This window comes from Homalodisca vitripennis, chromosome 2, assembly GCF_021130785.1.
Source record: "Homalodisca vitripennis isolate AUS2020 chromosome 2, UT_GWSS_2.1, whole genome shotgun sequence".
Taxonomy (NCBI): domain Eukaryota; kingdom Metazoa; phylum Arthropoda; class Insecta; order Hemiptera; family Cicadellidae; genus Homalodisca; species Homalodisca vitripennis.
Window position 1 is genome coordinate 71,789,437 of NC_060208.1, and position 576,716 is coordinate 72,366,152.

Consider the following 576,716-nt stretch of genomic DNA (forward strand, 5'->3'; position numbering starts at 1 on the left):
TACGGAGGTAGGGATGGACCCATATTTCTCACTAGTGTAAGCGTGGTTGAACATGTTCATCAGATAGTCCAGGACGAACAAAAGTTTACAATAAGAGAACTTTCTATAACATTTCCTAAAATTTTAAGGTCTCCTCTGTACTCAGATGTGACAAAAGATTGAAGATATGATAAATTATTTTGGCATTTTGTCCTAAAATGCTAACTTACAAACAAAAAACAAAGTGAATGTCATCAGTTCTAGAATTTCTTACTTGTTACAAATATAATAATGAGGAGAACATTTTATAAAATCTGTTGTTACAGATACTGAGTTTTAGACCTGGTATGACAATCCTGAAACTAAAGAACAGTCTAAGAAATAAATGCACACAGTTTCTCTTAACAAGCATAAAATGCTCAGTCACCACAGAGAAAATAGTCGTCAATGTTGTGAGACCAAAAGGGGTGGACTTTATAGACTAAGGACAACAATTACAGATGAAGTATATTGTGGTAGATTATATCACTCCATACAACAAACAAAAATGCATGTTTTAGTCTAGCATGGTTCTAATCCATGACAATACTCAGCACACTGTACGAATAAAACTTTAAAAACACCAACTGGGAAGTTTTATCCATTGCATAGCCCATACCTAGTTTGGGTTATTCGAGAGTTAAAGGCATGCTTGGGCAGACAATGCTTCATTACCAACGAAGGAGACTGTCTAGTTGTATCTAACTTCACTGATGGTAAACATCACAAAGAAGGCATCAGAAAATGAAAAATTACAGAAATCACTAATAAAGTATCTTACAACATGAAAATCACCTGAATCATTTTGGCAATTTTATAGTTAAATACTCAATTTTTTAATACAATAATTTAGTTATATATAAATGTTGTATAGCAATCAGGATTTAGAAAAAGCTCTTGTATATTTCTGAATTTTGCTGTTTATTTGGCCTTAAAATTGTTATGAAAAAACAGTTGAAAATTCCTTTTTCTCCTTAAAAATTTTAATGTGTTGTAATATTTATAATTCCCAAAATCTCACAACAGGCTGTATCTCATAAAGCATGCAAGTTAAAAAGCACTCTTGAATCTAGTTTTACAACACTATCAACATAATGAACATATTTTTTATAATTGATTTGTTGCTAAGAAGCAACTATCAGAATACTGATATCTTAACATCATCAGTGGAGATGTTAAAGACAGAGTGAATAAGAAAACTGAACAGTTGAGGGTAGTGCAACGTTTTGCCTTGACCGCATATGCATTAGCTGTCTCATATTCCTGTGTATCTATATTTTTGCAATAAGCAGTTCCCTAATATTTGGAAACTAACCAAGTTATGGAAGTTAAACATTTTAATTGTCAGGTATCTTTAATAGTGCAAATAAAGAAAACAGGTTTTGGTATTGGCTTACTCAATTACCATTTTTTCAATGTTTTCTGTGAACTCATACTTCTAAATAAACAAAATAAATAATGAAATGAATGTCACAAGGAGAGTTAATAAACTTCAAATAAGAAAGCTGATGCTGCTGTAAGTGGAATATGAAAATAAATAGTTGAGAACCTTACAAGTCAAAGCTAAAACATAAAATAACAATTTAGAGCCATTATATTTAAATAAATTGTTTGCTCAGTCTGTATCTTTAAGGGATGTCAAAATAAATTACACAGAATGACAAGGTTTATAATTTTGTACAAATGACTGTGAACGGCTCAGAATAAAAAATTACTCAACGCTTGTCATTGTACTTCGTCTTTTTGATTTAAAAGTATGTTTTATAATCAAACTTTCTTAAAACTAATTTTTGTTCTTAGTTTGGGTATCTCACTAGAAGCAAAGCTGTCATTAGATAACAAAAGTGAAGACTTGTTAAAATCTCCTGTTAAAAACATAATTTTATCACTGTTTCACTCAAACACGCTTTGTATTTGGTCAGATGATGAATCAAATCATACGATAAACCATCATTTGGAACATATCATTCCACCACAGAAATATTCTTTTATACATTTTAATCACAGAACAAAGTTAATTACTGCCAAACAGTGTTATGATAATCTCATATTAAACTTAGCTTTTCCCAATGACAAGCACTTTTTCTACGACAGGATTCCATCAACTAAACACAGGTTTCTTATAATCGATGAAGCCAATTTTATTAAGAGGACAAACAATACTGATCCTGAAGCATTTAACAGTTTTGGGCGAGGTAAAGTGATGCTTATACAAAACTTGCAAGTGTTCAAACTGACGTCTCATTACTTTACTCCAAGAGTTTTTCAAAAAGTAAATTCTTCTGGTGACAGTCTAGAGCCAACTACATTCAATGTGCAACGAAGAACTTTGAGAGTGGCTACCTTTAACTGTTCTTTGTTTTCTATTCTACCAGAATATTCAAATTCAGGTAAATCAAATAGTTTTAATACTTAACTCTCTCAGTAGAAAGTGTGACGGAGGACCTAACATTCTCTGTCTCTCTACTCAGACTTAAAATTTGACATGTTATAAACTTATCCTTATTTTCAATCTATAAATTTTGTATATTTATATTTATATTGATATTTTTGTATATTTATTTGATTAAAATTTGTTTTAATGTATACAACAATTTTATCCAAGCCATTTGTTGTACTGTACCAAGCTTAAAGTGAATCAGCTAGAAATTATGGCAATTACCGAGTTTATAGCCATTAGTTTTATTCTCAAAACTTTGAACTTTAACTTTGAAGCAGTTTGGTGAGGTTTTCCTCTATGATGCCTAATAACTAAGGTATTCCTTTTTCAAACTTTGGGTACCCACCATCATTGAAACTTTAAGACATATCGAAAAATGAGTACGTAGGATGTAGAAGTTGCTTAAAATGGCCTATTATTTCTAAGAAACATTAATTTTTTTTATCTGTGCTGTGGCCGCTACCTTGAAACTTTTTCTTGGTTGAGACTAACGAAATTATTCAAGCCATGTATAGGTGGTATCTTTATACCAAATTTAATTTTGTTTAATCATTAGTAGTTACGGCAGATATTGTGTTTATGAGCCGAATTATCTTTCAAAAGCCTGTACTAACATATATATATATATAATTACGTTATAGTGGTTTTAAGTTCTGGGTGTCACGATTGGATAAAATACAAAAATCTACTGAAAATTCTGTCTCTTGTGTGTTTAAATCTTAATGGGCAGATTTGTATGAAATATGCAACAAATATAGAGTGCTAAACAGTACCTCACCAGATTTTAGTATTATTGGCTGTAGTAAATCTGTACACATTATGTGCCTTTATCTGAAACTCTTGATACAGTCTAAAAACTAAACCTAAATTAGAACACAGGAACCCACGTTTTAAGACTGACCCATATATTCATGAAAACTAAACTGGTAAGCAATCACAGACGAGAGCTAAAATAAGAACTAGTATATCTATACTGAATATAACTGTGCCGAAGGGCACATTCATTCGAAAGGGGCAGTCACAAAAGCTCCTAATTTGATTTAAAATAAATTTATAAAGAACATTAGATGAAATGGATTATTTTGCTAAAGTCTTATGGTAAAATTAATGAAACATTTCAGAGAAGAGAAAGACAATATCCAATGATAGACTAGTGTCATAAATCCATGAAAACATTTTCCAAGGTTAGCGTAATATGACCTTAAACTTGAACTTCTAATACTGATACAAGTTCACGAATTTTAGTTCAGTTGGCTTTTCAGTTTAAATGCAAACATTTTTAATCAATATCTCTTATCGTTAGATATAGATTTGATATTGTATAGAAGTTTTGATCAAATATCTTTATTGTATTTTTAATCTGGATATCTGATACTTTCGTAACAGTATAATGGTTTGTCACTTTCCAGCTGTGTATGATGGCATTGAAATGAAGATGGTGCAAGAGGCCGCTCAGAAGTTGAACTTTACATGGAAACTTGTAAGTCTGAAAGGGAATGGTAAATGGGGTGTTATGCTGCCCAATGGTACTTGGAAGGGAGGTGTGTTCGGAGCTCTGCAAGACGCGGAAGCTGATGTTGGGTTTTGTAATATCTGGAATGTCCTTATACATGACCACATTGTGGAGTATACGCCGCAATGGAACATGGTTAGTAACTGAGCATCAGACTGAATAGGTCTCAAAATATTGGTTGTATTGAAAAAAGTCCCCTTATAAGTGAATTTAGTTGTTACTAATCTAAACAAGGCAAAAGTATGCCTCACCATGTGTCACAGGCTTCTTGAAGTCCCATGCAAAATTTCAAATATATGGCTCGTTCTGTTCTCGAGATATGATTCAAACAGTTGTATGTGTGACAGGCCTCACTGATTTTTTTTAACCAAATCCCATGGAGAGACATTCACTTTATTTTTTCTATGAAATAAAGTCTCATGCAAGATAAAAATTATATAATTCAATTTGTTCTTGAGATATCATGCAGAGAGTTATTCATCTGTCTTTGTCAGCCAAATCCCATACAGTAAAAATATCATCAACAAACTCAATGTTGCTTCTATGGCAATGAGGCTTCATGCAAATTTTAAAGTGTACCTTAATTCGTTTTTGAGATATCCTATGGAAGACTCTTATAGACTGACAGAATGGACAAAAGAAGTTTTTCCAGCCCTCTGAAGCCTTAAGTGATAGATAGTAGAATATGAAAAATTTGAAGACTATAGCTTAATTAGTCCCCTAGATATTTTGTAGACAGCTAGGATCCATTGCTAGGCTCAGAAGAAGTAGATATATTTTGTGGTAACTGATATCCTATTAATTGATCTCTCATAAGATTTAAATGAACTCAAATTGATTTCAAATGAATTAAAAAACTGTTTGATATTTAAATAAGTTTATAACAGCAAGTTTAGAAAATGTTATCCATTTCAGAAAATTTTTTGTTTTTTCATTAAGTCTATCAATAATGAAGTTGTTAATTTTTTAAAGTTTGAATGGGTACCATATTGAAAGGAAATAGCACACAAAGCTGGCCAATGAACTTAGCTGAGATATTTATAAGATCAAATTTTGTACCAAGTTTTAACTTGTTTGGGCTTTTTTTGGGGATAGTTATTTTTTCTACAAGCCGCTTATATAGCATACCATATATAACATAAAACAACTACATTATAAACTTATAACACATAAAATACCATTTATAGTATTTATATATACATATATAAAATTGTATTTTGTGTATATTGGTGTATATATATATATATTGATGTCTACAGAATATCTAGAGGACTAATTAAGCTGTAGTCTTCAAATTTTTCATATTCTACTATCTATCTACTATATATATATATATATATATATATATATATATATATATATATATATATATATATATATATATATATATATATATATATATATATATATATATATATATATATATATATATATATATATATAAAATAACTTTGGAACTGTGGTTTGAGTTATGGGAGGTCATGTCCAATGAAATTATGCAGAAAATTTAGATAAGTGATTACAATAAAGACAATTGCAATAGACTGATTTTGTATACAAAATCCACTTAAACATTCTTGCTTGGTTACATAAACATTTCCTAAAGTAGATCTGTGTATATAAATTTATATAAAATAATGTGTGAGAGATTTTTAAGTCACTTTATATAGTAATGCATTTAGTACGTATTGAAAAAATCAAAGTTGGAGTTACCAGAACGAAGATACACACAACAGTGAATTTGTTTATACTCATGAAATAATCTATATATATAAAAATGAATGTTTGTGTGTTTGTCCTTTATGGAATCGTAAACTATTTGACCGATCATTATGAAAATTTGTATATTAATGTATTTTTCGACGGGGAAGGTTTATATGCTATGTCTATTGATGTATCTCGCCACCAGGCGGCAATGCAAAAGTTAAAAGTTTTTGAAGCGCCTCTACACTATAAACTGTGATTACGAGACAGTTAAGTATATTAAATAGCGAAAAACTATTTGAAGGCGCTAAGCTTTGATGTATATTTGTCTTAAAAATACATTTCTTGTTGAACTTAAAGCTTGCGTGTTAGACCACTTTATAATAAAGTACATGTACGTAGACAATGGCTATAAACATACACTTTTGACAAATTTTCTTGATCGTGGCAACAATACAAACTCTACATCGTCGTTGGAAATATAATTCACTTGAACCAGAAGTGCACATACACGGGCAAAGCTTACGAAAAGTGTGCGAAGCAGCGGGAAACAGCTAGTGTTTTGTATTATAATCACTAATTTACTTTGAGAAATATCCTGTAGTTTCATATATGTAGATGAGAACTATTGATTTTAAAGCCATGACACAAAAAAGTTATCAAATTGTACCATATTTTGTAATTAACTTCTCTGTAGTGGTTAAACCAAGTCATTGAATTCAATAATTGCTTGCATAATATACAGATAGTTTTAGCACACACACAAAAAACAACTTCTGCACTATTTGAATAAACAATCTGCATACACCCGCCAGCAATGGGTGTAAATGGTTGAGGAGGGAGGTGTTGACTAAATGAAACACCACCACTAACACTAACTAGCATGAGAGACATTAGCTTAGAGAGACAAACTTAAGAATTGTGTTTTTGGCTTTTTACATGCTTAGATTTTATTTATTTCAGCACAAAAAGGAAGTAAATATTATTTTTCAAAATGTTACATTTCTTTTTTTATACTACAAAATAATGGAAAAGTGTACAATAGCTTTGTAATCTTAACAGCCCAATAACAATTATTGTTTCTGTTCCAGGCCTACTATACATACATGGTACCAAAACCAAAACCAATGCACAATTTCTGGATAATAATCAGACACTTGGTTGAAAAACCTGTCTGGATTATTCTTTTTTCTATATTTACTCTGGTTTATTTCGTTGTTTGGTATTCCACAAAGAGCAACATAAATAATACTAATTTCTCAGGTAAAGTAGAAAAATTTAAAAATCAGTCAATGTTGTTAGAATAAGAAATTGTTCTAACTATAGGTGAAAATATTCAGTGTTGAAGGTATCTAAGATAAAGATATACAAACAGAAAATACAGATTTTAAACCCTTTACAGAGATATAAAAAACCTTTGATGTCTATGTTTTAATGAAATGAAAAATTCTCAATCCTGGGTTGTCTTGTATTTTTATCTCAACAGTGCTAACACCATTCTAAGATTTTTCAATCCATATTTAAATTCATATTTTACTTATTATAACTGTTAATTTTTGTCTATTTGAAATTTTGACCTTGAATGTCAAAAACTAATAAAGATAAAGAGGGTCACGCAGTTGGGCCAGTGGAAATTGATTTTAAATTTATTTATTATGCGAAATTCATGTCATTATATTATTATTTCTTACTTTGAACTATTTTGACACTTTTTACATTATTACAAGCCCATGAAGAATAATTTTTTAGCATTAGGTGCTTCTTTATTCCCATTAAGAACCATATGTCCTACAAGTTTAATTGCTTGATCTGCATTTCAAAATACTTTAAACTTTTTTAGGGTTTGGTGTTCATATTTAGAGATTAAGTGAGAGAGACAACTTTTTTGTCATTAATTTGTATCTTTAAAAAAGGAATTTTTTTATTTAATTCTATGTGGTTAGCGGATATTTCTGTTAGACATTTATGTCTTTTGTTTTGGTGGTTTTCAAAATTTGCTTCACATTGATAATCAAAAAATTTCAGTAATATCAATCTAAAATCACGCATTTATTTTATGCCAGGTGCAATCAAGATCATCCTAACATTAGTTGGAATTTTGATTGCTTCGACATCTCATGTTCCCTCATCGGTCAGATTTGTCCACCACATCATCATCAGCTGGTCTATCTTGGGTTTCTTTATCTGCTCAATCTTCAGCAACACCATCCTTTCTCGTTTAATGGTTGCACAGTATTCCTCCATGGTGAATTCTGTAGAAGATATTGTACATGGGAACTTCTATTGGGGATTCCCTGGATATGACAACCAGAGTCAGAGAGAAGCCTACTTCAACCTGCAGGTAGGCAATATTTTTTATATAGTTAGAGTATATCATAAAATGTTTTCTACAATCTTAATAAAATAGGCCTTATAATATCTTAGAAATAGACCTTTATTAGTTTTAACGAGATATATCTTTTATTGTTACAATATGTTTTAGTTATTAATTATAGTTATGACTCTTTTAATTTTGTTACTCTACTCCCAATTTAAAGTTAACACTTTATTTATCTGAATATTCTGGAGTAATACAGTGGTTTAGGTTGAAAATGGTAATGGAGCCGTATCTGAAGTTGAGTGTTGAGAGATAAGCAGAACTAGCAGCTCTTGTTGACAAGGACCAACAGGAAGGACCTGCGATTACAAACAGTTCAAGTAACTGTTGCTGTGCAGTGTTGGAATTTTAACTAATAAAATCAGCTCCTGTTCCCCTACTTGTCGACTTGCTCATGAAATACTAATTATTGTTAAAAATTAATACGATCACTCAATCCATCGTTTGCTGATTAATACAGTAAGTAAAGCCATCTACTAAAGAATATAATTATCATTCATTAATAAACTTGAGTTAAAATTTCACTTCATTTCACTATTAACTTCTAGTTTGTGTAAATCATAACAGGCTAGTAAACATAGTGAAACACTATATAGGTTAATCTTACACTATGTTAGTAAACATAGTGAAACACTATATAGGTTAATCTTACACTAGGTTAGTAAACATAGTGAAACACTATATAGGTTAATCTTACACTAGGTTTGCTTGACATATGTTGGCACTGGTGTGATTTCACAAAATATCATTACATTCTATTTCATATAACTCATATTAGATTATTTTTGGAAAACTGTTGCTCCTATGCTCAGACCACTTTACACATTTTGGTATTAGAATAATGTAATATAAATTAAATCTACATAGACAATCCATTCACAAAGGTTCACTCTAGCACTAGGTTAGCTTGAAGTATGTTGGCACTGGTGTAACTTGATGATTGATTTAAGACTCTCCTCCCATTCCAATTTTGGTTTTGTTGAATAAATTATTAAATTTAAACGTCATCTGTAAAAACAGCCCGGCTTTGATGAATGCGAGTGATCCGCGATATATGTTGGCGCATCAAGTAAGAGAGGATAAAACAGTTCTCCATACACTTTTCTTCTTTTCTCTAATTTTCCGTCTTCCTGATTTTCCCATGTGGTGTGAGCCATCTTGACTCATTAGAGTATCAAGTCTGAGTTCTTAACACCACAGTCCTTAAATGTAAGCATCTCCGTAAATACCAAGAAATTTGGAATGTTCTGTTTCAACTCACAATAAATTTGTCATGTGCATTTTTTGTGATTAAATTTCCAATCTTAATTATGTTTGAGTTATTTTATTTAAACTCAATGGTGTTAGCTGAAGACCAGATTTTTAGGTCCATAATACTGTTAAGAATGTAGCTGTCTAGTAGCACAAAAGTGACTGCAACTTTTTATTGATTTTACGAAATCTCTTTATAAAAATCACACGTTAGTATTTTCAGAAAATTGATTTAGATTAGTGGTGTATAGGGCTTCAAATTTCGAGGGAAACCCAACCACCTGGGAAATGGTGTGAAGACTCCCAGAGGGAGATTCTAATTGATGTTATTTTATTAATTAGTATTCTGTTTATTAGATTAGAGTGAAGGTTAACACAGCATCACTAAATGTTTCACTAATCTGGACCAGTCTGATTCCAATACAGAGTTCTTAAGTATCAGGTAGAAATTGTATATTTCAGAAGGGGCATGGATCTCCGTGACTCCCTTCCCTTTATGTATTCCAATGATTTTAAGGACTGCTCAGGTCTTTATGATAAGGATGAGTGTTCCCTAATTTTAATTGTATCCAAAATTCACACAGAAATAAGTACACCAGTAAGAATTGTGCTAGAACTAGAAATACATATGTCTCTCTCTTTTTATTACAGGATCCTTGGCAAAGAAGGCTGGAGGGTCAATACCAAAACATAACAAGCAACACTAGCAGAGATGCACTACATTCTGGGAATTTTGTGTTCCCTATACAAAAACTTGGCCATGAATACGCCTTTTTAGACATTGATGGCCTTAAACCATCTGATCTCAAAGGCTTCAGAGTAATGAAACAGACATTGAATCAATTCTATGTATCTGTTGTTTTTAGTCGCTACTCCATGTATCTAGAGGTATTTTACGAAGTTCTTCGTCGGTTCTTGGAAATGGGTCTTGTTATACACTGGAAAAGAGATGTGATACTTCACTATGGACTCCCTGAAATACAAGTGCTAGTGTATGAATTTCCTACCGAAGCTGTCATGGATGAGTTTAAGCCTTTAACCTTCAGCAATACCTTGGTTGGATTTAATATTCTTGTTGCCGGCTGGTTTTTGGCAGTTGTGGTATTTGTATTTGAACTTTTCAATCGATAGTTTTATAATGCTCAAGATTAATTTGTGCGCATTTTGTTTCTCTATGAGTTATGTAGTGTGGTCATCCAACTGGGAAACTGAGAATAAGCCGAGGCTCTCCCTATAGAACTAAAAAAGTCTCAAAATCATATTTCTGTCTCTAAAAACTTATGAAATCAAGAACTAATTTAAATATGAAATCAAGAACTAATTTGACATCTGCTGAATCAAGAGTTAATTTATCCCAAACATAGTATTTTATGCAAAGTGAATTGAATTGAAACTGTGAAAGAAGATTGACAACGTGTGGGTAACGATGTGGCCGAACTGTTTACAGAGTTTGTAGAGACCGTGTTTACAGTCAAAGATTAACGTCAGTCGACAGATGATTCCAGTTTAGTTTGTAAATTGCTCCTCACACACAATCTAATTGTTCATTAGATTAAGAGGCAACAAAGAAAGTGAGGTTATTGTTTAATATTACGGTCCCATTTAAACCTTGACTGATAGAATATTGTTGCCAGTCCACAAACACCCGAATTCCCCATAAACGTCAGTTTTTGTTGTCATAGTGGCACTGACTGATTGAAGGCTGGTGGAAATCCCATTTCTGCAATCAGATATTGGTCTGAACAACTTCCCCACACGTGACGAATTGGTCAGACAATACAAACTTTTCTAACCAACCATTACGTTTAAGAGGAGCCTTACACCATGTTGTTTCATAGTCCATAACTACAATCTAACATCTATTAGGAAGTGGTAGACAAAAAATTGAAATGGATTCAGATTTTTTCCGTATTTTTATCACATTCAGTGATACAAAACAATTAGTAACAATATGTCTCGAGATCTCCAATCTGACCTCTTCCTAAGGTGAACAACTAAGCTAAGACATAACTATAATCTAAGTTAAAATAAACCAATCATACCGGAGTATTGTGACACGCATAAGTCAGGAATCACAACCACCATGTTGTGTGTCATCTCAACTAACTCTAAAAAAATAACACTTAAAAAACTAAACACAGCATTCGTATTAAAAACTGAACTATGGAATACAGGTCTGCATTCACTGACCAACCACCTAGAAATGACCAGAGGCCAATAGTAAATGCATTCATCACAACAGAAACAAGATGGCAACAAAAAAAAGAGGGACTGGGAGAGGGCTTTTTTTATTATTGGTTCATTGTAGATGAACTTCTTGAAACCATACTGTGACTCTGTATTGTTTTGTAACAAGTCTCTAATCTGACCAACAACAGATACTTATACTTGTGTTTGTTATACTTATTTTACATTTCTTCTATATATAAGCTGCTGTATATATAAAATAATAGGTATTTCATCTAAGAAAGATTGTATATATGTATATATAAATTGCTGGAATAAACGTTATTCATTCATTCATTTTGTTTTATACTTTAGGTTTCCTTGTTATGTTTCAGAATTGGCAACCAAAGTGGCTTAATTTTGACTCATAGGTTAGTCTGCAAATTTAATGTATGAAGCCTCAATTAATTTAAAGAAATGAGGTTCCTGATGTATTATGTTGTCTTATATAATCGTGTTACCTGCTCGATGAATTATCTGTTTATCTTGGATCAGTACTACAATAACATATTTACATACTCAATACACCAAAAACAGCATTTGGCCAATAATAGACTTTCAGGGAAGCGCCTTTTATAGAAAGGGATTAGTGGATTACCAATTATACGTACTGGCCTCTGTCACTGAGGAACGATCTCAGCCAGCTACCCAAGTCGTAAGCCTATATCCCACATAGTTCTGGTTTGAGTAACAGAGTAAGCACGTTGAATACAGTCAAAAGTCTTTGAGAGAACATTAGTATCCACCAAGGTCTGTAATTCCTTGAACCAATTACAATTCAATTAATGAATGTTTTTGCGAAATTAAACTTGTTTCAATATAGAACGTAAAATCTAATAAAGATATAGCTTAAAAAAAGTTGCTGTCAAATTGAAAATTTCATTAATTGTTTGCTAAATAAGGATCACCCTTCTTTAACATTTGAATGACGTTGGTGGTTTTCAACTGAGCTAGAATCATTCCTCATTTTATTTGTTATAGATGGCAATAACTTAAGGAATGTTCTTTGTTATTAAGGAATGTTTGAAGGTTATTTTTGACGATGGAAGGATTGTGAAGGAAACAGGATTTTTCCGGACATTTGCCATCGTTCAGTGAAACATGAAATCAGTAACACTTATTTTAACCTAGTTTGTAATTATGTATTAGGTTAGTTCTTTACCTGAAGAAGAGATCAGATTGCAGATCTCGAAACGTAGTGTTAAGGAATGTGCCGACATTGATTTTTTCCCTCAGTCTCTAGCATTCTCTGGTGTGTTCCAACGTGTTAGCTGCAGTTTGCCTGCATGGTGTGGTCTTATGGTTTGTGGTTCTTCTAACTGTTCTGATCTCTCAAGTCTATGCTTTAATTTTTGTGATGCACAACTTGTTCTGTTGTCAAATTGACTTTGGAAAATAAATTAACACATTGTTTTGTGCATTTTACACTTTAAATTTGTTTTTATGTTTTTCAATAAGGTGTTAAAAGTGGGAGAATGCCATTAGAAAATTTGCAGATTTGTAAATCTTTAGATAGGGAGGGGTCCCCATCCAATTCATAGAACATCCTCTTACATCTATGCCGAGGAATAGATTGTATTTGCTAGAGATATTCTCTACATTTCGTTTCCTTCCTGTAGTTGTAACAAATATTAATTGGAAGAGTGGATTGTTTGATCAACCTGATCATCAACATTGTGGCACCAAGGGATTCTCTCATACCCACCACTGATAACATACAGGGTTTTGTCACTTTGGGAATTTTCACATAGATCTTAAAGGCAATATATGAGAGCCAAAAATGAAATATAAAACAAATCTTGTGTAAACATTTAGGACATGATAAAACCAGTCAAACATTTCACATTTTATTGAAAAAAATTTACACTATACAAACACTATTTACATGAAATAAAAAATATTTGGCACTAGTTTATATATTTACAGAAGAGTACATTAAAAAACATACAAAACGCTTATAAATACACTATACAAAATTACAAAATAATCGGATGGCAATAGTTTTGCAAACAGTCTACTGTCTTTAGCTTAGGGTGTCTTAACATTTTTAGCTTACAGCGATGAGGAACACATTTATTCAAACATTTTGCCGCTACAAAACTACAGATATGTTAATCGACCAGCAGCTCATTTAGTTTAAACAGCATGAACGGATCCATATCATACGAACGGTTTTATACATCGACTATTTATTATGCGTAGAAACACACTGTGAAAATAAAAACAGTGAGCGACAAAACATATATCTAGGATGTTTTAGGAATAAAATATTACGTCTTTACAAGGACTAGTCTTTATGACTTGCAATAGTTTGCATCTAGTAGTTATTACTATTGTTACGTATTACATATACTTGCCCTTTAGCATTTGCTTTTAACAAATGCACAAAAGTCTTCTAGTCAGTCTACACTTTTAAAATATACATTTATTGCGATAAAAATACAGAGAAAGACTAGTATAGACACTTTGCAGAAGATAAATGACTGTATTACCACTCTAGATTAAAATATTTATTACTGTTAACAGTAGCAGCATATACATGATTTGAGCTTGCAGAGCCCAAACCAATTACTTCATATTTCTGAGATTAAATTTTCTGGACCAGCCTCTTCTTTCTTCTTGAATCTTGAATGTTACATTTATAATAAGTTAAAAGATGTTCAAAAATACTGGACCAAAATTTAAGACACTTTAATAGATGTGATTAAAAAGAAAAGTACTTTTGTTTTAAAAGTTAAAGCCCCTTAATGATTTCTATTAATCTTAAAATATGTTGTATTGCAGAATTTCTTTGCGGTTTTTTATTTTATTTTTTAAAGACAAGTTTATAGAGTTTAGATATATACTTTTTTATGTAAAAAAGTATTTTTAGTGTCTTTTTCAAATTTTTGTTACTGTACAATTTTTGTTTTATAAATTGTTCAGTAAGTAATTTTCACTATCCATGTCAACATCATAAAACAAATCCAATTGTCTATTTGTGCATTGTATATATTTCTATAGCACAATAAACACTGGAAATAAAACCATACAGTACTCCAGGAAAGGTGAAATGCTACAATTGGTAGCTGTCTGCACTGTGAGACTACAGCGATCTCACCAAGGTGCAAACACTCATGACAGAGGACTAAGGAAGTGCTGATATCTAGTAGAAGATGCCAGAACTACATGGAAATGCTTCTTGCTCAATATTACAGAAGACGAACAAAGCAGGATCAATTTAACTATGCCAAATATTACATAAAAAACCAAGAAGGTTTTAATTAAAGATGATGCTGTGACTTATGTTTTTAATAAGTGCTAATTACCAGAAAACTGGCGATGTTGATAAATTCATTAACTCAAAATTAATATATATATATATATATATATATATATATATATATATATATATACATGTTTTTATTTGTTGATGTTGATTTGTAGATTTATTGCAGTTATTTAAAATCAATCAAAATTGGCTAAAGTAATTAAATATTGATTTCTTACAAAAATAACTTTTGAAAAAGTTAATGTCTTTGATTTGTATTGTATTTTAACTAAAACTTAAAACTTTAATATTCATGTGATAAATTCTTCAGTATTTCCAACTATTTTATTTCAATAAATGGAAGAATTTAAACTGTCTTTAAAAAAGAGATTTGAATATTTGTGTGTGTGTTTTTTTTTAGTTATGCAAGTTTTAAAATAGAGATCTGTTTTTACAAAACAAGTGTTTTGCCAAGCATCATTTACCTAGACTCATAATAACAATCTTTAAGTCCCCTTAGCGATGGGCTGTTGTTTGTTAATCAGAAATACCTAAAGTAAAATAATATTTACATTGTTAATACTTATTGTAATTGTTTCTAGCATTAACAAGATTGTGTTAAAATATAACTTAAATTAACAGACACAGCCATTTAGCTTCTACAATCGCAAAGAGATGGTTTCCTCAGGAAATGACACCTGAAAAAGAAACATATTTGATTAAAAAAGGGCTTTTTAATATGTTTTACAAATATTTTTGGGATGGAAAAAATCATATATTGGACTAACTAAAGTATACATGGTAAAGTTAAATGGGTTAATATGCACTGGATTAAAACCTGGATACATTTATATGAGTAGAAATTAACCACAATTTAAATCTCAATCACGTCAACCAATATTTATACTGGGACAGTTACATATAAAACCTCAGTATAATTAACACATCCAATAACAATACTGTACATTCAATAGGTAAATATGTCAATTCAATAATTTATCTCAATGGAATAACTTAAACCAATTAACGTTGTAACTCACTCATAACTGAATAATTTGTATTGCAGTTCATTTTATTAACATAATAAATGGTGATTTGACTATTTTAAAATGTCATTGACAACTGACTCTAGGAGTTAAAAACCAAGATTGTAATTTCATTTCTGTATTAAGAAAGGAAATATAAGTTTTTATATTCATCTATAAAACATTTTTTGGTAGTATTTTGTAGGTTTTAATAATATAAACTCATACAGATGAAAGTTATAACCTATCAGCAGGGCCGTACTCAGCTTTGGGCCCCAGAAAAGATATTTGGCTAGGCCTCATTATATCCCACCACCGTCGTTCATCGACACAGTCCCTTCAAATAGAGGTTGGGTTGGGCCCCCTGAAGGCCCGGGCCCATGTAAAACTGTCCAAAAAAAGTCTGAGTACAGGCCTGCCTATCGTATAAGAGAAGATTCCAAGATGTTACATTTATTTATAATGTTTCTGATTGTTTTTAGTGTAGCTATAAATTAGAATAGAAACTATAATAATTACAACTGGCCTATTTTCCTCATCTCTTGTATCACAAATGGTGATTTGGTGAACTTTGAAAATTGTTTACCTATATAAACAGTAATATTTAAAAAGTAGTTATTGAGAGAATCTACACTCTAGATGAAATAATTTCGAACAACTGTTATTTATTTTTTTGAGATTATATGATTAATTAAGTGATTTTATTTTGGAAAAGGGTTTTTAAGCAGTGAATATAATAAATTACTTTTGCATTTGGAACATTATCATGGTATCAGCTTGGGTACACAATTTACAATTACATTAGTAGTTTACAATTACATTTGTAGTTTACAATTTTACTTATTAATAATATATTAATTTGGTTCTGAACATTTTATTTTGTTTATACCAGTTAAAGAAATATACTTTGATTTAACACCTGTTGTATAAAATGATAACTGCTTAATAAACAGTTATTAAAGTTAACTTTTGTTACCTGTAAAAATAAAAACCATTTCGGTTAGCACAATGCTGGTTTACCTGGCTAATATCCAATGTGATTCTGTGGAAACTGATCCATAAGGTGTGTTTTAAATTGATATGTTTGGTGTATACCATCATTACAGAAACTTGTTATCCTTTGTTTATTACAAATAAATATTGCACAAGGAATAAATTAATGTATTTTTACTAATACATACCATTCTTATACACAAAATGTTAACTCGAATATTTATTATTTGCACTTCTTGTAATTCAACTTCCTTAGTATGAATAACTAGATTTTTGCATACTCTTTTCATTATATTAGTTAGGCCTATAACTTAGTATTAAAAAATGCTATGTTATGATTCTTTATGATTTAAACTGACTTAAATCAACATTCAGTTTTCCAATTTTTACTTCTTTGGTAGACAATGTGGTGCTGAAAATCTATGTATATGTTTTGTAATTTGCACAGTACAATGTTAAATTATCTATATGTTTAAAATGTCTGTTGATTCTGTTTCAAATATTCAAAATAAATAGCCTAAGGAATATTTTAAAATAGTTGTATTTGTGAGTAAAGAAATACAATCTAAAAAATTTCTATATTTTAATTTGTTTGTGTAAAAATTATTACTTTTTAATGGAATTTACTTTTAAAATATGTTAAAAGGACCAAAATCAATAGTTGAACAAAAGAAAAACTGTAATTTTAGAGTATGGAAATGGAGTAGAAATGCCACACTTATTTACAAGTGAAGAACATGCTGATATGGTGTTTATTTATGGTGAAGGCAGTGCTAAAGCCACTGTAGAAGAATACAGAAAACATTACCCTTACTGCAGAATTCCATATGCTACAACAGTTTGTTTGCTACAATAGGTTGTTTTGTAATGCAGAAACTCAAACTTTGACCCCTGATTCTCAAACAAATACCACTTCCCCCTCTCTTCTTCTGGAAATGGGTTATTTAAAAAATCATCACATTCATTTTGGAAGAAAAGTTGAAAAATCTTGAAGCAACCGTAAAGAACCTAACAGTAACAAAAATCACAGAAGAGTGTGTCCCTGAATTGAAAATGCCAATACATAAAAATAAAACTCAGTTCAACAATATAAAGAAACCAGTGTTTTAAGAAAGAAGAGAACAAATTCAGTGTTTCCCTTCAAGTAAAAAAAATGAAAACCTTTGTTTCCTAATGCAAAAACTCCTTCTGAAGACCAAACCCCCAAGTCACTTATAACATCTACTCCAACCAACAAAAAGGAACCCCACCCATCAACTTATCCTTCAAGCACTGTGAAAGAAAGACTACCCCCGATGACTGCAAGAATACGACCTGACAATGAAAACCTGGAAGACTTTTTTACTAAGCACATTGACTACTACACTAGAATCAACCAGCACTATTTGAATATTTCAACCAGTCTGCACTCCACTCCTGCTCATGATGTCACTGGAACGGGAGATCCCATTAACTCATTCTCAGAAGATAGAAACTGTTTTTTTTAGGCAACACTCAGCAGAAGAAAATTATAGCCTAACAATATGTCATCAAAACATAAGAGGCCTGTCTACAAAAATAAACCGGCTAAATCACCTGTTAAGTGAAATATGCCCAGCCTTGTAGTTTTAACAGGAGCATGGCCTCAAACAAAGTGATATTGAAAACACAAAACTTGAAGGCTTCACACTTGTGTCTGAGTACTGTAGAAGAGAACATAAACTAGGGGAGTAGCTATTTATTGTAAGGACAACCTAACAAATGACACAGAAGCAATTGACATTACTAACCATTGTGAAGAAAAACTATTTGAGGCTGCAATGGTTCATATCACAAAACAATGGGAAGCATCTTTATCTCCTTGGTGTTTACCGTCCCCCAGGTGGTAAATATTCAAACTAGCTTGGACATCCTATCGAACATCCCTGGACCATTATCAAGCTCATAATAAGTCATTAATTCTGGTGGGAGACATAAACATTGACAGTTTAAAACCTAATAACCATGACAGCCTGATGCTTGAAAATGAGTTGGCAACACAAAATATGAGAAGAATTCCTCTCCCAGCAACTCGCATTACACCTGACACAAGCACATCAATTGACTGCATATGTACTAATATTCCAGACCATGACCTTAGTACAACAGTCTTACAAACTGGGCTATCAGATCATACAGCTCAAATGTGCAGTCTGGTCTTCAGCAAAAATAATACCACTTCACAAACTCTAAGGCGACAAATGGGTAGGAAAAACCTTGACCAGCTGAAATCCCTACTCTCCATAAAAAACTGGGATGCTGTCCACAATGCCGAAGATGCAGAATCAGCCTTTAACACTTTTGAAGGAGCACTGCGAAACTGCCTTGGACATATCTTGCCACAAAGGAAGAACAAAAATAAAATAAAAAGCAAGCCTATTGACTACTATAACCGAGAATCAGCTGAGATCAAAGCTGCCTACTTACGGGCCCTGAAAACCTATGAATTAACTGGAAAGGCACAAGACAAAGCAACAATGGTAAACATAAAAAAGACGTATGACATCACACTAAGGACATTACAGCAAAATGCTAATGCACAGAAAATAATTACCTCTAACAATAAGTCAAAAGCTGTATGGGATCTTATAAACACAGAAAGAAATGCCAAAAAAACCTAGTCAAAACTGTCCTAAGCTCAACATCAACAATACAGTTGTTGACAATCCTATTCAGGTAGCTGACCAATTCAACACTTACTTTTACTCAGATAGCAGAAGTAACAGTTCAACAGAACAATCAACAATTGGGAGGCTGCAGACTGGAAGAGGATCAAAACCCTTCAAACACTCTTTTAACACAATCATTTTATCTGACTCCCACAACATGCAAAGAAGTAAATCAAGTCATACATAGCTTAAAAAACAAACCATCCAGTGGCATAGACGAATTCTCATCAAAAACCGTAACAACACTGTGCAGAAGAATTAACTAACCCTCTCACATCCATAATAAATAAATCTTTTCTCATTAGGGCAGTTTCCAACCAAACTGAAAGTCTCCAGGGTATATCCAAAGCATAAAAAAGGACCAAAAAACCGACCCAAAAAATTACAGGCCCATATCATTAATTCAACTTTTTCAAAAAAATTATAGAAAAAATAGTACTAAACAGGTTAATGACCCATCTCAAAAATCAAGCCTTAATTACTGACTGTCAGCATGGATTCCAAAAAGGAAAATCAACTATTTCTGCCATCATAAGCCTTGTTGAGTCTATAATCGACAGCATAGATGAAGGACAATTTGTAACAGCCTTATTTTTGGACTACAGCAAGGCTTTCGACTGTTTGGGACATGAGCTGATCTCTAAAAAACTTATAACTTTAGGAGTAAGAGGCTTAGAAAACAAATGGTTTGTCAGCTACCTTAAAGAGAGATCCCAAGTTGTAGACATCCAACATACTACAGCTGGCCTTACTACCATGTTCAGATCAGATCCTAAACCAATAACAAGAGGAGTTCCTCAGGGATCCGTGCTGGGACCTGTTCTATTCATTTTGTTGACTAATGACTTCCCAGCTCTAAATTCACAACTACAGTACCAGCTGCATAATGTATGCAGACGATACAACCCTCCTTTTAAAAAATGACACAGCTCAAGAATTGTACGACAACTCTGTTGCATCTCTTCAAAAAGCCATAGCCTACAGTAAACAAAATGATTTAGCAATAAACCCTGACAAGACAACACAAGTACATTTTAGCAGAAAAAAATTCTACCCACTAGTATCCCCAATGTAGCAGTGGCTGATCAGACTAAGTTTCTAGGAATAACTCTAGATAATGGACTCACATGGGCTCAACCATGTAAAGCACATCTGCAATAAAATCAGCACTGGTGTCTATGTTGTTAAACGCATTAAATGGGTTGGCACTCAGGAAGCGGCAAAAATGGCATAACTACGCTCTAGTAGAATCTCATATTAGATATGGTCTTACAATCTGGGGAAGCTCCTCGGGAAATCTGAAGAGAGTACTTGTACTACAAAAGAAGGCAATTAGGACAATTGCAAACCTGGAGTCCCAGCAAAGCTGTCGTCAAGCCTATCAGACCCTAGGCATACTAACAGTACCTGCGCTCTACATCTATGAAGCCATTTTATATGCAGACACACTAAACCTGCAGACTCACATGGACCTTCACAGCTACCCCACACGCCATGCCTCTAGATTCGTCCTACCCCAACATAGAACAGCCCTCTTCGAGAAAAAAAACCGTCATACGTAGGCCAAAAACTGAAAAACCTCCTTCCAGACCACCTCCGGACCCTGACTGGCAACAGACTGAAGAGCTTGCTTAAAGAATTCCTGTTTAAAGAATCCTGTGTACAAGATAGAAGAGTTCCTGGAATTAATGAACACGTCTCCCTTAATTCTACTTATTGTAAACTTGACAAATTACTGTTCTTAATGTTCATGTAATAAATAAATAAAATAAAAAAAAATAAAAGTTAGTGCTACGTTTACAGGAAACAGGATCATGTCCTAGCGCAAAGTTCCAGTATGACCACTCCTGTCAACGTTATTGTAGGAAAATATTGTTACTGCTGTTGCACATATTCCAGGTAATAGAACAAGACGTATTCCTAAACGGTTCAGGGTCAGGCAAAGTAAAATATGAAGAACACTCAATAATAACAAGCTATATCCCCTACCATAAACAAAAAATACAGCATTTACATCCAGGAGACAATGCTCATTGCTTGATCACTGCATATGGTTAACCACACATTGTCGACTCTAAGTATATTTTATTTACCGATGAATTACAGTTCACTCGTGATGATATCAATAATTTACAAAACCAACATTCACAGACAGAAGTGAACCCCCATGCAACAATTGAACGTAACTTTCAACAGCGTTTTAGCATTGACGTGTGGTGTGGTATTATTCATTATCAGCTGATTGGACCGTTAATTTTTCAGACCGCTTAACAGGTCAGATATACTTACAGTTTCTTTAAGAAAAATTACTGATATTTCTTGAAGATGTTCCTCTTACAACGCGATGCCACTTGTACTTGTACAACATAATGGCGTATCGCCACATTTAAAAAATATTGTTTCCATCTACTTAAATCAATAGTTTCCAAATAAATGGATCGGTCATAGAGGTCTATAAAATGGCCACTCAGGTCACCAGATCACACGATGTTGGATTTTTGTATATAGGGATGGATGAAGGAGAAAGTTTACGAGGTCAAAGTTAATTTCCGTGAGGCGCTACTTTGACATATAAATGAAGCTTTTACATAGTTAAAGGAAAGACCTGTTGGACTATGGAAAGAAAAAAGAGCCATACTTAGAGAGCAGAAAAATTAATTGAAGTCGGCAGAGACATTTTTGAAAATTTACTGTAATTTGTTTGAATAATTTAGATTAATATTTCCCAGTTAATTTTAATTTGTACTGTTATCATGACTAAAGGAAGATTAGATGTTTAGACAGCAGTAAGTAGCCATGCATCAGCCAGTAACATCAAAGATTGAGAACAATATCAACTCAATAAGTCAGGTACACTTAAATTGTAAAAGCTGCCATAACATGTATGTAGCTAACTGGATATTGTACAATTAATAAAAAACAGCTTAGTTAGTGTTGATAAAACAAATAAAATGGTAGATTCATTTGGGCCTGACTTAACTCTAATTAGTTGATTCCAAAGTAAAAGCTTCACATGTGTATATAATTTCTACAACTGGTACATTTTTCATAATTACAGGTACTTATCAATAAATAGATAAGATTAACTAAAATTAGTAATATTATTGATAATTACTAAATAAACAATGTTGTTTTTACAGTAGAAATACTATATTTAGCACTTTATTGATTTATTATTTAGCACTAAGTATGCAGTTTGCAATCACCCTGATAATTCTTGATTGCCGAATTGAACTTGCATAAAATCACTACCTTGTAAAGATGTACTTCAGTATAACTTACCTGTGGATTACATGAGGAGTTTTCTGCATATACACATCACATGTTGAATGCTGCCAACATTAAGTAGAAGACAAGCGAAGTTCAAATCAACTAGAACAAAATTCAAAAATAAATAAATGTTTAAATACATACATGAGAATAGATACTTTGCCTGCCTGTGAGATCATATAATTAAAACGTGGTGGTGGAGATTGTAATTTTTTCACAAGAAAACAGAATTGAGCTGATCTTTGGAAAACTGTTTTTGGATTCATAGCTGATCGAAGTGTAGTCTTTGTATCTATTGTTTTTTGAATGATGAAGTTAAATTAAAATTATAACAAATATATTACCGACCTGTTTGCAGTAAACCAAACTATCCATAAGATGGAAATCATGTTCCAAAGAAATATGCCTGGTCCATGTAAACACATTGTAAATAGATTGGCATGCTTTATAATAACCACTTACATGCATATGAGAGTAAGCTCAAAATATATGCCATCTTCTAACTATCATATCAAAGAGGATTTTGAATATGAACAGGAAACATGGATCCTTGAGTATTTAGTAGCTTTATGTTGTGAATTAATTTTTTTCCCACGGTAAGTAATTTTGTTTCACACTCAGTTTTGTTTCATTAAATACTCATTTTGTACAATATTAAATATATTACTTTTTACTGTAAAGTACAATACAAAATTATATTCTCTCAGTAACAAATTTTGTAGTTATTAGACAGCTGATCGGTTAGCATTATGCAAATTACCAATTGCTAAAACGTGTTTTGTTTTACTTTACATTTGAAAATCTATGGATATGTAGCTATACACATTTTTCTTAATCATCATTATTTGCTGAATAATATTTTGAGTATTTTTACTTTTTTCTATATTTATGTACGCCGTGAGATTTCTGTGCCTATTTGCGGACAACAGCTGACCGGTAGTATGGAAATTACTGGTCTCTAAAATGTTTTTTGTCTTACTTTTTAATGAAAACCATATTAATAAAAGTAGCAAATTTTCATTGATTTGTAAATAAAATTTTGATTGCAGTTCATATTTTCTATATTTATGTTCATGTACAATCATCTGCTGTTTCTATGTGTAGGTTTCTGTTGCTTGGTTGGCAACAAATAGATGATCACTGACTTTTTTAAGATTGTAATTTGTGTTATTCTATAAATATGTACTTTATAAAAATATGTTTATTTATACCTTAATTTTGTTATCATGAGAAGAGGTGGTTTGAATATTTTTAAAACCTTTGAAGTTTAAAATACATCTTAGAAGTAATACAAATACACATTTTATCTAAAAAATATGGATACATATATATGTGTGTGTGTGTGTGTGTGTGTGTACAATGTGTATTCTGTAAGCCCATTTTATAAATATCAAATGAATGTATAAGGTAGAGAGGTTAATGCTTATTCATTACTATTATGAAATATGGCCATTTTTCTGAATATCCATCAATCCTTTTAAAATAGAGTGGTATTCCTGGGTTACTTTTTGTGCTAACGGGTTATCTTCAAAGATGTAAGAATGGCAGAGATTGGTTTGGTGATGATTTTATTTAAATTAAACTTAGGCGAAAAAACTATTAGGATTTGAGATTCAAGAATAAGGAATAAACTTTATATTTAGAATTGGATTCAAGATTCTGAATTTTACCAGCACTCAAATCTTCCTTAACCTTGTAAATGTTCATGAGGAAGTACCCTTACCATTTAGTGTGCTGTGGGACATTCTGGACAGGTTTGGGCATATTGGCAGGAGGCTTCACTGCAGGAACAACAACTATTACTGCTATAACCTCCCTCCTCCCCCTCCCTAGACCTCTGGCCCTCCCCCTCACCGTAGTCACTGTACTCGGAACAATTGCCTGTAATCACATTTAAAATGATTTATGAGAAACAATTATAATTAAAATTCTTTGTTAATTTTACTGAAGATGTCTTGAACATGCACACTTTTTGCTCTTACAGAGAAATTATTAGATCAACAATATTCAATCTCTTCGAGTCTATGTTATACTGGACAGATGTTAGGCTGCATTTCACTTCAACAAACGGTTTATACAAATGTAAAACTGCAAGAATTGAAGATTTGCAAAACAATCAATGGACTTATATAATTATTTACTAATAGACTTTCCTTCACACATAAGATATATGGCTTGTGAGTTTCGTAATTTGATGTTGTGTTATGTGCCACCATAACCCCTCAGCATATAGTGATCCCATTAGTATTGAATAGTGGTTTTGCATTATGTAACTTAATAGCACTAATATAACAGTAATGGCTCACTTTGAAGGAACATGCATTAGTTATACTGGTTCAACCATACTAGAATTTTTGAAATATAAGAATGTAACATTACAAATAATTAATATAAGACTGAAAATCCCAAATATTTGTTATAGAAGTAACATTATATTTGACTTTCAAACATAAAATATTGATAACTAATTCTATTGAGAAAATGTAATTTTAAAATACAAAAATTCATATTAACAATAACATTTTAATTAGGGTTTTTACAAAGTTTACCTTCTCAATATAAAGTATTTTAGAAAAGCATCATAATTATGTAAACATTATTAAATTTTTGCACAAACCCAACGTCATCCTCAGTTATGTAATTGTATTGATTATTTGGTTTTCTAAGCCTTCCTTATTCAGTGAAACAATAGCACTGTATATTTTTATAGTAAAACTTCATTTCTAAATACTATTTTATACTTATGTGTATATTTCAACACCTTTCTGTATGATTAGCTATATCTAAATTTTATAATATTTCTAAATAATATAATATTATTATATTTCCATATACATACAAATGGCTATGCTAAATTAAACCGTGTCATACAGTTTACCTGCACATTTTAGTATATCTAGTTCTGCTGGGCTGAAGATTTAATATTATTCCTGTTAAATACTTTGTATTTTTATATACATTTGTTAATTATTTATCAGTACATTATCATTTAAAACATCTGCCTCAAAAATCTATAGTGAATTGTTTACCTGGTATATAGTGCCAAATCATTAAGAATAAATCAGTTATAAATTAGTAACATAATATAAATAAATAATTGAACTATAATAAAATATATAAAATATTGAAAACAAAATTTTGAAGGAAAAAAGGATGTGCTAGATTAAATTTTGGAAGTAATCCCAATTAATTAACTTGCCAACTAAGTAAGAAAATGTTTACACACCTTTAGGATGGTGCCTCTGGATAGATGACTGGACTCCCCTATCCTTGGCGTGACAGTTGGCATCACAATTAGTCTGCTCTAGTCGGCAACTATTACAAAAAATCTTTCTATTAGTAATTCTGTCAGTGATGTAAAGTACAGCATATACCATGCACTCATATATAACTAAATTGAAATACACACAGTTTTGACACATGGTTTTTGAGGAGTCAAAATATCAGACTCCAATAGAACAACAGTTAATCAATAAATTAACCATTCTTCATTGTCTTTAAAAACCAATCAATTTCATCAAAATGCCAGTATAAAATCTCAATAGTCAACTGAATCCTTGGCCATTCCAAGGGTAGGGGACTAGGGCTAGCTACCCTGGGTGCTATGGGTGTAGCTAAGGGAGGGGCATTGTTGTTTCAGGTTGAAGCAAGAAGTGTAATAATAAGTGACCCTTAGTATGTGCTTACTTGTACTGTAATTAAAATTGTCTCCTTAACACGTTCACAACAGCTTATTTTGACTTTTTTATAAGCCGTTGAACTTTTGAATAATAATGGCAAAGAATCGTAATCCTTCTTTTACGTTAAAACTCTAAGTATAACAAAAAATGTATGTAAGCTTCGCAATTTTGCACAAAAAAATATTTCTTCAAGTTTTTCATGTTTCTTTGTTTACCCGAAGGGGTATCTAAAAAATTAAGTTACCTTAAAAATTAAGCAATTGTGCGCCTGACGGGGTATATAATAGTCTAAGGTATTTATTTAAGCGTGGGATTACATTAAACAAACCACCTAGGCAAACAATAAAAGCACAATAAGGAAATGCATAGCAACATGTACTCCATCAGGTGCACACCCAATTGGGTACACGTTGTCGTGAACGTATTAATAAACATTGTAATATTATAATCTAACTAAATATATAATTAGTAATGTATAAATAAACTGTAATTTTCTTCATTATCATTAAATAAAAATCTTACTCCAGTGTTCACAATCATCTTGGTGTTTGGTGAGTAAGGTTTGCCTGTGTTCAGTTTTGGTTAAACGAATGATGATTGGCGTAAGTGATAGCATACCTTTTTATTTTCGTGGGGAGAGGGAGGCTCTGAGGCTACTCTCACCTTGAAATCACTCAACCCTTTAAATGGCTCTGACTGGATCTGTGATTGTGGATTGTTCAATAATGGTGTTAATGATTATATGGTATTGATGTGAGTATTTCATACCAGTTTTTATTGTACAAAATGTAATTCTTTGTTATTTCTGAGATCAATACCTAATTATACATAATTGTTAGAGAGACATGTGAGTAAATGGAGTATTAATTGTGAAGCAACTGACCAAGTAGCCATCTATCTCTGACAGTTTGAAACAAACCTAATGCTGGTTGAAAGTTTGAAATGATGGCTACAATATTGATTGCTACCAATGATTCCTCAAAGATTAAGTAATGAAAATACCACCAAAATCAAGGATATAAAGCTGAACCACTGCATAATTGTGTATATAAAAGGTGTATTTGTAAGTTTAAAGCCCTAAAATTAATTTTTTTATAACTTAGTTGTTAAAATATTGTAGTTTTCTATAAATGGATTTTCTCATTGGATTAATAGTATAGATTATCAGGACCAAGGAAAATGGCAATTGAAGCAGGAACTGCTTATTCACAGGTATTTATGAACCTGGGTGTGAACAGGTAAGAATGAGACATGGGTGTGGAAACATTCTATAATAATTGTGTATCATACCTGGTGAAGTTGGTGGGATGTCTGTGTAACACAGTGTTATCGTGGGGGCCATTGTTGTCGCGCCTGTAAGCGGGATTACCCTGTTGGTGGTATTTACAAGAGCTACCGCCACTGCTCCCTGTATGGTAGCCGGACTGGAAGCTGGGCACCTAAACCAACATACAGTTTATACCAAACATGTCAGACAGTTACCTATACTGTTTGATCTCATTTAATAGCATCTGAACCACTTTAATAGGAAATACCATTGTGGGAATGAGTAATACTTTTGGAGTATTGAAATGGTTTTGAAAAAAATTCGTCCATGGATACATCAATGTTCTTCCATTTTAATAATTTTGGATCCAATATAAACTTTTATACTTTATGACTTTACGTTGCATTTTCGGAAACTCAAGTTACTTTCGAGATATTGTAGGTATAATGTTATAGTCATTCATACAGAAATAGATTCAGCACAAGAAACATTTTTCTTATTTATCAAAATAAATAAGTCCAGAAAGTACTGGTATTCATTTATTCCTTTTTTTTTAGTAATTTGTATTTATTGTCATTTTAACGTTGATATTGATATTTTTATTGATAAAACTATTGTTAATGAAAATTATTTGTGGTGGTGACTCACTGGCGGGGGGTGATCATGTGGTGGGGGACGATGATGGGTCCACTGGTGGGGATACACACTGTTGGTGGCGGGAGTGCTTTCCCTGGAATTGTGACTGCCTCCACTCCGCTTGGACATCTGGGGACTGCCACAGCTCATCCCGCTCTGTGAGACATACCAGTGAGATGTGAAAAATATGGAACAAATGAACTAAGCTATCAGCCATTAGTCTAACAGCAATCAATTGAATTTTAATTTTATTCTTACTCAATTGCTCTTAAAATCATTCAACATCTTGTGCGATTAATGGCTTTTGAATGAATTAGCTGCTGCAACTTTTTAATTAAATTGTACTATGGCACTTGATGGTAACTGTGAACAACACAATCATTGTGACTGTGTGTATCTCTTTGTACAGTGGTGCCACAGCTAATTTGTTAAATGGATACCAAGCCAAGAGCCAATATTCTCGTAACAGTTGAAGTAATTTACTCTAACATCTAGTTTGAGTGATATCAACACTTTGTTTGAATAACGGTAACTAAAACTAATGTAATTAAAACCACAAATTAGTTGCAATATATTAAAATATAAAATAACTGCTATCTGAACTTTACTCTGATTAGATGTAAAGATGTTAGGTGTTATGACTATATTTCGCATCAGAAGTGAAAATGGCATGCATTCACATAAGATTAAACTATGAAATATACTATTGACAAATCTCTGATATAAAAACCATTCAGCTATATTATGTCCATTGAATAGTACAGAAAAGGTATAATAGTGAGTTATCAACATTTAACCCTTAATCAAAATGAATTATAATTAAGTGTATACATCTAATGTTTATATTTGTTTTATCTATAAATCATTTTTGATCTTTGAAAACAGAAATTTATCTTTGTTTATTAAAAGTGTAGATATTTGTAATTTGTTAATTATAATCACAATGACTCATAATATATTATTTATTTATAGATCACAACAACTGTTATAATTATTGCAACTGAAATAGAATTGCTTTCAAATTAGAATCCGATATGAAAAATTATAAAATAGCATGTCAATGTCATCTTACTCTGGTACAAACTTTACTTTGAGCTGATCCATGAGATTTATTGTAACAGTTGCTATGAAAAAGAAACAGCTGAAGTTAAAATGTCACCTGCATAACAGGACGAGGCGGTGGTGGGTGCTGCGGAGGTGGGGGAAGAAATTCATTCCAATTCGGTTGTTGGCAATTCTTCTCAACTGGATAATACGAGTAGAGACCATTCTCATCTAAAATTGTAAATACTAGTTAAACTACTTTAAATCTCCTAGTTTTATTGTTTAAGCCTTATTAGAAATTCCATTTTATTTTAAATACCATAATTGTAATCTTTTGGTAGCACGTATTGCAGAATTTATTTTTTTGTTTTATGACATACCTTAGAAAAAATATTGCAAATTGATTTTTGTTAGGATATAATAGGATTGTACAAGACAAATGACTTGCCCTTTATTTTACTTAAATGTTGTCATATTTGACATGTCTTTTGTTATGACATTTCATCCAAGATAATATTGGAAAATAATTGAAAACACATTGTGGCACCTGCATTTATCTGACATGCTGTGCAGTTATCAATTTATGTGGAAGAAAGCTACAGTCTAAATGCTTTAAAACAAAAATATAGCTTTTGAAATAAGTAGTCACTGATTAAAGTCAGGTGTTTGGTCAGGCCTCCAAGATCTGATTGATAGTCATTCTATCCCTAGATAAACATCTTCCTATTTTAAGTCACCGATGATACTAAAACTTTGATAATTTTTGGAAATTCCAACAATAAAACATATTTATGTTACAAATATCCTATCACGTCAACATAACCATAACAACTCTTCCTGAAGGATTAAAAATAATGGTGATGTTTTTGTTGCCTTTGATGTACTAAACATAGCTAAATTGATGTTACCATCTCTATCTATGATGAACCTAACAGTTAAGAGCCTATTGGCACTGTATAAGCACACTACCTGGTTTTTCTTGAAATCAATAGAGGAATTTTTCCTAAGAAGGAAACTGATTTACAGCCAAACTAGTTTTGGTGGAAGTTGAAATGGTTAAAAATATAAAAGGATAATTTTTCCTAGCATGATACATTTAAAACTGACCATCAGATACATAAATAGTAGTTGTATCATCGCCAGACAAGTTGCCACTTCAAGGGTCTGTACAGTATATGGTTAGCTGACACCGATTTAACATTTATGTGGAAATGCAATAAAAATATGCTCATTAATAACTTTTGTTTTGTTATAATGTGACTTAATGTAGAAATGATCATTTTAAAATTATATTTATATTTGTATCCCAGATATCACCAACCCTAGTAATAGCCCTGACTATAAGAACTTGAAGCCTTAGTATGGAATTACACCTTCAAAGTATTTACAAACACTTGAAGTAAGGTAAAGAATAACTTCTTCAATACGCTACAAGAAAGTAGGTACAGAATTATTTATTCACCGCATTACACGAATTTGAAACCTAATTCATTCAGTGCAAAGGAATTCCTTTAATGTTCAATATTTCCAACATAATGTAGTAGGTCACCAAATCAAACCAGACCCAGTGCCAGACAGGATATCTCCTGATAAAGTTAAGCTTAATACACACCTCTATGATCTTGTTGCTGCCGAGACCATGAATCTCCAGAATTGGAGGTTTTGGTTCCAGAAGAAGAGCTGACAGCAATAGGAACAATCAGTGGTCCAGTTTCCTGCAGAGGATATAAGATGAACATTAGTTTACAATAAACATAAATGTGGTTATATGAGAGACACACACACAATCCAGGAGACGACTCCCAGATATATGAGTTTTCCATAAAACAAACCATGATAGATCAAAATGACATGACATGCAGACTGTCAACATTTTGTTTGTCTACAAAAATGACCTAAATTTGTGTATATCAGCGAAGGAGGTTTTTAATACTATACTTGTAAATTTTACACTCAGGGTTTCATTTTTGAGAAAGAGCCATTTAAAATATGAACTCACGCTACAGCTGTCCTGGCGGTTAGGAACTAGAATGGTGGTCGCATATGGAGTAAGTGTCTCCTTGCGGCTGTTGTAGAAACTAGAGAGATTCTGTGTGTCAACTTCTGCGTAATCACTGCTCTCCAAGGTCATGTGTTTGCGGTGGGTGTCGTGTGGTACTTCTATCCACAATGCCTCCTTGACTCCACCCATCAGTCCTAGATCAGTTCCATTCACTGGAACTGAAAATATTCCAAATTTTAATTTTTGAAGTTGTTAGGCTATGCCAGTTATGTAAAAATACCCTTTGAAACTTCAACCCTTGGTTAAATTGATAACTGTAACATATTAAGAATATTTATTTGTTTCTGTATGAATGTTTTATAGCCAAAAACTCAAAACATAATCATACTATATTATGTGGGCTTAGTGCAATTCAATATAAGGGAAAAACCTAAACGGCATGAATTTTTGTGACATATAGGAAGGAGTACACAATAAGAGATTGCTAAAATTTAGCAAGTACTTTTAGAAAACACCACAGCTAGTTTTAAAACAACAACTAGTCTTGTAACTTAGGTTTCCAAGCAGAATAAAATAGGGAAAAACCTCAACTTATTTCAGAATTGGTGTGTTTTTATGCTGTTCTCATAATGTTATAAGTTGCTGCTGCTAAGTATTCTTTTAATTTTTTTATAAGCCCTGAAGTGAATAATAAAATAATACACATGAAAATGATAACTATATAAGATTTTTTGTATGTAAATTTCAAAAATTGATATACAAAAATAATATTTTATTTGTCATTAATACATGCATCATCACTAAACAATAATAATACATTTTAATAAACTTAATTACAATTTATTATGATTATATTATATAAATAATCCAGTTATTTTAAAGTATTTTATTAAAAAAACTCTAAATTTTATTCTAGGCAGCAATGGTTTGGAACTGTCAAGCGTCTTGAATTACTTTAAAAGTCTTCCATTACCTGAGAGGTGTCCCAGCTGTTTGGTCATGGCTTGTTTTCGCCGCAGGTAGAAGGTAGCAGCAAATGCAGTCACAAGCACCACAGCAGTAGCTGCTACCAGCAGTACAAGCCATAGTCGTGGGGCAGGTACCACAGGGTAAGGGGCAGGGCTATGCCTTACACTCATGTGTGCTGCAGGGCCATTCCCTTCCGCTGTTGAAGCTCTCACCGTGGCTGAATACAAGTTGCCCTGAGTCAAGTTCCGCAACAGAACTGACGTCTGGGAGGCATTCACTTTCATTTTGGAGACCTCTATGTTGGCACTGTCTCTCAGCTCGATCTGGAAAAAAACAGTTTTTTTGCATACTTAACTATTACATTTAATTCTATTTCAAACTATATTAGAGAACATTTAAACAAATATCAAGTGCCAAAATTTTTATTCTTTGCCTTTTCAAAGTTCAGACATAATGATTGAAGGAATTCCTGTGGTGATATGATTATGAAATATAACACTTGGAAGTTGAATTATAGTGAATTTTTGAGACTTGTGTACTGAAGTAGTTTTTGTATAAAAATAAAAATGATGCTATAACCTCATACTTGCACTAACCCCTCCATTAACTTCTAGCCTTTAATGTCTGCAACAGATGCCGTATGGCGCAGTAATGAAATAGAGAGTACTCAAGATTGCTCAGTATAAAGTCGCAGTGAAGGTGTTAAAGGTATCCAGGTTAACCTTGCACAATGAATTGATGGACTTTAGGATTGACAATTGAATTTCAGAAGTCTATCAGTACAACCAACATTATAAATTAATGACATGTTCCATGAAATCACTTATTGATTCAAAGTACTGAAGCCTAAGGCTTTTCCCTGAATAATGTGTACAAAGTTTAAGCATTTGTATAATTTTATTTTACATTCTAGGGAATTTTAACTATTTTAAAATAATGGTTCTATTTTAAGTAAAAAAAGTAGAAAACAAGTTCTGAAAACATTACAATGATATAAGAATATTCACTAAAAGTATTCCACTTAAAACACAGTTTGTTCATATCAGCAGAGCATGCACATTTACTGGAAAATTGCCAGAAGTATTTTCTTTCATTAATTATTCAATCAATATAATTTGTAGGATAAAACGTACCGTATAACCTGTAAGGATACCATTGAAGTGCTGTGGTGGAGGGGGAGACCAATGTACAAAAGCAGCGGTGGAGTTGAGCCATACAACTTCTACATTATCCGGAGGTGCTGAAGGCACTGAAAACCATTAAATCTTATAAAAACTGAGCCAAAATTGAAGGTTTGTACGAGGGGTATTTAGAAAAATAAGGTTCCCATGATTTTTAAAAATAAACAGCTCTATATTTCTACTTACTGTTATACATCAATTTAAAACTAAAAAGTTAAGCTATTTTTCCATATAATCACCGTTTCTGTCCAAACACTTTTGTAGACGATGCTCCAACTTTTCTATCCCCATGTTGTAGAATCAATCGCCAATCCTTTGAGGAATCGAGTAACCTCTTCCTTGACTTCATCATCGGTACTGAAGCGTTGGCCACCCAAGTGTTCCTTTATTTTTGGGAATAAATGATAATCACTTGGGTCTAGGTCTGGGCTGTAGGGGGGATGGGGCACAATAATCCAGCCAAAATTTGTCAGCAGTTCTTGAGTTTGACGTGAGACATGAGGTCGAGCGTTGTCATGGAGAAGCCTCACATCACTGGACAATCTCCCTCTCTGGTGGTTCTGGATCGCACGTCTTAATATGTCGCAGTTTTCCCCATAAACTTCGATTAACTGACGATGAATTTCAATAGGTGAAATCTGTTTTGCATTTAAAAAACGTATCATAGCACGAATTTAGCATCTGATAGTAACAATGATAGGGAGCTCCATCTTCGAAGGCAGCTAGGCCGGCACTGTTGGACGTAGCGAGGCGCGAGTGGTATGGATCGAGAGAGGGATAGCTGATGAGTAAGACAGTGTTGCCAGATTTCTCCCAACATATCGCATTCTGTCTCGGCGGCATAGGGAACCTTATTTTTTTAATACCCCTCGTATTAATAGTCAAACTATCTTTACACATATTGTACATAAACATATCGTACATTGCACTGAAGGGTTCCAAAAAGAAAGGGCATAACATAGGTGGAAACTAGTGACTCAAGAGTGGTTGCTGAGCAGCTGGAGCAAGCTTACATTCTGTTGTCATTAGCTCAGATATTGTCTTGTTCACATACTGTTCTGAAATAAGAAAAATGGTAACTGTGTTCATTTAGTAAAGACACTTGCATTTGAATTAGAAAAGTTTGCTCTTCTTACCATCCTCACACGTCTGCACTTCCATAGAGTTGGAGGGCTGTCCATCGATTGTTTTGAAGAAGGGCACAAGGAACACCTGGTACTTGGTGTACTTGCGGAGGTTGGCAAGCGTGTAGGACGTGGTGTCCAGGTTGAGAACAGTGGCCATGTTGAACTGTTGGGAGCCCCCGGAGAGATCACGGTATCGGATGTACAATCCTTCAATGTATTCTCCACTTCCTTGAATCTACAAAACAAAACAGTCTATTAATCTTATTAAGACTATGTAAAACTTAGAACAATACAATTAAAAGTAAGTACTTTTTTTAAAGCAACATAAAATACGAAATGAAAAACTATTTCAGTAGTAACTATGTCATTTATATATAATAAACAGTCACTGTCAAATTTATTGTGTGTCACAGTAAAATATTATTGTCTAAGTAGAAAATATAGATGTTTTCATCCTTATTTCTGAGTAAGCTGTTCAAAAACTAAAAAAATCCTGAAAAATAATTAGTACATGATAGTACCTTTATAATAGTACTGAAAAAGCTTAAATGTTTATGAAAATATAGAAGTTATCATTGACAATCAACATGATACTCTCTCATATTTAAACCATGTAAACATTATAATTTCTATAGAATGCTTAATAAAATGTCATAAAGCTTAGGAAAACAGTCTGACTTGATCAACTGACTCTTTAATTGTGTCTCATGGTTACTAATTATTCTAATTTTCTAATTCATTGTAGTATTTGTTCATTGCCGGACCTGGTCTATTGTGGTTATAAAATGGTTTTATTGCACTAAACATGAAACATATGTAGCACAAACACACATCATAGTATAATTTATAAATTTTATATGTATATATAATTTAATAATGACATTTAAGTTAAAGTGCAAATGGTTTGGGTTTAATTTGTTGTGGGTCTTTAATAAACCAATGCACTTCATTTGTATTGCTACTTAAAGTAGCATAAAAGTTTGTGTTGTTAGACAACTATCCTTGCCTCTACCTTATGCTAAGAATTATGTTGTCTTAGATCAAAGTAGACTCCAACCCACAGATTATTTCATAGAGGTAACATTTGCATTTTTTACGACTATAACTGTATTATCAGACATTTTAAATCTTTTAATGTTGTTCATATAACAGTTACAAATTATTAAAAAAAATTCAGATGTGAAACTTACCTCCCAACTGAGAATGCAGGATGTGGATGACGAAGCTCGCAGCTCCTTCAGCGTCACCACTTTGGCAGCCAACCGGATTCTAGCCTCCTCCAGCTGGTGTTGTGGTACAGCCTCGGAATCTGCAGCAAGGGTTCGGGCAACCGAGGACATCTCACTAGGAACTGAAAGACCATTGGCGTTCTCTGATCTGACCACAAACACATACGCTGTGTCTGGTTTCAAGTCCGTCACCTAGAGGCATCATATTCTTTACTAACCAAATGATCATAAAACTGTTTGTATAGGTTTTTAAGGTTTTCAGAACATTATAATATTTTAGATAATTTTGTAATGGTATGTTTCTTTAATTATAAAATAGACTTACAAGTTACTTTAATCTAATACATAATTTGATTTTTCACTGTTTAATCGTCATTGTGAGGTTTTAATACGCATAATTGTATTTTGTTTGGACATTACGGATGACAAACGTTCTTTGTTTGAATGACAGATACTATTAATCACTAAACTAACCAATAAATCAATATGTTAAAATCAATACAATTTATTATACATTTGTTGAATTGATGCAGGCAGTGAGTTAACAGAACCCTAAACAACTAAATAACACACCTCCACAGTGTTAGTGTTGAGTCGATGTGCTGCGACAACCCATCCAGTTTGAAGATCAGGACTATAGTACTCTAGAGTGTAACCAATGAGAGGACCTGCAGTGCTCCCGCCGACTCGCTCAGTCCAGGCTACAGTCAGGCTGCTCTGGGTAGCGTTGAGGACAGTGGGAGGTCCAGGAGCAGGGGGAAAGGTGGAGGGGTCAGGACTACGGTGGAGGTGGGGGCCAGGCTGTTTTTCTACCGTTAAAGCAGCAGACCAAGATGTCTCCCCACTTTCAGACGTTGCTGTGCATGTGTACAAACCAGAATCACTCAGCTGTAGATCTGCAAAGACAAAAACAAAATGTCAGTACCACCTTTTTACTAATTGGAGACCTCAAAATCATTTCGTACAATTAAAAATAAGTTCTATACCAATTGAGTAACTGACATTACACATAGGTACCTTAAGCTTAAGGATAATAAAAACATTAAAAAATAAATAATCAATATTTTAAAGATGTATTTGCATAAATAGTTAACAAGATCTTTTCTCTCAAGAGCTAAATCCATGACACTGAGAAATTAAAGTCCTCTTACCAATGAGATGGAGGTTGATTAACTCTTTAAGAAATGTAATTAGAGGACACACTCAATAGTCTGGTATTCCACCCCACAATTATATTAGTGGATGTGAGTCATTCCCCATTTATTTTTTTAATTTTATATCACAAATGAAGCAATATTATTCAGGGTAAGTAATTCAAAGGTAAAGTTTGTGTACCTACCTATTCTGCCACAACTTTGGTTTTAATTTTACTGATTATCAATCCAACAAAAGACAAGTTTTACCGAAGCAGTAAAATTATTTTAATGACATCTACTAAGTTATTATTTACAGCATATATATTTCTCCAATTTTAAATTGTCTTGATGTTAGACAGCTTACCAGTGGAATTTAGAATAAGTGTCATTAGTTACTCTGATTTAATTTATTCCACATTTGGTGAAGAAAAGGAAACATTTGGGCATTCTTAAAAATACTTGTGGATGTTAAATTTGCCCAGAAACTGAATATAATTCACAATGTATGACAATGAATCTTAAACTTAGTCCAAGTCAGTCAGTTTGTCTTGTAAACGCAGTGAATGGTTTTAGGTAATGGATAACAAAAGGCTTGTTTTAATTCCATGTAAAAATGATCAAGGAAATACAAAAAATTGAGGATCTATTCTAATGGCAACTAGTCAAGAAAACTCTTTGGTTAATGTAGTAAGCAGCGCCTTATAAGGTTGAATTAATTGAATTATGTACAATTTTCATCTAAACTTCGATGAATTTAGTGTACTAATTTGTAATATAACTCTTGATTATTTTATTAAATATTCAAAATTCCCAACAGCGATAAAAAATCTATCTTGAAAAGAGATTTCCTACAAGGATTTTCTGGCCTGAGGCATGTAGGTGGGCTGCAGCAGCCAGTATCCTCCACCTCCTCCAGAAGTGTTTATTCTGAGTCATCAGTTTGTCTGTCGCTGTCTGTCTGTCAACATTCCCACGTAAATATTCTTCTCTCAACAGGCCCTTGATGGTCGCCCTAGCTGTAAGTAAACAGCTGTCTCCTCCCTTGATTTATTACCCCTTGATTTAATTGCCTTTTGTCATTCTCAACAGATCTCATGCCCAGATAAACATGGATCCATCTTCACATCCTATCTCAGTATCCTCAAAGTGCTGGAATCTAGATTTCATCTTACATCATCAATTATAATCTCTTTTTCTCAATTGTAAAAGTAATTTGAGTACTATCATGTGAAATAAATTATATCTGATAATTTTCAGAAAAGGTTGATGGGACTTGAATTGTTCCAAAGTTTGTTCTCTCAGTTACCACTGAGTTGTGTTTGAACATTTCTGAATCACAAACATTAATAATTCTTCTTCTAAAAAAAAACACGATTATAGAGAAATTTATTTTTATCATGTATGACTCAAATAATATTCAAACATGGTAAACAAGACCGAATTGAGCGGTATAACTACTTTCCCTGTATGAAATATTTGACTCTAAATCAATCCCCCCTCCAGAAAATAAAACAATATCTGGATGTTTTCCTATTGCATTTTTTCTGATGCTATAAAATACAAATGTTGAGTAATAGTAGCAATTCTTAACTGATTTCAAAAAGAGGAAGTTTATACAATTCAACCTATTTCTATGTTTCTATAATATTTACTATCTTTAGTTCAAGCAGAGTATCTCATATAATATTTAATTTTTCTTTTTTTTATGTGCACTTCACATTTTTAAGTTAATTTGTGTTATTTGATTAATCCTATTACATTACTATATAGGGGATAAAACCTTTTGTTTAGCTAGGACTATTAAAGTAGTGTATTAATTATCAACTTTTTATAATAACTTCCATTTTGAGTGCCAATATTTTTTTAAACCTAATGTTCATATACTAGAACCTCAAATCAAAACCTTTGAGGCCCTAAATTTTCTCATCTAACTGTAAACATATGTATTAATATAGTGATAATCTTTTAGTTGTATTATATGTTGTATTCTTCAAATTGAAAAAAAATATTTATGTTATTTTTTTATAAATAGACGATTTTGGACATTTAGTCTAGACATTGTTAAAGTAATATACAATTGTCCGATGTGTGATATATTGAAACAAAATATTGTGATATATTATTTTTGTATTGTGTTGGAGTGAGAAAATAAATTCTTTCTTTCTTGTTTTTTTTTTAGATAGCCTATGTCCACCGATTTGGATAAAACTTTTTTTAAAGAAAGAGGGCTGCCCCATGGTGGTCTCACTTATTTTTATGGGTGGGACAAGTATCTGAGCAGGAAATCATTTTGGAAGTTTTACATATAAAACAATATGGGGAAACCAGAAGACAAAGCAATTTGCAGAGATGCGGTTTTCTTACAATTACTACAACTCAGAATTGCTAGAAAACATCATTTTTTGTGTTCGGCTTCAGAATGATATCTCTACTGAAATGCCATGGTGTTTATATGGCAATATATACAAAATATATACTGCGAGAAAGTACAAAATAAAGGTTATTGAAATTCAAACCAATGTTGAGAAAAGTTAGGACAGAATTAAAACTGATTGTTACAATTTTAGGCTTGTATGTTATTTCTACAGCATTTCTATATTCTTAAGTATCTAAAGAAAAAAAATAAAAGAATAAACACTTGATGGAAAAACAAGTTGCTAAAGTTACATTACGCCACTAGTACAACACTATGTTGGTTTAATGTAACTGGTTTGTAGACAAGTGTACAATGATTGAAGTGTTTACACAGAAGCAAACAGAGCGGTAAGAAGCCCAAAGAGAGTTAAGTTTTTAATGAGGTCAGTTTCAGATTGGTGACGTACCATCAATGTGAAGAGAGCCAGAAGGTTTGATGATGACACGACTGTTTGGCATGTCCAAGGGGGTGCCATTCTTGTACCACTTGATTCGGGGAGGTGGTGAGCCTCTCGCTTGACACGACAGTGTGGCCACCGAGTGTAGGGGTAGAGTTTGGTTGGTAGGCCTGATCTCTACCAGTGGCGGAGGAACGTCTTCTACTGATGTCACCTACAGAACATAATATATCATAAGTCAAATTGTATTTTATAATGAAGGGTAACCATCATAGAAGTAAGGATAAATTCTATTAGATGAAATGTGATATCATATTATAATAAATATATGATCATATTTCTGACTTGCAGAATGTGGAAAGATAAATATGGCAGCCCAATCACTTTAGTAATTAAATTGTATTTTATAGGATAGTAATTTAAACTTTTAAATTATCTTATTTATATTTTATAATAGTAGGATTTATCAAATATAAATAATAATACAATCTTAATAATAAATATATAAGTATTCAAATACAATTTTTAGAAAAAATAGCATATGTTTAATTTAGAATGATTAGATTGTATGAAACAAATATAAACTGTTTGAGTACTTTAATTTCACATTACAGCTTATTATTCAGAGGCATACAAAACATACAATATTTAACTATACATTAAAAACTTTTTTCATCAAATACATCTTTTATATATAGACTACATTATTACTTAGAAGCACTCTAAATAAACGAAATGCTGTAATGTTGTACCTGGAGATAAGCGCGCGCCGATGTACTGCCAGCAACACTCAGGGCTGAACACACCAGGAACCCTGCATCCTCTCGCTGCACACCTTGGATTGTCAGGGAACCTTCTCCGGTCACGGTCATAGTGCCGTAGCTGTTACCCGGGAACATGAGCACCTGACTACCCTCTTTGCTCCAGAACACACTGGGTGGAGGGTTACCTTGTGCCGCACATTCAAATCGTGCAATGCCATTCAATCCAACCTTCTGGTCTACTGGTTTCTTGGTGAACTCTGGTGGAGCTGCAAAAGAAATTAAACTATTGAGTTTAGAAAAATGTGGATCATATAATAAATTCACCAAGTTTGACACTTAAATGTTTCATCTCTAAATTTGTAGTTGAATGGATGATTCATTGTGTCATCCTGCATAAATCTGTATAAACCCTATAGTTTTATGTTGTTGACCATAATTTTAAATATATGTCTCATAATTCTTGCCATATAGCTTTTTAGTATACTATTTATTTAATATTTTACCATTTTGTAGTAATTAGATGAATTAACAAATATAAATATTTATATATTTAAAAACATTTTTTAGCTCTGTGAATGAAGTCTGATCAAGACTTAATGGTAATGTTTTACAATATACTCCAGGAATTTAAAATTATGTTATATAAATATTAGTTTATGTTTACAGACCTCAAAAAAAGCTTAAACTTTTTCATTGAATTTTTAATAGTATATTATGCAAACTCTTCTCTTCATAATTAAACTATTAGTTCTTTTGGAAGTCCTGAATGGAAAGAAATTAAAGCAAAGGAAAATTGATGAGGCATTCTTTACGTTGTTCTGATTTTATTTTCACTTTTAACATTCAATTACTGAATATCGTACTTAAGGGGATTCGCCACTGAAAATAAGGAAAAAATATGAAATTTTCAAAAAAAGTTTTTTTGTCATATTTTGTCATTTGGAACCTACTGAACAAAAACATAATATCCTAAGACCTATATTTTAACCCTAAGTATGAAAAAATAACGTTTTTTGCAAGCGCGTCAATGTCCAAAATTTCACATTTTTACTAGATACCTTATTTTTTTACTAAAAACATCATAATTTCTTTTATATATTTCATTATAAATATGTAAACCAGATATTTAAATCTAGTTTAATACGCATATCAATCATTGTACTGTTTTATTTTCATTACTCTATGCTGAAGAAGAAGAAGAAGTAGAAATAGAATAAAAACAAAACAATTTGTGTTCTGTCATCTGTCATTCTACTGTTGAGTTTCAGGCTGTTTGTTTTGAGTGAAGTTTAGTTCATTTTTATGCCATGAAATATGGGAAGAGTCAAGAATACAAAAAAAATGTTGCTAGAAGAAATAAGGACAATATTGCAAAGCGGTATGAGGTGCAACCTGCAACCTACGTCACCGACCGAACTTACAATTTATATATATATTTGTATTTTATTGAACACTGACATAATAATATGACCTAATATTGATGTATAATACAACCTTTTGACCTAATATATTGTACAAATTTATTTCAGAACAATAAACTAAAAAATATACGTGATATATTAGTGTTGAACCTACGTTTACTTTTATTGCAGTTTTCCAAAAAGTTTGAATTTCCATAAATTTTCAGACAAAAATCGATATATCTTGGGAACTAATTGAGATAGAAAGTTCATATTTTTTACCACATATTAAGTAGATCTTTTTCTAAATATTTAGGTAGAATTAGACTTTTAGGTATATATGATGAATAGAAACATAATTTTATATATATGCATGTTTTTTTTTTTTTTAAAGTCTAAAGTTTACTAAATTATTTTATTAAAACGAATAATGCTACCATGATAAATCTACCTAAATATTTAGATTAGATCCGTATCTTCAAAATTAGACCATGAGTAGTGCAATATGTTGGATAGTTTCTTAGATATATCAATTTTAAATATGGTCTGAAAAACGCGAAAAACCCCCGTTTTTATTCGCTGTAGGCTGTATGTGACAACTATTTGGCCGTTTTATATTTTTGTATTTTTTGTTAGCCTACTACACACTAGAAAAAAAAATGGTTAGGCTATTTTTATTGTGTATTTAAAAAAAAGTATGTTTTCAGTGGTGAATCCCCTTAAAACAATCATTCAAGGAAAACAAAATTATGTACAAATAAAATAATAAAGCAGTATTCAAGGTAACATTACAATGTATGTAGCCAAGAAAATAGGATATTAATTTTAACTCAAATGCTTTACAAGAGCTAGTATTACTATTATAATGTACGCAAATGAAATAATACTTCTATATCTGGTATTATTTTATTTTCATACTTAGCTTTGGCATAAATATGCATAAATACATTTTTATTTAAAAAATATATTCTAATTAGCTTAATGTAAACCTTTAGCCTTCACTGTATGATGAAGCATTCCAAGAAAATTAATAAACCAATTATAAGAAATTAATGCTCCTTTTGGAAATGAGACTTGCTCATCTTCTTAAACTCTCCTGTAGGCCCTGTCATACGTTGTATTCTCTTTACTCACAGTGCACAATAAGTGACGCTCGGGAAGATACAGTGCCAACATCATTCTCTGCGTCACAGATGTAGATCCCTTCATCGTCTGGTACAGTGTGTTCTATCCGGAGACTCTTGTCTTCTAAGATGTGAGCTCGACCAACTGGCATTTTCCCGTCATCACGTCGCCAGAGTATCCTCGGCTGGGGGTCTCCACCCACGCGACACTCAAACTGTACGCTCTGTCCTGACAGTGTGCTCACATCGCGGGGCTCCGATAACGTATATGGTTTTGCTGTAAAGACAAAAAAAGGTTCATTTATTAAAATAGGAAGATCTAGAGATTGATCTGCAACTGTGTGCTAAGGATGGTTATTGGGAGAGCAAGGTGTCCAGAGTGTAGCTTCCTGGTAATTTCAAAAAAGTAATTCCCCAAAATTTTGTAATTTTTGTTAGGTGTTACGTTGTTTGGGGTTTTTGAGATATTTTGACGTGACAACGTCTTAAATTAGGTTGCGGCTCGGAGTCACTCATGAAAAAGTGTAACGCCCGGTAACGTTACGATGCCCGTCCAGTGGGTCCGCCGCACGGGATCCGCACGGGATAAAGCAGATAACTGTGGGTCCGCCGCACGGGATAAAGCAGATAACTATGTTTATTCGTGAAAATGTGGAGTGCTTAGATTCGTCATTTACAACAACTACAACAATAAAGGTAAATAATTGTACACTGATATTTCATTATCGTAAACTATGATTGATTGATTAATTGTTAGATTGACACAAAAGTTGAGAAACTGAGTTTATAGGTTATGTCATACTATTGACAAATGTTGATAGTGTTAAGTAAATTATTAGTTTAAATCACTCTGCAATCAATCGTAATTCAGTCGATTGAGAAGAAACAGCGCGTATTGCTAGTCAAACATTTAAAATAACAAATTATAACCTCTAACCTGTCATAACAGTGCGACCAAACAAACGAACTAAACCGACCAATCACCACGCGCGGAGTTAGAATTTAACTGTGTTTAGCAAGAATTTCAAATTCCAATTTTAGTAAATGTTTTATTCAACTTTACCATTTACAATAACAAATTTTAATTAATTTCAAATTATGTACAATGTTTTAGTAAACAAAATATATTTCTATAGTTAAAATTTGTGCAATTCTTATTTTCATTCAATTCCTTGTTCCTATTGTGCAATTTAATAATATTCATATCAATAAATATTCTACCGAGAAAAAGACGTTGTCACGTAAAATCTTCGCCCGTAAAACCGACTTTACAGGCAACCATAATTTTTTACTTATGTAATGGACTATTTATTTGATTTATCTTAAAACTTTGGCTCATAAATAGCACAGTGTCTAAACTTGGGCTTTTGCAGCTAGTTTAGTCTCTAGGAAAAAATTTGTTATTTTGTAAAAGTTTAATTGAAATATAAAACCTTGATACAAGACCCTTCATGTATCACAAAGTTACTGTTGTTAAAAGTATTTAGTTTTGTCAAAATCTGTCTGAAATATCAGTTTTTGAAAATATCAGAACAGTTCTCACAATGAGCACAAAAAAGCCAACATAATACTGAAGAGCTTGAGACAGTTGATTTTGCCAGAGCTGATTCTAGTGCTTTTCTCATGCGTGGGACTACTTTTTCAAAAACCCATTATTTTAATGCCGCTACTATCCCTCCAAACATTCACACTACCTTTTATACATTTTGAAATATAAAAATGAGCAAACTTTGGAGGTAAACATATGTATATGTATAAGTTCTCTCATTGCAAACAAAAGTGTATCAATAAATTCAAAATTGATAAGACATTCTTGAATATTAACTGTTGTTATTTTTATCTTAGAGTCAAGTTTTAAAACTAGCATTTGATCAATGGAAATTGATTACAGTTTTTTAATGAAGACCATGAAATATAATGAAAGTTGAAGTCTTAACTGAATTACCTATAAGCACAAAGGATGGTTGGTTGGAATGGTATATATTAGAGTTTAAGAATAATTGTGTTCTCTACAGTGTAACTTGCTCCAATGGTGGAACATCCATTGGCATCCACCTTATGGGAAAGAGAGGTATAAGAGGCAATACAATATTAAACATATTTTTGTAGTTATTTTCATGTTAAATATAAATATACACATATAAAATAATATGTCTAAAACACATATCAACAAGTACAGCAAAAACTATTTGGAAAGATTTAATTTTGCATTTTTATTCTAAATATGTTTTGAAACTTTGGTTATTCAACATCTCCTTTGTTTAACAATCAAGTGAACCAGTGAGAAATGTTAAATGGTGTGCTGTATACTTACTGTGAACTGTCAGTGTGGCGTTGTTGCTCTCTTTGGTGCCAACCAGGTTCTGAGCTACACATTGGTACCGGCCTCCATCACTCTGTCGCACATCGGAGATTAGCAAGTTACCTCCGTCCACCACTCTGATCCTGTGGAGTCCGTAAAGTGTTACAAAGTCATAGAAACTGTGGAACACTAAAGGCTAAAGAGATATGCCACCAACATCATAAAGGACCATACATTGTCACATCATTAAGTACTTATAAATGTACCAGAAGGTACAGAAAATATAGTGTATAAGCAATAGTGTTTGACTTAATCCAACAAAAAATCATCTGTAAAATTACAATATAAAATACAAAGATTTAGGTATTCAGCTTGAAGATCTAATCTAAGCATTTAAATTTTGCTGCTGATAGTAAAAGAGAAACATGATAGACAATCAACTTATTCATATCATGTAAACAACCTGTACTTGATTTCTGTACCATACACAATAACTATTTTCATCAGTCATACTTGTAGGTTATATGTGGCGTATATAAAAACTTATTCGGGGGGGGGGGGGGAGGTTGATACTGGGTTGTTTAGAAGGTATAAAATATCCTCCAAAATAGGGGCTTAAGAATCTTTTCCAGTGAAATTCGTGAGCTTTAAGATGTCATAAATGTGTGAGGCTAGAACCCCCAGAGCCTCCCACTATATACTCCCATAGGTTAAGTAAACCTATGTCAAATTAACCATTAACAGTAGATTTTACTAAGCACTGATATAGTGAAAACCAACAAACAATTTATTCTGTGAAGAGTACTAGAACATACAACACTGTTGATTCAATTGAAAGTCTCTCCCATTAGTAACAAAGATGTATGAACTAACACGTAAACAATTTCACTTCAGCTCAGTCTGTTATTGTTTATTTTTTTAACTTGCATCATCTCTAACCCAAACTCAGGCCGACACTTTAGTCTGTGTTGTCATTGGGTTTCTCCACTCTCTGAATGTTTTGTTAGTTAAAATCTTACCCAACACGTAGTACTGTAGTACCTTGAAATAATAACAGCCCAATTTGCTGTGCAGATAATAGTTAAGATAATCATTTCTGAATGAAGTAAAATATTTCATGCTGTATCTTATTTTAGTTATAGAATTTCACATAGTTTTCTTATATGAACTGCCAACAACATAACGAATTATAGTTTTAACTTTCCCAGCACTCTAGTTGAGGGGAAAGTTCATTTAATCATAATGATAGCAAATCCAACTGGTTAGAGAAAACTGCAATAGTGTTCCTTGGTATCAAATAAACCATTTCAAACTCCAATTTCCAATGTGGTTATGTGGTGGAGAGATTGATACAACTCAGTGGTGTCAAAACTAATTTGGAAAATTACAAGCACACAATTCTCTTACAAGTACTTCAATCTGATAAGTATTACGAAATCAGCCATATTACGGAAACTGTGATGATTCCAGCAACCACACTGCCCACAGAGTTGCAAAAAGTTAAATCATGTGTTACTTGTCAAATAAGATGTTTGAGAGTCCACTCGTTAAAAGGAGATGCAGTGGAGTCTACAACATTACTGTAGATAATTTATTTGTATCACGTAAAAGCTAGAACAGGATTCCTTGTTTAAAGGTAGTATTGATTATGTATTGTTTGAATGGACAACAGAAATGTAATAGACATTTCCCATAGTTTGTGTATAAAAACGAGAAAAAATTTCTTAGTTGGAATCGATTCTCTTCTTCAGATGACACTGAACTCTGATCAAGCCGAACAAAATGATATTATTACATGCCAATTTATTTTAGCCTGAGCATAGCTTGGTCAATCTGGTATCCTTTGCCTTTGATTATGTAAGAGTCTTACAAAATGTTATTCAATGTTAAAATATTTTGCCACTTTAAAAATTCTGGTTGTGTGCTATCTAGCAGAAAAAATAGAAAAACAATGAAGAATTTTTTTAAATGTATATCTACAGAAAATAAAGGACATTAATTTGAAAGATGTTACCCGATAAAAATAAAAGTGATACTGTTTTTCTGATGCGGTATCATATGCCTAACTTTATGCTTTGCTGTTTTATGTCCTATTCTGTGTACACTATAAAACTGCCCTCCACATCTTTCATTGATGGCTACATCAGTTCTGGCTTTATTTCATATGTCTGTTTGAAGTATTCATTTAAGTCTTGCTTGTGTGGATCAGCAAGAGATTAAGGGTCTTTGAATTCAAATATAATTGTTGAGCCAGAATTTTTACAGTACATTTAACTAGCCTGATTGACAGTATCTGAAGGAAAAACTGTATGAAAAAATTGCTAAGGGATCTTTGGCTTCAAACATTTCATCCCATTTAAAATATTTAGAAGTTTAGATTTTAAAGAAAACTATTGGTTTAGTGGGTTTAAACAATAAAATCCATAAATAAAAAAACCTTTTAGGAAGATGCTTTTAAACACATATCGTAATACAGCTAAAATAATATACAGGAGGTTTATAAAAAATCCTTAAAAGTTTAACATTCACCCCTATATGTTCCATGGGACATAAAAATGTCATAATGCCACCACATGAAAGAGTGAAACGTTTTAAATCAGTTGGCAGTTTAACATATGGACTAGGCACACATTACAAATATCCTAATGTTGGTACATAACTTGTGTCGCAGTGAAGGTGTTAAATCATAATATATTGACTGGATTCTCCTAAAGTAAGTTTGGCACTTTGGTGTTTCCGGAGGTTAAAAATATAAAAACATGAAAGTTATCATTTATGAACACTCACTTGATCTGAGCTTCAATGTACTGTAGGTTCTATCTCGAAGGATATTTTTCTATTTCGCTGAAATACTGAACAATTCCTTGGATGCCAAAAGTACGGAGACGCCACCGAAGCCCGCACTTATGGCCAGGGGCAATTCGGATCGGTACTTTCCTGACCAGTAAGGATCGGAAATGCCCCTGGCCATCAGTGCGGGTTTGGTAGCGCCCTCCCGTACTTCTGACCAAATAGAAAAACATCCCTCGAGATAGTACCTAAAATGAAGCTAAAATCACGTGAGCGCTAGTAAAGGTTAACTCTAAATTTGGTGCTACTAGCAGGGCCGTTCGTAGCTTTGGCGGACCCCGGAGATATATATTCGGCCGGGTCCCGGTATTTCTCACCACCTGCCTCCGGAAGATTGTCCGGAAGATCCGGTCTGAGTACAAACCTGACATCTAGTAACATATTTATGATAAACTAATCTAAATCTACTTATATCACATAATAACAAGTAGTACATAAGGACAGAGCGGCCTCCGGTTAATACCGAACTACCGGAAATTGCTATAACTATGTTATATAAGGTAAACCATTTCTTTTAAAACAAATTAATAGTTGTAAAGATTTTTTACAAAAATCTTATATAACGATTCAAAACATCACGAGACAAATTACGAATAAAATATTTAGTAATACATGAAAATGGTTCTTAATATAATATTTTTATTATTATTATATTAACTTATTTATAATTTCTTCGACATTTAAAAAAAAAAAAAAAAAAATGCATTTATTAAACTGATATTGATTGCTGACAATGTTACACAACAATATCTTTGATGTAATCATAAGCATTCCCCACTATTGTGGATTTTACTACCCCATGTTCCTGGCAATTAAATATAGAAACTAATTAAATTCAACAATATAACATTGTAATTTACTATTAAGAAATTAAAAAAAAAATAATTTCGTGAAGTCAATTTAATTATTTTAGTTAAATGCTTGTTCAAAGATAGTATTTTTTATAACTTCACTGGCCCAACAAAGTTCTTTACTTTTGTTACTGATGAACATTTTGAGCCCTTCAATCCAAAATTCTGTAAATAGTAATCTGATATAACCAAATGTCTTGTATACAGCTACTACATCAGTTTTCAAAGGAGGCATCGGATGTAATCCATCAGTCTAGCCTTCATTGTTCACTATTGCGATTCCTAACTTTCTGGATCTGAATCCTCTCGGAATGTACCTGTCAGACTGCTCGATGTCGACCACGGCACCGTCCTTTTTCCAATAGAGCGATGGCTCGGGGGTGCCCCTGGGCGGTCCACACTGCAGCAGTGCCCTCTCTCCGGCCGCCACCCTCGTGTCTTTGGGCTCCACCCTGAAGTCGTCCCTCAGCACTGTAACAAAAGTTTAATATTGGAATTCTGTTGGATGCAACATTTCAATCTCAGTTCTGAACTCTAAATTCGCCAAACCCCTGAAACCAAGATATTAAGTTCATAAAGGTATATTTGAGATATAAATACGAAATCGTATGATTATTTTCATGCACAGATTAAATAAAAAAATACTACTTCAACTTGAATACTTGTTATGAAATAATAACTGTCGGTACCATGATCCTTTTACTAGGTCCGATTTCTAGAAATAAAACCGGATCATATTTGGATTAGATTATGAAGTGGAAAAGATCAAAATTAGATGCATATTTGTAGTACGTTAGAGAAGGGCCAGCAGATTTGAACCTGTTATAAGCTGTGTGTATCTTAGTCGACTATCTGTTTGATTTGAATAATCTTCAACTATGATTATACTACGTACACGAAAATTCGATATAAAGGCATTACTCTGCTTTTTAACTACCAATTATGGTACGTGTATAACATACAAAACAATTACAAAGAGATGTAAGTATACAAAGTGGTAATTCTTACAGTTTTCAATTGTTTTACGATAAAGCGTGTACAAAATGAACTGACATGTTTGTAATTTTAAAGTGGTTGTTATTGAAGTGGTTAGGAAAAGTGGATATATTTTAGATTTTTGTGACCTTCCAATTAAAACAAACAATCATTAACGTGAACAAATAAAAAGAAAACTGTAATGTACTCGTATGTAACTGTAACGGCGAGATGTTTCTGCCCCGTTATCATGTAGTATGTCTGGTATATAAACAGTTACAAGTGCTTAAACGGTAAAATAAATCATATGGTGGCGAACGAGGCAATAAACGCTGAAAGTCCTGTTTAATACAGGTTTACGACATCAATACCATCAAAGATAACATGTATATGTCTTATGATAACCGCGATAAAATGTTAGATTGGTACCATAACTTTCTACTTGACCACAAGAAAATTTATTGGTGTTTTAGTTTTATTGCATCATACCATATTATTATCTTGTGTGCTTCTGTTTGAAGACCGTCTTGTTTTATTATATTAATCCTCTTGCACACGTGTCTTGAGAATTTTAAGGATTTCATTTGTTGTTTATCAATTTAACTGTTTAAAACACTAATTCTTTTTTGCTGTTACAATCAGACTATATAATTTTACCTAGAAACTTCTGCATAGAATGCTAGGAACTAGGCTACGGTACCCACGAAATAGACTAATTATTTAGTTTTGTATTTAGGCCCCTACTGTGATCGAATGTTGTCCTAGACGAAACAGTGTAAGATTATACACTATTTTACTCCATCGTGTGTTACCATTTGGATGCAGTATCTCGAGAGATATCTAGAGGAAGTATGTATCCAACTATAATTAATTATCCCAATATAGATACTAGATTTAATACTGTTAGATACTGTATCACGGCAGCACTGGCAGTAAAACGGGTTAAACAAATAAATAAGATATTTATTATAGAACAGTACTCAGCAAGCATGCTAATGTACAAAACAACTTAGGTCAAGCGATGTGTAAAATTAGATAAAAATCTAACAGTGACACAAATAGATAATATATATGTATTATTATTGATAAAGTAAAGCTATATATCAAAGTTCAACTTTCAAAAACCATCTTTATTCAGAAGATTTACAAGAGCAGTCAGTACATACAATAATCCCAAGCGCAAAAATGCGTGTACACTCATTAAAACATATAAGCAACAAATTCATTAACCCACATGAAAACTAAGTAAATATATAGTCATTACTAATAGGATAAAAATATTACATAGTAACATATAAAAAATGTATGTATAAATGTATATATGGAAGTAAAATGCTTCACCGGTAATTTCCCTCTCAAGCCTTGTAGCAATATTAGCAGTAAAATGCTACACCGATAACTATCTCTCGCGGCGTTAGATTTACCATTAATATTAATCACTGCGTTAAAAGTTGGGAGGAAACGTTACCTTTATTTTACTTATTTTATTCATTTAATGTTATATTTGTTAATAGAAGCAAGGTACCTGAATGATGTCATGTCGCTTTTAGTTATAGGGCGAGCTGCCAGGTAACCTAGCGACGCGCGTCCTCTGTTGCCTAGCAACCTTCTCCGACAGCACTCAAGTCATCACTCCTCATATTGTATGACGGTGGTTAAGCCAATAATGGATTGTTCCCGCCTCGAGCCCATTCCAGGTGTTACGGAGAAAAACAACGGATTTAGCGGATAACATTCGTTATGGTGAATGTAAAGAAAACGACTCCTCAGCCAAGGAGGCTGCCATTTCTGTATCGTGGAGAAAACGGTTTTATCTGCCTAATAATCTAAATAACTTACAATTTTCGAGGTGCGCTTCAAAACGACCTCCAATAAACAATAAAAATTCCTTACGAGATACTTGTTTGGATTTGATAATGTTTTACATTTTTATTTTACATATATTTGCTGGATCCTTCCCATGCTATCGAATTTCGTTCCTGTTCAACGTAACATCCATAATTAACGCCATATTGTACTACCCGAGCTTTTACAGTAAGAAATTTATCAAATTTGTAAAACATCTTGCCTTGTAGGATAATGAGGGTTACTGAAAGTAGTCACGTAAATACGTGTAACAGTGTGAATGATTTAAGGGGGGGTCCGTACCAAAAATTTCATTTTTTTGAGTTTTTTGGTTTTTTTTTAGTTTTTATTCTTCAGAACCTCACCTTTTCAAAGATGTGCTTATTTTCTTTCTATCTTTATTAGAAGTTATTGAAAAGAAAGTTTTTCGAAAGCATTGCAACCAATTTATGGTGAAAGAGGCAGCCCCGCTGGTGGCCCACCGCTTTAATCATATTCATACATACTACTACTATTCTTGTTTCCTTATTGTTATGTTATGTTCATTTGCCAAAAGCTGTTATGCTTGCTATCAAGCCAATATTTAGGGATTTGGCTGATCCTGAGCTTTTGCAAAAATGTGTGTGAAGGGCAAAACACAAAACCCAAACGAATCATTGAACAATGTGATTTGGTCTGTAATACCAAAAAGGGTTTTTGTTAGCCTACCAGTGCTAAAATATGGGACTTATTTAGCTATAAGCACATTTAATAATGGCCTGATAAGTAGAGTACAAATAATGGATGAGCTTAAACTTTCTCCTGGTAAAAATTTGGTTGCTGCAATGAAAAGCCTTGAGAATAAGCGACTCAAGAAAGCCGAATTAGCTGCAAATGAGCTTGAGAAGAAAATCAGGAAGGCTAAGGCATTGAAGAAAAGAAAGTTAGAGGACCAATTTGAGCAGGATGAAGCAGACAAACCAGCCTACAGCACTGGCAGCTACTGATGTTACCAAGTTCACTGTAGGTTAGTACAACGATTTTTTCAATCGCGTTTTCCCAAAATTTGTATTTTCTAACTTTGATGTAAGTTTTCTCAGGACCTGTTAAAGATATCTTTATGAAATTTTCACTGTGTGTTTGTTTTAGTATTTACTAGTCACTAACACAAGGATTTTGTAAAATTTTAATTTTTGGGCTTATAAAAATTAAATTTCTGAATTAAAAACTTGAAATTTAACACAAGTTTTTAAAAAATTTGTAGAAAAATTAAAATACAAAATAAACAAAAATCCTTGTGTCAGTGGACTAGAGTATTACATGATTAATAAAATAAAATAAAACATTTCAGTGTAGGTTCAACACAACTCTATAAAAATTACATATAATTAACATTACGGAGATAGGCGAACAGACCCCCCTTAAGAATAGATTCCCGTGTAAAGAATATTCGAATATATAACAAGGTTTACACTCATAGACATAGTAGATAGTGTTCTTCATAGCAGTGAAATAAACAAAGTTTCAAAATCAAAATTCACCTTATAAACCCAAGTAAATGTTGTGCGGAATAATATTTTTAATATTTTTTACTTTAGAATGATTAGTTTTAATTTATTAATACCATATGTACAAAAGCCTTACAGTTTTTATAGTATGAGGCACAAACACAGATTTTATTCCAAGTAACTTTATTTACGTTATAAACGTTATTTAAAATGTAAGTCTTACAAGTTTTGTTTACGTGTCTCAGTAAAAAATAATATTCTTGTAAGAAATCAATTTCATAAAAATATCTCTAAACTATAAATATTTAATTTAAAACAATTTCTTATTTTTGTATGAGTACCATGCGTGAAAACATATATACATTTCAAAATCAAAATCAATATCTTTTTTATTGCAGCGAAAATATGTACATTGTATGGCAAACGTCAATACGGGGTTTCCAAAATTCCAGGCATTCATACACACAATACACATTCATACATACAATTTTACAATCACGCCTCTTTCATTCTTCGCCAATGCAGTCCACTCAGTACAGCAGAGTCAGTCATCTAATTGGACGGTCTCCCAGTCGAATGCCAAAAACTCACCCGCATTATAGAATGCCTGAGACACCAAGAAGCGTTTGAGGCGAGTCTTTAACGCCTTAGGCGTTGGGGCATTTTTAATTGAATTCGGCAGTCTGTTGAGGAAATGCACACCTGCTTGCGAGGGTAGGCGTTCATAAACTACCGTTATGTGTCTCCCAGTCCTTCAGTTTGCTCTGCCACGCGTCTCATACATGTGTATGTCTTGGCCTCTGGTTAAGGCACTTTTACTCATACAAAACAAAGTTGTTTCCAAAATGTAGAGGCACGGCAGAGTCAACAGCTGCAATTTCTTGAAAGCTTCCCTGCACGACTCTCTAAATTTTATTTTGGCGATTACTCTAATTGCTTTTTTTTGGAGTCTGAATGCTCTTTGAAACTGAGTGTTTGCGCAAGCTCCCCAAAGGACCACTCCGTAGGCAAGATGGGGGTAAATCAAGCCGTAATACGCCGTAATCAGTACCTGACTCGGACAGTATTTGGCTAAAGATCTCAAAACAAAAATGCCTGAGCAGATTTTTGCGCAAACATGGTCAATGTGCTCATTCCAAGTCAGCCCTCGATCGAGGTGTATTCCTAGGAATTTTGAAGAGCAGACTTCTTCCAGTGTGGAGTCATCTAACAAAATGGCCGGCTCACACTGGTTGCCCGCAGTGCGCAAGGCAAAATTCAAAACGTTGGTTTTTGAAGAGTTTGTTGTTAGATTGAGGCTGTGGAAGTATTGGACACAGTTGTTGATGTCAACAAAAGCCTGTTGTTCCAAAACTTCGCTTGACATTGCATTGAAAAAGAGAGTCGTATCATCGGCAAACTGCACCAATTTTCCATGCAGAAGCGATGATTTTATATCGTTCACGTAAAGCAGGAAAAGCACAGGACTTGAGGGACTCCACATCTCAGGTCTATTGATTTGGATGATTTATTTGATATTTGAACAACTTGGGATCTCTGACTTAGGAACGAGCTAAGCCATTTAAGAGGCACGCCTTGAATGCCGTGGGACTCAAGTTTGTCGAGCAGTGTACCGTGATCTACGCAGTCGAATGCTTTGGACAGGTCTAAAAACACACTCATTGTGAGGTTTCGACATTCAATTCCCTCTACAATCATATCGACAAAACTCACAACTGCGTCTGTTGTCGATTTGCCCTTTCTGAAACCAAATTGTTCACTTGAGAGCTGATTGTATTTGTCCAAAAAGTGAAGCATTCTTATAAGAAATAGCTTTTCAAAAATTTTGCTTATTACTGGCAAAATTGAGACAGGCCGATAGTTAGTAATTGAAGCTGGGTCGTCTTTCTTAAAAATAGGAATAACTTTAGCAATTTTCATGAAAGAGGGAAACACTCCTTTTTGGAATGAATAATTTACTAATTGGGTTAAGGGTCTCACTAAATGCTTGCAGCATTTTTTTATGAGCCATGGAGAAATTATATTGAGGTCGTTTGATTTTTTTGGCTCGGAGTTTCTTTGTTTTTTAAGTTTCTTTGTTAACAGATAATTGTTTTAGCAAGGAATTTATTTTAAACGAGTTTTTATAGAGGTTTCATTTAAGAAGTGTTTTAATTTTAACTGCAATATGGGATCAAAGCAAATTATATAATCATGGAATGTAACACATACGTGCAATACTGATTAATTAGTACAAAAAGAATGTGCTGTGTATCGTGTGTACGTTGCATAAGCCAATTACTCCATATACTCCAGGTATATAAAGCCTGATAATTTAGTACCCAGTATCATTCGAACAGATCCTAGCAGACATGAGGGGTCTTCTTTTTCTCGTGGCTGTGGTCGCCGTCGCTTCCGAAGCCGAGGTCGATGACAAGAGTCACCAAAAGAGGGGAATCTACGAGTCTGGCGGACATTATTTCAGTGGGGATCATCTCAGCGGGCATTCTCATCATCATCACCATGAGGTGAAGACCATCACAATTCAAAAGGAAGTGAAGGTGCCGTACCCAGTTCACGTGGAGAAGAAGGTGCCGTACCCTGTCAAGGTTCACGTCGAGAGGCCGGTTCCCGTCCACGTGCCGAAGCCTTACCCGGTGCACGTGACGAAGACAGTGCCTTACCCGGTCAAGGAGTACATCCCTGCACCTTATCCGGTAGAGAAGAAGATCCCGTACCCTGTGAAGATCCATGTGCCCAGGCCAGTCCCCTACCATGTATCCAAGCCTTACCCGGTCTACGTCGAGAAGAAGGTTCCCTACCCTGTAGAAAAACAGATCCCTTACCCAGTCAAGGTGGCTGTCCCTCGACCTGTCCCCTATCACGTACCTGTTGTGAAGCACGTGCCTTACCCTGTGGAGAAGAAAGTCCCCTACCCTGTAAAGGTACCAGTTGAGAAGCCAGTGCCATACCCTGTTGAGAAGCCTTACCCAGTTGTAGTGGAGAAGAAGGTCCCCTACCCAGTGGAGAAGGAAGTGCCATACCCTGTGAAGGTGCCAGTTCATATTCCAGTTCATGTTCACGAACACCAACACGAGAGCTACAGTCATCACTATGGTGGAGAAGAAGATAGCCACAGGGGACAAGAGGACTTCAGCAGCTCTGGTCACGAGTACTGAGTAAAATAGTTTGTAGGTAAAAATAGTACAATATTTTGTAATAAAGTTTATTTTACATATATTTCGTCTTACATTTCATTACGCATTCAAACAAAAACTGTTTTGTAATAAATGAGGTGCCGTAGCCTGTGAGGACTCCAGTTCAAGACTAAGAACTACATAGACAACATAAGAACTACCGTATAATGGACATAATTTTGGAGGAGAAGACCACATAGACAACATCCATGGCTCTTATTAAGTCTTTGAAACTTGTCTTCGCATCTTTGTACTTATTAAAGGATGCCTGTACATTTGACTACGATCAATGTAATAAAAAAAATAAAAAAGACTATGTATTATCTATAAAACACTAGGTTGAATTTTGTAATGAGTCTTCAATTAGATCTCCTCTATATATAAATTATATTATGTAGCTAATACATTTATATAATATAAAATTATGAAATTTCCGTCGTATAATTATCCAAGAAAGTTTAAATACAAAGGTGTATCCCACTACTAGAATTAATTGATCATTTTGCAAATAACGAAATTTTCAAACGCCAATTCACTGTACAACTTTGTAAAAATCAATTACAATTTGAACCCAGTTACAGTAATTTTGTTACAGCTGCTGTTTAAAACAATATTTTTGTCAAGCATTTGGGTTCTGTTAAAATGTTTTTTTGTAATAATTCTGTCACGTCGCTTCGTGAATCTAAATAACTATAAGGCAGTTACAGTAGTGATAGTACGCAGATTTAACAGTTATTTTAATTTTTTCCATAACACCAAGGAGGAAAGTTAGTAATCGTGTTACAGCAACTGTGCCTAGTCTATGAATTGAATGGAGGATTAAAAACATTCAAATGCACATGAACAAGAGTGAATGGCGTATCTGGAAACTACCTAGCCCTTGCCACTACCAATCACTCCCACAACCATTCTATTGGTTATGAATGGTAATGAAGTACTCCAAAAGAGAGCAACGCACAAATGCAATATAAACATTGAATAATGCTCTATTTTGTGGATATCTTTGGCAACCAGGTAAATATTTCTAATAGTTAAGCGAAATATTCTATGAAAATGAGCATGTAGTACCGTATCTAGTAAAATAATATCTATTCCATGCTTATATATGTTTCATATATATTAATAAATGGCGTGCCGTTATATTTAGGAATGTTTATTTTAAAACAAAATCCGATTAAAAGGTCCCAGAGTCCAAAAAATTACCACCATTCAGAGAATATACGATGGTAGTTGCATTGTGCTATATCATCGAAACACAGTTAATAGGTGTGTCCTTCTTGCGAAACACCAATGCGCAAGAAGGACGTGTGGATTAATGGTAAAAGAAACTGTTTTATTGTTAACGGACCTAGGATAGAACCATAGGGGATTAGGCTATTGGAAGAAACTTAGAACAATACACCACCATAGAATTGAATAGTTACGGAATAAATAATGTGAAACATAACTTCAAACATAGCGTATAAGTAAATTATTGAAATAAATTACACAACAGAGTAATTATTACATTGTATAAGATATTTTATTACTGGAATTATTTAATTAATTTAAAAACAAACACTCCAATAATACAATTTTAATTTGAGGCCTTTCGTTTTCACAGGAAACATGTCATTAAAACATACATAAAAATATATAGTAAAACCAGGAAAGTGCGTGTTTTTATTTAAGTACAACATTGTATATTATTATTGCAACCAATTTAATATTAGTTGTGGGGTCTGATGATGTTTTCTTTGGAAACAAAACGCCTCACACAAATAAAAATTTCATTATTGGAATGTTTGTTTTTAAATTAAACAGAGTAATTATTGTTTTAGCAAAATTATTAATTTTATGAGAAAAGAGCTTACTTACTTTCAGTAACAGCTTATGCATTTTATGCCCACACAGTTAAAACCAATAAAATACGCCTGTGAGTTGCTTTTTTTTTCTTGTAAAACGATTAATCTTTAGGCGTGACATTGAAATATTAAACGTGTCACCCAGTACGCTATACACGGTGTCGTGGACGAAATAATCAGACAGACACGCGGCTGCAATGACGTCATTGCCAATGTCTTCCTCTGCCCTCCCCACTTGCAGGTTGATGGAGGAACAACGTCAACTGTTGTGATTAAACTTAGGCAACAAACGTGCGCGTGTATGTACACACTATGAATAGTCACAAGTTATCTATAGAAATGCCGTATTAACAATAAAATATAAAATATTAACTTATTAATAGTTTTATTGGCAATATTACGAATTACATTATTTGCTCAAAAAAGACCAGAATCTTTGACGTTGAGTTTGTTATTTATCAAATACATGTGGATTTATGTTTCCAAGAATAAAAAGCTATATTATAGTTTTTTCCTACCTCTAACAACACATAAGACTCATGTGGCAGTCGCATAATTTCTAAACATGGATCAAAGCTCCCAAAAATCATTACCACAGTATTCTTTTTCGTAAATAACGAATGTATAAGCGTACCAGAATTTTTAACTGTTATTAATCAGGTCTCTCCTAAGTGTAATGGCTGATTTTTTTTAAATACACGATCTAGACGCAATTCGTATTTAATGTATTTTAATTATTGAATAGCCGATTATAATGTATAAAATATGTACGTAACATAACAAGTAAAATACATTCTTCTTAGCATTCGTTTAAAATAGCTACCAACACAAATTCTTATATTTTATTTTTTAGGCGCCATTTTACATTTTACGTGATAACAAAGAAACGTTATGGCACTATTTGATTTCCAAATAGCAGAAATAAATAATTTAACATTTCGAGTAAATATGTAACGATACATCAGTTTCGGTTCAACAGTTATTAACTAACGGTGGATCTCCACGGGGATGCCGAAATATTTTACTAGTACGAGTATTGTTCGTGTGGACAATGTTTCCACGATGTGTGAACCACAAGACTGTAATGATACGGCCCGCATAAGCCTAAGAAGTAAGGTAACTTATAACGATTCTAATATTTTCAATCAAATCATAGAATCAGCAGTAACGTTAATCATTGTTTACAATTTATTGATCTTGAATATAGAAACAGTGCTTACATACTCTCTAACGTAATTTTCTAGCATTGACAGAATTTCCGCACAAAAATGAACTTTTTAACAAAACGTTTTATTTTATTATCAATATATTATAGTTGAATTTATAGTAACATTAGATTCGACAGAGTTCAAACTTTATTGATGACGTTTACGGTATAAGATAATAACCTTTCTGTAGTAGTAAGTGGATTGTTTGATAAGGTAAAGTAGTATGTTCTTCCTTATTATTATTTTAATCTCGCCCTCGACGTCTCAAAGCTTAGTTCGGCGTCAGACAGCCATAAAGAGAAGCCGGAAGTTCGTGAAAGTTAATGACACACGTTTCGCAATAAAATGCGGTGGCCGCCAAAATGTGGAGGGTGAAAATTCATATGCAGAAAAGTCTGCAGTAGAAACAAGCGCAAACTGAGTACAACATACAGTTAATACTGTAACAGTATATACTTGTTGGTTATTCACTTATAAGAGCAGTACAGTAGGACTTCATAAGACTAAACTCAAACTGTATAATTTATTTATTAAAGGAATTAATTATAATTAAACCAAACCATTCAATTTACACGAAAATGGTAATAAACAATATGTAGTTATAATAAAATTAGAACTACATATGCCTAGTTTTTAAAATTAGATCAATATCACAAAAATGAATTGATCAACCGATTTAGATGTATATAATGTTTTGACACACTCTGTGTTAAGATAAAACAGTAAAAGCGAAACCTGAATATAAATTTAATACATTATAACAGAGAAACTTTTTCCAAGTAAAATAATGAAGGCCATACAAAATGCAAGGATGAATGAATATGTTAAGGGTAAACACTGAAAGAAAGAACAAGCCAAAAATGGCAAATATGCTATAATAAACTTAACCACAAAAACAAAATAAATCTTAAGCATAACACCATTAGTAATAATAAAGTAAAACTAATTATGAAAAAGAAGTAAGTAATATAGGAGAACATAATTCTAATAGGATACAGGTTGTCTAAATAACAAACATTTTATCGTCTAAGATATTATATCTAGGAAGGGGGGCACGTAGATGCTCGTTCAAAGTTTTTAATATAATTTTTAAAACTATTGTAAAGACTGAATATAATAAGAGGTTTGCACGCCCATCGTTAATATTTTCAGACTATTGAATAAAAAAAGTGAACATTCACAAAAATGATGATTGCACACAATAGAAGCTCGACAGTGTAGCTCCAGTAATTGACAGAGGGTTACGTGTTAATTGGCCATTATTTGGGGGGGGGGGGACAGCAGATATTGTGTGGGGGAGGGGTGGTTTATAGCAAGTGTAACAATTACAGTATTGCCAATTTAGGTTAGTTGATTGTCACGCATCCGTATTGGACAGGTGCTGAAATTAATTGGCATATAGCGAAATAGACGAACTGTATCGTACCAGTCTGTTACGAGGGAGCTTTGAGTGAAAAATAAATAATGAGGGCTACATGGGAAAACTAACAATGGTAGTCACATTTCTGCATTCGACGAGTATGTATTATTGTTTCAGGTTCACTCTTGTGTGTTTTTCACACACGAATTGCCTTTGAAGTGAAATGTAAATAAGAATACAGAAGAACACAATGCATTACAAAGATTTGGGATTTAGGTTTGAATTGGTGTAATATGTTTAGTTGATGAGTGCGCACTACAACGAGACTATTCTATGATGGAACTAGCCATATGTTAGGATTAACCAAACATGTAAACCAACCAAAATAACTTACTACTGTGAATTATATAGGCAGTACATCATCTTGGGACAAGTACTGTACAGAGAATAAGGAGGACGAGAAGGAAGAGGAGATGATGAAAAACAACTATGAAGATTAAATTGGTATTTTTGATATTGATAAAACATGTTCTTACAATCGAGAGTATAATAAGTATTATTTTAATTTTCAAGAAGTAGTATTTATTAATACTAAATAACGCACCCACCATATTCGATTATAAATGTAAAGAAATAATGTAGTAATCTACAGCCCCTGAAAATGTAACAAGCCTACACACTGTTTTTTTTTTAAATTTATTATTAATTATTTGTAGTAATAGAGCAAAAGTTGAAACTGTGTAGAACACAGGAAGCATATTTTAAACTGTCAAATAAAGAAAGTCGGCTGGAAAAATGTGCAAGTAAGAAATGTCAACAATTTTTAAACAATCAGTAAACAGTAATCAGTAATGTTAACAAGCGAAAGAGAGTATGGAAATGTGAGAAAATAATAAAATGCATAGAATACGCATTAAAGGATTTGGACTGGAATCGGTGGACCCAAACATAGACATAAAATAGTTAACAAGTAGGTTTTGACAAAACTAAAATACGGTTTACTAGAACCACAAAGTTACAAGATAAATTAAAGTTGGCAGTTTTGTCATCCTCAGTGACACTATTAATTTTGTATCTTTTCAAATCTAGATCCTCTATTTTTAGCGGATCTCTAGAGACAAAAAGTGCACCAGACGCTCCATCTGTATCTGCCCGCAACAGTTCGCAGTGTAATAAATCCGACGCTCTTGAACAATAAATAGGGCACCTGCTCCAACGCACGTCAGCACCTTGTATTTATATTGTTTAACCGAGTAACGCCGCGCCGCGCCGCCAGGAGCCTGAGGTATCGCGCCTTGCCTACGCACATCCCCTGCCCACACCGGGCGAGGAGCGCCACACCATTTCTTGTGTAAAATATAGTTCGACCGACCCAACCTTCGGCCCTCCGGCTGATAAACAGAAGCGTAGTTTGTTTTAATCCATTCCAATTCCATAGTCAAAAAGGTAGACTAGTAAAATGCTTATGATCTTAAACATGTTTTCATAGGTAGAAGATTAATTAAGCATTTTTCACAGCAAAAACGAAAAACAATCTAAACTCACTGAGTTTGTGACTATATTTAGTAAATATTAGTTATTCCAATTCTGTCGGTCTGTCCTCATGATATCTCGAAACGGATTGCCATATAGACTTGAAATTTTGCACGAAGCATTATTTCTAGGTAACGAACACTGAGTTCTATCATGGTGCATGTCACTCCATGGGATTTGGCAATATGTTAGCGAATATATTTTCGTTAGTCTTATTGGTAACAATGAAAGCAACAAAACAAATAGTAGGATCAATAAATTCAACAAAATCTTAACCAATGCATACAAAACCTTTTGGTAACTATATGTGTAGATGTTTATTATTTAAAAACGAATATAAAACCCAGCTTAATAAACACAATGTGCATGTAGGCTATCATGTGGTCAAATATGATGAGAAATATTTAATCTGTAGACTTTAAGTTAAACATGAAACATCATTTCTACATAGACAAGAATGAATTCTATGATGGTGCATGTCCAACAACGGAATTTGGCTGATCGTGATTGAAGCCTATAACTCAGTTGACAGACTTCTTTCTTACCTGCCATGGAGATGTAAATATTTGTTTTCTGTAAAACTGTTTGCCTGTCTATCTGTCCGCAGGACATCTCGAGAATGAAATGAAATGAAATGTTGCTTACAACGTCAGCCTGTTAAAGCGTGGCACACTCCTATATTGTGTAGAAATGATCAACCAGAAAGGGGGAAATATGGTTACATAAGAAACCAAATTACTACTGTTTATATCACATGAACAAGAGGAAACTATTGTTTGCAAGCCAAGACGTATTTCCTTTGCTAACCATATCTCTCCAAAATGTGTAAGTATTGTATGATATGAAATAGTGTAAATTATTCCAAATGAACTAGTTCTTATATCGTGTGACGTAACATGATGACGTTACCACGTGACGAGGACCTTTTGTAACAATTGCATCATAAACAAGAAGTCACTGCAATTGCTCAGATGTAGTAAAAGCCCTGTACATATTCTAATATACACCTCACATTATTCCTACACTATCCAGAATAATCAACAAAACATTCATAATGGTAACAAAGTAAATGATCCTATTGTATTATATAAATCTAATTCCAATTCCATTGCACTTCCTGTCAAGAAGTCAATCAGGCTCTCCCTCCATACAAATGGTCTATCTAAAAGCGACAACATGGTGGTTGGCCAACACCCCTGTCTCAATAATGCATACAAATGGTGTACAGATAGATAGTGCCACCACCACCACCACCACCACCATCACCACCACCATGCTAATGGAGAGGGGGAGAGAGGAGGGAGGCAGGAACAGTTGTAAATGGATTTCAATGATTAAAAGCATTGTAACAATGTGGTGTGCCACAAAGTCCCTTCCTGGTGTGCTTGGGCTGGGGTACAGTACTCTTATCCGGATGTATGTCTGTTGATGGGTAATTTATTTAAATGAATCTTGACAGTAGTAAATAATCAACGTAAGGGATTGAAAAGTAGATTAATTCTCAAAGAGATCAATAGTTTTAAAGTTTAAATGCAGTTGGTGAATCTTGCAATAAGTTGAAAATTACCACAAAAAGTGCATATTAAGTGGGTTTTGTAGATTATTTAAACAAAATATTCAACAGTGAATAGTTGACAATGAAGAAAATCAAGAACATCAGTAACACAATATCAGTTTGCCTAAGACAAGCGGAGTACAAATTGACAGCGAAACATCGTTGAAAAACTGGCATATGACGGAGACGAGACAATATTTTATTCACGCCCTCTTCAAACAGTACAACACACAATTCCCTGGAAATACAACATGATGGGATAATCCTACTCCCCAGTGAGCAGTGGTGCCACTGCAGCGGCGATAAATTCCCCCTGAGACCTCGTGGAGGCGAGTCTACCATACCGACACTTCCCCACGCGTACCAACCTAACCTAGCGTCCACACGGGATAAATCATGTATCGGTGGCCTATGGCCGGCTGCGGGCAGTGATATATGCGTCAGTGTATATAACGCGGGCGGGCTGCGAGCGAACTGCGTATAGGTGCCCATTACACGATAATTATTGCTGATTTAATTCACGGTTGAAATTCCTTCTGCGTTGCTGAGATTAATATTCCTACTTCTTTGTTCGAGACTGGCAGAGAATCGTATCATTAATTTGGAATTTATCGTCTCCTCTTTTAATAACCACTGATTTGTTTTTTGCCGTTTCCGAAGAATATTAAGTCATTGCCGATGTTTATGGTAAGGTATGATGCTCAGACAAGATCCGAGACCATTTAACAACTGGGCGCTCGCAGTGATTGAATTTTTAATTGGTTTCTTCATATTCACTCGGTAAAAACGTACCGCCTACACAGGCTATAATTTTAAATTGCCATATTCTTGATACTTCGAAATCATAAAAGAACAATGGCCACCTTATGAGTTAAATTAGCATAAGCAGAAGGACGAAATATTTCGATGTTGTTTTTAGAAAATAAAAAAGCAGCTTTTTGAGATTTTTCGTAATAAATTATAGAAATATTTTTGAACCGTATCTAAATGCTGATTCAATCTGGGTAAAGAATAGAAACAAAATTACATGATGTTAGGATATGGAGAGCCGATTTACATTGCCACCTCGTATCAGAAGTTGTGTATTCAACTCTGAATACAGAGTTTAGGATAGACACCAAAGAATAATACGAGTATCTATAAATATAGCATAAAGCATCGTACTAAAATATCATATGATAAAATATCAACTCGATGAAAGGATTCCCCGACTCCAAGACATTACATTGAAAGGTTTATCGACCCCTGAGCGCTATTATATTTGGTTCTGTGGGACAAGTCACCACATAGTGGAGAGAGTATCAAACAATCTTTTATCAATTTTCCACCCTCCCCTCACAAATATTGTATCCGCTGCCGGATAACATCTACTCCTGCCGCCTGTATGAAATATGGGATCAGAGGGGTCGTCCCAACAGGCCGGTCTTTAGCGGGACTGATTAAATTTAATTAGGAGCCCCATTTAGTCGAGCGATAGCTGCAGCCAGACTCTCATGGCAACGATGATTTAGGGTGGAATCTAGTATTAACGTTGACACGAGGCTCATAAACTGTGGAGTGGATTACTATATGGACACATTGTACTATTGTGTATCCTGTTCGATTTTTCAAGCAATGAATACGGATTTTTTCATATAATACAATCTGTTTCAACAACCAAATCTAAAAATTTACTCGTAATAAATTCGGGAATATATGAGTCAGAAAAAAAAAACACCAAATTCGATAAGTCCGGCAGAAACGAATGAATTAAACCAGTTCCCGGTCGAGCAAGATTAGCAGGCACCGGCTCGAAGCGACCACCGAGATAAGATAAGAGAGGACCAGTCCAGTTGTGGGTATTAAGCCGTCTAGACCTGTGAGTGCCGACACACTCTGGAGACAATGAATGAGTCGGGCTCCGTGTAGGTTGTGCGTGGGCCTGCCGTGTAGGACTGTGTTTATAACATGGTGTGTAGGGCCTGCAAACTGTTTGTCTTGTCTATTGGCGCCCCGGAGCAGACATACTGTCTGAGGATGTGCGCTGCTGCATATTGAGACATGCTCTTTGGAACCACCCAAATACGGACACGCTCACGCAGTTCGGGGATTTCCTGGTGTCATTAGCAGTAACTAGTCTATGTGATAGTTCTCGTATTATACAACAGTTTACACCAAGAACTGTCGTGCTGTAGTATCATCATAGTATATGAACTTTCGACCGATTGGCAGTAATACCATAGGTACTTTTGGATTAGCTGCTCACAATTATGAGAAGTCTAAGGTTGTATAAGACTAACTGTAACAAATTAATATCAAACATTGAGTTATAGATCTCTTAATGGAATGGAACTTTGAAGATGGAGCAAATTGTCAGTTTTCACGTAGGTATATGATGTAGCTTTTACAAATTACTAAGGTATCAATAAATGTTACTGATTCAAATCGCAATAAATAGTTTTTCTAGCTCGCTTCCCCATAGCCCATGTAAGGGACCATCCTCACTTTTTACGGCTTATTTTCTTTGGTTATCTAAAGGTCAGATATAGAGCTAATATGGATTAACGTAAACATTTAGTTGCATTTTGAGCCCAAGCAGTGAGATTGGAGAAGATCGTGAAAAAAATAACGATTGGGAAAAGCTGTTCGTGGTTTTTAAGGACCAATATATTAAGTAAAACACAAGCTAAATTACTATACACCAATTTAAACTTTCAAAAAAAAATAAAACCACTGAGACAACGCAAAATTCGTCAAAGACCTTAAGTAACAATGAACTTTTCAGCATTGAGCATTTGATAATCCATCAGCGTACACGACCCGTGAATGGCTTGGCCATCATAATAATGGTGTGCGAGCCGCGAGGGGTGACTACTATAGTAGTAGTTGCACCCTGCCCCATCGGAGAGATAGCCGTATCGCCCCAACTGGGTGAACATCGCCAGATGATTCAATTTTCCTGAAGAGGAGACATCCATTTGCACACTGAGTCACTGAGGATGCTTGGTTTCCTTTATTTGATATGCTCTCTGGTAAACTAATATTTGCTGGTTTTATGCTCAGTTCCTATTGGAGGACTGAGTGCCCAATCGATCTGTCTACTGTCCAACTTCAAAGCTTCACTTTTAGTTGATGAAGAAAGAAGTGTTCACCTCTCAATGTATCCACTGTATGGAATAACTACAATAATGTGCATTATTAAAATTAAAATTACTGAACCAACGAGCATAAATCTTGATAAATTAGTTGTGTGCACTACAATTTCAAAAAATGTATGTTCAAAACGTCTGTTTATCCATTTCAGCAGACTTAGAAAGAAAAGAAATCGATCTAAAATAATTGAAAGTATAAAAATTTCATAGCAATAACTTCACTTAGAGAGGTACGAAATTCACTTAGTTGACAGGTTACTATAATGAACTTTATGGGTTTTTCGCATTCTTGTAAGCTGAATTGAATGTAGTTAGGCTACATAACTAAGTTTCACTTGCATGGGAACAGTATTGTAATAGTAAGTATATTGATAATTTAACTTCCTCCAATAATGACTTAGATTCAAACATATAGGCATGAATGTCTTTTTTTTTACTTTTTTAACTAATGTATGTCTTAATTCATAAAATCATGTTCAAGACTTTTTCATTTGGACAATTTAAATGCCATCATTTTGAATCAAATAAATGAAGTACAAAATAAATTATTTTTTTAACTTGCAATTGCATACCAACTTATTCGCAATACAACAAACATTAAATTTATATCTCCATAAACGTAATGTGCATGTCCCTCATATTTTCTGGAAATTCAATGATTTGGTAATTATTAAGGTTAAAGAAACAAAATCAATACAAATTTAATTAACTGCAGTGTTATAACCAGGCTTTACTCCTCGAAATTAATTAATTTCCACGTTAATATTTCACAAAACGTTCTCGAACCGCAACAAAACGCTAACGGTAACAGCACAAAGCATTCTTCTGTAACCAAAGGCAAATTTTCCAATATCGCTGCTGCGTAAACATTCCCGTCACTGTTGAAATTTTCATTAAACACTGACGGGGGATGGTCGTAAATCAAGAAAAACCGTGTCTCCAGCTTGCTTTTTAATATTGGTTTTTCAACGATACACTTTACCGTAGTCATTTAGATTTTTTAAAAAGACGTTTCATTTTTTTTACGAGAAAAAAAAGTATAGCAATAGGGTTTAGGCAGCTCAAAATCGGAATACGTTAAGGGTTTGTAATTTTTTTTGGGGTATACGTTTCGTAATCAAAGCCTTAAACATGATGTCTAACGTTATGTATTTTATATTCTGAACATTACCAGGAAATTTTAGGATGTGACACATTCCTTATTATCAAAAAAGGTGAAAAGAGGAAAGCTACCCACAATATTACTTTTACAGTACAACTCTCACTGGTGGGATACGTCTGCGGATGCACCCCATGCAGGTCTGGCGGTCTTCTCGTTCATACAAGGGCTTTGGACAATCTGTTATTTTCGATATAGAAATTCTGAGATAGAAACACTGCCGTTAACCAGTTATATTACTATTTTGATTCCTTCGCAGCACTCAGGATTACGATCCTTACCAGCATCAACCGGACACATGCTGTCAGCGCAAACGGCATCCGGTGAAGGTGCATACTCATGACTTTTGTGGTAGCTTTTGATCACACGAGAGGCAGTCCCTAGCCTTCATGAATACTATTGTTGATTCTGTCACGGAATTGGATAGCACTAGCAATCAAAACGTAAAAGCATTCTAACATGCACGAATCAAATCAGAAACTGTTTAAGCCAGAGAGAGAGAAAGGCCACTCCAGAAGAAAACAGTAGTTTTTGAAAACCCCATATAGTCATCCTTATTTAGACGCGGTCATCAACGAAACGAAGCTCGGTTAACTGTATACACCAAGTAGCATACTGCAGAGTGATAAGACGGGAAGGAAGGTTTCTGGAATTTATAAGGTGAAATTACATTTTTAAAGCTCCACAGTGATGATTGTTAAAAATTGGTAACAAAAAGTGACTTACAAAATTGCACGATTTTATTGTCTGGGAAGGGCGCAGCTAGATATATTGCAACCTAGAACTCTTGTAAAATAGTAAGGAATAATAAGATATGCAATCTGGAATAATTCAATGATTATCGTACATTTATACAGTTCCATGTTTGATTGTAAGTAATTGTCACCTATTTCCTCTTAGCGGACTTATTTGCAAGAACAGAATTATCTATTAGTCACGACATCACGAGGATCAGCCTTCGAGGACGTTTGACATCTGATACGCAATTTTTTCATCTTGGCCGAGTACAAATCGATAGATTAAATTTATACACCCATCGCTATTTTCAGGATTTGAGATTACTGAATTCTGTAAAAGTGGCAGTTTATTTAAACAATACTAATAGTGGTTTTATTTTTTAACATTTGTACGCATTAGACAATAGGCAAAATTAAATTATTGATTGACTTGAGCAATGAGCAGTCTAAATACACATTGTAAGGCGAATGGGATGATGGATGAATGTAATGAGTAACTGAGGTGTAGCCTTGGCTGAGATTGAATGAGAGCCATTACTTAATCCACCAGAATACAAGGGTCAATGGAGTTCTGTTTTACATAGATACCGAGCCACAGAGATTCCGATCCTTTCTATATTAGTAGACTGCTGGAACCCAGTTTCAAAAGCCAAATTCCATTCCTTTGCCTCAAAAAGTGATTTTGGCATTTTTTCAAGGCATCCGATGTGTTGGAGTGGCCATCAGGTAACCCGATCCCAATATATTTTATTCAAAGCAATCCTCCAAATACGACCTCTCATTATCTGAATTATAAGATCATATCCATAAATGAAAAAGCTCGTTTGTTGAAGTTCAATTAGGAACAACAACATAACTATTGTGACTGCATTATTTAGTGATCACATCACGAAGAACATCAATCCAGTTTTATTGCGTTGATCGTGATAGCCGATCACTGTTACTCCTCCTAGGCTTCAAACCTTTTTCTTATAGATCCTTCTTAATTTATCGAAAATTATCGTACCCAGACGCATACCATTTTTGGTTCCCTGTGCCGGAGGGTTGACGGCGGGTCCCGCTTTCTATTCCAGACCGCTCCATCATCTTTCTTCACGGTGTGATCGCTCTATACCTCTCACGGCCCGCGGCCCCACTGTAGTAGCGCTCGTGAGTTACCATCTCATAAACTATCGGGAGACGTGGCATTAATTGTATAATGAGTAGAAGATAGAAAGCGTCGTCCTTGCCGCGGGGTTGGAACCCGAGACGTGCGGTAGTCTGTGAGTTATGGGGTAATGTAGCATCTTCCGGAGATCTAGGGTGGCTAGCGGGTTAGTGATGGTTGAAAGGAACTACTTTTCTTAAGGGAGTGCTCTACCTAATCTCTACCTTTACAAAATGACTGAGTGGGAGATTAATGATCAAGAATTTGATTTAATCTTGCGTTCTCAAATATTATTCCTAACACGCGACCATAGTTTCCTTGTTTTTCAACTTCATAGTGTTAAAAATTAAACACAAAAAAATTTACTCAAATATTTAAATACTATATATGCAATACATTAATTAATACACTGGTTTGAAAATGAACCTATTGCCAATAGATATAGACGTCAACAAAGTTAATATAATTTACAGTGTCGTGCCGCTATCAACCGCACCCAGGGGATTCTTAGCGCTTGCTCTCATGGACATGCGAGGCATATAACCCACATATACAATAACATTTTAAATGTTCTAGTTCTCTACACATAGTTTAATTGCACGCAAAATTTCGATTTATTTTTTGTTTTTTTTCTACACTTTTCTAGATGTTCCTTCCAATTTTGTTTAACAATAAAAATATTTTAAGAGCATAAATGGTATATTAAACACATATAGGCTAAATAATAGGTACATGCATGTTGTGTAACAGGAGATATATTTTGCTATGTTTTCACTCTATTACGTTTAGTTGAAACATGTGTAATGTTGATAGTAAAACAAGACTACTTGAATAATGAAACATATAAATTAAGCCACTTGGTCTTAAAATTTCCTTCTGAAATACGGAAGAATCACAACTTAATTTTCTGGCTATTATGAAGACGTGAAGGATTACAGAGCGTGTCTAGGATTCCATCTGTTGGAAGAAAACATCACCGTATAAAATTACACTTTTAGTGATGTGCATTTAGTTAGTTTGTATTATTATACTAGAAAATGTTATTGACAACAGAAAATATACACAATATCCTGGAATGCAAATAAGTCTTTCTTCAATTTAGTTTTAAATTAATAATTTCAGTGCGGAGGGGGGGAGGAGAACTTAATTCTCGATATACTTCTTTAAAAATATTCCTGAATATATAAAGTCAAACCATAGTTACCTTACACCACAAAAATATTTATGTATACTACTGCAGTTGATAATATATTGGGCCTGAAGAAACACAACTCCTGTAAACTGTATGAACATCTCACTATGGCTTGATCAAATTGCTCACTATTTTGATATAAACGACAATTTTACAAATTCTCCAATAATAAAACACATTAATCATCGGTCCTAATACCTCAAGAGCACACCCAACTCGATCTCAAATTGGAACGAAGAGGGGGTGGAAACTCATGAAAAACGTGTGGTCCCTGAGGCTTTCACGCGATATGAAATACGTCCAGAAAACTTTGTGAGGGATAATAAAAAACGTGGCTACACGGACGGAATACTCATGCCAGGTGGAAGGCGGAGAGAATAGAGGAATATGCGAGGGGAAGTCGAGAGCGACGTGCAATAATAGACGGAGTCGGCGACAACCTGAGATGTAGGAGGGTCCCAGGAGGGTCGTAGGCGACGGGGTGCGTGGGGTAGATACCCGTTCGTTCACGGGAGTTTGCTATACTTCAGAACTTACAGTCGGTGTACAGCTTACTGTGTAATATATCTCATAACGTATATGTTAAATCGTTATCATGTAGAAAATGTCCACTATGTTTAGTGTATTTAAAGCAGTTGTTCCAAGTTAACTCTTAAGGACTTCAAAGAATGTATTTGATAGGAAATAAATACATAAATACTGCGGTTGCCACTTTTGGGGATGCCTTCCCATATCTCAAATGCTCAAATATTAAACAAAGACAAGTAAACAATTTTATTGTAAGTGAAATTTTAAACAAACAATTTAGTGAAGTATTAACTTTGTTGTTTTTCTTTTCCATATGATAATACACAGGGTTGGTAGAGGAGTCCAATAATGAAATTCCCTGACTTTTCCCTGATTTCCAGACCAAATTTTTCATTTTTCCCTGACTTTTTTCGACGCAATCCCCAGGGTTTTTGGCGTTTTTGGGGAGCCGCCTCGGCTGCCTGCTTTTTCATCCGCCGCGTCGTCTGCAGGCTTGGACTCGGCGCGGCGGCAGTAAGTTTATTTGTGTAAAGGGATTTTATATTTTTCCCTGACCAACGTCGAAATTCCCTGACTTCTCCCTGACTTGAGACCGGATTCCCTGACTTTTTCCCGATTTCCAGTCCTGTTTTTTCCCTGACTTCCCTGACCTGCAGCATCCCTGATACAGTAGTAAACATTATTAATTTTGCTTGATTTACATTAAATCTAAAAAGTTAAAAATAATCGGATTTATTAAAAATATCGTGGCTTCTAAGCTTTCATCTAAAAAGTATTCTTTTGAGTCCCCAATTTCAAGTAAAATATATTTTTAAAAGCCCTTAAATATGTTTCTGTATTTAAACCACAGGGCCGCAAAATTTGTATTGTGAAAGATACGTTACGCTCTGTATATTCTGAGAAAGATATTGAAACATTCGCTGTTATTCTGAGAAGATTTTAATATTTTAAAAATAGTTTTGGCGCGTTTTTATAAGTATATAAAAGTTTAACTGCCAACAGTTATATTTTTGTGGCTTACAAAGTCAACACAATACGAAAAGACGACAAAAAAGTCATAAAATGATAAAAATAATGCCTTTCAAAATTATACTCATGAAATGTTGCTTAAATCTGTTTATACTTTTGCTTCTATTGAACATGTGCAATAAGATAGTGTGAATTCTATCACTTTTTGAAATTTGTGCGCTGGTATCTGTTAATTCTGCGTTCACTCCACAGATAGCGGGCGTAACTGTGTGAGAGAGCAGAACAAGTGTGGACAGAAAGATGTGACACACTATGTATGCAGAGATATAGATAAACTATGAAGGAATGAGATTGAAAAATGAAATCATAACAATCAATGGTGTATGTGGAGTCAGTTTCTTGTAATTTACTACTATTTGATTACAATTTCCTACATGTGTGTGGTCCATGTTACATTCATTGCGTTATATTGTAAACAAGATAATGCACCCAATAGTTAAGTTATTTGCTGGAGTCATGATGGCGGTGAGATATCTCATGTATGCAGAGATTTAGATAAACTATGAAGGAATGAGATTGAAAAATGAAATCATAACAATCAATGGTGTATGTGGAGTCAGTTTCTTGTAATTTACTACTATTTGATTACAATTTCCTACATGTGTGTGGTCCATGTTACATTCATTGCGTTATATTGTAAACAAGATAATGCACCCAATAGTTAAGTTATTTGCTGGAGTCATGATGGCGGTGAGATATCTCATGTATGCAGAGATATAGATAAACTATGAAGGAATGAGATTGAAAAATGAAATCATAACAATCAATGGTGTATGTGGAGTCAGTTTCTTGTAATTTACTACTATTTGATTACAATTTCCTACATGTGTGTGGTCCATGTTACATTCATTGCGTTATATTGTAAACAAGATAATGCACCCAATAGTTAAGTTATTTGCTGGAGTCATGATGGCGGTGAGATATCTCATGTATGCAGAGATATAGATAAACTATGAAGGAATGAGATTGAAAAATGAAATCATAACAATCAGTGGTGTATGTGGAGTCAGTTTCTTGTAATTTACTACTATTTGATTACAATTTCCTACATGTGTGTGGTCCATGTTACATTCATTGCGTTAGATTGTAAACAAGATAATGCACCCAATAGTTAAGTTATTTGCTGGAGTCATGATGGCGGTGAGATATCTCATGTATGCAGAGATATAGATAAACTATGAAGGAATGAGATTGAAAAATGAAATCATAACAATCAATGGTGTATGTGGAGTCAGTTTCTTGTAATTTACTACTATTTGATTATAATTTCCTACATGTGTGTGGTCCATGTTACATTCATTGCGTTATATTGTAAACAAGATAATGCACCCAATAGTTAAGTTATTTGCTGGAGTCATGATGGCGGTGAGATATCTCATGTATGCAGAGATATAGATAAACTATGAAGGAATGAGATTGAAAAATAAAATCATAACAATCAATGGTGTATGTGGAGTCAGTTTCTTGTAATTTACTACTATTTGATTACAATTTCCTACATGTGTGTGGTCCATGTTACATTCATTGCGTTATATTGTAAACAAGATAATGCACCCAATAGTTAAGTTATTTGCTGGAGTCATGATGGCGGTGAGATATCTCATGTATGCAGAGATATAGATAAACTATGAAGGAATGAGATTGAAAAATAAAATCATAACAATCAATGGTGTATGTGGAGTCAGTTTCTTGTAATTTACTACTATTTGATTACAATTTCCTACATGTGTGTGGTCCATGTTACATTCATTGCGTTATATTGTAAACAAGATAATGCACCCAATAGTTAAGTTATTTGCTGGAGTCATGATGGCGGTGAGATATCTCATGTATGCAGAGATATAGATAAACTATGAAGGAATGAGATTGAAAAATAAAATCATAACAATCAATGGTGTATGTGGAGTCAGTTTCTTGTAATTTACTACTATTTGATTACAATTTCCTACATGTGTGTGGTCCATGTTACATTCATTGCGTTATATTGTAAACAAGATAATGCACCCAATAGTTAAGTTATTTGCTGGAGTCATGATGGCGGTGAGATATCTCATGTATGCAGAGATATAGATAAACTATGAAGGAATGAGAGTGAAAAATAAAATCATAACAATCAATGGTGTATGTGGAGTCAGTTTCTTGTAATTTACTACTATTTGATTACAATTTCCTACATGTGTGTGGTCCATGTTACATTCATTGCGTTATATTGTAAACAAGATAATGCACCCAATAGTTAAGTTATTTGCTGGAGTCATGATGGCGGTGAGATATCTCATGTATGCAGAGATATAGATAAACTATGAAGGAATGAGATTGAAAAATAAAATCATAACAATCAATGGTGTATGTGGAGTCAGTTTCTTGTAATTTACTACTATTTGATTACAATTTCCTACATGTGTGTGGTCCATGTTACATTCATTGCGTTATATTGTAAACAAGATAATGCACCCAATAGTTAAGTTATTTGCTGGAGTCATGATGGCGGTGAGATATCTCATGTATGCAGAGATATAGATAAACTATGAAGGAATGAGAGTGAAAAATAAAATCATAACAATCAATGGTGTATGTGGAGTCAGTTTCTTGTAATTTACTACTATTTGATTACAATTTCCTACATGTGTGTGGTCCATGTTACATTCATTGCGTTATATTGTAAACAAGATAATGCACCCAATAGTTAAGTTATTTGCTGGAGTCATGATGGCGGTGAGATATCTCATGTATGCAGAGATATAGATAAACTATGAAGGAATGAGATTGAAAAATAAAATCATAACAATCAATGGTGTATGTGGAGTCAGTTTCTTGTAATTTACTACTATTTGATTACAATTTCCTACATGTGTGTGGTCCATGTTACATTCATTGCGTTATATTGTAAACAAGATAATGCACCCAATAGTTAAGTTATTTGCTGGAGTCATGATGGCGGTGAGATATCTCATGTATGCAGAGATATAGATAAACTATGAAGGAATGAGATTGAAAAATAAAATCATAACAATCAATGGTGTATGTGGAGTCAGTTTCTTGTAATTTACTACTATTTGATTACAATTTCCTACATGTGTGTGGTCCATGTTACATTCATTGCGTTAGATTGTAAACAAGATAATGCACCCAATAGTTAAGTTATTTGCTGGAGTCATGATGGCGGTGAGATATCTCATGTATGCAGAGATATAGATAAACTATGAAGGAATGAGAGTGAAAAATAAAATCATAACAATCAATGGTGTATGTGGAGTCAGTTTCTTGTAATTTACTACTATTTGATTACAATTTCCTACATGTGTGTGGTCCATGTTACATTCATTGCGTTAGATTGTAAACAAGATAATGCACCCAATAGTTAAGTTATTTGCTGGAGTCATGATGGCGGTGAGATATCTCAAATTAATTTGGAACCAAAACAATGACTGTCAAGCCGAACATTGCGAGACGACGCGAAGCTGAACAAATGTGTATTTAGGGTTTACTAATGAAATAATTTGTCTCATTTCGCCATTTAGAGCACCTGGTTCCCGGGTGGAACGACAATTAATACCAGCTCTAGGGGAGGGTGTTGGGGAGGCAAGGGTGAGTCATTTATATCTCACGCGGCCTCGCAGGAAGCTGCAAGGTTTCGAACTGAACGTCGATAATTTAACTTCTGTGTGTTTCAGCTAAGTCGTTTGACAATGATCATCATAGCACTAAATCCCAATAGCAATATGAGACGCATTAAAATATGAAAAACACAGACTTGAGCGAATTCGAACCATCTTTTCCTACATTACGTTATAGTTTCATCGGCATAAATTTGGAGTAAAATGAGCGTGGGGCCCTGTATGAATTTATTATTTTCCAGGACAGATGGATTGATCTTTACGAAGAATTATTTAATGACTTAGTGATCAGGATAACCACCTGTTGTAGGCTCCGAATCCCTTTGGTTTTGGTCTTGTAGTATTAACTAGGAAATAATGACAATGTTAAATTCTTTAGCCGATTTTCATTAATGGAACCGTACGCTTCAAACTAAGTGAATTTCAAAGTGGAAATAATGTTAAAGTGTTATCGGTTTTGAGATGAACAAATGTACTAATGTACAGGGGATAACTATCCGACGTGCCCAACGAATAAAGCAAACATTTAGATCGATCTTTGTTATAATAACCGAACAATATAAAATCAAGCAACATCTGACAGAATTCATGGACTACCCGAAGACAATTGACTTATGTAACGTGCCAGTAAAACCTACTCTCAAGAACTTATGCTTTCACTTTCATCTAAGTAAGTAACCCAATAGAAACCAGGAGTGGAATATCACTAACAGCAAATGTCGACATGTTGTGATAATAGAATAACTCGATCAATGTGTCTATAATAGGTAAGTTTACAGTGGAGGATGATCGTTAGAATGGGTGGGGCTAAGTGTACTACAAGGTTTTAACATGTCTCGAGAACCTTCCCTTGCCCGCTCCCACTGGTAGAGGCTGGAGTAAAAACCCTCCCCTTCTTCCAAGGTGATAGGTGAAGACATATCTATCCCTTCACTACCACTATCCCTCTTCGTGGTGGCCTCAATCTCCCATCCTTATCCATCCTATCACCCTAGAAGCCCTTCACAAGAATTTTAAGTGTAGTAGGGATATCTTAGCTTCTAGCCCTACTGATCAGAACAGAACTTCCGGACTTTTCGGACAGAATTGCGAGTAATAAATAAGCGATTGAAACACACAATCCAAATATTTGTTTTTAGAAAAATTGTGTAAAAACAAGCCAATTAGGGGAGGAAAGTATATAAACATTACTGTGCACATTACATTAGCCTATGCTAAGCTAGGAATAAAAGTTCTGTCATGTCTATAATTCAATCAGCGCGGAGGTTTAACTTATTTTTACTGATTCAAACACTGCAATCGTTCAACCCACAACCGCAAAAGAACTTTTGTCTTAGGCTGCGTAAGATATGTTCAACATATAGTAGGTAGGTTTTATTTCTTCTAAGTATGACGTATTTTCGCGATATAGTATATTACCAAAAATAATTATAATGTACAGCGTAGTTGGAAAGGTTTTTTTAAAGCCCTTCAAAGGTGTATTAAAAAAATCATTTTATCTCATTTGATGCCAAAGTTAGTGAATGAAATAAACGCATTTTCTTTCTACTTATTTGACTTTCTACCATAAGTATGAAGGTTCAAAGTTCGCTAAAAAGTAAGCAATAGAAACAATGAATGAATGAAAATATAAACATAGTAATATTAACATTCTTCCAATCTTTAAAATGAAACCTATTGTTTGGAAAGTGAATATTAAAAAAGTAAAATATGCACATACTGGAGTGTAATACTGTAGAATAACAAATGTAAAACTCAAGTTTATTTACTCCACTCATTTCAAATTTGAAATTTCCAAATTTGTCCGTTAGTATACGCTGTTATCTGATAGTAAAAAATGATAAAATTTGTCGAAATCAGTAAGTTGGTGAGAATAACAATAGCAACACCGAAACATATTCTTTTAGAAAATTGCTGCCAGAAAGTACATCTTGAAAAATCTTCATCTAAGCTACTGTAAATATATTTATAAGTTTGTACTAAGTTTGATTAGGTACGAGAATTTATCACCTTAGCCATTTTTTGTCATATATAAAATAAGACATCTTTCAAACAACTTGTAATGTGAGTAATTGTATGATGATAAGGTTAATAATTTGTTTGCAATTTCTATCCATGCATTTAGTTTATGAAGTCAACCAGAACTGAGGACATATTTTATATCGTTTATACATGATTTAAATTCAAGCAAACTATAATCAGAATATACATCCACGAGAGTAAATTAATGAAAACAGATGGAATGGAGATGTTGTCGATGCCGGCAAGTATTGATTACACAGCTCATCATCATGCGGATAACCTATAAACGCGGTTGAGCGGGACCACAGTGTGGCTTTATCCGAATGCGGGTCGGTACAAACATTCGCCGTTCCTAAACAAAATGGGTGAACTTCACCCCGGACATAACATTTAATGCATTCAAATACAAAGAAGATGAATGGACACAAATATATTGTAATACTCTATTTTTCATTCCATATGTTTATTATCATGATCTCATATCTGTCAAATGAAATATATGATTAAAGTTACTGTAAATCTTAGGGACATTTAACGACCGAAAACAGACAATATCGTTTCTTCCTAACACTAGAACGTAAGCCTTAATTCATTATGTTTTAAAAAGCAAAATATAAATAAGCTCCATTCGAAGCATAGAAACCTCTAAGAGGACCTCCCAACCGGAGGTTATGTGCTAATAAACCTCTGTGTGAAAAGCAGCGTATAAGCTCCTACAAACAAAGGGAAATAAGACGAGATATGAGAGGGAAACTGCAAGGGAGGCAATAGTAATAGCGGGGGCTGTTGACATTAACCTGGATATACAGAGGCCAGACGTACCTCAGGGACTGGTGCTGGCGGGGGAGGGGGTAGAGGGAGGAATTGTGTGGAACGGGTGGCAGTATATATATGACTAGTCAGAAACTTTTGGCATGGATTATTTAGGATTCTAGAAGTGGAAGTAAGATATAGTTTAAGTACAATTAGTTGCAATCCAACTCATTTACTATCAAAACGTATTTCAACAATTATTGTGTCAAATTGGAGTACAATTAGTTGCAACACACCTTATTTTCAACAGTTATTGTGTCAAATGGGAGTACAATTAGTTGCAACACACCTTATTTACTATCAAAACGTATTTCAACAATTATTGTGTCAAATTGGAGTACAATTAGTTGCAACACACCTTATTTTCAACAGTTATTGTGTCAAATGGGAGTACAATTAGTTGCAACACACCTTATTTACTATCAAAACGTATTTCAACAATTATTGTGTCAAATTGGAGTACAATTAGTTGCAACACACCTTATTTTCAACAATTATTGTGTCAAATTGGAGTACAATTAGTTGCAACACACCTTATTTTCAACAATTATTGTGTCAAATTGGAGTACAATTAGTTGCAACACACCTTATTTTCAACAGTTATTGTGTCAAATGGGAGTACAATTAGTTGCAACACACCTTATTTACTATCAAAACGTATTTCAACAATTATTGTGTCAAATTAGAGTACAATTAGTTGCAACACATCTTATTTACTATCTAAACGTATTTCAACAATTATTGTGTCAAATGGGAGTACAATTAGTTGCAACACACCTTATTTACTATCAAAACGTATTTCAGCAATCATTGTGTCAAATTGGAGTACAATTAGTTGCAACACACCTTATTTACTACCAAAACTTATTTCAATAATTATTGTGTCAAATTGAATAGTCTGTTACTTGTTTTGGAACTTTAGAATCCCATCAATTATTGAGGAAAACTTATATAAAGCAAAAAATCTTCTTTAAACAGCCCTAAATACTCTTTTAAGGTTTACTATATCTATCAATATCAATACCAATACTTTGAATACAGATTCCTTCTTCGTGTAATTTTTATAGGGGGGTAAGCTATTGGGGTCTTTATCACCAGAATACTTAATCAGTGATGTGCGCCAATCTCACTCTCTAGTACAAGTTTTGAGTGGATTTTTAAAACTTATATTATTTGACAGGATACAATCAAATTAAAAAAAACTCTCACTCAGTTTTAAATGTGGATACGGCGAAGAAAAATATCTAAGGCACTATTGCAGTGGAACCCGTTAGCTGTAACCGAACGGGAAGTCATATATTTTATTATAAAGTGTAACTTTCAACCCGTCCCTTGCCTTACTCCAGAGACCCCGAATCATCCCCACTCCCAACACCCTTTCACCCCCAGCGAGAGCTGAGAGTTATAAATGAATCGCACCCTACATCGCGTTCGCGCTCAATTACGGAACAAATCCGACTCCATATCCCGTGAGGTTATTAATTACTAGTCCCTTTCGAGGAATCGAATCTTCCAAAATGGTTAATTAAGTTACCCAACTCCTTTTATTAAATTTAAATTTACTGTATAACCGTTTCTGAAACGAACCCCTATTGTGATAAACACTGCGGAGGTCTCAGTGCGTATTCAACCACAAGTGTTATCCTGTTCTTTTCGCAATTCCCTTGCAAAATCTCAAGTCCCTGCTGTAGGGAAAGGAAACAGCGCCTGTGAGATTGCAAGGAGAGGCAATAAAGGGGCGGTTTCCACAGATGCAAGACACAGACATCCTCTAGGGATACACATTGTTAGGGGTTGTAAGAGAGAGAGAGAGAGTGAGAGAGAGCGAGGAGGCTGGTGTGTGTGTGCTCCTTCTTAACAGCCAGCTTCTCGCAACAGGTAGACTAACATTTGCCTTTCTCCAGGATCGTATATGTAAGACCTCTTTAATTTGAATCTTATACTTATTATCCCAGATACAGAACATTCAGCGGCTGTAATCTTTATTCTCACAATTAATTTGTTAAGTTAACTGTAGCTGATCCCCAAAAAATTCCATATAACACTAATACATGACTTAAGTGGACATTAAATACTTAGCAAATAGGAGAATTTGCTTCTAATGTCAAGTGGCAACTCTGAAGGATTTCAATACTAATTACTATAATTTAAAAAAGGTTTTGCGCAGAAGAATGTTGAAGCCAGATTTGCAAATCAAACTGTAAATTTTTAAGATGTTTATTATACTAAATATTTCAGTAGCCATTCCTACTATTTAACACTTTCAAGAACGCAAACAAATTGCTTATGGTTTATGTGGAAAATGAACTAAAATCTATTTATCGTGGTATAAAGTTTTATTTCCATAGCCGTTATAAACGAATATTATCGTCTTGATAGCATTGGATGTTCAGCAAAAACCGATAGAGCTTCAAAATATATTTAGAAAATATATTCGATGTTGTGTTATAACTATCATTTACTTCTCCAAATTCAACGAATAAACATCAAAATTATTTAACAATCATCGATATTTGTCTAGAATTTTACAAAGAGTGGTCTATCAAGAGATGAAAATTTTAATTTATCATGTTTCTAAAGCGTGCCTTGCTTCCAATAAGCTCTGAGGAAATTGGATTAAAGATGAAATGATTTTAAAAATAATGGAACGGAAATTGTTTCTTGACAGGAAACGGAAACGGCTCCTGACACTTTTCTGAAAACTTGTCCTCTGAACTCAGTCCACAGAGGTTACTGAGGTTGGTGTTTAGAGATTAAATATTTAAAAAATCTATTTCCATAACCGAGATACTCTGATTGAAATATATAAATACATTATTTTCATATTTACATATTACCCTTTGAAAAATTAATTAATACTTAATTAATAGTATTCGTTGATTTTTGAAAATGTACGTGTTATACTAATATCACAATTGAATTTTACATAATATCCAAGGTAGTTAGACTTAACTTATACAATAGAATTCCTCATTACATAACTAGGAATAGTCCTGGTGCAGTCAATTTGATTATGGCTCATTCGTAGTGTATATTATTGATACGACATTATAAGTGTTTGGATTTTTGAATGGTTAGACATTAACCTAGTGTTTTAGGAGGGATCAGGGTGCATTTACACTATTACATCATTTACATTTTTGTCTAATTTAATTTAAGTTCAAAGTATTTAGAACAATGCATTCTACAGTAAAATGTGTACTTAAAATTTTACATGTATTACTTCTTCGTAAATTTTTAAAAAATAACTCGGAATAAACATCATTTTCCTCTTTGTACAGCTGTAGATGTACCGTAGCTGTATTTACAGAAAAGCTCTTCCTCTCCAGTTCGGCTTGAGCAGTATGATGAGTGCTACAGTAGGATATAAGCCCCTCATATCCTGTGGTCTTGCTGATTACATATGCTGACGGAAGCTTCTCTCATCGCCTCAGCAACTGAATGCTTCTCGCCACTGAATATTTTACTCATCATTTAGTTACTTACTGAAACTCTTAAATGATAACTAAAGTACTGTACAATAAAATGTAATATTGGCATGCTATATATTCAAAAGTAAAGTAATCAAAATAATTTGACACAATTGACGACATTGCTGTTATAATTTTGAATGAATTATGAATTAATGGTAAATTATGTATTTAAATACAGTAAAGTATTTTTTTAATATAAAAAATGACACGAATTTTGTTTTAGTAATGTTGTTAGTATTTCTTTATTGGTTTAAAATCATACTTCGCATTTAGAACTAAGGAATCAAATGTAGTTTTCTGTATCTGCCTCCTCGCCTCTAAGTCGTATATGCCAATCCTGGAATTTGTCATCTAATCATTTCTAGTAAGTTGCGAATATCACTGCCAGTTTCTATTTAATTTGTTGTGATTATTCATAACACAAAATTACCGATTCTTCTTTTAATTCCTGCTCATTAAATTGGTATTTTAGTGTTCATGTTTAACGCACATTCAGTGTAAGTGCCATTCATAAAAAGGGCCAGTCAGTTCCTGCCTTAAATTTTGTATATTAAATATTATATTATATTCTATAAACTTGTCACTGGAGCCATGTGTATCAGTAATTAGTTTACAAACACATTGCACAATTAAACACAAAACACTACGAAAAGTGCATATCCTGATTAGCTAAACGAAGAGGAATACAATACGCACAAGTTATTTTAATTTTTGCGAAGTTACATTTTGAAAGTACAAACAATAAACAGTTCAAGTTAAACGCATTTTAACAAATTATGTGTTTATCTGCACTTCTAGTGCACAACTGTTGTGAGCAAAAGTGTAGGTATCACGACACCAATTTGCAATGCTAATATTTGTAAGGACATCTCTCTATGACGAATGATGGATACGATTACATTTCTAGGAATGAAACATAAATATAATATCGTGTTAGTTGCCTTCAGAGAAGATGTTGCTGAATGGAACCCATTCTTCAGTGGAACATGGACCCCCCACCACCCCTCTGCTCCTGTGAGACTGCTAACCCGCCTGATACCGTAGCCTTCGACGTATCGACGCAGATTTGTCCATAATTGCTCACCGGGGGACCGCAGACAAACAGGGTGGTCGTAGTAGTGGGAGGGGGTAGGGGTGGGGGTAATGGGTGCGATTCGTTTATGCCGTCTGACGCGAGGGTGGAAACTGAGAGAGTATTAATTAGAGAAACCGAAGGGTCCTTTTGGGGGGGGGGGGGTAGTAATGAAATCGAAGTTTAATGTCGATACTGAGTCAATCGATACGTCTGTCTATCTTTTGTTTGGTCGTGGCCACAAATGCTTCCCACATTACCTTTTCTCTTTGGTTTCTTTCCGATACTCTCTAAATAGTAATGGAATCAAGTAAAGTTAAATTCACAGAATATATCAGTAGACTTCTGAAGACAAGGCATATTTATTTAATATTGAATCACGTTCTTTAGTTTCCATTGATGGTGATTGTAGTTTTGACTATTGAAATTGAATGAAAAATATCCAAAATAGTATCAATACTTTACCCAATAAAATGCAGGAATGTAGTCGAAAAGCAACAACCTTTTCCATGAAATATAATATTTAATGTAATGAATCGCTTGGATATTGCTTGGACAATAATATTTTGTTACCTAATTGTGCTCACAATGACCTAGGTCAGACATGAATGATGATATGATTCATAATTTATTCATGATGATTCATAATTTGTTCACAGCGCATTTTTAGTCGGTCTCCAGCTGTGCTCGTAGCTGTTAAATTTTATTTACATCTGTATGGGAAGCGAAGTGAAGAGATAATTAATACAGGGTTGCTACAGGAGTCCAATAATGAAATTCCCTGACTTTTCCCTGATTTCCAGACCAAATTTTTCATTTTTCCCTGACTTTTTTCAACGCAATCCCCAGGGTTTTTAGCAATTAATGGGTGGGCCAGCCGAGCCGCCTCGGCTGCCTGCTTCATGCGCCGCGTCGTCTGCAGGCTTGGACTCGACGCTGCGGCAGTAAGTTTATTTGTGTAAAGGGATTTTATATTTTTCCCTGACCAACGTCGAAATTCCCTGACTTTTCCCTGACTTGAGACTGGATTCCCTGACTTTTCCCTGATTTCCAGTCCTGTTTTTTTCCCCTGACTTTTCCCTGACTTCCCTGATTTCCCTGACCTGTAGCATCCCTGTAATAGTATATTGCGATGAAAGGAGATAAAATTCACATATTCGCCTGCTTACAACAAAGTATTTCTTATAATTATTAAATTTATCTTAGTTACAGTTACAAGAGCACAACACTTTGGAATACAAAAAGGATAAAAATTACAAGAAAATAAATTAAAATTAAATAAATATAGATTTTACAGTCTGTTATACCAAAACACCATTTCCAGATGAATGAAAGTTTAAGTCTATTGTTTGATTATTATATACTTTTATTTATTGACGTGACAACGTCTTAAATTAGGTTGCGGCTCGGAGTCACTCATGAAAAAGTGTAACGCCCGGTAACGTTACGATGCCCGTCCTGTGGGTCCGCCGCACGGGATCCGCACGGGATAAAGCAGATAACTGTGGGTCCGCCGCACGGGATAAAGCAGATAACTATGTTTATTCGTGAAAATGTGGAGTGCTTAGATTCGTCATTTACAACAACTACAACAATAAAGGTAAATAATTGTACACTGATATTTCATTATCGTAAACTATGATTGATTGATTAATTGTTAGATTGACACAAAAGTTGAGAAACTGAGTTTATAGGTTATGTCATACTATTGACAAATGTTGATAGTGTTAAGTAAATTATTAGTTTAAATCACTCTGCAATCAATCGTAATTCAGTCGATTGAGAAGAAACAGCGCGTATTGCTAGTCAAACATTAAAAATAACAAATTATAACCTCTAACCTGTCATAACAGTGCGACCAAACAAACGAACTAAACCGACCAATCACCACGCGCGGAGTTAGAATTTAACTGTGTTTAGCAAGAATTTCAAATTCCAATTTTAGTAAATGTTTTATTCAACTTTACCATTTACAATAACAAATTTTAATTAATTTCAAATTATGTACAATGTTTTAGTAAACAAAATATATTTCTATAGTTAAAATTTGTGCAATTCTTATTTTTCATTCAATTCCTTGTTCCTATTGTGCAATTTAATAATATTCATATCAATAAATATTCTACCGAGAAAAAGACGTTGTCACGTAAAATCTTCGCCCGTAAAAACCATACAGGCAACCATATTTTTTTTTTTAAATTTAAATTTATAATGTGCCTTTTGGCACAACTTTGACAACTTATACTTGCTTTCGGTATTAAACCGTCAAACAAGAGTAATGGATTATTTAGTTAATCATATAAGTTACTCCTCAATATGTTACTTTATGGTCAAACGAATTAAATTAAGGTTACACATTATTATAAAATGTAACCAATTCTTATTTTGTAATCACGAGTAGAAAAGATTTAATTTCGTCTTCATTTGCTTCTCTTAAAATACGATTCAAACTTCTGACTTATCAAGTCAACCTCGAATGAATCCAAGAAGGCATTTTGTGATGTCAATGTATCTTTAATGTCCATAAAATACGTCTTTTTGTTTGATAATCTGAACGCTGGACTGTGATTACCCGCTTTCGCAAGGAGAGACTGCACAGAAAGCGAGAGGTCAAATAACAAGGTTCTCTTCGGCGAAGCATTCAGTACTGAGGGTCGCCCTCAAAGATGTGCCATCTACAGGAAAATTAGCGGCTTTATGCGCCCTCGAACAAAGGACATTAAAAGGTAAAGATGAAATGTTTGTAGACTACAGTGACGCTGACGTCACAATTCACAAAGGCTTTGTCTTCCTCTGATTGTTTACATCCCTATTGTTCACCCGTCATTTAAGCGGTCCTTTGTTCTCTGTGGATCTTCTTTTGTCCCAGTCGTTGTCAAATTAGAGTTGGCTTGTAAGCGGGAAACGTTTTAATGAGAGGCTCTACTTAAACCGCTATCACTTACAGGCTGGTACAACCGACCTCTGTTTTAACACAACGCATTTAAGTCCTTTTTGGGGGGAAAGATAATAATGTTTCGTCGCTGTTTATTTTGAAAGAATCCATTGTCTTTTCAAAACTGTTATGAATAATTTGAGTTTAGACAATACGGTACAGTGGTAAATAGTGAAAAATAGAAAAATTGTTGATTTTCTATCATTATATCGTAACACATAATGTTATTTTTTTAAATGACGAACATTTAATTCCAAGAAACTATTTTAAAAGTAATATATGTACCTAATAGTAAATACTAAAATGATAAGTGGTTTTTATAAATCGTAAAAGAAAGATTATACTGTATTTGGTGTTATGCTTGCAGAACAATGAATGCCCTTTAAATATAGTTAGATTTATTATTATACCTGAACGTCTGTTAGATAAATTAAACTGCTGGAAAAATAGAATTTATGTTAAATTGATTACAAAATGCAGAAAATTAAATGTTTTTAAATACGTGCAAAGATATATAACGACAAATAGAACAACAAATTTAACATAAATTCATTTGCATCAAATTAAAATTAAACAGCGTAACAACTGTGCATATTTTATATTAGGTTATATTAAAATGTTAAACAGGTGACGTAACACAAAAACTCATGTGTGAAATTTACAAAAAGGAATATATTGGTTATAATACGTACAATACTAGGTATTTTATGAGAACATTTTAAAAGAGAAGACATAAAATAATTGTTCAAGTATTGATTTGCTTCTGTACGGGCCCTGGAATAGTACTATTAGAACATTCATAATTTTGTTATTGCCAAACCTATTCTCATCTTCACGATAAGAATCAGAATGAACATGGAAGTACTGTGACGTGGTTCGGTTGATCTCTACGTCGGGCGTCGCGACGTATCAGCGTAAAGCGATGGGAGGACGTAGACGTCAGCTGTTTCCACTGTTTCCAGTAGCGGGCGAACCGGTTGTTTCGCTCATGTTTATGCCATGTTGCTGGAGCCGTTTACGGCGATGTTTATGCCTCGCTTGCGGCAACAAATCATAAACAACTGCTATAAACAATTCGGGCATCGTAACTGTTCAGCCTAGCTTCCCCACATCCCGGGATCCCAACAGTTATACTTTCATTGCTATACAAACTCAATATGGAGTAGGTTAATGCCATTACTATGATCCTCAGTTTGATTATTTCACATTAGATTATTTAATTACTATTAAATACAATAGACAAATAAAAGCATACCTATAAACTAATTGTAGCTAAGTTGTTTCCGAAAAGATAATACATGGTATGTGTTTATATACAACGTTTTTAATTGGAATGTTTATTTTAAATACTGTAAAAGTGTAACTATAATAAATTTAATGCACCACTAGCCGTATTGTATTAATTGAGTTAAAAACGTATGTAGTTTTTATTGATAACTTTTAACTCATGAATATATTCCACTACACGCTGTAATAACTTATGTCTTATAATACAGTTTTTATGCACTTTTCTAAAATTTCATTGACTTTAACGACATTATTTTCATGTGTAATGTAATGGTTAATTAGCCTGCATGCTGGATGTAGGAAAATTTAAATAAAATATAATGCACATAAAATAAAGGTTTTTTATGTATCTCCGATGAATAATGTAGGCTATACAGTTAATGTCTTGTCATAAATTGCGGATTTGTGAACTCGTCGTACATGCTGTTCGGAAATACTGTATACGGAGTCCTGTTTATGTGTATTTAGCGTTATAATTTTGTGTTTTTTTGAAACAGACTCCAACTTTCTTACTTTCAATTTAAAACGTGTCTGATCGTTTTATAATAGAAACACATTTTTTGTTTATTTATTCTAAAATGGAAGAAGCGGAATATACTGTTGGATAGATGTTATTAAAAATATGTTCCTGAACAATAACTGAAGAATATAATTTTTTTTTATCTTGATGAATATTATTAAGTTTAAATACAAAATAGTAAATTATTTATATAAATAAACTAATTCAATTCGATCGTGCAATAAAAAGGACTGTACTTCAGATTAAGTTTAAGTGTTCATTAGCACAGCAATTTACGAATTTAATTTTCAAGCAAGAATAGAATCGCATTGAACCAATCAATGTGATCGATTAGGACATGCTACCATGGGGTCATCTCATGATTTTTCCTAAGACGTTTTCCTTGTAATAATACCGTACAATTAGGATATGTTCCCCACAAACTGCGCGGTCAAACTTTAAGTTTTCTGCAGGTACCAAAGTATTAAGTATAAACTAAATCTATAGAGCAATCAGTTGAAGATCGAAAGCTTCGCTCCCTCTTCGAATACTATCCCAGCCAGTGTAGGCACCTCACTCTACTACAAAGTACCTACGGTAATGATCCTAAACAAAGATATCATAGTCGTTTACCTACACCTAAGATATTTGAATAAGACATTCCTCCCCATGAGGGTATTTACTCACACAACTGAACTCGGACATTTCCAATTCCAACGATAAACCATAAAATGTTGAAAATTGACATTTGTACGTTTTAAGTCATTATAACGTGATGTTAAATTGGGCCTCCTCAAAGAGCTACCTTCTCCGAAAAGATTCGGCGCAATAGCACCAGAGAATATTGAAAATAGGATCATCGAGTTTAGATACATTAGAGATTTACTGAAAATGTAATGAAGTTATTATGGAATTGGTTTAGAATTTTTCAGGTGAAAAAAAAAAAAAACTTTTTTCGGGCACGTTTATCAGCACCAATTTTATGGTTTAATAACCACCACGTCTCTATAAACTCGAAGTAGTGATTTCTAGTAGTGAGTCTTGCTAATAGTTGGAACCACAGATACTGCACGTTTGGCTAAAATATATAGGTAAAATTCTGTCATTTTAAGGTGTTAGGTAACAAAACTTTAATGTGTTGGGTTTAACAGCTGAACCATGTTAGGTGGAATCATTATTTCCAATAGTTCAATCTAAACTTAAGACATTGTACCTGGTATGGAATTGTTTTAAGTGAAATACTCTTATGAGAATAAAGGAGGTAACACTTTTAGCAGAACCAGTACTATTAACGAAAAAAGCTATGTAAATCCATATTATTGTGACACATTACTTTCAGTTAAATATAGATTAGCTGCTACAAGTTATATTCAGGTATTGGAAATAAGGGATGGCAAGATTTGACTGTGTTAAGATCGTATATTGACTATTAATTTGATATGAATGAAAATGTTGATTGTACTAGACGTATCAGACTGCTATATACACGTTCTTAGAAACGCCTATATAAATGACGGTTAGATGGCCAATAGAGCTCAAAATCTTAAAAATAAACGACTCGTTTGATGATGAATACTTAATATGTTTTTTACAATGCCAACGAGACGTCGTAAAGATAGTAAATGATTGTCACATGAGCTTGTTCCTTTAACGCTTTGAAATATTTTGGTAGAGACAACACAACTCTTAGACGTGTGTGGCCAACAGGTTGAATTTTGGATTCATGACCTTATCATTCTTAAAATCGCAAATGAAGTCCAAAAGATTCAGCAGAAATTTGCAGCGATACATTAATTGGGCGAACAGTTGCTACATTCGTGAGTTAAATATGTAATAAACACGTTTTTCTGAGAGACAGCACTCAAGTGCAATGTTTTTGGTGAAGATATGAATATTCTAGGATTCTTTGCCGCAACGAAAATGGCTAATAATTTCGCCAAAATAACAAAAACGATATATGGACTATACAATTTTGAAACCCTATTGCGATATAACGTACCAAGGATTACTTTTTGAAAGAAAAAATGTATTAGGGAGTGAAATGTACAATTTTCCCGCCGGTGATAAAAGTACAAAAAGCCGAATGATTGGAGTGATACAATTTTCACCCAAGACACTGCACTGGCTTATTTATAGCGAACGATTTTAGTAGGCCCGACAGAGAACGTTCAACAACGAACCCTGGGATAACAAGAGGGAAGAAAGGAGCCATAAACATCGCTGGGGAATATTTCTCTCGCGTAGAAAATGAAAAACTTGTAGAGCAAGAAAGGTAAAGCGATGAAAGTGCATTTACAGTTTGTGACCCCGCGTTTTGTATTCCAGTGGAGGCCTGTCTGCAGACTCGCTGATAGAATTGCTAACTACCTGCGCGGCGCGGCGCGACTCTGCGAGGCTCTTGCTTCCTTGCTCAGCGGTACCAGGCTCAACTTTTGTTTGTACACGTTTCATATAATCGTAGACAATATTATTTTGTATATGTAAAATAACTTAGTCAGTTGAATCTAAAAACCCTTTGAGTGTAACTAAAAATGGACGAATACATTGCCAAATATCTTTTGTTTTAAACAGTTTGTATATGGTTTTTTACAAAATATCTTTATTTTTTCCCATTATATGCAGCCTGCGAGTGTACTGTGAGCGTGCGTGTGAGCAATTCACACTCTACCGATGTCCGTTACTCATTTGAAGTTTTTGGTAAATAATAATAAATTTAAAATAACTGAAGATGAGCAGTGAGTAGTGAGTAATCTTTATTATTATCTCAAGCTCATGTTAACTTTGAGCGATGTGCGATGTTGATGATTATATACTCCCAAATGGTTCATAACAACTGTCTTCAGAACCCAGAGGGCCCCGTCTTGGCTGAGTAGTTAAGATTCGTCAGAGCAAGTGTGCAAATCACATGCGGTTGTTGAACAGAATACCCACAGTGGGCCTTCCTCTACCGCAGCTACCATCGGTATACAACTTCTCGAACAACTTTGGGCCTTCCTATACTGTAACTACCTTCGGAAAACTAGTTCTCGAACCACAGTGGACCTTCCTCTACCGCAGCTACCATCGGTATACAACTTCTCGAACTACAGTGGGCCTTCCTATACTGTAACTACCTTCGGAAAACTAGTTCTCGAACCACAGTGGACCTTCCTCTACCGCAGCTACCATCGGTATACAACTTCTCGAACTACAGTGGGCCTTCCTATACTGTAACTACCTTCGGAAAACTAGTTCTCGAACCACAGTGGATCTTCCTCTACCGCAGCTACCATCGGCATACAACTTCTCGAACTACAGTGGGCCTTCGCTGATAAATCAGACTTTGATAGTAACAACACTGCACTCATGTGACTTTATACTATGCGATAACGTAATGAGCCTACTTGAGACGATGTGATAACTTAAACAAGAAATACACAAAATTTTCGTTTGTCTTCCAATAAATTTATCCTTCGTTAATTTCAAATTTTTCTAATTATTTTTCAAAATTGAACTTTACAGATACTCTCAATAAGGTTTTGTAAAATATGTGGTTGGTTAGATTATGAAATAAAATAATAATGTTATTATCACAAAACTATAGTTATAATATATTGTATTGTTTTATATGTGTATGTGTATATATAAAAAATTATACATTTTAAGTATCAAATATTTTTTAATAAATATAATTATTATGTTAATAATCCACTAATTCTAAACCATAGCGAAAGTTGTCTTGAGTAATATCAATAAAACACTATTTATTGATAGTGTTTTATTGATATAAAACAACCAGCCATTTTAAAACTGCAAATTAAAAACGTGAAATATTCAAGCATTTTAGTAGAATTTGTAAAGATTCTGTAAGCAACCAAGGTAAAATATTCAGCGGCGAGAAGCATTCAGTTGCTGAGGCGATGAGAGAAGCTTCCGTCAGCATATGTAATCAGCAAGACCACAGGATATGAGGGGCTTATATCCTACTGTAGCACTCATCATACTGCTCAAGCCGAACTGGAGAGGAAGAGCTTTTTTGTAAATTAAACCTGCAACATCCCTACTTAATGTTTTCACCTTTGAATGTTTTTTTTGGGGATAATGGTTTAATAAAAGAACTTTTCTTTATTAATTTTCCATATAGAAGGGTAAAAATGTCAAACATTAGGAAAACTAGTGCTTTTCCTGTACGACGAGAAATTGGTTACCACTCTATAGCAGGTGGTATTATGAAATAAAAAACTCTAAGAAAACGCTTCAATCAGATCAAATATTTACAATTCTAGAAAATCTATTCAGATCAAAAGTTGCAACTTCTTCCATGAATACACTTGAATAGGTTAAGAAGGTAGAAACTACTCCACGAAGAGCGCCTGATCACAGTACAAAGTTCCAAACTATGTCTTGAAAAACGCCAAAATAGATAAAAAATATATATAAATTGCTCTATTAAAAATACCGGATCAAATCAGAAAATATTATCTATTCCATGAAAAGTGTCAGGTTAGATCTGGTATTTAAAAAATGGATTTCGATGACCTTTAAATTTATTAGTGTATCTAGCAATATCCAATTGATTGTGCATAAGTGCGTTATAGTTTATGTCTCTTTCAAAATGAAACAAATTAGCATAATTTACTTTTTTTAGAAATAATGTTATCTCATAAATTGATACATTACAAGGAGTTAGATAGATTGTACAAAAAGAAGGCATTCAATAATACATTTCAAAAAAGGTGTAGATTCTGGCAAAGAGCGAAAGTTTTGCAAATGCCTTAACTGTAAACAGTTTATGTTACAGCATTGTAATTTTGCATAGCTACCAGTCTCACTTTTAAGTATTTTTGTTTTATAAATATTTAAAACTCCAGTAACAATATAGCTGTATATGTTAAAAAAAAAAAACTTTTTTATAATATTTTTATAATATCTACAAAGATTTCAGTATTTTATTTTTTTTAAGAACCGGAATTAATTATTTTACTTTCTAGACAATAATTAGCAATATTTAAATGTGTATGTCTTGCATAATTAATTTATTATATGTTTTATGTTATGTCTGAAATGAAATTTAAAGTTATTTTTTGTTTGTTTTTTTCATCCGATTCCCAGGTATGAAATGTAAAAAAAAACTTTTCACCTTTTTGTGCTAATTTTATGATTTTTGATTCCGCTTTATTGGTCTTTGTGTAATACTTGATCAACGACGTAATAAAGTCACTATAGGCTTTATAGTATCACGTGTGGTGCTGGTGACTAAACAAATATAAAGGCCACTATGGTGATTGAAACTTGCCGATTCCATTTTTTGAGAATTTGTGTGTTTCACCCGATTCAAAATGTTTACAGCCAGTATTACAAAACAAAGAGTTTCTGTTTCCTCAATCACACACAACGAAAAAAAGGATTTGCCAGAACATTGCGGTATAATTATTTCCCGCAGCTTGGCGACAAGCTTCATAATCAATCCGATGAATGAGTGTGCCAGAACAGTGCAAAGCTGCGAGCAGCCTGTAGTCAGCCCAACAGGTCGGAACAGGTTTAAATGAAATTTGCTGCGGTTTCAGCCCACTGTACACCGTACACACCATTACCTTGGTTTTAATTGCTTTTGTGTGGATTTCCGGCGTGTCAGTCGCAGAGCCGGTTAGTGCGATTTGTAAAATAATTTCCTCTCCACGCGGCAACATTGTTTACAATAAGATTGGAATTGTTTTTATTATCGTTTAGTTAGTGTAATAAAAATTAAGTTTACGACTTTATTTTAGCCTTGAAATTAGTATTTACCATTTTTTCTTTTAACTGAATGAATGGAATTGACTCCAATTAACTAAATCCTAAATATTTGATCTGATCAGAGCGTTTTCTCGGAATGTTACCTAATCTTATCATGTGATCAGACGTTCTTCATGGAGCAACTCCTAACTTTCTGACTTGATCTAGCGGTCTTCGTGGAACAACTCCTAACTTTCTGACTTGATCTAGCGGTCTTCGTGGAACAACTCCTAACTTTCTGACTTGCTCTAGCGGTCTTCGTGGAACAACTCCTAACTTTCTGACTTGATCTAGCGGTCTTCGTGGAACAGGTCTCATATTTATTATCCTTGATCCGGATAAACAGATTTTTGAAACAATAATCCTGATTTTATGATATTATCAGATGCTCATTCACTTGCGAGACATATTTCAATGTATTATTCCCAACCAATACCCTCCAGTTATGTTGTTTTGTACCGAACTGAATTAAACCTACATTATGCAATTTATATGATCTATTTGGTTTGTTGAAAAGAATATCCCTTTTAAAATTCACCATAGGACCAAGTTTGACCTTATATTTATTATCTAATTCTATTCCATAGCAAAATAAAGAATACAAAGTTAGTTATTGCTGTTACGATTCCTGAAAGTGCCCCTCATACACAGATATAAAAGTCAGTAAATAATTTGGAAGTGGAAGTACATTCCACGTTAAACGTGATATTGAAAATAAAGAAGAAACCTTGTTTTAGGGTGTAGCAAAAGTGTTTTAATTAAACTCTACAAATGGTCGCAATAGCAGCGAAGGACCCTTCCCTTTCAAATCGACAAAAAGCAGTTTTGATCAATAAAAACCATCTGTGACAGCTCCTACTATACGCGACACCTGCCCTTAAATACCGCGGCAGCAGCGTGCGTGACACGTCGAACACATGGTGAGATCGTAAAATAGAAGTGAGGGCTAACTGCTGAAGAGGACAGTTTTAGCAAAAGGTTAAGGGGAAACCTCAATGCTGTTGTTCTAAAATATCTGTAGCTACAATGGTTTGCGTAAGATAACTTAAAATTTAATCTTCAACAACCGAAAAAATATAGTAAAAGCACACGCTGCATGCAACCACAGTTGCAAATAGAAAATAAAAGTGGAATATACCGATTGACAAGCGGAGCGATGTATAAAGGCACCAGTTTACACAATTTCGTGTATCGACATTATTACAGTTCTTAGAGATTTTGTTACAAATTTCATGTGAACGCTTTGAATAGTGTATATGCTTATGTTAGGACATTTGAATGTAGGAGTTTCTAAGATATCCTATACTAAAAATGTATTTTAACAAACAAAATGCTCATAAAATTCATGCCATTTTATTAAATATTGTCCAGGGAGTTGTATGATGGAAGGTAATGAAGACCTACTTTATAAGACATACTATGGTGGAAAGGGTTTACAATGCTAGTATTACCAGAAATTATACGTTTAAAAAGTTGTAAAACATAAATTTAGATTTTAATTAAACATGCAACTGTAATCACATTTGAAAACGGATGCAGATGGCACGACTGTAATGAAATTAATTAATTAAGGCACTATGAATAGCAACGATATTCCTCTTTTATTTATTAATTTATTTATTAGATTCCTGTTGTCAAAACACATATTGAGTATTATTTTATTAAAAACAGCCACTTGTAAAAGATTGTGATATACTAGTTCAGATGTAAGTGCATAACCTGTTTGATGTGACACGACGCAGTAAGAACTACTAATGGTATCAACTTGATGTTTTTGTAAGACGACTACTAGTCATTCAGACTCTGTTCCGCAATGGAGGACACTCCCGCCTCCACGAACTAAATCCCCTCCAAGTGCATGTACAGTTTCTTCACTCACCTCCAGTCTCTACTAATAACTCATAATACAACATTTCATGCATGGTAACCTCTGGTGAGTTGCAATAATAACAATAAAAATGCTTCTTTTGTATTTCCTGTAGAACCAGACATACACAGCAAAAGTAATTTGTATATTACTTCACTGCATTACAATATTTATTGTTACTGATGTTATTATTATAAAGGTATATCTTTGACGTTGATATATAATTTTTTTTCTGATTAATAGAGTTTATATTGTTGGTTATTATATTTTTGCTATTTAATAAAAATTTGTTATAGTGTTTGCTCAAGTAATATAGTAGTTCTAAAATTGTATGTATATGTATATATTAATTATATACATATATAGAATATGTATATTTTTCATGAATATGTTTTGTAATTGGTGTTTGCCGTCGGTATGATAAATAAATTAGATTTTGCCTTGATTGACCACCAATACTACGAGATGACAGTTTGGCGGGAATTTCAAATTGGACTTTTTGCTGACCAAGACAAATTTGGGTAAACTAGAAATGTTTACTAGGTTGTACGTCCTACATCGGTTTATACATTTTAATTTCCGACAATTACAAACCACATCAATATTCCATAACCAGGAACGTGTTTACCGTTCAAATATTGCGTTCTAATTCTCTATAATAACTTCCTATTTTGTTTTAGAGACCATACTATACTTAAACTTGAGAACCTAATATCGGGTTTTAAATTATCAATGTGTTTACTCATTCAAAATTAAAAAGGGCACACAAAGCAAGGTCTACTATACAAAAATAATCATATTGTAATTATATCTGAACTATTTCTTTGTAGGTGTGATTTGTATTCATAACCTCTATACTACTCTATAGACAGCATAAAACACACTAGAGAGACTTCGCCTTGTAGCAGCAGTTTATCAATAAATTATGGCAGGTGATCTAATCGTCTTCTGCGCCACTAGCTCCACCAGACTGAGGAAGTAACCATAAAACAGCTGTTCCCGCCTTACGAGCCACTAATTACTCGGTAATTTTGCTGGAGGCGTCTCGCTTTACCGTTCCAATTATGGACATAGAAGTTATCTGTTTTATGTCTTGAGCGGTGTAAAATTACATCAATTACACTAGAGTAAAATTAGAACTATTTAGAAGCGACGTTAAAGTTCATATACACATAAGAAATTTCGTGAAAACATTTAACAGTGTATTTGCAACATAAACATTTTAAATTATCATTATGAAAACGGAGTAATAAAAACTAGGTGAGTTAGGCGAGCAAATACGTCATGAAGGCTGCAGAGTGCAGAATCTCCTAGCACTTTTCTGTTCGTGGGTCCGCCAAGTTCTTCAGTACGGAAGTATTGTTCAACGATCACCCAATTTTATCGGTGTACGTCTGGATATCCTGTATCAAGATGTTCCTATAAAGTTTCTTCAAAGTTGAACTTTCTGATTTGCGAGCAAGACGTTTTACATCTGATGTGCTGTCTTTCCACAAGCTGTAACTCATTAATTGTCTTACCTAAACTCCTGCTTCCCGGTCAGCGGTAAACTTCAGGTATCCGCCAGGTACCGACCTGGATTGTAGAGAACCTTTCAGCACCAATACACTAGACTTACGAGCACTCGAGGCCACTTGCAAGGATTCAACAAGCTGAGCCCTATAGTGGGCAATTTGCAGGCTTTGAGAGGTTGAGCTCTGAATCTTTTCGAGCTCACCATTGACGGTGAATATGTTTATTTTTTTCTGTTTAGTCAAGGTTCATTACTCATTAGTGGCTAGGTATTTTGCATGATATTGATACTGCATGCAAATCTAGCAATGATTTTGTTCTGAAAGTTATTTAATGTTGTATGAACAACCATTTTCTGTGATGCATTGCATAGGTATGCTGGCATGCTCTTGACATGTACAAGAATAAGTAAATAAATGAACTAAGACCATGAGGCGAATACGTGCAGCTCCGACTCAGGGTAACCTGTACGACTCCCTGTCTCACCAGACACTGGGATTTCGATGGCTTTTTCCAAGGACCTAGAGAGACATTTCATACAATCCACATATTCATCATCCCAAAAAAGGGTTTGAGCGGACCCTAATCAATAAGATATTTACAATTTTTTACTCTTGTAAAAAAGAAATCACTAAAGTGGTTTATAATAACGTTTTCATGAAGCTTCGAGAGAGGCGCCTTCAACGATAAATATGCAAGGGGCGTTGCTTTCAATAAATCGAGATGCTCGCTCAGATAATAGAATTAAAAGGCGATTTCTAAACATTGAATGTAGCTTAGCGGAGATGGAATTTATGAATGTGAGTCACGTCGGAAGCTGCGGGGCTTGGTGCAGAGCGGGATAAGACTCCTCGGGGAATCTAAACTAGTTGGTTTTTAATTCAGTGATGAATCCGCAATAACATAATTCCATCCATTTGTTCCAGGCTGTTTCAGTTATTGCATTACTAGTAGCTGAACACCACGTCAAAGATAACTAATTCTTGCCACAGCTTAGAACACGCAATTTGATTACGGCAAACTTCAAGATAGGCTAAACCATTCACGACTAAACTAACATCAAATTCTCATACAACTCTATCTTCAGCAGTTGAACAACTGAAATGTGCCAGAACAGCACTGGTGTTTTTATTTTGTATTAAACTATTTTATAATTGCATTACATTCCATCTAAGTTACCCGCTTTAATTTAATTTTGTTTTTACTTATAAATTAAAATCTCATTAGGATCTTAGGATGAAAATTAGTACAATTTATAACAATGCTCAAATACATACTTGAAGTTTACTAGACAATATCTGCTGGCGTGAAGAAAAACGCTGTGCTTGTGATAAAATTGTACAAATTTCCATACCAGAATCATATTTAATTGGTGAACGAATACATAAAAAATAATTAAGAATATTTGAACCGAATCTGAACAAAATTGAGCACGCAAACTTGGTCTTAAACGCACTATAAAAGCTACTAGTATCGATACTCATCTCCCATTTTAGAACATTCGTTTTCGCAAAAAAAACGAAAGTTTGTTGAAATTCCATAAGAACTTAATTCTATTAAAATATTTTTCCAATAGTAAATATGGAAAACTCCGATAAAGTTTATTTCAGGCTTAAAAAATATGACTATAAGAATGGTTCCGAAATAATTGACTAAAATATTATTTGTAGCAGACTTGTAACAGTGGAGTTTTGAAAAGTAAATTTTTATCATCATAATATCCTCTAAAAATGGTTTTAGCACTATTATGCCCTTACGTTTAAACTTTGGTCAAGGATAATTTTAAGGACATTGTACTGCTGAGCGGCGGAGGTGAGAGTGAGTGGCAGAAAATGTTACCACCCGCGCAGCCAACACTCACTTCCCGGGGCGTTCTTGATTTAATAAAGGGAAGTATGGCTGTAAAGAATACAAATCAGATGGGGAAAGGTACGGAGGGGGGAGGTCAGTGTACAGGTGTGACGATGTTGAAAAATGAAAACTCAATTTACCCCCGTCTCATGAAAATGTGCTTTTTTACAACCACAAAGTTAGAACGATTTAAAAAGTGTTAATTAATAGTAGTACGTTATGCGGTGTGTTCAATAAGTTGAAAGATATCGAAAGATGTCCATGTCAAACGTCGATTGACACCGCCCCCATTCAATTTGATGCTCTGATAATATTGGTAATTGGTGAATACAATTTCTTAATTAGGGGTTACTACATAAATCATAAATCTATGCAATTTCTTGCTATAAATATAAAAAAATTTGTTCAAAATTGACTCCAATAGATATAAAGCTATAACTACCCCTTTGACATTTTACGCGTAGTTCAATGTGATTCTGAGATGGTGGGATCCATCTTATCTATGCTGTGAAATTAGAGTCTAAAATATTGTTAATAACTTAAACAAAAAGAGCATTTTTATGATTACATAAAACAATAAAATTTCACTTAAATAATAATACTTGGCCAGAAACCGGCCAACAAGTGTTTCGCTTGATAGAATATCAAAAATAACTCTCTCATGACAAATATTTCCGACAACATGTAAACATGGCGGGATAAGTCTATTAGCCTAAGGTGGCCCCCGGGAGCGATGGGATTAAAAATTAAACGAATTTCCAACGAAGTGAGGCGGAAATTGCTAGAGGCAGAACGTTGTTTCCTCTCTCCTGTGCAGATTTCCCCCCAGGATAAACGTTCGTATATATTCATGTAATGCCGCGAGTGAAACTTACGCAAGCATTATGGTTTTAATCCTAGCAACCCGTTTATCCGAGAATACGGAATTTAACGGTACAAATTGTGTAATTAATACTTTAAGCTAAGTCGAGGGTTTTTGGATATTCAACTGTAAACCTTAATTTGTTATTAATTTTTCTTTACCAATTCCGAATTAATTATATACTTTGTAAACAAGACACACAGGTATACAATTTTATAGATTTTGTTTATATTATGAAATGACGAATTATAAAAATAATTACAGAGTATGAGTATATAGAACACCATAAAGTTGCAATGTGTTGTAAATAATTTTACTCACATGTCATACTGTACACCGCTTCAGCTTACCTAAAACATAAAAATAAATTCATAAAACTGACTGATCTCAAAATGACTTGATTATTAGATTCATATATTTTACTCAGTCACAATATTAAGAGATAGAAGGATAACTAAATGTTCTTATGAGTTAGGAGACGTATTGTAAATAACGTGCTGCATCGTATTAGTGCTGGGGAAGAACTATACATGTCGTTTAAAAATACTATTACAAAATTAACTGCGGTATAGTTAACCTAAAAAACGTGGAGATAAATTGGCTAGAAATCTCTAAAATCCAAAATGATCCAACAATAAAATTTACATAAATTAGCACTTTTTGGTGGTTAAAAACTATTGTTGATTATATTTAGTCTTTAAAATTTTCAATATTTACATCACTTAATACATATTGCTTTTTGAGAAAAAGTGACTGAAAAGTTTAATTTCCATCTGTGTTTGTCAACACAATATCTCGAGAACGAACTTACTTATAGATTCGAAATATTGCATGATGCTTAATAATTATACAGAGGCAACATTGAGTTCGATAATGGGGCATGTAATTCCATGGGATTTTACTGAGCGTTATCGAATATGATTACATTGATCTCACGGCTAAGCAGGATGGCAACGAGAAAAAACGCAGAATGAATCAATTTGAAATTTTTATTCACAGAGTAAAAATTCAATGTTAAAATTTGGTGGCAAGATTTCATTTCAGCACACACTTTCGTTGTACTACCCTCCATAGCTCATCGAAATTTTTATTATTTGAACACTGCTACGAATCCTAACTTAGTGTACAAAAATGTTAAAGTATCATAGTGCAAGATTTGTTGAGAAATATTTCATATGTATATTCAATTTCTATTTTGTCTGCCGGGGGGAAATACAAATTTCTTTTTTGTGCAATTGTCTGTCTATCTCTCTGACCGCAGGACATATGAAATGGTCCGAGAGTGAAATGTTCTATACGTTTGAAAATGTTTTACATGCGACCTCAGTAAAGCCTATTACGTAACACTTGGTGTGGCGCACAAAGCTTGCAAACTTGGTGCACATTATAAAAACAAAAATATGCTGTAGCTTTCAAAAATTTCCATTTTTCTGGAATGTAATACGTTATTACAAAACACAAGTAGTTAGTATTAAAATAGTTTTCACATAGAACATTTTCAGAAAATTAATAAAATCGCAAAAGTTCAAAAGGTTTTATATTTAAATTTGGGACTTTGAAATAATATTTTTATTATAGGATCGAATATTTTTTTCATTCATATCAACCAAATCGTGTTTAGAGTATATTATTGACGAAATATGAGTACACACACTATTTTATCAAGAGAGTGCTTTATGGACCAGAATTCACTACTACTCGACATGAATGTGCCAGAGCTGCAGAGATTATTCTGGTTTGGCAGGGAGCTGGAGCCGGATTACTCAGTTACTGGTACTTTACCCAATTAGGGGTCTGTTTTCGATTGAAAACCTTCTTCCCTCCCTTGGCTAGAACGTGACTTGTTTGTAACAGTCCTCCCTTATATCTCCCCCTCCCCCAGCTACAGCATTACAACGCACTCTTTCAGTATGTAACTACCCGTGACATCGGTAGAACCTCTCAAAGTCCCATTGCACGGTATCGCACATACAGTCCGCCATGCTAGTGGATCGTACAAACGGTGCAAGGCAGAACTACACAGAGACGGCCGGCTAGAGGTTTGGGGGTTGCTAATTCACTCGGTCGGGTTTAATTAATTCCTGTGCGTTCTACAACCATGTCTGTCTAGCCGTGGTTTAATACCACTACCCCTCCCCCCTCCCCGAGCCACAGACCTTACTTTGGTGTGTCTGGAATATCCACTATTACACACATGTGAGGACTGCATTTTCTTGTAATTTTACATCACTCGTGGAATTGATTTTCAAAGCAATTTTATTCGGAAATTGAAAAGTCCTGAAGAAACAAGACCTACAACGCGAAGGCACTGTATTTGAAAGATTGATGATAGCACTCTCTTGGAGAAAGTGACATAAATTTTCAGCCGCATTGGAATATTACCGTGTGTTTAGTTCTCCTTGCAATCATGCAATCGAAAAGTCCACTAAGGAACAAAACAGACATTCGTATCCACAGTTGTATTTTTGCTTGATCAATATCTCTTTCCAGCCAACAATTCCTCTTACTGAGGGACATGTAATATAGAGAGAACAAAACTAGAAAGTTGCGAAGATTTGAATCGTCCTGGAGACCAGTGTCTCATACAATCTTTGCTATGATTATTATTTGAGACCATTGTTAAGACTGTTACCATGTTTCCGGAGTGGAGTGAATCCATATACTCGTATATTTCTATCAAAATATATCTGAATAAAATAGAAACTATTGTTGGAGCACAACATGTTATGTGTTGCTATTAGTCCCTAAATTCTTTTTCGAAAAATAAAAAGTAACGCATTAATGGGAAATCTTTACTGAATAAGACTTTCCTCACGTTACTTAATGTTTCCGAAATGATCCTTAATTTTGTATTTTGGGGAAAAGTTATGAGGACCCAGCCTGATGAAAACAGTACAAATTAAAGTAGACATATATTAAGGAATCCTGAAATAGATTAGAACATTTTTACAAGTTGTCAAATAAGAAGATGTAGGAGAGACCTGTGGGACATCTGGAATAAGGAACTAACATAAAACATATATCAACAATTAAAAATATTACTATATCTGAATCATGTGCCTAATTAATCCGTAAAATAATTAATTTATGTTGCTAGTAAAGAGTATAAAAGAGTAAATCTGAAAGAATACTGTCCAAATTAATAGTATATTTTGTTATATCTAACCTACACATCAAACGCACTAAAATTGAATAAGGAATACACTGCATCATAATTTAATTCTAGAAACTAATGGAACATACTTCAGGCATGATGAAGATAATTTGTTTAATACACAAGTTTAATATTATATATATATATATATATATATATATATATATATATATATATATATATAATTATATGTATATAATTATATATATATAATTATATACATTATTATCTTAGATTGTTTCATTTACTAGACACTACCAGAACTAATATAATGAAGCTTATTGTAATAATTTTTAATAAAATATTATACTATTTAAAAATTATTAATTTAGATTAACGGCACGATTATTATAAATGACATAAAATACAAAACACTTGAAATTGTAGATAATCTGCCAAAACCAACATTCAATAATTTAATTTAACTTTAAAATGTGTATTAAAAATAATACAATGATCTGTTAGCCATAATAAATTGTGAACAGAGTTATGAGGGGGGGGGGTGGACATTAACAAGAGAACAGCCTCGTGGAAGGCTCTAGCGAGCACAAGAGTAGTGTTGTAACAATAAGGACACGATGTTGACTCGGTGGAGATATCCTCACTGCCTTAGGGACTAACACTTGTCGCTCTAAGGGCAATTGTGAACCCTTTACCCTTAAAGGGCGGAGAGGGGCGAGTCGCATCCCTTACACTACAGCCAATTTATTAATACTTACAGTTCTGTACAGTAACTTGATAATCTATTTAGAAATGACTTATTGAAGCAGAAGGCAGGCGTGATCTATGATTATCAACGGATATCAACACCTGAATTAGGAAATATATTGTTTGAATGTCTTTCTGATTTCATTCAAAGGTAACTGGTGTTCACTTTTGATAGAGCATCTAAATAAAAATAAATATTTTCATAATAACCAATAACATTTTATACTTACAAGAGTATTCCATAAATTCTGTTTTATCTACACAGGAAGTGACGTAAGTATGTATGTAATATTTGAACAATAATTAACATTTTACTGGCAATTAAATTTGTTGGCGAACTTGGTATCATTTTTGACACATAAACAAATATTCATTGAGTGAACGGATTTATCAAACGAGAGCCCAGGGTTGGACAGTCGCGTTTTGCAGAGGATTGATTATGTGCACCATGCAACGTGGTAAACCGCAGGGCAATTAATTGGCTGTGTTGTGGTAACACTGGGCCCTCAGGGAGAGTTTACCCCGTAATCCTCCCTCGCGACAGACTGCTTAGTCCCTGTGTCTGATTGGGGGGCTGATACCGGCTGGGGATACCACTCTCGTGTCAATGGAAAAGCGACAGGGGGTGGTTGCTCAATTCATTGGTGAGAATTTTATTAAACAGATTTCTATTGTAACGCAGAGTTTGATTGCGTGGGTATGGGAGATCCTGCAGAGGAGTCGCTTATATGAATTTGTTCAACCAACAGATTCAAACAATTCAATTTCACTTCATAGATCTTTATCAATATTTCGTTCATTTTAATAAGAATCAATGTTACTCACAGTTTTTCCCCACGGAATACAAATCTGTGATGGTAAATATACGCCTCTGTATTTTAACATTTCAAGAGGCGAACAAAAATTGTTTCTACAACTTATTGTATTTAAAATATCAATACATTTTATTGTACGTTGTATATATATATATATATATATATATATATATATATATATATATATATATATATATATAATTTTAGAGAGTTTTTTTGCTTCTATCTAAATTTTAATATATATATATATATATATATATATATATATATATATGTACATATATATTTATTTATTCTTGGAACCAATTTAATATTTCCTATGCAAATAAATTTTCAACTTTCAAAAATACTAATTTCTTTATATTATAAGAAGGGAGGAGCGTCCCTACTCGTCAACATGACTTTCATAGAAAGTAATGAATCTAATGGATCAAAGGAGGGGGATTTTCCATCTAAGCAGAAAGACTATTCCATTTAATGTTTCCGGTAGAGCCTATGGCCTAGGTGACATTTGCCACCCTCAAATCGACTTAGCCTTTCGACAATACAAGGCTTAAAAAACCACAATAACGATCTGTGAGTTGAGCAGAGTAGGACTGATATAGCATCTGCCAGTCAAGTCTGGGACAACTGACGGCAACTTTGACATCGTAACTTTCCCTCAACTTACAAAAGTTATTGACAGGTTCGCCATCGGGTAAATGGTCCACAATAACGATCCGTGAGCTGAGCAGAGTAGGACTGATATAGCATCTGCCAGTCAAGTCTGGGACAACTGACGGCAACTTTGACATCGTAACTTTCCCTCAACTTACAAAAGTTATTGACAGGTTCGCCATCGGGTAAATGGTCCACAATAACGATCTGTGAGTTGAGCAGAGTAGGACTGATATAGCATCTGCCAGTCAAGTCTGGGACAACTGACGGCAACTTTGACATCGTAACTTTCCCTCAACTTACAAAAGTTATTGACAGGTTCGCCATCGGGTAAATGGTCCACAATAACGATCCGTGAGCTGAGAGCAGGCCAGGACTGATATAGCATTTGCCAGCCAAGTTTAGGACAACTGGCGGCAATTTTGATATCGTAACTTTCCCTCAACTTACAAAAGTTATTGACAGTTTCGTCATCGGGTAAATGGTCCACAATAACAATCTGTGAGTTTAGTAGACCAGGGCTGATATTGCGTCTGCCAGTCAAGTCTGGGACAACTGACGGCAACTTTGACATCGTAACTTTCCCTCAACTTACAAAAGTTATTGACAGGTTCGCCATCGGGTAAATGGTCCACAATAACGATCCGTGAGCTGAGAGCAGGCCAGGACTGATATAGCATTTGCCAGCCAAGTTTAGGACAACTGGCGGCAATTTTGATATCGTAACTTTCCCTCAACTTACAAAAGTTATTGACAGTTTCGTCATCGGGTAAATGGTCCACAATAACAATCTGTGAGTTTAGTAGACCAGGGCTGATATTGCGTCTGCCAGTCAAGTCTGAGACAGCTGACGGCAACTTTGACATCGTAACTTTCCCTCAACTTACAAAAGTTATTGACAGGTTCGCCATCCGTTTCGGATTTAAATGGTCCACAATAACGATCCGTGAGCTGAGAGCAGGCCAGGACTGATATAGCATTTGCCAGCCAAGTTTAGGACAACTGGCGGCAATTTTGACATCGTAACTTTCCCTCAACTTACAAAAGTTATTGACAGCTTCGTCATCGGGTAAATGGTCCACAATAACGATCCGTGAGCTTAGCAGACCAGGGACTGATATTGCATCTGCCAGTCAAGTCTGAGACAGCTGACGGCAACTTTGACATCGTAACTTTCCCTCAACTTCCAAAAGTTATTGACAGTTTCGTCATCGGGTAAATGGTCCACAATAACGATCCGAGAGCTGAGAGCAGACCAGGGCTGATATTGCATCTGCCAGTCAAGTCCGGGACAACTGGCGACAACTCTGACATGGAGCTTTCCCACAACTGACAAAAGTTATTGACAGAACATGTCATTGTTTTTAACATAGATGGAATATTTTGAAAATACATTTAATAACCGATGATGAAAATTTAATTTATTAAAATTTCAAGTAAAAAAGGCAAGTAAGAACACGTTGACTAGTAAATGGCTTTTAAATTATTGTAAAATGCCAGAAACGAACTTCCTTTATTGAAATTAAGCTACTGGGATAAAAAGGTTTAATTCTATAAAGACAGAATGTTAGAAAAATCTTTTGTTTGCTTCTAGAAATCTAGAAAATGAAGTTTTATTTTATTACTGATTTGATAAGAGGCGGTAGTTTGCAATGATCAAAATGAAGGAATTGGAAATATACGGTGAAACGTATAAGATTTAAACTAAGTTCTTCACTAATTCATAATTAAGGAAAATATAATATATATTTAATATGTAAATAAATTCAGAAAATATTAAATTTAATACCAATCCAGAATATATAAAGTTTAATCAAAAACGTTAAATTTTGTACTACTCAATATAATAATACGAAAAAATACATGAAAACCCATTACGACTGTTAATAATCAATATTACAGCATTCATCAATATAAAATTAAAATATCTTTCCATGAAAATACGTCATATAGAAAAGAAACCAACAGTGAAGTTTATTTAACGAGTATAGTGTCAGCTGAGAAATAAATATCATTATTTTTGTTAGCGTGGTGTTGTCATGTTTTCATAACTTTTATGACCAGTTAATTACAGTTTATGGCCCGGTTACAGAATAGTTAACATAAACAACGAGGGCAAGCAAATTCCCATGTCACTGGTAACATTATTTCAGTTTTATAAGAAATAAAACTATAATATGTTCAACAAAAACTTGCTTTCACAATTTATATCAGTATTTACAACAACAGTACTTCGAATAATGATCATGTAAATGCGAAACATTAATTTAATAATGAGTTAGAAAAGTGTAAATTCATTCAAATAAAATCATGTACAAAAACACTGGATGGATCAATAATATCTAAAGTGATTAAAACGGAAATTACATAAATGAAAGCAAGTCGTAAACGAACAAATCCCGGGGAAAAGGCTATAAACTGGATTAAAACAGGTGTGGTAGTTAACATGGATCGGCGGTCGTAACCGAGGGCCATAATGGGATTATAATAGCGGTGTGGGCTAACAAAAATTCGTTCTGAACTAATTTGGCTTCTGTTTCACTTTTGTGGTCAAAACACGTTCACCGTTGCTGGAACCACAAATTTTGAAAAGATTTTACGAAATCACCCAATCCATACGTCAATCTTTGAGATCCGTGTGATGAAGCACAATAAGAGTTTCTGAATACCTCTCAATTATACACCACATTTTTGAGAACTGTACGATTATTTATTAATTCCTCTTATTTGGTATACGAAAATTCTGTGAGAACTCTATGATAATTTACAACAAGATTTTACGAATACCGCTCAATTATTTTTCAATGAAAGTACTCTAAACCTCTACTTACTTAAAATAGTTAAACAATTCACTCCAATGAACTGATCAAATTATTTTTTTAATAACATTTGAGAAGGATTTATTTGTTGAAAATGTAACATCAGCTCTATTTGAAGACTTAATACTTTAATGCTATTTATTATTGTGATTCTATTATTTTGTTGCTCTTGTACATCCTTGATTCATTCATTATTTATGAATTCCACTTAATCAGTATACGAAAAATCTGTGAGAACTCTATGATAATTTACAACACGATTTTACGGCTCCGCTCAATTATTTCTCATACATAACATATTTGAGAAAACTAAGATAACTTACAAAATTCCTTTTACAAATTTCACTCAATCAATATAGTACGTCACATATTCGAGAACCGTTTGAAAAATTAAACCACGATTTCACGATTTTCACTTAATCAATCTACGTAACAATCTTCGAGAACCGTATGATGAATTACAAGACAAGAGCAGACCGCACAAAAATAGCACATTTGTGTGTGTTGCGTTAAAATCCTCCCTCTACACCCCGCGCACCACGCAGCTACCAATTTTACGTGTGTGAAAAACGTAAAATCCGGCTCAACATCTGATACAACGAACAAATAATCATTTGTTACCGTAAACTGCGTACGTTTGAGTCTATTATCTGTTTACAGACGAAATGTAAATCAAACAAACAGTAGTGATCATGGTGGCGTCATCATAATGTGGGAAGTTAGTTGTCAGCAGCGATATGGCAACACAGCACAGTGGGTGATTTGATCAATATACCAAGAAACAAATGTAATACTGGCACATATATTATAAGCTCTGAGATATTTGTTCACTTTATTCATAGTATTGTTCACATCTAGAAACTACAACACATATTTGTAATATAAAATACACGTTTAATGGGCTGTCACGTGTCCAATTCCATCCTTCTATTATGGTCAGGGTTGCTTTAGTAGGTAGTGAATGTTCATACTAAGACTTGTTATAACATGAATTGTTATAACTTAGAGGCTAGGGATAAGGACATGGCCAACCGTTGTACGCTTCATTCTTCCCATATTTGGGGTTCGCTGAGCACCCTATATTTGTATACGTCAGATGGTTGAAACTCAACACTGACAACAGGTTTGTATTCAACACGTGTATGTGTCTGCCCTTGTGTATAGTCACAAAAATTCTAGTTTTATCACTACAAATCAAATATCTGATTGTAATTTGATGATTGTTGTTCTAGTTTGCTGTATATGACGGAAGACCAAAGCCATAGACGAGTGCTGTGTTGTGAAATTCTAAGTGAAGTAATTCTAGAGATAAGTCTATACCAACCAATGAGTACACAATATCAAATATTATAATAACATGTTATTAAAACAGATTATCCATCACGTTATTCTATATTTTAAAACAAATGGAATTCCTATTGTTATGAGGAAACAAAATTGAAACTAAAACCGCACATACTTCGCCACGCATCCAGAGAACACGAACATTTGGTCACTTGTTATCATTGTTAATTTATTCAGTTCGAGGTTAGGTCTACGGGGACACGGGGAGACTCCATCTTGTATGTGGGTCTGTCTGTCTGTGTGGTCTCTAACCATCTAATACCACGTAACCCTTCATCTACCTTCGTGTAATCATATAAGTACCAAAACCTCTACTGAGAGTTTACTGGCTTACTAGATAGTGCAGTAATATAGGAGACTAAGTAGATATGGTCTGCTGCTTGTTAAAATGTATACCATTAATATAACGAAATCCTCGTGTGATATTATACAACATGAACCATCTCATATTTAGTAATTTATACCAAAGGTAATCCAAACCTCTACTTACTTAAAACATTTCACTCCAATGAACTGATTTTTAGGAGGTTTTATTTGTTGAAAATGTAACATCAGCTCTATTTGTAGACTTAAGACTTTAATACTATTTATTATTGTGATGCTATTATTTAGTTCCTCTTGTTGTACATCCTTGATTCATTCATTCTTAGCGTAAGAAATAAATGAAAACTGTGATGATACTATATTTAGAATAAATAACAAAAACGTTTCAAGAATACTCCCCCCTGAATTGACTCTATTAGTTATTAATTCTATCTGAAGTTATTTTTTGTAGTAATATCAACAGAAGAGGAGTAATATAGAAAGGCGGAGAATTAAGTTGATACGAGGCGAATAATAATACAACTGTTAATTTGTTATCCAAATTCCTCTTAAGCGTGGTTGAAAACTGGTTAATTTTTTATAGAAAATGTAAAAATAAAATCGGATATCTTATATTGTAAAATGAAAAGTAGACGAGAAATTCTGATTAAACAAATACAGCGTAACATAATAATTTTATTTATTCAATTCCTGTGTAATGAAAATACAAATAGTAAATTAAATATCTGTGTGCGTAAGAGACGATCAGTAAGACTAAAATTAGTACTTTGTTTCTTTTGGTGGGCTTTGAGAGAAAACAATGAAAGGGAAGGCGAGATAATTAGATGTCGTACTAGGGAAGCATTCCAGATATCCAGCGGCGTTCTTGAATTGGATCTTTTCTTGCGAGGTCAAAGAGAGCTTACAATTCCACACATAATATTGCCTTACTAGTGTTTGTGGAAAATAATATACAGACAAAATACTCCTCAAAGAGACTTATTTTTATGAGCTTGTTTGCGTACTTGCGTTGTCAATTGTGACACCTCTGCTGTAGGGTTTATGAGAGTATCAACAGTTCTTAATCAATAATATATTCTAAATAACAATCCTTAATAACACTCAAAATTTGAAGAAATAATCTCATATGATAAATAATATAAAATAAAATTCTGGACAAAATCTAAAAGCTGTTAAAACATAGGTCATAGTTGAATTATAACATAAATAAATGGGGTTAAACAATTATTATAAATGAAAAATTCCACATAAAGGTCTGAAACTTGGAGAAATTGTATACGGAAAGATGTAAAGCATATATGTGTACATATATATCAATCTGATCAACCCGTGTTACAGTAATTAATATTTAAACTTGGGAGTGTGGTTTTTTCTACCGAGAAAAAGATGAAACCTCAATCACACCAGTACTAACCAGTCTATTATAATATGTTTCATAACATGACACACAGAAAACTGCACCGTTGTAAAAAATTATCTCTGTACATTTTATAACTTATAAAAAATAATACCAAGCGGAATGGGGTTTAAAACCAGTCTATTATAATATGTTTCATAACATGACACATAGAAAACTGCACCGTTATAAAAGATTATCTCTGTACATTTTATAACTTATAAAAAATAATACCAAGCGGAATGGGGTTTAAATTCGTTATCTCTTACAATTAATTACATTACTGAGAAAGTGGCGAAACCATAATTACATAAAAATTCTCTTTTAAAGAGTTGGTCCTGTACCTTTATCCATAGCAATTAAATTAAAACCAAATCCAAAGCCAATCAAGACCATTCATGAATTTTTCATGTAATATTTTGCTATTACATAATATAAAAATGACTTCTAATCCTTATAAAAAATATACTTCTTTTATGTCATATAAATATATAAGAAATATCGATACTTTCAGTATCGACATGACAACGAAGGTAAGCCTAACTCGTAACTGTTGTGCGGTTTTGACCACAGCACCAATGTGACCGCAGTGACCAGATGGCATTGAATAATGGATGCCGTTAATGGATATGTACAGGCAAACATGTGTATTGGTTAACCGTGGTCCACATCTGAGTGGGAGGAACGCAGACGCATGGCTAGTTTGGCTGTCCATATCCAGCCATAATTGGCTGAGCTTTAACGAAGCCTCACCTCATGTGGTTGGAACATTTCTTTTTTGTCTGACCTGCGATTGAACTAAAATATTCACACTGAATGTACATGTGGCTTTTCCGTTTATTTAAGGGCTATAATACAAATTTAGGGCATACTTCAGGGAGGTAATCTAAAAGTAGGACAGAACACTACGTAGAACCACACTACACTACAGAACAGAAAATACGTTTAGTTCGAATTAAAAAAAAAAAAAAAAAAATACAAAAAGAATGGCAGAGAAGAATAAAGTTTTCTAAAAACCATACTTGTCTATTGGCGACACTAATGTATTTTTACTGGAATGGAAGTACAAAATATTCGTGTAATATAATATGACACAAGCACACGAAACGAGTTTAGTAAGTTATGTCGCAAAAGATAGAAGAATTCTTTGAGCTCTTCAAACATAACACGAACTCACTCCTCGCTAATTTAGCGTGGATCTTTTCAAACCCCTTTAATTGCCATCTACTTAATGAACACCTCACAAAAAGAACCCTTCTTCTGACAAAGCTTGCTAATTACATACCTCCCTACTCTGCAGAACAGCTGTAATAGAAGCAACTTTCTGATATTCGATCAAAGAAACTCTACGTTTCAAAAATTCAAATAGCTCTTCAAGTCTATTACATGAAAAGTTTCCAATTACTAACACCCTCATGACAGGGCTTTTGGAAAATTCTTACACATTTTCACCGATCTCTGAATCATTTATATTTTAAATGTTTACTTACATTCGAAGTTAACGTGATTGTGAACACAACGTTGTGTTCTAAATCCAGAGCAAAGTTTTCTGGAAATGGTAAATTAGGCTACATACACTTCGGATGAGTTGATTAACCACTCCACTGATTTAAACATTTAAATATAACAAAAGTTTAGTGTCGACTTCAATTATCCTACTATTCTAATACGAATCCTACCCATATCATAATATATGATAAAATTTACAATATTTGAACATTTGAGCTATTAAACTCTGTTCGCCAAATAATCCTATTTTCCTGGTTCAGTCTGTGAATGATATACATGTTTATTGACCTAACCAGTAGCATAATCTTCAGTACTAAACGGAACTAAACTAAACTAAACGGAACTAGTTTAGAACACTAAACCCTCGAAATATTTGTGCCATAAAAATTGCACATTGTGTCTTGCATTTCTTTGTGATTGCATTTGCAATGATAGTCAAGTCACAGAGCGAATGGTTCGTTGAGTCACATCAGTGCCCGGTCCCTCTGTTTTTGTTCCTTCATATACTGTAAATATACCGTCCGGCAATGTCAAAGAAAACTAATTTCTAGTATCCAAAATAAAACTTAGATAATACTAACGTCACAACTATTGGCTTTTGTTATACTATGATAGATGGTATTTTGTTCATGTACATACGAAATTATGGAATAAATCATTTACAATTTGGAATGAAAATATGTCTATGACAATACATCTAAATCCGGCCACTGGATTTTGTGTGACTGAGTATCAAACATTAAAACATCGAACGGTCATTGTTTACAATCCTTTGCATTTTACAAAATTAATAAGACTTTTCATTGGCACTAATTAATGTAAGTTGCATCTCCTAATTACCTCCAGCTGTTATATTTCCCACATGCCGTATTGTCTTATCCCATCAGAGAGTTAATTACCTTCAATAACGTACTGGTACAATAATGAGCACTATGTAGCGCTTCGATCAGCTGATAACCGTTATTGCCAATGTCCGGAGAGAACATATACTGTGGAGGTTATACAGTATCATAACCTGCCATCTGGCGAGGTTAACCTAAGAGTACAACATTAATGACGTTTTGAAAAAACTATCTGCTGGCAGTTATTTATTGCATCGTGTCCACTTCCGTTCTTAGATCTATCAACACTTCCAAATAATCTTACAATATGGATTATGTATTTGTAACAATACGTATATTTAAACATATTCAAAATGGTGGTTTATTTATATGTATTTATTTATATGGCAGCTGCTTCTGGAAGTATTGAGTTAGACAAACGCAATATTAACCTGATCAATGTTAATGGCCATGTAAGTTACATGGGTATGAGGTTATACAGTATTTGTAGCTAGACGCCTGATAAAGTTGAAACTAAATTGGCTAATAATTGATTAACACAACATTTTAGAATTTTCGTAGTCAAACTAAGCCAACCATTGTGTGAAAGAGAATTAAAAACATGTTTTAGTTTTGGTATACTCTGACAAGGGAGTCTGATAAATGTACGCAATAGGAAAAACACATAGCTGGTTAGGCAAATATGTATTAATCATTCCCCGCCATTGATATTTATTTAAAAACCTTGCTCAACATATTTCCAGATACAAATAACATTCTTCATTTAATTAATGTTGACAAAATGGGAATAACCCTTAACTTCTTTTTATACGATAAATTTCTTTTGTTTTATGTGAAGTTATTATAATTGGCGAACATAAACATCATTTAATAATTTTGACAAGGGAGTCTTATGTTAATTTTTGCATATTTAAAAAAATCTAACTTTAATCAGTTATATTTCTCATAAAAACGTTTTAATCAGATTCAAAAGCGTTTTAGTAAATTATTGCCTCCAATTTGTTGCATTTGTTATTCAAATTAATTGAAATCTTTACCTTTATGTGTTTGAGACAAAACGAAGTTTAAATTTCTACAATACTCTTCACAGATATTACTTTTTATTGAAACGATATCATTAGGAGTTATACAATAAAACACAAGATATGATCATTGTCTCCCCCCCCCCCCGGAGCAGAGCTTACACCCCAGTTAATCAGTCTCTGACATCTAAGACACGGTTTTATTACTCGGGTCAGTTCAAACAAGAGGGGGAGGAGGGGCACCAGCGCAGCGTCTCAATTATACAACATGTGATATATATAGGGGTGAAAAGTGGAGACGACCGCCTCAGGGTTTAATAAATCGCTGTATCACACGCACAGTTTAATGTACCCCTACCCCTACCCCTACCCCTCTTTCAAAGGTATTATGTAAAAATACAGCACTTAATTATGCTGCTTCATCCGTTTTGTGCCTGATTAAGTCATGAGGTTCGCTATAAACCTCTTAAGGTCAGGAAAAGAGTGGATTCATTGGATGCTCAGTGAAATAGTCGTGTAAATGAGTTAACAAGCAGCGACAGTGGCTGAACTCAGGAAATCACTAACTGTGGCACCTTTTATGGTCAGCAAAAGAGTGGATTCATTGGATGCTCAGTGGAATAACCGAGTAAATGGGTTAACAAGCAGCGACAGTGGCTGAAGTCAGGAAATCACTGACAGTGGCACAGAAAATTTGATATTCGATATGGATGAGAGACGGCTGATATTTATGATTAGTTTTGAGAAGATGTCCTGAGTGTTATTGACATTTTGGTATCGAAGTACTTACTATCTGTGCTCATTGGTTCACCATGATGAAGTATAATTAATGTTGGCTTGACTCAAAGCACAATTTTGTGCCAGCTACATCGTGTGTTCGTCATGTACAATGTGTATTGTGTGGAATCTCGTTATCTAAGGCCATTACATTATTCTTACATTTGGGTTATACTATTCGATTTTTTATTTTCAATAGCTTTCTCATAGCCAGCCGTGTACATTTAAGTTTGTGCTAAGAGGAAAAATTGGCATACCAGAGCTGCGGGGGCTGCGTAAGATGGGGCAATTTGTCCACTCATACGAGTTCAGTGTTTGAAATGGGTTCATAATGTGGGTTCATCACCTTCAGTATCAACTCTTGATGTTTGCCTCCTTGCATATTCTCATCGGATTATGTTTTATTAATAATCTCCCAGCATGTGTAATCAAACCCTTGATAGAAAACAGGTACATTGGTCCCTTTTGCTCCTAAGAGCTGTTGATTTTAGGATAACAAAGTAAAAATTAAAGGTAAAAACAGGATTTTAATATTGTTAAATTGGTTTTTGGTAACCATGATGACGAGAAAATTACAATAACCGTGGATTACAATATAAAAATTTGCAATCGAACATTACAAGTAGGCTATATGACATTGCATCTTGTAGCATAGTAAGTAACACATATTATGAAGTTACTTTATTGAGTGATAAGACTTTCATTACGTTCAGTTGGCCCATCGATAAACCGTTTCCGTTTATTTGTGTTATAAATAACAAACAAATTAACAACATTTATCTCAATATCTACTCATTAATTACATATATTTTATTCAAAATACATACCCTCGTAAAAGACAAAACAAACGTGAGGAACTAGGGAATTATTGGAAAGACGAGTAGCTCAGTGTATTTTTTCGATGAGAGCTTAGAAAAGCACGGTTCCATAGTAACACAAACGAGAGAAGAATGGAGGCTAAATGCTGCAAGAGGAAAGGTAAAACGGCAAGAGCCGTGGGAATGAGGATTTAAACATCAGTTAAAAGCCAGAGTCTACATTACCACGTAAACTTTACTCTCGCTTTCTGTTCCTTCTGGGGATCATTGTTTCTCGCATCCCCTTCAGATCTGTGTCTGTGTTCATTTTGTTGAGCAGCTGGAAAAGATTTAATAGTTAAACAATGCCAATTTTTTCGTTATTTCCTTAATTTTCTATTTGAATATAATGTGTTAACACAAGTATTAATTAATGGGATACAAAACATGAATTCCAATATTTGATCATTAATATCTCTGTACGTAATGACACATACACAAACAATTATTTTTGTACCTGTGATATATTAATATTAATAAATTCTTTTTCATATAGTTTATAAAATAATTAAATTCAACCTTCAACGTTATTTTAATATTCCTTGTAATGGTTTTTTTTGTAGTTATGATGATGCAATTTATATATCCTAAAACTTAATATTAGTGCATCATCCAACAATGTTTAGTGTTTAAAATTTGTATTAATGTTAATACTAATATTTTAATACTTGTATTAGATGAAAAGAACTAGGCTTAGCATATATTTTTGTTGCTTAAAATGCTGTGTTTATTTTAGGGGTTAACCTCAGGATGTGTAGACGGCAAAAACATGTTGATTAATAAACTATTGGAACACCTATCATATTTTACTATCAGATATATGTCAATGTTTCCTTCTAAAACAATTAAATTACATACCGATAAATTGTATGTATTCTTCACAATTGACAGCATATTCCGATTCAAGTTATTAATGTGAGCGTTGGGTTTAGCTCCAGTTCACCTTCCTCTGTGTAGCGTCTGAAATCTGATACGAAGAAGGTCAGACAAAATTCACATTGATTCAATCCTTCCCACTTTAGCTACTTTATGTGTAGAAAACTCAATTGCTCTACCGTGGTTAGAGATCGTGGTGCACTCAATTCGTGCACCTGATGAGATAAAGAGAACACATTTTCACCAAGATTACACTATATTTTGTAATATGGATGTCTTTGATGTGGATATAAAGTGTTAATTTTAAGCTTCGTTGTCACCGATTTTTTCGGATCCCTTCAAATTTTTGACGCCGTACTATGGGAAAGGTGAGCTGGAGCTAGACTTAACATTCACACAGATATAACCACCATAGCTACTAACATTATTAATTAAGTTTATTATCAGATATCTCCAGAGACAGTTAGTTTTTATGACCAACGATGGCGAGGTCAGAAATTGCTCTAATTGTGACAAGCTGTCTATAATAAATCACAGGTCTAAAGAAAATGTATAACCCATGAATCCAAAATATTGACCGGAGTTGTTTTTAATCTTTTTACAAAATTTAAAATATAATCCAAAATGCACCATGCGATTAAATACCCTCGAAACTCGAAAAGAGTAAAAACCCTGAGATTTACGATCACACATTTTTTTATAATATTTCATAAACTCATAGTTAAGTGACATATGATCTTTTTTATGTTCATTGCAGTGTGATCCAATTACTCGTATATTATACAACAAAACATTGTTGTGTAAAGATCAATAAGCTCCTGGTTAGGACATACCCAATCCCGGAGTGTTTCAGGGGTCAATGCTATCATATTTTTATTTCTGATAATTAAAATGAATTTAAGATAAACAACGTACAGCATCTTGGCAACAATTTACCAAGGTTAGTTCTACTTCTTTGAAGAACCCGAACTATTCGCATGGCATCAAGTTCTCATTTAATCTGAAATGTAAAATGTTAACAAGGTGTAGGAATCACGTAACGTGTGCAAAGAGTTATCAGCCAATAAAAACATAGGAATGGCATCACGAGTCCATTATCTGAACAAGGGGCATCACTTTAGTACCAGCACTAACGGGACAATTGTAGCGCATTAGCAGCGCAATCAATTGACATGCAAGGGGCGACCTATGCCCAATTGTCGAGGGGAGGGGGAGGGGAGGGGGTGGTCAATTGAACGTGTGTCCATTGCAATCAGTCGGGGTATTTGCTGTCACAATGAAACCTGGATAAGCCGACAAGTTTCCGAGTTTGCTGATTGTACCTATTGATTGTTCGTGGCTTCGTAGCACCCCTCGGAGCTATTCTCGTGTCAAATTTGTGGAGTGAAAATTTGGAGTCCTAAGTGCCATTATAAAGTCATGTTGTGACGGTTGAAAATTTTTGGAAAAATCTCAATGAAATAAAATCTCATACACGTCACATTATCTGGAGAGTAGCCGGCATTATTACTTACAAAAATGTAAAGTAAAACCACTAACAGAAACAAAAAAGTCAAAATGGTGTATCCTGATAATGCTATCCATGAATGGATAACTAAAAAATCTGTTTATAGCGTAAAGAACTAAAATTACTTAATATACGTTGCGAATTCAAAGAATGTGTACAAGTTATCAAAGTATTTATTGCTCAAAAATTTAAAAAATTGATATTTGAACAAAATAGTGTTAATTTTTACATAGTTATAAATATAAATTGTAGTTGTAGTTCTAGCTTGTCAATTATGAACGAATTAACATAAAGAATACTTTGGCTATTTATCACATTACTGTTCTGTGTTTAGTTCTTTTAAATTTAACACTCAATGCAATGCGCAAAAACTAAACCTAGGAAATATCAATTTTAATTATATTTATAAGAAACATTTTATTTTCAGAACTGACTTTCTATTTATTTTGTACGAATACTTTTGATTCATCGAGATTTAATTAATAAAATTTAGATTTCTGAACCCATTTTTAGATTCAATAGCTTCCACAAAACTCGCGACGCTCTGAGATATGATAGTATTGTAAATAGTTAGCAGTCGTGTGGCAATAAATGTACAGCTAGACAGTTATTGAGTATTCTAGGTCAAACTGATTAGAGATAATGTGAAAAAAGACATGATTTTAAAACCACATATGCCATTCATTGAGGCTTTTCAAAAACGTTTAGAATAAATATGCTTAGACAACTGTAATTAACCATTTTAATAGTTACATATTATGAGAACACTACTTTTTCAATTTTGATCTATATCTTTCCCCAAGCACTGACGGCGATATATAATACCAGAGTGGCTCAAACTAATTTGTCCGATACTCCCTATCACTTTGAGAATCAGAATGTTTGAAATGAAACAAACAAATCCGACAGCAACCAAACCGATTTACTCTAAAAACAGTACTTTTGGTAATGCTGCTGAAATGAACTAATCCATCAGGTTGGTGCGGCTAATACAGTACTGTCAATTGAATACATTGAATTGAATCCTTGCGTGGTGGCCGGAGGCTTACAGTAATTTGGCATGAATTCAATCACTCGAATCCCCAGGGCTCGATTTCACAGTGGCCTGAGGTCTGGAGTGGTGGGGGGGGGGAGAAGATACCCAAGAGACCTCTCTGCAGACAAATTGGCCTACTAAATCTCCGCCTTAATATAGTATGATAACATCGTAACTGTAGTAGTGAATACAAAAGACTAACTTTTGTTAAGTATAATATGTAATAAGTCTCAGCCAAGAAACCAAATTCGCGTGAGCGTCCGTAAGTAAAAACTTTTCGTATAATATAATAGTTATTACGCCGGTAGCTTCTCGTAAATATTAATATTAACGTATTGAACAAGTGAATGATAAAAATGATTCAAATGTTACATTTTTGTTTTTATGACTGAAGCCAGTAACAAGGTTGCACGTGCTTAACCTATCTGGTGAAGCAGTTTTTATTCTATTAATTAATGATTCGGCTTAAAGCTAATTAGTTTGGGGTTGTTTTGGGCGGGTTCGTGGCCAACATTCGTGGCAGCTTTTATTTCGTGGTCAGAATTCGTAGTCAACATTCGAGGTTACCAGCTTGCATGATCATCAACACGCAGGGGACCCAAACTAAGGAAGTATTTTATTAGGAACTTTAGTTAGGGACTTTTCAATGACATAAAGGAAGTATTCAGAGCTATAGGGCTACGTTTTGTTTTTAGTTAAAGGCTGTGTTAAGTCTCCCAGCGATTCGTCACAGACAAGTTTCAGTTCATCACAGTAAATCAACTGTCAGCTCTGAAAGCTAAGATTTATTTATAAATGTACACCCCACGTACTTCGGTATAATAGCCAGAAAGCTATAGCTTTCTTCAAACACATAAATAACGTCATAAATATTCCTAAGCTCAACGTGTAAGCCACCCCAAGTAACTGTGGCCCCCCACATTATAATTGAGACGCTTGCCCTTTGCCCTGCATGGTTGGTTGTTTGACTTAGGGCAATATACTGTCTGCGTAATCCTGACTTATTGGCTTTACCCTCCAGTGTCACCTCAGTCTCTAGATAGCAGGCTGTTGATAAATATAAAAGTATCGTGAATGGTTCAAAATATTTGTAAAAATGTGTATAAAATTGCTTTTTTTGCCATATTCAACAAACTCAAAGGGCCTGAATAAAAAAAAAAAAACTGTTTTGTAACAAGTTTATTTAGTAGTGGGATATTAAAGTTAAATTAGTTATAAAAAATATGCTCGAGCAATACATTTGTTTACAGTGTTCTAATATTCTTGAAATAATTTTTTAGAAGAACATTATTCCTTTCTCTAGGCAGGGTGTTGTCAATTTAAACTTTAAAACTTAAATATGCGGTTTTGTTATGATGTCATAAAATCTCCAAACATAATCTCCAAAATATGTGGGTACAGTCTTCCAAAAGTTGAGAATGTTTACAAATTTTAATAGCGTCTACCTTTAATTGTTTGGACAGCTTGAAAAAGTTTTGTTTTTAACGGATTTTACATCGTACACCTCTACCTAGAAGGTATTTTTATTCTCCACATAACTAAATATATGAAGCCAGGGTATTTATTTACAATACCGTGACCATGAAAAATGGACTTTTTTTCATGGGTTGGGCATTTATAGCCAAGTGTTATTATCACAGGTGCATATAAACTGGGGGGAAAGTATATCATTGTATTATATTGATGCCTTTCGGGCATTATTGCATTAAAGATTGAAAATAACCGACAAAATTTTGTCGAACAACACTTGGAGGGTTAAGGATCAGGGGCATCACGTGATCTGGGATTCGACTTTTGCAAGCTCGAGTTAATTTTTTTTTCTAAAAGAGCAAGCAGTGCGCAGCACTGCGCAGCGGGCAGGCATCGTTGACAGGATTAACGTCATCATTTCAGTAAAATTGCCAGAGGTACTGTCAAAAACAGAGTTTTCAGAGGATTTAAAAAAATCGTAACTCCTTTGATTTTCGTTGCCGACGAATTTTTTCTTCACTATTGTTTTCAGGAACAATTGTAGTTTTCAGGAAAAAAAAATGAACATACCTTTCCATGGTCACGATTTTGTAAATTGATACCGAAGCCAGATTTTAAAATGCTATGTTTAAGAAAGCACCATAGTCTGAAGGATACACATAAGAGGTACTTTTAATAGTCAGACATCACCATCTGCTGCGTCACGACGACGCGTATTCCTCGAAGCGACCGCGGTGATCCACTTACAACCGGGTAACACTGAGAAAATGGCAGATAAGTGATAAAGGATTGCTATAATTTCGCAAGAACGGCGAACCCGGCAGGTCGAGCTGGCGGTTGCGATGATGGGTGTTGTATCATCCCACCGCAGCCGCAACGAGGCGGTTCCCGACCGCAGAAACCCGCTGCAGCAATGCGATACGGCGACCGCACGTGGAAATCAATACAGTACAAGAGAAAAACGAGATGTCCGAGTGTTATCAGAGGAGAAATCAACTCCGGACGAAAACAATTCCTCGAAGGCTCTGATTATATAAAGTGAAAAACAGTTTAGATTTACATTCTGTTTCAAGGATTTTATCACGAAGTATCCTAACCTGTCATAATATGATTAATACCATGGCTAACAAAAGATACTTATTAGATACTTAGGGCAAATCTTATTAATAATACATTATATTACAACAAACACATTGTGGCAAGGTAACACCATATAAAATCAATTTCGTTTGAAAACTCTACGTCTCGGTTTCAACAATAATAACCTGAGTTGCGCGGTAAAAGATTGATACTGAACGCTTCTCATTTAATATTTGTTTTCAATCATCCATGTGTTTAAACCGCTAATTACCAAGAAACAGAGAATTGTATAATGGCCCAATCAATATAGATAATATGAGTAAATTTGAAAAACATTAATATTTGAAGAAGACGATTGAAACCAAATAGTGACTCATTACAAAACTCTGAGAGGAGAGAAAGAGTACGAGTATTAACCCTTTGAATAACACGTGTGGCAGTAGTTAACTGTTACAATGACCACAAGACAGTTCCAAGGCCGACTGGAACCGCAGTGTAGACACAGAACACCATATCTAGTGAAGAATTGTCATATTATAAGTGAACCAATCATACACTGTAAAAAAGTACCAAAACATATTTTGTGTTTGTTGCAGGAACAACTGTTTGGGACTTATTTTTCTCATCATTTATTTTTTACACCATTATTTTTTGTTTTACTTATTAATATCACGGGGTTTATTTCATTCTAATTTCAAGTGAACTATATCTGGAGCCCTCTTTATCAGCAAAGATAAATATTAATGGAAACACGTGTTGTTGTTATTTTAGAGTTTCATCCATGTTGAGGTAGATAATAGAAGTCTTAGGAGTGTTCTTGGTATCTCCTGAAACTCAATAATCAGAAAACTGCAAGAGCACAAAGGGGATGAATCCTGAAGTTCAGGATTCAAAATCTATAGAGACCCTAAAGTTAGGGAACCCTCTAATATTTTGAGGCTTGAAGAAAATTTAATTCAATCTCGAGACGTGAAACCCCAGGGTGCGGAATCCTGTTTGAAGACCCTGAGACCGCAATATTTCGGTTTCTCTGGGTAAAGGAAATAGAAGTAAGGGACTTTGAAAACAAGGGAACCTACAGTTCGGAGGAATCTTGGACAGAGAAACCGAGCAACGTTTACTCACTCAAAAGTGCAATAAAAAACGCTTAATAATATTTAAGTTTGTTTAATCCAAGATATAATTCTGATTTGGTCCATTGAGATATTTACATGGACATTTTTGTAAAAATATCTACAAAGCTGTTTGTCCGATTTGAATTTGCGAGAAACGACATCCAATAAACACAGACAGGGGACGCTAATTAATTGTTGAGTCCTACATGGATTGTTCAATTATTGAGTTATTTACAATCGTTAACTAATATTGAATTATACTGCCGTTACAAATAATGATGGTTATCTCTTATATTTGTTTTGCCTCATATGGATTATAGTATAAGACGTTTATACAATAATAGTATGTGAAGTAAATTGACGTAAAATCGATTGTCAATTTGGTAGGAAAGATGGAGGCATGCCACGTTTATCACATAAAGAATTTATTATTGAAGCCCATAAAGCCTCCCTTCTCTTGTCCATAGGTTCCCTGTCGCCTCCGACAATCTACCGGCCATTTGTCTGAATTATTCAATTCGGGGGAGCTTCGCCTGGTCACGGAATCGATCAGGGATCGCGGCACTCACAAAATACCTTAAATGACATAGTAATTAATGTGTACCTTTATAAACTTCCAATTCATAATTTGACTCCTTGGGTAAATGGAAAACAATTCGTTAAATAAGAGTTTCAAAAATTAAAACTACTGTAGAATGTCCTGAACGCTTACTATAAACTATCGGAATTGTGGTGAATTATTAACTATGAACTATCGGAACAAAAGATGGTGTTGTCTGTTGTTGGTCTAGTTTGCTATAAAGGAATCAATAGGGTATCAGGACTTGGGGGGAAATCGTTTTGGTGGTAATTCTTCCTAACAATAATTACTGACCATCGATGTTGATGGAATATGTTGCTTTTCACATAGCTGTAATGTTTGCTTAGTTCATAGTTTCTATGTTGAGGCGAAAAACTCGTTTAACAATGTCTATTTGGAGAGGGAAGAATAGAAAATTTCATTTGTCAAAAATTTCAGAATGGAATAAAAACGTTAATACTACCACTATATAATTTATCGATTTTAAGAAGTTATAACAAAACGCTGTCATCATTCCTTATAAAATACAATATGTTTCAAGTAGTACTTTTTGTGTGTCTAATGATTTTCTCGTCTTATACTTACCATCTAGTTTCAAAAATGTAAAACCAGTTTTGAGAATGATATAATATTTTAAACAGAATGTATATATATATATATATATATATATATATATATATATATATTAGGGATATATATATATTAGGAAATATAATTATGATATATTAGGGATATATTATATATATATATATATATATATATATATATATTCATAATTATTTAAATCTATTTTGCTACATTCGCTTAGCTTAAAAACTGCTCGAACAAAATAATTAATTATGGACACAGTAAACAAATGGTATTTAAATCAATATAATAAAATCATATTTAATTTATTACAATTTGCCGTATACCAGCCGTACTTTATGCCTGCCCACTTTAGCTATTGTTGGGTGTGGCTGAATAAATTTTACATATTTTTATAGACGATATGAACGCTGATCAGGTCCTGTTCTTACGGACGACAGGTCAAAACAAACATGCTGAACGTGGGGCCATAATAATATTTAACAAATAATGAATGCGCCGTGTAGGCTGGCGCCGAGCGTAGAGTGAGCGTAGGTCTTACAGTGTGCTGCCGTGTATCTCATTGTTTATAGAGTGCTTCTGGTATCTGAACAAGGACAAAATGGCGGTGCAGTCGAGAATAACGGTTATTGTGGAACATTACTACCCTCGGCTACACCAAAAATCCCTCAGACAATGGCGCGACATGGGTGTTAAATGAGCGATCACCCGGCGTAACGGTTGTTTATTTCTCCGTTTCGTCTCAGACGGAACACGCGTCCAGCTTACAAAAACCAAATCTTGTTTATTCACTGGTATTCTTTTTATTCGCTAAATACACCGAATGTGTGTGTTTTACTAATGTTTAAAATATTCTCAGTTCGGATTGGAAATGATTTGAAAGAGGGCTGCTTGAAAGTGAGCTATCAATTTGTGCGCCATGATACATTTTTCTTTATTTTATGAACCAATTCAATTATGAAAGGCTATATCTGAATTGATATTAAAACACGGGATAAATGTTTAAAATAAGACGGAATTTGTTTGTTTTTACAAAGCTGTTACAAAGAGAGGTGTCTTTTTACACATATCGTGGTTGAAGCTGCAAGATATTAAAACACGGGATAAATGTTTAAAATAAGACGGAATTTGTTTGTTTTTACAAAGCTGTTACAAAGAGAGGTGTCTTTTTACACATATCGTGGTTGAAGCTGCAACAACAGCAGCATCTCTACACGACTCTTTTTTTCATATTTCTTTGTGTCATTACTTCCTGGGCGTGGCGGGGACTCTGATTTTCTCCAAAAAATATGCTGCGTAGAGAAAACATATAAAATTTCAAACTTCTCTCATTTTATGTATTATGGTATTCTCAAATCCAACTAATATCCTCAGCATATAATGTTATCTAATTAAAGGGGAAAACCCACCAAAAACATTTTTAGATTACGATGTTTTGCTATGGATTTGCATGAATTTGCACAGTTTAAACTCTGAGAAACCCAAATTTGTCCCATCTATTTCAGTGGAGCAGTTAATACTCTATATAATTATTTGACTGGATGTTCTATAGCTTCGAAAGAGTGCATTTTTAAAAGAAACTAAAGAACAAACATAATATGTTATTTTTCTACCAATAAAAACATCCAAAAGATTGCCTGTATTAAACTGTCCATAAATAAACGGAAATATAGAAAAAAAACGATAGGAATAAGGCAGAAAAGGAATGATATGTTAGCACTTTTATTCATAATACTGACGAGTCCATTGAGCCTCGAAATATCCTGGCCATGAATCCCCTAGCAAAGGGATGTGCAATGTGAGTAGAGTTACTGGTATCGATATTATTACTGCTAATCTCGAAATTTGATAATGTTCGCACCCTCAAAGCCAATCAGAAAGGCACTGCAGACATCCCCTGATTGTGAATAGCTCAAAGGTCGTTGCCAGCCCGTATCAAACAAACCGGCGACCCTCACAAGAACTGAACAACCGCTTCTATACGAAAGTTCAATCAGATAACACCGCAGCCTCAGTGTCACACGGGGTTCGATACGATCACTGCGAGTTCAGCGGCAACTCGGCGTTACGTGAGTAGCAGTCTCTGACTCACTCGCTGCTGGTCGTGGGTGTACTTGCTGGGGAATAGCAGATCCGAACGTGAACTGAAGAACCGCTTCTATACTAAAGTTCAATCAGATGACACCGCAGCCTCAGTGTCACACGGGGTTCGATACGATCACTGCGAGTTCAGAGGCAACTCGGCGTCACGTGAGTAGCAGTCTCTGACTCACTCGCTGCTGGTCGTGGGTGTACTTGCTGGGGAATAGCAGATCCGAACGTGAACTGAACAACCACTTCTATACTAAAGTTCAATCAGATAACACCGCAGCCTCAGTGTCACACGGGGTTCGATACGATCACTGCGAGTTCAGATGCAACTCGGCGTCACGTGAGTAGCAGTCTCTGACTCACTCGCTGCTGGTCGTGGGTGTACTTGCTGGGGAATAGCAGATCCGAACGTGAACTGAAGAACCGCTTCTATACTAAAGTTCAATCAGATAACACCGCAGCCTCAGTGTCACACGGGGTTCGATACGATCACTGCGAGTTCAGAGGCAACTCGGCGTCACGTGAGTAGCAGTCTCTGACTCACTCGCTGCTGGTCGTGGGTGTACTTGCTGGGGAATAGCAGATCCGAACGTGAACTGAACAACCACTTCTATACTAAAGTTCAATCAGATAACACCGCAGCCTCAGTGTCACACGGGGTTCGATACGATCACTGCGAGTTCAGAGGCAACTCGGCGTCACGTGAGTAGCAGTCTCTGACTCACTCGCTGCTGGTCGTGGGTGTACTTGCTGGGGAATAGCAGATCCGAACGTGAACTGAACAACCGCTTCTATACTAAAGTTCAATCAGATAACACCGCAACCTCAGTGTCACACAGGGTTCGATACGATCACTGCGAGTTCAGCGGCAACTCGGCGTCACGTGAGTAACAGTCTCTGACTCACTCACATCTAGTCGTGGGTGCACTTGCTGGGAAGGTGTTAAACACATATCTAACCGAGAATGAAAAGAGATATAAACATCTGTGCAGTTGAGGCAGTAACATTAAGTCTTCTTAAAATAAAAAAAAGAACTGGTTGTGGAATTAGACATGCTCCTTTGTGCAATACTCCTTGTCACGAAGAAGGACTTTCCGAGAACAAATATTTTCACTCTCAACACAATAAACATAGAACACTAATTTTAGCACATTTCATGCAATCTTGCAAGATTCTAAGCGGCAAACTAAGAGTGCTAAGATGGTAAGGCTGAGTGGGGATCTCAGATGATCGCCGCACGTAGCAGCGTGGAAAACAGCTTAAGGCACGTCCCCCAGATACTACTTCCATGTACGAGTAAATAACAATTGTACAAACGCAATAACTGTATAACAGTTTATCTTTCACAGCGAATTTTTATCAGTCGTATTTCGAGCATTTAAAGAAGGTCATTTTGAAATGGGGCCCAAATAAATATGTCTCGAGACAGAAATGTATACCTTACACGAGTTATACCTTCAACTTGTGGCATGGGTTTTATCCATTTATGATTTAAGGACACTATAATTTTTTAATTAAATATAATTAAAAAAGATTACATATTTTAAATTGTGTTATTTAAGCAATTAGTGTTTCATAAACATAGCAACCTCCCCAGACATATTTCATGTACATACTGTAAAAAATCATATTTTTATACTCGCAGTTTTTCTTGGGGCTTGATTATTTGATATAGAATTTTGTCTGTTATCCCGGCGTTAGAAATGTAGGGCTGTGACATTTTTTTCTAATTAAAAGAGGAAAAGCGATTGTACTACCTTAACTTCGTATTATGTGACATAACATAACAGAACTAATTCTACCTTAGTTTCATTATATGACGTAATCGACATAATATAAATTAAGCTAAGTTAACATAGCCTGTGCCATACTAATGCAACGTGACGGATTTTGAATTGATAGCCTACAACAAGTATGTAAGGTATTCTTAGACATGTTTAGTGTTTAATTTGGTGAAGGACAAACCGAATAGTGCTTACAAAATGGTTCTGTAGGCTGACAAAACACAAAGGGGGAGCGTATTACATTCTGTCCCTACCAGCATTTCAAATTAAGTTCAACTAACCTTTGCTTTAGTGTGACAGAACTGTTAATGACACAGACATCCATTACTTCTATAATTAACAGCACATACACACACAGTGATAATATACACCGACAGACTTTCATTGCGTCTCTAATTAATTGTACACGCACAACGATAACATAAACTGAGCTCACCTCGTTAAATAAGCTATCAATTAATACAATGATGCCATGTAGGATCAAAGGCTTCTGTATAGCCGGAGGAAAACTAATTAAGTCCTAAATACACGAAACGGTTCATTAGTAGTCGATCAACACATGGGCAGTGTTCACCGTCGACTGAACAAGTGCATGCTACAATATTAGTTTGGTAATATTGTTTACTGACGAAGAATAATTATTGTAAATTAATGACTGATACAATGGTGTATATAGGTGTATAAAATACGTGATAAATTATTAGTAAATCATTTTTGATTGTGGCTTAGTTGAGTAAAAATCCATCATTAAAGTTTAATTAATAATTTCATTTCGAAGTTTCTAGAAGTTATTTCTATTAATACGTGCTTAGAAAATATCAAAGCACTTAGTTAGATCTCTAAAATACGTTTGTTCACACTCGTATTATTTCAAATTGACAAACTTTTAAAATTTGTTTACACGGAATACCACGAGGATTGAAATAAATGCAAAAAAAAAAAAAAAAAAAATACGAGAGGCATCAAACTTAACCCCCAAAATATACCTTTCTCCCTTATTAACAAAACAAAAATGAATTGAGTAACTGAATCATTACTGTTCTTATACAACTAGTTTTAGTGGAAACTGCACAGGATCCGATCTTTGTTAAACCGCGTAATAGAGTTCTACAGTAAATTCTGTTGATTTCTGTAACATACAACAGGCAACGTACGGTCAATCGATTTAAAAATTTAAAAGATAGCCGAAACGATTTCAATGGTTTTGATCATTCCCATCATCCATCAACATGTACAATCTTGAGATTTTCAATTTAAAATGTTTGAGGTTTGTAACTCACAAAAGTATAATAAAAGTCTTGATATTTAAAATATTCTTTATGATGGAAATATAGAATAGCCGTCTTTTAAATCGATTTCAAAAGTACCATTGTTTGTAGAATATTAGAAAGGGAAATACAAAGAGAACATAAAACACAAATATCTTACTACCTTAGAATATTTTCTAAATACGGTGAGATAGTCTTAGTTGAACTGGTACCACAATATTTTGTTAACACCTAAGCCAGTTTTAAATACCAGAGTTTAAAGTTTTATTACTTTTCTGTTCATGCATATCGAGGGAATGAAAACACACACTTTTAAAATCTAAGTTGAAGTTATTTTATGTAAATCTAAATTGTATCAAAAGACGTTGTATATATATATATATATATGTATATATATATATATATGTATATATATATATATATATATATATATATATATATACTGCGATAATAGACGATTTGATTTGAAAAGTTGATTGATTGTGGTATATATCGCGGGAAAAGAAAAGTAGTATGTACAGTACACTAGGATATGCAGTATGGACTGTTGGACAAACTAATTGCCCTCTACTTATCGTTATTGTGTACGAAAGAGAATTTTCAGTAAAAGGACGCCTTTGAATGGCTGCTTCCTAGTTATAAGAAAGGATAAAACATAGAAGGGTAATGATTGAACAATAACTCAGCACTACTAAGGCACTAACCTGTAATCTTTTATGGATTTTATCTCTATATGTTTCTTTGAATTGTGAAATGTTTTTCACTTTTGTCTTAAAGCTCGGTGTTGATACAATCAGTTGTTTGAGGACCGCCAGTGACGCAAATATTGTCTTCCTTTGTCTGCAGTGATACGTATAAATTAAATACAAAATACTGGTAAGTCAAACTGTTTAGTACTGGACAGTCAACAGGAGTTCACTTCCAAGAATAATTTTGGAATACCAAAAATAATTATTCAATTTGAAATAACTTAATAAATTACTTAACTCAAGGGTGTTTAAAGTGTCATTTGATAGGAATATGCTCACGATGCCTCTGTTTTCAGTACGAAATTGTTGCTAAGAGTAACTGCTAATTTATGATAAAGGAGATTCAACTTGGTAATAAACTTTAATTATGCTTTTACTTTGAAAGATCTGTCAGATATTTCAGAGAACTGAAGATGATAAACATATTGATAATGGATTATATAATTCCATCATCACTTGTCACCTAATTAAGATCCCAAATTAGATGATTTAACTGTGAACATAACGTATGTGTTTCCATTTAACCTGTTAGCAAGGGTTTATGTTACACAAACTGTATCGCGACGGTTAAAGAACTTTCGCTCTTTTATTCACTACTTTCAACCCAACTGCTCAGATCTGTGCACTATAATCTGTAATGTGCTGTGGGTTTATTTTATGTTGATGTTTTGATATACAACTCTTTCTTGCATGAAATTAGTCTTGTTGTACCACTTGAGTCCTAATGAATTCAGTAGAATTCTCAATTTAATGATTCTCAAATATATTGCAAAACATATGTGTATATAGTACTTGTGTATCGCTTTAAACAAAAAATATCAAATAGAATAGTTCAGGAGTCGAGTCAATTATCATAGTGTAACATGGCTTTCTTGAAATTGATAGAGAAACTTTCTTAAGAAAGAAATCAATCTTCAGCCACTAGTTTTGGGGAGGGTATCAAAATAGTTAAAGTTGTAAAATGGTAATTTTTTCTCAGATTATATTTTCCTTAGCCTTACAATATTTTAACCAATCGAGAACATTTACATAAATGTTAAATTGGCGTCAGGTAAACCATATGCACACCTTTAACGTAGCTATTTTCAGTCTTTTTATTTATATGTCTTACGGATATTCTTTCAACCCTCCCCGCCCCTATTTCCCTATTTATGGCCTCCTATTTCGACCTCCACCAAAACTTGCGTGGCTGACGATGGCTTTCTTATTATTAGAAAACATTTCTCTATCCAATCCTGGGTCATACAGCAGAAGATAATAAAACACATATATTTAAATATTCGGTAAATGAGACTTTTTGTTTATATATGAACAAATGATACAAACATAATTGTATTTCTTAAATAAAACTGTTATAATAAAACTAAGTGACATATACCGAACTATTAGCTTTGTAAAACTAATTACTTGTAATACGTAATAGTTGTTCTCATCCCTATATTTCTCACCTGCCCTGTGTCTGAAATGATCTCCCCAGTTTTCACAGATAAAGCAAGCGGGGGAATGCGAGAGGTGCGGTAGAACTACCCCCCAAACAGCGATACTCCATGGCGATTAAGCTGGAAAGGTCTTTTGTTTATCTTATCCGCAATTCAAATTATCATCAATCACTCCCTCCCCTTGAAGAATGGCTGGGGGATTATTTACCGGGGAAGCTTCTGAACAAATCCGGGCCGTGAAAATAAACTCAGCACAAAACTGAGTCAACTAATCTAATGACACAAGGGGTGGATGTAATAAAGACCGATGAGGAATTTAGGAGATTATTATATTCAATTAACAATTCTTTTAAATCACCACACATTACAGAAATGAATATTTCATCATCACTCATCTCCTTGGACCAAGATCACCTCAGTTTGAAATGTCTAATAAAATGGCGTCCCAACTAAAATTTCCTCATTACACAGCAAAGGTTGGTAAATCGCATGGCCAGTTGGGTTTTAATAATATGGAGGACTTCCATTATTCCGGTATCCCACAAAAGGACCGGACAGTAGTTATTCGACCACTCTGGAAGTTTATCCTCTCGAGGAAGAGTTGTACCGTGAAACTAGATTCTAGACTAGCTTCTACTGACGAGCTTCAGGGTACCAATATTTTTGTAGGCTTCATAGAGCTACTCTACTCTAGAAGGAGAGAGTTCTTTCGGCGTTCTTGAATATCTCTTGGTTCTTCACCTTCCCAATGAGCGTAGCCAGCCGGGAGGGAACTGCTGCAGGTAGAACTACTCTGAAACTATAGTAGAGGTTTCCAGCCTGGAGTTAATGAAAGCCTTGAGTTATCCATAATATATCCTACCAGTTATTGGTCTTTGAAACTTCTTACTGAACATAGAGGCTAAGTACGATGTAGCCATTGTATTGGTACATTTTACAGAGAGTTAACATTTCATATAAAAGTATGAACTCGTCTTTATTGGAATTACTTCTGATGATTTACTTCATTCGTGCTCAAATGAATTAAACCACTCCACCAAATAATAAGGAAGAAGACGTCGTTTAATATGTAGTGAGGGCCGGTTGGCAAGTATCAGGCAGCCGACTTGTAATCTAGAACTATCAAAGAACCTGCGGTCGCGTCATACGTTATGACAACGTTTGCAACACGGTGGTTGCGGTTTCATCAGATGCTGATTGAATTATAGCACAAGAGTTGCTCGACAAAGATGCTGGACTTCACCAAAATCCAGATGAACTCTTTGGACTGGTGCACTCGTTTTCAGTTGCAATGCTTACTTAAAACTCGCTTTTAAAATGCCTTCTCTACGTACAGGACAAACGTTTTCATCATTCCACGATAAATTATAGGTATTTAAAGTAGTAATTGGTCATTTGGTATATGAGGCCCAGTGAAGATAAGAATATTAGTTTCTTCATTGTGTACAGAAAAATGATTGAAAAATGGCGTATTTTTTATACGAAAACCCTGTACGTATTAAGTAACTTATACTTAATTTTAAAAGCAATTTCTTTAAATCACACGTCATTACAAAACAAGCCACTCCCTCACCTTATAAAGTCATGTTATTATCTTCATCGGTATTCTTTGAATGTGTTTTAAATTTGCCCAAAGCGACTTCTTTAAAAAGCATAAAGTCTCTAATGGAGTGATAGAAAATGGTTATATTATTCTTCTATATGTCTTTGGTGAAGGCATCTTAAAGAGCTATGACAATGAAACGATATTAACCTAACTAAATACAAACCACCCTACGCTGAATGTCATTGCAAGTAAGATTGTCAGAATAGTACCCCTTAAAGCAGTGGTTATAGGAACTACAGTGGTTATAGGAACTACAGTGGTTATAGGAACTACAATTGTAGCCAAATTGCAAGTTTGGTTAGATGTTTGCTTTTTCTGAACGAAACATTGTTCCGACTAGTAACACCACTTAGTGTTCTCGCATTCAACCACTTAGTACAGATTGATTGGATTTGATCTCTCTGGGATAATACGACGAGAGTCCTGTTTCTTCTGATTATTTGCCCAAATTACTGACATAATCTAATAATATCATAACATTTCTTTGGAGGTTCGTTTTTAATCGATTCGACGCTGTATATGTGTTTATAAACTGGAATATAGCTCCTAAGTTATTAATATAATATTATTATTTCAGACTATATTGTGGTGCAAGCAAACATTAATAATAAGGCAAATGTAATTTTGTATATACGCAAAAATTAACGAATCATAATAAATATCACAAGTCTGGCATTGTTTAGTTCGTACAGTATTTCAATCAAAGTGAAACAAATTTACTAACACTGCTTCATTTCAAAAGTAATTTAACTTTGTGTGGCCTACTAACAATGACAAGGTTTACTTACAACAGGCATGTGCCATTATTAGTGCAATACACATTGTACTTGGACACAGGGGGATTGCCCTTGTCCCTTGCGATGGGACTGGCTAAACACTCTACCCTTGTTGTATATTATAGCAAGCACATAGCTTATACAACCACATTGCTCACCGCCCTTTGTAAACTCGCTAGAAAGGCTTTCCGGCATTTCTGTTGGACCTATTGACCGGTCTGAAGGTCCATCTCCTGTTGTATGTACGAGATGTAGCACCGAGTGGCATCCTCCACAGCTTCCGAACCTCCCATGAACCTGCGTGATATAAAAGTAGTAAATAATACGAAGATATTTCAGCCCGATAGTTTAGCCTACACGTGCGAGTACATAGCGAAGTAAATCTTCGAGGCGATGACAGACAGCCTGTGCGGCCTACACACACATTACAGCAGCCTACGGAGCCTGGGTACAAGCGGCTGGGCGCTATCCGCGGAGATATCGGCACCGGGCGGAGGTGTAGCCACGTGCGGCAGGCACGCTGGCGCTGGTGATTAGTTGATAAGAGAACACTGACCAGCGTGTGGGACTACGCTACCATAACTCCGCTCATTTTATGTTTAAATTCCTTTGTCGTAAAGGTTAGAAAGTTTGTTTTTTGTTGACCTGCCACTGCATTGTCATGTTAGGCTGATTACAGGCACACCCTACAGGTTGGGAAAAGCGTGCTATATTTTGGTGATCTAATTGTTATTATGTTTCTGTGCGGTTTTACATCTAAACTCCGCCTTTTCATTCTTTGATTTATGATTTTTTTTAATTACGTGGGGGAACGAGAAATTAAGTGGACATACATTAAGTAATTTACTGTCAGTTAAACTGGTAAATGAAGCATTACACATTAAATACCTATCAAACTATTATTATGACATGCGGAGGGACCGCAAACGACCTAAAAGGTTGTACGCAGCGTCAATCGGCACATCACTTTAAAAGTGGATAAATTATGTCAACAAGATAAATAATTATAAAATAATTGTTATGATAATGAAAAAATTTTTAGCAAAAAAAATCTATTAAGATTTTTGATTGATATATAAATCTTATTTTTATATGTCAGTTAAACATCTGGTTGAAAATTATACACTGCGGGATGTAATAATAATAAATAATAAAGGTGAGAACTAAAACACCAGATCTCACATGGTTCCTAGAAAAGTTTTTATCTTCAGAGGTAACTATGACTGTAATGTTTTATAAGATCTATTTGTCGCATAATACTTTTAGCTTTCACTATCCTAATAAAATTTCTTGTAAACTTTTCATAACTCTTTAGAAGCAATCGACATGGAATGTTTAGTACAGTTACATTTATGGGTCTGAGGTTTTAAATTGTACTGTTTAAGGAAATATTATTTTTTATACCTCATGAAATCATTCACTAAACGTAGATAATTTTACTGGTCACCTATTTTCGGAGTCCATACAATGTATTTTATTTCACAGTTAGTCCCGTTCCGCTATTATATTTAAAGCTATACACAACTTTAACTTTCTGATTTCTGACGATGCTTTCATTAAAGAAGTGAAGGGTCCCTAAACACTTAACAGAAAACCTTAGGCTATAGGTCCTAAGACACAATTAATACATTTAATAAGTATGTTTTATACTAATTTAAAGTACGAGTATAACCATTTATATTATGATATTAAGTTGCATATTATGCTAAAGCAAGATTGAAATGTTCAACGTATAAATAGTTCAAGTTTCTAATACTAACTTATATTTAAGATCATCCAATAAGATGGTGAGTTCCGGTAAATATACCAAAATATAAGCTACCGAATATACGGCCCGCGCAGGGGTGTCCGCTGCCCACACAAAAGCCGTGTTCACTCGCCTTATCTCTGTCAGTGAACGGGCCTAGACAACGCCTCCCGGCCCACACATTATCCTTATCAGCTGATTATCAACCCGGCTATAAATTGTGGCACAAATTTAATGGAAATTTCATGTCACGCCGGGCCGGGCCGAGCTGCTTCGTCCCCGCATCCCCTACCACCTTGGGTTAAATTACCGCCTCATTTGCGTACTAATAGGTTCTTGGTTACGCTCTGTTTTTACGGATTCCACCCCTCTCCTCACGCGATCCTCTATTTTATCCTCTTCATTTTCCGAAAGAGGAGACTCAGCGATACCATGGTGTGCGTAGAAATACTCTTGACGAATGTGAATGAGTTTTGTAATTAACGCAGTGAAAATGGGGGAATGTAATTACGTCTAAGAAAAATGACTAAAAGACTGTGGACATTTTGTAATATTCTTTCGTCTTTTCACCGACGAATATCGAAAGCCATTGTAAGAAAATTTTTAATTCTATTAATCAACTAGGTCATAAATGTTTAGAAACGCATCTTAATTACATTTGAAATAGATTAAACTTTATACCATATTACAGTATATCAGTTGATAATGTATACACTTTACCTACTCTGTATCTAAGTATGTTATGACGCACAAAGTACGGCTGGCTTAGATATCTTTCAATAAGTTGGAAAAAGTATGTATCCATAGCGTCACTAAGTCTGTTTTGATGGTTGAACAATAGGAAACTGGGTAATTATTTTAAGTGGAACTTGATTGCATATGTTTTAATCAAGTGTCACAAATAGTATGTTCATTGATTAGTTGTTATAAATTATTAAACATAAAACTTGACTGAAATTTTATATTGTTTGTTACGTTTTTCTCTCTAGGACAGTGATGCAGCGGATACAGTGCACGCGGTAAACAATCCGTCTCACAGCTCAGAAGAGTCGACCGGTTGAACCGAACACGCAACACATGGGTGAGTCTTATTGGCTCCTAATTCTAATTGAAGTGTATTTCGAAATCTAAATGCACTCAAATTATTACTGGTCGCATTGCTTTGTTTGTTTTTAACAAAGTTAAGAGATTAGTACCTAAAACTTCCAGGCCATGTACGTGGGACCTGAGTTGGAAAAAAATGTATTTCAAACGGCTTCAACATGTATTAATTTTTATATATATATATATATATATATATATATATATATATAAAATATATATATATATATATTCATATACAGGGTGACAATTAAGTCTGGAACCCCCTTTTTAATTTTTGAACCACAATAGAAAGAAATACCAAAGTTCAAACGTGCTTACTGGTGATAGTAACGCACACATCTGCCCAATTACCGACCAGATATTCCCTTTGGGGGACGGTCCACAAGGAGTCAGACAAAATTCTTAAATAGCAGCATAGGTCAAGTTTGGTATCAAATTAAAGGTCTCACTTAGCAGAGTACAATGCCGCAAACCGGACTTCAAAAGGTGGATTCATTCAGTAGTTATAGCTATTTGAATTTTATAACAATTTAACAATGTAAATTATTAAGTATTACATACAAGTAAACACCAATTTTTAAGTACCTGTGATCAAAGTAAGTGTTCAAAATGTTCCCATCCCATCATCTAACAATGTAGTAATCAAAGCCAGGAATCAATAATTATTACCAATAACACAATTACTTGACCTATGCTGCTATTTAAGAATTTTGTCTGACTCCTTGTGGACCGTCCCCCCAAAGGGAATATCTGGTCGGTAATTGGGCAGATGTGTGCGTTACTATCACCAGTAAGCACGTTTGAACTTTGGTATTTCTTTCTATTGTGGTTCAAAAATTAAAAAGGGGGTTCCAGACTTAATTGTCACCCTGTATATATAATATACATAACCAAAAATGCCCTGTATCCCACCAAGGTTTTTACATTTCTGAACAGATCGGCCATCAGACGAGCAGTCTATACGTCAGCCATTTTGATGAATATTTTCATAACCTTTCGAAAATCCAAAAATGTGCTTTAAAATTAAACTTTGATATCTGCAATAGAAGCACAATGGTAAGTGCTGAAAGCAATGCATAATTACTAAGCCAATAAAATTATATTAATTTTAACGTAACCAACGATTTAAACAATTATAGTCGTTTTCCATTTAATTTATACACTATAATGAACAATATGATGTGCATTATAGTGATGAACAATTAAGCTTTTTTATGATCGAAGACGATACTCACTCGGTAACTGTTTAAAAGTGTAAACAATTTCGTGGGGTACATAGTTGTAAATAGCCCACATATAAATTTGATTGATCTAACAAATTTGCTTGAAAGCTTCTATTTTCATGAAGACCCTTCATTCAGAACTAAAAGTACTTTATCTCATGAGATTCGAATCCGAATATATCTCACGTGCTTAACATGAGAGTTTATTCGAGGGGCATCTCAAAGCTCTTAGTGTTTGTTCATAGGTTTATCTTAGGAACAAGAAAATGGTAATAATGACGTTTCCCTGTGGACAGAAGCCTCATTACATCACTTTGCATGCATAACAGTACGCTGCCTTGTAGTTGTTGTAAAATTAAAAAAGGAAGTATACAAATACTGTCATTGAAACACTTTATTTAAACAAAGAACCACGATAGTGAGTTCGTCTGAAAGGGCGAAAAAACAAAACGAACGTGTCACTCCAGCCAGTTATCTAGTTTTCGGAATTTAACAAATGATGTGATAAATTCATAACCTCCATGGGGCGGAAGAGCGCGGAGTTGTGCGTGCTCGCGTTGTGTTATCACGGTTTAATCATTAAAATCCATTTCCTCCCCACCCCCCGCTTAAACCACAGTGGTGGCGCGGGTGGTTTGTAATATACGCCATATTCAACTCTATCCCTCCCTGGACACGGGAGAACAACATTATTTGAATCTGGTTCCATTGGAAAACACATCAGTAGCAGTTCGTTTGAAATTAATTAATTTCGTATCTCTACCACTCTGCGAGCTTGCGAGACGCCGGGCAACCTCGTACACCCACCCAACCGCTTTTCCGATGAAAGCTATCGGGTGAATTCAAATAGGTCAGTATTACAATTGTAGGTACCAACACTCTTCCCACCTTCTTTCCTATTTACCTTTTCCTATAATGCGTGTTTCCGTTTTTCCAAGAAAAAAATAAGGTGGTCCTCCCAAACACGTTTTCAGAAGTAAAAGTTAATGTTTTGTGTTATTACTATTACAAATGACCCAACAGATCCTCATTAAACTCGTATCTGTGTATGTCTGTCCGTATGCCCGTCTGTGCGATATCCCTTGATATGAAGGTCCTGGAAACTTGAAACTTGGTGTATAGGGAGGGTTCTCTTGGTTCAAGGAAGAACAGTATTGAATGTTATATCAAAAGTCAAAGGACAAACCTATCTGCCTATCTGTCTGTGCGATATCTCTTGATAGGAAGGTCCTGGAAACTTGAAACTTGGTGTATAGGGAGGGTTCTCTTGGTTCAAGGAAGAACAGTATTGAATGTTACGTCAAAAGTCAAAGGCCAATCCATCTGTCTATCTGTCTGTGCGATATCTCTTGATAGGAAGGTCCTGGAAACTTGAAACTTGGTGTATAGGGAGGGTTCTCTTGGTTCAAGGAAGAACAGTATTGAATGTTATGTCAAAAGTCAAAGGACAATCCATCTGTCTATCTGTCTGTGCGATATCTCTTGATAGGAAGGCCCTGGAAACTTGAAACTTGGTGTATAGGGAGGGTTCTCTTGGTTCAAGGAAGAACAGTATTGAATGTTACGTCAAAAGTCAAAGGACAATCCATCTGTCTATCTGTCTGTCTGTGCGATATCCCTTGATATGAAGGTCCTGGAATCTTGAAACTTGGTGTATAGGGAGGGTTCTCTTGGTTCAAGGAAGAACAGTATTGAATGTTACGTCAAAAGTCAAAGGACAATCCATCTGTCTATCTGACTGTGCGATATCTCTTGATAGGAAGGTCCTGGAAACTTGAAACTTGTTGTATAGGGAGGGTTCTCTTGGTTCAAGGAAGAACAGTATTGAATGTTACGTCAAAAGTCAAAGGACAATCCATCTGTCTATGTGATATATCTTGATAGAATGTCACACACACAGACTTGAAATTGAGTAAGTAGGTTCGTCTTTTTCCAAGGAAGTAGCTATCGATTTTGGGGTAAATCGGAACAATAAAAGGAAGGATAATCAGAGTTCAATAAGGAATAAAAACAACACATGTATTGATTCGATAATACTGACTATCGAGTAGCTTAACTAAGATTCTTGGACTCGGACTAAAAAATCCGATTCACTCTCAGCTTTGTTAAATCTTTGTGTCGTATTTCAATCATAAATATTTTATACATTTTATACAAAACATTGCTTTTTTAATTTTTTTGTGACGCCATCTAGCGAAATTTCTAAATCTCGTTTAGTTCACACAGAAGAAACCGTTTAGAGGGAGCTCTGCAATTCACTAGAGCCAGCAACAAATATCGATGGTTCTAATTTCCGGGGCGAAATTGATTTCACATGCTACAGAGGGTAGGGTTCATTTTGTTAATTTTACCAGCCAGCGTTAGCGTAGATGTTTATCGCATATAAACCCGTTCTCATTATTGAAATTCTGATCGAGATTAAAGTTAAATAATGAGTCGACATTAACAGTAAGTGTGTTTGTGTTTTACTGTCGATTATTTACATTTAACTTAATTATTAACGCACATAATTCACACATACTAAAAGCTTCAATGATGTTTTACTAATTTATTACTAACATTCCTGATTAACGTTATGAATGAAATAAACGTTCTGCTTATTGCCTAGCACAAAAACAACCAAATGCAACCCGAACTACTCTTTTGTTGTAATATCCAGGATTATCAGTTTAACAAATTTGTTGTAGTTTTTTGTAAAATTATCCTAATCTTTTTTAAATAACGGCAATGCCAACAACATATTAGTAAAAGATTTAAGTTTTTAATTTTAATATTATTCTACTCTCTTCTTCAAGAAAAAGACGGACTAATGGAAGAAGTAAAAATTACAGATTCGATGACACAGAATATAGTAACACAAAACGACTATTGCTTAAAAACTATTAAAGTGGCGTATTTATATAAAGCACAGCTATAGAATTCTCCAAAATGCGAAAGTGGAAGATTACATGTTTAATATTTTACTTGCCACCAGAAAGGATTAAAGTATCTCCATTCTCTCTGATCTTGCACCGTAGTATTAGAACTTCTAGTTTTGGAATTTAAATCGTATCAGATAATTACATTTAATTATTATAGAGCTTTTAAAAAGCCGTAGGTACTGAGTAGGACAGTCACAACTCTGTCTTCATAAAAACAAATTTTACTCCCAGTAATAAATAAGACACTAGAAGTAGTTATGCCGGCTTTACAGACGTAATAAATGGGTGATTGTCTCTCACAGACACCAGACCAAGGAAAACCTCATGTATGGACTCGTACACTGATTTATTCATGAGATATTGAGTATTCTAACAAGAGTCTGTGTTTACAAGCTGTAATGACTTGTAGACGGTGTTATTACAAGCGGAGACTAAATACGGGAGCCTTCGGCGACGTAGGCTGATCAGACAACAGCACTTGTAGCGTTGGAAGGAGGCGAAAATTCTAATTTAAGAGCCAGTCTGTGTTTACAAGCTGTAATGACTTGTAGACGGTGTTATTACAAGCGGAGACTAAATACGGGAGCCTTCGGCGACGTAGGCTGATCAGACAACAGCACTTGTAGCGTTGGAAGGAGGCGAAAATTCTAATTTAAGAGCCAGTCTGTGTTTACAAGCTGTAATGACTTGTAGACGGTGTTATTACAAGCGGAGACTAAATACGGGAGCCTTCGGCGACGTAGGCTGATCAGACAACAGCACTTGTAGCGTTGGAAGGAGGCGAAAATTCTAATTTAAGAGCCAGTCTGTGTTTACAAGCTGTAATGACTTGTAGACGGTGTTATTACAAGCGGAGACTAAATACGGGAGCCTTCGGCGACGTAGGCTGATCAGACAACAGCACTTGTAGCGTTGGAAGGAGGCGAAAATTCTAATTTAAGAGCCAGTCTGTGTTTACAAGCTGTAATGACTTGTAGACGGTGTTATTACAAGCGGAGACTAAATACGGGAGCCTTCGGCGACGTAGGCTGATCAGACAACAGCACTTGTAGCGTTGGAAGGAGGCGAAAATTCTAATTTAAGAGCCAGTCTGTGTTTACAAGCTGTAATGACTTGTAGACGGTGTTATTACAAGCGGAGACTAAATACGGGAGCCTTCGGCGACGTAGGCTGATCAGACAACAGCACTTGTAGCGTTGGAAGGAGGCGAAAATTCTAATTTAAGAGCCAGTCTGTGTTTACAAGCTGTAATGACTTGTAGACGGTGTTATTACAAGCGGAGACTAAATACGGGAGCCTTCGGCGACGTAGGCTGATCAGACAACAGCACTTGTAGCGTTGGAAGGAGGCGAAAATTCTAATTTAAGAGCCAGTCTGTGTTTACAAGCTGTAATGACTTGTAGACGGTGTTATTACAAGCGGAGACTAAATACGGGAGCCTTCGGCGACGTAGGCTGATCAGACAACAGCACTTGTAGCGTTGGAAGGAGGCGAAAATTCTAATTTAAGAGTCAGTCTACTTCAGCACTGACGAATTCAGGGATGGGAATACAGAATAATGATCTTGCGTGATCGAATTAACTTATGTTTTCTTACCAATATTGTTGTTTTTTACAAATATATAAAAAAATAATTATTGAATTAAAGAAGAAGAAATAAATCATAACGCAGTGCTTAAAAATACCCCTTGTGAAATAACATGGACTTTTTAAATGTAGTAACAAGGAACGTTAATATACGTATGTAAGAAGACATACGGTAGGCCTAATACTTTAAAAATAAATTTTAATATTACTGTAGGATCGATTTCAATGATCTCCCAAACCTTTTGAAGACGTCAATGGTGTCCACAGTCTCACTTATGTGTAGAAGATCAACTGCCGTACAATAAGTACAGATACTCAGATCCACCGTCTCAGACAATTGTTGTGGACAATGTAAATCGTAACACTATGTTACGTTAAGTGATAAATCGTAAACCGACATTTAGTCTGCTTCCCGCCCCTGGTAGATGTGCAAACGCTCTGCCTGTTTTATATACTACGGCATAATGTATTACTATTAGCGGATTACTAATGAATAAAAATAAAAGACATGTAGAAATGAACTTTAATTTCAATAAAAATTATTTACCGGTTCAGGCGTGACAGTCATATTAATATAAGATTAATTATGACAAAGATGTAAAAAGCTGTTATAACTTTGTTAAATAACAACTTCCCGAACACAATTATAATAATCAATGTTTTTTATTTAAAATGTAATATATGTTTAGCAATCTCACTACTTTGCACTTCATGATTATGACTGAAGTTATACTTTACTAATAGCTCAGGAGGCTGAGAGGCAATTTAAATCGTGTAAGATAACAACGTAGCTTTTCGTAAATACAATAGAGGATTGTTATTTGAAAAAGAATTTGATGGTTATTCGTATTAGTTTTCTTGTTCGGAATGGGAACGTAACAAAAGGGCTGGGAAAACAAAATGATAAATGTTGCACAAGTAATATCCAGTGGCTATCAGCGTTAGCCAGAGAGACAAGGAAACTGAAAGTTGTCTCCTCCACAATACTTTCCGTTCACATATTGCACATTAATATTTTTATTATTGCACACCTAAAACACATTAGTACCTATTGGAGAAAATACCTTGTTGCATCGCTGAAACGACTGGAATGAAAATTTCAGAAACATGCGATATCTCGTTAAGTATTTCATGTGATTGATAAATTACATGATCAGGGTTTGAAGTGGGGTTCACAAATTCAGAATAAACAATCGATTTAACAAAAATAATCAACCTTTATTCCTTAACAGCAGAACAAAACGTTTTGCAACGACAAAGAAAATGTTCAGGACTATTCAGAACCCTTGGGCTTCCTCAGTGTTCATTTGGGTTTTAGATGACATCGGGGGTTTAACCGCCCCCCCCCCCCCCGGAGTGACACACGACGTGCCGCCCTGTGTTGTGTGAATGTGAGATAAACGGATTTGGAAATTCTTATTTCCAACGCCCTCTTGTGGAGTACTCCTGAAACGGTAGCAGCAATATATTGTAAGCAACACATCAATAGTCAAGTAATAATGCTAACAAGTTGTAAAGCGTAGGAAAAGATAGCACATTTTATTATAGATTCAATTAGACATTGTGTACGGAAGGTTACTTAGATATTTTAATATGCAAAATTATTGGTAAAATTTGCAAGCGCAGATATAGTGGAGTAGCTTTTTGTTTCAAGTTCCTGCCCTTAAAACTTGTAATTCCTCACCTACTCCACAGAACGCTTATGCCTACTTTCTTAATCCATTCTCTGTCTATAATTACTCTTTCTCGCATTGTAGTTGAGCGCTGTCTGTGGAATAAATGTGGAACTACCTGATTCCAAACAGCGGAATAACGTTCGTACCATCACTTTTAGCATGGGACGTGTTCTAGTAACATATTTCTTATTGTATTGAAGCAGGTGGTTTTCATTTACAAAATCATAAAGTAACGAAATGGGATTGTGATCGAATTTAATAAAATAAATATTATGTTTTGCCGATTTTTTCACATTTAATGTTTTAATACGAAAGAATGAAAATTACTTTAATCTTTAAAATGAAAAATTACAATATACTTGAAACAAAACTTACATACACGTAAATAAGGTTAATTAAGGTTAAGGTTTAAATACGCTAGATTGTGTTACATTCAGATAGGTTCTGATTGTTGCTTTTAAGCTATTATAGAGTGTTAATATTACAGAGTACCATGTAAAATGTTCATATATTGTGTTTCTACATGACAAAGCCTTAATATGACAGAATCACGACCAAATCGATGTCGGAATAAGTATAATTTATTGATTTAACTTAAGTACACCAACTCTCTTTAAATCCAAAACTACGTTATCATGTAATTCTAACCACATAACAACACATGCATCGAATAATCCGTAACGTTTTCACTGCTTTACTATTCACGTAATATACTCTTCTGTCTTTCGTTTGCTAATTTTTTCTAATTAATATTTACAAAGTTCACGCAATAAGATATTTTAAATTAATACCTTATTAATTTAACTTACATTAAAAATGCTTCTGGCAAGAGAGAAAAAAACTAAGAAGTCTTAATGTGACACTATTTGCAATTCTATCTAACGGCCAGGACTAATACTGCAGTTGTTGAAATTCAGCACTACACTAGCGATCTCTGTTGGCTACTCGCAGTTACTACTTGCTATTGATTCTTTACCTAGCAGATCTCAATGTTAGTTCTAATAAATAAAGATTCAAATTGAATGAGCACATGACTAATATACTCGTCACTTTCGTGCACAACTAAAGTATCAAAAATAGTTTTCCACATTTATCAAATAAAAACTTAAACTGCTTTAAAAAAATAGAAATTTGTGATTATTATTATACTCATCGTAAAAATATAACTACTATGTTTACAGCGAAAAATAAAGGAAGAGTTTAAAACCGAACATTCGTGTTACAGAATGAATAATAACAGACAAGTTTTGTTGTAATTTCTTCAAGTTGTATTCCAGACAAGCCGGGTGGTCTGGAAGTAAAGTAGTTGAGATTCAAGGATGGGAAGCTACGTGTCGGGGCCTGGCTTGGAGTCCCTTAGGGTTCATTTGGATTTCAGATGAGCCTTGGGCCCTAGGATCCCTTACACGCTCGCTGCCCATTCAGGGATCTGACAACTTACTGTTGAGTCTAGATTTGATTTGTGTTTCGATCCACTTCAAGAATTAGGATCATGCACACTCTGGGAGCCCACATACGACAGTAAAAAATTATCATTTCTAAATCATAAATTTTCATAAAATTCGTAAGCCATCTAAGTCCATATAGCAGAGCAATGTTTATACACTGCCAACAATTTAAATGATAAACGACTAAGGAAAATAATATAGATAAGATATAAAAGGAATTATATGTAGAATGTGCGAATTAGTTCACCACCCTATGTTTTTGAAAGATGGAGGATTGCCAAAGCCAAAGCTTCGATGGTCATTGCTATGGTCATTACGTATTCCAAAAACTGAAATCTATAGCCTATATTATATTATAGTAGTTTGAAAAATTAGAACAAGCTTACCAGATTATGAGGAAATGTAACATGCAAAGTGCTGAGTTTACCTGAAACAACAAATAATAATGGTCAGATTACAAATAATATATTTAATATAATACATATTCACATTAACAAGTAATATTCATAATGTATAGTATCACTGAAATTTCTTCAATGGAGGTGTATATTGTATTAAAAACAATGCATAGCTCATTATGAAGTAAAATTTAAACAAGGACATATGTGTCACACGGTACAAAACATTTTGTACTTCCGAAAACGGTTCAATATTTTCTAACAACAAACACATAAACCGCAGATCTGTAAAAATCCTCGAATAAGATTAAACTTTGAACGAGAGCGAATTCGTGACGAAAAGCAAAGTCGCTACCTATATATTATTACGTATTCTCCGTTCATATAACGGAAGAGCTATACTAAAGATATTGGGATATTCTTGGGTACAAAATATGAGCAGACATGTCAGACATATCAACTATTGTAACGACAACGTCATTTGCTATCTTTATACGTTTTATTCCTTCGTAACATTTACAAACAATAATGCGACACACCGTGTTGGTTGAATATAACGAGATAAAATAATGAGAATCAATTATATTAGGTTAAAATGGAATTTAATATTTAATGCCTGCAACCATTTAATATACACGTAAAAAGCTAAGCATTTTTTCTACTTCTATTTTGAATCTGCGGAGTACTAATTATTCAAGAAACATACATGCGAACTTTCTTCAGTTAATATGATGTTTAAAAATGTATATTCAACCCTTAGCACGTTCAATTCTTCATGGTCTTCTTATACATCCCTTCGACCTACTTGAGATACAGAAGTTCTGATAATCTTGAGACTCTAACGACAGAAGCACTGATTACGAACTGATTACACTGATTATGGTCATAGGTTATCCATACATCGATCAGACAGTTTCGAGTATTGCGTTCACCACACTCAACTAGAAACACAACAAATAAATATTCTACACATAACGTAGCTATGTTAGGAAGGGTTAATGCGAATATTGAGCTCAGCTTCATTTCACATTCCGCTTGGTGCAGCGTAAATAGCATGCTGTAACAGACGTAACTGCGAGTCAACATCTGTAGTCAACATTCGTCTGAAGAGATTAAAAAATCGGCAACGAAGAAGCTCAAAAATAACTCTTTCCACCTAAACTACAAATCTCATCACGTGCAAAACTGAGTGCCAAATAACGGCGGAGCAAATGAGTTATCTACACTTAAGGTAGCTGTGGTGAGAAGCGGTAAGTATGATGAAACAATGAGAATGACTCTTCACCTAGATTACACTTGATTTTGTACTCTAGGTGTCTTTGATGTCAAAAGTAGGGAAAGATATAATTTTGAATTTCTTCGTTACCGACTTTTTTTGGATCACTTCAGACGGATGTTGAAGATTCCAGGAGTTATGTATGTTACAGAATCAGATTTACAAACGCTGCATCAAGCAAAAGGTGAAATGTATCTGAACTGAACATTCGCAAATAAATATTTTTGTGATAATTAACCTTAACCCTTGACCTTCCAACCCGTTGTGCGGAAAGTAGCAGTTTTATAATTGTACGTTTTGAGGGTAGGTATTATGAAAACGGGTCTGGAAGTGCCACGGCGCACAGGTAGTGGTTAACGATAATGACGGCAATCTGATACAATCACGATCACGAACGGTCCACTTTCTGGGCGCTGTAGGGATAACAATACGACGCGCTGGCCATCGCTCCGTGAACAATAACATCCATAGGTGCCATGCTATATTGAACAGCTCACAGCTACAACGTAATTAAAATATAAATACAAGTAGCTCGGCTGCTGTAATATTAGTATATCGACAGCAAAAACGTAAATACTTGGACATTTTGTATTATTAAAAAAATCTTTTTCTTAAAAAACTATTTTTGCTATGGAAAGATTGTGAACACGATTTTTCGGCCGTTTTGTTCAGTGATACAAAATGGAGATTTGTGGAACATTTTAAGACTGATCTGACACACGACATGGTTGTTGTGATACATAACTGTTCCAACGCTCTGATACGATTTGTTAATTTTAACCTAGATTGTATCTACATTCTAGTTAATGTTACATGTTAGGTTAGTTATCCACCTGAGGAAGAGATTACATTTTAGATCTCGAAATGTAGTGTTACTGATTGTATGTACTCATTATTTTACCTTTACTTTCTTAGACATTAAACATATTCTCGTTAAAAGATAAACACAAATTAAACATTAATAAACATGGCCATGCATTGGAACAAATTATATTGGTTAAGTCTTAAACTAGTGAAACATATTTTAAAGGCAATCGTTCTAATTTACTTTTGCCTTTGTCCCCCTTTTAAACTCTGTAGGTACTATAGTGATTGGATGCAATATTCCGACAAATGGTCATAATCCAGTTTAAAATATTTAGTAACAAGAAAACAAAACATTGTAAACATTTTATTATTAGAAGAATAAGAGATTTAAATTTGTAATTATCTTTATTATAAACAATAATGACATACAGTGTATCAGAATCATGAATTACTTAAAGTTCTTAAACATAGAATTTAAATTGTACGGCGCTACAATATTACACAATGAGATTATAAGGAGGATGTAACTGATATGGGATCAAATTGAAATTTAACAATGAATAATTAAATTTTACTTATACTGAGTGCTAGGATTACGTATCTGTATCAAAGTCAAAATTATTACAAGAACTAAATTTTATAGTACTAGTACTATTACAGATGAAGTTGCTAGTAAAAACATTAAAAAATAACGATTTACTTAATAGGTCAAGCTGATAAGCAAGATCGAGTCGTTTGGCAGAGCGCAGTCAGTTTGCCGATAAAAATGCAAAACAGCATCTCCGTGAAATTAGGCCTCCTCGATGTTTAATTCCTACACGTTTAGCGCTTGGGCAACAAAACTAACTCTTATTCCCTCCCCATACTGTCCTCGCTTGTTCTGTATTATACAACTGTATGAAATATTCATAATTACAAATTTATAGTAACAAAGAATGTTTTCAGAAAAATAATAAATAAATAAAGTAACAGATATATGCATAGTTTTATTCAGAAAATCTGCAGAAGCAAACAATTATTATTATTAAAACTTGTTATTAACTATTGATTAATTTTAAAATGCTGTTATTCGATTAAACTGAGGTACGTGATAAAATTTATGAAGTCCTAGTTGTGTAAAAAGATTTTGTATTGTTATTATCTGAATAACTAATAAAGCTATTTTTTCCACAAAGCACAATAACTAGCCGCATAAGAAACACGAGAAATCATGGTAATGACGTTGTTACTTCCACGCTCTGCAGACATTTCAAGATATAGGATATACTATATAACCAGATATAGGATGTCTACATGAACATTGATTCATCGATAATCCAATAAGGAAGGACGTTTACCTGAACATGTAATAAGATATTATAAAATCCTCAAATTAATTCATGTACTAAAAGTTATTATCAACAAATCGATACACTAAATGTAAAATTCTTTTCATTCATCATATCATTAAAAGGTGAAACGAAGAAGAATATAAATACAAAAAGAATTATTGTAAATTTCAGCCATATTATGAAACCTTTAAGGTGGAAAATAAAATAAAATAAAGGGTTTGAAGCAGTAAAGGTGGTTTGTGTAAGAGGGTACGAATAAAAGAAACAAGCCCGTGTTCCGTGGCGGGTCTGGCTCATTTAGTCCATTTGTGAAACCTCTTGAATCACCAGGTCGCGGGAGAGTCTGCAGTATAATGAGAGGCTGCAATGCTCTATTGTACTGCTGGTGCTGCCACTTCTACTGCACGTGTACGATATCCCCAGTACGTGCGGCGTGAATGATTGGACTATAAGGGTACGGATATTAGGAATCATCCTGGAGAAAATCCTAACCTCCTTGTCTTGAAACAGCATTTTGCAATCATTAAATGGATTTGAAAAAGGCAACATATTCACCCACTGGTAACTGTGGACAACTCGGCGTACTTTAGAGATCTTCAAGAATAAACTTTTCAGCATTGATGGAGAGATGTCAAGTACTTTTGAGGGTAGTTACGAACAATGAGAGAAACCTTCTCTACAAACCACCGTAGTAGAAATAGTGACCGCGTACTTCAAGAGGCATCTTCGGCAACCCATGCCTTGATAACATAGAAAACACTACTTGGAAAGTCAAAAACGCTCCTAACAAATTTATGAATTTCTTTGTTTAAATAGTAAAAATTCGTACACAGATTAAATCACACACGCACACTAAGTTGGTTACATAAGCCCTTCCGAAAAGAAGGGGGAAATGATCTGTGATGATAAGGATAAATGGAAGATTTATTATTAACTTTAACAAGAATGAACTAGAGTGTGGTTTAATGCTAACATTGGCTGAATCAGCCCACCCCTGCCCGCTTTATAATTACAGCAGTAAGGCTGATTGGAGCCAAAATGCTGAAACTGCAAAACTCACGGCTATCATATTCATCGTCTAACTGAAGACCGACTACGGGGGGAAAAAAGACGGCTTCCATTGCTCAACTTTAATTGAGCACATCTAACTTCCGACTTCTGAAAAATACGCGGAGCTCATTTAAACTAAGTTCCCGAGTTGAACTTGAGTCAACTGTAACTAATGGGAGCTGAAGTCTTTTTATATAATTTGTAAGCAGCTCTTCTACATTATTTTCGATTCTATTGGTTAATAATTGATTTTAGGAAGGGTACTTATAAAGGATAACATTAATGACACTGAATTTATTGATAACGCACACAGGCCGTATCGAGAACTTGTAATGTTCTAAAATTCAATCTGCTATTAATTGTTGGTACCGCGCGCGTTATATAGCATCGTGTACGTAGTGTTCTATGGAAGAATTTGGTTCACATTATAACAATGTAGTATAGCTTAATAGCTTAAGTGCTATCCCACCATTTGACAACAAGCTCCACATCCAATGTATAAAGTATCCATACGTGCAACCCAACAAGTGCAGTACAACAAGTAACAAGGTGATCAGGTTTTTTGTGTTTTATTTGTCCTCTATTCACTTTGGGTTTGAATTAAGTTCAGCAATAAGTTGTCTATTCAAAGAAGTGTTGATATATGTTTTCTAAATATTATATTAAGCGTTAAAGACGAAGAGAGCAGATATCAATTTTCGAAACGTCGCGTCGTCTTTTTTTGTCACGTACAGCAATATCAAATGTTCACTACAATTATGTTGTGTTTTGTGTCTTACGTTGAGTACTAATTGAGTGCGTAGACGAGTGACATGACTATCAGCACCATACAAGAATATCTCGCATTGGAATGGAATCAATTACGTACTTTACTCGATGTAAAATATATCATCCATACTTTTTATAATTGGGCAGTGAAATAAGACAATGTATTGCAGTTTTACTCGGAACAAGTTTTGTAACTCAGGATATAAAGCAATCACGAGCAATCGCCACATGTCGGGTTTGAATAAAGTTGAAACTTTCAATGTGTGACGAGATAGGACTTATACCCAATATTAGTGAATAGTGTTGAAGGATAATTAATTAAAGCCTTAATACTCTTATACTTTGCATTACAGCACAATTAAAACCTGAACGTTATGTAAAGCTATCAGTATCTCATGACCAAGCTCAAAAATGATTGCGTGATGTTTATTAATCCTCTAAATATAAAACCGTCTGTAATGAAATAATTCCAAAACTTTAATTTCATCAGAAATTATTTTGTCTATTTAATTTCGCAAGAAAGGACAAACTTATATTTTTACCAATGAAATTTACTCAGTGCTTTTCGATTCAGATGGAAATATTTACAAATTTCTACAAAATGCATTAATGTTTCCATCATCATTAAGACTAATTCACTCACTAAACTATAAATCAGTTTATGAATGTAAATTAATAATCGAGTTGATTAGGCGATGACGAGGTACAGATTTTGTGTGGCGATATTTTATTTACACTACTACATAGAGAAGGGAACGGGTTACCAGGCCAATCTGATAAGCGAAAGCCACGCCATCTGGCCGGGCGCAATCTGTGCGGCGATAAAAATGCAAAGCAGGATCCTCTGCGAAATTAGGGCTCCTATCTCGGCGCTGGGCTTCATACACTCATGTCACATTCCTTCTTGGGAAGTCGAGTCATGCCTCGTTCTTTGGTCACATGTAAATAGCAGCAATACAAAATTACAACTTAATTCATTAGGGAAACTTTGCAATAAAAATGTATACAAAGTTAACTGCATATCTAATCTTGTATTTGTCTTATACAATTCACACAAATAGAATGTTATCCTATTCAGGGGTGAATGGATGAGAGCGCAGAGGGTAGACAGAGAGAAATTGACGGAACTGTCAGATCATCCATCTGTATGTTTACTCTCTCTAAGACTCCTGAAGTTCTGTCATTTTGTTGAAAGCTTTTATACCTCTGGCGGCGCACTCCGCTACTTCCCGTCACTGCGACTCTCCCTTTTTACTGCCTTGTTGTGAATTGAAAACCCAATTTGTAATCCTCAAAACAGCCATATGATTTGTTTACAAATTATCTTTAATTCCAATTACGATATATACACAATGTAGGTTTGGACCAATGATCTGAAGGGGTTCTGATTCAATTGTTGAAAGAAGAATTCAATTTCAATTAATGTTTTGAGTTTTTCTTGGTTGTAGCCTTGTGAAAGGACAGCCCCACCATGTTTCGTTGCACCCACATTGGGAGCTGTTCTACGTGGGTGTTATGAATTAAGCTTTTTGATTGATTCTTCAAAGGTCGCTGTTCATTAATGAAGTCTTTAATGTTCGAGTGTTACACACTATGTATTTGTGAATACTCATTCAACAAGATCTGAATATACTATCGAACCCGAGCCTATGTCCGAGCTTTGTAAGAAGTCGGACTTTCCATCCTAATTAGAGATAGCGCAGCTTCAGTCATTAAACGTAGAATTTTTATCAGTACCATCGACCTTGCACTTTATCGACTCTCTCCCTTATATTATGTTTGATTAAAACCTCGCACAGGCCAGTGGCCCATGAGAACGGGCAGAAAGAAGCTTAAGGGAATATTTTAAGCATCTTCCAAAAATATTTATGTATGGACAACCTTATATTATTTTTCGATAACTTCTTTGCTTACGCTCAGCCAAAAAAGAACAATACATTTTATACTTTCTTTTTGATTCTTTTTTGATAGATTTCGTTCAGGTTAAATTTGAATATTTATTACAAAAACAAAGATGGCATCAGGACAGTACTCTGAGTACATTGTTTAATGTTGCAAGAAATTGAATTAAAATCGAATGCTGCACTTTTAAAGATCTAACCAGTTCTCGGAAACCTTTAAATATCCTTTAGGCTACACCATGCACATTAACATGGATAAAAACATACTCCTCTTTACTTCTTTAAGTATGATATTAAACAGCCAATCGATATAAGCATTATATTTTATTTCACCATTTTCTTTTTGAATTCGGGTCTGCCCCTTGGTTTGTTACATAGTTCAGACAAGCCGCGTAGTTCAATTTTATAACAATTTGGCGTGTGTGCTTTGAAACCATTAAGCAAGAGATAAGTACATGTAATATAAAGGATTTATTACTGTTTTCTTACAGCACTGTTTATGATCTAAAACTGAGGCTAAAACTGGGACTAGGTAAAGATGTTCAAATACCTTCAACTTTTAGTAGGGTTTTAAAGCTGATATTACGCTATGAAAAGTTTTGAACCCACTAAGTTATTACATAGCAGTTTCTGTAATATGCTGTACGTTGTAGGTAATATAGTGTGCACAACATTTACGATAACTAAAATAACCAATACGCTTCGTTGACATTTTTGAATTTACGCCTCTCTACTGTTTGTTGACTTTAACCTCATGCATTACGACCGCTTGCGTAAACACTTTGTTTCCGTTTCAATTTCTTATCGAGTACGATTTCAGAAGGGTAGTGCTACATTTTTATGAAGATTACAGCCATATAATTAATTCTAAATTGTTATAGCACTTTATTGAAGTATATATTTAACGTAACTTTATTGATTTACGCTCTAATGAAGGACGTAATTTATGAGCGTGTTATTGAAAGTGTGCTATTTGTTTATGATGACAGTAAGAGAGAGAGAGAGGGTATTCTCCCCCCACCCTCATAGCATCATATGGCCATGTCTCAATTGTTAGATGCTGTTGGATATCCGGGATGATCACATAAAATATCATAGAATTTTACCTAGAGCAAATGTACATAGCGCATTCTGACGGCTAGGCTTAGTACTACCCTTAATGAGGCCTGGCGCAACACTAGCAAATTTCGATGACTGGTTATTATCCACAGAGTCAGGGCTACGTTTGGATTCTCTCCAAGATGTTCATTTGTTTCTTGTCAAGTTTATCTTTATTACCTACTGCACAAAGTTGACAGTTGGCTATATTTATAATCAATAGCTGACCAATTAAATCTAAATGCCAGGATTCAATAACATTATACCATTTTTGTACCTTAAATTGTGCCATGATACACAGACTCGTCATACTTAATAGTATTTGGAAGGTAATGATAAAATCTATTTAATGACAATTACACGAAAAGCATTATACTCATTGTAATTATCTTTTAATTATAAATGATTAATTATAAGTTTTTCAGGTTATTTATTCATCAAAAGATGGCACATCACACTACTGTTTATATTTTAAAAGCAGATTGGATAATTAGCCTGTTTAATGTATTATATAATAATGTAACTGCAAAGGACACAATAGAAGTATGAAATTCACATCTAAGATTACTTAAACACAAATTATTTTTATTTGCCATTTTATGGTTGCTATTTACGTTGCTCGAGGTTAAAAATGGTTTGAATGAAGACGGATCACTTACCTGATCGTAACATTAATCTCGCAGTAAAACAGCTTATGAATGCGCTAAGCAACTTGATACAGCGCCAGAATTATTTCCAGACTCACTGTAGAGTCGGAAACAGTTAGGGTGGTTTGTGAAAGGGGGTGAGAATAAAAGAGCCAACTCCGCGTACTTGTACCGTGGCGGGTCTGGCTCATTTATTCCATTTGTGAAACCTCTTGAATCACCAGGACGCGGGAGAGTCTGCAGTATAATGAGAGGCTGCAGTTCTGTATTATAATGTTGGTACTGCGCGTTATACAGCATGTACACGATCTCGTGCACGCAGGGTTCATGGAAAAATTTGCTTCGCATTATAACTATTATATATTACGCTATTATATAGCATCCCCTATTTATTCTAAGAGCACGGCTGGCAATTATCCCTTGTTGCTTTGTGACAAAATACTATATTAAAAATCAATGATCCAGAACATGGGGCTGTCGATGGCCCTTGAAATGGAAATTGTTAGGGATTAAGAATGCAAAAATGTTCAAATTTTTCAAATTTACATATTATTAAAGTTATATTTAATATACAAAAGGTCAAGGGTGTTCAAAGTTTTACTTTATGTGGTACAGTATATTGTACACAACAAGAAAACAATAAAAGAATCAATGTAAATCAATCAACGTTTTTGATGTTTTTGTCAATCATGAAATCTGTAAATATCTCACTCTGTTGTTCTCGAAATTATCATACTGAGATCCTTAAAGGTGAAAAATTCCACTAACTAACTCTAAATATTAAATTTACACTTTTAGCTTTCAAGCTGTCCAAGAACGTAGCCAGGAAAATAATTGGGGGGTGGGAAGGTGAAGACAACTGATATTTTCCCAAAGTGGACATAAAGTAAGACCCCATTTTGTACCTTAAAGAGTTCTTGGCCCGTATTTGTGTTGAGAAACGATCTTTTAGCAATACATGTCAGTAATACCAAAATAATAATTGAAAAAGTTAAAAATTTGGAGGGAGTTCCGGATCCCTTTGGACCTCCTCGCTGGCTACGTCCTTGATTAGCTTATCTTGATAACAATATACATCAAAATCTACCTCGTGTAGAGCGTAAATTTGTGTTCACAATAGATTCCAATCTTAAAGATAACTGAAATATTACTTCGTATCATTCTGGCTCTTACGCAGAAGCCAAGTGTTTTAGAAACTCTTTCCATACACCCTTTTCATCTTACGCAAATCTGGGACAGTTTATTTTAAGCTAACTCATTAAAAAGACCATTAAGTTAATAACTTCGGCTTTGCAAAGAGGTTGAAAGTTTCACATTAGGTTAACCCCAAGTGAGTTTATGAATCTTCATCAATATTCTAAAGTACAACGTATTCTGTTGAGTTCTTGTAATGATGGCATATCTTTGTTTCGTAAAAATGAATTCGTCATTGCCTTTATATTTATATACAATGACAGTATTAGCAACGAGTATTAATGAGTTGAAGATCAGATCCCTGACGAATACATAAATATGAATAATATGGCGGCAGAGTTTGAAAGGATGAAAGAAAATGGTAAATAATAAATTTGACTTTCCATCTTTAAGAATATTATTTAGATGGAGACTTTAATTCTTTAAATTGTCTCGTGCCTATCATCAAAATATAGAAGTGTCTCTTTCTTCAAACAAATGAAGAAGCAAGTCCATTGTTTGAAGTTTATTATTGACGATGGATAATTTGAAAGGATTACAGCACATAAAATATTTTCCATCATTTTGTTAGAAAATAAAAATTTTCTAACAAAATGATGGAAAATATTTTATGTGCTGTAATCCTTTCAAATTATTCATCGTCAATAATAAACTGAAAAAGGAACGCATATTTAAACTGAAAAAACGCATATTTAAAAAAAACTGCGTGTCGGGGATTGAAATATATCTAGAAACTAATAATAAAATATAGTTTTAAATCAAAGCACAAATTAAACTCCTGCAACACTTCAAAAAATCGACTATTTCTGAACTTTTAATTTTAATTAAACGTGAACTGAATGGACTGAATCAAAATAAAATATTTACTATTATTCACTTGTCGATTATCGGTGAAAAATAAATGTATCGTTAAAACTCTAAAAGTTGCAAGTGTTAGTTGTATGTGTAAGTAGCTAGACTTGCATAGCGATTTTTAAAGTAGCCCAAACTTTATGTTCGTATGCTAGATATGTTATAAAATTACACTCGTGGGTAGGTCTGAGCTACAATGAAAAAATATTTGTCAATCGGGTGGCCCTAAAACCAAAACAGCTAACATTTGAGGTTTTGGGCCATCATAATCTCTTCAATTGCACTTTGCGTGGTGGGGAAAGTAAAATGTAATAGGTTCTCATTGTAAAAAGTAAATTATTTTTGTTACAAATAATAATGCACCTTTAAATAAGATTCCCATAGTTCGTCTAAAAGAATATTTTATTGAGTAGTGATCATTGTATGACCTCAGCTGGACGTGAGAAAGGTATACGAGCTACCTAATATTCTAGATTGCATATTGACTGACTGGGCTGCAAATCCCCAAAGTCAATATTGTAAGAGGATATTACTGACCCACCTGAGGTCAATGAATTGCCTCTCGACACGTCCCTCTCTGGACGAACATGTACAGGCAGACCTTACAACAGTAGAAACTGGAAGCATTGTCTATAACTATAACTATAACTGATTGTACGAAATGGTTATTTTGCAGAGTTTTTTTAGTTAGTTAAAACCTTTTACAGACGTATTTTTACTTTTGTTATTCAATGTAATTATAAATTTAGAAAGTTTGTCATTAAAGTTTTTATATTATTCAAATATGGTTAGATGATGCGATTAAACATTTAGATTATGTTACTGTTTATACGTTTATCTATCTTAAATTGAACTACAGGTAGCAATATAGCAATATAGGACGTTTGGGTATTACTAACTATATTTTTCGACAAATATTCTACAAAAAGGTCTAGATTAAACAATGAGTTTTTACTTAAATATTCATGACTGCAAATTTATATATATGTGCACACCAAAATTGCAGTAATTAAACACCAAAATGAAATGAAATTAGGCTATTGCCTACTTATACAAATTTAATAAATGTAAACAAAAATCATTTGACAGGTATTTGGCCTTCCGATCATACGATAGTTTGGTTATTTAAACGCATATGTTACAGATACGGCCAAATACAATACAATTGAATCGTAAAAAGTGAGGGCTCTGTGATGTAATGGTAGCACATTCACCCGGTAAGTGAGAGATCCGGGTTCGAGTCCCGGCGGAGCAAGTACTTTTTGTGATTCAATGTTTATATACATATATATATATATATATATATAAAGTTTTGATTGTTAATATTTTACACGTATACTTAACAGTGTATAGTACGTGTAAACAGGACAAATTGTTATTAATTCGATTTTGAATGATGAAATTAATAAACTATTCGAAACCTTCTAACAGAATTTTCAAATACAATAAAAGAAGTTTGTTTTTGACAATGGAAGGATTGCGAAGTAAACACAATTTTTCCGGACATTTTCCATTTCGAGATCTGCAATCTGATCGCTTCCTCAGATGAATGAGACTGACTAACCATACTATAATACATAATTACAATCAAGGTTAAAGTGAACAAAATTTACCATAGTCATGTTTACTTTAACCTAAACTGTAGTGATATATTAATATGTCATTCACCTGAGGAAGAGATTAGATTGCAGATTTCGAAACGTAGTGTTACTGATCGTATTTTATAACTGAACGATGGCAAAATGTGAGGAAAATCCTGTTTTCTTCACAATAAAAGTGGTTTTACTCATCTTCCCTTATGTCAACTATGCGATCGTCGCTTTAGGTTTGTAACGCAAAGTATTTAATGGATATCCAATTGTATAGTAGGATAAATATCTAATTAATATGTAGTGTCCCTCAGCAATAAAATTAAAAGATGTAGGAACAAAAACTGTCTATTACATAAAAATAGCATCAGATGGCCTTGGGATATAAAAAACCATTTACTTTTATAAATGATATTAGGATATACCGGATCATAAGTTCGTTTTATTCACTTATGTAATTGACACTCTTTAAAACGTTTTCACGTTTGATTACCCTCCTTAAAGATAGAATAAACATTAAACTTTATTTAAAAAAATAAAGTTTATTAGTGTTCGATTCCATCGAAATTTGATAAGTCGCTTCTCGTCTCCCTTATCCCTGAAGCAGTTCTGTTAACCAAGTTAGATTGTGGCGGTCTTTCATTTTCAATTAATTACGACATCAAAGGCCAACTTTTACCATAACTTCAACTTTAAGCAAGTTGAAAGTTTGGTTGTGAACCAAGTACTTTGCGGGCACTAAATGTTTACTCTAACTTCTTGAATTTATCGAGTGGGAAATTAATGAAATTAGTTTCTCGTTCTAAAGTTTCAGTTGTGATTTTAACTTTTCCTTGTTGGCTCGATTTTTCCAATTTTAAGTAAAGTATTGATTTTATATTGGTGAGATAGCAACCAAGCTGCGTAGCTGTATACTTCGGACTTTTAAACAGCTGAAATACTTTTGTTTTTTCGTTATACATTTATTTGTAATTCTTTTTATTATATACTTGTTAGTCCACATATTGCATGGCTCAAAATTTGTAATTAAAAAAATAATAATCCGTTTCAAATAGGTTCAATAACATTATTCTTTCGTTGAGCAAATATAACAAATAGTTTGATTTGGACAGTGTAGCGAACTTCCGACCCGTCTGAACAATCCTCCACAGACCACATTTTTGTGAAACAACTCAATTGTGGAATTATCTGTAGAACATTAATTTCGGGGAACTCCAATTATGTGTTAGTCTTCTAGATGTGTTCCTTTGCTGTACTTCCATAATTTTATATATTCTTACTGGACATAGTAAAAACTCTGCTTTCCTCAGCGTTTCTTCTAGGAACCTAAATAACTCTTGTAGTTAATTGTTAGAGTTGTGAACACTTAAAATTTGTATATTAACTAACAAACGTCTTTCTTTCAGTCTTCTTTGACAGTTACATTAGATTGAAAATATATAAACGTGTTTTAACAAGATGTAGCACACTACAATCTTTGTATTACAAAAACAACACCTTTGCTTAGGCTCTAAGCTCTAACTATTCAACATTATCTTTAAGAGAGATCTTTGTTAGACCATGGATGATTTTGCTTATTTCATTTTCAGTCTGCAACAACTCAATATGACACCTATTTTCAGAATTATTGCTCACATTTTAATTTTACAAATCGGTTTTTTTAAATCACATCAAATGTTTTATCCTTCCGTATTAAAGTCATACTACTAAATTTAGACACAACATTTAAATATTACACCACTTGATTTTCGATTAAGTAAAAAAGCTGTAGACTTGCTCTTAAATTTAAATGTAACTCCTTCATGATTTACACTTATATTTAAATACTACGCCACTGGGTTAACTTACATTAAAATGTTGCGCTACTTGACTTACGTTTACAATCAAGCGAAACACTACATGATTGCAATTATTTTCTATTTTAATATTTCTGATTTAAGATTTAATACTAACATTTTAAAACCTAGTACCTATATGTAATAAATTATTTCAATTCACATCAAATTTAGATTTATGCGGCTAATTTAAGTTGTCGGGAGCGATTTTCCAAACTGTAAATAATTAAAAAATGAATATATAGAACCATATGAAATCGATTTATTACATCCAGTACTGTACGAACAAAGAAAAGAGGGATCAGAAGCAGAATAATTATACGTATATTTGATTCCACAGCCGGATCAAAGAAGCTCATTATAATTTCATCGATAATGGAAAACCATTTACTACTGTGATAGTTAATGACGTCAGTAAACGATTAGTTGTCGTATTATTTATAATAACTTACAGCAGAGCATTCCACTTGCACACTCGTTAGATGCGTATATGAATTCCAAAGTTAATAAGAAAGTACCCTTAAACATTTCATTTTATTTTTAGCAGGAAAAATAAGTGGATAGAGTACAGTCAACAATTTCCAGCTTCAGTATTTTATTAAATTAAAATATGTAATTTCATAATGAATTTTACCATTAACTACTTTTAAAATGTTTAGTCTTTTACTCTATTTGATTTGACTTGTTCTGTAACACAGATGTGTGCTTGTATTTATTACTTAATCTGAAATGAGCGTTTATGACAGCTAATTTACTATTTTAGAAAGACACAGATATTTTTTTAAGTTTTACACAACGAACGGTTCGCTTCTCAATTTCAGTCTGTAGAAAAGAAAGAGGGCTAAAATACTACAGCATGTGCCAGAGCCGGAGTGTCAGCGAGAAACAGTGCCCCGGACCGGGGCTCCCCTCGACCCTCTAATGCACTAATTTGGTAAATTACCGCCACCAGAACACTTCATTACTGGGGACACCCAATTTTTACGGTGCCCTATAGCCCATTAACTCCGAGGGGCTTGAAGGCGGCCTGGTCTATTACGTCCGAGGAGTAGAATGGGTATATGGGGTCGATTGGATATCTCACTCCGTAATGTCCGATATGTTTTCAGTTCAGCAGAGCTATGGCGACTGTATTTCTATGTTTAGTTATGTTTTATGAGGACCTCTTTGTAAATTTAGGAAGACCAATTCTTCTGAATTCAGATACAATAAAGAAGGTAATTTGTTTTAGACTTTTGATGGTAGTCTTCATCTAGGAAAGGTGTAGATCAGCAAATAGCACTTTGGTTTTCATTAACCTGTGACTAAAATTAAAAATGTACAGAACATACTTCCTTTAAAACAGTATTTAGGCATTGCTCACAAAATTGTATCATAATTTTAATCTTGGCGTGGTACAAACACAATAAAATACAACGCTGGACTGCTCTTGGATGTAGTTTAATCTTTAATAAAAGATGATAATGTTTGTTATAGCGTTTTATCCTCTTCAAAACAAAGTAATAAAAAATTCCCTGTGTCATCAGGCAGAGCCGCGCCGCGCTGTGGACAACAATGTTGAAATGTTAATAATAAAACAGTTTTCAGCGGCGCCATTGTGTTATTTTTAATATCAGTTCGCTCCCACAGCGCCGAGGACAAAATAACTTTCCTCTTATCCTCTTAAAACTGCAAAAATATGGTTTTGTATCATATGGAGCTTTTAAATAATTGCAATTAATAATGACTCACAGCTTAAATTATTTAAACTGATCTACTATTTACAAACTAATCGTTTATGGAAGCTTACATACATGATTAGTACTTATTATAAAGGTTAAAAGTACGATATTGCTATTAACTACGGTTTTATTTTGAAGAAAGCACCGGAACTCGGAATACAGTATGTATAAAGTGAGGCAATGCAGTCGCATTCACCACCCTTAAGAGATTTTAGTGACATATTTATTTGTAATAAAAATAAAGTAATATCAACATTAAATTATTCCAAAAAGAATTTTTTTCTTAAACCTCGATTACTTTGAGGATTCAAGACGCAGTCAAGAACCCTAGTAAATGGTGGAGGAAGTCATCACAAGAGCTACAGGGATGTGCTGAATCAGATAATGTGTCAAACTAACCGGCTTGTGTTGCCATTCTACATTTACTTTTCAGTTATTACTACCGTATAGTCTTTACCGAGTACTTAGCGTAGATCTAACAGTGAATTAACACGTGCTTCTGACCAGCCTTTACAAACAAAAAAAACTATATTTATGGAACAACAAAATGCTGTCAAGAAGATTTGACCCCTAGCGTGGGATGTAAAATGATGCCTGGAATTTTGGAATATTCTGGGGCTATGAAGCTGTAAAATTTCAGTGAAGGAGAAAGAGGTCTGAACTGATGGTAAACATTAGGCGTAGTTGAATACTGTCCAGAATTCTAAAGTTATTAAGACTATAATTAAGGGTTATATGTTTAGGCGATTTGAATCCAACCCCCTTTAAGTCAACATATCTTGGTTATAAAGAAAGGAAAGGCATTATCCCAAAGGTTCAATGACTTCATACAATTGCTATATGTGGTAACCTCAGACCTTCGGATAAAGGATAACGTGGACGATTTGCCTAGAAGGATAACGGTAATTGGCATAATACGCACCCGGTAGGCGTATATCTACATTCCCACTGTTGACTCACGTCGATTCCTCAGGCTCTCACAGGTGTCAGTAGCTATGCAAGTTCTACAATGGTATGCCAGTGGGTGTTTGTCATTTGGGAACCGGAAAATTTAAGGACTCCGCTCACAGTTCTTAAAAAACTGTCCGATAAATCAGTTTTCGTGAAGTCACCATTGGCTATATAATTTATTAATATTTATTTTACTGTTCAGTATTATATAACTGTCTTATTATATTGTATTTCCCACCGTTGCCATTTGCTACTAGCAATTAAAAATATATGTATACAATCCGATAAGCACTGTTGAACTGGTATCTCTCCACCTCAATTTTAAAACTTGAACTTTGTATGCACTTTTTTGTGATATTAAAAATACTGCCCAAATATTATCTTTCTTTCAATAGAAACTACTTAACACTCTTGCCAGCTTGACTAGTAAAATTCGAATCAATGGTTTTTTTTCCAAGTTCGACTATGCAAAGATTTGTAGAACAAGCTCATACTTAAAAGATGACAAAGAAGATTTGTTTGAAAGTATCTTAAAAGGCTAATTTAAATGACTAAAACAGGCAACTTTGTATTTAACAAGAAGTACAACGTATTTGTCAAGGTTATTGAACGTTGAAAAATGACAATTAATTACTTTCCCATTTCAGTGTGCGTTTATTTCAGTATTAAGACTCTAAGTACCTTTAAATAAATTCCAATGCAAAATACTCATCTAATTCTGACTACATTTTCTAATGGCTTAATTATAAAAATGAGGGTTGCCCTATTACAAGAGGTTGTAAATATTGATAGATTATTCTTGTTGCCTAAGGCGTATGATTACAATTTGAATTTGGTAGGTATATTAACATACATTATTCATCAATATTGGAGAAAATTACTCAATAAGTAAATCTACTGAGCCATCCCACAGTTTGATGAAGCTATTTCATTAAATTACATCTGGCTGACAATTCTAACACAATAATTTCGAGTAATTATGTTAATTGTTATGGCTCCTATGTATATAAAATCTAACGGTTAGCTTCACGTGACAACATTTTAACACAATTTTTTACAGCAGTTAACACGTTTAACAAGAGTAATTTTTCAGTTTACTTGATTACTTATTTCGAAAAATGTTTATCAAATAAGCGTTACTTTTGGTTGAGGTCAGAAGATTTCTCTAACATATTCAAATGAGTAGATTTACTTTTCAGTAATTTATTTGGAGTAACAAATTTGTCAAAAGCTATTGAAACAATTATGTACGGCCATTGCCACCGCAATTGGCAACCCTGTCGTGGTATCGCGTCGCACTGGAAACTTTGTAGAGACAATCCAGGTTTCAATCAAGCGGAAAGCCACTCCGGGACCGGATGTAAAGTGGTCGTTTAATTTGCAATTTACAAGAAATGAATATTCAAGGCTGCCACTAGTTATAAATAGACTAGAGTTTTGCATCCCAGATTGTTCGTGCTTGATGATTTCTTCCAACAACTTGTTTATCTTAAAAAGAGTACAAAATATTGTTTTTGTAAGTAGTTCCGATATTGTGCTCATTACTACCAAGTCTAGCATGAACGAGTATATTGCAGAATATTAATGTCTCGATCTTACTTGTCGGACTAACACTAGGAGTTGAAAATAACTTAGAAATAGTGTATTTTTTCCAAAAAGGTTTGAAAATAGTATAGGTTTGTTTATATGAGTATCATGATTTAGGTAAAGAAAAGGGAATGATACTGGTATGATTTGTTTGCATAATTATCAACCTAAGTACTTGATGTCTAACTCTAAAATACATGTAAAATTTGAAGTTAATGTAATGTAAAGTTTCTAACTTAAAAATGTTCATGACTTTTGGCTTTTTGCTACATAAAATACCTTTGAAACGATTATGCAGTCAATAAATCTTTGAATGATGAAATCTTGATAATTATTATGATGTAAATTTATCACTACAGATAATTCTTTGATCTTTAATCTTATTGTCCAAGACGTTACAATACAAAGTGTACACTAGCCAAAGAATATTATTTATTTAATTCGTTTACCTTGCAAGTTCTTAAATATTGCTTTTTATAGGCGATTACAATTTGTGAAGTGTATCTTTGTCTAAAGTAATAAATAATTATTAATTTATAATCCTTATACAGGCTGACATAACGAACCAGTAGTAATTAAAAGTGCGCAAAGGTGCCGTCTAGTTTAGTTACATTGTTTTGAAAGTTGGGATAATCCTATGATAAAGCCTCTTTGATTTTAAAATTTGACGATGGTTTATAACAAACTACGTTTTCAAGCAACGCCATATGACTGCAATAACACTGATGATATGGAGTTTGGAGATCGTGCCTGATCATCTGGGGTACTACAAGGATGTAATTCCGCATTAGAAAGTATCAGTAGCCAATCGATATATCCAAGATTGAAATTCCCATGACTTGTAGTCCACGGAAAACTGAAATAGGTTATTATTGGTCAATGAAATATTAATAAGTAAGGAAACTGCATCTCAATCACTAATCAAATTCTTCAATTAATTCTTCTTAAAATACATACTTTACTGGGATATCGTCTGACAATAATAATTTGTACAATTGGTAGAGGAGAAACAATCAGGAATATAAAAATATTCACCCCCCCCCCACCTTGACTTTTCAACGTTTGAGTATTTTCAAATCTCATTTTATAACATGTAACATAATTTTTGATGAATTTTATAGCTTCCTCTCACTTCCCAAAATGGGTATTAAGAAGCAATCAAAAATTTTTAATAAATCGATCCATCTAAATATACCTGAAACTAATGTAATTGATAGACTTTAAAGCAGAAGATAATTTGATAGAATAGAGAAAATTTGATATCTGGAATTTGAATATTTTCAACATTACATTCAATTGGAGACAGCATATAAACTTTGTTCGAACGGTACCCATTTTGGACAAAAACGGGGATAAATTAGCTTCTTTGTGTCATCAGTATTATTTCTAAAAAAAACCGTTTAATTCGATGGGTCATGCTGTTTCAAATTTTTGAGTAACCGCCATTTTGTGGTACGACAAGTATAAAATCCATTAAATCTTTCTTAGTGAATGTTAATTCATATTTTCAAATAGGTTTTAAGAATACTATAACATAAAGTTAAACTGGTTTTGACGGTGGGGATGTGGGGGGTAGGGAGACGAACATGCAATATACTTTGGATTTGGGGACAACATTGCTTGCAATGCGATGCATTGAATGCAATACTTGCGAATAATTAATTACCGAAACACAGTAAAAGTGGGTTAAGTGGATTTTGCTAATCAACCAGTTATTAAACTGTTATTGTACCGGTATAATGGCTAGTCCGTATTGTTAATTATTATTGTTAGTTATTTGTTACTTTAAGGTATTTTTCAACAGTTGGAATATTGGCTAAGAAGAAACATACTTATTAGTCAAACCATTAAAAAAAAGCTTTAAGCTGTACAAGTATTGAGTATTCATATTGATAGAAACAAAGGCTTTTTTTACATTTCAAACGAAACTTTTGATTTTTGCTTTCGAAATTAAAATTAAAATATAAGTCTAATAGTCTTAATCGAACTAATAAAGTAATACAGTGCACAGGGTCAATGCATGCATTCACATATTGTTTCAGGAAGAGAGTCAATAACATGGATAGGCGGGTTGTACATTTGTGTGTTCAAGCCCCGCACACTGCAGGTTGATTGATTTTGTTGTTTACTCAGGATTTGACCTGTTTGTGTAATGATATAGACGGATTGTTCCGCTCAATTCGTACATGTCAAATTTCTTGTGAACTAACACGCAATACGGGCAAATTACTTGACTGTTTTCGGGTGGTTCACGTTTGGAAAGGATCTAGTTGATCCGGCAATGAATGAGTACCTGCTTTCTCATATTTTTACGTTTGTTTTACACAAAATGGGAACCAATAGTGGCGTTTTATTTTCTACGAATTCGGCAATACAGTTTTACGGAGTAATAGAAACAATGTAGGTTCAAATACTTGATATTGTTGTTTACTGTTTAAGTCAGCAATTTTAATCGTTTTGTTTTTTGAAAACTGCAAAATTTTCCTTGATTTTATTTACAGCAAAATTGTCTGAACAGATTTTTCAATTCATTGCTCAATAAAATTTGAATACCTGGCAGATAAATGTAAGAAATACTTACATACGTGTGTAACTGCCTTACCTAGAGTGAGAACGGGTGTACTTCTCTTCTATATCTCTCCGGTCTACGCGTGTCATGGAGTAAAAACCAAAGATACGTGTTTGAATAACACTCAAACAGTTAAATCGTCTACAATTGTAAGTTTTAAATGTAAAACGTAATTTTTAAAACATTTTCTCTCTTATCAGAGACTTCAAAATTATATACAACTTGGACTTTTAAACTATTTGTAGAAATGATTTTCTAATTATGCCCTTCTTATCAAAATGATGGAAAATGTCACCTTTATTTATATAAAGAACCATGTATCGTGTAACAGACTTCGCCAAAGTTGCATGACATATTTCAAGTGTATAGCTCGTTTCATGCGATATCTTGCGGACAGGCTTTTATAATCCTCGGAAAGAAATGTTGCCAACCCCCTGTTTGACAGGCTTTAATGACGCTCTACCAATTACTACTTAGAGAAATTCCCCATCATCAAACTCAATCTTGTCGATGTTGCAATTACGTTTCCAAAAAATTATAAGTTTAAGGACGAAACCATTCTCGGCTGACCACAGATATATAGAAACGAAATTTTGTCAACGACATAAGTGATAGGCTTCGCTAATACTCAGCCAATTTAGTTTTACTAGGATTAGTGATTCCTTCAAATCAATAATAGTGTTAGTATTATAAAGGTAAAATGATACGGAATTTGAACGTTTCAATTAAAAACTGGGATGTTTTCCTATGGATTTCATATGTTAATGAGCAAATAAAAAACTAAACGTACGAGATTTTAGTCATACAGAAAAGAAAAGAAAATGGAGTATTTGACAACAAAGTAATGTTTTAGTGCATTCGCCTTTTAAACCAAAACAGTTGTTTGATTAATTACAAACCTATGGGCAATATCAGAATACTATCGTTTCACTCTGGTTCATCCCACGCAGCGACAAGAGACATCTGTGAACGCGGGTAAAGTTAATATATTCGCGCACTAATGATATTCTCTAGCATTCATCAACCAAGGCTACAGTATAAAGTACGCGGCGACAACATAAAATAGACGTCAACACCTCCGCAGATATAGCATTCATTGAATGTTGCATATGGAACAGTTCTTGCACTCATTGTACTGGGAACAATGCTAATGCTGTCTCGGGAGTCGGCACCGCCTTGCGGAGTTACAGTAAACTATAGTAACTACAGACTTATAGGTGCACTTGATTTTGACATAAAGCGGGTAGTGACACAGAGAACAAAACAGATTTGCAGATGTATTGCCAGAGGGATTTACCGCCAGATATGATTCTGAAGGATTACTAACATTGTACATTCAATTTTTGATTCGGTCAATTTTGTATAATTTTTCAGCCACAGCTAATCGTCAATTGTGGCTGAGTTAATTATTGAAGGGGACAGTAAAATAGAATAATTTTATTCATAAAAATTAAGTGTTTAAAATAATGATTGGAAGCATGTTGAAATTGTATTATGCTCAACGAGAAGCGGCTGTCTATATAAATACGTGTTTTTACGTTATGTTCATCAAAGATAACGTAAGGGATTTATTCGTTTTTATTACAATTCAATTAAACTTCCTTGAATAAAGCTTAGTTACAAAACAAATAAATTTCCCTAGGTCATAATTCATAAAAAAATAATGCCCTTACTAAAGTACTAAACGAAGTCTCAAATTTAACTTCAGCCATCTTTACTGAATTGCCCAAACTTATTTACTCAAACGCTTTTAATTTCTCGTGATTTGGTAGAACTATCTAGTAACTCTGAAATTAAAAAAATAATCCGACCAAAATCTTTGTCTGCGCAAACTTAAGTATTACAAAATTGGAAGTTAATACAAGTATGTAGTTGTTTTATAATGATGAACAGTGTGATATAATCTTGAGATGAACGATTTATAATAATTACATATAATTACTGTAAATAAATAATAATATTCCAAATTGTATGATCGTCTTATCACGGTTTTATTTTTATAACCTAGTGATTTTTGAAGGAAACTACTTCTTGATACTTAAGAGATGAAAACAAGATGTTGCGGCAAAGATTTAAGACCGTGACTGAGTGTTCATCAGAAGTTTATACGATGTAACAGCTGTAATTTAGTGTTGGGTAGACTTTGAAACAAGTGAGTGGTTTACTGGCATACCATGCCTTCTACACGGAGGGTGGAACTTCAGTTAACAACGTAGTCAACTTTTAATTGGCCAACAGAGAAAACATACTTGGAATTGTTAATATTTTTGGCGCTATCGAACAGTTTAGTACTCGATACGGCCTATAAATGTTATAGCCTCAGTGTGTATAGCCTTATAGTGTACACAATGACAAAATTACAAAATGTAGAGTTTAAATTTGTACAATGAGCTAATTATACAGTTATATATGAAAAAGATATAACTCACCAAAGTGAGGCCAAAATATTTCGAGAATTTAATTGCGAAAGCAATGTTTCCACGCAATGGAAATATAAAAACTTAGATTAAATGGTAATTTTATAAATATAATAGAACACCGGTTAAAGATTTACACAGCCTTCCAAACTGATCGCACTCGTCATTCATGATTCAGAAGCACCCACCTGATTTGCCAACTACATATTGGTCCAACGTCAATTTATGACAAGGAGTAGTCAGATCACGTGATCTACCTACTACATACCGGTAAATCGTCAATTATGACAAGGAGTAGTCAGATCACGTGATCTACCTACTACATACAGGTAAGACGTCAATGTTTAACAAGGAGTAGACTGATCACGTGATCTACCTACTACATACCGGTACATCGTCAATTATGACAAGGAGTAGTCAGATCACGTGATCTACCTACTACATACAGGTAAGACGTCAATGTTTAACAAGGAGTAGACTGATCACGTCTACATACCGGTAAATCGTCAATTATGATAAGGAGTAGTCAGATCACGTGATCTACCGACTACATACAGGTAAGACGTCCATGTTTAACAAGGAGTAGACTGATCACGTGATCTGCCTACTGCATACCGGTAAATCGTCAATTATGACAAGGAGTAGTCAGATCACGTGATCTACCTACTACATACAGGTAAGACGTCAATGTTTAACAAGGAGTAGACTGATCACGTGATCTGCCTACTGCATACCGGTAAATCGTCAATTATGACAAGGAGTAGTCAGATCACGTGATCTACCTACTACATACAGGTAAGACGTCAATGTTTAACAAGGAGTAGACTGATCACGTGATCTGCCTACTACATACCGGTAAATCGTCAATTATGACAAGGAGTAGGTAGATCAAGTGAAAATTAATTATTTATAATGTTTAAAACTAAATGAATAAAACTATTTGAAAATAAAATAAATGTAATGGCAAAATGCATATTGTCAAATAAACCATCATCTTGATGAATGAATCCCAACAACATTTTTTAATCATTATTCTGTTTTCTTGGAATTGTTAATTAAAAGTAAGTGACTTTTAACTATAACTAAAGTTTTGTTTGAACTATATAATTTGAAGCTAGATCAAATTGCAAACAGATTTTAAACTAGTCATCATTATACAACTGTTTCACTTTGCTGAATAATTTTGATAATGTTCGGTTAAAATTACATACTATTAAGTAACTCAATACCTTAGTTAATATTATGCACGAAAATTAGTGTAAAATAAAAGAAAGTTAATAGATGCAACACTAGTTTTCACTGAATTATACGTGGCATTCGATTTGAGGTTACTATTTATTACTGTTATTAAATTTTATTATTATCAAGTTTTTGAAGTTTAATAAAACAATTTGTAAATGTCAGCTATATATTTATAAATTAAAAGTACGTGATCACTTAAATATAACTGAGACTTTCAAGTAGGGACTATACTCTGAGTGGAATGGACTGAGGAAACGCAAGATGTTTCGTGACGCTGATAAGAAAGATATGGCTGAGCGTATGGTCTGATTAATGATTCCAAATGTGCTTTCAAGTTTGTCAATTTAAAGTTGCCAAGTTTGCAGCGAGCTTGAAACGTGACTGTCTGCTGGATGTAGTTCTGCCATTACATTTGAGTGATAAGAATGTGAGATATTTATAATAAGATGTTGCGTCAGAGAGTAACCGAATACAGGATGGGTATTAATAATTCAGGAATGAAGATTTACTGGATGGATATACATTTGTTATTACACTTATATTGATTGTTCTTTATCAAATGCAATTAATAATTAGTCAAAAAACCAATCAATTTCTAAAGTTTTAAGCGGATTCCGAGCCATGCAGATCGTGGTTTTTGCTATATTGGAATCCAACTTCCATGTCATATATTTCTACATCACGATAACTTCAAAACTACCACATATTCCGAGTATCGAGTACTAAGCAACGGGGTGCAGGGCGCTAGAGCTAACGCTTAAACAATAAAAGTAAAAAGGGATGTTTTTATATAAAACATATTTTTCTAGCTTCAGTGGTTCATAACTTATTCTACAAAGTACACCACGTGAACTCGAAAACTCTTAAATTCAAGCATTAAAAATGAGAAGAATTACTATATGATGTCATCGTTCAGCGATACAAAAATTGATACTATGTTTCAAGGTCTGCAATCTGAAAAAATGAAAAAATGGTTTAAAAAAAAGAAACACAAACATTGTTATAACGTAACTGACGTAACTGTGTTATAACGCTTTGTATTAGGTGATCATTATAATCTACATTGTATGCGTTACGTTAGTTATCCGCTACAGAAAGAGATCAGATTACAAATCTCGAAATGTAGTGGTACTTTTTTACATGACTGAGCAAAAACTCATATAAGGTCTAAAAGAATACCTTCACAAACCTTCCATCGGTAAAACAAGACTTTAAATCAATAACTTGTATAATATAAGACTTCAATACTGTGATACATACTGATGTATCACAGTATTGAACAATACAGTACAGTACAGTACAGTACAGTTGTATGTATACAGTATTGTATAATACTGATTATACGTAATAATCAGTATCAAGTTTAATCAATTCCTTGCTAGTGTTTTGCTTAACCCACCATTGCTAAAATAATTTATTGATAAAGAAATTAATTAAGGCTAAAGGTCTGCATAATTCTAATGGAAGTCACGAATTGCAAAAAATGCAAAGCAAACTAAATACAATTTATTAATGAGATTATAATATGATATTCTTGAGAAAATTGCTTAATTTACAAGAAAAAAGTGGACAGTATTTTTTAACATTAATTTATAAATGGTTCAGACAGATGCAGTTCGGTTTAAATCCAATCGCAAATTTGTCAGTTCATATAACATGTGTGACATTATCTATGAAAAGATATTACTTTAACATTAACCAATATGAAATTCAGTGCCACAAATACGTGTTATTGATAAAGAAATCGTTGACCATTAAGTTTTACATAGGTTGTATGACCTGCCTTTTAAATGACACATCAACAAGAATTGGAATAAATTGGCTGCAATTCAACAAGGATGATAGTTAACATGTAAAAATCAAGAGTCCCTAAGCGCATGCAAAATGTTCAGCACGACTGAAATACTAATGAAATTCTTCGAGCTCTCACTGCACTAACTTGTAATTTACTCGAATTGTGAGACTTGACATGGTTCATCTTGGCAATTTTAGACGTCATAGCACTAAGCTTGTTCACTTAATTCAAACATTATTCGATTGTACCACCTTAAATTACACCATATTATGTTTTTATCAATAAAACATTTGAAAGCTTACTTGACTCTAGACATTGAATAAGCCTCGATTTCTTCCACTCTGCATTATATTATTTACTTTCTTTTCGACAAAACCAGAATATATGCTGAGTAGTAAGCCTGACATATAATAAATAACAATGACCTCCCTCTCATCGGTATACCAAGTCAACTCAAGTGGGTCTTGAACTGGTTTATCAGTTAAACGATCTGAAATCATATAAAAATTTATCGTGATATAATGAAAAAAAATTCACTTAACAATTAAATAAGAATGAGATTTTCTATGTAAGGTTCACTAAATTTTGACTAAAAAAATGAATTTAGGATGATAGCGGCAGAAAACGATTAACATAAATTATACTTTAAAAACTTAGTGTACTCTCTAGAACTTAAACTACAATGAAAATATTTTATTGAAGAAATACATATATCTTAACAAAAGTTTTGTTGCCAATATTTTGAACGAAGGGGAATAAACAAATTAAAATGAAAATAATATTAATAGAAGCAATTAATTATATTCCATGCAGCAAATTTTCCACTTTATTAGCCCAGGAAATGAGTAGTTTAGTTAGAATACATTGATGGTTGTTTTAAAACATAAGACGATTGCAGTTATTAGTTTATTGATCATGCAAAAGCTACTAAATACTACTAAATACTACTAAATAGCTACTAAATACTATCCACATATATTCCCGCCTGATTGAGCCATTAACGTGGATTGGACATTATCATAACTGTGCTATAAATGAACTATGCAACATTTTCAAAACGGGATAACAGTAATGGGTACACGCATTAATGGATATGCATTCAATTGCGTCCTTCGCCGTTCTTCCCGCATTGGAAACTTTCTAGAGACAATCAAGATTTCAATCAAGCGGCTAACCAGTCCGCCACAAACCGGATGTAAATTGGCCGTTTAATTTGCAATTTACAAGGAATGAATATGCATGGGTGACACTTGTAATGGATAGGCTAGACTTTCGCATGCTGAAGTGTCTGCCCTTTCTGTCTGACCGAGGTTTCTCCTATTGGCTTTACTGAGTGAATTTTTTATAGCCATTATCAACCGAAAGATATACTCTTGGCTACAAGAATGTCTAAAATAATTACAGATAATTTATTCTGTTGCATTGTATTTACATCTTCATTATTATTGGTTATTAATGGTGTTATTTACTTAGTATAGTTAAATGTGTAATTTATTATAGGCTAGTCAGTAAGTTATGAAATTTGTAATGGTTTATACACATTTTTTACTTACAGTTTATAAGATAAATATATTAAAGAGCTACGTGTGTATAAATGGTTATAACCCAAAAATACACATTATTAATACAATTTTTTCAAGTTTCTTATGATTCAATAAAAGAGAATTCAATGCTACGCTGCTTACGTCGTAAATAATAAATACTAATACAAAACATGGTACATTTTCAGTAAATCGCAGATAAAAATTAATGATATAATCAAATGTGGAGATTTCTAAAGTTTGAAATCTCTTTTCTTTGTCAGTGAGCAAGACAAATAGGTAACATTGTATTATCTGGTAGGTTTCAAAAACACCAAATTACTGTAACTATATGCACAAAGAGAGTAATACAACTTTATAAACCCTGTTCCAAGTTAGTGTTACTGGCTTATAACTACTATTAATCAGGTTAAGCCACCCTGCACGGGGTTAACCCAATCAACCTTCATTCAACGTAGAAGATGGAATCATGTCAGCTATTTGATTGCCACTTTATGGCGTATGAATATTCAAGTGGGTTAGCATAGTGGCAGTAATCGAGGCGTTGAAACTTATTCAGTGTCTGGAGCCAAGTAAGCTTTCAAATGTTTTATTGATAAGAACTCAATATGGTGTAATTTAAGGTGGTGCAATCGATGTCTAACAGGAATAGTTTTGGACTTTTTTCCCAAAAAAAGGAATTTTTCCAGGTTTTGTCATAACGCGAATTTCGGGGCATCTTACAACCAGTCTTCCCCTCCCCCCGCCTAAAAAACTGTTAAACATAAAAATATTAATGTTTATTCCGCATAAGTTTAGACGTTTAAATGGAACTATGTATTTCTTAAAAAAAAAATATATATATATGTATGTAAGTAATATTTTATTTAAAACATGTAATTTTTACACGATATTTAATTTTGTACACAATGTAATTTCTTTAAGCCATAAATAATTAAAAACACGTCACTCGCTAAATTTATAACTCAGTACATTGTGCATATTGTAAAAAACTTAATTTTATCTTTATTATTTGGCGCTGGTAACAAAATTAGATCAGTTTAAGAAATTTGAATATTTCCCCCTATTACTAAGAATCGATGTATTCTAATAAAAAGCGGAGACATATATACCTTTTCATTGTTGAATACTATGATATATTAATGTGGAAATTGCATTGTAGCTTTATGTCGTTAAAGTGTTCATTTCTTACAAAAGAGAACTCGGCTGCAAGGCGAGACGAGGAGCGGCGAACCAATTTGACAAAGCCGTTAAAAGGCGGCTTGCCGGTGAAATATCTGGCACATTACCGGTTACGCCAGAACTTCGCCGCTTGCTACTAATACGGCACTGCTATTAGGAGTTCCAACGCTTTTATAACGTCCCAACTTCTTGTAACAGTTTAAATACGGTATTTCATAGCCAGAATAAAATTATTAAATAACTCGATTGTACAGGGTGAGTTTAAAAAATACCGATCCCTACTGTTTACCTCATTTCTTCAAATGATGATTAGGATCTAACAGCGATCATTATTGGGTAGCAAATAATTCAGTTCTACACAGTTGAAATTTTCATCTATTCTCCATTTTGGAAGTAATTAATCTAATCCAATGTAAATATGGTGTTCCTATACCTTATGCAAAATATGTAGCCACAATCCGTTTTTATCTGTAACTTTTCCGTTGTTAAAACAATTACGTACTATATATTTGAAAATACTTGCCATAAATTGAACCAATATTTTTTACTAAATGTATTTCAGGAATATAGTATGAAAATCGTAGTTTGTCAAATTTTGAAATGTACACACTGCCGCCAACCGTAAAAATAGGTAAACGTTAGAATACAGCACGCACAAAATTAAGTACACAATGAAAACAATTAGTTTAAGGCAACGCAATACATTTCTTTAAATATACGAATTAAGAATATTATATTTTTATCCAAAAATAATGTAAGTAAATGACATATTTTAAACATTTTTTCCTAAGGAAATGAAATACTGTGTTTCAAATGCCTACCAATCCTACTAGAATTATTTATTTTTATATTTTTCCCGTCTTTAACAAATGATACCTTAAAGGAGGTGTAAACAAGTTTTTAATAAAAAAAAAAAAAAATACAATTCCATCCAAAAATGAATTGCAGCAACATTAACAGCCAAGGATTTGGCTTCAAAACCCCCATGTATTTTACATCAAAGTAGAAGTCAATATATAAATATATTTTTTCATGACAATACCGCAGATGTTTCTCAGACTGATTCCTAAAACTAATTGTTCTCACTTTCATTATTTTATTACAAAGAACACAAACACACTTGTTTTTAATGATGTTTCACAATTCTAATTATGTTAAGAACCATAAATGAACGAGAATTATAATTTGAAAAATATGATTTGATTGGAGCCACCACGGAATTTCAATTCTTAGTTACGGGACTGAACTAATAAGCTTAAACGATTAAACTTGAAACGTAATCCAAGTTACAGACAGAGGCCACGTGCTCCGATAATGCCTCTAACTTTAAAGTTAAGCGAAGTTGTATTTATGTGCTTGAACTAAATTGCTTAAAGTTGTTGCATCGTAAATAATGCAGATTTGTAGTGTTATGACGTATATTAACGATTTATATAACCAATTAACTTAATAATATTTCGATTAATATTTAACTTAAACAATGACGCTTGACTTATTTCTTTAATACACATCTTTTTGGAAATGTGCGTTTTATCAAAAAAACATTGTATATTGATCAAAATACTTAAAAAATAGAAATACGAAATTAATAATCATATATTCACTATACAACTACGAATAGTCCATAATAGAGTTAAACTACATTTTAGAACAGTTTTTTTTCTTAATTAGCGGGACCAACTGTGCAAACTGCGCAACTTGAAAGTACCTAATTCGATTTATGATATTTCAAGTCACTATTAGGATTCAATATGGAACTTATAGTATATTAACCTGTAGACTTTTCGCGCACTTTCTGTACTAGAGTCGGTTAAACCAAGATTAATCCACTATTCTACAACTTCAAACTAAGAATGAGTACTTTTCAACCACTAACGTTATTTTCAATCTCAAGTTTATTATAAGGCTTAACCTATCAAACAAGGCTTTTTGTATAAAGATGTCAGGATTCTGTAATGAACGAGAAATTTATTTATGAAATGTAATCATTGCTTTGTAAAGTAAAACTATATCTGCAGCAGTTTTGGAAAAGATTCACACCATTTCTAGTAGTTCCATATTTTAACTGTTTTATATATATATATATATATATATATATATATATATATATATATATATATATAAAACAGGTAAAATAAAACTTGATAACTACAGATAAAACAATCAACAAGGCTTTTTGTATAAAGATGTCAGGATTCTGTAATGAACGAGAAATTTATTTATGAAATGTAATCATTGCTTTGTAAAGTAAAACTATATCTGCAGCAGTTTTGGAAAAGATTCACACCATTTCTAGTAGTTCCATATTTTATATATATATATATATATATATATATATATATATATATATAACAGTTAAAATATGGAACTACTAGAAATTATGGAACTACTATATATATATATAAGATTATCGATGAAAACAGCAAGCATATCTCATATCTTTAGTTAAGGATAAATAAGCATCCTAATGATTCACTACCAAACTACATTTGTTAGTAAACCTGCAATCTTCCTGTGTTTAATATTTCCATGCCTCTTCGTCATTCCCTTTAAAAACACTCAACTCAAGATAAGTAACATCAATTTTATTATGTATTATTAGCGGAACCGTACTTTTGGGTTAATAATAATAAAATTTCATGAATAGGAACTTGAAGGTTTGAATAATATAAGGATCTCGCATGGAATAAGAGTTTTATTTAAAATTTACAGTTTTCTTTCCAATGATGAATGAATTCTTACTTAGTTGCTTGTGTAGTGTACAACATTCTTAAAGCTTTCAACAATAAAAACATAACTACCTTTTTCTGTGCGAACTACTGGTGAAATTTATACCATTAAGCAAATATCTTATTTAAGGGCGATAAGCTATTACCAGAGGTGTCAGGCTATGCATATTCATTGCTTATTAATTGCCAATAAAGGTTAGGTGTTAAAACTGAATTAAATTTAATACATTCCAGAATTACCATTTAAATAGTATAATCATTTTTATATTATTAAAACACTCTAAAATCAATCATCAAATAATTTGAAACAAAATAATGAATAAGTGGTTTAAGAGCAATACTGTAGTTCAGTTATGTATTTCACATTTTACGAGGAAATATTCTGTAATATATATAAAATTTCAGTTCCGAATTTATACGAGGTTAGTTTCTTCGTGTAATTGGTGAAACTTTTCCTGAAAAATAATTAACGAACTATCTCAGTTAGTGTTGGTGGATGGGATTTGTCATTAGTCACCATTTATGTATCCCTGGGACAAACTGGACAATCCTACCTGGGAATCGGGTTCCTGGACGATATGAACCTAGAATGTTTTAAAACCCAAAGTTGTTTCTATATCCTTCCGCACAAAACCCTGAGAGGAAACCTTTCAAAGGTGATCGAACTGTCAGTGCGTGGTAAAATACATTACAACGGTTTGCACTAACTGCCAATATTGAAATTTCCTTGGTTCAGGCTCCGTGTAAATTCGTGAATTTTTTTGGTTATCATTGAGCCAAGTATTATCAGTACGCAGAAACAATTGTTTTTCATTCGTGTCATGACACACCTGACATATCTACTAAATTTAAATTCTTCATACAGTATTTGTTTGGTATTATGACGTTATATTTTGTATTTTCTGAACATTTGTTTTATTATTTTAAAATCTTTACAGGTATCCGAATTGAAAGCACTTATGTGTTGTAGACACTTTATAATCTCCCTCAAGCTTAACTTCTCCCGTGCATTTCTTGATAGAAACAATAAGGATGCAAATTTGGCTTCATCTCTCAAGCCCTCAGTTGGTGGCTGACTAAGACATTTGATATACGCATCAGCCGTAGTGAAACAAACTTTATTTTATCCATAACACTTTTACATCCTTATTTATGTCCTGTAATTGTGGAATATGTTTTATGGTTAATACGTTTTATGTATTTATTGTTTATATGTATTTAAGTGTATAACATATTGTTTGAATATTTAAAAGAACAAGTTAATAACATTTGTTTTGTCTTAATAACCCATTCAAAATAATATAAAATCATCCTAAAAGTGTTCTTATGGGACTAAAACAAAGATGGTTGCCTGTACAGCCATCTTTTATACCGGAACCATAACTTATAAAACCTGTGCTTTAACTGTAAACAATAATATTAATTCAAGTTGAGACATAAAGATACGTATTCTGTCATAACATTTTGAATAAAACAAGGCTTTCCTAAACTTAAATGACAATTTTGAGGCATGTACACTGTTGAGGGACGCGTGCCACAGAGTCTAGTGGTACAGTTTGTAGAGGGTTTGAGGCGAACATATAATTTGATCATGGCAGTTAAGGCCAAAGCTTCCAAGGTTGCAAATAAGTTTAATAGGTGAAATAAGATGACCGTCAGCATATCAGGGACTATATGAAGTCAGAAAGTATATGTTTACGACCCTCTCATGTGAATAAGGCCAGTTGGTTTTCTAATAAAAAAAACGCATTATCATTAAATTCAATATAATTAATATTGAATTTATTGGTAACCTTTTCTGTGGCAATCTGGCAATTGGTGATACATTTCCACCACACTAATTTTGTACGTCAAAACGATAACCATAGTTTAGGAACTTTACAAATATCAGAGAAGGACGGTTTCACGCTACAGAGGAGTTTGTGTTACGTGATGTCCTCAATACCCCCTTCAAAAATATTGAGCGTAGTCATATTCTGGTAAGAAAATGATACCATTGACAATTGACGCTGAATGATAGCTGTTTTACTATATATTTAAGAACGGAATCACTGAGATTCGAATTCAAAAGATGTCATTGATATCGACATGAACATTAATCAATTAAAAGCTAAGTAACAACAGCTGATCTTAGTGACAAGGCTACACCATATTCTTCAAACAAATTTTCCTTTAAGAACACAGCTATTTATGTTGACGTATGTTATAATTTAATAAAGGTAACAAGTTAATATCGTAAACATAGCGAAACTTTTCTTATGGAAATGAAAAACAACAAAAAGATCCTCGTAACCGAGAAGTTTGCTGAAAACAAATTCCAAGAAGTTTTGCAGGCCTCACGCAGCGCCTACACATTAAGCAGGCTCCCTCTTATTTAATCCAAAAGTTTCCAGTAAATACAAAGAGAGAAACGGTACAAGACAAAACTCACGTACAGCGATTCCATTAGGAGAATGCCCGCGGCGCGGGCGAGGCGTTGGGCACTGAACACAACCAACTTGCAGCAGAACTCGGGTTCGCCAAGAGAAAATAAGTTTTGTTAACTCAAAGAGAACACATTTACGAGACTTTTTATTGGACACCCATCTACGTGTATGCAGAGTAATTGTTCCGGTAAATTAACAGAACGTAACGTAAGGAACATTTACGGTTGGAATATTTAGAGAACTTCACTTTTATTATTATCATTCAGTACTGAAGTACTATAATGTTTTATGTTCAGCAGGACAGCTAGATACGTGATGTATACAAGACGTAAAGATTAAATACCCATACGCATTATACAGACATGGGAGATACTCGAGAGCAAAGCGATAGAGATTGCTGTTCAAGCGATGACTTTTTAACCTTAACATGTATTTCACTGGCAAGGCGATGTTATATGTGTTTTATGAGACAGGCTGACAAATGATGATATACTGAAGTGTGTATGAGCCAAGACACATTACATACGCAGGCTGTATGTTCTTCTGCGTGTATGTATGACGGGAACATAACCCCATGTGTTACGGTGAAGGCTGTGTCAAGGCACTTCTCCTCCGATGGCGAATGCCTCTGCGTGTGCGCGTATCTATTTCAAACCATTTTGCACAGTAATAATAATAAATATAAACTAGAGACCGATTTCGGCGCACTCCATTCACTTCCTTGTCCTGTCGGTGTATTTGATCTAAATGTTTTAGAAATCGCTCTCTAAACATGTATTTAAACCTTAGAGGTCAATATTAAAAAAAATTCAAATGAAAGAAATTTTTATTTGCCGATGACTCCAACCATGTTTTGTTGAGCAGGAGGCCATATTGTATCCTTCCAAAAACTGCAGGAAACAGTGATCACGGTGTTCTATTGCCTTCTTAATCATCAACGTATTTTTATAACAATAATTAAGCATATGCGTTAAATCTAGACATGTATTTAAACCTTAGAGGTCAATATTTAAAAAAATTGAAATGAAAGAAATTTTTATTTGCCGATGACTCCAACCATGTTTTGTTGAGCAGGAGGCCATATTGTATCCTTCCAAAAAACTGCAGGAAACAGTAATCACGGTGTTCTATTGCCTTCTATATCATCAATGTATTTTGCTAATAATAATTAAGCATATGCGTTAAATAGAGTTGTGAAGTATCTAATCTCAGCTTAATATCTACTGAACCGCGTAATTATATGGCGTTGGGCTAAGCCCCATTTAGCTCAAGTAATCCCGGAATGCAACTGATCGCAGGTACATATGGCATAAAAAATTGTGGAATTTCCTAAAGGCTTCTCTGCTTATGTTACATAAACACGTATACAACTGAAGAGAAACTATCTGCAAAGATGAAGTTACTATCTAATTCTTACTACATATTGGACCAGTGATGAATTTAAACCATCTAATGAATTGGAAATATGTTTTAAATTTCCTATACCTTATACAGGAAGGAGAACACAAGCGACGCAAGTGCTTTCTGACCATATTAGTCTTCTTAAGCTTATGTATACATATATTTTCTTTAGCGCAGATGTGTCTACTTATGTTTAAAAAATATCATTGGACTCCATTATATTACATCATAATTGCTTTCACTTTAATTTTCAAAAGTGCGTGTGAAGCCGCGGGTAACTGCTAGTAATGGATAAGTAAGAGAGTTTTCAAGAGCAGCGGGGCATAGCCAGGAGGGATTTTCGACAAAGGAAAAAGCCGATATGCTAACCAGGGATCCTAAGAATGTCCATGTAAAATTTCACTACAATCGGCCCAGTAAATTACGTGATTATCACACACATAAACACCTAGACAAACATCATTAGATTTATATGATAGCATAGATAATATTGATTAGCTGGTAAATTAAAAAAACGTTAATCAAAGTCGGGTAGGTAGCTGTAGCAAGTGGTGTGGGTATTGTATATTTTCGATATGCTAATTGTTCTGTATTGCGAGATGTTAATTATTACAGTACCGACTTTAAGAAATTTAGTTTAACCAATCGTGAGTTATCCTTCTTTAAATCACCTTCATTGTGTTGTATGCTTTGATAACGCTCAGGCAACACCAAAATATGACGTTAAGAAATTAGTTTTTATATTTCATATTAAATGCATTATTAAAGTATCGCACATACTGAACCCATTTATACCAACATAGAAACCATCGTTTGGAAGGAGTTTATTGCACTGAGTAATACCATACTGAGCGGCTTAGCTTGGAAACAAAAGTCACCGTCTCCATTTCTCTAAACCTATCCAGACAACCTGTATTCTCTCTCAATGCCATTTTCAGGAAAGGTTTTCTCACGTGACGTCTGATATTGCGTCAAAAGTGACTTTCCATTTCCGGCTTGACTTTCCATCACTGTTTACACACTCGAGTACGACCAGATATAATTTCATATATGCATTACACATGGTCTTATTTAAAACTATATGAGTGTATGGATAGAATTATACTAACATAATCAAATATAAGATATACACTTAGAATTACTTCACATAGCAAGAATGTCTAATCTACTTAGTTTATATAAAAATAGAAGTAATGCCACGCAAAAGTGAGAAAATCTGATAATGTTATTGCAACATTTCTAGCTAGCCTAGTTGAAATTCAGCACTTTGGTGTAAATTAGATTAGAAATTAGTTGACTATGATTATTTGACTATTTAGTGGTCGAGAATTGAATTTCGTTTTACACCTAGTGCACTTGCAATAAATACATACATAATGTTTGCGCCCTGACACTGTTAAGTCATACGATACTAACTATTCTGTTTAAATAACCACAAAAGAGCATAGCATAGCGCAGCCGATTCAGGCTGCAATGTGCAATAATTGTATTTCTAGTATTACATATAAAACTCAGTAATACAATTCAGTTATGACATGGATTGTAAATTGTGACTGTATACTGTTAATTGATTGATATACGCTCGTAAATATATTATTTAGTTTCATATGTACATTAAACTGGGGTGTATAATATTAAAACCACTGCTTTGGTAAATAAATTGCAAGATAAAAAGAAGCAGTAAAGTTACAACTCAGAGAGATATAAAACATTTTTGTTATTATGAAAATTATATAAATCGTTAAAAAATCTATGAAGAGAATAAAATAATGAAAAGACACTTAAGAGTGTATGAAAAATGTAAGGTAGAGTACACGAGAACAGTATTGCTTTAGACGGAGGATATATTATGAAAGCAGCATTTTCATATACGTGTAGAGTACACGAGAGCAGTATTGCTGTAGACGGAGGATATATGAGAGCAATATTGCCATACAGGTAGAGTACACGAGAGCTGTATTTCTGTAGACGGAGAATATATGAAAGCATCATTTTCATATACGTAGAGTACACGAGAGCAGTATTGCTGTAGACAGAGAATATATGAAAGCATCATTTTCATATACGTAGAGCACACGAGAGCAATATTGCTGTAGACGGAGGATATATGAAAGCATCATTGCCATACAGGTAGAGTACACGAGAGCAGTATTGCTGTAGACGGAGAATATATGAGAGCATCATTTTGCCATACGTAGAGTACACGAGAGCAGTATTGCTGTAGACGGAGGATATATGAGAGCAATATTGCCATACAGGTAGAGTACACGAGAGCAGTATTGCTGTAGACGGAGGATATATGAGAGCAATATTGCCATACAGGTAGTACACGAGAGCTGTATTGCTGTCTCGAGAGCTGTATTGCTGTAGACGTGTACACGAGAGCAGTATTGCTGTAGACGGAGGATATATGAGAGCAATATTGCCATACAGGTAGAGTACACGAGAGCTGTATTGCTGTAGACGGAGGATATATGAGAGCAATATTGCCATACAGGTAGAGTACACGAGAGCTGTATTGCTGTAGACGGAGGGCACACGAGGGCAGCGACGGACAGATTGATTGGCAACTACGATCGCGGAAAGGCGATTGCATTGATGTTGACAGTCCTGGCCTTCCCTCCTCCAGGAATTCCTTCTCGAATGATCACGATCACTGCTAGTACTGTCACTAAAAGGTTGGAGTAATGAATGTGTTTCATCTGAGGTAAATGACGTCATTATTTAAAAAAAGAACAAGTTTTACATTCCAAACATAAGAACGTGTATTTCTTCATTTCCCCGCCTTGTAGGACTGCTAGGTGACAATGGCATGTGGAAAGATGAGATATACAAGTTTTTTGTGTGAAAATTGTTGATTTTGTTCTATGTTCTCTTTCTTTTTGACTTAAAATATTTATTTATGGAGGGCTTTCACGCAGACACTTATAGATTTGCATTTGAAGACAGTAAGCGAATACAACAGATTAAATGAGGATTGAATATCGATGAGAAGTCATCCCGACAATGACGTCAAAGAAGAAATGTCATCGCTATCTCACCGTTAGTGAAGTGTAACACAGTTATTACCATATTTTACCATGTTATTACCATGTTTATTACCATGTCTTTTACCATGTTTGCTACGTTAATCAAATCTGTTTTAGAATAAATAAAATAATTTAGTTATACAATGCAAAGCTATTCTTAAATCCATGCTAGAAATAATTTTACAACACCATTTTAGCTAAGACAGTTTTCAATTATAATAAATAATATTAAAATTTAAAAAGTATTCAGATTCAACACATCCCTCTGCATTTCGTGAAAAGTATGCGGATTAGCTACACGAGCATCTGCTCTTGTCAGTAGCTCAACTTAAGTCACTCGATAACTGAACACGTGCTCATGTGCAGAGCACTTGCCCACCCTCGTATAAGCACCTGCTCGTGAGCACATACTCAAACTTTATTTACACCAACACATTCACTGGTAGTCTGAACCGCCATAATAGACTTACAACATTGATGGATTGTATTTCAAACCGCTACCATCTGGACCTACATAGACCAATGTTTCAACTACAGGAATGCAGATATTATCGCATGTTATTCTAGTAAGTTATCCTTCTGTAGCTCTACAGGCACCCACGACCACTGAGGCAACTACTGCCTGATGGCGTTTTGACAACAGGTATTTGCTGACGGCGCGGCGGCGGCTGCACAAAAGCTGTAATCCGGGGATCACGAAACACACGACCTACCAATTATATCTGACAAGGCGAGCGAACAATTGAAATAAATCGTTTCGCAAACAAACTTTGAAATTATTCAGCGCCCCAATTGCATAGTGGAAACTATGGTAGTGAATGACACGCGGTCACTTCAATAGAGTTTTCTTTATTTTATACAGCTATAACGGTTTGTATTCAATTTACAGATGCTAAATGCAGATAAAACATTCACAAGCTCGATTTTGTTTTTTTCTACAAGAGTTTTTAAATCGATAACATTTATTGGAATACCTAAATAAAACTTTAAACCCAAGTACAGTTTTTTATTAACGTAACATTGCACTAATAAAACTTGACGAAAGAATAATAATTATAATAAAAAGATCATCTTAGTTCTGCAACATATTAACTTCTTACTCGTGTAAAATGCTTTCTATGTCCTTATATTTTCAAAGGAAATATCTTATGTGACACTAAAAACCCAATTCATCAATTTAATTGTAATTTTTATTGGGAACAGAACTATCAAAGATATTACTAAGATCCATGAAAATTTAATTGAAAAACTTAATAGCTTAAAATTGAATTGAAACTGTACACCAAGTAGTAGTACTTCAAACAAGACACCCAAGAGGTCTTAATTTTAGATGAATTTCATATTTTTGTACTTAATTATTCACAGCTACCAATTTCATGGACCACCAGCTGCTGATCGATGTATTTATTTATAATGTTTACTTTTCTTGTTTGAATCCTCACTTCATTTTATTTTCATATTTATTACACTGATTATTTGTAAATTTTTACATCTTTACAAGAAATATATACATTTTTTAAATCATTATATATTTTTTTAGAGAATTAACCTATTTTTGTTTATGTGTATATAATTGTATATTAAACAAATGTAAATAGACAGTTTAGGTCCAACCAAATTAGAGTATATTCTATGAAGGATGGTCCTTCATACAAGCTTGTCTAGTAGGTAAATTAAATAAATGGCCAGGATTGTTTACATTAGGACGTTAGCTAGTGAATGGAGACTGATACAAACAAAGTGAGTGAATGTTTGGTTATTCTATTTAAAACAATTTTAAACCGATTTTTAACAGGATTATATTAAAAAGAATAGATTGAATTAGCCCCTTCCCTCATCGAAATACTCCTCCCATGAAATATTACATCGTGAGTTTTTCCCCACCCTGAAAGTCAGTTTAGAACGCCACTGGAAGAATTGGTACAGTGAGGTATAATGTTATGTGTACAGGCAAAATGATCCCTCAAACGCAAAGGATACTAAAAGCTAATGTAATGTTGGTAAAGATGTTAACGTAGGTCTAATGGATGTACGAAAACATCAGAGAGCAAACAGTGATGTAAATAATCCTACAACAAAAGCCAACTCTTCTGTCGGCCTGGGTTTCCTCTGAATTGTCATTTCTTGCATCGTTATTTCTAGAAGAGCTTTACCAAAGCTGACAGTAAGGGTTGTATTAAGGCTTCAAATCCCTCAGCACGCTACATCAGCATCACGTTTTCTTCTAAACATTTTTAAAGTATGACATTGCATGACTTTAAAAATAAATGGGATATGTGGGGTTGAGCCACGCAAAACATTTTGGGACCGATAAGGCCACGTAGTATATATTTTGTTTATGCTTTCAAGATAAAATATAAGCAATTTAAAATCATTTATGAACGCCTAAAAATAGTTAAAGGAATAATAATTAGATACGTGCACATGTTTTATAAACTTGTATAAACTCCCGAACCAAACACGGTACACGCACGCGGTATTGGATAGGGACTCAATAAGTATGCAAATTCCCGTTCATTCCCTCGCTATATTTTCGTTAAACTCGTGCCAGAGCTTATCTGTGTTGGCAAAATACTGTAATACCTGCGATTCAATTTTATAGTGTCGAAATTGTGAACGGAAAATGACATATAGTGCAAATTAAAAAGTCTTCTGCAATATTAAAATAATAACAAAACACTATTAGGAACGATTAAAATAGGGCTTAAGGTTCATTTTCCTCGCATAGTTCTCTTTGGGTATTTATAAATTACACATAAGTGTCAAATAACAATAAAATTGCCTGTATGATGCTTATTATAGTTTCAATTATGCTTTATTATAGGTTAATAGGCTAATGGTGAAAATTTAATCTAGTTAAGTGTTGTAATAATAAAAACATATGTTAAATACGCATTTAAGAGTTAAATTTTCATAAAGTAAAATATAAATCGTCCACAGGTTTTTGTATGTTACTTTTTCACAAATTGAGCTAGTAATAAGAAATTTTATTGTAAAATACCAGGGACTAAGTATTGTTTTTGATTTTTTGATTAACGAGTACTTTAATGAAAATTATCTTAAAAATAATTATAAATCTCACATTAACCCAGAAAAGTTGTACGTCTATCGTTTAGTATTAGTTGAGTTTATATTAGTTAAGTATCAACTAATCTGTATATCGTATGTTAATTTAATTTAAATAATTACAGAATTTTGGTTTAAAATAAAAAATACCAAATTTCCAATACGACGGACAAACTAAAATGGATTACAGTCTGGACTAGTGTTAGGTACAAGCACAGTATTTTAGATCACAGAACCCTTGTACCACCAGAAACTTCTTCCTCTTTGTTTGAAAGTTTCGCAGTAAATACAAAGACGAGAAACAGTGGCAGACATAAACAAAGACAAAACTCACGCACAGACAGCTCCATTAAGAAGTTGGCCGCTGTTGGCGAGAGTGAACAGACCAAAAGTTTCAGAAAAGAGTTCAAAAGAAGTTTAATTAAAAGTAACATTTGGTAGTCAAAGTCGATACGGCACAAAATTTGTTTCAACGCAATGCATTGGATATAATTTATAAAAGACGTCTTATAGCTGATAAGTTATGGTTGTAGGCTCCGTTATCCGTATGTTCTAAGTGTTGATCATTATCCTTTACTCTTTACTTAGAATAAGAACGAATGAACGATGAAAATAAATGAAACAAAATCAATTACCCATGTTCGATATTGATTAAAATGTATAATGCATGAGAGCAAGAAAAAGTTCTGTATACAAAACCATGGAGTATAAACGTTGAAGTTAAAAGAAAGCCTGTTCTTTATGTCTTTGCAGTTAATAATTTAGAAATGAGTAAGTAAGTAATAGAAACATTATTTAAACCCTGATGAACAAATCAAGTAGCGAGTTATGAATTTGGCAATCGTCTTTCAATTTCGCGTGTTGTGTGGGATAGTTCCGATCTTCCTCCAGAAATAGCGTGCTACAGTGCAAGGAAGAGCAAGAGAGAAAATTGCGCGGCTACAGAGAGAGGTGAGAGAACAGGCCAGTCTATACAATAAGCACCCCACTATAGATATTGATCAAGGGAAGTTAGTTCGAGGGATCGAATTGTTTTCCATACAACCGAGCTTAAAACGGTCACAATCAAATGCTAGTAGTAATGGCACTAGGAAAGTTGCATTAACCAAAACAACCAATTAATTGATCGTCATCTCTCTGAGTATGCAATGAGAGGAAAAGTAATGTCTAAAAAGTAAAACTGTTTTAATATCCAAGTTTTTTATAATGACTTCTTAATTTTTAGGAAATCAAGGGAAACGTAAATCAGTAAATAAACCAGCCGTTACCTTCTCTCTAAACTGCGCATAAGCAAAATGAAGACGTCTTTCTACCCAATCTTGATGGAGCGCGAATCTTATCTTCACGTAACTCCCCGATACGATAATTGCTCTGGTTTATGTGGCGGTCCGATTAAACCTTAATTAGACCAGATGTACCAGAACCAGCCTTTAGAGCTATCGCAGATGGTTCGCGCTCCCACTGGTTTAATTGCCTGCCAGTGATAATTATATTTCAACTTATTGCAGCTCTTATTTACCCTTAATTGACACCATCTCTGAACAGCTTTTTATCGAGCTTCTTATTAACTTTCCGAGCCGATTGTTTGACATTTCACTTGTCTATATGCGTTAAATAGTAGTGATATGTTAATAAGTTTTTAAACTAATCATATTGATACAATTTAAATCCATTATATCAGGGTACAAAAATATTAAACGTTTGATTCGAAAGACTAGAAGTATCTCTATTGGTTGTTATTGTAAAAACAGCTTGATATCAAGTGTGAACTATTTTTGTACCAAACATTTTATACAGTTTTTAAATTTTTGTTCATTTATAATACCACACCTAACTTTTGTGAACATAAACACATTGTTAAAACCGAGTCATTCTGTTAATACTTCTGCAACGAATCTACCCAGGGTAAAAACCGACACTCAAAACAAAGACGCCAAACACAACAGTCACAGCCCAAATTTAACAGCGATCCATCTCTGTCTATCGCTTGACTGAGTCGACCGCTCCATCATCGTTGCGTGAACAACACCTCTACTGTATCCGTCTACCAAACGATAGGCCTTTATTTGTATATTATGGTCAGTTGAGTTTTTGAACCAGTAGCGCTTGTGTTGTCAATATTTCGATCTCTAAGGCTAAAATCACCGCAACCTGGCTCTGCACCGCTTTGGATGTAGTTTGTTTGCATGTGGACTGTTGAACAACCATTTTCTAGAGATCACCAATACTAATATATTTCAAAGTTAAGTATTATAGAAAAGAGAGTGCTGAATTATATCGAGTGACATTTTGGAAACGTAAAAAGTCTATTTAACATTTTTTTAACATGGCTATAAGAGCGACATAAAAAACCGAAATAAAAATTTTATCCCTATTATAACAAAAGCAATAATTTAAGAATGTAGACAGAAAACCGAGTAATAGATAAGGAAACTCCATTTCAGGCAAACTTGCACAATGCATTGACTGCAGTAGTGAGGAACCAAAAGGGACAATCAGCGTTTTACCCTTAAACGGTACGCAATCGATTTGCCCCAATCACTGGCTGGGGAGGGATTCAAATTGCCCTTTGTTCCCTCAGAGTAGTTGACGTTTGCTCCGGTCAACGTCGGAGGTAACCACTTTCTATAACAGGCTCACGTAAAGGGAGGTTTGGATATAGCCTGTGTGCCATTTTGGTGGAATGGAATTTATTCCATTGCCTATTTCATTAACATAGGAGATGACTTTTCTCTTTTTAATACACCCTGCCATGCCTCTGGCATACAAGCGGGGAGGTCTCTGATGCTATTGTGATGATTTATTATTCCTAGACAATAAAAATAAACTACTAGTTAAAATTCATGAATGTTACTGTTAATGACGCGTGGTTTATGGTATCTCCATTGTTATTATTATGGAGAAACCAACAATTAAAATATATCTATGTATTTGTGTACGCGTCTGTTAACTAATCTCATTCATTGTTTAAGTAAACTAAGTAGTCTAGGTAAGTACGTTACGGTAAGTAAAAAAAACCCTCTCCAATACGTTTGTTATTTACGATGTTAGGTTTGTAAAGGTAACATAATGTTTTCGGGCGTTCACCAACGTTCAGTAATATAAATAAATAGTATTACTATGTACAAAGATATGCAATCTGATCTCTTCCTTATGAGGGTAATTAACTTGGACATTCTACAGGGAACTTGTAATACCACACATACATTTGTTTATCCCTGAACGATACCGATGGAAAAAACTTACTACTTTCACTCAGTTTAGGAAACCTATATAATCCTCTTTCGCGCACTCGTAACTTTTTACTTAATCTACCTAACCTATCCTACAGAACGTGCGTAAAGAAGTATTAGGCACAACAAGTAACGGACCCAGTAAAAGAATTATTTTAGGATTATCAGAAATTTAAATAAAAGCCAATTATTATTATATCCTCTTTTAAGTTATGTTCACATTCAAGTGGGAAAACGTGATATCTTTTATTAACTAGGAGGGACGACGTCACTTCATAATTGATATTTGACGTTCAATTTACATTTAATACTAATCGTGCACTTAGCAACCTACGTCAAGTATCTCATGAATCGCTCAGATACTCCCTGTTTATTATTCCAATTAAGTACACGTCCTCAATGGTATCTGATTATCCGAGAAGGAAAATGCCACTGGTTGGTATTCAGTGCAACACAAGATGTTGAGCTGATAAGGACGAAGGTCAGTCGACGCAAAGGTAAACTATGATCTCAAAGAGACAATATTATGTTACCTCATTTAAAGTAGAAGTAAGACGTGTGAAAGCTTGATAGAAGTTATTATCTAATTCATTTAAATTTCGATTGAGAATGAAATATTGAACAACAGCAGAATTTAGTATTCTTGATAAATATATACAATTTTATCTATATTATAATCAACCTACGTGGGAAATAATTGTCTACTTGTGTTTTTAGGGTTATCAAAATCTACACATAAATTCTTTTATATACGAAAGAGGGCTTTTCTTGAATTACTCCATTACATTTCTGACACTCAAATTTCAAATTTTACTGGTAAAATATATTGAGACAGTTACATACAGACTTTCAAATGAATCGTTATCCCACGTTAAGACGTAGACTGCGTGCGATAGACACCTTACGGAGCGCGAGTGCAATGCGGGTTGTTAGTTGGCCACACTCGGTGTAGAGCCGCAGTGAGAGGGTTAAACAAAAAAGGCCATTATAATTATTAATTCGATCCCATTAAATAATTTCATTATGCGTGTTGGTGAATCACTGAAATATTTCAAAAACGTACGTTTATTATTAGTAAAACATTAATTTTACGTTTACTCGTAAAAGTTAACTGTTCAAACTGTGTTGTTTACTAGCAGTTACCGGCGCCTTCTCACGCAATTCCATGTTTAAACCAAGAACGCGATGAGCATATCCTTTTGAAACGGCACTCCAAACACTCCTGAGATAAGTGAGTTCCTGAAATATGTTCCAATCTCTTGATCCATTTTAGATTTAGGTTTAAAGATGGAGCCCTGAAAAATCTGAGAGTGAAACCGCTATTTTACCTATACTTACCTCTGAAATTTCTCGAATTTTACTACAATATTTAATGATATTTTAATGAATATATCTAAAGATTCTAGTCACAATTGAACTATTTTAGACCAGTGAGAAGAAATCCAGGGAGAATAATACAGGGAGAATAAAATCGAAGTTCTTAGCTTTTCAGTTAACACATTATTTATGATGTAATAAATTGTGGCATTTTACTGTAGTTGGTTAAAATCCCAATAAAAACAAACACATATAAAGAAAACCTCCTTATTTAAATGTGTATAAATTATTATTCACATTATTCTTGACACATTAATCAAAAACACATTTACTATCTGCTGATAAGCAAAGTCAGTAAATATAATGGAAATGACGTAATAAGGGAGTTTTCAAGACCAGGGAGGCGTAGCACGGAGGAGTATTCGAAGTAGGAATAGGCCTATATGTTAACTAGCGACCTTAAGAATGTCCATCTAAAATATCAGTACAGTCGGTCCAGTAGGTGCGCGGTTTAGTAAGACAAATACAAATACACAGGCAGACACCATTAGAATTCGTTATATAATAGTATACATACTTTATTATACTGATTTATAAGACCCCAAAACTCTTATTCTAAAAACTTTATGTAAACACCTTCTTATTAGGGTATAAAATAAGACACGTATCATGTAAGGGGACTCACAGGTGTCTTCCAGACGTAAAATAAAAATATGTTGATCAGCGTGCAATTAGAGCTTTTATTATCTAATTTTCGTAGATATAGCATTTTAAAAATAATGGAAACGTTTTAAAATTTTCCATTTGTTTTGTTTCCGGTCGACACTGCTTTTAGACGCTCTATTGTTTTACGAATATGTCCTCACAATAGATGCCGAAACTAATAAATCAGTTTAACTTAGATTGCAACCCAATTCTTGGATATATGTCTTAATGTAAAACAAGTAATAAAAACTACGTATTACAGATTTCAATATTCCAAATGCAGATCTTTCTCAAATATGGTTAATAACTAACACACTAGATGTAAAGAGTCTAAAAACACTCTACATTACTAAAAAACAGAAAGGAAAATAGCGGAGAAATGCATTATAAATAAACACAAACACGGCTACAGAAATTATAGCGCCAATAATACTCCAGTACACTAAGTATGGAAATCTATAATCAAACACCGAGCAGTGAGTGGGTTCGCTAAGTATATTGAGTTCTCGAGAGAGTTATTCCCGGAGTGAACCGGATTTTAGTGGACCGAGACCAATTTAACTGGACCGATTGGGGAGCAATGGAGTCGCCAAAGTTGGTTAATTGAGCGGGGGAAAAGTCAGCCCATGAAAGGCAAATGCTGCTTCGGCAGTCTCCCGGCGAGGCGGCGCGACGCACTATCGGGGTTTTGTTAATCGCTTTATACTTCGTTATTAATGTGATGGCCAAGAAATTGACTAAAACCTTTTGTGTCCTTTTTTGCTATAGAGACAATACGTGTATTTACACTAGCCCAAGCTTAATGAATGTGATGAATTAATTATATGTAATGAGGTAAATAAACGTATCACTATCAAGTCGTTTCATATAATAATAATAATAATAAAATCTTTATTGCACCAGACAATATATCATTGTATCGCAATCGTCAAAATATGACCAACGTTAAAACCACAATTAATCCAATACAACTATTTACACACAGTCAGACATACATTTTCTACATTTAAGCAAATACAGCCACGCTGACTTCAGATCCAACAATTTCAGTCATATTATCGTTTTAATTATCCCGTGATTACACAACGTTATTGTGTACGTTGTGTACGTCCCGTTTCATTGTGTGATTATAATAGAATTAAATAGCACACTGACTGATTCCCTGGATATCATTAATGACAATGTACATCTTCTTTATAAACAATAAATAGTATTAATTATGAATATAAGAATGTAAATTATGTTAGAATTAATGTACAATAGTAAACGTTGTCAGTTAATATACATTGGAGGGGTTTCTAAGAATATTTCTCCAAAATACTTTTACAAATAATTGAAAATAACATGCTTGAAAGAATTTCCAGGACAATCCACTTTTCTCGCTTCAATGATTAACCCTGATCATCCTAATTTTGTTTATTTATTTGATAAATAGTTATCGAAATTGCCAAGCGTAACACAAATAAAATTGTTAATGCCTGAATACTGCTTACAGTTGTCTTGTATTGGATTCAACTCGTAAGTTATATATAATTGAGACGACACTTATGGTTGTTTTCTTCCATTCATCACAGAAAATTGAGGTGAAGAAAATGAAGAGTTGTAGATGTATTTTTAAATCCTAGACATTTCTGTGCTATAAGAGAAACACATTACAGTTACTTTGCAAAATTCGGACTTTTCCTAAATATAATTAGCATAGGGCATGGACATTTGTTACAACTATATTATAATCACGAACATATAGTGAACAAATAGCGTTTCCCAGGCAATATTTAATATTATAAGACGGGGCCAATATTGGTAATACGCTTGTCAACGGCACTAGAATCCTTCAGGACCTTATATCAAACCCATAACTTAAGGATTTGAATAAAGATTGTATACTGTATTTATTGGCTTTATACCAAATATAAACCTTAATATATCAAAATAATAAGTATTTAATTTCAGCCAAGTATGAATAAAGGAATAGTAAGAAGTCGTAGCTTTGTGGTTAATTGTTTATTCATCATTTATAATAACCGATGACTACTAAAGGAGCCTGAGAATTGTAACTAAATAGAGTCCATAATTGAATTCGATCTTTGCTGTATTGACAGTTTACCAAAATTCAGCTTTACATATTTATTAAGTAATAAGGATGACACATGGCAATGAAACAAGCCTCTCACACCCGAGTTCAATACAGCCGAAGTACAAACCACAACTTCAATTCCAGCATATATAATTGTTATTGGATATCTCATTAAAATCTTATAAACCGAAGCTTAGCAGCCTTGCCTGTGTACGGACATAAAGGTCAGGACCGGTGCAAATGTAGAGGCAGACATTCCTGCTGACAATGCCAACATCGCTTATCCTCTCCCCTTGGCCGTATTTGGAGTCTAATGAGGAAGCGATCAGCGCCGACCAACAGTCTCCGTGCGTGGAAAGGCCAACGGCCTTGGATCTGGCACGGTGAGTCGCGCTGCAAGGCTCTTCAGCATAATTCCCTTGCTTGCCGGTGATATCGCTGTCAGGAAGTTGGGAGGGAGGACAGTGCTCGACAAGATGAGCTCGATATCGGGTCTAATCACCAGGAAATGGTTATGGCGCTGTATGATCCATAGAGGATGAGATGCGAAAATTAGAGCTTGCCAGCGGACGACGTTCAAAAAATGATTGTGGTGAGAGCGAACTGTATTTAAAAATAATTGTACATGGTCAAAACATATCGTAAGGTATTCAATGTGCGGTCATTTTCTTTGCTCAGCAGTGACTGAAATGGTCTAGTATTGCAGGATGATCGGATATCTCGATTCGATTAACTCATACATGCTCTAATTACTCCCGCTGAGCATATCTTTCGAGATACAAATTTTACTTGTCTTACAAACCTTTTGTATGAGATAGAAAAAGATTTTAACATCATAATTTTAAAATATGTTTCAAATATAAAATTGATCCAGCGAGTTCGGTGACGATGAATTTCTCGCAAATAATCCTGAACCTCCACCGGTGTTGTAGATGAATTTGAAGATTATTGCATTTGAAAGCACAGATATGTCAACTATTTTATAATAATTAAAATAAAACAATCGGTGCAATAATAAGTATTGGTGGGCGCACCTTTCAATATAAATTTTGATTTGAATTAATTTAAATTTGATTTTGCAATAAATAAAAAAGTACATAGTTTTTAGATATGATAAATATGTACAATATTTAAAATCACTGTTTACCAGAATACATATATTTAAAGAGGTTTTTGGACTACTTTATTTTGGCATGATATGTGTTATCAATTAAAATTAATTAACGAATAATGAAAATTATGATGAGTAATCTACTTAGCATATGTTGAGTATCAAGGAAGAATATGAAGTTTTGCTGAACACGATAACCACATTTTAGGCAAATTTTAAAGATATGAAGCGTATATTTCAGCGAGGCGCTTCTCAGTCTTATCAAGTTTAATATCTTGCGGCGTTTAATCAAACTTGCCTGCCACTGCAAGCTTGATTTTTGCCTGTATAATATATTCCATCTTCTTTCCACCCAGTCTAGTTTTCTTTTGATAAGTTAACATTAATTATATCATGCCGGAACACGATGTAATACATACAGCTTTTGTAATTTCAGACTAATTGATATTACACACATTGGTGCCCAGGATCAATACATATTAACCGTACAACTTGTTCAGTGTGAGTGCAGCTGGGCCAGGTAGGTTCACACCCACACACACGCAGACCCCACACAGATAAGTCCATTAGATTAGGACCGCCCCGTTAGTCATCTAGTGCACTTCTCCAATCAAAACCTTATTTTTGTTATTTGCAATTTTATCCTAAAATGATTAGTACAGTATATAGATAGTAAACATCATAATGAGAAAAATGATGCCAAACTACGTATAATACACTGCAACTGTTGGAGAGTAATGAGTCTGAGACGTCACTGAATAAAGTGGGGCGGAAAACTGCAACATACTGTCTGTGCTCGTGACTACCAGACTCTTCAGCTGCAGTCTTTATTTGCTGTACTATACAACAAATTTATTTTGAACGATACGGAAATATACAAGGCTCTGGAGACCCCACATTTGTACATATATGAGACAAGCTATACAGTGGAATGTGACACACACGCGTGAGTTCATCTCGATGAACATAGATCGCACTTTAGGCCTCTCTGGCCAATCTGCGTCACACTGTTGAACACTTTGTCACCTGTATTTCAACCAAACACCGCCCTTCGAAATTTCAGGAAACCATCTGGTGAATATAACAATGTCTAGGAGTGCAGGCAAAATCGACCTTTAGGCGCTGTACAGAATACCAAAACACTGTGAAACTTTATATGTGTATATATATAATGAATAAAAGCGGCCATAGTCTCACCAGAATAACTTTGAATCTCAAATAATGCTACGGTCTAATTTTTAAGATAAAGTTGATAAACATCAAAACGCATTATAATTTTTGATACTGTCATTATTATGAAAAATTTCAAACTGTTTATCATTTAAATCTTTTAAAATTATACAATTTGCAAAGAAAATGTCAAAAACGCTTGCATGAGTTTATATATTTAAACTAATTTTTAAATAATTATACAACCAAAAACAAGGGCATAAACCTGTTTGAGATTTTAAAATTGTGTTTACGGGGTAGAACTCCGGGGTAGTTCGTTTAACTACAGACAATTTTTATGAGGCCAGAATCATGAATATGAGACCCTGCAATACAAATACATTTTTCGTTCCCTTCCCGCAGCCTGTTGAGAGTTTAATTTCCAAAATATCCCGAAAGTTTTACAATACACCATATAAAATATTGCATGTATGTAAGTTTCTAAAAAGTATCTCTATGTTCTATTATTTCTGAATTGTAATTGTTCACTGGTTAATAAACAGTTGTCTTTGATAATGTTATATTGTTGTTTAAACAATTATTAGCTCAGCCTACACTATTTTGGTGGTATCCGATGACAATAGGGATGTATTTTGATTAAATAAAAAATAATTGATTTAATGCCAAATGTAAATTTTTTATATATATATATATATATATATATATATATATATATATTTCGGACTTGATTTCAGCATTCTTGGTATTATAATACAGTTAATAAGTTAACTACGGTTTTTGAAAATATCCATTTTCAGTGTGTAGGACGGTTTCCTCAGAGATTTACGGGTTTTCAAATGCGTACGCTTCATAATAAAAATAAAGATGTGCTGTTTTAATCCATCCACTAAAGGAGTAATACTGTTTAGAAATTCTGCACACCGAGTTACGTCAGTGGAGATAAAAGACTTCACACAGCTAATTCGATGTGGTCTCTGCGCTGTAGGGTTAAACCAATTTATACGGCCCTTGACTCCTCCAAGGAGCAATTTCCGTACGTTGTCTTCTTGGGCTAAATTTAATTTATCAGAGATCGAGTCACAATCAGGTCACAGGTAAACTTAATTAAAGCAATGGAATAAAAATTAGTTAATTTTTTAATGACAACCACCATTAGCATTTTTAGTTTATATTTTGGATTCTTGTAATTGCTTGTCTTTGCAAACTTTTATTAACAAAATCAGTAGAATATATTTTCATAAAGTAAACATTAAAGTTAGCACATTATAAATTCGTTATTACATTATATAACAATCTTTAATGCACCAAATAATTTTGTAATGTGTTTAGAATCTAAATTGTAAATTAACAACTCAAGATAACTCTCAGAAGTTCTAAGAAATACGGCAATTCCGTAACCTTAAAGAAGAAACTTTAATCTTCAGTCTAATGATATCCTCACTAATTGCTCTTTGCTAACAATCCCCATTAAGGAAGGTTAAACGACTTAAAACTCAGATACGGAGGCATAGGACAAAACTTCCCGTCACAGGAAGAAAGCACAAGTTGCCCACGTAAATTGGTTTCAGTTAAGATTTATTTTTTATTTTGTGACCATGAACGAATAGTCTACAGAATTCATTGAGCTGTATACAGGAGCTTGAACACCACTGTCTTCCGATGTGTTACCTAGGTTAGCCCTTCACGAAGTCAAGTCCCTCGCTAGTGAGAGTAGAGACTATCGGTGGCCAGGTATTTCACTTTGAGCTTCCGACGTTTCATGATTTTATTGCGTGAGTGAGTGAGGTGTACCTTCGGTACTAGTTAAGACTGACTGTTTTTTAACAAGTGCCATTCATTCATTCCAAAACAATCAACCACAACTAAGGAAACCCTACTGTACCGTTTTACGCATTGTCAGAACCACCGAGATTGTGGTCTTGAATATATAAGCGAGGAAGTGAAATTCAGCTTTTAATGCCAACTTCGGAGAACTGTAGTTTAGAATACATGTTTAAATATTTTTTATATTTAAAAAAATTATCTAACTTCTTAAATACATCCTATGGATTTGTCACGTAGATTAAAAAACCCTATACATTTTTGGTGAAATATCTGCACAATGGTAAGAAGAACTGGACTAAATATCTATTTAATTTTTGGAATTTGTGGTTTTGAAGGGATATCTTGGGACTGCGAATAGAAATAATATAAATCCGAATTATCGCAGGTTAGGCAAGAATTTAGATTCAGGAAGCTACATTCATACTTAATTTCAATAAGAGATAGGCCTATAGCGTGAAAAATGTAAAACTGCGCGACGGAATCCAGGGTATATTCTAATATGAATCAGTAACAGCTGACGGAGTGACATATTATGATTGAGTAGGACATTAGACAAATCGTATGCACGGTGGAAATATAGATGGCGCTGGCAACAGTTCAAGACATTATTAGCAATTCTCCTGAGTAATTGTGGTGCACAGTTGTAATTCTCGCCGACATCGCCAGCGCCTCATGTCACTTTGTGCAGCGCAGCGCAGCGTTTCTATCGTCTCTCGACACCGACACATGTTCTGCGTTACTTCACTGTTTACCTTGTGTACATAGAAATGTTCGACTCACCACCATAACTGGACTGTATTCTGTATGCTCACCTAGAAAACAAAACAGCAGTCAATATAGGGCAGGAATCAGTGTTTACAGCTTACAAAGCTGAATGTAAGAATATATATCAAGAAAGGTTATTTATAAATTATGTTTTAAACCAAATCGTTTGGAGTCACAGATATGAACTTAATTTATTTATAACGATATATTTATAAACGATATTTATTTAAGTTTCCTTGAAGTAACGACTATCCTTCACATATTCGCCAATAATGGACAACGACCCCTGAACTCAAAGGCTTCTGAAAAAGAGTAATAGCAAAGACTATTATTAAGTTTTATAATCAACATTTGTTTTGACGAAATATTTCAAGATGTGGATAGTGTTAGTAATTCTTCGACGCGGTTTCAACTGGAAAACTTTGATAATACTCGGGGACCGGTCGCGTACGTAAGTGTATGAATTTAACGGATTTTGAAGAAAAACAAAAATAATTGGAAACCATACCAGATATTTCGTGCAAGTACAGGGAAATAAAGTTTCAAATCAGCGTTAAACCAGAAGCAGTTCCAGGATATTTTACTAAACAATGTTTTAAATAAAAATAACAAATTATGAATTAAAGAGGAACAGCAAACATTGATATAACAAATTGCAGCCCACCAAGTATAATATGGGGAAATATTTTACAAAGCTATTCTCAACTACTACTATCTGATAATTACAGATAACCATCTATCCTAAAACTACAGTAGTCATGTAATGTTACAACGCATGACTAACAAATACTGTAGTGTATATCAGGATTGTTGCAGTCCTCATAGTTCTTCCGCTTACTCTTCCTTTAATTTAATGAGAAATCTGATTTAGTTTTTTTTTTTTTTTTTTTTTTTTTTTCAATTTAACAAACTAGAGTACGGAAAATAATTATGGTAACCATTCTTACTTTCTATGGCTGACAAAGAAAAATAAATTGTGCCTAAACTTTTGAACACAAACTAAAATACTACATGTACATGTTATTTAATGAGGTGTAAGTGTTATAGGTTTATTTACTTTTGTATATAATGCTTATTTATATTTTTGTTGTTTTAATACATTTAGTAAAAACAAAAAAATACGGTAGAATAGGTTAATTATTGTACTTCTTACGGTCGATCCCCAATTTATCTCAGATTTAATAACTTATTTCCAGCTTCTATTTTCGGGAGTTTAATGTGAATTGTATTATTCTTCAGTGTTGTAAACAACAGATACGTAAATTCTTTGTTCTTTGTTCAAAGTCTGCTATTGGCGATAGATTGCTTGAAGGGATAATTGAATCTCATTTATATGCAACAAGTATAAAACGTTTAGAGGATTGACATCAACTCTCATCCTCAAATGTAAAAGACTCTAAGACATATTAAGGTTAACCTTATTTCGTAGAGATTTTAACACCTGAAAAAGGGTATCAACTCTCATCCTCAAATGTAAAGACTCTAAGGCATACTAAGGTTAACCTTATGTCGTAGAGATTTTGACATATGTAAAAGTGTAGGGAGTGTAGATGTTAGTCATCAAAACGTAGTGTTCTATTTTTTACAGATACGTGAAGTTAAAATAGAACAAGGGTCTGTTGAAAATCAGATTAGGAGAACGATAATCCTCACGACAGTACGAGTATATGTCTTTTGCTGTACAAACTAAAGAACGGTTAGAACGAACTCGCTACGTCCAGGGGTTCACCTGCCCCAATACAGTGTGTGCGGGTCCCAAAAGGCCAAGGTAGGAATTCTGTTGGGACAAGATTCGACAGGACCCGAAACCGAGTCGAAGTACTCGATTATTGTCCACTTTACTGCCACATAAAAGTCCACGCGTCGCGATGCGACTTGTACCTTGCCCACCAGCCGCATGTCGGCTCCATTACCTGTTTATGGCGGCTTGAATGGTAGATTACGTGTTCCCGTGTATAGGCTATAATTAGAGCACGGTGATAAACCGCGATGTAAAATATGGCAGCGCCGGGATCGTGGGTATCGGTACAAGGGACTGTGTTGTACACGTGTTTATTGCTTCTCTTTCCTCCTTATAAATATTCACTCTCAATAACTATACTGTAATGTACCAACAAATAAGTGGCTTTATTTATATAGTCTGTGATAAAAATTCAGATAAATGTCAACTAGTAATGCAGAAGGCCTTAAAATATACCTCGTGTCCCTTCATTTTCATACTTATTACTTAGTAATTGCATTTTTTTTTTTCAATAAAATGTTATGTGATTAAAACTTACGCAAAAAGACTGGACCTGTAAAAAGGAGTACATAACATATTGCGTTCATTAGATAAATCGTTCGTTCTATAAAATATGTTTTAATCTTCAAAAGTGTTAATGTTAAGTAATAATTGTTTTCTTGAAAAGTTTAGCAAAGATACTAACGCATTGCTTCAGTATCCAAATTCTTAAATACAGAACCTTCTAAACTTACAACAATCCTGATGAATGTGCTCGGTTACAGATGTATAGTAGAGTGGACAAGTGAGTAGTCATAAATTACACAAGATACATTCCTGGGCGCCTGACCAGGTCTATCTAACCCTAACGGTCGGTATACGAGGAGGAGGAGGGCAGGCCAAAACACGGCAGTCCTGTCTGACCTTGGCGGACCGGTTCGGAACCCAGGTGATATCATCTGATTAACTCTGATAGCTCCCGCTATAGACACCGCTTGCATTCTTCGCCCGCTCTGACGTTGATCATGTACAGCTGCTCGCCCCGGTAGAATTGAATGGGCGTAGAATGAGGAAGTCCCAATATAATTGCCTTCCATCTCAGAGAAGTAGTATACCTTACTCCGTTGATTATACTTCTCCACGGCCTTTTGAACATTACCAACATTCATAAAATTGAAGGAAATACTGAGAGAGACATACGCAAAAATAGAAAACGGAAAGAGACTGTATATTTTATATTATAAGTTACTTGTTGTAAGACTTTTTTTATGGTATAGAACATGCGGTAAATTTAATTCTATATGGGGGTTTCCTTTAAATTAAGAATGAGCTAATGTAGTACATTATTAATTTACTGCATAACGATTCTCTTGCAATATAGACTGTGCGAACAGAAACATATAATAGATACTTCCTGACTGTGTGCTATTGAATAGATTATCACATAGTTTATGCACAATATTACACTAACAGAGCAGTTTTCAAGATTTTCAAATATATTTTCCCTAGTTAATTGTAGAAGAAATATTTATCTAAATCGCACAGATTAGTTTGATTATCAAACTGACATCATTGTAATGCCTTAAGGGCAAGACCGTTAAAGCTGAGAAGAAACAGTGATTTAAGACTCGATTGACTTTCCAGAAACTGCAAATTTTTACATTAAACTTTTTACTTCCACAAATTTCAGTTTCATGACGAAAAGAAGAAATATCTGGATAGCATTAAGGGATGCTTTATAATAAGAATTTAATATATTATGAAAGAGTAAGACATAATTAACTGTAATTACAAAAGCAATCCGATACCACAATTGTGGGTAGGTCAGGAAATGCTGGTACGATCCAACCAAACGCTGCGAAATTCGGAAGTAGAATAACGGCGAACAACTCCATGATACTGACTTGGAAATTAAAGAATCTTTTCTGAATGTCGCAAGTAAGAAATAGTCAAGATAGTTATTCGAAACTACCCGATTTTCCTTATACAAGGTTAGGGGGCAAAGGATTAAAATTCATAGTTTACAGTCCCGGAACTGTATCAATTACTACAATATGACACTATATTGTAGTTCCTTGATATTGTAGATGTCCACTACATGTGTCAGAACAATCGTTCCATCATCAATCAGGTGGTTAAAGATGAACTAAACTGTAAGACAGGGTTTAGCACAATTGTTTAGACAAAGGATTGTTCGCAGTTTGACACTTTTCTCATATGATCAAAAGAAGATGATATCAAAGTTCGAGATAGCTGATTGTGCGAAAGCAGCCGCTCCTATATTCATCCTTCAAGTTGACGCGCATGTTGCTGTAGAGTACTGTTTGGATTTCCGCTGTCGTTCGAGATTGCTGACTGGGCGAAATCAGCCGCTCCTATATTCATCCTTCAAGTTGACGCGCATGTTGCTGTAGAGTACTGTTTGGATTTCCGCTGTCGTTCGAGATTGCTGACTGGGCGAAATAAGCCGCTCCTATATTCAACCCTCAAGTTAACGCTCATCTTGCTGTAGAGTACTGTTTGTTTTTCTGCTGGCATTACGCCTTAGTATCATGCAGTAACTGCCGAGCCTCGGTCACTAATTTTTAGATCTGCATAATATTAAATGCCACTGTATACGCAAGTGAAAATGATTGAAAATACACTGGCAAAGTTTTTCTACTTATTATATCTCCATTATATTAGGAACAACACTGTTCTCTGTAGTACACTGTTTTTACTGTTACAATATATACTAACCTATGCAAAAATATGTCTATTTTCCTTAACGACATTCAAACATAAAACATAAGTTCGTGTTTTTAAAAGTATAGCAGTATTTATTGGAAAATGTCGCTGAAAAAGTGTTACGGTGCTAAACGCAAGAAATAAATAAATCTCACAGAGAAAAAGCACAAACAAATATCTCATCACAGATTTAAAATCTAATACGTTACATTACACCAAGTTTGAAAATAATAAAAAGTTAATTTTTAACAGTACAGTACTTAAAATATTAAATACGACCTTTATTGAAATCCAGCTAGGAACATGAATGTACGATATACATGTACTTTTTATACGATTGGACGAAAAGTTTGTTTTTATTAGTACCTACTATCACCTTGCTATATATTTAATTAAAATCTATTCAGATGTTACTGAAACCACTGATATTCTAATTAGAGTTGGATGGAAAAGAGTTATACAAAATTAAATTTTAAAATGAATTACGTAACAAAATCCACTTCACATAAATTATATTCTTTTGATCAAGTCTAATATTGTGGTCATAGGCACATTTTACGTTACGTAAGTGTACTAAAATAAAGCAATATTTTGGAGTTTCCTCCAAACAGGATAATACAAACGAAGGCAAAGCGTTTGTACATGTGCAAAGGCAACGGTAGCATATGATTATGTTTGAATTTGTCAAGAGCTTAAAACTACTTCTATAATACGATCAAGGGATTAAAGTATTTTTGGTCTTTTTCCATGAGTTTATTATGTTCGTAAAATCATTATAATATTTTAAAATCTACCATCATTATTGAAAACCAGGGATTAAAAAAAATATCTTACATTTCAAGAATGAACTGGAGCTAAACTCAACATTCACATTTAATCAATCCTTTCCACTATAACAGCTACGTTATATGTATTTCAAGATTGTTATTTATAAGCTTAAAGAATTATATCACTGCAACTTACGATTCATGAATTAAGCAATGCTAAATAAAAAAAAAACACATAAATACATATAGTAGCTGATCAAACTATATATCTCCAACACTGTTTTTGAAAACTCCATTTATTAGGCTTCAAATATCGTAATATTGACAACAACCATTATCAAGCGGCTGCACCTACGCCACAGTCAAAATTGAGCAATTGACATTACTTCACCAGCCAATCAAACTTATGTATGCAAATATCGGAACTTAACGGGCACAACGGGGGTTCTTGCTAAACGGGTCGGCCTAAATGAGGCAAGCGTCGTAGATCAAAACTTGGTTACTAAACAAAGCTCGAAACCAGTCCTAGAGCATGGCGATAACTTGGAGCTTTCTACCCCGCCGACATAGCACTAATAAGTAATGGTGCAATTGGAGTCGGAACGACCTTTGAACTTCCGAGCTCTCAGGAAAGGTAGGATAGCTCTAGACTTGAAGAGGGATGCCCATAGAAGGCTACATAGCATCTTAGGTTACAAAGGAAATGCTTAAGATACTTATTGACAGACGCTTGGAAGATGGCACTGACAGTTATAGTGTGCAGCACGAGTGTTCCGTTATTGGGAATAAAAATGGTCTTCCACTACTACTTTGGGTTCCAGTATCCACTACTACGTTTATATATAATTGTAAAGTACTTTTAAATACAATAACTAAATATTTAACCCTGTTTGGAAAATGGAAAAACTGTAAGATTTTGAGGAACAATATTAAAAAAAAACGGGTTTAAAAATTTTCAATGTTTGGTCAACCTTTGAAAAGAGCCAACGTTTCTTCCCTAATTTAATTTAGATTTTCATTCCCAACGCACCAATGCATGTTATTTTTACTTTTAAGAAAACCTCTTAAAAATTCTGTACACTAAAATTATCACATTGTACACATTTAAAACATGAGCTAAAAATCTTTTCATATCAAACCGTTCAAAAAGCACAATTTGTAAAGGTTAGCGGATAGGGTACAGCAAAACGTACCAAAATTAAACATGAACATTGTAATTGAAACACTGACATTGGCTTTAAATCCATTACTTGAAACTGCAAAGTGACCGGCAAGACTGCATAATGAAAGATTTAACGAAGTTATAACAATTCCTTTCGAACAGTTTAAGAAGTATGCAAGCAAAGTTTTCTTTTACACTCAAAATCTATCTCGGTATAGATACTTGGTTGTTTAATTTTAATGATGAAAAAAATCTTCACATATGAAGTATAAAATTTACAAATTTACAACCGTTTTGTAAATGTTGTTGCAGACTGCATTCTTTATTCAGAGTTGAAAGTTCTCGCAAGTGAGTATTCGATCAGTTCCTCTGATGAACGTCTGAAGCGTCTATCGTTGCATATTCATTGATGGTAAATTAAATTGCAAATTGAACGGTCAATATTCATTAACACTTTAAAGTGGTTTGCAACGAGTGGTGATTGATATCTAAATTGCGTCGAGTAAAAACTTTACAACGCCCATTCATTTCCATAACTTTCTTCCCAGAATTGAGAACTGTTTTATTTAGAGAATGAAACACTATCGTTGCAATGCTACTAGGCTTCTAATATACGATAGCTAATACGTATATCTCTAACGCGAATATACGAATATAACGAGAATAATATGAATATTTACTAATGAATGCTGAAAGATCATGGAATCCATAATGAAGTTAGATTAACAATGGAAAATGTTGAGATATTTGGTATGAACTATCGACAATATCCACTAATAATTGGAGTGGGCGAGGGTCCCTCAGCGTTAAAGGTTTTTGCAGGTCTGAAGGAGAGCCTTCCCCTTCTCGCTTTGATTGGTAGAAGCTAGAAAGCAAAGTGGTCTAGCTGAGATAGTTGCAGCATTCCTCCTTATGGTTTCTCGACAGGTGACACCTCCAATCCACCATACTTGCCAACGGCAATATCCTATCATTCCGGAGGCCACGCAGAAGGTTTTCCAGAGAAGGTGTTCAGCCTCTTGTCCTCAGTGAGGTAAAACACAATGTAAAGAAGTTTTCCGTGTAGTTCGATTCAAGAAAATGAATTACATATATATGTTATGTATACTTACATATAGCCCAACATACAATTACGATATACACGTTAGCTGCACTATGCACAACATTTGGATATGAGTAACTAATTAACTCAACGTTAACGAGAAGCTTATGATGAACTATCTTCTCAGTCATCAAACAAATTTTATTATATCCAACTAATACTAATTTTTCAATGGTATTAAATCATAAACACAAGCAACGTAACTTTCAATATCTACCAAGACACGTGATAGACGTGGACAGTGAAGTTCGGCAGCAGTATGAGTCTGATACGTGGGAAAGTCCATTTTTGGAAGGACACTAAATAGCAACTAATTGATCAGATCTCCTTGACATGCGGTTCTTACGATACCAGAGCCCGTTATAAAAAGTGGTCAGGAATAGATTCTTGGGCAGTTGCGAATCACGTGAAACTGATGTTCATCACAGAGCCGCAAATCCTGCCTGGCTCTAATGTAGGGAAATTGAGAAACGGTACCGGCGGCCAATTGCAGTGACCAGAGCAATTTAGCAGTTGACCAAAATAGAGCTGGAGTGTTGACCTTGACCGGTTTTGCTGGACCGGTTCTACTAGAGTCTGCTGGAGCCTGGAGGGTGATCTCATCTCATAGTAGAACCGGAGGCTCGGGTGTACCAGCGTATCTTCCTTCCTTGAACTGTGAGGGATTGCCTTACCATCGTAAAATTCTGGACTCAAAGAAGATTCAAAAGGGTGACCGACAAAAGGAACATCAAGAGAAATTACATGGTAAGGACAAAGTTTCCACACATTGAATTACTTAGTCAACCACGCACACTACCTTTTTATCAAGATCTTGTTTTTTCTAGTGTTTACAAAGAGAGCTGTGATTTTATTTTCTCTCAAATTACAGAGAACCTTAAAGTATATATATATATACTGTATGCAGAAAATAAATGCCAGAGGCTTCTTTAACAATAGAAGAAAAAGACCTCATATAAATCCTTTAATATTTCGACTATATTGTCGTTTTCCAAAAGGTACAAAAATATAGTCGAAATATTAAAGGATTTATATGAAGTCTTTTTCTTCTATTGTTAAAGAAGCCTCTGAGCATTTATTTTATATATATATATATATAGCTGAGTAATGTTATGTTTCCTGTCGCTGGAATAATGCTTGCATTTTTGTTGTGACATAAACTTATGCTTAAAAGACTACCAAAATGGAAAAGTTTCTTTATCATTAGTTTCTTCATCATCATATATTCTAGAGTATTTGAAATACAAAAACCAACAATCTATCTGGACTCGAAATAGCAAGCAAATTGTAATTTCTTTTCAATAATTTGGTTAAATACACGTCGATACTTGATTTTCTATATAAAACTGATTAATTGTACATCTTGAAATTTCAGGTACATAGAAATGTTAAAATATTTCACGACTAATCATCTGATACCAGACGATAGGGATCTCACACTTCAACTCTCAAGAGATCGGTGAACCTCCGAGTCTCCAAGGACCACGGATCGTACTCGTCAGGATCAAGCTGTCACAGTAATCAGGCCAGGACTGCTTATCTCGCAGGAATATATTACCTCGAACACGCACACACGCACGCGGATAGCCTTGTCTTGGATAATTATGTAACGAGACTACAGTATATGTTCTCTGATTCAAGGAAGCCGGTTTTCCACTGTAATTAAATAGGGGTTTAAATGATCGCCTACTACCTAATTATAAAGAAAGTGCGTATTTCAACACTTGATACCTAATACCATATTTAGGTTCTAAAACGTATTAAATGCGATTAATTGATATATTAATAAATACAATAAGTTTAGTTGATGGAAGTACTAAAATGATCATTGACTGAACAATTATTGGCCGACCGAGTGAAGTCTAATTCCATCTTGGTTGTTTTAAATTTGCATTTCATGTTAATCTCCAGAAGAGCTACACAATCATCATCAGTCTTCGCATTTCCTTCTACATAAGAAAAAGAATTTATAGCATCCCTCCCCACATAGTTGTTCGCTACTCGTAACGTGGAGTACTACTAGGGAGAATAGTGCATCAAGCATTACATAGCTTTTCAAGTGTTTTGTGCCCATCAAAGGGAGTTCAAAAGTCAATACCTATGTCAACCTATGTTGGTCTGCTTCTTATAGAATTGTTTCAAATGAACTGCATCGCATTGATAAGGCGTATTTTACTAAAACAATATCAGTTGTTAAGTATTGGAAACAACCACTAAATAATTACCTCTGAATTCATCGTGGTGTAGGATATTTGTTTCACGATTAAGTCTAAATTGATACCCATGGGTTTCGTTGGAGAATAGTCACTTTCATAAGACCTGGAGGAGAAGAGGTGGCCAGAGTTCCAACTTTTAGAAAAATACAAGTTCCCTCTACAGTAAAAAACAAACGAATTACTTTTGAGCAGTGCACAGGATAAGTGTAAAATATGATACAGTCAGACTTCACTACGTTCTGGGTAGTAGTCAAAGCTTGACCTCTCGAATCATCACCACGTCTATCACACCGATAGCCACAATGGTGTTTTCCCGGTGGGTTATCGAGCGGTGCCCGGAGCAGCCTACTGAATGGGCCTCTTAATTAGATTCACGGGGAGACCGGGACAATGAATGATTAGAAGGAGCAGACAGCAGACAACTGCGGGGGCGACCCACATCCAATCTCCGCCTTGACTCTGGTCGGCCCGGCCTGGCCCGGCGCGGCGTCAGGAGAAAGCTGATTTGAATACCGGGGTACCTCTCGTCATACATACATGGCTACTGGCGGAGTGTATCGCGGACTTTCTACCACCGCGCCGCGCCACATGTGTTCCCGCCCTATGCCCGACAGGACTTATACGAAAAAAAGTTGAGACCAAATATTCACTTACTATTTCACACCGACCAATAACTACCAGCAAGTACGTAGAAAAGGGTACTGGAATACAACTTCAATAAGTCTTTGGATAAAGAGGAAAATATTACGAAGGTTCTACAAATTGTCTATGCTAAGATGTTTCGAAGGTATAGAGCCTTCAAGATACATATAAAAAGTGACAGTAAGACAATTCTTTTTACATTTGTCATGTAATGAACTCCTTTTGAGTTGCGATATCAAAGATTTGGAATTTTTTTTTCGCTTCAATTAAATCATGAACACTTAACTGTCTGTACTGAGTTTCATCGGTATAATTAGTGTATAAATGCATTTCTAATAAACGTTAATCAATCGGAAGAATTGGAAGAATGTCGTTACACAAATTTAAATAGCTCATGTTATCATAAAGTATTTTAGATGTCTTATTTACACCATGCGACAATAATATGCAACAAACTGGATAGATTTGAGATCCTACATTTTTGGAACACCAGAAAATTGAAGGAAAGAAAAATATATTTCACTTCGGTTTTTGATTGTAATTAATCCTTTTCGTGAGGTTTTCACACTCAAAACTAGCTAAGCAGATTGATAAATAATACCATAAACAGGTATAAGGCTCATCGAGTTAAAACATGAACCTCTATTTACAATCAAAAGACTTATTAGAAAAATGTATATAATCATTATTTTTTGCACTGTAACGTTTTATTGTGATTATACTATAACAATAGACGTAAATATGAAACATAAAATTTGTTGTTGCATTTAAAAAACATAATTTCTTTTAAGGTTAGGTGCGTAAAAGGAAGTACAATTTAAGATAGATATTTATAATAAGGAAAGGTAAACTTTTTACTTCAAACTCCGATCTCAATGACTCTAATTTACGGTTAGAAATATTCTTTACATAAAAAAATGTATTTCAAGATAAATGTCAGTGACATTAAAATTAAACAACTGAAGACTTCATGATGTATTAAAGATCAAACAATGATATCTAATTATCTAAATTATTTGGTTCAAATCATTAAAAAGATTGCTACTGCATGCCATACCACATTTTTCACTTTTGATATTATCATTCAAACAAATATTTTCGTCTTTTAGATTTTCTCAGTTTTAGTAATTCTAGCTCTTAGCCATCGGAAAGATTTTTTATTTCTAACCTTTTAACAAAAATTCATGTTGTTTCAAGAATACTTAAATCTGCACCAATCAAAAAATTAACATAAATGTCTTGTGGGTGTTTCCGAAATCCTTTTCATAAATAAGTGTTTAAATAGTCAAGACATTGTAAACAGGCATACCCTTATTATAAAGCGTGTATTTATTTAGACACAAAATTGATCTGTGAACATTGGAACTCTAAGAGAGGGAATGGCATTTAATAACGTTTAACAAACTATTTATCACTTTATGATGAACTTTACTGTAATAAAGCGCCAATAGAGGGGCAATTCAGAAACAAAAACGGTCCCTTGGATTCTATGTTTAGCTAAAAGGATATTGGCAAGAATGGCTGGGTATAACTCTTTTTGTACGTGTAAAGGGATTAAAGAATGGTAAAATGGGGTCTGTATATTCCAGCATTGGATTGCTGGCCATTACGGTTTATTTGAACTGGGTTTGGCGTAGGAAACCGTTATCCTTTCCAGTTCTGGATGTAACACCATTACAGTTTGAAATGTAACATTACTGGATAAAAGGAATTTAATGGTCATATTCCGTACTTAAGCGTACGAAAATAACGGTTTTAAAATTAAATAATAAATTTAATAAGAAAATAACGAAAGAATCTCTAATAATATTTCCATATTCCACACACACATATTAGTGATAAGTATCATATTATAAACTAGTAATGCGACACTGAATAGTAAATTATTTCATAAAATATCATATTTTAAGCAAAACGTTTTTGACTGGACGAAATGAAACAAAGGGAGGGAGGAGAAAATAATACAAAGATCTCACAGTCGGGTTTTCTGATATATCAAAGGGATGGAATATAAAAGAATACGCTTTCTAGTAGTACACCTTGTATGACCAATGAGTTTCAATTTTGGCATATTTCTTAATTTGTCCAAAATTACCAAAGCACGAGAGAGTCGAATAGGTGTGTGTAAAAGCATTTATTTCTGTATTAGAAAAAATACGATATTTAACTACCATGAAATCCACGACCTATAAATATTTGGGCCCTATTTGATTGCTAGAATAAAGAATGGCATATTCTAGAAGCACGCAACGTATTGTATAAGAAGTAGTTATGGAAAAGTAAGTTTTAATATAGAAAAATGGAGCATACAGAAAAGTTTAGACTATAACGTAACAAAAAATAGGAAATATTCTAGTAAAAAGTTGAAGAAAGAGCCATACTATAAAATAATAGAAAAGAAAGGTTGGCCATAATTTACATATCAGATAAAATGGTAGGGAATAATTTACATATACGAAAACAGATGAGGGCGTAAAATATACAAAACAGTAGAAAATAACAAGAAATTATGTAAATAACATTCGAAAATAGCACGGCAAACTGTTCAATCAGTAAAAAATGATGATGTAGATAAAAGAACGATAAAGTAACGCAAAATTTAAATATAATTTAGAATATAATATTGTGGCGAAGAAAATCCTTCTTGCGCACAATTAAACTGGTAATAATAAAATAGACTTCTACATCAACAAACAATCTGATGAATTATGATGATTAGAAATTAGGAGAAGATAATACTGCACTGGGTATAATTTGTGGACCTCGTAATTATTGATAAATATTAAAAAAGGTGCTCAAGTTGGAGAAACGTCTGTTCTACCTTGATTACATACAAATTTGGGTGATACTTCCGAGCTATGTTGTTATAAGACTGATTGTAAATAACGATAAATCATTGCAACTATTATTCAATAAATAGAAAGAAATGCTATGTTAGCAATAAACAAAACGTACTAGGTAAACACAATTTATTTACGATTGATGACAAAAAGCTGAAAAATACTAAAATTTAACAATTATAAAAAACAAAGGAAGAGTGTGAATTTTGATCCAATCACAGACAAGCTATTGCATTCTGTTGTAACAGTAACGTATCATCAGGTGGTGATTAAAGTGGAGCTATAATGGAGAACACATGTAGCATAGAGAGAGGAGGACAAAGTGTACACTATCTGTAGTCAGCGATAGTACACGAGCATGTTTACCATTTAGATGGAATAAAGTGCGCTTTCCTGCAAGACTCAACAGCATGACAAACTCTGAATATACTTATTTTTATTGTGTCGTTATTTTCTTTTTTTTTTGCACCTTGTAAGTCATTGCTTCCTTTGCAAAGTAAAATTAAAACAAATGATTGACTGAATGATTTACCATTGGAAGATTGTACTTATTGTTGGTAACAATGATTTAAATTCTTTTACCTTAGGTATATGTATTACAATATTTAAACATTTTTAGAAACGTCTTCATTTTGTTAATACTTGACTCGGATCACATTGGTGAATATTGTTATTTTTTAACAGCATAGGGATACATCCTCCAAGCATTTTCAATTCAGCAATTTGGGTAAATTTAAATGTTTTAAACTAAAAACCTAGTTTTCAATAATTTTCTAGGCATTGAAGACCATCTGCGTAGCGAATACTGGTACAGAAGGCTTTGTCATAAACTTAAATAATCATGAAGAATATTAAAACAATACAGTTATAAGGTAAAATATTATATTTCGTAATGGTCTTTTTCCTAATCTGTACTGCATGGTAAGGAGGCACTATGTGCAGTGCAAAATCAAACCATATGTGAAGTATAATATAACCCAATGACTTTTACTTGCAATATAAGAAACCACTTTGTACAATGAGAAAACATACCATACGTGAAGTACAATACAATCCAATACCTTGTACTTGCATGGTAAGGAACCACTATGGACAATGAGAAAACATACCATACGTGAAGTACAATACAATCTAATACCTTGTACTTGCATGGTAAGGAACCACTTTGGACAATGAGAAAACATACCATACGTGAAGTACAATACAATCCAATACCTTGTACTTGCATGGTAAGGAACCACTTTGGACAATGAGAAAACATACCATACGTGAAGTACAATACAATCCAATACCTTGTACTTGCATGGTAAGGAACCACTTTGGACAATGAGAAAACATACCATACGTGAAGTATAATACAATCCAATACCTTGTACTTGCAATATAAGGAACCACTGTGGACAATGAGAAAACATACCATACGTGAAGTATAATACAATCCAATACCTTGTACTTGCATGATAAGGAACCACTTTGGACAATGAGAAAACATACCATACGTGAAGTATAATATAATCCAATACCTTGTACTTGCATGGTAAGGAACCACTTTGGACAATGAGAAAACATACCATACGTGAAGTATAATACAATCCAATACTTTGTAGATGCATGGTAAGGAACCACTTTTGTCAATGAGAAAACATGCCATACGTGAAGTATAATACAATCCAATAACTTGAACTGCGTGGTAAGGAGGCACTTTGGACAATGAGAAAACATACTATACGTGAAGTATACTTCAACCCAGTGACTTGTACTCGTATGCTTAAGGAACCACTTTGGACAATGAGAAAACATACCATATGTGAAGTATACTTCAACCCAGTGACTTGTACTCGTATGCTTAAGGAACCACTTTGGACAATGAGAAAACATACCATATGTGAAGTATACTTCAACCCAGTGACTTGTACTCGTATGCTTAAGGAACCACTTTGGACAATGAGAAAACATACCATATGTGAAGTATACTTCAACCCAGTGACTTGTACTTGTATGCTTAAGGAACCACTTTGGACAATGAGAAAACATATCATATGTGAAGTATACTTCAACCCAGTGACTTGTACTTGTATGCTTAAGGAACCACTTTGGACAATGAGAAAACATACCATATGTGAAGTATACTTCAACCCAGTGACTTGTAATTGCATGGTAAAGAGGCACTTTGAATAATGAGAAAATATACTATACATCCAGTGGCCTTGCATTTTAACCCTTTCTGTAAATAGAATGAACAATTAGTTAAATGTTACAAGAAATGATAGCGACAAATGATTTAATACCACACGACTACTGGGAGAGCGCAGGTGGACTAATACCTACATTATGTTACCGATGCGGCGAAGCTGTATTTATTACCACGTTATACGTTCAAGGCCGGCTTCGGTATTCACTTCTGCGGTAGGATAACCACGGCCTCCCCTTGCAGCTTGACAGCTGTAATTGCTGTGATTTGTACTTCACTCTTGCCAACCGCCGTTTGATGGAGGCATAAATTATTTGTTCCCACGCGCGCTAATCAACGTCCGCGGACAGTTCCAAGGCTTTGCCTTTTCTGAAGACTTGTAGGAAGCCGCCGCTGCTGTTATTAAAGTCTGTTATAAATAGAAGTTTGAATGACCTAATCAGTGTTATAGGTCTACGTCTATTAACTGTTGTGATATATCTCATATTGACGGGCCGACTATAAAATTTACGTTTCATTATCCCAGCGGCTCTCCATGGAATCTCCAACCTAGGGGGTACAACTCGTTTGAGAACATCAGATATCTTAGATGAGCCTTGAACTGATTTGAATGTGTCAAATGTTTTGGGACGCTCAGGAAACCTATTAATCAATTTTGCCAGTCTGCGATGGTAAATGCTGAAATGCCGTCATTCTGTATAATTAGCCGCGATATTTGCCTCTTGTATCGGACTGATGGACACCTCAGTCTTTAATCAAAGTACGCTTTGACATACAGAAGACGTCTTCCTCAAAGGCAAGGTAAAGTTAGTAACACGAGCTCCTAAAGGCCCCTTGCGTGACATTCTTCTGTTAATTGGACAATAAGTTTCACTGCCTTTTATTAAAGTTTCAGACTCGTTAATTTCATATTTAGATATATATTTAGTGTTATTTAATTTTGTTTAATGGCCGGTCATATACAAAATTGATTTATATTTAAAATTTCTTCGCTGTGTTGAGAGTTTTTGTACGTGCGTGTTTGTGTGCGTGTGTTGTTTATTTCTTCGTGTTGCGTGTAATTTTATTTTTAACTGCATGTTCAATATTTATGAAATTTGATGATTTTATCTCTAGGATAGTACCCCCGAAATATGATGATCTTATCTCTAGGATAGTACCCCCGAAAGTAGTTATCTAATAAAAAAGAGTTGGTTGACGACAGAAAGTTATGTAACCTTATTTAATCATAGAAGAAAATCTAACGGTGTTCAGGGGCTACATGTAGTACTACCCTAAGTATCTCCAAACATTCCTATGAGTATACACGAGTACACCCTATCAAAAATAATAAATTACATATTGCGGCATGTTTTTACAGATCTGATCTTTGTTCCAATTTCAAGAGTCTAGGTCCTCGTAAAGTTATTTTAAAATTGATAACACAATTTTACTTAACATATAGACACGAAAGTGGAAAGTGAATTATTACAAACTTTGGAATTATCGTACATACTATACGTGCTCTGTCAATCACAATTGGTGGTGAGTTAACGCTAACAAAATATCCAACATTTGAACAAATGTAAACAAAGTGCTGCTCACGAATTGGTGCTACGCGGCGTGGGGTTGGAACCAGTGATATGACGTCATCAACTAGCCGCTGACACATACATCAAATAATGTTTGTTAACTTTTGCATATTTTGTCCAGCTGTCACCAGCTAACGCCGAAACCAATGTGACAATATTGTGAACGACAAAAGCAAAAGCTGTTGGCAAAAAATGCTGTTTTAAAACTGTAATTATAACTACGTTTACTATTTTAAACAACCTAGATTAAAATCTTGATAGTCCTAAATATCGCGGTACCGTTAATTTATTGATAGTAAAAATTTGTCTGTACAAATAATTAAGATTATACAAAAATAATATAGAGATTTATTGGACTTTTTTCAATAATTCGTGTAATTCAAGATTTTTTTAAATGTTATGTATAAAATATAGTGTTTTACAACCTAATATTAATTGTTATGGCCTTCACGGTTACAGAAAACAATTACAATTTAGTTGATCTATGACATTCCTCATCTATCGTAACTGAACGAAAAAGTTCACTTCTAAAAAAGAGAAGGAATTACTTCTAAGTAAATCTTTGTACACCAATGAAATTCGTAATAAATATTTTTTATAATCAATGCATCAAGAATTTTGTATTGTTCTTTACAGAACGTTCTAAAGTTTATTTAAAAACCAGAATATATATAATTGTCATTGTTATACATTAATTTTGAGAGGTTGACTGCACAGATACAGATTTGTAAACAAAAACTGCTAGCGAGGCAGATCCTCTATCGGGAAAATTAAAAAACTTATGTAAAATATGAGATAGCAGAAAGTTGTTAAACATTATATTTTACAGCTTTCAAAAGTTTTGTTTGAATAGGAAAGATTTAGCATCTTGAGGTAAAATTTACATAAAACCAGGAAAATTGGCCAAATTTTTTATTAAATGCTTTATTACAATCGTATAGAATCATCTCTTATTTTTTCCTTTATATTTTAAGGAAGACTCTAATGTAATGTACCAATTTTACTTCACTAAAAGCAGTTATATATTTCTTTGTTGTTCAGAATATGAATTTTCTTTATTGAGCAATGACGAACTATAAAAAAAACTTTTATATTTTGTGAAAGGTTAGTTTAGCACGAATGACACTTTGAATTTAAGAACATAAACATTTTTTATGAAGATTCCTAGATAGGATCTATTCGTTATGCTCCCTGTTGTAGTAAAAGGGAAAGTGTATTTAGGCTAAAATATTTTTATATGAATATTTTACGTGTATTATATATTTTGATACAAATAATCTGTACAGATTATAACTTGCTGAGGTATAAAATATATCTCTCTTGTAAATAAAGTATATAAATAAAGAAAAATATTAGCAATAAATGTTTGCCATTATGGAAATGAGCTGAATTCCATTATAAGTATAATCCTAACAGGAGTAAAAACTCTCATAAATAGTTCGTTCTGACCGAATTCTAAAGAAAAATAGATGCTTTTCAGTGCAGCTTTTTTATCTGTACTAAAATGCCATTACAAAAGGTACATTCAAACATTCCTTGTATGAATGTTGGCCACTGATGAAGCGCTTTCAAAAATTTATTCAATGAATCTTTGCCAGAGCTAGGGTTAAATCCAAAGTCATACTTGATAATAAATCTGTTCATAGCAATGAAACAGAGTTCGGAAATTAGGTCAATTGTAGTGGATTTTCTAAGGAAATCAAGAGCGTTGTGAAAGCACAATAGTTTTATATTTTTTTTAACAACTCGAAAATTATTTTTCTTGTGTAAAAGGTAGCATGCGAAGTCCTTCTAATCTTCATATAGTACGTTTCAAATGGACCAAGCGGGGATCTTTAGTATGAGGAAAGGAAAATTATGTTTATATTGAACGCTCTAGAACACCTACCTGTGTTCAAACAGGAATCCGTGAAAATACTTTTCTTTTGATAAAACGGTTTTATTAATTCAAAAAAGATATGTATATTTATGATATCCTAGATGTTTATGACACATCAGAATAAAGTGTCTACTGGCTTTTAAGTAACGACAGTTCCAACGCGAGGGGGGAAACAAACAATAATAGGAGACGGGGTAGCGCAAAGGGGTGTCCCATGGTATTGATAACAAATCATCATAGGAGCCGCAAGTTTGTTATCGTTAGGGTAATGCCACCATTAAATCATCATTAACAAGGTTTGAAGTCCTGCCACCCTTGCCCGCATGGCTATCCGCCAACTCTCCCATTGGAGTACGTGTTCAATAAGTAAATATTAACGATCGCTTGAGGATACGTAGCTAATGTATGAACAACTTTCAGTAGCACAAAGCAAAGGCTACCTTCCGAGCGATAATGACATTGCTCGATCAGAATATATCTCAAAGCTTAAGAAACACTTTTATGTGAATACTTTCGTAGTCACAATCAAACGGGAGGATGAAATATACCATCTATGGAATGCATTTGGGTGAACTTCTACATCTGCGACAAACCCCAGAAATTCGATATCCTGTGAAATCTGACTAGAAATGCTCTGGTCTGGAGGAAAACTTGTTTTGAACTTGCAGTTTTTTTAAGAAGTTTTTTTTCTTAATTTATACAACAAAAACATTAAGATAATTTTTTTTTCAAGTTCGTTAAGAATCAGCCTAATATCTCCCAAATGCTATAGAAATTACGTTACTACCTGACATGTCATGGCCTAATGGACGGCAATAGTGCTATAATGGTTCTCAGCTAGAGTGATGGGAACGTGTCTCTCTTCCTTTTATAGCATGTACTCCCTAGACGCATCGAATATACTCAATACGTTAGTGACTTAGACATTAGATAATAAAACAACAGCTGACAATTAGTTACGTAATTGATCTCATTAGATTCGATTAGTCAAGGTTGGGTCGAAAAATTGAAAAAAATGTAATAGTTTGAGACCTCATTCTTATTGAACTGCAAGACGATTTGTTATCAAAGGGTACATGACAAAGAGTTAGAGGACACAAAATTATACGAAGTTGATAACACAAATAACAACATAATAACAACTGACTAATAATAATAATTGAAAAACAGAGTTATAAACTTTAACATTAAGGCGTACTCATTACTCTGTTAAACTTACGAGTGCAATTGTAAGTAAATGAACAATTATGAGGAATTTGTTAAATAAATTAAAAGAATTGTAAAATTCCAAATTACTTTTAAGACTGCCGTGCAATAAATATAGCTTCTGTTCCATAGACAGTTTTCCGAGGTGATGAAAGTAAAATATCAATTTAAACCAAAACTGTCACATATATATAAAACAAAGTCACCAAATAAACAAATCTATCTGAAGTAAGAAATTAATATTTTTAAAAGGACTTGCCCTTTACATCTGCATCGTGTCCTTCTGAAAATAACGTCAAAGAGAAAATGTTGTTGTTGTGGACGAGATGAAGAGGGGGAGGAGATTTGAATACAAGGGTCTAAACATTCGGGGTTGCTGAAGTATCAAAGGACTGGGATATTAAAGATTATGCACCCCTGTTGTCGAGTTCTGCAGTTGTTTGGGTCCCACGACCTCCCTCACAATATAAATATCGGCTATTGTCTCAGGTATCGTTCAATTACGCGTAATCTCCCAAGATTTACTATCACAATGCAAATTAATCTGCTTTAACCCTTTTATGACGATTACATCACAAGAATCGTATTAGAAACAATTAAGTTGTCACAATAAATATTGCACTAAAATGATATTATTGGCTGCTTATAATATTAAGACCTTAATACAATTTATTAAAACGGCTGTGATCGTTTAATAATGATACATATGTAATTAATCAACATCGATATCAAAACATCCGAATCACAATGTGTTCAGTCTTACAATGACAATCTGTTCCCATTCAAACGAAAAATGAGATAAATTTTGCAATTGAAGTAATCTCATATCTCTCATATCATCTATTATCAATTCAATTATACATTATATTCGTTTATTTTTGTTTCTCTTATAGTTATGTGATTCTATTCTACAACCTGAATGCACATTTGTATTCTAGTTCGAAAATGTTTCTCAAATTATTTCAGATTGGGCTTAGATAATTATATGTTAGCAAGCAAAAATTCCATGCCGGAGCCTGTATTCAAACCCGGGTCTCAGGGGTGATGAGGTGAGACGCTGACTACTCGGCTATCAGGGACAAGCAAAGTATAGTCTCACATGAAGACATAGTCAATATTTAAGTCATAACAATATCGATATGGTTACAATTGCCTTCTCCTATTTCACCACCATTCTTGAATGTAAATCCAATAAATCGCTAGTCCAATAGTGCAATAACACTTATCTTTTATAGCAACCTCGGAGGCAGTATGGGATAATATATGGGCGAAACCAAGAGCTAGGGACTAGTGTCGTTGCGATATGCGAGATGCCCATACACTTGATATATGGAAGAACCTAACAGGACACTTTATGTGTACCAATAACTTATACATCATCCTCATCTCGTGTGGGCGATCGGTCCACTCTCAAATAAAAATAAAGATATATGTTTACAAGAAGACTATTATTATACTTTGTAAGAAGGTTCAGACTTGTGCACTTTTTGGAAAACAATTTTATTGGTATATTCTTATACATTTACACGAATATAAAACAAAATAAGGATGAAAAGTCAACAAGACGTACATACATATTATGAGTATGAATTGGAACATATAAAATTAGGTAAGCAACAATTTTGAATTGAATTTTCTTATGTTTTCCACGTACACTTTATAAAAATACATGTATTTTATTTGATTAAAATTAGCGAAAAAACTGAAAACATTTAATTTGTGCCTGCTTGCCCGTCTGTCCGCGAGATATTTTGAAAATTTACAAAATAATTTGAAATTTTACATTCCGCTTCATTTATATATAGGCATCACTGAACTCGATGATGGCGTACGTCACTCGAATGTTTTTTACATAGCTCTTAATTAACAGCTTTTACATCATGTGTAAAAGTGTAAAATTACCTGACAAATATTTGTACTAAAGAAAACGTCGTTAAATGCTCATTATGTTATTGTACGTAAGTCTGTATGATATTATTCTAAATCCAACACACGTTATATTCTACAACTTTAAAAAAATTAAACGTATTTTAGCAAAAAATATAAAAATTTATAAGGCGATAGTCAGTAAAATAAAACCATAGGCATACCACGAAAATTAAGTTTGCCTTTTTAACTATGACTTTTTAAACTTATACCATGTTCAATAATGTTTTGAATCGTCAAACAATATGTCTCCGCTCTTCTGTACATTGTTATAAAATGTGTGTGTGCGACACATAAACGTGTGTGAGTAAAATATAGCAGTGAATGTGTGACTAGTAGTGAACGTGATACACCTCGATTACAGTAATGCTACAGCATAAATGTGTCTCGAATACGAAACAACAAGAAAGAGTACCACTCCCAACACACTCTAGATCTGGTTTATCTGAAACTGGAGACCTGCCAATTCTACTAGTGTTTCAATAGGCTGTTAGCTAAAAGTAGGCAGTCGGCGTCAAATGGGCGTAACAATAGAGAGTATTTCTCATGAAAAAATTTATATGATTTAATACTTTCATATCACTTCACTTTTGTAAATTAAATGAAAAAGAGATATCCATATCATATTACTTTGGCTAATATATATCTTTGTTTATACTGAAATTCTTGTTTACATGGTAAGTTGGCATGATTAATTTTAATTTTTCACGCTGACATGTCAACTCTCAATAATTTAGGCTATTTACTTATTTATTTATTCACGGTAAACCCATTACATACAAAAATTGCACAAATTGGTAGAAAAAGCTGAATAGAATAATTAATAGTAAAGAAGTTCAAAATAATTATGATTATAGTACAAGAATAAGCGTTAAGCGTTAGAGCTATCATTGCGGTTAGCTCTTAATGTTTTACGATGATATGCTCATTTATTAATAGTTAACGCTGATATGCTTAATTTCTAATAGTTTAATTCTTAATCGTTTACGATGAAATGATTAGTTCTTAATAGTTTGCTCACCTGTTTAATTATTACACATTTACGCTGACATAGTATGAAACGTACGTGCATTTAACGATACGGTTGAAACTGAATAAACAGAAAGATATCTTGCAAGTGCCTCTCAAGAAAACCATTCTGAGCGAAACTGTTCCGTTCGTGAAAAGATTGTCACGTCCATTTCCCCATCTTACTTCCAATTTCGCCGACAAAAGGAAAGGGGAGGAGATTGGACCCGACTCAGCCTCTGAATATTAGGGTCATTTTCCGACGGTCCGGGACATACAAAGAGGCAGCATCTCAGGGAGCGAGTTAGGGTAACTCGACTCGACGGGACGCGATACCGCCGTGCTCTCGCCGCTTTTTCAAATTCTACTATATATAGAGTCTTTAAAATCAAAATATTTTTGGAAATAAAATATTCGAAACACACTTCGAGTTCTGTTGTTCAATTCATAGAATAATAAATCAATAAAACAAGTCGTGGAAATTGATATTTTATTTTATTTTCGTTAAGAGTCAATTCGTATAGAATTACTCGTTATTACTTTTTTATACCCAACCTTATACATTTTGGACTAAATCAAACTATTTGCTTACATTTAAGGTTTCTTTGGCGTTTTAAACATTTGGATTGATACAATACCAACATGTTTTCACATTAAAAAAAGCAATGTACACCAAAATACAGGTAACAAAATTGTATGTTTTCACTACGTGTAAAATACATTAACGTCACACAGTAAACCCAAATATACAAACAGCAATCTTAATTTATGCTCAACAAACAAACAAAAACCTTCAAAATGTGTACTCCCTTGGTTTTGAATTAAACAATGTGTTATAAGTTTCGTTACAGAACGTTCTTGTTAATGGATAAGATGAACCGAAACTGCATTCAATATTCTTTAAGTATTCTCGATGTTACTATTTTTTAATCCAGAGAAATGCTATCTGTGGAATAGGAAAGCCTAAATGATTTATTATTAAAGATAAATACATAACACAAAATCTCCAAGCAGTTGTATGATTGTATAACAAAATGTGCCTCTAATAAAAAATCTAACTGTGTACGAAATTTTGTTCGTGATGAAACTTCAGGTCTCTTTTATACATCCTGATACAGAAACCTATCTAAACGTATTTTCTGTTATATTGAAGGGGTGATTTTTAATCGCCTCAGCCGGTCTTCCCATTAGATAACAAGCAACTTTGGCTTTCAGTTTTCAAGTAGTTTCTAGAATGAGAAGCCGGAAGGGACACTTCACTCTCCAGATCCAGTCTGTACATGGAGTCCAGGCAAGCTGGAGGCTCCAGCAGGGTGTGGGTTGAACATGGAAATCTACTCTCCTCCGTCTGCTGTCCAAGGGCGCTCGGCTCCCCCAGCCTGATTTAAGATCGGCTAAGAGCAATCCTACATAAATTAACATTAATGTCTTGATTTTGTAAGCTTGCGCTTGTAAAAAGGGATATTTTACATTTATTTACAGTGCAGACGTTGAATAATTCAGTGATTTATCGCATTTTATCGGTTAATGGGTAAGTAGTGTTTAAATCTAGAGCTTTCACAAAAACCAAATTGGACTCAGCATTTCAATGTGTGTGCCACTCCACTGATAAGGGACACAATATATCTCAACGTTTCAGTTTGGTTTTGCTACAACAGAAAAACAGTTCTAGTCGATAAGACATAATTTAGTTACGAAGTGTAACTTTAGATTTGGAAGGCATAAGTTGAACAAAAAAGATCCACATTTAAATCCAAGAAATATCTATTAAATCTTATTACAATTTAAAATATTCTTAAGACACCAAATTACTTTTTGTTTTATTCTCCTCCAATATCTATCGATACGTCCACTAACTAAACAAACTCAAACCAGAAAATTATGGAAAACTATCGTTAAAGTACAATAAAGTTTATTTAGCACAATAAAATTATTTTTCTTACTTCCAGGATGTCTATATTTTAAGATAGGTAATTTACGTTGGAAAATAATCTCATTCAATAAATAGAGGCTAGGCTCAGGCTCAGGTTGACCAAGCGATATTGAATGTCCTTGGAGTAAAAGCCGTACAAAGGAAAACTCGGAAGATGAAAGGATGGCCATGGAGAGAAGAAAGGCTGAATATTAAGGTCACTGAGATAGCACTGCGCTTAAATTCAAAAAGGAAATAAAATGCAGACGACTTTTCTCTTGGTTGGGGTAATTTTCTTCAGAAGCATTCGATCATTATAAACGCGTTTTCTTAGTTCGAGTATTAAATTTCTTGTTTTCTTTAATTTAAAAATAATGATTTGTATATTTTAAATATATTTATTGTAATTATTTATTAGAGTTTATGAAAAATGATAACATTATGCATGAAATAAATTGTTATATCTTAGATTTTTGCATTTTATGGAATGTTTGATTCATAGAATATCGCAACAAATAATTAAAACAAAATTTTAGAATTATTTCGTATTCATTCGTAATATTTTATATATATATATATATATATATATATATATATATATATATATATATAAAACATTATTATTATTATTATATATGGTGTTACGTATCAATGAAGTTGTATGCACAGAAAATACTTGCTCAGCCAGATAAAAGACAATCCAGCCAGACTAGTAACTGGAAGCTATGTCACACCAATGGTAGGTAGTTCCTAGATCTAGCCCTAGGATGGCGCTGTGCACTTCATGTCTGTGGGTCACGTTTAAGGGGAGCTAATGCATATAATATTAATAGAAATTAAACTACTCTTATATACATCACATACGGATCAAATAATTGCCAAATAGATGATCCAAAAAGAGTAGGTAAGATCCCACTCAAAAATACGTTATTCATTTATTAAGGAAATTAAAAACATTTTACTACCAAGAACACGTATTGGTAAGAATCCTTACAATAGAAACGGCAAAAAAAACATTAATATCCTTTCAAAATGACATAGCATACTCCTTTATATAATTAAAATATTAGTGTATTTAATTTTCTAACTGAATCTCAGATAATTAAATTTGAATAAATCATATGAAAATGGAAAACCATACTGAGAACACAATTTATCTAGTTTAAATAAACAACTACATGACACGTTTTGAGATTTAAAAGTATGCCATTATTTATTAAGTAAAAATACTTTTTCTAATACAGCCCAAACAAAAAAGTATTTAGAAGTTGCAAACATAAAGTTTATAAATTACTAACACCGTTCTCCCTAAAATAAAAAGACCTTTAAACTGAGTAGAAACCGACAAAATGGAAGGATCCCAAAAGGCAATTTTACAGATGTGAAACAATATCAGGAGATTCCCCGCACGTGCGACCCAACGTATAGCAATGAGCGTTACTCACGCTTTCAATTTCGTGTAAACACATTTTTCTAACAAAAATATACTTTGTAAAATATTTTATTTTAACCTAAAATATCTGAGAAGTAAGGTGTTATTAAATAGCCTGAGTTTTAAACATCCTCCCGACCTTGTCAGTCATTTTTGGATAGTAAATATATAATTTTACCATTTTCGGTCTTCACCTTGTATACCCTCAATAGCATATTGATTTTTTTCTAAGATAAATGTAGAGTTCGGATACCTGTGACTACTGTTATTAATTTAAGTGATCTTGTCACGTAATAATATCAATAAAATAATATTACTTAATATCACAATGTTTTAAAAGCCATTGATGTAAAACCAATCTAATTACCTACAGTAAATAATAAATATATTTTTATTTTAGAATTAATTAATCGTGCATAATTAATGCGAAATTTTAACTGTTAACTTCGATATTGTCTATTAACTTCACAAAATTGGATAATACGTAGAACTTACAAATAAAAATAGATGCATTTTCATGTTAGAATGTCATTTTCTTAATCTATAAAAATAATTTTTCAAAAGTTAGTTTTTAATTAGTTTTAAAACCCCCATATAATAAAATGCTTCTTGTGAATAATTGATTATAAAGGCAATCCGAACGTATATCACAATACCTACATATAAAAGGTCTAAGTTATATGTGTTTTCAAGATTGCACTAAAAGTCTCAAAATAAATACTACTCAAGAAATATCAAGGAGGAGAAAATGTTTAATTGAATTTTTATGTTAGCGATAAATTATTAAAAATGAACCATGTGTGGTATGAATAAACTTACCAATACCTCAAGTACGTAATTATATTAGCTCCTTTTTACCTGAAACAAGACAAACTTAATCAAACTAATGATCAATACATAATCGCTTAAATTAATGGTACGAACCTTTTAATCTCAATTTGAACCTTAGATAAATAAATAATTTTTAACGCATCTTTAACAATATTCGTCTGGAAAATTACAATTTGACATTGTACAATTGTGATTTATGAATATAAACCACATGTTAAGTTATAAACCACTGTTTCTCCTGCGCATAGACATGCCAAGTTGATTTTTACTAAATATTGATGGATAACACAATGACACTTTTCAGCGTTTCGATCACTTATATCTGCTGGCACATTCAGGCGTGAAACTATGAAACTTTAGGTGTATATTCAGCTTAAACTGATGTAAAGTATTTCATTTAGGACTAGCTCTTGATACGTTACTATTATGATTGTTATAAAAACAGAAAATTGTATTAGTTCTGTTTCTCTTTAATGGAATAAAAATTAAAATATACGAATTAGATTTAGTCTTCAGTTATTTAGTCCAATTATTCAGTACATGACGTGGTGTTTTATAAAGGATAGACACGTTAATACATTAATGCAATTAATAATGAATTCCGTGCACAGAAGAGGAAGTAAGAATTTTTCACTTAAAATATTAAAGGAGTACACTCAACCCTCGCAAATTAACTGCGGGTAGGTTCCTTTGATCTTGAAGGGGTGGATAATTCACTTTCAAGTGTTATACTTATAAAAAACGCATTTATTTCACTTTAAAACGAAGGGAAAGGAAGGCCGAATCTTGTCATTAATCTTCGGAATGTTCGGAATTGGTTAAAGAGGGGGCCTTAACGAATCGGGCCAAGATGGTACTGTCATTACCATAAGTGGTATTACAAATCAATTAGTCATCTGACAAGTCTCAATAGTGGTGAACCCCCCCCCCAGATCGTTCTCCACGCGTTTATTCCATATAAATAAACTAACTCACAAACAGGACAATTAATCTTAATGAAATCAACGCGTCGCATTTTAACAGAAACATGCTTTTGGGGAGTCTCCTGCCAACTTAACGACAAAAAATGGCAACATCTGTCGAGTAAACAGTGTGGCCAACCTAAACGGGGCGATAAACTTGCAAAGTAGGTCCGAGGCGTTGGCAACGTGAGCTTGTGGTAGTGGATTCGTTCCGAAAAGAATTTCTAAACACTCTAAATCTGTCCGCCTACTGAAAAACCCACACCGCTTAATTCCTTCCGAGAATATTGGTCGTCGAGGCTAATTCTATTTGTTTATATATATATATATATATATATATATATATATATATATAATATATATATGTAATATATATATATATACATAATAAGATTCATACTTATACATATATTTTTCAAACAATGTATCGTTATTACAATACAAATCCATCAAATTATTTTTTAGATAAAAAACACACAGACGATGACGGTAATATTTGAGTACGATTTTATTCTATCTGGATGCTGCTTTAAGAACGGAAAAAATCCATGTTAATTAATTTTATTTTTAATAGCGCAAGAAAGACTTTAAATTGTCTTAATATATTCATAGTTGATTTACGTATGTCACAGCGAAGTTAACAAAAGTTTGCGTTTGTAAGTTGCAAGAAAAACTAAACGTATCAACCTGACCGCCCGCGTAAAATGGATTTCCTGTCCACATCAAATTTGCGTCAATTATTGGTTTTAACAGTTTTCAACAGATGATACAAATAGGTCAATTACACATCGATGCCTGCAAGTTAGTATTTTGTCATAGCGTACAGTAAGGTCGGGTAATCACCTAAGTACTGATAATGCCTAACAGTGTGATGGATATTAGATGTGTACAGAGCAAACATAAATACCTCAATCAGCATTCGCTCATAAGAGTGCGTCTTACAAGTTGTATTTTACTCACAACTACAATTTCAAAATCCCATTCTTTGTGTGTCATTACTGTCTTAACAACAGCGTTATTTACTTATAACATGTTTGTTAATTCCTCTATGTGTTTAGATTTCTAGCACACATAGAGAAATTTTTAAATTACATTGGGCAATTTATTAATATTTTGTATTTCTTTTCGTTTCTGGATTACGATCATATATATGTTAAGTGTGTTCAAAGCGTCAATACTTTAAATTAAGGAAACATAGGATATGTTTACATTTTATTCTTTCGTCCACTAAGAGAAGGATGTTTTATCAATGGCAATACTGACACTTCCATTATTCCATTAATAATTTTTACGTTTGAAATTTAAAGTCGCCTGAAGTTATGCCCTCACAGAGAGGATAAATAACACAAATCAGAACACGGAAGACCAGTCGTGGTACTGTAGTATTTTTCTTTAATCTAAGTATTTTTTACCATTTCTTATAGTTCGTGTTACCTCTATACCTTCATGTCTATGTAAAAAGAAGTGGTCGACATACTCCTCCTTATCCACCAATAAAATGTGCGATGGTGGGTTTTTGGTTTGGGTCTCGCAGAGATCCAAACTCTTCACAGAAAAATTACGTCATTAATCAAACTTAACCATGAAAAGCAGCGTAAAATAATGTACTCGTAGTTTACACGATCATTGCAAGTCATTGGTGCCAACTGCACGGCACAAGTATTTGCCAGCTGATGTACATGCAATGTTACCAACAGACACGACAGACTTGTCCCCCGGCTAATAGACTTGCAAAACAGTCCATGTACTGCCCCACTAACTGCTGTCAACGTGTCAGCTTCATGAATTTCACATTTTCTGTTGTCGGTTTTGGAAAACGCCCTCACTCCTCCGACCACGGTAACTAAGAATAGGATAATCTTGAAAGAATTATACAAATCCGTTTCATATAATTAATTTGAAAAAAAAAATAATTTAAGACAAATAGAATTTACAGTATTATGATTTAAATAAACAACAAGTTCAAAAAATTTTATGTATAAGTGGTGTAATCGGAGGTCGGATAAGTACAAGTTTTATCATTTTTTTAAAGAAAATAGAAAAAAGTTGTTTTATCAATCCACAACAAATAGCAGGTATAGGGGCAGGTAATATTAGTATAGGGGGTAACTCGTCATCAAGCTCAAAGAAATACTGCTGAAGATAAGTATATGTTGATTAAGTAATATTATAATACATAATATTATATTGGTAAATATTAAATAATATATAAACTACTTTACATTTATCAAAAAATTAAGTAATTTTATTAAAATATTTTTAACTTTCCTTAAAAGTCATGAATAAGAGAAAGTCATTCATTAAACTCGCAACTAATAGGCTATACAGGGTGGCGCAAAAGTCACTGGACAGTTGGTTAAAAGAAGAAAAAAATAACAGCAAGACGTAGTACAATAGTTTTCGTCCGTGATGTTGGTATTACTAAATGTTGATAATTATGCCTTTTTAAGTTGGCAATACAATGCAATGAAACACACAAGAATCGAACTAGTGAGTTCATCTGTTACGCGTGTTTAAAGCTGTAGTCCCTGAATTATTATTTTTTTTATAGAATATTTGTTAAACATTTAAACGAACGTTTCCAAAGAAAAGTTATTGGTCGAAGGGCAGATATTGACATGCCCCCACGTTCACCAGATATCACACCAATGGATTTTTCGTATGGGGAGTAGTCAAGGACTCTGTTTATTCTCGAAAGCCTCATACTATTGACGAACTGAAAGACTACATACATGACGCATTTTATGATTTGGACAATGATCCCACACTATGCCGTAGAGTATGTAACAGTATTCCAGAAAGACTTCAAAGATGTATTAATGAAGACGGAAAACAATTTGAATATAAAAATAATTGTAAGTATTTTTTGTAATAAAAAATGATTTCAAATAAATCTAGTCTTGTTTTAACCAACTGTCCAGTGACTTTTGCGCCACCCTGTATATACGATAAAATCCTATTCTTATCTTACCATCATAAAACTTAAGGAAAATCATCAAAATAAAAAACACAATAAAGGCAGCTGGTTAAGAACTAAATCCTTTGTATTTGTATTCTTACTACACATAACAACTACTACTAAAGAGAAAGTTGTTACTAAATAGTGATCCGCGGAGATTTCCCATGCGGAACCGCTCTGCAATAAACTTCCTGTCACCGAGTATGATAAATATCGGATTCACTTCCTGTGGTCATATATTACTTCCGGAACCACCCACCATCTCCTACGGCCCCTGTTGATCGTATCGGGACAAAATATTGAGGCGCCTTTAGATACCATCCATATATCACGGAGCCGACACCCTGGTCAGTATATATCGATACATATGTGAGTTATAGGGTGTCCATATTTATATGCAATGGATTCTGGCCCAAGATCTCAGGTCCCTATTTTCTGATCCACGACGACAATTTCAAATGTATCGATACAGAGTTTCTGGACCTTAATTTTCGATACATTTCCTTCCCATAATATCTGATGTATGATCTGAATTATGTAAATAAGTCGATAATCAATGATGTTTAGTGTCTCGACTCCTATCTACATTGTTTTATCAGTGGTGTCTGATATATAAAAATTTTAAAATCTAAATCAGTATTAGGGCATTGAGCCATATGTACCAATAATACATTTCAAGTTTTTCACTTTTTATTAACGATTCATATCGCACGATTCTGATATATACTCGAGATTCGATATTTTTTGACCAAAGATTTTCAAATATTTTTTATATCCACGTTGTTGATTGTTATTTTGGTTTATCGCTGTGTCCTCACTGAAAGAAAGAACTTCATAGTCCTTACTTCTCATCTAATAAACACAAGTTTCATTAATTTAAAAAGTGTTCCACAAACTCTAATAGACATCGATGTTTATTGTGATTTACGACTCACCAGTTGTTACGTTTCGATCAGAATCTCTTTGGTTTGATCCAAAATTAGTGTTCTCGAGCGTAATCTCCATGGTCAGTGAAATGTAATCCGTTACTTCTTATAAAAAAAGAAAAATAATTTCAAAGAGAGTCTGTCAAATCAATCTGTCAAGTGTGGAGAAACAGACAGAGTCAACATCATCAGTGGAGTGGGATACGCGTGGGAGCGGACTATGAGTGCAGTGAGCAGTGAGTGGCACACTATCAAGTGTTAGTCTTTACACTCATATATACACTAGACAGTCCTTCTTCCTCTCTCCAGTATGCTCATGTTCCCACGATCTATAGTTCTTCCACAGATGTTTTCTTTTCTGTCTCGTAAAATCCCTTTAGGTGAAATATGAATATGCAAAATTTAAATTCACCCTCACCAGTTTACGATGAGTATATTCATGTAACATAATTTTTCCGTTCAATGAAAACATTAGGTACATGTTTTGTCTTGACTCATTGGACTCATACAAGGGAGTTTACTACATTTTTAATAATTTTAATTTAACATTTTTAAGGGTTGTCAGTTTATACTATATTTTTTATACCCGGTAATAAATATTTTTATTACGGAAAACATGAGCTCTTCTACTAATTGTTAGAACCCTATTAAAGGAGTTCTTTCATAAGTCTCCACCCCTTCTGTACATGCTCCATCCTCTACTCTTCTTTGAACATTGAGGTTTTCAAAGCCTCAAATAAATTTGGGCACATATTATAACGAAACAAGAAGCATACATACAATATCAAGATCCAGTCATAGTACTAATATACACTGAAACTTAAGAGAGAATAATTTGAATGTAACATAACCTGTTCTCAGGTAAAAGAACACCTGTTCCATCGCAAATACCAGGGGATGGGGCAGTGTATGGTAGGGGGAGGGGGTTGTCACAAGAGCAGCTGAGCAAGGGACAAACAAGGCGACAATGCTAGTTTGCTCAGCTGTTTGTCGTTTGTTACACTGTTTGTAGCCCTCAGTTCCACAACTCTGCTCTTTAATTTGACTCTAACTTTATTACTCCAAGTTAACGTCATCATGTTAAACACAAGGCTTAGGACCCAAGAACAAGTTGTTGTGGTTTGTTTTTGTTTCAAGTCACTTTGAGAACAAACAACTAAGCCCTGTGTCCCGTGAACTCCCGTACCTCAAAATACGCTAATCACAATACACAGAACATGTTAAAAATATTAGGAATGAATGAAATGCATGTATTTCACGAGCTTAACCGAGTTGTCAGTAACTTTTAAATATTTATTTCTGCCCCAGGGGCACTTTTAACGTGTTTTCTAAAAGAGGAAACGTTTAAACAGTTTGATTGGAATGGTTGATGATAAATTAGGTATGTTTGTCCTTCAGTGGCATGTTCTCTTGTACAAGATCGATGCTGAAAAATAAGGGTCCTAAAATAATGCAATAGTGTCAAATCATATTGACACTGATCTCATTGTACGATCGAAGCAATTTAATCCTCCTCCGATTGCCTCAAGGTTTTTTTGGCTGTTGATAAATGTAGTACGTTACAGTTGAATTGGTTGAAAGGTTTAATTTCAGTCTTAACAAAATAATTTCTAACAGTATTGTCACTTCAAATTACATAGACTTTCATTCTCTTCAAACTATCTACATAATGAAATCTTCATCTCAACAGGAACAGCTCTTAATGTTAAAAACGCAGATCCTTCCGTTTTACTAAACGATAAAAGAAGGAGAATAGGCCTCAAACAATGAACTTCTTAAAATGACGTATAACGCGCAACAACTACATTATAGGTTTTATATTTTGATGACATAGAATAACGAGTTTTAAGGAGCGTGATTGCCTATCGTTTGAGGAGCTAGAAAGATTTTACTTATGTATCCTACCAGTTATGTCGAGTATCGAGTGTTAGAGAGGGCTTCTTAACTCTAACTTCGCCTGGTAAAATAAGATATCTTTACTTTACGATATTTCGAAATGAACTGACCCATAGGCTTGAAATTTTCCACGAATCTTCACTTTTATACAGGAAACACGGAGTCCAATGTTGGTCTTATGGGTTTTATGCTGCATCCTGGCAACGAGAAAAACTCAAAATAAGTTAAATGGTAAATAAACTGAGAACATTCATATGAAATTGTAATATGTGACACATGTAGTTATAGACTTGAAATCTTATATACTACCGCAGTGAACTTTATTATGCGAGCGACACTAGGTGAGACGTACCCCTGTTATTGATTAACTGTTATTAATATTTCAAGTGTATAACTATCCCGTCTATTTTTTAGTTTGCAAAATATACAAATACATTTGTACATATAAACATTTAATTAAAAAAACAATAAAAGTAATATCGCCCTCTGGAATAAACTAAACTTTACGATTTAATACTAACAACTCGGTAGTTTGACTGGAATGAAAAACACGTACAGTAGTGTAATATACAGGAAAATAAAACGCAAAAAACACACTCTCGACGGAAAGGGCGACGCGTAAAACGTACTGTAATAAATCTGCATCGCCAACACGTCCCCAGAGTGTGCTTAGTTTAACATCCTGGCCTGTATTAGTCCCAGGCTGACCTTAGCTGTCATTTTTAATAATAAACTTTCTCGTTTTCCTCGAAAAGGTATAAGTAAAATAAACTAGATTTGGAATTGTAATTTTTATACGCAGAGTTCATACTTACTTTCACTTCACCTGAGAACTTAGTAAACTATAAGTAACAGCAGGTTTTACAGGAATCGCATTTTACACAGGTTTCCAGTTTTTCTTATTCATTTTTCCTCGTTCTCCTAATGTTCCGTAAACAGCGCTGATAATATACTACTACTAAGTACTAATCTCTTCTGTACTCGTGCGCGCCTCGTAAAGTACTCAGCGCTGTCTGTGTTGTAGTAGCGGAACTAAGTAAACACTACGCGCGAAGTTTGAAAACTGGATAAGATCGGTCATTGAACCAATGTCTCTTATAGATTCCTGTTCAGTTTAGAAACTCTGAAGGAATTATTGAATTATTGACAGTGTTTAACTTCAAGACCAGATTATTAAGATTCCACAGAATTAGCAACATTTTCAAAATTAATTTTATTGAAGATAAGTGTTACAAAGGGGAAGGAGGGGTTACATCAAAAAGTTTACAATTAAAGTTAAGTTTAAAGGATTGTACATTCAATATGGTTTTTATTGGCTAAGAAATATTAGCTTTATAATTTCATTTATAGCCTGATTGTACAACTATAGTCAAACCAAATTTAAGAAACCACTAAATACTGAGAAGTTGCACCAATTTTTTTCTTTGGGGAAAGGAACGATTACACTAGCCTGCGTGTGGCCTAATTCAGATAAATTCTATCAGTTAATTAAATAAATATCCCAGCATTTCTGACACTAAAAACTATCGAGAGCATAGAAATGTGGTTCTCCCGATTTTATTAGCGTTATATAATCTAACGATACAGTAAACTATGGATATTGAAACGTTTTAAATAACTCGAATGTGAATGTATGTAACCAAACAAATCATGACGACTTGCTATGATGTAATTTATGATTAGGCGATACGATTGGAGATAATTATATCGTATACCATTAAATATGGGTTTAAATGTAATACCTAACTACACGTTTATTGTACGATTAACGTTTTCAAGAGATTTGTGAAACTGTTTAATGCCTTAATTTTGAAACGGAATGCGTTATTATTTTTATTTTTATTTGATGCAGTTGAGTGGTATAGAGGGATTGACAACCTTATCGCCAAGTCTTAAATAAAGAATTTTCATTTAATTTGTTTTGCCATAAATGCCCCATGTTTTACGTTTTTAACATTAACCGTTTTTTGGATGTGCGTAAAACAACATACAATTTTTCAGACAGACACTGATCCTAACAAAGTGAGATATAATTAAAATAACTCGCCAAAACAGATTACTTTGTTTATCTGCATGTAATCTATATATATATATATATATATATATATATATATATATATATATATATATATATATATATATATATATATATATATATATATATATATATATATATATACATATATATATATATACAAAATGACAGTATATATATATATATATATATATATATATATATAGTCATTTTCTTTAGTTATGCCAACCACAACGAAACAAACTGTATGTATGAATCGTAATAATGTTATTGATATATTATAATCATAATATAACGAGTTATACAGATTAAATTAATAGAAGATAAAATGAACACGGAGTGGAGGGGGTGAGGTGATTACATGCAGATAAACAAAGTAATCTGTATTGGCGAGTTATTTTAATTGGAACCTAGTAGAGCGGATGATGTAAGAGGACGCATCAGACGGGTCCGAACAGGAATATGAGTTTAATAATGTTGGCCATATGGGTCAACAGACAGCTATCCATTCACATGCCGGTATTAGTTTAGTTTGTGGCCCAGTAATTCTCCGGTTATTACATGGGTTTTACGCGCTCTCTAACCCTAACCAATAAATATGAAATGTTAGAGCAGTTTTAATACTACCCACTACGGAACGTTCCAATAATCCATACCAGCGTGGTTAGTTATAGCTGCTAATTGTTATTTATTTCATTATTATTAGTCTCATAGTTTATGACTTTGTAAATATAAAGGTCTAAATAGGGGTATTGAAATAGTAGCTTTCTTCATTTAAAGTATATTTCTGACGATGATGGGCTTGTGAAGAGAATCATAATTTGCCATTGTTAAATGAAACAATGTTTTAACATTGGAAAATATGTTTGTATCAATATTTTAAATATTATTATGTTCTTTATTTTCCTGACGTCAGCTAAGGTTCTCGTAGGTACATTTGTTTATGTATTTCTCCACACGACATCTTGAGAACCTTTTGAGCTAGATTTCTCAACTTCAAACTGCATATCACTTCAGTTATTCTTTGATTAGTAGATAAATAATTCTTCCCTGAAATTTGGACTTAAACGAATTAAAGCGACAGTGCTACGATGTGTTGAATAACGGGCGAGTAAGTACTATAAACGTGACGCTCCTAGCGGCAGTTCCCAGTACTGTCACGTCTTTCTAAATTTGACTAGCCATCTCCCGTCATTCCGGGCAAGTATTACAAGTTTTCAATGCCTACCTGGAAGATATTGTATTAGATTTGTAAAAAAAACATTATAGATCATAACAGACATGAACATTTGCAATCTTTAAAAAAATGTAATTAGCTGTGAACGTTTATGAATTCTAAAATGCTTCGGATTTCTGAGGCAACATACAGCAACCCCATATCTAGAACCCTCTAGCTTATATAACAACTGGGTCCTAGTGTCACGATCATCTGGCCTCTATAAACCTACAGCCCCTAGAATTATCTCTCAGTACATTTACTATCGGATAACTGCTTATGGTCAATAGTTATCTAAATTTGAGGCAATCTGGACAGAAGTGTTTGAATCAGGTTCCACTCTAGGAGAAACCACGTCTTTGGTAGTGGCAACTCCTGAAATCAACAATTTTAAATAGTTTGGGTAATAACGAATACAATATAAATGTGTAATAAAGTTTTTAGTTTACGAAGATAATTAATGATATAATATTTACAGTACCACATTAAACAAACATTAACATTATTCTGTTTCTTCAGGCTGCTTTCAGACATTTTAAAATCGTATATAATAAAAATAAAATAAAAAAGAGTAAATATTGTTATAAACACATTAAAGGCGCTAGTAGCATATTGTATCCAAACAAGTAATTTAAACGTGTAAATTTTCCTAAATATGAATAAAGAAATAAGAGAAAAAATGTTAATTAACTGTGCGTCAGATTAGGTCCCACTGGTGATTTTGCTTGAAGAGGTAATGTGGGCTTGCTCACATCTCTTAACAATAAATTGTGTCATCTTTATTTTCATAAATTTGAAAGATATTTATGCAAATTGGAGAGACACACTTTTTTAAGTTTCAAGGTTGGTAAAATTAAGAATTTAATTTACTTGTACTTCTATGTAGGCTGACACGTAACAAGAGATTTTTTAATCACTTGTATAATCTTTTAAAAGTGAACCCCAATCAAGTCTTGGGTTAGTTTTGACTTAACAAAAGAAGACGAAACAAATTATAACTAAATATACTAAAATGTATAATATATCAGAAAATATCCACCATCTGGTTAATTACAATTAACAAGGGCACATTCCACGCCGGTAGACAAATGAAACATTATATTATTACACTAGTGTAGATATTGATATTCACTTTATTTTACATTGAAAGTACTGACGATCATTTAGAAAAATGGTTCATTCAATAAAAGTCTAGTGTGTGAAGAGAAATATTACTAGTTTAACCGGTTACGCCATAGAATCTAAGTTTAATAAATTTTCCAACGATAAAAATAACATTATTCAGGTTACAGGTAAGCTTGAATAAACCACATTGTTGGCTATGTTCTTAAAACCTAGGTTTATATAAGTTTGGAAGGGAGTCTGTGGCATGTGGAGACGTACACTTCTTTACGTCGATATTTATAAATGTCATCGTTGTATAAATGTTTCGAAACATAAAATCATGAATGATACGTTGTTTTATATTCCGTATTAATAAAGGTTATATGGGCACAATAGTTCCAGCATAGTCCAAATATACTCATCACATCACGATGAAACTCAGGTTGAAAATTCTAAAAATGTGCTCTGCATAGCGTATATCAAGTAGCAGTATATTTGGTGAAACTATTTATTAATTTTACTTTAATTAATCTCAATGCCATCGGCAAGGTTCTTAAAACAATTGAAATTGAATTTCTCACAATGCTTAATGGGTTAATTTTAATTTGTTTCATTTGCTTATGGGAATACTGTATCCGGTATTCACAATCACTAGAATGGCAATTTTTTCAATACAGATATGTTAGTTTGGTCATTGCAGATAGTTGTGGAAATTTAAGCGAAATCCCCTTTTTACTCGTGTGGTCCTTGAACCTATATCACTATTAAAACCATCTAGGTTTAAAAGTCAAAGTTTAAAAGCTTAAAGGAAGATGAAATATTAATAAACGAGATCAAGACATTTTACAACAAACACATTCAAACGGGAATTAGGAAGGAGATCCGGTACCGAAACAAACCACGGGATGACATTTACGTAATCCCCGAGAAACAAAGCAGTGAGACGCGGAAATGACAGGGTCAAGAGGGTGTCTAGAACGAATTTTCATTCCAACAATGAGTGTCGTCATCGTTATATTACCGTTTCGTTTGTGATGAGCATTTCATCCGCGAATCCAATAAAGCCTCGTTGTTTTTCTTCCACAGCGCTGCGCCTTTGGGTCATTTACGTTATCAAGTTTTAGGGCAAATTCAATTGTTATTTTCCAGAATAAGCCAAAGGGTCTGGATCCCCATGCTACAAGTAGCCGCCTTTTGAAAACGATACATATATTTACTGTCCCAGTATAATCCATCTACATAATCCATTGTAGATGCATATTAATCTATTATGTTGAATAACGTGTATTCAGTAATCATTTTATAGCAATAAAGGAAGAACATATTTCAATAGGTATGTAATCTTTTTAATACTAATATAGGTTCATAATATGTGAAGGACGTTTTAATTCAGGAACATTATAAAAAGAAAAATTCCATCTTAGTAAACACCAAAGTATCTAAAAAAAGAGTTCAGAAATATTAATACTGTATGGGCTAAAAATACAATAGGGACCTCACCTTGTATGTCTATTAGCGGTCATTAATAACAACACTTAACAAGTGACTTGGTAAGAAGAAAAATAAATTTTGGTAGTTCATGGATATAATTTTAGAGCGACATACATATAATACAGACTGCTTAAAAATAATAAAACATGGTAAAACGTAAAAACAGCATTCATTTTAATTAGACATACAAATTAATTTATACTATTTAAAATTTTATGGTTATATTTATAAAAAATATGATAATTTTCTCCATTATCTTAACATAAAGACAGTGACACCTTTAATGTGTATGACTTGCTCTTAACAGTCTTATAATGCTCAGGTCCTTAAAAAAGAAAATAATAATTGAAAAATATACATAATTTGTAATAGAGGAACCAAATTCTAAAAATAATGTAGGATTTTGCTTTACGTTTATGTTTTTTAAGGCTGGGAAACTTTCATAGCGGTAAAGTGAGGTTTTCATGGAAGGAGCTAAGGAATGCATACATTAAACACGCTATGGGTGGTAACTATTAGCTATGCATATTAAATAGAGAAACCATGACCAATCGGTTAATTATTGAAGTATCCATTAATCTTCTTTTACTGGGGGTCAGTGGACAGGGTTTAAACATGTCAACAGGCTTAGCAGTCATAGGCTTGACCTACAACAGAAGTAAACTGTCAACCCCAATAACTACATATTAACGTGGTGCAGGATCACGTTGACTTGAATCGGGTGTTTGGTTAGTTCGCGCCTAACATCTAGGCCAGAGCTACAGAGGCTACGTGGGGTCAGATAATTTCCACGTGGATACAGAGATCAGTGTTGTACGAGTACTACCATTGCATAATCTGCAGTACCTTTCCTTTCCTATTTGTATCCTGCTCACCTTCGTTTCCGATTATGTTTATTGTAATTCAAAACCGTTACCACTGTCGTATAACTTGCAGGAGTTATGACGTGTGGAGCCGATCTCCAATTTGAATTGCATAAGCATAGAAACTTCTTTTGTGAAACCGATAAAGGATTTTCGTCTAAGAAAGTAATAAATATTGTCAACCGCCACCCATTTGGTGGGGGTTGAAGTGTAAAGCGGATTGAAAAGGTTAAAAAATAACAAAGGTTAATTTATTTTTCATATCAAATTATTTTAGATTGATGCATTAAAAACCAACCCATAAATACCGATTTGTTTCAGTAAAATTATTGACCTCATTGTCTTTGCCTCGTAGTTTGATACTGATATAAATATTATTTATGTATCTGATGGTTGATTTTAAGGGTGTTAAGGTATGAAAATGTTTGATATTTAACCCTATATACACCCTCTTGAGGTATGTTACCAGAACTAGCATTGGTGACAACAGATTTCTTTTTAGACGAAATTCCCCTTGCGATTTCACGGAGGAATAGGTTGTGTCCTTATACAATGTAAAACAAAAAACACATCGAAAGGTTAAAATTTAACAATTGCAATATGTTTTCCTGTAGGTTTGTCTTTCTTTAAAAGTAGAAAAAGTAGTCTGATGTTTCAATAGCATTGAAAATTATACCAAATATTTAATCGTATTATTCTGCCGAATTATTTCAGTTTTAAAACTTTGTGAATAATGGAAGGAAACTATGCAAAAACTAGAATTTCGAACAATAAACCCTAGTTTCATTATATTACTGAAGATTTTTTAATTTTATGGTAGTGACTTAATGTATCATCACTTTTCGGCGGCAGAGTTGGCAGCACGTGCGATTTAATAGTGCCATTACTATCAGGGCTTAACTAATGGACGTAAATTAAGCGCAATATATTATGCTAGGCCTTTAAAGCTTTTACATGAAACTGATTTAACTATATGTTAAACTACACTTGGATATATCGTTTAAAGCTCATTATTGATGACGGTTAATTTAAAAAGATAGAATTTTAGACATTAATTTGCTTTCTGGCATAATTTTCTTGGATGTCCATACCAAATATGTCTGATATTCTGTGTTCGTATTTGAATTCTTGTGATTATTGGAAAGGTTAAACAATACAGGTGACTGCGGTAAATACTATTTGATGCTCTATTCTAGATCATATCTTATACACAACATCAGGCAGAGTGTACAGCGGCACAGAAGTTGAATGACAATACCTCAATAACCACAGTACGATACACAGTTTCACTCCCAACGTTTAGTACGACTAAAAACTGAAGTCTGAAGTGTAATACGATTTCGGACATTTGCGATTGTTATACATTACAAACTGGTTAACACAACGTTTCGAGGATTAAAACCTATGCTCTTCTTCAGATGAGCATATAATAAATACTGTACATACAAAAATAAAGAAAAATATAACGGTGGCAAATGTCCGGAATCCTGTTATCCTTTCAAATCTTTCATCGTCAATAATAGTCTGTTACAGTCTACTAACATAAGAATGGCTATTGCCATTTACTACAGAGCTATTAAAATTGTATTAAAATAAAAAAGGTTTTGAAGTTAAAATGTTTGCCAGACTAACAATTTTCGTTATTCCTGAAGTTCCATGCCTAATCTATCTCAGACCTGAGGTCGATCATACGCTTGGCGATGCACGTCTAAGGAAGGAGCCTAAGAAGTAACCAGGACATTGCAGGAGAGCTCTGTCGCGGTAATCGTATTTCTCACACGTCGCGGACGAGTTAACCGTGATTAATAATGCCAGGCGGTAACCTGTAACCGGGAAATCCTGAAATACTCGGTCGTAAACTACTGTAAATATTGTGAGCCGAGCCGTGAAATTATTAATTATCCGATTTACGAGCGGCACTGAAGGGATTATCTGGGAAAGGTGAGTGGCCTGATTGGTCAGACGGTGCTCGTGACTCGCTGTGATAAGCTACTCGCGAGCGAGGTGTTGCGAGTATTTGTGTCGACTTATACCACTCACTGTCAATAATGAGTCAACCAAAGAAGTCTATAAGCGTGGGTTGACACTGGATCATTCAGTGCTCATGACGCGTGTGACAACTGATATCGACGTTATCACAACCAAACCCTGAGTAGTTTTAGAAAACGTTGGTTCCTTACTTTACATTGATAATTTTATTTTATTGGTTGACATCTTTGAGTGAGACTGGAGGTTTAGTCCGATAACTCTCGATACAAAGATACTAGACACTTGAAACTTGGTACATAGGCTCCTCTTGCTCCAAGGAACAAATCTATTGATTTTGGTGTCAAAATATCAAAAGGAAGCCAAGTTACAAGTAACTATAATTTTTCATTGGTCTCATGGGATAATCACTACGGTATCAAAAAAGCGCAGGATAAATACATTTTATCAACAAACAGAGTATACTACGAAAGTTCATTTCAATTTAAAGTTACCAACATATGTGATGAAGTTCCTTTGTTGGATTGATCGGTTTTATTAAAACATGGAACATACTATTTCATCTTCACGTCAATATAAACGGAAAAAATCACTCCATTTCGGATGCCGAGAGTTTCAGTTGGATCCTTCGAATATTCGATACTCCATTATATCGGTATATTAATGTTTAACACCTACTGAGATCCAGCCAATCTCCAGCAGCAACAAGTTACGCCTTATTCATACTTTTTAACTCATATTTCATTTTGTTATAAAAATAAAACTGTATTGGTGAACTATTGTCAACCTTTTAACCACCTGCAGTACATTTCATTCTACAGTACTTGGCACGTTAGATTTAAAATCATTAAGTGACAAACCAGGAGATACAACGTTCAGCCTAGTAATATCCGAAATCAATACTAAATATAAGAGAAGTTAATATTTCAGCAATAATGTGGGTGCTTCGTAATTACAGAGTTGACAAACCTCATTTCAAGGGCTCCACCTACCGCCATGTCGCTGGAAGGTCTATAGATTCTTACCACTTATAACCTTACGACAGCAATCCTAAAGTAAGGGTACAATTTTTATGTACAATTAATTACATTTAAATTTTTCCCTAATGATTATTCTCTATGACTGTGTTGTCAATTTTCGAATCCTCTCCATGATTAAAAAAAGGAAAGGCATGACAAATATTAAAAATACTGTTCTGTTAACATAAAAGTGAGGAAAAACAGGAAAACGTCAGCTAGAAAGCCTTTTTATCACCACCGTAATCTGGCACTAGGACGAGCTTACGCAGCACGGTTCAGTCATCTCATTTCGTTCCAGTGCATTTTTATCGTCCGTAGTAAAAAATATATTTGTACGCTGGTAATATGTAAAACTTTTTGTATTTAATTCAGTTTAATTGGTTTATTTTCCATTGTTATAATGACAAAAACACGTCGTTATGAGGAATAGTATTTATCACCTTCTGCAGATGTCACATAATACATTATAACGTTAAATATGCAAAAAGTAACCATATTAATCAACACAAAGCGATAAACACAACAAAGTCAATATGAACATCAAAGATATTGCTCATCAAGAAAGCCATTGACATAGACAGGTTTTACTGCATAATAATAACCTCAAATATTCTTTATCATTCACAGCTTTGATAAAGTTTTATGACGAAATTATATTCTTTCAAAAAGACTTGAACATTTAATGATGAACAAAAGATGAATAATAATGTGAATGTTGATTTTAGTTACAGTTCACCATCCTCTTAGTACATTGACTGAAATATGACGCTTCAATAGAATTGACTCCTGGAATTTGGAATGTTCGTCTGAAGAGATCCAAAATGACCTTCTTCGTTGCCGATAGACGCTGCAGTCTGAGGAAGGTGAACTGAATCTTAACTTAACATTCAGATTAAATTAACCTTTCACACCATATCTACGTTATAACTAGAATTCAATAATGCTGAAAATGTTTAGTTGTCTTAATTGAGTATTGTTGATTCAATTGACTTTTCAGAATTATCATGCAAAGTCTAAAAACGTTTGCTTCATATCTATAAAATATACGTTGTGGAATTAATGGGACTCATTTGGCTAAACCTATGTATATTCACTTAGATTGCGGTTAACATTATTGAATGAATATCCAAGGTGTTCCAAATATTTAACGGTAATCAGTAATACAGTTATAATAATAGCCACTATGAACAGTCTCAATCATAAAAGATGACCACAAGTCTCTTCTCAGAGCGCCAGAATAACGCTTGATAAAGAGCAGCAGCTGTAAGTCGTAGATCCGACACTGGAAGTGTGCCAATCAGCGGTCCTCAGTGAGATTCCTATGCTGCCGATGGTTGGATGTCGGTGATCCTGAGCTGGTTTACATATTGTCGGCTTGTTTGTAGCCGAGTGGAAGGCGATCCTTCAACAGCTTCCTGGACCGCCTCTCAGCAGTCCTAAGAGCACGAGAATCGTGATTTAAATAGATCAGTTTGGATGGACGCACTGTGCCTTGGAGTCTGAAAAGAATAATTGTGCAGAAAACTGAAATAATGAAAGTGTTGATTAGGAAATAATTTATTTAGAATTTCAGCATAACAACTGTAAAAGCTAGTTCAAAAAAATTACATTATAGACCTAACTATCTTTATACATATTACTACTATTTGTAAGGAAGACATAATTTATATCTTTCAAAACACGAATAATTGACGCTCGTTTACGGAACGGCATAATTTTTGCACCTTATCTCCAACTGTAACTTTGTTTTGAGGTTTTGTAATGAAGACATCATTTATATCTTTCAAAATACGAATAATTAACGGTGTATACGTATCGGCATAATTTTTGCACTTTCTTTCCAGCTATCTAGCCTCTAAAATTCTGATATTAGTCATCAACCTAAGCACCCACATAATTAAATATTAATCCGATTTTTCATGAAGTAATGAGATAAACTATGCCTTTATCATGTCTGCACCACTCACAATATATGGGCGAGATGACATTTCAAAAATGAACTTTAACGGATGTGTAAGTAGTTTGGTTAGTTGATTGATATAATTCATAATTCAAATTCAGCTTACAGCTAATTACAGTGTTCCATTAATGCATCTTTTCACACCTATTATCACGACATAATCGTGGGAAGACAGCAACAATGGTGTAACAAAAGAGCCACAATGACGGCAGAGTGTTTTACAAAGCCAACATATGATAATGTAATGGAGTCGGGAGCGGCGGAGCGTGCTGCGTATCCCACCCGTATAGGCTTACTGCTGGTGAACTCAGTTAGTGTATCTTTAACTCTCTCTGTATGTTGTCTCCCTGCACCAACATTACTGCCGGATCGTGCTGCGTATCCCACCCGTATAGGCTTACTGCTGGTGAACTCAGTTAGTGTATCTTTAACTCTCTATGTATGTTGTCTCCCAGCACCAACATTACTGCCGGATCGTGCTGCGTATCCCACCCGTATAGGCTTACTGCTGGTGATCTCAGTTAGTGTATCTTTAACTCTCTCTGTATGTTGTCTCCCTGTACAAACATTACTGCCGGAGCGTGCTGCGTATCCCACCCGTATAGGCTTACTGCTGGTGAACTCAGTTAGTGTATCTTTAACTCTCTCTGTATATTGTCTCACTGCACCAACATTACTGCCGGATCGTGCTGCGTATCCCACCCGTATAGGCTTACTGCTGGTGAACTCAGTTAGTGTATCTTTAACTCTCTATGTATGTTGTCTCCCAGCACCAACATTACTGCTGGATCGTGCTGCGTATCCCACCCGTATAGGCTTACTGCTGGTGAACTCAGTTAGTGTATCTTTAACTCTCTCTGTATATTGTCTCACTGCACCAACATTACTGCCAGAGCTGTGTATGTGTATTCAGTTAGTGCATGTTTAACAGCTCTTTCTGTATGTTGTCTCCCTGCACCAACATTACTGTCGGAGTTGAGTATAAGTATTGTTTCTAACTCTTTGTTTACATTGTCTCCCTACATTAATGTTACTACAGGAGTTGAGTACGTACACTCAATTATTGTATCTTTTACTCTCTCTTTATATTGTGTAGCTAAACTAACATTTCTGCCGGAGTTGAGTATGTGTACTCAGTTATTGTATCTAACTCACCGTGTACATTGTCTCCCTGCACTAATATCTCTGCAGGAATTGAATATGTGTACTCAGTTATTATATCTGTAACTCTCTGTAAATTACCTTTCCACAAGAATATTACCGTCGGAGTTGAGTACCGAAGTCTGTTATTGTATACTTAACTCTCTCTATATATTGGTGTTCCAATAATAACGTTACTGAGTATATTATGTGTACTCATTTAATGTATTTTTAACTCTCCATATATATTGTCCCCTTTCATTAACATAATTGCTGGAGTTTGGTTGGTGTACTTATTTTATTTTAAATTCTATGTATATTGTTTTCCTACTCTAACATTACTGCTGTAGTTCAGTTGGTTTAGTCAGTTACTATATTTTTACTCTCTGAAGGATAAACTGTTCTCATACACTAAACCAATTCTGGAGTTGAGTTGGTGTACTCTGTTAATGTATTTTCTCTCTATATTGTCTCCCTACACAAACATTAATGTTAGAATTGAGGTGTTCTCAGTTAGTGAATCTCTGTTTAACTCTGTGTAGTATATAGCCACATCGGGGGTGCCAAACCTAAAGTGTAATAGAGGAATGGTACACTGTTATTAGAATAGGACACTTCAGTGATAGGAAGTCAAAAATGTACAGAAGTATGTAATTCTTATGTATTTCTATAAATTATAACGGAAATACATGTTAACTATATTATATCGTTCAGTAAACAAAAATGTCTTATTTTTTATGAATTTTTATGAGTAGGTGACAAATTAAAAAAATGTTTTAATCTTGTAAACGCTTCTCAGTAAATTAAAAATGCAATTTCCCATTAGTAATCGGTTTATTTTATTTCTAAATGTGTATTTTGAACAACAGGAAATATTTAGTATTTATATTATTTTTATATACCGGTTTTGAACAGTATTTGTTCCTAAAATTTGTTTGATAAGAAATCCAACCTTGAAAACACAGATGAATGAAATATCATGTATTAAACATGAAAATTACAAAATAACATCTTCTTAAATCGAAGAAAGTTATTTTAATTTGAAATGTAGACCAAAATGTCTGATTGTATTTTGAATTTAGCCTACCTATAAAACTATTTAGCATTATATATAGTTATTTTTATTCATGATATTTTTTTCTTTCTTGTGATACTGTATAAATTGTCAGTAACAGTGTAAAATACTACACCACTCTTAGCTCTTATCTTACGTGACGGATTTTCAAGCTCAGAGTTTCCGAGAATCAACATTTAATTACTGTATTGATCTTCTAAAGAACAAGAGTGAACTGTTGATCCTCGTGTTGTGCCACCCTCTCTCTGCCATTTCCACCACTACCCGATTCACGCTGACAGGGCTGCCTGCCTGTTTTGCAAGTCTATAACAATGGTGAATGCTGAACCGTCACATTTTGAGCGGTTCGGTTGGCTGCACTGCAATGCCACAGCTGACAGCCAAGTTTATAAACTGGGGAACGTCTCCTTCCGTCGCTCGGGTCGGAGCTCAGGAAACTTTGTCGACTTGTCAAGAATTGAGACGTCACAGTTTCTTCTTTCCTCTCAACAACCCCATCTCATTAAATAAATTCCGTATGATGTACAATTAAATTATTTAAAACTATTTAAGGCAAAAATGGAATTTTACATTGTTTGACTTTTACTTTGCATTTAAGTAAAATTTTACTCCAAATTTAATATATATTTTTCATTTTGTTAATATTGATTATAAGTATATATTTAAAAATTTATCTAATTTAAATTTATTTTTGTATATACACTTCGTGCACATTGCTGGTGTACATTATGTTGTTGAGCGACATATTATCTTGATAACCCTAACACTCCTCTGTTATAAAGACATATTTCATACTAGTACTTTATATATATATATATATATATATATATATATATATATATATATATATAAAGTACTAAATAGACTATATAGGTTGTCCATGCCTAGATCATAAATGTAATACATTTAGCAATACGTATATAATTATAAGTTAAATGAAATTTATTAACGATATTATTTAGATTTAAAAGTTTTGCATACTGATTTATTTTAGTATAAAATACAGATATTTTAGCACATTACTGAAAAATATGACAGTATAAATTACAATTACAGTAGAAGAATAAATGATATGGCAACCAAAACAATTTTAACACGTTAACACGATGGTAACTTACACACAGTTTCTTAACCAGTTAAGGCATCAGCCTAGTTTGTGCAAGGAGTGTGACTAAAAATAAGTAATGCATTGAATTTTGATCGCGCAGCCTCAATCTCCTAAATTGATAAGATCTAACAAGTAACAAAAACCGCGTCTCCCTTGAGACGCTCGGCCGGTGGTCCAGCCTTTCATCAAGTGTTAAATCCCAATTTGCATAACGTCGGCTGCCAGAGAAACCAAAAAAGGCGGCGTCTTTAGGTTTACGATGTGCAACAGTCAAGAATACAAATAAGAGCTATCGTCTTTATTGGCCCGCCTGGTGGCATAAAAGCTGCCGAGCACGGATTATCAATTACCAGGACAGCCGTTGATGAAACGATAGAAACTACGAGCCGGATAAAGATAAAGGAGATAAAGAATAATCCTTGTGGGATTCCAGAATCGTTCATTTGGCCATCTATTAAGATTTAAGTGTATAAATACTAAACCATGTAGATTATTACTGAAATAAAAAAAATCACTTAGAGAGTTCGAGTTATGAACGTACAGTGTGATGGAACCATCAAACATTAATCTTAACAAATTCTGAGGAAAACGTACTTTAGAAGAGGGTTGAACAGAGTCTGAACGCAACGCCATCTAAACGTTAGCCTAATGTACTGGAAACTCCCAATCCAGCCCGGAAAATTGCCCTGACTTTGCAAAAATCACACAACGCTGCAGATATTCTGCAAGTTTATCGAACCCATCGGGAACTACAAATCTTTAGAACTTTTAAATTCCTCAAAATAATATGATAAAAAACTACAATAATAATCATGCAAAAATATATTTGGAAATTTGTTTAAATTCCAAAATCTTTCAGATCATCATTGATGTTTCTATTTGGAAAGTTTCACCTCAAAAGCATTCTTTGCGAATCAATGTCATACAAATCTCAGGTGGGCTAACGTATATTTACTATCATGAACTGTCCAGTAAAAAGTTTCCGAGGACGAATAAACTGGAGAAGAGTTCCCAAGAAGAGACGGGAGGGTTCGTAGTTCCCACGTCTTCCATTAACTCAAGTATCATTCTCAGCCTCTTCTCAACTCCAGCTACATGCTTTTTACATTTCATTCGTTTTCCGCATCTCTTCTGTGCTTTTTGTAACACCAGGACCTGATGTAGTGTGACAGTATCTCTGTTGGTAGCATTAGACATAGAGGTAGAAAAAGTACACGACGTCACGAACGAAAATGAAATTCCAAATAGTGTTAAAAAATATTGTTAAACATGTTATGTTCTCATCGCGACAGATTCAAACTGGTAGGAAACGGTAAAAAATCAGCAGAGCAGCTGTTCTACAAGAAAACTACAACAGGCAGGTTCCCACAGCTCCGGGTCGCGGCCAGGAGAAGGAACAAACATGGACCGTAACCGACCCGACAACAATAGGCTGTATTTTGTGATTTTGTGACAACATCCGAACTGTACGAGTCAGTGGAGGGGCGGGTAGGGAGGATAAAGACATTAGTTCCGGAACAGCTGGTGATACAAGTATCTGAAGGTCACAAAAAGAACGAGCCCTACCACGAATCTAATCTTGGAGTGATCAATGAATAGTTCTTTCGGTTCCAGGATCCACAATGTTAACCATTGTATTTGAAACAGGATGTTTATTGAAATCTCCTAATTTTTATTGAGTGATCAGTGGAATATAATTAATTGTACTATATTTATTATTTTGAAAATTTCAAATATTTTGGTTTATTGCTATGATATTATTTTTTAACTATGTATACATTTTATGTGCGTGGTAGGTGTGTGTTTGCATAGTGGTATGTAAATTTTAGTATTCGTATAATGGATTAATTTTAGTCTTTGTAGTAGGTACCTTATAAATAAACTGTACAGCTACTGAATACATTTTACACTAATGTAGTTTTAATTTAATTTTTCAAGAAATAACATTTTATTTAACTATGTTATTTTGCATATATAAATTGTTTTAAAGCAAAACTAATAATGGAATCCTAACCGTTGTGGCTCATCCACAAACATAGACCTGTTGGAGTCTCTGAGAGAATATAAAATTACATCTGTAACATGATACTTACTACGCAGTCATGGTGATTCTTCCCATGGAATAAATTTCCTTTAAAGGTTTTCATCAATAATGAAATAGGTGTTTCCGATTTTTACTTAAAATATATATTACGTGCATACATAACGTTTATTTTTCTAATTACATGTATTTTACAGAAGAGTTTTACAGAAAAATTACACTCAGATGAATAAAACATTAAATAAAATTGTTTACGTTTGATTTGTAGTCTTCAAATTTATTGATCCGTTATTTTGAACATGGATAACCTTAAAATACCCACAAGAGATATTTCCAGATTCTTCACAGAATATTCACGGATCTCAACTCATTTGGGACATCTAGAAACATCTTCTAAGACCGTCACCAACGTCTTTATTAATGATAACCTGATTTACGACATTACCAAATTAACTAACCGTACAAAAACCCTGAAGCAGCACAAGCAATTTTAGCAATAAAACTGCGAATAGCTGATACTTCATCAAATGGGACCTTACCTTCTCTTATTTATAACAGCTTTTTTTTCTTGCGCAACAAATAATGGCTACAACTAACCAATACTACTGCAACCAAATACTTCTGTAATAGACATCATTAAAAAAGAAAGAAATGAGTTTTAAACCCGGACGACAAAAATAATTCTCCTGAAATTAGGTGTAGGAAGTTTCTTTTTCTTTGGCAAGTAGATCCTTTGGTTGTTGGCAAAAGAAAAAAAAAACGGGAAAAGAAACTGAGTAATAGGAGAGAAAAGTAATTGTAGAATGGTCGCTGGTACTTAACTCCACAGGTGAGCTATGAGGACCCAGCCATGTCTTCATGGGAGATTCTCCTGAGAAACCGAAACATGAGACAAAAGTTATTAAACATCTAGGTGTGTGAGAAAACAACATCCTGTACCAAGTCATCATGCACGAAGAGATGATATTCTGACTTCTACATGCACTTGATCGACTGATTATCTCTAGAGTTGATCACTCTTGCAGCACGCAAACCACTTATCACTGGAACTTCAGCGACCAACTTAGAGTCAATGCCTCATGTCAACTCTTACAGACAAAGCTTACGGGGTCCATATACCTGAAAGTCTCATTCAGCCTGTGAAGAACGCCTCTAGGGTGTCGTGTCAGCTACCACCACAGACCTAAGAAAGGAATCACGAACACCGTCTACTGGGAACTGTGGAACAATGCACGATGGCGAGATTAAACGAGACCATAGGTAGACCATACACGTCTACCAGGAGTCCTGCGAGAGTGGGTGGACCGGAAACATGTAGAGGTAATCTTTCTACTTCACCCGGTTTCCAGTCATACATGGATTTTTTCGAATCCATATATTTAACATGCGAATGGAAAACAGACAGAACGCTATGAGACACGTACATAAAACGTAAACAAAATTCACAAAGCATAAAAAGACGTGTGTCATCACGAATGAATATTTTCTGTATATTTTTCACCGGTAGAAGAGTGCAGATTCCACCTCTCGAAAGGAAGTGCGTAAGTTATTTGTGTTATACGAAACGTTTCTTGACTTGCTGTACTGGATGTACTCTGGATACTGAAATAAACTTTAGAGTTTTTTTCAAAACAAGTGTCGTTCAAAGTTAGAATCTAAAAGCAGCCACATTATAAAAAAATGTTGCCTATTTAATGGTCTACGAATGCACCTTTTAAAGGAGCTGTAATGCACGACAGTACGGTACTCACCACAACTATACATTATATCCTCTAAAAGGGATTTCGGTTACAGGTTGGGGACTAATACAAATCTCGATTTGTCAAAAATAGTTTAACTTGGTCAACAAATTTATTTAAGTTTCCATGAATCATTTTAAGACATTATGAAATTTTATAATTTGCTATGAATATTACAGGCAGCATAAAGTACTATAATTTTAAGGAAAAATTCCCTTGAAATATTCTTTAAACATTGTTTGTAAATTATACAAAACGCTTATTTATTAAAGTTATAGATTATTTATTATAGATATTTATTACAAATTTATTAAAAAAATAAGAACTTTATTTAGGGTTTGAAAAAAAATGGACCCTGTAATACAAATGCGTTGGGAAAAGAGCAGAGAAAAAGAAAAAGTATTTCTTTCAACTTAGGACGGTCCCAGTTATGAAAGATAACTTGAAAATAGTTTTAAAATAAAAAGTCGTTTTTACCACTTGGGTTGAGATTTCAGATAGGTGTAGTGTGATTCATACTCAAGAATGATTCCACCTATGGGAACAGTTCTTGGGAACGACTCCTTTTCCGTCTACCTGACTGAGATACCCCCCGCCATAGGGGACACAATAAGGGTTGTAGGAGGGTAAAAAAGGTGTCAGTCTCTGTAGCCTATCATTAGCCTGGTGGGGTATCTGATGTCGGCGGGAGAGCCGCAATAGCCACACAAAATAAAACTCGTTGGGGTTTGGGGGCCTTAGGCTGTATTAAAAACACCCTCTTATATACTTCATCAGTTTTTTTGCCAACCGGGGATCAGTTTGTGGGGAGATAGTTTTCCCCAGATAAATTCCAAAAATGGAAAATGTTTGTAAGTAAAATTTCGAAATTAGTATAACAATATATTATTATTTTTATTCTTCGTTATATTTGTTTGTTTTAGATCGTTAATGGTCTACATTGTTATTCTTTGAAATATTTATTTGTTTTGTTAGTACTTACACATTTAATGTTTTAGTTGCTTTATTTTCTTTGCTTGATTTTTTATATTGTTAATTGTTACTTTGTCAAATTTTAGTTTCGTGTTATTTGCTCGCATATCAAGTAGTAGTTATTGCTTGCTTTCATTGCATGTACTTTATTATATGTTTGTTAGCCACTCATTCATTTATTAAGTATATAATAACTAACAGTATTTATAATTCTTGATTTATTCTGTTGACCATCTTTGTTTGTATTGTAATAATATAAAATGGCGTATGCCGTTGGTGAATAAATAACTAAGTAAATATATAACGAAGAGACAAACTTCTGCCCAAAATGTACTGAAAAATGGCAAAGATAAGAATTTTAGAGCGTATTGCAAATAAGCATATGGTCAATAATACCAAATGACTATGAGTAGGTTTCAAATTAATAAAAGTGGTATAGGAAAACAAAACTTTTTCAATAATCAATTATACAGTACTCAAATATATTCATGGAAACGTTATAATGTAATGGAAGTTGTAAATGTCCACATAAAATATGCTTGTACATGTATTTCGAGTTAACCTCCATTCCAATTTTGTAAAAAGAAATTAACAGAAAATCTTGCAATACACAACAAAATCTCAACTATAACTCTCCAAAACTACAAAGTTTCGTACTGTTTAATTTTTTTGGGGGTAAAGATGGACTATCGTGTATTTTTATATTTTTACTAATCTCGTCTATAACATATATTGTAGTGGGTTTCGTTTTCAAACGGCTTTTTTTGTTGAAAACCTTTTAACTACCAAACATATTTTTTTCAAATTGAAATTTCTGTATTATAATATTCTGTGTTTTATGGATGACATAAAAACAAACTATCTCTATATGTACACTTCAAAATAAAGTAAGGTAAAACCCTTTTTCGTTAAAGTACGCTCAAAAGTAACAGAGAGATTGCTAAACGCAGTAATAGTAACACAACAACAACAAAAAAAATACTGTATAGTCTCAGCGGCGTTTAAAACACACTGTTTATACAAGATATAAAAACCGGCTTCTTTGGGATCCAGACCTTTTCGAAAATTCATTGTTTCGGTGTTCCAGCCGAGCCCGGCTTTCCACTCGGCCAACTCTCCCACTCCGGAGAGACCATAGGTGTTTTTGATCGAGGCATAAATATCCCGCTAGGCGTAGGAAGGCTAAGATGTGTCATAAAATTATGTGAACGACAGCAGGACTATAAACCCTAACGATGTCCTCCTCGTTTTATATCTGGCGAAAACCAGTTCACTCTATTAGTTTTAACGGGCAGCGTGTTTCGGACGAAATCAAATTTGGTTTAACGCCCGGAAAGAGGACGCCTCCACGGCCTCGATGTGGTGTAGAGATGACGGGCATTGTGGGTACCCGGTTCGGCTCACTGACACAGATAAATGCTCCAAAGGCTGCAGTTTGATGTACGCACATTCCGTCTGTCAACGTCGGAACCTGAAACTCCCGGCCATTATTCTCAATTTGAGCCTCAGCACAAATATTACAGTGAGCCCCAATGGGCAGAATATCAGGTCGTATTGTTAGTAGGAATGAGAACGTAATTTTCTCTGACTGCTGTCCTATTGTTCATCTTTATTTAAAACCTGGTTACAAGAAAACTTTATAAATATTATAAAAGGTTTATGAATATAGTAAATCCAGGTCTTAGATATCAAAGAATTTGACATTTTTATTTACTGATGCATATTAAAAACAGGTACGTAAAAAAACAAAAGAAATAAGATTAAACACTTTTACGAAGTGTTTTACCTTAGTTGCGTCAAACGGTTATACTGAAGAGAAGATATTTTAATCTGATGAGCAGAATAGCTCGACCTCTTTTCATGTTACTATTTAGTTAATTAGATTAAACTCATTGATTAAATTGTTTCATAAACGTTTTAACTTTTTCAACATATTTTAATGTATTCAAGTGTCTCTATTAGTAACTTTAGGAGGTAATTTTTAGTAAAAAGAAATATGATAACCAGTATTCTTTTGACTAAGCTAGAACTACCGAACACAAAAATGTAATAGGATTGATATCCAAAGGCGTATGATTCTTCAATGCAATTTTTTAAATTGAAAGAGCATATCAGGTTCATTGCTGTGGGAAATCCTGGTCCACAGAAAAAACCATGGTTGGTAAAATTTACTGATAAAATGTACAAATGGACCATTGGATGCCTGCATACTCAGATCTGAGATATGTCCCTCTATAGTTATTATATATTCCCTACCTTTAAATTTCAAAAGACTAAATTCATATAGATCAAAGGCAATCGTCAATCATCCTTAATGAACCTCTAAGTGAATCGTTCAATTAAAATATACGGAATGCAGATTGAGCAAGGTTAATTAGTGGCATCCGAATGTGTCAACTGAGGATTTACTACTATTTCGCTTGGACAGTTACCATTAGCAATATGTAGCCTGAAATTTGATTATCAGCGATTAATAGTTAGCTAAAATACAAATAAAATTCACTGCACGGGACACACTTAGTGATGTAACTATGTGGAAAGCATTTGTCACAGATAATGAGACCAGTTACTTATTAGCAGACAATAAGTATACTTTCATAAAAGTCTAACCTCCTCACCGTAAATGTGGTAGGTATAAAAATGTCCACCGGTTATCTTTTTTCTACAAGATCTACCACATATCTGGTACTACAGTATGTGTGAAGAATGTAACTTATTGACATTATTAGCTCCTTTCAACGCGTTTGCATTAGGTACGCAAAAATATTTCCATTAGCACGGATTCATTGTGTTTTCTAGCCATAGTGTATATAAGAGCTATTCCACTACAGCGGATAAAATAAAATGAGCTTTAGCCGCGACACTGGTATGGAGAATGTGAGGAATTCGAGGAGATAACAGAGCTATAGGTGAGTACTCTGCACGGGTACTCTGGTTTTTTCTAGCAGTATAGAACTCCAATAAGAGCCGTTCCAGTATAGCGGATGAAATAAAATGAACTTTAGCCACGACACTGGTATGGAGAATGTGAGGAATTCGAGGAGATAACAGAGCTATAGGTGAGTACTCTGCACGGGTACTCTGGTTTTTTCTAGCAGTATAGAACTCCAATAAGAGCTATTCCACTACAGCGGATAAAATAAAATGAGCTTTAGCCGCGACACTGGTATGGAGAATGTGAGGAATTCGAGGAGATAACAGAGCTATAGGTGAGTACTTTACACGGGTACTCTTGTGTTTTCTAGTAGTGTAGAACTCCAATAAGAGCCGTTCCAGTATAGCGGATGAAATAAAATGAACTTTAGCCACGACACTGGTATGGAGAATGTGAGGAATTCGAGGAGATAACAGAGCTATAAGTGAGTACTTTACACGGGTACTCTTGTTTTTTCTAGCAGTGTAGAACTCCAATAAGAGCCGTTCCACTACAGCGGATGTAATAAAATGAACTTTAGCCACGACACTGGTATGGAGAATCTGAGGAATTCGAGAAACCGAGGTTTAGCTGAGCAAACTCAACACGCGAGAGATTTTTCTCAAAAGGAAAATTAACTAGGAAAAAGACAAAAATATTAAATCCCTTCAGCACCAAAAGCGTAACTGGTTACAACTATTGCAAGATCATCTTAAAATGATGAATGCCACAATCAATCTAACTACTTATTAACTCATTAAAATAATTAATATTCTCTGGTTTACAAGCGCTCCAGTAGCTACAAAGCAATTCTTCTCCGGACGGAATCAAGAAATTCTTCACTTTTCTCCATATCCTCAGTACTATTGTTTTTATGTTCATCACCGGCAAGAATCACAGAGCGCGAGCAGGACCGGATTAAGTTTCTGAAACACACACCGCGCCGTCAACCAGACTGAGACGGCCTTACACTCCGGTACGGTAGTTTTACAGTTGTATCGTCACACCCCGTATCCTTAGGAGTGTTACAAACCAGAGGGTTGCTGTAGCAAACGATCTGGATCGAGATTAATAATCAAAACGGTTAATGCGAATAGCTAAAGTTATCATAACATAACATCGAACATGAGCCGAAGAGTATTTCAAATTTCATGGCAGGATTTGGAGGACTCGATTAGTACAATTTTTTTCGGAAAATCCCCAAGTTGTCGTTGCACTCGTAAATCTAATCTGTATGTCAGTTTCTATTGATCTACTGCAATAGTTATAATTTTAATTCACAACGTAAAAACTGTTTACTTTGAAATGAGGTACGGCATCTTAATACATATAGTACTTACTGGTTATCCTTTTTGGTTGAGGGTTACGGTTGAATTTATCTCATTTTTTTTGAAAAAAAAAAAAAAAAACCAACTTAACGTTCGTGAATGTACTATTTGAATCAAAGGTTTCATTTATTCCACACACTTAACTATTATAATGCGTAGTAATATTGGTGTTGATTAATTAATTTTCATGCTAAAATATTACATACAACGGATACTATAGCTTCATTTAACACAAATAATTTAATCTAACATTAACCTTAGTAGCACAAAGACAAAAAAGAAATACTTTTTCAGCATCTGTAAAGATTTAACAGCTCAGTTCAATCATTTTTTAAATGGACCAACAATTTTAAGATATGTATGTCGGCAACAGAAAACACGCAGAGGCCAATTATTTGTTTCTATTCTGGACCACATTAGAATGTTTTTCCCTAATAATAAATTGTAATATTTATTATTTCGTTACCATTTTACTAAGCAGATCATTCAGAGTTTATATTTATGAACATCAATTATTTCAATTCTTAAAACATAATTTTTGTCAATCGGATTTTGCGACTTTTATATATTGGAAAATATTTTCGTGATTAAGGTTTTATAATATTTACTCCATAGATCATATACTATAACATTTATAAATCACACTTATATATCACATCATACTGCCAATCGTAAATATATATTGTACATGAATGTATCACTGTGTCATATTCTCTCGCGTTATGACAATATCGGTTACGTGCACAAGCTCGGACGAAATCACAAATCACGACGGAGTGACAAAAGATCGACAGAATGACAGAGCTCTCGGGGCACATCTGATTTGCCCAGAGCGACGACAATGCGCCCAAGATTACTCTGGCCTTGATTAAAAACACACAAAGCCCTACGTGAGCAGTGAGCATCTGCGTGCTACTTGGCGGGCGGGGCGCCATTGTGTCCTGGTGTGTTTGATTAGTGAAATGTTAAGAACCATTGGGACTGATGAGACAGGCGCTATGGTTTCGTTATTACCTTTGTGTCCGTGGAAGAGAGGTTATACGGCTAGTCTAGGTACAAAGGTTGTATAACATCGCATCTTGCTTTGAATGCTGAAAGAAGTATATGAAAATTATGTTAAGAGAAAATAAAGCTATTAGCAATACTTCAAAGGGTTGGCAACCCTGGTGTTGTTGTATATCCAGTAGCATTCGTAGCACCACTTGTAGGAGGTCACTCCATTGTTAACCATCATGGATTTATTAATCTGTGACTTTTTCAATCATAGATGCCAAAATGGGCGTTTATTTCTGAAATTTGATCCTTGTTTGACACAGTCAGCCAATTTTCCAAAATGGGGAGGCATTTATGTGGAGACCAAGTGTTTAATGAGAATCTAGAGAGTTGCAGAGATTGGATTGTGTTGGATCGCTGCCATCTAACATTATGCAACCCGTAGGAAAAAGGAATGTTTCTTTATAAAAAGATATTAAATGAAAATTTATATGAGACGTTGTTTGGGTTTTACATTAACTTTTGTATCGCTATCGCAAGTCCAAGAGCTATAAAGAATGCACACTCGTGATATTTTTCCTCTTTTAGAAATACTTGAAAAAGATTTTTATTTGAAAAAATCCAAAATCATTATAAGAGAATTATTGAAACGTCTGCGGATCATTTATTAAATTACAAATTCCGATTCTCAGACAAATGTATTATAATATTAGTGATAAATTAATTATAGAAATAAATATTTCTAGAATTCAAAATTTGAAATAATAGTGAGGAATTTAAAAAGACATAATAACTAATATAATATAGGAAATATCAAATAAAATAACTTTCTGTAAAAGCTACGTAATAGTGTAACTATTAAAACCGTGGCACATAGTTTTGAAAATTACAACTAGTATTATTAAGAATTACGACAGTGATAAAATTCAATATATTCAAATCTACAAGTTTTCAAACGAATTTATAACTAGTACGAGTCCTCGAGTTACTGTGTTGTTAATGAAATTCCTCAACTCACTCGTCACTTGGAATTCCCTTTAAATCTCGAATGTGATCTCGAAGTTCTGACTCCCTGTTTGCTCCTGATGATAAAGAAACACTCCTCACTTTCCTGAGATAACGGGTGCAATGATATCTATTGTTTAGGAATTATCTAGTACCCAAGCGCACCTGAAGATCAAGACCTCAACAGTAAACGTCAGTTTCTATGTGTATTGTAAAAAACATTTTATTAAGTCCGAAAGGTACTAAAATCCACGATTAGCTGAGCGTTAGCCAAACCTACCACTTGAGGGGCTTGAACAAATTTCATTTCTGTCTGTCCACACGATATCTCGAAAACGAACTGACCAATAGATTTGAAAGTTCGCATGCACCTTAATTTCTATACTAAGTTCGATGAAGGTGCATGTGACTTCATAGACTTCGATTGAGTGTTAGCGCAAGTTATTTCATTAGTCTTATGACGGTAACGATAAACTTGCAGAATAAATTAATTTGTAAACAAAGTTCCATCATATAAGAATTTAAGTCGCGTGACAATTTATATTTGTAGACTAAAAAGAGGGAGGGGGAAGTCGAGGTTAAAAGTCGATGACAAAATTTCATATCAGCGCACCCTTATGTTATAGTTCCCTTCATCTGCAAACTTTAAATTTTGCATTAAACTTGCTATAGTGCGTGCCCAACCATGTAATTTGGCTGCGCGTCATTGAAGTCTACCACTTAGTAGGTTGACATAATTTCTTTTTTTGTCTGCAGGAGGATGTGCCAATATATTTTCTGTATGATTAACTATGCCTGCAGGACAGCTCGTGAATAAAATAAGCTATAGATTCAAGTAACCTCAGTAAAGTCTGTTACACGACAAGTAGTGTGACGTACTCCTACCTTGTATGGTTATGTAACAGTTACAGTTATCACAGTACAGTGTATCAAACCGTAATTTTGAATTTTAGAGATTATTATATGTGATGAAACATAAATGGATACGGACATGTTGCTGTTTAAGTTACGTAAACTGAAACAAGGCATTTCAAAGAAAGGTATCTGCTCTATTTATCATTACAATATTGATTAGACGTATATATAAAATATTTTAAGTAGAACCTAAGCGCTGACCTTAAAGTAAATCTTTACAACAGAAAATATGTGTGTCGCACACACAATATTTATAACCAAACTTTTTAGTATAACATAAAGTGCTGTGCTTCGTTGATGTCATAACCTAAAGAATATTCACTTCGTGTATAGAGATGACGTGTTGTTACAGTGTACCGCATTTTGTTAGTTTAAGCCGAGTGCGTTCGTATTTACTATATAAATGAACATCGTACTAGTATTGTCGATAAATAGCACTTTTAGTAACCATTGACCAGAAACGTTGCCTCGATTCCTTCTTGTCAAAGCCCACTGTATTTCAATTATTTATATCTACGAAGTACCAACATCTCTAGGGTTAAACATTATCATAATAGTAGTGTATCTTTCCAGTGATGGAACTAGGCACCAACTATTGAGGTGTATATTATTGTAGTGGTTATTTGTGATTCATTTCTTATTTGTGAGTATTTATTGTTATGTTTTAGATTAAACTCTTTTAACAGGTTATATTTCTCAGAAAATCGTGATTTTGTTTTTGTATCACTTGATATTTTTTCTCCTTTATCATGTAATTGTCTCTTATAATAGGCCTACGTTCAATCAAGAGCCAGCTAAAGTTGCTACCTTGTAGGCATATATTATTGTCATTATAGTATTATATATATTATACATACATATAATATCTTAGAGCAGTTTCAAAAGAAAACTACAATAATTGTTTAATGTACAATATTTCGTTGCATTACAACTTTGTCAAGTACACTTGTAAAACATACACAGAATAATATAAAAATATAGTATATATATATAATATATAATATATATATATATATATATATATATATATATAATATATACATATAAGTCTATACATGAGTTTAATACAAGTATAATTGCCAAAACACATGTTGGTTTGTTAAAAATTGTATTGTTATAGTACCTACATAGAGAATTTAACATTTCAGAAAAAATACATAGCTATAATAATATTGCAAACTAAGTATACTTTTGATTTCATATTTCTACTTTTTCTAATTACTAATCTTTTGACAGAATTCCTCGAGAGAAAACCGGAAGCTTGTCCAGATGGAAAAGTCGTAGTACATTAATTTGTAATGAAGCATATCAGAGTTTAAAACGACTTATAAGCGATAAAAAGAAAAGAAAAGAATACAGCTTTAACCTCGTTTGGTGAAATAAAACAGTTTGCTTAAGTTGATATTACTTGGACGCCACTGCGCGCAGCCAGTACTATCAGTTTTAATAACGCTTAAGAACTCCGGCGCTCTTCCAAGTGTTTGGATAAGGGTAAAATTACAAAAAGCTAAAGAAGTTCATTAAAAGCAATCCTCTCCACAGACACAATTACATCGTAAGCTGGCTAAAATGAAGAAGACTTTCATTAATTAAGCTTCATCTTCAACCCTTTGTTAACTAAGGGCAAACAGTCCAAGATTACCTGACTCAACGAAAGGGCTTTATCTCAATCTTGGTGCATCAATTTAGTACTTGCCCTTTCTGAACTAAAATACACTGAAATTGTTGGGTTGAGAGTAAATGAAATTTGCTTTCTTCAAAGTGATAAGTTCTCCTTCCATTACTAATAAGTTATCACTCTCAAAAGTTATTATGCAAGATAAATATTAGTTTACACCAACTTTCGATTCGGATATTAAAGGTTATCACTGGTCTAACTTAATTCCAATATTATTCGATCGTGATTTAAGTGCTGACATTGTTGTGAGTCCTCACCATCATCCTGAATTCACTATACTGAAAACTACTTACTTTTTGTAAATGTGAACAAAAGTATTTCTTAATACGTATTTAGCTTCTTTAGATTTTAAAATAACTGAAAGTCATGTTGTTTGGAGCAAATAGCAAGTGTTTAAAACCCTTAAGTGTGTAATAATATTATGTTCGGTGTTTAAGTCCCTTTTAGCATTATCTAGAATGATCAATGATCCATTTAAAATTTTTTGTACATTTACAAATAACGCCAACATTCTGTAAGCACCTAAATTATATGGCAATTTAAAGCATCTGAAGACGGGATTTTGTTATTACCAGGTTTTTAGACAAATTAGACGCATTATTTTATGTAAATTCATATTTTATTTCAAATGCACTCTAATTTATTACAATGTATATTTGGTATCAATTCAACTACAATACGTAAAATATCCCAGCCTCAAGAGACGGCTCCTACGACTCGTTCATCATGTAATATCTGCCTCACCGCCTCAATAAAAGATTGAGGTATACAAACCAAAATCCCTTAGGATAAGAGCACATTTACTCGTATATTAAACCAAATGTAGTAGGTTTTTATGTGTAGGTCCAGCGTGGTGGCCAAAAATTCATAATGATTTAAAATTATAAAGTATGCAATGTTCTTCTAGACGAAAATAATAGAGTTTAATAGACTTAATCTATTGAATAAGTTTAAAATCTTATATCATGACCATTTTTGATGCGTTATTTGTTATTGACATTAAATTTTTATCATGTTTTAATAGTAACAACATATTATTAAATGATAAACGATAATATTAACGAGTTCAACCAAAATCAAACATTTATCAAGTATTTTTCAATCATGATAATGTGTTCAATGAATTAAATAAAATATTTAAAATAACCCCAATAAAATTGTAAACACAAATATACAAATGATTCTTTCAACTTCAAAACTAGTTTAAAACAAGGTAAATTGCGTTTCATATCACAGTTAAAGTCTACAACCAGTACCCATAAAATGATGTTGGATGTGTTGGGATAGTTAGGCTATATCTGTTAATATTTCACAATAAAATCACTTACGAATACCCCGAGTTTGTTTACAAATTGATTTATTCTGGTGTTTTAGCGTTGCCATCCTGGTTAACCATAAGACTAATCTAAAAATATACTCTTTAACGATCGGAAAAATCCCATGAAGTGACATTGGACCATCATTGAACTCAGCGTTCCTTATGTACATATGAATAAGCTTCATGCAGAACATAAAGTCTATCGGTTGGTTCGAGACAACGTTCGGACAGACAGATGTACATAAATACAAATTTTCCAGTCCCATGTGTGATAGGCTTCGCTAATCATCAGCCAATAGTTTATGTCTAACTCTCGGTTTTGTAAACTGAGTTATGAAATAATATCATTATTAAACTAATCTTATGATAAATGGAATCCAAGAAAACCGAACAAAGTTAGAACACTTCACAGAAAAATACAAATTATATTTTCCGGGTTTGTAGTTTAAAATGAGTTTAATATAATTTATATCTAACTTTCGGCTTTGTAAATTGAGCAATGAAATAAAGTTCTTATTTCAAAGTATAATCTTTTGACATTTAAATCGTTTGCTGTAAAAATAATCATTATCATGTCTGCATCAAAGGGAATGGATTGTATGATAAAGTACAATCATGAAGTATGGCTGAGGGGTCGGTTTGCCGTCTATTTTCATCCAGAGCAATATCAGCTCATTAATTTTCCGAGAATGTAAAAGACATCTCTTTGTAGATATTGAAATCATAATACTCTTTGTACAAAATGTTGACTCAGCAAATTACCGTTATTTATTCCCTATCATGCTAATAAAACACACCCTTGTTCTTTTCATACAGTAACGTGTATTGAGTTTATAATTTTAACGAACTTTCCTTTTATGGTAATTGTTTAATATTGTAGTCAAACAGACTTTAGAAAAGGGCTTCAGTTTTTTTTTGAGGGGCTATATTCTTTTATTATAAGTTGCACTAATAGTAGGAATAAGATATATAAATAAGGCAGTAGGCGTTACTGCTACTTGGCGTAATTACCTAAAAGGGGTAAAACGAAAACATAACCAAACAGATGCTTTTTAGTTCGTTTCAGCTATTGTATATTTTGTATTATGATTAATTATGTAATGTAAAAGTTATAAAAATTTAAACAAATATTATTTATAACACCCCAAAAAGTGTAAACCGAAATTGAATGAAATTCTCGAGCTCGACCTCCTCAGTGATGAAATTTGTAATTTAGATAACAGAATGTTCTGTGTAAACCGAAAAATATCTTTCTAAAAAAATTTACCTCCTTTATTAAGATTATTCTACCGAAACTTAGACCGTTCCAGTGTTTGAATGTAAGGATCTAAGATGTTTAAAAATAACATCCTCCTCGAAGCTTTATCTTGTATTATAATAAATAAACGCCATAAGTATTGCATTTTTACAATTTCTGGTACCCTCAAAATCAGGGAGGAGGCTTAATCACTTCATTAAGCGACTGTAATTTATAAAACGTATAAATGTAATGTCTTAGAAACACAATCTCTCTATCCTGGAAATCTCCCTGGTCACAAAAGGACGGTATCGCTCTACCCGTCGGCCTCGACTCCCGTTCAGCTTCCGTATAAAGTGTGAGAGTAATTTATAAAAACGTATATCTGCAATGTTTGCTGGAGAATAATCTCTCTATCCTGGAAATCTCCCTGATCACAACAGGACGGTATCGTTCTACCCGTCGGCCTCGACTCCCGTTCAGCTTCCGTATAAAGTGTGAGAGTAATTTATAAAACGTATATCTGCAATGTTTGCAGGAGAATAATTTCTCTATCCTGGAAATCTCCCTGATCACAACAGGACGGTATCGCTCTAACCCGTCGGCCTCGACTCCCGTTCAGCTTCCGTATAAAGTGTGAGAGTAATTTATAAAACGTATATCTGCAATGTTTGCTGGAGAGAATAATCTCTCTATCCTGGAAATCTCCCTGATCACAAAAGGACGGTATCGTTCTACCCGTCGGCCTCGACTCCCGTTCAGCTTCCGTATAAAGTGTGAGAGTAATTTATAAAAAGTATATCTGTACACTCTGCAGGAGAATAATCTCTCTATCCTGGAAATCTCCCTGGTCACAACAGAACGGTATCGTTCTACCCGTCGGTCTCGACTCCTGTTTAGCTTCCGTATAAAGTGTGAGAGTAATTTATAAAAAGTATATCTGTACACTCTGCAGGAGAATAATCTCTATATCCTGGAAATCTCCCTGGTCACAAAAGGACGGTATCGTTCTACCCGTCGGCCTCGACTCCCGTTCAGCTTCCGTATAAAGTGTGAGTGTAATTTATAAAAAGTATATCTGTACACTCTGCAGGAGAATAATCTCTCTATCCTGGAAATCTCCCTGGTCACAACAGAACGGTATCGTTCTACCCGTCGGTCTCGACTCCTGTTTAGCTTCCGTATAAAGTGTGAGAGTAATTTATAAAAAGTATATCTGTACACTCTGCAGGAGAATAATCTCTATATCCTGGAAATCTCCCTGGTCACAAAAGGACGGTATCGTTCTACCCGTCGGTCTCGACTCCTGTTTAGCTTCCGTATAAAGTGTGAGAGTAATTTATAAAAAGTATATCTGTACACTCTGCAGGAGAATAATCTCTCTATCCTGGAAATCTCCCTGGTCACAAAAGGACGGTATCGTTCTACCCGTCGGCCTCGACTCCCGTTCAGCTTCCGTATAAAGTGTGAGAGTAATTTATAAAAAGTATATCTGTACACTCTGCAGGAGAATAATCTCTCTATCCTGGAAATCTCCCTGGTCACAAAAGGACGGTATCGTTCTACCCGTCGGCCTCGACTCCCGTTCAGCTTCCGTATAAAGTGTAAGAGTAATTTATAAAAAGTATATCTGTACACTCTGCAGGAGAATAATTTCTCTATCCTGAAAATCTCCCTGATCACAAAAGGACGGTATCGTTCTACCCGTCGGCCTCGACTCCCGTTCAGCTTCCGTATAAAGTGTAAGAGTAATTTATAAAAAGTATATCTGTACACTCTGCAGGAGAATAATCTCTCTATCCTGGAAATCTCCCTGGTCACAACAGAACGGTATCGTTCTACCCGTCGGCCTCGATTCCTGTTTAGCTTCCGTATAAAGTGTGAGAGTAATTTATTCATACTCCCGAGGGTCTCTGCGGGGGCTCAATATTTTGACGGGTGCGGGACAAAGCGCCCACACAAGCCCAGTCGCGCCATTGTCGCTGACAAAAGCGCCGTGGTGAGGATTACATCCTTTCATTGTCTGTGCTCCAATGTTTTTGTGCGCACCGTTTCTGTTTCCATTCGAAAATATGAAACATACCCCTCAGCTGTCAATAAGCGTCAGTGCATGAGACCAGCAGTTTTGTGATACACCGTGAAACAGGCTGGACTGAGTTATTTATGTTCATGGATAAACAGTAGGTGAATAAATCTTGATAACGCACTTAGTAGAAAATAACGTTGTCGATTTAGCTTAGGTGCCAAAATTAGTTCAGCGTGCCGTCCAGAGATAGCGCTAAATCCGTATTTCGTCACATTATCTAGCTTTAACACCCATTTGAGCTCTGTCTCTCCGACTGAAAATAAAAGCGTTCAACTAAAATCTAATATACAACAGAATTATACTTATTCATTCATTATAAAACTATTTAAATTTAACTTCAAAATAAATAATTATGAGCGTATTCTCACTCTTATTGCATTGTGTTCTTAGTATTTATTATTAATGATTTACTGTCGTACGTTACAGTTTTCTGGACCCACTTCCAGGGCAGATGTGATCGTCACACATAGTATGATAATGAGACAAAAGATACATAGGTTATATAAGTGCACAATAGTATATAATACGAGAGTAGGACTCATGAAAAACTTGGTTATTACTACATTTAACAAATCCTAAAACTGTTAGTATCTATTTAATTATTACAATAGATGAGCAAAATTTAGTTTTTATATCCAGATTTTTAAATAGATGTCAGGTTAACTGTTATATTGGAAACCAGAATTCCAATATTAATTAAAATACAACGAAATACCAACAATGGTAGGTCGACTGTAATCAAAATAGGGAGATGGATGACAATAAAAGACCTGCCATTGTAAAGACAGGAGTGGTAGGAGAAGGGTGGTTGTCCTAGTTTTGTACCAACAAAACGACAATAGCTCAAGACGATGGCTGGGGGCAGGAATTGACCAGTAGTAAGGGCTACTAATGAAACCGAGATATAAATTTATAAGAAAGTTTATTCGTACTTAAAATGGCGCTACACCATACCTCGTCTTCCAGATCGAAAGCATGTATTTGATGTATTGCTGAGGACACATGGATAGATGTGTGAATGAGGACGAATAGATAGGTGTGTGAGTGAGGACAAATAGATAGGTGTGTGAGTGAGGACAAATAGATAGATGTATGATGACGAATAGATAGATGAGTGAATGAGGACGAATAGATAGATATGTGAATGAGGACGAATAGATAGATGTGTGAATGAGGACGATTAGATAGATGTGTGAATGAGGACGAATAGATAGATGTGTGAGTGAGGACGAATAGATAGATGCATGAGGAGGACGAATAGATAGATATATGAGTGAGGAAAAATATAAAGATGTATCAGTGAGGATAAATTTATATATCTGTCAGTGAGGACGAATATAAAGATATATTAGGTGTAATATATTTGACTATTAATATTCTCAAACTGTGGTTAAATTTTAAAATCTTTTTAATTTTAAATAATAAATAAAAATCTGCAGAGTCAAAAAAGAAGAGTACCTATTAAGTTTTTTTAACGTTTAGTTTAGCAAACAGACTTCTAGAAAAAGATAATGCGATAAAAATATGTGTAAGTTAAAGGCTAATAGAAAGCACCTCTTGGAGAATATTTTATTTGATAATGCTCACTTTTCTAAAATGACTATGATCACAACGATAACCTCAAATGAAAAAAATTAACCATGAACTAAACAGATGATAAAACATAAATAAATACACAAACAAAACATTATTTATTGCTTAAATCTTTGCAGGACGATTGTGTAACTTGTTCTATAAAAATATAATTGGATTCTTGTTGTTATTTGCGTGGTGTCAAATAATAATATCTATGACTCTTTCCACACAAAAAGGTATGCTGTTCTTATTTTGGAATATTTTTCAAGTTATTCCTTTTTATAACCCAACATTTTTTACAATTAAACTTTAGTAATTAGGGTTTGATGTTATTAAAGTGGTGTAAGGTTTTCGGTTGAGTATCTCCCTGAAGACACAAATTAGGCTATACAAAATTGTATCTGATCACTCCTCAAGTAATTAGAGCAATATCTAATATACAATAGATTGACTATGTGTGTTTTTATGTATCGAAATCCTTTACATGTATGGATTCTTATCAAGGATTTTCATCAGTTGACTAAACCTAAATAATTTTTACGCTCAATAATCTTTCGTTACTTTTGTGTAATTGTAATGCCTTTTATAACAATATTGTAGTATTTTATGAGATTAGGAAGAGTATAGTACTCAATAAACGGTGTGGCTCGAAGAGATAAACCGTTAAAATAGCCATAACGTTTCTGTGTCCTTAACTAGTAGCTTACATTATATAAAAAACAATTTACTTACACATCATACAGGCATTATATACTGATATCGGTTTTAATGGATTTCCAAAGTATACTGTAGAAACTCTAATACACAATAGGGGAAAAAAGAAAATGGACAAACATTGTTTTCAACAAAGTTTTGAGAAAAGAATACTTAAAGAAATAGAGACACCGACCACTTTTGTAATAAGTAGGGAGATAATTTCAGTGTGTTGGTTTTACTCCGTTCGTTTACCGCTATCCATTTGTGTGTTTAACAGATGGTTAATTTACAAGTTGTTAAACTTCTACATACTTTTCAGATCGTTTATCGTACAGCCGTTAAAAAAGGACTGTAAAGACCACGCGCGATAACTAATTTTGGGTTTTTGTAATTCTGACTTAAACGCCTGTGTAATATATAAACTGTTCTTTGTTTAAATATATTGCACTGTTGGAAAAACCAGTTTGAAATTTGATTTATTTCGCAAATCTGGTATTTTTGAAAGCTTACTCATCTTGGTGGCGTATATAAAGACATTGTTGTACATACGAGTGTTTGATATGGTAATCATAACCAGGTACCAGGCGTTACAAATGGCCATATCAGCAGTGAGGTTTTAAATCTTTTTTGGGGGTTGTCCTGGGGTATTTATCCAAAATTTTTAACAGGTTATCAATTAACGTACGCCTATTAGGTAACACTCCATTTGAGAAAATAAATTTGCTGGTTACATTAGTATTATGACGTAAGAAGTATTTTATGGGTTACTCATATGAACACATCCTTAAAAGATTTATTATCAGAATAATAAAACCAAATGCTTTATTAAGAATCCGACAAGTCCTTCTTAAAATCGTGCTGTTATCAGTCTGTCCATCCGTCTTACTGATAACGACACGATTCTAACGTCTAAGTGCGTTACCTCATTGTGACCTTGATAGATTATGAAGATTTGAAACTCGGTAAAACAGGTTGGTCCAAGGAAGAAATGTATTAATTTTGGAATCAAAACATCCAAGAGTCAGAGTAAGGTCAGTTTTGTCAGAAGTTAGGTTAGTCAAGATCAGCAACCACCACTGCCAGTTGCCCCTTAACTTGTTAGGTTCATTTCATGGGCACAACTTGACATTTTCCATAATTAAGAGGCATGCAGAAAAGAGAAATTTGGACTATAGACAATATTCATTACTACAGGAATAAGTTACAGTTCGATAAAGACTTTGTTACTTTCTATCGAGTCTTAATATGTTACGGACATGGTCCCTCCTCAAAGAGGAATAACTTTGAGGTGTAAATGATTACTGAATGGAGCGTTCCTTATACTAGTAAATAATTCCAAGGCCCAGTACAAGGCAATTCTACGTCAAAGCCATTTATTTACATGCAGGCCTGGAAACGTCGCTCACACAATAACAACGTACGACCTGTGTTTACTCAGTCCTAACCATATTCCAGGCCCGTGTATCGTGTACGAGGCTCTCCTCCCGTCTAGCTATGCGCCCCCGCCCCAGGAGATTTTCCCGCCAAAACATCCCCGCCTCACGCCCCCGCCGCCGCGCCTAACAGTCTTACTGCTCTCTCGAGACGCGGTAGAAGCGGCCAAATTACATCTCCGGGGTGCATTATTAGGGTGGTTTGTTGACGTAGGGCTTAGTGTGTATTCGTGTACGCCCGAAATGATTCGGGACCGAGGTACATAAATTATTAGCTCCTCTAGAATGTATCGCGCGCGGGTTTTCGTTGTGTCTAACCGTAGAGGGAAGTCGCGTATTGAAACACTTTTCTCACAAAAAGGATATCTTACATTGCAGTGTTTTTAGAAATGAATTTCTTGAAGGACTAGTTTTGTTCAAATGATAGGTATTTTCAGTTTTTTTTTTTTTTTTTTAGTTGCCTAACATTGTGTTCTTACCACACTCTGTGCGCTTTTACATTTCACTTGGGGTTAGAACGGTTTGGCAACGCAGTTAGCTCGCTGTATCGTCCTGCTTGCCACAAGCATCCGGTTTGACAATGACACAACTTTTTTCCAAAAAATTCCATTTTTTTCTTCAAAATGTCATTAATTAACATTTAATAAAAAATTCTGATATTAAATAGAATTTTCTCATAAACATGAATATCTCAAATATTTTTGGTCGGACAAGTAATAGTCCATAAAAATAGTAAAAGTTGCAAGTAATATGATTGATTATTGTTACGTTACAATTATTATAATTACAGCGAGGTTAGTAACGTCATTTCAATAAAATTTCAAAATTGTCCTAAGAGAAAAAATTAAAGTATGTGCCTCTTGAATAACGCTTACCAAATATGGAGTAAAACGCAGATTCATATTTACCTGTAACAGAGAGAAAATAACACTGTATTAAAACATATAACTTCCATGTTTACACATTAAACAACAGGTATTGTTGTCAGTCCCTGCAAATAAACAATCCATACATGCATTAGTGATAGATTTAATTTTCGATCCAAATGTTTTTGGAAAAATATGATCAGGATAAAAAGTACAAAAGGATGTTGGACAATACGACACATTTCCAGAAAAGGAAGTGTCTGGATGATTTGTCACTTTGCTCCGCCAAACATGACAACAATAGTACAGCCGGACTGCCAACTAGGGGCAACTCTTCTCACGCATACGTGACTATATATCGTTTATTGCACTACAACTCTACGCTTCCACATATAATGTACTAGAGGAATAGACTGCGTATTCTGAGTAAATATCACGGATCAAAAACAATAAGTGGACTAAAAAAAATATTATTTACATTTAGGAAATATTGAGTGTTATGAATAGAAATATAAAAATGAACATATTTATAAATACATTTCTATTTAACAAACCACATTAGGCTATAAAAGTTACAGAATTATACATTCCGTGTTGTTAAGGACCTGACGATTACGGATCCTTCTTATAATAATGTCGATGTCCTTCCATCTGTCTGTAAGTCCGTCCGTACAGTTACTCTTAATCGAAAGGTTCTAAAATATTGAAACTTGGTACCAAGGTTTTTCTTCACCTGAAAACGAACTCCTTTGACTGTGGGTTCATAGGCCAAATTTAAGGTAAAAATACAATTTTAACATTTCTTAGTTAGTTTTATAAAAAAACCATCATGATAATGAAAAAATCGCAGGATATTTTAATAAAAACAAATTTGACAATGTACTGTTTAAAACCAATTCACATTTTACCAAGTGGAATAATAATACGTGTGATAATAAAGTTGAGTTTGTCGTTAGACTGTCGATGTGTACTGTTGAATCCTTCGATACTAGGTTTCATCGGTTTATATAAAACATATTTTACTCTCTGAATTTAACTTATCGTTAAGACTGTGACCGATGTCCTACAAACATTGAAATAGACACCACATACACTAGACTATAAATAAAACCATTAACTCTATGTGAATAAATCGTGCCATGTGTTGTTGCGTACGCAGCATTTCATATTTAGGGCATTTATTAAAAGCGCAAGGTCTTTGAAACACGTGTGCCAAAAATGCTAGAAATTCCACACATAACGTAGCTAAGGTGGGAAGGGTTCATTCAATACGAATGTTGAATTTAGCTTCAGTTCACCTTCCTTTTAGTGCAACGACTGGAATCTGACGCTGTCACAGACTTGACTCCAGGAATCTGGACTTCCCACCATAGCTATGTTGTGTATAAAAAACTAGCTTGCACAAACGTGCTTAGAGATCGTGTCTAAAACATCGTAGTGCACACAAATGTGCACCAGATGAGACAATAAGAAAACATCTTCACCTATATTACACTATATTTTGTATTTTAGGTGTCTATTACGTCGAAAGGATGTAAAGAGTTAATTCTGAACTTCTTAGTCGACGACATTAATTGGATCTCTCCAGGCGAACGTGATTCCAGATTCCAGGAGCCAAGCCTGAAACAGCGCAGCGTCAGATTCCAGACGATGCACTAAGAGGGGCTCAACTCAAAATTCCAGAAATGTTTTAATGGATTATATATATATATTTTTTTTTCTATTAAATATGTTTAGTATATAGATAATATATAATACATATGATTTTCAATATTAACTAATTCTGATTTTGTTTTAAGCGTATATATTGTTCAATCTTACTTAAAATCATCAAATATAACAACATGTTTAAATAATATACAAAAGTAAAAATGGATCGGTAGCTATTGGTCTATAGAGACGGCTGTCCTGACAGCCATCTTCATTATAGCCTTAATACGCTATTTAAACCATTTTAAACGTTTGGTAAATATGTATTGAAACTTTTTCTCTGCGTTTTTATTGGTCACTTAGAATAAAAAAAACTCTAATATTTGCATTTTACCGCTTCAATACTCAAAAAGTATACGCTCTAAAGGAAAACTAAAAATCGTTTGGATGTGTATCTAACATACCTTTAAAATAAGACAACTCCCGCAACATTTCGCTCTAAAGTAAGGGCTAAAAGTGTATGAGGATTAAATTGTACTTACGCGAACCTCAATGTCAATTCCTACAGTCGGATCTTAGTAAAGGCTTGGATTCAGTGGTGTTTGGAAAGCTATCAAATTTAATACTTAATGCTGTAATTTTGATTTTTGCATGGGAATTATACTTGGTTATGTACTATCGGAGGTAGGGTTTAATTTGAAATTGAAATGACTGTCGTACGTTGAAATAATTTGCAATTAGTGTTGCTGCTAACAAATACAGTATAACAATATAATGCATCAAATATAGTTTTAGCATTACTAATGTTTGTATTGAAGAAGACTGAGCATATATTGGAATTATTCAGTAAAAACAAATCAATCTGCAACATAATCTACAACAGTACAGTAAAACAATGTTGGTAGTGAATGAATGTATTAATTTCGCTTTGTTGCAGACGACATAAAACTCCACACATAATACAGGAGGTTTATATTCTATTCGCGAACCCATATAAAGCGGGAAACAGCTGATTTCAATATGTTTGTCAACAAAGGTGAAGCAGCTGACAATGGCACCAATCTGAGTAATTGGACGCCTGACGCCCCCCCCCCCCAAATCACCCCACCCGGGGCTATCTCATTGTTCGGTTGTGCTTTTACTCAGCACTTCGTCTCCAACACGAATTAATACTTAACTATTTTAATTATGTGCATTATTAATTGGGGACATAATTCGAAATTTTAAAACAACATGCTATTAAATCTATAAATATAAAGTTTCGCGGGTTAGAACAAACAGCAAAATGTATCACGCGTAATTTTTTTTGAACACAGACTCAGAATGGGTAAAATTGGCATTTCTGTTCTTTTTTGCAAGGAGCAATGGAATTTACTTATTTTTCAAACATGTTAGCTATCTTATTTTAATTCATAGTTTAAAACGTACTATCGGCGATAACTTGTAAGCATAACAGGTTTTCGTACATTTTTGGCATCGTTAATTTTACAAAAGAGAACACTTCGTTGCAATGATGGGAATCTATACTTTTCTTCAAGTGTAAACAACCTTATGTAAGTTCATTTTTCGTATGCTTGCTTGATATATATACCTAAGACACTTGAGACTTGATGAAGTGGATAAATTATAAACTTGGAAACATAGTGTTTTGTTTTAGTAACATCAGCGATAAATAACCTATCATCAGATGGTCATACAATTTAACATGGCATCCCTAAATCCACGAACGGAGTCGGTACCTCTCACGATGTTAGTGCGTTCAAAATATAGGCTAATATGCACTCACTCTCCTTTGCACTCAATTGTCTCCGAATTCTTGGTTTACAAAAATCTGTTATTTGGCACTGTTCAAATGTTATTTATCCAATTCTCCTGTTATTTGTTAATCGGGATAAGGACTGTTACAATCTTGCTCAGATTTAACGAACACAAAATCAAATGTTATTGGGAAACAAGCAAAGCCAAACTAAACATAGATTTCCATGTGAGTTTATTAAGTATAACCAGTCAACATAACTTGTTATTGCTTCCTTACACCCTGTCGATATAAATACTTGTTCTGATCGTCGGGTCATCCAGTAAATGTGCTAACGCCTTCTGTAGTAATCGTTTATACTTATTTGTTTTATTTCTGGCTTTACTTTGTATAGTTGTTAATATTTATTCAAATTATTGTTATCATGATTCTTGTTGTTAATGACGCAAAGTTTATGATATGTTAGGTTTTTGTAAGTTTTTGTGAAGTTTAATTTATACTTTTTATTTCATTTTTGAGTTACTAACTAAATAATGATGTATTGTAAAGCCCACCCAGTGCCATATGTAGTTGTTTAATTGGAACATGCATGTATTAATTATTTGTTGAGTTATAACGTAAAAGTTTGATTCTGTACTGAAAATATTGTAGAAAGATTAAATTAGAGTAAAATGAAAACAATACAGCTACCTAATCCATGGAATATTCATAATACGTCGTAAAACACAGAAAGGTATTACAACTGAAAAAATAGAAATATAAAAGCGAAACCCATATATAAGAACTTATTGTAATTCATTCACTAATAGTAGTAAAAGTTTATTAAACAGTTTAGGAAGAAAACTACTAAAAATAACTTAATATTCCTTATGAGAAATAAATGTTGCAAGTCTGATACGTATTGTAAACACCTTACGTACCTGTCTCTGATCCAATAATTAATTTAAAAATTGTGCAGCTAAATTGAAAAATACAACAGTAGACGTGAAATGTGGGGTGCAAAACCAATTTGGCGGCGCAGCCTAGCGCAAGCGATGGCCCCATCGATCATTCCGCTCTCCGCAAAATATCAAAATACTCGCAGATCCGCGGAGTGCTCGAGTTATGGCCGGGTCGGTGGTTTCTATTGGTATTAAAACAATACGATGCATGGCGCATATCATATATTGTTCTGCTAGTTTTGTATATTATGATTCCATTGACTTGATATGTTATATGTTAATATAATGTTCTACGATATGCATACATATCGTACACAGTGTGTAGTATGATTATTTCCGAGGTATGTTATGATTTATACGGTTAATATTATTGTAAGAATTACGATACAATTCAAAGTGCATAAAATAAAATTGTTTCACAGAATGTTGAATGTATGAAATTCAGTACGAAAATAACACGATTTGGTTGAAATATTTCAGTATACTTACCAATTTTTATATTTGTTTTCGAATATTGGCTACGCAGTATGAGTTCCAGTGAATAAAGCGATTACTTGACGAGACTTCATTTTGTACAGAATGCTTACTGTGGTTGCCAATTGTGATATGATACATTACTAATGTTGTTGAGTAATAGGTTGTTTAAAACAAAGGAGATAATAGAAAGAATAATATGTGAATAGAAAGTTATCAACTGGTCACACATGTTTCTACTATAGAGAAAAATTATTCAGACATTTATGTGTGCAGTTTCAAAACAATGTAGTAACTTCTCTGATAAATCAATACAGTTTAAATAATATGAAACCATTATTGAACTGCAACTTTCGAAATGCGGGATCAGGATGAATTGGTATGACAAGTAGTTGAATTTTAAAACCAAATATTGTTATATTTGGATATTTTATAGTTTAAACATCAGAACAGGTATAATTTATTTTAACATTAAAATATTAGAATATTGGTTTTTTAGTAGGGGAGGGGATTATAACATTTTATTCCGGAAGGGGCTGAATTGAGTGAAGTATTCGCTTTCTCAAGCGGTCCATAAATAAAGTGCCTATCAGTGCCAAGGCGAATAAATTATTCAGTCCAGTGCATCCTAAATTAATAAAGTCCATGCTGATCTATAATAGCACACAATGCCTCTGTTATGAAGACGAAGCACAATGGCTGTGGGAGGGCTCAATTATTGTGATTGTGTCCATTGTTAACAGCTCATCACAAGGTCATTGTTCCTCACGTGCCCCGTTTATTTAAATTTTAAAACGGGTAGATTATCCGGGGCCGTCTCCGGGTTACCTTATGTCAATCGTGGACACAGAATAGACTACCGAGTCTGATTTTAGGGGGGGGGGGTATCATAGTACTTGAAATATAGTTAAAAAATATGCAAAATGAAAGTTATACACATGATACGTCGTTTAAAGTTCGTTATGAACTACATATTCTGGAAAAAGGAAAAATTACTAATGACTTTATTGTTTCAGGTGTTGTTTTAGAGAAAAAATGTTACTGTTATGCCTCTTGAATTATATGTGTGCAATGCTATGATACTTAGCCTCACACTTTGGAGTTGATCTTAGAAGAAGGAAAGTACGTCTCGAAGCGTTGTTTATTTACACATTTAAATTATTGTAAATACCTATATTGATATTATCTTTTATCGATAGAAAATATAATAGGTTGTATCTTTAAGATACTGTTTAGTTTGGACGGTCTGAAGTATATAGCTGATTTAAATTAAATACTTAAAAATAGTTTTTGCACTATTATTTTACTTTTTGTGTCAATCTACGATCCAATGTAATAAAAATGTAATCATTTGACTTAAATTCAAACTCTCTTTGTTTATCATAACTTTGTCTAAGCAAAAAAAAGTAATTACAAAGATTATTTATTTTAAGAGAAAGACCAATAAGAGAATTGTTGCGTAATCTCAAAATCATTAAACGAGAATCGTCATAAAATAGATTATTTCATGATAATGGTTTTCCTACTTTTAAAATGGTACCGATAACCTAAAATCAAACATTAAGTTTATTTTTAATTATGCTTGTAAATTAATAAATGTATTCCTTTTTGATAAAAAAACATAGACGATAACTTTTACAACAATCTTAATTGCCAAAACTATTTTCTATCTCTTTTAGTTTAATTATTGCTAGACTATGATCAATATTCTACAAGCGTTGAATCACTATGTATGGACAGTCCCTAATATTATACTGGCCAAATGTTATATCGAGGACAACTGAAATAGAAATTGCGGAATGTTTGTTGGCGAATTTTAAAGCTTCCACCTGTCATCACAATTATAAGACTTCTCATGAAACAATCCCAAGTTATACAACAGACAATTTAAATATTTCTTCAATGATATTGCATATTTAAATGTCACTGGTACAGTTCTGTAACGGCGTTTTAAGGATAACAGCACTGCATATTGCAAATAATATAACGACAACGTCACACTCAAATAGTCCAATCCAGGCCGGCAATTATTCCAACGATGAACCGTATTGGCTAGCAGTCATGTGAGGAAACGAGAAGTGGTCGTTGTTCTATCACTTCAAAACTGACGAGGTTACAATATAATTCTGTTTTCTTATAAATTTCGTAAATAGTTTTTTTCATTAATATTAAATACCACTCATCTACAACATATTGTATTGTATATTTTCTATATAAGAAGTTTTAAATAGAAAATTATTGAGTTTTATGTTTTAATTAGAATATTATACAAAAATAATAATATGGCGAATAAAGGTGTTGATTTTTCTTAAACAGATATGTTCGTAAAATTAAATTTTCGTTTTTAAATCTTATATCTCATGACGTAACAACAAAAAATAAATAATTTAAAAAAAGTAAAAATGTTGAAGAGAAAACGATATCTGTTCAAAATAGTTTTCAATGAAAAGCTGAAAGGCCCGGTTTTGTTTTAATTAAAAAAATAATTAGCAAATTATTTAACACTAAAGTATTTTCGACACATTTCCTCACATTTAGAGAAGCCATAAGTTATAATTTATATAATAAAAGTGTAGAATTTGTACAACATTTTCCGCTAAATTCGAGTTCCACGAGGAGAGCAACGGGAAATTAACAAATTTTAAAGCGCCAGACGCGGTTTTATACGGACCGCTGAGCTTAGTGCGGCTTGGCGGAAATGATGCGGGCACTGGGTTTCTCCGATACTCGAAATCCATTAAAATTTGTGAAATTATAATCAAAGAAATGCTAAATATTTCAGATTGTTTATCCTATAAAAATTCTATTTTTTTTTTATAAAAAAAAGAAGAATGAACTAGAGTGGTGCTCAAGTTACAAATTCGAATAAGTATTTCGCAGTGTTGTAAAATAATGTTGCTTATGAAATTCATGAAATTCGTTGATTGATAAGAACGTTGTAATTTATATGCAATATTATAGTTTAATATTGATGCAGATTGTGAGTTCACTAAAAGAAAAGTATTTTCCTGATATACGAAATGAGGCATCGAAGTTCCATAGGACTCTTATTAATATAAATATGACACCTTACTTAGTTTAGCTTATGGCTGTTTGTTACTGTTCATTAAAAAATTAATATGTTATAAATATTTTACATCCATTCAAACAAAACAATTTCCATTATGGAACATTCATTAAATGTCATTTTTAGCAATTTTATGTTCCCTGATGTTAGTTAACAATTAATAATGTTTTAATATTATCACGGTTATGGTACTAATCAAGTATGTGTAGCATTACGTTATTATTATTTATTGTATCAAGTTAAAACAAATAACACATATTTTCATAGGAATCCCTTTGTTAGTTTTAATATTATCACGGTTATGGTACTAATCAAATATATGTAGCATTACGTTATTATTATTTATTGTATCAAGTTAAAACAAATAACACATATTTTCATTGGAATCCCCTTGTTAGTTTTAATATTATCACGGTTATGGTACTAATCAAATATATGTAGCATTACGTTATTATTATTTATTGTATCAAGTTAAAACAAATAACACATATTTTCATAGGAATCCCTTTGTTAGTTTTAATATTATCACGGTTATGGTACTAATCAAATATATGTAGCATTACGTTGTTATTATTATTTATTGTATCAAGTTAAAACAAATAACACATATTTTCATAGGAATCCCTTTGTTAGTTTTAATATTATCACGGTTATGGTACTAATCAAATATATGTAGCATTACTTTGTTATTATTATTTATTGTATCAAGTTAAAACAAATAACACATATTTTCATAGGAATCCCTTTGTTAGTTTTAAAGTCGTCTACCTATTTATGAAATTCTGCATTATGTTTGCAATTCAAAATTTTAGAATCAGTAATTTTTTCTATTTTAGGAACCAATATCTAGTCTCGTCTCCGTTGACTTGGCTCCTGAGAGGCTCACAATCTGGCAATGCTGCGTTCTGGGGCCTACACACACACACACACACCTGTAACTAAAATAACGAACTGAGATAGTTTAAGGATAAGCAGGTGTTTAGTGCGACGTTACCAATTCTTGCAAATTTAGCGCAGAGAGGATGTAATAATTGATTTTTATTTAAGAGCACTAAAGTTTGCACAAGAGAATTGTTCAATACCAAGTACACAGCTAACGTAATTATCGGTAAACAAACTTTGTGAGTTCAATAAGCCGCCTGCCTGTGTACACAGTATTGATGTTAAACAAATAACCCTTAATCACTTGCACTTGGATCAGCGGTGAACGAGAACACTAAGTACATAACCGAAGAAAGGCTTTGTACTGGTACAATAGAGCTGCCAATAGTTCTAGCAAAATATCTAATTTATAAACAAGATACAATTATTTGTATATGTTCTTGTGTCCATATTTTACAAAATGTTTGACTAAATACGTGAACAATTTTCTGAAATGTTTTTGTTTCCGAACATATGGACAATTTCATTAGGCGGAAATTAAAAGTTGTGTCTACCAAGACTATATTAAATCAAAATACTATGATTGATATACGAATCATGTCATAATGAGAAACATTTTAAGTTTTAATTATACGATTACCTAGACAATATGATTATACTATCGACTAAATATATATACAGGGTGGAGCGCGGTAATTTGCTGATTTGGAAATTAAATAAAACAATTATGAACCTTAGACAAAATTATTTTTTATTTTAATTATATTGAACAGTAAGGGAATTTTTATATTACATGGTTTTAAATAATGTATCTGGCAAATGTCGACCTTCGGCATCCACACACTGCTGCATACGTTTTCTGATGTTTTCATTAACTCTAACAAGCGTGTCGACTGGTATTCTGCCAATTTCAGCCTCAATATTGTTCCTTATGTCTTCCAAGGTGTTGGGACGGTTGATATACACCTGCGACTTGAGGTAACGCCAAAGGAAAAATCGCATGGGGCTAAGTCTGGTGAGCGTGCCGGCCAGTTCACATCACCCCTCAAAGAGATAAGCCGTCCAGGAAACATTTGCCTCAAACAATTCATGGTAACCCTCGCTGTGTGTGCAGTGACACCATCCTATTGGAAACATGTATCCTCTAATTGCATTGCCTCAAGAGGCGGCTGAAAAAATCTTGTATCATAGTCAAGTACCGTTCGGAGTTCACAATTATGGCACGACGGTTATCCTAAAAAAAGTAAGGGCCAATGATGCCTACTCGTGATATGGCGCACCACACAGTGACGCGGTCCGAATGCAGAGGTCTCTGGTGGACTTCTCTGGGGGTTGTTTTACTCCAATAGCGCATGTTTTGCTTGTTGACATACCCACTGAGGTGAAAATGTGCCTCATCAGAAAAGAACACAATTGCGTCGCGCAGTATAGTTGCAAGCATGTCTTCACAAGAAGTACGCCGTGTCAAATAGTCCCGTGCTGACAATTGATGGACCACGCACATTTTATACGGGTGAAATTTTAGTTCATCATGAAGAATCCGGTGGAGAGAACGTCTTTCCTGCTGCTCTAACTCTATCGATGTTTTCCGGAGTTGTAATCCTTCTCTGTGGTCCCCTTCGTACACATGACACATTCCCTGCTGTTCTGAATGCAGTTACCCAATTTACAATTGATTGCCGACCAGGAACACGTCCGCGTGGGGGAACAGCGAATCGTAAACGAAAAGCACACTGCACTGCAATGATCGAGTGGGCATTTGAAAAATACGCTTTAACACAAAACGACCTCTCCTCTTGTGTCCACTGCATGATGGCAACTGGAACGCGGAGGTATACAAATCTCCCGTCAGCCACTATAAGCCACGCCCACTCTCCCCTCTCTTCGACCAACAGTGGCGCCACAGCCTGCAGTGCAAAAAAGCAAATTACCGCGCTCCACCCTGTATATACATAATTTACTTGGCAAAGTAATGATATAAATGTCACGTCAAAGCTGCACTCGGCAATAATAAATAACCAATAAGTACAACCATAAAATATGACATATAAGTATATAATGAAGCAAAACGTAAGGATACAGTAATTTTGGGCCTACAAGCCCTTGGGTGTACAGTAGCTGGAACGATAGTCTATGTGGTATTATAAGTTTTTAATTATTAATGAGAAACCATTCCAAAATTGGTATTTGATTAGTGGAGTTGGGACTATCTTAGAATTGCTTACATAGTATTTTATAAACATAGAGGAAGGTTTTATTAACAGCGTTCACAGATTAGTGAGTATTAATTAAAAAGCTTTTAAGAAAAACCGTCTGGTCATAAATCAAAATCTTAATTTATTTTTCAAAATTATAAATATAGACTCCTCGATAAGAAAGCCATGACCTTGACTTTGGGATGCAAATGTTAAACACAATTAATGATACAGTCGTTTATGAACCTAAAAAAATTGTAATATTTTTCAAAGAACTAAACATATTTATTCCTTTCACGGTCAGACCAATAAAAAAATTAATATAGTTGTTATTTGAAATAGTATTTTTCAAAAATAACCTTTTTGCGTTACTCTTTTTGTGTAACTTCTCAAATCACTTTAAATTGATGCCATAATAAAGTATATCAAACAAGTAGTTTTAAAAATCATATGTTATTGATGGTTTTAATTTTACATCAACGATATAGGACAACAAAAAGCTTTGTTTGAATAGAAAATATTAAAAATAATATTTTATTGATGGTTTTAATTTTACATCAACTATATAGGAGAACAAAAAAAAGCTTTGTTTGAATAGAAAATATTTCTCTAACAAGATTGTGACCCGAACTACTAGTTTATTGAAACGGTATTCCGTAATCGAATGTCAAAACAATTTCATCGACGCATTTGCAGGAGCGGTCCGTAATGAAATATCCTGTAATCGAATTCTACTGACATCAGTGACATCCATACAACGCGAGTCCCGCCAATAAAGTGACGTCACTGACAAATCCGCCAATCATGGCGGCCTACTGCACAAATCCACCAATCAGCGCTCTCGAGCCGCGATTATTGGCGGGATGTGGAACCAGCCGTCAATAACTGCGGCTGGTGTACGAATTTAACAAGTGTATATTTGAATTTCCTTTATTCAATCACATGCTAAATGTCTACCTGTAAAATGATTCATTTCTGAAGTTAACAAAGTGCCAATAATTTGTAAACAATGCATTTGTTGGCCATTGCACACAAATATTTACGTACTTTAGATCCTAGATTTGTATTTAATTATTATTTATTTTAATCACTCACCTTTATATTTATTACAAATTAAAGTCAACACGCTGGGATCCGATCTAAAATTATCTTTTGTTCCAAACTTTGTGTAGAATTTTCATTTTATGCCCCATACCCTAGTTTGTCACTTTGCAGCTAACGACAAAGTTTTATGACTCAACAAATGTATCTTTACCAGGTTTGTTAGATAGCTTTCGGTATTCTCGTCGTTAAAATTTAGCTGAACACTTCATTTTCGCATCCCATTATATCAGACTACGTTGAATCCAAAAGTTTGGAATTTCCAGCAAAGATGTCATAACACCGTTTTTTGGGCAGTATTCATCTAGGCACTTTTGCAGCAGTAATGATCACTTGCAGAAATTCCTGTCTCTAAAGGATCTCCCCCCTCTGGAAACAAACAGAACACATCAGGACAGCGAATGTCTCCAAGCATCCCTGAAACCTGCTATGATTATTGGGATGAATCTTTGCTATCCAACCGCTTTCGATTCCCCTGAATAGCTTGGAACACACAAAAAGGTCATCGAAGGTCATTTTCACCAATTACGGTTTAGATGTCAGAGAGCCTTGGGGAACGCGAATACCAAGTTCCTCAATTCGTAAAGATAACACATAAACGCACATCAGGTTGAACTCCATAACTAACTGGAATTACATACATCAATTCTTTAGGTGTACAAGGTTTCCATTCTCACAGAAGAGCCTTCTAGTGTTACACATTTTCCCCCTTTATACCGTAACACACCTAGGTTTTTGTCTTAACTGAACCTCAATTACATTAACAACTACTTGTATAAATTTCTGTTGTTTTTACTATTTTTTTAACTATTGATTTGTTAATATTTCTGTACTTTTCTATTGTAGTTATTCAAAGTTGAAAATTATTATCGTTATGTTACATTGTGTAGTTTTTAATAGTTGTTTTTTTCAATTTGTATTATAACACTTATATTTTTATTTTATTAAGGTGTTGCATTATTATTTTTTAATGTTTTTGGTCTGCTATTTTAATAACATTGGTTAAAAAATAAGTCATTAGAAATAAATAAATAATTTTCCGTATGATAAGAAAGATGGTCTGAGACAAGGTATGTATTGGAGTCAGTATTCCTGAATCGTCTGTGGTTCTCACTATTCTCTTGGTGACAAGAAGACTTGGATGTCTAAAGAAGTAGTTATGTTCTGACCGTCTTTAGTTGGTGGAATGATGGAATTTGACATGTACAATTCTATTTGAGTTTCGAGCCAAAACTTCACACCTGATTTATACGCAATCTTGCACTCTTCTGGTTATAGGTATGTATAGGACAATATTGAGAAACAAATTAATTATTGTTTATTTGGTTAAGCGTTTGCTGTCCAATTGGTAAAGCGATAGCCAAAAACTGAACTCTTATGAACCCCGAGGTAAAACGACCCTACAAAATAACAAAGTGCAAACTCGTTCATCCATTACACGCACCCTTTATCATTCGCTATAAAGTACGTACTTGAGTATACCTGCTTGTCAGGCTGGTAATTAACTGGTAATAAAATTTTTTTAGTAAACAATCGTCACTGACATTACAAAATTATGGTTTATTAGTGTACAATATTATTTAAAAAGGTATAAAAAAATCATAAAATGCCACCAAAAGTAAAAAAAATAGAAATTTGCGTACTTGAACAAAATCAATTGATATGAACAGAAATTTTCTTTTGCTCTCGAATACATATTCCAAAAATGTTGTATTACTCTTTTTTATATTTGAAGCGGATGAATTAACAATACGTGCATCTAACTTATTACAATGTAGTAATAATTTATGAATACATTTGTTTGTTGTTAAATTTAAGATTATAATTGTTTAAAACATATTTCTTAATATCACAACCAAACCTCCAAAAAATGGCAACATACACAACAGAAATCATTAAGACATCTGAAGAAGAGGGTAAATTCAATCCTAGAAATGTAGTGTTAGATTGTTTTAGCATATCACGATAAATCATTATTGGTTTTGAGAATACTTCAATTTTACCAACCTTAAGTAATTTTTAATATATAAATTAAAAGATTTTTTTAAATTTGTATACAGCGATCTTTATATAGTACACATTTGTTATAATTCCAAAGCTTTTACACTATCGATGTGCTTTTCGTGAATTTGAAACTCATCCGACTATGAGTATTGGTATCACGATCTCTCAAACTTCCAATGTTAACCTTATAGGCGTATTTATTTAGATTCAACCAGATGATTACTAAAGCACATTTGAGGTGACCATACAGTGTTATTCTCATATCACTAAACAAGTTAACTTAAAATTATTAATTTATGATATTTTATACTCGTATATTATTAAAGTTACTAATGAGTGTTGTTCAAATAGTGGCTGCACATATTCTGTAAATTTTCACGTCGCAATATATTTTCCATATAGTGTGAAAGAGAGAGTGGAAATAGGACCTTCCAAAATTAGACCACGCTTTAGTGTAGGATTGTGATTTAAATGTCTCCTTCGTCCATATAAAAACGAAGTGCCATTAGCAGTAAATGTACCAGATAGAGCGGTATCTGTGAGGGTTTTTACGGAGTTTCGTGAATGGAAAGGATAATTAATTCCAAGGCAGCTGCTGCACCCTGGGGGGCGAAGCCCTTCTCCTTTCCCGCCAGTCAGTTTGTGCCAACATCCGTATGATAAAAGTGTTAAATAATTTGATCTCATCAGATAAAACAAGTAATAAAATGAAGGAATTCATTCATTAAGATGAATCATAGATTTTACTTTCTATGCATGGAGTTTGAATAAATAATAACCATTTGTTCTACATGGGAGACAAACTACTGTTCTCGTCTTGATCTACTCGGTAGTTTTGTAAATTGTACTTGATACATGAAATGTAATGTAAATCTACAACCCAGAACAAACATTTTTCATTTGTTTTCAGCTAACTGGAAGACCTGGAGTCATTAGTCCCCGGATAACAATGAAAATGTCTACATACCCAACCCTCCCCTGTTCTGAGCCATCCCTCCCTACCACCCATCCCCCATCACCCGTGTTTGTCTATGTTTGTATCTCCCGTGCTGTATAATGTTTGTTTTTAATTACAAACTGATCACAGCTACCCCCTCCCCTCCCCTCCCCTCCCTCTTCTCTTAGACATTATTTTCGTTGCAGACGGCGAACACGAAATATTTATACAAGGATGAAAGAGGCGATTATAGCATTACCGTCATCCAGACGAGCAAAATATAGGTTCACCCCCTTTGTTTATCATAGTAATCACCGCCGACTTCAGGGGGCTCAGTGAGCAGAGTGCTTGTGTGTACAATGGAACAATAGTTTAAATATGAATATAAATAATTATTTTAAAGAAAAAAAAAACATATTTAGTATTCGTTATTAAAATCAAATATTTATTAATATTTATTTGGTATTTAAACACATTTTAAATAAATTTAAGGGAGTTTTTGACTAAGTACTAAGCAGTTATAAATTGAACTAAATTGCCAAAAATTTTGCTCATGTTATACTCATACTTGGATGTTCAATAACAATCGATTTCGCCCTTCGGCATCAGGGCTCCGCCCCACTGGACTCCATTTCAATGGCAATTACATAATCATAATTGGGATATAATTTGGCTGTGTTTTGTTTCTATCCAAAGTTTGATGATATTGAGTGTATTTTCAATCACATACATAAGGCAATTAAGCACTAAATTAGTGCGCTAAAATATATCCTAAGTGAAAATAACATCTAATGTTTTCGTATGTGTTTTTACCAGAAAAACCAGTAGTAGGAGGTTTTAAAAACTTAAGCCTATAATTTGTAAGCCTAAATTAAAAACTCATACTTTACTAGTAAGGATTACTTTTTATTATTTAATTAGCAAACTTTAAAAGGTGTACAACCGTACTACAAAGAAATGTATATTATGTATGGTTTTTATAGTATATAGCAATTTGAGACAACCGTACTACAAAGAAATGTTTATTATGTATGGTTTTTATAGTATATAGCAATTTGAGACAACCGTACTACAAAGAAATGTTTATTATGTATGGTTTTTATAGTATATAGCAATTTGAGGTAACAAGGCAAAGGCAGGTATTCTGTCTTACATTTGTAAATGCTTGTTACAGTGGCATTCATCCTCGTGTGCTATATCAATGTATCCATGGTCTGTAAGACATGATAAAATACAGTGGCACTCATCCTCGTGTGCTATATCAATGTATCCATGGTCTGTAAGACACGATAAAATACAGTGGCACTCATCCTCATGTGCTATATCAATGTATCCATGGTCTGTAAGACATGATAAAATACAGTGGCACTCATCCTCGTGTGCTATATCAATGTATCCGTGGTCTGTAAGACACGATAAAATACAGTGGCATTCATCCTCGTGTGCTATATCAATGTATCCGTGGTCTGTAAGACACGATACAATACAGTGGCATTCCATCCTCGTGTGCTATATCAATGTATCCGTGGTCTGTAAGACACGATACAATACAGTGGCATTCATCCTCTTGTGCTATATCAATGTATCCGTGGTCTGTAAGACACGATACAATACAGTGGCACTCATCCTCGTGTGCTATATCAATGTATCCGTGGTCTGTAAGACACGATACAATACAGTGGCACTCATCCTCGTGTGCTATATCAATGTATCCGTGGTCTTTAAGACACGATACAATACAGTGGCATTCATCCTCGTGTGCTATATCAATGTATCCGAGGTCTGTAAGACACGATACAATACAGTGGCATCCATCCTCGTGTGCTATATCAATGTATCCATGGTCTGTAAGACACGATACAATACAGTGGCACTCATCCTCGTGTGCTATATCAATGTATCCGTGGTCTTTAAGACACGATACAATACAGTGGCATCCATCCTCGTGTGCTATATCAATGTATCCATGGTCTGTAAGACACGATACAATGCAGTGGCACTCATCCTCGTGTGCTATATCAATGTATCCGTGGTCTTTAAGACACGATACAATACAGTGGCATCCATCCTCGTGTGCTATATCAATGTATCCGTGGTCTGTAAGACACGATACAATGCAGTGGCATCCATCCTCGTGTGCTATATCAATGTATCCGTGGTCTGTAAGACACGATACAATACAGTGGCTTATCCATCCTTGCACATCAATGTATCCATGGTCTGTAAGATCACGATACAATACAGTGGTCTCTACAACTGGTACACTACAGAAACATGCACATCAAAGTGGCTTTTTTAATATCTGATTTAGCACAGTGGTCTCTACAACTGGTACACTACAGAAACTTACACATCACAGTGGCTTTTATATCTGATTTAGCACAGTGGTCTCAAAAACTGGTACACTACAGAAACGTGCACATCACAGTGGCTTGTATATCTGATTTAGCACAGTGGTCTCAAAAAACTGGTACACTACAGTAGCTTACAAGCCTTGCACATAAAAGTGGCTCTTATATCTGAAAAAGCACAGTGGTCTTTAAAATTGGTACACTACAATGCCTTACAACGCATGCGCATTACAGTGGTCTCATGACAGAGAGGACATCGGCTTTATAGACTAAAGAAAACCTTTTTCCTTCTTCGGTCTGTGATCGGTTTCTAGGTTATATATAATATAGCAAAATAGTGTTCAGAACTGGAAGACTACAGTGGCTGCTAGATTTGATACTGTACAGAGGCTTTCATGCTTAATACAGCACAGTAGCTTCTAGACCTGGTACAGCTAAGTGGCTCCAGGGATCGACCCTTTATAGTGGCTTCTAGGATTGGTACAGTTAGAAAGTGTATAAAGCAGGCAAGCACAGGGTCCTTTTACAGTTATTTGGGGACTACTTCAAGACATATTTATAATAGTCTAGTTATGAGTTTAAATTACTGTCGGCAACTAAGTGATGTGGAGATTTTCCGATGTCGCTTATGTTGTAGACTACAACCACAGAGTTCGTTACTCTATGTTACAAGCACTGGGATATTTCAGCAAGATGGGACGTGTTGTGGTGATTGGGATGTCTCATATTACTCATTACCGAGCGCACAAGCACAGGTACTCCGTAGCACGCTGTCTCCCACAATGTCTTAAATTAAACGTAATTCGAAATTGAACAAAACATTGATGTCCAAACCCGTGCAACGAGGGAATGTAAACGAAGTTGCGGGTGATAACATCTAGGAACATATAATAATAAAACGAGGTATTTAAAAACAATACATGATGAAAATGTTCAAAATAAAAGATAATTAACATTGAAGTGGCTCATGGCTACGATTCTGTTCATAATAGTCGAAGGAGATTAATAAATCAAATTATTATTAATGAAATGAGTCAACCGTGACACTATTAGACGTCATCAATATACGTACATGTGATTATGTATTTATGATTATGCTCTTAGTAATAATTAATTTAAAACTTAGATAGCAATACAAATGTGAGAGCTTTTAATTAATATTTTGTAAAAATTAATGAAAATTATTCCAAAAGGGTTTTAACTAGTTTTGTCATACTTATTTTCCTAGATTTATGGAATATAGTAAAAATATTTCATATTGCATTAGAGATTATTGCATTTTTCACACATTCACCAGTAAACAACAACAAGGGGGGGGGAGGATATGAGAATCGTACAACACAATCAACAACTAGTTACGGAATTAGTGTGACCTTTCAATGTTTGACCTGAGATTGATAATAGTGGTAAGTGTTGTTTTAACAATATAATAATCTCAACTATCGTGATATATTGTGCTAGCCATTCAAAACACGCGAAGCACAAATTACCTTAATTAATTCAAATTCTGACAGAGAAAGCAATTTTATCCTTTGGTGCTTTTTCCTGCTTTGGAAACAATTATTTTGGCTTAATTAGTCCGCGGAAATGGTATTGTCAAGAGCTACCCTCTCTCACCTCCCTCCGCCATCATTGTTTAGCTCCCCGTCCCGTAATGTTTGTATTTAATCACACATGGATTATGGCCCCTACGGTCATTATTTTTGTTATGATAGGTAGAAGGGTTCTACGAATGTTTGCTCAAAGATTATGTCGTGATTATATCTGCGAGGGGTCTTGGCAGGATGAAATAATTCCGATTCCTCCGTCACATCATCACATATCATGTGATTTTCATTTTATCCCAAGATTTGTTTAGAACGTAGTTACTTTTATACTTCTCAATTATTTTAAACGTCTTTCCATTACCATGAAAAAAGAAATTTTTTCCGACCTCAGGGCTATACCAACGTTGTATATGCGTACTTTATTTATACGTTTTCTTTATACTTATATACTTTATACTTATACTATTGTACTTTATATATACGTACTTTATTTTTCCAATATTATAAGTTTGTCGTTATTACGGTTATTGTCCAAGTAAGGATAGCAGACGTCTGCCCTGTTGAACTATAATAATTCGTTTTCGGCCAAACCTGTGAAAGGAGAAGACTGTACGTTTATGTAACTTAATTTATACATAGACAACGTCGTGTTTGATGGTGGCCATGTTACTCGTGGAATTTAGCTAAGATTTTACGTAGCAACTATTAGCAGAATATCTCGAGAACTACTGTATCTGTAGATTTTGCATGAAATTTGATTTGATTCATAGGATTTTGGTGAGCGTCATTGGAACAGAACACTTAGTAGACTGACACGATTTCTCGTTTGTCTACCGGAATGATTCTGTCTGTCAAGAATGAAATGAGCTGTAGACTTTGAAAATCACATGCAATCTCAGCAAAGCTGGTTACGCTCCTACCTAGTGATTTGGACAGTAGAATGGGTTTCTACATGAAACTACCGGTATGTATACAATCAGTTTTGGTTGCTGTTTTGGATTCGAGTACTACCTCTCCTCACATTTCAGATTCCGTACATTGTTCTCCTTTTAATGGATCACATTTCCGTAACGTTTCCTAAAACATACTCTGTCAGACTTTGTGTGTAAAATCGCTGAAATCTCGTTTGTTACATCAATAACAACATCATTTCTCCATCTTGAAAGCTTGGACAAGCAAGAGTAGCTGAAAGAAGAACCAATAACAACACCAAGTTTTTGAGAATAAATCCGTAATTTTAAATTAGTTACAGAATTAACAAATTAGACGAAACTAATGTAAAATATTGTTGCTCATTCTCTTTGAGGAACCACGATCCATAAATTTAACGATTGTTTTATACGACTGTTGAAAGGCTGAAATGATTTGAAGCAGGACGCTCTTGATGTTTTTGGCCGATGTAGGGCTGGTGTGAGTTGCTGCCACTCCCTCCTCTCTGCAACCCTTACCTTGCGTGTGGTACGTCTGAGATAGGGAGGATGACAGACAGACAGACCGACGGGTGTTGGGGGTTAGACGCCCCTCGCGCGTCGCAGCTGTTCCGGAACTAATTAATGCTTTAAACTATGGTATTTTGGCCCGCCGAATGCGACCTCCTCCCTCTTTGCACTTAGTTATTTTGAAAGTAAAAAAAGGATTGAAGTTGCCAACCACAGAGCATACCTGTTATAGTATGGCTGATGATAAAAAACTACTTTAAGAGGTTTAATATCTTAACAAAAATGTAATCTCCCGAGAGCTATTTCACTATCTGCAAGTTTCCTGAGTTCTAGTTTAGAAACGTAATTTTTAGATGATAATAAGATTTTGGATAGTGCGTTACATTTCAAAAATAGAATTCTGCGCTTAGAGCATTGGATTCCATCTTCTTTCTCAGGAATCAAAATATCTTAAGCCATACGATCAAGTGCACAAGCAAAATGTAAAGGTAATAAAAGAGTGGTAATGAATTCTCTAAGGAGTCTCTGGTGAGTACAACGTGTGTTGTATAGTACGTCTAGTCTTGTGCTGTATCATTGTGTGTGCTCGATCTCTCCAGAATTACAGATATATGCTTGGAATTTTAGACTTAAAAATTTTCAGTCGTCTAGGTAGTCTTTGGCGAGTTCATTCTAACAATTTTTAGTTTTTAATATTGTTGTGTTTTCTTAACAATATGTATTTTGAAACTAATAGTTTATAACACTCAAAATTAACTATTTACTTTTTTTAACAAATAATGATGGAACATGTTTATAATGCTTTCGCCAATCACCAATCGCAACAAAATGTAAGCAAAATTCTTAACATCAAATGACATGTCTGTCAATTCATATTGAAGTTATGAGGATAGTTAGAAACTAAAATACTGACACACTGCTGCTATGATATATTATTGAGCTCTCAAACCCTTCGATATATGTAATAATATCCGATAATAATGTCGATGGCTGACCTAGTTTTGTCAGATCTGCCAATCTCTCTCCTGGGCAAGCTTATCATGACGATGGCACATATCTTATTTTATTAGATCATCCCTCTCTTGCATATATATCGCTTGTATTTTTTAAAGTGTATATGATCACGAAGTACGCTTTATGCAAAAATCTATGTTGTACTTCTGAGACCCAAAATCCACTTTAAAATGTCTATGTGTACTTACAGTATCGGATTTGTGCTACTTTGTAGGTGATTGGAAGTGTTAAAGAAGTACGAATAGCTGAGAGGCATACTTAATACAAGGCATACTTGTTTTACTACCAATAGTGAAAACAAACTTCCTAATTCCAAAATTATTCCTCACTTAAATATTACAAAATTACTACAGTAAAACTTATTATGTCATTTATACCATAATACCAAACTTAAAAGACCATTATACATTATATCGACTGCCACTAATAAATTTAAAAAAAAATGGAAAACTAGTCTGTCACCGTCTAAAGTTATTATTATATATTTGATTTATTATTATATATTAGAATATGTTCAATATTCTAAACCAAATGAAACTGTGTATGTAGTTTGTAATAAGATAGTTTGTTTTACCGTGGTAAGACTAATTGTTTTTCAACACAATTTTCAAGTTTGATAAATACTCCTCTCAACTAGATTTACTTTTGTGAATATTTCTCGAACTCTTTCGCATTTGAAAGTAGATTTAGTACATGTATCAGGAGAACAGAGTTTAGATTTGTAACAAAAACAAACAATACATCTAACTCCACTTCACAATAAACACATGTTCATAACACGTTTTCTGTCAGTCTGACAAATACATAATGTACTGTACAATTTGTGAAAATCTCACTCAGTACTAAGTCGTCTCCCCTGAAAATTTCATCTTATCAATAATGCAACTAACTTGTAGGTAACTTTGAGGTTACGAAAAAAAAGAATCCATAAAGTTTCTGTAAGACATCCCGTTGTAAGGTCGTACCAAAATTCTTAACACTGATTAAAAATAATAATACTAGTTTGATGTTATTTCGAAATTCCAATATTTCTAATTTCACCTTAAATCTTTATGCTAATGCAGTATAGTAAGAAACGTACTAATGAACAATATTTTTTTAATATATAATGTGTTTTTCTTACAATAATGGCCTAGCCTCGCAAGACGTAATGAAATTATTCGGTTATGTTTATATATACGCCAAACCAATCCAAGCATTAATTTACTTACACAGTTGTCCTATTATTTTGTTTTTATTTTAACCACATCCAATACGCTAAAAGTGACTGTCAATATTCTGAATGACACTGTGATTGACAATCAGTCAACATACATTCCAGTACATTTAAATAACACTATTAGTATTTTCAACAATATTTAATTTTGTAATAAATACAAAGTAAAGAAGAACATTTGCGTGTGTAGTTTCAACAGTAGTTGAAGTAAAATATTTTTCATATCATATATACAATCAAACATATATTCAGAATATTCTATTGTGTTTTGAATTAACTGAAACAACCAACGGCCTTTTTAAATCAAAAACCATACCCTAAACGATTAACCATACTGTCATTCTCAAGATAGCACCGATGGAAAGACAATCCAATTTCAACTTTTCATTCTTAGTTACTCGATTAGTTATATATGATGTGAAGGTCTAGGCTGGGACTGTTTACCGAACCAATAAAGGCTAGTTGCAGATTATTTATTAATATCAAAATGAGAAAATGACGAACCCAAACAGGACTCAAACCCTTGAGCAATGGAGATATTAACCATTCTGCTATTAAGGAAGGATTCGTGAATATTCTATTGGAGATTTTTCAAGTAAATATTCGCTGATAAAACTAAATGATGGAAATATCAGATACCGAGCAAACTGAAACACTCCTTAAAATATAATAAACGCTGGTACAAATAGTGTAACAAAGCGGTAACAAACGTTTTAACGACCTATTCATCAAGTTTCATCGCTGAGTATTTCGTTAACGAAGGCAATTTTAAGCGATGTGATTATTAAAAGGGGGACTACAGATTCTGCGGCAAAGGCAAATTAATCAGGAGTGAATTAATTACTTATAATAAAGCTTAAGTCACCCTAGCAAGATAATTAGGGGACTATGAGTGAGCGAGTGGTATTTGAAGCGCTTGCGGGAGGCGGAGTTGTCACTGTGGGGGTTGTTGATGTTGGCTGACATAAAAATGGAAGATAATATTTTTTTTCTGTTAATCAACATTATATTTATGTTGTAAATATATTACAGGCCACATTAGAAGATCAGAAAATAAAACAGTAACATCAAAACAACATTAAGGAAAATTAAAATAAAAACCAGGTACTAAATATATATAAACAAAACACGACATTTCATAAGTTCAGAAATACGAAGGGATGATGTCGTTTGTGGCAGAAGGGGAGAGATATTCTGGACAAAGTTCTCGTTGCACACTGTAGACGGCTGGAATGCTAATATGCCAAGGGCCACAATATTAATGGCCTGCTGACCCAATGTTCGAGACTAGAGTAGTTTCTAGTTAATCCTGTCCTGAACAATATACGTCGTTCTTTCTTACTAGCCAAACAGAATATTTAACCTGAGTTAAACGAAGGAACTGATAAACAATAATTTAATAATACGAAAGTGGTTTGATGTACTGACAATATCAGATTATTCATTGGTAAAAAGAAATGAATGAGAGTTTTAAATTTTAGTTTCTAGTTAATCCTCTCCTGAACAATATACGTTGTTCTTTGTTACTAGCCAAACAGAATATTTAATCTGAGTTAAACGAAGGAACTGATAAACAATAATTTAATAATACGAAAGTGGTTTGATGTACTGTCAATATCAGATTATTCATTGGTAAAAAGAAATGAATGAGAGTTTTAAATTTTAGTTTCTAGCTAATCCTCTCCTGAACAATATACGTTGTTCTTTGTTACTAGCCAAACAGAATATTTTAACATGAGTTAAACGAAGGAACTGATAAACAATAATTTAATAATACGAAAGTGGTTTGATGTACTGTCAATATCAGATTATTCATTGGTAAAAAGAAATGAATGAGAGTTTTAAATTTTAGTTTCTAGTTAATCCTCAGTTTCCTGAACAATATACGTTGAACAATATACGTTGTTCTTGTTACAAACAAACAGAATATTTAACCTGAGTTAAACGAAGGAACTGATAAACAATAATTTAATAATACGAAAGTGGTTTGATGTACTGTCAATATCAGATTATTCATTGGTAAAAAGAAATGAGTGATAGTTTTAAAACTTTTCTTGGATGTTAAATACGAAATGTTATTGCATAACACTGAAAAACATTTATTCATTTAACATTTTGTTTAGTTAATGTTACCCAGCTTATGGAGAGGTATCATTAATAAGGTGATAGACTTCCTTTGTTAAATATCACAAATATATTAATTGTAATTTGTTAAAATTATTGCCGGAAGGAACATTACATTTGGTGATATGTTACAAAAACTTTGTTCACTGATAAATAGGTATTTATCTTATTTACATTTAAGAACACTTTATTTCCAGAATTAACTCATGTGTAACTTAATGGCTGGTATGTTTTTTATTGTTTTATCTGAAGCAGTATACTAGGACCTATACTAGATTAATTTAAGCTACGGCCAAACAACTACTTTACGTAGGTTTATAGAGTTTTTAGGTTTTAGCACGGTAAGTTGCTAAAATTAAAATAATGTTTACGATTAAAAAACTTGGTTCGGTGGACTTTCATTATACGAAAAGACAATGCAATTCAAGAAGATATGAATGTCCTTCTGACCCATTGCGGCAGATGTTACGTCATAACGTCAGCAGATGGCGGACCAATAACGTCCTCTTGTCACGTCCGCCGTCACCGAGATGGGTCTCTTTCAAGTAACGTGTAGTATAGATTACTTTGAGTTGCTCCACTTATGCAGGTTTCATTTAGGAAATACTTTTGCCACTACACATACTACAAAAGCTTAACGCAAACTTAGGATGCATGTATTTGTACTTCAGATGTCAAGTACTAAGAAAGAGTATTAAAAAGTAAATAGTTCTACAAATAACCATGAACACGCCAAACTCAAAGAGTAAGTGTTCACTCTGACATCATTAAAATTCTATCTGAACTCACCACCACAACGTTTTGCATGCTTATACTTAGTGTTTAGTATTTGAAATCTTAAGATGACGACATACAGTATATCAGTTCTATAAAAATTATAGAAAGGTTTAGTTGAACAGAATTAAAAAAATCTGAAGCAAAATATATTTTACAGTTGCTGAGATTGACATACTTATCATTACAAATGAAATCAGGATTTACATAAAAATGTACTCGTATTTAAACATATATCAGTAACCAGGCCAGAAACCCCAAATAAATTGCATTCCTCACCCATGAGGGTTTTCTGGGCCCTCCATGAACCGTTTATCTTCCGATATATTAGTTGCATTTGCAAAATTCTTGCATATGGAAAAGAGATTTCTATTACTTGTTGTAATTTTTCTACTTTATCAGAGTTAATTTCGCACAGACTTAGAAACCATAATAATTAAATTGTGTTCCCAATATCGTTTGTTCATACATTCACCCCAAGTTATCTCATGTGTTTCTCGTTGGAAAAGTCGAAATTGCATTTCTGAGTGACCCACTCGAATTTCGAGCCTCTCAATGGAAAAGGATGGTCATTAAGAAAGTAACATGTAAATTAATATTCAAGCTACAAATCTTCTTAATGAATCACCCTAAAACGGAGTAAAAATGACTAGGTATGTCATTAGAAAATCACTCATAAAATATTTACGGGAAGTTAAAAAGAAAGTAATTTCTTTTATTTAATTAATTATAAAATATATGAAAAATTAAAATAAAAAATCTAATTTTTTACCCTAATGTCAACCGCCATCCAAAGTGATTTTTGGACACCTTTTAGGCCGGGAACGGCAACAGAATGGAATAAGTCATAATACGTTTTGTAATAATTAATCACCACAAGTATTTTCAAAAGGATTTCCCATTTAAATATAGATACAATCCAGAGTTAGCTATATAATAAAAGAATGTTGTAATTCTTTTCATATTACATAACTATAAAAAGTCATAATACACAAAATATTGAATAAAAGACGGATCAAAAGATTATGAGATAGATTAATATTTCCAGCCTATTTGTTGTTAATAACCAGTTATAACATTTCTACATTTTATGAAAGCAAGAATTAATATCGGAAATGGGTCACTTCCAGGAACCGCCTGGTGTATCGAATTTGCCATCACGAAGTACAATAGTCGCTCACTGAGTCGGAACTCGAGAAGCAGTCGGTGTACGATATTGACGTAACGACTCTGAACTATAGGAGCTTCAACAATCTAGTTGAATACTTGTCAGGAGTGTTCCACAGAAAACAATTATTGAATACCGATCCAGCGTTGACATTAGTTAAAAATACACACTTCTGGCCGCTGTATCAACGCTTTGTTGATTTTTAACAGAGAAAATACGCTATCGCAATCGAAGAATTTTAGTTAGTTCAGTCGTCACGTTTCCTTAAACTGAGTACCAATCCAATATTGTCCTGTTGGTTTCACCAGGATACCTCTATATATTTTTAACAATGGAAAGAAATAATAGATGAGATTTTAAAGTGAACCAACCAAATATTTTTTATTTTTAAACGATCTGGACTTTTGTCCTTTTGCTACAATTGCTTTACAACCTTGTTTATGCGGAAATCTCTTATAATGTGGAATTGGTTTATATTATGGTTTCTGATGTTTTATTTTAAAAGTTATAAATCACTAACTGTGACGGAAACGACTCTTTTATTTTCTGATATACCATTTAAAGAAATATAAAAATAATGGATTTCCAGGTTAGCTTAAGGTCAGTGGTATAAAATCTTCATTGTGACAAACCTCCACTTATCGTCATGTTTCCATACACTTGGACCGATGTTTCGTAGCCAACAAAACATATACTCCTAAAAGTTTTTCCCAACCCATCTGAGATTTGTTCTCCCCATAGCAGACTCATTAGCAATGGAGCCGAACAACGCTATGACCTTTACCTGGGTAGTGACATATACCTACGTAAAGCTGAATAATGGTTATTGGAAAGACTTTCCATCTCCATCCCTCTTCCCAACTTGTTACATCCAACCGAGAACCTATGGACCACTAGCAGAATGTGGATATACCTGAGGAGGATGGCGACATGTCTCCAAGCCTTCCTATGACCAATTTTGGACAGTGGTAAAAATCCACGTCTCTGAAAATTATTCTCATTCCCTGCATCATAATTATTATAACCAGGAACCGAACTTAATGTTTCTTCTTAATATGTCTGGAAACATTAAGAAAGATTCCATTTTAAGTTTATTATAAAACGTAAATCGGTATGATTATGATTTTATAATCCATCTGTACCAAAGTCAACGTTGTTGAAATTAAAGTTGTTTTGAACTTTTGGTGTCAAATATTACAAATAAATAAGTTTATATTAAGTAGCTAATTGGATGTTATAACCAATTAGCTGATATTAACTTGAATAATGAGAATAACTGTCTGAGCAATACGTGTGATTTGATAATTAGATAATTGTAATTGTAATAAGATTAACATTGAAACCCGTGAGGTAGATCATAGTCGAATAAATTTTAAATCTATACAAGCCACATCTAAAGTGAAAGCGCTTTCAATTGATACCTATCATGTTCATAAAATTATAATTATAGACGTCAAAAATTGCCGAATAAGGTCAAGAAATTCCTTTAATAATATAAATAATCAAAAGGAAAAGTAACAAAAAGATATAATGTTGCTTTTAGTATATTTCCTCCACGTCAGTGTGCATTTGCCCAAAAATGTTCCTTAATTTAATTTTAAACCATTTTAATTTGCCTAAAATACTTATACAGTACGTAAGTAACGTGGTTTTTATGTCTGGTATCTGCTTAACATTTTTACTAAAACATCGCTAAACCAACCCGCGATCTTGGACTATTTTTTTTCTCTTGCTGTCCTCTACATGTGAGTACATAAAAGGCACAGTTTATATTAGGTTTGACGACATACCTTGTGCACAGATTTCTCGTTTTATAGGTTTAAGATAATGATTGTAAAGTGCTAATGAAATTAATACTCTGTTACGAGTGTAATAGGTATAACAGTTATAAATTTACCATAAACAGGTTGTAGTGACGTTGTTCATCACGCAACATAAAAAACAAACATTTGCATTACAAAAAGAAAAAGTTATTCAATCAGCTTAAAAAAAGAAAATATTGAGGTTCTCCTCTAAAACCATTATTTGTATTAAAATAAATATCCAGCAATGTTCTACCTTATGAAATTTGGAATACAGTTTCTATTACATTGTTTAATTCATATACCAGCGTAATAACAGTACGCTGGATTAATCCCAACTGTGTTCACATTGCCACTCAGCGTTGAAACAAAAAAATCAGATGCTGTCATAACCAGGTAGTCGGCCTAATGGTATTCATGGATTATGGAAATAAGAGATACAACCAACGGACAAGGTTTAATATTCATCCAGAACAAATACGCGGCGAGAGCGGCTTATTGGGGAGCCAGCCCGGCCCGTTGTTGTAGCATCTTACACAAATATTTCATGTCTCTTTTATGCAAATTTTTAACCGGAATAGAGAGAATTTGGGATCTCTGGTTTTTCTGGAGTATATAAATTTAATCGTCTCAAAGGGAAAATGTTTCAACGCGGAATATTTTAATATTCTATTTAAGAGGTAAAAAGGGGAAATTTTTAGAATTAATTCAAATTTTTTAGTTTTATTATTTTGCCATTGGCATTCCAATTATTGGCTACTTTACGATTTGCCTTACTTGAGCTGGTTGAAGTTGGGAAAAGTGCGTGATTTTTCTTTTTCTAACAATAAGGATGGATAACTGTTTTTCGTTGTTTGATCTCGGAATCTTAGTTTAGGTCTTCGCCTACTACTTAAAGATGTCCAAGAAGGGTCTTGACAAGTCGAGAGTAGTGTCAGTTTCGTAATGAATGTGATTTAGGTAATATTCCAATGATAAGATTTAATGGTTCGAAAATCGATTGAGTTGACTTATGTCATTCATCTCATGGAAGAAAAGTTCCCTCTCGAGGTCGATCCATAAAATATATTACAAAGAACCTGTAATACACAACGATACATTTGAAAATGTTGAATTTTAAACATTAGCTAAGTTATATAAATATATATTTTGATCAAGAAGACTCAGGAAATTGATATTTATTTTCATAATAAGCTGGTCTCGAACAGCGGCAAAGTTTACCTCCGAATCAATACGGATTGTATTGACTTTAAAAACCTGCTTCGCTGTATATTTCAATCGAGGATGAAATGTCGGATGCTTTGAAATATTCAGATTCAATATATACTTTGTGACAGATATTTGACATTAATTTACCATTATATTCCTGTTGGGTTTATTTGGCGAGATGGGACGGTCGTAAAGGCGACAGTTACTCGGCACGTGGATGCTTCCACAGATGTTGCCCGCTCGTTGCTTGGGAGGCGATTAGAGCCTTGTTGTAAGGAACTAATGCGAAGGTCACAGTTCAAGGATGCAGGACATTAAAGTAAGAGCAGGACACGTTCCGTGTGCGCATTCTCATTGATCGCCTCCTCACGCGCTACACAGGCGCACATCTGGAGTCTTTACTGCGCCTAGTACGCACTTCCGGTGGATTAACGTCGCCAGGACACATGCTGAGGTGCCAAAGAACATGTGATGCTGATAAGAGTGATAAGGCAATCCCTGTTTCGTGGTGTAGACTTACAAAGAACTTTTAGGAAGATAACCTCAACTGCAGTCTACTCGCCTGAAAGGATCCATAACATTGTGTAAAGTATGACAATTATGTACCACATTTTTAAATTCCATAATGAGTTTTTTTTTTAACATTTCAAGTTCATAAAACTATCCATCCGGTTATAGGGATGATGATTTGAGCAAAAAGTGTGAAATAAAACTGAAGTACTATCACTTCCTTATAAGATTCCTATCACTTTTAAATATATTCATTGGGACTACTAACAGAAAGTATGCTGCTCAGGTTAGGTTGTAATAGCAAGAGGTAAACAGTGAAATGAAAATTTAATAATTTCATGATTATCACTAATTCGAAGCCATAGCTAACCTAATCCATCCGCATAGTAGCATATTTATTCCTTGTTAGTATAAGGAAATTTTTAAAAGTATTTAAAATGAAGTCCTCTTTTGAAAAAGAACCTAAAATCAAACATGATTGGGGTACCTGAAAATGTCTTAGAATGACTGGTTTCCTCATAGTAAAAGGTTGACGTTTCACTGCAATAAGTGATATTCAACACCAAATGTTGAAAATCCAAATTTATACTCTAAAACATAATTAATTTCTGTAGTTTACTATGCGATTTTCTAAAATACTAGATAAAATTACGCACCATTTCTCGATGCATATTATTATCGTTTTTATCGGAATATTTTATGTCGGGATATTGAGAATAGTTTCAAGATATTGAAGCATCAGACTGCTGAAATGCGACATCTGGTAACAGTGACGGAAATGACGGGTCAACCGGGGACAAAGGGCAATTGTAATGTTTGGTCAAGCAGGCACTGAATCTGTGTAATGTCAGTGGAATGGAAGGGTCCGAAGGGTTAGGATCCCCCCTTCCCACTCCCAAAATTGACCTCCCCTCGCCTGACGGTGCGCTGTAACATTAGCCCGCAGCTGGGATTCATTCGTTACCACGTTTTTGTGCCTACTTTTTGTGACGGCCCCCTTTCGGCCAATTAAACGAAACTTACACTCGGCTATGATTCTTTGAAAAAACTCTTTAGTTAATGGGTGTTAGTTGTTGGAGGATTTAACATTTTTGTCCAGTCAGATTCTCAAGATTTTAACACAGGTGTCTCCACATCTGGAGGTCAAGTCTGTGAAAAAATGTATAATGAAGATTAAAAAGTCTTTTCAACTAAGAATTGCGGAGTTGATAATGACATTGAACAAGTATATTATATCATTTTTATTGAGTAAAACATAACTTTCTGTAACACCATAAAATTATATTTTGGAAACCGGAATACCTTAGTATTGCAAATACTTTAAGCTTTACTAATTCTTAAGAACTGCAATCCAATAAGACTCCTTGTACTGTTTCTGTATGTTTTATCGACACGGGATGAAATATAATGTCCTTTGCCGTGTTTCCAAGGTAAGGACTTAGCGCCATTTGTTATACGGCTGTCGGAGGTGGCAGATAGGACTATTTGTCAACGTCTACTCCAGGACATTGCTTACTGACGTAACATCCCTGCAGGAATACGGGTACAGCCTTCAAATGACTCCATTTATCGCAGATCTGCTCCTGAAAAGGAGTTTCGTCCTTAGCAATCTCAGATTATATTTAAATTGTTTCTAAACCCGATAATACCTTATTATCTTTGCAGGGATTTGGTTACAATTCTTGATGTTTAAGTAGTACTAGCTTATATGAATAATTTAATCTTTAATACAAAAATAAGCTTTATACTTGACGAGCTAAGTTAATATACTTTTTGTAAGTTTTAATAAATTTAATATTAAAATGTTTAGAGTTAGATATTAGAAGGAAGAGTAGCCACAATCACTCACAACAGCCTTTGTCGAAATCGGTTAACTATGACGAATTAATAATAATAATCAGTATGATTCTCAAATCTTTAATTTTATGAACAAAGTGTCTACTCTAATTATATTGATTTGTTAGTTTTATCTGCCTTTATTCCAATAGCTAATAATGAGTAAGTATATGCTCGGGCTAGCTATTTAACCAACATTTCAAATTTCAATGGTGGGGTGCAAGCCGCAATTCCTAATTGATTGGTCATGGTATAGTTTTTTAAGAATAAAGGGGTAAAAGAATTAAGAGAATAGATAAGTTAACAAACGTGTACCATACTTGGTTAGGCGTATACTAAGATATACTAGAATGTTTTTATGGTTTGTGTGTACATGCGAGAGAACACATCCAATACCACATTGCAAGTTGAATTCAATGAAATCATTAAATAATGCGATGACATCTGCCAGTTAGAACTGTAAAGTAGAAGTCTGTAATAGTGCACAGCCGAGTTTTTCTATCAACCTATGTTTATTGTGCCCTTTAAATAACCAAAATGAATGTTTTAAAATAATCGAACACTGTATCAAATCGGTATCTTTTTACATACATTCAAAACAAATGTCTCTCATATTCGGTGGGTTTATAGTGAATTGAAAGGTGTATTTCGTATTTATTAGTTTTGTTGAATGGGCTTCATGTAGTTTAAAAGAAGTCAAATTGAGAATAGCCACTACAACAGAGTATCAAAGTACCAACAGAACGTAACGAAAATCTTTACCGGAAATGAAACTCTGATGCCCTTTCGCATTACGAGTCCTAATTGAATCAGTAAAGCCTATCGTGCCTTTACAAGTGTTATCACACGTTCAGACAGATGACAGACATATGGACGCTCTGTCTGATCCCCTTCGATCGTAAAATTAATAGGGGTTTTCCTTGAACTAAGAGAAACTTATACACCACGCTTTGTGTCTCTAGGACCATTCTGGGAAGAGTTATCACACACACGAATGGAAAACGACATGATTTACATCAAGACCCATCCGGGTCATTCATTCATTAGTAATAATCTTAATTCAGCATCATTGCAGTTCTTCGAGAACCATGGGTGTGTCATACGCCCTGTAATATGTATACACTGAGAGCTACGATATTTTTCAAAACATATTAGACACACTTCACATAGAAAACTTTTTTATTTACTTAGTGATTTAGGGGATATATGTTCTGTTTCTTTTTGGTTTTCAATCATAGAATTTCAAAACTATTTTTGTTAGAACAAAAATAATGCAATGTACAGGCATCACCGGCACGGTCCGCAGCGGGCGTGTATTTAATAAATACGGATAGCCTTGGATTCCTTGCGTGACAATAACTATCCATCCTTTCATATTTTAACCAAGCAGCATTATCACTTCATGATAACCACGCGTGTCCAGCGTGCTCTGAATTGTTGTGGTCTTTGGAACACGCACACAGAGGTTAAACGGATAATCATATGAATACTCTGTGTAAATATTTTATTTGAAAAAAGTCTATTAATTTCTTCGAGCAATCCATGTAAATTTTAAGATATAAAACTATGTCATGAAAAATAGCTATTTATTCCTTGATATTTGCTGAATCCAAATCGAGCACTTCTTTCCCATTCCTCTTTCTACCCTCTTCATCTTTATCCCTTCACCTGCTCTCCTCCTCTTGCTCTTCTCCAACACTCTTTTCTCCTTCTGCCACTCTATCTCACTCCTCCTTCCCTTTCCTCTGTCTCTCCTCCTTCGCTACTCACTTCTTTTCCTTTTCATTCTTACCATGACTCCATCTTTATTCCTTTTTCCAGTATTTTAAAGGGATTTTCTTTATTAAACTATATTTAAATTATTAATCCATTGTAGACTATAATCCGTAACGGTAAGCTTAAAGAGTATCATTAAATTTAAAAAGATTCAATTAGAATCAGGTCTGTATAATGAGAAATCAGAGTGAGCAATTTAATATTTATAAGTCGCTGTTATTGAAGAGACCATCAATGTCCATTACTTGAACCACAATAATAAAAGGAATCCAAGAACCGCAGTTTATTAATTTCCGGATAACTAAAGAGGAGATCGTACGATGAGTGCATTAAAGTTTGATTCAATATTTTTTCATTTGATTATGAGCGTTTTCCCCGCCTCGAGTCTTGTAGGAGGAACGGCGAGACACAGGCTTTCTCTTGATCTCAACAAATTGAAAAAGTTTCTTTCTCACAACTCCTCTCCAGTGGAGGGTTCTCCGTCTCGATCTTGTCTGACAGAAAATCTTTAGGATGCATTTTCTGAGAGATAGTACACTAAAAAGAAATCGATTATTGTAAAAAAATGCGTCACACATTATTATATTTATACTATGTTTTGTTAGTTATTCTTTACATTTAAATCTATAATAACTGCTACATTCAGACATAAAATGAAATGAATTATACCAATCGTCAACGATTTAGTTTAAATTTACCTCTAACACTAAGTGGGGTTAGAGGTAAAATACTTAATGATTACAGGCATGGTATCAAATAATAAATTTGAAAATGCTAGTGGGATATACTGATTACGAAAAATAATATCATTTTTGAAATATCAATCATGCCGTTTCAGTTAATTCATAAACACTTTTTACTTCAACGACTTACCTTAAAACAGCAAATAACTTTCGACGTAAATATAAACTTTCTTAAGCCTTTTTTTCAAAAGATTTGTTCAACTTTTTCTTCACTTTATAATACACATCTAATGAGGAGTGTTTGTAATTGCCATACTGTGATTTAAAAATAAACTCTTAAAAGTAACTAATGTTAGTTACATTAAAGTTAGTAGTATTAAAAATTTACTGAATTTTTCATCAACACGATAATGGTAAGTAGTAATAGTTACACGAGTACTCATAAGAAATTGCAAAATAAAACCACACATTCAGTTTATATAATTAACCTTAGTTTTAGAAATCAATTACACCTGAAATGTGTAACATATTACTATAGTATGAGTATTTTTTAAACTTACAATATAAAAATAACATTGTTATTCCAGATATGACTTAAATATAAATCTTTTCTACATAACTGTTAATATGATCTTTTCTTGTTATAAGCGTAAAAAGAAAACATCTATTTTAAATCAAAAAAGAATATTATAATTTTTCTTTTATGGAAATCAAGGCCAAAACAAGAAAGATGTCAAAAAAATAGAATCCGTTCAGAAAAAGGAAATAATAGCTGAAATATGGAAATTTTTTTCCGTTGTAGCCTAGCCAAGATAACCAAAAGTAACCAAAATTTAGAATTTCTCATCGGGATAAAAAGTAAAATAATATCGAATTTTGTTATGGGATAGTTTGGGAAGCGTAACTATTATTGTCTTCTGCATTACTGTGTGTAGTTAATTGTGATGTAATAACCAAGAAGTATAGAAGTTAATTAAGCTAACACCATCAGCCAAAAAAACAGAATTTTTGCAAAACAATGGTCATGTGTGAAATATCATGATTTATCGCGGGGTTGAAAGGGTGCTGCGTGATGAAGTCCCGCCTGATTGAAAAGTCGGGGAGGGGCGCGTGCCAAAAGACAATATTTGTCCGTGAGCGCCAGTCGGACCGGAGCACGTCATCAATCAAGGAGGCTGTTGACGGATACACCGGATTCCCGCCAAAATCCTCGATAAATCACGTGACACAAAGTGCGCGCGACGGCGGGACAACGGGGCTAATGTGAAGTCGGCCCAGCTGCCGCAACCCTTGTACTCGTATCTCACCCCTTCGGTCCGCTCTTCACACCCCCTGCAACTTCTCACCCACAGGCCCTCGTCGCCTTTTTATAGCGCTAGGTAAAATATGGAATGTTTACTTGGGATGAAGCACAAACATTGTTGGTATTCATAACTGGATGAACAGATACTTTATAAGACAGGAAAGCCTTTTCGTCCACGAAGATATACGCGGGCGCTGTACATGCATATTCTTGATACCAACTTAAAACCAGTGCCAGTATGTACAGACTATCCAAACAAGTAATAGCAAGAACCATTCGCTTTCTATAAGTTTTATCACACAACGAGGATGTAAATAACTTGATAAAAACAATATCACAACGATTAGAGCCATAGGATTTTAAAGCTTTCTGAAAGTGTATCGTATTTATGAGAAATAATTATCATTTACTTGTCCATAACTATTTACGATACATGTATTACTAGTAAGTATTTAGCTTTCAATATTGTATGGTTGCACTACTCTCAATGTCGTAAATTTCCATTATACGTTCCTATCCATATATACTTGGGTCTAGTTAATAAACAAAAATTACCTTATATTGGATTGATTATACATAACACGATAAAGAGTATCTTTTGTCCTTACCAGGAGTTGAGACATGCTCAAGTTTTTAAAATGCTTTATCTTTCCTTACACACATCAAGATGATTCCTCATGAAGGCAGGATGTTCACCAACGATGTCACTATCTATACTCATTAGTACATAGCCCGCGAGGAGCGGTGGTATCGCCGATCGGTCACGTGCCCGAGCTTGGAGACGCGACGCCAGCGCGCATGCTCGGTACCGCGCATGCGCAGACAGTGCTCTCTACTAATTAAATCGCCATCCTCCTCATGCGCCGTGTCTTGTAACTGTGCCAGCACAGCGCCCTGCGCCGCGGTACAGACTGACCTTCGACCCCGCCAGGTCATCTGTTCCACCACCGTGATGAGGAACAATTAATAATGTTTAATTATAATTACGGTGCATGAAATACTCGTATAACTAGTTTCATTACTTACTTTCTCTTGCGTATTGAACAACTGTAGGGGTGTATGTATTTGTATTTTAACATTTTCTTAAATGAATTATGTTAATGTACTTATGGAGCATGCCAAATATCCCATTTAGGTGTTTCGATGTTGTGTTTTAAATAAATACACTTTTCACAATGCAAAATTCTTATTCAATTTTCTGACATAAATATTCGTTAATATTAAGTCATAGTTTGATAATCAATATATAACTTACATATATTTTCGGTAAAAGCAATACTTACATAATCAATTCTAGAAAATCGATACTATATAAATACTATAAGACGAGATAATAGTCATCTAAAGCTGACATAAGAACTGACATTTTATGCAAATTGTTTGCGAAATTGGTTTGTCCAAACAACTTGTAAACTTTCCGACTGTATACACTTCGTGTACTAAAGACATGCTCTGTTCTTTTGTATTCTTAAGTTGTACTTTCCGCCAGTCTCGTAATAATGAATAACTCTACCTGAACCTTGTGTATTTTAATTTATAAGTTATACAGGAACTGCTTAAAGAAATATACACTGATCAAAATCCATAGTCTATAGCGTTCTGGCGGTTGTTTCTATACAATAAATTCTGAATACAAGAGTTTATAGTAATCAAAGATTCGACATCCCTATTTTTTGAAAGTTTTAATACAGATCGTGGTATTGAGGATAATACACGTTCAATATACACACATATTAGTATGTCTACCACATAGATAAATTCTTTTTTGTGGTTACTAAGCACATTGTTTTTACATTTAAAACTTTTAAAACCTGTTTAAAATTAAATTAACTTGTTAGGATACGTTAGCGGGTGTCAAATCAGATACCAACAAAGCCAAAATGGGCAGAGACTGCCCTATAAACACAAAGATCAAAGTTTCGCTGTGTCTGAATAACTTTGTTGATGACCGAGTTCAACTTCGCTTTCATATGGGTGCACAAGTGCACGGAGTAATAGAGACCAAAGAAGGAAAAAATGTCTATGGAGGACGGTTGTTGTGGTCAATGACGTTAATTTTCACTCAATCACTATTTGCGATGAATTTAAAATGATTGTCATGTGCAGAAGGTATACGTCACCTTTCAAAATCTACGATCACAATTTATTTTAACTAGATCTTTTAAGTTAAGCCTCTAAATACAAATCAAATAGTGGATTCGAAAAGAGGCGCTGACACAGCATACGCCAAAGTTCATTGTGTTATCTGATTTAATTTCATAACATTAATAGTGGCGCAGTTGGATTTTATAATAACAGATATTTACTAAAGGATTAATAATTCTTACTGCAATTTCAATCTATGAACGTTTGTTCCCTTATAAGTAAAAGGTCTTTTTGATACCGTAGTTTCGTAGAATGAACCAGTTCCCTACCACTCCAGAGAGTGAATTGATTCAGGTTATTGTTATGCGGTTGAAATCATCCTCTGCTGAAGGAACACCAGGTAAGCTCCTTAAATTCAATATCCCTGCTCATAATTCAGTTTATCCCTCAAACAGCCTATATCGGCCTCCAGCTCTCCGGTCCCGGTACCCTAGTCCTCCCCGGGGATCCTGTTGCCTTGGAAACCCCGCCGTCGCATTATCCCATCCACAAGACAATGGGAAATGGAATCTCGCGCTTTCCCGAGCCCGGCTAATTCGCTCTAATCGTGTTAGGGCGGGCCGCCGCCGCCGCGCCGCACTCAGCTCGTTGGCTTAGCAATTTTACAGCGGGAAACAACCCATCCGGAGTCGTTTCTGCCTTAACGTCCAAAGTTAACTGTGTTACAGGAACAACAATTGAAGACGAACCTTTTCTATTCAATCAGAAGTAATAACTCTCTCTCAAGTATTACAAAAGATGAAGTAGGTGTTTGTACAACACCCTTGGTAAATAAACTCACCCCACGTGATTTCCAATTCCATTTACCTGTAAATAATAAACACAAAAAATCAATAAAACAAATACGGTATATAATAAAATTAGAAATATACACTTATGGCTATAATGACTCCTAATTAATAATGGAATATAGTTTCAAATAATCTTCAATCAATTACACACACAAACGCGAAATAGTGAATAGACTGGTCTCAAATCCTTAATTAGAATACTCTCGTAGGTTCTTGGCAAATTGCGATGAAAAAGTGATAACATTAATAAAATACGACTTAGGCTACGCAAAAAATTTCAACAGTAGGCATTTACGTAAATCCGACAAAGGAAACGCATCAGTCACTCTTCCATCATGCAGCCCGTCTGTGGACTCTTAAAGGAGAAACTCTTGAAGGACTACAATTTTTCGTAACGGACTAACTATATACATATATATATATATATATATATATATATATATATATATATATATATACACACACACACACACTAAAATATCATATAGACTGATTTAACAAATAGGATGGATGATATATATTTCGCTTGGTCACCTAACCAACTAATAGCGGACATACATCAATTCCAACCGACTTTTCAGTGCCGGTACCCTTACATTCTGTAGATTGCTACAAAACACGTGCCCTTTGATCTATTGGCGCCCAGCCGCGCTTAGACAGACAGACAGACAGACGGCCAGTCGGACAGATGGCGGTAATAACGCACGCAATCAAACAAACTTTTTAACAGATGGCATGACTAAACAATGGATCGGGGGAAATCGAAGAATAGCACTCCAATAATAAACTAGAGCACGGGTAGCCAATTAAATAAACAAATGAGGGAACCGGGCGGTTCATTACAGGCCAGCGTGTTTCGAGCACCTATCAACAACAATTAATGGTTGAAAACAAAATGTTATTGTCTTGCCTCGATTTGTCTGATTATAGTACAACACAAGAACTGTTTAAGTGAACCCGACAGGTCAATAATAAATAAATAACGTATCCTATTAACACTGTATTGCGTTCGTACGGACAATTATATACATCATTAAATAATTAGATTTACATAATAACCACACCCACACAGCGTAAAAAGCATCCTGTACTTCCATTTTGTGGTTTATTTTTACTTAAAACTCTAGCTAGACACTTTAGTAAAAAGTATAAAAAAGATTGTGAATAACAGTATCATCCATATTACTCCATATTTACTTACTTTATGAGGATAGTAATGTTTTCTTATAATTAATTTGCAAATATACTAATCTGTAAACCTTTATCAGCTACATTAGGACCGTTGTACTCCCTGGTAAACCAATATTCCATTGTTTCTTATAATTAGCTTATAAAATTATTATAGATTTTCCTGAGTGTTTTTCAGACTAGATTAATTCCAGTGTTTTAATTTTTTTACTCATGAGTAAATAACCAAAATATTAGCTTAAACTATATTCTCAATATACTATTAAATTTATTTTGTTTTCCGATACAGAAAATATAACTTTTCCTGTTGTTCGTGAAACAAAATTAATATTTTCTTTATTATTACAAACCAGCACCTAAATACGATGTTACTCTAAAAATCCTGTAATGTCATCTAGATAATTCCTAGAGCATTATAATAAGGTATTAGAATTGGACTGAAGGGTTAGATATAGTAACTTTCCTAGAACATTATAATTATTTGGGTTTTCCAGACCGCTAGTATCCAAAAGATACATTGTCTTCACTAATCCTAAAATGTGATAATAATTACAACTTGTTCACAAGAGAAGTACACATTGTCGGCAATAAACACTTGGGACTATTTCAATTTTCAAATTTTTGTAAAAGCATCACTTGGTTTTAATGCCTATAACACTCAAAATGTACAAGTGTCTCCTCCATGACATAGCATAAATTTTATAAACTGTTGGAATAATTAGTACGAAACTTATTGGTTGGTAGTTTGTAGGAACTGTAGGACCAAATTATATACGGACTTCAAATGCTGTTCACGGCCAAAGACGCAAGGAAGAGCCGACGCGACTCTAGCGACACGACGCCGGATCTAGTCTCTACAGCATGTCAGATGAGATGAAGGCAGCAACAGCTGATCGCAGGCAGACAACAAATCCTTTCTTGTCCAGGAATAAAGGGGCTGGAAATAGCCCCCTGAACTGTTTACGAGCCCGAGTCTACAGCCTACTGCACATGTTGCTTTGCCGGCACTTTCTGCCGGGCTGGGTGTCTTTTAGGAGAATGTGAGATTTGACACATTCCAATCCCGAGTAAACTGTGGCGAGCGACAAGGAGGTGTCTTTAATTAAATAGGACAACTGTACCACCAGAACTACTGAATAAGTCAAATTCGAGATTGGTGTATCATCCATATTACTCTATTTAATGAACTGAACTAAATGTTCATAAGTCATAAACGAACAATATTTACATGCCTTAATCGTATCAGCTTAGATAACAAAGTGAGAAATAAACACTCTGTGCGAGGGTACTCGACATATCCCTGTTTCCATATACTGGGTTTTTGAGGATTAATAATTCTTATGACAGCCTATAACTTTTAAGAGATAGCCTAAATACTGAATTTCAGAAAGTAATGAAAGTAATTACATTTTTTATGAAGTGTTTGGAAGAATTTGCTTTATAACTGTCAGTGAACAATTGCTTAAGTACATTTACATTGGGGTTAAATTAGTCATTGAAGGCTAAATCATGATGAGTCGCATGCAGAGTCTTATAGGGAAACTAGGTTTACATTATATACGCATGCAAATATGGTGTGTAATTTTAATTAATGATATAACCGTCACAGCGTCATTACTGTTTGCTGCTTACTATTGTTCGTTGTGATAATTCCTCTCGCATCAAACATACTTCGTTAAAAGAATAATTTTCATTCCCTTGCAAAATTGTGAGTAAAACATATTATATTGACATCAGTTGCGAATTTTAAGGCTGTGAATAGAAGAACAAAATTAATAAATATTTAGACGTATTAAGACATATATATATAATTTTAATATAAAAAGCTATATGAAATTACTCTATTTCAGGATTCAGAAAGTAAATACCACGAAATGTATCCACCCTTAAATTATTTTAAAATACCCCACACTTAAAAAATATGTTGGGCTCATTTTATAATCTCTGTAATTAGAGTGCTCACGACTACAAAAAATGACAATAATATACCTAGAATTTTGTGAAATACACAAGAAAAATATATTCATGTTTCCAAATTTTATAATTCTCTCAAACAATACATTGTTTGATAACTCGTGCATGTGTATATACAGGGTGTACATAAAGTCCTGCACGGGTATAATATTTTCTGAATGATAACAGATAAATAAACAAGATTTGGTACATCAATACTACACCTAAAAATCTACTTTTTGAAGGAACTATCAGTTTTCTGTAATATCATGGGGACGTCCCGCAAGGAGTCAGAAGGAAATCTTAAATAGGAGCATAGGTCAATATGGACATCATTTTAAAGGGCTTATCTAGCAGAGTTTAATGCCGCAAACCGCACTCAAAAAGATTGATCCAGTACAAAATGGCGGCTGTTCAAAGGTTTTACTTGGTTACATTTTATTAGTAGCCATAACCCCAGTAAAGCAAAACTGCAACCAAACGAATACTGCAGCTAACTACTACATTATGCTTGTCAGTTGTACAGAAGTGAATTATGACATTAGTTATCCTCAAGGGTTACAAATTTGGTCCTAATATATTGATAACAGGGAAAACCTGATAAATGATGCTCCTATTTAAGATTTCCTTCTGACTCCTTGCGGGACGTCCCCATGATATTACAGAAAACTGATAGTTCCTTCAAAAAGTAGATTTTTAGGTGTAGTATTGATGTACCAAATCTTGTTTATTTATCTGTTATTGTTCAGAAAATATTATACCCGTGCAGGACTTTATGTACACCCTGTATACGAGTTTTTACTCAACAGTACATGTTGTGAGACATTACGGAATGGAAAACTTAGGGAAGGCTTAGGGAACAGTATGCAGGTAAAATATCTATCCTTAAAACAACATTGGAAATAAAGAGTGTCTCAAACAAAGCAAAGGAAATATCCAATCTAAGAATTTCCCAGGAAACTCGGTAACGTAATGGATGTAGGGTCAACTTATTTGGCGAGAAAACCCCGGCGTCTTATCGCAGAAACGTTAAATTGCTCCTGCGATGGAGAACAGTAGCTTAGCTCAATTTCTTAATTTGAACAATCATATTGTTCTAGTAAAATGTTTCAGCTTCTTTCACAACAAAAAATGATCTGAGCCACCTTTGTTTAATGTCTCGCTAATCAATCTCCTGAATAAGATAAATAATACACACTAAACTACATTAACTAATACATATTTTAGTTTCCTGTTGATATTTAAAAAACGTTGACTTAGATTTTAAAATATTTTCTTTTGTAATTTTTCTAAAATAAATTTTAGTCTCAACAAACATTAAAATGCAATTAAAATAAATGCTTTCATTTTATTTCAGTGTAATTTGTTTACAATATTATGCCTTGGCTCAAAAAATAACCCCTTCAAAACGGTTCTAAAAGCTATCGAGATAAATATATTCTTCAAAAATTACATTGTAGATAACATATCCTAACGAAAGATGTAAAGAATTTAAATTTTGAGATATTGTTCGCGTTCGCTATAAAGTTTCAGAGCGCAGTAATTTACTCCGGCTTTAAACAAAACTAATTAGAGGCCTGAGTATTGGAGACTTCTCTATCAAAACTGGTATTTATATTTCACTTCATCTTTGTGACATGTTTGTTGGTTTTATTTGTAAAGGCAGAGAATTGTATACATGTAGCTATAAGGAGGCCATGCTTATTGTATTAATACTGATGAATTAATGTTTGCAGGAATGTTCTTACCTCGGCTGTACCATTATTAGAATAATTTTTGTTTAGGCTTTAAAAATGTTGTGACAATCCATCCAGTTAACTCAAAACAATGGAAGCTTTCATAGTTTCAAAATTAGCAATGAATTGGACATAGATTCTTGAGTGAAAAACAAGCTTAGTTTATTTTAATTGCAACTTATTTTATAAGCTGTATCAATTTTCAGATCGTTGTTCACCTAATAACCTGAATGGTGTCTATATATTAAAAAACTTATGTATATGCTGAAATTAAGTGCAGTAAGTGTATTGAGTACTGGAGGCCAGCCACTCCATTTCCGGAATCGGCCTTCAATATTAACAAGTTCATGGGCGTGCCCTTTTGTAACATTGGAAACCGCATGGATACCGTTTCCAACGTTACAAAAGCGCACTCCCATCAACTCGCTGATATCAATCCCAATAAACGTACACCGACCGACAGGATCAATAATGTCATAGAGAAGGAATAGATACTCGGTATGACAGCTTAACATCTCGTTTCTTATCTCTATTTCTTCAAGATCTCAGAAAACCTCACTCGATTCAGCCGAACATTTTCCTTATACTTTACAATTCCTTACCTATTTCACACTGAATTCCTTTTGTCTTTAATTTTATTTTTATTAATATAAAATCGTATGGATTTAATGACGTTCTAAATGCAAAATTAATTTCTCTAGTTTAATTTGTTTAAGTTTAACTCTATCCAAACAATAGAAGTTTTTGATAATTTTGAACTGACCACTCAAGGACTAACTACAATTACGTTAATATTGTATTGATATACAAAACACTAGACATAATTTAAATGTAAATCAGTAATTAAAAAATTTACATTTCATATAAAAGCGAGTTCAAAATTCACTGGTTCAAAATTTAAGGATGACAAGATTCTGTATGAAAGCTTTATTTCTTACATTTTTACACAATGAGATCTCTCACTAAACCAAATCTACTTTAAATAAGTGAAATTAATAATAATAATATATTCAGCATGGCATAATAACTTATATAGAAACCTTAACAATCAATTGTTTGAAACCTTGACAATCAATTGTTTGATTTTATATGCTAACATTTTACTCAATATGTTTAACCACATCTCCTGTATAGAAAGATTTACACAACTGACCCTGGGCTTAAATTTGGATCCACAAATTTTTTTTGGATTTTAAATTTTATTCTGAGGTGTAGGAAGCATCAGTAAACGACTTGTTGTTCAAACTGTAAATGTTTAGTGTTCCGCAAGGAAAAATCTCCGACTATTGTATATTATTAGGCTAAAAGTTTATAACGTACCCCATAAATATCGTTAATTCGGTGGTAAAACCATTTCGGAAAGAAATGTTGGTGATATCGTGTCCGTCTATATTTATAACCCCAGATCGTCTGACCAGGTAAGGTAGCTATGTGTAAGATTTATCTGATAGATAACCGTAAAACTGTACGGGTCGAGGAACATCCTTTGCCTCATTGGATCCTGCATCATTTATTTAAGGCAACAGCAACGAATTTGCCATAAAGGACGAATTAAACGTTCCTTGAGCTACACTTTTAAAATGCTACTTATTTTTTCAACAAATCCAACACTTCCAGATGAATCACTTAAAACTTACTAGATCCAATAGAAAAGAGTTCCAGATTCTGAAAAGGGTGATGATATTAACCCATGATTATCGCTGTCTTTTCAAGCAAACTAGATGGAGAAATTGTTATATTAAATATTTTCAAGTGATTCTTAAATATTATATATTTGGGATTTCTAATTAGGACTCATTGAATGTGCTACCAAATTTCCTCTTTTGTATATCTGTCTGACTATCCACAGGATATCATAGTCAAGCCTAAATGTCCGCGGGATGCCTCAAGAATAATTGTTCTATAAACTTGATTTTAACTTAAAAAGCAGACATAATTTCTCTTCTATATCTTTGCCTGTCTGTCTGTCAGCAGAATGACGAAGTAAGCTGTAGATGTGATATTTTTCATCAAACAAGCGAATTCTGTTACGTGGCAAATGGTCTGGCGTGCAATTCTAGTTCGTTAGTTGCGTTTAAATACTTTTTTAGAAGGTTCATTTTGCATCGAGACGACTGGGACGAGATATTATTCAGCATAATTCTTTACAAATGATACTATACATATTGTTTCTTTAAACTATACGACACCCAACCATTTCCCTTCGTGTTGGCCTTGGGAGTTGGACCTCTACACTTTTTATGTATTACGATGTTTAGTAAAAGTTGTTGGAGAAAGGAATCTTTAGGTTAGAAGTTATCCAGCAACTAAAAAGTTCGTGTAGATTAATGCTGACATCTAGGAGATCATGATCAATTCCAGATGCTTGCCATTGCTTCTAATGAAATTGTAAAACATTTTCATCCCGTCCAATGAGGATCATGAGTGCACCCTGAGTGTATTCGAAAGAAAAACAACGGTTTGCTTACGAGTGGAGGCAATCGAATCACGAAAGTACCACGCACATATTTCTAATACAAAGATACTAAGACTCAAAAAAACGTCTACTTCGCCTAAGTTTGGTTGAACTCGACGAATTCGTGGACTAAAGTGCAGGTCGGCGCTACTAGACAGCCCGGCGGGGAGGGCCATCATTCAATGGGTGGATAAACACACAAATCAAGAGTTTGAGGAAGTGACTGTGTTTGGAGCCGGAACAGTGTTAGACAGTTCGGACGCTCCAGCTAAACAATGACAGTCTGACACAAACCATTGTCAACATCTGGAAATAACTTCTGCAACGTGCATCCTCACGAAACCCAATAGGATCAAGTTCTCGTTGGCGTTATAAAAAGATTTAGAGGCTACAGTCTTCCATCTTTCATCGTTTGACTCGACCGACTGAGTTGTAAAATGACACTTCTTAGATTACACAAATTTTATTCCCTGAAAAAGCCCGAACTCTGGAAACTGATAAAACCCCGATAGTTCTGTCATACATATTTGGAATTCATCTAGTCACAAGTTGATCATGTAAAGAAACAACTCTTTATCTTTATCTATACGAGCTGATGAATATTAATCCAAATCTTAACAATAGCAATCAATAAATATGGTACAAATTAGGTAAAGTTGGATTGATGTGAGGTCATACTTACTAAACTTTTGTATCCAAATACGAGTGTGCCTGTCCGGGAATACTCGCTAAAGTGTATAATTGGTTTTTGAATTTTATTCTCTTAATATATACACATGGTATCCGTTGTAGTATAGAATGGGAAAATGTATACATTGAAATATAGGATAGGCAATAATGGTATACAATTGGGGAGTGATGTGGGATATTTGTAAACGTAACTAAAGGAAGAAGCAATAATAAAACTGGGATTATAGAGAGGGCAATTTTTCATTTATTGGGTGGACAATGTATCATCTTGGCACCCCTTATACAAGCAAATGTGATATATTTGAACTACAATTAATTAAAGGACGGGTAATTTGCCTTGCAATAATTGGACCATCGAGGACACCGGACCTCTAGACTTTCTCCCCCAAGCGACTTTCCCCGGAGTGATGTGCGCACTCGACTCGTGAGGGATTTCAGCACCCTTTTTATCCGGTCGCACAAAGACGGCCTGTTTATTCAGCGCTGCTAAGCCTAATCCCGGCACTCCACAAAGAGTGACGGATGGGTCCAAGACGCCCGTCGGCAGACCCGGCCCGGCTTAGACCGTCGATACGACAAATTGATACGTCACCGGGCGAGAGGGAGCTGCCGCACCTAACGAGTCTCACACTGCCTCTCACTCGGCCTGGGCTGATTGATCCAGACATTACCGCGGTGATTTGTCCTCACCCACCCGACACAGATCTCGGTCTACCACAAGTCACGTCACTGGCTCGAAAAGAAAATTGTCAAAAATAATAATCAGTCCTTTAACTCGATAATCGTGTAAAACCCGGCACTAATCAGATTCCAATACCAATGAGCGAAAGGTTTACCTTTATAATATAGATTTAGAAATTTTTAAATCTGCAGTCTTTGATAATTTCTTCATTTGTGTGTCCCTAAAAATGTGTCATAAGTGATAAAATCAGTTTCATTCAATTATTAACTACTTTGCTCTTAAATTTGTTATGCAAACACGGCCAAAAGCACCATTCCATTATACCAAGTTTCTCATTTATGTTACTAATGTATATACATACATTAACAGCGTTACACTGGGCATTAAATTTTTCTTCATATAATTGGGGAAAACATTGTAATGGCCTCTTTTGTGTAGCTGTCTACTCTTTAGTATGTATACTGTCTACTTTCTCGGTCAGTGCTAGAGATTTTATTCACAATTCAGGATCATTTCCCGACAAATCAATCCATCTAAAACGTTGAATTATTTTATAATAATTATAAATCGTATCAGTGTAAAATGTGCTTAAATGTATGAACTCGTGGTATCTAAACAAAACTTGTTACTCAATAATTTGCGACTGTTTTAAATACTAGGTAATAAAAAGTTTGTGCATCCTAAAAATAATACAGTTAACTTTCTTTATAGTTTTATTAGTTTAATTAAAATATGATCACTTCATTATATGAAACTATTTAAACATTGGGTAGTTTCTAAAAATTTGTCACTAAGGCAAGAACAGAACAGACATTTGTTTCTTTTACAAACAACAATATAAATTGTAGCCATGTTAGAAAAGCGTAGAAAATCAGACCCACCTCTTCTTCTATTCATGGAGTTCTGACAGTGACACTCGTTTTGTGAGTGAAATTCAGAGATAAGAAGGATGAAGGGAGCTTTTAGCACTTTTCCTCTTTTTAAACGTGGGGTAAACAAATTGGGCGTCTTGTCCCGGGGTCGGATTCTCGGATCTGTTTATTTAGAGAACAAGCGCTTCTAATACAGACGGGCCCTCACTTAGCCACCTTCTGTACGTCCTGAGCCGCTTCTCTTCTAGACTCCAGAAATAAAATGCACGGATAACGTTGTGTTTGTGTTCCTAGCCATTAGCAACCCCAGTGTTAATTGTGTCCTCTGGTTTATTCCTGGACAAAAGGGATTCTGTACTAACCCACGGACGGGGTGGGAGGTTCAACCACTTAATCTTTCGTGGACACGTTGAGATTTACAAGGGTTGTACGACAAGAGAAACCAATTGGTTGTGATGTACATAATCTTATTTAACAGTTAATCAGTTCAGGGTTTAGAATATTAAATTAATATTAAGATAATATTTAAATAATAATATTCAAACAATAAATGAAGTTTAACAGATTAATTTAGAACTAATGAAATTAATGTTAACTAACTAAAATTTATATAAAATGTATTTGATTCCGGATGCGAGAATCCTTATAAATACACATTGCATGAACAAGACTGACATATAATACAAAATCGGAATCACATTATTGAGTATTGTAAGGAATTCTGAGACTTTTGAGGATTTATCACTTCTTTTGCATAATAATAATAAAAACAAGAGAGGCGATGCATGAGCAAAGAATCTTTGACTTGAGCGAAATAGTTGATGAAAGACCGTTACTTGTATAATGCAATTCCATAAACATTCTTGAAGTCTATCAATTCTGTATAAGGAAACTGTAAATAATTATGGTGGTAGGCCAAAATACCAAACTTTTTGACATAATCTATTCCACCACAATCCAATAATGTGACAAGGGACTTGTCTAGCAGGAATATTATAGCTATCATCCAATACATAGATTAATTTTGGGGGAGGGATGACCAGTCTAACCGATGTGGAACTAAAGTGATTCAGTGAAAAGATCTTATGTTTCATTCATTACAAGTCATGGCTTCACTAAACTAAATAAATATCCTTGATTGATTATAATGTTTCCATGAGAAAAGCTCGGAGGATTACTAATGAATAAAATTAACCTATATTCTTTCAAATCCTTGACTTGAACAGTTCACTTAACATGTTTAAATAGCACAAAAACTCGTAGCCTGAAATGCCTTAATGCAACATTAAGAAGGTAAAGCATTCCGACATGGCAAGTTAGAAGCAACGTTAAGTAAGGTATTTGAATTATGCTTCAAAGTCGAACCGTAAAACAAAGCTCAGGCAAAGTTCCGTAATTCCCTTACCTCTGACAAAGGTGCATCAAAGATGAAAGACAAACTGTTATTGTCGGTGAAGTTTGTACAGTTAAATCATCGCGTAAAACGTTAAAGTTCCTCCACTTCGGGACAAAAGCGAGGCCAACTTATCACCCGCCGTAAAGTTGCTCTTTGTTTTCGGTTTTGTTGGGAACTTAATGTGTTATCTTTTGTTATCTAAAACACACCAATCGATTGTAGTATTAATGAAATACTCGCAGTTGTCATATTACACTCACAGTTTCTATAGACAAATGAAGATTTTAGTTATCTTTGTAGTTTATTTAAAAGTCATATAATTGAAGATCGGTGTTAAGTAAGTACGTTTGAAGTGATAATAGGATTCCAGCCATTTTCCGCCTAAAAATAGGTCAAGTACCAATTCGCGAATCGTCGTGTTTCTGTTCTACACACAACCAAGGCAAATAAATGTCCTAATGCTTTTATCCTTTCAAATCCACCATCAATACAAATCTGTGAACAAACAATTGCATTTTCCGGGTCTATTTCGTTTAAGGGCCAGCACAAAAGACCCTAGCTTGCCTATTCAAAACTCAGATCACGCGATGCTTGCCCGCTGCGCAGCGCTTTGCGCTGCTTGCTCTTAAAAAAAAAAAAATTAACTCGAGCTTGCAAAGTCCAAGCCCAGATCAACTCACCACGCTAAAACTCAGACAGAACTAACGCAGGTTACATTAAAGGCAAAAGATAAGCGGCGCGCGTTTATCACTGATGAGATAAGACGAGTTTATATTAGAAGTAGTACCTGGACTACTGCCCTACGAACTAATAAACGATTAAATGCACTGTCAGTCAGGTATAGTATGTTTGTAAGGTGATGGCCCTTAAACGAAAAAGACCCCATTTTCCTTCTCAACGTACAGTATCATTTGGAGAATATAGTCTCAGGCACCAAGTTCTTGTTAAATATCCTCAAATTTTAATTACTTTAGGAAATTACAATAGGTTTCCTGGATAAGGTATGTAAATTTCACTTAACATAACTAGATGGCCATTACAGTCGAAGTAACTCAGCGGTCACTTACGTAGTTCGTTCCCTTAACCTACGCGTGACAATCCCGTGGGCAACGGCGCAGCACTCTATCATTCCTTATCTTAACATTTTAAACATGATTCATATATAGTTTTTTATCTCCTTGATCATCTGAAGTAGAAAAGAGTTCATCTTCGACTTTTAAGTATAATTCAGTTGTAAAAATATTCAACATTAACACACTTTTTGAGCTTATAATGCAATTACAAAAAAGAGTCTTGTTCAGAATTCTCACTATCAGATGCAATTTGTCGTCATGCGTATCCAGATTATCCACCGTTGGTGTCAAATCGGGAGCGAGATGGAAATCGGTTTTAATGAAAATAAATCACCTAGGCGCAAAAACACCCCGGAGTCCGGCAAAATCAGCGGAATGGACGCGCGCCGCACTGCTCGCAGCGGAAAGCTATTATTTATCACGTTGTTGCCGCTAATTGGTTTATGTAGCAAAACAGCAGCCGACTGGGCAACTTCCCGCAAGAAAAACAGCTGATTAATCTGTCAGTCAGGCGCGGCGAGGCGGGCCGACAATCAGCTGTGCCAGTGGGCGATCCGAGTGCGGCGCGGCGGGAAAACAAACTGTTGGAGAGCCATGAGTTAAATGGCAGATGACCTGTGAAAGGGAAATAAATAAAAATCTTTTTAAGTATAAAGAATCTGTTTAAAATCCCCTTTAAAAAAAAATTGTGATAAGGCATGCCTAAATTTACTACTTACTGCATAATTACCAAGTATAGGTTTATTAATTTGTAATTACTGATAGTATACTTTTTAGAACATAATTTAAAGTTATAGAATTGTTTATACAAATCCAAACTATAAATTTATCTTCCTTAACTCAAGAAGAAATAAAAATTAAATCTTAAAATTTTAAATATTTCGAAGTTTGGTTATCACAGAATTCTCATGCTCCCAATTCAACAAAACCTAGTATTATCACATCTATTCATTCTTGTGATAAATACTATAGTAAAGGACATAATAACCTGCTTTTTGGAATACTGGCTAAAAAATTGTCGGATACAGTACAAGAACAAAGTATGATAAAAAGTGCCAAACGCTTTAGGTGTAATGTATTATAAAATAGTAACGTGTAAAATGTGGGCTTATGCGGTCTGGCGCGGGTAGATTGACACGTAAAATTAAAAATAACAAAAAAACCAAAATGGGCATTATATATATCTTAAATACACATTTCTACAGCACATGCTTTCTTTAAAAAGAATACTTTGAGTAATTGAACCCGTCTTTGAACCACCAATGATGTATCTTCGTCTAAAGCCCGTAAGAAGTGTTTTATTTTATTCTTGGTACCAGAAAGAGAAAATAGAAAATTGTTTACAAAAATCTATTATATTATATCCATACTTAAAAACTGAATATAGAGAACGTCCCAAATTTCAGTAGACAACAATAATACTCGTAAAAAATTACTTGAACTTTTTTAGAGCACAGAATCGTTAAGAACGTCATTTGTGCAATATGTATATTTCGTTTACCAAATAGAATCAGTTCAGCATATGAACATCATCGACCAATCTGGTAGAGAGATTTCGCGAATATTAAGCAAACAATTGCTTGCTTACAACAAGATTTCAGCCCATCAACAACCAATGGGTACTTCTAGCAAAGAAAAAATGGATATACTAAGTTAATGTAATAGAAAGTTATTTTAATAAACTTTTTTTAACAAATCTATATTTTCTCTAAAAACAAACCACATTTATCGTAACTACAGGGTAACCGCGAACCACGATACTCAGGAAGTCTTGGTTTTCATCTCTAAGAAGCCTGACAAAAACGAGGCCTAAGAAAAATATGGAACAGTATAAATATAAGTGAAGACGTTTCGAAGTGTCTGGACATCAAAATATATTCTTCAGGGAAATAAGAACTACCAGCACACAAAAGTAGTTGGTGAAATTTAGTTGCCTAAGTTTTATACAACGCGGAGATATTGCAAAGTTTTATTTCCTCCGAGACTTCTCCCGCGGGAATTCGTTCAATCTTCGTTATTTATTAAAGATGAAAACATTATTTCATGAAACAATTCTCTAAAAGCCTCGTTTGATGTTTACAGTAAGCACGATTGTGTTCGTTGAAAACATTGTATTTTCGTTAGCTATAATTACTTGAAAACTTTATACACAGATTGTTTCGGAATTGTTGTTTGCATTTTAGACTATTGTTCCAAGGACCTAGAAAGATAAAATGGTATTTTACATACAATATGTCTAAATCTATTGGAATTTCCCCTTCCTTTGGGACTGTGTTTCTCGTATTTCAAAATTCACACTCATACATGGTTATGCAATTTTTCCATTAAAATTGGCATTTGGAACAATTTATTTGGAAGGTAAATTTGAAAAATAATTTGCTAGTTATACAACAACAATTTAACAAAAATCTTTTTAGTGGACAAAGCTACAGTAAAACATACACATTTTACGAATACACAATATGTTTGATACCTCATTTGTCTACAAATCTGAAAAATTACTGAATAAAGTATTTTTACTGCTCTTTTGCAACACATTGCACTTCAACACGAAATGTGTTTTCAAAATTATTATTCACCCAATCCTAATCATCGAAGTAATAATACTTTGTTATTAATTGTACATTTTTACTCTTATTGTGATTTTTCGCAAAATTTAACGCAGAATATTATAAGGTTAGATAAAATCTGTTGGAGACTTTCAGAGTGTTTCATACATATGTTAAATTTTTTAGATTTAAAGAAATATCCCGTTGGTCAACACATTTTATTATTAGTATTATCATTAGCTTCCATTTCATATGCATTCCTTATTAATAATAACAAACAGTAGAATTTCAAAATTAGTTCGTATCTGTTATATAAACTTGTTTAAGGTTAGAAAAACAAACTATGTTACAAAAGTATTGTATTTTTTAGAACTTCACGGAAAGAAAAAGTAAATTTTATGTAAAAAAACCTTGTTTTACAGTATAACCGGTTAAGTTTCTTTATAATCCTACCTTCTTCTTCCCATTACCTATGGAATGGAAAAAAGATCAAATTCTGTATTTCAAAGACCACTAATATTGTACTGATGTCTCTTACAAAGTGTCATTAATTGACACTGCAAAAATTACTGAACGCAAATACAGTTTCAAGTTATCATGTAGTGAGTCGCTGTTTGTCGCCAAACCACTATGAGCCCCGCCAGGACCTGCTGTTGATACGGTTGGATACTCCGCGTGACCTCCGTGTCAACACGCGTGAGAGCACGCAGGAAACTGACAATCACCGGAACAATAGCGTAAAACCGCAATGCAACTGCTAAGCCTCTCACTATTGTGTCTGCTGGACTGAAAGTGTCGGTGATATCATGCTGGCAGTGCCCTGGATCTCCGAGGTTACATCAGGTCGGCGCGGTGGTGATTTCATTAACTTTCGCTGTCAAGGTCGTTTCCAGCTCCCATGGTCAACAACTCCTATATAACCAACGAAACTGAGTTGGTACATTATGAGATCAATATTGTGTCTTTAAATCGTATCTTTTTCTGTATATACGTCTATGCGACAGACAGCTTTTGGTATAAAGGACTTGGTGCACAGGGTCTTCTTATTCCGAGAACCCTATGATTTTGCACTAGTAAGGGGAAAAAACCAGCTCGTTAAACATATTTTATTAAGTTCTGTCAAGGCCCTTTGATATTATCGTTTTATTTGAATTCAGATTTCCAGTAAACGAATTAATGTCTTTTTAAAGAGAAAAGTAGTTTTACAACAGAACCAATCTGGTTCAGAATCCATAAAAATAGAACAGTTCCGAATACATTGTGAAATACATATTCTAAACAAAGATTTAAGGTGGACCCTCATACATTCTGTCAATTCATTGACTAAATGCAATCGAATAATTGTCAACGAAATTCAGCATTAGTATTGACAATCGAAAAAGAAGAATCCCGTCTTAATTTCAGTGGTCAACACAATTTAATTTTGTTCCCTAAACAGTATAGTACATTCAATGATGTTCCTAAATGATAAATGTAATGGAAAACTGAACATAATTTTGTTAATCTGTGTTAAAAGTGATAGAAAATTAATAATTGATACAGAATTCACTGCAGCCATGGTAGATGGCTTAACTACAAAATTGTCATAAAAATAGTCAAAAGAGTCGACTTATTGTTAGACCATGATCGTGTAATAGTCAAGCCTTATACATATTCACCAGACCGAATATCTACGAGGAATATTATTGCTACGAATCTGAGAAGATATGACAGATAAACTATAACAGAAGCTACAAAGTACGTATCTACATAAACGAGGCAAATCGTTCTGTCAATTAAAATAGAATTGAGATTGATCTGTTTCACAAAAAAACATTACTTTATGGAATGTTTCAGTGTTACGGGTTATTCGAGTGTTACAAAGGGTTGTCGAGGAGGGAAGGGTCGATCTCGCGGCAACAAGTTGTTTATTGTCGATGTCGACGATAAATGTCCGCCTGTCTGTCCGTCTGCTCTCGTCTTTCAACACCGCTTAGCGACAAACTGTTGCCTTTCGAACCCTCCATTGCTTTCCCATCTGAAACGCTTGTGTAACCAACATTCATGTAGGAATATATCATACGAAAAACAAAAAACAATGTCAAAACGTTAAAAAAAAGAAGAAAATAGCTAGGAAAGCGTAAAATGCCAAACAATAACGAGAGCAAATAGTTTTATACCGTCATGTTGTAAACTATGATTTCATAATGTTTTATATTTATAATACAAACATTGTTACAATGCCGTACAATAATAACGTGAGATAAAGCTGGTACACCCTGTTTACCGAACAATTCACACAGACAACGATGTTCACAAACAAACGACAGGCCGCAGCCATTCATACATAGCTTATCTCGTTCCCAAGCAGATAACACATACGGGCATAAACTAAACAATGCAGATTTGATACATCACCAACGCGTGTTTGTTCATGCGAACTGACTAATTGTTAATTCATATTTATGCAATTGTTAACCATTGAGTAATGCGTGTTTCCAGTTAATGCAATGTTCTTTTATTTAATTAATGCTACTTTTCCGGTAACTAATTGGTAGTGGTTATTAATATTCTAGACGTCGCGGAAGGTTCAACAGTCAGTAAATTTCCCATTTTCCAAACAAAATTTCAAAATTTACATTTTTTATTGTTTTCTGCATTGTTTTATTTTTTTTCAGCGTTCTTTTAAAAATATGAACATTTAGTTGGATGCATTCAATTTCCATATTATATTCATACTGTTGATTCAAACTCAGTAAATTTACTTATAATATTCAAAAGCACATTATGTCAATCAATTAGGATTATCTTGTACTAATTTTGACAATTTGAATATGCTAGATATTAAGAGCTACCAAATTTGAATCTGTGAATGACACTTTTAAGTTTCAACCAACACGTGCCGTTGTTATTGAATAATAACTGGATATTGTTTGTATTTAAATTACTTCTCAACTCTACATACTTATCTAATAAAAATTACTTAAACGCATAAAATATAAAGAGATTTTGACAATAAAAATACCTTTAAACCCCGCTTGTATACGAATCGTGCATAAGGTCTAGCCATCCATGGCGGAAGTGGTGTTATTTCGTTCACTGCTTTGGAGGAGAGAGAACTGTATGAAAATATGGCTACTCGTCATAGCTCTTGGACTTAACAATTAGATAGACAAATCAATAAAGGAGACATCTCCCCTCGGCTATTATGCTGCCGTTGGCGATAACGGGCCAGCTTTGCGTTCTGGTGATTTCAGTATTAGTAAATAGCAATTACTGGTAATATTCCGTAAGGGTGGGTCGGGGACAGGCGTTATGGCGACGTTTAGGGGAGATTCTGAATTATACTCAAGCAGATAATTACTTGATATTTCGTTCTGGGAGTATTCCGCTTTTATAGCTTCAATAAATTCTTTTTTCATTGTAATGATTTGCTATAATTCCCTTCCCTACACACTACACATAGCACGTAACATATACAGGCATAAACTAAACAATGCAGATTTGACACATCACCAACGCGTGTTTGTTCATGCGAACTGACTAATGATACAACACACTCAACCGGACAACCAACGCAGACATTACAATTATAAGGATGGGTATGGGGAACAAATAATGTTGACCAGGTTGTAACAGATACATCTACCAATACCTATTTCACCTAGATACTTCTGGTTTTACATAATTTCAATGCAGTGTTTATGTTGACTGTCACCCTAGATAGTTTTTTGCTTATCATGACTATGAACCATTCAAGTTTTTTGATGGGCAGCTTTCCAAAAATCTATTGCTGGATATACTCTTTTGACCTTGCTTTCATGGAGTAACTTTCACTATGTTCACTCAAATTAAAACAAAGTCGAAATCAAAGAATGTCTTGTTTTACCAAACGAAGTTAGGGCTAAGATGCCTTCTAACACTTAACCTGGGAACCAACGTCTTAAAGGTCACCGAACCACCATCAATGGCCGGGCAGGTGGACCGCTTGCAAGGCAGGGTCGTTTAGCGGTCACACGTCATCCAAGCAGCAGCGATGCTCGATATAACATGCGATATCTATAGGAGAATTTCAAATATTAAAGCATTTTTAAATATCAGGGATTTTATATTGTGTTCCCATATCGAATTTGTTTTTTTCTTTTATGAAAGGGTAAGTAATTTATGTACAGCTCCTCTTACATGGTTTATGTAAGGGGAGCCCCCATAGTGGTTTATTATGAGGAAAACTTATACGAGACACAAGGACAGTGAACAAGGTACTTACAAATTTACGAGAGTAAAGTTTAATTGACAGCTGTATTAAATCATCTAGTATAAATATGGAACATACAATATCAATTTTAAATTGTGTGTGTGTAATTACAATTATGGGAAATGGTTAGGGTAATATAATTTCGAGCTAAAATTTGATACGTTACCAAGGGTAAAGTATTTATTGCATACTTAAATTACTAAAATAGATTAATATGTGCCATTAAGCGGTTTTTATAGATTTGTTTTCAACAAATTGTGCGGTTATGAGCAGAAATCACTGAACATGAATTAAAATGAATTTATACGCATGAAATTTAATTATGTTCTGCCAATGCCTCATCCCTGAACATGAATTAAAATGAATTGATACGAATGAATTTAATTGTGATCTGCCACTGATTCATCACTGAAAATGAATTATAATGAATTGATACGCATGAAATTTAATTATGATCTGCCACTGCTTCATCACTGAACATGAATTAAAATGAATTGATAAGCATGAAATTTAATTATGTTATTCCACTGCTTCATCATTGGCTTTATTTAAATAACGGAAATTTGAGGATCAAAACGTAACAGTCAACAGACAATTGTGAAGATAATTATGTACATGGTATCAAGTTCAAATCGATATCGACCAGAATGGAGGCCAATTTGCAACAATTAACCCTTATGATTAAATTAATGCCCAAAGATATTACTCTCCTTAAACGCATACATTTAGATATGCATATACCTTAGATGACATTTTAAAGTAAATGTATACACTGATGAAGAGTTATTTAAGTATTAAGCAAGTGTATATTTCCATTAAATTATTAGCACTTGAAACTTTTTCGATTGCTTTAATTGAGGTAAAACATTTCGGTCCACTAAACAGAAAATGAAAAAACATATCGCTCCTTTCTTCTGTACTATTAAATGGGATAGCTTTTTACACACTTCTTTCCATAGAAAGGAGCGTGTTTCACAGACGAATTACGCTGCACAGAAAACAAATTCTAAACGTACAATTAATATCGATGTAGATGACATGTAGACAAGAAATAAGAACATTTAAATTTCTTTTTTTGTTATAGCTTACCAAATTGTTATTATACAGTATGCTGTAAAACTAGCTAACTATTAAATTGTATCTCAATCTGAGTGACAAACTTCTAGAATCACACAAGTCAGAATAAGGTTTTTTCGGTCTACAATATATTCCCAACAATGATTTCTTAAAAAGAGCCACACACAGTTCAATCAGTTTTCGCAATTATAACAGGAGCTACGCTAATTCACTAAATGGTATTTCTACTCTGTACAATCATACCCGATACTCCCACTTGGGAGTAATAGGCCTGGAATTACCGATCAAAGGAGTTACACGCGGAAGCATAATTCCAAGTATCAACTCCAGTGTCAATTCAATATCATTGGAAATGGTATATCACAGCCAAAAGTAAAATAATATGAAGTATATTTCATTTTCATATCGGGTGATCCCAAATCGTTGTCGGTTAACTCTTGGGTGTGGGGGTTATTCTAAGAATGAAAGAAAAAGTTTTTTGGACAAAAATGTGTAAAAAATGTGCTAACTGAGAGCTAAAATTCCCAAAGCTGGGGAGTGATTACTATCTCTAACCACCCTACCTATTGACATACAAAAAACAAACAGAACACTGGCTATTTATATTGATCTCACTTGTCAACTTATTGGCAAGGAAACATCATCGCTAACTCCCCTCACAACATAACTTCTCAGAGACACAATGGACGGATGACGTCATTAACAGATCAGCTGTTAGTTCAGCCCATTGCCAGCTGCACACTCCCATCAAGTCATTACGCCGGCCGAAATCAATAAATTACACTCACTGGGCCCGATAAATTCATTTGAGCCCTCTCTCTGCCATTACAGACGGACCGGACTCGACACCACACCGCGCCTCGCTGCCTCTCTGTGCTGCGCTGGTCAGGTCATATGGCTTGCTAAATTAGTCCTGATCACAAAATATGCAATTCCACCACTAATGGAGTTCGTCTCGTCCACTTTTCACCGTTATTGCTGAAAACTCCAAGTTCATAGACATCACATGTTCAGTCCAGCTAAACTATCATAATATACATGTTAACCGGTGGATTAAAAAATTGCGACATATAATTGTCACAACTTTTCTGAACGATTGCAATCTTCACAGCATTTTGACTGCTTTTATTAACCATGAAACATCGTTTTAGCACAGTTATTCAAAATTTCCTTCAGAAACCACGTGTAAATAAAATGTGAAATGGTATTCTATTTATTCTCTATAAATTTTAGAATTTCAAAAAAAATTATTTTATTTTTTAAATCACCACGTACTAAAATCAAACCGAAATAAGTCTTGGCACCTAGCAAGCCTCCCTTCATTGAAGAGTCACCGACCTTCTACGCACTATTGTGGAGAAAATGCAGAGAACTGCTAAACAATGTTGGATTTCCTAAAAAATGTACAGGTATGCTGTTCCAATAACGCCCCATACAGCATGTCTCAAGTACTTGTTTGAGCTAATTATACCGTAAAAAGTGACGGTAGATACAATGACACCACCAAATGCCACGTAAATACAACACCACGCTAGACAGTAACGACACAATACAGGTATGCAGACATGTGCCGCACTCTATATTAACATCATTTGGTAATGTTGTTTGATTACAAATACAATTTAGTTGACATAGACATTTTGATAAAATTTACTCTCTTTTCAATCAACCAAAATTCATTACCAATTATCAGAGGCGGATTTGAAGATTTGCCGCCCCTGGGCTATCCACAATTTGCCGCCCTCTCTCCCCCTCCCCATCAACCATGTGGGCTTACCTTGGTACCGCGGTGGGTCAACACGACGTCGGCGGTAATAAAACTTGTAATAAAACTCAAATAAAATAGGTCGAATTATCAACATTTAAGTTACGCTTCTTATAGTTACAGTTATTGTTTTTAGGCCTACTATAAAATATGAGATGTCACAACATTTATTCATATGGCACATTAAGTAATTTTTTCACATATTTTTTACTTTTGGAATAATTTATTTGTTACTTTTTTACCAAAATTTGCCACCTCCTGAATTCTGCTGCCCTGGGCTATAGCCCATTGAGCCCATATGTAAATCCAGCCCTGCCAATCATCACAAAAGACTAGTAACTTACTTTATAGTCTGTTACTCCGTGTGTTGAGCCCTCGGATTGGTCAATATTTAACTTACATATGTACCAACTCGGACAAATCAGTAAAGATCAGTAAACAGAACAAACTTAGACCTACCTGCAACTTGTAGGGTAGCGTTCCTGCTGCTGACTGTACCCGCGATGTTAGTGGCGACACACCAGTACACTCCGCTGTCCGACTCCTTCTTGCCGTGCATGACTCTGAGGAAGAAGAGGGATCCTGCAGGCAGGATCACCCGGTGACTCTTGGCCTCGTCCACGAGTGAGCCGTCCTTGTACCACGTGACACGGGGCTCCGGCCGCCCCTCGGCCTTGCAGTTGAGGGTGACCGGTTCGTTCCGCGGGACTACCACGTCCGAGGGGTGTTCTGTGATCCGCGGGCTGCGGTACTGACCTGCAACAGTACAAGAGGTTCAGTAGACTACAAGGGACAGGAAAATCTCATATTTAGCCTTGATGTTGCTCAATATGGATGATCCAACAGAACCAGGAGCTGCTCCGCGAAGCAAGGACTAACGTACTGCTCTGTGGATAAGGGATTGTCAGTAGAGAGCGTACGAAAATATAACAGAGGTGTATCCTAGAGGAGAGGGTATATCTCTCCTGCATCCTTGATGTTGTAAGCGTAAAACTTGATAAGCACTTGTAATTTATCCATAATCCGTAGAATATTGTAATAACGGACTTACAATATAGGATGTTGAAGATCATAAATGAGGGGGGTATCTCGCAGTTACGGAAATGTAATGTAATGTAATGATTACCAAACGGAAATGTAAAGCTTTGCCATAAGGTATAATGTAAGTGGTTTAGGGATTTCTCTATGATTACCAGAATATAGTAATGATTGTAAGTATAGACTGCAGAAGATCATAAATTAGGGGGGAGTCTCGCAGTTATACTTGATGTCGGAAATGTAAAGCTTTGCCATAAGGTATAATGTGAGTGGTTTAGGGATTTCTCTATGATTACCAGAATATAGTAAGGATTGTAAATGTAGATTGCAGAAGATCATAAATGAGGTATCTCGCAGTTATACATGATGCCGGAGACTTAAGGTTCGATTTAAGAGCCACATTAAAAAGAAGGCCACTCCATGAACCGCTACTGCAAGAAACCTTAAGAGGAGGTTTAGTTATTAAGGATTTCGATTGAACATCTATTTTTATTAAATCCTGGGGGTGAAAACCTCTAAGTTTTATTTGGTGAAATCTTGATGTCCTGGCTTTTTTTAACTCCAAAAGTAGTAATTGACACTGAACCATTTAAGAAATTAATGTCTGCTAGATATTCGTAAACTTGGTGATCGTTCGATCCAAACATTCTTAAGAGTATTCTTACAATACTTCCTACCTGTGTATTATCTCTTTCAAAATAAATATTAAAATTTAAACTTTGTTTTATACGCAGATGACATAAATACAAAATATGTTTTAGTTTCATAAGGGGATTAATATTTGTTTAGAAGTGTGATGATTTAAATTACTCAACCATAAGTATTTATGTCGTTGAGTTCAGTTTTAAAATGTAATAAGACGATGAGTGGGTAACAAAATAGTTTATATTTTCAACTGAAAACAATCCAGTCATGTTGAACTATCCTTTGTCTCTGATACACAACAAAGAAATTTTGTTAACGGGAGTCTCCTACCTCGCTGTTCCACGCGCTCCACTGCACCCGTTCTCGGCAGTTTTCTCAATAAAATGTTCTCTTGGCAGTTTGTTTTTCGAGAAATAAGTTTTTTACTGCTGGAGGTAAAAATAATGATATCTCGTTTCAAACAGAACATTAGCATAATTACAGGTTACCGAGTGTTTCCTTGTAATTACAACGTCGGAAATTTATATTTTTAATATTCAGCCAGCAAAATAACTAATTTAAACAGATTTTGTAAAACTTACAATTTTCTTCGACCTTCAGGTATTTAATAAGGAGTTTAATCATATAAATGTAAATCGATGAATATTGAACTGTTATTGCAAATATTTATTCTTTCAAAGATTCAAATTTTAAAAATTATATACTTCAATCAGTCTTAAAAAAATACAATTGTCTGAAAAACTGAATTACGACTACAAAACAAATCAAAGTTTAAATTCACTGGAAACTTCTGTAAATTGTTAATGTAAACATGTTATAAGTAGAATCATGTGTTATTTATTGTATTTCTTCTAAGGAAAAAATCATTTAAAAATTATATTATGTTAAGGGGGTTCGGTATGCCCTATCCTTCCCATGTTAATTTGACCAATTTTATGTACCTTTTTCTCAGAAACCTTTAAAGCTGTCATCATTAAACTTTAGGACACTACTATTTTGACCTTTGTTAACATTTAGAGCGGAACAAAGTTAAAAAAAAAGAAGTTTTTATTAAATTTCTTGTAAATAAAAAATTTATTAATTTTTTGTAAAATAATTTATAATTATAATTTTTTTAATAATAAATTTAAAATAGATTTTTATAATGTCTTCCGGTCTAAATGTTAACAAAGGTCTAAATAGTTGTGTCCTAAAGTTTGATAATGATAGCTTTAAAGGTTTCTGAGAAAAAGGTACATAAAATTGGCCAAATTAACATGGGAAGGATAGGGCATACCGAACCCCCTTAATATTTGAAGTCTGTGTTTTATTTGTATCGTTATTTTATACAGTATTAGTGAGGTGCAGTTTTAAATAAAATAAAGGTTAAATGCAATATTACAAAGAAATATTTGATTCTGTTTTGATGATTTTTGCTGTAAGCTAAACCCATAAGTGTTACTGATCTTTTCGTTTCACTGAACGATGGCAAATGTCCGGAAACAATCCTGTAAATATATTTATCGTCTAAGGAATGTCTAAATGAACCTCAAACCGGGAGCATATATAAATGGGGAGGCGGACTATCCTCCTAACTGTATTCATCTATACAACGGTTGTTTGATAAGAAAGATGGATATTGGATACAAAAAGTTATCTTTCCAACGTGGCGAAACACGACAACGTAAACAATTTGAACACTGCCGTCTCAATGCAGACCCGACGACCCGGCTATCTCGAAGGCGGAAGCCAGAGTGCAGAACAGTGCAGAGCGGTCGGTAGACATCTTATCGGAGTTAAGTGCAAAATGCACTCGGTCCATAAATACGGTCCATTACCCGACCCACAGCGCAGCGGCAGACGTTGTGGCAAACCGCCCACACGGAGAGAATGTAACAGCGTACCCTCAGGACCCGGGTACTCGGTAGGTAAGGTGCTAGACCACATGGCAGTCAGCTCAGACCTGCGGGTACTTTATTATCACTCATTATCAGGTACTTAAGAAGTTTGGTCAAGAGATCCTATTCTGTGTCAACTCTGCATCAATTACACTAAACAGAGACATCCATTACCAAATTTCCTTCATTCGGATAAAATTCCTCGGGTTGACCATTTTCCATTGCGATACGAGTAGTAAACCGACGAAACCATAAATAGAATATCAGGGATATCTGAGAAAGTCTGGAATTTTCACCCCCAATTATTTTGCTTTAAACCCCGAAAAAAGGCAAGGTAAGTTAGAACTACACCTTAACCTATAAACCGTTGGAGGATGATCTGGTCTTTTTTTTTTTTTTTTTTTTTTTTTTTGTAGCAAAAAAATGAATTTTTGTGGGCTACCCAAGGACCCTTTCTTGCAAAACGTTTCTACTAAGTTCTAGACGTATTTGTGATTATTTTAATTACCAATAATTTAAGACTATTATTAAACTCTTCACAATCTGCCTAATCTACATAAATCGATATGAATAATTGAAATGAGCCCTAACACATAGTAGTAATGTAATAAGGCTGAAATCGAGTTGCTTCCTTAATGAGGAGCCATGAATGAAAATAACCTTTATATGCTTCAATGTTTATGAACTACTACTATTTTGTCAAATCACAACGCATATACACGAACACACGCATGAGTTTACATGTACAATTGAATTCACTTCTTAAAAAATATAAGTTTTTCGTTTTAAACTCCCAACAATTCTTTTAACAAAACAATTCTGCCAATATATTATATAAATTATATGTGGATAAGTTCGAATAAAAAGGTTGTACTGTTGTATACAATACTCTTTTAAAGCAGTTAATTATTTTTCCTACGCAGACACGTAAAAGCAGTTTTGATGAAAAACAAAGGCTGAAATATTATGTTGTTATCTAAAGTGTCGCACAGGATTGTTACAAAAACCGGTGTGTACCATCATAAAACTTATCTTATTTCAGATAGTGTTAGCCGGCCCTGGAATGTTTACTCCCAGCTCATCGTTCCCAAACTAGCCTACCATGCTTACCTAAACACTAATAATTGAACTTTAAGTCTTAGGAATTATTATGTTTAAATCTAATCAACAGTTTATATAAAAAATTTGTAAATCCATCAACAACCATAAGAGGGCGGACTATTTGGTTGGAAATGGCAACTTCCAGCCTCTTTTATTTCGTTGGTGACATAATTATTTTTATGTGTTTAACGGGTGGTTTTAGTTTTGTTAAGCTGCAAATTGTGAACTGAGAGAAAATTATCGTTTGATAGTTTAACCCTTATATAACTTCCCATTTTAGGTAGCCGTATTAAAACTGGCGCCGCTGAGGATCGATTTATTTCCTACAGAGTCTTCTACGATTTCACAGACAACTAGAATATGTCCTTACCCAATGCAAATTGGCTCTCAACAACAATATAAAGTTATTCGGTTAAAACTTCGCCGCTGAGGATCGATTTATTTCCTACAGAGTCTTCTACGATTTCAAAGACAACTAGAATATGTCCTTACCCAATGCAAATTGGCTCTCAACAACAATATAAAGTTATTCGGTTAAAACTTCGCCGCTGAGGATCGATTTATTTCCTACAGAGTCTTCTACGATTTCACAGACAACTAGAATAGGTCCTTACCCAATGCAAATTGGCTCTCAACAACAATATAAAGTTATTCGGTTAAAACTTCGTTGATCAAACATCTAAAACTCCCCGCGCTCCGTGTCGGGCGAGAAGTAAACGTTGAGGGAGGTCCGGTTGGGTCAGGGTCATCGACCTCTCAACGGCATTCGGTTAATGCTCCAGTTTAAAGATAACAAGGCTTCAATTGTTTCAAGTGCACTTAGCGCCAGTTGAGTTGACACGGTGGATGGAAGTTGTAAATTAATTGAGCTCCCGAAGGCAAACTCCACGGAGCACATTTTAAAATGTTATCTTTAGTGTCCTTAATTAAGAGGAGAAGTCATTTTGTCGTTTACAATTACCGTATTCCTGCCAGGGCTAGACGTGTTATGTCATTCTGAGAGAAAGGGTGGTGGGAAAAAGTGCTCTTCAATAAAGTATGTGGTTCTAGAAGTCCCTTAATTCCCCATACCTGAAATAATTCTTCCCTTGGTCAAGCGTCCACATTTCAAGTAAACTTGAACATTCAAGGACACTCCAAATCTGTTATTATGAGTAAACTTTACACGTCTTACACTCATTTGCTATGACTATAACGAATTATCTTTTATCGGAATGTACAATCGACATTATACAGTGCCAGGTGTAAGATCGACAGCCCACGATTTTTTGGAGGTAATACAAATCCAAAGTTCCTAATATAAATGTGTTTGAGGGAGAAGACAAAGGTTTTCAAGACTGTTTCTAACTGTTGTCGAAGGAAACGTGTTAATTAAAGCCACGATAGTTGGGAGACCCCTTTACGTAATAGCTATGTATCAACTCCGATTAACAGATGTGGGCTCATATTTTGATCAGGAGTATCTGACGATTTATGAACGTCTGACGGTATCAGCTGAGGCATGGCTTCCGGCGAGATGTCCACCCTTTCAACAGCCATGCTGTTAGTAGCGCGGTACTAATCTAAAGGTTTCAACAGTCTATCACTGTGTTTTGAATATAACTGAATTACTGACTTGGGGTGAAACTTGGGGGGATTATAAATAATATTTTCTTGAGATTCAAACAGCTTAATGGTGTACCTAATACTTCTAATTCCTTTGAATGGATAAATGGCTATTTGAATTTTAAAAGTTCTGATTCTTGTTTCTAGACACGATGTTATACTTACCTTCAGGTAAACACTGGGTCTTGCTATGAGTTGCTAACGGACTTGCTGTTACTATACTCAACATTTCAGAATATAAAGAGTTGCTTTAAAAATATTCTTCTACCGAATTTATAATTTTAGGATAAAAAATACCGATTGATATTAAAATGGTTAACTGAGAGAATGAAGTTTGACTTAGCGCTCAATGTAATTGTAATATTTCGAAAATATTAAAGTACTGCAATAATAAGTCAAATTTATGAAACTAAGTTAACATTTTATTATGGAAGGATTGTGATTTTTGTTAGATTTGCCATCGTTCAGTATAAAAACAGTAGCACTAAGTTTCGAGATCTAGTCTGGTCTCTTTCTCTGGAGGATTAATGACCTAAAATTATTACAACTTAGGTTAAAATAAAGAAACTATTTACTTAGTGTGACACGCAAAACTCAAGAATAACAACAAAAATGTTTTGTATCAATTCCAGTCAGGAATAAAAAAAGATATGTCAGCTCCATGCACATTGCTTATAATACATGCACATAATGAATCACTAGATATTGAAACTGATTCTGCAGATTAGAAACGTAAATGTGTCTTTTTTTAAATGCTACACTTTATTTAACACGTATGCAAACTAACCAATTCCTGTTAGGATTTAAGTAAACGGATAAACTTCTGGATAAGATCATGCACGTGTCAATACCAAAGAATAGAGAAAAGCACGTGATCTGGAGTGGAGTTAGGTAGGTATTACTTCAACCTCCAATCTCTTCTGGCATGGGTTCATGTTAAGCTTGTTCGATAACATAAAGCTAGAATATACGGCTTTAGGTTTAAAAGGATTGAGAACTCAAGTATACCTAATGAGATAACATATTTATCAAACAAAATGAGAAACTGAACACAAACAAGCATTCCTTGTAATATGAAGGTGATTAGCTATTTTATACTAACTTATGTTAACCCTTGCTACCTATCAGTGGACACTGGCGATATCTACGTCTTAACTAATAGAGTAGAGGTGAAAATATTAAAAACAAACAATATTATATTTCCCCTAAAGATACATATAAATGAATAAAATAATTTATCATCCTATGATTTAAATGTAAAAATACTCCATACAGTCACAAAATTCTGCATTGACAATCTTAGGGCTAATATCGTATTTTGTAAGCTTTAACAGAATACATAACATATGTTCTATTGTATACTTTTGTATTTTTCAACCATTGGACGAGGATGTAGCAAACTTATAAATACATTTTTAGATTATTCCAAAAATACCAACCCCTTCAAATAACATGTTACTCAAATTGAATTTTTTTAAAAGGTACATGATTCTATGCATATGATTTTTTAATTAACAAGAGCTTACTTAAATGAAATAATGAAATGGTTCACTATAAATTATTAATGCTGTTGTTGTTTACGTCAATCCTCATTTGCTTTGATCAAAGTTATTGGTTTCGTACTTATTTCATACTATGTCCTAATTGTGTTTATTGGTGACTTATTAATATTTATCAGGTATCATGGTTTTGTTGTTCTTGCAAATATTAATTTTGTAATGTCTATCCTTGTTAATGTTCTCACAGTATATATTTATTACTTAATAATAAATAATATTAATATTATAATATAATATTAATACATTATATAATAATTTTATATTATATATTACAATATTATATTAAATATTGTAATTTTATATAATTATAATATATTATTATTATCTGTATTATGATTGAAATTAGATTCCAGAACAGTTTTTATTTTTTAATAATTTTGTTCATTTTTTTTAAATTATTTCGCATTATATTATTTTTGTGTTGAATTCGTTGATGCTGTTGGTATAAAGAATATGTTTAGTTCAACATTACGACTTCGACACCTTAAAAGCTTCCGGTTATACGCTCCATATTATGATGGAACCAATATTGGCACACATATATGGAGTTCACCGTCGAACAATCTCCGTGATGGAGCGAAACCGCGAAGCACAAAGCTTGCCTTGATTAAGCACGCTGCCGAGTAATGCGCTAATTCGATAAATTAATCCAGAAGCCACCGTATAAACTGAAGTATACGCCGAGCCCCCGGGGTACAATATAATCCAGTTGGCCTGCACCACACCGGTCCAGCAATAACAATAACAATTAGATCTTCACCATCATGCATAGAGATATAGTTCAGTCTACCCGCCTTGTAATAGCCTATTGTTATTTAAATTACTCATTGAACTCGCGCTATCTTCTACTACGGCATTTCTCTGGTTATGCAATAGTTCAAACTGAATTGCTCAATTATTAGCGATCTGCAATAATTAATCAGGCACCAATCCTTTAATACTAGACTCCCTTTCTTCTTTATCTCTTAAGTTGTAACAAAGCCGTATTTGGCGTAACAGTAAAGATTAAAGAGTACATTTAAAACAAATACCTTAATTAAAATTATCGTCATCTTTTCTTAAACTAATATTAGTCATTGTTTTAATTTATTTGTTTGTTATATTTATTTATAATTCAATTCTCCACTTTATTGGGATTAACTTAAACTATGATTTCATAGATTACGTTATAAATTTAATTTGAAGTGCGGGTGTTAAAGTTTGTGTTAGAAAATGTAGGAGCACCCGTATAATTAAACGCACAATTATAAAATTTAATGATTTGCGTATCTAGATGATTGTAAGACTAAGTTTTTAGGATTTTTTTGTCAACAGCACTAAAAATTATAGTAATATCGATAATTAGATATTATTCACTAGATGACATAAAAGAAGTTCTTCAGTGGTTTAATTATAGTCCCTTTCACATGCCATGCTAATGTACAGCTTCAATTATACAAATTAGTATAACGACGTCTATGCCACTAAAAACAAATTATTGAGTTGCAGTACACTGTGATTAAAATTGTTACATCATACCTAATTAATTAAGTAATTTAATTAATTACTGCAGTAAATTAAAATTCCTTATTTCATAATGCTCCACTTTTTGCTGGAAACATTTTAGAAATAACATATAATATTATCAAAATAGAATGTATACTTAGTTAATTGTAGGTTGTGAATTTTTAATCAGCTTTCGGAAGCATTGTCCACTCTAAACCCATCTTCGGCTTCTAATTTATCAAAATTAACAGCCTACATACAACTAAATACTGATGTATTGGAATTTTGAAGAAATTTTAAATTCATTACTAACACTTTTTCACTTTCACTTCGTTTTAGAACTAATGTCACAACAACATAGGGCCTACCTACCGTACAGTTTTGAGGACATTTCAAAATAACACTCATATAATTGAACTAGTAAGTATAAGTACAGCCAAATACAAATCCTGAATAATGTCTTGGTTTATTGTCCACATTTATTAACTTATTAAAAAATATCATTAACAATTATATGACAATACAATTTTAAAGATACAATTTTTGCAAGAGCTATAATCACAAAATAATAACAGACATTGGAGGGGAGGGGTAGGATGAGTCTCACAATAAAATTGGACGTGTGGGATTGGAGGACGGCTCACTAATGAATTCACTCACAGAAGATGAACGACACGACGGTTCTAGATATAAGAACTGATAAAAGCCAAGAGTGAAGTCAGCTGATTTATTTGTCGTCTGCTATGTCTGTAATTAATTCACCAAACCCAGGATTTATGTAAGAGAATGTCCTTGAAAAGACGGACAGGTCTCTCCGCTGTCAAGGAGGTCTTACATCCGCTGTTAATGGTTCAAGCTCACAGGAATGTCTGATAAACGTTGACCGTTCGTCGCATTTGCGAAATTTTGGACAATTACTAAACGGGAAAGTTTATTTCTAAATTCACTTAAAAAATTGTAAAATTACAATTTCTTATTGATCCACAAGTAGATTTTTACGGATGCTCATTTTTACTTGCAACAGCGTAAGTGAGGTACCTGTAATTGAATAAATAAATATTATTTTTCTCATAAATATTATTTATATTAATGCTGTTGTTATTTTCACTTCGTACGCTTTTTAAGCATAAGTTAATTCTGAAAGACCAGCACAAACCTTTTTATTCTTCTTCATAGTTCATAGATTTTAAATTCATTCATTCATCCCAAAATATATATGGTTCATCACCGAAATACATGTCATTTATCATTCAATGATATTCAGCAATTTACACCGTCATAGGTAACAATTTTTAAAGTCAAAAAGCTTTTAAATTTATTTAAAATTTTACAAATTACTGTTGTTTCATGAAAATGTTTTGTGATTTCGACTTTCAGAAACTAGCTACTGTGGCCGTGTAATGGTAGCTGGGTACTACTTCCAGTGCTACTGTAGCGGGTGTCAGCACCATCGCTATATCCATTGCGCCACTGTTAATCTTCGCAGATACAAATGGAAGCTGCTCCCGACATAATTTATCGTCTTTCCCGGCGTTATCATTCATCATAACCGCCAGAGCCGGAACATCCTCCGCCACACCTTCCCGAGAATTAGCGTCGTCGCTTCCACATATCTATGTGCGTTTAATTATATCACAAGCCCGTAATAGGAGAGAGAGAGGGAGTGGGAGAGAGAGCGGAGGAGCGAGAGGAACAGAGGGAGAGGAGAAAGGAAAATGAGAGGAAGAGAGATATTAGGTGCGATGGAGAGGAAGTTTCAGATCCGCCGAATGTATGTAAAATAAAGGCAGAGATGAAGTGCAGTGACGGGGTATAACAGACACAGATAGCCTAGTGCTGGGCTAGGTGGGAAGCCCGTTGTTCTCTTGGAGATACGAACGCAAATTTACACAGAACAAGGATCACTGGGCATTTTATCAATCGAGAATTAAAATCGATATATTTCCACTGTTAATCCCAGACTATGCGCTCCTCTGTGGTAGCTTCCATTCTGGCCCCACTCGCTAAGCACAGTTTATGTTTCAAATTCCAAAAAATTGTAATAAAAGTGTGTCATCTTAGACAATATATTTTAAAATGTGCTGCTAACATTTTGTCTGGAGGTCATTACAGCTCTTACATTCAGTATAGTATATTAAACGTTTCGTACACATCTTGTATACGATATACTTTTCTTCCAATAGAATTTATTATATTTGATAATTTAGACTTCATAGTGGGGCTTCATTTTGTTCAAACAACTGCTAGAAAACCAGCTGGTGTTCTCGGAAATCTAAGAATTAAATAAATATTTCAAACGTTAAACATTCTTACATTGATGTAAACAAAAACACGTCTACTAATCTCTAACTACATAACTAAATATACAGATAACACTGGTATATCAACGAGAGTGTCTATACTTCAATGATAAACTTACTTTGTAGTAACCTAGATATTTAATGTGTTGTCGAAAAACTGTGAAAGTCATTCGATAATAGTTTTTAACTAAAATATAAGTAGGTTTAGTTACCGTTCTTTAATTAAAAAATTAGACATGCTCATCAACACACACAGATTTTTTACATTTTGCTTTAAATTTTCCTCTTTAATCATGGCTCATTGAAAATTGAATATAACTTATACATTGATTACATGATCAGAGTCATTAGAGTGTATATAAAATTTTATTTTTTGGTTCCATCCTAAATAAAGTACTATAATGAGAGTAGTAAAGGATATCAAGTGTCTACACTTTAGCATTTATAAGCCAGTTTACAATATTACTGGAATAAATAATTAGCAGAGCACGAGGGAGAGGGGGATAAAAGGGGGAAAGGGAAGAGGAAGGGAGGACTAACAACTGGTATTGTGCTCAGTAACAAGGCATAGAAATCATCTCTGTAAAATAACGATGTAATCTTCAAGAATAACGAGACTGTCTTAACAGCCTCTTGCGATACGTCTTAATAATCCGGCTTCTCTTCTTTCCGCGGCAACCCGGGCCTTTTGTTGGTGAAAATGGCGGGGATTCTTAAAATAAAAATTCGGAGCAACGCTTTTGTTAAGGTTCAAAGGGATCTGATACTTAAGACATTAAGCAGATTAGATAAACCCATAGTTTTATTTAGTTTAGGGAAAAACTATTAATTATTAAATTAGTTTCACTAAAATAAAAAAGTTTTTCTTACAGTACGAAATATGATTTACGTATATTTCATTATTTCAAACCAGCCTGTCTCAATTTGGTGATTGGCAAAGACATGACGTTGCTTATTCCATGAACCGCTCGCGCTGATCGCTTTTAATAATGGCTGGACCTTCAGTAATTAAAATGTAATACGCAATATTTAAGGTAAATCAAATCAAATCCGTATAAATAACCGGTAATACCTGAAAGAGTCCTCTTACAAGCTAAAACACCGGAAATACAAATAAAACGACATCGTTTTCAACAGTAACTGCAACGCAATCAGTGAGCGTTGTAATAAATCAGAAGATATCACTGGAAGAAAATCCTGGGAAATAAATCACCGACTAAATACTGCCGAGTAAACTAAATATCGGAGCAGCTGAGGTCGGTAATCCCTTAATGCTGGGATTTGGACGTCAGGCTCGATCGATCGTTGTCGATATTCTAATGTGATCGCCTTCAAAATATCCACTTAATCATCCAGTTAGTCAGGATACGTCCACTCCACTCTTTCCACAAGTAATTCCTCTGCCAATCTCAGTCATTTATTCGGAAGAAATTTTATAGGGTGAAGTTGAAGGGATTTCAAAAACACAAATTAGAATATTTAGGTACACAAATTACTTTATGTGCCTCAAAAACCACGTCATAATACTATTATAATTTAATAGCCAATATTGCAACCAACGACAATAATGTTAAAACTGGATTTATAAGAGTAACTTTAAAATTTCCAGGAGTCGGGAATTTTATATCTGTTTTTAACATTTTAATTAGACACGCTTTAGAGATTGTTTTGACGAAATATTCCTTGAAAGGGATAAATATTCTAAAAAATGGAATGGTACAATGTTAAGTAATATACAGTAAGTATACTAGCAAAAGAATAATCTTTCGTACGAGTACATTTTAAAGTCGTAAAAAAAGAGTACATTATCATATAACAAATTATTACACTAGTAACTCTGTTGAGAAAGGTAGTACTCTGTTGGTATATCTATTTGATAATCATAATTATTTAGGTAGGGTAGTATTTAGTTTTAACTTTTTCAATGGTCTAAAATTACTAAGATTGTAATGCGGGAATACGTTCATACTGCTTTAGTAATTGTTATAATTAAAATATAATTAAAAAATTACCTTGATTATTGTGAGCTTATTGCATAACTAACACAGTAAAATTTATAAGGTTGCTGTGCAAAAATTACAACTCATTATTTTTAAGTTGACACGATTTGTCTACAGATGTCGCCTCACAATACCAGCATATTTAATTTACTTTTGAATTTAAATACTCACTAAATGTATTTTATTTTGTTGTAAAGATTTACGCTTTCCACTACTCTTGGTATGCATTACACATACATCTGAATTCCAACTTTGTTTGCAGTTTACATCCAGATATAAAAATCTGAAGAGCGATTCAAAACAAGTATAGGGTTAATCCATTCCGTTTATCGTCATCAATAAGCTACTTACACTGGCTATTTCATCATAAACAGTAGGGCCTAATGCGACTGGACAGGCTCGTACCCATAACACATACACGGACAGGTCCGAGCCCAGCCCACACTAACATAAAAAACGCCGTTTGTCAAGAAACTGTCCAGTTCTGAGTTATTTGTGTGATCATATTCATGACCGAGTGGGCCCCTCAACTCAAAAAGGAACTCATTTACAGCTACAATACATTTAAAGTGGGAACTTATTGCAAAATGCTTCGCATCACGTAGGAGAACTATAAAATTCCTAAGAAGCTCTTAGAAACATACCATATTGTATTTTGTAACACAGTAGATGTTGTAAAAGAGGTGTATTTATGATACTAAATTCTTTCCTTCAAATAAAAAATTACAATGTGTAAATACTTGTTAATCTCACAAATTCATTAACTTCATTAATTACAAATAAAACCACTACACTATCGCAGTTAATTTCTACCCATTCACCACTCCCTCTAATCTCTTTTTTCACAACATTGCAATGCTTTTCATTCATCGATATAAATATCGTCATATTATTCTAATAGTATTCGTAACCTACCAATCATTACACATAATAAACACGATTTGCTTGAAAACTTCGTTTTTATCAGTAATTAACAGTAATGTAAAATAAGCACGATAAAAACTATAATTTTGCTGTATTGTTTCCTGACATAAATATTTCTATTACCATAGATAACGTGTTCTTTATTGTTAATTCCAAATATATAATACGTCAAATTCCCTTATACAAGCAATTGCTTACTAATAAGTAGGAACAAATCATATTCAAACAATCATGTTAAAAATAGTTTTCTATTCGTATTTTTTATTCAATTTCCCAAGTAAGTAAAATTTAATACTTGTTTAATACAATTATTTTCATATATATATATATATATATATATATATATATATATATATATACATACATAATTTTAGTGCAATATAAACACAAATATTTGGAAATAAAAAACCTAAAGAGAAAATACATTACAAACATGACAATGTATTTTATTTATTAATATATTAAACAAATAAAAATGAAATTGATTTAACCCTTAAAAGAAATTATGTATAATGATACAGTTTTTTTATAACGTTGAAATAAAAAACAAAATAATTGCATGCATGCATAATCATTGTATGCATTTTCATGATTTCTTAAAATCTGTATATTTACAGTAATCGCTCATATAATCAAGCCATTATACATAATTCTGATCTGAAAGATGGCGAGATGAAAAAATCATAATCTGTAAAGATTTATCAAGCATTAATTAAAAGTTCCCTTTGATAGACAAGGCTCCTTTTTGTCAGTATTATGACATGTCTGTATTCAGTCACCGACCTGTAGAACAGATACCTTCAGATGGCGTCCGTCTGTAACGGGCAGAGAGCCGCACCTGCTATTCTGAGCTGGAATGCATTGTAACTCCAGACAATGTCGCAACTCCAGTGCCACCACTCCATGCTGCGATGGGATGTACTGTAGGGGCAGAGAGCCGCACCGGTTATTTTGAGCAGGAATTCATTGTAACTCCAGGCAATATCGCAACTCCAGTGCTGCGACGGGACGTACCGCACAAATACAGGCGCGTCTGTACTGTTTGAACCATTAATTAAGATATGTTTAATGCTTTTTCATAGAATAAGCTAATGTGGTTACAATCGTAGCAACAACCCCACAAGAGAAGGTGAATTTGATACCGTGCCGATACTGGCTTATAAGTATTGAACATAAATATATATCACGATGTTGTTCATCACTTTTGGAGGTAATACTGTGTGTTCATCTGTGGAGTTAAGTTAAATATGTTTTAACACTAAAAAAACTCATGATTAATCAATTTTCTTCAAATTTGATAAAGAACTTCTTTCCCGAATTAATATTGTATAATTTTGGATCAGTTCGTTCTAAAAACCAGTTAAATCTAACTCTGAAATAAAGTAATCAAAGAGCGTTTAGTTGTGAGGTGTTGGCTATATAAGTTGTTTGTTAATTTATATGTAAAATATTCTAATTAGTGTTCCTGAACCGTTATACCTTTCGTACAGCTCGGAACTGTTAATTATATGAGACATAACTTGATAGAAAGCTAAAGTTTTGCGAACCTATTATTCAACAGATGGCTGCCAATTTTATGCTTTAGATCCTTTTCAAGCTCGAGCGATGGAAGGCCATAAAATGAATGGCTGTTACAGCCCTGGTAATCCTTATAGATCCATAACTATACCAAAGACGTAACCAGTAATCCTCAAGGCTTGTATCGGTGATCTGCTATAGTCGATTAACACGCTGGGCCTCTGATATCTTGCCAAGAGTTAAACTTTACCAATTTCATAAGCCGGAGCGTAAGTCACGTATTGAAAATATACTTTGTTTACTGTATTACAAAACAAACAGTGTTCTCACTTGTCTAAGTGGAATCTCATGCAATAATTTTGCTTCCTTAAACCAGCTCGAATCCCGAATTCGTCGTTGCTCTCCTACGATAATGGACAAATCACAAAATTAAATCATGCTCCGTTTAGACTAATTTGCGGACTATCACTTCTACGAAAAGTTATTCCTCCCACAGATAAGGACAAATTACTTGCCAATAAAAACTCACATCCATACACGAATTAGTATTATAATAATATATTTGCCCTTAAAACGTATTAATTTGGTTATTAGTTTATCCGAAACTTAAGCACACTAGTTAGAGTTACCAGATAGAACTGAGCCGGTTCAATACCTATATCTCCCCGGCTCATGTGTGTTTTTATATAGTGTATGTGTGTGTGGTTTATTGGCTGCAGAGGCCACTGACCATTTGAAGGCGTTTTGGCCTTTCCGGTAGGGTGGCAAAGACTCCGAGCCGTGGTGTACAAGTTAGGAGTAGCTCCAGTTTAATATATTTTGTTTATTTAAGTGTTTGTTAGTTTTGCTGAGCTATTCTCCTTCTGACATGTGCGCTAAGTTTACGGCCCCTCACTGATGAGGTCCCAGGAGATGAGTTGATTTTTCTGCTGTCATCTCTCCATCATGCGTGGTCGCAGAGAACCTATCGCTTTTGCGCTCTGCTGAAGGACGGCCACCCATGATGGACATTTCTACTAGTCAACATCTGTGATAACCCTGCCCATATTCTTTATTTATTTGTTATTGTTATTGTTTGCCATATATATATAGTTTATATTTTGTTATTTAATTTTAAGTTAGTTTAGATATTATTTAGTTTATTTCTTGGATTTCATTAGGAGCCCGCCCGCCCTTAGCCGAAGGATACCGGGTGGAATTGGCATTTCTTGTTTCAAATTATGGCGTTTCTAATTTTTGTATGCAGGTGCACCCTGACGAGGATTGTTTGAGGTATACTACTGCAGGCACCTTTTTTTTTATTTATAGTATATATACTTATATATTTTTTTTTTGACTGGATAGGCCTATGCGGTGTCTTAGTAAATGAACCTGAGTATACTGACCACGGTGTTCTTTTTTACCTAGTTTTGTTTTGTTCCGGCATCCCGTTCGCCACCATGGGCGCGCGCTTCCCTGATGGTTTGCTGTGGGTGTGCGAGCGGCGATGTACGGTTTTCAATGGTAGCAGAGCGTGGTTAGCTGCTCTCTCAGCTGTCTCTCAGTTCTGGTTTTGTTTGTTGGTGTAGGTTAGTGTTAGGTAGGGGGAGGTTTAGAGTACACCTTTTTTTCATTAGGAGCTCGCCCTAGCACAGGATACCGGGTGGAATTGGGTTTAGTGTCTTGCTTCCTGCAGACTTGCCCTTTGCAGGGAGCAAGGGACTCTAAATTGCTTAACCGCTAAATTTATCTAACTGTACTCTAACTTCTCCCCTATCAATGTGTTGTTTTTTGTTATATTTATTGCTTCTGTGTTTGTAGGTTGTGGTTAGTGTATATTTGCAGGGTATCCTTCTATTAGGTAGCGGGTATTACTTCTTCACTTGGACCTCGTCAGTGTACAGCCTTTTGTGAGTTGAGTCCACTTAGGTTACTAAGTAATTGTTGCGTACGCTTTGTTGTTTATTGTGGTATTTTATTTGTCTTAATTGTTTGGTATGGCGTTTTCCCCTGGTGCCTGAACATCTAAAACGCAAGCCCGAGTTGGTTTTTGAGGTCCTTGGCGAGAGGACAGAAGCCCGAGGAGATGTGAGGGCATTAAGAGCTCAATTACGGGCTTGTATAAAAGCGTTGGACCGCAGCTTGGAATGCAGAGTTCCAAATTAACACAGAATTTGAGTTTTGTAAAACCCGAATGGAGGAATTAGAAGTCGATATTAATTTTGAGTCATTTCCCATGTCCGGGTCAGCAAAGGCTAGATTGGCATCTCAGCTTTTACATTGGCGTGACAGAATAGTTTTACTTATGTCAGCTCCTAGTTTAAACTCTGATATTAAAAGTTGGGCTTTTTCGGCCAGTAACAAATTAAAACAAGCCTTTAGATGGTTTGAGTGAGGTGCGCTCGGTGAAAGAGAAGGGGGTACTATTTACCGCTGTCTCCAACGGAGGTTCCCACTACCATTACTTTTGCTAAACCATCCACCGGCTCTTTCTTTCGAGCCTCCCAGAGTTACTATGTCTCCGATGGGTAGTGGCCCTCCTGAAGCGGCTGTGAGGCATCATCTATAGTTTGTGCCTTCCTTTTTCTAGCTTTTGGCAAACTGCCCCATCCTTTGGGAGTGTTTTACAACACTTCCCCAGAGTTGATGGCTTGACACTAATTTTACTTATCCATTTCCTTCTGGAAGTTTTTAAGCTAAGAGAATTTCCTGGTATGACAGATTGCCATGCTTATGCAGATTTTAGCGCAGTTTTCCTTAAGGCCGCTTTTTGATCGCCTTCTAGACTGCCTTAAGAGAGGTGCCACCTTTGACCAGTTCCACGCCGAAGATCTTGGAGTTCTTTGTACCTGCTCGGGTTAGGGAGCGCTTGCGGGGTGGAACGCGTTTACCGTCCTCAGGCACCAGAACGAGACGTTGAGTGCCATTTTGTCGGGGAGATACGGGATGTAGCCCGGGTGTTGCGCTTGAGCTTGAGCGAAACGGAGTTGGTGAGCCTTATTTTGGACGGCATTAAACCTGAAGAACGCTCCCGTTTGATTTTTTTGTAGCCGTCCCGCATCTTTTGCGGATTTGAACCGCCTCTCCATCATCTCTAGAGGGGTTCAGGATGCGGATGATTTTCAAAGGGAGGCCATGTCGAGGCATCTTCCTCACTTGCCTCCGGGCCGGTCCATGCTCCGGTGCAGTCTGAGCAGCAGCTGCTCCTTCCCGTAGGCAGCCTCCTACCTGTTATGGCTGCAAAGCAAGTGGGACATATTAGACCGTTTTGTCCACTTAATAAAAAAAAACTAGTAAGCTTGCGGACGAGTAAGCCCGACTCGTGCCGTAAAGGTAATTTTGAGGGCAAATATGTACCTGATTTGATGGTAAAAGGGTAGCTGGTTTAATGCAGAACAGAAAGAAAACAGAAAGAAATAGACTTGGGGACAGTTATCATCGTTGGCCGAGAGGGGAGGTTGCTGCTCTGGCTGCGCAGGGAGTAAGGGCTGCCCGCTCAACCTGCCCACAACTGGATGTACTTGTGGGGAATGTGGGTGCAGAAGGCCCTGGTTGATTCTGGGTCAGCACGCAGCCTGATTTCTTTGTCGTTTTTTGAAGATCTAAAATCCTCTGGGCTAATACGGCAGGTTGAGCCTAGTTCACTTATCTGCTGACTGCTTCACGCCACCTTTACCTATTATCTGTAGTGCCCAGATTCACATCAAAATTAATTATTTCTCTTGGGATTGGAGCTTTTTGGTGGCTAAGGACCTGACTTTTCCTTTCATCTTGGGAGCAGATTTTATCGAAAAAACTGGCATGATTTTGGATTTGGCCTCCAGTCATGTTTTCTTTGCTTTCGCCAGGCGGGTGCTCGTTCCCTTTTCAGATGTCGAGTCTCGTGGGACTGCTGCCTTAGAGATGGAAGATAAGAGCTTGACTCCTCCTGACCAACTAGGACATCTTACGCCGAAAGAGGCTGAGGACATAAGGCAGATTTTGTTCCAGTTTTCCTGAAGTCCTAACTGACAAACTGGGCACGACCCAATCTCTTGGAATACGAGATTCGTCTTACAGACACCCGTCCTGTACGTTCCCATCCATATAAGCTTGCTACCGCCCAAGATGGAAATTCTGAGAAATATGATTGATGATTTACTTAAGTAGTGGGGTAATCGAGCCGTCTTGCTCAAATTTTTCCAGTCCACAGCGTTTCTAGTGCCGAAACCTAATGGGAAGTCCAGATTGGTCCTGGATTATCGAAAGCTCAATGCTCAGATAGAAATTGACTCCGTGCCTCTCCCCGATTTGCATTCTGCTTTCGACTGGTTTGGTAAGGCCAAGTATTTCTCCATTTTTGATCTTAATCAGGCATATCATCAGATTCCTCTAAAACACGAGTCTCGACCTCTTACTGCCTTTTGTGTGCCTTGGAATTTGTACCAGTTTCAACCCGAGTGCCAATGGCTTGGCTGTGGGGGCCCAAACACTCACCAGACTCCTGGATTCTATCTTTCATGATGTCAAATTTTAAGTTCGTGTTCAACTATCTGGATGACCTGCTTGTGTACAGTGAGAGTTATGAGGAGCACTTGACTCATCTAGAGGAAGTTCTAACTAGGCTGCGAGAGTCTGGCCTTACCGTCAATCCTGAAAAGGTGAGTTTTGCTCAGCCTGAAATATCGTTTCTGGGTCATCTTGTCTCTTCTCGAGGTGTTTGTATTGATCCAGAGAGAACCCAGGCAATCAGGGGAGTTTCCTCCTCCTAAGGATGCCAAGGGGATTGCCCGTTTTGTGGGAATGATAAATTTTTTATCGTTGTTTCATCCCAATGGTTGCTGAAGTGGCGGCCCCTCTGAACTCTCTTAGGAAAAAGGGTGCCAAGTTTGAGTGGGGTGAAGCGCAACAGACTGCTTTTGAGCCAGCTGAAAGAGGCAGTGATGCAGCCTCCAGTCTTGGCTATGCCTGATTTCAGTCGTAAGTTCGTCTTGCAAACTGATGCTTCCTCCTTAGCCGTTGCTGCTGTTTTATCGCAAGAAGTAGATGGTATCCGGCAGCCCATAGCTTATGCTTCACGCACGTTAACCCCTTGTGAGAAGAAGAGTTGTTCTGTTCATGAGCTGGAATGTTTGGCTGTCGTGTATTCGGAATTAATAAGTTCAGGCGTTACCTAGAAACATAAAGAATTTTTGTTGGAAACCGACAACCAGGCACTTTCTTGGCTCCTTGCCCACCCCCGTCAGCTCGGGAAGATTGGTCGCTGGGTAGTCCAAATTTCTGCCCTTAAGTTCACAGTGCAGCACGGCCTGCGAGGCACCCAAAATATCATAGCGGACACTCTGTCACGCATGTATCACTTACCCAACGACCACCAGAATTTATCAGAGCCGCCATGTTGTGGCGTGCTCCTAGACTTTCCTCTGGCATTTTCGGACATTGTTTCCACACCAACTTAAGGATCCCGAGCTGACTGCTATCATCAATGAGCTTAAAAACGGAGTGCCCACCCCTCCTTATTTTCTGTACCGAGGTGCTCTATGCTGCCGTGACAAGCAGCGGAGGAAAACCTAAGTTAGTTGCTGGCCAAGCTTTCTTGTACCCGATGGTCTTTCAGTATTTTCATTCTTCTCCTGTGGGCGGACATCTAGGAATCATAAGACCATCGCGAAGATTAGGGATCAGTTCATCTGGAAAGGTATGGACCGGGATATTGCAGCTCGAGTACGTTCTTGTGAACTGTGCTCGCTAAGCAAACCCGCTCAAAATACCAAGTTGGGTCTTTTTGCCAATCTGAGGTGGCGGAAAAACCTTTGGAGAAGGTTTTCATTGACTATGTTGGGCCTCTCCCGCGTAGCAAGGTCCGGAAATAAGTTTCCTACTTGTTTGTGTGGATGCCTTCTCCAAGTTTGTTTGGTTGTTCTCATTGCGGAGTGCTACCGCGCAGCTCACGGTGCAAGCACTTCGTAACCATTTTTTTCAACACTTTGGAATCCCCCGCCACCTTAGTTTCCGATAATGGTTCACAGTTTGTCTCCAATATCTTTAAAAGAATGTGCTTTGGGCACGGAATCCGCCATGTGACTACTTCCCCTTTCTATCCTCAGCCTTCTCACGCCGAACGGTTTAATCGCAATCTTCGAATCTGCTCTCATTGCCTTTCATGCGGAAAATCAGACCACCTGGATCAACAACTACCTTGGATCCAATTTGCCTTTAATACGGCCCAGCATAAAAGTCACAAGGCGGTACCTTTCGAGTTATTATTTGGCTTTCCGCCAAACAACCCTTTGGCGAACCTTTGGAAAATTAGCGATCTTCTGCCACCGGTCCTGGTACTCCCCAATGTGAAAGCCACTTGGGAGGCAGCCAGGCGGAATCTCATTCGGCTAGGGAGTTAGTAAGGAGGAAGTACAACCGAGGTCCGTATTGTCAATCCCTTCCAGGTGGGGATCTAGTTTACTGCAAGGCTCAACCCAGTCAGTTCGGCTGTGGATAAAAAGCTGCTAAACTTTGCTACAGGTGGACTGGTCCCCACCGCATCTTGAAGTTTCTGAACTCCCGGTGACTGCCCGACTGGGAGATCCTCAGTCCGGGAAGATTTTCAGGAAGGCGCACATATCCCATCTGAAGCCTTGCCGGAGTCATCCGTGATTTCTCTTTAGTCTGTGCGGGAGGGTTTTAGGTCCAGAGGCCTGATCACCCTCTGCTCCTTCTTCCTGATCAAGGTTCCTGTTTCTTCTTTGTACCCACGCAACTCTTGGAGTGATTTCTTGCCTCCAACTGGATTTTCTTGGTTTTCCCCTTCTGCAGACTTCAGGGTTTCCGGTTTATAATTCTTCAACCATTGGGGGGAGAGGCATTTCGTTTGGTTCTTCATTTTGAAGAAATAACAGAGGGGAGTTCCTCCTTTTGGGGGGGAGTCTGAGCCGGTTTCAATACCTATATCTCCCCGCTCATGTGTGTTTTATATAGTGTATGGTGTGTGTGGTTTATTGGCTGCAGAGGCCACTGACCATTTTGAAGGCGTTTGGGCCTTTCCGGTAGGGTGGCAAAGACTCCGAGCCGGTGTACAAGTTAGGAGTAGCTCCAGTTTAATATATTTTGTTTATTTAAGTGTTTGTTAGTTTTGCTGAGCTATTCTCCTTCTGACATGTGCGGCTAAGTTTTACGGCCCCCTCACTGATGAGGTCCAGGAGATGAGTTGATTTTCTGCTGTCATCTCTCCATCATGCGTGGTCGCAGAGAACCTTCGCTTTTGCGCTCTGCTGAAGACGGCCACCATGATGGACATTTCTACTAGTCAACATCTGTGATACCCTGCCCATATTCTTTATTTATTTGTTATTGTTATTGTTGCCATATATATAGTTTATATTTTGTTATTTAAATTTAAGTTATTTTAGATATTATTTAGTTATTTCTTGGATTTCATTAGGAGCCCGCCCTTAGCCGAAGGATACCGTGTGGAATTGGCATTTCTTGTTTCAAATTATGGCGTTTCTAATTTTTGTATACAGGTGCACCTGACGAGGATTGTTTGAGGTATACTACTGCAGGCACCTTTTTTTTTTTATTTATAGTATATATACTTATATATTTTTTTGACTGGATAGGCCTATGCGGTGTCTTAGTAAATGAACCTGAGTATACTGACCACGGTGTTCTTTTTTACCCTAGTTTTGTTTTGTTCCGGCATCCCGTTCGCCACCATGGGCGCGCGCTTCCCTGATGGTTTGCTGTGGGTGTGCGAGCGGCGATGTACGGTTTCAGAACTAAAAGAGAGTCTTCGTCCATCGACTTTCTGTTTTCTGTGTTAGTAATTAGCATTTGTCCTTCAAAGCTAACAAATAGCAGTCCTAAAAATATATCCCTGCTAGACAAACGATATACTGTTACTGATAAAAATAGTTACTGCCAAAGTTTTTATTGTGCATGACTCGACAAAACTTCCTTATACTGTTATGATATATTTTGGCACATAACTAATAAATAAATAACGGATAAATGATATTTCGAATAAACGTTATTTCGGATAAACGGTACTTATGATAAACAATATTTCCAATGAACTGTATTTTGGATAACCGAAATTCCACACAAATAATTATGTGAGCCTATAGGTAACAATAATGTGACAGCTACTTTGGATTAGAACTAATCAGTTAAACTTATATTCTACAGCAGTAAATACTGATCTTATTATATTTCTGATTTTTAACATTCTGTCATCGTTTTAGTTTAAGTTCTTGCCTTGAGCACATAGCCATCTACTAAATAAAATGTACTGTACAAATATGTCTTGAACGGTATAATTATATTCAAAGGCTAGTAAGTCTCGTTATTTTCAAAAATTTGGTTAACACTTTTGAGTGAATTTCGTATAATGATCACCGACAAACACCTTTCAGCACTTCCATAAAACTATCACCGACCATGGCCACCAGGAGACCGTACTGTTGATGCTACAGAGACGACAAACCGGGTACTTAACCGAGCAGAACGGAGGTATTTGTCGGCCAGAATCCCACAAACACGGTGGCAAATAAACGATATCATTCGGCCAATGCGATTTCCGATCCGAGCGCTCAAGGGGATGAATAATGCAGTCATGTCGGTAATGTAAATCGAATAAAACGCTGGTTTTCCGCCGTGGGAGATGTAAATGCTGGGAATAATGAATATTTGACGGTCGGCGCATGAACGTTCGATACCGGGGGATGGTGGTGATAATACCCTCTGCAAACACAGCCCCATTGTGTGAGTACGTCACTGCGGAAGTATTTAAGGATTCTGTTGTTGGCAAATAAGTTCTTAACATTTGTATATTTTTTATCACATAATATACGACATTCCATCTTCCAACAAATAATTATTTTGATTAATGTTAGGATTTAGTTGTAGTTTATTTCGGATAAAATTATGAACTGGATATTATTGATTTATAGATTGAGTGGAAGTAAGGTCTCTGACTGCCTCAAAATGAGGAAATTTATAATTTTATTTATAATTTTTTGAACCTAGTAACCAAGCAAATTACCCTGAGCAATTTTAATATTGGCGCATTAACACGCAATAACAAGATCGGCCCTTGACATCTCTTACATCTCAGTATTTTAACCACTTTTTATATATTTAAAATGTACTATACTCCTGCATTCATGTATGCAATATTCTCTGTGAAAATATTTAGAATTACTAATACAACCATCGGCTTTATATAATACACTGTATAAGATTTTTTTAATGAGATGTGAATTCCCTTTATTCTCCTTATTTCCCCCACCCTCATGGGCCACTGGCCTGTGCAAACATCTTACCAAACAAATTGAGGAGAGTCGATACAGTACACGGTCAATTGAACTGATAAAAATGCCATGGTCAAAGACAGGATTTAAACCTGCCCTATCTCGAACTCAGATTCAAAGTTCGGAGTCTTAAACCTATCAGCCATCGGCACTTCTAATATGCACTTTTGTTGTTCCTTAGACATTTTTTTATACATAAACACATTTAAACAAATGAGACACCCATCACATTATGCTGTTTCAATTATTATACTCCAAGAGTTAGGTAATCAAATTAATTAAAGGTTTTTAGAGATTTATCAATTTAAAAAACTACAAATAAAAAATAAGTTTGAGAAATTGCCGTTACGCAAGCTGTCGTTTTCAGAAAGTATACGTAAAAGCTCCCACCCAACTAGTGCCAACTCTAAAATTAAATAAAGGTAGATTATGTTTTGTTTAAAATATCCTTCCATTTTGGAATATGGATCGGTGGAAACAAAGCGTAAATAAAAAACGTTTTTGGGCGGCGCAGAGCTCCCCCTGGTAAGTGGTTGTTACTCTCCCTCGCAAACAAACTTTGGTAATCAAATTTGGGTTCGGCAGTTACACAAGACGTCTGTTTATGTATTCTTTAATAAGGTATTATTCCCGTTTAAAAATTACCTGGTTCGTTTGAAAAAATTAATTTTGTTTATTAAAAAATGGCGGTTTAGATCTAATAGATATTTGAGAAAACGAAGTCCCTGCACTAATAATAATTAATATAAGTATACAATTTTAATAAGAACCCGACTAATAATAAGAACTATTCCATTCAAAATATGCTGAATGTTTCAGTTTAATTACTCACAAACATTAAGGATATATCACAGTTTCACCCGGCGGAACCAACGGTAGTACCGCCGACTAATTCAAACCGGAAGCACTCGAGTACTTCCGGTGTATCTGGCAAGGATTATTCCGTCAAATCTGGAAGTGTTCACTCTTGTGGAAATGCATAGTGAGTTGAATCGTTGACTTCCAGGATGTATTAACAATATCACTTCTGAATTTGTATGTTCAATTTTAACATGATTTGATTTGTTGTGTTGGAGAAAAAAAAATGCCAAAACAGCATAAAAACGCATGGTAAACAATAACATATGGTGATTGTGAACTGAGGATAGAAACAAGTACTTTACAAATAAACTCTGCAATTATGAAAATCACATATTAGTCAACAATAAAAACAATATAGGCAACACACGTAATATTTTTAATTTCTTAATAAAAATTTTTTATCAATAGGCCTATTTTTATTCAAACACAGTCCTTGAAATTACACAATCGAGGAATACGATGATATGAGGAGCGGCGGTTTAATAAAACGGAGTTTAAATATTTGAATGCAACTCCTATACCCCAATTAGAGTTAAATTTAATGAAAAACTAATTTTGTTATGCGTAGGACCACACGAGCATCTTCTGCACCTTTGAGGTCCTCTCAAAATATCCTTGGTGAGCATAAACCAACGGTCGTAAACTTGTCTGTAACAAAAAGTGTGGACGAGGCGGAATGCTTTGAGCTACTCAGACCGTGGATCCTCTCAGACCGCAGAGCAGACAGACAGACAGACAGACTGACGTGTCTGTCAACTTGTGACTTTTTGTGAGAACAGAAGTGAATCTGCAGTATTAATACCTCATGTCATCTTCGAATTGAGCGTTTCTGTGAAAGACATAGTTTTGTTATTAAATAACATAAGCAGTGTTCATAATTCAATTGGCAAGTATCTCGTTACAAACTAGACAATCATTTTAGGACAAAGAGTTCGAGCAGCATTCCTCCACAACGTTAATTCAACACCTACAAGCCGTCCTGTCCGAAATCAATTACAAACTTGAGCACGGAATTTATGAGCGATCCAGGTTGAGATACCCGCCTCGGACAGTTGGAACCCGTTAAAGTGACAAAGAGCAAGCATTAGTGTCGGAGTTAATGGGTCCTTATCAGAGTGAGAGAGAAAGCGAGAGGTGTTAGTGTGTGAAGGAGGAGATACTGTATGATAATGCTAATAAAGGGCAAAGATACTGCTGCGGAATAGACTACTACAGTAATCACTTATTGATTGATTATGTGGGTGTAGCTATATGTCAGTCAAGTAAGCCCTTTCGTGCTTAAGTGTCTTACAATGCTGCAACGAAGCCGGGAAGTAAGTGTAACCAATGACATAACCACTGTGCCCCACAGACGGTTCTCATTATCCCTCTCAGATTGACGGCAATTATTCCTCTGATAAGAAGGCTTTCAAGTTCGCCGCTCGCCGGCGCAATCACTCCGGTATGTTAAATCAATGAGAAGGACATCCAGCAGTAGGTGTGGAGTGAAACGACGGATTGAATAGTAGATGGCTTCATTATACATGGTGAAAAATAGTTTCAGTTCCTGAGATTCCAACGATTTTTAAAATTTGCCTAACAAACTCGCAGTTTGCAATTACATTTTTACATAATAGACGTTATTTCGAAGCCATCTATAGAGGTACTTAAATAAGCATTATTAATAGTTGGGAAAAAATCAAGGCTGGCTAATCCTTAAAAGATAACGTAAAGATCACTCACTGTTTTAATCAGTTGAATAAATGCACTATCAAATTTGACATTCCTTTTATTTTTCAACGACTGCTATGTGATGGTAAACTAACCTTTATGTAAGAACAATATATACAAGAAGATTTAAAAAACAGCACGATGAAGTTTTTGGGCTGTAGAAAATAAGAACATCGATTTTTCCTTCAATTAGTTGTTATTGGTCCTCACGAACTCTTTCTTTTAGTGTGATTTGGAATACGGTTGCGAAACTTATGTCTTGGTTGAATGGAGATAACCAATCAATGTTTACCAGGGTTTAATTGCGATGAAGGTTTCCTATTAAATGGAAGGACAACCTTTAAATTACTGGCCTGAGATTTCGAAAGACATACGCGTAACTAAAATACCTTATGACTATCATTACGATTGAAAACCCAGCATTTAGTTATCATTGGTGAAAAATTGGTCAGAAAATTCTATTACATCCTTCCACTGACAAATTCAATTACTTTGCTAAAAATACAAATGAGATCACCACGCGAGCATTTATGTTTCTTTGGGCCATTAAAAACGTTAAATGGGAAGTAAACGGTCTAGGTGGCCAAATTGACGGTCATCTGAGTGGAAGAAATAAAACAGGGTTGTAAAGTATGTTTACAATTCCGATAATTGCGACTGTAACACAGGCGGCAGGTGTCCACGACGTCGTCAAAACTCCACTTGGTTCCGTTACTTAGCCGACTAATGTATTTTTAGTTTAGTAACATTTTAATGACTACAGGAACAGTAATTACAGTGCTTAATGTATTTGTATTATTTAACGGTTGAAAACGATTTGGTGTATTAGCAAGATTTTACGCACACAATCGTTCTTCAACCCTAGTTCTCCTTCAGAGACAGACAAGCTATAACTTAGAAGGCTTTAATTCTTGAATTTAATTACCAATAGACTTGCAAAATCAGCAGTAATTACGGTAGCCATATAACTCAGAAACAAAGGCTTATCGGTTCTTAAGAGCAAATTGACATTTTATGGCTCACGGCTTAAATTCTCGATTACTGGCTTTTTTCATATTACAGCTATTATTAAGATGTTATAGGCATACTTAAGTCACTTTCATTACTTAACTTGTCTTCGTAATTAATATCAGTGATAAAATGGTGCTTCTTAGGTTTCTTCTCAACTTGAAACATAATAAAATGTAAAACCTCAATCAAAGTTACATTAGATTTAATTGGCTCTTTACAATCTGTGAAAAAAGTTTCTTATGTCATATGTCGAGGAATACTGAGTAAGATTCTTTCTCACATTTGAATATTTTCGGAAATATATAACGTACTGGTGTTAAATAAAAATAATTATTTTTGTTATTATCTATACATAGACATGACTAAACAAGATTATGGTTGTCGTCATGAGAAATACTGTACTCTGTAGAAATAAGCCAAACATATTTTGGGGGACATTGATATTCTACAGGATCACTGACCAACTGACCAATTCGATACTGTCAATTCACTGAAAGGCATCGGCATGCTACATGATATTTCTACGAAGGGTACTGACATTCCACAAGATCACTGACTATTATGTATTCGATACTGCCAATTCTCTGAAAGGTATAGTCATATAACATGATCGCCCAAAATATATTATGATTCAATAGACTCTATTGTAACTCCCTTCGTGGTAAAATTCACGCGATGAGGGAACATTGTTTATCAGTCTCATTTGTTGTCATTCATCCCTACTTGATTTGTGGCTTGCTGATGGGGATCTGTGCAAATTAAATCCCATCATTACATGATTGTGCTAACGATTAAAAATTCAACAAACTACGTTATTTAACTTAAATTCGGGCAACCTACAAACATGTAATCTATATCCTCTAGAACACAAAATGATAATTTTATTATTATGTTTCATCGTTCTCCAGCCTATGGAACCATTTATAAATAGAACCTTTTGAAGGTCCAGTTCTTTGAGAAACCTCCAGACAGAGATAGCTCAGCCGGAAGTATTGAAACTCCTGACATATTCATAAACGATACTTTGTCTTCGTTATATGCCTTTGTCAGTTACACCTTCAATGCTTAGCCGTTGGACGGCAGGTTTAACAACAGTAGTAATCAGTAGTAATTTAACTAATACTAAGTGTCTTAGTAGTAAAAACTTACAACCATAATTCACAGGTTCATAGTGGACAGGAACGCGAATCAAAAGTCGATGAATTAATAAAAATTAGCCTGTATATAGTGCTACTACTAGGTGAACATTTACCCATGTTCTCAGGTATATATCCCAGAAGACGAAACAAACTGCATCGAGATTATGTGTTTTGATACCCAGACGTTACGTTGATACTCAGACAGAATAACTGTCTTCTAACATTTCAGATTTCTATTCAGTTATTCATATTTCTTACTTGGTATTGAATCACAAGTGAAAGGAAAGGTATGATTATGCGATACGATCTGTCTACTGTAACGCCCAATTTTGAGTGAATGCACGCAAAGAGGCCGTTGTACTCGTATGTAGACGATAGACGATGCGATAGCCAGCGGTTGTTTACCCCTAAATGATTTGTGGCGTGCGTGAGGACGTGATATGTAGGGTGCTACTGATCGCTGTAAGTTACTGAGTCTAATGAGGAGTTTCTGATGACTCTCAAGCACTAGTTGCAGAAGAGCGTTCGGTTAAAAGAATAGTTCGGATTCCTGGAGCTTGAAATATGCTCTTATAGTCATTGTGTTCTTGTGATCTCCTTAATTCCATATGGTAGCCAAGAACTACTCAGTTGCAGTTTTTTAACAGTCGATGTAAGGAACCATGTTACATAAAATTACGAGCTCCAAGATAAATAGATTAAATTTAGCGCGAAGAGATCATGTACAACGAAAGTTAGGTGTTGGCTATAGAACTTTTTATCAAAAGAGGACGTTACACAATTACGATTCAGAGATTGAGGACTCTTCTTCATTGTGCACAATGCAGTTTGGATTCTTCCATAAACGGTGCATAAGTATTTGTTAGTCTTGTGAAGAAACGAAAATGTTTCTTGAACTATATAACTGTTACCAAATACAACTCAAAGTCTAAAAAATACCTTTTTTATAAATTTGTAAAGTTACACTACAAAAAATTTTAACCATTCACAATATTGCAGCTTCATTACTTGACTGTTTTTGTATTACTCATTTATTGATTAGATTAGGTATTTTATTAACATATATCATTAGAGATAACACGTTACTAAACGTCACTTTCTGATCTATTGCAATATATCATCCCATTTCATTGCATTATATATATATATATATATATATATATATATATATATATATATATATATATAATGCAATCCATCCATTGCTTTTTACTTCTAAAACTTGGATGATGAACCCTTTTTTATTTCTTCTTTGGAAAAACTCAGCATACACATGCAACGTTTCCCTTCAAAAAATCGCAGTTCTCAACACAAAACGTAGAGAATGTCAGTCTTCAGGTAACATACGGTGTATGTAGTGTCTCGCCACAAGTACAATGACCCCATAGCACAGCAAGCGGTGCCTGATGCGGTGTCCCCCAGGGCTCAATCGTGGAGCCGTTTTCTTCCAGACTGATTCGTCATACAGATGTTGTCTCAGGACTACTAAGTAGGGTCCAGCTGGTCAGACACTCTTCTGGTACCAAGATGGTTTCTTGTACAGTCATTACGTTTTTGGTACAGATATAACTGGTGTAGAATGTTTACTGAAGTGGTTCAAATAGAATTGTGTTTTGGTGAAGTATTCGTTTTTGGAACCCACAGATAAAATCAAAAGTCTGTCAGTGATATAATGAGTGACATAAAAAAAGATATTGACTAAAAGATTATGTAATCCTATGTAATTATTGAATACAAATGGTTTTAATTACTTAAATTTTAATACTACGAAAGATTTATTGATAGATCAACACCTTAATTAATATTCATCACAACTTTTATTGATTTTCATACAGTATCAATCTTTATTTTTATCATCTGGTATTCTCGTGCACGTTAGATATTTTTGTGTGGTCCTCTATAGATTTGAACACGATTACAAAGTGTGGTGAGTTCGTATTACTTAAAAAGGGGGAATCAATTAGAAGATCTCAACGTTTAATAATTGTGAAATTTATTTTATCAATTATCCAGTAAACTAATACCTAGCTATTGGTAGTTACCATATAAATATAACTACCACATTTTCCCTTTTCTTACAATGTGACTTTATTAATAACCCTTTGTGATGATCATATACAGTAAGAACATGTATATACTTCTTTCATATATTAGCCTTATACAAAAATGCTTTGTTTGACCTTTGGCTTAAGCACGTACAAATTAAAATATCATTGGATTTCATCACCCTCCTCTACTCCTTCATTCTACATCAGCATGAATAATAATACTCGTACCTTGACCACGCTTAGTAAAAAAAAAAACACAATTACACTAGTGAGTTGGGTAAAAATTAATCACTAAATCATTTCAGGATCCAACGTTTGCGATATGCCAACTGCACAATTTGCCAACTAGTTATAAGTGCTACAAATCAAAAGCTTTCTGCTTCGTTAAATAATTATTACAGTAAGGTTCAATCGAGTAACAAGGATTGGCAAGTTTGAGAACATGGTTATCTGTCTTGCGATCCATAATGAATAATAATCACGATTTGACTTTCACTATAGTTCCGTTTGTAGTATGAGTGTTTATAACTAAGTAAACATAGTTTTTATCACAGTTTACCAATGTTTCATTCCACAATCTATTTTTATTACATTCGTAAATGAATGGAACAAATCTCACGTCTATAGTTTTTTTTTTAATCTAAGTTCATCATATAGCAGTTTTCATTAATTTTTTTAAATTATGTTAATGACTTAAACTATTTGATAATGTATTCACTATTCTCAGTCTATTTAGTTATTAAAAATGTCATTAAGTAAAATTCTACATAGCAATTTTCTTTAAAAGATGTATGTCTCGTTTTGTATAAAAATACAGTTTTAAGCTATGAGAGGCTAGTCATAGAGGCTTAAACTGATGTCTAGTCAGAATCTTCAAAACTGTTACAGTGGTCTAGCTGTAATTTATTTATATATCCGTAACATGTTTGCATACGTGGAAACAAACTTATTTATAATATTATAATTTTATAGGCAAAAAACATTTTACGTTACAAAATAACATAAGACTGTTTAATTTGATTTACATTTCCGCCTTGTCTTTGGGGGGCATTTTTTATATTTATTCAATTAGTATCATCTTCTCATCTGATAAGCCTTTAACGCCCACATTTATTCCTCACTTCTCCCCGATAAGGATCCATTAACTGTGACGCTAATGTCCGCTCTTTATCACTTTAACGGGTTAAACTGTCCCGAGTCGCGCTATCTCAGCCCGGATCGCTCATAAATTATGTCATTATGTCGGTAATTGATTTTTGTCAGAAAACCTAACTTCGATGATTATGTGTTGGTAGTGATGCTGTGCTTCACTGCACTCGACATAGCGCTGGCGTGTCGGTTGTGTGGTCAAGATAGGGGTGCGGGGTGTTCTTAGATTGCTCATGTCTTATTTTTAGCCGATTCACTCCGTAAATTAACACTGTGCTTAGATTATAATAAACGATAACAATAGAGTATAGTATGTGCACATCTAGACTTTGATAATCCTCTACGATTCAGAACCGACAAACCACAAGGATGGCTTTACATGGCAAATTTATTGGGGTATAATTTATTTAGACAAGAAAATTTACACAGTTAAATTTTATTTTACACTCTTGAAGTACTGCAACATTCCTCATAAGTTCATTATGACCTGTGTAAATATAAAAAATTTAATTTCATCTCGATTAATTTTCACTATATAACACCCAGTCTCGTATTGACTATATCTATAGGCCCACAAATTTCACAAAAACGTAGAACTCCTATGTACGTGAATGTCTGCCCGAAAAAGGATTTGAGTATATATAGATCAAAAATGTTTGTAACATTTTTATTCCAGCCAACGGTTTGTGTTTTATTTTATGTGTATTAATCTGAGATTTTTCATAACTTATAACTACTTTTAGGCATGCGTGTTGGTTGATATTTTTCTCACCCTTTGACAGCTGGTTATTTCAAATAACGATAAGATGTAAGCCATAACTATTAAATGTGTTTATATAAATAAAAAAAACTACCTTTCCTAATGAATTTCAGTGTAGTTCTTGTCATTTGTTTAAATATTTGAATATATTCAGTGTTTTAACCATAATGGTTATTAGCAATTGGAAGCAGTTATCTGAGCTGTTAGTGGATATTGTATCATTAATATACACGCCAAATGTCATTAAAAATATAATTTTTAAATTGGAATGTGCTGAGAATTTCTCTAAATTTTTCGAACTAATTACTATATGCCTTCAATATTTAATTAAATTGTTTATAATTCTTGATTTCGAATGTGTCTGTGTTAAGATTTAGGAGAATTAAGATATTTCTGACAAACTACTAACAGATTTCTGGAGAGTCTCAGAAGAGATATATTTATCTAAATTTTAATATAAACATAGACATTTCATAAAAATAGTATATATTTTGAATCAAATATAATTACAGATAAAATTTTTATTTGATACAAAACTAATTCAAATTCTTAACCTATATTTAAATGTTGTTACTATGTGTTACAAATTGTTTTAACATAAACACCTTTATACCATTAAGAAATGTATGTTTATTTTTAAAAGCCGTATGTTTGCCGTGAAAAGATTTTACAATTTATGGAGTCTGTTCACATTTTAATCTTTTCATATCTAGTTTTCCTGGAAACTAGCAGTGTTTATTCCTATATTATTTATAGTATTTAATAAAACAACGTACAAATTCAGTGTATTAGTGTTTTGTGTTTCCATAACAACATAGGTTTCGAGTTGTAATTATATGGGTAAATCAATAGTGTCTTTCCAAGAGATACATATCTAGGGTTAATTGCCTATTAAAATAAATAGACACCGTCGTCAGTGTAACCGTCACCCCTCTATCTCTTTGTCGCATAGTACAGCGATTAAAACTCGGCCACGGGCTGAAGCGCCTAACTAACAAAGACCACAAGGCTTTGACTATCTCTAGATAAGCAGTTTACTAGAGTATTACGTCAAGTTCCTCCTACAGACTTCCAGTTAATCTGCATGCCACCCTTTGTGGACGTACTTCATTCGTTTGGCACCCAAGCTTCTTCTAAATCATCAGCCCTCCGTCCCCGGTCTCATCAGCCCTCCGTCCCCGGTCTCATCAACCCCCCGTCCCCGGTCTCACAGCCCTCCGTTCTCGGTCTCATCAGCCTTCCGTTCCCGGTCTCATCAGCCTTCCGTTCCCGATCTCATCAGCCCTTCGTCCTCGGTCTCATCAGCCCTCCGTCCCCGATCTCATCAGCCTTCCGTCCCCAGTCTCATCAGCCCTCCGTCCCCGATCTCATCAGCCTTCCGTCCCCAGTCTCATCAGCCCTCCGTCCCCGATCTCATCAGCCTTCCGTCCCCGGTCTCATCAGCCTTCCGTCCCCGGTCTCATCAGCCCTCCGTCCCCGATCTCATCAGCCTTCCGTCCCCGGTCTCATCAGCCCTCCGTCCCCGGTCTCATCAGCCTTCCGTCCCCGGTCTCATCAGCCTTCCGTCCCCGGTCTCATCGGCCCTCCGTCCCCGGTCTCATCAGCCCTCCGTCCCTGATCTCATCAGCCCTCTGTCCCCGGTCTCATCAGCCTTCCGTCCCCGGTCTCATCAGCCTTCCCTCCCCGGTCTCATCAGCCTTCCCTCCCCGGTCTCATCAGCCCTCCGTCCCCGGTCTCATCAGCCTTCCGTCCCCGGTCTCATCAGCCTTCCGTCCCCGGTCTCATCAGCCCTCCGTCCCTGATCTCATCAGCCCTCCGTCCCCGGTCTCATCAGCCTTCCGTCCCCGGTCTCATCAGCCTTCCGTCCCCGGTCTCATCAGCCTTCCCTCCCCGGTCTCATCAGCCCTCCGTCCCCGGTCTCATCAGCCTTCCGTCCCCTGTCTCATCAGCCTTCCGTCCCCGGTCTCATCAGCCCTCCGTCTTCGGTATCATAAGACATTCGTCCTCGACCTTATCAGATCTTTATTTAATTTGTTAGAAATGGAAGCAAAAAATAAACAAATTGATCAGTATACGAGCACTCGAGGTTCTCAATGGAGCTTACCGTATTAAAATCATACCACGTTCTTATTAATTGAGAGGATTCATCAGAAACCGATCTAGGAAAACATAAAAGTTTTAAATAAGTTTGTTCATATGTTTTTACTGTAACTTATTTTCTAGGAAACTTAAAGTTTATCTTTAAACCTAAAATATCTTAATAATCGTAACAAGTTTTTCCATAATTTTATCCAAAATAATGGTTTGAAATAATGTTATGAAAAAAGTTTGAGCCCTTGGTATTTATTTTAAAAACACATGGCCATGTTTAAGGGCCAGAATATACCAAAGCGGAAATAGTGTAGTGGCTGCTAGTGTATTAGGTGATCACTCGGGGGGTAGCGAAACGAACTTACGGTGCAATATGTTACTGCAATAAACCTACATGTGCGGGGCCGGATGTTATTACGGAGCTGCCACTGCACGGGACGAAATGCAATTATTGCAATATCAAGCTGCACTCATGCAATATCCCCTGCAGTAAGTGCTATGGCAGCGAATGGTAATATTGTTACCACAGGTTAAATTGGTAATTTTGCACATATTATATTGAAGTTAAGTACGTTACCTGTCTCGCGAAACATTTTCCAAAACGATCTCTCCTTACCTGAAACATGGTAAAAAACAATTATTAAAAATTAATAATATTTGTATAAGTAAACTTAAATTCTGTATATTAGCGTTACTCATAACTTATTCTCACTGACTGTTTAGTAAAACTTCTATGAAATTAACCTTTTAAAGATATTAAGAGCTATACTCTTTTTTAATTCACATTGCTGAGTGTATATACGTGTTAATCCAAGAGTAGCTTAGATCTTACTCAGTCAGGACGAGCTTGGTGTTGTAAGTAAATTTTCCTTGGACAAACCCGTGTCACCCATGCACCAATCTCGTCAACTCTGCATGTTAATATGCTTTACGAAACATATGAGAACAGAATGGTGCATGAAGGATTTTAAGTTCTCAAAATAAAATTTGCACGATCTCTAAAATTCAATCTCCCAATAATTTAGGAACTAGATTTCTAAATTCTCAACAGGACCGTGTCGAACTTTCAAAGTCGGATAGCCAACCTTGGGCTTGATGGACATACCTGTAGATTGTGAAAAGTGAAATTAGTGAATGAATATCATTATTATGTAGATTATAGTTTATTTAAGTATTATTTACTGAAATAATAAAAATTTAATTTTTAACGCACATGGTTATATTTATTTTAATATCAAAGAAAGATACTACGCGAAGATGTAAGGGAAGTAAATTTCACTTTGTTAATCATTAAAAGTTATTGTAGTTAATATTAATACTGTTTATGATATCTATTGAGAATTTAAATATTAGATCTAATCAGCCTGATACTTTAGTTTGGCATGAGCTATAAAATATCATTTAAAGATCTTGGTTGTAAACCTTTCAGTTTTGATACACGCCAAAAATCTCCATCTCTAATCGTCAAAATTTCTTTTCTTTCATGTAATTTTATTTTATTATTTTTTTTACATAAAATTAATTGAGGTTTTGACTTTTAAGTCATTTGCTTTAATGCATTATTGTGTTTTTGGAAAGGTCTTATGCAGAAATTTAAAAAATACTAATGGCGGTGTCATCTGCAAACAAAAGTTTCTATGACCAATCCTCCCCGATGAGTCGTTTATGTACAGAAAGAAGTAAATACTTTTCATATAATTCGGGGAGCAACTGTTAACTTAGATCTACTTATTTATGTTGTTATTAGAGAAATAAATGGCGATACGAAGCTGGCAGAGAAGTAGGTAGGTAAGCAGCGTCTTGACTTAATATTCCAAGCTAAACCGCTACACTATGTTTGAGTAAGCCTTTGATACAGCTATGCTTGGGCTACATGTTACATCCGTGTTGAGATAATTTGATTACCAACCACGGCTTCTTAGCACCATTTTCACATTAATTAGTTACTAATTTTTTAAGTAATTATCATTACTTTTTATTTGTAACCAGATTAAGAAACAATTACAGTTAATTAGTTATTAATTACGTTATAATAACTCTTATTGTATTTAAAACAACAAGTACAGATCAAAGCCGTGACACTTTTAAGCACAGATGCATTATTTGACTCTTCGTTTTATCGATTGTAGATAGTTTTTTTAGATTTATATTCATGAAATACTAATGTTAGTTATAATTTTGCTATACCCATCAAAATAAAATAATATCTTATTTTTCATTCAAAGATAAGATACCAGTAATGGTAGTATTGGAATTTACCAAGTTAAAAGCAAATAATCCTCATACTGGATTATATCTGTCATGAATTTGTAATAAACCAGTCCTAAAATGCGAAGAATATAGGATTGGGAAAATACCTACTAAACAAAATTTAGACTACTTTGCTGCAAAGGTTTCAAATATAATTATTTTACATTTTACAGTAAGATGTATTAAAACGTTTATATGGCGAATTTCGAAATATATTTATTTTATAATTGTGCATTTAAGTAGGAATAGGATATTTTAAAGTGATAAACCCATAATTTCGGTACAGTATAATTACCATTTTATATTTGTTTTTTACTAATACAATTTACATTGTGTATTTTACATTATGGTGACATGATGTATAAATAAGTTTTTGTATTTAATTTTAAATCCGGCTGTCCCTTCTATGGTTTTCTCCGTAGTTCCTTATTTTATGCTGTGTTTAATTGTTCGTTCTGTAATTACAACGAATAATTAAACCTTTCGTAGCTTGGTCTAATTTTGTGTTGTATTATTTATGTTTGGTTCAATATATAATGTTTGTTGTTGTATATATGGTTTTTGTTAGCTTGGTCCTCTTTTCGTGTTGTGTTGGGCTGTTTTTTTTATATTTTTTTATTATTTATTTTTTATTTATATAGCCTACCTGAGCTAAGAAAGCTTGTTTTATTTTATGTGGCTTTCCATGACCTGGGCCTCGTTTTGTGTTGTGTTAGTGCTGTTTTTGTTGTGTTCTATATATGCTGCTTTTCATAAACTGAGCCTCGTTGTGTGTGGCGTTAGCTTTGTGTGAGTTGTGTATTTTTATTTTTATCGACTATACTAACAACAAATAAGTTTATAGGAAGTTTTCCTGTTTAGAATGAATTCAGTGCGTTCATCAGAAGCTTGTTTCTTGTTTTATGATTTTGAATTTATTCTTATTTGTGTTTTAAGGCTTCAAAGTTGAGAAAACAGATAATTTCATGTTTTACTCTACAGAAACCTGAAAGAACAGCAAATTTCTTTTGCTATGCAACAGTATAATCGTTTACTCAGTACCAAAACAATATAAAATTGCTACACATTATTTTGAACAACCTTTTTATACTACAATCTTTAAACTCGAATCGAATTACCGGCGCAAGGCACAAAAGAAACAAACAGCTGTTAAGTCAAACTGAAGACAAAGGCGCAACATTAACGTGTATTAATAGCGGAGCTGTCAGACCGACGGATGACAAAAACGCGCCAAACTTGACTCCAAGATTAATGGCCTTGCAATGACAGTTTAAATACTTCAGCGTTCTAAACGCTTTCCGATTGGAGGCCTTTTAAATTCGCATTCAACTTCAAACCGTTCAAGCTGCACTGTAACTGTTTGTTTTGTAAATACACAAGAGAGCTTCATTTATTTACTACGAAAAATAACTAAATCTCTTGCATAATCTGGAAAAACGTGGATGTGGTTTGGTTTATAATTATGCCTCAAGAATATCGTGAAAAATATGTCACTTTTAATAACAATTTTATTTTTACTAGTTGTATTGTGGGTATGGTAAAACTAATAAAATTAATTTAAAAATTAATACAAAAAGGAAGTTCTAGTTTTGGTAGTAAAAATAACTTAGTAATAATTAAGCTCCCATTATCTTAAATTAATATTTTCAAGATAGTTTCGACAGATTCAAATACAACATGTATTTTATTTAAAGGAAAGATTATTTCCTTACTTATCCCATTCTCCCCAAAAAACAATATAATCGCGCTAGAAACTCAAAAAGCAATGTAACGAAGGGCTGTCGTGTAAGAGAGAAACATTACCACTTACTACTTACTACGTATTATTTTATGTATGAAGTTCCTTACGCTAGAACGAAACACTTTAATTTAAGATTGAACCGCTTTGAGTAGTGTATCACGAATAGGTTTTTCTTATAATAATGTTTTCGCACAACTAACTCATGCCACATTTTTCAACGTTTTATGTATATTATGTTTAAGAGCTTTGATAGAATAATCTGGTGTATGAAATGATATTGCGTATTTAATACAAAATACTCAACAATTTTAAATACCCTTCAATTAACGAGGCATAGTTTTGTAGACAAACCTTTATAGTAATAACTTGACAATGCTTCCACTTGGAATGTTCGACCAACTCTTAGTGGGATAGCTACGCTTCCTGAGAAGCCGATAAGGAAGTTTTGTATAACACATGTTGTATAATTTAAAATTTTCAATGTTATAAATGAACGATTAGAAAATCTTCAAGCTAGCACGCTGCTATTAATTCTTTCAGTGCAGGTAATTCCTTGCACATATTTACTGTTTAAAGATTTAAAGGATACATTTGCGACGGAAGGTTGAGAATTCCTATATTGGAACGGCTATTAAACTTGAGCACAAAACTCATGGCGAGTAAACCAGGCGATTTAAACGCCCACTAATTGCGGTTCTTTTCGTTAAAACAACTTTAAAATAAACCATGCAATTTTCTTTTTGCTGAACAATATTTTTTGAACAACAAAACTTCTTCAGTATTATATTGTAAAGTTTTAAAGTAAATATAATATTGTCAGCAAATTATATTTTACGTGAAGGAAGAATGCAAATTTATCTTTCAAATTGATATAAAAGTATAACGATTAAATTATTTTTCTGCTATGGTCGTAACGATACTCTAAAAATGTTAATGTCTTGCAGCGTGCCGCACAAATGGATGCAAATAGGTTCATTCTGCTTGCAAATTGAATCTGTAAATTTGCGCAATAATAGCAAGACTCATTATGATGCTGTAATTAGTTTAGCTGCAGATGTACTGGATGGAAACATTATTAACTCGGGAATGTGTTCGGCCAATTTATTTTAGTTTACTCATTTAAGCTTTAAAATTTGTTTTGCCGTTCAATTCATATTCAATTCACAGTTTATTTAAAAAAAATGTATATATAATTAAAACTTAATTCTGTGTAATTTGGATTGTAATTTAAAGACTTCTCAACAATAATCCTTTCAATTTATTTAGGTAACATAATACATTTACACGTTCAAGAAGAATACCATTACAAATTTGGCAAAGAAAATAATTTTAAGCCTAAGAAGCTATATATACAAATTAATAATAATTCTACATGCAATAATATACAAAATTGTGCAAAATAGTTTTACTCTGAAAGTAATTGAACGTCATTTATTTATTTTCATCATCAGAAAGAAAAATGGATTAGTAAAAGAACACAAATAGAAATTACAAGGTTTTGGCACTTATATTGAAAATTATAAATACAATATTATTTCAACTAAGTGAAAATGATCTGACATACTCGTAAAAGATTTTAGTACGTCTAAATTCGTATACATGATTCACTTTTCCAAAAATTGTTAAAAATATGTTTCGTCATATATGAGACACCTTGCCACTACTAAACCAAAAATAAGACAATACGAATCAAGAATTTTGTGGGACAATGACAACTCTCGTAGTTTGGTTCTAGAATAGTATAATACGGTTAAAATTTTTAATTGGAGTTCCAAAAACTTTCAATATTGGTCTAAAGACATTACCTTTTTCTAAAGGCTTACTGAGCTGCCAAGACAGTAAATGATGGTAATAGCTAGTAGGGGGTCTGAAAAATAACAAATGCGGATCGATCCGAAATCTTATTGTACCCTGCTCGTAGAAAACCGTCTACTCGTGGTCTTGAACTCATCATTAGACGAATTGAGGCGTTTCTAGTATTGCACGTGATGGGCGAGCGGGGGTGTCCCCTAGCGTGACTGATGGTGGGAAAGGGCCAGTGGGTGGTCAGTCCGAGCTAATCAGGATGTAGCCGAGGGGTCGCTGACAAAGCTGCATTGATACTGATAAACATCGTGGGACACCCCTGCTCACCCATCTCGATGTCCACGTTCTGATCACGCCGCATCCTCGTCTGAATTTACTAGTACTAGTGTTTTAACTCATGATGACACTCCATTATCATTCTATACCAGTATTTTGCTACATTCAGTATCACTTTCGACTCAAGCAGTGGTAAAACTTCAAATTATGGGTGGGAAATAGAGAAATAGTTGCTAACATGTGCTAAAATACAACTTTAAATAGGGTTTAAAGAATACTATTTTTTCTTTCTCCTTATTTATAGGGTAAACGGTACATAGAGTACGAGTGAAACTCTAAAACGTAACCCTGTGAAAATTGTTCTTCTTGGTATTTTTAGACATATTCTTTTGCAATTTGTTTTTATAAAATTATATGGACTTTGGTGTTTCATTAAAATTGAAGATTTTAATGGTTTTAAAATGTGACACTGCTGTCCTCATTAGTTGCCTTTTTGATAATGCAATACACATCTCTGGAAAAATATTTTTTATTTTTATTGTTGACATATAAATTTACATTTTTGGTTCATTAGTTTGATTTCATTCTTGGAATTTTCAATACTGATCTTATATGGTTTAAAGTTGCCCAACGTTAAAAAAAGTTCTTTGGAACACACAATAGTGGCAGGCATTTATATTAAATTAAGAATAATTCAAATATATAAAATTGCAATTGAGAAAAGTAAGGCAGCCATACTGCACACCGTGCTCACGTCAGAAAGGTCCAAACGCTCGCCCATGCTTCTAAACATAGACATTACCAGTAATATTTCAGCAGTGACACGCGCTTGATAAATTGCTTGGGCAGACGACGAACGATGCTGCAACGATGAATGATACTGCACGATGAATGAATGATTTAATTTAGGGCCGTGGCGAAGATTTATGGTTTCAATCAGGCACATAAATCAGGGAGATTGTCAAGGAGTAATCGACCTCGTTAGAGCCGCTATCGGAGGTAATCAGTAATCGGTAATCACAGGATCAGGCGCTCTGCGGGATCCAGGTAAGCCCCGTTATCATCTCTGATAACGGTTTTAAAGTATTTAGTGAGGTTAGAGGATAGATAAGTCGGTTTCCGAAAATAATACACTCAATAACAACTGTAAAGAGAAAATGGAATAGGATAATAATTATTCAAAATAACTGTGACAATAGACGATTTCTTTTGATTGTATCAAAATTAATTGTCATGCTTGTTTTAAAGCACATTTTATAAAAACTCTATATTTATTTTCTGCGAGACAGATAAGGCTGTTAAATCTCTTAGTAGCAATTTATCGAAGATATGTACATTTATTACTCAAGATTACAAAACCTCATTTAAAATTACTCATTTAAAATTGCAAAGGGTACTGATTGAAGGAGCTCCTAAATAAAACACTTTAATGACAAATTTGTTTTAAAACATTATGTATTTTGCGAAGTTCTAAACACCACATTTGTTTTGTTTTTTATCTGCTTCACTAAAAATATCTTTAAAATAACAGAGACGATGAATACTACAAGAACTAAACAAATTATAATACAACTGGCTTGTGAATATTTAAAACATTGCAAGTTTTATCAGAAAAACCATCGGAATTTCACATAGTATAATTTACTTAACCCCTCGTTTCGGCTAGTGGGACACTATGTAAATATTCTACTAGTAACCATGTTAATCAATTCAACTGACTGAAACAAATGAACTGTTTGGACTCTGTGGTCTCTCTCTTCATTAGTAATAAAGTTTCGTGTGTGCGGAGTTGCCGTAGTTACGCGGGGCGAAACTTTGGGATTATAACTATACTCTGACATCATGTCAGACAGATACTAAACTTATGTTTACTGCAAGCGGGTTTTTTAAAATCTGAATTGAAATATTATTTTAAATCTAGCGCTAAAATATATTTTGTACGCTATTGCACCGAACAAGTAAACAGAAGAGAGCAGAAAACTTATACGACTGCTTTTCTGTGTAATATAGAAATAAATGTAAGTTCTCATTTTATAAAACTATCGTCACTTGTATCTGATAAATGACATAAATTTACATTTTAAATTATAATGTACTCACGTCGACTTGCAATTTTCATTATTTAAAAATCATGTTGGCTGACCCCGTTACAATCATTACAGTAACTGGTGAATGTTATAAACAATTTTACTTTGTCGAATCATCTTCAGTCAACACAATCGACCCTTGTTACTGAAAAAGTTCTCTATCGAATACACTAATAACAAAAAAGATTTTGTTTCTATAAAGCAAAAATCACCTCTTACCTTCCGAACTGCTTAATCTGCCCGCTAAAGTTACCGTGAAAATCCATTATTTTTGAAAACCAGCATGTCTTTATAAATGTATAAGAGGTAAATAAGTAAAATACCAATTTAGTTATAAGAAATGTATTAGACTTCACACAGGTAGTCTTCTGTAGTAGCCTGCCTCGTGTTTTTGAAAAACTCAACTTCAGAAAAAAATGTACGGTACAATGTTGAATTCCTGTTCATTTTATATACCTCATGAGTGACGTATTGTAGAAAGTTTGTTCTGACTATAAAGGATGTGACAAAATAACACAACTGTTTATGCAGTTCTTGTAATCATTTAGTGTTTCAACAAGAATTTATATTCCCCGTTCCATTTTCGCAGCCATATGATTACTTTTAGTCACTATTTTCGACTGTTAGTGGTGTTGTACCTGTATCGTTTTTGTGTCTTTTATGGACCAACTTAATTTTGTGTTTGTAAACTTTTGCTTACCACATCACCATGTTGGTTTAGGTTCCGTTATATGAAGAACAGAACAGATATAATGCCCGTGAATTCCAATATCGCACAGGATACTCACCCTAGTGACAAAGCCCATATTACGTACTGTACCAACAAGTTACAATGCGTGCTACGGTCCCTTCAGCTCCCCCCCCCCCACGCTCAAAGTAAATAGGTTAGGGTGTCGGACACAGGCGACCCTCCCAAAATGTCACCTCGGTCGATAAACAATGTCCCCGGTAGAAGACCTTCAGGTAGCACAAGCAAACACTGACAAATTATAAATTTACGTTGCATAACTTTCAGGCTTTTCGTATATCAAATTTAATTATTTTAAACTAAATATTTAATCTTTAGCGATTTTGTGGTAACTATTTGTGGCGGCACTCATGTAAGGGTCTTCCTATATTTAGTCATAAATCTGCCTTTCTGAGAGCCTTAAATACATCAATATAATTATGATGGTAAGGTTGATTAATAATGTATTCACAGTTACTGTATTTAAACTGAAAACCTTACTCAGCAATAAACTTTATAGATATCGACAATATAAAAAGAAGTACAGAACAATACAATATACATTGTTTAAATTTTCAAATTTGTTGAAGAGGAGTTTCTTCTAAGCGCGCTGTTATGTATCGCACATTATAAGCGTATAGTCGCGTTTCTTTTGTGACTCGTTTTGTACGCGTATTTTACTATTATTTAAATGCAAATTCTTCCTTTTCTGTTTTATCTGCAAGCTTCTCCTTGCGATTTATACATTTCAAACCAAACACTAAAATAAAAAATAATAATATATACAATGTTTACAACATCTGGTATATTTAAAACATATATTATTAATGAAACCACTGTAGTAAAGAAAAGTTTACGTTGAACATGTGACTAAAATTCAGACTATTTTTCCATCAATGGATTTCTTATGAAGATTGTTTCAACCCTAGAAACCAGTGGGTCGTAGCCCGGGTGAACTAATCGTTCAATTTTTTCAACTTCAAACAACGCCAAGAATAAAAAAATCGTATAATAATATGTGTTTAATAAAAATGCAAACCTTTCTAAAAAGAAATCACGCGATATTACTAAACAAACGTCCGCACTCATTTTATAAATATTCCATAAACCCCGAATCCCAATGTCTTAAATCTAGATTTTATATTATGGAATTAACAAAAGTTTTTATACTTAAGCCCATATTACTCAAAAACACTTTATGGTTTCCTTTATACGCTCCGAATAAACGATTAGATAAAAAGAAGGGCATTCCTATTAAAGTTCAACGTACACTGTCTGTCGCAGCTTCATTACACATGATGACACTTAATTCAAACAAACACGGAATAATCTGTCTAATCGGTGATGCCAGTAAACAAATAAATGGATTGTTTCCCGATCGCTAACCAATCTCTGTTGTACTGGGCGTCACTCTTCTCGTGCTGTGGCTGATTACTGTTTATTAATGTCATTACTCAGCGGTTTCCATTAGCTGTGTTAAAAATATGCAATCAAAGTTCAACATTAACAGTTGTCTCCTTGTTAATGCTTTAAAATTCTTAAATGAATTATTGTGTTATTTTTATTATTTACTTGTAGAACGTTTTATATTCTTTTGTTTTTAATTTGACGATTCTGCAATGAATAAATTATTTTGGGTTAAATATATTGAAGTATTACATTGTTGAACTTTACCTTGAGAAAGCTGATATTCATAAACCTTAGCTATTGATCAACAATAATGTGCTTGACAACATTTTTAAGATGAGGTGAAAACGAAAAATAATGTTTAATTAATAGTAAAAGGAGTTTTGTACTTTCCATTCTTTGGTCTGTATGTCATGTTTAAATTTTGTAGGTTCAACCTTTCCGGTCTCATGCACGACTTTGGCATATTAATCAATTTATCACCATGTTTGTTGTACATGTGCTATGTCATTAACCTTAAGGTTTATGAACCTGAAGAATGCAACAGTATCAGTTCTTGAAACATGATGTTTCAGATTTTGTTATCTCACAACGATGGCAGATGACCCTAATAATTTATTGTTTATATTTTGGATCACTATTTATTATGGGAGATATTAACAGTACAAGACATAATATTACGCATATTATATTTTTGGAGGTTCTCCCTGTTGGTAGCAAATATTAATCTTTTGTTTATTATATTGCATACCTTCTTATAAGTAAAATGTATCTTTCTCTTTGTGCTCTTATGACGTTTTTAAGAACTTAGGTCGGTTTTTTACACTTAAACACAATGCAAAAGCACAATCCATTATTTCGAATCAACAAGTTTGACACGCATTCTGACTTAACGATTCCTAAAAAATATGTTTTTTTTTTGTCCATGTGCTTTGTATTTCTTCTGATACAAAAAACTCTCTTCTAGATGCCTCCTTAGGCCTGTCTATAAGGGATGAGTACGTTTATGGATATCCAACTATCGTCCTAAACGAATAACACCTACCAATGTTGCTCCAACGCAAGCAATAACGGAAATAACAAAAGGCAAGGTAAATAACTACGTTGAAAGCCAGACACATTAGATTAGGGAAGGGGCAATTCTGCACGTTATGAAGTCGGAACTCCGAACTCCGCGCTGGAGCGGAAGCGGAAAGCGGTAGTGGTGATGCAGGGTATATAGGAAACCAACCCCCTCCCCACACGTACTCTGAGGTTTATTAAAGAGCCTTCCTCTGCAGATCTTCCGTTTTGTAATCCAGGCTTCACATTATTTAAGACCTTCCGTCATCATTACGGCTCATACAAAAGAAGGCTTTTCTATGCCATCGAAAAAGAAATCAACGCTGAAGTAAACAGTAAATAGTATGTCGAATCAGTCAAAAATCTGTATTTTTATGTAAAATTAAGTAGATAAAAAAAATAATCATCGTTCGGACCAATCGGATTAAATAATAATCGAAATTCAGTCATGAAATATAAATAGTAATCCTCAGCCAATTACATTCAATTTTGTAAAATTCCCCATTATATCGCAAATGAAATCGAATTTTAAATATTTCACCTATAAAACATAGACACCTTCTGACGCAAAACAATAATATGACTTATGTGTCTTCACGGTAATTATATTTAAATGAACTCATAAAACCTATTATCTGAAGTTTCCAATTTGCAAAATATTTATCGGATTAAACCACCATAAGTTTGAAGTACAGATAATTTTACATGAATTTAATTACGAACAAGATATTAGGCAGTTTACCTGAACTCCTTATAAAAAGATATTTAAACAGAATATTTCCTTTATTTAGGTTTAATGTAATGACACATACACAGTCATATAAAATATCTCGCGCGATAGTGAAATTAATAATAGTTCATTCGCTATTTGGAATGTAAAAAATGCTATACGGCGCAGGTGAAGCTTTCTTTATATTGAATGGTATCACAAATTATGAATGTACAAAAATTAAATTAATAAAGGGGAATTATATCCGAGAACTAAGAGCATCCGTAATTTAAGAGTATTGCAACACCCTTTTTTTACAAAAACGCCATTAAAAATATGTGCTTCTTTTAAGAAACAATAATGTACAAAGGCACGATTAATACTGTATTATTAAATAAATCCGACGTTCAAAATAATACGGGGACAAAATGTTTATTAAAGGAGAGGGTTGTTAGTTTGATGTCAGTCCGGGAGATAAGGTGGAACAAAGCCCTTTGAAGAGCTCCTGCAGGGCTTCACTTGGAGCTTCACTTGTTGCTGATGCTTGGGCTAAATCTGCCTCTCAGGTTTCTTATGAAAGGGTCACCTGACGATGCTCCTATCAGTATCATGTAAAATGTGCGTGTATATAATACCGACCGAGCGTTAGTAAAGTACCTAGTGTAGAAAAATCCACTTTTGTGCGCCTTTCCACACCAAAACATCCCGAACATGTTTGTAGCCACAATGTTCGAAATTAGTAAAATAATAAACCGTCATTATAGGGAATATTTACGCACACTACAGTAAATAATCAAGAGTTAACATTCTTTAAAATCAAAATTGAATCATAAGTTAATAGATTAATATCTTGAAGATCTATGGAAGATAAACTGAAGTTGTTACAATTTTAACACAGCGGTCATTAAGAATGTTCCTGATAGAATCCGATGAACGACTATCTTGAAAACATAAGAACTGGTCAGATCGTACCTACTTTTAACCATCTCGATGAGACAAAACACATGAGAAATGTAGTCAAAGTCCAAACTATGGAAGTGAATTAAATGTATCTCAATTATAATCTGGAAGTCACGTTCCTTACATGAATCTCCAACAAAAAATCCAGTCTGAACGCTTAGCTTTGACACAACTGAGAAGAAGGTACTAGTTACTTCATTTATAAAACCTTTTGTATTTAACTTGGTTGTACAATCTATGATGAGAGAGTTATGGTGGGCGAGTTGTCCCGCCCAGTTCTGATTGCGCCAAAGGTCGGGAGATCACCGCACGGCTGTCACAGCGCTCGGCAGTTTCTCACCATCGCCTCGGTGACGGACCAAGATCTGAACTTTAGATCTGAGATAATCAGAGCAAAACTAATTGGCTGACAGCTGACAACGTCATCACGTCCATCAGACTTAATTGCACCGATTCTCCGCTGTTTTCCGTACGTAAATAACAGTGTGGCGACACCGCGCTCAAGCTGAACTCGTGGGTTGACTTCTCCGGCCCTGATTATCCCACGGATTGGTGCAGTGTCAATCGGGACAATAACACCATTGTGACATTGGGTCATCAGTGTTAATTGTCGGCGACTCAAAAGAGTCGAAGGCTGATTAACCACACGCTCATAATGGACTGTCTGATCCTTAATGAAACATCTACATTTCGTTTACAATTATTGTGTAACGGGACCTAGGAACTTTATATCAATGGTTTGTTTTATTACGAGTTTTGTAATTTCATCAGTAGTTATTACTTACATATTGTGTGTTTTTTTTAAGTTCAATTGTTAAAAAAAAATAAAAATACTACAACGTAAAATAGTAATCTAATTTAAAATATAGTAACTTTGATTACAGCCTTGTTTATTTTGATTTAAGCCTGATTTAAAGCAAAATAAACAGCAAACTCAAAAAATCCTATTCGATTTTATACTCCACCCACTCACTCCCTTCATTGGGGTTCAACATATCAGTTCAAATGAAAACTGCAATTATTTGTACATTATTTCGTCGTATTAACACCTTTTTCAAGTACACAATAGAATTTTATAATCAATTTTACAGGTAATTTTTAGAAAACTAAATACTTCAAGTTTAATTCCAAAACCATGATGTATAACTAAATAGTATATATATATATATATATATATATATATATATATATATATATATATATATAAACAAATTCTATACAAATAAATTAATTCGATTGTCTTCTAAAATTATCACAGATCTTACTCTTAAACCACTTTCAAAGTATCAGATACAATAGTTATATCCTCTAAAGTTATAACTTTATAAAATGACTTAAAAAAATATTAACACTAAACCAATTGAAATGTTGTCCATTAAGTTTACTACCCCTAGTGGGTTATTAATCCTTTATCAATATCTAACACTTGTCCTTTACTGAAGTAGAACTATAAGTGTTCTACCTGTATCACATAAATCACATATCTCTAGCAGGTTTTACACATTCTCACTAGCAGAACACATGAACATATTATAGATCATATATCAACTACTATAATATTAGGTACATCGCACAGTAATAATTTCAATCATAGACATATGATTATAAATGTGTGCTTTATAACTATGATAGTGTAATACCGGTCTTATCTTGATCCGAAACAAAATATTTATGATAACGATTGTGATTCAGCATTAATCTGTCCAACTTTGGATTGACGCTGAAGTCTTTGCTCATTCCACATTCTACTACTGATTCCTAAACGTATTCACAGCTAACAACCCCCCCTCCACCCCCCTCACAGAACCCTTTCATCACCAGACAGTCTGAGCGAGCCGTCAACACAATCCGGAAAAATGCAAATCACTTATCAATATGCGCGGCACAGCGGAATGTTCTGTAAAATTCCCAGTTCGGGCACGTCCAGTGACCGGGGGTCACCGATGACAGGACTCCAGAATTATAATTAACAGCATCCCAACTTTCCAAAATGTCAAGACTTTTCTTCCTTTAGTGTTATTTATTTTTACCCCGCTCCGGTTGAAATTACAAAGTCATACAGATCCAGGGAATTTAATATTTGGCTGCCAATTCAGAAATGTTTCTAAAATCTACTAACATTAGCCAAGTATTCTTAATAAACTAAATACTTTTAAGCCTGAGTATATCCTTAGATATGTGTACAACATCAAATTCAAATATAATAACAAGGTGTCATATAAAAAGTTATTAAAGTTTTTAGTTACTGAGTCTGTAGTTTACAACCAACAATGCAGAGGCAGTAAAGTAGTTATTTACGTATAATTATTTTCATAATAAGGGGTTACATTTATTAGAAATAAACATTTCCTGGTTCTAGAAACACAGTGATATATTGCCCAATCAACGTCCAGGTCAGTCAACTACATTAAGTATTCTTCACAAAGTTTGGTTACCACTATAGAGGTTCTATCCCTGGACCCTTCGCTTCGAAGCCCGTGATGCTGATCCAGCAGGGGAGACAGTTTATCCCAATCAATAGCCAGGTCAATCACCTACACCAAGCATTCTTCACAAAGTTTGGTTACCACTATAGAGGTTCTATCCCTGGACCCTTCGCTTCGAAGCCCGTGATGCTGATCCAGCAGGGGAGACAGTTCATCCCAATCAATAGCCAGGTCAATCAACTACACCAAGCATTCATTCTTCACAAAGTTTGGTTACCACTATAGAGGTTCTATCCCTGGACCCTTCGCTTGCGAAAGCCCGTGATGCTGATCCAGCAGGGGAGACAGTTTATCCCAATCAATAGCCAGGTCAATCAACTACACCAAGCATTCTTCATAAAAGTTTGGTTACCACTATAGAGGTTCTATCCCTGGACCCTTCGCTGCGAAGCAGCTGTGATGCTGATCCAGCAGGGGAGACAGTTTCTCCCAATCAAAAACCGGGTCAATAAACTACATCAAGAATTCTTCATAAAATTTGGTTACCACTATCCCTGGACCCTGTGATGTTGATCCATCAGAGGCAGCTGAGGCGTGGTTTATGAGTTTTCCATTACAGCAGCTGACCGTAAACCTCAAACGTAGCTCAGACTTCAAATCTCCGATATGAATATAAAAGACAACTTAGCGACACTGTGAAGGCGGTTTAAAGAGGTTCTTTTAGAATTATTGAAGCGAGCGGAGTGACTGAAGACTCCAATGGTTATAAAGTCAGAGTTTATTTTGGCGGGAATGGAAAGAGCCGCTCCGTAAATCAGAAGGGTGCAATATCCAGGTTCCGGAACGCGTTCCTTATTTACGTACCTGCACGCGCCCTTCTTACATAACTTGCCCCGCCATAAAATTCCTTCCCGGTTAACAAGTTTCGCCGTCTCGCGCGTTTTCGGCACTAAAAGGTCTCACGTTTGCTTACTCTCCCGCACAAAAGAGTGCATCTCGCGACGAAATGTCCTGAAACTTTAGCGCTTCTCCGTTAACTAGGACGAGTTTGGTGATTTACAAAGAAATAGCTCTGTAAACACTAAAGTGATAGTCATCAAACATTCGGTTTAGACAAACAATACGATCGTGAAATATTACCCTGGAATAGCACTTTAACAGTTTACGGAATTCAATTTCAGATACCATACTTCCATTACCAGTTGACAAAACAAAACGTGGGTCTCAGTCAAGAAAAATTAGTTTAAAAATAAATAATCCTAAAATTCCCTAAAGTATTTTTTGTAATAACGGAAACTTTATTAGAACTATAATAATGAATTATTAACACATGTCTTAAGTTATTTAACTGCCTATTACGACTAAATAGTACATATAAAACTCGTAAAGTAATTATAATTACTTACTAATAATTTACATGTAAGAAGAAAGGTTGTACTTACGAAGAAGAGCTCACTCTAAACGGCCTTGACTTACCTGAAAAAATGCATAAATTGTAGTCCAGGATTACGGATATAGGCTCGAAAATGTAATATAAGTAATTTAAATCACAATACAATAATTACAATAGTGTTCATCATCCACTTTTTAAAAATGCACCGTTTGATGTTTCAGTTCAAAATAAGTGAGACATGTCATATCATGTATAGTGCTGCCTTGTTTAGTTTATCGTCTGTCGGTCTGTTTGTGTTTTTACGGAAAAATATATACGTGAATTGAATAAAGGTATACATTTTACAACACACCACACAAAACTAGTGACAAATTTATATATAATACACACTATATGTTACATCATAATAAAATGCCTAAGTTTACAATTACCAATAGCATGTTACGATAAATCGTTACAGATAACAAGCACTCTTATGGACGTACTGCCATCCAAATTATGTAGGCGCCCCTTAAATCTCATGATCCCAGGACAGGTGGAGCGACATACTTGGTATTGTTGATGAAATAAACATCCTACCAGGTTAACCACGGTTAAGGTAGGAAACATCCTGCTATCGTCCACATAATACAATACTCCAGACATTGTACTCAGCCTACAACGGGTAATACTTCCATATTTTGTTGTATGAAGTAAACAATCACATAATGGCAAGACTCATAAGTATGCAGTAAGTAGAAAAAAATTTTAAAGACATTTGAGCTCAGTCTTAAGGGTGTATGTTATGTTATTTAACTCACTTTGATTTTCAACTTTAAATAAATTATATAGAAACAGCTAAACCATTTGTTAATTATCGATTCGGCCGATTAAATAAACTTATTTACTTGTGGTATTGGAAAGGTCATTCAGTTACTTGGAGTCGGAAAAATGGCAATGCAGCCGAGTTAAGGTTGTAAAAGTTTTAGTCACAAACCTTTTAAAATACCGTACTTATAAGACACGAGAAAAAGAATTATTTAGAAAATGCAACGAAGCATAAAATTGGGCACATCTCGAATCAAGCAAACAAAAAAATGTTTGAAAATAAATATATTAATGTTTTACAATGTGTATAGTTGAAAGATCACTGAAGCCAATATCATGGTTTCTAAAATATCGAATTCCAAGTATAAAATATCGAATTTATATAATAAATTACTAACAAATACCATTTCTAGAAGCCATAATTATTAAACACAACGTAAAAATCAAATGTTCAGCCACATTTTGGATTCGAATAAAAAAGTTGATTTTAATTAAAAATATAGCCTAAAACTTCTTTAAACCCTATAATTCATTGTAAAGAGTGGCCAACAATGGTTTTATATTGTTCGGTGTTAAAAAAAGAAATATAAAAGGACTATAACTATTTTTTTTTTACTAACCAAAAACCGACTGCACCATCGTGACATGAGGATATACTGGATAGGAGTTGACAGTAACTCTTGGATGATACAAAGCCTGTAATGCTGGCACGAAAGGAATTTGGTATTGTAATCTCAATATCAACGTCCAAGAAGATTCTCCTTTGTTCAGGTTCCATGTACAACAATATATTGTCAGAGGTGAATGCGCTTATAGATTTGTAACATCTCATTAACCCATTACAGTGTTCATTCATACTCATGTCCCCATACGCAAGTGTGTGTGTGTGTGTGTGTGTGTGTGTGTGTGTGTGTGTGTGTGTGTGTGTGTGTGTGTGTGTGTGTGTGTGTGTGTGTGTGTTTTGGTAGCTGTACCTTGTTCCAGACATATCCAGAGTAAAGACCACCCGTAAATTGGACAACAGGGGAAGTCGGTACGTGAGCTCTGGGGTGTTGCAAAATTAACGGAAAAGAGATCAAATAAATTGGGAAGAACGCTTTCCTCCCTTAGGGTCAGTGAATTTATAGTGTTAGGGATGTCAGCGGGGTAAATGGAAACGTTATCAGGTTGGCAATGGAGGGTAGCGGGGGGGGATTGGTCCGGTGATTTACAAAGTCCGGACAACATCCCCCACTCTGTTACGGCGTCCCTATAGTTTTCTTTTCACGCGTAAACCGAATTGTGGGCGGTGTCCATTGTTATGTAAGTATTTTCGAGAATGCTTTTGTTCAAAGCACGAAGGAAACACACCAGTGAGAATAGTGAATTGTTATATTGCTGTCCACTGCAGTGACGTGGCCTTGAGTTTTACTCCAAACAATGCACTTGAGGAGCTGGAACAATTTAATTTCTGTCTGTCTGTCCGCACGATGTGTCTACAACGAACAGACCTACAGATCATTGCTATATGGGCAACACTGGGTTAAATTATAGGCATGCCACTGCAAGGAATTTGGCTAAGCGTTAGCGATCATTTTTACATTGGCCTTGAGGTAACCATGATAACGAGAAAGTTTACTTTTTACAACTTTTTTAGCGTTAAAAATAAGCTATGTATTTTTCACCTAGATGAATAAGTGTTATCTTGTAATACCATCAAGTCCAGGGGTTTAGAGTCTCTTTAAATAAAAATACTTTTCTTGATTCTTAAAACGAAAAAGTACAACTAAAGGCACCTTATACTATGAATAAAAAATCAGTCAACCGCAGACAATACATTAAATAATCAATGTAAGAAAATACCGTATCCATTCTACGTTCTGCTTAAATTGCTGCATTAGCATAAAATCTAGAAGCATTATTTGGACTTAACATAACATAACAAAATGAATTTTAAAAGCACTCTTTTAATTCAGGTTCACTTATTGCAATTACCACTATGCTGAGGGTTTTGGTTTTTATTTTTAACTTAACCTACTTTACCTAATTATTGTTTCCGAGTCAGAAATGTACATAAGACACGTTTAAAATTAATACAAGAAGTAATAAAGGTGACACATTGTTCTTATCAGTTACTTTTTAAATTACTTTCTCTAATTATAGAGTTTAATTGCATTAATGAATTAAGACCGCCCGAAGAAAGTTCAGGGCGGGGCGTAATTAACTTAATTGAAATCGGATTAAACGAGTCGTACCGAAAGAATGCCTCTGAACAAGCAAGGCATTAATTGAGATAACTAGAGTGTGCGGGCGATTGTAATTCCGCAGGTGTCTGGTCGCTTGTCCGACGCAGCACCTCAGCAATTATCTGCGAACTGCGCCAGAATGCTGATCGTCCACTTTCTTTTCATCTTCCTCTCCTTTTGATTTATCACTTCACTTGTTTCCACGGTCAGAATCACAAGTGGAGAGAAACTGGAGAAATTGTATCCTCTCCGAACCGACTCTTCTTCTAGTTCTCGTATAATTCGATTATTAAACCCGTTCTTTGAAGCGTCCACGGGCCGTAATAAAGTCGGTAACGGTTGAAAGAAAAGTAGCGACCCTGCACGTGGATCAATAAGAGGGTTTCAAATTTCCGGACACGGTCGGGTCGAGGTAATTGCGTGTAATTGCAGGGTGTCGGTCACGAAACACGCAGACGCCACGCAGCGCGCGCGGCCTCCTCGGTAAAAGGGGTCGCTAAATGTCGTTAAATTGGACCAATTAATCGCGTTGAAAAGTGATATTTTGTTTATTTCCAGGCTGGAGAGTCCAGGAGGTTTCTGGTCTGCAACCTCTAATTAGGAGCATGATTAAATGGGGATTGAAGACAACCCGGTGGTCCCCATCCAGGAACCGGGGTCCTCATTTGTTGCTCGAGCACGACAACGAGTTGTTAACTTGTTCTATGGTATACAAATGTTTCGTGAGCTCTAAATTATGACAGATTTCTATTTGAGATACAAATTTCAAAGGCTACCATTACATAAAATTCCAATTCATACCACACTACATTCTACATCAGCTCATCGCATGGGTTTCAACTAAATTTGTAAATACCTTGAGTTTATTCGACTACAGGAGACTTTGAAGACTAGAGCTGTCTAAACAACACAATATAAATTAAAAATACTATTTTAATCAGGTAATATCTCCATCTTATCCCATGTGTTGAAGTCAGGTGATTTGGAAAAGATCGATATTTTTATTATAAGAGTTCTAATCGTTGCTATACTTTCAAATGTATATTTTTCAATGTATAATCTGTTGCCATTCACAACTTATGCCATGGTTGTTGTGGTATAACTTTTGCGATTCACCTTTTAAAATGCTATTCCAGCCTTTACTTTGAATTTTATATAAAACGAATGTCCTCTATTCTTTGGGTGTCATATTGAGTTAGGGAGGATTTCACAAAATATTCCTTGATATCGTTAAATTTCTTTAAATATTGTCAAATGTGTCCATGAACGATGATTTTCAGAAAGAGGTTTCCTCCATCATTCACTCCGAACGATCAGATGAAAGGGATTGAAATAAACAGAGACATTGCGGGAAGACAACTTTGTAAATGACAGCTGGTCGGCAACGTTATCGGACAAAGTTTTGCTCCCACTGTCAACGTCTTGACGTCCCGTGGTCAATATTGATGGTAGGAGGACGAAGTTTGCCACGACATGTCTGTCTTGTCAGTCCTCTCTATGTCCCCTGACAGAGGAGACATCTGATAGCAAGCGCTTTTCATCTTTCACGCACTAAAAACGATGATAATGATATACACTGTTTTAGTGAAGTGAAAACGCTTAACGAAATTGGTCTAAATGAATCAGAATATTAGGAATATGATTGAGTAGAAAGAAAGTTTGCAATAATAAAATGAATATTTAACATTAATTTGTAACAAAGCACTTTAACGAGCTATCATGCGTTTTAATAAATTTATGAACGTAAGTTTACTGGATCTCGTTAATAAAGAAAACATCTATGTTCAAATAATTACCAGTAATATGTACCAGAACGTATTTCAATTTCAGTTAATTATAATAAGTTATATAATAAGCTATAAAACATTTATAGCCTTAAGTATATAACTTTATTTTTATATAATTAGTAGTATATAACCAGTATTAAATTAAATTTTGTAAATGTATATAATTATTTATTTATAGTTAATAATAAATAGTTAGTAATTTAATTACTTAATATTTGTTATGTTAAATCCAATAATAATGATAAATTGGAAAAACACAAATAAGTATCACAAAAAATACATTAAACTCTTTAACTGAAATTGTAAATTTCATCATATTTTTAAAAGAAAAAAATCCAAAGGAAATAGATCTTTTTTATATGATATACCGTCTCGTGTTCTATTAATTTCAAAAAGTGGTAGTGCTTCAAACTTGTCATTCTAACTTTCATATTTTGTCGTTAATTATAGAATAAACTAATATATATATATATATATATATATATATATATATATATATATATCCACCTTCGGTTTCTTAAGGCTATCAGGTTTGCAGAAAATGGGTTAAAGATCGCAAATACTCTCAAATTTTTTTACTTCAGTTTTTTTCAAACGGTCATTAGAACCTTAAACAGTTGCATAAATTATTCCACATTGTTAATGACTAAAAAGACAAATTGTCATTGAAAACAGTGAATCGCCATAAAGATAACAGACTTACAACTGGTCAGCGGGGGCGTGGAACTGCGCGCAGATACCACTCCTAAGGTCACGTGATCTGCGTATTCCTTTATGTGAATTAACGTAGATGATAGACAGTCATGTGGGAACTTCCGAATTAGTAATAGCGAGTGTACGCAGTTTTAAGTCTTTGGCTCTTAGAAAGTTTCGACTCCATAAGTAATTAGGTGTGCGAACGGTTCAAAAACCTCTACCTAAATAAGTTATTTTATTACTACCTAGAGTCACCGATATCTAGAGAGAGTCAATTAACAGCCCATTAATTATAATGTTGAAAGTCATTACGGAGAAAGCGTATAATGTGGACTCCAAACCACCCAAGTATATATTACTAAACCCACTCCACATATAGTGTGGTCCGAGTTATATCAACGTCAAATGAATCGGCATTACGTTCAAACTTTTCAGTGAAAGCACGCAAACTTTCAAAATGTTCGTTGGAGGAGTATTATTCCTTCCATACCCTATGCAAGAGTACTTTAGATACATATCGCGGCTAAATGCTCGTAAAGAAGCTCCGCGGTGATCCAGGGTTGGCAACACTGAACGCGTGTTTGGTAACAACGTGAACGCGAACGTTACCAGAACCTCCGCGCCGTTACACGTTACTAACGCTATACTCACGGGTCGTTCGCCGAGTTTTATCTCCAGGGATCGAACAGCGAGACGTGATAGGAGAGTCAACGCGAGTAGTAAACCTGAACTGACGGCTCCTTGAGCTCCTATGTTCCTTTATCATCGTGGAACCATAGATTTAACATTTATCGTGAGTATTTGGTTGGTTCACAATCTAAATTCTAGATGCCAAATCATTCTAATGCGTTGACAAGATTACAAACAAACGGCGTTATTAAATTCACTTTAATGCGTTAAAATCCGTAAAGTACATAAAAAATGGAAAAAGTTTATCAAATTTTATTTATTATACTAGCAGTCACCCACGGTTTTGCACATGATTTCCTTTTGAAAAACAGTTATATCCTTTAGAAATAGCGTAATATCACTTCTGAAAATAAGTGATGGTCACTGGTAGATATTCCAATTTCCTGATGCATTTCAGAATAATCGGACTTCAAGTTTAGAAAGAAATTTTCTGGTATCCTACATTTGGAGAGCAAAAACAGTTTTTATAATGATCACTAGATATTCCAATTTCCTAATCCATTTCAGAATAATCGGACTTCAAGTTTAGAAAGAAATTTTCTGGTATCCTACATTTGGAGAGCAAAACAGTTTTTATAATGATCACTAGATATTCCAATTTCCTGATCCATTTCAGAATAATCGGACTTCAAGTTTAGAAAGAAATTTTCTGGTATCCTACATTTGGAGAGCAAAACAGTTTTTATGATGGTCAATGGAAGATATTCCAATTTCCTGATACATTTCAGAATAATCGGACTTCAAGTTTAGAAAGAAATTTTCTGGTATCCTACATTTGGAGAGTAAAACAGTTTTTTATAATGATCACTAGATATTCCAATTTCCTGATCCATTTCAGAATAATCGGACTTCAAGTTTAGAAAGAAATTGTCTGGTATCCTACATTTGGAGAGTAAAACAGTTTTTATAATGATCACTAGATATTCCAATTTCCTGATCCATTTCAGAATAATCGGACTTCAAGTTTACAAAGAAATTTTCTGGTATCCTACATTTGGAGAGCAAAACAGTTTTTATAATGATCACTAGATATTCCAATTTCCTGATCCATTTCAGAATAATCTGACTTCAAGTTTAGAAAGAAATTTTCTGGTATCCTACATTTGGAGAGCAAAACAGTTTTTATGATGGTCAATGGAAGATATTCCAATTTCCTGATGCATTTCAGAATAATCGGACTTCAAGTTTAGAAAGAAATTTTCTGGTATCCTACATTTGGAGAGTAAAACAGTTTTTATAATGATCACTAGATATTCCAATTTCCTGATCCATTTCAGAATAATTGGACTTAAAGTTTAAAAAGCAATGTTTTGGAATCCTACATTTGGAGAGCAAAGCAGTTTTTGTATGGGTACCAATGAAATACACAAACGTCTCCAGTTTATCCAGTACATTTACCACCTCTTAACTGACTGGGGAAATACCCTTTCACCACGATGGTGTTGTGTACAACCATAACCGTAGTTAAACTCTACTACTATTTTGGCTAGACCTTCAGTACTTTCCCTTACTTGTCAAAATGATACGAAATAAGAGAGAAATGTTTCACTCTATTTCCTTTCCTGAATGTAAAAATTAAAAAACCTGTAAAGAACACCAGCGATTCCGATACGAAAAACTCCTATCCTGGATGATAACGCCAATTACAGTAAAAGCGGTTCCATTTTATTGGGCTGTAAAAACAGTTTCAACGGCTCGTAATGCGGGGAGATGTGACTGGAGTTCGGTAGAGGCAAAGTTTCCTACTACAACTTTACCTGACTTGACTGGCTTTAACTTTTGGTTCATCGGAAAACTTCGGGACAACATTACAATTAAATGTTCCTCCTCAAATGTCTCCTCTGGTAGATCCGAGCCTAACGAATGGTCTTTTCTTCAGTTCCTTGATCTTTTTTCTACTGTTCGGTTTGTTGTGTTTAGTAACAGGTGCTAAGCCCGTGAGCCCGAATAGTGGGGCAGGGTCGATGTGAAACCGATAAAGTCTACACAACAGGCAACTTGCTGTGTATTGTGTTTTAAACAACCTCATAGTTTTGGAGCCGAAAGCTTACACATCGATCTTCAGCCACGCAATTTTGGTGGAGGTTGAGACAGAAAAACAGATAAGAGGGTCAAGATAAGGGAAGCCTGTAGCACAGTGATTGTACCTGAACTGGATAAACGCAGTGATAACACTCTATCGATGGTTCTCAACTCTACAAGTAGCAGTGCTCAGGCTGCAAGATGGCGGGACAATGTTGAAAAAGCGTAACTATCGAGAAGCTGGATGAAATGTATACAAATATCCGAGCAATACTCTTGTTCGGTTTGCAAATGTTATTAGATCTCCTGAAGAAACAATTATGTTTTATTTTAAGTAAGGTACTTCTCTTTCAAATTATATCACCTAGGAAGAGTTTCAAATAGGTTAAAAAATACACGATAATTTTTTCTCATTATTTTTTCTTAGCTCGATACACTTAAAACCAACTGTCACACATAAATAATAATTATCTCACCCTTAGACGCCTAGATAAAGAGACTGAATTTCTCCACTTTAAGGGTGTTTATGTGGTAAGCTGACGCTTATATTTTTGACATTTGTTTACATGACTAACGATTGATTTTGAATGTGTCAGCTAAAAAAAAAAGTTATAAGAAAATATAATCATTTTATATTTTTTATCTATTTGGTATACTTCCCATTTCGACCTTCACTAAACTAGCACGGGTGACAATCGATTACATTCTTAGAAGTTGCTCATATATAAATTTCAAGAAAAACTAGTTTTTGAGCTTATAAAAAGTCGAATCGGTTATCGGATCCTGGAATATGAGTTAGTGAGCGGAGTTTTAAAATGAACTAAGTATTGGGTAATTAACTTAGAGGATGAGTTTGTTGTCTCTGAGTCGTGCGTGGTAACTTTGATAACTGGACTTCATTATGTGTCTAAACACATACTTCGAAGTATGGCCTCATATCACAGCTATCTGAATATCAAGAGTACTATTTTCAAAACCAACAGTTTGAACTTTTATGTATGACAAAATGACAGCGTAAGTTGTGATAGTATAAACTGTCTTTTTTAGAGTAATATATCAAACTTTTATTAACATTTCTCCTAATACTTTTAGTTTTAGGAGTTTGGGGTTTGTTTTGGAATGGGTACATACACTCCTTTGGTATTTGTTTGTTATTTAAATGTAATCTAATAAAATAATAGTACTTTGCCAATATTGGCCTGGTGCCAATTGATCATAAAACAAATTAAAGTAAAACACATGTTGCCTAATGTAATGCACTTAACATCATTTCCCCACATTGAAAAGACTTAACAGTTTAACAGCAGCGATAAATGATCGCACTGGAGGACGAAACAGAAAAACAGATAAGGGAAATAAACAAAACAGTGCAACAAATAGAGCGGAGAGAGGAGAGCATAAAAGCAGAATCACGATAAGGGAAGCCTGGAGCGCAGTGATTGTATCACAGTCGTTGAACCGCTTTGAACTGGATAAACGCCGTGATAAAACTCTATCAGATGGTTATACCTCTACAAGTAGCGGGGCTCAGGCTGGAGGATGGCGGGACAATGTTGAAAAAGCATAAACACCGAGATACTAGGTGAAATTATACAAATAGGTATCTGAAGAATACTATTGTTTGGTTTGCAAATTTTATTTAGTCTGCTGATGAAACAATGGTGTTCAAATCACTCTTCAAAGTAAGGTACTTTAGCTTTTATATCCCTATTAATAATAAAAGTATCCATAAACTGTATATTTTTATAATTAAAATATCATTTAATTGTTATAACTAGCTGGCGGTAATACACTTTGAAAAAATATCAAATCCCCATAACAGTAGCCAATGGCGTCAAATCCCTACGTATCTGTAAGTTATACGATGTTAAAATGTTATTATAGCCTAATTTTGTGTTTCATTAATGTTACATGTCACGAAAACAACTTTGTTTTCTGGTTGTAATAATATATTTTTTATATATTACATACTAAGACCTCCTGAGGGATGTGCGTGCTGGAGTCTCTTCACACAATAAACCAGAAGACGTTTCTTGTTAGTTTCTCTCGTAGCCGCGAGGTCGAATTTGTCGCGCCGTTACATTACATGTCCGTTACATAGTATTGTATACAATACTATTGCAAATATATTAGTATTAAAGTGTTACCACGCTTAGTTATTAGTCAAATACAGATCTCTAAGCTACAAGTTCAAAATTATACCATCAATGACCAATGTTCTGAGATTAATCTTCATTAACACCGACTAAGGCTTGTTAATGTTGACAACAACTCACATTTTCCATTGCCCCGTTTAGAAGTAAGACATATTTTGGTTATAAGTACATGGTTCTGTTTAAGACTAATACTTCTACGGCTATCCCCTTAGTAAATAATACGTTTTCGGTATTAGAAATGGAAATATTACTAGTGTTTCTTATTGTTAAGACTGTACTTTACCATCACGGCATTCCAAAATCTTAAGCTTATTATTTTTATTTCCCCGTCAAACAACGGATAAATTATACTGTAATTACTCAGCCTGTATATTGATAAGTAACTACAATACTATTGTCAGAATAACCTCATATGTCAGGTTATAAAGACTGTGCAAATATGATTATATCGTCCAAACATTTTGCAATCATAACTGTCTCATTATAACAAAAGTGCCGTAATTAAGCTCTCATCAATTTTTACCTAATTTATTTTACATTTGAGGGTCGGTAAAATTTAATCCAATAAAAAATCTCGCTTTTATTTTTAAATCAGCATAGAAGCTGTGCCATTTATTCAATGGCCAATGCAGCAACGGTTCTCCCTAATTCAAAGGAGAGCTAAAGTAATACAACCACAAAGAGAGGGTAACTTTTAATTCGCTTTGGTTCAGACTACGAGTTGAAATCAAAGAACATCATTTGTTATTGCATCGGTTGGGGTCAGATCAAAGAGACCAGTCGTTTGGCTCTGCTGGTTCTGGTTTATTGGCAAAGAGATTTATCATTCAGATTTATTCTTTCTTTCAATTCAAATAATGGTTATCCATTGTTTAAAATATCGCTTTTGTCTGTAAACAATCAATAACTATACGTAATTATTACTATGCAGCAAGGAAGAAAAAATAAATAATTTTTCTCGATCATATTCGTTTTGCGTGTACCATATTTAGATTCCGGTAGTAAAAATATACACACTTTAATTTTTATAAATTAAGACGATGAAATTAAAAATAATCTCAAATAATGCAGTAATATAATATTAAAAAATTGACATGATTTAAACAAGTTGCTCCCTCAGAGCGTATGTAAGTGTAAATGTAAAATGTTGAAGTTAATCAATATTGTAATAATACTTAAACAATATAAATTCCATAACTAGTCTCTAATTATGTATTAATTGTTTCTAATTATGCATTAAACCTATTACCAGATTAAAAGTGATTAAAAATGTATTAATAGTGTTGGAGATGGATCTTCTCGAGTTACATATATTTTACTAATTTTAACAACAGTAAATTTTAATGATAACTAGGGTACACACTTGCCAGCTTCACATGTTAACTCAGCTCGATATGGTTGCATCAAAAAGGCTGTGGATAGTTGTTATTTTGAAGTTCTATAAACATTTTAGACATCTATAGTAGATCAAAGGTATCACATCTAGAGTAGATTCAGAAATTTTATCATATACATACAGTTTAGGAATTAATCCATGAGAATTAAAATTGCTGGGTTAGCTGCTGTTTGAATAAAAATAACCCTAATAAATATTTGTACAGTACACATACTTTAATGGCACATTCGTCACCATGGTTTACAGTAGTAGTGATAGGCGATGATCCTAATTATATAACTCAGCTCCACTGGAACCCAAAATTTATATAGTTGAATAATGATAATAGATGAATACTTACATCCAATCTTAGTGTAAGACTAATCAATAAGCTCCCTGGAGAGATCAAACGCGTCAATAACCACAAACAGTTTAAATCTCGACTAAAACACTTGGAGTCTAGGGCATTTTATTCAATTGACTAGTTTGCATTGGGCCGCTGGAATAGTTTCAGTAACAATTAAAAAATAAATTTTTGTCTGACAACCCTACTGAAATCCAAAGAAAGTTAGCCACAGTCGAGGAACCGACGGACAGCCTGCACGTGCCTAAAAAGTAATTTTAAATATAGATTAGGGCTTTTGTAATTTGAATTATATTGACGCTTCCGACACAGTTATTTTTCATCGTTTCCTGCAATAAAGAAGAATATTATTATTATTATTATAGTATACTTTTAGTAGTTTTTTTTTTCTTCTTGAGGTTAGAAACGGAACAGAATCTAAGAGGGTAGACTTTATAATATTATTACGTATACATTTATTATTGGATTAGTCTTAAAATTTACATATATACCAAATTGTATTGTATTAGACAGAAAAACATGTATTTTTAGATGTTGGTAACAATATTAGTATTGACTGCAAAGAAACATTTATGGTACATTTATATCCAGAACTGAAAAATCCCCTTTAAGGCATTCAATTGTTTTAAATATAGAAACGTTACGAGAGTCAAACTTCATGAGAAAGTCAGGGGTTGGCGAGTTTGTTGGACTTTACTAACGGAACTTTGCTTCATGCCCTTCAGGGCGATACGAGCTTTGTACGGTCACGTGAAGGACGAAGTTGCGGTTTTAACTCGCGATTCCGGGACAATCCTGTGTGTACAATGATGTACAGTTCTGAACTGAGGATCTTAATACTGCCTCTCCTATTCAAATGTTTGGCTGAACATTTGTAGTAATGATGGTACCACACATTATATACATACGGAGTGTGTAAATTTTGGAAACTGCTTAATACCATGCCCGATAAAACATAAAATCACAAAAATAATTTTTTTCAGATTTTAAATAGTTTAATACTTTCAATCCACGAAGTACTTTATTTTCTGAGAGAGTGATATCTAAAATATTTATCCTCTACAAAATGGCGGCCATTTAAAGATTCAATATTCGTCCTACTTTAGCAGTCACCATTTTGTAATTAGTGGAGGTTGTGAAGTGAGGTTTACGGTATTTTGTTCTAGTAATTAGGATCTTTAAAATTATACGCATATTGAACTATAGTTGAATTAAAAGTAAAACAAGCCTGGCATCGGGAAGGTAAAAGCGGTGTTGCCAGGGGCTCGTGTTGCGGAATCAGCGTGAATCCGTTTTCTAGGCAACGGAACTCCACCCTGTTGCCAAATTTATATTGCCCTATGCTCAGGTTCTGCCACGTACTGTAATGTACTGTTACCGAGTAAAGTGGTCAACTGTGTTATCTATCTTTGTGTCGTATAGACTTCCATTCAAGACATCCATGGCTCTCTTCAGGAGCCGTCTCCCCAATCTAGGCGTGTGATGTTTATTGTATTAGATATTAGATAAGATAGCCGTATTGTGCAAAGTATGTAGATTTTATCACCTATGGTTAAGAAAATTAAGGTGCTACGAGACATTTTACAAACCCTGTATAAAATATGTGATTTTTCATTTTCTGTATATAAAATTATTCATATTTAATATACTCGTAGTTCTGCACTTGCAAAAGGTACCATCGCACTGAGGTTTAATCTTTTTTAATACATTTCGAATATTTTTTTTACTATTACTATAATAAATCTAACCTGAAATATAAAGTTTTAAGACTTGTCAAACGACGAATTTCATCAATCTTATTGATATTAAATTAGGCTAATGTCGCTTTTACTAATTGAATAGATTTGAATCTTTTGTCAAGCATTATGTCTTCCGACAACATTTTAGTTTGGTTATTTAAAGATAAACTTGTTGCAGCTTTTAACATTAACGCATTTCAAATAGTTTTTTTGGAAGAGGTTTTTTGAAATCAAAGATTTTATTTTCAAACGATTTTATAAAATAAAAATGAGATATTTACATTCGAAAGCCTTGTATTAAATATAAAAAAAGAATTGGAACTGTGCCGTTGTTAATAGATACAAATTGTTTAATTCTTTCCTTTTTATTTTATGTTATTGTAGAACAAGTATTTTTGCAATATGACAATTTAAAACTAAACTAGTTTTGGTAGCTTTTAAGTGCACATATGTTAAATTATCAACAGACTTCTATATTTTAAAATAACACTGTGTTTGTTATTAAGACAATTTCAGCACCATTAATAAACTCTTGTACCGTAATCGAAAAGTACACAAAGATAAAATAAACAAATCACATACAAAACTCATTTGACCGTGAGGTGACGATGTGGGCACTATCTTAATAACAAATACCACTCACGTGTCTAGACCAGGCCAATAACAGTTATTGTAACTGATAAGACTATCACTCCGTCACGCGGGCCGGAAGCGTGACCGGAAGGGGCAAGTATCAATTGAGTTTTCGTGACGTCAGTAATCCTGCCCGCTACGCCTACAAAGTGCTCTTATACCTCTACATGATATTTCCACTGTACGTAATTTAATACATGAACGTGACACGCTTTTCAATGAGATTGTATTGTGAAAATTACTCAGGAAAGCATAATACATTAATAAGCTAATATATAAAGGGTAAAGTTTTTAGGTAAAACATATTTATAACCCACACATCATTACATAAGTTTTAAAATTATATCATCATTATATCATTTCAAATATTTAAATAAACTATTTATTTACCATTGTCACAATACTATTTATTATTTAATAATAATAAACACATTAATTTTTAGAATGAGATTCTTAAAACATAATAATTTGAATACGGTAAGCTAAATAGTTTGTTTGAAACCTTCTTACTGATTTTGTTTATAATTTTTATTGTTTTGCGAAGACATTAAACGTTATCTATATGTGCTATATTTTCAGTACTAATCAGTTTTGTAATTTCACCTTTTTGTTATTTATGACACTAATATTTGATCACTAGTATACATCCTTTAGAAAATTACTCCAAAGGAACATTATTTTAGCATTGAGATCTGGAACTAAATTTGAATTAAGTTTTGACTTTTTGTTATTTATGACACTAATATTTGATCACTAGTATACTTCCTTTAGAAAATCACTCCAAAGGAACATTATTTTAGCATTGAGATCTGGAACTAAATTTGAATTAAGTTTTGACTTTTTGTTATTTATGACACTAATATTTGATCACTAGTATACTTCCTTTAGAAAATTACTCCAAAGGAACATTATTTTAGCATTGAGATCTGGAACTAAATTTGAATTAAGTTTTGACTTTTTGTTTGGCTGGTAAAAAATCTGAATTAACTACTGTACTAGACAGTAATAAAATAATCACTCACTTAATACATCACAACTAATTAATTAACAAATAAACGAAAACACATATCCATTTTTATAACAATATAATTTATTTGTAATACAGAATTCATAGACACAACATGTTAAGGTTTTTAAACTTACAATACTCAATAGTCGATTATCATTCAAGCACTAAATTAAAGGTGTTTCAGAATACCAAGATCCCGAAACAACGCAAGGTAAATATTTTGTGTTATCTCTAAAGCCACAAAAGGGTGGCTCTGCATAATTTCGAAAAGCATAGTTGACAAGTCAGCCATTCAGGATGGAAAATAAAAGAACTTCCCATCCCTTTATACCACTGAAAATAAAATAAAAATGTAGATATGTTTATTAAGTTTAGTGGATTCAACTTTACTTATTTTTTTAATTTTTACGCTTTCCAAAATGAAGAAGGTTGTGTAGTAGTATAAAAATTGTTCAAATACCAGCATTCGTCTTATGACCCAACAAATAAATTATCATAAAAAATAAAGTGTTATGTTTTTGGTCCTCTATCGACTCAGTCGGTGCCGACAGATTGAAGGTATTATCATAATGGCGTTTGTAGTACATTTCCCCAACGTTTGTGTCTGAGATAAAATAAAGGTTTAGAAAAAAGGCAAAGGAAACGTATAAAACTCAGGTTTTGAAAATAATTAACACTTTTATAGTTTTTAAACTGTTGTAACCAATTAATTGTTTCAAAAATACTATAAAAATCCAATAACTTAAGTGTCGTATTACTAATCATTTCAGAACAATATTAACGTTTAATTTAGATATATTCACAGTAAATTTAAATACAAATAATACAAAATATCCACACAAATTTAATGTGCAAAAATTAAAAACATATTAAAGTTGTTCAATTGGAGACGTTTTGTGCACACATTCAATTTTAGTCGTTATCCGATCAGTCGAATCAAATTTCTCCATCTCTATTGTACTAGAAGTCGATTTCTTCCCCAGAGAAGAGAAATCAGGACAATAGATTCTCTCATGCCACTCCCGGGTAGGGGTGCCACGTATTGCATTCTTGCCATTGTGTGGGGGTGTGCAGTCCATTTCGACGTCAAGGTTATCACGTCAGTGTCTTGCGAATTACAAAACTCACTATAGTTTAATACTATAATTATTTAAAATAAATGGAGCACAACTAGCACGTACAATTATCCCGTTTCTTATGCAGTATCTGAGAATAATCTTAGATACGCTTTGCTAATATACAACACATTTTCTCACAGTACGCATAGATCGGATGTACCAGTTACAATCCTTAGCTAGCCTTATAGTAGTAATGCAAATACACAAATATTTGTGCAGCCCCAAACTCAAATCGGCCTATTAATAACTTATTTCGATTTTAAAAGTAAAACACAATAAATATTTTAAAATAATAATAATTAGTGTAGTCAGATTGTTTAGATCAATATGCCGAATTTAACCACAACTGTACTACATTTCATAAAATTTCTTAAATTACATTTTGTACCCTCAAACAAAATGTAATGTTTTATAAATTCCTATAAAACGTATAATTTTGTATTACTTTGTATCACTCATATTTAAAAATGGCTTTTGATAAAAAAAATTTGTTATGCTAAAAATTAAAATGCATTGTTAAACAATAGCATACGTAACGAATTATCTACCACACATTGACGGACAACATTGCAGACAACCCTTTTAGTCTGTTTGGGGATGGAGCAAAATGGGCCTTTAGAATATTTTGTTCTACACTATGTACGAGTGAGTATGTACGAAACAATATATATACCGGATGTTATTAATAAGCAGGTCTAACTACCAGTAACTTTCATTTTAGATACTTTCCCTATCTAAAACCGCACTTTCCCCAGAAAACGAAAGTGCCCGGAATGCCCATCTATGAATAGGGAAGAGAGACTAACGGTTACCGGTGGTTAATTCTATGTTCTTCTTTCCGACAACGCATTCTCCCTCTAAAAAGATCAGTCCTTACGCTATAACAATCCCTAGTTTAAATATAAAGATTAGTCCCATGGACAAAATAAGTGGGACGACAAGAGTGAATTCTACACGAGTAAACATTGACCCGACCGGCCCAAAAACCTCTTGGCATGATAAAAGTGCGTTGGTTCTGAACTCCCACCAAAAGAGTACCTTATCACTTTTATGAGTGGTGGGCGCCATTATTTAGAGATACTTCCGGGGCGCATTTCATACGTTGAGTGCTCCGCTCGTGTGCCTCGGGCATAAATAAAAACTCGCGCCCTCGTTTCGTAACGGTCCGGTATTCCTCTTTAATGTTGTGCGGGCAGTTTCGTGTTTTAAGCATTGGTTGGTAAAAGTTATCCGATGTGTTGTAAATATGATGTAAAATGTTTTAACACATCACAAAATACAAATAGCTATACTTAAGAGAGACGGAGAGTACTAAAATGGATTACTAGAGAATGTAACTAAATCAGACACTTCAATTAAGTGGAATCCTTTATTTTATTACAGTTCCTACTCATCGTGTATACCTTTCAATTCATAAAACCCTAAATAATTACATTCTTACCCATAAACATTACGTGTACAGCACTAATAAACAAAAATCAAATTTATTCGTTGATGTCATATTCTACAAAGACACGTTAATTGGAATAAGTAAAGTAATATAATGTATTGATTTTAAAATTGTTTGAATTGCATTAGTTGAATACTTTAAATTTATAAATGAAAGAGCAATTAACTGTTTACTGAATGTTAGATATTTATACCCAGCATGCCTTTGTTCTTAATCAGAGACGAGATAATGAGATATTCTATAATGTAGCCAGATTAAGATAAGAATAATCATTGTGGGTTCTCCGAGCCATCAAATATACATACGGGTGGCGATGGGAGGGGGTAAACGCCATTTAAAAAAATGTCAATGTTTAAAATAATTTTTTTTTATTATCTTTTACGAGTTGGTTGAATGGGGTTTAGCAATCGCATATTGAGAACAATTTTAATATTTGCCAGGCCAGTTTTATCAACTGTGTCTGGTATTAAACCTATACTATACATGTGATAACTATAAATAAAACTTATAGTCTTAAAATACTCTGGATGAGGACATTTATTTAATTGGTTCATGGCCGAATGAATGTAATTTAAGTTATTACTCTTTTATCTGGTCAAGGGTTTCTTAGATTGATTCTGAATTAATTAAAACCTTGAAAATGAAGCTTTAGATGCACATACAACTGTGGGAATACACTTAGAATATAATTCCTATGATATCAGGAGCTAATTGGATAAATTAAAAATAACATAGACTTCGTATCATTAAAACTTAAAATCGCCAAACTGTGACCAAGGAAACCAGAAAGTAATCCAGAAGGCCGGAAGGGAAAATTATAGACGTATAATTAAAGGAAGCGCCAAACAATGTCTTGGAGTGTTTATAAATATAACTTAAGTTGTTGCTGATGTATATGACATATTTCAGCAAGTGTTTACCAAGAAAGAATGTTTGTCATATTTCTGTAACATTACGTCACATGTGCCGTAGCGGTTTGGTGTAGGTCAATTAAAACCAAAACATATGTGTACAAAAAAACATTCTAACTATACATCTTTATATATTATTTTCAATCTTTTAGGGTGACGTAAAACATATTTTATATTTCACTAAGTTAAATTAACTACTCCTTGAGATAATGTGTAATTTATTAACAAAGCCAACTTAACATGACAGGACGTAAATATCACCTCAAGCATCTAGAAGGGGTTGACCATCAGACCAATATTGCCTGCATGTGATCAAGTACCCCTTTTTCTCTCACACGGTAATTAGATGAATTACAAGATGTCAATATAATGGCTTCATGCGCATATATCAACCTTCACATTCCTCTTCTGTTTCTTAAGATAATGTGATAAAAGTAATAGTCCAAGCAAAATGATAAGGCAAGAAGCCGTAAATGTCTCTAACACCCTTGAGTAATATTCATAAAGTATGACTGTTAAAATTATTACCCAGGATAGTTCAACGACACCAAACAAATACACCAACTCAACTCGCCTAGGGGCAAGTAGAACAGCTAGATAAAGGCAATAAACCAATTAATCTGTAGACTAGAACAGGGGATATAAAAAGACACTCCGATCGTCTCGGCTCGCCAGGGGCACCACGATTGTATCTGCAAGTCACTGAACTAGACCGGACCGGTTAAACGTTGCAGATAGAAGTTATCTGATGTTCGCTTCGCTCTCTATGTCCGTGTAGGTTTAACACCGTTCGGTTATACCGGGTTGACCAGACACTGACAGTAGTCTGCTACTCCATAATGTTCGCCGCGTCCAATAACTGGGCAGCCGAGCTGAGCCAGCCGATTACCGACCTATCGGTGTAATCACTTACTACTCGGAATCCTGGCAAATCGTTACACGCCAAGGAATGTTATTGACGGCATCGTCTTCTCATGTGTTCGTCCGTGCAGAGAATTAAATGTCATTGACAGTAATGACGTCAAATGTTAAGCCATTTGCTCGTACTTTAAAATCTGTAAAAACTACAGACCGTCTGGACTCATCGCTCCTTGAAACGGGTTATTTTTTACGTAGAGGATTTCTTTAAAGGTTTGATTCTTTACCTTTAATTTGATTCTTTACAAATCGTGCTCTGCGAGAAATTATAACGGATTATTATGATTACTATTACTGTTACTGTATAATGTATACTATTATGTATCGCTTTGACCGCTGGCAACGTGATTGGGTAAGTTGGAGCTTCAGACTCATCCCGGACATTCGACCATGGACGGAAAGGCAGCACTATGAGGTTGTTTACTTCGTGACCAAATTTCTCTCGGGCCACGAGTATTTTCGTACCTTTTTGTTCAAGGTGGGCAGTCGCCAGCTCGGCCTGTCTTTTCTGTCCTGACACTGCAAACTCGGCGTTTTCGAGTGCGACAGGTGGCATGTGCGGCGGGCTTGCCTCTCTGCTGAGATCGGTTTCGCGGTACTTCTGAGAACATCGTTGGAGCTATGCTCCAGGGAGAGGACTTCCAGTGAACTGTACGAAGCACTATGTCCAGTCTGTACTTCGGTCGAAAAAGGTCGACGTCGATCGGCTTTAACTTTCTGATTCCCCCGACGAGGAAAGCCTTAGTGGCGTAACTTCACAGGTCCAGCCCGAAGTAATGTGCTACACAGTTCCAGGCTGGTATCCTCGGAGACGAGGGGGTTTTTAGCCGGTAGTCCGTGGGACAATGAGCCTGCGGGACAGTCCAGGGGACAGCAAGCCTTTCAGTAACGCATTTTAACCTCCTTCTAAAAAAAATTATATCATGGATTTTTACTAATGTTACTCAACATGTATGTTTAATGGAATAGCTCCATGATACGTTCTGTTTCAACATTTTCAAACTGACTTGATAGCGGTTTGTTTATGACGTAGCAATTTTTATGAACGTGTAACACACTTATACAAAGTGAATGTTTACGCCGTTCTATATATTCCAGAAGGTGACGTGTGGAACAATACAATGGTATATGAGTCCCCGGTAGGTCACGGATTCCGCCGTATCTCCATACAATAGCGGGGCACTGGCCGCTCAGAACACAGAAGTGGCTCCGAGAGTGCGGAATCTATGAGGAGTCACGTGGAGAAGTAGTAAAACATCGTAAGTGTGAGAGCGTGAGCTAGGGTCTGATAGAGCTGTTACTGAGTCATCTACAGTCCCGCAGTCCATCAGGCAACCCTCGCAGCATTACGGAGAAAAAGACTCTACGACTTACTTGAAATCTTTACTTTTTATTGGCCGCATTACTTATCACATTGATATTATTAATGCAGAATTAAAAAGTGTTATTAATTGAGTTCTATGTTTTTCCATATTTAAAAATATATTCTGCTTCTTTGCAGAAACATATCCTGAATAACTATGGAAAAATGATGCGACAAAGGGCAATAAGGGGCAAAATTGACTCCAAGAGGTAAAGTCATGGTTTATGACTGCGTCGAATTGGTAATGCCATTATCATCCGTAACAAATCCTTGCCGGAACTCCGTAAGGTTTGTTCTGTCAGCCTATAACATATCTCTTGAAGGACATTCAACATTATGTAACAAGAAAATTAATCGATACCTGCTAACTATAGACAAAACAATGCTTTTTTATAACATTTCTAATAACTACTACGATGTCAGTAAGGAGGAGTTTGTTGAACTCCACAGGCCTTCCGCAAGTCTCAAGTCCACATATATCAATGTCTGAGATAAATACCTGTCGTGGGTGATCCTAAACAACCAAATCAAGTGCCCTCAGGCTGAATGAACCGGCACTGTTATATAATTATACTAAGGAGACGTAAGCTGGAGGAGGTGTTCAAAGGTCACCTGGATCAATAGGAAGGTTTTAAATTTCTGGAGACAGGCAAAGTGGGCGTAATTTGAGGCTAATTATAGAGCAGTGCCGACGCGAGGCTACCTGCCGGTAGTGGAGTGATGGTTTAGTGGCGAGGTGTGTAGTTGTGGATTTGCAACTGGGTCTGTCTTGCTTGAGCTATCAAAATATCTATCTGTTTTGAAACAAAGAACACATGGTGAAGAAAACTATATTATCCACATTAGCGAATTGATACAACACAATGTCCCAACTATTATGGATAAGAATAAGATAACTGTTTAAAGATTGCAAAGAATAAGGTTGTTAACACTTATCGGGGATAATTATGTGGTCCTGTACTCTAGCAGTTACTTTTAGATCTGACTTTGAGAATAGTTTGAGATTAGTGTCAACGAAGGGATTTGAATACCTTTCGACATGGAAGCTGAACTTTGTCAGCGTTACATCTGAGACCAGTATTTCCGTAATTCGAAGTCTCAATACATTTTTATAACTAATGATGTCACCACTAATTATTGGAGTTGATCCATGAAACGGTCGGTTTTAGCTAGTAACAAAACTCACTAAAACTTCCAACTCATTCAACCTTCATTCATATTCGTCTTAAAACACGCAAGTGAGTAAGCGTCTGAAGTTGACAATTGAAACGCAAAAATGTTGAGAAGACAAAATAGCCCAACTTCTTGTGTCTGGTTACAATCCTAAATGTAGAGGGCGTTGGGAAATGGACTTAATAATAAATTATTAATGATATTCGAATTTTTCTGATGTGACGTTTTGGGTGAAACAGTCACTGTCAATCAATCTGCCAATCTATCACCAAAATAAGAATCGTGACAATACGTAGATATAAATAAGTGAGTGAGTAAAAGCCAAGTGTCTGAGGAGGAGTGGAGCTCAAACAGCCCAAGAGTGGTGGCGGCGGCCCCTTTGTCACATCTGATACCGAATGTCACATGTCACTGGCCCTTATCAGCGCAAGAAGCTAATGGTGCTGTGGTGCTAGACCACTCCACTGACATTTCCAACTGCGTCGTTTCCGCTTGAGCAAATACTGATGATTTATTGCCTGTGTCTTTTAAATTGGACACTGTGTTTCGTCTGTTAATGATTTTGTTGTCTTTTTTGTAGATTTCTTAGAAATCGGCTCACTCCAACAACCCTCGTAAAGAAATATCAGTATTATTTGCATATCGTAGATTCCACTTCTACATTTATATGCATATGCACAACGCAAACTAAACAAAATCATACAATAATTTTTAACTTTTTGAAACAATACGGGAAAAGACCTTAAACATACCTCGTATAATTCGTTACCTATATTCAGAGAATACAGCCATGAAAAATTGAAAAAACCGATCTTTTATACAGTAGTTAATCTTTTATGGTCAATATAGTTAATCTATTAACAATATTAATTTTACTACGTTTTATATTATTAACAAATTTAAAAATAATAAAACATAAATAGTACAAAAAAGTTAGTTCTTTGGCGAGTTAGGGACAACTGGTTTTCCTTCATAAATAATTTCAAGATGGCGGCCGTTAACTTTTTACAACTGCTGTTGTACAAGTACAGAGCAAATATGACGATAAACGAGTTTTAGAAACACGATGTAACAAACAAATACAGCCATATTGTTACACAATTTTGGGAAGACAAAAATAGCCCAATTTCTTGTGTCTGGTTGTGTCATCTGTATGCTTAGGTATTTGTGTGTATACGAATAAACTGATATGCACACATACTTTCGTCTCAAGATTTGAAAACCGCGATCGTTAAAAGTTTGGAAAGGCGTGGTTTGTATATATATCGGCTATTGACGATCATGGGACAAACTAAAAAAACGTGTTTTAATATTTAAATCATTTATACTTTTATGCATACACAGATTTTACATCTCCTGCAGTTTCAAATGAGAACAGTAGAAAGGTCAGAGAAGTATTATATAACGACACAGCAGTAGTAACTAAGCAGTGAAACTGTAACTGACATATTGTCTAACTGACCGTAACTGAACTCAACATGGCAACGGTACTTAGTCACGCTTTAGATAACTTCGCTAATCAATCTCATTCAATAAACATGTTGAAAACAGTTTTGAGAAAATCTGATCTCTACTACTCTTACAATAACATCCAAAGGCATAATATTTAAATCTCTTGGCAATTTAAAACATCTTATTCTCATAGTTTTTACAACCGCTTTAGATACCAAGATGGCGGTTGTCATGTATTTGAGAATTATACGATAACAAACCTGCATACTAGCGAATACGATGTCCTCTATAATTCTTAACTGATTGCTATAAAACCTAATACTGGTACTATCGTATTTAATATACTCTGCACAGTTTGCAAGTCTTATCGTATGGCATAGGCAGGCCACCTTTTTCATTATCTTATAAAACATTTTTCCTGGTTATTTCACAGTATATACTATTCAATTAAATTATATAAAATTTACATTCCTAAACATTTTACCTATATCATAATCCCGTATATAAAAGATGCTTTAATAACGTTTTACATAAAATAGGCATGTGATCCTAACAAATTAGACGTTTTGCAAGATTTCTATTTTCTTAAAAACAAGCCAGCCAGTTAGTTGTCATAGCGGTGACTCTGTACAAATTAATTATTTACTTAGGTTAAATTTTAAATTTGTAGATGACACATGATCCTTTTCTTTCATACAACCTTTCCGGGATAGAATATTTTTATTAGAATAGATTTCCTAAAGCATTGTTAACCTGCATTCATTCTTCAAACGATGAGTATGATCAATTTTAATGAGTACAGTATGAGTATGATCAATTGTTATTATTATTTTGTGCCAGCTGCAAAACGATTGGGATAATATATATATGTGAGTCCGTCTGTTTGCCCGTGTAGTCATAAAAGATATAATAAGCCCTCCACTTCTAATAGTATTTTTCCATCTAATAAAATTCGTAAGAACTAATCTTTCCATCCATATTTGTAAAAAACTTCCTTATTTGTAAAAATGCCAATTTATTAGAAAACCACAAATCGGTTTTGTCCACTAAAAAAATATTTGTTTAGTATCTGAGTGACAGGTACAAACATCCGTCCCGATAACAGGGCAGGTACAACGTTGCCAGATTGTGCATCTTCCAAACGCAAAGATAGGGCAGACAGGATGCTTCGAGGAACGGAGTGTCAGTATTCTAGAGCTGTCCAGATATACGGAGTGGCATTATTCTAGAGCTGTCCAGATATGGGGTCTTTAGCACTAAGAACCAACACAACATAATGTACCGGGTGGTCAGGCAGTTAGGGGACAACAGACTCAAACACTGCTGACTTTTTTAGATTGGTCATCATTACAGTGCATAGTAATCAAGCACTGGAATAGCACTGAACTTTAATGACGATGTCACCCATTTAGGCTATGTCTATTTAATCTCTTAATTTAACCCAATCATAGACAAATTTACAGGAGAAACCAAACCCTTTCGGTGGAACGAAACTCCACCAGAACTCACTACATCACCGAAGATGATGGGTTTATCCTACCCCAAGACATGCCGAGGCGCCGCGCCGGCCGACCAAGGATGTAGTAGCGGCCGTAACAAGATGGCCAACATGTAATTACCCACAATTACAGGCCAATTTCGCTGTCCTCGGTTATTTTAAACCGCACTATTAATCCCGTTGACCTCTTAGCCCATTTGGACCTTCCTCGGCATTTATGGCCAACAACGGCTTTCCAGACTCTTTTCTGATGTCAACTAGGTCTTCCCGCAGTAATTTAGGTAATTTCTTTTCTGCAAGTCTTTTTGGACCCGCTTAAAAGATATTAAGCCATTATTTTCATCGTAAATGGTGTTGTCAATGTCTATTGTGAGTATAAATCTGTCCATTCAACCAGTGTTGTTGTTACTTGTTTAAGTATTAAATTATTTAAAAATTAATAATAGCTTACAATATAGAACAGGTTTTGGATTCCATAACATATAGACCAAAGAATAACTTGTGCATTGAATTTCTGTTGTTTAATTCCACAATCGTATTTTTATTTATTTTACTTGGAATTTAAAACTTATTAATTGGCCAAATAATAACCCTTTAATGTTTGTTTGGCTGTAAGCGAGTCCTCCCCTATATGAAAGTTGGCAAAGTCTGAATCTATTTATTTCCTAGCCCATTCAATAAAGGTTTGAATCACATCACTAAAATCTGCACCAAGTTTTGGATATGAGGAGCATATTAGTCAGTTTTGAATAAAATATCTTCAATTTAAAGATGCTTTATAGTATAGTACAAAGCATTAGAAGTGAAAGTAAATTGTTAAGAGTCTAGATTTAATCAAACATTTTTGTGTTTAACGTTTTACCGTTCAGTATACAACTTTAAAGAAAATAAAAAGTATAAAGATTTACTAATAATTATACTATATTTTTTAAGTATTTTTGGTAGGTTTAGGCATATCTATTACTTTTTAATATTACCTTAAGTAACGTTTGGAATAGATATTTATGAATAGCTAAATTAAAACCAAACAAAAGTTATATACTGCCGAGTTTGAAGCATCGTTCTGCACTAATATAGAGCTGAAGTTGGTGTCAGGTTAGCGGATAGCTTGTAGATAAATGATAAAATCTTGATATATTTTCTTGTCATACATAAACTATTTATATAAAAGGTCTATTTTTTCAGTCGATGTCCTAATACTACAAAAAACTTAAAAATTATACTTCTACAATGTAAATGGAACACGTGTTGTCGACATCTAACTGATAATAACCAGCCTTAAGATGGATATTGAACCAGATTGAAATTTTTAAATATACAGTTAATTTATTAGTTAAAACTCTTTCTTTATTGAATCGTCAACTAAATCCGAATAACAACTGATTAATTCAAAATTAGATAGTCATTTCTAGTTTTTTTATATCTACTGTGTAAAATTAACAGAAAATTATCAGTCAGGATTTGAAAATTAGTACTTTACAAATTTACACAAATACTAATTCCTAATCATTTGTATTTTTGTATGGAAGTAATATTTTGTTATTCTAACTGCCGTATTAGGCACGACTTGCATTCGTTTTAGGAACTTTAGAGCATATGTGATGTAATTGAAGCTCCATATCCGAGAAACGTAATAATGGAGGTAGTCAAACTTACCTAGACTCATGACGCTGCGGTATATGTGTTCAAAAACATTAAATGATTATTTATTTCGTTACAGAGGTTACATTGGTAGGCTATTATTCGGAAGTCACTCTGTCCCTATCTATTTCTTGTCATTACGCGATATAAGCAGGTTTAAATTCCCTCCCGACCACAGATCACGTGACAGATGGTCCAACGTGATTTAACATCGGAAAAGTTGAACGATCAGGCGTCTGAGGTCGGGAAGTGTCTATCGGAAATGTCTCTGGTCATCAGTGTCGGCTTCGGGCGCCACCCAGCACTTCTGGTGAAAAAGAAAAACATCCTTCGTGGTAATACCTAAATTCAAGCTCAGATCACGTGACCGCACGTAAATGTTAACTTTGAATTTTTCTATTTATAATATGTTAGATGTATTTATGAACTTATAATTATAATCTAATAACAAATTTTACATAGGGGCAGAGTGGCCTTCGGATAATATAAGTGCCGAGATACCTCTTTTATTAATAAAGTATATTTTAAAGTCTTAGATATTCATGTTATTTCAAGTCATTATGTACAACGTTATGTTCCGTCGAAAGCTATTATTTAAACTGACTAAATCCATCTATGTTTTGCATAAACTTAATGCCTTCTCAATGATACTTACGTGGAAGGACCACTATAGGTCTACGTGGTGGTAATTTATCACCTATCCTCAGACTTTCCCTAATAACTCTTTCTTTTAAGTCCCTAAAGAAAACAAGTTTACAGACTTGAGTAAAAATACGAGCCTACGTTAATTTAGATAAACGACTGGGCAAAGAATAAACTAGCCGGGTCGGCGCGCGCGGAGACTACAATATAGGCCACTCAAGTGCCGGATGCGCTATTAATATTGTTCCAGAACCCTTGCTTTGCTGCAAGCACAGTCGGTTACGATATAAAAAGTTCAAAGAGAGAAGTAAATTAATATTTCAAAGGTTTACTGAGTATCATTCTGGTGAAAAAATACCAAAATAATTTTATATCATTACGATTTCATAGAGGTATTGTTAACGTGGTCTTTCTGTATCAAAATATTAGATACAGTGATAAACTCTTTCTCATTCCATTGTACATTTTTTTAAAATAATGATATAGATAAGGAAGCGTGTGATAGCCTCCAGCTAACGAACAAGAATAGGATTACGTAACGATGATTTATCACTTATTCTTAGACTTTCCCAATAATTATTTCTTTTGAGCCATAAAAGTAAAAAAGTTTACAGACATGAGTAAAATTACGATCCTATGTTAATTTAGATAAAAGGCAAGGAAAAATAATTGTACGTCTCGAAAATATTTTAAGACTACTAAGAAAGTCGTTATGGGGCCACAAAAACAAAAAATGTTGCAAACTCAATCATTTCCACTGATAGGATTGAGCCATCAAATTCCATCCAGATGGAACAATTGCAGTTATTGCTTATGATTGCATCCAGCGATCTTCACAGAATTGACTCAATACTTCAGAGGACTCCGGAGCCCGGCAGCGTCCTCGGTGTCTTTGTGCCGGGGACTGGTTCGCCGCAAAAAGAAGACAGTGGAGTCGACACTATTGTATGGAGATACCGTAGTCTGCGTGACTCGCGGTGCCGCCGCTTGCTAGTGACGTCATCAGCGGTGGTGTTTGTAGGCCTTCCTGTGTTCCTGGAGCCCTGAGGTGTCTCCGGTGGTGAACCTCAGACCGAGGAATCTGCTCATGACAAGGAAATAAGGTAGAGGTGATAAGTAACCAAGTTAAAAGAGATGCATCCTTTCCCTGAATTTGACTATGTTGGACTTTAACTTTTATTTTAAATCATTAATATCTAAATGGTCAACATAATGCAATGCATCAAGAAAAGTGGGATTTTGAATGAAAGCGGACTTTCAAACGTGATGATTCCTGAAGATTGCAGTTTTAAACAGTAACATTGTAAATCACTACAACTACGTAGGGCCAATTTTTTCCTTTCTAGTTATTTATACAGAATAAATAAATAGGATCTAAGTTTTAAAAATTCCTTATTATGGCGTCCAAATAAATTAGTAAAAAAAAATAATAATAATTTATACAATAATAAATCTTTTTAATACTTTTTGATATATTTTTATTTTGTAAAATGTACATTTCAAATTATAAGAATGTGTTATCAGGTACTTGTATGAATTCTTATAATTTGAAATATACATTGTACAAAATAAAATTATATAATAATTTATATAATATAGTATAAACATAAATATATAAAAATCATTTAATATAAATAAAAACTATATCAAGAAGTGTTAAAAAGATTTATTATTGTATATTTGTATCACCTTTCGAGGCTATCTCTAATAAGAATTATTTACTCCTCCTTAGAAAAATGTTAAGACAAATGATTATCTGCAAGGGAATATGCACTCATTTCGGTTTTTCATCAAATTTCATCACGAACTAAGATCACAAAAGATAAAATTATAGAAAGAAAACGAAAAAATGTCTTCATGTAAAGCTTCAAATAATTAGGAAAATATAGTTCCCCACCATCAATCTTTACGTAGTCAGGGAGCATATCTCATTCCAACAAAGGATTCTAGACTATCGTCCAATTAAACCAACAGAGTGATTAATAAAGGTAAGTAGAACCTGGTATCTACTAAATCTTCTAATTTCTCAGGTGCCGTCAATTATTTCCAATCGCCGTTAATTATTGTTACAGGCCGATAATTGTTGAACACTAGAAGCTCTCCGATTGAATCATGGATCTCAGAGTTAATGGATCTAACGTCAATAGATCGAGGCCATATGGAGCTAACTGTGAGCCTAATGGAGGACCTGAAAGTTTCATAACACTGTTCTGGTCCGAGCGGGTTTACAAAAAAGGCGGGAAAGTTCATTAGAGGCTATTGTTCATGTAAAGTATGTGCCTGTTGCCTACCGCGCAGACTGTAAACTTGGGCAGCTAGATTTAACATACCCTATTCTTGGAATTGACAACTATGGTGTAACCTCTATATTGCTTGTGATTTAAATTGCACGTTGCTTGTATGTAACTTCGAACCTTGCCTTTTTCAAAAAGCATTCTGGTAATTTGAGCTATAGACAACTGGTATAAAAAATCAAGTTAAAATGGGTAAATTTTTTCCGAAATGAAAAACATTTAATAATAACTATGTTACAACTTCACACAACGAATTGAATAGCACACCAAAGTTGCAAACCAAAAATTGTCAACTTTGATGGGTAGCACAAGTTTCCGATCAATGTTTGCAATTTGGGTTTGCAACGCAGCACATAGTTCGTTTTCTCTTTATCAGAACAATCAAGGTGACTCACTCAGTGTACCAAATTTCGAGTGTGGAAGAGGTTGCACTTGCAACAGCAGCGTGTGTTATTTTGGCTAAAGATGAATTTGGAGAAGGAAGTGGTTTAGACCTTAATTACAGGCAAGAGTAAGGTGTAGTGGTAACGATCTCTTAAGCGATATAAACATTTTGGTGCGTTCAAAAATTAGGAAAATGTGTACACAGATTCCAATGGAGACATTTTGATTCACACTAAATAAATAAAGACGATTGATAATTGCGCATACCATGAATACATGTTTCTTAAATCTAATATTAGAATGTTAAAATTTGAATTATACGCAAACGAAACCGTCAGAATATTTAAAGATATTTTAGAAGTATTACAATCAACCATATTCAAAATGGTAACTACGAATCTTTCTTTGAATAGACCGAAAATACTCTATTAAAATAAAAACTCTCCTGGTACTTTAAAATTAGGGATAAATTCAATATTACTGTGTTAGCCAAAAACCATGAAATTAAAGGTACTGTATTGGTTATTAACAAATTAAAGAGCTTTTGATGGGGAATAGTCACCAACCGACCTTTAAAATATCCCATTTTAGTTAAAAGTCGGGTGTTGTATACACATTCTCTACCCCAGGGTCATGTGATCCTACTATGGAACTACTATATTCTAGATTTTCTATAGTTAAAACTAAAATATCTTCACAATGAATAGCACATATTGCTGTAATATTTAGGGAAAATTTCACTTTTTCAAGACCAATAATATTTCAACGCTTTTCATACTTGTAATCACTTTTCTATTTCTGAAAATAGAGCTGGAAATCGCACTGAATTTCATATTTCTACACATATTCCTTGAGAACCATTCGTACAGGATACGGGTTTAAATTAAGAATCATATCGCTAAGAATCAGTAATACTACTGCGGAGGGGGGGAGGAATTCTATGTAGATCCAATTACTGTAATGAACCGAGCCACTCAAGAAGTTTTAATAACGATGGCTTTTCATTTTTTTTACATACTGTAGGCAATGTGGATCTTCATACAATCGACCACACTGTAGGTTATGGCCTTCTAAGTTGGCTGAACCGCCGAAAATTGTTGGCTGAGCGTTAGCGAATCCTATCACTCGATCTGCACCACATCTCTAGAATGAAATGAGCCATAGAATTGATATAGTTCTGCTTTGCGAACTACTACCTTATAATTAGACTTTACATCATTAACTGAGCATGACATTTTCCTATACCCAGGAACAACATGAATGACCAACGGGTAAAGTACACCGTGGCTGCATTGGCGCAGAGGATGCGTATTAGTAAAAAAAAAAAATGTAAATAGCATGCCCCAAAGCTATAAAAAGACGTATTCATTACAACTATGCATTGTATGTACAACAATGGAATGAATACTAAGATACTTACATTAAAAAATAAGTTAGATGGTATCATGTGTAAAATCTAAGACAACAGCTATTGCATAACCTTTCGAATTTTTGTGCTTTCGTAATGTGTTTTGCTTAAGTTTGAGTCCAAACAATAATTTTAATTAAATTTAACTGAGTGACGATTTGAGCCTCCATGCATTTAAATCGTAACATCCTGCTTCAAAAGCTCGGAAAATAACACTACACAGTAATATCTGTGTCTGTGAAAATATTCCATTCAGTAATATATGTGACATTGAACGCTGCAGTACGGAATTAGCTAATGTAAAGGAAAATTGAATTTACTCAGTGAAATAGATTGATACACTACACTATAACCGTTCTACCTTTACATCTAAAGATTGAAATATACTTGCAACACTGCATATACGTCAATTTTCCTTGGTCCCACAATGTCTGTTTCAATCTCTCCCATTGGTCGGTCTCCCCTAACAGGAATTTGCTCATTCCTCGATGGACGTTTCAAAGGATATTGCGATCAAGTAATAACGGGTCTAGTGTAGACTCTGGCTGGTATTGTAACCAAGGTGCACAGTAAGATGTCGCATGGACGGGGCAGCCCAGCTCGTTGGTCGATGACCCGTGTCGCAACTTGTAGGTGTGAAGCGGGCATATGTCAGGCCGGTGACAAGTTGAACCCGCCATCGCCACGCTGGACAGTGGACGTCTCTCGCGTCAAGTCAAGTTCTCTTTCGTCTGTTCGTGCACGTGACAGCCCTTCCGTCAGAAATATGGTTTCAACTTTACTAAAACTCTACTTCGAATCTACTTGGCTGTTGGTATTTAAAACAAGTTGAATAACATCCAGTTAAGTTGTAATCGCTATCTTGAAGCCAGAAAGTGCGACAAGTTTTCAAGAATGAGGTAAAATAATAATAGAAAACACTGTTAGTTTCAATAACAACTCAAAAATCATTTATTTCTTTTTGGGAAGTATGATCTGTGACCTAATTTACATAACTTTACTTCAGGTAATTTACTGAACCGTTTACTAACTCCGTGTATTACCAACGTTTATATTGCAGATTTAAGATCATAGATTACAATATAAACGGTAAGAGCAAAATTGCTTCACAAAAATGTCCAGTGTTTGCTGTTCAATTATAGCTCTATCAAGATTAAAAAATTGCCAACTAGTCTTTGATTTTTGTATTACATTGTAAGAATGTGGAAATGCTATGGACCAACAACAAATAAAAAAATGAATAAAAAAGAATGGTTTCATCCATTTTGTTCATAAAAATTATATTTGGTCTTCTGAATGTGCTTATCAGTACAATTACCTGTTGTAGTTGGGCAAGTAGATTAAAATCTGAACAGAATTATAGGAGTAAGCACTTTTTGTTTTGTAATATAACATCGTATAGTGTAGACAATGAGTTATTGTCGTATAACATCTTATATGATGAGTTATAGAACTACAACATCGTACATCGTACACTGTAGCTAGTAATTTATTGCCTTGAGATCATATATTGTAGCTAGTGCGTTATTGCTATATAATCTTCTACTCTACGAGTTACTGTAATATAACATCGTATATAGTGAGTTCTTGTTTTATAACTCGTCTAATATAGCTAGTGTGATTGTCATATAAAAATGTATACCACAGCCAGTGATATATTTAAAAATAAACCTTTCAATAAATTCCGAGACTATTTCTTTATATAATCCTTAATTATTGGACGTCGGCGATGAAAGAGGGTCGTAAAGCATGGACTGAAGCACATAATGGTACAGAAATAAAAAGTGTGCGCACTCCCACAGAAATATTTGGAACATATAAGTACTATAATGGAATCATTCCATTCCGGTAGATGATGGGTAAGTGACGTAACAACCACGTAAGCTCCGGCCGCCTTGGAGTAGGAGGTAAGGCAGCTATTACATGGGCGAGGTGAACAATAATTTAATAAGATTACAAGGTCCAGTACTACAGGAGACCTGATCTGATATTAATAACATATTGCCAGCACAGGCACAGTCTGTAGTTGGCCGTAATGTTACTAGAGTGAGGTGGCTCTGAATTCGGATAATCGGGAGCCACTCAGTCTGGATAATCAGGATTCATTTAGATTCAAATAACACAAATATTTACCCTTTGTGTCTTATAGCAATCCTTTAGTTAAAGAACAGTTTTAACTCTACGGCATAAAGTGTTAAATTAAAATTCATTACTCAAAGAGAGTTATATGACAAAAACAATAAAGTTCGCTAAATATTTGCAAAATAAAGTAAAAAACGCACAATAAGAAAATTGACTTGGAATTAAAGACAATCTTTTTAAAAGCGTGGTGATTTATAGCTTATTTAATCGAGAACATTTAGTTATAATATGCAAATATATGTTCCTAGTTTTGTTTTTTAGTAGGACCTCAACAATGTTCTACAGAAAACCAAATAAACTAACAAAATTGTGATAACAATGAAATGTTTAAAAGGTTCTACGCTTAGTGTAACCGGCTAAAGGTTTTTCTAGCAGGTCTTTACCTCAACTCCTGAGTTGCCTTATATTAACAAAGAACTTTATGTTTTTAATATTATTTAAGATAAGACGCAAATTTCGAATAACTGTATTACCAAAAAACTGCAGAGTAATATACCTAAAGTGTATCATTCAACTAAGTAATACAATTTCAAAACTGTTCGTTCACTTCAGACTCTGAAACGGAGTCGAACCTCCTTTCCCAGATGTGAGGCGGACAGAGTTATTGGTACAGAATATATTTAGTGGTATGCTTATCTTAACCCTTGAGTACTTAACCCTACATTTTTAATAAATGTACCAAAATACTTAGCTATATATTTATGTGATTTAATCACAATATAGGTTGTACTTAATTATTACTAAATGTTTGAAGAATTTTTTACCTGTATTCTTTCTATTTCCTAAAAGTGTGTGCTTTTTAAAGTTATAGATATGTACAGTTACATTGAAAATGTATTTTAAATATACTTTATTTTGGCTTAAATGGACATTATTTATTCTGCTTACTTAAAATTGTCTGATTTTGGAAACTTAAATTATGCCTTCGTTGTTAACAAAAACGTAAAACACATTTAATTACTTAAATATTTGTTTAATTTACCAAATTCACTGCTTATAAAGAGCGTAATAAAAATTATCAAAAGTAACCAGTATTTGGGAGGAAATTAATGAATTAATTATGCAGAAAATGTACGCAATTAGTCCTTATTCTGATTCATTTTCGGGTTTCAAGCACTCCTCAAAAACAGGTTTAATGTGCTTTATCCTCATTGGCTTACAAAATTGTGCACAGGAAGCTCTTTTATACGTTCCTGTTTCTTGGACACACTAAGCATTGAACTTTCCTTCTTTCTTTCAACTCTGTTGATGTTTCCTTCTTCCACCGAAACTTGTGCAAGTTCTTGGCAGAGCACCGGATATATTTCGAAATATGAGCAATGGCAAGCTGCCTCACAGCCAATGTCCATCTCCATTGTCATCTGTGGTAGAATTTATAGTGCCGTAGTCAGAAGCACTCATATACTCCTTTTTATCATTAATTATTCCGGTTCCATAAGAAAATTATCAACTGCATTTCGTATCTTTAGACACACCGCTTAGTTCTGGCTCAATTTCTTATTTTCTGAATCCATTATCAAAACTGTAAACTGTAAAGCAACCAGCAAATAAAACACGAAAATCACTTTACAATGATAAATTTACTTTACACTTTACATGAAGAAGTTCCAACAGCATATACAGATCACGCATGAGTTAACTTGGCAATATTCAGAAGCATAGCATTACATGTAACCCCTTCCGGTTGTTGTATTTAAATTTACCAAGGTGGGGTTTGACAACACCACGCGTCAGTACTTAAAGGTTAAACTAGTAAGAAAGGTTAAAGACTTCTCAGAAAACTTCAGAAGAACCAGCAACGGTACCGGACGTTAGCTCCTCTCGTACCTTAATTTAGTGGTATGATTATATTAACTGACGCGGAAACGAGTTAAGATCGACATTAGCATTCCGCCTGAGAAACGTAAGTGCCACTCTTCGCAGTGACCCACGTTCACTGCCAGAAGGAGATGCAGGCATAGAACTCTCGTGTTAATGCTCCATTTCCCACCAAGGTTGTCCGGATGAGTTGATGCAATCGGCCAGCGCTCGTAGAGGTTTCCTGCCTCCGACCCCGGAAGGCGACGATAGGATCTTGCAGGAAGTTTGTGTAAGGATGCCTTAACTGATTGAGTTCTACAGCATCCTCGAGGCTTCGTAGTACGGTCATTAGTTCTGAATACTATTTCAGACAAGAGGATTAATAGACACGGTCCTTAAATGATTAAATGTTAGTACTGTTCTTCCACCCTATCAGGAATTTTCAGGAAGGTAAACATATAATAATATAACTCCATGTGACCTAATGGAGTCACCTAATACATTAAGTAAAAAAAGTATTTCAAACAAACTCAAGTCTTTAGACAGTGTATTTATTGTTAATCTTTCACCCTTAACTTATGGTATTCTTCAAAGATAGACTATATAGTATAAAAAGGTCACCACCAAAATATCTTAAATTTTTTGAGAAGAAGAATTTTTTGAGAAGAAGAATTGTATTCCACTTTGCAGATATGCAAAAGATTGACGTCTTAAGCCACGTCTCATTGTGATGCCTGTTTACAATAAAACTTCCTGCACTTCACTAACAGGAAAGTTCGCTCTTAAGAGTCTCTACAATTTTCTCCCTTCCAGGGATAATAAACCTCGCATTCAGTATTCCACAAGAAGCTCTTACAGTCTCGGCGAAATTGTACTTTCCTGATCAGTTTTGTGATGATCCAAATAAAATATTATGGTTTTCAGAGGAAATGTTCATCTTAGGACTCCTGAGAAAAGCGTTAGTCAAACGCCACTGCGCATCAATATTATTGGCAGTGTATCAACATGTATATCTTTGAGAAAATATTTGCTTTTCTATAAAGTATTAAAATTAAAATAATGATGATCCAAACGACGATGTATAAATGCAAAATTTCTACAAAATACTGCGGAATCTCATAACACATTTAATCCAAGATGTTGGCCATATTTTACACTATTTATTGGTTTTGCAAGCAGTTTAAACCCCAATGTAATACAAAGCTGGAACGTCCGACATACAACGTTGGCATGTCATGTTGGTTTCTCATGTCAGTTGGCACCGCGGAGTGACAATCCTGCCCTGATTGTACCCTGTGAACAGTTGTCAGTCATACAGACGTGACACGTATCAATATGTAATTAGGACTTAACTCTGCGATAATTACACCTTGGCATGGATTTGAAATTTTAATAATGTATTTGATCAAATACTTGGAAACTATGTAATACGTTTGAAGCTGTCTTGATTACTTTCGTATTAACGAAAATAGATCATGGGTGGTTATGTTGAGTCGAGTAAGTCATAACTTTTGGTTACGGCCTAATCTTTCCTCTGCAGTAGACATAAATGTAAGGTAATATCAGAAAACATGATTCTAGAAGTACTACAATGCAACAGAGCTTTCAATTTTAAGAGACTTGATGCTCAAACCAACAGGATAAAGTAACCATTCCTTGCTCCATTCCTTTCTTCAAAAAAGGAAGCGTCAATCCACATATTTTAAGCAAATAAAAAAAACTGTATTTAGTTTGTTTTGCTTCTATGGATTTTTTACGGTTTAACGTTCAATATTTTTTGTGCATAAAAATTCTCTTCTCTTTATTGACGAAATTCTATAAATAATAGATGGTTCACTGTTTAGTTTACCACAATTCTTCTTCCTGCCCATAAAAACAAAATTCCAAACCAGAGAAAATGTATCAAATAATTTTTAACAAAGAATATAAAAACCCATTAATAAACAGTAGTATAATCAAATTTGAAGTTTCTACTGCAGAAAGTGAATGGAATTATTATACATGATGGGATTCATAACTTTACTTCGATAATTCAGACAAGAACGAACGCGCTCCTTACTAGTTAATCAATTATACTAAAAACTCTTATTTTTTTTGTAATTCAACCTCCATAATTCTATTATTTTACTTTATTATGGAAAACCCATATTCACCATCCTGCGAAATATTTACAATATCATCTAAAATTAGATCCATAACAGTGAATAAACAGTAATATTGTTTAATTAAAAATATTTTGAACGGCCAAACCAAATGAAAATGTGCTCCAAGCCTCAATGTGTTTCAAATACACTGATCTACGAATCAAACTGTGTTCCCCTGCTTCATCCCAACTGTGAAACCTCTACTGCCCTATAAATAATGAAAGATTCTTCACAATATCGATCGCTCTCCTATAGAAGACTAGATCATGGCGATATAAAAATACGGTACAGATAGACATGCAGATAGCCCCTGTTCCTCCCCTTTTCAAAATGGGGCTCCCGAGGGGTAAGAGAACAATAGGACTTCCCTCGTATGACAAAAATAACAGTGGAATAAAAAGGCTTTCAGACTGCCACTGAACCGTGCCACGCCTGGAAATCGCGAAGCGAACAGTTCACTGCACTACGGGGTAGAAAATGTGTTTTTTTTTATTTCAACCACGTCTTTAGTGCCGAAAGCTCTCACGCCCATTTGTGTTTTTTCAGTGCAGTGTAACATGTTACCGCAATAAAATCTAGTCCCGATTGCAGTGTTTCACATTGGAGGATACTACCCAATCTTCTCTCAAAGATTTCGACCTTTTCCTTATTCAAACGTGTCATCAGTAAATAAATGTATAACTCTTTCATGAAACCCGCTTTATTTTGTTATTCTACTACTCAAACTTGACTGCAAATGCATTACAATTTGGGTTTTCTACACGTATTATGAGTGTGAGGTTACTTTTATATTTTTTCACTTTTACATAGCTAGTTTGAAGACCTACAATTTGGCTTTAAAAAGTGATTAAAATGTAGCCAAAGTTGAGATTTTTTTAAATTTAGTACACGAACACAAAAAATGTATGAATGATAGTACTATTATCATTCCATCCAAATTAAATTACATATATCAAAATCATTAATGTCACTCTTCAATTTGCTTACAAGCAAAGACAATTAAATGCCAATATTAAATACAGCAACATATAAATCAATCCTTTATTTAACACGATTTAAAATCTAATACAAATGTAGGAGTTTTAATTATAAATGTCTGCTTACGGTTCGTCGTTTTTTCCTTTATTTCTCGGCTGCTTCAGTGGTAGACCTATGTCTTTTAATATTATTTCCTAATTTGATTGTATCAAATTTTACTTTTTACTCTGTTTTTGAGGTATGATTTGTACCGCAATTAAATTTTATTAATGTATTTAATGTCTCTCTCTGTAAACACTTTAGTTTACCTAACATCAATAACTTTATGATTCTCTTGAATAAAGTGAGGAATAAATTCATTCCAGTACAAAAGTAGAGACGTAATCGAAATTAATTTGCAGTGCTGCTATCTCTGTCTCTCTCTCACTCTCTGTGTCTCACTCTTAAACGGTTATTAGAACCATAAAAACAATTGAGCCGGCTCTACTATTTCTCGAATTTAATTTCACGCTGTCTGGCTGCTTTACAAGGACACCGAACTAAGTCGATGGAGTCTGGCATTGTTGTACCAATAATAGCGTCACATATTTCATCAACTGTATCAATTATTGAGAAGTAATTAATCCAACGGGCTTGTTTTCTTTGTAATGATTTTTTCTAATTTCCTAATGTATACTTTAAATACGTATTCCGAGTCATCTGAAGTACTCGTCTTTTAACAAGAACCGTTGAGGAAAGATAATTAATTGACTGGATTGACAGAAATTTATTTTAGCACATTTTGACGAATTAGTAGAAGGCAATCAGTATCAATTATACATTATTTCCTTGGTAGTAGTAACGTTTAAATGTGAATTATCAGTTAAGTTAGTCTTTGAATATAAATATCCTACAATAACTCTTTCCTTTGGGCTGTAAGAAACATGAGTACCCCCGAAATAGTGAACAATACTTTCACCTGACTGAAATATGAACTACAGCTTCTTCAGTTTCAACTATTTGGTTAAAACTGACAATACAATACGAGTACAATATTTTACCTAAATTTACTTTTTAGTTAGTTACTACGATGCTGTAGCAGATAGATGTTAGTTCTTGTGATGGTGTAAATAGTTAGCTGTGACAGTTGTAGAAATGCACTGTGTAGGAAGAGCTGGCCGATTTCAGATGACAATAAGGCGAAAACCTGGAAGTTCTGAGTGTAGACGTTAAGATGATGGAGCTGTGACATACTTGACTTAGAGCACTCAAAGTAATCTTCTATACAGTACGATGTTGAATTCTTCGAAAGCGCTGGAAATAAATAAGTGGTGTTGGCCAATTCCTGTATGTTTAGAAAAAGTTGTAGGTTTCAGGCAGAAACATGACATTTGTACAGTAATTCAATACGAATCCCCGACGGCATAAAAGAACTGGTGAAGGAAACAGGATTTATCTACTATGATGATAAAGTGCTGCCCACCAATTATCGAAGGAGGTAATATCCCGTATACGCACTCAAGGCTAGTACATATTCATCCTTATACGTCTTCAATTCATCAAATTTGTATACTTTAATAAATTAAACATTTTTTGAAGTAGATTAGTATACGTCACCTTTGGGATTATTTGCCTTTTAATGAACTGTTAGAGGAAAAACAACTGGATAAACAGAAATAAGCTAAAAAATAATATAATATAATTAGCGCAATTCGTCTTGTATGATAACAGAAATTCTAACCTGAAGGGTATAGTGTAATAAATATTTCAGATGTTTACATGCAGTAAATCTTCTAAGTACTTCATAAAACTAAATCTATAAATTGTAAATTGTGCCAATGTTTACAGGACAGAACTGTACAAGAAATAACAGGAATGCGAGCGGGTCGAATGGCTATCTTACTTATTCTCGGTTACTCACAAGCTACGTCAGTTTCAATCAAGGATATTTCGGACAACCAATATTATGGACAAAGGATATTCCTCATACTGAATGAGCTCTAGTGGGGCGGTTGTGTTTGAAGTGACGGCGGACAGCTAACTCTACACTAACACTGGCGTGTGACTCCCAGGAACTGTCAAGTCCGCTTTGATTCTACAGACCGCTGGTCGAGCCACCCACATAGTACAAGGAGGCTAAATACAAGAACACACAAACAGCTCGTGGTCGAGCCGCTTTTCCTCCACGCTCGGTATCTTGCTCGGTAACTCATGAGTAAGTAGGTCAAGGACAGTCCTTCACTCATATTTGTGAAACTCCACTTAGAAGATGTTTGTATGAGTGTCCACTTGCCCAGAAACACTCGAGTGCCTGACGTTCAGCACGGTCATTGCCAACACTACCACTCACCTACTTTCTCCAGCCAGCCTCTACTGTGGAGATGCGCTGAAGGTTAACACTATACACTTTATTAATAATTCTTCTCACAGTAAACTACTGAGAAAATACAGTAGGTAGTTTTAGATATATTTCAATTTGAACTAAACCTACAATGTTAATTAACCTAGTTTCGAAGAACACGATAGAACGCAACGAAAGTGTTACCAACCAATCCAACGAAGTGATAACATCACATGTGTTGCTATGTTAAAATAATGATAATATGTCATACGGTTGTACTCAGTTTATTTACTAATTACCATCATGATTATCCATAAGGCCGATTTGATTTTAAAATGTTAGAATTTTATTATAACCTTTATTTAGAAGAAGGTAAGAATTTTGCTTTTATAAAATATTGTGAAGGCTGACAAATCGCAAAAAAGGCAGGGTGGAGGAACACTCTACTGAATCCAGGAAATTCTAAGATTAAGATAATTAAGAAAAGATCAAAAACAAAAAGTTAAGGCAAACCGAGGATTGTGCTTCAACATAGATGTTGGTCTGAGCAAACAGAATCAGACCTATGACAAATTGTGAAGCCTAACAAATCGCAAAAAAGCAGGGTGGAGGAATATTCTACTGGATCCAGGAAATGACTTTCGAAGAATATTGTATTAGGAAATCTCCTTAGGTTAAAATAAGCTATTGTTGTAGCTTTCTCTGTTATGCCGTAGAGAGGTATGGTGGTTTCATCCTAACCTCGATAGCACTTTGGAGTACTTTTATCTACTCCACTATACATACACTATACACTATAAATACAACTTATATACAGAGGTATATAAGAGCTCAACACGCAGATTAAACCTATTTTTAGTAACGTTTTAAATTGTATCATAATCCTTCCTTATTTAGTTTTTATAGATAAATAAGTAATTAAAGAAATGGAACAGTTTTTACAGTTATATATGTTTTTAATCGCGGAATTTTGATATTTTTGGAATTACAACTTTTTTAGTTACTTTAAACCAAACAATGAGGCTTTCGCCTTTATGTAGATATTTATATAGCATACATATATATATATATATATATATATATATATATATACATATATATACACAGTATATAGGTATTATATATATATATATATATATATATATATACTCTTCGAAGTACTTTATAGTGTACATAAAAACAGAAACAAAAATTCAGTGCTCATGTTTAATTTTCGAGTTGACACAACCCTTCATCAGAACACACTGAATTAAAACATATAAACAGAACTCAAACCAAAAACAAAAGACATAACCAAAATAAAATTTTAACAAATAAATACCATAAACAACAAGATCCCAATCAGCTGTATGTAGAATATTTGTAAATGTTTACATAGAACTAAAATTTTTTTGTTATAAAAAGTTAAAGAGAATCATCTTAGGTTTCAAACCCATCTGGTTGCCTTGATTTTAAAATTAATTGATGTGCGATTTCAACATTTCTTAAATTTATCAGATTGGTATTTTGATTGGGGTTTGGCTCTAAATGGTAAATTCCTTTTAGGCTGAAGCAATTTTCTAATTTATTTTGATTGTGTTGAATCGCATGAGCAGATAATGGTCTCTCATAATTTTGATGAGCAACATCAAATCGATGATTGGTCATTCTCACTCTTAATGGAGTGATGGTTTTTTCCAATATAGTCTTTGGGACAGAATTTACAGGTTAGTTGATAAATTATGTTTTTTTTGTAGTGCAATCAATGTTACCTTTAATAGGATATTCTTTTTCAGTTGTGCTACTTTTAAACGATTTAGAATTTATTAACATCTTACAAATGCCGCATCTTGGCTTTTTACAAGGATTGCACACATTACATTTGATGTTATTACTTTTTTTGTATTGCCTTCATACTTTAATTTCGGTCTAGAGAGAATGTTTTGTAAATTTTGGAGGTTTTTTAAAAATTACTTTGGGGGCTTAGAAAATAAATGTCTAGTTTTCAGGGGAAGATTCCAAAATAGGAAAGGAAACCTTTAGAATTTTGTTTGATTTTATGAAGGCCAGGAAAATATTGGGTGATAAATTTAGGATCATTAGGATTAATAGCACTGGAAATATTTTTAGGTGCTCTGATTTGTCTATCAACAAGATTTTTTGGATACCCCCTTTCAAAAAGTACATGGGACAGTCCTGTTTATGTAGTTATGGAAGTCAGATTGATTGCTACAAAAGATTTTTTGCTCTTATTGATAAACTCTTGGGTATAGATTTTTTAATGTGAAGTGGATGGCAGCTGGTGAAATGCAAATATTGCATTTTGTTTACTGTCTTTGACATGAATTTTTGTTTTCAAATTGTGATTTTCAATAAATACATCAGTATCCAAGAATGTTACTGAATCTGGTGAGATAGACCATGTAAATTTTTAAAATGCTAAATTTATTGAGGTTAAAAAGAAAGTCGATAAGTTTCTTTGATACCATGCTGCCATATTATAAAAATATCATCTATGTACCTGAACCAAATTAGAGGTTTATAATTTTGACTGGTTAAAAAATTCTTTTCCAATAGTCCCATAAAAAGATTGGCATAGAGAAGGACCATCCGTGTGCCCATAGCAGTTCCTTTTGTTTTGAAGGTAATTTGGTCTTGAAATTTGAAATTATTTAAGGTTAAAATCATGGTCATAAGTTTGAGAATGAAATTAGTACTAGGTTTGGAATCGTTTGGCAGTGAATCAAGGTGATTTTGGGCAGCGCTGAGCGCTGAGACCATCATCTGTAGGAATATTTGTATACAAAGATTCTACATCGACAGTAACACAATAAGACGTCGTCAGGCAAGGGTTTGATTAATTTGAGCTAATTTAGTTAAAAAGTCATTTGTGTCCTTGATATAGGAAGGAAGTGTTCTTACAAACGGCTGCAAGATGTCGTCAACATAAGCAGATATCCTTTCCGTAGGGCATCCGTAGCGCTGGAGATGATAGGCCTGCCAGGAGGTGGTCTGGTAGACTTGTGTGTTTTCGGTAAAGTGTAAAACACTGGAGTTCTAGGACATGTAGGTGTTAGTAGTTCAATGGCTTTCTGAGACAATCCCTCTTGAGGACCGTTGTTCATAAGGTAATTTTGGATTTGTTCATTATGTTGAGGAGAAGGATCTTCATCTAATTTCTCATATGTTGATGTGTCATTCAGTTGTCTTTGTGATTCACCAATATAATCTAAAGAATTCATCAGAACGATAGAGTTACCTTTGTCGCTGGGTAAAATAATTATGTCTTTGTTTTCACGTAGTGATTTAATTGCTCTAAATTCATATATATAATACCTATTTTCAACTCGTGAAGAAGAATTGTGGCATGGGTTGCAATTTGAAACAGACGTGAAAGTATACTTTCATGAGGTTGCGAGAAGCTACTCTTGTTTCACAGTCCAGCATAATGAGCTACTGTTATTTAATATTTTTATGTTTACGAATTTGTTCCAGTTTGTCAAGTAACTGAGCTGCAAAAAGAATTCTCTTTCAGTTGATAAGCAGCTGTTAAACCTAGTGCTTCTTTCGAGCGTTTGAAAGACACTAAACTAACATATTATGTAACCTTTGCTATTGCTTATTTTTAGGCGTTTTAACAAGCGATTATTGGTTATCTCGTCGCTTCTTATTCTTATTTTTGTCTCTATTATTTAACCACACATGCGATTTGGATACCAGCCAGCTAAAACCTGGCCAGGCTTTACGGTTAATTTACCACCTGGTCGGTCACGTGATCATTCACTTTCTGACTGGAGCTGGCAAAAACATGTCAAGCCCCATCAACGAGCGTGTAATCACAAACTAGGAGCTAATAAACGATACAAACTGCTGGCAAATTGCCCATAATACAAGCGTTGTCTAATCGAATCTTAAACGGTTTCTCGCATTTACGACTACCACAATGATCTTATTTTTCACCAAGAAACACAGTGGTGCTTTTCTTGTTCCATGCATTAGATCTACCATTTGGATGAAGGATACACCATTATATCTCGACATGGTTACTTTTGATTCGTATGTTCAGAAAAAAGTGTCTAATCGCATTTATCAAAAACCTGTTCACGCGAGGATCCAGTAAACACTTCGCCTCGCGACATTGCAGTTGGCTCTCATCTAGAAAGTGCACTAGCAATATAAAGCAATATAATTTCTGGTATTTCTAAATATTTGTCATTCAGAGTTTACCTCATTCCTAATGTTCAAACAAGTCTTCCCTGATGCTTTTAAGTTAAAAATGTGTCTTATATAAAACAATATAACAGAAATAAAGATAATGAACTTAAGTTTTGGTCTCAATTCTTGGATTTTTATTCTCTTTCCACACAAAAAGGAGTTGCTATTTGCAAGTTATGTAATGAGATACCCCTTTCCTTTCGTCGAAATCCTATACAAATCTTAAACTCACCAGAGAGTAGATCCCTTGGACAAGAAAATACTCCAAGTCTCCTTCCCCTATCTAATATCTTAAAAAAATTATCAGCTGGCATATTTATACTTTACATTTTTACAGTGTGAACCTTTTATATAATTCCTTTCCAAGTAAGTAAACCTTATGTAAGTAAACTACTCACAAAACATCCCCTGCTGAGTTTATTGGACGAATTTAAAAAGTTATAGTGGTTAGACTTCGACTGGGTCACCAGTGACATGGTCCTGATTGCCCCCGCGGTGACGTCACCACAAAATGTCAGAAACATCTGACTAAAACTGTCAGCTGTCTGGTGGCTTCAAACGCGCCGCCGTGATTGTCAGGAACCAACAGTGTAAGAGGAGGGAGCGGCGAGCGCGAGTAGTACCATTGCCGTGCCTTGGTAAATAAGTCAGATTGAATAATTAGTAGCCCCTTTTTATTTTACCAAGATTCGTTTTCACAATTACAGTTCGGTTTCCATGGTGAAACAAGTATAGTTAACTTAATAAAAAATATTTTTCTCGAGCTTATAATTTCTTCTATGATTCAAATTTCTCCCTAAAAATTTTAGGATTGTCTTACATGAAATAGGTCATATGAGTATAAAGTACTTGTCATAGAATACAAATTATGCTTGGTGAAAAGTAGTATCAAATTGCAGCAACTATGTTCATAATGTACTTCTGGAGGCGTGTGTTTCATTATGTCTGGAACTTTAAATTCAAATTTTCAAGTGATTTCAGAGTAGAAGTGTAGGAGTCAGCGTCTCAATCTGCAGGCAAACTGCAAAGCAGCATCTCTGGGGTGTTTACAATGGCAGGAATGCAATAGTCTGCCTGGTAATCCACCCCTAGGGGCGATGAAGAAAGGGCTAAGGGTGGAGCATTGTTCTCTATCCTTTATAAACTAGGAAGCGTCCCTTCCATCGTCATCTTTATATCACCTTTTAATTAGATGAGCACTATAAATCCATTGCATACATCCTAGCCTGCAGTATTTTTATTTCAGAACAAATTATTAGTAGTTGTTTTCATATATTGAATAAATTTCTAAAATTCGAAAATTAGAAGTTTAAACAAGAATTCATCAAGGGTAACGACTGTTTTTAAATTGTTTAGGAATTCGGTTTAATTAAAAACAAGTTTCTCAGCCAAAGTTGACTTTTTTACTTTTAATTACTAATTAGTATCATTAGCCTGTGAAAATGATTTAACTTAAGCAAGCATCCGGTTCTTAGTTAACGTTTGTTTTTTACGAAGGAAAGATTATGAAGGAGAATCGAGAAAGGGGATGGGAAAGGGCAAAAAAGGATTTTATGTGTTAGGTTAGTAATTTGCCTTGAGGAAGAGATCAGATTACAGATATCGAAACGTCATGTTAGTAATTGCTTGTACCACTCACTATATGTATGGATTTGAAAACAGAGCATACCGAATTATGATGTGCCACTCATGTTGGATCGATATAAATATAACAAGGTAGACACTAGATGTTCAGTTGCTTTACGTATTATGGATGTATGCACTCACCATCGATTAATCAGTGCACTATTTCACTTAAGTATTGCAGTATCAGTGACCGATTCGAACAGAAAAGTATTTTACTAACTCGAATAAGTCTGTTATATTCGATTATTCAAATACGTTCACGTATAATTTCGAATACTACACACGATTGGCTTTAACTACTTTTGAATAATAGGAATAGTCAGTATCTAACGAGTGAGCGCAGCCTACTCGTATCAAACGAATATTAGTTAAATTTATATTTTGATAAAGGATTGTTTTATTATTATTTTAGAGAATATTTATTCAATATATGTTTTTTGCAACTGCTTTAGAATTTACGTTAGGGTCTATTTCCAAAATTGAACTAGTTCACCTATTTATAAATCATATTATTGTAAAGTAAGAACAGAAACGGTTTTACTGTACAATTAGTTTTTTAATGTCTTATTCCATAAAATTATTAATTCTAAATTAATATATTTTAAAATTTTCCTGATTATTTAAAGTGCTATAAAATATGCACACATTGAATTATTTCTTAATGTAATAAAATGCATTTTTTTATGAAACATGATTTTAATTTTGATAACATACTTACAACAGTTACTAAATATAACAAGAGTACTTGTAATTGAAGTGTGCAGTGCCTAGGTATAATTTAATAATCAGTGGAGAATTTGTGATCAGGGTTCAGCCTTTAGTTTGGAGCGCAACGAGCAGCCCAAATACGAGTGGTTCGAATTATTTTAATGAATTATTATTCGAATACCTCGTAAAGTAATGCCAAAGACACAAAAGTATAACTATTCTAATCACTCGTGAAGTATTCGAATACCTATTCGAATATTGCAACTCATCTCAGTGACTAGAGCGCAAACAATCCAATCTACCAACCACAGACCATTCATAATGAAATATTTAAACTTTCTGTATTTTCTGAGAAAATCACAAATATTCCCAAGACTAGTATGTGATTTCAATTACACGCCTGTAATTGCTTTTTGAAATGCACACGCTTCTACTTATTCTTTGCTTTACATTTCCCTTCAGCTGTGTATTTAATATACTTTTTACGTCTTTAAAAGGTTAATTATTAATCTGCTTATAAAACTAATTATAAAAATAAATAAAAATCAGATAGTAATTGGTTGAGCATGAGCGATGACTCGATGTGCTGAAAAATTTCATGTCTGTATTTCTATCCATGTATCCGTCTCTCTGTCCGCAATATATCCTGGAAGGAACTGTCGTATGGACTGAACATTAATTGTGCATGAAGCTTCACTTCAACATAGGAAAAGCTCAGTTCTATGGTGGCGCATGTTACCCCATGGGATTTTGCTGAGCCTAAGCGAATAACATTGGTCTTACATGTAGCTATGACGGCAACTAGGAAATAGTTGAATACATAAATTTGGGAACACACTGGGTATAAATTATAAGAGATTTTAAAATTTGACATTTATGTTCATGGATCTAATAATAGATTGAAAAGTCAATGTTAAAGGTATGTGACAAGATTTGGTTTTAGAGCACTCTTATGTTGTATTACACTCCCTAGATCACCGGCACTTTATTATTTGAACAATGCTATGAAAATTATTAATTAGATAAATGTGAATGTATCATGAGGTATGATATCTCTAGAAAGACGAAACGCAAATTTTGCATGAAACTTCATTTTTACTTATACAAGAATGAGTTCTAAACCTATGATTTGGCTGAGCGTCATTGTAGCCTATCACGCAGTGGACAGACACAATTTCTCTCCATCTGGTGTGGCGTACTCATACCTTATTCTGTCAAACACTGTAAACAAGAATCATCGTTTTGTAAATACAATTTCAAACATTCATTGTAGTTACAATCAATTAGATAATACAAAATAGATTGAAGTATTCATCGGAAAAGAGAGGCATTCTTGGAATATTTCATCTTTGGGGGACATACCGTTCATCTATATATGGAGGCTGGAATAATTAAATATAAAAAAAAAACAGCGCTAAATTTTTGCAACACACTGCGAGAGAAGCTTCGCTTACGCTCAGCCCTAAACATGAAAAGGGTAGATAAAGCATGACTAATCTGTAGTCACTTTTAAATTATTTATAAAAACGTGAAGAGTTTCAAGTCTAAAAAAACACATAAATTATGTTGTGGAAGACTTCGGACAACTAGATAACGTATGACCCTTAAAACTCGTCATCAGGATTACAAATATTGGAGTTTCTCATGTTTTGGTTCCACATTAGACTTTCCCTCACGTCCCACTCCGACGTGTGCTTACAATAAAACTTTCCGGCAGTTCTCTACAGCTCTCTAATGTTCACTAACAGCAAAGTTCGCCCTTCGGTCTGGACCTTTCCAAATGTCTGCTACTGACGAGACGAGACGAAAATTTGAGTCCTAGGCCGTTCAGTCTCTACCCGGAAATAGTTTCATATATTGTAATTAAAATCGACCATTATAATGTTTTTACCGATGCAAGTCTTAAAATATTTCAAAATACCTCCAAATAAAATATTCTCTTTAAGATGTTGCTTTATGTAATAATGAATTCTTTCTGATTAGAAACATGTATGATGGGCTTCCAAACGGATTTGTATTCCAACAAAATTTGATTTATATTCACTCTATCCAATGAATTTATGTTGTATGGATTTGGTAAAAAGTCAGTGATTCACATGTATTATTCTTACAGGCAAGAAGAAACTTAATTAAGGACAGAATACAATTTTATGTTGAAAATAATAAGCATTCGATAATGAAAACTAACCAAAGTGGCCGCATTTAAGTAATTTTTTTATAAAGAAATTGGTTTACTTCACGTTAGAGATGAAACGTTGGCGGGTACTCATGACGCTGTGTTATAATCCAGACATGTATGCCCTAAGGACAAAGGCACATTCGAAATGTCTGCTTTACCAACAGCATCTTATATCCAGATGTTGTTGATACAAACTATATTTTTATATAATGTCAAACATAATTTCGGATTATATATTTTTTTTCTTGATAAAGAAATTTTGTAAGTAATCCAAATCAACTTTGCTATTTATAATTACTGATCGAATATTGTTTTTTTCAAAATCGAGTTATTAAAAAAATCATTCTTCTTTTTATGCTTGATTTTACCAACAAAATGGAGAATCGCCGACAGAACGAAATGCAGTTTGTCACTTTTTACCGTATTCCTTGCAATTATTTTAAGCCACCTTTGGACTTCAAAATCAATAAGGGACATGATTGTTCTTGCACCAAAAGGAATCTGTGTATCGCTTTTAGAACAATTTTTTACCGTATTTCATGCAATTTTGTTATGCTGTGACCCTTGGACCTCAAAATCAATAAAGAACATGATTGTTCTTGGACAAAAAGGAATCTGTGTATCGTTTCTAGAATCATTTTTACCGTATTTCATGCAATTTTGTTATGCTGTGACCCTTGGACCTCAAAATCAATAAAGAACATGATTGTTCTTGGACCAAAAAGAATCTGTACATCGTTTCTAGAATCATTGTTACTGTATTTCATTCAATGTTGTTATGCTGTGACCTTTGGACCTCAAAATCAATAAGAGACATGATTGTTCGTGGACCAAAAGAAATCTATGTATCGTTTCTAGAATCTTTCTGCCAAGGTTATCGTACAAATGGTTTGACAGACAGAAATAGACACGATTTAATGAAGGACCTGATGGGTCCTTAATAAACAAAAACTGTGTGGAAAATGCTCAGATTTCGCCAAACCAGCAGCGGCCACAAGAGCGTCACCGAAGATACTCATTAGCGCCGTGTTATCCTGCGGCTGGATCACACAGCCGTGTAGCGACGGACGTCTCTATCCTGTGGTGCATCCTTCCCTGGCTAACAAGCTTCATTAGCTAATAGAGATAGCTATCGCCTGAGACCGGTGTACACTCGACAGGTTGTGGAGAGAAAGTTGGCGGAGAGTTGTGGGCGGTAGCGGTCACCACGCAACAAATCGACAGATTAATACAGATGAATCTCTAAAATACAGATGACGATGATGATGAAGAATGTAAATAACTTTTTGCATATGCTAACTTAATTCGATCCCTGTCCTCTTTCGAATTCCAACCTTGCCTTCTTCAATTCTTGGTGTGTACATCCTATATTGACTACGAAGCCCCTACAATGCAGATTTTCTTTTGAACCACTATTTTCTTATATGCTTCATATAACAAATGAAATGGATATGACAAAGCCAGAATGAGGAAACGAGAGTACAAAAAAGGACAGGAAAATGAAAGCGTCGACCCAAAATGAGAAATCAGCGACAGGAAGAGTTACAAACTCCAACAATGAGACCCTAGGACGTATTGGGCCGTAGATCATGAACAAGTTTTAAATTGTCTAATTCACACTTATAAAGGCTAAAATAGATTCTACTAAAAGTAAGACTATGAAACATTATTAATTTAAAGAACAAATATGTAATGATAAAGCAGATTTTCTGCACGATATAATATTTATTGTTGTTTTGAGAATTTTATTTCCTTATTAGAATTACATAGCTCAAAATTATACTGTAATTAGACGGAGAATATTTAGTATAAATGACTGTTGTGGTGTGTAATTATTGTTATTGACAAATCAACGTTTTTATTTCAATTATGAAATATATATTTAATAGTTGATTCAAGATAAAAGTCAAATTTGAAAAACAAGAAATATATAACGCATAACTCCTTCTGTAAACAGTTTGAGTACTTGATTAAATCAAATATTCTCTTGCTGCATGGGGACACCGACTTGCTGCAGACTTGATGCGCTTACATTCCTTTTGACATGTTTGTCGATCAATACGGGGTAGAATAGTCGGCTTCCGAATGGATGAATGGACGTTTATTGTCATATTACATCTTACAAGATCCAGCTATGCTGGTAAGACAGATGACACAGTCAGAAATAGAACAATAATATATCTAAAACTAAACATTATTAATAAGATGTACTTAAAATCTGCACGATAAATATAATAAACACTGAAAGTTATCTACCAATGTGGTATCATTAAAAATATTATAAGATAAATAAAACCATATCCGTCAAACAATTTTGTTTGATTCGTCTCTTTTTATTAGTAGTAGTACATAGTATTAATATATTATCAACAATAAGATTTCAATTTAAATGTTTAGTTAATGCCTGAATAAAATCTAAAATAAATAACAATACTAAAATTTTCTTATGTGAAAAATTAAAAACGAAGAAACAATATTAATATTTTCTATGTCAAAAATGTACACCCTTAAAGTATTAGTCGAATGACGTTAAAAGTATACCACACCATGGTGTAATAACGATCATAAGAAAATTCGGGTATTACGTATTTTTATCGAAGGGTTTACTTGTTGGCAAACCATGAGAAAGTTTGATTTCTAGAAGCCAGATATGCATCGATAAAGTTTATTTTATTTGATCAAATAATCTTCGACCTATCCAGACCCTCGTGAAATGAAACATTAGCGCCTGGTTGTGTCTCGTGAGATTTTCCAAAAACGGACGGTATTAATCCCTCGTTCCGATTTAAGCCCTAATCGAATATTGATGACTGACTTGTCAGCCTGTCAGGGCAGTACTGACAGCTGTCCACGGATACAATCAGAGCAGGACTGTCACCCCGCTGTGACAAGTCGCCAGTTTTGTGTCTGGTCTGATCATGTCAGAGAACCTGCTCGTCTAATAATAGGCCAGGAGGCGAGAACCAATTTACATTGTTTAAGCACAGAGCCTAGTTTTGTGTGTAATTTATTGAGAGATTTCCTTTAAGAAAGCAATTGCTTGTTAACCGCGCTAGTTTGGTCGAAGTCAAAATGGAAGATTACAGAAATGATAAAAATGAAAAATATAAAACGATAGTATTTTAAGATTATCTTTTTGAATTGACACATTTTAAACTATCAACCAACGAAATAAATAGCGACAATATACCGGAAAATGACGACTTGTCCATTTATCTCGTAGAGACCACGAAAGAGTGCAGTTGGTGGCGGCCAATACAATGAAACAGGCCGTACGACGTTGCCAAACAACGCGTTAACTGCCACCAAACACGGCGCTTCTGTTACAGCGGGGAGCAAGTTAAGCAACGTCGCTCAGTCCTCATTGACTCCTCCAAGGTCAAGCGCCAAATAGGCTCCTCCCTCAACTGCACTCTCTAGTGGTCCCTACTGTAGGTAGGCTACTTGACGGTGGTTTTAAGTGTGACGAGCTACAAAAATGTAACCTGAGAAATAAATTAGTATTCAATAGTTTACCAACATCAATTTCATGAAAATAGATCTTTTTGTTTACACAATGCAAATAAATTGCTTTTCTGCTATTGGACTATTAAATCAATATCATAATTCCAAATTGGTTTTACTTCGTTTACAATAAAAGAGATAATATAAAATGTACCTATGAACTTGCCTTATGGCCCGGTTGTGTAAACTGGTTGACTTATTACCCAGAATTGTCATCCAAAGAGAACGAATAATCGCCACAAACGTTTATGTATACCGACTAACATGTTCGTCATTAACTAACTATATTGTTCGTGCAAGAAATTATACAGTAAAATTGATTAAAAGGGGGAAAACCTCTATAAAAAGACATGTTTACCATGTCGTAGACATACTGCTTCAAATTGTTATCCACACATTTATCTTGGTAGGCGATAAACGAAAAAAATTCAACTAACGTATAATATGGCTTATTTAGATTGTCTCTTAGATTGCAGGTTCTTAATGATTTAAATATCGCACAGTTAGTATATTTTTAAAATTCCATAGTCCATATAACATAGTTCGTCCTGCAGAAACATAACTTTTTGATCAACAACACAAAATTAAGCAAATTGGTGTTAATCAGAAAATGGACCAAAAAATAACAGAACATATTTTTTTTATACAAAGTTTTAAAGGCTATTAGAACCAACTTGTTGTTATAAAACCTATTTACTTATCTGATTCATATTAAATAGAATACATTTTTGACTCAGGTTTGGGTAAAAAATACGAATGCATTTGTTAATATGGATGTTTATAAAATTTGCAGATAAACATTTTAAATGTTGCCATCTTTAAGTTTAAATTTTTATCTACAGTTTATGAAAGCTATCATATGCTCTCAATTTTAATGTTAACGATTAACGATTGTCGAACAGTCGAAAAATAACGTTTCAAATTGATTCATGAGTATTTTGAAAGCAAAGAAAAGAGGTGAGTGGGAGTCCAACTAAGACGACAGCAATGTATTCCACTTAATATACAATATTATGAATAATGTACAATATTATCTTTAATACATGTAATTTGTTGTATTTAGGAAAATCGTGTATAATAAACTCTCCAACCAAAAGCATTGCTGAGGAAGGCTTAATATGTCAAAGAAATAATCTAAATTGCAGGATTAAATTCGGCAAGGTTTGCAAACTCAAAACGACACTAATTAATTTTACTAAGACAATTCAATTATTCTAATTAAACCATTGTATACCAAGTATGGGATTTGTATAATCCAGCTCAAGCTTACTTAGAAAGAAAATGTGTTTGCATTATAAACTACGGAGAAGCCGCTTACCCTGGGATTGGAGCAGCATCATCTAATATTGACGAGTACTACGGATAAACTAGATCTCGGGGAGTACTTCCCTCAAATCTCTTTCCCAACGACATCTCTGCTGAGTTTCACTTATAGTTTTCATGTATGGGACTAAGATTTGCGTACTTAAAGTATCTATTTTGTACTTTCTCTAGGGGATATATATTATAATAAGAATATTATGACCTGAGTTATTCTTGTTTCAGTAACTATTAGAAATTGTGTAAGAGTAAATCATCTGATTAGTTCATTTCACTGTTTTTAACTTTCACTCTGGTTTTATAAATTTTATATTTCCTGAGTTATTCTTGTGTCAGTAACTGTTATATGGTGTAAATGAGTCATTCCTCTGAGTAGTCTTTGCGCTGTTTTTAATTTTCTTTCCCAACGTTTTTAAGAATATTATATTTTGTCAAGTTAAGTCTCTACCCTGTAATTGAATTACATTCTAGTAAAGCTCTGTCAAATAAAAGGTTAACCTTTTGTTCTGGAAATAAATTTAACAGTTCTCTTCTATTTTTATGTTATTCTATAACAGTTGAATGTTTATACTTTTCAGAATTATGTAGTCCAAACCCCTTACATTAGATAAAAAATTATTGAAGAATTAGTGTATAAGCCCAGTGTTAGTTGGGACATTTTTCTAATATGATACGTTCAGTAGATGGAGAAACGCCTGGTAGGCGTTTAATCACATTTTAGTATACGAGTAATGTGTATTGACTGGTATGTCCCTCAGCCTTCCAAAGGCCCAGATGACGATTTCTAGCCAACTTGACGTAGTAGTCGAAAGTGAGTAGCGCCGACAAACTGTATTATTACTAGGCTAGATATTTCTAAAAGCTGAAAAATTTGCTAAAGGTGTTAAAGTTGTCCGTAATTGCTAATTTGGTAGTATAATCAGAAGCGATAAGAAGAAAAAGGAAAATGAACTATGGCCTTAAATTTAAGGACAACAGATTAAAGAGACCATTCTGGGTCATTTAATAGGCTAATATTAGAAATGATGAAGGCAGTTCATATCATTACATTAGTAGATCCTTCGACTACTGGAGGAAGAACTATCCTTCAACAGTTTATAATTGCCACAACTATTCAAGAGGCATGTGCTGCTTAAACTGTATGTTTAAAGCGGCAATAAACCTTTGACCAGCAAAACAAAAATATTAAATACATAATGTAAACCTTAAAAATAAAATTATTTCAGCACATATTTCTGCTTTTGTACTCACCATTGACATCAGACAGGTTCAAAATCCAAAGAGTGATAAGCAATGCGGCACGAGTCACTAACTGGTTGGCCATAGTACAACACTAACACTAACACTGACTTACGCACTAACACAACACAACACGGGCATGTTCACAACTGTCGTCACGGGCACTAACAGCATCCCTAAGGTTCTAACGCCAGGTCCTAGAGGCAACACATTCCTGCAACAGAAGCTCATTGTCAGTAGGATGAAGAGCAGTCAGGAGTTGGGGTAAGGTGACACACAAAAGAAGGAATGGAGAAAGGAAGTTGGAACATGATGTTAGTGGAAGAGAGCAATGTAAACCTACACTAAACTCGCTTTAATGGAAAAATCCACATAACCACTGTAAACTTTGAAGCAGAAAGTGAAAGTAGATTATGTTTACTAAACGAAGGTAAGAATGTGAAGCTTAAGACAACTAGAAGATCCACTATCCTGTACTCATGTTATCTTCCTACCCTTTATCTTCTTTTACACTTATCTTTGATCTAAACCGGTATTATTACAGCTGTTTTAATACAAGGAACACTAAGAGGAATAAAATACGAAAGATCATTGAGATCGCGTAAACTTCTAATTGAAAGATTAGACATTTTTAACATCTGTTTGAGATATAAAGAATCCTTCAATTTTCCTGTTTGATGGCACACTTTATTAGTATGTGTGCTCCTTAACTCATAATAACGGGAAAACAGCTTGGCATTGACATTTAAATAGCACCAGTGTTAGAAGGGTTCTTTGTATAAACAGGATCAATCGAACGTCAACCTTTTTCTAGCTTGGAATTGTAATCAGGTAATAACGTCTATCCCTTCGACATGTTTTTGAATAACAGAGCAGTTCATATCATTCATTACTCGTGGCTTTTGATCTATCCTGTTCAAACGTGTCCTCGACCTTTAACCTCGGGAAAAGGACAAAGGGTATCAGCATAGAACTTGGTTAATTCCATTTAAAACATACCAACAATAGATAACACTCGTTTTTCGATACATTGAGTAGTTTCGAACTATTTATCACATGAGTAATGAAATGAGAATGTAAAGTGACATGAGATTAAAATATCTAAGATTTAAAATTTAATTTAAGATCCCACAGCAAAAAGAGCGTTCAGATTTATATTTTGCAGAACTTTAAGTATGGGGGAGGCGTGCGATTTTGTAAAAGTTGTATAACTTTAATGAGACATTTGTTATACAATCCTAAATACCTGGAAAGTAAGTGCATAGCTAAATACATGCCAACATAGGCAGATGTACGCTCCACAGTAATTGCCGATATAGTTGTCTGAACTGTCATTTCGATATATAACTGTCTTCTATCAGAAATTAGCATACAATCAAATTGAAATCCATCACGTATAACAATGAATGCTTTGTTTAATATGGAATGAATGTAATGTAAATAATATTGTTTCTTATCGTTAAATGATCTTTTTTTAATTTAATAGCGTGTAAATAATTAACATTTTCTTATTTGTTACCTCTTTTAGTATTTAAATCTTAACATTTTTAAAATCACCACATAAAACTTAACTACCATCCAAAATATAAAACGTATTCCCCAATACGTCATCATAATATATTAAGACACAATATGACGTTATGAAGACAATGGGTTAAAAACGAATTATTTTAAATATGTACGTAGGTAAATAATTTTGATTAAACTTAAGCCTTTACAGTAAAAAAAGTTGTACATTGCAATTTAATTATCAATAACAGAAAAATATGACTGCATTTGTATTCACATTACCAGATTGAATTAAACAAATATGTATTTTTAATCATTTCCAACAGGGGCGCTTACATGATTCAAAAAGTAAGTTACTCGATTTTTTAAATATGCAACCAAAATACACAACCTACCACTGGTGGAAAGAAAGCATTTTAACGCCAAATTGTTCCTGTTTTTATTTCCCCATCCCGATTATTTTAATTTTCTTTTTATGGAAGTAGACAAAACACTGTGCTTATTTCACGGACTGATAAAACAGATATGCCACTTTCAGTATTAACATTAAGCTAATTTTATTGCTGAGTTGGAGTTTGAAAAACAGCTTGTGATAAATCGATTTCAGACTTTATCCATTGTCAACAATTAATTTCAGCTTTGATCACTGTTGACTATCACGATAAATGTATTGAGTAAACCAACTAATGCTCTTTTATTGTTTTCACAAATATAACAATGGATAGTTATAATAAGATAATAAATATAAGTTAACCGCTTCAAATAACCGTATTAAATGGAAAAAGTGTTATTAACAAGCTTAATACAGTGTTTAAATGTTTAAAGTGTCACATGTTTAACTACAGTTGAAGAATTTCTTAGGTTTTTCGTCTCTTCAAATTCATACATTTACAACCAATAAACTATTATTTTCTCATTACATTTAATTATGTATTCGAGCCATCTGCCTCTATAAAGCTCAAAATTCAAAATGGCTGCGAGCTCCTTTCAACACAGTCCTAAGAGTACAGTTATCTTTTATCAATGGAAATATTCAATTCTTACAGTTTGTCCTGTGGTTGACGTTCACAAGACGATATTTCGAACTTCGCGACTAAACTTATTTCTGTGTATTTTATTCGTCAAGTAGAAATAAAATATGAGATATAAGAATAGCGCAAAAATATCCTGAAAGGATAGTTGTTTCCAATAAACGCCTAATCGTCAAGAACATTTTGTCGCCATTTTGTCTTTACTATGCATCTGTCCGGTTAGAATTTACATTTATTATCCGAACACAATATACAATTTTTTATGTTTTAATATTTAAGTACCTAGTATTCAATTCCGTTTCCCGAATTTGAGAGTAATTCTGTAAATAAACTACCTCTTCATAACTCCTGTCTACACCAATTTCAGCTTGAACCATAAATTAAAAAGGAAAACTAAATTTCGTCTATCGCTAATTGTTATTATATAATTAATTGCTTTTAAACTTATTGTAATTTTCTATCTTTACACCCTATGATCATAAAATTAACCGATATAGTTTATTTATTATATTTTCGTATTATAGAATAAAACGTCCATAATAGTTTAATGAGATAAGTTATTGATTTAACAATGTTAAATATTACATTTAGAACTACAGCTATTTTATCGTTATCAACAAACAAGCAAGCAACCCTAAATCGAACTGTGGAAAACCAATTATTTAATTATGTATATTACCCCTCATTGAAGCATGGTTTAAATGTAACTATCCTTAGCATTAGGCTATACTTCAAGGTCATAAATACTCTGATTATTTATTCATTAATCCTATGGGCTACATCAATTTTTAATGAAAGTTCATTTCGCTAGCGTAAAACTTTAATAGTTTCTAAAAGAAACTAAAAGTAAAAGTTATATAATCATTAAACTAGTGATTAATTAAGCTAATGTGATTAGTAATACTATAAAACAAATGGATAGTTTTATATTTGATGTCAAGATATTTTGTTTGAGTATTTAATCAAAAACGAAATTTGAACACCAGCAGCGCACCGATTAAATTGCTTATCTTTTCAATTTAAACAACTTTTGAGTGTTGTAAATATATAAAACATTGTGTTAAATCTGAAAGACATTAAAAAAAGTATAGACCGCTGCTTACCTACTTAAAAAGATGTTTTATGACACCGAATTAAAAAAACACTTGTTGCTCACTTGAGAACAGAAACACCATAAGAGAATACTGATAATCCAAAGAATCCAGTTTAAATTCAGAAAAGCCAGCACAACACACAGGTAAACATGTACAATTGAAAAGTCACGGAGTGAAAAAAAGTTTGCCGCGTGTAAGACGCAGTGCGACCCCACAAACACTATCCACGGACACTTCAGACACACTGGAATCCAGATGAGCGCTCAACGCGGCGCGCGCGACCTACAACTCGCTTCGTGTGTTTCCGCCGCGGCCCGAACACACCCGACAACTGCCAACGTCCAGCCATGAAATTAATCCCCTGTTTTGGACAAGTCGTCCAGCTTATCATAATATATTTATCAGATAGTGGAATTAACACCTGTTTATCATCGGGTCGTTTCACAGGTCCACAATGTTTTTTTTCTCACTTTTTGTTGATTTTTTCCGTATAAAGGTTTTAATATCTGCAGTGGTTAAATGAATCTCATGTCTTACATAAATTTAGATTTAATCTATAATTTATGCTAACGTAATGGTATATTATATTATAAGTTAATTACAAAATGTGCTGTACAACCATTTCGAAGTTGACTATTACTTTTCAATTTTTGGGACGTGATATATTTCGTAGGATAGTCATTTTATTTACGCTTACGGCACGGTGTAGATTCGGGACAAAGTTTATGGCTTTAACTATCAAATACCATTATAAAATGCATTACTTCAAGAAGTGGGGTTCAATCCGACACAAATTCGTGTCCTTCTACACAATAACACAATATGCTTGTCTGTTTTATTTTCTGCCGTATTGAAGCCTCATCTTGATTAATACAAGTTACATAAGCCCTAGGACGAAATTACGTGTGTGATTACATATATTTGCTATCGGTATCCAATTACAAAATGCGAAACCCCAGTTTTCCAGAACTGTTTTAATGCATTCTTGTTTAGGTACTTGTACCTTCAACATAAGGATCATAGTGATGAACAAGCCACGGCCAAATTTACCAAGAAAATAGTATTGTAAACATATAGCCAATACTTAAAATCCAAAATCTGGGAAAGAAATAGACGAATTTTCACTGCATACCAGAGAAGTAAAGACTCATTTATAACGTTCAAGTGTGCTCAACCTAATATTTTAGAATTTGATACTTAATGAAGAGGACAAATAGAAGTTTTTAGTATTTACTTCAATAAATGTAAATTGAAAATATAAATAAATAAATATGCATGAAAAATATACATAATTACGTTATTTTTTTTAAATTATACATAGACTATAACTATATACAGTTAACAACACTGTACAATATATCCAAAACTTCGTACAGGTTGAAAAATTATATAATGTTTTTTTATATCCTTATAAATTTAGGGTGAAGATTTTTTCAAAATTTGTTTCTGAGTTGATAGATATAATATTAAAGAAATATGTTTCATTCTTCTAAAGATCAAACTAACTATTCAGTGTTCGCTTTTCATCGTTTCAATGAACTTTACTATTATTCATTCCATTAATTCTTTTCAATTAAAATAAAAAGAAACTGTTGTTACTATGCCACTATATTTTTCAAACAACAGAACCAACCAACAGAGGTAATTGTAACTTGTATGCAAACTCAAAACTACTAATGTTCCATCCCTATATTTGCTTAAGGGGAGTAGACCAGTTAAAACTCAATTTTTTTGTTTTTTTATCGATTTTGTAGTTTTTCAATAGCTTTAAATGTCCTCTATGTTATGTATATACTGGGTGCTTCAAAAAAATGTATACACACATTGAACTTCCATAGAAAATTTATTTACCGTTCTACAAAGTAAAATTTCAGGAAATTAGAAAGCTTAAAGTCCAATGTAAATGAAACGTAAATAACAAATGTTAATACTGTTCAAATTGGTGACCTGCAGCATCAACACAATTCTGAGTACGAGTCACCACTGATTCTGTACATCGTTTAAAAACGTCCAATGAGATTTCTCTACACACAGCTTGAATCTCATTCCAAAGAATGTCTAGGTTACGTGGTTTACGTTTGTACACCTCATCTTTTACTGTGCCCCATAAGAAGAAATCCAGTGGTGTAAGGTCTGGAGAGCGTGCTGGAAACTCGATTGGCCCCCTGCGTCCTATCCACTGGCCCGGCAAATTTTGATCCAGGTAAGCTCGTATGTCCCTGTGATAGTGCGGCGGGGCACCATCTTGTTGAAAATAAAAATTATCATTACCATATAATGCACGAATGGCAGGAAATATGGAATCAGCAAGCATTGTTAGGTAATTAATACCAGTTACAGTACCTTCAAATCGAAAAGGTCCAATGAGTCCCCTTGAAGACAAACCATACCACACATTTACACCAGGCAAATTTACAGCTTTTTCAATTGTAATGTGAGGATTGTCTTCAGCCCAGTAAACACAAGTTCTTCAGCCTATTGACAGTTCCATTAAGTTTGAATTGGGCTTCATCCGACCAAATGATGCTACCCATAAATTCCGGTTCACGTATCACCATCTCCTGAACCCATTCACAAAATTGCAACCTTCGATCTGGATCGTCGTCACTTAGCTGTTGCACCAGCCTTGGAATGTAAACACGATACTTGCCTCTCTTCAGAATGCGTAGCACGCTGCTAGCACTTACATTACTTTCACGTGCCCCTTGCCTTGAAGATTTGTTAGGAGAGCGTTGAAACAGTTCCAAGACTGCCGTTGAAGACTAATCACTTGTAGCTGTTCGAGGTCGACCTGAATGACCTTTATGCACATCACACACTGTTCCATGAACTTCGAATTTGTCTCGTATGCGTGTAATTGTTAATCTTGAAGGTGGTTCTGTATCATAATCCCTTCTCCACTGTCTTTGAACTTCATTTACATTCTCAAACTTCCAGTACCACTTAATAACCTGCTTATGTTCTTCAAAACTCAAACGTACGTCCGCCATGTTGATATTACAAATTCCAACTAACAATATAACATAAAGGGACGATTATGCTACCACCTGGCGATGAAATATAACATTAGCCTTGTAGAGCGGAAAAACTACGATAGTTTAAAGTGCGTATACATTTTTTTGAAGCACCCGGTATATATATATATTCATATATTTTACGATGGTAAATTGGCTTAAAGTAATATTTTCTTCAGGCATACTTCAGCCTCATAACCAAATACTGAGCGCGATGCAACCGAGCATTTCTATAACACCAAATCTAGTAGTTCTTTTTTACAGTACTAGTGCATTGGTAATGTTACACGATCAACAGTATTTTAGAGGTATTGAGCACCACAGCTCCTCAGTTCTAAATTTTGACAGATGTAGTTTTCCATGATTACAGTTTCATTTTTGGACTCATTCATTTTTTATTTACATAATATAATAGCCTAAGCTATATATTAGCAACCATAACATTACGCATTAAAAATTCTAATAACTTACATGTTCAGACCATTTCAATACATTCATAGATCAAAGGTATTGAAAAAACATAATTCTAGCATCTTTTTCTCTGTATTTTACTTTTTTTTAATCTTGCAGAATACGAAGAACGGAAAAAGCCTTAGAGTAGTTTTACAAGAGGGATATCAGCAAATAACATCAGTAAAAGATAAGACTAATGAATGAATATGCAATAGAAAAACTTCAGGCAGTATAGTTTCTTACTTGTTCAATACAACATTTTAAGTATTACTTTTTCTACATTTTCTTTGTTTTCCGCAACTGTAATTTGTAGTGTATACGTAGCATTATTTCAGTAACCGTTAGTAGTACAGACATGACATTTTTTTCTCATCTGTAGGCTATCATAACACAAATGTATACCAGACTGTTTGTAAAAATATTACATAAAATATGTTAAATTTTATCTGTTATCCTTTTTATATCACTATACAAAATAAAATATCATGAATACAAAACTAAACGTATATTTTACATAACCCTCTAGTGTAAAGATGTATAAAGGGTTAATGTCAATACACGCAAAGTATCTTTAACCCTGTTAATCCTGTATCTTTTATAGTTTTTAGGTAATAGGTATAAAAGTTAACATGGCGGAGATAGGGATAATAAAAGTGGCCTCCTCCCCTTACAGGTAGATGACTTAACAATTAACCAGATACAAACTTAATGTGACTGCACAAACATGCAAAGTATGCAGTAAAACTATTGAAACATCCAACCACAGCATTACATGAAAAGCAATATAGAGTAAGTAATTCATCAGTAAATCAACGAAAGTCTAAAGAAACTAAAATATCCAAGATCACGCATTACACAATATGGAGGAGTTTTTAAAAGTTAAAATACTGTAATTATTATTGGATTATCAATAAATTGATTACCAGTACAAGTCATTATTTTAGGTATGCGCTAAAACTGAGAGTGAGCGTAATGAGAGCAAGAAGTGTATTGTACTATTTCTAAGCAGTAACATTAATTGATAGTTAATGACAATCAAGGAACTATACATTTTTATGTGGAGACCGAACCACAAGAGTATCGATATTTTGCAATGATTTTTTTATGTACAAAATTTTCTGGTGTGAACTTTACAAGTCCTTTTACAATTAAAGAAGAGGATGGATTGCAATCCTCGAAAGGTACATGACTATGGTAAATGTCCGAAGTCATGTTTTCCTTTTAAATCAACAATCGTCAATAACGGATTTTGAAAGCTGCAGGAACGCCAAATTTATCCCCGCACAGTCTGTAGGTGATCCCCGCATGACAACTTAATGGCGTTAAGTGTTTGAGCTGTTAGGGGAAAATCGACTGAAATATTTACCCATAGACACAGTCCAAACTTCAAACTAGACTTCAAACTTATATGGAGGTCCTGCAACCTCATCATCAACCCTACATAATGAATTACACATTGTGAATCTTATTTTCAGAGCGTAGGAAACAACTTTAACTGGATAGAAGTACATTTTAATACTGTTTTTTTAAAATCAAAACAATCGCCTTAACGCAATAAACATTAATGGCACCATCTTCTAACTGCAAGTTTAGGAAAGCATTCACGAAGTTTGTATGAATCGCAACATGTGAAACGTCGGCATAACAAACCCGAATCTAGGTCAGCACAAATCAAATAGCGCCAGGCAAATATTGCATTTTGACTTCATAACCGATTCCTTGGAGCGCTCCACTTGTCCTACTTATAAATATATCACCGCACTTATATTTCCCTGTATTTTGTGTAACTACTTAAAAACCAAATAATTTTGTGTCCAAGTGCAAAGAAACCTTGTATTTTACAGGTATAATATTTGTCGTGTACTAGTTTTACTTTCATAAACTCAAATGCATACGCACACTCGCGAATAGCGCGTGAAAAGTGACCTAGAAAAAAAATATATAGTATGTGCAGTACGTGGTTCATATACTATATATATATACTCGTATTATATAATATATACATTATATATAGTAGTCATATATATAGTCATCCAAAAGTCCAGTAGTCACTCCTATCATTTCTTTTTTTAAATAACTTTTAAGACATAAAAAGGTGAATATTAATCAATATATTTAATTGTTTTTAAAGATTAACACGATTTATTGTCTGTGTTTTCCTCTTCGTGCATCAATTTTTAGTAGGCCTATTATGTTAACTCTTTAACTAATTTGCACAGTATTTAATTTAAATATTTTATGTCAGTTCCTTGGCTGGAATGCACAGTTATGTTTCTGTTATGTTTTATGCTATGTTACGTCTTAGATATTTATTTTTGTTAATCACTTATATTTTTATATGCAAGTTAAAATTTGTTGTTCTAGTCGGGTTGCAGTATATAGATATAAAATGTTTTATATCTATATACTGTGTTTGCACAATGAAGTAATTTAATAGCAAACTGCATGTCTTCTTCAAACTTGCAAATTTGAATAATTTATGTACTTATTGTAATCAATTGTAGTAATGGCTGCTGCCGTTAGAAATAAATAAATAAATACTCTTTTTATTCTTCCATTTATATATTTCTTTTTAATCATATTTTTCCGTGTGTTATGATATTTCATGCGTTCTTCGTATCATTACAACATAGAGCAAGCTACAACCTGCTGTGACAAATGCGAGTTATCCATCTAATCCAATGGAAGCATGGTCTCTACCTGTTTGTTTTAGTGTTTAGAATGATTTAACCTTTCAACTTTCAACTCATGGGGTTCGGGTAGAAAGGACTGCCGTGGGCCTCTCCCGACAGACCCGCGCTATCTTGCACACCTCCAGGACTCAGGGAGAAAATCCCACTTCCGTGACTAACGGGCGTAAAACGTGTCCAGAAAACATTCGTTGACAAATTTCCGGCTGTGGCGGGCGGTAAAAGTGATTTAACGCTTCCGTCCCTCTGGGTGACGGCGTGCGTCAGGGGTGGGTTTACAGCCAAAGAAGAGGGGGAGTGGGAGGGGGGTCACCGTCCAAAGTTATGGCAACTGACTTGGGGTCTTTTTAACTTTCCCTTGCCCCAAATAAATAAGAAAGACAAGGGTCTTTCTTGTACTCAGATTGGGGAACCGCGGCCCTTCTGTCCCTGAACCGGTTCTAGGGAAACTGTAAATACGCGTCGTAAACTGTTTTATGTTCCTGAAATGTAAATTAAGTTCAGCAGTAAAATTATCCTGCCTGGATTTCAAATCGTTATTGTTGAGCGTTGTCATAGGAACGAAAGCCTCGCGATGACCCACAGAGACTATCATAGTTGGTTTAGTAGTAGCCACCATAAATTTAATATCAAAGCCAAAATAAAACAGCATCTTGTCAATAATTTGAGCTGGGACAAAAAGGTCGTAAGCATTTTCCTCGCTACTGGTGTTTGGTTTTTTTGTTTTTGTTTTTTTTTTTTAAGCTACTTGAATGATTCAGACAAATTTTTTCGTAAATGGTATTTTTTCCCTAAACACTATATTAAAAAAATATGATCCTGGTTTTTTTATGTAAACTTGAAAATAATTTTAAGCCTATAATAAGAATATCATACGGGACTGAAATATTTAAAGTAAGGAAGATAAAATTCAATACCACACTTGTGCTTTACTGGAATGTTGTGCTTAAATTTTGAGTTTTTGTTGCAAATTATGGATTTTGATACTACTTTTTGTGTTTTACGGATACGGATTTTTAGACCAACGTGACTTGCTTTCAATTTGTTTTAAAGTTACTTGTTAGGTATTTTCCACTTGAAAAATAGAGCAGTAATCAATTCGTGATACTTCGTGTTACAATTATTCTGTCTCACTAAATTATACAAATGTTCTAAATATTATTTTTCGAAGCATTTTCGTTCATGAAACCGATCGTCTAACAGTAATCATGTTTTAGTTCTATATGAGACGGAGACGATTCGAGTTGAGCCAATTATAGATTTCCCAGCATCTTTGATTACAAAAGCCCCAAAAATAGGCTGGGTTACAGGCTTGTGCATAAGCTAGGATCCAGATATTATGCTATACGCTCTTTAGATACCTATATATTACATTGACATGATTAACCTCATGCAATACAAATTTGAGGATTTGGTTACCCCTAAGCACCTCGTGTCCTAGAGTTTCAAATTATTCATCCTCTCAGGGCTTGTCCTAACTATGATAAACATTATACACAACAATTTAATTTGATATCTGTTGAGTTTATTTTATTATGTAATACATTACTTTTCATAAAATTTCAATTTCAACCGAAGAAGAAACTTTAGTTTGAAACCTGTTCTCTAATCTGTCTTATTTGAAGGTCGTATTTCCTGATATTTTGATGCTGGAGTGAATAGAGATCGTGTTTCTTTATCACATCGACTCTTATGGATCCTTGCAAAGGTGCGCAATTCTTCCTTGGTGGTAAATATATGAAATAAGGCAATGTTAACAGGATTTGGGAAGTTCTGTTTCAAAGATCAATGTACCTAGGGTTTGGAATCTAAATTGTATAACTCCACCGTTGTCAACTGGTCATTATTGTAGATATAACCGATCGACTCAAAGAAACAGTCGAGTACCAAGGTTACCTCTTAGTTGCCCATTACGCTCACAACATCCATGCTTCATTCATATTCATATTCACCTAAATATCAGTACTCACCTCACTATCAATGACCATACACATGTGCAAGGAATCTCGGTTACGGCTAATATTTGATTATTTGCAAAAACTGGTGGTGCCATATGTTAACGACCGATTTGAATATCATCCCGGACCCGACAACCCTCCGCGATAAAACATCGGTTCCGGGGAGCCAGGTGACACACACGCGCACGCACACGCCCGCGCAGGGGAGCGCACCATCCACAGCTGTCCCGTAAATAAACGGGTAATCCAACCGGAACCCTCGGGTATTGTCGGACCTGAGCATTGTCGTAGGACCCGCGCGTGGCTTCGATACCCGGTCCCTTTGTGGGTGCCGGCAAAAAGATAGAGATATTCAAATTACAATCAGGTGTCCTCCCCTCCCAATACACCTTCAGTGTGCTAATGTAGCTTGATGAAGGGAACTATAGAGGTAATTTATAGGACCAACTAGATAAGAAATACTGGTCCGAATAATTTTAAGAAAATACAATTTTTCTTTTTAGTTTCTTGAAAATGTTGACAAATGTTCTCCACCTATCAAGTAGAAAACAGGCAGTTCACAATATATCTTGAAAAGAAACCATACAGTTTCAATTCCATTTAAATGCGTATCAAAATTATTGTTCCGGTGTTAGTTTCAAACCATACTCACTTCCAGCCTGGCGGTGGCAATTAATTTCGAATCAAAACCTTAATGATAACAAAAATCACTTTTTAGACCCATATCTACCCAGAATATGGAGACGATAAGCAGTTACTTGAACACACTGTTGCACTAGTAGAGAGTTGATACTGACGTCATTGGCTAAGTGTAGCATTCAAATAATCAAGGAATTTATTCATACAATTTTCACTAAGAAAAATCAACACGCCAAAACATAAAAACAACATTGTTACGTTCCACAATAACCCTAAATTGGCATTCTTAACAAACAATAATATTCTTCTCTTTAAGCCGGCGGAAAGGAAAATAATTTGCAAGCGAGAGCAAAGTCCGCATAAAGATGAAGAGCGCGTGATCGCCGACTCGTCATACTCATTAACACCACAATACATTGTAGCGTACAAAGGGTTCCACAAGGGTCGCGCTTGGGCCCGATGCTGTTCCTGCTAATAATATACCGTCATGAGTAAAACGCTCTCCGTTCCATGCATTATTGTTGCAATGCGACCGCTTCATTTTAAATTCAAATGCGGAACTACACCGGGTCGTTAGGTTGATTCACATAGATCTGTGGACGATAATCACTCATTAAAAATTCGGCAGGAATCGTCGCACCGCGTCGTTTGGGGACGTGGAGTAAAAGTTTAATTGCTGGAACACACGAGGGCGTATTTGCCCAACTATATCCGGTAGTGGAGCTCATATCCGGTGGCAATTGTGACGGTTGGTTGCACACGCGTGATAGAGATATCAGATGGGCTGCTGACTGATATTCTGTCACGTGATGTGGGTGGATGTAGAGAAACATTACCTGATCAGCAAAGGCTCGTTTTGATTTTGCGGGTAGCTTTTCTGTTAACTTGTGATCACTATAGCGATTTTTGCACTTATTATTAATGGGACCTTTTACTATGGATACAGGAGATAAATAAACCATTAAGTGTGCACACTTCAATGATATTGAGTAAGAGCTTTTTATACACATTTGCTGTCGTAATGCAAACACACCATTAAAACCTGAAATTAACACATATGAACACAAAAATTTGCTGTTTTAGATTCTTCAGATCGACAAATAGCATTAATCAGAAGAAAAACGAGGTAGGGTGACACATAATCTGGCACTACAATAACAGGTTTTGGCTCAGGTTCCTAATAAATACCTCTATTCTCTTAAAATAACAATCAACACAATAACGTTCGTTTACATTATCACCTAAAAAGAGAAAATATACGTCACAAAAAGAGAAAAAAAGTGCTATACGTCACAATTGTTTATCCACCTGAAGAAGTCTCGAAAGACTCAGAAAGTTCCTACTGATGTATCCTCAAACGGAGGTTAATTGGTTAATTGTAGTAGGATCGCGTTATCATACTTTCTCCTATCGTCATGTATTAATTTAAGGAATGGGATTAAACTGTAAGTTGTAATTGTTTTGTAAAATTTATGTAGAATAGATTGAACGTATCCAGATATAGATATATATATATATATATATATATATATATTACCCTCTGTCCAATACGGGAAAATGTTGTCTGGATCCCCCCTCCCCAAATATTTCCTAGCTACCTCCAGATGAATATATATATTCATATATATATATATATATATATATATATACATTTTCCCGTATTGGACTGAGGGTAAGGCCCCACTTTCTTCTTTAAAATGTTTTTGACCCGTTTCTTTGTTGAGAACGATCTTTCAGCATTACATGTCAGTAATACTGAATTAATTAAATAATAATAAATTGAAAATTGGGGGGAGGTTCCAGATTTCTTGGACCCCCTCGCTGGCTATGTCCTTGCTAATTATAAATATCTAATCAGTTGATAGTTAATCTAATGGTTTGTTTTCGGATATTACATACATTGCTTTATTATTCCTCTATTATTTTGGGAAACTTAGATTTTACCACAACCATTATTAGCAATATGTATGTTCACATTGTTATACACATTGTCTGTTTGAACATTAATATGATTGCCACCATGATTGTGATGGATTTTAAATATTTGAGCTATTAACGTATTTGCCATTACTAATAGTTACCGTTACCTAAACACAAACACTGCAGGGTTGTGCAACAATCTGAAATGCACTACTAATTTAACTATTATAATATCTAACTATCCTGATAATATGCACTGTATCTGTATACATTATAAGTGCGTTATATGTACTTAAATATGTTATAATACTTTTACAACAGAATGTTTACTTTTGCTAACTGTGAGAGTTATTCGTCTTTTTCCTTCTGTGATGTTGTATGACCAAGATATGAAGAATAATGCAATGCATCCAATTTAATTTTATACTGTAATGACACGAAATTACTGCGACTCATTGCACATAAAACTCGACGCTAGGAGTGCAATGGGCTTGTACACTCTCGTGAAGCTAGTTAAATTGCCACTAGTGACCATTATTTATAATTTACTAACGTATATCTTCTAACATCGTCTATATCGTTTTTTAATAGTAAATAAAAAAAAAAACTAAACAGTTGGATGAAGCAGTTCCAAGGCTTCTCGACGTCACGAAAGTACTAGTAATTTGCCGTTGCAATTATTGTTTGAAATGTAATCCTACGTTGTTAATTTAACAAATGCTTTAATCACTATTTTTTGAAAATTTACCATCTTGAAAACTTACGAGATATTGGGATAGTTTTAAGCAGATCAGTGGCTTCTACGGATGGGTTATTTAGTCATTATGCTTCATGAAGTGAACTAAGTTGTTTTTACAAGTTGAACCGTGGAAAATGTCTTTAGTTTTAGCCGCATTGAAACTAAATGCATATTCAATACAGCTGATCTAAAGATACTGTACTTTTCTCACCCTTAACAATCAACGTCATCTGAAACTAAACAGTAAAACTAGAGAAACTCAAATAATGTAAAGTATTTGCTAGAAGAGCAATCTCTTAATTGTTCTCAGAACGCTTGTTGATAGCTAACCTAGATAATCTAGAATTGACCGAGCGAAGTATTTGTTGTCAACATCCGCCAATGTGAAACACCTCGGGCACTTTCTCTTTCCCGCCAAATAAGCATTCCCCTCATTTAGGTGCAATGCGATAAACAGCTGCCGCATCTATTGACTGCTGTCCCCAGTCGACCAAAACACCCCATAAATAGTGGCCCAGTTTCACAATATTTGTTTAATTCTGTTGTGTAGGCCTGAGGCAGGAAGAATGCCTTCTCTTTCAATCCATTATCGGTATTGTACAAAATAAACATGTTTTTCAAGCCAATGTTTCGTTACTCAAAGATAAAACAGTTATAGTTTTTCGTTTATGTGGTATCAATGTATGATATAACTTTAATGATACTATATTAAAGTCGGATGTTGAAGTGTACCAATATGACTATTACATAGGTATTTCCACAAGAACTATCCCACTTCCCTAAAGCGGTCTGCTTCAGGTTAAGGCATTTTGTCTGGATATCAGTATTTAAATCCTACCCATATAACCAAGATCGGAAACATCGTGGTTTGGACCATACGTAAAACTGCGGACTTCATTTTGTACAGTTATGGGCTACAATTAATGAAACAGGTTTTTCTCTCTGATACAGGTTAGTGAGTTCCTTTAACTCCTTTACTTCACACCTTTAAACTTCTGTTAATTGTTACAGTCTGACCGAAAGGGTTATAGGCTAAATAGTATTAGCAATTAGAGATTGCGGCTGAAGGGCCGGGTGGTCGCCTCGCACTCACGCACCCCCACTCTCGAGCGCAGGTTGGGGCTTGGCCGGTACCAAACGTTTTCCGTCCCGAGTTGTTCAGTAATGGTGTCCTGACAAAGGCGGGCAGACATAAGCGAGGACTTCTAAGAAGAATCGCAGATAAGCGACTCGAGAAGAGTCTGGGCCAGAGTGACCTTTGCGGACATCTCAAGAAAGAACGGGGCATCTGGAAAGAAGAGGTCCTTCACAATCTGCTAAGCTAATGCAATGATGTATAAATATTGCTTTGCAAAAAACTCACTCCTATTCAAAAAACTCACTCCTATTTTTTTCGTGGAGAATACTTATTTGTGCTTTGTTATTGTTGTGCTTTGCGAGTGTTGTTGACAGGATTGAATTTATGTACAGACGTCATTCAGATTAGTACACTAAATAAATCAAACATATAACGTAAAATAATAATTTACTATATAAAATGAAAAATTGTCATAATAAAGTTTAATTGATTGATTCGGTTGCCTTATCTGAGTTATCTTTTCGCGCTTGTTTAGAACTACATGTATGCTACATCTGTATCGTAAATTCCTTTACTCTCTTAACTCGTAACTAGGCAATATCAAGGTGTTAAAATACATGCCACGTATAATGGAAAAATACAAAAAACAGTTATAATTAAATATTCATATTGTTTTAAAGTACGTATAACCTAAAGCCTTCAATTACCCCATTATACCGTACCACAAAGGCAAGGATATTATTAGTCTAGGGCAGGGTCTCCAATCATTTTCGTTCGAGGGCCAAATTGAAAGATTAAGGAGGCTGGTGGGCCAAGTACTTTCACGTGGATATTACAGAACGCAGTCTAGTTAGATATGTATACCAAGAACTGTAAGTTCTATAGTAACTTAGCCAAACTAGTAGGTTTCTAAAGAAAACTGTCAAACATTTTCAAAAAAATATGTTCATTTGTTTACTAAAACTAATACTTTTAACCTTTATTTATAAAACTTAGTCACATATTTATGTTTTGCCATCTTTATTGTTTATGTAAGAGATTGATATAGTTGCGTTTGGCCAATAACTTTAGTCCATCTTAGCTCGATCCATCATGACACACCTATTACAAACGAAACATATTTGAAAACCTAGTGTATAATGAAAGAGATCTGCAAGTCTTTTAACATTCCTTAGTACTGTTTCAAGTTCTCATTTGCAGCAAGTTCAGTCAGTTCAAGTTGTAGTTGTAAATGTGCATTTCTCAATTTAAAACTATAATACAACACTAACGATTTTTGTATATTTTCTATTGTTGATGTATAATGCTGGGAAAGACCCAAGAGTTTTACTAGCAAGTTTAACAGTTGTCCCAAATCGATCTCCTCAACCGATGTTTAAAGATAGTAGCCTAAGCTTTATTCTAAAACCTTCCACATGTTGAAACAAGTAGCTTACAAACTATTTTTCGCTTTGTATTTTGAAGTCCAAAACAATTAGATCAGTAATTAGACCTATTGCAAACGCAAACTTCCAAGGCCAAGTGGTTATCTTCTACAGACAAATCTTTTATACAGACTTGGCCATGCTTCTTCAGCATTTTTGCGCAGTCAAAGTACATCACAATTTTAAGGCACATCCGGATATTTAATCTAGATTTCTGAATGAAAACGCTTGAACACTCTGGTGTTGTTGCATAGCATGAGATGTAACAAAATTCTCTATTCTAACACAACCTTTATTAATTCTGAAACCTCATTTTTATCGCAGAAGGCTTGTGGTGAATAATACAGTGGCATTCGTAGGGTTTCTCACTGTCAGCATTTTGAACTGCATTCCATACGTCCTACTAATCCTGTTCTAGAGCCACAAATACTTCTACCTCCAACTGCAATCTTTCCCTGGCTTCTTTGTAGATCATGTTGGAGTTCATAATACTGTTTCATGACTTGTCTAAATTTCTGACCAATTAACGTTGTTTTCCATGGAACAAACGTTAGCCAATTCTTCAAAGATTTCTACTATTTACACTTACAAAAGCCTTAAATGACCTTTCAATTTAAGTTTTTATTGACTTTATGTCAAAAAAGGTTAGCCAGCCTTAAATAATGTATGACAAATTTTAAAACTTGCTTGAACAGCAGTATCGCTCTGAAAAAATGACATGTTGAGATCACGTAGAACTTTTCAAAACTTGCAATTTTATGCTTGGGACTGACCTATAGGTAGAGCATATTTACTTCTACAGTCCTGTTTGGTAATTATAATAATACTGTTTAAACACGAATATATTTTCTTTACAATCAAACACAGCTGGTCTGTACTCGCTTGAGCTACGAATGCCTTGTAAAATAAAAGGTGGAGGGTCTGTCTGTGCAAGGAACACTGGGTGCATATGTTGCGATATAAGCGAGTTCGTCGCTTAACCTAGAATTCTGATAAACTTTACCGTATAATTGATACACTACACTTATTACAACTAATTAATTATTTGTTAAAAATAGCGGAAGAAACTGAATCTCAAGAAGACTTATGTTTACAACGTTTGAGCATTTAGCCTTTGACTTTCTACGATTTTCAAAGATTTTCCGAGACAAATATTTAAGAAAAATACTTTAACAATATAAACCGTATATAAAAATACTATGAAACAAATTATTTCAAAGATAAGCTGTAACTAATAGTTAAGTCAGCCTAGTTGGTGTCTCTCTTATAGTGCTGAACTAGTCTCCGGCGCTTCTATATTGAGGAAATTAACTTTTACTGACTGGCGGGAGGCTGGATGACACCCTCTCGCAGGCCAGATTTGGATATTACACAATTTTTTCCAAGGGTGGATCTGAAAAATCCTCTCTGCTCTTAATCTGTACATCATGATAGCTGTGACAGTGCAGTTCAAATAACTATGGTTGTTATATCCAAAATATCTCAAAGTAGTACTTGTGTTAGTGCAAAGTTATTGAAGAAGGAAAACCACGTCAGTGAGTCTTTTTAATGTTCATCAGAGCCTGGATCTTTTGTTCTCAAAACCGTAAATTTCGTGTAGTACGAGTATTATACATTGAAGAGGATTCGACCGTAGTTTTCAAAAATAAATAATAATAGTTAGCATTCACCTCACGCGTACACATGGCCTTAATTTTAAACCTGTGTTCAGTCAAACATACCGTTTCAAAAATCGATCCAACACTGGTTTTTATGACAGCTAGTCGATGATAATTTTATAGTTCGTTTTAAGAGTAATATGTACTTTATTCTATAAAAGACGTAATTTGTATATTATTTTCACCTATGTTTTTGCCTTATTAAAAAATAATAATATAAGAAGAAGTTTAAACTAATTTAAATTGTATTTTTTATATTCTTAAAGTATACTGGTTTTACCTAAAGGGAATTTTTATTTCCTGTCTAGAAACAGCCTTGAGCAAAATAAGTATACTTGAAATATTAATTATTTTTTTTATCTGAATAAACAATATGATATACTAAAGTGTTATATTCCATGTGTCCAGGTAAGGTTTATTAGTAATGACCTACACATTGGTTTAACGGATTTTCAATTTGATTTGATATGTTCAAAAGTTAGATACTGTTATACAGATAGACAATATTAATTTGAATACTGAATGAACAAATATAATGACAAACAAGTTTGTTATAATACCTCCAACAACACATTTAGCTGGTAATATATAAAAAGACAATGGAACTTCCACTATGTAATTTACGTAGAACATGTCTTTGTTAATTAATTAATATTAATTATCTTTGCAGACGACCGAGGCGTTCGACCAACGCAGTGATTCGAGAACAGAATTCTAATTAACACCATGGAGACACGTTTTGCTTTTTTCTCGGGAATCTTGTGTTGGATTCGACTTTGTAAATTTTTAAAAGATTTAATAACAATTAAATACAAAAAGAAAATTGAGCCACATTATACGAGTACAACAGTTTTAAATTACGAAGTATAATTTTTCCAATCCAAGTGTAGGATTTGACATCGAGTAACATTTTTAACTTGAATTTTTACTGTGGCCGCCACTACTGACAGAATAATATAGCTTTGGGACCTAGAAATATATTAGACATGAAAGGTAGATATTTGATCATGGTATCATAACTGTATTAAATCAACTTTCGTATTGGATTTGGAATTAGCCTGTATAAGTTATGGAAATGGAGGTCAGCATTATTTATTAATTAATATAATCATACGAAGATATATCTGCCGCTGGATCGGATTCAAAGCTTAATGATAGGTCTCTTAGTCTCTCTGGTAAATTATATTTTGGTCATTAATTTATTTCTAGGACCTATTGCAAATAAAAACTAATAAGTCTACACACCCCACACACATATTTTTATAATAGGCTATATTGGGCTAAGTGAATAAAAAATAAGCAGTTGGGTTCAATATTAACTATATATAAACTTTAAAGTAGTATTAGAAGCTACCCGTGAGAGTCGGGCTGTGAAATTGAGTTATAGTATTAGCAAATAGTGATTGTGGATAGGGTCCAGGTAGTTTTGCACCAATGCATACGCAGGCTTCATACATTGTGGCCGCCCGAATTTCCGCCCTAATGCACTTCCCAGATGTTTTTTATTTCAAATTTTATCCTAAAGTAAACGAGAAAATGATACTAAACAAAGTTTAATACATTAAATTAGGCAAATACTATTGCTTAGGCATGGGTCTAAGACGGCACCGGGTAACCTGAGACAGTAAACGGAAGGTGCCGGGGTGACCCTAATCCTCTGTTCCTGTGACGCGTGCGAGGCGACTACCTGACGTTTAAGCTGCAATGTTTAATTGCTAATACTATAGAGATAGTATAGGTTTCAAATCCTATCTGTGATAATTGAAGTTTTTATCAATTATTGTACTATAGCGATTCTCATTCTCTTTAGTAAGGTTTAGTGTAGGTAATTGCAACTCGAACTGTCCAATCATGACTTCTAAGCAGTTTTGTCAATATCTGTACACAAGTGTTATAAGTGATTTAAATTCCTTATTTTCATTCCCCACAGACTAATACAACCATCTCTGACCACATTATGGATACAAATATGAGCATATGAAGCCAGTGTATAATTATACAAGTTAGAGTATGTTTAAATTTTAAAGTTTCAGTACAATATAAATTTAGTTTCAAATAGCTGACAAGAAAGAAGATAAGAAATATGTTCTCTAGATTCATCATCCATCCGGTAGTAAAACAAGACAGCATGAAACAGAACCACAAAGTCCAGCTTTATCAGCCAGACGTGATCCAGATGCAACGCAGCGGGAAGTGCATTGATCCGCTTTCAGGGTTCTGGCCAGCGTCTGTTTGGTGTCGGACCTAGCAAAAAATTAAAGAGGGGCATGGCAAATTTACAGCGTCTGCAGACTGTTTTAATGAGACTTAATTCTAAAATAACCAACCCTAAAATTGTCGGGTTCGTTATAACTGTAGCAACCATACAAATCGCTAAAATTATCCTGAGTCTCATAACAATTATTGACATTTTTAATTTTGTTATACAATTTAGACTAAAGCATCACAATGCCATAATAAATCGGATACAATGCAGTATCGAAGAACCCCTATAGAACGTAACGAAAGAATTATCTTACACACGTACAAAGAGACAGACGGACTTCCCTTTGATCTTCGATCCCAAAATAAGTAGGGTTCTCCTTGGGCCAAGAGGAACTTATGTACCAAGTTTAAAGTTTCTGGACCTTTATATTAAGACTTACTGCATAAATGGATAGACAGACAGAGAGTCAAACGGACTGCTCCTTCACCTATAAACCTTTAAACAAATGTCATGTTAAATCTTAGTGAAAGAAAAATATTAAATAATACATAACGTATTAGAAATAGACCCAATAACTACATTTTCACTTATTAAAGCTGTTAAAACCTACTGAGGTGTATTAAAATTTACGACTTACCATTTAATAAACCATTTCCTCAAAGAAATGTTGGAAGATAAGATGATAATTGGCAAGTCTAGAGGTGAAATTTGGAATTTGGGCAAGAGCCTGCCAGGATCAAGTACGGTATACATATACTAATGAAGAAGATTTGAAGGAAGTTAATTTTTAGGTAGTGACTCGGTGAAAAAACCGTATTCATTAACAAAAGTTTGGTTTGCTGTTGGAGAAACATTTTGGTGGTATGTGCTTCACTCACCGCTCACGGGCGACTCTAAGCCACAATAAAGCCTTATCAGCAGCGATAAGACGGATCAGAGGATCGTGAGAAGCAGCTGTATCAAGGATTTGTTTGTTCAGTATCGCTTGATACGGCCTCAAGCTGTGTTAGTCAAGCCATAAAACTCATCCTGCTTGAATATTTTGCGGATTGTAAACATGCCGCGTGTAATGAATTTACTGATCTTACAAGTTGCGTCACTGACACTGGTCGTACCTTCGATTCCTTTGTTTGCCATGTTTGACTTTAGGATGGTTGTAAGAAACAGACGCTGCGCAGACACCTGTCCCACTCTTTGCGCAAGGCCCTTTTGTGCTTGGGTGGCGTCGGGGTAGTCACGATTATCTGCATAAGTAATAAAACATTTTTCTGGTGACTTTAGTGCCTTTGAGCTAATCCTATTTTTAGAAATGGCTGATTGATTGATTTAACTGCACCGAAATATCTTAGGCCTTGTATTGCCTAATCCTTTATATCACAGTACATAAGAAATTTTTTATTATATGGTGACTATAGCGTAAACCTGTGTAATACACAAGTTGCATGCTTTCTGTCTTATGAGATAATTATGATGAAGTAGACCTTTTATGTTAGTAACCATTTAAAATCAGTTAGCTTTCAATCAATTTCTGAAACTAAATGTCTGCTATGTATCAATTCTGCGAGATATATGTCTACACAATTCACTTAACCCAAGAGTATATGAATCAACAGGCAAAATTTACTACAAAATTAAACTACATAATTAGCTAAAAATAAACTCTTCTGAAATATTCCTTGTTTTGAGAATAATTATCTTCATAAGAAAACTTAAAGCTATTATTATTAATTGGTTTCGTTTCAGTTTTTTTTTCCTTTTATCAATGGCTTTTTTCCTTTAAAAATTATATTACAGCACTACTTAGTCTAAAAAATAAAGAATTTAATTTTTCCGGTATTGGCTATTCATTTTTCAATCTTGTTATCTTCTTATTATACATAATTACTAATCTTGCCATGAACTAAAAGCTTTAACCCTATAATTCTACTAAAAATACTGGAACAATGGAATAAATTTGAAAGAAAATGGAAAAAACATTTTTTGTAATATAATATTTATTTAGATAAGTAAAAAGTGGCTTCACAGCAATAATAAATAAACAACGGGAAAATGAAGAAGCCGGCAGGGAGTTACAAAAGGGTTATCGCAAAGACGAAATGACAGCCGTTTGGTTTTTCGACCAAAAACTAGTAACGTTTTCCTTGGACCAAGAAAATCTACGTAACATGTTTCAAGTTTGAATGTTGAATTTGGCTCCAGTTATAGCAACATTATGTGAACTTGCTAACAAGGGTTATCGTACAAACGCATAGACAGACGGACTGACAGAGTGATAGATGCCTTCTGATCTGACCTGTGACCTCAAAATTAATAGTCTTATTCCTTGGGCCAAGAAGAGCCTATGTATCAGGATTCGAGACGTAACAAGAGTTATCACACAGTTAAGTTTTTAATTCGGATTAAATAATTAATGATTTATATTAATCAGTTAATGATTCTTATAATTTAAGTAAATTTAACAAAAAACTAAAATATATAAGCCTTTGCCGTAGAAATCGATGAAAATAAAGAAGTTATCTAATATTATAAAGAGAACATGGGAACAAAAATAATGTTCAACTCACTCGTATTATTAGGTGATATGTACGGTAACTTTGTAGAACAATGATTAGTACATTCAAATGTTTAATACGAGTATTTTGTTCAAATGAAAATTAATAATAATAAATTTTACAAATTTTTAATATTTGGGTTTATATTCTTTTGAACAATATGTTTAAAATACTGGCTTTCTCTATGTTATGTATAATTTTTGTGTATAATAGATGTTGGAATTTTGTTTTTATATATCCTATAATTACGGCGTAATGTGTTTATTAGAAATTAAATATATTTAATGTTAAACAATATTTGCATAAAATCCTTACACAGGTTGTTATAGATGTTTCCATAATTTAAAATAAGTACATTTTAAGAAATAACAAGACAGAGTTTAATTAATAAAATAGTATTTTAACAGTCAGGTATGAAATATTACAACAATTTTAATTTTCAACATTTTTATTATTTTAGACGGGGTGAAATAATGCTATAATGTTGCCGATCCTTGCAATAAGCAAACGTAAAGTCTATTGCTGTAAGAGTATTACTACGTTAAGTGCATGTTTTCTTATGTGGAAATAAATACTTTATTCTAAAAATAATAAACGCATAATGTAAATAAAACGTTTGTTTATTATTATAAAGACTTCGTGTAAAAATAAATTCCTTCAACGTCGTAAAATAACATTTAAATAACTGCTCCTCCTGCTAGTAATGACACTCCTCATCAAAAGACAGTTTGTTTTGAGTTTAATTTTGATATTTTCCTCTGGCAACGACTTTCGGCGTTTTCGCAGGAAGAAGGGTGAATTTATACATACTAATATCCTAATTGCACCGCTTTGACTGTCGTTGTTTAATTGAAACATGTTTAAAATCTTTGAATATGTATGCTATGTCAGACATTTTCTAAAATAAAAATACCTATGTAGAACACTTGATTACTTACGTCCTTCTCTTGCACTGTTAGGTATATTTAGTAAATTTCAATTATTATACCTAAGAACTAAACGCCTTAATATTTTAGATTCTTTATATTACATTTGTGAAGGCCTTAAAGACTGATAAGTAATTTTAAAGGATGCTATAAAACAGTGGACCTACTGAGAGAAAATAGGAGCCGGTTTTTTTCATTGGTGTGAACCATAGTTTCAAATTTACTGATCCTAATTGTACAGGCAGTTCTTTAAGGTAACGAAGTCTCTTTTTGGTTGGATCAATGTTCTAGTTTTGTAGTCACTAAAATATGAGATAACTTCACTAAATATATAAAAATACTAGAAAAGTCTTCTTGTCTACTATGCGAAAAATGATAATAAAAAGTTAAATCAGGAATGTGCAATCATTTAACGAGGTTATAATAATAACGTATGATGATCAACATGCCGGTTATGACGTTAAGACAAGCAGAATATTTCTAACTATTATCTTTACATTTAATAGTATAGTATAACAAAACATTATTCTTAATCAGTTTGTGACGTCTCAGTCTATGTTCAGATACAAAAATCACTCTTTGATTATTTATTTTTACGCCAGAAAAGAAGACTACTAAAAATTAGAATTTCTTGCAACAAATAGCTTAATATATTAACATATAATATATAAAAATCTCGAATCGGTGTTTGTGGTCGCATTCCTCCAAAACGGCTCGACTGATGTTTCAATTATTGAAAGAGCCTGCTGAAATCTAATCAACTGTTCCTTGTATACATTATAGTGTGACAACACCATCATATTTTTAGTTAATTTAAGTACTATTTTAAATTGCTTTCTATCTACAGCTTGAAAGTATAGAGTACGAAATGTGAAAGGAAAGCTGGAAGGTGAATGGAGCTTAACTTCATAATCGCATAGAATAAGCTTAACAGTAACAACACTTACTATTTTACTATTGAGCACAGAGATTTTCCAGACAATACAATTCGAAGTTAGTTAATAAAAATATGCTTGTAACTGTAAATTTAATCAAATATTAAGGATACCGATACAGTGCTTGATCGGTAGGGTAATACAGATATAAAAGACAAAGTTACTTACTACCTTAATTTTGCAACAGACTGTTTAAAACCAATAAAGCAAACTCAACTATAGTACCAGAAATGTCTTAGACCGAAGCAAATTACAATGGCGATAAGTGTACGCTTTTGACCAATGTAGGCTTTTTAGACCTACATATATATATATTTTATTGATCGGTGTGCAACAAGGTAAACTCAACTATGGCGTCAGAAATATAATTCATTAGAAGCAGAAGTGCTCATACTAGCACAAAGCGTGAAATAAAACCCTACGCTGTTCCATTAACATCTGAAGCTCTTAACCTTGAACACTGTAATAAAATGTAGGTAAAATATACCTACTTCTGTTTCAAAACTACATAGAGCCCCATCAAGTGAACGTATGTACCAGTGAAATAACTTAAATTTCTCTAAAAACGTATCTTTAAATTTTAATCTCAAATAAATCACACATTTCACATTTTTCAGTGACTATAATTTATCTCAGGAGGGTTAAGAATGTCATTCAAAAGAATAATGCCTAATATGCCCACTTGCGGAGCCGCGGGTGACTGCTAGTTAATATACAAAAACCTCCACAATAATAATAAAAAAATCAGTATTATAACAGTATAAAATTAGTAATTCTATATTTAATAATGTTATTGTATTAAATATACCTCAGAAGTAGTTTTATACCAATGCTTTTCCCTAAAAAAGATTGGGCCACTACCGTTGTTTAGTGTATGGTCGAAAGTTAATGATAACAGAAGATAAATGTCATAAAAAATGTATGTGTATGCTTGTGTAATGCAATTCATTCGAAAGGAAAAACAAATGCTCTTCTTAACGTTTAATTCATTCCCAGACTCCGTCTTAGTCATTTGTCTGTTCCGTTTTACGCGCTAAGTGAGCTCTAACGATCCCATTAACTCAGAAAGATAGACTACGGAATTACATGATTGGAAATTGAAAACCTGCTATAGCCATGGAGTGATTGAGTTACTCTATTTGCGGCAATTTGAGAAAATTAAACATTGTTCCATTAACAATCATTTTTAAGGAACTATACTAAGATTTTAAATTATAACTATCAAGTATAGTCTTGAATAAATGTAAATAAGTGTCCTCTGTTAGAGTCAATAAGTTTTTCTCTTAACAGTTTGTTATTGGGTGTTTGGAACATGACGTTTCGAATCTTTTATATCCTATCTTCTTCAGGAGATAAAACTTAAAACACGACGTTAATCTGACATACATCTTAACAAATCAAAAGCATGTCGCAGAATACACCATATACAAACTTACAAACAGATAGTTCGTATGGACCTACTAGTATTATAGTAGAAATGCAACTCCAATTAAAAACACAGGACCACCACTTCACTTTCTAATGTACGAAGCTCGCTTTGCACTATGTATTAGGCTTTTTTTATACGTTTTATACTCTACTGTTCTTTTAAACCATCCCGCTTCAATAACAAAACTTTATTCTTTCGAGTAAAATTAATAAATAGTAATTAATTTTGAACTTTAACGTATTTCATAAATCCGTACATTTAGAAAAGCGAACATTTTAAAATTTCATTTACATAGGACGTAACGTGGAATTTTAAACATAATGATGTAAAATCATAATGATATTTACGGCTACTTTTACAACTATTTAGAATGATTTAGGGTTTATTACAATAAAAAAATACTTTTAATTTGTAAAGACACACGCATGAAGTTTTCTGTATAGAAAGATATTTGATCGTTAGAAGAGGTCAAAATTGGAAGGTGTTAAAAAGGTTACACATTAAAACGGTAATCTTTTTCTAGCTTGATACACTTAAAACCTATCTGACAGATTAAAAGAACTGAAAGAGACCAATTCAAGGCATTGTACTCGTACATTGATGACTGACGTTGATTAAACGTTTATTTACGTGTACGACAGTAGTTTTAAGAGTATCAAGCTGTGATACTCATGTGCACCAGTGCAGCTTACAATACATGAAGAAAATCGTTTATGTCATATGAAAAGAATAGCGTCTTTTATGTCAAGCTATTTCAATCGTTAAGTATAAATTACATTGTACGTGCACCTCTCTCTAATCATACATTATGTTATACTGTATATGTAGCATATCATATTCTCTAGTGGGTGGCTAATCACTAATTTAACAAAGCCCTCATGTTACAATGGTGTAACTAAGCAAATGAGCTATTTTTATTTGACACAGACCATCCTCCACATTTAGTGCATCCGACAGCGAACTGAAGAGCTTGGATCCACTACAAACATTGCTTACCTCTCACGGAAAACGGGTTTATTTAGAGGTATTCTGATGATATTGGTAAGGATATTTTAATCGAGATTAGTCCATAGAATGATGATACTGATAACTGATACATGCGGACATGATTTCTAGCGAAATAAAGCAGCTTTAATGAAAAGAGAAATCACGTAAATATGTCCGATAAAAACCCTACCAGGAATATTTAAAATAGCTCGAATAGTCCGTTTCTAGTGTTTGTATACCAGGCCTGCTCCCAGATGTTACTAATCCTGAATTTCAACATATAATAAAAATGGGCAACGCGTGAACCTGTACACCAAAACCCATGATGTTGAAAGCAGAAGAAAGATTTCTCAGAAAGAATAGTACAGGGCGTAACTTTATAACAACTAATTCGATGTGGTCAGTGTTCAGTGTCCTGTTCTAAGTTTTTGTAGTTGCTTTGAGAACAGGCCAGGAATAAAACGGTTTATCTTAATTGTATGAATCTCTGTTATGTTGGTTTTGTTACTGTTTACTACTAGAAAATTCTGTGCCAGCCAAAAAAAGTACTTACTTCAAGTTTTAGTCAGTATTGGATAAGCATGATCTGGAAACAATAAACCCCCAATTTCTTCATCAGACACTTGAAAAACATATTGTGGATGTTGGGATAAGAAGTAGCTTCAATATAGTCAATACAAAATTTCTATAGATAGGCTCACACATAACTTATCAACGCCTTAAATTTGGTCTTATACATCAACATGTGTATGAACTTAACATGTGTATTCCATTTATACTCTATACATTTCGATAGTTGACGTTAGGTCTGTTATCACCACCCCTAAAAATGTTTGTTTGTATGAAATATTTGTATACTTGTTTTATGTCTTATACTGTTTCACTCTTATTTGGTTTTTAAGTGCCCTGTTTTGGTTACAGTGCATAAAAATAACTAAGTTTCAATCCCAACAATTCTTTGACAACAGAATTGCATTCTAGATAAGTATTTAAGAAGAAAAAAAATTATTTACGTGATAAAGTTGAGATAAGTTACTACTTTACTATCTTTCTTCCTTGAATTAATTACTAAACTGAGCTGTGCCAGGGAACCCTTTGTAGCTGCGTTATCGAGTATTGGAGGGTTTTATGTTCGCAAACGTATCGGTTTTCGATATTAGGACAGATCCCGCTGCTGGGGCAGACCTTCGCATCAAACCCTCATTGTAGAGTAAGATTTCACGAGACTGTAAACACAAGTCAACTGCTTTGGCAAGGGTTGGGGAGCAAATTAAGTGACCTCAACCCGTCTTTTCTTTACTGTTTAAAATAAAACAAATATTTGGATAGAATTAAATAGTTCCATTTTATTCGTGGAAAAACTTGAACTTAATTGCAGTAACATACCCCTGTAATTAATATTTCTGTCTGTTAAGATGAAAACTTCAGAATACCAAGTTTATTATCCATCGCTTACGAAGTACCTATTTTGAAATAATATGTATGTGCGTCTAGTTTCCTAAGGTTGATATGTAAGAGCGATATTAAGGATATCTCGGATTTTCTACTTGTAAAGAGTTGTCAAAAGTGAATAATAATACTCATTGTTAGCTGGTGTTGAATTGTTGACGATTAGAAATGTGCAACTATAACAATCACAAGTATAACGGTCTGCAAGTTGAGCAGACTGGCAAATCATTGTGTTACAGGCTGAAGCTGCATGTGAGCAAATTGGCGTGGGTTTTTTATGAAGGCAGCATAGTAATCCGTGTCCCATCTCAATCACCATGACTGTTTCATTATAGTTGGCATGTTATACTCTCAGACCACGTGTTGGGTATCAGGCGCAAGTTGCATGCGAAATTTCAAGCTAATAGCTAATGTTTATTCTGGAGATATTGTTTGAACAGACAGACAATCTGACATAAAAGACTTTTCAAGCCCTCACACAGATAGAAATAAATTGTACCGTTTTAAGCTTCAATATCGTTAAGCCCAATCAACCAGGAACATTCACCATCATTGAACTCAATCTTGTCCAAATATAAATAAATTTTAATGCAAAATTAAAGTTATACTGATTAAATATTTCTCGATATCCTGTGGAAAGTCAAATCTATCTAACGCTCAGACGCACGAGGACATCAGCAAACACGATATTTTCTATGTAGAAATGAAGTTACATGTAAAGTTTTAAGTCCATAGCTCAATCAGTTCTAATACGTATAATGCAGAAAACAGAGTGACAGATGTCAGACGGACCGAAGAACTTGAAGAAAATATTGTAAGTCTGCAAACATTATTTCATTCTATATATTAACGCTACACTAACGCTAAGCCAAATGACTTAGAGGATGTTTGTTGTTTCATGCAAAATGTAAGTCTATTTATGTAAAATCGGTCTCGAAATATCCTACGGATGATTAGGCTTCACTAATGCTCACAAACACATCCGATGGGGAAATGCACCAACATTGAACAGGGGCTGCAAATGTTTTCTGTCTGTCCACGATATCTAGAGAACTAATATACCTAAATACTATTATATATATATATATATATATATATATATATATATATATATATATATAATTTCAATAAATTTCAATAAACATATATATATATGTATGCATGTATGTATGTATATACCTTTGTCTCATATGTTGAGAGGTACTGGTCTATCAATCTATCAATGTATTCATATGTCACATCACAACACAAGTAAAGAACATTTTCTCATTAAAAGCGCCAGTTTTTTTTTAATTTTAGTTATAGACTGCGTCAAGTGGGGAAAAATGTAACACCCTACTCAGGAGCGGAGATGGAAGTGCACTGCTGATGGTATTACGCAAGATCCAATTGGCACCAGCAGAATCTACTGGTTCTCAATGCAGTTGATCTCGTTCGCGTCTGGCTTTCATCCTCTAGTGTAAAGTGAGAGAATACATCTGGCTAGCGAGCGATCAAAGCTGATAACCCTTAGCTCTAGACAGTTATTTTTCTTATTTCACATTTATGCGATTACATAAGTGTGTGTTACCCACATAAACGTTATTATTTTATTACAGGCGCCAGTAAGACATAAATTAAAACAACTATAAAATATTTACTGAATCTAGAGACTTGAATCGTGTCAAAAATATAAAATTAATACTTTCATGGTTAATATAATATACTATGGTTTGGGGTTTTTGGAAAACAGAATTAAACATTACACAAAAAACTTAGAAATGTTTTTCTTTCTACCAACAAAAGACCCTCACGAGAATACACGTCTTAGTTAAAATAGTCATTCCAGCTCAGTTGAAAGAAGTATTCAGGTTTTGTAACAACTGAAAATATAACTATACATTTATTTTTTCATGAACTTTGAATGGGTTCACTATCTCGAAAACCGTTCAAAATACAAAAAAAATGTTAACTTACGGCATGTTATAAGCATTCTACAATTTTTTCTAATTTCATTAATATTCGAGTAAACTGTTTAAAATTTAAACGGGCGAAATAAATTAGCATACCAAACCGGCCACCACAGTCGAAATAAAAGATCAATTTCTGTAATTTTTGAACTTGTTTCAGCGTTTATTTCGCCAATTCTTTATCGAAGGACAAAATATACCTTAAAATATTGTGGAATAATGAAGCCAGATTATTATGAGACAGGCACATAAACGTAAAAACTTTCTGGACCTAAGGTAAAAAATCTGCGTTGTTGATGTATGTTTCTGCTTATTTACCTGTTTGTCAAATAAATGTACTACTAGCAGATTTACATTAGTTGAAGTCGTCAGTATCCTATTAAGTTTGAGCCTCTAGTTAGAGCCATCTAAATGCTAATTTAAGACATTAAACAGAATGGCTTACCTCTTCAATGTTTTACTGTCGGAAAAGGAAGTCGTTTTCTAAAGATTAAACTTGGAGTAAGCCAGAATTGGAGGCGCTACAAATAATAGGAGACAAAATTAAAAGTATGACTTTGCATTTTAAACTAAAGTCTTGTTACCAAATTTAAAATTGTACACAATCTGTTTTATATGTAGCTTATTTTTGACCTTTCTCGACTTATTCAACTAAAATATGCAATGCCGGAGTGAGATTAAAATAATCTCAAATAAAATATATGCCTCAACTCTAGACAGAAATCGTTTACATTCTAGAGTGTCTCCAAACTCTAATTTTTATTTGAAGCAAAAATGCTAACTGTTAAAAAAATACATTTAGAATTTTATATTACCTCTCAATCCATAACTATATTTTCAGCTTCTAAATCTATATTTATAGAGTTTTCCGCTAGAAATATTATGTAATTATTTTGAAATACTTCGATCGTGCTATTAATATTTTTTACAGTTTCTAATATGTTGTCTTCACCTTATGTGATTGTAACGCATCTGAACCTTTAGAATATTTACAGAGCTTATAATGTTTTAAAATTGTATTCACAAATTCTGGTTTACATTATTCATCTCTGAGGTTTAATAACACTTATCTTAAATTGTTAAAGTTTGGCACTGCATTTTGTATTTATTCTAAAATTTGATTATATTTCGCTTTGTAATACGGTCACTGCACTAATATAAAATAAATTTGGAGCGTTAAAAATTATTAAGTGTATAAAAAACCTTAAATGACAACATAAACCTTTTCATAAAAATTTACAACGTGACAGTAAAGACGTAAATAAGAAACTTTAAACAAAGAAAATCGTAAAGTAAGAACGATGATTTACTCAAAAATACTGTTGTGTGCACACACTTAAAAAGACATATTTAAAACAAGTTAACTTGAAATAATATACACACAAAACTTAAACCTCCAAGACACTAGATTAAATTAGCATAGCCCAATTCTTTACAACAGTACTCTTAAAAAATTATTATTTACGATGCATAACTAAAGAAAATAATTTACAATGCCAGTTTTTAAGTATTCGCAGATACAATCCAAACCTTAAAGTGTCAACAGATTAGCTGGCTGTTTTGAAAAAGAAAATTAATAAATTTTCTTTGAGCATTTGTCTGAGAATGTCGAGATGAGAGAGGAATTTTCCTGAAAGCTCATTACAAAGGGTGGAAACTCAAGCCGTCCCTTATTTACAGAGTACTTCAGTTCTCGTAAGTACGACCCTAATTAATGTTCTAAATAGTATTTCGTCATCTTAGAACTTCCTATCTAGTACTTAAGACTCTGGTAAAAACTAGCACAGTGCAAACGGAGCTTCTCTTTTCTACAATGATTTTAAAGTTTCTGTAGGATACGGGTTTATACAAAACCGTTAAAGAAAGCTTAATGGATATTTTATTAATTGAATTAGGTCCTTTAGTGCGATGAAGAACATCAGTTTTATTTTTAAAAACATTTTTTTGTATGAATTCAAGAAGAAGTATGTAAGGCTTTGACAAAATTATAACTAAATATAAATAGCCGTATGGCTCTGTCGTTAAACTAAGATAAGCACCAACAGCTGCTTCAATCGAAAGGACACATAACTAACTGGAATATAAATTGACCAATTCCCATTCAGTAGGAAGCGACTAAACCAAAAACGTTCTACATGTGCCAGAATATTCTTGAGGTTCGCGTGATACATTTCTCGCCGGATACTACTGCAGTATCCGGCCATCCCCGCCGACACGTCACTGCCAGGATATTAGGTGCTGCTGTACGTGGCTGGATAGAAACATTTTACAAAGATATTTTCTCCATTAAAATATTTTAATATTATTAATATAATTCCTCTTTATGGAGAGTGCTAAAACATAAACAACTATCACGGTCTCTTTTTAGGTGCTTATCTTCTTTCGTCATAGAAATATTTTATTTATTTGTAAATAATTTTATACGTTATTCGAATAAAAGAATCAATGTATATTTTAAACATACGTGTTGAAAAAAATAAACGTTATAACAAAAATGTATCTAATTATCTTTATTTTAGGTCAACATAAAAAGTTCTTAAAACAAAACGTTCTAAAAAAATTAAAATAAATTCCCTTTTACATAACTTGAGGTATAAATACGTTAATAATTATGTTTTTACACTAATATTTGTCCACAATTATTTTTTGGATTATTTTGAATCTAGTTAATTACATTTTATATACATTTCATGGTAATCTGCCTGTTTTAAACACAATAACGAGGGTTTTTCTAGATTTTATAAATTTGTATATGCACTTCTAGGACACTTTGGGAGCTAACAGAAAGTCAATGTAAAATCTCTGTCTGAACATATAACGTTTACGAACGAATAGGAGCTTAAATTAATGGTTTTCATACATTTCTCTCAAACTGAAAATCTTTGAAACTAAACTATACGACCAAAATTACAAAAAATAATTACAAGAGATTCGGGTCGATCTCTTAAGATAAGTAGTTTAACATGTTTCCAATATTCCTTCCCTGGAATGGGACATGGTACGTCATAAAAGCAGAATATTTAAGTTCTATAAGCACATAAAAAGTATAAAACAAAATATTTGGAATATTATGAATTTATAAACTTCTATAATCTCTTTGACAGACTTAGAATATAAATTGTTAGAAACATCTAACAAGAGTTCTGCTGCTAACGATGTTGGCAGCTTGTATGAGTTAACACAATCAGCGCACACACCTCGTGTTAACTACGTACCAGAATACTGTAGATATGTGTGCAGGGGTAGAGCAGAGTGCGGATGACATTCTTCTTGTGCCTTCAGTGCGGCTTAGATTGGAATCCGAATAGTTTTAATAAAGTGTTACAGATTTGTTTATTAAATAACTGTCGCATTTCTGAAAGTGGTCAATCGTTTATTCGAACAGTGTTTCATATATACGCTCGGGCTTGGCTATTTTAAGCCTATGTGTGGAGGAGCCCTAAAATCGAAGTCTGTAGCTTTCTTAGTGATATCACTTATGATGTAAATCTGATGGAGTCTTAAGAAGACATAAATCCTGTATGATGTATGAAACGGAAGTATGTATATAATCATGTAAATATTCTTCTGTCTAATACAAAGTCAATTACAAAATACTTATAATATTAATAAAAAACATTTAAAGAAAGTCCAAGTACATTCTTTAAATGTAAGCCATGTGTAAGCGTGGCCGATGAACACTAAACATACTACCTTTTGTAAGTTATAAATAACAGAACACATTCTGAAAAAATGATAAACTACAGGCGAAACTTTGTTTCACTAAATTAAACGAATGGAATAATATACTATTCGATAATTTGACAAATTATATTTGTTTATATTAATTTCAAACTACAACCAAATGTAAAATAATAGAAACCAGCAAACACGCAAATGCATGGATTTTTCTAATTATATAAATTTACTATTAGTGAAGTAAATGTGCGTACATTTTGGATGACCCAGCTAGCTGCCTTTATATGTGCCCTTGGTTGTGATCGTTTATCGAAAGTTATGAATATCTGTAAACATGATACAGTAAAGTCTATGTTCTCGTTTCCAAATCACTGTTAGCCATATGATCCTCTTTCCTTTGTTTATTCTAGGCATTATATCAGTATGTACATACCCAATTAGTACCGTATGCCTCATCAATGCAAAACTGTTGCTATGTTCCCTCGACGATTTTCTCACAAGAATGTCATACAATGTCTGGTGTATTGCTGTGTGATTTCATTTGCTATGGTCGCATTTCACTGCGCTCGCTTTTTCCTTAAATTGTAGTCACGGAGTGATTGGTTCTTTGAATCATGTTAATGCCTGACCCCTCAGTTTTTGTTCCTTCAGGTACTGTATATATGCAGTCCCACAATGTCAAAGGAAACCAATTTATAGTGCATCACGTATATTATCTATTAAGTGAAATACAGAATTTACTAGTTCAATTTAATTCGTCACTTCTGCCATCTATAATAACATGTGACAAAAATCTGTCATAACTATATGTATCACACAACGACAGCTGATTCATGTAAATACCACGTAACATAGCGGGTCTGATCTCTATCAGCAGTCAACAATATTGCCTAAGTTTTTGAGTCAATACCATATTTCAATTTTCATAGAGTTTGTATGACTATCAGAATATCTTACTTACGTTTATATTTCGTTATATTTAAATTTCTATATAAGCTATAACGGTTTGTATTGATTCTCAGTACTTTAAAAGAATAAACAACCGAAACCATTCTGTTCGCAAAAATGTTACCTTTACACACGTGTGAAACTGCCTTGAAGCACAACAAACACAGGCTATCTTTGTGTACGATTTGGTTCAAAGAACGCAAAACAAGTCGCCCGTTTGCTTGTTACTGGAACGGTCAAACAAACAGGACTTTTACAAAGACAAAATAAACGTTTAAAAATAGCCCAGTGAGGCAGATTTTCTCCAAGCCAACTCTGAATGCTTCTAACAGATCGATTTAAAAAATGCAGTAGCTCACATTAATGGTTATTAATATATAAAATACAATATTACAATCAACAATTGAAACAAATTGTTTTTTGTTGAGCAGTTAATGATTGATATGATAACTTGGATTAGGATTAAAAATATAAGTTATAATTTTAGGTTTCATCTTTTTTTTATTTTTCTCCTTTTAGTTCTGCCTAAAGACTGAAGATTGCCATGAAATTTAACAGAGAAATGAAGATATAGGGGCGGTAGTGCGAGGTACTGGTATAAGGAAAAGTGCCGATCCATGGAGGATTTCTACCTGTTTTATCAAGTCAATTCCAAGGTCCGACCATTTGGAAACCGGCTCTCTCAAACTATGTGGAGCATAACATATGTATGGAAATATATAAATGAGCTTTCTTCTCTAGTAAACATGTTCCTCTGAAGGCTGTTCGTAAGAGGTAATTTTCTCCCACAGATCCGTGTCAAGCTGGCAGTTATACACATTACACACACAATGTGGACAATCTACACCAGCTGTTGTTACAGGACTCTTGCAAGGACTTGCATTCGGACCTCTATTGTTGTACATAGCGGCCCATGCAAATTTCATCGCACGGTTTGTATTGGATTTCTGTGTAGAAAACCTTATGGGTTTCACGATAAGAATATCATTTCAATACCTTTCAAGTTTCCAAGAAAATGGCGTCGAGGGTGAATATTTCAAGCTACATCTCCTAATGTACTGAATACATTAGAATCCAAGACTGCGTACGGTTCTCTGTTGTAGTACTAGATAGCACTTATCCATTACAATTTATCATTTATCCGAAATTCATAGGTTGAGTAAACACTAAAATAAAAGCGCATTTAAAAAATCCGTTAAAATATGGGTTTTTTATAAAGGTTCCATCTAAAGAATCAAACTCCGAATTTTTAAAATATTGGAATTTTTTCAAAAGGCTAGGGACAATAACAGTAATATCTGACCGTTCTGTTAATAGCAATGTCGTGTTTGCAAATGCAGACCAAATACGGATAAATCATGATGTTATCAACAAGGCTCATGAGGAAAACCTTGGTGTAAATCTACATTTGTCAGGAACCATTAAACATACAATACTAGATGGTTTTAGTTGAACAACCAAAAATAGTGGGGTAGAACAACCTTTTCGCTATCCATAATTAAAAAAAGTTTGCGTTCGAACAAGGAGTTGTGTAATAACTATATACCCAACCATATTCTTGAAAAACTCTCTGTATTGGTTATTTTGAAGTGATTTAATACAAACACCGATGCTACGTCGAGAATATGCTTAAAATGATTTATTTATTTTATCATATAATCTGTATCTATTATTTATTCTACACAAGAATCTTTGACAGCCATACCATTATTAAAAAATCTGGCCACCCACACTACAAGACACGATTTACAAATAGCTTCAAAACAACTCTAAATATTCAGAAAAGATATGCTGAGATATTATGAAAATCTCTATATAATTGAAAATCTTTGTGAGATTATACACAGCGTAACTCACTAAAATATCTCCTGCACTTGCATAAAAATGGTTTAGATTTACGAGTAATGGTAATTCCAATTTAAATTACTGTTTTTCTAATGTACACACTAGAAATAAACCTTTGCTATGTAGTTAATTTCAGTTCATTCTTTAGGAGAATCAATGAATAATCGCTGAGCTTACTCCAGTGATTGGTAAAGAGAATTATCAGTATCATCAGCAGAAAGCTTGAATCACAACTGAAGATGTTATGCTAAGCAACCTGATAAAGAAATCCTGAATGGTAACTCAGTAACATTCTCTATAGGCAAGATACCTCTTTGAATACACTACTTGTAAAGTAAGGATAGAACTATTCCTCAAAAAGAAGTTAAGTGTGAGATTTTTAAATGGCCTCTGGTAATCGAGAGTTGTCGTTCACGCTCAGGACCTGCCACTACTAAAATCAACGACGAATGTGTGGTAATTGATCGACCTCTCATGAAGCCAAAGCAAAATCAACTATGTTAAATATACATATATAATGAATACCAGTCTCACATGCTGAGTAAGATTTAGTTTTTTATGGAAGATTGGACAGCGTCAACTAACGAGGAGGAATGGCAACGCTTACCAAATACATATAGTCATATATTTAAATATACCATCTCACGTCCATCGCATTATAATTTTTCTTCATCACACAAGAACGAGTATTCTCTAATCACAGTAGCGTAAGATTATAACCCCGTTATCAATATCGACATTTGGTCCAGAAACCTTTTCAGTTAGCACTTTCCCATATTTTTACCATTTTTAGATTTGCAAAAGTCAAATTAGCTTATCAAATGGTAAATACCTCAGGAAATGTTCGGAGTTTGTAAATAATTTTCTTATGTTCACAGTTAAAATACGTTTATTTATTTAAATTTTTTACTTTATACGTGATCCCATGTGCCTCAAACTGCAAGTGCAGGATTCTGAAAAACGTGCATTATTAATACACTTTTTCAAATACTATTATATGACTACTACACAGTGCAATACTCCTACCATGTTATCCCAGGAAATAAAAATAAATACTCTACAATGAAATTAATTTTTATAACTAATAATGATAACAATAACAATTAATAATAACAATACATAATAACAATCACATTTTAACACTAGTAAATACACCATTTCAAAACAAAACTATATCGCAACAAAACATAATAAATCATTCTTGAAGCTCTTTTCTTATTGGAAATTATATATTAACTTAAACAAACTCTCCAATAATATAAAGTTTTTATTTTTGTGAGGCCTTTCGTACTCAATGAGAACATCTTCGGACCCAGACAACTGTGGGTTGTTTTATTTTTATATTTTATATATTATTATTTTATATATTAATTTTTATATATAAATATATAAATTTATAATATAAATTTTATTATATATATATGTATATATATAATAATAATATATAATATATATAATAATAATATATTATATATTATTATATATACTTAATACTTATTATTAAGTGTAAACCTATATAAACCTATATATACTATATACTTATTATTATAATATATATTTACATATTATTATATTTTAACTCCTGCATAAGCAAACTGTTTTCTAGCTTATGTCATCCAACTTGAATAACAATAAAGACAAGTGTAAAGAACTGAATAAAAAGTGCATCGTTAAGACAAATAAATTAAAATAACAAAGTCAACAAATGGAAAATATATACCTAGGTAATATTCACACGCAAGGAACACTAACAAACAATTTTAAATACGCCGGGTTTTCCGGGATAAATAAAGTAAGGGTTGACATGCGTTCGCGTGGTACGGTATGGCGGCAAACCCGGTTCTATTACTGAAGTGCACGCGACTTTCCCTACAGATGTAGACATGAATACAGTCTAGTTACAACAACAGAAGGCATTTTCATACTTCCTTTCAGGCAATTGGTATGAAGTTTATGTTCGCCTGCGACTTTCTTCAGCACATTCACTATTTGAACTTTATCCTAGCTTTGATTCTGCCTTTTATTAGGCATAGAGTGTTTAAATAATAAAAGTCTACACACCAGGATACCATGTATTGATATGACACATGATATAATCTCTTAAGTGCATACTTAGTTTACTTACAAATCTATTTATCCTGCTATTTCTCGTTGACATCAGGGTAGCTGATAAGGCTAACGTAAAAATATTCGTGAAAGCTCAACCTAATCCCATGCAATGACTCGCACCATAATCGAATTCTCAATCGTGTTCCTCATTAGAAATCTTTATCCATAATTTCAAAAATCTATAAATCAGTTCGTTTTTTAAATATCTTGCAGACAAGCAGCCAGATAGACAGACAGACACATAATACATTTTATCAGCCCTACGATTTATAACGCTCTTTTGATATTTATACTAACTGATTAATTATACGATTAATATTATGTACAAAATAAGCATTATGATGAATTATTAAATATTAGGTAAAATAAATAATATCAAAATTCTTTATTGCTTATATAAACCCAATTTCGCTCGCAATTTCGTAGGCTTTGCACGTGTATAAACTCTTGTAATTCGAGTTAATTATATTTCCGTGACCAATGTTGAGTTTGCTTGTTGCCAGAATCAAGAAAATCTGTAAAAAAGTGAATATCTTTGTTTATTGTAATTCACTCTTATCACTCATTTAGGTTTACACAGAACAGTTGATTACAGGTTCTAGAAGTGAATTCGGCCCTTTATCTCAAATTCTCAGAAAAAAAAATTGACGTCCATTAATCGAGATGAAAGCTATTCTATATTTTATGTTGGACCAAACCAATTCCTATCTACAAAATGTCATTGAAATCGGTTCAGTGGTTTCGGAGATTGGCGTAAATGAAAACCGAGACACGAGATTTGTATATATAAAGATAATTCTTAGATTTATTTTGCTTCAAGAAGTTTTAGTTGCGAAGCAGGAAGGACACTGCATTATGCAGTGACATAGAACACGTAATATCTCTTCTACATATGGCAAACGATAGTTCAACCATCTTTGTTAGAATTGTTCAAGTTAGGTTAACATTGCTAACATCTAAATTTATTTTAACAAATACGTGTGCTCCAAACATGTGAGTTTTAATTAAACAAACAGAATAAATTCATTACTTTGTGATTTTAAATAACAGACCCAGTTTGATCACGTAACTGTCACATGTCTTTTGTTTATAAATACTGTCTTAAAACTTAACATGTGTAAAATAAACAATAAAATTATTACATCTACATCTACTCAACAAGAATACATTATGTATATAAACTGTTAGAGTAGACAATTCAATTGCTGACTGTAGAATTAAACTTATTCCCATCTTCGAAATAAACAAAATTAAAAAATATCTAGGGATATATATCTAAACATTTCAAAAAATGTTATCTAGATAGCATTAAACCTAAAAGGATCTTCAGGTTTTCATCCAGGTCGTATCAGTTGCCACAAAATATCGTATTTATTTTGTTCCTAAATGTAAACAAACAAAAAAATAAGATATTACTGAAATTGCGTAATCGCTTAACGATATTCCTAACATGATGGCATTGGTCGTAAACATTTTACAACATATACAAATTGAGACCAAATTATTTTTACAAAATGTATTGCAACCGTTAATCCTCTGCAAGTCACACAAATATTCTATGTGCTAAGCATAGTACGGTGATGTGGTTCTTATATATGTGTACATACAGGCCACTTGACTCGCAGTCAGGGAAAATGTTCTACATGTCCTGATGTCCTCAGACTGTACGTGATACAGCACCCCTCACACAGAGCTGGAGAGGATAGGTAGAGCGATACATATTGTTCTGTGTAGAATTCTTGGTAGTTTCAATATGTTGTGTATAGTGGGGTGCTGCGGTGCGTATATGAGTGTACATCCAGGCCACTTGACTCGCATCCAGGGATAATGTTCTACATGTCCTGACGTTCCCAGACTGTACGTGATACATAGCATCCCTCATACTGAGCTGAAGAGGATAAGTAGAGCGATACATATTGTTCTGTGTAGAATTCTTGGTAGTTTCAATATTTTGTGTATAATGTGGTGCTGCGGTGTGTATATGAATGTACATACAGGCCACTTGACTCGCAGCCAGGGACATCGTTCTACATGTCCTGATGTCCACAGACTGTACGTGATACAGCACCCCTCACACAGAGCTGAAGAGGATAGGTAGAGCGATACATATTGTTCTGTGTAGAATTCATGGCAGTTTCAATACGATTTGTATAGGGTGGTGCTGCGGTGCGTATATGAGTGTACATACAGGCCACTTGACTCGCAGCCAGGGACAATGTTCTACATGTCCTGATGTTCCCAGACTGTACGTGACATAGCACCCCTCACACAGAGCTGGAGAGGATAGGTAGAGCGATACATATTGTTCTGTGTAGAATTCTTGGACAGTTTCAATATTTTGTGTATAGTGTGGTGCTGCGGTGTGTATATGAATGTACATACAGGCCACTTGACTCGCAGCCAGGGACAATGTTCTACATGTCCTGATGTTCCCAGACTGTACGTGATACAGCACCCCTCACACAGAGCTGGAGAGGATAGGTAGAGCGATACATATTGTTCTGTGTAGAATTCATGGCAGTTTCAATATGTTGTGTATAGGGTGGTGCTGCGGTGCGTATATGAGTGTACATACAGGCCACTTGACTCGCAGCCAGGGACAATGTTCTACATGTCCTGATGTTCCCAGACTGTACGTGACATAGCACCCCTCATACCGAGCTGAAGAGGATAGGTAGAGAGATACATATTGTTCTGTGTAGACTTCATGGCAGTTTCAGAAATTAATTCTTTGTAATTAATTAATTCTTTGTACTGCAAGGGAGAACATTTTTCTTATCCATACTTATTTTTTGTAATTTTTTCACGTCTATTATGAGTCGGAATTCCTACCTAAACACGCGTCTATGTTATTTATTTGTATTGATATTCCTGTTGATAATCTTTCTTTAGCAATGGGAAGAGCACTGCGTTGCTTTTGTAGAAGTCTGAGCGTACAAAGATCTGATATTACTGCTGAACGTTGTGACGTTGAAGTTAACTGATTGGACGAGCACCACTATAGATTTGAATTTGGCGTGTTAGCTAACAGCTGTCAGTAGCCGCGAACACAATAGTCAGCTAGGCCGATCAATTGGTTGTAGTTTTCTCAATGTGATTCCTAGTATCTGGAATATTCCAGGACAGGTTCTGGTATGCACATTCCTGCCAGCGATAGGCAAGCGGTGAGCGGAGGGTATGTCGGAGTCGTGCGGCTATCGTGTGGAATAGGCCGAGTGCCAGTGTATGTAGATCGTCTAGACCAAACTGTTATAGTTAGGGAACGTACGGAAACTTATCTAAATTAATAGTTTATAATATTCTCATCAAAGCTGGTTAGGTATGGATAGAGGAATTCTGGTGGCGGATCCACGGTAGATAATTAGTTCTCTGGAAAGATGAAGGTGGAATTGCCTGTCTCGAACAGTTTCCAAAAGTGCAGAATTACAAGGCTTGTCATGATGGAGACATATCACCCCTCCCTGATTAGTGTGACATGGTTTTGAACAGTCCCTGTATAGTAAAATTATATCATATTATATTTTCCTGGTGTATTTTTCTTCTCTGGAGTTTCCAATGGTGACAGAGGGTGTCCGACATTATTGTACACGTATTATTTACTCTACTTCAATAGAGTGGGACTTTAACCCTAGAACATTACCGTGTTTTGATATACCTTTGTTACTACCGATACGTAAATTTTACGTAGCATGTTTATTTTTGTTTTTTTAGGTTATGTAAAGGTTTATTTTCATGCCTGTGTATTGTGTTTCTGTATTTTCTTGCCTATGTGCTTACTTAAGGTGATGATGCGTGTGCTTAAGCGTGTGTGCGGGTGTGTAATGCGTGCATGTGTGGTACATGGTGTTTTCCTAACCATATCTTCAAATGTACAATGCCATAGAAACTCATCCTTTCCAAAACGCCTACAAAATGTCTACTAACTCCAAGACTTCTATTTACCAAAAAACAACCTAAAATAGGTTTAGTTACTTATTTTACTATACATACTTATACGTAAAATATACGTATTTTGTTTATCAAGCAATACTACCGCTACGTAAAATTGACGCACGGCCTAAATAAAATCAATATTGAGATAAGAAAAAGAACTACACACACCCTTACACTTCGGAGGACGAACGACGATTGATCAGTAGAAGCACTGCCCAAAGCTTAAACCGGAAGGTTGGGGGGGGGAGAGTAGGTATGACTGTAAACATGACGCATATACGTAAAATTTACGCACGGTAGTGTTCTCGAGTTAAAGGGGGTTCCCCACATTTCTAATCCTAAATGTCCTGCCACTTCGGAATCTTCATAAAAACATTTTCTGTTTAAGGTAATGACGATTTCTTATACTTCCTGCATTACAGAAAACACGAATGCGAGTTTAACCCCTGATAAGTTTGAAACAGCCAATTTACTCAAGTCAAGTTAAGACACAAACACTTGCGTGACAACGGGGCCCGCCACTCTATTACCAGCGCGCATGCAACTTTCCTCTTCATTACTGTAGACATGTATACCGTCTAGTTGTATCAGGTGAGTGAGTGCATGTTACTTTTGGCGAGAAAAAAGCTTAACGAGCGAGAATTGATCACAACTACGATATATCTTTCATAAAAATACTTTTATTAACTAAGTATGCCTATTGTTAATGTGCCATATAGAATACAACTATTAATTCAACTACGTGGAGTCCTTCAAATGTCAAGTCTTATCATACATACACCGTTTGTTGTGATCAATATCCGTACTTCTTAGAGTAGGCTTTTAAACTGTTTGAATTAAGATGAAACTGACCATAACACTTCATATTGAATAAATGTTTTAAAAGTGTAAAACTATATCTATTAGATAAGTAATCATGCAGTATTAAAAACATTTTTCTGTAACATAAAAATTTTATTGTTACATATTGCTACTGGTATATACATACATAATAATAAATTCTGTAAGTCATAAATTATATACCGCTATTTGATGTAAAAAATCTTGTATAGTGTATACATAAAGAGATTTTCAATTCAAATTAAATTCAATATCGGAGACCTCCAATGAATGTATAATTAACGCAGAATTTTAGAAAATATCTAAACACCAATACTATGAGTAAATTAATTTCACACTAAATTCAGGCTTGTCCAATTTGTCAATAAACATAAGATTGCAATCTGTTAATTTTAATTCAAATCACAACATGCCAGAGAAAGCCATGATTTTCTTGAATAGAAACGTTGAATAGAATGAATGAAATAGAAATAAAAAATAAAATTTCCATCTAGTACCAAATTACACGGCATCCACTATCGTTACAGTTGCCATTCAACCTATAATGAGAAGTACCAATATGTCTCATTGGAACACTGTTCACAGCGCGATTTACCGATAAGACCTAGAAACTACAATAGGTTGGACATAGCGAATCACATTCTGTTGACTGGTTATGGTCTTTATATCAATGAGACGTCTGGTTTATACTGTAGTTTGTTTATATTGCCAAATGTCGTAATTGGACAATAATTACATGTTTAAGTGACGAAAGGAGTAAGCTGGCGAAAGGGTTTAATTTCTACTAATGTTCTTATGTGTGCTAGGAAAGGTAGTATAATAACTGAGAAAATTCATCAAACCACATAAACTAAGCAGTATATGACACAAAATACGGGATAAAGAGTTGGCTGGTTGTATATATTCTGGCTAGCCGATCTAACATATTTGCTCCAATGCAAAAAGTGGTAGTCAGTATTTCCTTACATTACGTTTTTAATACTTCTATAATAGTTACTATACAGTATTTAACTATCAAATCCATGGTTCTATTAAAAGTATTACACAGTTTGTAACGAATGACATAATATTGTTTGTGTTATTAATAGTTTATATCTCGTAATATCGAGTAGGATCAAAACAGTAATAAATAGTTGATGAAATGACATCAATTGTGTTTTTTACTGTTCGAAGTTTCTGTAATTAAAAAGGCCCAAAATCTTTAGCCAACAAACAAGACACATTTTTTAACAGGCTATTTTACATGTGGATGAGGAACTCTTGTTAGTGTACACACAAGTTGCTTCACGTGTGTAGGCATGTTTGACTAATACACAACCTGTTACAGAACAGCCTTATTGCGCCATTTAACAAATATCCTGTGTAGATTTAGTAGTCATTTAATAACACATAAATTATAATTGAGGTACGAGTTAACGGGATATACCGGGTAGGTCAAGTACGACAGTTACTCTCGAGTCGGCCCAAGGTCACCGGGAACTATACCACTAGTCAAACACCGAGTCTCGAGTTTCCTAATTTACTCCTGATCAACTAGATTAACCATCAGACTACGAATTTACATTGAGAAGTCTGATGCAATACTTAGGATTTAACTAGACTAACACCTTAACAATGGCTGCATCGTTAAAACGTTACAGTTTAGATATGTTATCCATACAGTGCGTGCTGTCCCCGCTTTAGCTGATATGTTTAATATTCATTTGGTAAACATAGCGTGCGACATGAGTAGGTGATAATATTTATTTTGTGCGTATAAGTCACTGGTTATAAAGTACAGCAATATTTTGATAACTTTTGGACTTTATTTTGGCCATCTTTAAATACCACTATAGATAATAATAATTGTAATAATGACTAAACTTATTTTCAACAGGTTCAAAATAACAAATTTTAGAATAACAATAACAAATTTATGTTAAAATAATAAATTGTTCAATGATAAATTTAGAAACGGTTAACACGTTTTAGAATTCTTAACTAACTATGTCATTTACATTTCTGAATAATGCAATGTTTCAAGGAAGTTTTCAATAGTTTGAAGGAATTGTTTGTGAAATATGCTATGTATATTAGGATTGACATGCATGAGTGCTAAAAATGTATTTAAATGTCCATTGGCTTTCTCCGACCAAATAGGTGTTGGTTGAACCATTGACTTGTACATTGTACACTATCGTACATCACCACAATAATATATTGTCCTCTAACTCTAAATATAATCTTTGATACACATCTCCTTTAGCATACGTATACAAACCTTTTTACAACGGTACATTATCTTAAACCCCTCTCAATAATATATTATCTTTTAGGTCTACGCGAAATCTTGGGATATATATCTCCAAGATTATCCTGCAGAACGACAGCTCCGATATTTTCTACAATCTTTGGTGCTTCGTCGTAGTAAAGGAAGATTTAAACACAAATACATTATCCGTTTAAGTGCTCTGCTACTTTGCACATGACTGTGATCTAGAAGACATATTTCTTTAAGTTTAAATATAGTAAAACTTATGTCTGTATCTTTACATTGTCTGACATCTTTCTTACTGTATTGTTCTGCTACTTTATACATAATATTGGAGACAAATTTTTTTAGCATAAATATATGAACGTTATGTCAGTATCAGTACACTATCTTGCACCCTTTTAATAATAACACATCTCTTTTAGCGTATGTATACGAAATCTTTCTGTATCGGTTCATTATATTATACCCTTCTCAATAATATATTGTCTTCTAGGTCTATGCGATACCTTAGAATATATATCTCGAAGATTACCCCGCAGAATGATAGCTTGGATAGTTTCTACTCTCTTTGGCGCTCTAACGTAAAAAAGGACGATTTATTTAGCACAAATGCACTATTCCTGTAAGTGTATTTTTCTGTTAATGGTTTGTTCACTGCTTATACTTTTAGTTTTCCTTCATGTGTTTTCACTACATATTGCCAAACCGACTTACTCGATATAACTTTATACATTTCTAGTAAATGCCTTGTTACAATGTACTTGAGGATAAGAATATTCTTTTTTATCTTTATTTGTACATAATAGTTGCAGTTTTATACAAACACCTCAATGAATACTATCCTTAAACTTAAAGAGAAATGTTCTTTCTTGTGATTATTTGTTTGAAAACTACCTACTTATAAATTCTAATAAATAAATTCCTGTATTTTCAAGTACATAATAATCAAATATTATGTTTCATCTTGCAATTATTAGATTGCATTAGTATATTCAAAGTAATCCACAAAATAAAGATGTATTTTAACGTAATTTACTGATAGGGTAGGTTAAAAGGCATGTTATCAGAGTACCAGAGGGTTATCAGGGGAATGGTGTTCTCTTTTTCTGTTTTAATGGCCCGAGGAATAACAGATTTATTGGTTTCACATTCACATGCAATGCTTAATGGTTATAAAACACGTATGTTTAAACAAATAATATTGTACTGTTGTATTAGAATTAAATCAGTTATTATCATTATTAGATTAAATTTCTAGTGCAAGAGTTACATAAAATTTAAAAGCACAAATTAAAATTATTGCAAGCTGCCAATAATTTTAAAGCACTTGCAAAAGTTTTGAAAACAATTTTGAAATACCATCAAAATGACTCTTACGTGTGGTTTTCGAATAAGAAATGTTAAATAGGTCTGTTTTGTGATGTTAATTACGAAAACCAAATTTGGTTCAAGCTTGAGGAAAATATACATCACTAGGCGTCCCAAGAAGAAAGGGTAGTTTTACTGAAACATACTTATATAAACTACCCCTTTCAACAGAAAAAAATCAGAAGAATATTTACTACATAACTCTAAAAAGCTATTGGGAGACATTATAATCGTCAATATTTTATTATATACATAAAGAGAGATTAATTCACAGTATGTTTACATGCATTGCATCCAACTGAGTAAAAATTGCATAAAGAAACATTTTATATTTAATACACCATGGTCGATCTGTTCAAAATATCAGTTTAGAGAACTTAAGCATATCAATTAACATTAGTCTAATTTAATTAATACAGCATGTGTAAATAATATTAGACAAAAACGTTAACATTATGTGAAACATAATTATAAACTAATGGACAAATGAACACCGATCCGACTCGCTGGGGGTGTGCGTGAGTGTGTCTGTGGGTCAATCACTGTCAGTCTGGGGAAGTCTGGGAAACATAGAACACAGTCCCCTGACTGCGAGTTGAGTGGCCTGAAATGTACACACACTAGGCTACAGTACACAGCACCATACTATACACAGCTCATTGAAACAGTCGTGTAGTTACACAGAACAATTTGGCATATCTGAGCCGCAGATGTCTTCCAGAATATCTCATTACACAGCCACTACAGCACGGTGTGAGGGTGTGCTATATCACGGTCTGTCTGGGGACATCTGGGACATGTATAACAGTCTCCCCTGACTACGAGTTGAGTGGCCTGAAATGTACACACACTAGGCTACAGTACACAGCACCATACTATACACAGAGCATTGAAACTGTCGTGTAGTCTACACCGGACTATGTAGCATATCTGAGCCGCAGATGTCTTCCAGAATATCTCATTACACAGCCACTACAGCACGGTGTGAGGGTGTGCTATATCACGGTCTGTCTGGGGACATCTGGGACATGTATAACAGCCTCCCCTGACTACGAGTTGAGTGGCCTGAAATGTACACACACTAGGCTACAGTACACAGCACCATACTATACACAGAGCATTGAAACTGTCGTGTAGTCTACACCGGACTATGTAGCATATCTGAGCCGCAGATGTCTTCCAGAATATCTCATTACACAGCCACTACAGCACGGTGTGAGGGTGTGCTATATCACGGTCTGTCTGGGGACATCTGGGACATGTATAACAGCCTCCCCTGACTACGAGTTGAGTGGCCTGAAATGTACACACACTAGGCTACAGTACACAGCACCATACTATACACAGAGCATTGAAACTGTCGTGTAGTCTACACCGGACTATGTAGCATATCTGAGCCGCAGATGTCTTCCAGAATATCTCATTACACAGCCACTACAGCACGGTGTGAGGGTGTGCTATATCACGGTCTGTCTGGGGACATCTGGGACATGTATAACAGCCTCCCCCTGACTACGAGTTGAGTGGCCTGAAATGTACACACACTAGGCTACAGTACACAGCACCATACTATACACAGAGCATTGAAACTGTCGTGTAGTCTACACCGGACTATGTAGCATATCTGAGCCGCAGATGTCTTCCAGAATATCTCATTACACAGCCACTACAGCACGGTGTGAGGGTGCGCTATATCACGGTCTGTCTGGGGACATCTGGGACATGTAGGACACCGTCCCCTGGCTGCGAGTCAAGTGGCCTGAAATGTACATACATATATGGACTGCGTTAGAGCGCACAGCATATGGAACTAGCAGTGTAAATAGCGCCACATTGTCGCTAACAAGAATGGTGCAATGTTCTTTTGTGGTATGCGTGAATGCCCTGCATGGTATTTTCACTTATTACATTTAACCTTTGTAACGTTTCATTCCTTTCTGATAGTTGTCAAATGTCTCCAGAAAAAAATATTAATGAATTGTTTTTTTATAAAATTAAGTAACTAACTAAATTATTAGAAAATTACTTTTATTTTAGAAATTAATAATATGCTATTCTTGGATCTTGATATTATTCCTCAATCAATAAAAAAATATTGTTGCATTTGAGACAAATAATGAAGAATGGTTGGATCCATTTGAAATGCAAGAGAACTGTAATGGTGAAAAGTTTGGATACAATAATCACAAATTATTATGCAGTTTCACACTATTGTTGTGAGTTTACTTATGATATTTTACAATAATACTTTAGAGATAAATCCTTCTGTAAACTGTAATGGTGAAAAGTTTGGATACAATAATCACAAATTATTATGCAGTTTCACACTATTGTTGTGAGTTTACTTATGATATTTTACAATAATACTTTAGAGATAAATCCTTCTGTAAACTATCATGTTGAAAATATATTAAAAAATAAAGAAACCTTTTAAAATTAAGCGTTAATTATTTACGGTTAGTTCTTTTCGCAAATTTCTTTGAATCTAAAATTACATTTATGAAGTTACATGAGCTTTAATGAAATATTTACGCTTACAACGAAGTTATATAATATTCCATAGTATTCATCAATTTATATGTTTCAAATTAACAGGAATGTAATGGTTTCTTGAAACTTATTCAAGGGTTACACTTGCATATATATATATATATATATATATATATATATATATATATATATATTTTATGTCGGGTATAGAGTTAAGAACCCCTCACTGAACTTAAATCTAAATGTTTTTGCGCAGCATAAATTCTATAAACAGGACATGCAATGAAGGAAGTTAGAACATTCAGAAAAAGTTCTCAAGTCATTAGAGTCACCTATTTCAACAATTTATACAATACAAATTATACATTATTATTATACAAGGTGTCCAAAAAGTCCCGGGCGGCTAAATACTTTTGAAACGATTTAAGATAGAGTTTGTACAGACTTACTGGACAAAAAAGTATAATTTAACACACATTCAGTGATCTGATACTTCCTCAGGGGTACGGCCCACATGGAGAGAGAAGAAAATTGTAAATATAAGCATAGGTTGAATTTTCAGTTAAGCATAATAAACTATTGATGACTCAATCATGATAATTTCATGCCTAAATTACGCCATTGTAATGATATTAAAAAATCATCAATTTTGCTCTAGTTTTGCATGTGAATAAATTAATAAAACTACCATGATCTTGGTTACGTTTACCTAATAATTGTTTATTCATGCCATCATTGAACGGCTACCATTTCGATGGCTCGGTTGTCTGTTTGAGGTCAGGTTTGCTGCATTGTACTCTACCAATAGAGACCAAAGAGACCTTTAATTCGGTGTAAATACCAACGTCGAAATTATATTTAAAACTGTTCTTACCCCTGAGGAAGAAGAGGGTATCTGACTATGTGTTGAATTATATTGTTTTTCCATTAAGTCTGTAACAAGTTTTGTAACACCATCTTAAATCATTTGATAAATATTTAACCGTCCCGGGACCTTTTAGATACTTTGTATATATAACATCGTAAGTAGATTATAACAGTAATAAAACTATTTCAATCGTACTTTGGCAGACAGAGTAGATCCCGCAAAATTAGACTTGCTGCAGAAGTTAAGAATTGTGGGTGGCTTATGCACTCCGACCGTGATCTTCTACAGTGAGCAGGCTAACCGACAAAGTTACCCCAGCTAGTAAGTAGTTACCCCAAAGTGTATCCGCAACATCACGACATATGTGTGTACGTGATGGTGTCCTGGATATCTAAACTAGATTCCTCAGATGTATGTGACACCAGTGTAAATAGTTAAGGTAAGTTTGGATCATTCAGAAGTGGTTGCTTTTAGGGTTCACACGTACTATAACGATCGATCTAATAGCATCACACTGCAATATTTTAAAAGGCTTACTCGTTTTAAGGGCAAGCGATCTAAACGTAAACTTTAAAATATCTCCCACGAAGATGAATGAAACTTTACTCTTGGTAGCCTAGAGAAGGATTTTTTATCGATGTTTATGTTTACAGAACCACCTGCAGCCTTCAGTTTGGTTCAGTTCTCAACAGTTTACAGAAGAGACAGATATTACACCTGCGGAGAGATAGACAGACCTCAGGCTGGGAACTCTTCCATGTGGGAGACTTCAGACGCAATACAAAGCGTAGGTCAAAAACTGTATGTCCTGCATTTCTGTTTCTACACACTCACACTTTTAGTGAAATGATTACAAAACTAATTTGACTTACTGATCTTTAGTGTCTAATATACTACATTTTCTTAACAATCTATAATTAAGAAAGCCTTATCCATTGTGTAAAGTCCGTAAAGTATCATTGTTATTTAATCTTAGGTACAAAACACAAAAATATAGTTATTTCGTATAATGTGTTCCAGTTAAAAAGACAATAAAAGGCAAATCTCTGACTATTATAGAATACATTATTTGATGATGGTGACGATGATATAAGGTTATTGTTTAACAAGTACAAAGGCTCAGTGCAAAAACAATTATTTAATTCATTATTCATTCATCATATATTGTATATAAATAATTAATATAAATGTAAAGTTTGGCTGTATGTGTAATGATTTAGTTTTTATTTTATTCATTATCATTGAGTCATGGAGAAAAATGTTTATTTTATACGTGAATAAATTTATATTGATAATGAACAATTATATGAAACACTAAATAATAAAATATGAAGCAGTATACTGTCAACGTCAGTAGATTACTTGCGAATTACAGATCCGAACTCTTAGACCCCCGTGGATTACTCTTGTAAGATACAAAGGTCAACTTTCTCACCAACAAAAACTGGAAAATATTTGTGAAAGCAAGTAAATTGGATTATTTTCATAAGCAAACAATATCGTAAAGTCAAATATCCAGTCTTTCAAAGTCCAATCTCAATAAATATTATATATTTTTATAATTTACAGACATTACGAAAACTACTAGGGTTGTAATGTTTGAGCGACGTAGAGTGTAATCTAAACCGTTTGCTGTTTAACAGAACCCACTCAGTACATGCTTATTACGTATTCGGTTAACGATTTCAATGTCCGGTTGTAACAGGATTCGATTGTTCACGTTTGGCAAACATCGTATCCTGTTATATGAATGAGGAGCTCTTTCTATTCACTTTGTTGCTTACCTTACTAGCATTCAACATATCAAAAATGAAGAAGATCGCCCACAAGAAATTCTATTTAAACTATCGATTATTCTATTAAGTCATAGTTTTTATCTGTCTGAACACCCCTAATTTAGTATTAGTTGGAAGAGAAATAATCATCACCGTAGAGGTATATTTAGTGATATTCAAGAAGCACCCACCTTTCCACAGCAAAAAAGTAATTAGAAATCAAACCTTATATTACTGCTAACCGGTTAATATTGCAGTTTAAACGTTCAATCCACAATGTTACATTCAGACATATATCTGTGCACATGAAAGCTTACATAAACAGATTTTATCTTGGGGTGCCTTGCCAGATTGGAAAAAGGGGCATACGATTACTTTAACATATTGATTTATGTTGAATCAAAAGTACAAATTTATAGTTTTTAAGTAAAAATACCAATACTTTTGTACAAGTTTTGAAATAATTATTGTGAAATGTTTAACTATAAATCCCACAGTTGTGCTATGGCGATGACAGTCCATATTCTGAATCCACTGGTCAAAAAGCGAAATTCAAAATGTTTGAGTGATTGTGACTCAGTGGAATAGATTTCACTGCAGAACAATTATAATTCATTCACTAGGACGCGTATATCCGTCGGATATTAATTTTAAAATTGTCCAAGTCATAGAGGTTCGAAAAATCTCTCCTACAAACGTGTTCTTAACATGGATTTTATTGAAATAACGAGATGGTACTGTGTTAACGGACAAGTTTATATCTTATATCACGGACGACATAATATATATTACAAACTATTATCTTATTATCTTATATCTTATTCAACGGACGAGTTTTGTCCGTTAACACAGTGACATCTCGTTATTTCAATAAAATCCATGTTAAGAATACGTTTGTAGGAGAGATTTTTGAAACCTCGGTGACCTAAACCGGATATAAGGTTATCTGATATTTTCTCGTTGCTAATAGAGGTAACCTATAATACCAATGTAAAAATGTTCGCTAACGCTCAGCCAAATTCCATCGCGTGACATGCACGAACATATGCTCGACATGCATGAAGCTTCAGTTTGTTTTCGAGATATCATGCAGAGACAAAAATGAGCTTATTGCAAACTCTCGAGTGTTACGCTGACTTTCTTTCTGCCGCCAATCTTTATTATGACACGTAGGAATAGTTTCAATACCACAAGCTATTCTATACCTAACATTAGAACCTACAACGGGTACCAAAAATACCTATGTATCATTTATATCTTAGCAATGGAGCGACGCGCGCGCACACACACTCACACACACACACACACACACACACACACACACACACACACACACACACACACACACACACACACACACACACACACACACACACACACACACACACACACACACACACACACACACACACACACACACACACACACACACACACACACACATGGATTTCCATGAGCGACACATTGAAAATGTGGCAAACAAGTAATCAGTAGGTATCGTGGAGGATGACTCTTAGAATGGATGGGACTTCCTTGGTGTTAACATTTAGTCGAGCCTAAACATTAAGGAATTCTTCTGTTATATTGAAGAAGCTTAAAGGTTCTTTTGGTACTAAATGCATTGTAAGATTTCTTCAGCTCCTTGAAGTAAGCGAAAACAATGTTTTTAAGAGTAGTTTCCACGAAAATGTTGGAACCTATTGAACTGTTTACTTTAGCAATATTACTGCAATATTTAAATTAAAGAAGATCTTTATTACATAAAGCATCAGATTTAGAACCGTCTGAAAAACGTTTAAACTAAAATAGAACATTGCAATCGATTTGGTTGATGGTAGCAAAAGAAAACTTGTAGATTAAAAACAAAAGTGTGAATAAAGTAGGATTAAAATAATCACAAGAAGTAAACGTTTTTTACAGACCCTCATCAGTCTTGCAGTGCACTGGCCACATAATGCAGGTACCGTCACCTCGGTCTTCGTAAACTGCCCAATCACCCGTCAGCGACCCTGCGTAAACTTAGTCAGACGACAATGCCTTAGACAAGTGTTTCAGACGAGGTTGGAGCTGGTTGTTCGTAGTGGGAATTGTTATACCCTCAGGAGTCCGTTGATAATCCAGACACAAACTTTGGCGTGATGACTTCTCAAAGGCCAACGTACTGTAGTTGCTCCTACTCTGGTCTCATAGTGATATAAGTTACTTTAAACACAAATTGACCAACAGTACGACACATTACGGTGTAAATGCAAGGAAAAGTCAGCAACTCCATCTCCCTAAAGGTACTCTGGCACAGTTTACAGTTCATCAAAGACAACAAAACGTTTTGCACGAATCTCAGAGTGTAATTTAACGGTATAAAATTCAATTTTTATCGACATCTCATAATGCTAAAACAATATATCATTTAAAATAAACAAACCCCGCGTATGCTGTGTACCTCTGAGAAACAATACACTCTCTTTATAAATATTAACAATCGCGAGACTAATTGTAGTATTTAAAAAAACGCTCTCTCTGAAACATTTCGGTTTACCTATGTACATGGGCGGCATTAACCTTAGGCTAATTATAATAATGTTTTTTATCCCAATTTGGTACGTACTCTATTTTCACCGTCTTTGGCTTGAAATTAACAGTTACATAAATATAATTATCCAGGCGAAGATTAAAAATATAAAATTGTTGTAGATGATACCCAAAAAGCACGTGTCTCAATATAGAGTATTTTAATTTCATGAAAATAAACTTACACTAAGTAAATTTTCAAGTTTGTAAAAAGCTATTTTGATGATATTTTTTGTTCACATTTCAAAGTTGTAAAAGGCTTATTTGAATAAATATTTTTTGGATGAAAGTAGTTACATTACATCTTTTAAAAGGCTATGTCAAAAATCTTTTATGTCTCCAAAATTAGGAGATCCAAAAGGAAATGTCTGTTAGGAAGAGAGTGAGTTCCTAAACTTGTACAGCACTGGCCGATTAGGCTTTATTATTATAAGCATTGCTTTTATATACCATTACCACATAACATACGACTCGGTCTATACACTGGAAATGTACATTAGCAGTATAGTACGTCATTAATGAAACTCGGCTACACAAGAAGTAACAGCCAGCCATTAGGCTTTGGGACACTAATCCTACAAAACTAATGGACAGTCGCTAGGCCCTAAGCTTACAACACAACAATGTTCACAACGCTGTGTATTTCTTTCAGCCCTAATAATACTCTGGACTCGCTGTAACCACACATGAATGGACTGTAGGCTGTAATGTATATGTAATTTACCTATACAAGTTATGTTAATTCTCATTGGGGTACGCAGGGTGCAATAATGCTAACCCTCTAGCTCGCCCTTAATTTCAATAATAACATAAATAAACTTTACACCTTAATATATTACTGCAAGTGATCTCCAGGGTACACTTTGCGTATATCCCCTTTTCCCAAAATAGCAATTTGTTACAAGCTCATTTCTACTTTATTATGAAGCAATTTTCCCCCAGTAGGGTTCACTTCGGACTGTTGGATGTACAGCAGAGGATAGTCACAAACGGCAAGTGTCGAAATAATGATGTAGGATGAAAGGGATAATTTGGTAAATACGTAATATAGTTTAACGTGGAGGAGATTGATGTAGGTGGGGGGCGTCCTATTTCCGTATTAGGAAGCCTAAACTCAAGGGAGAAGCTCCTTTAAGTGATACAGGAACAGAGAATGTATTACCTTCTCCCAATTTAACAATACTAAGGAACTTCTTGTAGTAACTGTACCATGGAATCCTGGCTGGAGGCGGACCTAATGCCATCATCACACATAGAATTACGTTAGGTTAGATTAGCTTAGTTACGTTAGTTAGTTTACTTAGCTTTACGTTAGGTTAGGTCGTACTCTGAGAGCCTACAGAATCCTTTATGAGTTTGAACTCTGTAGAGGTTTCCTCAGCTCATTTCTTATTAAAAAAGTCAAACCTAAACAGTAAAAAACATTTAAACATGAATATTTTGACTCTGCAAATACTAAAAACTTTGTTTTACATTTTCCTTACTCTTCATATCCGTTTATAAAAAAAATTAAAACTTAGGAGTTCTCGTTTTTTCTGAATATTTTTGAGTTACTCACTAATTAATGAAAGGTTAAATATAATCCAAAAAATAATTTTTAATCAGTTATGAAAACAAAACATCTTAGATGAGAACAAAACATTACTAATAGTATTTTAGAACATTTCCCTGAAATACATTATAGGGAACTTACGTTTTAACAAACCATGAGAAGCAAAGGGAATATTTTATTTTTTAAAATTGCCATTTTCCAAATATCAATTAACCGAAATATCCTTCTGCCGAGGCATCGTTTGTCTAAAATACTGGTGGCCCAATACCATAGTCGCATGACCAACGTTCCTTGTATGAAAGATAGATAACCTAAAAGTTGTCATTCAAAATAGTGACTTTCCGAACTATGCATTGCCCGAAATGACAAGTAAACAACACGCCCTAAATATCATTTATCCGAAATGACATTTGTGCAAAGACACTTTGTTTAAAATGTCGTTTGGTTGAAATACGGTTTGGTTGACGCCGTTTGTCAAAAATATGAAATATATTATCGTCATAAAATCTGTTTGTCGAAAATATTTGCAAACTTACTTTATATAGACATATTGTTTGTTCTCCCAAATAGCATTTCTCCGAAGTATCTTTCAATTTGAAAATATTTTTATTTAAATGAATTTATCTCCAAAATATTGATTACCCGAAATGTCATTTGCCTAATATTCGTTTACTTACAATTATGTCCTACCTCAACTTTCTGTAATCTACTGCATTTAATTTTATTTTATATGTGCAGCATTACGTTTTGTAGCCAATATTGTGCAATAAAAATTGTTCTGAAATGAAATAATTCCTTAATTGTTAAAAAAAATAAATAACACTGAGTGTACCATTAAAGTTATTGAAGTCGTTTCGAAAGATAGAAATGTTTACTAATAAGTTGAATTATTTAACACACATAAATGTATTATTGTTAAAAAACAACTATACACTGTATGAGTAAAACTTATATACTACGTATTATCTTTTTAATTAGACTATTGTTTCTACCTAGCCCTTCCACTACCTAAAACATAGTTGTGGTTTGGCACCTCATGGCCATGCGAAGATCTTATACAATGCTCTACAAAATGCAATGGTCACATACTACCGTTATCTCTAACTCAGGACCCAAGTCACTAAATTGCTTACAAAAAGAATGCAACCATTTTCACTATTCCTTATAAATGTACCTACAAATAATACCGTTTATTTAAAACATTTCGACTTGTAATAGTTGCAGTTTTGGTAAATGAAAGAACAATTAAGGTAAATTAGAGAACACCGAACAATGATTGTTCACGAGTTCTGCAGTAATTGTTCTATTGTACTGTTCTGCTGCTGTATCTCCCTGTACAAACTCACATCTATTAAACCTCCATTACGCTCAGTCTTTAAATAAACAACACAAATTATTTCATAACTTAACGTATACAAGTCATATTAAATCATATATTTTATTTATTAATTGACATATGAAAATAGATATTACCTAAAAGTATCTGTACTGTAATAACAGTCCAAATTAGCCGAATTGTATGACATGTAGTTGTGAACAAAAAAATGTGCTGTGTTGTAGAATTCAGAAATAAAGTTTTAAATCACTTTTGCGTTTACAGAGAAAAACGCAAAGTTGCTAGTTTTTTATCAATTTTTTGTTGCTAAGCAACACACTTTTTTTAATGTAACCTTTTTATGAAGTGCTGATGTAGAACACTATAAGTCAGTTCCTTTTTACTTCAACTTCAACAAAAACAAGATACAATAACTTGTACTTCATACTCAACAAAGCCAGTCACGTCTGTTTCCATTGCAAAGTCACGAATATCAGTTGTTCAACAAGGATCATCCATTCTGAAGTATTATAATCAACAGTGTATGGCAAAACTTTGCTTAATTTGGAAAAAACATCCGAACAAAGAATAAAATTATTTGTTTACAATCTCCGCTACACAGAGGTTAACAACAAAATCTGTCTTCCTCCGTATACTAATGGTTATATTCTCGGCTCCCTAACTGAGAGATCACAGGTTCAAATCCAGGGGAGGACCAATCTTGTATAGACACAAAACAGTGTGTGTACTTTGAAAATAAACCAGTGTGCATCGAAGCCTACATAGCTGAAGTTGAGGCTTAAAAGAAAACAAAAAACAACAAAATCACATATGGGAAAATCACTAGAATGGTGAAACAGAATAAAAGTAAATCAATGACTTCTAAACATTAAAAACAACTCATTTGTTTTCGACTAATGTATAATTTAAAGGTCGTTGATCGGTAATAATGCTTCTAACGGTAAAATACGAATAGACACTTCGGTATTAATCGCACTTTGGATGTTAGAAGATCTACGCTGAATGGGTTAGTTGATGTTTCCAGGGATATTTGTTTACATTTATTCATATGTACTAAGAATACTTTCAAGATACTTGCATTAAATTTGGTTGAGAAAGTAATAAAATTAGACTTAGGGTTTACTTTATTTTATAGTGAAACGAACTCATATCTAACAGTTAAAATGGTCTTGTCTGTTACCAGATCATATAAATTCAATACTAATGATAAATTCAGTCCCAACCTATGTAATTGAAAATACACATAATACACTTGTTTAGTGAACGTGGTGGGATTCACTGGACTTACCCAGGAATGAGTATCACTGTATTACCATGTATGAATAGGAGTTTCACATGCATTCAGGAATGTTATTACCTTAATTTAAGGGAGGAATGTAGGATGATCAGTTAAAAATTCCTTTTTTGATATATGTAGTATTTGATTCACAGGGTTAGCATCTACCGTTTCTCGCTACATAAAAAAAATGTTTTCTGAACAAACTACAGTGATACATAACATTACGATACCGGTACCAAGCGTTTGTCCAAAGTGAGAACTCCTTCTGTATGAAAATCTCTGTTTAAAAGCATTACCACAAAAGTACTAATGTTTCTCATTCCTCCCTTAGTGTCACTAAATATTCATTCTAAAACTGGACTCCTGGATTCCTTTCACTAATACAGATAATTGTACGCAATGGTTGATATATTTTAGTAAGTAATTAATGTAATTATAAATCTTGATTAAGAAACCTGCTTTTTCAATGATCTCATAGGGCTGTGAATAAAAGGTGTTTTAAGAATCTAAAAATGTTATTTAACCGTATACCAATTGTACCAAATTAAGTTGTTTGACAAGTTTAATATTGTATTTTGATTTTATATGATAATATACCTTATCACAGGATGTTATAATACTACATATAGTACGGAAAGTGGGTACTATGTGTTATAGTACTACTTATAGTAGGGAAAGTGGGTACTATTTATACTATGTACACCGTGTGTGGTACGGTAGCTCTGTATGTAGGAGGGTTCAGCGAACACTCAACACAACCAATTACCCTCCTCTCAACACTTGTGAGAGAGAATGTCACTTGTCGAGCGGATGTGATCGGTCAGTCGTGGCACTGGGCGTGTTTGGCATCAACTTCCGGTCAACTTCCGATTGCGATGTTGGCGGCTTTACTCCAGCCCTGATGGTACCGGCAGAACCTGATCTGAGATCACTGATGTCCAGATCAACTTGGAAGGGGATTTAAAATAAGCAGCCACGGCCTTTACCCCCCTATAATTCCGCTAGGTAGTGCTTGCCGATAGAACTAAATAGTACCTACCACTCGGCTACTAGTGCAGTTTATTTTTATGCCCTAGATTTTTTGTAAAATCGACTATACTAGTTAATGGTTAAACTTTTGGTTATTTCTGGAGTCGCTTTTCATTCAAATTGTAATGTAAATATTTTGAACCCATGCTATATGTAAAGAACTGTGTGAAATGTATGTTCGTGTCATTTTTTTAATCTTAGATCCCTTTAGCAAATAAAAAAAGTCATTACTAGAAGCCGGAATAGAATATTATAACACCAATCTCCTCAGATAATTATAAATATTCCGTGATAAAATGGCCACTAACTAACGGTTTTGTAGAAAATTGTGTAGCACACGTGAGCCTTTCTTTAGTTTTGTGGTGCAACAACAAAGATGTTTATACGAATAATATAAATGCTCAATATCAATTGATAAAATAATCCATAAAACGTGGTGCTAACACGTATTTAATAATTATAGTTTATTTTTCATTGCATATGACGAAATTTCATTTCTGTCTATCTATATGCCCACACGATATCACGAAAACGAATTGACGTATATAAAGTTGAAATATTTTATTAGAATTTATTTTCATATAAGTAACATTGAGTTTGATGATGGTGTATGTCACTCAATGAGGTTTGCCTGAGCGTTAGTTAACATTTTTACATTGGTTAAAGGTAACGTGATGGCAAAGAGAAAATCGCAGGATAAATAAATTTGTAAACAAATTGAGTGCAATCATTTAACATTTTAACATGGGGCATAGTAAACACATGCAGGCTAATGCACGGCTTGAAAATTTGCATATAATCTCAGCAAAGCCTGTTATGCGACACGTGATGTGGTACTTCTACCGTGTTTTAAACAGATACAATGCTACGCCATGCAGTCGTAAATGTTATCTTCATTTATAAATTTTTTTAACTATTATAACGGAAAACTCCAACAAAACAGCGAACTGGCTTAGAATCGTCACATTAAAGCTTTTATAAAACAGTATAATCGGTTATTATAATTTAAAAGTAAGAATAATTGAACATTTTTATTTTTATTTTTTCTTACAAATTCCCTACCGTTTATAATACTTATTTAGGAACAGGTCAGTATTTTTTATTGAAAGTAAAATAGACAATCTATCAGTTTTATAATATTAAAATCATGTTTAATATGTGTAGAAATCAAGGAAACGGGATCACTAAAGCGCTCGGAATTAGCATTAACTGAAATAGCTCACGGTTTTAATATAAAAGATGAAACCAGTGAATCTACATACTGTGTAGATACTAACTGTGTAGAACAAGAGTTGGGCCAAGAGTTGAGCAACAGTTAGTACAGTCCTGTTGTCGTCAAGTTGCGTTGGGGCACACCCTGTCAAGTTTATAAACTAACTTCCTTCATTCAAAGCTCAGAACTATCTCAGTTGTACTGTCATCTTCTCATGTTCTGTTTCTGACGTACTCTTTAATATGATGCTGGATGAACGATCTTTCATAAATCATTCGTGAGGAGATCCATTTTATTCTGGTATAGGTGGATCTCAAATATCACAAAAAAATACGTAGTACGAGGAGCTTCCTAAATTATTTCATAATTATGTATTTTTTACAATCGTTTTTGTTTTGTTTTTGACTTTCTCCTCATATCTTAAAATCAATCTTGTCACTAACAAGGTAAGTACTAATCTACCTTAGAATATGCCCTAAAACATAAGAAGGTCAGAATTTAACGGCGAAGACTCCTTTCGAAGCAGTCGGCAAGAACTATGCCAGATGAATGTTCACTGGACTGTTCTTTTTAACTAATGTACCAATTCCAGTTCTTAAATTTTTAAATATTTAAAAAGTTTACTATAAATTTAAAGTCTGATGTAATTAAAATCCGTTTTAGTTTTTGTTTGCCAAAAATAGGCTTATCTTATCTGTGTTTTCTTGATCGGAAAACAAACAACACAAACAATGGGACAAAACATACTAAAAACGAAGTAAATTACAATGGCCACAATTATAAACTTTTTGACGTATTTCCTTGATCATGTAAACAAGGCGTCGGAAATATAGTTAACTCTAACCAGCAGTGGTTATAAAAGGTGCAACGCCTAGAGAGGCAAAATCAACTTTGGAACAAAAAATACCAATACCGGAGTAATTAAAGTTACCATAAATATATATATTTTAACACATTTTCTTGACCGTGGGAAGAAAGGAAACTTAACTTTGGAGTCAAAAATACAATTTACTCAAACCAGAAGTGCTCATACAGGTGCAAAACCTACGAAATCCCCACGGGTAACCGCTAGTGTGTAAATGGTTGTTAGAGTCAACCTTTTGAGGTCAGATTTGGGGATTGTATTCTAGTAATACCCCAAAAACCTTACCTTATCTTTGATTTGATATGGTAATCGACTGTCAGTAAAACTTTCCGCCTTGAAGGCCGGCCCTCTGGGAGTGTAATGGTCCACCGAATAAGTGTCAAAATAGTTTTTAAGTACAATAACAACGTGTAGTTTTCTTGCCCTATTTGAAATGGTTAAAATAATGTTAAACCGTCCCGAAACTTAACTGACACCCTGGTAATACGTGACTTTGTTGTCACATTCCTTCGATATCAGTATGAACTGTAATTGGCTCCAGGTACTTAGTGGTTGATGACTTTCGATCGGCCACCACAATGGCCCAGAGTGTAGAGACAGAATGTAGCTGCCATCGCCAAGTAATTAGCGGTTACATAGACAACATAGCTCCTCAATACAGCCTTTTCAAACATTCCACAGAAACGATTTTTTAATCACTGACGTACAATGACGGGCTTGCTTGGCGGTACTCCATCCAGGAAGTAACCAAGCCTGATACTACTCAAAGTGTGTTCTACACAGTTAAGATATTGGCAAGTGTGTTGGCTGTGTGATCAGGGAATGATGCAACTATCGACCAAACACCAATGGCGTGGTGTACGGTGCGTGAATGTAGGTAATTTATTCCACACGTACGGCTAGGCGAGAGGTGCGTGCACGTGCGTGTGTGCGTGTGCGTGCGCTCAGAAACACCATACCTCTTCGCCGTCACACGTTTAGTACCACTGGGAAGTAACTACGAAAAAGGCTAAACAAGCAATTTTAGGTTGAATAAAGCACTATAACAATAAACATACTATCAATAATAAAACAAAAACATTTCCATTAATTATCACGCACCATTAGTTACATAAATAATATTTCTTATTTGCTACAACCATTTTGCACGTTGTTATCTGCATTTTTGTAAAATGACACTACCATGTTCTAGTTGCTTAAAAAATGACATTCCAGTAATACATGCTTACATTAAAGGTTATGTAATGGCATTTGTTACACCAAAAGGTGAGCTCGAATTGAATTTAATTACCGTTCGCCTTAGAAAGGTTTTATTTTGTGTTAAGTACGGTACCATATTTTAACTCAATTTTGTAACTATTTCAAAAGTGTATCTCCATAAAAACTTTTTATATTGATAAGTGAATTTTTAGGTTTTACGTTCACTAATGTGTAGTATAAATTGTTGTTTAAGATTAGCTTCACCAAACCTCAGGTAATAAATACATGCGGTATAACATAATGCATTATAACCTTGTCTTTCTCCATTTGGAATATAACATTATCGCAACAGTAATGTAAGAACTTGTTTCCGCAATAATTTACTAATGAAGATCGCTACATGACTGAAGGATATGTTTTTACATATGTCATTACATAAGCTGTATTTACACATTCATAGACTTGAACACCAGTCATTCTGGGTGACTCAGATGGATTTGTGTATGGTATATTGCAGACATGAATCTCGACTTCTTCAGAAGCAGTAAAAGGATTGTTCTGAGATTATTTATATAAAATCATTGTGTCTTTGATTAAGTATTAATTCTATGCTTGACTGTATAGATTTTCTGTGTAAGATAAGAAGACCGACACTATGGTGCTTTATTATACACTGTAGAACTCCTCACATCGGTTGAGAGGGGAGGGTGCTGGATAGATTGGTACTTCCAAGAATTCAAGAGCTGCTATAGTCAAGGAGAACCTGAATACTTATAGTGAAGATGATATTAGTGAGAAATGGAAAATAAAATAGGAATAATACAGATGTACCTGAAATAATTGAGATTATCTGCTATACATAGTCACACTTGAATGACATAAACATCTCGACATAAAACAACTTCTCTGACGTGTGCAGCATGCGTCCGTGCGTGCGTGCGTGCGTGCGTGCGTGCGTGCGTGTGTGTGTGTAATAATAATAATAATCTCTTTATTGCATTTTAAAACAATTTAACATTGTATCGCAATCGTCATAAACAAAAATAAATAGTCCCAACTATACCTTCATACACATTAACACTTACAATTCATACATTCGCTCAGGCACATTCAAACTGACTCCAGATCCAAAGCAAACATATACATACCGACTCCAGATCCAGAGCAAACACATACAAACTGATTATTTGTGTGTGTGTGTGTGTGTGTGTGTGTGTGTGTGTGTGTGTGTGTGCGTAGTGCGCCTGTTTTGTGCACTAGCATTGCTTGTTCTTACGTTGACCACCTTGGCATTGAAGGTGTATGTCTGACTTATGTACAACCTATCTATTCTCAGTAATGACTTTGACAATAATTATGTCATCGCTACGCAGTTTTTGATTTTTGTACTTGCTTAAATTTTGCGTTAATCTCTTTGATACCGGAGGACACAAATTTCCATAATGTAGCGTTAACATTTACATTTTATTAAACTATAATTATGACAGATGTCCGAAATACTGTTATATTTTCATATCAGCCGTCGTCAATAATATAGTAAACAAAAAAAGTCGGCTACTTAAAATAGTTACTTCCTGGGTCCTCAGAGGTCAGAGCTGCGAACCACCGCGGTTGTCAAAAGAACTCCAGTAAAACTTAAATTCTGGAGTTCTGGAGTTAAACTTCTCATGTTCTGCCTGCAATAGCGCTTGGCATGCTCAAATTATTCGGTTTTCAATACGCATTCACGCATAATACAAATTACCACAAATATCCGTTATTTTATTTAAAATTCTTTTTTTTTTTTCATTTACTCCACCTTTTCAGATGTAATTTGGCCTAATTTAATATTTATTACTGGTTTCAAGCTTAAAATAAATAATTCTACTGACGAATCAAATACTGATAGAGACAAATTTGCATTTAGCTTTTTTCTCATTTTTTAATCACTTTTCTCTACAAATTCGTAAATCCTCAGACATAAACTTTGGCGAAATATAATGAACAACCAAAGTTGCAAGGGATGTTTGGAGTCAGGTTATACAACTAAGTAAACCACTCGTGACAAAACTACACTTTCTTTCTGAATATTAACGTTGGATAAAACGAAAAGTTTCCGTGATTATACTTCTTAAGCTTTATTTTCTATCCATACTCTTTTTCTCTCCATGATCCTCGCCTGCGTTACTGGTACTCAAAAAATACTAAGTTGAGTTAAAGCTCACAATCGTCGTCATGTCAATTCTTTTAAAATGTATTTCAAAATTTCTACGGTACTCCACAAAATGTAATGTTATAACGTTAGTGAATGGTAAAGAACTAATAAACTAGAGTTTATAGCTTTAATGATAAAAAGCCATAAATTTACTAACAAATATTTTATCTGGCCAACAGTACGAGCTGTACTAAGAAGTAACACGTTGTTGGTAAGTAACAATGGCAGAAGATGAGTAGACCTGGTCTTCAGTGTTTTGCAGCTCTATTCGCAGACAAGAAACACACCTGGTTTTGTGCTGTTGTTGAGTAAGGAACATAATTACATCAACGTTCCGGTACAAGGTACAATATTTCCGCCCAGTTAACCAATTTGAATGGCTGTGTCTAACGCTATTTGGTTTTAAAATCACCACTTTCTATTAAAACTCTGAAGCTGATTTTGAAATATTCCTCTTATATTTGAATACAAACTATAAAAGTTGCCAAAGATTATAAAAACTGTTTAATTTTCAGTGACTTATTAATTTCTTTACTCAATTTCGTTGTATTAATTCTTCTTCAAAATAGAAGGAAAATATATACCGTAATTTTTAAGTTTATATTATTTTTCATAAGTATTTAAGCCTTTTATAATACTTTTTTACTGGCTTTTTTACACTTTAAAGTTATCTTTAATACCACAACATCAATTAATATCAATATCGATTGGAAAAACAAATACCATTCATGAGCATATTGCTTTTATGTTACAATCAAAGAGAAATTACATGTGTAATTTGAATTACAAAATTATCTTAGAGCAAATACAAATGTAATATCAAATCTTTTGTTTGTCCTCTGGGTATAAATAATCATAAAATTTACGTGTAGTATTAATATTAAGTGCTTATGTCCAAACTGCACTGTCTGAATTTATATTCCACTTGCGCCCATGATAAATCAGGGATGTAGTAAATTAATTACCTTAAGTTTTTCTTCACAAGAACAATGTTAACTGTTATACATTTTTACGCCCTTATTGTTAAACGTATCGTTAAGTGGGTGACACATTACATATAATTAATACGCATCCAAACACCTTTTACCTTTTATGTAAACTGTATGTTTTTAATATTTAAACGATGAAGTACAACAAACGTTGACATTTGTTCGGAATAACCCATGGCAATAAATCTAAATTTTGTCTGGATACGTATTATATTTTTAAAATGATACTAAAATTCTATATTTCCAATTAAGGTCGTAAAAGTGCAAGAGCGTTAACATTGCTCTTATGGTGTTACAATCAAGATAGCCGCTATTATAGCCGATATTATATATTTTAGCTAGCTCTGAAACGGTTTAAATACATTCAACCAAAGGATAAACAACATAGTTGTACATAGTTTACTTGTAAAGCTCACGTAGACGCTGAAAACTGTAGATGCGAATGTAGGGAATGCTAAGTTATACTATATTTACTCAGTGTTTACCGTTCCCGATGGACGGTATCAGGTAAACACGCCGAGGCCGCGGCTGTGTTTATTTTGATGTTGTCCGGTGGCCGGCCGTCTGTCGCTCTATGGCTCAGTTCGACGCACCTCTCCGCTCTCGTCACGTCGGTGTGGAGAGAACCGCTATGTTTACTTTCCCGGTACACCACAGGGATCTGTAATTCACACGGTTCTATTTTAGAGTCAAACCAGAATAAAGTAATCAAACTCGTTCCTCGGTTCACGCTGAGAGGAACCACAACCACCGGATCTGTAAAAGCTGAACCAGGCGTCAATTTATCATCCTATTGATAAACATTCATATTTTTTAAAGACCGGACTTTTTTGAAGTTAAACTTAAAATTGGGAACTATGCCGTAGTAAAATAATAAGGTAATAAAGTAAAGGGTTTAATTAGAATACTATAGTTAGAAATTATCCTTGACATAAAAATTCAAAAATTGTACTTGTTATGTAGATCTTTAAAGGTGTTAGATAGATCTTGTATGTATTCAGGCCTGTGTTAGCATGATTTAATTTTAAAAATCAAATGATTTCAATAAATGATTAACTAAAATGTATAAAACTAAAATGTATACATTTTTAATATATAATCAAATACAATACAATTAAATATACTATCAGCGTAGCCTACATCTAGAATGGATGATCTTAGATGATCTTAGATTTTAGTTTAGTTTAAAAACGTTTACTACAAATGTGTATTTACGTCCAAGATTTTATAAGGGTTTATACAAAGAATTATAAGGAACTTTATAAGAAATGTATGGTATTTATTATATTTTGCAAATAATATCATAACAACAGTTTTTAGCTTTTCGTATGATTCGTTTGAAGAAGCCCTTTTATTCATATGTATAACATTCCCCATTTGATAAAATTTTTTATTGCTTTCAGCGAGTTTCTATCTTGATCATTGTCTTTCCCCTATCCCAAGAGATGCTTCACACCAACAGATGTCCAGTTTATTGGAAACTCAAAAAATCAGGGATTCCTGTCTCGTCGCCGCTTCCCACCGAGGCAAGAGAAGTAATAATAACCGTCGACAGCAGGAGATATACGCGTGTCCAGGCCTCTGATAAGTTATGGCCTGCCTTCCATACCAATTACAGGCCGCCACTTTATCAGTCTCGTTATCACGCGCGTCCATACGTCACCGCCTACTGTCTGCGCTCACGTCGCACATTTTGACCTACAATTTTGGTTTGTAACGGTGCCAAAATGTAATCATTGATTTTCCTGGAACATGAGAGACTTAGTAGTTCACTCGGTCAACGGGATGTTGCCCATTCGCTCTATGTAAAAAATGTTGAAATTTCTCCCTTAGAAGCTACACAAATTAACATTCTGTAGCAAAATATCCTGAAGTCATTTTAAAATTAAACTTATTGCATCAAATTAATGTTCTGTAGGTAGATAAAATCGTCAACGAAATCACTTCAGGAACATTATTCAGGTTTAGAGTTTTGTTTAGAAAAACTTAAAAAGCGTTGTAATAAACTCCCCTGAAAACAAAAAGAGCAGAAATAATTTGTGTATTGCTCCACGATGAATTAATTACACACAAGACCTCAATGATTATGTCCCTCTGTGGTAAGTCTTCCATCTAACCAGGTATCCGTCAAGGATATATCCGTGACATTCAATCATCGGACATCAAAAATGAATTGTATTATTATTTTTAAATACATACACAATAAATATCAAGTTCAAATGTATGCTCATATTTTAGATCAGACCTTTTTTTTAAATTCAAGGTTCAATAATTGTGTTTCTAACGTTATAATCGGTCGTACTTAAACGTCATTCGTCATTCATAATCTCGTTGGGCCGATGGAATTGTCAATCCAGTGAAAATGGCTATTGGGAATGTAATCCTAAGCTATGATGGAAGCAGCTTAGCTTACACCGGAACCCCATTAACTGAGTGATACTGCCGCTGCAGCGGATCAGAGCTTCTGTTCAGCATTGGTTATACCATCCGAGAAAGCGTTCCTCACTGCAAACCTATTACAGTACAACACGGTCCGTATCGATATAATTATTTGTTTCTATATGGCAGTTACCAAATCAGCAGTATCGTATCCGAACGAATCGAATATTGTTATTAGCGATAATGCTTCAAGTATCGATAGCTAATGATAAATATGTTTCCCAAATAGTAAAACATGTGATACAAATAAAAGTCTTTTAGTTTCTGAAAAAAATGTAAATTTTTGAAAATCACAAAAATGTGCATTTCAAAACTAGAATTTCTTGAACTATCCTCCACTGGAATAAAGAAATAATGTCCATAATTAAGATTATATTTTAAATCAGCTATATGTTATTAATGCTTTCTCGTGAAACAGAAAATAATGTTTAACACTTGATTGCGTCACGTGTTATTACCGACTTTAGGAGAGACGGGAGGGTATGAAAGTGCGTCCATAGCAGTCAATGTGTTAAAGTAGCCACTTTATGTAGTCAATGCTCTAAACAATAGTTACCGTACTAAAACAATGTCTTTATTAAAACAGTATTTTGGCTAACATCTCTGGCTAACTTAATACAAAAACTTTCAGAATTTGAAAGTAGTATGAATTACCTTTTAACATAACAATAAACACAACTCTATACTTACAATTTTATAATATATTTAACACTTTAAATTCCATTAAATTGTTACATTTTTTCATATTTGATCCGACTTCATATTTCTTTCATAGCTACGTAGTAACTTTTAGTTCAACATAAATACTTGTATAAAGATTCATCTTAATTTTGGCATTCAAACAGTTACATAGGCTATCTTGTTTACATATAAAATATACATGCAATAAATATTCTGTAATACACAAAATTAAAGTCTATTTATCTACGGCATCTGTTCAGACTACATTCTTTCAATCAATAATTCAAAATTTACATAAACGTTTTTGTGAGTGTTTGTAAAAAGACTTCTTAGCTGATTAAATTTACTCAAATTTCATATTTTTTAAGATTACTCACTACATGTTTCTCGGGAGTTATTTTTAATATGAGAAAGTTTATTTAAAAAACAAAATATAAAATAGTGTATAAAGTCCGCCTCCTGGTTTGCAAATATCGCCTTTATCCTCTAATGCTAAACCCGAACTTTGATTTCTCTATTTAATAATATGACTATCAAAAAATCATAAATTTGACGTCAGAGTTATATATATGAACAAAATAAAGCTAAGATCATTAATAACGGCTGTCATTTGTTTGTCCTTCCCTCCCCAACACACAATGGGCTAGGAAAGTGTTTGTTAACTTTGAAGAAAGAACTTTTGTTAAGTTTAAACAATGAAATATGTTCAAAGAGGGTAAAATTATACGGTTAAGTTTCTAGACGTTTTGGCTGTGACGAACATTTTTTGAAATCTGGGTTTGAACTTGAAATTGTATTTTCTCCAGAGTAAATTCAGACAGACCGCAGAAAGTACATTTGTGGCCAGACCTTGTATACATGAGGATCCGAAAAGAGGGCCCATGTTGAATGGAAAAGAAATATTATTTTGAATTGGTGTTATATACTACTATGGGTTTTATACTACATGTGTCAGAAACAATATTAATAAATTTGTAAATCATTATAATCTTAAAAGTAGAAATGTATCTTTTAAGTTATACTTCCTTGGTTAGTGCATAACTTTACAAATGCAATATCCCGTGATTTCCAGGAGAAAAATAAGTTTCTAGTAAGTGGCGTCAAACTATTAATAGGCCACCCTCCAGACATAACAACTCAGCCACCCAGAGACTCAGGATTAGAGGCAGATAGACAGACAGACAGACAGGCTGGGGTACAAACGGCTGAGTGGGTAATCCGCAGCAGCTGCGGTTGGGGATTACGGGTCAGACGTTGTCATCTCTCAGCACCGCACAAAGATACATCCACATCTTTAATTCAACAAATGATCCTTGGTCGGTCCAAAGAAACCCCGTAAACATCGTGAGCCATCCTGCAAATAATTAAAACTACAACTTGTTCATCTGCTTTATTAGTAAATATTTGAAACCTAACAATACAATCTACAAAAGTTATTACAATATTGGCTTGAGGCAGATCCGCAAGGGTTACAATTAGGTTTCTCGTGTGATGATCTTGTTCCTTAAAGTACATGTGTAAAACAGACCTTTCATTTAAAACTACGAAATTATTTTAACGATTTCCTGTCATTAATTAATTTCAAACATTTATTTTAATACACATATAAAGCGGTATGTATCACTTTAATCAACCAAGTCGACAATAATCACGATTTAAATATTGATTATTTTGTAATCGTGTTATACAGTATAAGAAATTATTGTATTAGTAACTTACCATAACTAAACACCGAGATAAGGGATCGAATTGACTTGTTATTCTCCGGAAGGTTCACCTCAAGGTTGCATTTTAGACCTCCTGCTGTTCCTGCCTGACTGTCGCCCGTTGGTCAATGTCACGGCCAGAAAGGCGGCTACCCGATGGGAGGGTCGCATTTACAATACGCAGCTGGTCACTTTTTTGTTACTAGCCTACTATCTGAAATTGACCAGTCAATAACTCAGAGAAGTTGACATTTAGAGTATGGTATCTAAACAAAATTTATCTTACTTAGTAAGTGCATAACTAATTACGTTACGCGTAAAATGTTTCGCTAGTAAGTACCAACAGCACATTCACATACGAGGGAAGAGAGAGCCCTATTTTTTAACATTCATAGATTATTTAGACGTCCATAGCAGATGGATTTCCCAAGGAAAAATGGAATTTCCTTGGGAATCTACTCCCATGGAACTTTACATTGGAACATTAACTACTGTATAGAATCTTTTCGTCAGTTCTTTAGATCGAGCCATAATGTATTTGCCGATAAATAGAATAAGGTTTTAACATTTAGGTTTCAGCTCCTTCTTTGGTCCAAGTACATGAATACTTATTCTTCGATTGGAGACACCTTTTATTTTCAAGCCGTTCTACTGACTTTGGTTTAGAATAACGAGAGCAATAGTTTTATATATAAATAATTAAGACATATAGTGATTGCTGTACACAACACAGTGAGCACGTACACCAGAAATTTGACTTGAAGCACACAAGAGAGATTTTGATACCAGAGATTCAATATTCACCTTATGAACAATGGTGTATTCTAAACCCATACATCCTATGGTAATCTATAGTAATTTACTTTGTATAAACCAATATTGTTTATAAAGTATACAGAGTATTGAACAGAAAACGATGTAGGTGTAATTTCCTGTTACTCATAATCGCTTTGCCAGGTCTCCAAAACTGTCGTTTCGTAACTTTCACTGACTGGGTCTTGCAAATCTCCGGGCCCCCAATAAGTTCCCGATCCCCGACTTTCTCCTCTAAGATGGCAAAGGACCCTCGGGACCCAAAAGCGATCCTGCCTCGCCACGGTCGACCGACCCCGGCCTACATGGCCCGGCCCGGGCTACTGCTGTGGGGCAGCACGCGTAACACGGAGATAAGATCATTAGCGGTAATTTATGGACAGAGCCCGAAACCTCTGGCGGAGGATAAATCACGAGGAGTCGCGCACGAATCGGTGGAAGAGGACAAGCCACCCGCGCTGACCACCGCGCCTGGTCGCCACGGCTCACAGTACCTCCCACTCGTCTTCTCGGTAAAGTGTTTAAGTGTTGTACTATTATTCAATTTAATCGTTATTTATAATCAGACAATATGCCAAAGTAGCTTTTTCAGTAAGATCCAACAGAAGAGGCAGACAATTCCATTTTTAAATTCGATGGCAATTTTGACTGCTTCGCACTATTGAATTGTAACAATGGTGCGTAATGCGCCACTGAAGTATGAAATCGGAGTTACCAGATCTGGATGATTTATATATTATTTTTCAAAACAGATTAATGAAGTCAATGGTTTAACAGATTATGGTGTTTACTTACTGCAACAGAAGTTGAGACAGATCTGTAATTTCTCATACACGAAGTGACTAGCAGCACTATTCTGCGAGGCCTGTCGATGATTGAGACGCCCTAGCCACCATGTGGGATACCTAGAATACACGATGATAACAATCTGTGGGATACCTAGAATACACGATGATAACAATCTGTGGGATACCTAGAATACACGATGATAATAATCTGTGGGATACCTAGAATACACGATGATAACAATCTGTGGGATACCTAGAATACACGATGATAACAATCAATTCCTCATCAGTATTGTAGATAAGACGAAAACTTAAGACTACTAATCCCTTAATTAAACGTTACATGGTATATAAAAAGAAGACTATTTCCTCATTAACGAGAGGTGTTAAATAAATATAATATTCCAGGAGCTGAGAACCAATTTGCATTTTATAAGCAAACAACCTGGATCTTCTTGATATTGATTGAGGAATTTGTATGGGAAGATCTAAATGGTAGAGTATGAAAAGGGATAAAACTATCAAACTATACTTCTACCAAATAGCTGGCTACCGTTTGTTTTGAGGAAATTTTTCTATTGATTTAAAAAAACAAGGTTGGGTGCTGATACAATAAAAATTGGCTCTGGATCCTGTACAGTATATGAGAACTGGTATTATTATCTTCATAAAAGTTGATACGTTAATTTTAATGTGATGCCATTAACATAATGTCAAAGAGATATTTGAGCGGGTCTACTATATCTGAAATGTGATATCTCGAGTCTTTTGTTGTGGTCTGCAATATAAAACTTTCGATTAAGCTTCCTATTAGTGCTCCAAACTCAGTTCTCATCCATAAAAAGTTAAAGGACTTTGATACGGTCAGTTAACTGTTCCTGACATAATAATACACCACATCATCAAACATATTGTATTGTCTAGTTTTGCTTTAAGGAACATCCGACGCACCATCAATTTCTAATCCTGGTGCTTTTTGGGATGTTACATTTTTTAAATGATCACTGATATGATCAAGTGATAGTATATGGTATAAGCCACACCAGCATCACTTACTTATGTACTTAATATATTACCTACTTATCTTTGTTATTTAGAACATTTCTTGCAGTATTTAGGACAGAGTTTTAAGGTTCATAATGTATTGAAAGTTGTTGCTATGACGGCTCTTTCAATAGCTAGTGTGTTAATACACTATTTAGAAATGTCGACGCCCTTCCCTTTTACAAACACTTACATATAAAGTAAAGTTGTTTTATGATTGTAAAAGCCATCTTTTCATTTTATTGGTTTTCCTTTCTTTGTAAAAACAAAATTACTTTGCACAAATTAATGAAGGCCATACAGGAATTTTTTATTGAATCGAAATACTTACAAAACGGCCCAGAGCTTATTAAACAGAATCGTGCCCAGTTAAGATGAAATCAGTTCGGGTCATGATAATAACATTTTTTACCCGCATTTTGGCTATTTTATTGTATAATGTATAATTCTGTAATCTTACAATATATAGATTTCTATCAAAGAAATTTAAACAATGTTAACTAGATATTATGTTTATTTTTACGGGAATATCCTAGAATAATTGTCTTTAAAATTAAAATATATCTAAACATTGAAAATTCATTAACGTATACAAGTTTTGTTTATACACACATTTCTAAATAGTTTAACCAAAAAGGATTTTCTCAGCATTGATTAGAGAAAACCACAATAATTGATAAATATTCAAGGGAAGATGGAAATTCCAGAATTAAAAAAGGCCAGGACAACAGATTGCATTAAATTAACACAATAAATTATAGAAATCCTCAAATCTGAATCTAAAAAAACTAGACGAACCAAATTATTGGAAAATATACATTCAACAGGAAAAAGTATATACATTACAACTGTGTGCGCAAAATACAAGTTTAACACACGTGTATAACATTCTAATATGCAAATATTTGTTTATTTGTCCATGCAAACAGTGAAAATTGTATATTGCCGAATAACTTTTCGAGTTTTGTTAAATAAAATGTTCAAATCCAAGAGTAAGAGACTGCTTTTGGTATTAAAAAATAAATCTGTAATAATGTGTAGGAATATTTTTCTTTTAAACATATTGGTTTATCCTTATTCCAAATCTCAAATATATTCATGTTTCTACGGTGTTATTATGTAAAAAAAGGCTATGCAAAATGTTGGATTGTATTTGTATTTTGTGTCTGCAGCTTATCTGTTTCACTGTTTATGAAAAAAATAAAAGTTACAACGGTTTCTCACATCAATACATTTTTATTGTTCTCTATTTTGATTTATTTTCACCCCAAACTGATGTAGAATGTTCTGGCGTTATAAAAATCACAGAAAACACTGTCTATGACGCATGTCCTACCAAACTTCTATCGTTGCCCACACACTACAGCCTTGCTGACCTCAGGGTCGCGACCTCATGCTTGTAAACGCCGCCAAATGGGTGGTTATGACAGCAAGGTCTCTTCCTGAAAATGTGTTAGAATGATGGTGAGGGGAATAACCTTTGTGGAGAATTAGAAATCTATCTCTTTTTCTCACCTTTAATTGTTAGTTTTTATTAGTTAATAATGAAGATAAAACTTCTAATAACACTGGTGGTTTCAAATACTAACCTATTTTGTGTTAGTTTAGAGTTAGTAGTTTGAATCTATTAAAATTGCTTAAACCAATTAGTATTATGACTAAGACCATTGAGATTTGAAAGTAATGCTTATTCAGACTCTCAGCAGTAAGATTATTATAATTAAAATAAATTATTTTCCCAGGGATCATTTATAAATCTCGAATGTGCGTCTATATACTATTTTAAAAATCTTATTAAAGAGATAAATTTCTCCTTTGTAATCCCATTTGGAAAGATTGTAGGACAGAGTATATTTATTATACTAATATTATTATTATAAAGATGGAGGTTTCTTGCAATATTGTTGTTTCGATCACACAGCCATTGAACTGATAGAATAGAAACTTTTCATGAACTTTTATTAAATACTGGGAATGTATGTTTATGACCCTAGAGCTCAAACCAAAATGCGTTAATTGTTTTAATGATAGATTAAAGCGATTGAAGTGCAAACACTTGTGTTAAACATAAAAGCTTATCCCAACCAATGTTCATAATTATTATTATTATTATTTTTATACTAACGGTACATCAAAACACCAACATTGAAGTTTCTCTACAAAATTAGAATTTAATGCTTCTTGAGAAACGTAGTGGTTTAGAATAGAAATTGATATACCCTGAATGATCAATACAAGACTTAATTTACTAACACCAGAAACATCATCAATGGCAAGTTCAGAAACACTTTTATTTTATTTATTATGTCAAGTTACTATATCAAGAGCACGTAAACAAATACCATCTAATTTTTAAATAAACGCTCATTTACATAACTACTGTATAAATAAATAAATAATCCCAAATTATTGTCATAATTACAATAAATCATTCACAATTTGAATTGAAATTCACATATTTACCTCGCTTACTATCCTTTTAAGTTCGAAACAGCTGACGTATCATAAAATACCGAAACAAAGAACTGAACATTTTGCACAAAACCTCATGTTTCTTTGGGATGCAATTTAAGAAACAGAGGTATTATTTCGTAATCATATGTAAGTGACTAAATGTATACAAAAAATTTAAATAAATAACATTAAAGTAAAAGAGCAGCATCAAGCTTAGATCACATGTATTATACTCATACAGTAATTAACTGATCAGTGGTTTAACATGAATTTTAACTTCACTGTTATTTTTAACTATGCAAAAGGTTATTTGTGATGCGAGGTAGAAGTACGCCATACCACGTGTCGCGTAATAGGCTTCCTTAAAGTTTTATAGTAAATTTCAAATATATATCTCATTTCATTTTCGAGATGTTCTGCAGACAGATAGACAGACAGCCAATTATACAAAAACTAATATTTTACATCTCCCCGGAAGACAAAAGATCAATTGTATTAGCCTACTGGGTGATATGATAAGTTTTTTTTTTTTTAACAGAGGGCCAGGTTTCCTTGGCCTGGTAGTTGCCTCTCAGCCATCCGGCTTATTGTGCACCCTCTCCCAAATTTAAGCTGTATCATATCCCAGGCCTTTACAAAACCATGAGATCTTCTGAACAATGCTTTCCTGTTCCACTCCTCTTCCGTATGCATAAGAACACCTAGGGATCTTGAGCGTTTGCTCTGTAATGCCGGACATTCAAATATGACGTGCTTGGCTGTTTCGTCAGCCTCGCCACATTTCCTGCACAGTGTTTCCTGAACTGGAATACCTATTTTGTTCAGGTGACTTCGGAATACCCAATGACCTGTAATAAAACCAGTCACCTTTCGGATCTCCGTGTAGATATGATCAGTTCCTATTCGATATATCGTTCGGACAGACGGGTGTAGACAGACAGATATAGATAGACAGACAGACAGATTATTTTTCTAGCCCGTCAAGTGATAGGCTTCGCCAATCATTACTTTACGTATATGTGTTTGATATGCTAACAAGGCCACCAGGACTTTTTTGTTTATACAGCAAAACATACAGCAAGATGCAAAAGTTCTGAAATTTGTTTCAAGGGCTCCAATCTTTACCACCCATAAGATAAGATCACCCATTTATCATCTACGCCCCTTCTGGACTGTCCCTCCATCATCCATCATTTCTATGAAGCGAGAAATTGTGTTCCTATCTGTTCTCCTGTGTATTCTTCAAGATTTATCATTTCCCCTACAAACCCTAGAGTTTAAAATTTAAGATTATAAGGATTATTTGTCTGAGGCACCAAGACTCCGAATTGTATTTACGGAGTGGGAATACCGGGACGACTGATCTTTTATATGTAACTAGAAGTATGAACAGAGGAAATTTCAGAATTCATAAAGTTAATAAATCATTTTTTTAAATTCTTTTATATATAGTGGACCATCTTTTTTTTAATAGATTACCTCAACACGTTAAAGAAACTAGTTATATAAAGCATTTTTGTTTGAAAGTAAAATTTTGTTTGTTTAGTCGTCACGATATTTCGTTTTTAAAAACAGATGTAGGCCTAAATGCTTAACTATTATATTTTTATTTGCTAAATGCTAGAACTTTGTTTTTAAAATAATTATAATAGCTGTGCCTTCATATTTTGTACTCTGAGTAATACATAAATTGTATGCTGTATTTTTAGTTATTAAGCAATTATGTTTTGTATTAAGTCTTATCTCCTGGAATAGAGTCAGCTAAGTCTGACACACGCCACAGAGTGCGGCTCAACTGGCAGCAACATGAACATTAGACATGGACTCAAGGAATAACTTTGTTTTTATATTTGTGTTTTAACTGACTACATTACTTGTAAAAGTGGTCAGACATTCCAGAGTTTTTTAAGTTTTGTTAATCATGTGTATACAATTATTGGAACAAATCATTATTTCATTATTTCAATTGTATGAGTACATCCAACTCTATTTATTGCGTTTAACAAGATTATGGTTTTAATTAATTTTATTTCAATTGTGTATATTTTATGTTATTGAATTAAACGTAAACAGAAAGAGAAATTATATTACAATCTAAGTACAGAATCTGAATATCATCTCGGGTCTCATAAAAACAATATTACCCTCGATGACTTCAATAGAGTTTTAGATTTACGTCTAAAGACAGGGAAATGTCGCTCGGTGATCCGTAAAATCAATCAGAGACAGGAAATTGACGGAAGAGAGACACGCCGGTGACATTCAACTCCAATAAATGATCTTGAGGGCACCGAGACGACAGTTTATTTTCTGTTATAACAAATGCTTCTCCATTTAAATTTGTTTGTTTTGAACTGAAAACTGTGATTATAATAGATATAATTGAACTACTGTAATTCGTCTTCTTCTTCCTTTTTTTACTGCCCCGACTTTATTGTTTTGTATTTAAACTCTGTGGCAATTCAAGCATAATCGACTTAAATATATGCAAAGATTGTCGGAAAAAATAGTATTAATATGTAGAGCTATTATTATGATTTTAGGTCATAATTTTGATTTGGTTTATCACAACACAAGTCGCGGAAATGTCCTTTAGAATGAAATCACCCCCAATAGATGTTGTATATACAAGATGTTAAAAACTTATGGTACTATTTTTATACTTTTTTAAGAGATGCAGTTAAAAGGAAGTAAGTATTTTAAATTTAATTTTTTGAGAATTAATTTATTTATACGTACAATGTTTACTTTCATATTTTGGATTTTCAACATGAATGTGATGATCCTTTAGACGGTAAAATTTCCTTATAGAAAACCATATTAATACCATCTTATTTTATGGTATATTTTTGAAGGAACATAAAATTTCACATAAAATGGGGCATAAAAAGTCTATATGCGCTGGCAACCACTTTTCAACCCAAACTTTCTGCTATCCAAGACCAGGCCTACTCCGACTCAGTTAGTTCAACTTACGTATCTATAAACACTGTAAGTGCTAAAAATATACAATTATTCTAACAACGATAACACATCTCTCTCTTAACTGCCTTAAAAAATATTCTTCCAAAGAGAAAAATACTGGTTTTGAGATTTTGAAGCAAACTTCTTTTTATGTATAGAAACGAAAATGTTCGCATCAAATAGCATAACTATTTATTAACATTTTACCATTTTAATTAAGTTAATATTAGAAATAAGATATGCGTGTATTTAAACCCATTATTTTATACAACTGTCCCTTTTGAGCAGAATATTTCTGGCATAAATAGTTACATATTTAATATATTATTACTATTTATATTGTAACTACGAGTATCTACATACCCGGCTTCGCATGAGTTTTTTTAATAATGGAATCTTCATAGGCATAGATTTCTAAATGGCCTTGAATTCATGGGATTAGAAGATACTCGTATTCCCAATTGAATTTCATGTAATATTCCGCGTCGTGTTATGCACACTTCAACACATTTCAGCAGCACTTGAACTATGTTAGGCCAGAGAGAGGAATCTCAAATTCGGAGTATATTAGCTTTCTTAGTGGAATGCTTTAATGACAGTTAAGTAGGCATATCTGAGGAAAATATTATTTTATCATTTGGGCGAACTTTAAAAACAATCGTAAATGTTAGCCTTTGCATGGCAGAAACACAAATATAATCAGCAAAATCTTTAATATTATTTACGATACAGTTAACCTAAATCGTGTTCTTCCGGACCACCCGGCTGCTGTATTCGTTTGTATTCTCGGTTCTAATTCTTGTACATTATAAGTATATGTAAACCTGATACAGCTCAGACCAATTCCTTGCTCTCTGATCTCTGTTCAGTAAATTACCCCATTTCATTGATTCAGTCTAGGAACAAGGTAGGAGGCACAAGTTCACGTACCAGGGCTTCGGTAACGATCAACCCAAAATTTATCATTGATTGCTGCAATGCATTTCTTATGAGAATTTCCGCAAATTTAGAGGCCAGTAGGGTGGAGTCCTGAGGTTGGAGATAAAATCCTTAGTAGGCATATAGAGCACAAGATGAACCTACGTACCAATTTTCATGTGTATCTTTCATGGATTTTGCTGGGCGTTGATTAATCAGTCGTCCAGTCAATTAGTCAGTCTCCTTTTATAGATTACCAAATGAATTTAGAAGAAATTTTAATTTCGTTCCAATTTATAGAATCTCATTACATAGTTATAGTCGTAGAGCAGGCCTTGACTTATGCTTACAAGATTTATCACTCAAAACATGCAGCACTGATGCGTAGTCTAGGGAACTTCAATAATCATAGTTGTCCAGAGCAGTGCCGTAAACCCTGGTGTCATACCGGCCGCGGCAGATCTCGGCCTGTTGTAACAACATTAACCTTGCTATATCAGTGGGATTTACCGTAAAAGTATCGTCATTACAGTCCTAACTATAAGCGTAAATGTTATACACCCTTTTCTTCAAAAATAACCCGTCTCAAAGAGATCATTGTATCAAAATTGGCGACTGGCTAAAGTCTTAAAGTAGTGGTGTTAAGAGGGTTCAACGCGATACAAGTCAGATTTATGTATTTGAGTAGGAAACTTCAAAATTGTTTTAAAGGGATTTTATTTCAATAATAATATTCAATAAGACAGAAATGCTTTTTAAACGTTTCAACAATAATGCTTCCTCAGAAGTTACACTCTTTTCTTATCAACGGCCTTATCTCAGATAAATAATTGCTTTTTTTCTAACCGTTATTTTTCAAAAGGTCCCAGTAGAAACATTTAAGTGGTGCAAATGGATATCATATAGCTCTCCTTCACCAAATTCATTTTTGGGGAATGTTGCTTATACTTCACTCGGAAGGTGCTCCATATCCTGTTGAAACCAGATAGTGAGACAGTTTTGGTCAGATATATTTTCATTATCAAGATGGCTGCTAGTATATGCTAAATCATATTTTTTTAAATCGTTGAAAATTACCAACAACCTCATATGGGTGGCAATCTTGAATATTTCGAGTAGACGACAGATTAAGGCTGTTTAATTCTGTTGCTTTCTCGTAAAAAGAAATAACTTTCTGAAAAACGACATAAACCCAGGGCCGTATCATTAATAGTAGCCATCTGGAATAGCACCGGACGCGGTGCCGCCCCTTGCGCAGCTGATTTACACTGATCACAGATCGTTCCGAGTAATGTCGGTACATAACACTATTTCTGAACTCCTTCGTTGAAATCGTTCCGCCATTAGACATTTTATCGTTGATGGAAGGCGGTGTTCTGGGCTCTGAGTGAGTATTAGACACAGTTATGGTTTATTTTAACTTTGCCTGTTTGAAAACACTGAAATTCTTACACAAGATGACGTTTCTCACTATCTACGACACTACCGTGGGAGGACAACTTCCTAGGTGGAGGGAGGGTTGCGCCAAGGGCCATTGGATAGTCGTAAAACACCGAGAACAAACAGTGTGGAGGCATCAAGAGACGGACGACAGACGGACGGACAGGAGGACCGACAAGTGTTTGTGCACCGCAAACAGAAGCCGCTAACACTCGCCATGACTGGAGATTTTAGTTATGACCCGCGGAGGAGACACACGGCCCACCCACTGTGGGGCGAGTCAAGTTATACAACTTTAAGACCTGTCTAGGTTGCTGAAACACCACTTCAAACATGAAGTGTGTTCCTTAGTTTTGTTTTATATCTAAATCATACGGAACATATACTTTGACTTGACGTTACGTAAAAGTTTTGTACAAGGTTTTTTTCCGATAAATAGATGTAGTAAGACACATAGGATGAATAGAAAATAGATTTATCCTAGACACATCTTCTGACAGTACATGTGATAGAAAACACTCAACCTCCGCAAATCCATCTAAAACCGATATTGTAGGTTCTAACAGCTACTAACATATTACCTTAGTTTGGTTTAAGTTATAACCTGCGACAATAATTATTGAATAAAATTCATCGCCGTATCTGAAGTTAACGTTTTACAACCCAACCAAGTTAATGTTGTTACGCCATTGAATCTCCTGGTAGTCTGGAAAAAATTGTGGGTTTTGTGACTTAAAATGCGCTGTTTGTATTATTATAAGTGGTGCGAAATATAGCATATGTTCTTGCACAATATAATGAAGAAGGAATATAATTCTCACTCCATCACTCCCTCCTCCTCATTACTCTATATATAATTAAAGAGTGGACCTCTCCTCTGTGTGGCTATTATTGCAGCTAGATCAACAAAGGGTGAAGGGTGAAGAGCTTAGGGGTGGTCGCTGACCGGGACCTCTTGCTGACCCCGCACAGCTGCCCTCTCCAGACGAGTGGTGACCCTCGACACAAACCAGCACACCCTGCCTTGCCTGCAGTAGGGCACACCCCTGGGGCAAGTCTCCAACTGCTTCCGCACAATACTACATCAATTTGAGTATATTATCCGCATAATACTACATCAATTTGAGTATATTATCCGCATAATACTACAACGATTTGATTATATTATCCGCATAATACTACATCGATTTGAGTATATTATCCGCATAATACTACATCAATTTGAGTATATTATCCGCATAATACTACATCAATTTGAGTATATTATCCTCATAATACTACATCAATTTGAGTATATTATCCGCATAATACTACATCAATTTGAGTATATTATCCGCATAATACTACATCAATTTGAGTATATTATCCGCATAATACTACATCAATTTGAGTATATTATCCGAGTTAACTTATCCTTCATTGCTGCAGAACATTTCAAAATTCGTTGCGTATCGAAAAATTGCTATAGCTTTTTTGGCAAATATAGCATTTCAAAGTTCATTACAATTATTCAGATAACATTGTAGCATACATATCTTTATAACAAATGTAGCATTTAAAAATTCAATATATGTATCCGAAAATACTGAACACTTTTAAGCGGAGTATTTTTCATTCTAGAAATTTCGTATGTTAGTTAACAAATGTTCTTTTTAACGTTAGAAGAAGTCTAGAACAGGGAAATTTGTTTTTAGGCGTAATTGCAAACTTTCTGAATTGCGTTTTAAAGTAATTCAGATTAGTTAATTATTTATTTATATGGATTTATTAATTTGTTTGCGTAACATATAATCACAGTAGTGTAATCTAAACGTCATAGTACTGTAGTAAATTAGCAGTATTCACTTATTTGACTTTAAATACTTTCTTCCTAAATTCTAATAATTAATGTTTTTTATCAGAAAATGTTCAAATCATTGAATTTATAATCAACGCCGCATAGTAATTATCAATAGGCTCGAAATATTTTAGAGTTAGAATAAAACAATTACATATAAAATACAGTCTCAGTTACTGAAATACCGGTTACGGATTTCAAATTTAGAATTGGTCTAAATTACTATGACTTTAACTATATTATTTGTTAATTGTATTTAATTAAATATTAAGGTTAAATAGTACAATTTAATAGTATATCCATATAATGTTATATGTTCAATTATGCGATAGAAAACACCACAAAAGCGCTTTGTAACCGTAATCAAATACGGGTTTATTTATTTAACTAATGCAAATCAAACGCACGGAAAGAACTCATTTACTGTGGTAAACCTTGGTAAACAAAGAACTGTAGATAGGGTATCACTGTTTTACACTAAGATAAACACAATGCTTAATTTATTTAATGAATACTTAATATTACGTAATATCAGTTACTTCACGTGGCTGTGTATAAACCCAGTTATCCCACTGAGTGTTAATTTTAATAATATGATAAATGCGAAAGTAAATACTAAAATTTTACATCAATATTCTTCGGGTCTCTGGAATGAGGCCTATTCATATTTCGAAAATCCCTCCGAGCTACGCCACACTGGTTTCTAAAATTGAGAAATATTAATTGAAAGAACCTGTTAAATGTAATTAACTATTCTGTGTAAACGTTGTTTTATGACAGCACAACCATATATTTAATTCATTCAATCACTTTTTTCAATTTGCTTATTTTTTTTTAAAGCATTTATAGGTTGAAAGCATAGAGTAAGCTTTGTAGTACCAACACTTCTTATTTCAACATTTCCTGCAACCGTAGTTAAAGGCAGAGTAAGAAAATGTCCAGATGCGAAGTTTTAGTAAAAATACACTTTTAACTGTATATTTTGGTAACTATTAAGTATTAGTTACTATTAAACTTTTACTATAAACTTAAAGACTTATAAAACCCACCTTAGTTGGCTTTTGACAGAAATAAGATTCTCAAATCTGTGTATGTAATATTTTTTCATTAAACGGAAAACAAGGAACAAAACGATGAAAAAAATTACTAAGGTCGCAGTTAATTAAAATGTCCATAAATGTACACTTTTGGACAAATTTCTTGATAGTGGAAACTAGGCAAACTCAACATTGGCGTCGGAAATATAAATCACTCGAACCAGAAGTGCTGATACACGTACAAAGTCCACGAAATTGCGTGCGAAACCTTAGGTAACTGCTAGTCGTACTTAAGTATCCTTTGCATAGCGGAACATAAAAATCTTATTAGTAACATATAATATATTATTTACGATAAAGTCTAATCCCTAACTCCTGTTTTGCAAGACCACCCGGTTGCTTAGAAAATATAAAAATCTTTAAACTGATACAGTGCATAGCAATTTATTGCTCTCTGATCTTTAAAGTTTGAAGATTATTAAATTATTAAATAAAATATATGGAATGTAACATGCAATGCAATGCAGAGTATTAGCGTATAAGTGCTAGTTATACATAAAATTAGAAAACAATAAATTAAATATATAGAATAAAAATCCTTGTTTACATAATGATATGGTGCGTGCATGTGCATATATAAGATGGAAAATAAAATATATGGAATGTAAGATGCAATGCAATGCAGAGGATTAGCGTGTAAAGTGCTAGTTATACATAAAATTAGAATAAAATAAATTAAATATATAGAATAAAAATCCTTGTTTACATAATGATATGGTGCGTGCCTGTGCATATATAAGATGGAAAATAAAATATATGGAATGTAAGATGCAATGCAATGCAGAGCATTAGCGTGTAAATGCTAGTTATACATAAAATTATAATACAATAAATTAAATATATAGAACAAAAATCCTTGTTTACATAATGTACGGTGCGTGCCCGTGCATATATAAGATGGCAAACAGTATATCTAATCAAGTTTTCCGGTTGTATTAATCCTTTTCCCTCTCTCTCTCTCTCTCAGTAATCAGCAGTCCCAGAGGATGTTGTGGTAAATCTAGGGATTCAAATCCTCAGCAACTAATAGGCTTTACTCCAGACCACGGAGATTCAATACGACTTTGTAAGCAGGTAACTCGAATTGTGGTTCCAGGTTTATTCTTCTGGTTGGCTAAATAAATGTCAAACTATTAATTATCCATTTAAGTTAGATTCTGTTTAAATCTATTCTTTGCTGAGAACATTTATATGTTTCTAGATTTTTAAGATGTATTTGTTTGTATTCAAACATGCAGTATAACTTGCAAATGTTATATACATAACAGAAAATGTTTTTAATAGTGATAATTTACCAGTTTACCAAGATCAAATACAATTAAATACAGTTAAATACAATATACAAAATCACCTCACAGAAGACTATTTTAGGACCTTTCAGGCCCACAATTCTGAGAAACAATGAACATTAAAAGTTTTCCATATGTTTTGCTCCATATCGGACGTTTTAGCTGGTTAAATCTGGCTCTAACATTTATTCAAGTCTGGCACAATTTATAACTTTTTTTTAGTGTTCAAGACTATTTCAGAGTGTCCAACTAAACACTAGCATCTATTTCAGGAATAATCTACGAAGGGGTTGATATTAAAAAACGTGGTATTTTTATTCGCCTCGCTCGCCTCAACAGTATAAACCAGTTCATTGTTTATTAGACAATAAAATCTACTTTCGCACAAACAACACGTCACATCCGCACCAGTGAGAGTGAAAACACTCGGATGGAACGCTACGATTGGACGAATTGTCGCACGTTGTATTTGTTAAATTCATTTTTCTTTTTACATCTGGAAAACAGAGTAGATTCCAATCGTCAAACCGTAGTGTTATACACTTTGTAACATTTAAAACTATGACAAATGTACGAAATATTATTATCCTTTCAAATCACCCATCTTCAATAACAAACTTCAAGTAAAGAACTTTGTTAATATAACACAACTCAATGCTAACAAATTCGATACTCCTTGTTTGAATTTCACTATTCATATTTGATATTAACAGAGTTTCGAACATTTCCCAGTGTTATATTCAAAGCTATATAACTAAAAGTTAAACAAAAACTCGCACGCGTCTTCTACTTCCCGAATACTTGCACATTTAATGGTCAATCGGCGAAAATAAATTTATAGCAGCGAGTATGCTGCCTTACACATCTTGACTTAAAACAAAACCTGCAATATAGATTTCAAATAGTTCATTCTTTATAAGGCAAGATACTCTTCATATAACTGATGTAACCGTTAATAGGATGTTCTTTTTTCGTTGTACTGATTTGGAAGATTTAGAATTATAAAATAGAAATGTTGCACTAGCCTTTAATCTAACGAAGGTAAATATAATACATATAAGATACATCTATGCCGATAAAACTTCAAGGAACTTAAAGAGTAAGACAGTAAAACCCTCTACATGTTTATTGATTGAATGTACAATTCAAGGATTTAGATTTGTATTAAGTATTATTAGTGATTTCACACTTTAGGAAGTCGTACCTACCAATAAACAGTATTCTATTCTTATAAAGTGTAAATTGGTTATTCATGTTATATATATTATATATATATATAATATATATATATTTTATATATATGTATATATATATGTATATATATATATATATATATATATATATATATATATATGTATATATATATTATCAGGTTTATCAGAATTTTACAACTAAACAACTAAATTCCTCTAACACATGCTATTTTATTTTTTATTTCTCAGGCTCACGCAGCCGATGTCAAACGATTAATTTAAAATATACCTAAGATTTAATTTTTCCTGTTCACACCGATTCGAAACATTGCTCACTCAGTTCAATTCTTGAAATATTTTGTTCTCGCTGTGGAGAACAATCTTCAGTCAACACACGTTAAACCGAAAATGAATATGGTCAACATTTTTCGGTTCTTAATGGGCTTTAGAATTTCCTTAGCTATGGCTGTGAAAAGGTTTAATATCTTATACTGCTTATCTATCGAGGAAACTGTTTGGTGCGTTTGAAAACTCATCTCATCCCTACACAATGACTAAACATTAAAAATTAAGTTAAATTAAATTTCATTACTGTAAGATTTGGAGACAATTGCGTTGGAAAGATTTTTGGAGGGAAACCGAACGCGGTTGGCGCTCATCTTACTAACCCGTTTTTAATGAAACTTCACTTTCCTTCAACTGTCATATTACAAGGCGGCGCGACGGCTAAATCTTAGCAATCAATTTCTGGTAATTTTACGTCTCTTTTGTGTAATTTATTGTAAATTGTTCTCAGTAATATATATTTACATTTTTGTTGTTGTTTCGGAAAAATACTCATTAAAATTGTGAAGCATTGTCAATTTTCACATTGGGCATTAGATTTTTACATTAGTTGGGCATTAGTTCAAAGAATAATTTCATTAAGCGATGGGTTGACTGGCTAGAGAAAAGTAATTACTATGAGCATTAATTATTGGGAATTTCCTATAAAAGTAATATGTACCTTCTGTCGAATTATCTTTAAAACAATTATTATTTTAATTACTCTTTATATAATCCTCTCCCACTATGCTCAGGATCATTTGTATACATGAAATAAATTAAGAACACGAAGGCACAAACTTTTTTGAAAATATTTTTGGATCGTCTCGTACTGTATAAATATCTAGCAAAGAAATTTTCAAGTACAAAAAAACTGTAAACTTCCAGGTTTTTCAGAACTCGACTGTGACTGTATACAGGATCCCACGATAGCGGAGAGAGAGATCAAATTAAATGATACGTGATATGTAATAAGCACAAAAATTAGTACGCGTTTCTAGCCCTATACGTTTCGAAATAATTAATTACGATTCCAGTAACATGTCTAATTAGTCAGTGCTAAGTGCGTGTCTATGTGTATTTATTGGCTTTTATTTTAAAAAAAATGTAAAAACACGCGGTACCACGAATGTCACACAAAAATCCTAATCCTAATAATGTTATAAATATTAAAGTGAATTTGTTTGTTTGTTTTCCTTTCATCCGTAAACTATGCAACCGATTGTTCTGAAATTTGACATCGACATTCTTACGGTCCCTGGGATGAATATAGGCTTATTGTTATTTCTAAAATCCTTCTGGGCTACGCCGCACTGGTGTTTAAAGTAACGAAAAATCACATCTTGGTCTTTAAAGTTGGGTAATATTAATTTAATGAGCCTATCAAATGTAATCAACTGATCTGTGTAAACGTTGTTAATTATTTTCAATTTGTTTACATTTACAGTGATTAAATGTTCTAATAAGTTGCTATAATTTGTAACTCAGTTTTAAATAAAAGTGATGATGTAAGTACTACTCTACCTTAGAAAATATCCAATAAAACTTAAGAAGGTCAGAATTTAACTCCGAAGACTCCTTTTGAAGTAGTCGACAAGAAATATGCTAGAATTTTGCTGGACTATTCTTTTAAACTAATGTACCAATTCCAGCTATAAATGTTCCAAGATAATACAAACTTTTACTACTTTAAATTTACAGACTGATATAAAGCTTAACTTGATTCTTTTTGGACAGAAGTAGGACTCTCACGACATCTGGATTATACATTGTCTCGATCGGGAAACAAAACAAAATTAATTGTGGAACAAAACATACTAAGAACGAAGTAGATTAGATTAGACATAATTATAAACTTTTTGACGTATTTTCTTGATCGTAGCAAGAAGGTCAACTCAAAATTGGTGTGCGAAATTGCGTGCGAAGCCCCGGGTAGCTGCTAGTTATTTTATAAAGCAAAACTTTATACACTTATTACACATACTCTTAAAAAAGAATAAATTGTGTTCCTTCTACCTGGACGAACGAAGCAGTTAGTCTGAGTAATAACAGTTGATTAGTGTAATATAATTTGATCGATTTTCTTTGTTATAACATTTTTAAGCATTAAATCCTTCCTCAAAAATATCACTATTAAAACTAATTAACTTGTATATTACTAAATTACAATCATTTTGTATTACAAACTTAGTTTTCAAACCTATTCCGATTATAAAAAATTATAATACAGAATGTTACGATCAAACCGTCATAATTTCTCAAACTTTGTATACGCGGCTGAGGTAAACACTCCACTTCTGGTATAAGTCTACTGATAACCGTTAGACAATTGGCCTGTGTAAGCCACGAACACAGAATCCATAATTATTATTTTTGCAAATAGTAATAGTTATGAAGCCGATTTTTTTTATAAATATAAATAAATTATACAATGAATCATAAAAGTAATTCAGTTCTAACTCTGTTGCTTTTTATAATTAAAGACAAAATCATAAAAAGAAGAATTGTGTCACTTTTAAGTTGTACTTGCTTAACCCTTTTGATGAAGAAGTTTTTTTTATTAATTAACGCTTCGGTTTAAAGTCATTATAATGGGGTTGTTTTATGCAGATTCGTGGTAGCAATATATCGTGGTCATCAAGTTTCGGGGCAGTAACATTTCTTGATAATAACCCTCACATCGTGGAGACAAGGTTTGTTGTCATCCAGTTAAAGGGAATTTATCCTTCGAAAGAAAATTATTGTGCAAATTTGCGATGTCAGAAAGGAAATGCTCAGGATTATCATATAAGGACAACGTTTTTCTTAATAAGTAAATCAGTCACCGATTAGGTCACACATAGTGTGGTTGCCATTCAGCAAAGCACTATAATAAGTCATTATTATCGACCCCAATGGATAAAAATATGTATTAGTGTACACCCACCCCTTATCTCTGGTAAAAATACGTTTATCAAATTACTACAATGTAGTTAGTTCTCAATTACTCTACTAAATTCCACCCCTTTTGTAGAGATCATATGTTTGTATTTTTTTTTCTTTTTTAATGCTCTTTTAAATGGAAAAAGACTTGGAAACTGCATATTGAATTCTATATTACAAGCATCTAACGTAAAAAAAATCATTTCAACTTCCGTCAAGCACAGAAAAGATAAAACACATTCACACTGGTGTACTGGTTAAAGAAAGGTGTACCCAAGAAGAACCTCTCGAATTTCATGTATATATCACTGAACATTTCCTAGTTCACCAAAATTACAAACAATTGAATGACGGAGACTACTTGCAGTACTGTCCATCAGCCATTTGAAACTCTGTACTGCACATTTTACCACGACATTACATTACCAATGTCAACAGTTGACCTTAGTACATTTTACCACCCTTTGTCTTACGTGTGTCAATTCGATGTATTCATTCTTCGATTCTCAGAAAACTACAATCACATGGTGTTACTGATACTTTTTATTTTTAATCAAATGGGTGATTCAAAAATTAATTAGTTTTCGAATGTGGATACTTATTTTCTATTATATTGATCAAATTATTAAAATAATTGTTAACTTCTTTCGTGCATAAAAACCTTTTAAATATGTTTAGTGTCGTTAAAGAAACACACTAATCCAATAATGAAGATGGGCAAATTGTAGCCCAGGACACTACAAGATAAATATACTCTCGGGTGCACCCTGAGTATATACTCCAACACGCTGAGATGTTACATGTTGAAGGTGTTAGATACAAGTGATGTAGCCGCCTCATCGCCAGACGGGTACACCGGTAGTTGATTAAATCAACACATGAGGGCAGGACTGTGTTAAGTGACAGTAATTGAGACATTATCCGCCAGATGGCTCTGGTTTATGTGAGTGTGAGCCAGCCCGGAACACGGTAAACTCGGTGTCTAGTCTCACACTGTAAGTCAGTTATGTAAAATGTCTCTCCCGACAATCGATCATGCGTACTCGCATCTCGAGCGTTGTATCATGGATTCGATGATCATAATATCAATCTTTGCAGTCCAATTAGTCGAATGTTATTACTCTTGTTGCATCGTTTGGTTAAACTGCGCGTTCTTCATTTCCACTGGCGATTTCTTAGGACCACAATCTGTAAATTGAATCATCTAAACATGAATATTGAATTTTAATTATTATTTTAGGTTATCGTTATTTCTTCATCTTAATAGTTATTATTGCGTCTTACATATTAAATGGTATAGTAAAAGTGTGACCAGGTAAACTTAGTTGTCTATACACAACTATTCTAGATACTTATTCAAAACGTAAATATTTTTCACCGTCAGAACAAGAATACTAACTAACGGTAAATTCGAACGGATATATTATATAAAAAATAGGAAAGGAAAGGATTCATAAAATTCACTTGTTCATAAGAATATTGGTCATGTTCAATTTACTCAACTTCCTAAAGTGGGATATGTGAATAAACTATGTGATCTCATACAGACCCTGCCGCACTTGTTTCACATACGGCTTTTCTTATTCTGCTTCGGAGATTCCTTCCCACGATTCCCTTCAGTAGCATAGATGCAATGATCAAATATATACATCAGACGCAAAAATATGAAAAGGAGATGTTATGAGCGTAAATATTCTAATTTAATGAGAGAATGAGTGAATTACTTTTGTCAAAAGTAATTGCTAACTCGTTAAAACTGGCAACTTTTGTGTTATGCATTTCACTTACTTTATGACTTAGAAAGACATCTTCACAAATTGTCATTATGATCTAAGTTAATTGGACTTCTATAATATATTCCTAACAGCATCTGATGAGACATCTACTAGTGTTGTGAATACCGGGACAAAACATAATTTCACCTATATCCTGTTTTGGTTTTGACGAGTCATTTAGTTGTCAAGCATGTTTCGGAAGTGAAACATTGGCATTACTGTTAAAGTACTTTCCTTTTGTAAATTGATAATCGTATTTTTCAATAATTGCACATGATGTTCTTTCTTTATTTTTCAACTAAATCCGGATTGGTATTTTGGTAAAGTTGTGTTCTTATCAAAGAAGAAGAATTTTTAGGTGATTTCTAGACATTTTACGTGCAATAAAATTCCATTTTAAAATTGTATCGAACGTTTATCTTCTTATTAATTCTTTCCCATGAAATAAAATAAGAACAAGAAACAGCAAAGCCAAACAAAAGGACACACCTTTGTTTTGAACTATGATATCAACATAATATCACTGTGTCAGAATAAGTTGAATTTTTATCCATTTTATGTGTAGGTACAAATAGACAGCAGATACGAGTACTAATGTGAGCAGATTTCAGTTAAAACAGATTTTTATTAAAGTTGGTATTATAAAGATTTAATAATTAAATATATTTAACGAAATATATTTATGGGTACGTGTAGTTGTGAAAATCCTCACATTTGAGTTTTGACAACTGAGTACAAACCAAAGAAAAGCTAATCAATAAATGGATAAGTGCGGTATATTTTAAAAGATAATTCAACAATGTACGTAAATTAAGAAAAAACTGAATAGTGAAAAATGGTGAGACAAAATCAATTCTCATGCAGTTAAATAAGAAGCTCACCTACAACTTTAATTTTCTAAATAGTGACTATTGTGTTACCTTTAAGCTTTTTATTTATACCAATAAAAGCATTACTTACGGATTTGGAGGCCTCGAAATATCTAAAAACATAAGGTTTTTCTCGGCCATTTATTGGAATGTGTCTTAGGTAGAGTATAATTCGGACATCCCAATTCCACACTTGTGTTCGCACTTTCAGCAAAAATATTTCGGAATTGACAAACTTTAAATTGGTTTATAAAACCAAGAAGACTGTAATCTATAATCCACCACATAAGCCATGTCCGCATGCAGCTGGTGACCGGCTCTACTTTGTTTGTCCTCTATGAAGCCCACCGCTAGCGCCGCGCCCTCCTGGAGACCTAGCTATGACTGACAGCTGTACCGTTAATATTTACCACCCCCATAAACGCTGTGACCTGATAGCCCTTATCAACAACCCGTTATATAGAGCCTGTTTGCTCCGGACCCTTAATTATACTGGCCTCGGACCCGGACCCGCTATAAAAATTAATGCAGGCAAGGGAAAACCAAGGTGGTCTCGTTTGATATTGATGTAACCAGTAATTCCAAGCGTTTTTATTTGTTTTCTTGTACTTACATAGAACACTTCACAAGTTTTAGTTTACGCTTTTATCATCCTTCAGTCACCTTGCTAGCATTACTAAGATTATTAATAAAAATAGTTCTAGAAAAGTTAAACTTTCTATTTATTTATACTAGGCTATATGATATCTTGTGTAACCTATACATATGTATAATTTGCTAAATATTGTTATACAGGGAAGATTTCTTGTATGTATTTCAAGCGTTTACGTGAAAACAACGCTCTCAAGTTCTAAAAATGAAAGTAAAATCGATAAGCTGTAGCATGTATTTAGAAAATAAAAAAAAATGAAATAACAGAGATTTTGTCATAAAATCAAAACAAAATTTCTGAAAAAAGAAGGTTTAATTTAAAAAAAATATGATAATGACATTTTTTACAATAACCCCAAGTACATATTATTAAACTGAATAGTTTATTAAAGGTACTTAACCAACTGATTGCAATTTATAAAAAAAAAAACTCATTTTTATAACTTGAGAAGTTTATGTTGCAGCACTTTACTTTATGTTGCTCTCTATTCACATTAAAAATACACAGAACAATAAGTGACAATATTCATTGTTCATTTTTGTTTCATCTTTCGTTTCTTTCCTTTCGTGTAGTTTAATGAGGAGCAAAACTCACACAGATGCCAAGTTGTTTGCTACATTTCAACAAAATCTCATCGTCATGCTTTTACTTTTTTGTGCTCAGAAATTAGTACAAAATAAAAATAGCAAACATATTTTTTTTAATATTGTGGTTTTGTGATTATAGGATGAGCCCTCCACCCTTAGCAATAAAAAATACCGAAAAAATCACATATATAATTTTTAAATATATTCTTATCTTACAATTGAAAAAACATGGCAAACAAACCCAAAATTTAATATTTTAAATTATAAGCCTAGTGATTATAACATAATATTTCAAATACATTAAAACGAATTCATAAACATTTTTAGGTCTATTTATAATTCTGTTTGACAACTTATTTCTTATTTATCCTGTATTTCGTGCTTGTAGGATTACCATCTTAACTAATGTACAAGAATAAGGCTAAATAATATTTAACTAAATTCCTGCCCAGCTAGTGGACAAATTTATGAACACAAATAATTAATGCACAGTGTGACTTCAACTTTTAGTTGGATTCAAGTACTGTGTTTATGTCAAACGATTTTGTAATACTTTCACTTTTTATAATTACAATGATTTTTAAATTTTAGTTGCTTAATTTTATTACATATATTGAAGTCGGTATTTTTATTTTAAAATTGTATTACCGGTAAACAGGTCAATATGAGATTATTTTGTGATTTGTTGGAATTCTTATATTCTATCTTATGGTTTCCTCTGTGTAAGAGTTTACACATCTGGTGCATGTGTAAAATTACATTAGTTCTGGACAGTGTATATGCAAAGCATTTTCAATGCCTAGACGTAGCAATAAAATAATCACACAGCTTTTCTCTTGACCTCAACATAGGTGAATGTCTCCTAAGAAGCCAGTCAAAATTTTGGAATCTTTTGTGGCTAGCCTATTAGTTTCAGAAAGTCAGCAATCTTTTCAACTTTATTTTTAAAAACGATACGCCTAAGTAATGTTCCTATTCTTCTTTGCACGTAACCCACACAATTAAGTTTATTTAAATATCTGGACCTTAGGGTTGAGCACTCACGACTTCCGTATAATTATTGGAATCACCGTCACGTCGTCAAGATACTCGGTGTAACTAACATTTAACCACTAATTAGAAGAACACCCTAGCGTCTATCTCACACTATCCATCTTTCCATTCTTTATTAAGAGTTAGGTTAGAGAGAGAGAGAGAGAGAGAGAGAGAGAGAGAGAGAGAGAGAGAGAGAGAGATGAAGGGAGGAGAGAGAGAGAGATGAAGGGAGGGAGAGAGAGAGATGTTTTAATAAACTTATGTCAGAAAACTCATAAACCTTGTTTTTGAATTTGCTACTCCTCTCTGGAATCCTCTGGTGGCGATATCGATATCCTCCATTTCCTGAAACAGGAATCATGGTAAACGATGACGTAAGAACTGAAACCATGGACTTTCACAATAGAATCACCGACCGAGGGAGTGTACAGTTGAGGTGGGCACGGCTCGGCGGGACAGTCCCGCTGGGAGTTATATTGCTATGTGGGCACCGGTCGATTATTGTTCCTACATTCCCGATGACATAGATCGATCGTTTCTTCTCTGATTGATTCCCCTATAATTGTCGGTATATCAGTCATCCTGAACCGACTGTACAGTATTTGATGATAGATCTATCTCTGGTTGGTATTCGGCTATTCAATGTACTCCTGAACAATCCTAGGAAATTGGGAACGATTAGTTATGACTGATTATTGACGATGGATGATTAGGAAAGCGACTGTTACGCACACATTGCGTCACTTTGGCATGTTACAGCGTTGCTATGTTGTGTGTTACACAACTTATTTACTAACTAGTTCAATAGCTCATGTTTAAATTTTCTAGCTAAAGATGGAGGTACCAGTTTCAAAAACATTGTATTTAAAAAAGTTGATTGCAACGCACAATAAAATAAAGTGTAAATAAAACACCTTTTAAACTTTTGTGCTTTTTTTACTATTTAAATTTCAGATTCGAAGAATCCATCTTCACGTACTGTAGGTTAACCTTAACTCACAAAAATAGTTAATAAAAACTACCAAATTGTTAAAAAGTGTATTCTTTTTACGTATATTGAACCCTTTTCTAGGCTAAATTACTAAAATAAAATAAGTTCCGATGAGTTTAGGTTTCTTCGAATGTGGCATTTTCTCCAAATTGGTTTTAGAATATATTAAGAGCGTATGGACTAATTTAATTTAATTCATGCAATACTGTATACGACACCCAAGAACATTTATATGCACCGCCCATAACCAATATAGTCTCTATCTAGCAAATTGGGTCTTACCAAATACTGAATCACGAGTGATATACCTAATATTTATTTGCTGAGCAGTAGTAAAGCCCATCTTTCATTTCCGTCTGCCTCTCTGTCTATCCGCAGAGGCAATAATAACCTATAAAGACTTGGAATTTTGCTCAAACCAAATAGGTAATATCGAGTCAAGGTGCATGTTACTCCATGAGATCGTTATCACTTATCGTTAACGAACATCTTTTATTGGTCTTAAACGAGAAAATCTATAAGCAAACTGTTACTTCATACAACATTTTAACATGTGACATGGTAACACATGTAGCCTGACTATCCTCAAGATATCTCGAGAAAAATTTCATCTGTAGGTTTTGAATTTTTCATGTCACTTCATTTCTACATAGACAAAACTTAGTTCTATTATGGTGCATATCCATGTATGGGATTTTGCTAAGCGTTATTGAAGCCTACCATTTGGTTTATTACTCAGTAGGGTGGCACAATTTCTCATTTGCCTACCTGCGAGACAGTTTCTTTTCTATAAGATTCTGTCTGTCTGCAGGGTATCTCAAGCATAAAATGAGTTACAAAGTTAAAGTTTTGCGTGCAACCTCAGCGAATTATGTTATGTGACATGGCGTGGCTTGTAGCATAACAATGTGAAGGAGTGTTTTTAAAACTCATTCCTTAATGGCCCGGCTTATATGATAATCACTCCTAATAAATGAGTCTTAATGTGTGCAACGCAATTCCATCAAAATAGAATAGCTAGAAAAATAGAACAAAAGTTGACAAATTAGTTCCTTGACATCTGCCTCCTTGTTGTTCAAGTAAAGATTACCGATGATTGTCCTTTTAGAAGGCTTAAGACCCCAAACCTGGTACGGAGAAATGGTACAGGTCGCGAAAGTCCATCTTGTAATGCTTACTGACTTTAGGATTTGGATTAGTAGTAAAAATCACATAAGTAAATCTCGTAGAATCACGCCAGACACTGCTATTGCTGAACTAATGCAATAAGGGAACTAATTGAATTTGGTTTTTCATTTTGATCATAGCGGTTGATGGCATGCTGAACACTTTCAATTACAAGGCTTTGACGTCTAATTTCTTTATGATCATAAAACAATGCCTTTAAAATATTCAGTTTACAATGCTCTAGTGGGGTTTGGTCTAGATATCACACAATGCAAAATATACTAGATCTAAAAACAAAAGAACGATACAAATTTTAAACATACTACAATAGCTCTATAAAGCTGAGAAAAATTTTGAAATGCACCTAGACAAATTTACCGGTACGTCTTCTCCTACAAGCAGGCTAGGAGGGAGTTGAACAATTTAATACAATTGTCCGAGTTTGCTGGAAGGAAAATATTTTATTGTTAACACTCAAACCAGTTTTCGGGAAATTCTAGTATGGCCAACACACAAGTAAGACACCCATGTTTGGTAATATTTAATTTGCTCTATATTTGTTTACGTAGGGTAGGCAGGTGTGTTTTATATTTTCCCAGGAAAGATCACGAGAAGACTCTGATAGCGAAAGAACATCAGTGGCAAGGAAAGTGTGCTTTGATAAGTCAGCTCCAAAGTGTCTCTGAGGACTTTCTTTCTGTCCACCCGATTCATCTCCCGAAGACCGAGGTATCGGAGATTTCTCGCCGGAAGTTCGGCTATTACTGGAACAACCCGACTGTTAAAACTGCGTGAAATATGTCTGTTAATGACTACTGTGGCTCGAGTCATCCGTCATCCACGACGGCTTCCGGCGTGGCGGTGAAAAAACCCCGCATGGATTACAAGTGCTTAAGGGTTCTAAATGATTTACAACTGGTTGATGCCCCTTCCTGAGGGCACGCTTCTTCTAGGTGATACTTATTTTGTATTATTACAGAAACTATTTGATGGCAACCTGATAAGAAAAATAACCACAACGTGTACGTCTCTCTGGTACTCTTACGAGAACACTCTTACTCTCGCATTAATTAAACTAACACTCACATCAATAAAATTAATATTCATGCTAGGAGGTGAAGGATCGTTCTTGAGCGGATAAAATTCTTTTGATGCGCATTGATTGATTCAATTCTTACTGTGGTTGATAAGATTTCTACACAGATCTCTCGCGTAAAAGAATAATCGGGTAATATTCTCTGTATGTAGTAGTTTCGTCGCTACTTCCTGACATATATTGCTTACCAATTATTTGAAGATTTTAAAAGCTATAGCAGTAAGTATTATTTTACCAAATCTGTGTTAGTATTCTTGTACCTAATTTTTCAATGCTTAAACCATTTGTGGTAGCACGAAGTTATATGCTATAAAAGACAACTAACACAACCAGAAGGAGTTGACAAGTGACAAGTAGCCAGGAGAAGAAGGCCGAGACCAGAGGACCTTGTTCTCACCTGATTGGTGCCATAATGTCGACCATTTTACTGCGCTGTACTTTCCCACTCGCGGCATGTTCTGTGGACTCCGGGATTGTGGAACAGGCAGTAGAGATGTAACGGCGGCGTACCGCGCTCCCACCGTTGCTTTGTCGACACGACTTGCTACCACCACAAGACCGAAAGTTGTGGCGGCCTTCGAGGTGTCAAGGTGTAGCAGACATTAAAGATGTTCCACCGCGATATCTCTCATCAGGAAACTTCATGTCGTTTATGAGAAATCTAACCAGCTCTCATCAAGAATCAACGGGAAGAGACACTTCATTATAGATGTTCCTCAGAGTAAAAGCTCGAAAGAAATCAAGGACTTAGTTGAGATCAATTAATCATAATTAACAGTTGTCCGAGAAACCACTAACCACGTAACAAGTTATGAGAAGAGAACATTTACTGTGTTTGATGATGTTTCGAGGTTGTACCCCAAAGGTGATCATCAATCTCGAAAAATAAGTAATGAATTAACATTTTAAAATAATAATTTTAATTTTGTATTTTCGACTATAGCTCGACCTCAATGGACTCGAAGATTCTATCATGGTCAACAAGTCAGCAAGCAACTTGATCTTTAATAGAGACAGTCAAGAACACATTATGAAAGGTTTTTATGATGTTAATGGTCAATCTATGAACATTCAAGGAAGATTTGGAATTCAATTAGCAATGTCCAAGAGCTAAACGAACAAGAGAAGGAACGCCAGTTGGTGAGGATGAGAGATGGCGTGGGCGGAGCCGCTATAACTCTGTTGATGTGTCGAGTTGAGAGGCGATAATCCAAGACTGGTCTCTTGCCGACAGATGCTTGGTCTTGGGCCTTCTGTTCTTCACATTTGTCGTCACCGTCACCCGAGACCTTGCTGCAGTGACAGTTGCTGGAATTTACGGTTTTAGGATTCTTGAATAAAAGGACTAATTTCATAACACGAGTCATAAAACATATTTTGGAAAGTGGTAAGTAACTTGACTCACTCTTCATAAATAATTTGGAAGTCAGAACATTAATTTAATGTGATTCTATGTTTAAGCCATTGTTGCAATGTTGAGAACTGTGGGTATTGTGAATAGATAGTTGAGGGGTAGAATAGATAGAATAATTTTGGTACGGTTGATGTACTTGTTTGAATTGACTGTTAAACAAGTTAAAAAAAACCATATTTTGTCATTTTTATATCAGGTATATTCTTGTCTATTAGCATGAATACACAAAGTTATATATATTTCAATATGATTGTTTTCGATTGTATGAAACACCTCTCGAAATTTATTACTGAACAAATAGCCCGAAAATGGTGCTTAATTTTCTTTCGGAATAATTTTAAAGTTGCCTAACATACTTAATTAATACTTATAATCGGACTTTTACTTCTCGACTTTCGTATTTACTTAAACTTTCTTTTTTAGCAAATCATCGCTAAAACAAATGTTAGGTCATTTTTATATCAGGTATATTCTTGTCTATTAGCATGAATACACAAAGTTATATATATTTCAATATGATTGTTTTCGATTGTATGAAACACCTCTCGAAATTTATTACTGAACAAATAGCCCGAAAATGGTGCTTAATTTTCTTTCGGAATAATTTTAAAGTTGCCTAACATACTTAATTAATACTTATAATCGGACTTTTACTTCTCGACTTTCGTATTTACTTAAACTTTCTTTTTTAGCAAATCATCGCTAAAACAAATGTTAGGTTTCTTGACAACAATGTAGTTTATAATATAATTAAAACACCTGTATTGCAGTGTTTGAAACATGATGTAAAAATATCTACACCGTGTGTGGTCTCACAACAAACATTACACCGCATTCGACACTCAATATTTGTTCAGTGTTGCCACCTGTAGAAAAAATACCAAGGTAAATTATCTCCCATCCCCCAAAAAAAAGATTTGTTGACCTTAATACCACCCAATCAAAGGCACATTTTCTTCTCCCACCGACCCTTCGCCTGGAAGCATATAGATTACATAGTATATACTCAGATATGGCGAGTTTTCATGTATATAGGGTTATTCTTAATAGACAGTTCGTATAATACTTAACCTTGTATTCAGTTCTAAAATTCAGTATGACAATATTTTAAACAACTTTTTACCTCTTCTCTACAAACGATGAAGAAATGTTGATTTCTTTTTCTAAAATCTTGGAGCTTTAAGTTCCTTAACAAAGCTGTAACTTCACATTTACACAGTAGTTACAAAACATCCACTTTATATTAAATATTTGAAGTTAATCACGAGTAGGGAAATGAAATGAAACTTGACTTTATTAGAGGCGAGGGCTATGAAATCGTCTCTAAAGGTTTGTAAAATCTATACTACCTCGGCCACTCAGCTTTGTCAAAATGTACAGAAATTGAATTTGAAATAAATCTATATCAATATAGTTAGTGCACACTTTTGTTAAACTTTGGAACTAATGTATGCCTTTTCCACGGAATGAAACGTGCTAATGGGTTAGCTCGCCGGGCCGGATACTGCGGTAAAAATAGCTGTCGCTGCAAGATGTTGGGAAGAGGTTGGTTGTCATCGTTAATGACAAGTATCGTTAGAGCTAAGCGAGCTCGCCTGGCAGACGGCATGTCATTCACTTAACGTTTTAGAGGGAAACTTAAAATTGATGCACTCTATTTCCCTCCACCCTGTTTCTGACTGAGTGATTGAGCGTTTTTAGATTTAGCTTCCGTTAAATGAGATTTTCACTTGAGTGTTTCATTGAGAGGTTGTCAGTTGCGGTATTACTGCAGGAATTGATTTTTCAAGTGTTGAAACCGACATTGACCGTTTAATATTCTTGTAGTCTAAATGTATTCTTAACTGATTTTCAATCTCTATATACCTTATACAACATGTTTATATAACTTTGAAAGCATTAAAAATGTATTCGTTACATTTTATTTTTAAATAAATCCTCAAAGACAGTACAATCAAATATTTTGCTAGCAACATTTTAAGAAATAGCCTAATAAATCTGTTTCACCAAAAAACATATTACATATAAATTAAACAAGAAAAACAAGCCATTAAATTAATCTGGAAAATCTATCGCAATCGATATAATTTAAAACTAAATAAAGAGCAAATATTATGTAACAAAGATAACATATTAGGTAGCAAGGATCTGCATACTAGATAATAAAGATTAGTACATACCCGTACTGAAGAACTGAAGACTGATGAAGAGAACTATGGCAAACTCTCATCTAGGCTCATCCACCTGCATTATCTGTGTTGGCTCCAATCGTGAAGCTAAAGCAAGCACTTCATGACCAGGTTTAATGTACTTAACAGCTTACCAACAAGTCAGGTAGTGGTTATATGTTCATGCTAGACAAGACTGGCCTATATCCCGGCTGCAGGAGAATCTGCCGTGTGTGCTCAAACTGGCAAACTTTTAAGGAACAAAATTGTATGCATCTCTCGCAAATCCTGTGGTACGTAGTTCCTTTGGAATAATTTTACCGTTATTAGGAAGAAAGAGAATTCGTACGAAGCCATAGATTTATTAAATAGGTCCTATTTACAGTTCGAAATTGTCTTATATTTCCGTTGAATTCCATTATTTGTTTCTACTTTTTACCGAGTATTATCCATGCAATAGGAAATTAACGCTTAATCATTTCATCGATTTCTGAGACTGGCGTAGTGGTCATGCAACTACAGTACTTGCACGTCGGGGTTTTTTTTTGCGGCATACCAATATAAATCCGAAATCGTTGTTGTTCGTACTCCACCTAAAATTATAGCCCTACCTTAATCACCACCATTATTAATAAGTGACACTTTAGAAACATATTTTATCTTAACTGAAACCAAGACCTTATATTTCATTCATTATGACTATCACTCATTTCACCATTCACTTATGCGTTTAGTATCTCGGAATCTGAAAATACAAGTATATATAGATGGTACACTGAGTTTAAAATCTTTCACGATGAATTAACTTCTAGACCGCTTAACAAGAATATGGTGTGACTGGAGATAATTCCTGAGATTATAGTATACTAACTGACAATATTTCTCTATTTGTAATAAACTACGGATGCCAAGAATTCTAAAACAAAAGGGTTATTTCTAAATTCCGGCTAGACCGTCTCATGCATGTAAGTTATCATGTATAGTATACAAAAGTAACTTTTATAGCACTAAAAAGCTATAAGGGTGATATCTGTTAATTGTTTAATACATCGTTTATATATATCTTGATATATCGTCTATAGTATACAGCGTAGTTCGCTTATATTTTACTAATTGATAATACTTCTCTGTTTGTGTTATAGTCATTTATTGACACATGAGTTGTTAACTTCTAAACGGAAGCAAAAAGTAAATGTAACATATCTTACTTTTTGTCAGTAAAACTGTTATCGTGTATTATTGCTACATTGTTCATTACAAATAGAAATGAAATAAAGAGACAATTTTTCTGTTAGATTCAATAATCCTTTCTAATGAAAGAGGCAGTGAGAGCTTGCCAACCTCACATTGTTCCCAGCTGTATCGCTCGTGATGTAATATTTTCCCGCGACCAAATGTTGTGAAGGGTTATGAGGACCCTTGAAACCCTTTGTCTGACCGGCTGATGCCGTTGTGAAATGGAACTTCTAGGGCTAAAGGGCTAATAAAAGCTTTCAGAAGAAGCCGACATTACAAGAGAAAATAATTCTAAAGAAGTACGGTTCCTATTATAATTATTCTGAGCAATGCACGGAATTAGTATCGGAAGTAAATTTATTTCAATGATTTACAGATCACCGGCTTAAAATCAAGCTTTATGAAATGTTCAATTTAAGTTCAATGGGTTATGTGTAATATCGCGTAAGTAGTCCAAAACTTCATGATTTCCTTCGTTCGTCAAATAAATAAGAAAAAAGTTACTGTAGGTAGAATTCTAAGAATGTCGGTTTTCTATTAGACTTGGTATGTGTGTTTTCCATTAAATTCAGAATATATCGTTAATATTACAAAATCGTAATTTTAAGTGTCTGTATTTAATAAAATTACCATCAATGAAGATTGCTTTACAAAAGTGTTATACTTGATGACATATTTCTAAAAGAAAGTGAAAGCACTCAATTTAATTCGATTCTATAATTGCTTAGCATTTCTCGTTTAGTAAGAATTGAAAATCTAATAATAAAATTTTCTGAACAACTTGCAAATGTAGTAGAATATATTGCAGTCAACTACAACAAGTTTACCGTTATTTCTTAACTGTAACAGTAAAGCATGTGGGTCAGTTCTTATAGAAAGTTAAAATAAAAGCTATGCGTTAAGTAAGAAAAGGAAAAAGATATGTATGTATATTGTTTTTGAATTTTAAATTTATTTACTTGTTAATAATTATGAAACGAAATCTTAATAAAATTTAGGCTTCTCTGTAATACTTGTATCATCAATTAATACTATACGTTTAGTATCGTAAAGATTTATTTACGAGATAATAAATTCAGTTCACTTCTATTAGAGTACATTTAGAGTCACTTAAGAGAATATATTGAAAAGATATATATTTTACAGGTAGGGTGGATTCTTTCAGATGCATTTGAAAGCAAAAATAAGAAACATTCTATTCCAAAATTGCTAAAGTTAATAATAAAATTTAAAATAAACTTAATAAAAGCTATAATATATTTCCAGTTATTAATAGACATATAAAATATGTGACAGAACAGAATATTCTACTGGATTATTTCCTGAATTAGATCAGTTCGCAGACATCAAAATATTTTGTGATCTCACGACTTTCAATTTAAAATATCTACCAAACAAAAACAGGTACCATTTAAAATGTCAAAGTTTTCTTTCGTGCTTTCCCAGACCGCACATTTGACTTAAAATATTCCTTGGAGCGAAATCAAACGAAAGGTATATATCATGTAATCTAGAAGTATGAGATTGTTATTTAACAGATTTTGAAATATCCTGATAACTAAGAGTATACAGAAGAAAAATACTATTAGCTACTTCTGTAACAGATAATGTATGTATGAGATCATATTCTGTTAAAATTTAATTTTATATCTCTGTATACTTTTGTCTAATAAAGTATAAACTCGACAAAACAATAAAACTTAATACAAATTTACTAGAACTATACTATTGAGTTACACTCATAATTTCTGTTATCAAGAACTGTAGTTTGCCAATTAGTTTTCTTTAATTTAACATTTATTAGACTACTTTAAACGAAAAATCGTTCAGCATGTCATTCGGACACTAGTTATAAAAGATATCAAAATTATATAAACCCTTTGTAAGAATGTTACACACATATTTTATAATCTTTTATTCACTTAAGTCTGGCTCGCAATGGGCAATTTCTTTTCGTTAGGGAAAGCTAAATGGAGGTTGGTGTGACGGATAATAGTCGCTGGGTCACCCCACCATCTTATCAATTATAGAACAAAGCAACGAGATACCCTATCAGAGGGCATAATACATTCAAAGGTTAGGACTGACTCCGTGGTCCATCTACGAATTATTCATCATGACCGCTCTTTTATAGCTCAGGCAAGTTCAATCTTCCTTAACATTTTATCTGTGCTTATACGCAGCAAGAAACCCTTTCATCCTTTGAGACTAGCGAAATATTTCGATGTACACCATTGAATTATTCAATTTTGTTTGTTTTGAAAAACAAATTCCTTTCTAAAAAGGATGATATTGAAAAATAACTAATAAAACTAATAACGTATGTCATGTTTAGGTATATTTAATAATGGTTTTTAGAAGTTTTAAAATATCTAAAAGTGAAAACTAATATTTGTTCTAAAAAATTACTCCTTCCACTGTATTTAGCTCAATAAATCGCAAGCTAAAGTAGAGAGTTTTTAATTTCTGGAAACTTCCTGTTTTTTGGCATTACAGCCCTAGGGGATTAAGCTCACTACGCTTAGGAGTTCATGAGGTTCCCGGAACTTGGAACCTACAGAGATTCCCGTTTCAAGAAGGTCCCAGAATCATGAAGCTCCTGCTCTCTGGATAGCGCAAATAGCAGTGGAATCTAGAATATTTTTTCTCTACTTTCTCTACAAACCCTCAGACTTTTGGAGATCTGTTCTCTGGTAGTTCCAAGGCAATAGGAGTTTTTTACTTCTAAGAATTCTCGGCCTAGGGAAGAGATCCAAACTTCTAGAAGCTACTAGTCTCTAAAAGCTTTAGGCTTTAGCTAAAGTTCTGAAAGCATTGGCAAACTTTGGGGGGTCCCTAAAAGCTTCTGATAGCTATTTACCCTAAGTAGTCAAGCATGATATACCCTTCCTTGCAGTCTTAGGACATTGATAGCTGTTGTATCAACTGTAGATGCCTTTGAGGCTTCAATTCAGTTTATCTCCAATGGTAATAATTTTTTAGAATAATATTTATTACGTATAATGTTTGTCAGTTCGTGTAAAACTCTTATGCATCTATAATATGCCCACATTAGTGTTGTAGAGTGTGTTTTTAACATGGAACTTCTCACTTTTGTTTCTAAAAAGTGTTTATTAATTTTCGCCATTTAAAATTTGTTTTTTAATCTTTAATCAGATTCAGTATGTGATAGTTATAAGACTTGCAAGATAGTTATTTCATCATAAAATTTTCATCCCAAGAACTCTACCCTGTTGGTAAAGATGGAACTCAATAAATTTTCTTGGTTATTGTGTAATTTTATTCATAACTTGAGATTATTTATTACTTTAATTAATACTAAGCTCTTTGTGAAGTGGATATGAAAGGTTAAAAGTTTGCTGACTGCAGTTGATGAGACGTTTTATCAATATAAAGCGAAAACAATATCCTGATTGATCGGATCCTAGAGAAAGAAAATCAACGCCTCCAAAGCACCAGTAAACAGCTCCACAGAATGTAATTGATAAACCAAGAAATGTACCCAACGTTTTACTACTAGGTTTACAGAGGAAATCTTTCTGTCCCTGGCTATACTATCAAGCTCGTATAATCTATCACATTTGCTACAAATCTTTTCTGCATAAATGTTATACCTCGTGCGTGCTAGAATCTCCTTATCGTTTTTTTTGACTGAATTGCAAAGCATTAAAGCGTATTTGGCAACCATGAGTAGTAAAGTAACTCTGGATAGAATAGAATTTAGTTCTTTCCAAAGTTCAACTCACATTTTCGGGGAAACTATCACAGAAGCAAGTTAGGGGTAGGGTACGATAAGCGGACCCGGTTTTTTATATCAAAGAATCGATATCTAATATTCGGATCTCAAATCCTAGGCTATCAATCGGTATAAAAGTATTTATAGTCCTCAATAACAATCACGTCTTTTAAATTAAAATATGAATTTAATATTTACAGTGATGAAACAAATTCTTATAACCAAAATTAGGAAAACTGAAGTCGACCATATTTGCTCCTCTCACAGTTACAGTTGTTTCTTTCCCACAAATTTCACATAATGGGCTTTTCGGTACGAGTCCAACATGTTGAAGCTACGTAAAACATGTCTTATCATCTTTCAAAGCAATGTCGTGTAGATTCTAAAATTGACTGCCATTTTTTATAATCAAATGTTACTTATGTAAAATTGAAATATTACCTTACGCGTATTATTTGAAAGTGTTTACAGCTGTTAATATAGATTATTTAAGTTAATTGTTCAAAATAAATCAGTATCGATTGATTATATCGATGGTTATGATTAAGTAATATCGTTTCCCAATTTCGATATAAAAAACCGGGTCCGCTTATCGTACCCTACCCGCAAGTTAGTCCACAATTGATATGGAAATCTGGAACTGTAGTAACAAGAATTCTGTAGCAATGCAAGCAATGGTCCTTTACATATCAGATGACATTGATGAAAATGACATGTTAACATTCATCAGCGTTATCCATTGATCGATGATTTCAGAGTTCTTCCTCGGGTGGAAATATTTTAAATCAAACGGCGACGAGGAAGAGTAATTGAGCTAAACATTGACAGGGCTCTATTCACAGCTGTACGTCCGATATTCTGGTTGGATACAGAGAAAAACCATGAACGAACTCAATAAGATACTGATTAAGAACACTAGCGATCACAAATAATCTACATGCGAAGACGGCTGGTGATATTGGGCACAGAAGCCTCGGTTCGGGTCCTTCGGTGTCCTGGGAAAGGCACCGCACCAGCATTCTTGCGAGACTCCATTTCCCCGGCGGCGCAGATGCAATCCGTGAGCTGTGAAAAGCCTCCTTTGAATGTTGTTGACGTCGAGGTAAACTACACCCGGATGCCTTTCGCAGAGCTCCTGTATGCATGAGTTAACCAGCCGGATGCGGCTGCCAACTGGGTGGGATCCTCTCCAGGTGTTTGAAGATCACTTCGTCGTTGCCATCCGTCACATCGTTGGTACTGGCAATCGCAACTGAGCATGAGCTTGGAGGAAAAGAATTTCCGGACGTTATTGTCAACAGGCCACCACTCGGCTTTGGACACTCCGGTCACACGCGTAGAGGACTCCACCATGGTCCGCAGAATTTCCTCCAAATGTCGCCCGTGGCTGTCTGATTCTATCTGAACCAGCGAATAGGCAAATTTGGCAGGTTTTGGCTTATGAGGAGTCTCTGTAGTTTCAGCTCTAGATATTAGTGTGGATTTTCTTTTCCTGAGTTTCTTCTTTTCTTCTTAATTCTTGATTTTACATTTTATACATTGGTATCAGCCTCGATTTTCTTCTTTATTGAAGGGTATAAGCTGAGCGGGAGGGGGGAGGTTACTTCGGGTTTTTTTTCATTCTTGGACTAGTGTAACAAGTTTCAAGTTTATAGGAGCTTTCTATCAACTCCGCGGTAACTTTGCACAGGCCGGCACGATTTCAAGCCAAGATTAATGCTGGGTCCTTAATACAGCAAGGATCCTAAGTAATTATCTCAATTACATTCTATTATGTGCATAAGTGATCACCTTCAGAGTTTTTCTGTACTAAAAGAAATCTTTTGACGTTGAAATAACCAAACAAGTGTGTTTTTAATTTAAACTGGAATTAAATAATATACTCTCATGCTACATATTCAGTAAATTCCAAGTACATATCCAGTATACGAAACAATTCACTGACATGAGATGAATCTTTCTTCTCGTGGAACGAATATAACTTAATTCTCCACTGGTGGATACTAAAACGAAGTTAATTGCTATAATCTCGTGTTGTATTTTTTACGATAACTACCAATAATGAAGACGAGAGGGAAGCGATGACAGACGATTCATCTTCTGAAGTGACAGAGGCGCTGGTTAAGACACTAACACTAACCTGACCCTTCATTCTATTATTGGAGCTTCCGCTCTCCCGTACTAATCTTCTTTGTTTTACATCTCTTTTTATGTAGTAATAGAGTACTCTTTAAAGCATTCTTTACTGTATATATCTTGACAATGTTGGATATTTTATCCTTAAGCTATAAATTATGTTATCTCTCTTACTCCTGTTAACTAGTTGCAGATGTGTAATTAATTCACTAACTCAATTTCATGAAAGGCGTAAGTCAGAAGAGTAAATTTCAAATTATTTTGATGAAAGACATCACGAATTAGTTAAACATCGTTTTAACTAAACTATATAAACTCTTCGATATAAATTGGTCTGGTTAAGAGTAGGCTGTAGTAAAATGACCTTGAGGCTTTCCCCATAAGAACAATATTAAACCTCATTCAGTTTTACGTCCTTATCGTTGAATGTATCGTTATGGGAGAATTCTAATTTTAAATACATCATTAATAAGCATCCAAACACTTTTTCAATTTTTTAAGTATATACTTTTTTAATATTTAAACGATGAAGTAAAATTAAACGATAAAAGTTTGTTTCTGAATCCTACATATATTATAAATGCAACATTTTGTGAATATGATTAACTGTTTAATACTCGATCACGCAAAACCTAGTGTACAGATTTTGACGTGTACATTGCATATGCATTAGAAGCAAACATAGACTAATGTTTATTCCAATTTACCACCACAAATATTTACTACAAAAAGTAATTTAAAGGAAATTTATTTACTAATTCAATATCATTGACCAGTGCTCGAATCACAGAACGCCATGTGCCACGAAGTGCTCCAATATGTTATACCTCCATTAATAAATATCAGCCGTATAATATACAATAGCACACGTATATGCTGTATAATATACAATAGAAAACTAGTTGTGTTTTCTAACAGATGGCAGCAGTTACCAATTCTGATCAATTAGTTAATTCTGGATATTTACTTAATGAACAAAATTGTAAATGTGTACAAGAAAGGTACTCGAATTAGTTTCCTTAAGACATTGTGAGACGGCATATTTACAGTACCTGAAGGAACAAAGAACGGAGGAACTACGCACTAATAACATGATTCAATGAATCACTCGCTCCGTGATTGAAGAAACAAGTCCCTGACTATAGCATGAACCACAAAGCAATACACTGACAATAAATGCAATTTACAATGGCATAAAATCATCGAAGTTATGTCATGTCGTGTCCATTTTTCACTAATGAGGGATACAACACAGATTGAGTATAGAACTACTGACATAATTCCTAGAATAAACTAAGGAAATAGGATAATGTGGCGAACAGGGATTGGGAATCAAGAGCTTGACATTGTACTGTAACAGATTTACAGATATTCTTACCTTCGAAAAACGAATACTAAGGGTACAAAGGCAGTGGCCAGGTGGCCCGCAAAAAGTACGTTCCTTCAGCCGAGAAGGTAATGGCAGACTATTTTCGGCAATATCTAGAGACCTATACTTCTCTACTATATGGAAGAAGGGGAAACTCTTGCAGAATAACATTGGTATTAGAATTACTTGTAAGAATGAGGCCCGTTAAACAAAAAAATTCATTTCAATCTTAAAAACTACTTTTTTATAAAGAAGTCTGGGATGATTTAAGGAAATATGATTCAACCGGTCCTTTAACCTCATTAAGCCATAATGAAATCTATTCAGATGTCTGTTGTAAATTTTCATATTCACTTTTATTTTTTTGTTAGTGTTTTATCCTATTATTTACATTGTAATCATTTCTGAGTAGAGTGAATTAAATTTATTGAATAGTACCAGATAAACCAGTTTGCGATTTCATCTATTGGTTTGTCTGTTTATAATTTATTTTCTACAAAAATGTTGTTAACCAATCCTTACGTAAATGTATACATAGATTCATTTTACACCAGCCAAAAGAATGTGTGATTATGGCTACATTAACGTAAACACCGTACAACTTTTGCATACGCCCCAAGGCTAATGAAAAGTCTATACTGAAAAATATTGTTCAGAATATAATGCTATCGTTATTGTAATAATACTGCTAAAAATTTTACAATTTGTCGGAACCTTCAGTTTTATGATGTTGTTAACATAGTCTAGGCCTATAATCGAAGAATTCCTAATAATACTTGTCTTAATCAATTTTTCTACAGCACATTCCACTTTTATATTCTACGATTGTTATATTGTAACCGAGATGACCACCGCACACCGCACACATGGTAGCCACTGCCTACCCCACAACAGGTGGGGCGGATGCCGCTACGATTTGTCTTGTATTGTCACAGTCCAAATGTGTGTTTCAAAGTCCACTCCCCCTCGACTCGTATAAAAGCATCATAAATCACCACTCTTTTACCGGACGTTACCGCTGCCGTGTGTCATTTTTATGAGCCGTGAAATTGCACTTTTAGACCTTGGTGAATTCTACCCAAGCGTTTCCCTTCCACTGTCATTTGTTAATTCTAGAAATATGTTGATTCTGTGACAGCAATGTACCGTTTAAATAGTATTGTATACAGAATATTTACTTGGCAATTTTTTTCCGAAAAGTATATTGTATATAATTTCTACCATAGACAAGGTGGGTCGTGGTTGTACTGGATTATCAGTCTTTCATTACTACAAAAATTAAAAAGACTCATTGGTACTGATATTTGAAAAATAATTATAATTTAGAGCGTTTCTTAGTATTAAATGATAGGAATACTTGACACACACGTTATCTGCAAAATATAAAAATATTGTTATCAAAAATTTACGAGCTTGGTTTGTTCTGTACCCAAACCAAGATTTATAATCTTTGGAACTTTAATATATCCCTTTGTGGTATATAACCTTGTGTTATTCTACGAACTGGACCGTAACCCACCTCTTGTAAGATTAGGTAATAAATACTATGACGATATATTTTTTTTTTTTCACATTCATTAATAGTTTAAAAATAGTTTCTTTTGGAAATAAAATTTAGGCACCAAAGAAAATTTGCAAATGCGAATGAAACTAACTATAGATAGTTTTATTTATTATTGGAATGAGAGCTGTGTATACGGCCTTTTTCCACAATTGTTTCTGAACTTGCATAAAATGTTACGATTAAAATTAGAGATAAATATTCAGTAGGCCTACTTCAGTTCTTATTCCACGATTGTCTCTCCAAGGACGGTCGACCACTGCCAGAATCTGGACATGAGAACAGTTCCGGTGACAGGTCGTACTAATAGGTGGTCTTAATTGACATTCAGGCTGGACTTGTCACCTGACAGAGGAATTAATCTGATGGAGCACGACTAGAATGTTAACTAGCAAACGGAAACTGTCAGTCTAGTCTCTGACTTGCGCCACAGTTGGTATTGTCTGAACCTTGTCAACAGTACCGCCTCAGGAACACAATTCGCTAGTTAAGCCCTATAACTCATTGTATAAGCTCGTATCTAGCCTGCAGCAAGTCATAACTACCTAGCAGTAGACAGGGTGCCACCCGCGCAGGGCATAAATACTCTGCGTCGCTGCCCAGGGCTACTAACCTGCCTACGTTATTTATAGACTTGCCGATGCAGGCTACTGAAGTCTTGGGTGATAATTTACCAAACGTTCTAAACACTGGAGGCGTTTAAGTAATCGACTTCGATTCTTCGCTGTCTGAACGATGACGAGCGGTTGCTGGTAATCGAGATATTAGTCGAAATGGTTCCAACACTCTGCTTCTGGGTTTGGCACACGTGAATATGAAAACATTGCCAAAGCAACTGGAATGAATCTTTTACATAAGGAATATAAAGGCATTCGTTAACTGAGAATTTGTCAAGACTGTGTTTAAGCAGCTTTAATTACGAGCCCTCTAAAAAAAAAAATCAGGCTTTGCTACCATGTCATAAAACCTCAGACAAGACATGACATTTTTTAAAGAAATTACTCCATAAAATTGTCTACGAATATATATACACCTAGCAAACAAAATGCTATTGAGGAATTATATTTTTTTACTGTAAATTAGTCCTTCCAGATTTTTAGATGTTTTTATTTAAGGTTAATCGATGAAATCCCATGGTGGTCTATACTTTGACGTTTGTACGTGAGATACGATTGATTTTGGAGATTATGTTCTCCCAATAACCATAAATGCCCTCCATGATTCTTGCAAATGTCCAGATAAGTCTTCGAGCTTCATGCAGCAACACAGAATTTATTGTGGAGATTGGTAACTCTGCCAAAGACCATAAATGCCAGCCATGATTTTTGAAAACGTCTAGATAAGTCTTCGAGCTTCGTGCAGTCACACAGAATTTATTGTGGAGATTGGTAACTCGGCCAAAGACCATAAATTCCCTCCATGATTTTAGAAAATGTCTAGATGTCTAGATAAGTCTTCGAAGTTCATGCAGTCACACAGAATTTATTGTGGAGATTGGTAACTCTGCCAAAGACAATAAATGCCCTCCATGATTGATGAAACCGTCTCGATGTCCAGGTTAGTGGCCCCTGAACAATGCATAAGCAGCATCGCTTGCTAATTAAAGCTTATTACAAAAAGTTATTAAAGAATGACTCTAGATTTGAATATGCTTAGTTAGTCTTGAAGATGATGCTTCCAGTAAATGATTTCATGTAAATATAACTCACTGAATAATAAAACTATTTGCCGTTATAACCTTACTTGAAATTTAAAATATCATACATGTGTATCTTACACAATTTCGTTTTTGACTTCGTACAAATAAAGAGTTCCCATTTTACTTTTACTTACTTTGCCCTTTTACAACAATTTTCATATTTTCCCTTCTCTTGAAATTAAGAATAAATCTACTACCAAAAGTAAAAAACACCTAAAACACATATGACGTGAAGGCAAACTGCAGAGAGATTCTCTATAATGGAGCACGAGCAAAATAAATCTTCTAAATCGTTCGCTGGCTATCGATTATGAATCTAACGACAGATTTTATATCACTATTTGTTTTCGTTTACGGACTAATGCGCGTCAGTAAATAACAATAATGTGGTCATATAATGGCCGTTTTATTTTATTTGACATTAATGCCAAAAAAGGTTTACAGAGGGAAGTTTTCGAACTCTCTCAGTTAAAGAGATTAGGGAAATACTTATAGCCATTGTTTTACTTACGATCACAAAATAACTTTTGACTTTAAAATAATACCTCTACTGATTCATTTAATTATTAATAGGTTCCAACGTTCCACTCTTTTTATCTAACGTGCTGGACATGTTGTAAACTTGTTTCACAGACTATTCTGATGGAACAATTCTAACACCAATGGAATTTTATATTAGTTAATTAAAACTCTTTTTAGGATCTCGCCAATAAAATTTTACACCTTTTCACGAATAGAATATACGATTAATGTGTAAGAAACAGAACAAATAGTAATAATAAAGATTCACTTATCACCAACTAGGATTTCTCTGCTACAATTAAAGGCACATAGTTTGAAGAGATCTAAGGTAAAGTAAAGTAAAGAATGTCTTATTTTACCAGAGGAAAGCTAGGGCTAAGAAGCCCTCTCTAACACAACCGGGGGAAGAACGGCTTAAAGATAACTTACGAGCTAACATCAACCGCCGGGCAGGCGGGCTGCTTGCACAGACAGGAGCCATTTACTGGTGAATAGGCATATAGTCTTCCACAGAAAGATGTGAGGCATAAAATAGGAATATACATTTGTGAGGTGCACTTCAAATACGCACCACGTTGGAAAACTTTATGAAATAAAAGTTACGTTCGACGTGGGCGTTCTCGAAGTTTCCATGGACAAGATTTTCAGCTGCACGGATGAACAGCCTGATAGGTTCTGTCAGTATTTTAGTACACAATGAGTAATATTCATGCAAAGTATAAAGCAGGATCGTAGCTTCTATTCATTATTAATTAAAAATTTACAATGCATTTTTTTCCAGGATTTTGGCTGGCTTTATACACGGTGTTCAGTAAAAGTGTTCCAATACTTTGAAATGTTGTTCTACACACAACAATGAGCAAAAGGGTAGGGTTGTGTGTGTGTGTGTGTGTGTGTGTGTGTGTGTGTGTGTGTGTGTGTGTGTGTGTGTGTGTGTGTGTGTGTGTGTGTGTGTGTGTGTGTGTGTGTGTGTGTGTGTGTGTGTGTGTGTGTGTGTGTGTGTGTGTGTGTGTGTGTGTGTAAACTATATATAAACATAATATAAATTATTTGAGGTTTAACGTTACAATTATAAGGAAAAATTCCTTCTCTTCTCAGTTTCTTAAAAGTTACCAACAACATTTAACTAACCCAATTTGTATTTTGGTTGAATATAGAGAAACATTTGTGCGAGATTTCCATCTTTCAGCTCTATCTTTCAGCCGAATCTTTCCGACAGGCCCACGGGAAAACTTAACTGCAGTGGAAATTGCGTGGCAATCTAGAACAATGAGCATATATGGTGAATCCGCACTGGACCAATTTCTAAAATTTAATTTTGTTTTATTACTTAACAACACTTAAAAATCGGACATTCATAAACTTATTTATTACAAACACAGTGAACCCATTATGAGCGCAATTCCGCTTGCAGTAGAGATCAAGAAAAGTGAGTAAATACACGTGACAACATCAAACTCAACTTAGCGCGGAGATTAGGTTTACACGTGTGGCGCGCCGCTTAATTTGAATAAGAGGCGGGAACAGGCGCAAATTTGATTAAGTGGCTAATTGGTGTAGCATCCTAAAGGGAAATGACAGTTGTATAGTTACTGTATGCTGAGTATTAAAATTATGGCATGAAATGTTGTTGGCTTGTTATAAACTCTTTTAAAATCTTATTCAAATAACACGTTATTGTATTAAATGTCACCTTTTCACACATATTTATTCAACTAATCCAGAACCAAATTATTTCCAAATTAATTGTATAGTTTGGATTCATTATTGAGGCTTTATGCTAAACATCTCATGACGACTCGGTTTTATTTCATAAGAACCCTTAATTTCACGACCTAATCACAGCTTTTTTATTTAAATTAGTTTTTCAGCATAAAAACATCTTACTTTTACCGACTTATGCAACTTGATTAAAAAAATATCTTCTTATCCCATATTAGAGTTTCTCTTTGCCTACGATCTGCTTTTATTTTCAAGCAAATCAGAAAATAGAAAATCAGTGGTAGAGATGACTTTATAGTCTTAACTTCGCCTCTAATAAAGACATTTTTCATTTCAATAAAAATAATAAAATAAAATAAAACCGATGGAGGGCCTATCAGCATTTGATCTCCAGACCATAAAAACTCTTATTTACTTAAATAATTATGTCGTGTTCTGTAAACGATTTTAGAAGTTTCCTAAATTCTAAAAGCCAAGAGATTAAAAATAAGATGTGGCTAGTGACATTTAAACAAATATTTTAGGTTTATAGATATCTTCGTGGTTGACATTACCTTCTCCGTGACTCAAGTTCACGGACCACTAACGATGACATTACGAGAGGGGGGCTGTACATCATCAAAAACCGATACAGCCACCCCGCAGACGGCTCACCCCGACCCCTGCACTATCATAATGAACAGTTACTAAAAAGGTTTGAATAAACTAAATAACAAAATCCGAGCCGGATGGCGGACCCGGATCTAGGCCGCTGAGAGACACAGACCGCAGTATAGACTACGCATTTTGTATTCTGTGGTCTGTGGCCATGGTTTCAATTTCCGGCAGGTCCTACATCAACTTAGAAACTTCGGTTACGCGCAAAATCAACAACGTTGTTAATTTGATTATTTTAAATATGGGAGCCTGGAGAAACACACCGCTGAAGAGGGAAAACATAATTTTCTTTATTTTATAGGTCTACTCATGTACTTACTTACATAGAAATGTTTCAATAATTTGCCTTCACATTTCCATCACCTACAACATCGGAAATCAGACATCTATCAAATTACACACAGAACTATCTTATAAAAGTAATAAGAAAAGTTTTGTCAGTGATCTAAAGACTACATGTTTTCTTATTATAATTTTGAAATTATATGAGCATAAAAATGACAACTTATATATTTAATTATACTTATTTTAATTATATAAATAAAAATGATAAAGTAATGGTATTAACTTTTATTAAGTGCTTCTCTATTTCAAGTAGTAAATTTACATAGTACAACACTAGTTCCGCACCATTACAATGCGTATTCAGCTGGGATGATGTGCATGATGGCTCTATGTATCTATTGTGTACCACACAATATTGAAGTGGTTCTCATCAATTTGTAATAGAAGTACACAACATACACGTTGAGCGATCCACACAGCGCGAATCATGTATGCCTGTGCGCTCCACTGCCCATATAAGAACTGGCAAGGTCAAGGTCACATTTTGTCATGTGATAGCCTATCCGGCCGTATATAAGCCTCATTTGCTATCAGACTTTTTTGTAACTTCCCCTTTATTGAAAATAAAACATTTTTCATAGGCATGTACGTTATAATAACATTGCTTAACAATCATTGTCAAAATTGACCAGATTATTTTGATTACCTTTAAAGTAGAAGAAAATTTGAAGGACATACTTTTTGTTCACTGCATTTCAAGTTAAAAATTAGTGTACCCCAATCTATACAGGGTGAGTCTGACCACCCGTGCAGTATTTACAGCTGTCTTAATAACTGACTTCCACACTTTTTCTATCTCTTTTCTCCATAATTTGGCCTCTCCGAATCCGTTAAAATTATTTTCAATTTTGAAAAATGCCCCTAAAGGACCCAATTTGGGGGGGTAGGGGTACTTTTTGGGGAATTTTGAAATGTAAACATGGGTCGTGTGATACATCAATTTAAAAGTCTAATTACCCCGAACATTTTGGCGCAAACTAAAGTTAATTATCTTTAACCGTATGTACAGAGTGTACCAAAACGTTTTTAAATAGGACTTTAAAATAAAGTACCGTGTTACCGTACCTACAATACGGAACAGCTCCAGATTTTTTTCCTAACTTGCTATTGACCTATTTTTCAATAAAATATGTGGTACGGGCATTTTTCACTGGATTTTCTAAATTTCAAAAATATTCAAAATTTAAGAATACAAAAAGTCCTAACACTCAAAATTCTTAAAAAAGCAGCATATAATACATTTTATATCAAATAAAAGGTCTTTTGAAAACAAACATTTTTTTGTATTTAACTTTTTTTCCTATCTCTTACTGTTTCAAAATGGCAGCCGAAAAACTGAATTACGTATGTCTGTTTACAAAATGTAACTTAACAGCTGATAATACTTTCAACTGAAGTTCGTCAAAAAGCCAGAAACATTTGTTTACATTTAAAATTGAAAACATTTTTATTGTAAAGTGCTTGATCAGTAGTGTTTTTAAATCCAGATTGCATCAACGATCAATAAACTATTTAATTCAAAGAAAATACTATTAAACGCTATTATGAAAACAACCTCATTATACAAATCCGTGAATGTTTGCACATAAGGTAATCGAATTTGGTTACATCGAAGGTAAATGAAAAGAGCCGAAAGAAGACACTTTATGATCGAAACTTGGTTTCTTTGATACATTTTCTTGAAGGCACACTCCTAAAATAATACTGGAAATATCTTAGACAGAAAATTAATTTTAACAGACCGAATGTGATTCTTTATAACCTAATTAGTTTACCGAGATTCATTCGTATACAGTAACTGTTCTGAATAACTTATCAACACCTAGCAAAAACCACGAAAGATAGAGGCAGGAATATGATACATACCTTCATAATGCGCCCAAGAGGCTCACGAAGGAACGACTGTCAATTATCTCAGCAATGTTTAGAATGTGATAGAAAAAGAATAAGTTAATATAGTGTACTGTTTTCAACGGGAAATTGCGTGCGAAGCCGCGGGAAACTGCTAGTTATCTACAAAGTAGGGTTCGCCACATTGGTAACAAACTTCGCTTAAGACACATGGGCAAAATATGAAGCCTATTGCTGATTCTATTAGAATACATGTGTTACTTTTTTCATAAGCTATAAGTCATATGATTTTACTCAGTTTTTTTAAACTTATGAACTCTGTCATAAGACCAATGTAACACTGTGTGCTAACGATCAACCAAAACTTCATGGGTGTGACATTAGCCATCGTCGTTCTAGATTTTGCCTATATAGACATTAAACTTCATGAAAAATTTGAAGTCTATAAGGTCAGTTCGTTAACAAGATATCGTGTGGGCAGCCAGACAGATAGACAAACAGACAGACAGATAGACAGACAGAATTTACAATTTTCCAGTCTTAAAGTGTTTGATCACACCCTGAGTTTTTGACATTATTGCTTACCAATGTTGCTTTCGTTTGCGATGTTTAAGAATGAATCGATGTTTATTATTTTATAATTAATTATTAATGCAATGCTCTAGTTAATACCTTGTCAACGTTCTTTCTATACTTATTTTAATATCTAAGTGAAACGTAATTACTGTTTTGTTTACTTTCGATTTTCTGATCAGGCATTTTACTTCTTTTCCAATCATGTAGTTTATTAAACAGCCTTAACCGTTGTTGACTGCTGTTCATTTATGGTTTTATCTAATAGTTTAAGATAGTAGGACAAGTCTCTAAGTATCAAAGATAGGACTAAGACATTTTATGAGGAAGGAGAGTTTAGATTACAGTGTAGTATTAGGTATTGTGTTAAAACGATTCACTGTGTTGTTTTGCCAGACACCCCAAACTTAATTTTGTGCCTATTACTTAGCATGTTTAAACAAGGATTGACAGCATTGTCATCTTTAATTACAAATTACACTTTTATATTAATTATTTGATTTCAGTAAGGGGAGTCGGATGGCCAAAAACCTTATTTTTATCAAAAAGATTGTTTGTATAAATTATTATTCTCCATTTTCTGTACTTCCAAACAAATACCAAATTTATTAATTACGATATACAGAAGTAGTTTTATGGCTATCTGAAAACCATGTTGTCAAACATTATTACTTTTCATCGCCACAGTTCAGCAGCGCTCCATTTATTTCATATGGTTTAAGTTGTCTATGAAGTTTTTTTTGCGCTTACTCTATGGATCTACTGCTCTTTCATTGTACCTTGCTATTACATTTACAAAGCTTTGATAAACAGTTGTTTGTGTTTACGTATGTTTTGTTTACTTTTATAACAGTGTTTTGTTCTGAAGTGAGTATAGAGTTTATAGTGAAGTGTTCCATATTTGATTGGTTTTTTTTAAATGCCACGTAGTTCGAAAGTGTTTCAGAAGAGACCAAAACAATTTTTTGGGTCGAGAAAACGTAAGTTATCTGAGAATGAAAGTGTAAATTTAGTGAATGAGCCTGGTCCATCTAGGCCTAGTCGTCTTCCTTCCACTAGAGATTCTGCTAGTCCTAGTGTAACTAAAAAAACTTCGAAGAAAAAATTAGGACCAAGTCTGAATATTTATGATTCATTTATTGAGGAACCAGGTCAGTGCTATGACATTCTAAATATCAAACATCTTGAGGACTTACTAAAACAAATAGCAGTTTGCTCAAAATGTGGAGAAAGATTGGCTTTCAGTTCATCTAATAGGCTAGGCCTAAGTGTAAAGTTATTAATTAAATGAACTGGATGTGGATTTGAAGTATCTGAGCATAATTATAAAAGGAAAAACACTGAACCATCAGAGCTAAACACTAGGCTAGTATGGGTTTAGATGTATTGGTAAAGGGGAGGAGGCAGCAAAAACAGTTTGCTGTGTCATGAATTTACCTAACCCCCCGGCATTTAAATATTATAGCAAAAGGCTTCGTAAAGCAATCAAAGAGGTTTGTACACAGAGTTTTAAATATGCTGTGGAAGAAGCTGTTATTGACAATGAAGGTGATAGGATAGGGATACTCTTTGTGTAGCGTTGGATGGTACGTAGCAGAAACGCGATCACAGATCTCTGAATGGTGTTGTTACGGCAGTAAAATCAACACAGGCAAAGTTCTAGATGTGAAGATATTTAGTAAATATTGTAGATGTAAGGGCAGGCTTAAAAAGGCAAAATGATGAAAATTGCATTGCGAACTATGAGGGAGTTAGTGGTGGAATGGAAATACAAGGAGTAACAGAGATTTTTTCGGAATCACAGGAAAAGAACGGGATAAAGTATAAATATTAATTGGGAGATGGCGATAGTGCAGCTTTTCCTGCAGTTGAAAAGCTTATGCCTTATGGCCCTACCCTGAAAGTACAAAAACTAGAATGTGTAGATCATGTACAAAAGAGAATGGGGGTACGCTTGAAAAAAATAAATTCAAAATTGTCAGGCAAAAAAATTGCGGATGGTAAGACAGTTGGAGGTCGTGGTCGGTTGACGGATATTGCCATAATGGACATCCAGAAATACTATGTGCTGGCCATTCGAAGAAACACCTCTAATGAAGAAGAAATGAGACGTGCTGTATGGGCAGAATTCTTTCACCTGTGTTCAAAAAATTTGACCCCTTTGCACAATCTTTGCCCTAAAGGCCATGACAGCTGGTGCAAATACCAGAGGGCGAAGGCCAATAATGAGCTGTACCATCATGAAGGACACTTTCATCTTCCTAAAGAGGTCATGGATGAAGAAATCCCATTTTTAGGGACTTGGCTTCACCAGATCTCCTAAGGAAATGCCTACATGGGGGCTCACAAAATCCCAATGAATCAATGAACATGATATGGTCGCGGGTTCCTAAAAATACATTTGTTTTGAAATCAACACTGAAATTTGGTGTCTATGAATCTGTGGCATGTTTTAATACAGGAAACATTGTAAGGTGTCAAGTTCTAAAACAGTTAGGGTACAAACCTGGCAACAATTTGGTCATGTTGGCGAAAAATCAAGATGAGCTAAGGATCAAAAAAGGGGGAAAAAGTCATCGAAGAATTGGAAAAAAGTGTCGGCAGAAGACCGCAATGGCCAAGCTGAGGTTAGAGGGGCAGTTTGAAGAGGAGGAGAGTTCAGACAACCCTGCATATGCTTCTGGTCACTATTAAATGTAAGTTAGTACCATTTATTTAGATACCATACTTTAAATGCGTTTTCTGAAAAAAATTATTTTTGTGTCTAAATGTACCTTTTTCTCAGGAACTATAATAGATAATGTCACACAATTTTCTTTTTAAATTGTTAAATGGATAATTCTGCACATATTGAATACATATAACTGAATATAAATTTGTAGCTACTTATTTACAGTACTGTAAGCTTTATACAAATGTTAAGTATATTTTATTTAAGATTTTACAAAAATTTGTCAAGGATTCATTTGAAATAAGTTTTGAAAACCCTGTACCTACATAACTTGTGTAGTTTTATATAAGGAACAACATATTTTTTAAATTGTGGCTCTATGTATTACGGTTCTAGAGATATAGGTACATAAAGTGTACTAAATTAACATGGGCAGGTATTGGCCATCCGACTCCCCTTCTTGAGCAGAAAGTTGTCTCATATTGTAATCTAATCTGCTGAAATTGGTAACCTATACACAATATAATTTAATACGTTTGAAGTAAAGGTTTTTGTTTTGAAAATATTTGCTGTTTCGGATGTTAGTAGGTAAATTCCAGTACACACCACTATGTACTATTAATACTGTAATTACAAATAAAGTAATTTACCTTGTCCATACAATCCTTATCAGACTTTCATTCACCAAATATCTCAAAGGAGTTGCCAAAAAACGGTTCTCTTATACGTAAAATAGTTAATTGTCATGTTATTTTACAAAAAAACTGTTAAAAACAAGTTAATCCGTTATTGTATGCTCGTGTATTTTGTTACAAGTATTTAGTTTATAACACATTTTATCGTACAGGTATCATAATAAAACATTTAATTTAGTTAAATTAATTAAACACAAATCTTTATCGTTAATTAATTGTATTAATTGACTAAAGTTGTATTACCAGTATGTTATGATTTACGAGTGTATACATCGATATACTATGAAAATTCGTATACATGTTTTCAGCCGTTTTCACTTGAGCCTAATTAAAAAGTTTACCAAAATGTCTGCTTTAAATGCCTATTTACCACAAGTGTGGTAAACTTGTTTTTTAAATCATCTATATTTAGGTAATATCAATCATAACATCCTAAAGGCCTGTGACTGTAACAAAAAACAAATTACTCAATAAAGTAAGTACATTTTACGCAAGTATTTGATTCTTTGGCCTCAGGGATGTTTTGGACGTCCGTTGCTGGTCCGACGAAATATTTGAGATGTGGTCAGGTCTGATTATGTGGGAGCCTTTCTAAAATAATGCATTTTTTCCTATAACATCTTAACGTAAGAGAAGCAGATTAGGACGAAAAAGGCTGAGTACACATCTAAGTCTTTTATAAATAGATAGTTGCTGAATGTAAAAGAAAACTACGGGATCAACAGACATTCTAAAAGAGTTGCCACAAACTTAACACTTTACCTTTTTCATGCTTAAGATGATGTTAGAGTTAAGATAAGTAATGTAATGACACCTGAAGAAGAGATCATATTCCATAACTAGAAATTATGTGTTTTTTTTTATTTATAAAATTTGATGAAAATAAATGTTCGTATTTTTTATCCTTAAAATCATATATAATAAAAGGCCATGATTAAAAAAAATAAATAGTACATGGTTTCAATATTAAATAAACCATGTTTACATTTTACAGTGACCTTGAAGGCGTTTTAATGCATCATCTGATAAGATCTGACCTTGACGCGTTCTTTTGCATTTACAATGAATTCCTCTGAAGTCATTAAGATGTATGAGCTACAATGATCCGTGCGGTGAATTAAATACTGTATTATTATTATGCATATGTTACCACTAGTTATGAGTTAAATGATTAGACACAGTTTTATACTCATAACTGTGTATAAGTTATGAGTATACACAGTTGTTTATACACAGTTGTTTAGACACAGTGTTATAAGTTTAAAAAAAAAACATGATGATTAAGATATTTTGATATTGCTATCTACAAGGTGATTGGCATCAGTACAAAACTGAATCTCAGCTATACAAAAATTATGAACGGAAGCTACATTATTGGTTTTTTGTTACTTATACTCCATAATAGTTGTGAAGGACATAAATCAATTTTCCAACCCCCGTTGGCTGAGCATACCAAAGCTGGAGAGGTAGGTAAAATGTATCACATACGTGTTTGTCTGTCTGACCGCACGATATCTCGAGGACGAACCGATTTATAAGACTTCCATTAAGATTAGAATATTTACAATATTTAAGATTACGATATTTTCACTAAGCAATATCGTATTAGATGATGGTGCATGTCACTCTATAGGATGTGACTGAGCGTTAGCGAGCATTGTTATATTGTTCTTATGGTAAACTATACAGGGTGTACATAAAGTCCTGCACAGGTATAATATTTACAATATTTAAGATTACGATATTTTCACTAAGCAATATCGTATTAGATGACGGTGCATGTCACTCTATAGGATGTGACTGAGCGTTAGCGAGCATTGTTATATTGTTCTTATGGTAAACTATACAGGGTGTACATAAAGTCCTGCAAAGGTATAATATTTTCACTAAGCAATATCGTATTAGATGATGGTGCATGTCACTCTATAGGATGTGACTGAGCGTTAGCGAGCATTGTTACATTGTTCTTATGGTAAACTATACAGGGTGTACATAAAGTCCTGCACAGGTATAATATTTACAATATTTAAGATTACGATATTTTCACTAAGCAATATCGTATTAGATGATGGTGCATGTCACTCTATAGGATGTGACTGAGCGTTAGCGAGCATTGTTATATTGTTCTTATGGTAAAGTATATAACTGTCATGGCATTAAGAAGATCGCAGAATGAATACATTTTTAAACCAACTTCGTATAACCATATAACACATATCTTTATCTCGAAAAAGATTGCAACTGTATACTTTAAATTTTCATGAAAATTTATTTCCAGATAGACAAGAATAAATGAATTCTTTAATTTTACAAGTCTATCCATAAGGTTTGGCGTGGCGTTATTGAAGATTATCATTCAGCAGGATGGAAGAATTTCTCTTTTGTCTGCCGGGGATGTAAAAATTTCTGTCCACGAACATTTTAGGAATGAAATGAACTAAAGAGACGAGACTTTGAATTCACCCTCAGTGAAACTGGATACGTGGTGCATGGTACTCCTACTATGTTCAATATACAAGGATATATTGGGTTTTACAAAATTATAGTTATTTAGATTGTTTTCTTCACTTAATTAATTGATCCAAACAATAATTACCTTGAAACTTACTGTCTCCGGGTGATAAATAAATGTCCTTTGCAGTGGAAAAGACAGTAAATACGTGAAACAAACGTATGGTGTTTTAATATTTCGTCCAGTTGAAAAAAGTAAATAGTAAATGTACGCGTGGAAAAGCCTTGCCGGACATTTTATCGGCAATAAACTCGCTAGTAAAGGCCGTTGATAATGACCATCCAGGTGTTTATCAGCAGCTGTTGACGACATCCGCACGGAGAAGCTCTTCCGGTAGCAGTTGGTTTAAAACACCGATGATGACTTCATAAACAAGACATCCATCGGCCATAAACACGAACAGTCACGTGCCTCGCAGATTTACGCGACTGAGCCGTCACGAATACATGTGGTGTCATACTCGCGTCTCCTGTCGGAATGTGTGTTTATTTGTGTACCGCCTGAAAGTGCTTACCTTTAAAGCAACACCATTAAATGTTACATTATTTTGTATTTAGACCGTTTATAATTGGAGAGTAAACACTAGACTTCAGTTTTATGAGGTTTAGGTTTTTGCTTGAGTGCTATGAGTGTCAAGGTCAGAAGTAAGTGTGCTGTTTGTTGAGTTGGGTTGTGTTGTCTGCATACATAAACTTCCTTGGTATAGTATCACGGATGTTAGATAGAATGGGTGCCAGGACTATTATAGATTCTAGGAGTCAAGTCTGTGACAGTGTCAAATTTTAGACGCTGCACGAAGTGAAAGGTGAAATGAAATCAACACTCAAATTTATTCAGCCATAGCTAAGTTATGTAAAAGTATCATATTTATTAATTATTTTATTTGGCACACCATTTTATTATTTTATTACTAATACAATTAACTTGTTAAAAAAACACATGCAATGTATATTTATGGTCGATAATTTGGATTCTGAATAGTGAGCTTATACTTTGGCATTAGAAGAATTGACAACGATATTACAGACGAATAATATGGAAAAATATACTGCTTAAAATATATTGTAGCTGTATTTTAATTTTGAAAATTAGTTTTTCAAAGAAGTCATATTTTGGAAAAGTTGTATTTTGTACAAACGAGATTGTTGAAACGAGGTTCTTATAATTAGGAAAAAATTGTTTTGGTTTTTAACATTAGTCGACTTTAGGCTAATTCCTTGTTATTAGAGGGATAAATAACCTTCCATCTAATGAGAATACAGTAGATATGAAACCAAAGACCAATTTTTCATTACAGCACTTTTAGTTTTCCTAGTTATTGCAATGACTAGTACTCTACAAGTATTAACTTATTTAACATGTAATGTTTCAATCTTTTACATTACAATTTTGCACTCTAACGCAAGTAGCATAAATAAAATTTGTTAAATACTCTTGTAATACACTTGAATCTTACATAAATTGTACATCACGGTGATCATAACATTATTTCTTCTACATGTTCCAGTTGCTCGACTTCTAGATAAAATGATTCTCTTACACATACAAGTATATGAATAGTTATAATCAAGTAAATGTTAAAAAGCTATATTTGACTTTAAAAAAAAACTATTTGGTGGAACTCATTTTCCGGGAGATTTCTTGCATTTTGGTAATCGTAGCTTTCATAAAGGTATTTTAGTATAATTTTATATCATTGGTATATCAATATGATAAGAATTTTCAACGTCATTGATTGATTATTACAAAAGTATTATCTTCTCAAAAAGACTAAAAAGCGTTTGGATGTGTATTAAGTTTATCTTTAAAACAAAGCATCTCGATAACGCTATGATTAAAATGAGGGTTAAGAGTACAGAAGGTTTAACATTGTTCTTTGTGAAAAACCTCAAGGTTATTTAACTACAGCCCTAATACTGGAATATCTAAATAAGGAAGGGCATTACAATAGTCGTTAATATTGAAGTAAGAAGTTGTCACCGTTCCTATGTCGATAAAAGGAACTAACTGCCAATAGGTTATTTTAACGTCATTAAGGAGAAATCCCTACTTTACGCCATCCATTATTGAATGAAATAACCAATAACCGGAATAAGAGAAAGAGCTATTGATCGATTGAGATATCGAAAACCTTTACCATCGTTCGGTCTTTGAGGAAGTTGAAACCCATCATCACTGAACTAAATTGTATCAAAAACTTATTCGATTCTTCAATATTTTCAGTTAAATAATACATAGCTAATGCCTGACAAATATAATGGTTTTAAGTATCTATATAAATCCTCATCATTGTTAATAGTCGAATCATAATAAAGTAATGCATTTACGTTTAGATTTTTTTAAATTTCAATCCATAACTATTATTACATAATAAGATGTTGAGTTTTATTCACACTCTCCCATTAGGTGACAGAAAACCACGTACAGAAAGTATCTACCAATTTGACCCCGAAGACAGAACAACTATTTTACGACATTACGTAACTAGGGTTCCACGCTGTGCCACAAGTCGCGGCCCGCTGCCGCCGCTCGTTTCTATGTAAAACTGGTCGTTGGTACGTGAAACAGGAATTTCAGCACTTTTAGGATTCTATTGGACGGTTCATTAAATAGATACCGTATAGTCAACCGTGAAGTTTAATCGTTAAAGCCCCCTTTAGTTACACGATATTATGATAAAGAAGCTAGTAACTCACTTAATAAAGGTTGCATTTATCGTAACTTCCTTATGTTTAATTTTTCAAGATTAACAACAAAAATAAACACAGAGAAATCTGCCTATTGTAATTAGTGTAGTTTTCGTTGATCAAGACTTGGAGTGGCTAGGATAAGAACTTAGATAACTTAGGATATTAAGGTCTTGAGTGGATTCGATAGTCAGTAATAATTTAATAATACGTTTAAGAGGACAGTCGTGTGCTCTTTGTCTCGTCTATTAAAAGACGTAGATCAAAAATTAATTTTTTTTGTAAAGTTGAGTAATTTTAAACTAAGATAACACGGTTGTCTAGCCTGTGACTCGTGCGGCCGACTCACGCATGACGACGGCTCATTTCCGTCCTGACCAACCTATATATACATTTTATAAAAACACGCGGAAAGTACAAAGTTGTTATTTAGATCTTGTAATAACTTTCCCGCTGATAAGAACCCCCCGACCATATAAACAAAAACTTCCTCACTTTGAAATTCCATAGTTATTGAAGAAAGAAAGGTTTTGTTACTTATTAAGTTATTGTATTTAAATCGAAGGCAAATTATACTTTCTAAAATACTTATTATGCCAATACACTTGTATTAGGCCTAAGTAAAAGAGTGACATTTTTAGAATGTTATTACAACAATTACTGTGCATTACCGCAGTGTTAATGAAACTGATTGCTAATTTTAGTCAATGATTCAATGGTTTCACCAATAAAGCGCGTAGTTCGGCTTCAGAATATTTGTAATATATTTCTTTATATTTACATTCATATTATTTTTCATATTAACACTCATTACTTATTTAAGTATAAGCTGAATTCTTTAAAGACTTCAAGTGATGAAGGAAAATATTAAACGTTTCTTGTTATATTTTCTCTATTTTGGTTTATATATTTCCTATATAGCCGGAAGAAAGGTAGATTTCGCATGTGGCTGTCATCTTAAAAACAATATTAAATATAATCTGGACTAATAGGTTTAAATTTTTTAAAGTATTAACTATGATACATCTTTCACTAGCAAGTAATTATATTATTTTCTAAGCGAAGCCCAATCACCTTGGTTCCTTACAAGACATTGAATAAAATTATAAGCACTATATTATAAATGTTTAAAACCAAAGATCTTTTTAACACTCCAATTTCGCTTCTTAAGGGAGTAGGCCTACACTCTGCATTAGTTTAAAAAGCCCACAATGTTTATTAATCAAAGTAAATAGTCTATATTGTGGAAATAATCAAGGGAAATGTTTGAAAAATAAAATACAAATGGCCTATAGAGAAATTGAAGGCTGACAAATTTGTTCAGGTCATATCAAGTACAGCCGTGCGTGCTAGTGTTGGTCTGAATCAGTTAAAAATAATCATAGTATTAAAATTTGGTATGGTTGTCAACCTGAACTCTTAAATAATTTATAAAAAGATGTAAATGGCTCCAAACATACAGGAAATAAGACAGGAACAAAAGGACAGTAAAGGAGGTAATAAATGACCTTCTATCCAAATAGTAACCTTTTTAAATTGACTTTTTTTAAATTATTTATGGCGATGAAGCTGAAGGACATTAAAAATAAATCATGCTTTCTAGTTGGGGACTCGAACCTGGGAAAAAAGTAAACACCGTAAAATTGACGAGCATTCGTCTAAATACTGCAGCCTCTGTTTGAACAGATCAGATTTCACTGCTCTACCCTTAGACATGAAAACTGTTTGTTGTAACACAAAGCTCCATTTATTTAGAACTTAAAGGGGAACCGGAATAAATAAACATAGCGCAATAACACTCTTTACATTTAAACACAGAAATATTTTACCAAACTTCCGAGCGCAGAAACAGTTTGAACACTAACACTAAAATATCGTAAATACATTAAATATTATTTTAAAACTGCGTATCTTTAGCAAAATACATCACGTAGCTTATAAACACAGGATGCTTATAGTACGCCACATTTACGTTTTTTGGTGTCTACATATTGAAAGAATTTATAATCAACATATTATTTGCTGTACTTCTAATGAATGATTTAGTGAACATACTATATGTCTGATACAGAGAGCGATTGTGAAGGCTCAGCTGTCTCTAAAGCACTGGCAAACTAACCTTCTTATTGATCTCAGCGTACATAGATAAGCTTATATAGCAGATTTTCACGGTAGAAATTTTACTAAATTTAAATTATTTCAATCAATATTATAAGTCACTTTAGTAAAACATAAATAACTCTCATTAAACACATTATGTATGAATAAAAGCGTGACATGATGTTAAACACTAATAGTATTACCGTGTTAAAATATGTCAAATGTTTAGAGGCTATATAAGGATGGGTTATTATATACTTATATATACATATATATATATATATATATATATATATATATATATATATATATATATATATATATATATATATTGAAATAAAAAAGTAACAGCTATAATTTAAATAATTAAATAGCTAGATTGATGGCATTAATAATAAAACAATAAGGTAAACTTAGCTTTTCATATTTTACAACTATAAATGTGGTTTCAATATATAGATCCCAAGTAATGAAAAGCGTTAAAATCCCTAAACTGATAGTATTGACCATTATTATAATGTAATATAAAAAATCGGATATGATTAGTTGGGGGTGAGTACGAGTGACGCAAGGCTCACCCTGTATACTGTTGTTAAATTAAGTAAGAATTAAGTAGAAATATCAAATAATCTAATTTATTATTCCAAAAATGTTCATATAATAATAGAATTTAGACAGTAACATGATCTTTTGTAGTTAAATCAGTTACAATAATAATAAATATCTGCTTATTGCTAGCTATAAGAATTGAGAGTTTATATCAATGAGTAGGTTGTCAGTTACTAGTACCCATTAGACTTGCCATTAACTCGTCAATCGAATATTATCCTTCGTTTATAGGTTTATAGGCTTCGATAAATGAATTACTTTTTATGTAATTTAAAGTATGTTTTATTCGTCTTATTATTCATAAGGTTGGCATTCATGATGGGTTGTTAATAAAAATCACCTGTCCCATTTTTAATTTTTTATTGATCCTGTCTTGTCTTACAGTTAATTACAAGTTTTGTAATCAATTTTATACCAAATGTAGGTACTAAAACTTAGAGGTAACAAAATATTGAAATAAGAATAAAATACAATTTCAATATTTTTACAATAAATTATCTTAAAGGTAACTATGACAGAGATGAAAATAAGTTTTGAATCAGACTAAATGTACTGTACTTATATAATAGCTTGCGTGTATATATAATACATATGTAAATTTCAATAAAGACTGAATCACAAAAAGTACTTGCTCCGCAGGTTCCTGAACCCCGGTCTCTCACTTGCCGAGCAAGCATGTACTATTTTATATATACACACACACACACACATAATTGTATATTATTGCATTGCCATATAGTTCCGTGCTAAGTTTAAAATTTCAAGTTCCTATTTCTTCGCGAAGTCAGTTTTAATTAAATTAAAACAATTAACTAACGGCTTTGCTTTAAAACTACCATGAAGTCTATGCCTTGTCAATGCAGGTTAGGTTAAAATCTATGTATGAATATAACTAATTCAAAGAAGTAACTTGCAAGGTGCAAGGTGAGTATATTATTCTTGATTTCAGTTTTGAATGTTACAACTATTTTCATTTCTAATAAATCAATATAACACATTTTAGTACAGACTGAATAGGATTATAAATCTCTTTGAGCCAAGGAGATATCATTTTACTCTTTTTATGTATTTTTTAAAAACTTATTCGAAAAATATTTATTACTTGAATCATCTATTTATCAAAATGGTTAGTAAGGGCGGGTGAGTTATGTAAAGAAATGACTATATCCCAGTCCTAACAATCACAAATAGCTGTTTAATTGAAGATACTTAAGGAATCCATTTGAGCCGCTGGGATTCTCTCCTAACACAGGAACGCTATTAGGATATCTAGCGACTGGTGTAATAGCCTACAATTAATAGCGGTATTGCGTCCTACACGCGATACGGCATTAGAATTGTAATTCTCCGCTTCGTCGGCTTTCGGCGCTTTTTATTGTTATGAAAATTCTTTACGTAATATATTAACCACTTTCAGTGGAATACGATTTCTAATTGTAATTTAAACTCCACTCGGAATGTTGTTAATAATTTACCTAAGTGATTGTTGTGATTAAGATTATATACGATTATTATTGGGGAATTGCATTGTTTATTTTATGTACAGTTCGCATTTTCGGCACTTACAGAGTTAGAACAACAATACAACATATAAATAAAAATGTGATTTCATAAATTTAGTTTAAAAAATGGTTTAAATAAATATGATATGTATGGTATTTTGTAATTTAAAAAAAGCGAAGTCAGTCATACTAAAAATAATAAATAAAGAACATCTATTCAGAGAGTTACATCTTACTTATACAGGGTGTACATAAAGTCCTGCACGGGTATAATATTTTCTGAACGATAACAGATAAATAAACAAGATTTGGTACATCAATACTACACCTAAAAATCTACTTTTTGAAGGAACTATCAGTTTTTCTGTAATATTATGGGGACGTCCCGCAAGGAGTTAGAAGGAAATCTTAAATGGAGCATAGGTCAATATGGACATCATTTTAAAGGGCTTATCTAGCAGAGTTTAATGCCGCAAACCTCACTCAAAAAGATTGATCCAGTACAAAATGGCGGCTGTTCAAAGAGCTGATCAGGCTGATCAGGTTTTCCCCGTTATCAATAAATTAGGACCAAATTTGTAACCCTTGAAGATAACTAATGTCATAATTCACTTCTGTACAACTGACAAGCATAATGTAGTAGTTAGCTGCAGTATTCGTTTGGTTGCAGTTATGCTTTACTGGGGTTATGGCTACTAATAAAATGTAACCAAGTAAAATCTTTGAACAGCCGCCATTTTGTACTGGATCAATCTTTTTGAGTGCGGTTTGCGGCATTAAACTCTGCTAGATAAGCCCTTTAAAATGATGTCCATATTGACCTATGCTCCTATTTAAGATTTCCTTCTGACTCCTTGCGGGACGTCCCCATGATATTATAGAAAACTGATAGTTCCTTCAAAAAGTAGATTTTTAGGTGTAGTATTG

At 34.0% G+C, this 576,716-nt stretch overlaps 3 protein-coding genes across 4 annotated transcripts; 2 read left to right on the forward strand and 1 right to left on the reverse strand.

Moving 5' to 3' along the window:
• The first annotated feature begins 1,774 nt into the window (after positions 1–1,774).
• Positions 1,775–11,798, forward strand: LOC124354149. Its single transcript, XM_046804399.1, has 5 exons — positions 1,775–2,408; positions 3,868–4,106; positions 6,767–6,938; positions 7,739–8,016; positions 9,955–11,798. The coding sequence occupies exons 1-5, from the start codon at positions 1,775–1,777 to the stop codon at positions 10,432–10,434; spliced, it is 1,803 nt and encodes a 600-aa protein (XP_046660355.1). The 3' UTR covers positions 10,435–11,798.
• Positions 11,799–14,972: 3,174 nt separating this feature from the next.
• LOC124354151 (roundabout homolog 2-like) lies at positions 14,973–445,843 on the reverse strand. Of its 2 annotated transcripts, none has more exons than XM_046804403.1 (22): positions 445,618–445,843; positions 441,983–442,184; positions 333,590–333,886; positions 49,447–49,600; positions 45,441–45,571; positions 43,137–43,403; positions 40,591–40,868; positions 39,848–40,052; positions 36,463–36,785; positions 35,851–36,081; positions 34,670–34,895; positions 33,486–33,601; positions 32,357–32,675; positions 31,381–31,601; positions 30,994–31,096; positions 29,497–29,612; positions 28,350–28,493; positions 27,725–27,873; positions 25,981–26,069; positions 24,478–24,635; positions 22,767–22,856; positions 14,973–15,477 (listed from the first exon to the last, which is right to left on the reverse strand). In XM_046804403.1, the coding sequence occupies exons 2-20, from the start codon at positions 442,053–442,055 to the stop codon at positions 24,481–24,483; spliced, it is 3,597 nt and encodes a 1,198-aa protein (XP_046660359.1). In that variant the 5' UTR covers positions 442,056–442,184; positions 445,618–445,843; the 3' UTR covers positions 14,973–15,477; positions 22,767–22,856; positions 24,478–24,480. The 2 variants fall into 2 exon arrangements, with proteins under 2 accessions (XP_046660359.1, XP_046660358.1); XM_046804402.1 differs by having other exon boundaries at positions 445,614–445,843.
• Positions 55,783–56,595, forward strand: LOC124354153 (proline-rich protein 4-like). Its single transcript, XM_046804404.1, has one exon. The coding sequence runs from the start codon at positions 55,788–55,790 to the stop codon at positions 56,592–56,594; it is 807 nt and encodes a 268-aa protein (XP_046660360.1). The 5' UTR covers positions 55,783–55,787; the 3' UTR covers position 56,595.
• Positions 445,844–576,716: the final 130,873 nt, after the last annotated feature.

Coding starts and splice junctions, on each gene's coding strand:
- LOC124354149 (XM_046804399.1), top strand. CDS start 1,775: ATGTTTTATAATCAAACTTTCTTAAAACTAATTTTTGTTCTTAGTTTG. Junction 4,107..6,766: donor ATACGCCGCAATGGAACATG/GTTAGTAACTGA, acceptor TTTCTGTTCCAG/GCCTACTATACATACATGGT. Junction 6,939..7,738: donor AAATAATACTAATTTCTCAG/GTAAAGTAGAAA, acceptor ATTTTATGCCAG/GTGCAATCAAGATCATCCTA.
- LOC124354153 (XM_046804404.1), top strand. CDS start 55,788: ATGAGGGGTCTTCTTTTTCTCGTGGCTGTGGTCGCCGTCGCTTCCGAA.
- LOC124354151 (XM_046804403.1), bottom strand. CDS start 442,055: ATGGCCAACCAGTTAGTGACTCGTGCCGCATTGCTTATCACTCTTTGG. Junction 45,572..49,446: donor GACATCGAGCAGTCTGACAG/GTACATTCCGAG, acceptor CGGACTCCACAG/GATCAGAGTGGTGGACGGAG. Junction 31,097..31,380: donor ACCGCCAGGACAGCTGTAGC/GTGAGTTCATAT, acceptor TATCCTCTGCAG/GAAACTGGACCACTGATTGT.